Source organism: Durio zibethinus, chromosome 24 (assembly GCF_047325235.1).
Source record: "Durio zibethinus cultivar Kanyao isolate XHJ-2024 chromosome 24, ASM4732523v1, whole genome shotgun sequence".
Classification (NCBI taxonomy): Eukaryota; Viridiplantae; Streptophyta; class Magnoliopsida; order Malvales; family Malvaceae; genus Durio; species Durio zibethinus.
The window spans coordinates 478,792-1,002,875 of NC_143185.1; the positions used below are offsets into that span (position 1 = coordinate 478,792).

At 32.2% G+C, this 524,084-nt stretch overlaps 58 protein-coding genes, 2 long non-coding RNA genes, 2 other non-coding genes and 14 pseudogenes across 117 annotated transcripts; 33 read left to right on the forward strand and 43 right to left on the reverse strand.

Moving 5' to 3' along the window:
* The first annotated feature begins 22,675 nt into the window (after positions 1-22,675).
* Positions 22,676-23,161, forward strand: LOC111315868 (glyceraldehyde-3-phosphate dehydrogenase A, chloroplastic pseudogene; annotated as a pseudogene).
* A 9,537-nt stretch (positions 23,162-32,698) lies between these two features.
* Positions 32,699-38,915, reverse strand: LOC111316494 (Cysteine proteinases superfamily protein). 6 transcript variants are annotated; one of them, XM_022918429.2, is made up of 10 exons: positions 38,462-38,915; positions 37,581-37,816; positions 37,060-37,133; positions 35,644-35,698; positions 35,458-35,532; positions 34,463-34,536; positions 34,269-34,317; positions 33,598-33,682; positions 33,106-33,162; positions 32,699-32,989 (listed from the first exon to the last, which is right to left on the reverse strand). In XM_022918429.2, the coding sequence occupies exons 2-10, from the start codon at positions 37,743-37,745 to the stop codon at positions 32,946-32,948; spliced, it is 678 nt and encodes a 225-aa protein (XP_022774164.2). In that variant the 5' UTR covers positions 37,746-37,816; positions 38,462-38,915; the 3' UTR covers positions 32,699-32,945. The 6 variants fall into 6 exon arrangements, with proteins under 6 accessions (XP_022774164.2, XP_022774167.2, XP_022774165.2 ...); XM_022918432.2 differs by having other exon boundaries at positions 37,581-37,792; positions 38,462-38,722; XM_022918430.2 differs by having other exon boundaries at positions 37,581-37,832; positions 38,462-38,722.
* A 2,918-nt stretch (positions 38,916-41,833) lies between these two features.
* On the reverse strand, positions 41,834-47,552 carry LOC111317295 (DEAD-box ATP-dependent RNA helicase 41-like; annotated as a pseudogene).
* Positions 47,553-47,742: 190 nt separating this feature from the next.
* On the reverse strand, positions 47,743-50,066 carry LOC111316497 (pentatricopeptide repeat-containing protein At3g26782, mitochondrial pseudogene; annotated as a pseudogene). The gene has a single exon (XR_016333108.1). The product of XR_016333108.1 is annotated as a pentatricopeptide repeat-containing protein At3g26782, mitochondrial pseudogene (transcript).
* Positions 50,067-50,490: 424 nt separating this feature from the next.
* Positions 50,491-55,609, reverse strand: LOC111316496 (putative magnesium transporter NIPA8). Of its 8 annotated transcripts, none has more exons than XM_089753425.1 (14): positions 55,360-55,609; positions 54,524-54,703; positions 53,912-53,999; positions 53,751-53,812; positions 53,241-53,326; positions 53,052-53,125; positions 52,688-52,790; positions 52,463-52,591; positions 52,278-52,377; positions 52,071-52,190; positions 51,516-51,606; positions 51,371-51,440; positions 51,064-51,160; positions 50,491-50,969 (listed from the first exon to the last, which is right to left on the reverse strand). In XM_089753425.1, exons 2-14 carry the CDS (start codon positions 54,614-54,616, stop codon positions 50,748-50,750), a joined length of 1,335 nt encoding a protein of 444 aa, XP_089609551.1. In that variant the 5' UTR covers positions 54,617-54,703; positions 55,360-55,609; the 3' UTR covers positions 50,491-50,747. The 8 variants fall into 8 exon arrangements, with proteins under 8 accessions (XP_089609551.1, XP_089609550.1, XP_022774172.2 ...); XM_089753424.1 differs by having other exon boundaries at positions 54,524-54,821; XM_022918437.2 differs by having other exon boundaries at positions 50,491-50,984; positions 54,524-54,821.
* Positions 55,610-57,506: 1,897 nt separating this feature from the next.
* Positions 57,507-63,189, reverse strand: LOC111316498 (potassium transporter 4-like). 3 transcript variants are annotated; one of them, XM_089754003.1, is made up of 10 exons: positions 62,945-63,189; positions 62,783-62,797; positions 61,589-61,829; positions 61,238-61,480; positions 60,410-60,460; positions 60,029-60,289; positions 59,858-59,910; positions 59,536-59,650; positions 59,196-59,450; positions 57,507-58,874 (listed from the first exon to the last, which is right to left on the reverse strand). In XM_089754003.1, the coding sequence occupies exons 1-10, from the start codon at positions 62,990-62,992 to the stop codon at positions 57,787-57,789; spliced, it is 2,370 nt and encodes a 789-aa protein (XP_089610129.1). In that variant the 5' UTR covers positions 62,993-63,189; the 3' UTR covers positions 57,507-57,786. The 3 variants fall into 3 exon arrangements, with proteins under 3 accessions (XP_089610129.1, XP_089610130.1, XP_022774178.1); XM_089754004.1 differs by having other exon boundaries at positions 62,783-62,829; XM_022918443.2 differs by lacking the exon at positions 62,783-62,797.
* A 23,898-nt stretch (positions 63,190-87,087) lies between these two features.
* LOC111315869 (chalcone synthase-like) lies at positions 87,088-89,012 on the forward strand. Its single transcript, XM_022917883.2, has 2 exons — positions 87,088-87,494; positions 87,838-89,012. Exons 1-2 carry the CDS (start codon positions 87,305-87,307, stop codon positions 88,839-88,841), a joined length of 1,194 nt encoding a protein of 397 aa, XP_022773618.1. The 5' UTR covers positions 87,088-87,304; the 3' UTR covers positions 88,842-89,012.
* A 22,722-nt stretch (positions 89,013-111,734) lies between these two features.
* Positions 111,735-116,208, forward strand: LOC111316499 (putative receptor-like protein kinase At1g30570). Its single transcript, XM_022918446.2, has 8 exons — positions 111,735-112,685; positions 113,274-113,491; positions 113,584-113,789; positions 114,354-114,480; positions 114,645-114,716; positions 114,914-115,100; positions 115,189-115,321; positions 115,702-116,208. Exons 2-8 carry the CDS (start codon positions 113,341-113,343, stop codon positions 115,963-115,965), a joined length of 1,140 nt encoding a protein of 379 aa, XP_022774181.2. The 5' UTR covers positions 111,735-112,685; positions 113,274-113,340; the 3' UTR covers positions 115,966-116,208.
* A 4,889-nt stretch (positions 116,209-121,097) lies between these two features.
* LOC111316501 (transmembrane protein, putative (DUF677)) lies at positions 121,098-124,683 on the forward strand. The gene is made up of 2 exons (XM_022918448.2): positions 121,098-121,374; positions 121,461-124,683. Exons 1-2 carry the CDS (start codon positions 121,263-121,265, stop codon positions 122,525-122,527), a joined length of 1,179 nt encoding a protein of 392 aa, XP_022774183.1. The 5' UTR covers positions 121,098-121,262; the 3' UTR covers positions 122,528-124,683.
* Positions 124,684-125,464: 781 nt separating this feature from the next.
* On the reverse strand, positions 125,465-131,431 carry LOC111316502 (uncharacterized). Its single transcript, XM_022918450.2, has 15 exons — positions 130,725-131,431; positions 130,452-130,546; positions 130,207-130,320; positions 129,882-129,986; positions 129,649-129,723; positions 128,603-128,715; positions 128,208-128,351; positions 127,893-127,961; positions 127,504-127,591; positions 127,305-127,376; positions 127,111-127,211; positions 126,672-126,789; positions 126,378-126,437; positions 126,132-126,245; positions 125,465-125,809 (listed from the first exon to the last, which is right to left on the reverse strand). The coding sequence occupies exons 1-15, from the start codon at positions 130,822-130,824 to the stop codon at positions 125,696-125,698; spliced, it is 1,482 nt and encodes a 493-aa protein (XP_022774185.2). The 5' UTR covers positions 130,825-131,431; the 3' UTR covers positions 125,465-125,695.
* Positions 131,432-131,558: 127 nt separating this feature from the next.
* On the reverse strand, positions 131,559-137,443 carry LOC111316503 (uncharacterized). Of its 3 annotated transcripts, none has more exons than XM_022918452.2 (16): positions 136,974-137,443; positions 136,337-136,431; positions 136,134-136,247; positions 135,790-135,894; positions 135,583-135,654; positions 134,947-135,059; positions 134,455-134,589; positions 134,058-134,126; positions 133,566-133,653; positions 133,410-133,481; positions 133,203-133,303; positions 132,799-132,916; positions 132,429-132,488; positions 132,188-132,298; positions 131,927-132,047; positions 131,559-131,809 (listed from the first exon to the last, which is right to left on the reverse strand). In XM_022918452.2, exons 1-15 carry the CDS (start codon positions 137,071-137,073, stop codon positions 131,937-131,939), a joined length of 1,464 nt encoding a protein of 487 aa, XP_022774187.1. In that variant the 5' UTR covers positions 137,074-137,443; the 3' UTR covers positions 131,559-131,809; positions 131,927-131,936. The 3 variants fall into 3 exon arrangements, with proteins under 3 accessions (XP_022774187.1, XP_022774186.1, XP_089609765.1); XM_022918451.2 differs by having other exon boundaries at positions 131,559-131,819; XM_089753639.1 differs by having other exon boundaries at positions 131,559-131,819; positions 134,494-134,589; positions 136,974-137,401.
* A 1,737-nt stretch (positions 137,444-139,180) lies between these two features.
* LOC111316504 (uncharacterized) lies at positions 139,181-145,808 on the reverse strand. 3 transcript variants are annotated; one of them, XM_089753642.1, is made up of 10 exons: positions 145,635-145,808; positions 144,279-144,589; positions 144,040-144,176; positions 143,642-143,755; positions 143,452-143,535; positions 142,945-143,121; positions 141,950-142,106; positions 141,303-141,463; positions 141,093-141,219; positions 139,181-140,996 (listed from the first exon to the last, which is right to left on the reverse strand). In XM_089753642.1, exons 3-10 carry the CDS (start codon positions 144,132-144,134, stop codon positions 139,644-139,646), a joined length of 2,268 nt encoding a protein of 755 aa, XP_089609768.1. In that variant the 5' UTR covers positions 144,135-144,176; positions 144,279-144,589; positions 145,635-145,808; the 3' UTR covers positions 139,181-139,643. The 3 variants fall into 3 exon arrangements, with proteins under 3 accessions (XP_089609768.1, XP_089609767.1, XP_089609766.1); XM_089753641.1 differs by having other exon boundaries at positions 144,279-144,684; XM_089753640.1 differs by having other exon boundaries at positions 143,863-144,176; positions 144,279-144,684.
* Positions 145,809-147,687: 1,879 nt separating this feature from the next.
* Positions 147,688-150,046, reverse strand: LOC111316505 (cytochrome b-c1 complex subunit Rieske-4, mitochondrial-like). Its single transcript, XM_022918455.2, has 2 exons — positions 149,549-150,046; positions 147,688-148,574 (listed from the first exon to the last, which is right to left on the reverse strand). Exons 1-2 carry the CDS (start codon positions 149,724-149,726, stop codon positions 147,931-147,933), a joined length of 822 nt encoding a protein of 273 aa, XP_022774190.2. The 5' UTR covers positions 149,727-150,046; the 3' UTR covers positions 147,688-147,930.
* A 324-nt stretch (positions 150,047-150,370) lies between these two features.
* On the forward strand, positions 150,371-152,547 carry LOC111315870 (N-alpha-acetyltransferase MAK3-like). The gene is made up of 4 exons (XM_022917884.2): positions 150,371-150,595; positions 150,704-150,824; positions 151,052-151,107; positions 152,102-152,547. The coding sequence occupies exons 1-4, from the start codon at positions 150,416-150,418 to the stop codon at positions 152,315-152,317; spliced, it is 573 nt and encodes a 190-aa protein (XP_022773619.1). The 5' UTR covers positions 150,371-150,415; the 3' UTR covers positions 152,318-152,547.
* A 1,683-nt stretch (positions 152,548-154,230) lies between these two features.
* On the forward strand, positions 154,231-166,525 carry LOC111316508 (histone-lysine N-methyltransferase, H3 lysine-9 specific SUVH4-like; annotated as a pseudogene). The gene is made up of 15 exons (XR_016333178.1): positions 154,231-154,828; positions 154,971-155,036; positions 155,253-155,321; positions 156,329-156,383; positions 156,523-156,632; positions 157,288-157,464; positions 158,044-158,141; positions 163,343-163,441; positions 163,942-163,991; positions 164,082-164,170; positions 164,805-164,964; positions 165,069-165,174; positions 165,284-165,466; positions 165,817-166,080; positions 166,341-166,525. The product of XR_016333178.1 is annotated as a histone-lysine N-methyltransferase, H3 lysine-9 specific SUVH4-like (transcript).
* Positions 166,526-167,181: 656 nt separating this feature from the next.
* Positions 167,182-175,314, forward strand: LOC111316506 (alpha-mannosidase At3g26720-like). Of its 2 annotated transcripts, XM_089753583.1 has the most exons (30): positions 167,182-167,450; positions 167,686-167,899; positions 168,000-168,083; positions 168,214-168,302; positions 168,462-168,636; positions 168,825-168,944; positions 169,128-169,211; positions 169,295-169,366; positions 169,492-169,605; positions 169,830-169,930; positions 170,010-170,103; positions 170,197-170,364; positions 170,460-170,549; positions 170,761-170,826; positions 170,929-170,985; positions 171,259-171,478; positions 171,595-171,734; positions 171,967-172,035; positions 172,178-172,237; positions 172,360-172,431; positions 172,900-172,947; positions 173,076-173,195; positions 173,509-173,574; positions 173,764-173,876; positions 173,956-174,040; positions 174,120-174,230; positions 174,305-174,400; positions 174,552-174,599; positions 174,709-174,777; positions 174,869-175,314. In XM_089753583.1, exons 2-30 carry the CDS (start codon positions 167,690-167,692, stop codon positions 175,091-175,093), a joined length of 3,066 nt encoding a protein of 1,021 aa, XP_089609709.1. In that variant the 5' UTR covers positions 167,182-167,450; positions 167,686-167,689; the 3' UTR covers positions 175,094-175,314. The 2 variants fall into 2 exon arrangements, with proteins under 2 accessions (XP_089609709.1, XP_022774192.2); XM_022918457.2 differs by lacking the exon at positions 167,182-167,450 and having other exon boundaries at positions 167,585-167,899.
* A 2,403-nt stretch (positions 175,315-177,717) lies between these two features.
* On the forward strand, positions 177,718-179,042 carry LOC111315871 (light-regulated protein, chloroplastic-like). Its single transcript, XM_022917885.2, has 3 exons — positions 177,718-178,067; positions 178,423-178,581; positions 178,718-179,042. The coding sequence occupies exons 1-3, from the start codon at positions 177,886-177,888 to the stop codon at positions 178,791-178,793; spliced, it is 417 nt and encodes a 138-aa protein (XP_022773620.1). The 5' UTR covers positions 177,718-177,885; the 3' UTR covers positions 178,794-179,042.
* Positions 179,043-179,266: 224 nt separating this feature from the next.
* On the reverse strand, positions 179,267-180,439 carry LOC111317297 (uncharacterized; annotated as a pseudogene).
* A 211-nt stretch (positions 180,440-180,650) lies between these two features.
* Positions 180,651-185,107, reverse strand: LOC111315872 (aspartokinase 2, chloroplastic-like). The gene is made up of 13 exons (XM_022917886.2): positions 184,398-185,107; positions 184,210-184,292; positions 184,057-184,097; positions 183,767-183,921; positions 183,302-183,451; positions 183,101-183,196; positions 182,769-182,885; positions 182,451-182,570; positions 182,280-182,372; positions 182,076-182,192; positions 181,823-181,939; positions 181,466-181,528; positions 180,651-181,054 (listed from the first exon to the last, which is right to left on the reverse strand). Exons 1-13 carry the CDS (start codon positions 184,797-184,799, stop codon positions 180,938-180,940), a joined length of 1,671 nt encoding a protein of 556 aa, XP_022773621.2. The 5' UTR covers positions 184,800-185,107; the 3' UTR covers positions 180,651-180,937.
* A 366-nt stretch (positions 185,108-185,473) lies between these two features.
* LOC111315873 (transcription factor ICE1-like) lies at positions 185,474-189,327 on the reverse strand. Its single transcript, XM_089753505.1, has 4 exons — positions 188,019-189,327; positions 187,412-187,636; positions 186,134-186,304; positions 185,474-185,848 (listed from the first exon to the last, which is right to left on the reverse strand). Exons 1-4 carry the CDS (start codon positions 189,090-189,092, stop codon positions 185,768-185,770), a joined length of 1,551 nt encoding a protein of 516 aa, XP_089609631.1. The 5' UTR covers positions 189,093-189,327; the 3' UTR covers positions 185,474-185,767.
* An 8,273-nt stretch (positions 189,328-197,600) lies between these two features.
* Positions 197,601-200,700, reverse strand: LOC111316512 (zerumbone synthase-like). Its single transcript, XM_022918462.2, has 3 exons — positions 200,010-200,700; positions 199,855-199,932; positions 197,601-198,873 (listed from the first exon to the last, which is right to left on the reverse strand). Exons 1-3 carry the CDS (start codon positions 200,027-200,029, stop codon positions 198,075-198,077), a joined length of 897 nt encoding a protein of 298 aa, XP_022774197.2. The 5' UTR covers positions 200,030-200,700; the 3' UTR covers positions 197,601-198,074.
* Positions 200,701-206,206: 5,506 nt separating this feature from the next.
* LOC111316509 (uncharacterized) lies at positions 206,207-209,973 on the forward strand. The gene is made up of 2 exons (XM_022918458.2): positions 206,207-206,921; positions 208,924-209,973. Exons 1-2 carry the CDS (start codon positions 206,361-206,363, stop codon positions 209,647-209,649), a joined length of 1,287 nt encoding a protein of 428 aa, XP_022774193.1. The 5' UTR covers positions 206,207-206,360; the 3' UTR covers positions 209,650-209,973.
* Positions 209,974-210,473: 500 nt separating this feature from the next.
* Positions 210,474-213,219, forward strand: LOC111316510 (mitochondrial phosphate carrier protein 3, mitochondrial-like). The gene is made up of 6 exons (XM_022918459.2): positions 210,474-210,883; positions 211,503-211,864; positions 211,954-211,997; positions 212,175-212,389; positions 212,487-212,611; positions 212,712-213,219. The coding sequence occupies exons 1-6, from the start codon at positions 210,551-210,553 to the stop codon at positions 212,773-212,775; spliced, it is 1,143 nt and encodes a 380-aa protein (XP_022774194.2). The 5' UTR covers positions 210,474-210,550; the 3' UTR covers positions 212,776-213,219.
* A 250-nt stretch (positions 213,220-213,469) lies between these two features.
* LOC111316511 (V-type proton ATPase subunit C-like) lies at positions 213,470-216,919 on the reverse strand. Its single transcript, XM_022918461.2, has 11 exons — positions 216,608-216,919; positions 216,458-216,526; positions 216,052-216,179; positions 215,842-215,941; positions 215,661-215,728; positions 215,437-215,578; positions 214,940-215,056; positions 214,657-214,782; positions 214,491-214,574; positions 214,328-214,407; positions 213,470-213,941 (listed from the first exon to the last, which is right to left on the reverse strand). Exons 1-11 carry the CDS (start codon positions 216,719-216,721, stop codon positions 213,842-213,844), a joined length of 1,128 nt encoding a protein of 375 aa, XP_022774196.2. The 5' UTR covers positions 216,722-216,919; the 3' UTR covers positions 213,470-213,841.
* A 372-nt stretch (positions 216,920-217,291) lies between these two features.
* On the reverse strand, positions 217,292-220,902 carry LOC111315876 (B3 domain-containing transcription factor FUS3-like). The gene is made up of 6 exons (XM_022917889.2): positions 220,469-220,902; positions 219,124-219,213; positions 218,871-218,971; positions 218,617-218,663; positions 218,434-218,510; positions 217,292-218,348 (listed from the first exon to the last, which is right to left on the reverse strand). The coding sequence occupies exons 1-6, from the start codon at positions 220,742-220,744 to the stop codon at positions 218,052-218,054; spliced, it is 888 nt and encodes a 295-aa protein (XP_022773624.1). The 5' UTR covers positions 220,745-220,902; the 3' UTR covers positions 217,292-218,051.
* A 2,134-nt stretch (positions 220,903-223,036) lies between these two features.
* On the reverse strand, positions 223,037-227,647 carry LOC111316513 (long chain base biosynthesis protein 2a-like). Of its 2 annotated transcripts, none has more exons than XM_089753729.1 (12): positions 227,012-227,647; positions 226,853-226,918; positions 226,604-226,692; positions 226,361-226,506; positions 226,149-226,273; positions 225,969-226,062; positions 225,475-225,593; positions 224,828-224,989; positions 224,128-224,254; positions 223,859-224,025; positions 223,637-223,744; positions 223,037-223,432 (listed from the first exon to the last, which is right to left on the reverse strand). In XM_089753729.1, exons 1-12 carry the CDS (start codon positions 227,135-227,137, stop codon positions 223,340-223,342), a joined length of 1,422 nt encoding a protein of 473 aa, XP_089609855.1. In that variant the 5' UTR covers positions 227,138-227,647; the 3' UTR covers positions 223,037-223,339. The 2 variants fall into 2 exon arrangements, with proteins under 2 accessions (XP_089609855.1, XP_022774198.1); XM_022918463.2 differs by having other exon boundaries at positions 225,430-225,593; positions 227,012-227,256.
* A 25-nt stretch (positions 227,648-227,672) lies between these two features.
* On the forward strand, positions 227,673-228,250 carry LOC111317298 (uncharacterized; the record flags this gene model as incomplete). Its single annotated transcript, XM_022919766.2, has 1 exon — positions 227,673-228,250. A coding segment is annotated over one exon (432 nt), but the record flags the coding sequence as incomplete, so codon positions are not given.
* Positions 228,251-234,514: 6,264 nt separating this feature from the next.
* On the forward strand, positions 234,515-237,823 carry LOC111316514 (protein AUXIN SIGNALING F-BOX 2-like). The gene is made up of 3 exons (XM_022918464.2): positions 234,515-235,545; positions 236,297-236,792; positions 236,876-237,823. Exons 1-3 carry the CDS (start codon positions 235,064-235,066, stop codon positions 237,641-237,643), a joined length of 1,746 nt encoding a protein of 581 aa, XP_022774199.1. The 5' UTR covers positions 234,515-235,063; the 3' UTR covers positions 237,644-237,823.
* A 920-nt stretch (positions 237,824-238,743) lies between these two features.
* On the reverse strand, positions 238,744-240,678 carry LOC149511780 (uncharacterized). The gene is made up of 2 exons (XR_016333366.1): positions 240,344-240,678; positions 238,744-239,614 (listed from the first exon to the last, which is right to left on the reverse strand). It is a non-coding gene; the product is annotated as an uncharacterized LOC149511780 (long non-coding RNA).
* Positions 240,679-242,225: 1,547 nt separating this feature from the next.
* On the forward strand, positions 242,226-243,659 carry LOC111316515 (GEM-like protein 5). Its single transcript, XM_022918465.2, has 3 exons — positions 242,226-242,790; positions 242,872-243,146; positions 243,271-243,659. Exons 1-3 carry the CDS (start codon positions 242,376-242,378, stop codon positions 243,481-243,483), a joined length of 903 nt encoding a protein of 300 aa, XP_022774200.1. The 5' UTR covers positions 242,226-242,375; the 3' UTR covers positions 243,484-243,659.
* Positions 243,660-243,710: 51 nt separating this feature from the next.
* Positions 243,711-243,782, reverse strand: TRNAD-GUC (transfer RNA aspartic acid (anticodon GUC)). Its single transcript has one exon. It is a non-coding gene; the product is annotated as a tRNA-Asp (tRNA).
* An 852-nt stretch (positions 243,783-244,634) lies between these two features.
* On the reverse strand, positions 244,635-246,905 carry LOC111316516 (uncharacterized). Its single transcript, XM_022918466.2, has 6 exons — positions 246,604-246,905; positions 245,841-245,939; positions 245,648-245,756; positions 245,473-245,544; positions 245,334-245,339; positions 244,635-245,048 (listed from the first exon to the last, which is right to left on the reverse strand). The coding sequence occupies exons 1-6, from the start codon at positions 246,783-246,785 to the stop codon at positions 244,929-244,931; spliced, it is 588 nt and encodes a 195-aa protein (XP_022774201.1). The 5' UTR covers positions 246,786-246,905; the 3' UTR covers positions 244,635-244,928.
* Positions 246,906-248,171: 1,266 nt separating this feature from the next.
* Positions 248,172-250,348, reverse strand: LOC149511781 (uncharacterized). The gene is made up of 2 exons (XR_016333412.1): positions 249,260-250,348; positions 248,172-249,174 (listed from the first exon to the last, which is right to left on the reverse strand). It is a non-coding gene; the product is annotated as an uncharacterized LOC149511781 (long non-coding RNA).
* A 3,396-nt stretch (positions 250,349-253,744) lies between these two features.
* On the forward strand, positions 253,745-256,520 carry LOC111315878 (uncharacterized; annotated as a pseudogene).
* A 402-nt stretch (positions 256,521-256,922) lies between these two features.
* Positions 256,923-258,474, reverse strand: LOC149511782 (CASP-like protein 1F3; annotated as a pseudogene). Its single transcript, XR_016333367.1, has 3 exons — positions 258,072-258,474; positions 257,830-257,953; positions 256,923-257,586 (listed from the first exon to the last, which is right to left on the reverse strand). The product of XR_016333367.1 is annotated as a CASP-like protein 1F3 (transcript).
* A 3,289-nt stretch (positions 258,475-261,763) lies between these two features.
* Positions 261,764-264,521, forward strand: LOC111317299 (phytyl ester synthase 2, chloroplastic-like; annotated as a pseudogene).
* A 1,765-nt stretch (positions 264,522-266,286) lies between these two features.
* On the reverse strand, positions 266,287-271,102 carry LOC111316518 (uncharacterized). Of its 2 annotated transcripts, none has more exons than XM_022918468.2 (6): positions 270,845-271,102; positions 268,410-270,097; positions 268,039-268,290; positions 267,537-267,617; positions 266,663-267,181; positions 266,287-266,557 (listed from the first exon to the last, which is right to left on the reverse strand). In XM_022918468.2, exons 2-6 carry the CDS (start codon positions 269,661-269,663, stop codon positions 266,501-266,503), a joined length of 2,163 nt encoding a protein of 720 aa, XP_022774203.2. In that variant the 5' UTR covers positions 269,664-270,097; positions 270,845-271,102; the 3' UTR covers positions 266,287-266,500. The 2 variants fall into 2 exon arrangements, with proteins under 2 accessions (XP_022774203.2, XP_022774204.2); XM_022918469.2 differs by lacking the exon at positions 270,845-271,102 and adding an exon at positions 270,406-270,625.
* A 1,530-nt stretch (positions 271,103-272,632) lies between these two features.
* LOC111316520 (putative inactive shikimate kinase like 1, chloroplastic) lies at positions 272,633-275,106 on the reverse strand. Of its 2 annotated transcripts, none has more exons than XM_022918476.2 (10): positions 274,827-275,106; positions 274,516-274,556; positions 274,272-274,326; positions 274,100-274,172; positions 273,928-274,015; positions 273,666-273,748; positions 273,441-273,567; positions 273,216-273,294; positions 273,072-273,139; positions 272,633-272,972 (listed from the first exon to the last, which is right to left on the reverse strand). In XM_022918476.2, the coding sequence occupies exons 1-10, from the start codon at positions 275,008-275,010 to the stop codon at positions 272,904-272,906; spliced, it is 867 nt and encodes a 288-aa protein (XP_022774211.2). In that variant the 5' UTR covers positions 275,011-275,106; the 3' UTR covers positions 272,633-272,903. The 2 variants fall into 2 exon arrangements, with proteins under 2 accessions (XP_022774211.2, XP_022774212.2); XM_022918477.2 differs by having other exon boundaries at positions 273,072-273,136; positions 274,827-275,105.
* Positions 275,107-275,798: 692 nt separating this feature from the next.
* On the reverse strand, positions 275,799-281,213 carry LOC111316519 (uncharacterized protein At2g33490-like). 4 transcript variants are annotated; one of them, XM_022918474.2, is made up of 11 exons: positions 280,782-281,213; positions 279,984-280,056; positions 279,482-279,556; positions 278,838-278,899; positions 278,647-278,715; positions 278,468-278,496; positions 278,183-278,390; positions 277,839-278,066; positions 277,415-277,468; positions 276,244-277,267; positions 275,799-276,024 (listed from the first exon to the last, which is right to left on the reverse strand). In XM_022918474.2, exons 1-11 carry the CDS (start codon positions 280,893-280,895, stop codon positions 276,014-276,016), a joined length of 1,947 nt encoding a protein of 648 aa, XP_022774209.2. In that variant the 5' UTR covers positions 280,896-281,213; the 3' UTR covers positions 275,799-276,013. The 4 variants fall into 4 exon arrangements, with proteins under 4 accessions (XP_022774209.2, XP_022774208.2, XP_022774210.2 ...); XM_022918473.2 differs by having other exon boundaries at positions 275,799-276,033; positions 280,782-281,156; XM_022918475.2 differs by lacking the exon at positions 279,482-279,556 and having other exon boundaries at positions 275,799-276,033; positions 280,782-281,039.
* Positions 281,214-285,034: 3,821 nt separating this feature from the next.
* LOC111316522 (uncharacterized) lies at positions 285,035-289,360 on the reverse strand. 2 transcript variants are annotated; one of them, XM_089753596.1, is made up of 4 exons: positions 287,061-289,360; positions 286,281-286,635; positions 285,813-285,874; positions 285,035-285,377 (listed from the first exon to the last, which is right to left on the reverse strand). In XM_089753596.1, the coding sequence occupies exons 1-4, from the start codon at positions 287,067-287,069 to the stop codon at positions 285,288-285,290; spliced, it is 516 nt and encodes a 171-aa protein (XP_089609722.1). In that variant the 5' UTR covers positions 287,070-289,360; the 3' UTR covers positions 285,035-285,287. The 2 variants fall into 2 exon arrangements, with proteins under 2 accessions (XP_089609722.1, XP_022774214.2); XM_022918479.2 differs by lacking the exon at positions 287,061-289,360 and having other exon boundaries at positions 286,281-287,044.
* A 152-nt stretch (positions 289,361-289,512) lies between these two features.
* LOC111316521 (NAC domain-containing protein 83-like) lies at positions 289,513-291,089 on the reverse strand. Of its 3 annotated transcripts, XM_089753595.1 has the most exons (4): positions 290,631-290,772; positions 290,427-290,506; positions 290,023-290,288; positions 289,513-289,910 (listed from the first exon to the last, which is right to left on the reverse strand). In XM_089753595.1, exons 2-4 carry the CDS (start codon positions 290,467-290,469, stop codon positions 289,620-289,622), a joined length of 600 nt encoding a protein of 199 aa, XP_089609721.1. In that variant the 5' UTR covers positions 290,470-290,506; positions 290,631-290,772; the 3' UTR covers positions 289,513-289,619. The 3 variants fall into 3 exon arrangements, with proteins under 3 accessions (XP_089609721.1, XP_022774213.1, XP_089609720.1); XM_022918478.2 differs by lacking the exon at positions 290,427-290,506 and having other exon boundaries at positions 290,631-291,089; XM_089753594.1 differs by lacking the exon at positions 290,427-290,506 and having other exon boundaries at positions 290,044-290,288; positions 290,631-291,063.
* A 5,480-nt stretch (positions 291,090-296,569) lies between these two features.
* LOC111316523 (glycerophosphodiester phosphodiesterase GDPD1, chloroplastic-like) lies at positions 296,570-299,169 on the reverse strand. Its single transcript, XM_022918481.2, has 7 exons — positions 298,999-299,169; positions 298,684-298,868; positions 298,097-298,156; positions 297,657-297,938; positions 297,463-297,558; positions 297,168-297,364; positions 296,570-296,934 (listed from the first exon to the last, which is right to left on the reverse strand). Exons 1-7 carry the CDS (start codon positions 299,093-299,095, stop codon positions 296,697-296,699), a joined length of 1,155 nt encoding a protein of 384 aa, XP_022774216.2. The 5' UTR covers positions 299,096-299,169; the 3' UTR covers positions 296,570-296,696.
* A 1,997-nt stretch (positions 299,170-301,166) lies between these two features.
* On the reverse strand, positions 301,167-303,118 carry LOC111315879 (uncharacterized; annotated as a pseudogene). The gene is made up of 3 exons (XR_016333042.1): positions 302,759-303,118; positions 302,384-302,603; positions 301,167-302,298 (listed from the first exon to the last, which is right to left on the reverse strand). The product of XR_016333042.1 is annotated as an uncharacterized LOC111315879 (transcript).
* Positions 303,119-304,808: 1,690 nt separating this feature from the next.
* LOC111316525 (putative protein S-acyltransferase 7) lies at positions 304,809-308,559 on the reverse strand. Of its 2 annotated transcripts, none has more exons than XM_022918483.2 (5): positions 307,930-308,559; positions 307,591-307,773; positions 306,550-306,846; positions 305,731-305,964; positions 304,809-305,611 (listed from the first exon to the last, which is right to left on the reverse strand). In XM_022918483.2, the coding sequence occupies exons 1-5, from the start codon at positions 308,023-308,025 to the stop codon at positions 305,093-305,095; spliced, it is 1,329 nt and encodes a 442-aa protein (XP_022774218.1). In that variant the 5' UTR covers positions 308,026-308,559; the 3' UTR covers positions 304,809-305,092. The 2 variants fall into 2 exon arrangements, with proteins under 2 accessions (XP_022774218.1, XP_022774219.1); XM_022918484.2 differs by having other exon boundaries at positions 307,591-307,663; positions 307,930-308,160.
* Positions 308,560-308,857: 298 nt separating this feature from the next.
* Positions 308,858-308,929, forward strand: TRNAQ-UUG (transfer RNA glutamine (anticodon UUG)). The gene has a single exon. It is a non-coding gene; the product is annotated as a tRNA-Gln (tRNA).
* LOC111316527 (putative serine/threonine-protein kinase PBL7) lies at positions 308,883-313,597 on the reverse strand (annotated as a pseudogene). The gene is made up of 5 exons (XR_016333318.1): positions 313,180-313,597; positions 311,804-312,008; positions 311,517-311,706; positions 310,831-311,223; positions 308,883-310,182 (listed from the first exon to the last, which is right to left on the reverse strand). The product of XR_016333318.1 is annotated as a putative serine/threonine-protein kinase PBL7 (transcript).
* A 2,801-nt stretch (positions 313,598-316,398) lies between these two features.
* LOC111316526 (uncharacterized) lies at positions 316,399-319,646 on the reverse strand. Its single transcript, XM_022918485.2, has 7 exons — positions 319,155-319,646; positions 318,596-318,758; positions 318,086-318,286; positions 317,761-318,006; positions 317,374-317,521; positions 316,892-317,123; positions 316,399-316,798 (listed from the first exon to the last, which is right to left on the reverse strand). Exons 1-7 carry the CDS (start codon positions 319,498-319,500, stop codon positions 316,464-316,466), a joined length of 1,671 nt encoding a protein of 556 aa, XP_022774220.1. The 5' UTR covers positions 319,501-319,646; the 3' UTR covers positions 316,399-316,463.
* Positions 319,647-321,294: 1,648 nt separating this feature from the next.
* On the forward strand, positions 321,295-323,948 carry LOC111315880 (exocyst complex component EXO70C2 pseudogene; annotated as a pseudogene).
* A 640-nt stretch (positions 323,949-324,588) lies between these two features.
* Positions 324,589-329,205, forward strand: LOC111316529 (uncharacterized). Of its 4 annotated transcripts, none has more exons than XM_022918490.2 (8): positions 324,589-325,205; positions 325,755-325,903; positions 326,161-326,408; positions 327,140-327,259; positions 327,360-327,516; positions 327,776-327,915; positions 327,993-328,028; positions 328,172-329,205. In XM_022918490.2, exons 2-8 carry the CDS (start codon positions 325,828-325,830, stop codon positions 328,967-328,969), a joined length of 1,575 nt encoding a protein of 524 aa, XP_022774225.1. In that variant the 5' UTR covers positions 324,589-325,205; positions 325,755-325,827; the 3' UTR covers positions 328,970-329,205. The 4 variants fall into 4 exon arrangements, with proteins under 4 accessions (XP_022774225.1, XP_022774224.1, XP_022774223.1 ...); XM_022918489.2 differs by having other exon boundaries at positions 324,852-325,205; positions 325,758-325,903; positions 327,357-327,516; XM_022918488.2 differs by having other exon boundaries at positions 324,853-325,205; positions 327,357-327,516.
* A 5,223-nt stretch (positions 329,206-334,428) lies between these two features.
* LOC111315881 (glutaredoxin-C1-like) lies at positions 334,429-335,236 on the forward strand. Its single transcript, XM_022917895.2, has one exon. It carries the CDS (start codon positions 334,575-334,577, stop codon positions 334,953-334,955), a length of 381 nt encoding a protein of 126 aa, XP_022773630.2. The 5' UTR covers positions 334,429-334,574; the 3' UTR covers positions 334,956-335,236.
* A 2,622-nt stretch (positions 335,237-337,858) lies between these two features.
* On the forward strand, positions 337,859-341,268 carry LOC111316530 (membrane-anchored ubiquitin-fold protein 4-like). Of its 6 annotated transcripts, XM_089753775.1 has the most exons (5): positions 337,872-338,098; positions 338,200-338,271; positions 338,386-338,553; positions 340,502-340,672; positions 340,856-341,268. In XM_089753775.1, the coding sequence occupies exons 3-5, from the start codon at positions 338,424-338,426 to the stop codon at positions 340,912-340,914; spliced, it is 360 nt and encodes a 119-aa protein (XP_089609901.1). In that variant the 5' UTR covers positions 337,872-338,098; positions 338,200-338,271; positions 338,386-338,423; the 3' UTR covers positions 340,915-341,268. The 6 variants fall into 6 exon arrangements, with proteins under 6 accessions (XP_022774228.2, XP_022774232.2, XP_089609902.1 ...); XM_022918493.2 differs by lacking the exon at positions 338,200-338,271 and having other exon boundaries at positions 337,859-338,098; XM_022918497.2 differs by lacking the exon at positions 338,200-338,271 and having other exon boundaries at positions 337,859-338,098; positions 340,859-341,268.
* Positions 341,269-341,381: 113 nt separating this feature from the next.
* On the reverse strand, positions 341,382-344,876 carry LOC111317301 (GRAS family protein RAM1-like). The gene is made up of 3 exons (XM_089753769.1): positions 343,362-344,876; positions 342,006-343,158; positions 341,382-341,767 (listed from the first exon to the last, which is right to left on the reverse strand). The coding sequence occupies exons 1-2, from the start codon at positions 344,211-344,213 to the stop codon at positions 342,034-342,036; spliced, it is 1,977 nt and encodes a 658-aa protein (XP_089609895.1). The 5' UTR covers positions 344,214-344,876; the 3' UTR covers positions 341,382-341,767; positions 342,006-342,033.
* Positions 344,877-349,060: 4,184 nt separating this feature from the next.
* On the forward strand, positions 349,061-350,221 carry LOC111315882 (pollen-specific protein-like At4g18596). Its single transcript, XM_022917896.2, has 2 exons — positions 349,061-349,369; positions 349,490-350,221. The coding sequence occupies exons 1-2, from the start codon at positions 349,168-349,170 to the stop codon at positions 349,822-349,824; spliced, it is 537 nt and encodes a 178-aa protein (XP_022773631.1). The 5' UTR covers positions 349,061-349,167; the 3' UTR covers positions 349,825-350,221.
* A 146-nt stretch (positions 350,222-350,367) lies between these two features.
* Positions 350,368-353,769, reverse strand: LOC111315883 (omega-hydroxypalmitate O-feruloyl transferase-like). Its single transcript, XM_089753770.1, has 3 exons — positions 353,608-353,769; positions 353,017-353,487; positions 350,368-352,705 (listed from the first exon to the last, which is right to left on the reverse strand). The coding sequence occupies exons 1-3, from the start codon at positions 353,608-353,610 to the stop codon at positions 351,848-351,850; spliced, it is 1,332 nt and encodes a 443-aa protein (XP_089609896.1). The 5' UTR covers positions 353,611-353,769; the 3' UTR covers positions 350,368-351,847.
* A 919-nt stretch (positions 353,770-354,688) lies between these two features.
* On the reverse strand, positions 354,689-359,141 carry LOC111316532 (actin-related protein 2-like). Of its 2 annotated transcripts, XM_022918499.2 has the most exons (15): positions 358,990-359,141; positions 358,681-358,791; positions 358,376-358,510; positions 358,209-358,280; positions 358,035-358,113; positions 357,740-357,789; positions 357,509-357,612; positions 357,344-357,412; positions 357,197-357,260; positions 356,986-357,054; positions 356,571-356,654; positions 355,869-355,927; positions 355,637-355,703; positions 355,337-355,420; positions 354,689-355,150 (listed from the first exon to the last, which is right to left on the reverse strand). In XM_022918499.2, the coding sequence occupies exons 1-15, from the start codon at positions 359,029-359,031 to the stop codon at positions 355,070-355,072; spliced, it is 1,170 nt and encodes a 389-aa protein (XP_022774234.2). In that variant the 5' UTR covers positions 359,032-359,141; the 3' UTR covers positions 354,689-355,069. The 2 variants fall into 2 exon arrangements, with proteins under 2 accessions (XP_022774234.2, XP_089609897.1); XM_089753771.1 differs by lacking the exons at positions 355,637-355,703; positions 355,869-355,927.
* Positions 359,142-359,221: 80 nt separating this feature from the next.
* On the forward strand, positions 359,222-361,165 carry LOC111316536 (large ribosomal subunit protein eL8z-like). 3 transcript variants are annotated; one of them, XM_089753772.1, is made up of 7 exons: positions 359,222-359,340; positions 359,441-359,491; positions 359,606-359,807; positions 359,918-360,087; positions 360,194-360,322; positions 360,409-360,501; positions 360,592-361,029. In XM_089753772.1, the coding sequence occupies exons 4-7, from the start codon at positions 359,935-359,937 to the stop codon at positions 360,721-360,723; spliced, it is 507 nt and encodes a 168-aa protein (XP_089609898.1). In that variant the 5' UTR covers positions 359,222-359,340; positions 359,441-359,491; positions 359,606-359,807; positions 359,918-359,934; the 3' UTR covers positions 360,724-361,029. The 3 variants fall into 3 exon arrangements, 2 of the variants coding, with proteins under 2 accessions (XP_089609898.1, XP_089609899.1); XM_089753773.1 differs by having other exon boundaries at positions 359,935-360,087; XR_016333306.1 differs by lacking the exons at positions 359,222-359,340; positions 359,441-359,491; positions 359,606-359,807; positions 359,918-360,087 and adding an exon at positions 361,053-361,165 and having other exon boundaries at positions 360,175-360,322; positions 360,592-360,849.
* Positions 361,166-362,081: 916 nt separating this feature from the next.
* On the forward strand, positions 362,082-364,333 carry LOC111316533 (uncharacterized). The gene is made up of 4 exons (XM_022918500.2): positions 362,082-362,382; positions 363,012-363,068; positions 363,169-363,263; positions 363,549-364,333. The coding sequence occupies exons 1-4, from the start codon at positions 362,307-362,309 to the stop codon at positions 364,164-364,166; spliced, it is 846 nt and encodes a 281-aa protein (XP_022774235.1). The 5' UTR covers positions 362,082-362,306; the 3' UTR covers positions 364,167-364,333.
* Positions 364,271-365,435, reverse strand: LOC111316534 (actin-related protein 2-like). The gene is made up of 5 exons (XM_022918501.2): positions 365,311-365,435; positions 365,002-365,112; positions 364,692-364,826; positions 364,525-364,596; positions 364,271-364,428 (listed from the first exon to the last, which is right to left on the reverse strand). The coding sequence occupies exons 1-5, from the start codon at positions 365,350-365,352 to the stop codon at positions 364,330-364,332; spliced, it is 459 nt and encodes a 152-aa protein (XP_022774236.2). The 5' UTR covers positions 365,353-365,435; the 3' UTR covers positions 364,271-364,329.
* A 170-nt stretch (positions 365,436-365,605) lies between these two features.
* On the forward strand, positions 365,606-367,347 carry LOC111316537 (large ribosomal subunit protein eL8y-like; annotated as a pseudogene). Its single transcript, XR_016333307.1, has 7 exons — positions 365,606-365,661; positions 365,760-365,810; positions 365,927-366,126; positions 366,237-366,408; positions 366,515-366,643; positions 366,730-366,827; positions 366,913-367,347. The product of XR_016333307.1 is annotated as a large ribosomal subunit protein eL8y-like (transcript).
* A 1,102-nt stretch (positions 367,348-368,449) lies between these two features.
* Positions 368,450-375,719, forward strand: LOC111316531 (uncharacterized). Of its 2 annotated transcripts, none has more exons than XM_089753740.1 (11): positions 368,450-368,744; positions 369,237-369,431; positions 369,529-369,623; positions 369,908-370,756; positions 370,851-370,923; positions 371,068-371,196; positions 371,280-372,071; positions 372,158-374,521; positions 374,603-374,675; positions 374,976-375,127; positions 375,255-375,719. In XM_089753740.1, exons 3-11 carry the CDS (start codon positions 369,600-369,602, stop codon positions 375,587-375,589), a joined length of 4,791 nt encoding a protein of 1,596 aa, XP_089609866.1. In that variant the 5' UTR covers positions 368,450-368,744; positions 369,237-369,431; positions 369,529-369,599; the 3' UTR covers positions 375,590-375,719. The 2 variants fall into 2 exon arrangements, with proteins under 2 accessions (XP_089609866.1, XP_022774233.2); XM_022918498.2 differs by having other exon boundaries at positions 369,375-369,431.
* Positions 375,720-376,390: 671 nt separating this feature from the next.
* LOC111316538 (cation/H(+) antiporter 15-like) lies at positions 376,391-379,591 on the forward strand. The gene is made up of 3 exons (XM_022918502.2): positions 376,391-376,867; positions 377,051-378,049; positions 378,177-379,591. The coding sequence occupies exons 1-3, from the start codon at positions 376,616-376,618 to the stop codon at positions 379,299-379,301; spliced, it is 2,376 nt and encodes a 791-aa protein (XP_022774237.1). The 5' UTR covers positions 376,391-376,615; the 3' UTR covers positions 379,302-379,591.
* A 124-nt stretch (positions 379,592-379,715) lies between these two features.
* LOC111316540 (ACT domain-containing protein ACR6-like) lies at positions 379,716-385,196 on the reverse strand. Of its 4 annotated transcripts, XM_089753742.1 has the most exons (9): positions 383,405-383,517; positions 383,026-383,221; positions 382,435-382,480; positions 382,151-382,256; positions 381,965-382,079; positions 381,801-381,868; positions 380,934-381,539; positions 380,552-380,656; positions 379,716-380,405 (listed from the first exon to the last, which is right to left on the reverse strand). In XM_089753742.1, the coding sequence occupies exons 4-9, from the start codon at positions 382,190-382,192 to the stop codon at positions 380,061-380,063; spliced, it is 1,281 nt and encodes a 426-aa protein (XP_089609868.1). In that variant the 5' UTR covers positions 382,193-382,256; positions 382,435-382,480; positions 383,026-383,221; positions 383,405-383,517; the 3' UTR covers positions 379,716-380,060. The 4 variants fall into 4 exon arrangements, with proteins under 4 accessions (XP_089609868.1, XP_022774240.1, XP_022774239.2 ...); XM_022918505.2 differs by lacking the exons at positions 382,151-382,256; positions 383,405-383,517 and adding an exon at positions 385,081-385,196; XM_022918504.2 differs by lacking the exons at positions 382,151-382,256; positions 383,026-383,221; positions 383,405-383,517 and adding an exon at positions 385,081-385,184.
* Positions 385,197-391,633: 6,437 nt separating this feature from the next.
* LOC111316541 (transcription factor TCP20 pseudogene) lies at positions 391,634-396,698 on the reverse strand (annotated as a pseudogene). Of its 2 annotated transcripts, XR_016333163.1 has the most exons (3): positions 395,403-396,698; positions 395,239-395,298; positions 391,634-394,392 (listed from the first exon to the last, which is right to left on the reverse strand). The product of XR_016333163.1 is annotated as a transcription factor TCP20 pseudogene, transcript variant X2 (transcript). The 2 variants fall into 2 exon arrangements; XR_016333162.1 differs by lacking the exon at positions 391,634-394,392 and having other exon boundaries at positions 395,052-395,298.
* Positions 396,699-408,089: 11,391 nt separating this feature from the next.
* ABCI11 (non-intrinsic ABC protein 14) lies at positions 408,090-411,881 on the reverse strand. 3 transcript variants are annotated; one of them, XM_022917899.2, is made up of 10 exons: positions 411,579-411,881; positions 411,445-411,502; positions 411,064-411,143; positions 410,701-410,752; positions 410,480-410,613; positions 409,936-410,050; positions 409,711-409,797; positions 409,499-409,547; positions 409,149-409,233; positions 408,090-408,797 (listed from the first exon to the last, which is right to left on the reverse strand). In XM_022917899.2, the coding sequence occupies exons 1-10, from the start codon at positions 411,665-411,667 to the stop codon at positions 408,719-408,721; spliced, it is 828 nt and encodes a 275-aa protein (XP_022773634.1). In that variant the 5' UTR covers positions 411,668-411,881; the 3' UTR covers positions 408,090-408,718. The 3 variants fall into 3 exon arrangements, 2 of the variants coding, with proteins under 2 accessions (XP_022773634.1, XP_022773635.1); XM_022917900.2 differs by having other exon boundaries at positions 411,445-411,496; positions 411,579-411,800; XR_002693379.2 differs by having other exon boundaries at positions 408,658-408,797; positions 409,462-409,547; positions 411,579-411,857.
* A 4,748-nt stretch (positions 411,882-416,629) lies between these two features.
* Positions 416,630-419,735, forward strand: LOC111315885 (uncharacterized). The gene is made up of 4 exons (XM_089753937.1): positions 416,630-416,967; positions 417,291-417,490; positions 418,672-418,901; positions 419,259-419,735. Exons 1-4 carry the CDS (start codon positions 416,876-416,878, stop codon positions 419,535-419,537), a joined length of 801 nt encoding a protein of 266 aa, XP_089610063.1. The 5' UTR covers positions 416,630-416,875; the 3' UTR covers positions 419,538-419,735.
* A 5,880-nt stretch (positions 419,736-425,615) lies between these two features.
* LOC111315886 (putative WRKY transcription factor 75) lies at positions 425,616-427,217 on the forward strand. Its single transcript, XM_022917903.2, has 2 exons — positions 425,616-426,094; positions 426,760-427,217. The coding sequence occupies exons 1-2, from the start codon at positions 425,724-425,726 to the stop codon at positions 426,935-426,937; spliced, it is 549 nt and encodes a 182-aa protein (XP_022773638.1). The 5' UTR covers positions 425,616-425,723; the 3' UTR covers positions 426,938-427,217.
* A 7,890-nt stretch (positions 427,218-435,107) lies between these two features.
* On the forward strand, positions 435,108-436,134 carry LOC111317302 (squamosa promoter-binding-like protein 6). Its single transcript, XM_089753990.1, has 3 exons — positions 435,108-435,232; positions 435,348-435,460; positions 435,587-436,134. Exons 1-3 carry the CDS (start codon positions 435,108-435,110, stop codon positions 436,132-436,134), a joined length of 786 nt encoding a protein of 261 aa, XP_089610116.1.
* Positions 436,135-436,380: 246 nt separating this feature from the next.
* Positions 436,381-439,318, reverse strand: LOC111316544 (uncharacterized). The gene is made up of 2 exons (XM_022918514.2): positions 439,037-439,318; positions 436,381-436,720 (listed from the first exon to the last, which is right to left on the reverse strand). Exons 1-2 carry the CDS (start codon positions 439,186-439,188, stop codon positions 436,657-436,659), a joined length of 216 nt encoding a protein of 71 aa, XP_022774249.1. The 5' UTR covers positions 439,189-439,318; the 3' UTR covers positions 436,381-436,656.
* Positions 439,319-440,861: 1,543 nt separating this feature from the next.
* LOC149511783 (uncharacterized) lies at positions 440,862-441,526 on the forward strand (annotated as a pseudogene).
* A 14,696-nt stretch (positions 441,527-456,222) lies between these two features.
* Positions 456,223-490,298, forward strand: LOC111315887 (agamous-like MADS-box protein AGL31). The gene is made up of 6 exons (XM_089753991.1): positions 456,223-456,437; positions 486,603-486,681; positions 488,217-488,275; positions 488,369-488,468; positions 488,630-488,671; positions 489,752-490,298. Exons 1-6 carry the CDS (start codon positions 456,253-456,255, stop codon positions 489,956-489,958), a joined length of 672 nt encoding a protein of 223 aa, XP_089610117.1. The 5' UTR covers positions 456,223-456,252; the 3' UTR covers positions 489,959-490,298.
* Positions 490,299-497,512: 7,214 nt separating this feature from the next.
* On the forward strand, positions 497,513-499,279 carry LOC111316545 (uncharacterized). Its single transcript, XM_089753575.1, has one exon. It carries the CDS (start codon positions 498,923-498,925, stop codon positions 499,133-499,135), a length of 213 nt encoding a protein of 70 aa, XP_089609701.1. The 5' UTR covers positions 497,513-498,922; the 3' UTR covers positions 499,136-499,279.
* A 320-nt stretch (positions 499,280-499,599) lies between these two features.
* LOC111316546 (uncharacterized) lies at positions 499,600-504,144 on the reverse strand. The gene is made up of 2 exons (XM_022918517.2): positions 503,617-504,144; positions 499,600-500,116 (listed from the first exon to the last, which is right to left on the reverse strand). Exons 1-2 carry the CDS (start codon positions 503,815-503,817, stop codon positions 499,889-499,891), a joined length of 429 nt encoding a protein of 142 aa, XP_022774252.1. The 5' UTR covers positions 503,818-504,144; the 3' UTR covers positions 499,600-499,888.
* A 3,924-nt stretch (positions 504,145-508,068) lies between these two features.
* LOC111315888 (protein NUCLEAR FUSION DEFECTIVE 4-like) lies at positions 508,069-511,316 on the forward strand. The gene is made up of 3 exons (XM_022917905.2): positions 508,069-508,828; positions 509,455-510,392; positions 510,500-511,316. The coding sequence occupies exons 1-3, from the start codon at positions 508,493-508,495 to the stop codon at positions 511,005-511,007; spliced, it is 1,782 nt and encodes a 593-aa protein (XP_022773640.2). The 5' UTR covers positions 508,069-508,492; the 3' UTR covers positions 511,008-511,316.
* Positions 511,317-512,282: 966 nt separating this feature from the next.
* Positions 512,283-514,848, reverse strand: LOC111315889 (peroxidase 51-like). Its single transcript, XM_022917906.2, has 3 exons — positions 514,080-514,848; positions 513,267-513,458; positions 512,283-513,153 (listed from the first exon to the last, which is right to left on the reverse strand). Exons 1-3 carry the CDS (start codon positions 514,281-514,283, stop codon positions 512,578-512,580), a joined length of 972 nt encoding a protein of 323 aa, XP_022773641.2. The 5' UTR covers positions 514,284-514,848; the 3' UTR covers positions 512,283-512,577.
* Positions 514,849-516,640: 1,792 nt separating this feature from the next.
* LOC111317303 (peroxidase 73-like) lies at positions 516,641-517,171 on the reverse strand. The gene is made up of 3 exons (XM_089753992.1): positions 517,146-517,171; positions 516,886-517,009; positions 516,641-516,844 (listed from the first exon to the last, which is right to left on the reverse strand). Exons 1-3 carry the CDS (start codon positions 517,169-517,171, stop codon positions 516,641-516,643), a joined length of 354 nt encoding a protein of 117 aa, XP_089610118.1.
* Positions 517,172-517,917: 746 nt separating this feature from the next.
* On the reverse strand, positions 517,918-520,662 carry LOC111315890 (peroxidase 55-like). 2 transcript variants are annotated; one of them, XR_016333149.1, is made up of 4 exons: positions 520,373-520,616; positions 519,608-519,799; positions 518,488-519,496; positions 517,918-518,007 (listed from the first exon to the last, which is right to left on the reverse strand). XR_016333149.1 is itself a non-coding variant. In XM_022917908.2 (3 exons), the coding sequence occupies exons 1-3, from the start codon at positions 520,577-520,579 to the stop codon at positions 518,921-518,923; spliced, it is 975 nt and encodes a 324-aa protein (XP_022773643.1). In that variant the 5' UTR covers positions 520,580-520,662; the 3' UTR covers positions 518,775-518,920. The 2 variants fall into 2 exon arrangements, 1 of the variants encoding a protein (XP_022773643.1); XM_022917908.2 differs by lacking the exon at positions 517,918-518,007 and having other exon boundaries at positions 518,775-519,496; positions 520,373-520,662.
* Positions 520,663-524,084: the final 3,422 nt, after the last annotated feature.

Consider the following 524,084-nt stretch of genomic DNA (forward strand, 5'->3'; position numbering starts at 1 on the left):
AAAAGGTCAAAACAATTTGAAATAGATAATAGTTTGAAAAGTCTTAACTATTTGAACTAGTTCAACAAACACATTTATTATTTAAGTCTCTTACTTATCAATTTTTATTATATTATTAATTTAGCAATGTTTTACTCCAAATAAGCTTGTATGAATAAAAATAATTGTTTTATGGCAAAACAAAAATCATAATGATTTGAGATAGATAACTGTTCAAATAGTCATAACTATTTGAACTGGTTCGATAAATAGATTTAGTTTTTAAATCTCTTAATAATTTTTGAAATATTAATAAATTAGTATTATTTTATTTTGAATAATTTTATATGAATAGAAGTAATTGTTTTATGACAAATCAAAATATCATAATATTTAAAATAGATAATAGTTCAAATAGACGTGACTATTTAAACTTGTTCGATGAACAAATTTATTTTTTAAATCTCCAACTTATTAACTTTTAGAATATTAATAAATTAGTATTATTTTATTTCAAATAAGCTTGTATGAATAGAAGCAATTGTTTTACAACAAAATAAAAGATAATAATGATTTGAAATAAAAATTATTCAAATAGTCATAACTATTTAAACCCTTTCAGTAAATAGATTTATTTTTTAAATCTTTTACTTACTAATTTTTAAAATTTTAATAAATTAGTATTCTTTTATTCTGAATAAGCTTTTATGAATAGAAACAATTAGTTTATGACAAAACAAATTGTCATAATGATTTGAAATAGATAATTATTCAAATAGTTATAATTATTTGAAAGTGTCAAGAAAACATATTTATTTTTAAAATTTTTGCTTAATACTTTTTGGAATATTAATAAATTTATATTGTTTTATTCAAAATAAGCTTGCATGAACGAAAACAATTATTTTGTGATAGAAAAAAAGGTCATAATTTTTTTAAAATAGATAATTGTTTAGATAGCCATAACTATTTAAACATGGTTGGTAAACCGATTCATTTTTTAATTCTCTTACTCATTAATTTTTGGAATATTAATAAATTAGTGTTATTTTATTTCAAATGAACTTATTTGAACTGAAACAATTGTTTTATTACAAAACAAAAAGTTATAATGATTCACAATAATTAATTATTCAAATTGTCATGACTATTTCAACTTGTTCGGTAAACATATTTATTTTTTAAATCTTCTACTTATTAATTGTCAAAAAATAATAAATTAATATTATTTTAATCTGAATAACCTTGTATGAATAGAAATAATTATTTTATAGCAAACCAAAAAGTCATAACAAGTAGAAATAAATAATTGTTCAAACAATCATAACGATTTGAACTTGTTCGATAAACAAATTTATTTTTTAAATCTTTTACTTATTAATTGTCTTAATATTAATAAATCTATATTATTTTATTCCTAATAAGCTTGTATGAATAGAAAAAAATTATTTTATGATAAAACAAAAGGTTATAGTGATTTTGAATAAATAATTGTGCAAATTATCATAATTATTTAAACTTGTCTGGTAAACAAATACATTTTTTATGTTTCTTAATTATTAATTTTCAAAATATTGATAAATTGGTATTATTTTATTTCAAGTAAACTTATATGTGGCAGCTGAAAGTTGTTGTGCCAAGTTTTGTAGATTAAGCAACAATTAGAGGATTTTGGAATAACCATGGATCATATTCCCATTAAATGTGACAATACTAGTGCCATCAATCTCACCAAAAATACAATTCAACACTCTAGAACCAAACATATTGAAATTAGGCATCATTTTATTAGAGATCATGTTCAAAAGGGTGATATTGTGCTTGAATATGTGGATACCTTGCATCAACTAGCTAATATCTTCATAAAACCTCTTGACAAGGATAGATTTTATGCAATTAGAGGTGAACTTCGCATGATGAATGTTCTTTGAAGTGGATTTCTTGATGTTATGATAAATAGTGCACTCTTGATTGATCTAATATGTGTTTATCTAAATTTTTTTTGTAATTTGTGCATGATTGTATGCTTGAATGATCATAATGCATGTTTCTCAAATCTTTTTATTAAAAAAAAAATGCTACAGCTCAACCCAATCGATCCTCTTTTGGAATGGATCGATTGGTTCTTCACCTAGCAGCCATCTTCTCACTCTCATCATCCTCATCAATCTTCTCATTCTTCACCTCCACCATAATGAACTTCACTAGTGTCATCCCTTATGTTTTTCCCACATTATTATATTTTGTAAATCTAACTTTGCATTTTTGTTTGTAAATATTGGCACTTGATCTTCATATCAATAAAATTCATCTTTCATTCTATTATTGTGTGCTATTTTTGTGTTGTTTAATGATTGATGACTAAGTGGCCTTGAATTGATTTTCTCTCATTTGGTTTCATTTTGCTTTATTTCATCTTTTTTTGTTATGACAAAAAGAGGGAGAAATATTGTATGAAAAATTGTTTTGATGACTCAACAATATTGGTTTGGTGATATTGAGTTTCCTTAGTTGGCTTATAACTAATGCTTAAATTTAAGGGGAGTTATATTCTTCAGAGGGAGTTGGTTTTTCATAGATTAAGAAGGAGCTTTTTTTTCAAAAGGAAAATTGTTTTTAAGCAAATTTTTCACTTGGTTTTGTCATATCAAAAAGGGGGAGATTGTTAGCCTTGAATTGATTAAGAGTTTTGATTTGACAAAATAAAAATTTTCCAAACTTGTTTCAATATTGCCTAAGCTTAAATTGAACATTTTTCCACCCTTCTATCTTGCCAAAATTCATTTGAGAATCAAAACAACTCAAATTCTCAGAACAAAACATGATTTATGCAAGTTTTAATAGAAGGGATCGATCCCCTACCAAAAGGGATCGATCTTGTTTTCAACCAAAATCGAAAGTTCTCAAGATTTAGCAAAAATTGATCGATCCCCTCCCTGTAGGGATCGATTGGTTAGGGTTTCAAGCTGAACGGATCGATCCTCTCATTCAAGGGATCGATAACTTTTTCATATAGAATGTTTGTATCGTGCAATTTTCCAGAAAACGGATCGATCCCATCACATAGAGGATTGATCCCTTCTTAAAGGGATCGATCGATTGCTCAGACAGAATGTTGCCCAAGTTTGAAAACCCAAAAAAGGGATCGATCCCCTATTAAAAGGGATCGATCGATTGCTCAAACAAAATGTTCCCCAGTTCGAAAACCCAGAAAAGGGATCAATCGAGTACGACAAATTAGGCACAAAATCGAGCCTTCTCCAATATGAACCAATCGATCCCCTATGATAAGGGATTGATCCCCTGAAGGCTAACAACTTCTAACGGCTATTTTTTTGTCTGAATTTTTGTAGGTTTGAAGCATTAAATGCAATCCAATAGCTCTCAACTACTTCCTAATTATAAATCAAGCATTCCACTGCAGACCAAGAGAAACAAGACCAAGAAAACTTATTTCCATTCACCTACCAATTTGCTCAAGCATTCAAAGTTGTTCCAAGTTAGAAAAATGCAGAATTCATATCAGTTTTTCTCTATTTTGTTGTCTATACCACTGTGTACTTCAAATTAGCAAACGCCCAACCTTTGAGAGATTCTTAGAGTTTGCAAAACACTTCATATCTCTGTATTGTGAGTTTGTGAGCTTAAGAGGGAGGATAACCCTTAAGAGTATATTGTGTTGAGTTTGTAAAGCTTAAAGAAGCTTGGTTGTAATCTTCAACACTTATAGTGGATTGAACTCCTTGGCAAGAGAGGCTAAGGGAAAGGACGTAGGTGCCTAAAAAAGGACCGAACCTCTATAAATCTCGGTGTTATATTCTTTATCCCTATCGTTCATTTACTTTCAATTATTGTGTTTAATTGTTTAGCAAAATTTGTGCTTATTGAATAATGTTTTTCAAAAAATTATTAAAACCAATTCACCCCCTTTTGGTTTATTCCAAATCTTTGAGCTAACAAAAAGGAAATGTCATAATGATTTGAAATAGATAATTATTCAAATAGTCATGACTATTTGAACTTGTTTAGTAAACATATTTATTTTTTAAATCTTTTACTTATTAATTGTCAAAATATTTATAAATTAATATAATTTTAATCCGAATAAACTTGTATGAATATTAATAATTGTTTTATGACAAAATAAAAAGTCATAACAAGTTTAAATAAATAATTGTTCAAATAGAAATAACGATTTGAACTTATTTGATAAATAGATTTATTTTTTAAATCTTTTACTTATTGTCATAATATTAATAAATTTGTATTATTTTATTCGAAATAAGCTTGGATGAACATAAAAGAATTCTTTTATGACAAAACAAAAGGTTATACCTATTTCAAATAGATAATTGTTCAAATAGGCATAATTATTTAAATTTGTTTAGTAAATAAATTCATTTTTTAAATCTCTTTATTATTAATTTTTAGGTTATTAATAAATTAGTATTACTTTATTTTGAATAAGCTTATATGAATTAAAACAATTCTTTTATGACAAAATAAAAGGTCATAACAGTTAATTATTTGAACGGTTAGGTAAACAAAATTATTTTTTAAATCTACTACTTATTAATTTTTGAAATATTAATAAATTTATTTTATTTTATTTCGAAAAAGCTAGTATGAATTCAACAAAATGTTTTTTATGACAAAACAAAAGGTCATAATAATTTAAAAAAATAATTGTTCATATAGTTTTAAATATTTGAACTAGTTCAACAAACAAATTTATATTTTAATTCTCTTAGTTATTAATTTTTGGAATATTATTAGATTAGTGTTATTTTATTTCAAATAAACTTGTATGAACAAAAATAATTGTTTTATGACAGAACAAAAAGTTATAACAATTTCAAATAGTTATAACTATTTGAACTAGTTTGGTAAATAGATTTATTTTTTAAATCTCTTACTTATTAACTTAAGAAAGATTAATAAATTAAAATTATTTTATTCTGAATAAGCTTCAATGTTCAAATACAATTCTTATATGATGAAACAAAAGGTAATAACAATTTGAAATAGATAATTATTGACATGGCCATAATTATTTGAACTGATTCGATAAACAGATTCACTTTTTAAATCACTTACTTATTAAATTTTGAAATATTAATAAATTAGTTTTATTTTATTTTGAATAAGCTTGTATGAACTGAAATTATTGTTTTATGACAAAATAAAAGGTCATAACGATTTGAAATAAATAATTGTTCACATAGTTTTAATTGATTGAACTACTTCGGCAAATAGATTTATTTTTTAAATCTCTTAGTTATTAATTTTCAGAATATTATTAAATTAGAATTATTTTATTCTAAATAAGCTTATACGAACTAAAATAATTATTTTATAATAGAACAAAAAGTTACAACAATTTGAAATAGATAATTGTCCAAATAGGAACTGGTTTGATAAATAGATTTATCTTTTAAATAACTACTTACAAATGTTTGAAATATTAATAAATTAGTATTATTTTATTCCAAAATGGCATGCATGATAAAAACAATTGTTTTATGATAAAACAAATTTTCATAATGATTGGAAATAGATAATTGTTCAAATGGCCATATTATTTAAACTGATTCGATAAAATGATTTATTTTTTAAATCTCTAACTTATCAATATTTGAAATATTAATAAAGTAATATTATTTTATTTCAAATAAGCTTTTATGAACTAGAACAATTATTTTATGATAAAACAAAAGGTCATATTTATTTTAAATAGATAATTGTTCAAATAGTCATAACTATTTGAACTTGTTTGGCAAATAGATTTATTTTTATAAATTTCTTGTGTATTAATTTTCTAAATGTTACTAAATTGGTATTATTTTATTTCAAATAAGCATCTATGAGCTAAAAAATTTTTTTTATGACTAAACAAAAAGGTTAAAATGATTTGAAATAGATAATTGTTCTAATAGTCTTAATTATTTGAACTGGTTTAATAAACACATTTATATTTTAAATCTCTTACTTATTAATTTTTAGAATATTATTAATTTAGTACTATTTTACTCTTAATAAGCTTGTATGAATAGAAATAATTGTTTTATAAAAAAATAAAGATCATAACGATTTGAATTGGTTTAATAAACAGACTTAATTTTTAAATCTCTTATTAATTTTTGAAATATTAAAAAATTAACATTATTTTATTCTAAATAATTTTATATAAATAGAAACAATTATTTTACGACAAAATAAAATGTCACAATGATTTGAAATAGATGATAGTTCAAATGGATATGATTATTTGAACTTGCTTGGAAAACAAATTTATTTTTTAAATCTCCAACTATTTAATTTTTAAAATATTAATAAATTAGTATTATTTTATTTTGAATGAAATTGAATGAATAGAAAAAATTGTTTTACGACAAAACAAAAAATCATAGCGATTTAGAATAAATAATTGTTCAAATAGTCATAACTATTTAAACTCGCCTAGTAAATAGATTTATTTTCTAAATCTTTTACTAATAAATTAATATTATTTTATTTCAAATAAGCTTTTATAAACAGAAAAAATTGCTTTATGACAAAACAAAAGGTCATAATGATTTGAAATAGATAATTCTTCAAATAGTCATAACTATTTGAATGTGTTTAGAAAACCTATCTATTTTTTAAATTTTTACATATTAATGTTTGGAATATTGATAGATTTATATTGTTTTATTCAAAATAAACTTGCATGAACAGAACCAATTGTTTTATAACAAAACAAAAGGTCATAATGTTTTAAAATAGATAATTATTCAGATAGTCATAACTATTTAAACATGTTCAGTAAACAGATTCATTTTTTAATTCTCTTACTCATTAATTTTTGGAATATTAATAAATTAGTACTATTTTGTTTCATTAATTAGTACTATTTTGTTTCAAATAAGTTTAAATGAACTAAAACAATTCTTTTATTACAAAACAAAAGGTTACAGTGATTTAAAATAGATAATTATTCAAATAGTCATGACTATCTCAACTTGTTTGGAAAACATATTTATTTTTTAATCTTTTACTTATTATTTGTTGAAATATTAATAAATTAATTGTTTTATGAATTAATAAATTACTTATTATTTGCATGAATAAAAACAATTGTTTTATGACAAAACAAAAAGTCATAACAATTTGAAATAAATAATTGTTCAAATAGTCATAAAGATTTGAACTTATTTAGTAAATAGATTTATTTTTTAAATCTTTTACATATTAATTTTCTTAATATTAATAAATTTGTATTATTTTATTCGAAATAAGCTTGTATGAATTAAAAAATCATTTTATGACAAAACTAAAGGTTACAGCAATTTGAAATAGATAATTGTTGAAATAGTCATAATTATTTAAACTTGTTTGGTAAGTAGATTCAATTTTTTTAATTCTTTTAATTATTAATTTTTGAAATATTAATAACTCAGTATTATTTTATTTCGAATAAGTTTATATTAACTAAAATAATTTTTTTATGACAAAACAAAAGGTCACGTTGATTTGAAATCGATATTTATTTAAATAGTCATGATTATTTGATCTAGTTCGGTAAACATATTTATTTTTTTGTTATTCATTATCAAAATATTAATAAATTAGTGTTATTTTAATCTGAAGAAGCTTGTATGAATAGCAACTATTGTTTTACAATAAAATAAAAAGTCATAACAATTTGAAAGAAATAATTGCTCAAATAGTCATAATTATTTAAACTAGTTTGATAAACAGATTTATTTTTTAAATCTCTTATTAACTTTTGAAATATTAATAGATTAGTATTTTTTTTCAAACAAACTTACATGAACAAAAGCTAGTATGAATTGAAAAATTATTTTATGGCAAAACAAAAATTATTTGAAATAGATAATTGTTCATATAGTCATAACTATTGGAATTAGTTCGGCAAACAACTTTATTTTTTAAAATCATTTGGTTATTAATTTTTGGAATATTATTATATTAGTATTATTTTATTTCAAATAAGCTTGTATGAACAAAAATAATTGTTTTATGACAAACCAAAAGGTTATAATGATTTGAAGTATACAACTATTCAAATAGTCATAATTATTTAAACTGGTTCAGTAAACATATTTATTTTTTAAATCTCTTACTTATTAATTTTTGAAAGATTAATAAATTAGTATTATTTTCTTCCAAATAAACTATTATGATAAAAAATAATTGTTATATGACAAACAAAATGTAGTAATGATTTGAAATAGATAATTGTTGAAATGGCCATAATTATTTGAACTGATTCAATAAACGAATTCACTTTTTAAATTACTTATTAATTTTTAGAATATTAATAATTAGTATTATTTTATTTTGAATAAGCTTGTATGAACCGAAATAATTATTTTATGACAAAATAAAAAGTCATAACAATTTGAAACAAATAATTATTCATATAGTCTTAACTGGTTAAACTACTTCGACAAATAGATTTATCTTTTAAAACTCTTAGTTATTAATTTTTGGAATATTATAAAATTAGTATTATTTTATTCTAAATAAGCTTATATGAACTAAAATAATTATTTTATTACAAAATAAAAGGTTATAATGATTTGAAATAGATAATTGTTCAAATAGGAATTAGTTTAGTAAATAGATTTATTTTTTCAATCTCTTATATATTAATTTTTGAAATATTAATAAATTAGTATTATTTTATTCCAAATAAGTTTGCATGATGAAAAACAATTGTTTTATGACAAAACAAAAGTTCGTAATGATTTGAAATAGATAATTGTTCAAATGGCTATAATTATTTGAACCGATTTGATAAACTGACTTATTTTTTAAATCTATAACCTATCAATTTTTGAAATATTATTAAAGTAATATTATTTTATTTCAAATGAACTTTTATGAACTGAAACAATTGCTTTATGATAAAACAAAAGATCATATTTATTTTAAATAGATACTTATTCAAATAGTCATAACTATTTGAACTTATTCAATAAACAATTTTATTTTTTAAAATTTCTTGTATATTAATTTTTTGAATGTCAATAAATTAGTATTGTTTTATTTCAAATATACATGTATGAACTAAAAAAATTATTTTATGACTAAACAAAAGGTAATAACGATTTGAAATAGATAATTATTCTAATAGTCTTAACTACTTGAACTGGTTCAGCAAACACATTTATTTTTTAAAATCTCTTACTTATTAATTTTTAGAATATTATTAATTTAGCAATATTTTACTCTAAATAAGCTTGTATAAACAGAAACAATTATTTTATGACAAAATAAAGATCATAACATTTGAACTAGTTCAATAAATAGATTTAGTTTTTAAATCTCTTATTAATTTTTGAAATATTAAAAAAATTAGTATTATTTTATTTTGAATAATTTTGTATGAATAGAAGCAATTGTTTTATAATAAAACAAAATGTCATAACGATTTAAAATAGATGATAGTTCAAATGACATGACTATTTGAACTTGTTTGGTAAACAAATTTATTTTTTAAATCTCCAACTTATTAATTTTTAAAATATTAATAAATTAGTATTATTTTATTACAAATAAAATTCTATGAATAGAAACAACTGTTTTATGATAAAACAAAAGATCATAACAATTTGAAATAAATAATTGTTTAAATAGTCATAACTCTTTAAACTCGCTTAGTAAATAGATTTATTTTTTAAATCTTTTACTTATCAATTTTTAGAATTTTAATGAATTAGTATTATTTTATTCCAAATAAACTTTTATGAATATAAAAAATTGATTTATGACAAAACAAAAAGGTCATAATGATTTGAAATAGATAATTGTTCAAATAGTCATAACTATTTGAATGTGTTTAGAAAACATATTTATTTTTAAATTTTTACTTATTAATTTTTAGAATATTAATAAATTTATATTATTTTATTCAAAATAAGCTTGCATAAACAAAACCAATTGTTTTATAACAAAACAAAAAGGTCATAATGTTTTGAAATAGATAATTGTTCAAATATAACTATTTGAACATCTTCGATAAATAGATTTATTTTTTTAATTCTTTTATGCATTAATTTTTGGAATATTAATAAATTAGTTTTATTTATTTTGAATAAACATATATAAACTGAAACAATTTTTTTTTTTTTTTTACAAAACAAAAGGTCACAATGATTTAAAATAGATAATTATTTAAATAGTCATGATTATTTGAACTTGTTCAGAAAACATATTTATTTTAAAAATCTTTCAAGTATTTTTTGTCAAAATATTAATAAATTAAAATTATTTTAATCCAAATAAGCTTGTATAAACATAAACAATTTTTTTATGACAAAACAAAAAGTCATAACAATTTAAAATAAAAAATTGTTAAATAGTCATAAAGATTTGAACTTGTTCAAAAAACATATTTATTTTTTGAATCTTTTACTTATTAATTGTCTTAATATTAATAAAATTGTATTATTTTACTTGAAATATGCTTGTATAAATAGAAAAATCATTTTATGACAAAACAAAAGGTTCTAGCGATTTCAAATAGATAATTGTTGAAATAGTCATAATTATTTAAACTTGTTCGGCAAACATATTCATTTTTTAAATCTCTTAATTATTAATTTTTGGAATATTAATAACTCACTATTATTTTATTTCAAATAATTTTATATGAATTGAAATAATTATTTTATGTCAAAACAAAAGGTCATAATAATTTAAAATCGATGTTTATTTAAATAGTAATGACTATTTGATCTAGTTCGGTAAACATATTTATTTTTTTCAATTTTTTACTTATTAACTGTCAAAATATTAATAAATTAGTATTATTTTAATATGAATAAGCTTGTATAAACAAAAACTATTGTTTTATAATAGAACATAAAGTCATAACAATTTGAAATAAATAATTCCTCAAATAGTTATAACTATTTGAACTGGTTTGTTAAATATATATTTTTTTAAATCTCTTATTAATTTTTGAAATATTAATAGATTAGTATTTTTTTTTATTTTGAACAAACTTACATGAACAAAAACATTTATTTCATAACAAAACAAAAGGTCATAATAATTTGAAATAGATAATTGTTCAAATGGTCATAATTATTTGAACTAGTTAGGTAAACAAAATTATTTTTTAAATCTCTTACATATTAAATTTTGAAATATTAACAAATTCATTTTATTTTATTTTGAATAAGCTTGTATGAATTGAAAATTTTGTTTTATGGCAAAACAAAAACAATTTAAAATAGATAATTTTTCATACAGTCTTAACTATTTGAACTAGTTCAGCAAACAAATTTATTTTTTAAATCTCTTAGTTATTAATTTTTGGAATATTATTATATTTGTATTATTTTATTTTGAATAAACTTATATAAATAGAAATAATTCTTTTATGATAGAAGAAAAAGTTATAATGATTTAAAGTAAATAATTGTTCAAATAGTCATAACTATTTAAACTAATTCAGTAAATAGATTTTTTTTGTAAATCTCTTACTTATTAATCTATGAAATATTCATAAATTAGTATTATTTTATTTCAAATAAACTTGTATGATCAAAAACAATTTTTATATGACCAAACAATAGGTAATAATGATTTGAAATACATAATTATTGAAATGACCATAATTATTGGAATTGATTTGGTAAATAGATTCACTTTTTAAATCACTTAATTATTAATTTTCAGAATATTAATAAATTAGTATTATTTTATTTTGAATAAACTTGTATGAACTAAAATAATTGTTTTGTGGTAAAACAAAATGTTATAACAATTTTCAATAGACAATTGTTCAAATATTCATAACTATTTGAATTTGTTTAATAAAAAAATTTATTTTTTTAAACTCTTACTAATTAATTTTTGAAATATTAAGAAATTAGAATTATTTTATTTTGGATAAGCTTTTATGAACTAAAACAATTATTTTATGTCAAAACAAAGGTCATAATGATTTTAAATAAATAATTGCTCAAATAGTCATAACTATTTGAATTTGTTTGGTAAATAGATTTATTTTTTCAAATATTTGGCTTATTAATTTTTTGAATGTTAATAAATTTAGGCTACTTTATTTTGAATAAGTATGCAAGATATGAAACAAATATTTTATGACTAAACAAAAGGTTAAATGATATGAAATAGATAATTATTCAAATAGTTTTAACTATTTGAACAAGTTTGGCAAACAAATTTCTTTTTTAAATCTCTTATTAATTTTTGGAATATTATTAAATTACTATTATTTTTAACCGAATAAGCTTCTATGATCAAAAATAATTGTTTTATGACAAAACAAAGATCTTAACGATTTGAGATTGATAATTATTAAAATAGTCATAACTATTTCAATTGGTTTGATAAACATATTTATTTTTTAAATCTCTTATTTATTAATTTTTGAAGTATTAGTAAATTAGTATTATTTTATTTCAAATAAGCTTGTATGATCAAAATTAATTATTTTATGACAAAACAAAAGGTCATAACAATTTGAAATAAATAGTTGTTCAAATGTCCATAATTATTTTAATTGATTTGATAAAAAGATTTACTTTTTAAATTTCTTACTTATTGTTTTAAGAATTATTAATAAATTAGTATTGTTTTATTCCATCTAAGCTTGTTTTAACTTAAACAATTGCTTTATGACAAATCAAAAGGTTATAACGATTTTAAATAGACAATTGTTCAAATAGTAATAACTATTTGAACTTGTTCAGTAAACAGATTTATTTTTTAAAATCTCTTTCTTATTAATTTTTCAAATGCTAATAAATTATTATTAATTTATTCTAAATAAGTTTGTATGAACTGGAACAATTTTTTTATGACTAAACAAAAGGTCAAAATGATTTCAAATAGATAATTGTTATAATAGTATTAACCATTTGAACTGATTCGGTAAACAAATTTATTTTTTAAATCTCTTACTTATTAATTATCAAAATATTATTAAATTAGTATCATTTTAATTAGAATAAGCTTATACGAACAAAACAGTTATTTTACAATAAAAGAAAAGGTTATAACGATTTAAAATAGATAATTGTTCATATGTTCTTAACTATTTGAAACGATTCAGCAATTAGATTTAGTTTTTAATTTTCTTGGTTATTAGATTTCAGAATATTATTAAATTAGTATTATTTTATTTTGAATAAAATAGTATGAACAAAACCAATTGGTTGATGACAAAATAAAAGGTTAAACGATTTGAAATGGATAATTATTCAAATAATCAAAACAATTTAAAATGGTTTGGTAAATAGATTTACTTTTAACTCTCTTACTAATTAATTTTCTAAATATTAATAAATTAGTGTTATTTTATTTTGAGTAAACTTATCTTGACAAAAACAATTGTTTTATGACAAAAAAAGGTAATAATGATTTGAAATAGATAATTATTCAAATAGTTATAATTATTTGAACTAGTTCAGTAAATAGAATTATTTTTTAAATCTCTTACTTATTAATTTTTGAAATATTAATAAATTAGTTTTATCCTATTCCGAACATGCTTGTTTTATGACAAAACAAAATGTCATAATAATTTGAAATAAATAATTATTTATATAATCTTAACTGTCTGAATAAAAGGTTATAATAATTTAAAATAAATAAAATGTTAATAAATTAGTATTATTTTATTCCAAATAAGCTTGTATGAACTGAAACAATTATTTTATGACTACATAAAAGGTCACAATGATTTGAAGTAGTAATTATTCTAATAGTTTTATCTATTTGAACTGGTTCAGCAAACACATTTATTTTTTAAATCTCTTTTTAATTTTTATAATATTATTAAATTAGTATTATTTTTATTCGAATAAGCTAGGATGATCAAAAGCAATTATTTTATGAGAAAGCAAAGATCATAATGATTTGAGATTAATATTTGTTTTTAATAGTCATAACTATTTGAACTAGTTCGGAAACAGTTTTAGCTTTTAAATCTCTTGCTTATTAATTTTCAAAATATTAATAAAGCAGTATATTTTATTTCAGATAAGTTTTTATGAACTGAAACAATTGTTTTATGATAAAACAAAAGCTCATAATGACTTTAAATAGTTAGAATGATTATTCAAAAAGTCAAATCTTTTTGAACTTTTTTAGTAAACAAATTTATTTTTTAAAATCTCTTACTTATTAATTTTTCCAATATTAATAAATTAGTAATATTTCATTCTAAATAATCTTGTATGAACTAAAATAGTTGTTTTACGATTAAACAAAAGGTCAAACTGATTTGAAATAAATAATTATTCTAATAGTCTTAACTATTTGAACTAGTTTAGTAAACACATTTATTTTTTAAATCTCTTACTTATTAATTTTTGGAATACGATTAAATTAGTATTATTTTAATCCAAATAAGCTTGTATGAAAAGCAACAATTATTTTATGACAAAATAAAGATCATAACATTTTGATGTAAATAATTATTTAAATAGTCATAACTATTTTGGAAAACAAATTTAATTTTTAAATCTCTTATTAATTTTCATAATATTAATAGATTAGTACTATTTTAATTGGAATAATTTTGAATGAACAGTAACAATTATTTTATGTCAAAACAAAAGGTTATAACAATTTGAAATAGATAATAATGTAAATGGACAGGACTATTTGAACTTGTTCGGTAAATAAATTTATTTTTTAAATCTCTAACTTATTATTTTTAGAATATTAATAAATTAGTATTATTTTATTTTGAATAAAATTGTATGAATAGAAACAATTATTTTATGACAAAACAAAAGATCATAATGATTTGAAATAAATAATTGTTCAAATAGTTATAACTATTTGAACTTGCTCAGTAAATAGATTTATTTTTTAAATCTTTTACTTATTAATTTTTGGAATTTTAATAAATTAATATTATTTTATTCTAAGTAAGTTTTTATGAGCAGAAATAACAAAACAAAAGGTTATAACAATTTGAAATAGATAATTATTCAAACACCCATAATTATTTGAACTTGTCCAGTCGACAAATTCATTTTTTAAAACTCTTATTATTAATTTTTGTAATATTATTAAATTAGAATTATGTTATTTTGAATAAGCTTGTATGAACAGAAATAACTGTTTTGTGACAAAACAAAATGTCATAATAATTTAAAATAGATAACTATTCAAATAGTCATAACTGTTTGTATTGGTCAAACCAAAACATACATTTTCTAAATCTGTTACTTATTAATTTTTAGAATATTAATTTATTCCGAATAAGACTGTATAAATATAAACAATTGTTTTATGATAAAACAAATGGTCATAAGATTTGAAATAAATAATTGTTCAAATAGTTATAACTAATTGAACTAGCTTGGCAAAAAAATTTATATTTTAAATCTCTTATTGATTTTCAAAATATTAATAAATTAATATTATTTTATTCTAAACAAACTCATATGAACAAAAATATTTGTTTTATGACAAAACAAAAGGTAATAAGGATTTGAAATAGATAATTGTTTAAATAATCATAATTATTTGAATTGGTTCAGCAAACAAAATTATTATTACATTTTGTTTTGTCATAAAACAATTGTTTTTGTTCATACAAGCTTATTCGAATTAAAATACTATTAATTTATTAATATTTTGACAATTAATAAGTAAAAGATTTAAAAACTAAATATTTTTACCAAACAAGTTCAAATAGTCATGACTATGTGAATAATTATCTATTTCAAATCATTATGACCCTCTGTTTTGTAATAAAACAATTGTTTCAATTAATATAAGCTTATTTGAAAAAAAAATAATACTAATTTATTAATATACGAAAAGTTAACGAGTAAGAGAACTAAAAATATTAATCTATTTACTGAACAAGTTTAAATAATTATGACTATCTAAATAATTATCTATTTCAAAACATTATGACCATTTGCTTTATCATAAAACAACTGGTTTTATTCATACAAGCTTATTTCGAATAATATAATATAAATTTATTAAATTTTCAAAAATTAATAAGTAAAATTTTAAAAATTAAATCTATTTCCTAAACATGTTCAAATAGTCATGACTATTTGAATAATTATCTATTTAAAATTGTTATGACCTTTTGTTTTGTCATAAACCAATTGTTCTTGCTCATAAAAACATATTCAAAATAAAATAATACTAATTTATTAAAATTCCAAAAATTAATAAGTAAAAGATTTAAAAAATAAATTTGTTTATCAAGCGAGTTCAAATAGTTATGACTATTTGAACAATTATTTATTTCAAATTATTATACTCTTTTGTTATGTCATAAAATAATTGTTTCTATTCATGCAAGTTTATTTGGAATAAAATAATACTAAATTATTAATATTCTAAAAATTAATAAGTTGGAGATTTAGAATATAAATATGTTTATCGAACAAGTTCAAATAGTCATGTCCATTTGAACTATTATCTATTTCAAATCATTATGACATTTTGTTTTGCTGTAAAACAATTGTTTCTATTCATACAAAATTATTTAAAATAAAATAATACTAATTTATTACTATTTCAAAAATTAATAAAGATTTTAAAAAAATGTGTTTGTCTAACTAGTTTAAATAGTTAAGACTATTAGAACAATTATCTATTTCAAATCGTTATAACCTTTTGTTTAGTCAAAAATAGTTGTTTTGTTTCATACATGCTTATTTGAAACATAATAATGCTAATTTATTAACATTAAAAATATTAATAAGCAAGAAAATAAAAAAATAAATTTGTTTACCGAATAAGTTCAAATAGTTATGACTATTTGAACAATTATCTATTTGAAATCATTACGACCTTTTGTTTTGTTATAAAATAATTGTTTCTGTTCATACAAGCTTATTCTAAATAAAATAATATAAATTTATTAATATTACAAAAATTAGTAAGTAAAAAATTTTTAAAATGAATATGTTTACTGAGCAAATTCAGATAGTTGTTACTATTTGAACAATTATTTATTTCAAATAGTTATGATCTTTTGTTTTGTTATAAGGAAATTGTTTCTATTCATACAAGTTTATTCAGAATAAAATAATACTAATGTATTAATATTTCAAAAATTAATAGGTAGGAGATTTAAAAAATAAATATATTCACTGAACAAGTTCAAATAGTCATGTCCATTTGAACAATTATTTATTTCAAATCATTATGCCCTCATGTTTTGTCTAAAAAAAATTATTTCTGTGGATGCAAAATTATTTAGGATAAAATAATATTGATCTTTTATTATTTTAAAAATTAATAAGAGATTTAAAAATTAAATATATTTTCTGAAACAATTCAAACAGTTATAACTATTTGAACAATTAACTATCTCAAATTGTTATAATCTTTATTTTGTCATAAAACAATTGTTTTTTTTTATACAAGCTTATTCAGATTAAAATAATATTAATTTACTAATATTTCAAAAATTTATAAGTAAGAGATTTAAAAAATAAATGTGTTTGCCGAACCAGTTTAAATAGCTAAGACTATTAGGACAATTATCTATTTCAAATCATTTTGGCATTTTGTTTAGTCATAAAACAATTATTTCAATTCATACAACCTTATTCAAAATAAAATAATACTAATATATTAACATTCAAAAAATTAATTAGCAAGATATTTAAAAAAAATAAACATATTTATTAAACAAGTTCAAATAGCTTTTACTATTTGAATAATTTATCAATTTCAAATCGTTATGACCTTTTATTTTGTAATAAAACAATTGTTTCAAATCATAAAAACTTATCTGAAATAAAATAATACTATTTTATTAATATTTTGAAAATTAATAAGTAAGAGATTTAAAAACTAAAGATAATTTCAAAACCAATTCAAATAATTATAACTATTTGAAAAACTATAAATCTCAAATTTTATGATCTTTGTTTTCTCATAAAACAATTGCTTTTTATCATACAAGCTTATTCAGAAAAAAAATACTAATTTAATAATGTTTCAAAAACTAATAAGAGATTTAAAAACTAAATGTGTTTACCGAACTAGTTCAAATAGTTAAGACTATTAGAATAATTATTTATTTAAAATCATTTTGATCTTTTATTTGGTCATAAAATAATTGTTTTAGTTTATAAAAGCTTTTTCGGAATAAAATAATATTAATTTATTAATATTCAAAAAATTAATAGGAGATTTGAAAAAATAAATTTATTTACTGAACAAGTTCAAATAATTATGACTATTTGAATAATTATATATTTAAAATCTTTATAATCTTTTGTTTTGTCATAAAATAATTATTTTAGTTCATAAAAGTTATCCAAAATAAATAATACTACTTTATTAATATTTCAAAAATTAATAAGTAAGATATTTAAAAAATAAATTAATTTGCTAAATAAGTTTGAATAATTATGGCCATTTGAACAACTATCTATTTCAAATTGTTATTACTTTATGCTTTGTGATAAAACATTTGTTTTTTAGCATACAAGTTTATTCAAAATAAAATAATATTAATTTATTAATATTTCAAGAATTAATTAAAGATTTAAAAAATAAATTTGTTCACTGCACCAATTCAAATTGTTATGATTATTTTGAACAATTATCTATTTCAAATTGTTTTAACTTTTTGTTTTATTATAAAACAATTGTTTTAGTTCATACAAGCTTGATCGAATTAATATAACAATAATTTCATAAAATTCTGAAAATTAATAACTAAGATATTTAAAAAATAAATTTGTTTGCTGAACTAGTTGAAATAGTTAAGACTATGTGAATAATTATTTATTTCAAATTGTTATGAGCTTTTGTTTTGTCATAAAATAATTATTTCAGCTCATAGAAGTTTATTTAGGAAAGATCAAAATTAATTTATTAATATTTCAAAATTTTAAAAGTAAGAGATTTAGAAAATAATTCTATTTATCGAACCAGTTCAAATAATTATAACTCTTTCAAATCATTATGACCTTTTCTTTTGTAATAAAATAATTGTTTGAGTTCATATAACCTTATTTGAAGTAAAATAATTCTAATTTATTAATATTTTGAAAATAAATGAGTAAGAGAATTAAAAAAAAAAAAGAATCTGTGACAAAAAAAAAACTTTTCTTATGAATATCTAAACAATTATCTATTTTAAAACATTATGACCTTTTGTTTTATCATAAAATAATTTGTTCTGATCATGCAAGCTTATTTTGAATAAAATAATATAAATTTATTAGTATTCTAGAAATTAAAAAGTAAAAATTTGAAAAATAAGTATGTTTTTTGAACATGTTCAAATAGTTATGACTCTTTGAATAATTATCTATTTCAAATCATTATGACAATTTGTTTTGTTATAAACCAATTGTTTCTATTCATACAATCTTATTCGAAATAAAATAATACTAATTTATTTATTCCAAAAATTAATAAGTAAAAGATTTTAAAAAATAAATATGGTTGACGAGCAAGTTCAAATAGTTATAACTATTTGAACAATTATTTATTTCAAATCATTATGATCTTTTGTTTTGTCATAAAACAATTGTTTCTATTTATACAAGTTTATTTAGAATAAAATAATACTGATTTATTAATATTATAAAATTAATTATTTGAACATTTACTAAACAAGTTCAAATAGTTATGTCCATTTGAACTATTATCTATTTCAAATCGTTATAACATTTTGTTTTGTCATAAAATAATTATTTTTGTTCATACAAAATTATTCAAAATAAAATAATATTAATTTATTAATATTTCAAAAATTAATAAGATATTTAAAAACTAAATCTATTTATCCATCCAATTTAAATAGTTATGAATATATGAATAATTATTTATTTTAAATCGTTATGATATTTTATTTTGTCGTAAAACAAATGTTTTGTTCATATAAGTTTTCTCGAAATAAAATAATATTAATTTATTAATATTTTGAAAATCAATAAAAGATTTGAAAAATAAATCTGTTTATCAAACTAGTTCAATTAGTTATAACAATTTGAACAATTATTTGTTTCAAATCGCTATGATAATTTGTCTTGTCATAAAACAATGGTTTCTATTGATATAGTCTTATTCAAAATAAAATAATGCTAATTTATTAATATTCTAGAAATTAATGTGTAACAAATTTAAAAATTAAATCAGTTAGCCTGACCAATGCAAATAGTATTTGAATAATTATCTATTTTAAATTATTATGACCTTTTATTTTATCACAAAACAATTATTTTTGTTCATACAAGCTTACTAGGAATAACATAATTCTAATTTATTAATATTTCAAAAATTAATAAGTAAGAGATTTAAAAACTAAATATGTTTATCAAACAAAGTTCAAACAGTTATGACTATTTCAATAATTACCTATATCAAATTGCTATAACCTTTTGTTTTGTCATAAAATAATTTTTTCTATTCATACAAGCTTATTTCAATTAAAATAATAAAAATTTATTAATATTTAGACAATTAATAAGTAGAATATTTAAAAATAACTCTGGTTACCAAATAAGTTCTAATCATTATGACTATTTCAATAATTGTTTATTTCAAATCGTTATGACTTTTTTTGTCATAAAATAATTGTTTTCATTCATATAAGCTTATTTAGATTATACTAATATTAATTTATTAATATTTCAACAATTAATAAGTAAAAGATTTTCAAAATCCAAAACCCCTAACCCCAACCCTAAACCCCTAAACCCTAACCCCTAAACCTTAAACCCTATACCCTATACCCTAAACCCTAATCCCTTATCCCTAAACTTTAAACCTAAAAACCCAAACCTTAAACCCCATCCCTAACCCCTAAAACCCTAGACCCTGGACCCTAAACTAAAACCTTAAACCCAAACCCTAAAACGCAAAACCCAAAACCTCGAACCCAAAACCCTAAACCATAAAACTTAGGCAAAAAATGAGAAGAAAGCAACCCAAAATGAGCAAAAATGAAAGAAATAGGTAAGGGAATGAAAAGCAGAAAGGTGGTTTCGCGGGTTTGAAATTTAAAAAAAAACATTTAGCAGTAGGAAAGTGTGATTATTCAAGGCATTTTTGGCTAAACAGGCCTTTAATAATCCCCTCCATTTTTTTTTAGATTATTCAAGGTATTCTGGCCAAAAACGCCTTGAATAATCCCCTTCCATTTTTTTGGGATTAGTCAAAGTGTTTTTGTGGTAGAAAATGCCTTGAATAATACCTTACAAAAAATGAATTGGGTTATTCAAAGCGTTTTGGTCAAAAATGCCTTAAATAATTTTCTACCATTTTTTTTATTATTCATGGCATTTTTTACTAAAAATGCCTTAAATAATCCCTTCTCATTTTTTAGAGGGATTATTCAAAGCGTTTTTTGCAAAAAAAAAATGCCTTAAATAATTTCTTACAAAAAATTGAATGAGGTTATTCAAAGCGTGTCTGGCCAAAAATACGTTGAATTGACCAAAAACGCCTTAAATAATCACTTTATTTTTTTTTAGATTATTTAATATATTTTTTGTCAAAAATGTCTTCAATAATCTCCTCTTATTTTTTTTAAGAATTATTCAAGGTATTTTTTACCGAAAAATGCCTTGAATAATCCCTTACAAATAATTGAATAGGGTTATTCAAGGCATTTCTAGCCAAAAATACCTTAAATAATCCTCTTCAATTAAAAATTGAAAGAAATTATTCAATGTATTTTTGGCCAAAAAACCTTTCACTAATCCCCTTAAATTTTTTTTTTTGGATTATTCAAGGCATTTTTGTCTAGAATCACCTTCAATAAAAATTGAAAGGGATTATTCAAGGTATTTTTAGCTAGAAATGTCTTCAATAACCTCATTCAATTTTTTATAAGGGATTATTGAAGACATTTTTATACCAAACGCCATATACAAACCAAATTTTTTACTAGCAGAAACCTATAACTAACTTGCATTAATTCCAAAAATATTTTCAAAATGGTAATGGCTATTAGTCAAGTCAAATTTAGAAAAAACGCTACTTTCCCTCTTGAATCTTAGAATACCACAAGAAGAGGTAAGTTTTTTATTTCGAAACTTTTAGTACTATTGAAAATTTGTCAGCTTTCCTCAGAATCAAATTACCTTGAACCAAATGTTGAAATCAAATATCAATGTTTGGATTTTCCTGAACCAAACGCCTCTTGAGTTTTTTTTAGTTTATAGATTTGTTTTTAGCGGCATTTACATAAACATCATGAAATTTATAAAAGCCAAAGTATATAGCGGTGTTTAGATCAATAAACGCCACAAAAATATATTTTTAGTGACACTTTTAAATCCAAATGCCGCTATATAAGAATTTAGTGACGTTTTATAAAAAAAGTCATTAGCCTTATAAAAACATGAAACTTTGTGTTGTTTATTTTAAAACGTCACTAAAAACAGCCATTAAATCTCTATTTTCATGTAGTGAATTATTTAAAATATGAATAAATTAATACAAAAATTAATTTTATTCATCAATAGTTAAATTTTTTTATCTAATGTGAAATGCACTATATTTTAAACTATCAATAGACAGTGTTGCCTATTCAAGAATTAATAATGTTTCTTACTAGTTATACACTTGGTCTCTAATCCAAAATCCCAAGTCTTCGTAGAACAATTTAATTGTTAAAAGGCAAGTATTTACAGCGATCATATTAACATGCAACAATACAATACTTACGTAATATATAGCAGGTATCATCAAGGGTAGCATGACTACAACTTACTCATACACTGATGACCAATGGCTACTTGATGCTAGCCATTGTGACCTTAGACTTGCTCAAGCTACTGCTCTCAACATTGTCCCGACTTCAACTGGTACAGCAAAGGCTGTGGCCTTTGTGCTTTTTACTCTCAAAGGTAAACTTAATGGCATTGCTTTACGTGTACCAACACCAAATGTCTCGATCATTGACCTAGTCATCTAGGTCTCAAAGAAGACCTTTGCTGAAAATGTGAACGCTGCTTTCAAAGAGAGTGTCGAGAAAGAGCTTAAGGGTATCCTTTTTGTATGTGATGAACCCCTTGTTTCGGCTAAAATCAAGTGCTCTGATGTGTCCTCCAGCATTAAGGCATCACTTACCATGGCCATGGGAGATGACATGGTTAAGGTTATTGCTTGGTTTGACAACGAGTGGGGTTACTCTCAAAAGGTTGTAGATTTAGCTGACATTGTTGCCAACAACTGGAAGTGATTAGAAATACTTATATACCATGTGATGGTTGATTTTTGCTCACCTTATTTCCTTTTAGCTTTCAGAATTTCTCTTTTTGTCAAGAATATGTATAATTGTACTGCGTAACATATTCCTTTATCATGTTTAACTGCTAAATATTACTATAATTTTTTAATCTTAAAATCAATATAGTGATGATGATGATGATGATGATGATGATGATGATGATAATAATAATAATAATTTTTTATGTAAATTAAATTAATGTTATTGTGACACTCAATTTTTGCTCACCTTATTTCCTTTTGGCTTTCAGAATTTCTCTTTTTGTCAAGAATATGTATAATTGTAATGCGGAACATATTCCTCAATCATGTTTAACTACTAAATATTACTATAATTTTTTAATTTTAAATTTAATAATAATAATAATAATAATAATAATAATATTTTATATGTACATTACATTAATGTTATATACAATTATTGAGGTATATTTTCAATGTAGCCAAATTAGTCAATTAAACTTAATGATATGGTTAAAATATGAAATTAATTAAAAAATTAATTTGATTAATTTTTTAAATCTAGATGTTGAGATATCCTTTTGACTCAAATTTGAAACAAACAATAAAAATCTTAAATACTTGTTAATAAATAAAAGTCTTAACCAAGTCCAATTATTGGTTAAATTTCACCTTAAAGAGAAATAAAAGTATTTTGTAAGGTTACAAGTTTTTAGGATCAAAAGCATGTAGGATGAAAAATGTAAAGTTACAAGCTTTCATGATGAAGGTTTTTAAAGTTAAAAGCCTTTAAGATATATAACATTACAATTTTTCAAGATGGAAAATTTGTAAAGTTAAAAGCCTTTAAGATGGAAAGTGTAAAGTAGCAAGCTTTCAGGATGGAAAATTTGTAAAATTAAAAGATTTCAAGAAAAAAGGTATAAAGTAACAAGCTTTTAGGATGGAAAGTTTTCTGATTAAAGGTATAAAGTTACAAGTTTTCACAATGAAAACTTTGTAAAGTTAAAACTTTTCGAATGAAAGGTTCAATATGAAGAGCTTTTAATGTCAAAAGTTTTAGATGACAAGTGTAGAGTTACAAGTTTTTAAGAAGTAAAGCTTGTATGGTTAACAGTTAGAGGATGGAATGATGTAAGGTTACAGGCTTTTAAGATGGAAAACTTGTAAAATTGAAAGTCTAGGATGGAAAATGTAAGATTACAAGCTTAAAGCATGTAAGGTTTAAAGTTTGACGATTGAAGATGTAAGATTACAAGCCTTAATTCAAAAAGGAAAGTTTGCGAGGATGATGATTTAGGATGGAAGATTGCAAAGCTAGTAGAGATAAGGGTTTTAGAATCAAAAAAATGTTGCACACTTTTTAGAAGAAAAGTTGTAAATTAAAAAGCTTGAAAATGGGAATATGTAAGGTTACATCCTTCAGGAAACTTTTAAGATTAAAGATTTTAGGATTAAAAAGTCTATGGTTGAAAAGCCTTAAGGTGTAACACCTCCAATCTCACATCAAAATGATGTATGGATAAGAAATGATATATATGAAGAGACTTAATCTCAACTTGTGAGGTACCTTTTATGGGATAAAATCGTGAGACCTTCAAGTCAAAGCGGATAATACCGCGCAGGTTGAGTACAAGTCTCCATAAATGGTATCAGAGCAATCATCAGTCCGCAGTCATAGGAGTCACTAAATGCTACTCAGTGGAGTCGTAAGAGTCACTAAGTGCTACACGATGGTCTGGTGTGATCTTGTCCTATGGATGGACTCGGCTCAACAGGGACGTCAAGCATTAAAGGTGGGGGATTGTAACGCCCCAATCCTACATCAGAATGATGTGTGGATAAGGAATGATATATATGTAGAGACTTAATCCTAAACTTGCGATGCACCTTTTGTAAGACAAAATCGTGAGACCTTCGGGCCAAAATGGATAATACTTCATAGGTTGGGTGCGGGTCTCCATAAATGCTATCAGAGCAGTCACCAGTCCGCAGTAGTGGGAGTCACTAAGTGCTATACAGTGGAGCCGTGGGAGTCACTAAGTGCTACATGATGGTTTGGTGTGATCTTGGTCCTGTGGATGGACTCGACTTAAAAGAGACGTCAAGCATTAAAGGTAGGGAGATTGTAACGCCCCCAATCTCACATCAGGAGGATGTGTGGATAAGGAATGATATATATGTAGAGACTTAATCTCAACTTGTGAGCATCTTTTGTGAGACAAAATCGTGAGACCTTCGAACCAAAGCGGGCAATACCTCGCAGGTTGGGTACGGGTCTCCATAAATAAGTCCTTTGCATTTCTCATTTTTATTAAAAAGTCCCCCCACTTATAAAAATACTTAAAATAATCCCTTTTTTTTTTTTACGGGTATTACATAAGGACTACAAAACATGTAGCATTTTTTAGTCTTAAGACTTTAGAATTAGAAAATGGTTGGTCAAGTTACCTAATGAAAAATTAGGTTAGATTAAGTACGGTTTGAGAAAAGATTAAGGCATGTTTTTGCATTGTTGTTCAAGTAGCTTTTATGTTCAAAAGCTGTTTTTACTCAGCCTCCATACTAAAGGTTTGAAGACCGAAATATTTAAAGTTACATCCTTCAAGAAACTAATAAGATTAAAAATTTTATGATTAAAAGATCTAAGGAGCTTTAAGAGTTAGACGATTGTTGGTCCGATAATGAAAAATAAGGTTAGATCAAGTTATTGTTTCAAAAAAAAACTTATTGTTTAAGGAAAAAACTAACTTTGCTGTTAAAATAGCTTTTGTGTTAAAAAGTTATTTTAGGCTCAACTTCAATGTTAAATAATATCATAATAATTTTAAGTCTGAGAATTCAATCATTAGATACAAATAAGAGTCATCACTAACTTTTTTTTTAGGTATAATTAGTCACCAATCTTATTTGGTTTCCAAACTGAAGTTGAATTCGAGAGTACAGTTACATGTGAAAAAAGTTATGCATTATCTGTAGCATGTGGAAAAAGTTATGCATTATCTGTAGCATTAAAAATATTTTTAAATAATTTAATATTAAAAATTAATCTAAATAATTTCAATATTTTGATAAAAATTTAAGAATATTTTTTAATCTCAAGAATATTCAAGATATCTAATCTCATTCTTGAAAAACACCATTATCGAATTTTTTTTTTAAAAGCCTTTATAATAAAATTAAATTTTCTTTAATATTTTAAAAAAATCTTTTATATTGAAATTCGTTTTGAATACTTTAATATTTTAGCAACATTTAAAGAAAAATACTTCACGTAGAAATCTATGTAAAAATCATTATTGCAACTTTCTAATAATTCCATCATTCAAAGATTTAAAACTTAATTTTATTACTTTTCGTTAAAAATTTAGAAAATTTTGATATTTTAATTTTTTCCTAATTGTTTTAAATTTATCTTAAGAAAATTAATATTTTAACTTTTTTCTTAACATTTTCTAAAATATATATTTTATTGTTCAAGCATATTAAAATACTTTTAATGCATCAATTAAAATTTACATAAAAATAAATGCCTAAAAAATAACTTAAAATAAATAAATAAAAAATAATTTGGATACTAAAATTTCCTCTATCAACATCGGTCAAGGGCAACTTGATTTAGTCAACGGTTAGGTCAAGAGTCACCAACGGCTTAGAGACATAGGTAAATAGCTCGATTTTGTCAGAAATAGCTAATTGCTTGGCGATCCAAAAATCAAGACCTAAATCCCTGTAAAACATTCCAATCGAAACCCTCCCATCTTTTTTTTTTTTTTGGGTTCTTTTTATTTTTTCTTTGTGCTTCGTGTTGCTCGATGGTTTCAGGTTTATGGATTTAGGCTGGCACAAATTTTGCTGGTGATGATGGTTTAGGTGTTATGATAGGCAATTTCCAAAAATGGGTAGTCTAAAGGTTCAAGTCTTTTGGTGTAGAGGTTTGATGAAGGTTGTACATAATTTTAGGCTAAGTTTTTTATTAATAATTGTCAATGGTTGGTGGAGGTAATGCTAAGAATATTGACTCAAATATCATAAGAGATTTATTTAAAATTGATCAAATATTGTTTAATAGATAAGAAGACTAGCAAAAAAAGAATTCTAAGAAAAAAAAAGAGTTTTGATAAGCAAGTTTGTACACTTATAAATAGGTAAAGCCTTTATAAAATGAGGTATAAAAAAATGATATAATAAAATTATAGGATTTTATTAAATAGATACCTTATAAGACTATAGGATATTGACATCTTTATATATGTGTGTTTGAGTGGACTAAAAAGAATGAGAGGGCTCCGTATAATGTATATGTGCGCATGGGTATATGCTTATTTGGATTGAGAATACTCAATAAGACTAAAAGAGAATGAAAGAGTCTTTAAAGATTTATTTGTTAAGTGATTGATTGAGATTATATATTTATAATTTTTTACAACTAATAGAATTTTTTTTCAACTATAGACGTAAACCGATTAAGTTGAATATGTTAAATTATTTTTCTTATATGATTGATTAATTGTTTGATTTCACTTCTGTTGGCATGAATGCTTAATTGGATTGAGGTTTTTTGCTTATCAACTAGTATCAAAGCTATCATGATCCTAACAACTAGAATCAGAACTATCATGTTCCTAACAAATAGTATCAAAACATAGATTCAAAAAGTGAGAAAAGATAAGTCCAAAAAAGCTCAATTCAATGAAAGAGTTCAAGTTTGTGTTTTGATATATCAATTTATGTGAAGCATGAAAACACACAGAAAGCTTATTACAAGACTTCTATTGTAGGTGTAGCCAAACATGTCTAGTATGAAAATTATTTATTAATAGAATTTGAGTCAAGATGAAGATTGTTGTGAATATTAACTTAAATCCCATAAGAGATTTATTTGAAATTGACTAAATATTATTTAATAGAAAAGAAGATTTGCAGGAAAAGAATTTTAAAAAGAAAAAGATTATTGATAAGCAAGTTTATATACTTATAAATACGTGAAATCTCTATTAAGTTAGGTATAAAAAAAATGTAAAACAATTGTAAGGTTTTATTGGGTAAATATCCTTTAAGACTCTAAGAAATTGACATCTTTATGAGTGTGTATATTTGAGTGGATTAAAAGAGAATAAAAGGTTCGTATGGCACAAAAGGTGCATATGGACATGTATTTATTTAAATTAAAAATACTTTATAAGACTATAGGAGAATAAAAAGATCTATGGGTATTGATTGTTGAGTGATTTATTTCAACTGTATGTTTGTAATCATCTATACCTAATGGATTTTTTTTCTCACCTATTAAAATAAAGTTAGTTGAGCTGAATCACATTAAATTATGATCTCTTGTGTTATCGATTTATTGTTTAATTGCACTTCTATTGACATGGATGTTTGATTGTATTATAACTTTTTGCCTAACAACTAGCATCAAAACTATCATGATCCTAAGAGTGGGGTGAGAAGTGAAAATGGTGAAGACGTGTATTGGGTATGGTCGTTGGAGAGAGAGGGTAGGACTTTCGGTTCTGGCTGAAGCTTATGGTGATTTTGTTTGCTCGTGACTGTTTTGGGAAGGGCTTTAGTGGCGTGAATGACCTGTGTTGTAGAGTGTCTATGATGAACTGTTGCCTATGTGATGTGTTTAAAGGTGGTTTTCGGGTGTGGTCGTGAAGGTGACGATGGTGAGCTGGTCTCGATTAGGGAGGATTTCTGTGTGTTCAAAAAGTGTGTTGCAGTGGTAGATGAAGTCCTCGGTGAGGTGAGTCCCGAGAGGATCCAAATGACATCCGTATGGGTTGTTCTGGGCGATGTTCAGGGTGGCAGTAGGCTAAGAAAACTTTTGGTGGCTATGCATTTAAAAATGTCTACGTTGTTTTTTTCAGGCGTGCTATGTTGGAGGTCTCTATGTTCTTGGCCGAGTATTAGGCGATGGGTCTGATGCCACTTCTAGTAGGAAATGAAGAGGGAGTGGTTTTAGAAAGGAGAGAATGTTGTCGTGGGGGTGGATGGAAATGATAGTGTTGAGGAATGATGTTGGTCTTGGGACAAAGGGATAGAGGGAATTAGGGAAAGAAAGGCATTCGAGAATGCCAATTTTCAATTTTTTTAATTTAAGGATACTTTGATAATTTTAGCGTTAAAGGGATTTTTCATAATTTTGCACTTTCAAATCAAATACATAAGTGAAATTCATCCGATCATATTTTACAGTGCAACTTGGAATAGCCAGACTTTAAATAACTCAAAAGGCATATTCAAACAATAAAATTGACTGAATTAATTAAAACCCAACTCCTCCAATGATAATTTATGAAAATCGTCACGAAATTATTTGGATAAAATTAGATGTTAACAAACAGCAAAAAAATAAATTTTCAGTTTAAAACTTTATAATTTTTCAATTTAAACATTTAATTTGTCAATTCAAATCAAAAAATTTCTTGAAATGTGCTTTATAATGAAAATTGTGTTTGGAATGAAATTTATTATACTATTCATATATTTTAACATTTTATTATTTTATAAATATCTTTTTAAATATTTCAAATACTCACAACACTTTTCACAACAATATCAAACATTTGAAATTTTTATCTATATTTTTCTTAAGTAAATAAGGTAAAAGACTTTTCTAAGTTAAGTAGAGTAAATTAAATAAAGATTTAATTTGTCAATTCAAATCAAAATATTTCTTGAAATCTTCCATGTGTTTTGCAAAAAATGATTTTCAAAAAATGATTTTTGCATTTTTATGTTTTTTTGGTTCAAACAACTGATTGGTTAACGAAAAATAATTTACTAGTTAAAACAAAGTAAGGTAATTTTTCTAAAAATTGTCTTACTCTTTTGAAAAGAGGAAGACAATTTAAAAAAAAAAAGCTATTTATGAGTAGAACTACTTTTCTAATGTGTTTAAGTATAATTTTATTTAAGTCAAACTTTATACATGATTTGTTTTAAGCTCAAACTTAATTTAACCCAACCCAAAATATTATTATATTAATAAATGATATTTTTAATTAATTTTAATTAAAATATTAAATTATTAAAATTATAAATTTTTTAATATTTTAATTTTAAATATTTTATAATTTTACTCAAACAAGATTTTGATTAGAATATTTTAAGTTCAAATTTGATTTGATTCAATTTAAAATATTATATTAATAAAAATATTTTATTTTATTTTATTTAAAAAATTAAAATATTGACATTAAAAATCTTTTGATATTTCAATGTCAAAATATTTCTTTGGTATATTATTAAACATAAATACTTTTAGTATTTCAATAATAAATAGTATTATATTATTATTTTAATAATAAATAATATATATAATATTATTTTATTATTTTAATAGTTAATGTTAAATAATACAATAATATTATTTTTTAATATGAATATTTTTAATAATTCTTATCATTTTTTAGTTTAAAATATACAATTTTATATTTTTATACATTAAGGTATTTATATTACTATTTTAATAATAAATATAATAAAAAATATTTTTTGTTATGATTTAATAATAGATACTTTTAATATAAAATATAAATATTTTAATAGCATAAATATTTTAATAATAAATATTACTATTTTAATATTAACAAAAATAATATTTTAAGAATAATAATATTATTTTAATATTTTAAAATATTAATATAAAGAATAATAAATAATTTTATTTTAAGTATTTTTATATTAGTATAATATTTCAATATTAAATATTATTATTAAAATATAATTATTCTTAAATATTAATAATTTTAATAATAAATAATTTCAATATACTTTAATAATAAATCATTTTTATTTTTTTAATAGTTATATTAATATTATTTTTAAAAAGTAATTTTTTTAAAAAACAACCAAATAACATAAACATTCTTAATTAACTCATCAAAAAATTTATAACTAAAAATCTTTACTTTTTAAAAAATATAAATATTTTTTATAAAATATTTTTTGAAAGTCAATTTCAACAAATCGAATAGAACCTAAGCTTCAGGGTCAACGATAAATCACATGACCTTGACAAACATGTTCAATATTGTAGGGCTAAAAATTATTCCACTACAAAAATATACTAAAAAATATTAAAAATAAAAAATATAATAATATTATACTTAGCATACTAATATTATACTAATATATATATATATATATAATACTAAATAGAATAGACTAATAGAATAAAGATAACATATAATAGAATAAAAATAAAATAAAAATATATAATATATAATATAGAGATAAATTATAAATAATTATAAATATTATAAATATATTTATAATTTACTTTTATAATTATAATAATATTATTAATATTTAATATTATTAAATATTAATATGATTAAATTAAAATATCATTTTTAATATGATTAAAATATAATCAAATAGAATGATTAAAATATAATCAAATAGAATTATATTATTCTATTTTTAATTATTATATTCTATCAATATTAGATTGAATATTGGATTAAATATACCATTATTATATATTACAGCAGAATTAGAAAAAATGATCTATTAGGAAACAAAGTCCACCTTCCAGAAAGGATAACAAAATAAAATAGAGTTTATATTTGATACATTGTTAGTGCATAGATTTTGTACACTATAAATGAATCAAATGATGACAACTCATTAATGAGGTGAATCAAACTATAATACTTCATTAATGAATAAGTTATTTTAATTTATGTATATTTATTTTAAGGGTTGATATTTGCTTATTAAGGAGTTATTATCATCTGATTCACTAACAGTATATCAAATATAAACTTAAAAAAATAATAGTGTATAACTTATTAATGAGGTGAATTAAACTATAATACTTCATTAATGAATAAGTTATTTTAATTTATATATATTTATTTTAAGGGTTGATATTTGCTTATTAAGGAGTTATTATTATCTGATTCACTAACAGTATATCAAATATAAACTTAAAAAAATAATAGTAATAACCTCATGTATTTCAATCTCAAAAGCATCATATATTTTTAGAGGTGTAAATAAATATAATTTTTAATAAATAGTTCGTGAATATATTCAATTGTTATTTGTTTATGTTTATTTATTAAGTTTAACAAACCATTTTAGATAACAATTTTATGTTCCTTTATTAAACGAACCAAAACGAACCAAACATTATCAAAAATCTATTTGGTGTATTTATATTCGCAAACAAACTTTTTTAAAATTCATTTAAAACTCGTTCATTTAAAACTCGTTCATTTATTATTCATTCACTACTCATGTACTGCTCGTTTATAATAAGAATAATAAAATTATATTTTTATCCTCTATCCAAATCGTATTTTAAGATTCGTTTATGATCATTTGAATTCATTTATGTTCGTTTAAACTTTGCTTATTTAAATTTATTTAATTTTAGTTTATTTATTGTTCCTGAATATATTTGTTTATATCTGTTTCTAAACATATTTATTTAATATTCATAAACGAATTCAACTTAATTGAACTGAACACAAATCCAATGTAAATATCCCATCATTTAAATGAACCAAACTTAAACAAACAAAATAATTTTCTTATCGAATATAAATTGAGCCTAACTATCTCTAAACATAAAAATAATCGAACAAATTACAAACATATGTTTGTTCGTTCATATTTGTTTGTTTGCAGCCCTATACATTTTTAGGGTAATAAGGACCAAAAACTCAATATCATCTGTACCAATATAAAGCATAGTGTGCACAGTGCTAAAATTTTCAGCAGCATGACTGCTATATCCTGTCCAACATTATGCTAATCTAAAACAACCAATGTTTCTTCTTTGGCTTCTGAATTGGGGCACCTGGAAACGAGATGTTATTATACTCTGGAAAACCCAACATCCTTAGAGGCTCTACCTAAACAATCATGTTTTTTGGCCAAAAAAAAAAAACAATTATGTTTTAACCATAAACAGACCTTGGATCTCATATAGTGAGTTGTAGTGGACCTCAGACCAGAAACTCAACCACAACTCTGCATTAATAGATATAGAGAAGAAAACCATCAGAATGTATTCACGGCGATCAAAAAGATTCTTGAACCTCATATCAATGGGTACAAAGCATATTGATCAGTTAGTTAGAATGATAACAGGCCTAAAGGTATCCGTACAGCACATGTGCCTTGTTAAAAAATACATAAAGTCAAAGTGGGAGAATCCTCCTTGCAGCTTACTATTTTTAGTAAGAAGGGGTAAAAACAAAAAAGAAATTCAACTTAACCAACCAACGGTCTCGTTAAATAAAATGCTCAGTATTGTTTGAATAAAAGTGTACCCATGTATGCACACACACAGAGTGATAAGGACAGGGAGAGTATGAGGAGTAACAACTTAAAAAATAGAAAGTTCCTGTTACAGGTATGACATCAATGTTTTTTCCTTTTTTATCAATCTTTTTACAGTCTTACCATGTTTAGGAGCCTGGAATTGTGGCATAATTTCAATAAAGCAAGTATCTCTGAATGATGTCAAAAGGCATATCTTTGCTGCAAACTGCAAATAAACAAATATCATATATATCACACACTGATATGATGAACTGGAATGACGCTCAACAGAGTATTGAGCCATTTTACTTGGGATATTACAAACTCAGAAGATGCTTCACCACTTAGAGGAATTGAGGAATTTTTAGAAATAATAATAAAAAAGAATCTATACTTCAGATATTTCTAACAATATTTTCACAACTGCATCATAATTATCAGATAATTTCTAACAATTACCAAGGAAGCCAACATCTAAGAAATATCTATAAGCATATTAGAAATATTAAAGGCTAAAATACAGATGAAAACTTGTAAAAGGAACACAACTTTGACAGAAGTCATAATCAATGTCTTCCATTGAGATATGAGACAAAATACTTGAGTTGGAATGGTATTTACATCATCTGTATGCTGATTTCCATGCATTACATTGTGCATGGAGGATTAAAGATATGAAAGGAGAAAGAAATCCCACAAAGACTGTCAGAGTAATCATATGATACAAAAATTAAATATCATGACTACCTACTAGAACAGTATGATAAAAAGAGGCAGCAAATTATGACAGTTTTTATGAATGAATATAAGACCTTATCAGAAGCAGCTTGTAAGGTAACATGGTCCCCCCATTCTCCAGACCTACAGGATAAGGTTAATTAGATTCAAAATTCTTCAATTTGAGCAACTAATCAAGTTTGACTAAATTCAAATATAAATGCATCCATTCAAGTAACACTTGTCACATAAAAGCAGTATTTGGAAGGCACTTAATGAAGCAACATACTTTGCCATTTTCTTGCAGTATCGCTTGTACTTCATAGGAACATATCCTTCATACAAGTTACGGTGGTCTTTAAGCTGGAATATGCAAAAGGAATAAAAATAAGAAAAAGAATTAATCATTTAAAATTAAGTACTTAATATTTATTTTCAGCCAGCCTCTAACATATCTTTCACAATCTAAAACTCCATCAATTTACTTTTCAGGGAATTTTTGGTTGGTGAATTTTTTAACAGTTGATCAAATAAGTTGAAAAAAAAAAAAAAAGAAAAAATCTAAATATATGGATAAGATTGACAGTTAACATCTGGAAAGGCAGAAAAGTATGATTTGCTGGTCAGAGAATAGTGTTTCCCTTGGGTTGCTCAGGGTGATACCAGAAACAAGAGCCTGTACACTGTCAGTGGCTAAATGACTTTATGCTGAGTTGGGGCAGTTGCCATCATTGTAAGTCCAAGATAGTTTGCATAGGTTGAATAGTTGTGGTACTTTGGCCATAATCAAAGTCATAGGCGGAAAATATCTTCAATTTGAATGGTAAAATGTCATGAGAAGAGAGGTAAATTTTGATAACTGCTATGGTTATGATTTTGAGACAGGAGAATGGAGCTGGAAGAAGCTGCAGCAAAAGTATTTTGCAAAATTCTCGATGAGACAGCCACTACCTCAAAATAAAAAATTCGGGGGAGAACAAAAAAGAAGAGTGGTGCTGAGTGACAAGATAGAGATATATACTAAGGTGTATGAGATGTTGAAATTTCAACTGGGTTTTATGGTATTTTTCTCCGGGAGTATTGTAAATAGGTTATGAAGTTAATATCTCATCTCCTACAGTACATAGGTCTCCTATTGTGAACTAAACCAATGCGTTTGGTGAAAATTTTCAATCCCTGCAAGGTCGCTTCATGATCTCAACGCATAACAATAAGGGCCTAAATTTAGTTGAACATAAAATAGCTAGACCCAAATCCACCAGTCAAGCCACAAATACACTGTACCTGTTTAACAATATCTTTCCGCACATGCTTGTGATACTCAGGCGACTTGTACATCTGGTCTGAAAGTGCACGAAACTGCACAGCAAGGTGATGTACGTTGAATAACTAGTCATAAAGCTTGACTATAAAAGAGGTGAATAAATATGAGAGAGATTAAATTTCACCATTACTTTTTACAATGGATACCTGACAATTTCCATCACCGGAGACCTTCACTTCATATAGACCATAAACATGGAGCCTGAGAAAAATGAGGCATTTACCAAATACTTTTACCCAAGACATAAAGCTAAGAAACTGTAGAAGTGCAGCAAGCTCTGGGCAAAGACATCCTAGCATAAGCTTAATCACAAGTTTCTCAATCATATTCTAAAAGAAAGATAAAAGAGGTAAACCCTCAAGATGTCCACTAGACATAGGAACAAACATTGAGGTTGAAGCTAAGGTTCAAGTAGCGATGAAAATAGGCTCTAGTTTACAACCTTACCCAAAGAAAATCATGTTGCATAAGCTAGCTTAAAGTAAACAATTAATAAACGAGTCAAATGACCTACTTATGAGTGTTGCATAGGCCGTAATATTCCACTAAGTATATGCACTACTTATGAGTCCCATGCACAAAAACACACAAACACATTCAAGAACTAGTGGTTTAAGAGACAAATGTCTTGCTGCAGACAGCCTTTGAGGTAAAGCATAGACTGTATCCATTAGGACTCATGAGCTTAAAAAATAGTGAATAAAATAAATAATATGGGAGGAGAAATGTCCAGCTGGTAGACTGCTCGGTGCTGAGCATGCAAGAATTCAGGGATAGTATCTATCTTAGATATCAGATCTCATAGATGATTCATTGTCGCACAACCCTAAGATACTCTAGCATGGTAACATCTACCAGGATAAGAAAATAACAGAATAACTTCATCTCCTACTATCATGTCAAAAAAATAAGATATTTTGGTACACCAAATAAGGCAGACTTTTAAAAGCAGTAGCAGTAGATAAAGTCAAGTACAATTCTGAAGAACCATGACTTAAATCGCATGTGGTTTTTACTTAATTTCTCACTTGAACGTTCTTTACTGCATCGTCTGAATAATTCCTTCCATATAAACATTTAGATTCCGTTTGGTTGATATTTCTACATTTTTAAAAAAATGGCTATAAAAAAAGGCAAATGCAATATTATAATTGATTTAAAATGGATAAATGATTAAAATGTAAACCAATTATAACATAAAGTCTATATAGCAGTAGAATCATGCATTTTGTTACCTAAAAAAATGACATATTTTGTGTACAATCTTTCAAAAAATTATTTGCTTTAGTATCCAACTCACTTTTTTATTTTTTGCTTCTAAAAGTAAAAAGCAAATAGAAAAACCCAACCAAATAAAGCCGTAATTAAATCAGTTAAATTCTTCAGTTTTATCAATGAATACAAAGTATACCAATCAAGATGTCTTCCAATTTTGATCAACAATTGCTATATAGATATGTATATCCATGATATTTTTCAACATCTTCCCATTGAAGGAAGATTAGAAGACATTTAAGAAGCTCTTAAACCTCGCTTTTGAAACTGTTAAGCATAAGACATACCTCTGTAGAAGACGTTGGTGATCCAAACTTGCATCACTTATGTTTGGAATATAGGAATTTATGCGTGGAACATGCTGAAATTTACATTTAAAAAAAAAAAAAAAACCCATCACTCGATAAGCAATAAAATATTGCAGTAACAGAATTTATTTAATAAGCTACAACCGTGCAGATCGGACAACTTTCATAATGCAGTAAAAACTTCATTTGCGGTAAAACATCGTGGCCATCACCTTAAGAAAAGGCAGAACCAATAAAAGATAAAACAACAAGAAACAGCAAATGCATCATTGCTTAGAGGTAATGATTGCTTAATGAGAACTGGGCAGACTGTTTCCTTGAATTCAAGGGAAAACAAAACAAAAACTACAAGAAATTACTTTTAAAGTGAAATCCAGTAAAGAGCTAAATAAGAGAGACTGATCTATGAAGAAGATAAAAGCTTCATAAGTGGAGGGAAGTTAAACTAAATCAACAAAAAAAGGGAGGGGGGGGGGGGGGGGGAAGGTGGGGCGGCATACGGGAACAGGTGCAAGACCAGACAGGCGTCCAGCAACAGAACCATCTAACTTGGCGAGTTCTTCTGATAACACAACAGCAATCATCTGGTCATCCTCAGTATCCTGCTGACTGCTCCAAGAGGTTGAGCTAGAACATTCACCAAGGTGCTGTGCTCCATTCCTCATAGTGTAACTCAGCCGATATAGAGAACTCCTCCACGGTATAAAACCACCTAAAACGGGTGTCAAATGCTAAGCTGCCAGAGTCGGAAGCTTAACAGAATGAATAACATTCTATGGATGTGAAAATGGTTGATAAATAATCAGAAATAATTCTTGGCCAAAATAAAATAATCAGACAGAATATGTTTTGATCATCGGTTCTCATTCAATTGTGATAACATCATATTGACATTATGAAAGATTCAGTGGTGAAAATCAAGAAGAAAGAAACACAAAAACGCAACCACGCAACTGATTGATCAACATTGCAATTGCGTTGTTTTCTTAATAAAATTTAATTAACGCATGGCTTAATCTGCCTGTATTTGGGGGGAAGAAAGAGACAGAGACGAAAGGAAACTCTTTGTTTGAGTCATGGTAATGACCTAAGATTAAGATTCAGGGAATAAGGAGTAACAACAACTAATTAAAGGAGACCGTAACAATTAAGGTAAATTGAATTTGTTCAACAACCCCATATCGAATAAATTATATATTATTCACGAAATGGATCATCCGATGTTCAAAAAGTAAAAGACCAATTAAGAAAACAAGTGAGGATCATCCATCATTAAATCTGGATTGAAAGGAAGAAAAGACACCAATTTGCTAATGTTAAGATCGCTTTTTCCTATTCCTTAAAAAAAAAAAAAAAAAAAACAATGAAAGAAAATCATTACCTGAGATATATCTTTGAAGATGGATGCAGTGGAAAACAAAACAAACAAAAAAAGGATTTTGGGGAGCGGCAAAAGATCAAAGATGGGTGTTTGATGTTGGTGGGACTTTTTGAGTTTACGCTGAAAAATACAAAAAAAAAAAAAAAAGAAAAAGATACGATATTTTTATTCTCTTTTGTGGACTGCTTCCACGAATGTAAGAAGAAGAAAGGGAAGAAGAGGAGATAATTGATTTGAAAACAGGCTCTCCCCAATTTAAAGTCCTAACTGGTTGGGGGTTTCCGTGTTTGGTAGTTAGTAGTTGGCTTTCGCTGTTTGTGCGCCTTAAGACAACTCAACTCACTCGTGTCGCGCCTTCCCCGGGATCTAATTTCCTTTTTCCTACGATTTTTTATTTTTCTATCCCACAAAAATCTTTACTTTTTCTTTTTTTCATTCACGCACAATGCCTGTGCACTCAACGTCAAAGACGAAACCAATTCGGTTTTTTTTGGCCTTAACGACAAATTCAAGAACCGAGCAGCAGGTGCGAGAAAAAAAATTAAGAAAGCGGTAAAATCCATTTTAAATTATATCTTTTTTTGTTTGGTTTAGATAAATTTTTTTAATTTAGTTCAAATTAAAATAAGATATTATATATATTAAATTTGGATTGAGATACAAAAAATTTTAAAAAAAATTGAATCAAATCAAATTATATATTTTTATTAATTTTTATATATTTTTAAAATTTTTATAAAATAAAAATAATGATTTTATATATAAATATATTAAAATTTTTATTAAAATATATAAAAAAATTTTAATTTTAAAAATCGATGAACTAAACAGAACTTGTAAATTTTAATTCATATTGAATTTAAAAAAAAATTAATTTGAATTCGAATCGAATTTTAAAATTTTATAATATTATGTATTATTTTAAAAAAATTAAACAAATTTGATCCAATCAAAATTGTTATTATCTTTATCTAGTTGTCATAGACTTAAAAAAGAGTCTTGAATTTCATATCGATTGTGTACTAAAATTATTCATAGGATATAAGAGTTCACACCGTCACTTTCTTGTGAAATACCTTTTTTGAAACAAAACCGTAAAACTAAGGGAGCTGAAGTGGATAATACCTCACAAAGATGTGAATCATAACAGTTATACTGATTTGAGATGTCAAATGAGTCTATGTCCGGATCTTAAAGCCGCATGAGCTTAAAAGTTAAATCTCAGACTATGAGAAATAATATCAGAACTAGTTTTAGGAGTACAAGCGATATGCCACCAAGGACAATAGACTCTAGTTTGAGTGAAAGATAATGTCACAGACCTAAAGAGAAGTCTTGTATCTCACATCGACTATGTACTAAAATTAGTCATAAAATATAAGAGTTCACACCATAACTTTTTTGTGAGATAAAATCATGAGGTTAATGAGAGGTCAAAATAGACAATACCTCACAAAAAAATCGTGATAATTAAATTGATCTAAGATATAAAATGAATCTATACCCAAATCCTAAAATCGTACAAACTTAAAAATTAAATCTCGATCCGTAATACATCCATGATACAGCAGCATACATCTTCTCGCAATCTACTCCATAAAGCCATTCCATTTAAACTAAATTATGAGTATTTATTAATTATACTAGCATTATATTCACACGTTGTTATAGGTTTAAATTTTTTATTTGTAATTAATAATTTATGATAGATTTAATATAATTTTGTTTATATTTTATGATAAATCAATAAAACTTTATTACTTAATTTATAAATAATGTATACACTTCTAAAAAGGCATAATGTATGCACTTTTTCATTCTAATAACTTATATAACAAATTAAATTTAAATTTATTTTCTAAAATTTATTTTTATAAATATAAATAAAAAAAGCTAAATGGAGATGCACACGTGGACAAATCCATTTAAAGATGACAATGGGTATTGTTCTTGTTCTGACAAATTTATGCTCATCTCGATTCCAATCTTTTTTTTTAACAAATCAACTTGATTTCATTTTGATCCGACATTGAATAATTATTTTTTATAATAAATCTCAACTTGAAACATAAATTTATAGTTCACATTCGACCCACAATAATTCAAAATTAATTAAATTATTAAAATTTAGTATAGTTTCATAAAAATTTTTAATGTAAATTACATATTAAATATGTATAAATATTATTTTTTTATTAAATTAAAGTATTAAATAATAATTTTATTAATATAATATATATAATTAAAATTAAAATAAATAATAAATAATAAATATATTTTTATATATCTTGGGTGGGATAAAACATTTAAAATATGCCATCACCTTCACTCAAACCTTATTTTTATAAAGATAAAACTTGACTTGATATTAAATTTTTAAAAAAAATGCTCCTAAGGTGAATTAAAATTTATTAGATATAAATTATTTTATTATTTTTATTTTTATTATAAAATTTATCTAATTAAAAAAATAAAATCATAAAAAATAGTAAAAAAAATGTTATGCTACACTTTTATTGGCTTTTTTTTTTACAAAATTTAATGTATAGATTTTTAAAAACTAAAACTAAAAATACAAAAGGTTGAAAAAGAAAAAAAAATCCAGATGCCATGTGACTATCTCCATTAATATTATTTTCAAATAAATTTATCTAATTTAAAAAAAAATAAAAATGAAAGGACCGAAAAAATTTTGTAAAATAAAAATATCAAACGGAGTCCATCTAAAGTTTTTAAAAAGATAAAAATAAAATATTTTATTCAATATATAAAAAAATTTAAAAAACTCAATAGGTGCTACGTGGCACCACAGTAAATTTTATAGTAAGTATAAATTATTCCTTCAAAAAACCGAGTCCTTTATTCCAGTTCCACTCATACTGGACTTTTCCCTGAGCACAGATTGAGGATCCAGCAAGTAAACTATTTCACGCCATTAGTAACAAATAGTAAACATGGAGCAAAACGATGCTACTGCTCCAGTCAATGCAACCAGGGCAAAGCTCCGTCGATAAAAGAAATGAATATACAGTTTTTGCTCGAACTGCATTTCAGTAGTACAACATATAAATGCCTATTGTTTGGATTTACACTTTCGAATCTTAGTAATCCTCTGTCAAAACATTCCTCAACTGAAGACAGACCTACCACTTAGTGTTGCTGATACCATTCACCATTGCACAAGCAAGATCTAACTTGGCACAACAATATTTCATCAGGGTTGAAGTAACTATGTAATGTTACACACCTGTCCTCACTTTGAAGAGGCATATTTTATTAACTATTTCAAACTAACAAACCTACTTATACAAAACTTAACAGATGATGCGCACAATCAGTTCAAAGCAAAAGCTTTTGCATTTTCGGCTTCCTTAACCGTGATGATGGTTGGTCGCTACTAAATATTTACAAGTTACAAGGTTCTCAACTGAAAATTAGGCCAACAAATCAAAGGCGCGCAGCTTCAGCAACCGTACTTCCTTTGCTTAAAGCCCTTGCCTGATGGAAAAGAAACAGCTGCATGCGGTGAATTACAAGTTCTCGAGGAATAACTGCTCCAGAAGATTTTAAAATACCAACCGACTCTGGACGCAGATTCTTGTTCTCCTCATTCACGAAAACAATTGCCACACCCTCTTCTTATGGATTTAAATCTCGTTTTCAATCACGTCACATTTATTATGATTGCGAAGATAACAAATAAAATAATGATAATCACATTTATCACGGTCATAAATTTTTTTAAAATTTTGAACAATTTATCATAAAATGAAATAAATAATAATTATAAACATGCTTATTATATTTAAAATAATTTATAATATTTTAATTCTTTAATGTATATATTAAAATAAATATTTTAAATCTTTTAGTTTTGAATCATAAATCAATATACATATCTAAAATGTTGATCATTAATATATCCATGAATTTTGTCAATCTAAATGCTATAAATGCATATCATTGATGACAAATTATCATTATGAAATTAATATTATAAATTAATCTAATTAAAAAGAATAATAATGAACATTTAAATATTTTTAAGTACAATTATTAAGGTAAATGTATTAAAATCTAATTTTGTGGAATAGATATATGTAAAATCACTTGTACATATCATCTCTCATTTTCTTTCAAAGTTTTCATCTAAAATCTTCAAAACATTCCCAAAAACTCTAAAATCTTCAAAACATTCTCAAAAACTTATTTGCCATCATTATTAGCTTTTGTTCAAAATTTTTTTATCTAAAAATATTAGGTATAAAAAAAATTAATAATAAATATATTTAATAATATTAAAATTTTATTATAAAATTATTTTTTAGATAATTAAAAATTAAATTAACTATTTAACAACTAACCACTCTATTAAATTTTTATCCAAATCATAAAAAAAATTCAAATACCCATTTTCCAAAAAGTAAATGAAAGAGATGGCCAAAATAAAAAATAAAAACTAATTTATATTTGACATCAACCTCCCTCTTGTATTTCCCTCAAGCGATTATCACTCTCTCCCTTCCATTGGATTGATTTGGGAGCCATTTGCAATTGCTTTATGGGATCATATAATTCTTAAGTTGCTAAACCAAAGGATCCCATACCTTGATGAAATGGGTTTGATGGTTTGAAGGTTGGTTCCCTTACTAGAGTTTTATCTTTACACTGCCTATGTTATGATTATTTTAATTAAGGTTTAAATTTAATTAAATAGTTTGGACTTGGGGCATGGTTTTCTTACTGTTTTAGTTTGAGTTTTCATTTTATTTAATGAAAGAAAAAGCATAAATAGTGATTTTAACATCCCGTTATAATCATATTTTTTTGTTATGCCATTATTTGCGACCATAAACAACCATTATAAGTGTGATTACCAATCACACCCCATCACGAATGAATAACAAAAGCAGTTGGCAGTGCTAACATTAAATAACAACCATTATATCGTGTTGCAAGCGCTATTTAAAACCTTACCTCCTCCTTTAGTCTAAATGTCCTACCAATCTGATGGACATACTCCTCAATAGAACTAGGCACATCGAACCCTATGATTTGTCTCACACCTAAAATATCATTTCTATGACCCAAAACTCTAGTGGCATAATCACGAAAACTTCTCCAACTAAAACAACCTCAATATTTCTCTCTTTCATGGACTTACTCCTTATGTATTGACAAAGTTTTAATTCCAGTGGTGATGGCATTTGCAATGGATAGGAGATTTGCCCCAGCCATTACAAGAAATCTGACATATAGTGACACTCAAAAAATGTCAGTAAAACCCCAAAATCTGTTAATATAGCACTATAAACCCTATATCGACGGTTAAAATGTGTATTCCAATGAATTTTTACCTGTTAGTATATCATTTGTCGATATAAACCTACATTGATGATTTTTAAAGTGTCGGAATAGCTTACAAAGATATACCTATGGTTCAAGACCGTTAATAAATGTATATCTATTTGTATAGAATCTATTGTGTGTTCTACCATTATACCTTTTATCGACGGTCCGTGATGACTATCAGTATAGCATGAAATATTTTAATAGTAAAATGCATCGATATAACTTTTAAAACGTTAGTAAAAACTTTTTTTTGAATTATATTTTGAATTATTAATATTAATTTATTTATAATCATAATATGATATGCTTTCATATAAAGTAAAAATACACAAAAAAATAAAAATATTTAATAACATTTAAAATAAAATAATAGCCAAATTATTTTATAATCCACAAATTTAAAATAAGTTAGGAACTAATATCATTGTACCAAATCTAAAAAAAAAAAAAACATTAATATCTATGATTGAATGTCTACAAACATGGTGCTCGAAGTTTGCATAAAAGAATCTTCTTAGTGCTATTATTAATGGCTGAACATCATATCTTTTATATATATTTTGAACAATATTTTAAAGATTATTCACATCAAATGCATATTGATTTGCTGCAACTGTTGCTCCAATTCTAAAGCCACATAATTCATTTCCTGATCAGCCACATTGCTATTTAAGAAATTCCTATAAAAGTGAAGCAGGCATTAAAATTTCAAAAAGAAAGATTTTTTCTATAATGTTTTCATCTGAGAGGCCTAAGAATAAGCTGCTTGCTAGATTAAGAAAATAAGCTCTTCCCTTCCATAGTCATATTTATCAAAAGGCCACCAATTCACAATAGAATAGATGAAGTTTTCATCTATTTTTTCTATTGAAGCTATTCCATTAACAAAAATGGTGTCGTTAATAACATTTTTAGGCCCTTATCTACTTTTCAAGATGACAAAGGCTGAGCTTAAATTTATCCAATACAACAAAAAATACAAAAAATGCATGTCGATGACATAAAATTGAAATGCAAAAAATGAAAAATGCTTTAACTTTGATTTAACTCTCAAACAAAATGGATGCTGATGGGTTTAAATTTGTAAAGTCGGTGAGAGGTTGAGAGAATTGGTGTGAGGTGGAGATTAGGCTATAGGTACCGACAAGTGGAGAAAGTTGGTGGAAAGTGAAGATTAAATATGTAGACTTGGTGAAAGGTAGAGGTAAAAAAATTATTTAAATTCATAAGCCCATCATTGTTTTAGGATTATTTAAGGTGTTTTTTTGTCAAAAATACCTTGAATAATCCCTGATAAAAAATTCAATAGGGTTATTCAAGGTATTTCAGGGCAAAAACGCTTTGAATAATCTCCTCAATTAATTTTTATGAGTTATTAAAGGTATTTTTGGCCAAAAATACATTCAATAATCCCCTCCATAAATTTTTATAAGGAATTATTGAAGGCGTTTTTTGCCATAATCTTTTTCAAATTTTTTCAGGGAATTATTGAAGGTATTTTTTTTATCAAAAATACCTTCAATAATCATTTTCAAATTTTTCAAGGGATTATTAAATGCATTTTTGACTAAAAATGCCTTTAATAATCCTTTCAATAAAATTTTTATAAAGGATTATTGAAAATATTATTGGTAAAAAATGCTTTAATAATCCCCTCAATAAATTTTTATGAGGGATTATTGAAAGAGTTTTTGGTCAAAAGCACCTTCAATAATTCCCTCAATAAATTTTTATGAAAAATTATTGAAAGCATTTTTTAATAATCCTTTCTAAATTTTTTCAAAGGATTATTGAAAGCGTTTTTTGCCAATAACCCTTCAATAAATTGATTATTAAAGGTATTTTTTGTCAAAAACTCCTTCTATAATTTTTTTAATAAATTTTTATGAGAGATTATTGAAGGTATTTTTTTATCAAAAACGATTTCAATAATCCATTTCAAATTTTTTTAAAAGATTATTAAATACGTTTTTAGTCAAAAACACATTCAATAATCCTCTCAATAAATTTTTATAAGGGATCTTTTAAGGCATTTTTTGACTAAAAACGTTTTTAATAATTCTCTCAATAAATTTTTATAAGGGATTATTGAAAAAATTTGAAAGGAATTATTGAAGGCGTTTTTGGTAAAAAAATGCCTTCAATTATTCCTTTCAAATTTTTTCAGAGGATTATTAAAAGCATTTTTTGTCAAAAACACCTTCAATAATCCCCTCAACAAAATTTTTTGTATAGATTATTGAACGTAATTTTGAACAAAAATACCTTCAATAATCTCCTCCAAAATTTTTTATATAGATTATTGAAAGCATTTTTGACCAAAAATAACTCTAATATTTTTTCTCCAAAATTTTTTGAATGGATTATTGAAGACCTTTTTTGCCAAAAACGTTTTCAATAATCCCATTTAATTTTTTGTAAGCCAATAGTTTTTTTATTTGAGCTTATATTAACAATTACGTTAATAACCGTCAGTATATAACATATTTATAATGACGGATAGTCATATACCATCAAAAAAAATTTATTTATACCGACGATTAAATAAAGTGTTGATATAAATATAGTATATTCTGACGGTATTAAAAATCCATCAGTAAAAATCTTTTTTACTGACAGAATTTAACAGTCAGTAAATAATTCATAAAAAATTTTTTGTATAGATTATTGAAAGCATTTTTGGTGAAAAATACTTTTAATAATCTATCTCCAAAATTTTTTAAATGGATATTAAATGCGTTTTTGGTAAAAAAAATACCTTTAATAATCCTATTCAATTTCTTGTAAGCTAATAGTTTTTTTATTTTGAGCCTATACTGATAATTACGTTAATAACTGTCAGTATATAACATATTTATACTGACGGATAGTTATATACTGTCACAAAAAATTTATTTATACTAATGATTAAATAAAATATTGGTATAAATATGATATATTCTAACAATATTAATAATTAAGCATAAGTATATGGAACATATTTTGTAGTGAGCTCTAGAACCCACATAAACCATAGCAGGTGGCGTAAATGCATGCTCCTTTATATGTCAAAAAGCTTTTGCTTTTGACTCAACCCATATGGATAGCTGCTTCACGGCCCTACCTGGCCTCTTAGGCTTGCCAATCGAAGCATTAATAATATCTGTTGCCACAGAACTTGCCATTTTCTCTATATCTTGTGAAATTGTTGCAGAATACATCAGTACCTGGGTTGTGATAGAGCCCTAAAATCCTGCATCACCTGGTCCCGAAGCCCCTTTGAATCATGCAGTCCACTCCATCCAGACCAAATATCTTTTCACAATTTAGTCCAATATCATGCTTTGTTAAAAGATCAATAAGCCTTGGTGTTCCAATATTCAGTTTCGCTCCTTGCTGAATGCATTAGAGTTTTCTAGCCATGGGATCTTCACCAACCAAAACTTCAGTTTTGAATGGAAAACCTTTTCCAAGCAACTTAACTTGGTCCTAAACTTGGATATACAGCTCCTAGTTGGTGTTAGATTTGTGATTTGAGAAGTTGTTAAGGCAAAAATTTGCACAAAGAGAAATAATTGGAATAAAAAAGGAAGCAGTTTTCACTGAGTCTGTGTCAGCTGAAACAAGCAAACTTTTGCCGCCTAAAGAAGCCGGGATTACTTGCATCTGGACCGGTGTTTTCATTCTTTTAATTGCTAATGATGGTTTGTTATTTTTTGCGAGTTCAATATTTCACTCCGTGTTTAATGATTCTAATTAATTTGTCCAACTAATTAGATGAATTAAGACTATTAGCCAAATTGAAAATGGATATATTTTGTGATAATAGGAGATTAATTTAAATATCAATGTGTCACCCATATTTGGGTTTTGTTTGTTTTTTTGTCTTCTCTTTTTTTTTATCTTTTTTTAATTAGATAAATTTTGAAAAAAAAAAAAGAATAAAAATGATAAAACAAAAAATTTTAACGCTGAACATTTTTATTTAATAAAAAAGATCAGTATCCGATGGGCCACCAAATTGCATTAGCAACGTCAATAATTGGGGCAAGAACACCATCACCAATAATCACCACAAGAACAAGTTCCGTTCATAAAATGATGGAATCTGTGGGCATCTCTCACCACAATTTCCCTTCCCGTAACCTTAGAGATAAACTTTATAGCAGTATGACAATCCCCACACACTCTCAAATTCTTTGTTATCCTAATCAAACTTTCATGTCCCAAATTCATCAGCCCAAAAACAATGGCCAGCTTCTCACTGTGTGCATACAACATCTTCTCCTTTGTCTCCCCATCCACATCATGCAATACAAAGCTTAAATCTGGTACATACCCTTGTTGTCTAATCCTCCCCATAAGTTTGTCCAACTCTAAATAGATTACATCAATTTCAGGCTGTGATCTATCCCCAGCCACAAACGTATAGATCTTGTTCTTAATCTCGATAATTGTGCGACCAACTATTTTCCTTACACCTCTACTTTTCATTAAATATCTAAACCTATTAGCTTCTTTTCTTTTCCCCAATGATGCATATATGTTGGACAATAGAACATATCTTCCAGGATTTTCCCCATCCAAATCAAATAATGATTTAGTTGCCACTTCTGCCAGTTTTACGTTTAAATGAATTCTACAAGCTCCAAGCAGTGCGCCCCAGACAGCAGCATCCGGCCTCAAAGGCATCCTCTGAATGAATAGCCAGGCTTGATTCAACTGCCCAGCTCTGCCTAAGAGATCAACCATACATGCGTAGTGTTCAGATATTGGTGTAACCCCAAAATCTCTTATCATGGAATTAAAGCACTCCCATCCTTCTGCAATTAACCCAGCATGACTACATGCTGACAATACGGATACGAATGTGACATGGTCTGGCTTTATTAAGGCCTTCATCTGATCAAAGAGATGAAGTGCTACTCTACCATGGCCATGCATACCATACCCGCGAATCATAGTGCTCCAGGAGATAATATTCTTTTCTTTCATCTTATCAAAAACGGTTCTAGCATATGCTAAGCTCCCACATTTCACGTAAAGATCAAGAACAGCGGTATCTAGCACTAATTGACTCTCCAGAAAACAACGAACAATAACTCCGTGAAGGATTCGTGCCTGGTTCAAAGAAGCTAGTATGGAACAAGCTCGAATCACAGCAAGAAGGATAATAGAATCGGGAAGGAGACATTGCAATCTCATTTGGTTAAAGAGATGCAAAGCTTTAAGAGGCAAGTCAGCATGAGCATATGCGTCAATCATGGAGGCCCAGCACACCAAATCCTTATATTTAAACCCATCAAACAAGCTTCTAGCAATGTCAATTCTTCCACATCTAGCAAACATGAGCATGGTAGCATTTCGCACGGAGTGATCCATATCAAGTCCATTATCCATGATGACTCTAAACACATTATGAGCCACGTTCTCACGCCAAACGCAAGCCGTGGCATTTAAAATAGAAGCCCTGTTTGGTTTGATTCCCTCATCCAACATCCTGGTAAACAGCAGCAACCCTTGCTCGTGAAACCCACTCTGCGAGTACGCTCCAATCATTGCACTCCACGACACTGCACTTCTGTGAGGCATTTTGTCGAACACTCTTTTCGAAACAGCAAAAAGCCCGCATTTAGCGTACATGGAGATAAGCGAGTTAGCAACGAACATGTGAGAGGAATACCCGTATATGAAGACATGGGCGTGAAACTGAGAACCCAAATTGGGATTGCGGAGAGAAGCGCAAGCTTTGAGAAGAAAGGGAAAGGAGAAGTTATCAGGTGCAATGGCAAGATGTGGCATACAGGTATAAAGAAGCAAGGAGCGATGGTACTGGGCATTGTCGACGAGGCCGTGCAGCATGACGTTCCAAAGAAAAGCATCATTGGAGGAGTTGGAGTAGGAAAAGAGAGTGTATGCGTAAGCAATGGAACCAAGAGAAGCGTAGTGGGATATGAGGTTGGTGAAGAAATGGAGATTGAGGTGGAGGTGGGATCTGAGGATGGAGGCATGAACAGTTTTCAGAGACTTGAGAGTGTGGCATTTCTTTATCAAGGAGATGCATGTGTCTGCATCTATGGGACGAGCTGTTGCTGTTGCTTTACTTAGCGTCGCCAACTTCAACTGCATGCTGCTGCATAGGCCTTTTGGCTGTTACCGTCAAGCGCTATGCTTGGCATTCACTTCAAACTTCTCTTCTCTTTTCTTATTTATCCCCAAATGCCTTTTCCTAAATCCTGATCCTTTTTTTATTATTATTTTTTATTTTGAAGTGAATCGTTGCTTTGCCTTTCTGGTTATGATTTTCGTACTTTTAAACGTCAGAAGTAGAAGAAAATATGTTTATAATATTTGCATTCGGTAGATTTTGACATTTTGTTTTGGCCGAAAGATTTTTTTTTTTTGACTTGTTACGTCTGCAATCTTTAAGCAAAATCTAGTTATGACATGAATATGTAGTACAATCTTCAATAATTTGATTCGGAATGATTAGCAAAATAAGCCTGTCTATTTACGTTGACACGATATAAATATTATTAAAAAATATAAAAATAATATAATTTAAAATTTTAATAACAATTTATATAAATTTAATAAAACTAAAATAATATAAATTTCATATTTTTGTCACACGTTTAAAATATATTATAAATATATAAATTTTTATATTTTATATAACACAAGAACACAAATCATCATATTTACCCAAAAAGGGCATGGTAATCCAGCAGTATGCTTTTTCTTAATTACATGCTCCAAATTCGGAATTTCCTTTCAGTTCAATCAATTAAGAAAGATTATACAATGTAGTAACATATAAGTGATGCTTCTATAAGCAAGAATATGTTCAACAAATCGCACAAGAACAAATCGAATCCTAAGCTATCGTGTTACTAAAGACGAAAGATGAGAAGGAAAAGAATCAAAGATCAATGCTCATTGTTCATTGCTCTCCCTATTGGAGGCTTTGAGGGAGAGGACCTCCATTCAACATCTTTGCACCATCTTCATTCATTGCAACCCTACTCCAACTAGAATTTCTCATGGAGAATATCCGATTCCGATCAAACCCACTTCCTCTAAAGGCTGTTATCTTTGATGACACCATAGGCATTACAAGTACTGAAGATGCATTGATGGAATCCTCTCCAAAACCTAGTGATAACGAACATGTTGTCTGCAAAGGGAATAGCTGTATCAATTTTAGCACTAAATTAGAGTGTCACAATAATCTTGTTAAAAGACAAGTCTACAAATCCAATTTGCAGTACCTTTGCCTTGGCCAGCATATCAGTGATCTTCATCATCATTCCTTGCATAAATGATTTTGTCTCCTTATTTTGTGCATCTTTGGATGGAAAGATCAACCTAAGAGGGGAAAAAATGCCAACAGTCGGTTAAGTACAAATTTATTCAGTTGAAAACTATGCAGGTACATGTAGGCACTTATAACCTCAATAATGGTAAAAGACAAAAATTATTAATTTGTTTATTTGTCAACATGTCATCAGCTCTGATCTTTTACACCTTTGAAGGATCCACAGGTTGTTTGACAACAACAAGAAATCTGCTTTTTACCTGTCAGTTTCAGTCGAACTGCTGGAAGACATAACAGAATCTAGAGGTGAATTCTCCTTTATTTCACCACCTAAAAGATGAAAGTAAGAATAAGCTACAGCCTTTAAATGCTCTATACACAGAATTGCAAAACTCCTCTAAGTACCTCTTGACTCATCAGGTGCCAATAATGAAATGCCTATGAACACAGACAACATTCCTAGTATGAACATAGTTGTCCTCAGTGCATCAAACACCTGTTTTATTAAACAAAAAAAAAAAAAGCCCTTTTAGGTCATCTAATTCCATTATCCAGAAGGTAGGGGCTAGAAGAATACTGGCTTGTGCAGACTACCTGCATGATTAGCTTTACAGTCTTGCTACATGACTAATGGACAAAAGCCATCAATTTTCACTTAGTTCTCTTTTAATGAATGATAACTACTTATTTAATAGCAATATTATAGTCTAAAATTTATAGAAGGCTGTCCTGTAACCAATTGCAGAAAAAAGCAGCTCAGTTAAAAAACAACAATTTAGGATCTATTCAGAACAACTATGCATTGAAATTCTCCAAGAAGTTCAGCAAAATAATCTCACTGCATTGAAGACATATTACACTGAAAAATAATTCATGGGGGATAGGGAGTGAGGTGATTTGAACCAAGAATATAGACAAAATATGCATTTGTTGTGTGTGTGTGAGCAAGAGAGAGAAAACCTGATATTCCTGGAAGTATATAAATCCTGTACAAATGGAGAAGAAAGTCCAAGCAATTTGAAACATGGGAACAATCAGGATTGCATCAAAGAGTGACAACCCTTCATTCAACCTTGCCATCTGCAGTAGGAAAGCTCAGTATAAGTTCTCCTAAAATCACTCTTAATGGCAGAAGAATAACAATACAAGTTCTGCCATAATTCTTACCCAAAATCCAGCTGTACTAAGAAATAAAAGTATCATGGAGTATGTGAACCAGCTGTGCAACTGATAACCATTGGACATCGCCAACCTTAGAAGGTTAGAGCTGGATAACATGAAAATCACAATTAGAATTAATCACAATGCTACTTTACTCGAAACACTAATGACATCTAAAACAGCCAACTTACAGAGATTTTGCAAATAAAACTGAGCATGATCCTACAGCACCCGAAACTACCGCATATGAAAAAGGAAGCAGCATGTTCCAATATGGTCTAAGGTCTTGCCCGGAAACAGCAAGGAGAAGTTCCCCTCTCCTGAATGTTTGCATGTTAAGGCATGTCAATCAATTAAACAAATGGCTAAAATGTAACACGTTAGCATGAGTAAAATAGCTGGCTCTCAAATCTCACCTGTAGATAGAGTGATGCAATGCAACAAGTAAGATCAAAATCAGACAGTAAAGAAGGAATGTTATGTTGCCGTATTTCTCTGCCAACTGTTCCGGCGTATAAACTGAAAAGGAAACAGAAACCCAGTGAAACCAAAGCTGTCTCCATTGTATGCACGTGGACAAGTCTCTCTCTCAATGTTTATAAATATAATACATATATATGTATTATATAGATATATATAAACAACACATTTATATGTATGTACTGTTGTATGCCTTTTCTTTTCTCTTTTCCTCATACGGCCGATGGTCAGGAGGAAGGAATGCAATCAGGATTTCAAAGCTAATACAATAAAGTCTAAAAATCAAGTCACGTCAGATACCAGGAGATTGGTGGTTGCCGAAGGCGACAAGAAAAATATTTCCAAGAACTATAAACGCAGTGGCTACTAGTACCCTGGAAGCAATATCAATGACAATGAGACAGAGTTAGAGACAATATTCTGGGAAATAAAAGTGACAACTCAGTTCTAGTTATCAAAATTTAACTCTTCCTTCAGACTAAAACATACTTTACAGTAACCATTTTGTTTAACACAAAGTAAGCAAATGCAATGTTGGATACAAACTGAACAGATCCCAAGGCGGCAAGAAGTGACTGCAAAGGAGGAAGAAAGAGGGAAAACGTGAGAAGGGAAAAGAAATAAGCTAGAAAAGAAACATACAGAGTTATTAAAACAGAAGAATAATGTTCAAACTAGCAAAAGGTGCAGTGGTAATTACAAAAATACTTAAAACCAAGACTTCCTTTATCCCAAAAATAGTTGACCATGTTGCTTGCAGTGTCCCAAATAAAAAATTGTCCATGATAAAAAGTAAACAAGTAATCATTATCCAGCTTCCTAAAGCTACTTACCAACAACAAAGGGATAAGGATAAAACTTAATACATCAAGCCCAACACGTTTAGTGTAAACACATTTAATGTAGCTTCTTAATCTTAGAGCTTCCTTATGGAGGAAAATTAATATGCAATTTCATATAAATTTAAACTATTCAGATCAGAAGGCTGGGCGTACAGACCTGAGCAGCATAACCAAAGGAAATGAAGTTTAGGCAATTTCCAAGAATGAAAAAGAGAAAACCTACAAATGAAGAATTACAGTTTAACTTTAAGTCATTCCACATATAGCAGAAATAAACACCCATTTATTTGATTTAGCGCCATAAGACTATAACTATACCAACTCTCCAAGTTTGGAAGTATATGATAGGCTTCAATGGAATCTTTCCAGAAATTCCTTCACCATCCATTGTTGAATGTCTTTCTCTCTGTGAATAGAGGTAGACCCAATGAGACAAGTAAAATGGTATTAAGATTGAAAATAAGAGCTGTCACAAAAATAGTTGATATCCTTGCATGCTCTCTCATAGAGCAAAGAATGGACAAGTTACTGAATGATGTGGTATAGAAACAAAAGACATTAATTTTCACTTTTGATAATGTTTCACTGCACACTAAGAAAAAAAAAAAAACAGAAACACATTTCCTTTGAATCCAAATAAGCGACAAACCCATCAGATTAATGGAATGCAGACCTGATCTAACATGAAAGCAAGATTTTTACAATGCTCAGGTCTACTAATAGCAGCATAAGTTGCGCATACGGGTTTTAATATATGTTTTTCTTGTGTAGTGGAATGCTTATGCAGCAACATGAACATGTATGTAAGTACAAAGACAATTGTGTGACTTGGGAAGCATTTAAAGAATGCTTAATATATCTGACAAAGCAATTGATCAACATGACTTGGGAATAGGAAGGCGAAAGGGAAAAAAATAGCAATTTTCATACCTCATTGTGACCTAATTTAAGAAGGTTTGTCCCAAAGTTGATGGCAATACTGCCAAATAGGTTGATGAATGCTCCAATGACCCACTCTCCCATGGTTAGTGTAATCCCCTTTGGAAAAATCCAAATGCAGTAGAGAACTTAAGCTTAGCTAGAGTAGATATTGGCAATAAATGTAGTCTCCTGCAACACAGTTGTGTGAATCCTCTGATATCCCTTAGGAAGGGCCTCGGAGCCCACGTTGAATGATTGTGACCAGAGAAATTTGAAAGGGGAAAAAATTAAATGAACAAAGTGATGGCTGCAGATAATCAAGGACTAAGATTCATACATTTGGAAAGAAAAGAAAAAATTGAAATTAGAATATTAAAAAAAAAAGTGAGAAAGTATATAAAGGAAAGACGTATGCCAAATTAAGCTACCATATGAGCAAACCTAAAACAGGTAAGGTAAAGATAGAGGAGTAAAGAAAGCAGCCGGATCAGAATAACTCAATCAACGTACTTTTTACCATACAATAAAAAAAAAAAAAAAAGGAGGCGATTATATTAGTATTTATTGATTGGCAGCAGCGATAAACTAAACTTGTTGAGGAATGAAGACATAACATGAATGGAAGAAAGGCACGATAGCTGATATTCATTCAAGTCATATATAAGAGAAAAGAAAAGAAAATCATATAGCAGCATCTGGTTCTGGTGTAGATACAGAGAAACAAAGCAAAGGATCTAGGAAGCAAGAGAGATCTAATCTAATTCAACTCCTAAATCCACAACGGATGAATGCCGGCATTCTTGTTCTTGATAAAAACTAACTGAAGAAAAAGGAAAGAGATTTACCTAAAGGAAAATGGGAATCCGACTGCAGTCTCTCTTGATTATGTTTATGTCATTTATTTGCATTTGCAATTGTAATTGGTGAATGCTTTGGCCATGGGACGGAGGGAGGGATAGCGGTTAGTTAGGGATCCGAAACCATATAATAATAATAATAATAATGCATCAACCAAAAGAAAGGGAAAAAAAATTGTTATGGCTTTTTGCTTTGCGTTTTGGTTAGAGAAAAAGTGAGTTGTGTCCGAAAAAACATGAAAAAAGAATGAAACAACACCTGCGAGTAAAATTTTCTTCACAACCCCAAAAGAAGGTGTAGTAAATTTTTTCTTTTCTTGTTTTGCTATTACTTAAAATAGTAGTATAAATATATTATTATACTTATAATTTTATTTTAAGGAGGAGTTAGAATATTTTGAAGGTGTTTAAATTTTGATTTTAATCTATTAAACAGCTTTAATTTCTACTAATAGATCATTCAATGAATTAATTTTGATTGATTATCGATAATAAATTTTAAAAAATTTTATTTTTGATTAATTTGATTCAAAAATTTTATTAATTAAATCAATAACAAACTATAATTTTTATCCCTGTTCAGTCTTCATACAAATTTTAAGTTATGGATTTATTTATTTAGTGACATCTATTAATATTGGTTAATTGGATACTTATTAGTTGAGTAAGAGATAATTGGGTCTTTTAAGTAAGTTAAATGAGATGTAATTGGGAGTTTAATTGGTTCAAAGGAGACGTACATTTTAACGACACGTTTTTTATTTTTCAAGAATGTTTATTTTTTTTTCTCTGTATATGTTTCCTCTTTTACTTATCTTTATCTTTTGCTTTTCTTTTTTTTTTTTTTTCTAGGTGTCTTTCTTTTTGGTTGTTTACTTTTTTTTATTGTCCCATCGTATTGTGAGTTTTATGTGGATTTGGAGTTTTTTTTTGCTTGTGTTCTTTTTTGTTTAATTTTTTATTCACATTCTGTTTGTTTTAATTATTTTGTTGTCTTCTCAGATTTTATTATTTGTTGGAGGCATTTCGTTTGTGGCTTCATTTTCTGTATCAACTTATCTGTCCATTGCTTTGTGGTGGCTAGCGTGAATGGAAGGGTAACAAAACCGTCCACAAACACTCCTCTCTTCTAGGTTTTGCTTCATGTAATGTTGGATGTAGGATTTTGATTGATTAGTAACTTGAAATGAAAACTTTTGAATTCTAAGCTAATGCTTTAAATAAATGGACTTCATATATGCCTTTGGCTCTAATTTGGATTTTCCATTTTTGTTGGCTTTTAATAGAGACGGCATAGAGCTAAGATTGAAATCCTAAAGGTGTCTTCTAAGCATCCAAAAGGGTTGAGTTTCAAGTTGATTGACTGGTTGAAAAAGTTAATAGTTAGGCATACGTAGATTCTTCACACCTCGGCATTATTTATCAGGTATTCCTTCCCGTTCCTAACAAAACTCCTCCCACCAAAGATCTTCCTATCAAAGGTCATTTCCCTGTAAGCTAATACTACTAAAATTACTACCAAGTTCTTTCATTGAAAGCCTCTGATTAGTTAGGGAGGAGAAGAGTATATTCTCTTATTTCTTCTATTTTAACCAAAGGGTTTACTTTCTGAAATAGGTTAATAAAGTAGATTGAAAAAATTGAAGTACGTAACAAAAATAAAACTTAAAGGTGAACATATATACAGCACGGTTATTTGAAAAAATGTGTCTTTCAAGGAAAAAGTTAATTTTTTTTATAATTAAAAAAGATGTTTTATGTGATAAAGACTACTACAAATTTTTTTTTAAAATGACATCATTTAAATAATTATTTTTAATATTATTTTATACAAAATCAATTACATTTTATATATAAAAAAATATAATGTTTTTAAAACTATTAATTCAAAATTAAAATTTTTCAACTTATATTTCAAACAACTACAATGTTTCTATATTAAAAACATTATTTTTTATAATTAATTATTTTCAATATTATTTTATTGGAAGCAAAATTGAGATAAATTTTATACTTCACCCAAAATCTTATAAACCCTTAAGAAAAAAAATTTTCTGATTCAGGATTATCACCCCTTTTTTGACATTGTTAAAAATCTTTAAAAACCCTCAAAAATCAAATTCTGTAAACTAAACTAAAAGTAAAATTTTAACCAATGATCTTATTTTTCTTCGAACCAGCTTAAAAGTACATATCTAAAAGAAATGTAATTAACTGATCAGGTGAATAATAATGACTGAAAATGTCATTTATCTACTACGTACATGGAAAAAGGTTACTATGAAATTAAAGTTTCTGCATGAGAGAACTATATCCCAAAGTTGCACGAATCCTCTGCTTGCCATGGGCCTCCATGTTCCTACGTAAAGGCAACAGCTACCGTAACATCTAGCCATTCTTATTCTTCTCAAATGACTAGACATAATATATCATTCCAACTTCAATGAGATTGATATGAGGAATGTTTAGTGCTACGGCGGGGCCCCTGCAGTTCTTTCGAAGAAATGAATACCCCACATCAATCACAAGCTTTTTCAGAAATGAAGAAGTTCTCCTGGCCTTTACATATGAGTGACCCATTATATATGCAACCCCTGCTTCCTTTGCCTGGATCAAATCCATCAGCTCTTCCCTGACGAAAGTATCCATACCAGGATTAGTTGGTAGTTGAAATCTCACATGGCGCCTTCTAATTAGTGGATTCTCATCTTCAAAAGCAGATTGCAAGCTCTGTAGTGTCAAGGATTTGCTGCTTTGGATGGAGTTGTTTGCATCGAAATCCTCTATCTCATTAACTATTAAACTTGAGCTTGATTGGATGCTCCTGGTACTTATAACAGCCATCCTCCCATCATATGATGAACTCTCAGAACTACAATATTGTGGTTCTCCAGCTTCCATCTGGATGAACTCCGCTATGCTTTGTATAAGCTGGTTCTCAAAATCCCCATCATCCCGCTGGATGTCTTTGTAGCCATACCTGACAATACACCTATACATACGATATGGCCTGGGGCAAATACGACCAATAAGAAAGCGCTCTTCTGGTGAAACATATGGGACTGGAACTGATTTCACACAAACAAAAACTAACACCTTATGGAACGCAGGCAGGTTCGTGACAAAGTGGGAGAAGATTGCAGGGACTCCCGTTGCCAGTTCCGAGTATACGAGGCCTACCCCAGGCACACGGACAATACCAAGGCTAGGACCCAAGGCCAGCAACCATTTCAATGATACTTTGTTGTGCAGGTCAAAGTTGTACTTCTTGCGAGTCCCATAGTGCCAAATGTACATAATCATCATAAAGATGAATGACAGCACAACAGGCACCCATCCTCCTTGAGGCACTTTCATCAGTGCTGCTGATAAGTAGACCCCTTCAATAAACCAGAAGAACAGAAGGAACATTGCAGCAAGTAAAACACTTTTCTGCCAAACAAAGGTTATTACAAGTGCCGTGAGAAATGCTGTAATGAAAATCACAGTCATGCACGCAAGTCCTGAAAACCAAAACCAAATATGGAACATCAGCATCACAGACAAGACAGCAAGTTCATGCAATCAATAAGGAACTATCTCTAGAAGCTGAACTGCATGATCAAGAACTATACTGTCTATATAAAGCATAATAAATACGCTGATACACTAGAAGACAAATATCTTGAGGATGCAGGATAAAAGAGGAAAAAATCATAAATATACTACAAATTTGTTAAGAAAGTTCTACTGTAACAAGTTCATTCTTCAAATATTTTCGTCTCCACAATATTTTTCTCAAGAATATTTGAGGTGAAGGGCACATTTATAAGAGAATGAATTACCATAAGCATTTCCTATTAAAGTTGTATCTTGAAATCCAATAGTTATGGCAAGCGTAAGGATCATGAGTATCCAGTTTATTTCTGGGATGTAGATCTGCCCATAAATATGTTTTGAGGTGTGAACAACTTTGACTCGAGGAAAGCATCCAAGCGCATGGCATTGTTTGATTATAGAAAAAGTGGCAGTTATAACAGCCTGACTCCCAACAATAGCTGCAAGGGTGGCAATTACAAAGACAGGCCAAAAAACAGGACCTGCAAGGATAAAAGGAAAATTACACAAACTTCAATGTTATAACAATATTTAGAAGCAATAAAGTTGATATCAGATTGCACTAACCAGGGATTGAGGCATAAAAACTGTTGGGAATCGATTGGAGGTTTCTTGACAAGAACGCAGCCTGACCCATGTATTGTACAACCAAACACGGGTATATCACAAATGCAAATGCAAGCTGCAAAGCCAGGAAAATTATCAAGTTTCTAGATTATATATCATTCAAAACACAACTCATTATTAAGTTCAAACAAGGTAGCTTAAGATGGTAAGAGGATGAAGTGTATATTGCAATGGGATAGAGGTCTTACATTCAACTCACAATTTACTATCACACTTCAGGAGTGAAATGATATATATGAACAAAAGGAGGAGTTGCACTCACCCTAATTGATAAGGCAGTGAAATGACCAAGGTCTGCAAACATAGCTTCAGTACCTAGTGAGTCCCAAAAGGTGCACATTATCAGAACATTCGAATCAGCAACCACTATATCAATTTAGTCAATTAAAATAAAAGCCACGCTGTATTCAATTGATATCCAGATGCAACCTACCAGTTATTGAGAGAAGGACCCCTCCAAGAGAAATCCAACCATCTCTACCAGTCTCTCTAAAGAACTTGATAATATAATACGGAGAAATTGCATGAACAATCTTTGGGTTCCAACGTATTATGTTGTACAAGCCAATGGAAAAAATTGATACCAGCCAGATGATCACAATTGGTGCAAACATAAAAGCTACCTTGTGCGTGCCAAAATGCTGAAGAGCAAATAGGCCCACCAATATGACACAAGCAAGCAAGAGGAGTTCACCTGGGTTCAAAACAAAGCAGATCTAACCCTAAGCAAAAAAGGAAATACCAAGAGGAATAGGGAACCCAAAACTTAAAAGAAGTAATAAAGGAAAAGAATCAAATTAGAGACATGAATTACCACTAGTTAATTTCTTTTCAGTAACTTGTAGCCCAGACACCGCCGAGAGAACTGCAAATATAAAAACATTTAACCCCTTAACCATGGAGAGAGAAACCATTAACACAACCAGTTCCAGACAAAAAGGCACAAGGTAGAGCAACAAAACAGATGTAAATTTTACTTAAAAAATAAAATATCAGCATGGGACATGTCAAACAGCATCTACAACAAACAATATATACTACAGATGGAAGGAATCATTCAGCCGCTTGACAAAAGGAGTGAATATGGAAGTCTATGATGGCACCAATATGCTCATGAAAGTATTTCTGATAATCGATCCCTGCAACTAAATCATTGGAGGTCAACTATGTCCAATTGAGAAATAGGCACACTCAATGAATCAACATAGTCATGTAAATCATAACACGACATGTAAACTTGCAACACATTGCATGATCTAAAAAATGGCTTGGCCAAGCAAATTCGAGGAAAAGGATTCATTTAACCTTCCCCAACTTGTTTGGGATTAAATCTTTGTTAAATTGAGTCTTTAAGGCATAAAACCAGCAGAGTTATTCATTGGAATCTATTGTCTTGTTCATATGCAAAATATCAGCAGAGCTCTTCATGGGAACACCTTCTCAAGCTCGCAATCATCATCTACAATCATATTGACGTACTAAAAGCTAGAACCAATAATTTTGCTTATTGTCCCACATGCCACATATGTTTAAGAGGAAATTCCAGGAAGGAAAAAGTATTAAACTTTATAATCCACAGCCAGAGAGACGATAATCTAGGAATTTGAGATATTCAAATTTAGTTACCCATATGATTATCTACCTGATATTGCTGGAGTGAGTACACCATCACCTATGACCATAGAAGCACCAAAGAGTACCACAACCAGAAGAGCTGTCCTTAGCCTTTTATGCTTCTCCAAAAATCGCTTTAATGGAGAACCAACAGGCTGTGTTGAGGGCCCATATTTGTAGGCTGAAAGCTCTTCATCAGCTGCTTGCTGATTGGGAAGCAAGCTAAACTTTGCATGCCTACAAAGCAGCGAGTAAAGAGCAAAAGTGCCACCTGACAAGAATTCATATATACCGGCTAGCAAACGGTTAGGAAAAAGCATATGTGATTTGATTTTATTAAAAAGTGATATCCATTAAGAAATTAGATGATTCACCACACCTTCACCGTTATCATCTGCACTTAGCAAGATAAACACATATTTAAGAAGGGGTATCAATGTAAGGGTCCAAAAAATCAAGGAAAATGCTCCAAATATTGCTTCTTCATTATGATGATTCTGCAACTTCCCTATAAAGGTGCTTGAGTAAACATAAAGAGGTGAAGTGCTCAGGTCTCCATACACCACCCCCAAGCTTTGGTACGCTAATATTAGGTTCCTGGAGAGATTGACCCACGAAAGCTGCAAAAGTGATACTTGTACTTAATAATTTACAACTTCAAATAAGAATACAATGATAATGCCATGATTAATGCTAAAACATACCTAAAACCTAGAACTCCAGGAAAGTCAAGCAGTGGTCAATACACAGAATATTATGGCTTCAATTGGGAGAATTCTAAGTAGAAAAGGCAAATCTAAATGTTAAAATGAAATTTCAGGAAAGTATTCCAATGTTAGGATTTAACAGCAAAGTTATCATACTCATAGTACAAATTGTTGCTATGCCCTCATGTTGGTTTTCAAGAAGTAGTTTGAAAACAGTGGCCGTTAGATACATGATTTTGCCACAGGATCAGCATGTAATTATGGCATTGCTGAAGTAGGCATAGGAGACAGTAATTATGCAGGACAGTTGCCCTTGCCCTCAGGAATATGACTTTGCCAGGCGGCATGGAACAGCAGGTCAAAACTTTAGTGATTCCAATCTTAGAAATAGCAAAGGCAAAGGAGCTGCTCTAATCTAATCAACAGGGAAACCAAAAGAAGTTTAAAAAAAAATCAATAGCAGGTGCAAATAGTAAAAAGTGAGATTTTATCCAATGAAACGGTTAGAATTTTCCTATTACGCCAGAGAATTAGAGCTAGAATCCAGAAATTGGTTTACCATCTTTACACATATCTAGCAAAATGAACAACTGATCTTTATTAACCTTCTCACCATAGGTTTGTGGATTGATAAGGAGAATTAAAAAAATTTTTCAAATTTAATGTCCTCATATATATATATATATATATATGAAGTGTAAGAAAAAATAAATGACATAGAAAGCAAACTAAGCTGAAAAGTTGGCTACAGCAGCAGAATACAGTGCAATCAATTCGTTGATGAAAATCTATGCTGACTCAAGAGTGAATTCGAAGATGAATACTGAAAAGCGGATTAAAATAAAGAGCGAAGCAGCTACTTTTACCGAGAGCGATGACGACTGCCGAATAGTAGAGTTTAGATTGAGAAGAACTAGATAAGTTAAGAGAAAAAAATGAATCCAGATTCTAAAGCATCGCAAAACAAGCAGATTTAGAATGAGAACTGAAATGAAGAAACAAGATTCAAAATTAAAATAAATCCTAACCGGGGAAGGACTTCGAGGAGGTGTGGAGATTCCAGATTCTGGCTCCATGGAAAGCCGACTCAGAGTCAGAGAGACTCGGGATTATAGTTTTTCTTTCTCTTTTCTTGAAGTAAAAAGCACCTATTATAGTCCTACCGTGCTGAGTGGGTGAGTGATAAAGAGAGTTTCAATTCCGATTTTCCTGCCCAATCTTGGATCCTTTGATTGAACGCTTTCCTAGTTTCCTTCCAAGCCCCCAACGGACCACCCCAACCTCCGACTATTCACTATTATTTAGTTCAAAAAAATCGAACCAAAAAACAAACAAATTTTGGTATGGGATATCTTACACGCCTCTGTGGAGCGTATCTGGCAGTTGCCACATGTGTCTTCACATTCCCTGCATCGTGTCAACTGACCACATCATTTCATTGCTGATCCCAATTTCCCATCAATCCTCTTATTCTTCTAATTTGTAATCAAACACCTTCCACTTGCCCTCCCCTTTCCGCATCACAAATCTAAATGCGATACGGAATCAAAATTTTCCAATCGTGAATGGATGGCGATACCTCCCCGTCTATTTCAGTTAAATTACTTTTTATGAACATTCGAGACACGTCCATATCGATGAAAACAAAATTGATCATTGTAACAGTAAAATTAAAATTATTGATAAGAGACATGTTTGAATATAAAATTAAATAATAATAATGAAATAAAATATAATAAAAAATGATCATTTAAAATTATATTTGATACATATGATAATTGATAAGATGAGATGATAATGATTTTATATTATATTTTTTATATTTAAGTAAAATGATAGAATTATAAAAAAAATTCAATCATTCTATTAATATAAGATGATTCAACTATCTCAAAATAAAAAATATTAATTTTAATTTATAAGATTGAATTTACATATTTTATAATATCTTTAAAAGTTATATTAATAATTTAAATTATATAAATTTTAAAAAAATTAATTTTGATCAATAAATAAATTATTTTATCATAATCTTTAAATACATCAAATACAAAAAAAAATATTATTATTTAATTTAATCATATTTATAACATTATATTATGTTATTCTATCATAATCTTATATATTAAGCATATGCTAAGAGCATTAGATTAAAACTTATATATAATAGAATTGATAGTATGTATTTGATGATCATGAAATTAATAAATTATTAAAAATTATTAAAATTATTTTATATTAAATAATTTTATTGTTAATAAATTAAAAATTAATAAAATTAATTTTAAACATTAAAATTATAAAAAAATTTTAAAATATTTAATATTTGAAAATTATGAATGTTGTATAGATAAATTAATATTAAGCATAAATCTGAACATATAAAAAATTAAACAAATTTATTTTCTTAATGTATTTGAATTTTTATTTAAATAATGCTTTTTATAAAAATTAAATTATAATCAATAAAAAATTTTATCAATTGAATTAAAATGCGTATAAATTGTATTATATATTAGTATATAAACAAATCAAGCTAAAATCTGTTATCTGAATTTTTTTTCATTAATTGCTATTATCGCTGCAATATGTTTCTGCTTTTGAACATCTAAATTTTTGGTCTTAAATGTTAGGCATCACTTCGCATTCAATGACTCCACTATTGCACTAGTGCTTTTTTCTCCTTTTTCAAGTCAATGCTGAAAGTTTTATTTATATATATATATATATATATATATATAATACTGTTACGTTGGCATTGGCATATATTCCCCACTGTTTGGACGCGGGAACATGAAACCCGTGGCTGCCGGTTAAGTGAATGGACATGCGACGCGCACAAGAGAGGGTGGGTTAGATATCATTATTAATTTATTTATTGATAGGTAGAGATATAATTGTTTTTTATAAAAAAATATTATGATTTCAAAAATTTATATTTGATATACAATTAATTTATAAAATTTATACATCATTGCTAAATCACATAATTTCACCTCATAAGCAAATATTAATTTTTAAAATAAATTATATAAAATTAATATTTTCTAAAATATTTATTTATTAATAAAAAAATTAATTTGATTCACTTTATTAATAAATTATTATTATTTAATTCATTAATAGTATATAAAATTTATATATTAATAATGCATCAAATATAAATCCTAATGATAAATATATAAAAATAAAAGTATTAATACATAAGTATCAATAAATTAATTAAAGTTAAAGTTTATATTTAATATACTAGTAAGATCTATTTACATAAATGATGAGATTGACTTCAATAAAATTAAAAAACAATAAAAAAAGTGAAATTAATTATTATAATAATAAAATTAAAATTAGTACATTTGACAATTTTTTTTATGTTGAAGGTAGCCTCACCAATCATACGTTTGCATCCAAACGAGTTCTAGTGTATAAAATTATATATTGTTAATGAATTATAGATCCCATAAAAATATTTTTACAATTAAATTTATTTGCTTTTTAAGATTTTAAATTTTAAAATTAATTTTTAATAAAATGTCATTGTATGATTATTTACAATGTATAATATTTATACACTCAAAATATATATATATTTTTTTTAAGTTATGAAAGTACTATTAAATATAAACTCCTTCGAATATTAAAAAATAATTGGTTCAATTTGAAGGATATTATCCTTTAGTAAATACTTACAGGTCAAAAAATATATTATCAAAATAAGAGTTAATTACATTTTTTATACTTAAATTTTGAAAAAAAAAATACACAAATTGGTATTTAAAGAAATAAAATATACAATACACCATGAACTTTCAAATAATTTACAATTTGCATCATAAACTTTCAAATTATATGCTATATTAACCAAAACTCAAATCTTAATAATCATATCAACTTACTTATGCAACATTTAAATAATATTATCAAATTATATATTTACTACACATATTATCAACAATTTTTTTAAATAAAAATTAAAATATATTTTTTACTTAAACTATAAAAATATCTAAGATCGATTAATTATTTTTTAACATGTTTTCCACATGAAGGTTTTACAAATTATTTAATATTTTTATTTAACAAATAATATGTATATAAGAAAATTATATTGGTTAGATGCTATATAAATGAGTGAAGTTAACAACATTAAAATTTTGATTAAAATAATATATTATTTAAAAATTAATGATGTAAATTATATATTTTATTTTGTTTAGATTACAATAATATTTTTTTCAAAGTTCAAATATCAAAATGTAATTAACTCGATGGATAATAGAATTTGACAATTAACAGCCAACTCAATAATGTTTGGATAGTATTTGGAATTTACCAGTGTTCGCCTCCAGCTTCACTTAGAGTTAATTTTGATTTTAAAATATAAATTATATAAATTTTTATCTTAATAAAAAGTATATATAATTACTTCATTAGATAATTTAAATTTGAATGTTTTGAATAAAAATTAATATAATAATTAATTGATAACATATATATTTTTTAATTTGTTTTTAATTATTTTAAAATCAAATTTTATTTAATAAAATTTATTGTTATATTTATTTAAGTATACAAAAATAATTGTTTTTATTATCAAAATAATTATTTTATTATTTAAATTATTCAAATAATTTTTATTTTTATGTCGCTTTTAAATAATTTGATAAATATAACTAATGCACAAAATTAAAATTAAATAAACAAAAAATTAAAAAGAATGGGCTAACAAATGTTTAAATTATTATTGCCTAACCGGATTTATTAGGCTCCAAGCTAATTCAAGTTGGGTTTACCTCCAAGCCCACCTTTCCTTTACTTCTCTATTATTATTATTATTATTATTATTATTATTATTATTTGGTTATGTTAAGAGGATAAAACTTTAATACAAGTAAGAAAAAAAAATTGATTTAAAATCAGATCTTTAACGTCTCCTCAAACTCCTTTACTTCTCTATCGTTGCCTATTGTTACTGAGATTTTGGTTAGTACCTAATTTCCTAAACTTAGTCTTTCTTTCATTTTGTTCTTTTTCTTCTCTTTTTAGCTTTTATCTTTTTTCTATATTTCCTGTCTATTTAGAATTTGCTATTTATCTTTCTCTCTATATATTTTACCTCTATCTATCAAGCTTTTTAGTATTTTAATCAGTTTAGATTTTTCAAAATTTTTACAAAAATTATAAATCTTAGTCAAAGTCTTTGAAAATTTTTAAATTTTTTAAAGTTCAGATTTGCTTTCATAATATGGTGGCTTGTGGTATTTTTTGTTGTTATTTCCATTGCCTTGTGGTATATTTTTGTTGTTATTTCCATTGCGACTGACTTTTTTTTTTTTTTTTTTGAAATCTCTCCGACATAAAAGCCTCATTTTCTTCTTTTATTGATGATTTTTGTTACCGACTATTTTTTGTTTGAAATTTTTAGTGTTGTGTTTTGAAGATGTGAAGGCTGAGAAATTTTTCTAATATTTTTTTGATGTGTTTAAATTAAATTTGCTTTGTAAAATTTTTTTATTTTTGATTTTTTTAATTTTCGATTTAGATTTGTTTTTTTTTTTTTTTTTTTGAGGCTATCAAGGCTGTGACTTTTTTCATGATTATTTTGGATTTGTTTTTTTTAATTTTCTGATAAAAAAATGAAATTGGTTTTAATAACGTAATAATATAAATTATTATTGATTAAAGGTAAAATAATCTTTTTAAATATTAAACAAGTGTCAATATGATAATCTTTAGTTATTCTTTTAACTTATCGAATGTTACAGCTTTTTTCGTTGTTATTGATCCATTCTTTTCCAATCCAATAATTTCAACTAATTTATAATTGGATTGGAATATCTAAATAATCATAGTAAATAAAAGTAAGAGCAAAGATGAAAAAATATATATAAATCAAAGGTATGTACTTAAGAAAAGTTTAGATGTATATTCAAGAGATAAACATTAAGATCATGTTTGGTGTATAAAATGATTGGTATAATAATATGATAATTATATTTGGTTTATATTTAATTGAAAGAGATAGAATTATAATGAGGATTATCATCCTCTTAATATAAGATAATTCAATCCTCCCAAAGTTGAGAGGATTATTTTTAATTCATGAGATTAAATTTACATGTCATATTATACTTTTAAAAATTATATCAATAATTTAAATTGTATAAATTTTGAAAAAAAATAATTTTAACAAATAAATAAATTATCTTATTTTAATCATTGTACAATCAAATATGATGATATTATTTAATCTAATTATATTTATAGTATCATCTTATCATATCTTATCAAAATCTTATATATCAAATACGACTTGAGCATCTTACTAACATCTAACATTCTCAACTTTACATCTTCCTTGCAGTGATATTAGTAATAAAATTTATGCTAATATGTGAATGAAAAGGAATATGTTTTGCTATGTTAGAAGAAAAATCTACCAATCATCCTGCGTATTGATGTTTGCCACTTTTTGAAGATTAATTCGGTGATCCATTATTTGTCTTGTTACTTATATGCTTGATGTTATCTTTTTTTAGATCACACCAAAATGTTCAATATATATATATATATATATATATATATATATATATAACAACAATTATTGTTTGTAAAGAAATATTAAGTTTAATTTATAATATGGGTTGTTCATCTAAAAAAAATGCTGATTTACACATGATAATTATATCACTGTATTTGATAAATACTCGATAATCTTACATGAATGTAATCTTGGATGAACTAAAGTTATCATATCACTATCTTAAAATATAAATAATTCTCATAAAAAAATGAGAAACTTTTTATCATTAAATGAAAGTGATAAATAAAATTAATAATAGTCTACATTACACATTTATTATATAAGTTAAAAACTTACTTCTTCTCAAATTGTAATCGTTTTATATTATAAATTTTTATATTTTTAAACTAATATTCATCGTAAAAAGTTCAAAAATAATTTATGCACTTTTTTAATATTTTAATATTTTTTTATATAATATAAATTTTTTGTTTTTCTTTTGTTATAATTTTAATAGATTAGTTTTATTTTATAATTCAAATGTTTTTTAAATAATTTATATTATAAAAATTAGCTTAACTATCAATAAATATATTTATTAATTTAATTATATTTTATTATGAAAGAAATAAAATATTACTAATATTTTACAAATTATTATTTGTAAATAAAATTGAAACCATTAACGTATATAGCTATTACAATATATATAGTTATTTCATATATTTTTTGGTTTTATGGTAAGAAGACAACATTTACTATATTTTATTTTTCTACACAATTTTTGTTTCTTCGATTTTAATTACAAAACTCATTATAGAATTTATTTATTTTTTAATTTTTCATATTGTTAGTAATATTTACTTTAACAAATCTAATGACTCCGATATTCATATATTACATAAAATTTCTCATTAGGTTTGTAAAAATATATAAATATTTCTAACAATATAAAAAATAAAAAAATATTAGAATAAGTTTTTGTAATTAAAATTGAAAAAAACAAAAGTTGAGTAAAGAAAAGAAATATAGTAAATATTAACTTCTTATCATAAAATCAAAGAATTTCACAAAATTTATTTCTTTACGTGGAATTTGAAAACGGAATTTGGGCCCTTCAAAAATTTTCATTCAAATTCCATGAATTTTAACAATTCCAATTTTTATATTTTAAACAAAATAATTTCATTTTAAATGAAATTCCTCCCTGAAATCCCTTATCCAAATGCACTTTAAAGAATTTTATGAGAATTCTCGAGTGGATGAATATTTTCTAATGATATCTAGAGGTTGGAAAATTTAACAAAAATTTTCACATCAAAGACATTTATTTTATTTTTGAATAAAATAATTTATTTTATTTTTTGTTAAAAAAAGATTGTGATAACAAAAGAAATTAAAAAGATTGTTTCTAAATATTAGAATTAGTACTATTTTATTAAGATTAAAAGAATAATATGTGATTAATTGATTTTTTTTTTAATGAATCTTGTGAAGTGTTACATACCTTTCCATGCATAAATGTGTTCATAAGTTGGGTTAAGTTTGGTTTAAGTCGGACCCACACTTGATAATAATAATTTATACATTTACTTAAATTTTATTTGGTTCAATATTTTAAAAAATTTTCAAACATAACCTAAATTAAAAAAATAAATCTAAAACCCACATATTAAATTTACTTTATATAACAAAAAATTTTAAATGAACCTTAAAATTATGTCAAAACCCCATTTAAAGAGTTTTAATTTATTATCCGAGCCATCTTAAAACTTAGGCAAACTTTTAGACTTGAACGAATAATTCAATCTTTGAACAGATGCATACGTATACTCTTAGTCTAAACTTTAATTTTAAAACAAAAAATTATTTTTTAAATAAATTTTAATTAATTTTAAAATTTTATTAAAATGATAAATTTTTTAAATAATAATCTCACTCAATAGAAAATCGATGAATCCTTGTTATTATATTTTCATGAAATTATAAATACAAAAAAACTATAATCATAATAAAATATATTTATAAAAATCATTGAATAATCAATTATATAATAAACTAAAACATAACTAAATAAATTAATATAAAATTAAATCAAACTCATAAAATAAAATTTGAATTTGGAATCTCTTCTTATCCATTAAACCAAAATCTCATTGGGCAGTAACTATTCCTTAGTAAAATCGTTATTACAACGTAAATTAAGGTCTTCTTTTTTGCTTCTACCATTACATTAACAATTCTCAATTCTGTCCGGCCTTTTCTATCTTTCTTTACTCTTTAGCGTCAAAAGCATATTTACTGTTAAGTTTCACAAACCCTTTATTCCACTTTAACAGAATATCGCCACGTCACGCGAAATATCTGAAAACAGTAAAAAATCTAGCAATCTTATCCTCATGGTCAAGTTACCTATCAAAAGACATTTTTTGAAACATTAACAAGTATCATATATTTCCTAATCCGTCCTAACAATCTCACTGTCAATTAATCACAAAGCAACGGGGAAACCAATAATTAATTAATCCCTAATTGAGTACTAAAATCGCAATAAAATGCCTACTTGATTCTACACTTTAGACACAAATGCTCCAAAGATTATTATCGTCAAACCTAGATTCAAAAGTAAATAAAAAAAATAAAGAAGAATATAGATTTTATTAACCCTCGTATCTGGAATAAGGCGAAAAATAAAAACACAAAATAAATTTACCCGCATACAAGAAAGAGAACTATGCCAATAATTTTGCAATCAACTGGCCTGTTGTATTGTTTTTATCCTCTGAATACCCCTTTTGTTTGGATGAAAGGAAAAAAAAGTTGAGAAGCAAAGAGGTACTTGGAGTTAACGTTAATTGTTGGTACTTAACTACAGAATTTGATGATTGGCCAAAAAAAAAAATCTACAGAATTTGATACGGAGTGAGTTTTCCTTTAAAGGACAGGTGGCGCGTAAAGAGATCCTTCTGGAGTTTTTGGATTCCACGTTGCCTAAAAATTAATTATCCAACCCTTCGTTTAATTGTTTAATTAATTTTGCGTTTAAAAGCATTGAATTCAATACTTTTTGCATTTCAAAATATTTTGAATGTTTTAATTTTTATAGAATCTAAAAATTTTTTAATGTATCTATTATTAAAAATAATTTTTTTAAAATTAAAATTTCATATTTTTAATGTTAACAAATAAAAAATCATAAAAAATAATTTTAAAATATAAAAAAATAAATGTTTAAAGACTATATAATTTGGAGACATTTTAAAAAAATAAATAAATAAAAAAAAAAACAGAGAGAATACATAGATTTGATAGGAAAGTAAAGTACGACTGACGATGATAATTGTAGTTAAAGGGAATGAAAGTAAAAGTCAGTTTTGTTGGGCAATCCAATCCGTGTTAGTGGTGGTGTATATTCATCTTCCATCTAGTTACCAATAAGTATATGCAACCAAACAACGACATTTTCGTTCCCTTCTTGTGGTTATTTAAGACTCCGCGGTTCTCTATCTTTTATATACATGTTAGTGGCATTGGTGTATATCGATATAAATACCAACAAGTATATGCAGCCAAACAACCACATTTTTGTTTCCTTCTTGTGGTTATTTAAGACTGTGCAGTTCTGATCTTTTATACATATATATATCAAGAGTGATCAATTTAAATAATATAAAAATAAAAATATTTTATATGCTTTTTTAATTTTTAATTTTAATAGATCTATGAGAATGATTTAATTTATTTCTTGAATTTATTAAAATTAATTATTAAAAAAATATATATAATTAAAAAATTTTATAGCATATAAATTAATCTCTATTCATATCCAAATTAAACCTCAAAAAAGTTTTTGTCAAGTGGAAAAGGGCTCATGTAATAAGATTAATTTATAGTAATACTGTATATACATTTCAGAGGCAGATAAAAAAGAGTTTGCAGTGAAATTTGACCTTTATAATATTTTGTGGACTATTCTATTACCATTGCAGTAGTGTATTTCTGAATCAAATTTCATTTGGCGATTGTTTACCAATTGAGTGAGTTTATGGTATATTTTCTTCTTTTAAGTGCGATGTCAGGCTCATTTTGGTTCTTTAATATTTGACGGAAGTTTTTGAATTGGCTGATTCTTGGCAAAATTTGGAGCTCCCTAGGCTGAAGTGCTTAGCGTGTTGTGGTTATAGAGTGGTTTGATTATCCTATGCTTTTGTTTGGTTTTTGATGTTTGTTAATGTAGATATTTGGTTATTAATATTTTATTTTTTTAAAAAAGCTTCTCTAAGATTATTAAAATTGAGGAAAAGTTAGAACAAAAAATAAGACTATTTCAATAAAATTTATTTTATGAAAGAGGTGATAAAACTATTTCAACAAAGATTATTTTACAAATCAATTATTCATGGAATAATCCCTTTTACAAAATAGCTATTTACTAAACAATTATGCAATGAACAACTTATTTATGGAACAATTATTCTCGAAACAACTTTCTCGAGGAATAAGACCAATATTTTTACTAAAAAACTCTTAAAACACAAGTTGCTTAACTAAGAGTTATTTCACAAAATACACTTCACCGAATGTTACTTCATCAAAAGAAGAAGTGAAAGTAACCCTAAACTATGATAGGGTTCATGGGTTATTTCTATTATTAGGATGTTCTAAAGAGCTTGGTTTGGTGAATCAGATATGAAGATAGTTAAAAAATTTCCTCTTAACTATTTTCTAAAATATGAGTGCTTCTTCATTTCCTTTATAATAGATAGTTAACTTTTATATTCACTATCCCTATTGCTAAAAAACTAATTAAACTCTTATTAAACGATACATTAATACCCTTTGCAATGGTCAATTCTCCTATTATTAACCATTATTCCTATTCAATACTTAAGATATGTAACTTCTATCTTTGAAACGTATAAATAAGAGTTTCCATAGTTCATTAGGTGACTTTTGGACTTTGATAACTTTCTCACAACTTTCTCTTAAACTCTCTTTACAATCCTCTCTTTTTAAAACCTTCTTTCAGCTTTATTCTCTTTCTAACTCAGCCTTATTTCACAACATACTGCCACCTGCCTCTGCAATTAATACTTTAGGGTTTGCTCCAGTCTTTCTCTCCGTCATCTCTTGACATATCTCATTTTACTTATTTACAATGCTTCCTCACTTCACCAAAGAACCCTTTTACAGTTAACAGATATATATTGATTGCATTTTTTATGGTTTTCTTAAGCATTTGAACTCATTTCTAATAAAAAGATCTTGATTTAGGGAAAAAAAAAGGTATTGTATGTACATACGATTTAGAAAATAAAACTGTATTGTTCATTTCAAACATATACTACAAAATTAGCCTACGCTTTAATGTGGGTTTAATTTTTTTTATTATTATCAAATAACAATGTTTAAGATAAGATAATTTAGTGATAGGAAAGTACATTTTTAAAAAAAATATTTTAATAAGAATAGCTATTATTGGATAATAATATACAAAAAGTTAGATAAGAATAATTTTAGATAATAATATTTTCAATGTTGAGTTGCAAATCTAAATAATATTAACATACTTGCTTGAACAATGCATGGTCAAAGTAAATCCATTTGATTCTCATTATAATAATAACAAAATGCATTGCTAGTAATCTACAAATGTATTTCTAAAATAAATTTCACTCAGAGCTTAATATAAATGCATAAATAAAGTAAAAAATTAATATTGCATCCTATCAAACTACATTATATATTTGAAGAATGAGAGATTAAATAACTAAAATAACATTAGTACACACAATTGTAGGTTCATAACCAATTAAAAATCCTATTAATTGACCTCTTAATTATTTTAATAAGCAAATGATATTATTCACTTATGTTAACTCATTAAGTTTATCAAGATTTAACGACTATTTTAATAAATTTGATAACAGAGTCTCTTCAAATAAATAATAAATTTATCTGAAATATTCTTGAGGTGAGAAATTTTTTTTGGTAAAAACCTAAAATTTTTTTTTCAATAATTAAATATCAAAATTAATAAAAATAAGTAATAAAGATCATTTTAATTAAAGTTTAGATAAAATAACTTAAGACTAATTTGGTATTGATTTGGTACTAATTTAGATAAGATAACTTAAGACTAATAACAAATAGATAAAAAGATTAGTGATTTCTCTATATTTTTTATATCTAATAATTATATTCTCGAATTTAAATGTTATGATAATTAAATATGTTTTACATGTGAATTAATCTTATTTGCCGATTGAGAGATAAAATTAATTCAAAAGTAATTATATCCTAAAAACTGGAGGTTTTAAATTTCCCTTCTCCAAGCTTATATATATTTATTTATACATGATAGATGCAATTTTGATGGTCGATGGCATTAATATTTTTTATTAAACTTAACTAAAGAAATAAATAATTATCATATATATATATATATATATATATTCACAAACATATACACACCAATAGAAGTAGACCTGCTCATGGGTCGGGTCAAGCCTGACATGATAATTCAACATTTTAAGTAAACTCAGGCCCAGCCCAGTCTAATTTTTTGGGCCTTATTTTTTGTTTAAGTCTATTCTTACATGTAATAATAAAGTTCAAACCCGTCCAAAGAATTGGTATTTAAAATTAGGGAAAATAGTTTTTTTTTTAATTATTAATTTAACTAATTTAATTAATTTTAATTGAATTTATGAGTCATTTGGGCTTAGGCCTAATTTAATTTTATTGAATGCAATTTAAAATTAGAACATTGTTTTATATAAAGAAAAAATGGGCTTTATTATATTATAAGAAATAAAGCAAATAAGCCTTGTTAATTATTAAAAAAATAAAGTAAATGGGTTTTATCCCATTATGATAAAAATATTTTTTATTTTTTGGGCTAGGCTGGGTGTCATAGGCTGCTCATTATTTAGACCAAAATCATGTGTCCGTGTGACACCAAGACTATTCATAGCCTTTCACAAGTCTATTTTCCTATGGACAGCTTAATGTTGATCCTTCAAGTTGCATACTCATGAGCTTTTCCTAGTTTTGACCTCATAAAGTCATACCTCGATGGGAGGAACCCAACTCCTATCAACTCATTAGCCCATGATTTTCACGATGGCCCTAAACACCCATCTCTGCTTGTAAGCATCAAGGTCCCAAGCACTGACTCTTGAATTTTCATAAGGCCTCTGCCCTTAGCCTTATTTTAGGCTGCCCATATACATGATAGACACTTAACATTATGCCCATCCCATCTTGGGGACTCGGGTGTGCTACCCTAATTGTAGCACCCCTCTACCGATTGGCCACAAAGGTCTAGCAGCGTACCTACCTACTAGTCCACTCATCCCTTAGGCTCGATGGTGTATTTTCTACACAAACGCTATCTTATGATCCTTTCAGCTTAAAGAGAAGAAATTGAAGGGCATAGCGAATGCTACCATTTAACCTTATGGTTCAATGTAAAGGCGTGATACGAAGCTTGCTGGTCCCAACCGTCCTCGAATTTATCATGATTCAAGATACTATGCCACACTTGTGACCTGACGATGCTCACCTACCTAGACACCACATGTGCCTAGGAGTTTCTCACTTTAGACTAACCAGGCCCCTGCCCACTTGTTAGCTAAGGGGGTGATGGAGAGCTAACACTAATCCTCTCTCTATAAAAAGTATAAGAGCTTTTCCAACATTTTACCAAGAACCATAAGAATGTCTGAAATGGGGACATTTTTTTGCCCAGTCATCTCAAGACCTTTCTTCACCCAACTTAAAGCCTAGTGACCTTCCTCTTGTTCACCAATTCGAGCATTCCGCTCGTTGCTCCACCAACCCACTCAAGGGTGCCTACACATGGCTTTGACTGACAGCACCCGACTAGCTAACTGAACCAGGGTGCCTATCCACTGGTTTGCACTTGTCCATGTATATTGGGGCTTAGGGCTCACATTACTCACACACAATATCAGTAACAAATTCTCATGCTTAAAATGCCTCCACACAACTTAAGACCACTATTCTGACAATAACACATCGTCCGCTGCTCAGCTTAAGGTCAGTCATAGCAAAATCGAGGCACACTAGGGCCTAACCATGACATTTTCCCCTACTTACTATGTTGATGCCCTCGTTGACGCTGAGACCACACCTAACTCTCTTGTTGCACACCTAATTCTCACATGTCTCTCATTTGTGCCTTCAATGATTGGGTTAAAATCCCGTCACATGAGGCACTACCCATAGTACTCATTCATTGTTGATGTAGATGTGTCTCATCCTAACTCTAATGCACCTCTGTGCTATTTTCACATATGACTACTAGGCTCAAATTGTTTTGTTCGATAAGTGCCACCACACTGCTTCACCCATGATCACACCATGTTGTGACCTTGAGACACCGTCTTTGATTATGACCCTTAGTCGAATGATGACCACCTACTTTGCTACATATTTGTGTGCCCAATTAGACGTGACATATCACACCATACGGCACCACCCATAATAAATCTTAGCATGATGGCATGCAAGCACCCTTGTGGCGACACTTTAACGTATGCTACCTCAAACTCAATTTTAGACTCAAACATATTGCTCAATAAACTTATAAGCTCTACTACCTTGGCTCAGTTCCATATAGAATCACATTTTTCCCATTTTTACTCAAATTCAGCTCGACATTACACGTAACCTTGTCGTCACGATGGTTCCATAACTTGTTTGGCTTGACTCTAGCTTAGCTCATATGGCACTTCAAAACCCATTGATCTCTAAAATCTATTGATCCAACTCTAAACACAAGGTCTTCTAACTGGTTCAAACTCAAGGTTCATTAATCCACCTGGTACTTAAATCCATTGACCTACTTGGACTCAAGGCCATCCCATTGGTCAGTAACTACTCAAATCCTAATTAACTCAATTCTGCCATGTTCAAACTCGTCCAATCCATTAATCAAATGTATTTGAATGTCTATACCTTCGACTTTGCTAAACTCAATTGGTCTTTTGACCTACACATCTCAAGGCTTTATTAACTGGCCAATTCTCGCTTGCTCATTCTTTCATGGTCCACTGACCATCATATTTCATAAGGCCTTTTCTCTCAGCCAACATAAACTTTTCTATCTTTGTAAAGTGGTTCCACACTTACATACCAAATACTCCATTTTTAACCCCACTAGGGCACTTGCACTACATAACTAGTGTATATGTTAGTAACTAATCTCAATAAGCTCAACTCATGTCCCTTAAAACCATACATATCTTGGCCTACATGGCCTTGCTCAAACACCATTTCAAGGTGTATGCCCCTTTCACATTTCAATCTCAACACGATTTTTTATTTTAAAGGGCATCGTATATCCGCACAAGCTAACACCTTCTGTAAGGTGACGTTAAACTCTCATGCCTTTTTATTTGGCATCTAAAAGCCTACTTAAAAGCCTTCCACCTAGGTTAATTTTTCTCACAGCACGTATTGATGGCTCCTTCTTGAGCCTACATAGCCATATCATAATTACACTTCGATAGATCTTTTTGAGCTTAGCGCCATTTTGGTTTATCATTATCATACCCACACCAGGGGCTGTTTTAATCCCATAATTGAGTCAAACATGGCTCTGATACCAAATATCACTCAACATAGAAGAGCATCACTTGATCCACTGATCGACCCAACCTACTTACCTCGATGGATGCTTAGCATGGAATCAAGTCATGGTGGCAATATAAAGTACCTATCAAAGCACTATCACCCTACCTACCCTATTGGGTGTTTAGTGTTGAAGCCCCTAGGTGGAGAGCCATGCTTCACCATAGTTCACGTCAGAGTTACTAAAGATTAGTTATTTTTTTGCTCTGATACCAATTGTCATGGGTTGTGTATTTTTTAGACTGAAACCATGCTTTTGTGTGGCACAAAGACTATTCATAGTTGATGTTACCCTTTCTCAAGTTCATTTTCTCATGGATAACTTAATGTTGATCCTTCAAGCCATATACTCATAAACATTTTTTGGCTTTAACCTTGTAAAGTTGCACCTCAATGGGGAGGAACCCAACTCTTATCAACTCATCAGCCCACGATTCTTAGGGTGGCCTCGAACACCTATCTCTACTTACAGGCATCAAGATTCTAAGCATCAACATTCGAATTCTCATAGGGGCCTGTAGCCCTGATTCTCGTAATACTATTACTTTTTGGCATAGTGAGAGCCCAACAACATGCTTGCCTATATCATACGAAAGCTTTTATTCCAAGATCCTATAGGCACAACATAGATGCTAGTCAACAGCCAACCCAAAACTTCCAAGTTTATCTTATTTCATGAAACTCATTTTATAGGGCCTCAATTTTTAGCCTTATTTTAGGTTGCCAGCATGCATAATAGACACTCAATATCATGCCTGTCCCATCTTGATGACTCAATTGTATTACCCCAGCTGCAGCACTCTTTTATCGATTAGTCATAAAGGTCTAGTAGTGTACCTACCTACTAGCTTGCTCATCCCTCAGGCTCAATGGTGTCTTTTATACACAAACACTATCTTTTGATCTTTTTAACTTAAAAAAGGGAAATTGAGGGGCATAACGAATGCTACCGCCTAATCTCATGGTTTAACACAAAGGCACGAAATGAGGTCCACCGGCCCCAATCATCTTTGAGTTTACCATGATTTCAAGAGACATCGTGTCATACTTGTGACTTGATAATACTTGCCTACCTAAACACCATATGTGCCTGGGAGTAGCTCACTTTAGATTAGTCAAACCTTCACTTATTTGTTAGCCAATGGAGTGGTAGAGAGCTGACACCAATCATTCCCTTATAAAGAGCGTAAAATCTTTTTTAGTCCTCCTATTAAGAACTGTAAGAATATATGAAATAGGGACACTTTTCTCTCCAGTCATCTTAAGACTTTTCTTCACACAACTCAGGGCCCAATGACTTTCATGTCGGTCACCAATTCTAGCATTGCACTCGTTGCTCCACCAACCCACTCGAGGGTGTTCACACATGACTTTGATTGATGGCACCCCACTGGCTAATCGACTCTAGGGTGCCCACCCACTAGCTCACACTTACCTGTAAATCTTAGGGTCTAATGCTCACACTACTCACACACAATATTAGCAACATGTTCCCATGCTTAAAATGCTTGCATACAACTCTAGGACCTCTATCATGACAACAAGGCCTAGTTCACTGCTCAACTTAGGGCTAGTTATAGTAGGACTGAGGCACACCAGGTCCTAACCATGACACTAGGCTTTAGCCTGGAATGGTAAAACCTAAGACCGACCTTATTTTTTGATTGGGCATCATTTATTTATCAAGACTCATTTAACGGATTTAATATTCATGTTCAAACCTTTCAAAATTTGGGACGGACCACTCGACCCATAAATAGATTTAAATAGAAGTGGTATATATATAATTATACACACACCAATAGAAGTATTAGGTTTAGGTAGAATTATTTCATTTCATTATGCCCTTCCCCATAACAAATTATAAAACCTAACATAAAATAAAAAGAGATATTATATTATTAATGTTAAAAAAATAAATAAAAGAAGAGAAATAATATAAAATAATTTTGGCTTTGAGGCATGAAGAATACTTTTTTAATAGTAATTACACATTCAGGTTACATAAAACCTTAAAACTCTTCAAGCATAAGTAATGAAAATGATTATAGTGAAAGATCCATTTATAATGAATGAATATACATAAACTTCTATTCAAATGGTTATGACCTTCTCTATAATAATAACCTTTATGAATAATAATCTATTTATATTCAAATAATTATAACTATTTGTCATATAATAATTATTTCTCTTCAAAAATAATTATTTAAAATATGAATAAAATTAATACACAAATTAACTTTACCCATCAATAATTAAATCTTCTATCCAATGCGGGATGCACTATATTTTAAATAACCAATAATCGCCCACTAGTTTGGAATGTTGGTGCTTAATCTTTAACCTTTCACACAAATAAATATTATAAATATAAGAAAGTATCTCTTGATTTAAAATTTCAATTAGAGTATATATCTTAGAATTCTAACGAAGCTGATGGTGTTCATAAATTAAACCTCAACTCATGGTATTAGAATTGAAGATATAACACACATAATACTTATTTGTCCTTCTGTCAAAGGTTTATAATCGCTTTAGCACTATTATGACTAAGTGCTTATTTTATTCATAAACATTTACAAGAGAGACGTTAATTATTCTTGTTGAGGCGGCATCATTTCTATATTTATATAGATATAGTTTCCATTATGTCTCCATTGCTTTAGATATTTAAAACTCCATTAAGAATATAAATACTCATCATCTGCACGCAATGGATCAAACTAGTTTTTAAAATTTGAATGAATTTTACTAGTGCTTAACAGACATATAACAATAACTTATTTTTACCCATTAAACTTTGTAATTAGAGGTTACTAATTCAAAGTTCGATTTCCATTATTGGTGTCTCATAGAAAGGGTTTAAACCTATTCTACTTGTAGTACTACTAACCAAATATCTTAGAATTCAATTTTCTTTTATGGTAATTACCTCAACTTGAGATTGAATCTCTAATATAATTATTTCAGACTAATATATCTAAACATTTCATTTTGAATATAATTTATATGCTCTAGACATTATTGTCTTATTCTTATCATTTTAAGAAATAATTTGTATTAATTGTGGCCACAACTCTATACTCATAAATTTTAACTACAATTATACTTCCAGTACAATTGTATAAACTTATTGAATAAACCAAACCATTTTAGTCATTTTAAAATTTTTAAGGATGCTTTTATGATTTTAATTTAATAAATATACTAAACTTATTAGCTTGTACAATTTATTTGTAAAATTATACTAAAATCTTATAACACTATGGTGGTAATTTTTATTTCTTTTTATTCTTATTACCCCCACCACGAGCAAATATGAATTTTTTTATTAAAGAATATCTCATTCAATTATCAAGATATTATACATATATATATATTTAATAAAGTTGCCATTTCATTTATCTTTTCACTATTTGGTGATTTTTTTTAAAGTAGGAGGTCTTCAAATTAACCTTTAGTGAAAAATAACTTGCAAATATCTTAATAATTCTATAAAAGTTTCAAAACTTTTATATTTAATTCAATATAAGAGTTTATATCAATAAGCAGATTTTAAATATAATTATGCTTCTATAGTCTCCTTGTAAGACTTTTTATGTTAATTCATAAATACTTGTATGAATCTATTTTGTCATGAACACTATTAATAATTTTTATTATCATGAACAAAACCATTTCCATCACTCAAATGGATCAAGAAACATTTCTTTTGCTATTATAAAAGTTTTCATATTCACAAAATCTTTGAATTACTCATGGCTTCCAAAATAAATATACTTTAAAATTTTTACTATATAAAACTGTAGATGATAAATCACTTGTACAATCCATGAATTAGACAATATACATAACAAAAAATTACCACAATGTGATTAAGTTTGTGGCATCAATTTTGGCTTATGGCTATTCTAAGCCAATCATAATAATCTATATCATACGTACAAATTATGTAGATTTGACTATTGAAATTTTCTCATTTATAGTAATGGCTTTTAGTGAAAACCAACTGTCTCAAACGTTATCATGAGTTTTCAATGCATACATTAATTGCCCAATGGCCAATTTCAAGTTCTTGACTATTGAAACTTGTAAACTTGATTTCAAAATTTTATAAGAATGTTATTTCTCCACCATTGTATAGCCTAACCATATATCTCTATTATTTACCACTTTTAATTGGTCATAACATTTTCGGATATATAATAAATCAAACTTTACTCAATGGACCAATATGCCTATGTATAATAAGAGTCCATAGTATATTTAACACCAATTTCAAATACTTTCATAATCACTTTTGTGATCAATATTTTCATATTAGATCACCATGTAAATGCAAGTCATGAAACATGAATCTAAAGAATCATTTTCATAAAATAGCATAAACAATAATTATACTATAAGTTATACTCATATTTCATGCAAAAACTTATGATGAATTCATATTAGTCAAGTCATTGATTAGGTAATTCCAAGTCTTACAACTTTTACAAGCCAATATGTTAATATGGTATATAACCAATCACATCCTTGCTATTATCATGAAACTATTGAAAACCATGGAAACTTGTGCAGTTTTTTTTTTTAATAGCCTACAAAAGGCCATTTTTTCATATACAAAAAGCAAAAATGTCTTCATTGTCTTTAATTAATAATGTATTAATTGGATGATGGCATTCTATCTTTATAGTCCATATCTTTCTTAACATATAAGAAAGAAAATTCCATCCCATTCATTTTATTTTCGTAATATATGACAAATTATACCAATGTTCTCCATGCCATCACAAAATGGAATTAAACGCATACATGTACTAGTGCTTTTGGAACATGGCTAATTTATATATTGATGAGCATCCTTCGAAATACTAGTAACCAACAAATGCTTCACTATTTTTAATGACATGTCTTTTCTTTTAATGAATTATCTAATTAGCCCAAATTGTTGGCCACATTTTAGTTAGTGATACTAACATAAAATTTACAAAATATATGGATGCCATAGATATACATATTTTATGTATTTTATATTAGCACTAACCATTATTCTTCATGAAATTATATATTTATTGCATATAATAAACTTGCATTAACTTATTACATTATAAATTCAAACAATTTATAAATGCTATCACTAATGGAAATAATATTTCATAACTCATACCTTTATAAACCTCATAGTTATAATAGTTTGATATATTCTTTTTAAACAAGCATCTATTTAATCTCCTACCTTTTGTAAGCTAGTTTCATCAATCGTAGTTATATAACAAGAACATTTATATTCCAAATTCTTGAGTTTATTTGTCTTACTTGTTTTGGCCATTAAACACAAATTGATTTGTACCTTAAACTTTTTCTTTGTGATTGTTCATTATAAAATTTTATTTTGTAAAATCGCTTCTAGTGTCATAAAACCAATAGGTAAAATACACATCACATTGCCCATGTTTCTGTTAATAACAACTATTTAGTTTATTATCCACTAATTAATCTATGAAACACCATATCTTAATAATAATTATTCATATACATTAATTTAATTTTAATTGGTTTTCATGAAAATTAAACACTAGTAAAAATTTGAACAAATAATAAATTAAAAAAAAATCAGCCTTTGATTTATAAACAACCAACAAATGTAGAATCATACAAATAGCTTGACTCAACTTATTATCTCAATTTTAATGTCACGACTTAAAAATAAAACTAATCTCATAGCCAAATCTTATTTTTTGGTTATATTCTCCACTTACATCTAAATTTTCATGGTAAATTTTTTTACTTATTTTTTATTATTTTCATAGAAACCATGGGACAATTTGTATGTTTTATATATAACTAAAACATGACAATTAAACAATTGACCAATTCAGTAGAACCCAATTTAATTCGTTACTTAATAATAAATGATAATTCTTTTGATCGTACATCAATTCATATCTTTCTCTTTTATGTTTTCAAGCTATTTCCCATACCAATATTTATAAATATTGATTTTTCAAATAGATATAATACAATTCATTAAACAATTATGGAGCCAATTTTAGTATATGCATATATTTATGCAATGTAATCAATATTTTACATATTATGTTTTGATTTTACACACTAATGAAATTAATTGTTAACGTGCTTATCTTATTTAGTCAATCTTCTTACTAGCAATTATGTAAAAATAAACATACTTTTAATAAAAATCTTTATGAAAATTAATATTTTGATCCATTGAAACATTAATCCTCTGACACCTTAAACTTTTTCTAATATTGATTTACAAATCATGCTAAATTCTATTACTTGTATCTTTCTCATGCGAAATATAAATTTCTCATAATTATCTTTAAATTATTAAAAAAAAAGAAAAGAAATAATATAAAAAAATTTTAATTTAAAGACGCGAAAAACAATTTTTTAAAGGTAATTATGCCTTTAATATACAACAAAATCTCAAAACTCTTCAAGCAAAAATGGTAAAAATAATTATACTAAAAAATTTATTTATAATGAATAAACATATATAAATTTATATTCAAATGTTTATGACCTTTTATATAATTATAATCTTTATAAATAATAATTTATTTATATTCAAAAAATTATGATAATTTGTTATATAATAATTATTTCTATTCAAATATAATTATTTAAAATATGAATAAAATTAATATAAAAAATAATTTTATTTATCAATAATTAAATTTTTTTATCTAATATAAGATGCATTATATTTTAAATTATCAATAATTACTATTAAATAGTACTATAAGATTGGCTAGGGTTGGTCCTGGTTTTAGCACTGGCTCCCATTATAATAATATTTATTATTATATTTTCTTAATTCTTTTCCCTTTGTTTGGAGAAGAAAGCAATTTCTCTCATCTTTGCAGCCAGGAAAAATATTTAAAATAATAGCATTTAATATATAGGACATTATTCATAAACCAATCTAGTTGTTAACTTATAATTTCTACTTCTTGATATATATATATATATATATTTTTTTTTTTTTTCTCACAAGAAAAACAAAAAAAAAAAAAACTGGGGAGAACTGGCCACAAAGTCGCAAACAGATCTCTAATCTAAGCGGAGAGGGTAGCTAGCTATGGCTCTAATTCTACACATATTCCGGTGTTTCTAAACTCAGTGCCGACAAAACAAAAAATAGAATAATATTGTACGTTGATGATGTGCTTTAATTCAATTTTTAAAAGAGTTCTTCTGTCAACAACCATGGATAACTTCGAGTCCTTTCCCTCCCTCCATTAAGTAAAAAATATTGTCGATCGATTTGTTTTTTGTTGCAAACCCATACCTGGATCATATATATACATATATAATATATGTAGGATGATTTTTGGAACGAAAAAGAACACGACAAAAATTTTGTAAGCAAAAGCAAACAATGAAACGCAAAATATCATATTAAATTTATTTTTTATAATATCATAAATTTTCATTTATAAACATTCAAAAAATTAAGCAAATGCCTTTAACAAGAAATTCATAATCTCACTTCAACTACAAAAATCAAACTTTACTTTAATTTACTTAGAAAGTCTAATCTCAGCAGGAATAATTAAAGTATATATGTAGCTAACTGATGTAGGCTAAAAATATTAAAAAATCGAGAGCTGAAAGTCTAATCTCAGCAGGAATAATTAAAGTATATATGTAGCTAACTGATGTAGGCTAAAAATATTAAAAAATCGAGAGCTGAAAGTCTAATCTCAGCAGGAATAATTAAAGTATATATGTAGCTAACTCATGTAGGCCTATACCCATTAACAAATTAAAATTAGGTATTTTTCTATCTAATTCTTAATTTGATGGTTTTTGGCCGGCAACATAAAATGATCGCTCGACTCAAGACGAACCAGTAAACCTAATTAATCAACACAGGGAATATTTATGCTCTATATAAAAATAAAATAATAATTGGCGAAAGCAAGCACCAATTCAAACCAAGTAGTATTAATTTCGGGGAACATATATATTTTATTATTCAGCCATATGTAAAATCAAATTGCCAAAAACTTAAATAATTGTTTATGATTGAGTTCAAATTTGGAACCCTCTTCTACGCACGGAAAATGGATTAACAAAAATGTTACATCCGAGAGTTAATTATATTTTTGGAATTTAAATTTTAAAAAAATTTATAAATTGATATTAAACAAATAAAATATATAAATTATGTATGATATTAATAAAAAATTTAATATTATTAATTATATCAACTTATATTTGTGATATTTAATAAATGTTATTAAGTTATATCTTCATCATACATATTATCAATATTTTTTAATATAAATAAAAAATATAAATATTTTTTTGAACTCTAAGAAATTTTATAAAATTGATTAATTATTGTTTACTAAGTGATATCTGTACGACATTCAAATAAAACTTTTATAAAATATTTAACACTTATATTTAACATATAACATATATATAATAAAATAATATCGATTAGATATCATATAGGTAAGATAAATTAAAAGTATTAGAATTTGAATTAAAATGATATATTATTCAAAAATTTAAAATACAAATTATATATTTTATTTTTTTAAATTAATTTATACGTGTTCCTAAAATTCAAGTACCAAAAAAATAATTAACTTGACATTTGGTCAGTGATTTTTTTTTGTTAAATATTTACCCAGTGGAGATAAATTAGGAAATACGATTGCATTATGTACAAAAAAAATTGTAATTCTACCATATATACAAATATTAAAGTGGAAAATGGAAATACTAAACGTAAACTAAATTAAATTAAATAGTAGGTAGCCGTAGTAATACTGTAATAGTAATACTAACAGAGATGTGGCATCACAGCTACCACCTCTTGAGCAGCCAATCCCAGACCCACGTGGCCTCCAGTTGCCCGTCCATCCAACCAACCCATTCTGTCGTACGTATAAAAGCCTTCTAACCCCTCCCCCCCCCCCCCCCCCCCCCCTTTCTATTCACTCGATTTCAACTTACATGGGATTTATTTTCCTAGTATACTTGTAGGCTCTAGCTACTTAAAAAATCCCCAACTCCGACTCCAACTGCCGCTTTCAAATTTCAATCTCCACTTTTGCTTAACACTTTGCTGTAATCCAACTCCTTCATTCTTCAAATATATTACATCAAAATAAATATATATTAAAGCTAGCTATTCGTCGTCAACCCACCACCACCTATGGCAATGGCAATCGCTTCCGTTGAGGAGATCAGGAAGGCCCAAAGAGCCCAGGGTCCAGCAACCGTCCTCGCCATTGGCACCGCCACTCCTCCCAACTGCGTTGCCCAGGCTGACTATCCTGACTATTACTTTCGTATCACCAACAGCGAGCACATGACTGAGATCAAAGAGAAATTCAAGCGCATGTGTACGTCTATGTATATATATATATATTAATACCTACAATATACGGAGTATATTTAATTCACTAGTAAAATATAACCATTATTCCTTTCCTTTATTATTTTCTGTGTTTATTATTTAATTTTACTCATTCATGCGTGTATGTCTCAAGAATCCTTAGCTAATTCTGGTCATCATTTCTTTTCTACGTTTAGGATTTGAAGTGAAAATCAAATCAACACATTATTAAGATATACCGTCCAACGACGAATGCTCTATGTGATGTTGTTAGATATATATCATTGACTTTTTTTTTTTTTGCACTACACTGGAGGTCTATTCTTAATTTATATTTTTTCTCTCAATAGGCGACAAATCAATGATAAAAAATCGTTACATGTACTTGACTGAGGAAATCTTAAAGGAAAATCCAAGCATGTGTGCCTACATGGCTTCATCTCTCAACGCGCGCCAAGACATGGTAGTGGTGGAGGTGCCAAAGCTGGGGAAAGAAGCCGCAACAAAGGCCATCAAAGAATGGGGACACCCAAAATCTAAGATCACCCACCTTGTTTTCTGCACGACTTCTGGTGTAGACATGCCTGGTGCAGACTACCAACTTACCAAACTCCTGGGACTGAAACCCTCCGTCAAGAGGATCATGATGTATCAGCAAGGCTGCTTTGCTGGTGGAACGGTGCTCCGTCTCGCCAAGGACTTGGCTGAAAACAACAAGGGCTCTCGTGTTCTCGTGGTCTGCTCCGAAATCACGGCTGTGACTTTCCGTGGACCCTCTGATACGCACTTGGATTCCCTAGTGGGCCAAGCACTTTTCGGTGATGGTGCTGCAGCCATCATCGTAGGTGCCGACCCTGATACAAAATCTGAACGCCCACTGTTCCAGCTTGTATCAGCCACTCAGACAATCTTGCCAGACTCAGATGGAGCCATTGACGGACACTTACGTGAAGTCGGCCTCACTTTCCACTTGTTGAAAGATGTACCCGGATTGATCTCCAAAAACATAGAAAAAAGCTTGGTTGAAGCATTCTCACCAATTGGCATTAGGGACTGGAACTCAATCTTCTGGATAGCCCACCCTGGTGGTCCTGCAATTCTTGACCAAGTCGAAGCCAAACTGGGTCTCAAAGAAGAGAAACTCAGGGCGACCCGTCATGTACTGAGTGAGTTTGGCAACATGTCAAGTTCATGTGTGTTGTTTATCTTGGATGAGATGAGAAAGAAATCCCTCGAGGAAGGACAGCCCACCACCGGTGAAGGGTTGGAATGGGGTGTCCTTTTCGGTTTCGGGCCAGGTCTTACTGTGGAAACTGTTGTTCTACACAGTATCCCTACAGAGGCAACTCACTGACCGAAGGAGATAAAGTGAGTTGATTGTTTGGCTTTGGGAGAAAATCAGGGGATAAAGAAAATCAAAATATACGCTATCCATGGATGGATATTAATAAATGAGAGAAAAGAAAAGAAAAAGAAAGAAAAAAGAAAAAGAAATGAAATGAAAGTTTTTTAGAAAAAAATGATATATGCAAATAGTTAAAATTAATAAAAAAAAATTTATAACCATTAGTTGGATAAATAATGAAAAAATATTATAATTTTTTTAATTACAATTTTTTTCAAATAACATATAATATATAAATATATTTTTATATTATCTAATTTATATAAATAAATTATCTTTATAATGATCACTTGTTCATAACTATTTATGATTTGATCATCAAATTTAGACTGATTTGATATATCATAAAAATATTAACTGAATTTCAGATAAAAAATTATAGGTTTTTAGCACGAAAACAAAGAATCACGAATTGTTAAATTTGTTATTGATTTTACATGATTAATAATGATTCATTATTTGGTTTAACATAAATATAAAAAAATAAGTATACATTTAAAAAAAAGTTATCATATATATATATTTATGTTTGATCATGTTTAATCATTCATCAAAAATTAAATTATTAAAATAATTATTTATCAACAATTTTTACATTGAAAAAGATGTGAAACTTACTCCAAGAAAAGAGATTTAGACGAGAAAAAAATTGTAAGATGATTATAATAAGGCTAGGTTTAAATAGTATTAATAAAAATATGGATAAATAATCTTTTCATAAAAATAAAAATTTTTTTAATTTTTTTTCATAGTTTTTTCTCTAAATTGAGATATTAAAAAAATAGAGCTTATAACAAAAATCAAAAGTTATTAAATTTTCACTTTTTTCCTTTCCTTTAAATTAAAAATTTATCCAAATAAATTTTTTTTTTCTGTTTTTAGTACTTTTTTTATTTTCATTTTATTTCTTTTCCCTCCTCTTAATCCAAATATAGTGAAAAAGATTGCAATGACCTGGTTATTTATTATTTATTAAGAGTGTATCTTTTGATGTATTATTAGTGAATAAATTTTATATAGGGAATCAAATAATGTTATTTATTAATGAGTAATTATTAATTTTTAAAATAAATATACTAAAAGTTAATATTTTAAAAAAATTAATTATTAATGAGATAATATTATTTTATTAACAAATAATTATTAATTTTTAAAAATTAATATATCAAAAATTAATCATTAATGAAGTGGTATTATTTAATTTATTTGGTTATTGAAATAAGATATGTATGTTACTTATAGATAAAAAAAATCACCCTAAATCTAAAAGAAATTTGTTTGGAATATAATTGATTCTCACTTTTAAATTTGTGCATTTTCAAAATTAATGATTAATGTAAGAGAGAAATAAAACAATGTATAAAAATCTACTTAACTTACAAAATAGTAACGAATTAATCAAGAAATTATTGAATTGAAAATATTTATTAACTAAGCAAAACTTACTATTAATACCTTCATGAAAAATAATATTTTATAACTTAATATTTTTATGTGCAATTCATGTTATCACTTTTTTTATTTGAGAAAAAATGTGTTACTGTAGAAGTTAAAAAGATTAATATTTAAAAATGTAAATATAGTAGCAATAATAATAATTATACTCTTTACTCAATTTTTGTTTTTCACTTTTCATTTAGTATAAACATTATAATAAAAATAATATTTACATGTTCAAAATTATTGTAAGGTGTTTCATATATCCAAAAATAAGTAATAGGATCAGTGATTAACCAATTATTTGGTACCTAAGTAGGATCTTAATTAGCATAAAGTAGAATTTTCACAAAATTAAGATAAATACATATATAATACAAAAAAATTAACGAATGAAGTACATATATATTATTTATCAATGGCATGAAACCAATTTTTTTATTCAATGATTTTTTCTTTACATAACAAAGATATATACCTTCAAATTTTATTTTAGTGTCTAAAAAATGTGATTGTGATAAAAAAAAAAGTAATAAAAATAATTAAAAAATGTGAAGCAACTAAACAAATTAGAAATAAAATGTTAGAAAATAAAGTTAACACAAAAAAGAATTGATATACCTTAACTAAACTATAATCTTAGTTAAAACATTAAAAAATAAAAATGGTTAAGAAATTTGTGTTAAAACAAGAAAGAATTTGAACAAAAATAATGTACTTATGGGATTATTAGATATGAAAATATATATTTCATATTTAACCTGTATTTCAATGCGAGTTCAATCAAGCAGTAGATAATGTGTGAAATCCTTAATTGTTAAGTAAGCTTTGAAAGTATAAAGGATGTTGGCCTTGAATTGATTAAGAATTTTGATTTGACAAAATAAAAATTTGCCAAACTTGTTTCAATCTTGTCTAAGCTTAAATTAAACATTTTTCCACCCTTTTATCTTGTCAAAATTCATTTGAGAACCAAAACAACTCAAATTCTAGGAACAAAATATGATTTATGCAAGTTTTGATAGAAGGGATCGATCCCCTCCATTACCAGATCGATCCCTTAGCAAAAGGATCGATTTTGTTTTCAACAAAAATCGAAAAGTTCTCAAGATTTGGCAAAAATCGATCAATCCCCTCCTTGTAGGGAACGATTGGTTAGTAAAACAGATCGATCCCTTTCTTTAAGGGATCGATCATTTTTTTATACAGAATGCTTTCCTCGTGCAATTTTTTAAAAAAGGGATCGATCCCTTCACATAGAGAATCGATCACCTAAGGCAAGGGATCGATCCCCTCTTAAAGGGTTTGATCGGTTGTTCAAACAAAATGTCCCTCAAGTGTGGAAACCCAAAAAAAGGGATCAATCCATCCATATAGGAGATCGATCACCTAAAAGAACAGATCGATCTTTTCAAGCAAGGGATCGATCGGATAAGGCAAAATAGGCATAAAATCAGGCTTTTAAAAACATGAACCAATCAATCCCCTAAGAAAGAGATCGATCTCCTGAAGGCCTGAAACTCCCAACGGCTATTTCTGTCTGAAATTTATGCAGGTTTGAAGCATTAAATGCAATTCAACGGCTCTCAACTTCTTTCTAACTATAAATCAAGCATTTCACTACAGACCAAGAGTAACAAGAGCTAAAGAAACTTATTGCTATTCACCTACCAATCTGCTCTAGCATTCAAAGCTGTAAAAAGAGAAAAAGTGCAGAATTCATATAAGTTTTTCTCTCTTTCTTATTTATACATTTGTGTACTTCAACTTAGCAAACACCTAGCCTTTGTGAGGTTCTTAAAGTTTGTCAAACACTTCTGAATTTTTTGTATTATGAGTGTGTAAGCTTAAAGGGGGAGGATAACTCTTGAGAGTGTATGTTGTTGAGTTGAAAAGCTTTGTGAAAGCTTAGTTGTAATCTTCATCAAATAGTGGATTGAACTCCTTAACAAGAGAGGCTAAGAGAGAGGACGTAGGTGTCTAAGAAAGGATCGAACTTCTATAAATCTTGGTGTTAAATTCTCTAACCCTATCTCTTATTTATATTCATCTATTGTGCTTATCTATTTTGATAATTTGTGGTTATTGAATATTATCTTTGAAAATTTTATTAAAACCAATTCACCATCCTCTTAATTTATTCCAAGTCTTTGAGCTAATAATTAATATCAGAGCCAGTACTATTTTTGTAGGTTTAACTGCCCAAGAGTAATTTTAAAAATGGCTCAAAGAAATATGGTAATCAATGTGAAAAATCATCCTTAAGCTATAACAACTATACCTGCCAACAAGAGGTGTATCTCATGGTAAATGAAATAATTGTAACATCTCTTGGAAGTGAAGGGCATTCAACTGTTAGACCCCCTATCTTTGCTGGTAATAACTACTTCTATTGAAAGACTAGGATGAGGCTGTTCATTCAAGCAAATGATTAAGAAGTCTGGAGGGTGATTGTAAATGGTCATCAAATTCCAATAAAGATGGTGAATGGAAAGGAGGTGATAAAGCTAAAGAGTGAATGGGATGTCAATGACATGAAGATGGCTCAACTCAATGACAAAGCAATACACACACTCTTTTGTGCATTGAGACCAAGTGAGTATAATAAAGTCTCATTGTGTAAAAATACAAAGAAAATTTGGGATAAGCTGACTGTCACCCATGAAGGTACAAAACAAGTGAAAGAGATAAAAATAGGCATGCTTACTCATAATTATGAGCTATTCAATATAAAACCCGATGAAACCATTAGTGAGATGTCAAACCGCTTCACCGACATCATTAATGGTTTAAAGGCTCTTAAAAAGACATATTCAAATGTGAAGATGGTAAAGAAAATCTTTAATAGTCTACCAAAGAGTTGGAAAGCCAAAGTGACAGCCATTGAAGAGTCCAAAGATCCTCATACATTTTTTTTGGATGAACTAATGGGCTCTCTCCTCACTTATGAAATAAAGATAAAAAGGGGATAAAAACTAGTCAAGAAAGGTGGCATTGCTCTTAAATCTACCTTTCAAGAGGATGAAAAAAATTTTACTCAAGAGGAGGATGATAAAGATGAAGAGATGGCCATGTTTGCAAAGCGATTCAAGAAGTTCATGAGAATGAACAAGTTTTCAAGTAGGAAGAGACCACAAAGGGAGATGACTAAAGGAGAATCAAGTAGAAGAGAAATGGATCAAATTATTTGTTATGAATGTAACAAATCGGGTCACATTAAAATTAATTGTCCTTTATGGAAAAAACAGAACATAACCAAGTCACAAAAAAAAGCTATGGTAGCAACATAAAGTGATAACGACTTTTTCGATGATGAATCAAATGAAAGAGAAGTAGCCAACCTATGTCTCATGGCTCTTGATGAGCCCAAGGTAACCTCTAATCCATGTGATTCAAATTTATACTCATTTGATAAACTACAAGATGCCTATTATGAATTAGCTATAGAATTTGAGAACATGAGCATGAAATATAAGAAAATGATTAGTAAATTGAAACTAGAAAATGAGTCATTGACTAAAGCAAAAGAAAACTTAAAAAAAGAAGTTGAACTCTTAAAGGTAAATGTCAATGACTTGACTAAGAAAAATAAAAATCTACATAATTCATTTTCTAGATTTTATATGGGTCATCAAAAGCTTAATGACATGCTAGAACACAAAGAGCTTTCTTTGATAAAGATGGACTAGGTTGTAATGGTGACAACAAAGAGACTCACTTGAAAAATTTTCTTGTTAAGCCAAATGATTCATCTAGTATGTGTGCACATTATCATAAATTGGGTCATTCCATACAATATTGTTTCTTAAAGAAAGTCACTTATAGAGATAAGCTCATTAAGAGAGTGTGAATTCCAAAAAAAGTTAGTACAACTCAAGATGAGGCTACTAAAATGAAGTGGATTCCAATAGGCACAAAAATTATTAGTACTAACTCTCAAAGACCCAAGAAAATTTGGGTAACCAAAATAAAATTTTAATTGTATTTTTATAGGTGGATGAGCATTGCTACAAAGTAAATTCCAGTAAGAACAATCAATGGTACCTTGATAGTGGATGCTGAAAACACATGACTGGAGATAAAACTCTCTTTAAGGACTTGAAAGTAAAAAGTGGAGGAGATGTTACATTTGGTGACAACTTAAAAGGCCAAATTGAAGGGATTGGCTCCATTGGTAACAATTCTTTTACTTCTATTGAAAATGTTTTACTTGTGAAAAGTCTCAAGCATAATTTACTTAGCATTAGTCAATTATGTGATAAAGGATTTAGAGTTGTGTTTGAATCCATGTGCTGTCAAGTAATTGATATTAAAACTAACAAGCTTATTTTTGTAGGACACCGTCAAGGAAACATTTATGTAATGCATCTAGATGACCTATCCTCTAAAAATGTTTGTTTTATGGCTCAAAAAGAAAATGAGAGTTGAATTTGGCATAGAAGGCTTGGACATGCAAGTATGCATGTAATTTCAAAACTTTTTCAAAATAATTTGGTTGTTGGTCTACTAAAGTTGAAATATGAAAATGACAAGGTTTGTGATGCATGTGCTCAAAAAAAACACAGAAGGTTTTTTGTAAACCAAAAAACTGTATTTCAACTACTAGACCTCTTTAACTATTGCATATTGATCTTTTTGGCCCTACTAGAACAATGAGTCTTTGTGAAAAACAATATGGGTTTGTTATTGTTGATGATTTCACTAGATTCACATGAGTTCTCTTTTTGCATTCAAAGAATGAGGTTTTGGAAAAATTCATCACTTTTAGCAAACAAATACAAAATGAAAAAGGTTATTCAATTACTAGTATTAGAAGTGATCATGGAAAAAAATTTGAAAATCTAGGCTTTAATAAATTTTGTAGTGAAAATGGTATTAGCCATAATTTTTCTGCTCCTAGAACTCCTCAACAAAATAGGGTAATAGAAAGGAGAAATAAAACTTTAGAAGAAATAGCTAGAACCATGCTTTGTGAAAATAATCTACCTAGATATTTTTGGGCAGAAGCCATAAATACTTCTTGCTATATTATAAATAGAGCTATGATTAGGTCAATTTTGAAGAAAACCCCCTATGAACTTTTTAAAGGAAAAAAGGCCTAACATAAGTTATTTTCATCCTTTTGGTTGTAAATGTTTTATTTTGATCAATGAAAAAGATGATCTTCAAAAATTTGATGCAAAAAGTAATGAAGGAATTTTCTTAGGATATTTTGTAAATTCAAAAACTTATAGAGCTTTCAATAAAAAAACATTAGTGGTGGAAGAGTCTATACATGTTATTTTTGATGAATCTAACCCACCTCTGAAAAATGTGCTTCCTGATGATAATGATGTAGGTATACTTTAAGAATGGATCAATGATACACCTCATGACATTAAAGAGAAAAATCAAAAGGAAGAAGATGAGTTTCTAAAGGAGCCACAACATATAGAAAAAGAGTTAAATCATCCTAGAAAAAGAAAGTATGTCAAAGATAGTGAAATCATTGGTAATCCAACTCAAGGGGTAAGAACTAGATCTTCTTTTAATGTGTGTAATTATGTTACTTTCCTATCCCATATTGAACCCAAAAATATAGATGAAGCGTTAGGAGATGATCATTAGATTTTGGCCATGCAAGAGGAATTGAACCAATTTAAAAGAAGTCATGTATGGAATCTTGTACCTAGGCCTAGTGACCATCCCATCATAGGCACCAAATGGGTCTTTAGAAATAAAATGGATGAGAATGGAAATATCATTAGAAACAAAGCTAGATTGATAGCTCAATGGTATAGGCAAGAGGAAAGAATAGATTATGATGAAACCTATACCCCGGTAGCAAAGGTAGAAGCTATAAGGATGTTGCTTGCATTTGCATGTTTTAAAAATTTTAAGCTTTTTTAAATGGTTGTCAAGAGTGCATTTCTTAATGGTTTTATAAATGAAGAAGTATATGTAAAGCAACCTCCCAGTTTTGAAAATTAAAAATTTTTAAATCATGTTTATAAATTGACAAAAGCATTATATGATTTAAAACAAGCTCCTAGAGCTTGGTATGAAAGATCGTCAATTTTTTTGATTGAAAATGATTTTAATAGAATGAAGGTTGACACTACATTTTTTATTAAAACAAAAGGTAAGGACATTCTCATAGTGTAAATTTATGTTGATGATATTATATTTGGTTCTACTAATAAAATACTTTATCAAGAATTTGCTAAGATGATGCAAGGTGAATTTGAAATGAGCATGATGGGAGAACTCACATTATTCTTGAAACTACAAGTAAAACAAACAAAAGATGGCACCTTCGTAAATCAAGCTAAATACATCAAGAATTTGCTCATAAAGTTTGAATTGGGAGAATCAAAGCCTTGTTTGACACTAATGAGCACCTCAACAAAGCTTGACAAGGATGAATAAGGTAAATATGTTGACTTTAAACTATATAGGTCTATGATTGGTTCATTGCTATATCTTACTGCTAGTAGACCTGATATTATGTTTAATGTATGTCTATGTGCTAGATTTCAATCATCTCCTAGAGAAACACATTTGTCTGCTGTCAAAAAGATTTTTAGATAACTTAAGAATACCCCAAATTTAGGATTATGATATCCAAAAGGCTCTTTCTTTGCTTTACATGCCTATTTTGATGCGAATTTTGGTGGGTGCAAAATTGATAGAAAAAGCACTTCTGGTACTTGTCAATTATTTGAAAATATGCTCATATCATGATTTTTTAAGAAACAAAATAGTGTTACTCAATCTACAACCGAAGCTGAATATGTAGCGACTGAAAGTTATTGTGCCCAGGTTTTATGGATTAAGCAACAATTGAAGGATTTTGGAATAACCATGGATCATATTCCCATTAAATGTGACAATACTAGTGCCATCAATCTCATTAAAAATCTAATTCAATACTCTAAAACCAAACATATTAAAATTAGGTATCATTTTATTAGAGATCATGTTTAAAAGGGTGACATTGTACTTGAATATGTTGACATCTTGTATCAACTAGCTGATATCTTTACAAAACCTCTTGATAATGATAGATTTATGCAATTAGAGGTGAACTTGGCATGATGAATGCTCCTTGAAGTGAAATTCTTGATGTTATGATGCATAGTGCACTTTTGATTAATTAAATGTATGTTTTTTTGAATTTTCTTTTTTTGGTTTGTGCATGATTGTAAAATGCTTGTTTGAATGATCATATTGCATGTTTTTTAACATGCTACAGTAAAAACCAATCGATCCCCTTTGGAATGAATCGATTGGTTCTTCACCCTGTAGCCAAAGTAAAGGGAAAAATAAGGAACCGATCGATCCCTTTTGGACAGGATCGATCAGATGTAAAGGTAGTAGCCAATTTTATTGAACCTAGGAAGAGCCAATCGATCCCCTCTTTGACAGGATCGATCGGGTATTCAACCAGTAGCCAAAATGACTTGGAAATGCATAAAACTAATCGATCCCCTTCAAACCCAATCAATTGATTCCATGTAAAAGCCTAAAATCGATCGATCCCCCACTTCACCCGATCGATCGGTTCATGAATTTTAGGGGTGATAAATTTGGGTCTTCACCTGTTTGATCGACCCTTTCATCATTTCTCTCATATTCATATTTTTCCCCAACTCCTTCTCTTACAAATTTTTTTTGTAAACTCACTACCCATAATCTCTCATGGCACCCAAAACTAAAGTCACGGTTATATGATGAAACCCTCTAAGAGAGGCCTCAAGCTCCATCATGAAGCCTTCTTTCAACCGAAATTTCAATAATCCCAATGCCAAGAAACGGTATGAGACACACTTTACTCATCGAAAAGTGAAACCTGGAAAGGTAATCTCACTAGACTTCTTTCAATCCATAGAGTTTCTCTATTTGCATACTTTTAAGTCTTTTAAATGGATGCCTTACTTGTGTATGAAAAGTCACTTATTCAAGAATCTAGTAAGAGTATTCTATAGTAATGCCAGCTGTGTTCAAATTGAAAGAACATATAAGCATTATCTTGATAGGTTCAGAACATATGTAATGGGAAAGAAATCTTAGTTACAAAACAAGTGCTTGCTGAGGCTTTTATGTTAGCTGATGAAGGCGAAACAAATCCTAGATGTGATATGGTGTAACTAGCTCAAGATATCTTTAGAAATCCTAATTTACAGGTTGCTCTCACATAAGCTTCTAGGTTACCTATGCATGATCAGTTGTTACACCTTATTGTAACCCATATGTTAGCCCTTTTTAGGACCCAATACTCCACCGTTAGGAAACAAGATTATTGATAAATGTACAAGATCAAGCATGAACAAAAATCAAATTTGGTGCACTTTATTTTTAGTGACATGATGAGGATTATCCAGAATAGAGATGTTACTCTGGTATATGGGTATGCTATAAGCAATCTTTTGAGACATTTGAAAGTAAACACTAGAGACAACAGAGAGATGCGCATCAATGACCCATTTAGTATTTTTGGCCCTTTCACATTGCATAGTATGGGGTATATTGAAACTCCAGATGGCCAATGGGTTAAAAGGAGGGATATTGGTGTTGCACCAGAAGAAGAGAAGGAGCAAGACCCTGTAGACATGCCTGTACCTCATAGAGAACCCCCTAGCACATTTTTTGACACTCAAGGTACCCTAAAGATGCTCTTACTTCAAATGAACAGCCTACACTCGGTGGTTGGCACTATAAGCACTAGATTGGAGTCCATAGAGGAAACTTAAAATGACCTTGTGGCATAAGTCCAGCATCTTCAAGCTGATATTGATCATATGAGGTCTACTCTTCAGCACATGGGATAGTCTTCGCATTACTCTCCTCTTTCACTTCTATCTCTTCATTCTTTACCTTCACCTCACTAAAGCCTTTCTACTGCCCTGACTTATGTTTTCCCACATTTTTGGTAAATATAACTTCGCATTATAGCTTGTAGACTTTGATCTTTTTATTAATGCAACTCATCTTTTATTCTCTTGTGGCTTGTGGCATTGTTGTGTAGTTTCATGTTTAAAGTGACCTTAGGTGGCCTTGAATTGCTTATTCCCTCATTTTGCTTTGCTTCATTTAGTATTTTTTCTATGACAAAAAGGAAGAGAAACATTGGTATGAAAATTTGATGATGTATGAAAATCTGATGATGTTTTGATATTGATAATGATACTTTGATATTGATAGATATATTGATGGTTATGGTGATATTACTCTTGTCTAGTTGCCTTAAATCTTATGTCTAAATTCAGGGGGAGTTTGCCTTTCATAAGTATAGAAGGAGCTTTTTTTCAAAAGGAAAAATGTTTTTCATGTAAATTTTTCATTTGGTTTTGTCATATCAAAAAGGGAGAGATTGTTGGCCTTTAATTGATTAAAAATTTTGATTTGACAAAATAAAAATTTGCCAAACTTGTTTCAATCTTGTCTAAGCTTAAATTGAACATTTTTCCACCATTTTATCTTGCCAAAATTCATTTGAGAACCAAAACAACTCAAATTCTCATAACAAAACATGATTTATGCAAGTTTTGATAGAAGGAATCGATCCCCTAGCAAAAGGATCGATCCTGTTTTCAACCAAAATCGAAAGGTCTCAAGATTTGGCAAAAATCGATAGATCCCCTCCCTACAGGGATCGATTGGTTAGTATAACAGATTGATCCCCTCATTTAAGGGATCGATCACTTTTTCATACTGAATGCTTTCCTCGTGTAATTTTTTAGAAAAAGAGATCGATCCCCTCTTAAAGGGATCGATCGGTTGTTCAAATAGAATGTCCCCCAAGTGTGAAAACCCAAAAAAGGGATAGATCCCCACACATAGGAGATCGATCACCTAAAAGAACAGATAGATCCCCTCAAGCAAGGGATTGATCGGGTAGGGCAAAATAGGCATAAAATCGAGCTTTCTCAAACATGAACCAATCGATCCCCTAAGAAGGGATCAATCCCCTAAAGGTCTAAAACTCCCAACGGCTATAATTTGTCTGAAATTTTTACAGGTTTGAAGCATTAAATGCAATCCAACGACTCTCAACTTCTTTCTAACTATAAATCAAGCATTTCACTGCAGACCAAGAGTAACAAGAGCTAAAGAAACTTATTGCTATTCACCTATCAATCTACTCAAGCATTCAAAGCTATAAAAAAAGAAAAAGTACAGAATTCATATAAATTTTTCTCTACTTTCTTATTTATACATTTGTGTACTTCAACTTAGCAAACGCCTAGCCTTTGTGAGGTTCTTAAAGTTTGCCAAACACTTTTGAATTTTTGTATTGTGAGTGTGTAAGCTTAAGGGAGGAAGATAACCCTTAAGAGTGTATGTTGTTGAGTTGAAAAGCTTTGTGAAAGCTTAGCTGTAATCTTCATCAAATAGTAGATTGAACTCCTTAGCAAAAGAGGCTAAGGGAGAGGACGTATGTGCCTAAGAAAGGACCGAACCTCTATAAATCTTGGTGTTAAATTCTCTAACCCTATCTCTTGTTTATATTCATCTATTGTGCTTATCTATTTTGATAATTTGTGGTTATTGAATATTATCTTTAAAAATTTTATTAAAACCAATTCACCCCCCACTTGGTTTATTTCAAGTTTTTGAGCTAACAAAGGATATAATAAATGATATTTAATTTGTTTGAATTTTATAAAAATGCTAAATATTAAAGGATTATTAGGAAATCTATGAAGATAAATATTATGTTTGGAAATTTTAAATTTAAAAAGAGATATATGTTTATTATTGAAAATTTTATTTTAAAAGAAATATATCTAAATTATATTTAATTTGTGTGATTTACATATAATTAATCCAAATATTTAAAGTACTATAAATAGGAAAAAGTCAAAAAATTAATAAAACCACAATGATTTAATTGAAAATATTGATATTTAAAACTTAGTATTTGAATTTTGAATTTAATATATGTTGACAGTAAAAGTTTAAAATTATATATATTTTTCATTTGAGTTATACTACTATATATTTTATTAACAAAAAATATATATGTAATAATATACCAAAAAATAACAAAATTGTAAAATCTTAAATTTTTTCAATTCAAAATAAAATATAGAAAATAAATAATTTTATTTAAAATTGTGAACAATGTTCTTTTTTTAAAAAATAAAATCTTCAACAATTGATTTTGAACTAAATCTTTCTTTCTATATTGACAACCAAGTTATTTATAAAAAAAAAACTCATCTTTCATCTTATTTCATAGTTTTATTTTGATGATTTTCACAACTAAAAATGTTTGCTTAGCTCACTAGTCATTGTAGATACTTAAAAGAATTAAAATAAATTTGATCAATCTATTAATGAGATAGTATATATTTTATTTTTTAATTTCTATCAAAATAAGGCACAAATTGTGATAAAGAAAATAATTTTTGATATTTCATATTGTTGTGCATGTCAAGCTTAAAATGTTTCAATTAAAATTTCAAATTTAATTTATCTTATTCGGTAGAAGCTAGAATTTAAAAAATTAAATTAGATTTTTTTAAATTCACATGAATTATGACTTAATATTTGCTACAAAACAATCGATTTTAAGTGTTTGTCAATAATGATTAGTAGGTCAAATAAATAGATAAATATCAATTTAATTTTATCTATTTAATTTTAAAAGTCTAAACTAAAAAAAATTCTAATTTAAATTTATTTAATATAAATAGACATATCCATATATGAATAAAAGTGAATTTTCAAAAATTTTGGGAGGCCTTAGCCCTCTAGCCATGCTTGCCATCAGCCCTTGTATATTGATGATGAGAGTTAATTAGTTGAGATTTTTATGTGATTTAAATTAGGATAAAGTTTACAAAAATTAAAATATTAGATAAAATTATTTTGTAAATAATTAAAATTAAAGAATTATTTTATGTATAAATTGTATATGTAAGTGAACATGTAAGAATGTTTATTTGGTTGTATATTTAAAATTATTTTATGTAACGTTAAAATATGTTATTCACATAAAATTGCATGTAAGCAAATTTTATCAAATATTTTTGTATGTTGTAATATAATATATATTATGACTTAAACCATGTCTACATGTGCCTTAAAGTGCTGGCCCCGTGCTTGATGGGCATCATGGCTCATGAAAAAATTTAGAAAGTAACAACGTACCATAAAACACTTCACACAAAATAAAAATTTCCTTTATGAAGCTCTATTGGAATGGTGGTTGATAATATCATTATGACTAAATTATTATATTTAGGTTATCCTTCACCAAGAAAATGCAAAATAAACCTTTTATAAAAAATGAAGTGATTACCGTTTTGGTGTAGATCTTGGAGCCAGTAACAAAGGGTCCGCTCTACTAAAACTTTGTCATAACGAGAGCGAGGATCAGTAAGATTTAAACCATTCAGGTTGTTTTCTAAAAACTTTAAAGCTTCTAGTCTTATGGCCCTTCTCTGTAAATTTGCGCTTTTTTTTCGCCTGCCTGCGGGGTGGTGCACTTCAGCCCCATCACATCAAGGTGATAGCATTGGAACCTATGGCCCTCTATACCCAAAACAGATGCGCTAACCAGGCTGGGCGACACCATGTCTCACCCCCAAAGCATATAGATCCACCCCATCAATGAACACTTGAATCGAACTCGCCCATCCTTTTGGGCACAGGGGGCGAGAACAAATCCGAGTAATCAACTGCTCTTTTTGTTATTCTACCTCCCGCACTATACGGCTTTTTGTCTTCCCAATTCTAAGAAGCTCTTATGCATGGGGCATTGCAACACTATAAAATTATGATCATTGTTGTTTTTCTTTTCAAGATAAAGACTTCCGCAACCAATTTTTAATTCTGCGGAATTCGCTCAAGAACTAGAACCCACGTATCCATCCCAAAGACAATAAAAACCATAAAATTTCCTCTATCTAAGCTTTTTCGGGTTAGAACCTCGTTTATGATACGCCAACTACCGCCGGGACCACCAACCACCTAATAGCATTTCAACCAAACCTGCTTTCCCGAGTAAAAGCAATCAGCGCAAACTGCAAAGAAAGAAGAGGAATTGAATGCCTTAAAGCAGCAGCCCCTGGAAAAGCCTTAAGAAAACACATACAGAACTGACCGGACACAAACAAAAGAAATAAGAAAAGGGCTATGATGATGATGATGATGATGATCCTATGTTCATTTTCGCCCTGCCTCGATGATGCACTCTAAGCTCACGAAGCTACATACGGAACAAAGAAAAGGAATCTCTCTTTTACTTTAAAAAGAAAATCGTTGGTGACTTACTATTTATGTTATTGCTCTGTTACCGGACAATCAGCGGGCTGTCCTTGACAAGTGATCAATACAAAGAACTCCAATCAATGGAAGAAAGCAAGCACTTAACCTTAGCTAGATCTTCTTTTGTTACACCTAATAAAGAAATAGGATAATAATAGGTCTCTTTTCTTTTGGAAAAATCGAACCAAGTGTAGCTTGTTTTCTTTTGATTCATCCAATTGTGGACAGTGAGTCTAGTATCATACTTCCAATTTCTCTAAAGGACGCATCAGTCAGAGGGATGATATACTGACAGATTTATCCCTAGACCATTTCTGCCTACTTTATTGGCCTGGCCCTCCCCCCTACTTGAATGAAAGCACTACGTTGAACAGGAAGTGTCAACTAGAACTTCAATCCGCATAGGAACTGTCTTAGGAAACCAATCCTCGATCCGACAGTCCTCATTTCTAGGACATCCAGAAGAGCCATCCCAACAAAGATGCCCTACTTATACCCCCTCTTTTTTCTTATCTTGATGTTCGATATTTTGTATAATTGATAGTCGAGATTGCCTGTGTTAGTTATATGGCAAACTAGTGGATAAAACGTATGCGGGATTCAATTTTATCCCTGTTAGAGGCATATAATGGTCAAAATGATATAGTAGTTTTTTTTTCTCTCAAAGCCTTTAGTAGACAACCAAGGATTTTTTGATCATTTGTATCGATTTGACATGTTAAGTTGGTCTCATATGGTCAGTGCCACCTTAAATTAGTCTTGCTCTAATTGTCCTCTTTTTGTTTCCTTTAACTTACCTATAAATATGAAGACTCAGACACTATAAAGCCAGGTTTATCCCATTCATCTCTCTCTTTCCTTTCAACTTTTTCACTTTCTTTACGACCTGATTTTCACTGACTTGTGCGTTGAAGTGCGAACACAAGGAACACCCATTGCCTTTGCCTCTAACCATTCTTCCGTTTTGCATTTACAAGAATACCTTCAGGTCGAAGCTAGGCACTAACATTTAGCGCACCAGGTAAAGGACACATTTTATATTAGCCGAGCACAAAATAATGCCACCAAGAAAAAGAACCCAAAAGGAAGGTTAGGTAGTTGCCCCAATTGGAACAAAAACTCACCTAAGCTAGCATTCTGTCTGCTAGCTCAACCATAAGTAAGATCGACCATGAAACAATTTAAAGCCCTAAAAGAATAAATACGAGCTCTTAAGCAAATGTTGCAAACTATAACTCCACTACAAGTCTCCAAAATACTAGACTTAGTCACACCTAGCTGAGAGGTCGTTGTTGGGCAACTGAGCTACAAAGAGGCAAAAGCTTTATCAGTCTCCAAAGAAGAAAAACACACCAATCCGACTCATCACTGCCTCAGCTACAATTTTACATATGCCACAACCCAAAACTCTAAACAAATAGACTATAAACTTTAACCGAACAGAGATTTGGAAGCTCAGATACAAGCAATAAAGAATGAGCTGAAAATGAAAATAGTGACATCAAGGATGAACTCAAGTTCTTAAAGGCCTTACCCTTTACTGAAGAGATTGACAAAGCTATAATGGCATTTAAAGATGAACTCAAGTTCTTGGAGACCTCATCCTTTACTGAAGAGATTAACAAAGTCATGCCTTTAAAATACCCACCTTAGAGACATATGACGGTATTTTTGACCCTTTTGATCATTTGAAACTTTATAGAACCAACATGAAAATACAATGGGTAGATAAGGCTCTAATTTGCAAATGTCTAGCAACTATGTTGAAAGGCATTGCTTGGTCTTGGTATAGCAGTTTAGAGCCAAGGTCGATCACTACATTCAAGAAGCTCAGCCACTTATTCCTATTCAGATTTGTAAATAGCCAAAGCGCTAAGAAAATGACCATGAGCTTGATATCAATTCACCAAGGATGGAATGAAACTCTAAAAAAGCTATGTCACGTGTTTTAACGTGGAAGCTCTACAAGTTAAAAATTTAGAACAAACGATCGTTGTTGTCACACTAACTAGTGGACTCAACAATAAGGAATACCACTTAAAGTTGACATTATCATTAGAGTCGCTCGAAACTCTAGCTGTCATCCTACTACTAGTAAAAAAATATAACAATGTTAAAGCTACAATGAAATCAAACTAAGGTGAAAAACCTCATCTCCCCTATTTAACAGTCGATGTGAGAGAGGCTTATCCCCTTTTCTCAGTCATGAAAAAGGTATGAAATTTTAAAATCCTTCCCCAAGAGAAAGACAACATAGGGGTAAAAGCCTTAACAGAGAAAGAAGCTACATTGCACTGAATACCTTTTGTAAGAGGATTCTGATGCAAATTAAAAAAAAAAAATTGATCTCAGATGGCCTAAACCATTGAGACAAAATATAAGGCGAGATTCAACAAAAAAAATACCTTTCATAGGGATATTGGCCATAACACCAAAAACTGTGTTGACCTGAAAAATGATATTGAAGCTCTAATAAGGTGAGATCAATTGAAAAGATTTATGGGAAAGGGAAGACAAGACCAATTTAGAAGAGACTACAGACATGACCACGGAATGCTTATCCAGAACAGAAAGGAAAGAGCAGATTAAGAAAAAAGGGATGCTCAAAGAGAAGAGCTAAATCAAGAAAAAGGTTGAGTTGATAATAGTAGGCTAATCGTCGAGGTGATTAACTTGATCACAGAAAGTAGCTCTACCTCGACGAAAAAATTTAACTCAGACATGATAATGGTAGTAAGCACCTCAACCAAAAAAGAAAAAGACTGAAAAGATGAGTCGATCTCATTTAGCTCGAAAGATCTAGAGGGAATCCAACACCCATGTGATGATGCCATAGTGATCACAACCTTGGTGTACAACTATATGGTCTAATTATCCTTACTTGAGGACAAATTTAATTGTATTTATTATTTTTATTCTTATTATCATTATTAAATTACTAAGATGAGGGATAAGAAGAGTAAGGATTTCAATGATGCAAAATACATCAAAGACAATGATAAAATAGTTTTAGTGAAGGATGAAGAGATTAAGAAGAGATGGAGTGATTATTTTGATAATTTATTTAATGGCAATTTTGAGCATGATATATGTGGGCTTAACACACCTTTTAATAACATAAATTGTATGTTTGAGCGAAATATTAAATGGGTATGAGGTTAAAGAGACTTTGAAAAGGATGAAAGTAAAGAAAGTTATAAAATCATATGGAATCTCGATTGAAGTTTAGAAATACTTGGGTGAAATAGGGATAAGATGGCTTATAGATCCTGTCAACAAATTTTGGCGTACTAAAAAAATGCTAGAAAAATGGAGGAAGAGTACTTTAGTGTCCTTATACAAGAATAAATGTGATATGCAAAATTGTTCAAACTATCAAGGAATAAAACTTATGAATTATACTATGAAACATTATGAGAGAATAAGTGAATGTAGGTCAATATTTCCAAAAACTAATTTGGATTTATGTCAAGACACTTCACAATGGAGGTAATTCACCTATTGAAGCTTTTGTTAGAAGGTTTTCAAATGAGAAAGAAAATTTTACATATGATATTTATCAATTTAGATAAAGTATACGATAGAGTTCCTTAAAAAGTGCTTTGATAGGTCTTAACGAAGAAAAGAGTTCTTTTAAAGTATATTAACATAGTTAAAGATATATATATGAAAGAGTTGTAATGATTGTGAGGATGTTTAGGGGTGGGATTGATAGCCAAATATATCTAAAACAAGGTGTCATTGTATATGTTATTTATCATTGATATAATTCTAGTTCCTGAAACTAGTGATGATATTAATGTGAAATTAGAATTATAGAGGCATACGTTGGAGTCTCAAGATTTTAAATTGAGTAGATGTAAAATTAAATATATGGAATGCGAGTTTAGTAATCATAGAAAAGTGAGTGCTAGTGTGATTAAGTTGGATTGTGAGATAGTACCAAAGAGTAATTATTTTTTATATTTGAGATCAATTATTCAAAGTGATGTTGAAATAAAAATGAATGTAAATCATAGGATTCAAACAAGATGAGTGAGGTGGCAAAGTGCATCAAGTGTGTTGTGTTATTGTAATATGCCTTTAAAGTTAAAGGCGAAGTTATATAAAGCAAGTGTAAGGCCTATGTTGTTATATGGAATTAAATGTTAGATTGTTAAGAAACAATAAGAGAAGAAAATGAATGTAGCGATGAAGATGTTTATATGGATGTGTGGTAAGATTAAAATAGATATAATAAAAAATAAAAAGATTCGAAGAAAATTAAGAGTAGTTCGAATTAAGAAAATATGAGAAAGAGTCATTTGAAATAGTTTGGATATGTGAAACGTAACCCTATTTGTGTGCTAGTTAAGAGAAAATGAGCTTTTAAATTTAGTATACACCAAAACTTTTGAGGCAGACCATGAAAGATTTGGATGCAAATAATAAAAAATGATATGGTGATTAAGGAAGTAGATGAAAATGTTTTTTTGATGAAAATGAGTGGGGTAAGAAAATTTAAAACTACGACCTAACATGAATTTTTTTTTTTTTTTGTCTTTCATACAGTTGCTCTAGAGTTATAAAATATAAAGCTTAATTTGTTGTTGTTGTTGTTGTTGTTGTTATTATTATTATTATTATTTCATTATTGATTATTGATATTTTATATTTTCTTAAATTTTATAGTTTTTTTAATGAAAAATATTTATTTAGAAAAAATTATAGGTAAAATTAAAAGAAAGAAAATGAAAAAAAAAAAAAACCTCAATTATTTCTTTTTAAAAAATTTTTTCCTTTCTTTTTGTTTTTTTTTTTTTTTTTGTAACTTCTTTTTATAAATCTAAAAACTTGAAGAAAAAATTGATAGAAGGAAAAATAAAAATTCACAAATTTCTTTTTCTTTTATTTGTTTTCCTATATTTTCCTACTTACGTTTTAAAGAGAAAATGAAAAGAAATCCTAAAAATAAAAAAAAAAAAAGGAAATTGTGAGTGGCTAATTAAATGAAAAATATCATTCAATTAATCTCCCAATTAATCTCAAAATTGAAACCTGGTATTAAGTCATCAAACGTCCCCACTAGTACCCTTTTTTAATAGTAAATAAATTATTAAAATCTAAAAAAAAAAGCTCGTGAATTTTATTATTTTACCCAAAATAAACTTTTGTACTTTTGTTACATTTTAATAAATCTTTAATTTTTAATTTGTATATAAATAAACACTTAAACTTTAATTTGTATCTAAATAAATTTTTATCTTTTAATTTATATATAAATAAGCTCTTAATATAAATCAATTTTTTATTTAAAATAAAAGTTTATTTGAATACAAATCAAAGAATAAAAATTTATTTGAATACAATAAAAATATAAAAATTTATTTTAAAAAATAAAATAGTTCATGAGCTTTTTTATATTTTAACCTAAATAAATATTATTATTGTTATTATTATTATTATTATTATTGAAATATATTATTATCAAAAGAAGTAGGATGAATGCATACAAAAAAATATGTTGTAATCAAAAGAGGTTAAAAGATCTCACTAATCTAATACTCCTATTATATTACCCTTTCATTGACATGATCATGAACACGAGACATCTAAATGGATACTATTATTCTCTTTTATTTATTTATTTTATAGAAATGTTAATTAATAAAATTTTTAACGGATTATTTATGAATATGTTTGATTTTTATTTGTTTATTAAATTTGACAAATAATTTTGAATAATATTTTTATGTTCATTTATTAAATAAATTAAACACAAACAGAGGTCTCTTTGATTCAATTATGTTTGAGAACAAGCTCATTTATGATTAATTTAAAACTTGTTCATTTAAGGTTCATTTGTTTTTGTTTAAAATTCATTCATGTTTATTTATTGTTCAATAATAATAATAAAATTACATTTTTATATTTGTCCTACTGTCCTAATACTTTCACTCTTTCAACCTATTTTAGTGCTTACCTATTTTATTGCTTTTGTATTGAAGGTTCGTTTATATTTGATTATTCTTAATTTTATAATTATATGTTTGTTTATTTAAATTTATTTAATTATAATTTATTTATTATTTATGAATATATTTATTTATTATTTATAAATACATTTATATATATTAATATTTGTAAACATATTCATTTAATATTTATAAAACAAGTTTATTTAATTTAAATGAGCCAATCATAAATTAAATGCAAATATTTTATTATTTAAATGAATCGAATTTAAATATAATTAATAATTTATATATTAGTCTTGAATAACTCTAAAAATAAATAAAAAAATTATATTCATTCATTTATGTTGGATTTATTTGTATTCTTGTTTGTATAAAATGATGTCATTTTATCGGAATAGGCACCGCTGTTTACAAAGGCAAATACTAAGAACAACAGAAGTAGAAAAGTAGAAACGCTGCAAAGCCATCGAATCGAGCATCGTTCCTGGATGGATGTAGATACTTAAATTGTTGGACTGTTTGGACATTTGAGAGAAGCCCATAGGCGGTTTTCATTCTCCTGGACTTGAGCCTTTTCCAAATTCATTACGACCCTTCGTTTGACTAAATCATGATGATTGTCATTGATGAGAGGTTCTTTGAAATATGAAGGGCCCAATAGACTCATTAACCTTCAACAAAACATCATGGGCTACAAGAGAATATCCTATTCCATTCTTAGCAGTTTCACTTCCTACTATAGCTAGCAGTTTGGGTTGGATCCCATACACTATATGATGGGCTGATTGCTGATTTGCCCGAATCAATGCACCTTCTTTCTTTGTCCTAACTGCAAAAGAGAAAAAAAAAAATTGATTATGCCCTCGTATTGCAAGACCAAAAAAATGGCCTTTGGGAATAATATACCTTAAATGTAAATATATATATATAATTAAGATTTTCAGAAATTAAAGCTCGACATGTCATTCTGGACATCAATTTGACATCCCATTAAGTCATAAATGTGTTCCGCTTTAAATCAATGCTTCAGCAAAAAAATTCTTAAATGCATTGTTTGACATGTAGAAATTCACAGGTCGCAATTATTCTGCAAGTTTCTCTTGTAAATAACTTGTAAATATGGTTGAAGTATGGACATTGATATCTTGATGAATTACAAGGGGTATAGTGTGGAATGTGAAGACAGATTGGTATATTTTGGGTGAGACCAAGACAAGAAAAATGCTTTCTTTGACATCGTGTCGAATCGGTTTGGTTACTCATTGAGTGAGACCGTGTATTTAGTTTAGCAGTAACCCAGATTCCAGAGGTTTAAATGTCATTGAATCCACAATAATTCTGGACGTTGACCATCATTTAGGCATATTTAATCACGGTGGTTCCTGTATTATTATTATCCATGGTGTCACACATTAAATTATGGGAGTCATGGCTCTTCATTTGGTCTACTGACTGCTGATATTGCCCCCATACATGATAATTAGAAAAAAAAAAAAAAGCATCTCCAACTGAAACAACTTTGGCCGCATCTTAAGAAATAAAAAAAAATCATCCCCATCCATCTTTCATCATTCATGCTTAAGGCGACGAGAATCCAAAATGTTTCATCTTTCGTGTGAGAATTTAGAATAAACAAAAGGCGAAAAGAGAGCAGTGCTGCAGAGGTAGCCGTTTATATCTTCTTTGGCCTTTGCTTTATTAGTAGTTTTCAATATATTTTTTTTATCTGCTGCTGTAAGCTGTATACTAAAATAAAATAAAACAACATAAAGATAAAAACAACATTATTAAAATCACTGAGTAGGAGCAATGTCAATATAGCTGGCTGGTGGGGATAGCAACCCCACAGCTTTTGAGTGTCTCTCACTTGTTCTTTCTTTATTGCATACTTGTACATTTGTTTGTCTTCTGTCTCATTATATACAAGTCAGTATCTTTGCCACTTTTTTTTTTGTCCTTTTTTTTTACACTAGTATATTGATAAAAAGTACTTGTAAAATTTTTTTGTTCATTTTGTAGGAGTATTTAATCTGCTGTAGCCACGGTTAGAAAGATTATTGTATATTGTTAATAGTAGAATATTTTGATGTTAGAAATAGGAGTAGAAGTTTTTTGGGGTATATGTGCATATTCTACTGAGAACTGAGTAAGGTGTAAGTATATATAGTAATATAAAGAGTAAATGGCATCCGTTATTGTGAATTTTGATTTTTGAGCGTGTAAGGGGTGTTCTGTTCTGTTCTGTTCTGTTCTGTACTGTTCCAGCCCTAGCCCTGTACAGGACACACCAAATAAACACCTCGCAACTTGCAGTAGCGGACAACCATTATCTTGCTTTGCCTGCTTTACAGCCCACAAAAACAAAAACCAAAAAGGGAAAACACATCAAATTCAAATCAAAAGAAAGAAAGAAATACTACCAAAAAGAATAGTGCCTCCTTTCTTTCTTGTTTATCAATAGTCTCTTGTGCTTGTGCTTCAAAATTTTGAATCTTTTTGCTTCTTAGGTTTTTTGAACCATCAATCAATAGTAGATTTTTCTTACTTTGATTTGGTGTGTACATAAATTTGCTCAAGGAATTGTTGGGGTGGTTTGGTAGAGAGAGAATATTAACCATTAAACCCTGAGAGATAGATAGTATTGTCGGCGCAGGGTCACTTTCTGTCGGCATTGTCTGTATCCAACGATGATTCTCACTGACTATTAATTTCTATTTAATTTTTTATTCAAAAGTACAACGGAGATGGTAGATGCTTTGTTTTCATTAAACTTGCAGCCCAAAGCTGTCTCTGTGTTGTGTTGTTTCATTTCTTTTGATGATTTGGACCTTCCCTCACGTTTTTAAACCAGCTACACCTATTCCACCAACTTCAAGTATTGCTTCTCAATTCCTAATCACTGCTGTCTCTTTTGTCTGCCCACACCCTTTTCCTTGATTTCACTCATTCACTGTTATCTTGTTCTGGGTATCTCTTGATTTCTTCCCCCAAGTTCATAAAGTTTTCTGTTTCCTTCTATGTGAGGATATGGGTGATTTTTTCTCTGGGTGATTCTGCTTCTAATAGATCAATTCAATTTCTCATTTCCAAATGAAGCTGCTGTTTCTGGAGATCTGCCTGCATTATTTCTCTGGGAATACAGGTTTGAAGTTCGGACTTTATTCTGTATTTCCTTTTTCCGTCAATGTCTCACCATTTTTTGTCTGTGATTTGACTTAAAGTAGTTCCATTGTTTTGACGACCTATTGAATTTGGACCTTTTTAGGCTGTATCTGTAATTTATATGTCCAATTGACTTTCTTTTTTTTTTTTTCATTTGGGGAAAGGATTCAAACCAAACTCATAGAGTCATACATGTATCAACCATCGAGTCAAATATTTGGTAGCTCTATTAAATTTTTTTATTTACATTAGTATTCGGATAATTACAATGTTCGGCGCTTCTGTTCAATGGGTATTCAGTAGTACTGAATGTGAAATGTCCTAAACCGAGTTGCCTCTTTGAGTTTCGTCAGCTTTCATTTCCAATGCATTAACCAATGCAAAGCATCTTACTTCTATAAGATTGTCTTCCGCCTGCTAGCTACCAACTTGCTTGCATTATCCACGCATCTATAGGCATGGATCATATGTATGCCGTTTCATTTTATGCACACTGCTTTTGTTGTTTGAATGCGTATGTTGATTCCAGATAAAGATTTATCTGGTCGTGGCATCCTCTTTATTTCAGGTTCAATGTATAGTAAATTCAATCCCAGTAATACTGCCCCGCATAGCTGAAGTAGTTCCCGTACCAGATGTCAAGGACTCTTGCAGCAATATTAGGAGGTGCTGCAGGAGCCGTGGCATTGGTGGGAATAATTGGCTTGCTTATATGGTTCTGCCTATTTCACAAACGTGGTGTCTCGAGAACATCTGAGACAGGGTCTTCAGATCCATCTGTGCAAGGTAACATTTATGTCATGCTTGTTTCTGGGAGGTCCTTAAAGCCACAAGCACAGTGTAACTTGATTTGTGTTTTTTCTGTTGGCTTCTTCTAGGAAGACATCTTGGGGTTGAGTTATCATTACAGGATGCTAGACGTTTTGAGTTGGGGGAGTTGTCTTTGGCGACCAAAAATTTCAGTGATAGAAACCTGATTGGGGAAGGAAAATTTGGTGAGGTATATAAGGGTTTGCTTCAAGATGGGATTCTGGTTGCCATCAAAAAGCGAGCTGGAGCTCCTAGTCAGGAATTTATTGATGAGGTAATTACCACTTCCCTTCCCTTTACATAAAGGTGATTGCACAACATGTTGCCTTGATCATGGTAAAGGTCAATCATAACTAACATCCCTGATACAGAAAACTATTTTGTTTCAAGCACAAGCAGTTAATTGAGACTATTTCTCCCTTTTAAGATTCATGTTTATTTCCAAGTGAGGATTGCTTTCAAGTGTGGTAGAGATTTTTCAGAGGCTTCAAAAAATTCTAAAAAATAACTAGCTAATTTGAATTCCTAATTTAAATAATATTTAATTAGGGTATCTAGTATCTGTCAAAATATAGCAAAGAATATCATAGAACCTACACTCAGGTCTCAACCTGGCATAGGCTTATCCAAGTAATTAGTGGTCAGCATGTTGGTTAATCCTTTCGTATTGAGCTTAATATGAGGCTTGCACTTGGGTTGTATTCTAGCTTGTCATATTCTTTCTTCAGCCTTTAGTATGATGTGATTAAGATATAAAATCTGGATTTGCCTTTAAATTGGGTCAATAACTCTTGCGCAGTTTATCCTTTGATCTAATGGTACTGAACTTTACTCCTAGGCATGCTATCTTTCCTCTATTCAGCATCGGAATCTTGTCACTCTTTTGGGCTACTGCCAGGAAAATAATCAACAATTTCTAATTTACGAATATATACCCAATGGAAGCATTTCCATTCACTTGTACGGTAACTCTCTATCCAGTCACAATTCTTGTATTTATGAGCAGACTTTTCTGTCCTATTTTTTGTGTGTTATGGTGGGAGACCTCAGGCCAATGGTTTGGGATTTAATAGTGAAAATGAAATAGTACTTAATTCTGTATTGAAGTTTTCCTGATTTGTTTGTGCAGGAGCTGGTCAAGTGTCAGCTCAGAAGATAGAATTCAAGCATAGACTTTCAATAGCTCTGGGTGCAGCTAAAGGTGATCCTCTGCAAAATCAGTGAGCATTTGTGGCTTTCCTGGTATCAGTTTTTCTTTTCTTTAGATAAACTATCCAAATAGCAATAAGGGTCCTGCAAAATTCTTTTGTAAGCTTCTGTAACACTTTGAAATTCAGATGTTAACTTCGAAATTTTACTGCCTTATTTATGTTGTCTCAGTTACTTGTCCCTTTGCAGGCTTGGCCCATCTTCACTCTCTAAGTCCTCGATTGGTACATAAAGATTTCAAAACAGTAAACGTTCTTGTAGATGAGAATTTTATAGCTAAGGTTGCAGATGCAGGATTACATAATTTTCTGGGAAGAATTGATATTGCTGGACCTTCTTCTCAAGTGACAGCAGATGAAATATTCCTTGCTCCTGAGTATTATGCTTTGACTCTCTCTTCACTCTGTGATTGTTCTGGTGATGTATCATTCATAACACTTACCTGTATCCATTGACTAATGCAGGGTAAGGGAGTTTAGACGTTTTTCTGATAAGAGTGATTCATATAGTTTTGGAGTATTCCTTTTGGAGTTAGTAAGCGGGCGGGAAGCATCAGAATTACCATCTTCTGACTCCACATTTAACCTTGTTGAGTGGGTATGACATTGGTTTCATATGTGCACGTTATTTATGTGCTTTTGAAATATTATGATTTAGTATTAGGAGGAGATCTGTGCTTTTGAAATATTTGCTGGTCCTGCACAATTTATTTGTGTGTTTATAAATACTGTATTCCCAAACCACATGATTTAGTAGGTAGGCAGTTACTATAAAGATCATGGCTATCTGTATCTTGCTATTGAAAGATAGACTTAGGAGCATGCAATTTCTGCATGAAAGAGCATTTGAGAATTAGGTTGTGCTTGCACAGGCATGGTGATTGTAGCTACTCTTTTATAGTTTAAAAGTGGGTAGTAGTTGAATAACAGAATTTTTCTGGGAAGCTAAAATCGCCTGATACTTGTGTTTTTTGGAAGGTGCAAAATAGTCAGGATTACAGCAACATTTCCAGCATCATTGATCAGAGGTTGGGGAGTAGCTTCACAGCTGAAGGTATGGAAGAATTTATAAAGTTAATAGTCCGATGTTTGGAACCTTCAAGCGAGAGGAGACCTGCCATGAGCTATGTTGTAATGGAACTTGATCGGATACTTGATAAAGAGATGAGCTTGACGACCGTGATGGGGGAAGGAACCCCAACTGTGATCCTTGGAAGCCAGCTTTTTAGTGCAACAAAATAAAAGAAACTTGTAATGCCTCCAAATTGTGGGTGTGATCTTGGTGAAGTAGAATTTTTATTTTCTTTATGGAAACGTTAGAGAGGAGATTCAGCTGTTTGCTAAGTGTATAAAGAAGAGCTGTATTTTCTTTTTCTTTTTTTTTTTTAATTTTATTTTATTTTTTGCATGGTGTCATAAATGTGATGAGAAATGATGTTGTAAACCATTATTTGTTGTTAATAGTAAAGTGGTTGGTGTGATTTATACATTGTTTTGGGAAAACACTGGTCTCATCTGTGTGTAGTGGCTAAAATGCTAATGCTTTCAACTAATCGGTTTAAACTAAATACTGTCAGTATGTCATTTTTTTCGTCATTCAAAGAAAACGCTAATCAAAATTGAGAAAATCGCATGTAAATCTTTTATCTAAATGCACCATATTTACAGTAGAGACTGTCACGTATGCCATGTGGCAGTCTTGTTTATTTTTTATTTTTTATTTTTTTATCTCCATCTATTTTTTAAAATTTTTTTTAAACGGGTGTGAGAGTCACATTTTTTTGTTTCTAAGGGGTGGGATCTGATTTTTTTTATTTTGGTTTATTATTGGACTCACCTGGTTTTTTTTTTTATTTTTTTTTAAAGGTTTGGAGCCCACATTTTTTACATTGATTTTTTGGTGTGGGATCCACATTTTTTCATTATTTTTATTTTTGTAATTTTTTTATTATGTTCAATAATTTTAAAAATAAAAAATATATATCTTTAAAAATTTTTTGGGACTGACTTATACCCTTTTTTTTTTTAATTTTTTCTGCTTCCTTCTTTAAATTTTCAAAGAAAACTTCTTCTTTTTTTGTTTTAATTTTATTTTGAAACTCACTTGATAGCTATCATGGGTATACTACATTTCTTTTTAACTTTTTCTTTTTAAGGTTTACATAATTGATAAATACTTTGATTGATTTAAATTTTTTTTGTTATATCAATGATATATAACAACATGTCAAGTCATTTGATTTTTTAAAAATTTTTTTGTTAACTATTTTTTATATTTAATGGTTTTTATATTTTAATTTTTTTAATATGGTTCATTTGATATTATTATTAAAAATATATATTTAATTTTTTTATTTTTTTAATTAGATTATTTTTAAAAAAAGTATATTAGTGGATGTGTTGGCATTTTAAAATTGTTTTTTTAGTTTTGTAATTTAATTCATGATATAAATTTTTTGATAAAAATTCATTCATTGCTAATATCATGCGCGAATTCAATTTTCTTTTTTTTTTTTGTTTGGCTTTCATCTTTTTTTTTGTCTTTTTTAAAATTTTTTTCTTTTTTAAAAACATTAGATTTCTTTTATTAAAAAAAACAAGGAATGTGTGTGTATAGCGTCTAATTTTTTTTTTTTACATTTTACTTTTTTTAAAATTTTTTTAATTACAAATATTTCGTAACAAAAGAAATCGGCAAATTAATTTTTGAAAAAAAAAGTCAATATGGGTATATATAAAAAAAACACCCATATTTGATGGATTTCAATTTGTTTGAATTTGATAAATGTATATTTTTAAAAAATTGAGATTGACTCGAGTCTTTTGAAAAATTCGAATTTAGTCGGAAACAACTTTAGAGTGTGTATCCCATCCGAATATATAAATATATGTTTTATTATTTATTTTATTTTTATATATTAATAAATTTATTATTTAATATCTTAATTTATTAAATCTACATGTTTATCCCCATTTGTCTTTCTTTTCTTTACCTTTTTCATTTCTCTTTATTTAAAAAAATTATCTTTTTTTTATTACATCAATTTTGTAAATAAAGAAATCGATCGATATAAGTGTAACAAAACAACTTATATCCTATATATTTTTATTCTACCTAATGCAATATGCTTCATTTTTTTTTTAAATTTACTAAATCGGGGTCCAATCAAATTAGGGCTTAGGGTTTTTTGTCATATTTCAAGTTATAAACAATTTTATTTTTAATTATTGATTTTATTCTATATTTATATGTTATATTATTAATAAAATTATTACTTAATATTTTTGTTTAATGTAAATATTATATTTATATATAATTAAAATTTAATTCATGCATGCATCCAACTTTTTATAGAATATATTCTCTTTTAAAAAATTAGGATCGGATCGAATAAGGGTTTAGGGTTTTTTGTTATGCTTCCGGCACATATACAATTCTATTTTTAATTATTGATTTTACTTTATATTTATATATTATTATAATAATAAAATTATTATTTAATATTTTTATTTAATAAAAATATTATATTTATATATAATTAAAATTTAATTCTGCGTACATCCAATCATCTTATAGATAAATTATCTAGGATATACATTATGTATTACGTGCCATTCATATTATTTTTATTTTTTTATGTTGACACATGTAATCTCTTTAATTTTTATTTTTTTATAAAAATCTTAATTCAAAAAGTTTTCCCTTAAGGCCAACCTTCGTGCTTTTTTTTCATGGGATCCATTTTCATAATTTGTTTTGATTTAATTTTCTTATGTATCTTATTAGAATTTTTAATGCGATTCATTTTTTGAACTTTTTTCATTGAACTCTACTTTTTCTAGATTTTTCCTTTGATATCACAAGTAATTTTTTTTAAGTGTTTTAACAAATATCTTTTTTTTTTTTAACTAACTTAATATCCAATTTTATCCATTTTCTTTTTTTTTTCTTATTTTCTAAAAGTTTTGATAAATTTATATATATATATATTTTTATCAAAGGTATGCCGCGTGATTTTTTTTTTAATTGTTAACCTTTTTTTTTCTTTTTATATATTTAATAAATAAAATTTTAATTTTTTTATGGCTGACTTCATCTCAAGGTACGTCACGTGCCAAGTAATTTGATTATATTTTTCTCTTTTGTTTTTTAATTTTTTTCTTTTTACTTCTTTCTTTATTTATTTAACAAAAAATTATAATATTTTTAAAAATTTAATTCATTTTATATTATTATTAAGATATATATATATATATATATATTTTTCGTTTTTCTCCTTGAATATTTTTTAAAAAAATTGACAAATATGTTGATGTCACATTAGGATTTGATTTTTTCCTTTCATTAAATTTATTTTTTTAAGACCAACTTCATACCAATTGCATGCGATATATTTGCTTTTTTATTCTTTATTCTTTTTCTATTTTTTTATACTTAATAAATATTTTAATGAATTTATTTTTTGTGATCCCTTGATCCTAAGCGTATATTACTTATCGTCATTTGCTTCTTTTTTTTTTTTTTTTTTTCTCTTTCAAATTTCTTTAAAATTTAATAACTTTTAAAAAATTTTAAATTTTTAAAATTTTTAAAGAAGTGGGATCCATTTAATATTATTGATTTAATATGTATTTTTTATTTGATAATTTAAAAAAAATTACAGAAATTCGCCCTCACATAAGGATTATTTTTGTTCTTTTTTCAATCTTTTTTTTAAAATCCCTAATATAACGTTATTTTTATTATTTCATTTTATTATATATATATATTATATTAATCAAATTATCATTTAATACCTTAATTTAATTAATCTACTTTTTTATTTGTTTCATATTTTTTTTGTTTTTTATTTTTATTTTTTATTAAGTTAATTTAATTAAAAAAAAAGAAGTCGATTGAGATGTTTACATCACAACTCCATTTAGGTGTTTTCTTTTTTAATAAAAAAAATTTTAATTAAATCAATTTTATAATAAAAATTGTTGGTTGATAAAACTTTTAAAATAATCTGTATTCGATAAGTTTGATTTATCTTGATTAGATAAAGGGATGAACTTTTTTAAATCGAGATTAGATTGAAACAAGTAGCTTTTTTTAAAGAAAGAAGAGATCGAGGTGAAAATATTTTTAAGATATTTTATCTCAACTAATTTTAAAGTATATATAAAAATATTTTTTTATTATTAATTTTGTTTTATATGCATTATATTAATATAATGATTATTTGACTAATCAATTTAAGAACTTAATAATTTAAGTTTAATAGAAGTGTCTATGTTATAATCCGATGAGCTTTTTTTTTAATTATCTCTTTGCTTTTTAAGTTTTTTTAACTTTTTAAAATTAGATATCTTTCGTTAAAAAAAAAAAAGGCAATTGAAATAGCCATGTGTCATCTCCATTTTTTTGTTGTCTTTTACCTTTTTTCTGTTTTTAAATTAGGTGGATTTTATAATTAAAAATCGCTTAATTAAATATGATAAGATAAAAAAATTTAATATGTGATAATGCGTAATTATTTTGTTAGTTTAAATTAGTATTGTCATTATATTTTATTGAGTTGCAGGTTTTTCTTTATCGATTGAAGCCCTCCCTTCACCGCCGTCATGGTAATGGTGTATAAGATTTATAACTACTCCTCTTAGTACTGGACAGTTACCTAGTTAATATTTAGATCCGACTTTACCCAAACTTTTTTGGTTCAACATTTCCCACTTGTCAGATTTGTTGAACAATTTTTAGATATCAAACGGACCTCTCCCAAAAGTAATTTTAATGTGACCGATTTCCTCTATTTTGCAATCAGTTTTGCTACAACACCTATTCCTTTGCCTAATTGTCCATCTTTTCCAATTGTGATTTCTACATTATGGATGGCCGTGTCCAGGGGTATTTCTGTTGAAGTAGATTCTTCCTTTTTGTCAATCAAAATACCTTCTCAAACTATATAAGTTACTATTAGTAAATAGATGGTTCAATCGATTAATGTTTATTTTTTTTAATGAAAAGATTTTTAATTTGAATTTTATCGATGATCACTTGTTGATGTCATTTCGAATATACGACTTATAATTATTTATCTTAAACTATTAAGTATAATATATTTTATTTTAATTTAAAAAACTAAATAACTTATCTACTCTTAAATTTTTCTTATAAAATATAAAAAACAATATAAATTCGTTACAAAGCATTCGACTTTCTATATATAAATAATGATATCTATATAAATGAATATATATCTAATAATTTATATATATATTTTAATTTAAAATTAATATTATTATTTTTTTTATTAACGAAAAAATGTATAATTTATTTAAATTTTAATAATCTTAAATACAAAAGATACAAAAACGCACATAGGATAAAATCACGACGGTATTATTAACAAATACGATAAAATCTTAATGCTCGGTGCTGGCTAACTACTAGCAGTAAGGGTTTTTTATTGGTTGCCAATGTGGTCGACTCTTTCCGCCTCTTTCTTCTACTATTTCCTAATATAACTGGTAGTTATTACGTACTAAACAAGAATATGCAGTGCCTCTCCTTCAAATCATCGCCCCGGAGCCCCACCTCGCCTCCAACTCAAACTCAAACTCAAACTCAAACAATCGATCCCAATTCTCTTCCCCCACTTTCCCAAGGTAAAGTCATGAGACACTCTGATTTTTTTTGCTTGCACGGCCAGCGTTTGTGTAAATGCCTCATCAAACTTGCTTTCTTGTTCCAGGGAATTCGACTGACGGAACGCCCAGATCCAGCACCACTCAGCTCTCGCCCACCACATTCAATCTCAGTGACGAGTATACTCTTACTGTGCAGACCAATTCTTACAATGAGATACGCTCTAGGATTGAAGAGCAATTGCAAGTTGAGAATGTTATTGAAAACGGGGATACGGATACCCATCAGCTGCGCTTGTCGCAGGTGCTGCAGCCCAACAGAGATTGCGTCCATCAAGCTCTTCGCCACACCAACCCCAAAGCTACTCTCACTCGTTTGGTTTCTACCTACTTTGATCACAGCGAAAATATCACCGCTCTCTGCCTCTTGCTCTACCAATGCATATATCGTGCTCGTACCCTCTATGCTCCTATTACTGACCTTCTTGAACTATTCCCATATGACCTAAATTCCATCACTCAATCGCAGTGTAACTGGGCATTCGATATTTTCCTCCAATTCGATAGCCTTGACAATCCTTTTCCTTGTCCTGACTCCCATAACTTCAACGAAATGCGGCGTAGTTTCTCCCAGCTCAAGGAGCAGCTTGATCACCGCCTCCTCAAATCCCGTTCTAGAGTTCACTTCCTCCACCGCGCAACTACTAACTCTGCCATTTGCCTAATTGGCACTGTTGTTGGAGTTGTTGTGTCAGCCGTGGTTATCTCCACTCATGCCCTTGGTGCCATTGTAGGCCTTGTAGCTACCCCACTTTGTCCCGTTTATGTTCCAAGTGATCTCAAGAAGAAACAGCTTGTTCATATGGCTCAACTTGATGCTGCTGCCCAGGGAACTTATGTCCATAACAATGATCTTGACACCATTGACCGCCTTATTGCCTTGTTGTATACTGCAGTTGAAGGCGACAGGCAGCTTATACGATTTGGATTGGAGAGGGATAGGGACATATACCCCATCCATGAAGTCGTGAAACATCTGCGCAATAGCCACAGCAATTTTTTTGACCAGCTCAAAGAACTTGAGGAACATATATGCTTATGCTTTAATGCTGTCAATAAATTCAGAGCTAAGCTCCTCAACCAGATCCATCTTCATCAATCTTCTAATTCATGATCATTTGGTAGCTTTTTTCTTCCAATTTACTCTGTCAATGTGTATAGCCATACATCATCGTAACATGCTTTGACTTTTCCCACCGCCACCGGCCCTGCTTTTTAACTTTGAGCTGTCATGGCTATATATGCGCTTTTTAAATGACTAATTCTTGAATCCTTGTGCTTTTAAGAGCCCTGCAGGAAGATGCCTTTCATACTTCAACCTTATATTTCTTGCCGTTAATTTATATGTCTGCAAAACTGATTTAGCTTTAATAAGAATGAGATGATGTTATGTTGTTTCATCATTTGCAACTTTCTGATTTTGTCCAGGATTATGTCAGTCATTATATGGTTACAATGTTGATAGCTTATCTGTGGCTTTATCAAGCGTTTAAATATTATAAGGTTCTCTGGTTCTCACTAACCAGCTTAATGGGATAATATACAGAAACATTATAAACTTGACCCTTTATTACTGCACATTCACTGTCGATAGTAGTGTTTATTATCCTTACTGTACATACTTTAAGGAGCCCTTGTCTTTTATTGAAAATTTCTCATCTACTTATAAGAAGATTTCATCGGCGTTGCCACATTGGTATGATGTAACAGTTTATCAGCATCAATCACATATCGTAGGAATAGTTTCAGCTAGGAAGGCTAGTTGCTGTGTGATAAGAACTACATTGCTATGTGGCAATGGAAATTTATTGAACAGCTGAGTAGAGACTGATAACAACCAATATGAAGGAAGATCAGATTTTGGCTCTTAGCAGGCATTCCCATTGAATGATAATAAAAAGAATTTTGTTTCCGCGAAGAAATTGGTATGATCTTACTGTGAACTAACTGTATTTATTTTTTCAGTTTGTATTGAAACATAAGAGATTTTTGTTCTTTCATGTTATTTGAAACATACATAGAGCACAGAATTACTGCCCAGTAAGTGTAAAGGCTCTGCTCTGTTTCTGATATTCCTGTCAACGTGATAGTAATGTATAAGAGATAATATTTTCATTTGTAACTTTGATATCAACAATATCGAGTAAAGTGTTTCAGGGACTCGCTCTAGTTTATTGTTGTTTAGACAGCCACGGGTATAGAATCTGTTGACTTGAAAGTTGAAAGAAGAGGAGAATTTAATGAGAAAGCCTACATTTGCGTGGTATATGACGGAGTATTGAATTTTAGTTTCATAATTTTAAAGTTTAAATTCTAACAACTTCAAATGTAAAAAAAATATACAGGTAAGGAAATTATTTGAAGTAAAAATGAGTAAAATGGTATCTTGAATCGTGTTTAACTTTTTGCCGTAGAGTAAAATTTCAAGGTTGCAAAAGGGTTCGGCTTCTAATGCATTTCTTTAGGCCTAGTGTAGTCTAACAAATCAGATCATTTCATTGTTTTCTTGTTTCCGAATTGTCTGTCTTTCCCTTATACCTAATACTAAAAGGCTAAAACTCAATATGCTAAAAACAAAAGCCCTGCCTGCATGCGGTACTCCCTGGCCTGCTCTATCCGAAATCTGAATTAACCGGAAATAACAATAACCAAAGGAAAGGTGTTAGATTTTGGCTGATCCCTGTGGGTTGTCCAAATCTCAATTCTTGTAACAGAAGAGAGAAGATAGATGATATTCAAGAAGTAGAGGCGTCAAAGGCAGACAGTGAGATTTTTCTCAGTGTGCTTCGGGTTCAGGCAGCCCTTCAAGTTTCTCTGCGATGGAACTTTCGTTCACCTTCTTCACAATGGCTTAACATCCGCGACAAGGCTCTCTCCAATTGTCTTTCTGCCTCTGTCAAGCTTTTCACCACCAGGTTCGCCTCCCCTTTTTTTTTTTTTTTTTTTTTTCTCTAAAGATAATTGCATTTTTTATGAAAGTCTTAACACTTTTTTGTTTGTGTGTGTGTGTGTGTGTGTGTGTGTGTGTGTGTGTGGGCGGGGGGGGGGGGGGGGAGAGGGGAGGGTTTCAGCTTTCTTCTGGCGGAGCTGAAAATACTTGGTGCGTCCCAGTCTGCTTCCTTCCAAGCAGCTCGTAAACTTGCAATTGAAAGGCAATCCCTTTTTTTGGTCGTAAATTTTGAATCTGGTAGAGGGCATTAGCCTTCACCACTTCACTAGTACTATCACTTTTGCTTCTGAATTATGATGGCGGCGTGGCTTCTCTTTTTATTTTTTGTTCTTTTGACAATATTTGTGGAAAGTTAATCATATTCAATTTTTTACTAGTTTGGTTTCTTTCTATGAATTAAATTTGTTTGAACTGTAATTGAGCCTCATATTCAGATGTGATCATGAGAAGAGGGTCAATGCTGTTGCTTGTATTGCGGAGGTCATTGGAGAACATAATTCTGAGCACTTTTTTGATGCTAACCCAGGACTTTGATCTCCGAAAATAACTTCAGAAGGCAACGTTCTTTCCTTTTCTTCACCTTTTATGTTGCTATTTGGTCTATTATTTTGAGTTTTATGTATCTAAGTTCCTTCAAGGATATATTATTATTATTTGCACCAACTTAAAATTTATAGAATTTGGAGATTCTACATTTTCTGTTATTAAATCTCCTTAATTGAATATGTATTAAAATTTTCCTTTGAACATGTACTCTAATTCGTGTCTTTGTCTTCCTTTAGGTGCCTAATGTTCCTTTAATATTTGGTCTAAGAAATGCCCCTTTCCTTGAGCCACCATCTAAATTTCAGTGTGAGTTTGTCAAAATCCTCTGAAGAAAAATGCTTCATACGACTGAGAAGGAATATAAGGCATTAGAGAAGGGTATTACTAGCGTTTCTGCATTCTCACAGTCCAGGGTTTTTGCCACATAATACCAGGGATTATTCTAGAAAGGAAAAAAATGTAAAGGATATTTGACTGCATTTCTAACACAAATTAGCTTATGACATGAGCAGTAAACTGTAATAAAATATAATTGAGAGACAAAACATGGTTGACTTGCCAGTAACTATATAAGAAGTTTGAATTTATTTTTTTAACTAAGAAGTTTGCAAATTTCATAAAGCTACATATACGAAAATATAGTTATCAGAAGATTGATTAGCAGTGAGTTTATGTACATAGACAAAAGAAAATATGTGTACAAGCTTTTTTCGACATCTGCATGGAAGTGAACAACAAGAACAATAACGCGCACATCATCTAAACATTCGTTTGTCAATTCCCATGTCAGTGTGAAGGATCGCCACCACCTTTAGCCTTGAGGACAACCTCCTCCGTCGTGGTTCCAATAATCTCATTAGCACGCCTCAGATTTACACATGTATATGTTTCAATGCCATCCTGAGTTCAATTAGTAAGTTAGTGAAGGCAGGCACCATAATACATAAAGCTCAAACCATTACAGGTGGAGAAAGTGAGAGAGAAAGGGAGAAGAGGGGGGCATGGAATCACAACGGTTTTATATTTTCCAGCTCTTAAATATTTAATACCAAGTCCTTATGGCATTTTTATTTTGAGTTTAGTGCATTGCACCCAATAGGCCTTCTAACTTTGTAAAACAATGGTCATGAAAAAGAACCAGGCGGTTGAATTAGTCCTCATCTGTTGATTATAAAATTAACATATATAATAAAAAAAGAACATGAAAGAATAGAAGTATTACCTGGGTAACAATTCCCAACTTCTCTAACTTCCTTACAGCATCATCCACATCAAAATTACAGTCATCACCAAATTTTTCTTTAATGAGTTGTTCACACAGCAGGTCAAGATCATCCTTCAGATTATTGCAAAGTTATCATTAATCAGCAATGCCTTATGAAATTTCCATTTTCTGTTGGAATCAGGAGAACAGAAGAGAGAGACAAAAGAAGAGGCAGAAAGGGGTGAAGCAGCTTAATTTTTATACCTTGCGGACAGCTTTTCCTTGCTCCATCAATACAAAGAACGAAACAATTACCTCTTTTACCTGCACATCGCAAATGATATGTACTGTTTAAGCATTTTTTTATATATATATATATATAGTGTTGAAGAAAGGCTTCCTAGTTTTGTTGACTTCTAGATTGATCATCATCATTTGTTGTACAATAAATATACACAGGGGGAGGGGGGGGGGGGGACATTGATAAAAGATGATTTTCAGATAGTTTTCTTATTTATCTGCACGCCCAAAGTTTTGTAGCCTATGAGTATGACTTACTTCCTGTTGTATCACCTCATCACACAAGTGAAGAAGAGTTCCCCTTCCACTATCCAATTGTTTATCATATACACACCGCGTGATTAAGTTTTGATAGTCAACCAAGTTTTGCTGAAACCTAGAGGCAATTTTAGAAAACATTAGCCTGCTTCATGATTAGACATGCAGACATACATACATACATACATAAATATATATATATATATATATATATGTATAAAAGCAGACATTGAATGTCTTTAGAAAGGAAAAGGCAGAAATATTAAACAGCTATTTGAATTAGGGCAGATCTGAATAACATGCATTTCAACTAACTGTAACATGTATGTTTCCTCCTAATTTTCATTGTTAGAGATGTAGATATAGTAGTATTTATTTGCTTGAAGTTCAACAACAACCACAAAAATAGGAAGAAGAAGAAAAGAAGTAGACACTTAACGAGAGATATGTTTTAACACAGTAACCAACCACTGCGCTCAAGATACCAAATATGACCCGGATGTCAGTTTTTGGCATGCTAAGTGAACTAATAACAGTGACCTGTAAAAAGGAGAACAAGATGAATTTCAAAGAAGAGGATAAGGGAAATTTTGTCTAACTTCCATAAATGAAGAAAATATATTAGTAACTGACCAATCCGATTGTGGCAGAAACAAGGAACTTGACCCAGTCCATAGGAGTTAAACCCGGATTTTTCTTTTCTGGCTGTTAAAGATAAAACTTGCAGTTGTAGCATCAGATTAATAACAGAGACACAAATTTTAATTACTTAACAGGTAACACGAGTCATGAGTACTGACTGACACACGCGCAAAGAGAGAGAGAAACTTACAAGTACGATCTCCAAATCAGCCATTGGAATGTTCTTAAAATGCTTCACGTATATGTTCCGCTCCGTTTCATGTTTGCCAGGTGTCCGCCTGCAGATTTACTTTTCATTAAGACGTCAAACACGAAGGTAATTTCTGAGGAAACCAAAACCAATTTCAGAACTCAATCCTGTTGCCAACACCAGAGTAAGTGATGCATTTTTTCCCCTATATAGAGATTATCTAATGAGATGACACATGCACTTAATTAACTAACCGTTGATAACAATTAGATTTCTTGACCAGAAAAAAAGAAAATACTATGCTTGCTTAATTGCATTGCAAATATATATAATTGTATCAGATAAAATTTTCAAAATATATATTAACAAGGGAGATGGAAATGCAATACCTGTAAACAACAATTATTCTCTCAAAGGTAGGCTCTTGGATTGTGACCTTTCTTAGCAAATTGGAAATACTGGGTAGATAGACGCAAGAGGCAATGTCAAATTTTAAAATCATCAGCAATTCCAGACATTCAACTCTTGAGAATCTAGAAACAATCATATATATATATATATATATATATATATATATATATATATATATATATGGGTGTGTGTGTGTGTGTGTTCTTCAAACTTACCATATATAGTTTAGAAAGGAATGATAAAGTTAAGCATCAAGACAACCAAAAAAAAAGAAAAAGGTTTCAACATAAAACCTGAGCTTCAACTTCTCAATACGGATTCGTTCGACATACAAGTCATCTTGCTCGGCATTGATTTGGAGTTGGATAGGCTCAGGTGAGTCTTTCTTATACGGTTTAACCTTCTTGCCAAAGAAAAATCTTGTTAAGCATTTCAACCTACAAGAACAAAGCCCCAGAAGAATAACTATATATACATTATTTATTTATTTAGGTACTACATATATTTAAACCATATTGTATGATTCGAGTGCTTTTGGCTTTGGGTCAATAAAGGACAATATTGGACTAGAGAACATTTCAACTCATTTTCAACAATTAGAATGCTAAACTGTCTTCAACTCCCCCTTACGTAATCTGATCGATCAGCTGGTGATCGAGAAGTACAGTCAACTGGTCTAAGTACTTACCCAGTAATCGTCATAAAACATCTGCAAAGACGCACAATGATTGTGTTTACTTTTGCTTTGAGAAAGTATGCACTCATGCGGTCAATTCCAAAGCCTCGTCTGAAGATTATGAACTAACAACAAATTTAGAGCACGTATCAATTGACAGAGGCATAAAAGAAAGACAGAGATCAGGTAAACAGATGTAAACTCTTATTTAGCTTAGCTAGCATATATGTATGTATCTTTGACGTGAAACAAGAATGAAGCATTAACAATTAAGCACGCTATTTTGTCATCTCATATCAAGCAGCTAGCAGCCACGTTACACCAATTATTTCGGGCTAGCTGGCACAGTAGCACAATAGATCAGATGTATGGTTGGCATCAGCTTTCCTAATTCCATTGCACACTTCCATATCCATCATGTGTACAAGTTTTAAGAGTGTTTGATAAAGAAGAAGATGTTGGTTCAAATGATGATCTGTAATCAATCTTAAAAGCAGAAACAATAAGGTAAAGGAGAGAGTTATCTAGGAAGCTCATAAACTGATTTTCATTCAAGTATGTATCTATAACACAAAAACACATTTTCGGTATTTGGCCATTACCAAACCTTTAACAACTCTAATAAGCACATTTGCCTGCCAACAAGTTGCTTAACATTAGAACAAGCACTCAATCCCAAAAGTATCTCAACTAACACCATAATTAAAATACAAGAAGATTACCAAAATATCAGAAAATATTGACTAAGTTGAACTGCGGCACAGTCAGCCATTGTCTTCAGCAGAATATAAAGACTTTACAGATGGCACAAGCAATATTGAAAGTAAGTAATCTATTACATGGTAAGATAAAGAAGTTTTTAATTAACCCACTTGAAAAGAAGCAACTCATGAATACATGCAATGCACATCGATTATCAAATGTGGTGTTGGACCTGCAGTCAGGTAATTAAGAGGTACGATGCATTTGGATTAACCCCCAGCTAGCCCTTTCAACTCCACTTGGTAAGTCACATGCCAAAAGGAATTACAACCAGCACTTGTTAATTAAGGAAATACCTTATCAGCAAAGTATGGAAGGTTCTCGTAATTAGGATTCTTCGCAAAATACCTAGTAAAAAGCCTTTTGTCCAGCTACATTCCGCCAAAATTGGTATTAGCAAAGGTGAAGACTATAACTGATGTAAACAAATTTAGTAAAAAAAATGTACCTATATGTTAAATTCTTGCCTGTGAACATGCTTGATTAAATTCATGCTTCATTATAGAAAATGTAACCCGTTACAAATTACCTTTGATTCATCAACAACAATTGGGAGATTTAAACGGTATTGTGCAGAAAGCGCAATGTCAATCTCCTCATCAGTGGTGATCTTGAAATTGCTCTTATCCATCATCTGTGTAAGAAATTTAATAGAGTATTGGAAAGTTAAAATGAGGCGAATTTTTGAATTCTGATAAAAATGAAGATGTTTATAGGTTAACATAAAAAAGCAATGTGCATCTCATTCTCCTATGAATCATACTATTGCCATTATCAACAAACAGAAGGAAAGAAATAAAATTAAGGACACCACGATATATAATTCAGCAAACAAGAAGAATAGCTAGATATACCTGGAATAAGTATGTCAAGAAGTTGTGTTCAAGAACATCAATCTCTTCTGGAGATAAGTTGCGTTGCTCCAATTTCTGAGGCCCATGAACGGGCTCAAAAAGGGCAAACAGTTGCTGCAGTGCAAACACAGTACGTAAAGAGTGCATGTCCAATGAGAGGACTATATGTATATAAAATGTTGATATAAGTAGCCCAAATGATGAAAAGTAGATAGGAGTTGTAGATGAGATAATACTCTATATACCATTAGATCATCAAATTGTAAATGATACCAAGCTCGAATCATGTATTCAACTCTTTGGCAGAGTTTTAAAAACTCAGCACGTTCAGTTTTATCTTCTGTGAAATTTAAGCAGAATTAATAAATCCAAACTGAGAAGAAGAAGAAGAAGAAGAAGAAGAAGAAGAAATTAAGCAAATTAAAGCAAAAGGCAGGCAGTGTACCAAAAAAAAGGCAAAAGGCAGGCAGGAGCAGGAGCAGGAACAGAAACAGGAATATATAAAGGAGATTAATTACCAATGAGGTCGGCTAAAGTGGTGATAAGCTTTTGCTTGACAATAGGAATGACTGATTCTCTTTCCAACTTGATTATGTCTTTCTTCTTCTTCTTCCCCATGCGTTGATAATTAATAATCTGAGATGAATATATGTAAATACAAATCAAGCTGGATATATGAATAAATATATATATATATATGTATATTTGCTTTTTCTTCTTCTTAATTAATTAGAATGATTAAGATTTCTTTGCATTTAAGTGTTTGTATTAATAGAGATTGAAGAAAGCAGCAAATAGTTCGCCTATGCACGTATCGTGTGGAAACGCAAGTGACGACTGGACCGGCTTCCTCGGCGGCAAATTCTTGTATATATTCTATTTTTGTATTTTCAATACATACGGATGGATGGTGCACTTGGAGTTGCAGCCCCTAACTGCTCCTTACTTTTCTTTCTGCCTTTGGAATTATTATTTCTTTAACAAATACCCTATCTGTCTCTACTACTACCACTACTAGTATTATATGTACATCCATCCTATAACTTACAGTAGTAATTGATTATTTATACTCCCAAATCCCTATCCACTTTGAAATTTTAAAACAAAAACAATTCACGCCTTCCAGAAAAAAAAATCCAGTTCAAGTCCCTTAGTTAAATCTCCAAGGTTTACTTCATTGATATGAATCTCCTCAGATTGTGTACATTAAATAAATACGCGTTCATTTCCTTCATAATTGCCCTTTTTATATAGATGATGTTGTTTGGATTAAGAAGGCGTGCATGTTTTAATTTGCAAGATGACCGATATAACATAATTTACCAACATCATCATCATCATCATCATCATCATCATCATAACAATAATAATAATAATAATAATAATATTCCAAATAAAATTACATGCAGGGTTTAAATGAAGAGTTACCGAAAGCACATAGGTTTGAAAAGAGAGACTAGGAAGGTGGAAATAAATGCTTGTCAACGGTATAGTTCCTGCTATTAACACACTACAACTCAATTGAAAAAACTAGCAGCAAGAAAAGGACAATGCCTTCAATCTGAAACCTTGGAGCAAAAGTTCATATGAGTAGAATTATCACCTGCAGATTACTATTAAGTCACCAGGTTATACATACACACATACATACATACATACATACAGACATACATATATATATATATATACATATATAATGAAGAAAAGTAGCACAACTTACCAAGGTGGCATTAAGCTGAAATAGAACCCTGTCTTGCCTTAAGCACGAGTTCCTCAGTGGTCACACCAATTATCTCATTAGCACGTTTCAATCCAACACAGTAGTATCGTCCAATAGAATCCTGAATTCCAAAACAGTCTCTATTCACAAACCAATATATCTAGAAGAAATTTATTTGTTAACTTAAAGCCAACAAATGATTATATTGAACCCATGTGAATATAATCAAGGTTGCCGAGGTGAAAATATAAGGACCCTCACCCGAGAAACAATTTTCAACTTCTCTAGCTTTCCAACTGCATCATCCACATCAAAGTTACAGCTCTCCTCAAACTCCTCTCTAATTAGTTCCTCGCACCGTAGATCCAAATCCTATATCGAATTATTAAAAGATCATGCAGTATTAAAAAGGATCCACATGAAAACTTTTGTCACCTAGAAGAATATCCACACAGAAATCCAACAGTAAAGCGAGTTATGATGACAAGATGATGATGCATACCTCCATGGTGGCTTTACCTTGTTCCATTAGGATAAAGAATGAGATGATTACTTCTTTCACCTACGCACAAAAACACCATTCAGAATAAAGGAAAAAGTGGAACAGAAAGAAAAACGAATAGTAACTTCCATTTAAAAGTAAGACAGATTCTATGCTAATCATCATATCCTAGATACACATCAAAGTGTGGCACCTATATAACCTAGTAATTAATGCTTAAATGGTAGAGTATGCAGCTTATCTTGCTTTCAATATGTAATCACAACAGAAAAAATATATACAATATTTTCATTGCTTTTGGCAGGAAAATCTACTAAATTTTCTGACACATAGAGATAGAGAGACAAAGAACAAAAAGAATGCAACTTACTTCCTGCTGAATCACATCATCACACAAGTGAAGCAAAGTGCCCCTTCCACTATCAAGTTGTTTGTCATACATGGACTGTGTTATTAAATTCTGATATGCAGCCATGTTTGCTTGAAACCTACATGGCAATATGAAAATAATAATACAAATTAATAGGTCAAACAATTTGAAACATGGAAAGAAAAGGAGGCACCTAGTAATCAAGTATATCTGCATACACAGCCAGCCAGAAGCATGCGGGAGAACATATTACATGTATTAAGAAGAAATATATCTTTACTGGCTTATATTTCTGGATGGATCCATCAACATCCTGTCCCACAATAATGGGGTTTTCACATGCATTAACATAGCAAAAAGCAGAAGATGTTACATATATTAGTCAAAGACAGAGAAAAACATACGTGAAATATGTCTTAGCACAGTAACCAATCACAGTTGATAAAATGGCAAAAATGACCCAGAGATCAGCTTTAGGCATTTCAAGAGAACTAAACACAGCAACCTGCCAAGAAAGAAACAGTAATCGTGATTCCATCATACCAGGCAGAGAAGAAAAGACAGAGGAAAGACAGGAACAGATGACTGGGAAACATCATTGCTTAACTTACCAGTCCCACAACAGCAGAGGCAAGGAACGTGACCCAGTCCATAGGAGTTAATCCTGGATTTTTCTTTTCAGGCTGTTAAGATTGAATGAAAGGAATATCATACACAAGATCACATGTCATATAAACGCTTTGAGCAAAGGGCTAAGAGGGACTCACAAGGACTATTTCTAGATCTGCCATTGGAATATTTTTGAAATGTTTTACATATATTCCTCGTTCCATATTTTGTTTGGCGCTTGCTCTCCTGGAAATTCACCACACTTCTTAGATGTCTATGAATTGCTCTTCATTAGTTTTATTAAACTAATTTAGAAAGACACCAGTTCCAAGAGTAGTTTAGCCTTTTTTCCAAAAGAAAATGAGATTAGCTATGATTTTTATGAATCTTCTCCATAAAAATTTTGTGTCATCATGCCCTTTTTTCATTTTTCTTTTTGGACATGATCATTCTCTCCAGATCAAGAGACTAAGAAACTGAGACTCTTCTAGAATACTGTTCCAACAATCAATATATTCAACCTTGCAATAAAAAATGACCAAGAAACTGGGTTCGAATATATGCATGTCAAAAAGCTAAGAAAGACTTCATTGACAATTTCTATTTAATATCAACTGGAAACTTGTACGCTGAGATGCAATAGACAGTACCTGTAAACAACAATTATCCTATCAAAAGTAGGTTCTTGGATTGTAGTCTTGTTGACTAAGTTCTTGATGCTGGATAATACAGAATAAGAAAGTTACTGAGTAGCAACAACACCAGAAATTCAGGACATGGCATTATGAAAATAAGAAAATCACATCATGTATTTAAGAGGAAACAAATACATAAAATATTCTTAAACTAGAACTAAACATAAAGCTAAAAAATTAACTGCATGAAATTTGTAAATTTTCAGGACTTGTTCAAAATTTAAAGATAAAAGCATGGAAAGCATCCTTCAAGCTGCTTAGAAAGCTACTATAGTCCAGATTTATGGTAGAAATGTTCATGAATAAATAATGTCTTCCAAAATAACAGCATATGAAGATGGCAATTCACAACCTTAGGTCCATATTTTCAAGACGAATCCGCTCAACATACATATATTCACTGTCTGCTTCAGCGTTAATTTCATCATCCTTCTTTGGCTCTTTCTTATGTCGTCCTCTTGATCTTCTGCTCAAAAGTTTGTCCAACCTGCAAGAACCATATCCCTGGAAAGCATTAAAAGAAAGAAAAAAATGCATGAAGCAATCAAGTTTGCTAGGAAGAGAAGATAGATAATAAGGGCATCTTATTTTCAACTATGAATTAAGTTAACAATATAGGGCCCCTAAAAAGTGAAGACTGCAGAATGGCTGAACATTACCTCAACCTGCCAATCATACTAATTCCAAGATATTTCAAGTAGGAGAAAAAATTGTTAAATTACATTCCATTGGCTCAGCCATAGAATTTTCTAATTACTTTCTAACCAACAGTATGTAACGGTGCTTTCACCAAGAATATACCATAACAACTCATAAAAGATATTTATTGTCCAAACATACTCACCGAGTTAGCCTTAAAAGAAATGCCCAAAGACGTGCAATGATCATGTCCACCTTCTCCATGAAAAAGTAACCAGTTGTACGATCAATTCCTATCCCACGTCTGAAGATAATGTACTAAAGACAAAAAGAATTATACTCAACTTGAGAGAGAGAGAGAGAGAGAGAGAGAGAGAGAGAGAGAGATCAACTAATACAGATAAATTAAATATATACAAGCAAGCACTTTCAAAATTTCTTAGTCTAATGGTATTAAATTGGCTCAGCACTTGTAATATATTTGATGAATATATTTATCTTTAGAGTGACGAACAATGGCATGGGCAAAATAATAGAGAAAATCATCTGATACGGGTAGCATGCATCAGATTATGCCATTAACCAGCAAATCTCTGGACTCTGGTCCATCTAATTGTACACATACATAGCAAATACCACATGAAAAATACTAAGAGAAAAGACAAACTAGTCCAAACTAAAGGCTCAATAAAGAGAATAAGTTCAAAAACAAAATCCTTTTGTTTTCATCATTATTGATTAGGTCGTATGTAAACTCAAGAAAAGAGAACCTTTGCTCTATAGTGATTGTTTGAAAGAACACCAAGAATGACATAACTTCTATGCTAAATTGTGATCACACCTTATCAGCAAAATCTGGAAGGTTTTCTTGGGGGTGCTCTGAAAAATATCTCTTCAGAAGTGTTTTGTCAATCTGCATTCAATGAAAACATAATGTCAAAATCAACAAATTTGATCAACACAGAAGATAATCCAGACTATATATATTCAAATAAAGACTTAATAGTTGGCCATGATAATATGCATAACACATGAAGTTGCAGATGACCTTAGATTCATCAACTGTTATGGGAAGATTAAGAAGATATTGCCCTGCAAGTGCAACATCAATCTCCTCATCTGTAGCTATCTTAAAATTACTCTTCTCCATCACCTGTACGCCAAAGAAAGGAATTTCAACTTCCAACATGATGATAAACTAATAGCTAACAAAAGTTGCATGCTAGGAAAAGCATCAGAGACACTCTTATTTCATTAATGAAATTCAAGTCATATCACAAACAGTTGTTTGCACATGGTACATTCTTGTTATTCTACAGACATTTTACTATCAATTTTTACGACAGCCATCATTTCTTTTTGTTCCCTTAGATGCAACAAGAAGAAGAATACCTGAAATAAATATTTCAAGAAATTCTGTTCAAGTACATCAACTTCTTCAGAAGATAAATTCTGCTGCTGCAATTTCAGAGCCCCATGTACAGGGTCAAAGAGGGAGTATAATTGCTGCAAATATAAATTCAACTAAAGTTAAAAAAAAAAAAAAAGAGGCAAGAAATAGGAACAAAATATTTTAAGGGTTATGTTTGTAATACCATTAAATCCTCAAACTGAAGAAGATACCAAGCTCGTATTGTGTACTCAACTCTCTTGCAGAACTTTAGAAACTCAGTCCGATCAGAACTATGTTCTGTACCACATGAAAATAGTTAAGACTTAAGTCTTACCAAAAAAAAAAAAACACATACAGAGGGTGAATTTAGAGATTGACCAACTAAAAGAACAGTGGGTTGGAGAGTAAAAGGACAATGCTTGTCAGTGACATATTTGAGTTTTTAGTAGGGGACTAAAAGCAAGCATGGAACAAGGATGGTTCCATCTGGAACTATATCTGAAACAAGATTGTCCCTTTCTTATTAAGGGGCTTTTACATAAATTGAAACTGATCAAGTGGAGGATTTAATACAGTTTATTGCATCTTTTAATTCAAACCGGGAAGAGAGGTTCAAAGCCGAGAACTAAAACCTAATAACAGAAAAATAAGAAATTTGGCAAGAAAAAAGAGCGATTACGACAAATATCCTACATAGCAATCATCCACTACTCTAATTTTCTGGGGGAAAAAAAAAAGAAAAGGAAGCCAGAGAAGACATTTAAAAAAAAAAAGAGATAAGAGGAGCAAATTAAGGGAAATCATGGGAAACCCAGAAGAGGAAATGGAGAAATGAATACCAATGAGTTTGGCCAAAGTCATGATAAGCTTGGGCTTGAGAATGGGAATGACGGATTCACGCTCTAATCGAATCACTTCCTTCTTTTCTTTGGTCTCCATAGCAGAGAAGTGGAAATTCAAAGGAGGCCAAAACCAAGGATGAAGAAACTAGGAAGAAAGGGAACGTTTTATGAGATTCATGGCAGGCAAGCGGGTGGTCGTAACTCGTAACTTATCTAGCCACTGATACTGAACCTGAATTATATTCCTATCTGCCTTCAATTTTCACTCTTTAATTGCAATATGCAAAGCTTTTACCATTACCGTTTATTACATTACATTGATTGCACTATTTTATTTTGTAGTAATTGAATTTACAGTATATTTGTCAGCAAGTACATATCTCCTTTCCTCTTTGTTTCAGCTACTGGAAGGAACCTCTTGAGTCCGGCCTCTGCTGCTGCGGTTCCGACCCATTGTCTCAACTCTTTTTTCACCACCACCCAAACGCAAACCAAGGGCCTTAAAATTATCAACCTGTGAGGCCCAGGATTAGGATAAAATAATCACTGTCGGCAAATAGAAAGGTAAACAAATAGAGTTTTTTTGAATTGTTTATAAATGTATTCTATTTTTATTTGTTTATATTTGTTTATTAAGTTTAATAAATAATTTTAAATAATATTTTTTATATTTATTTATTAATGAATTAAATATAAATAAAAGTATGTTTGATTCATTTATATTCATAAATAAATTCATTTAAAGTTAATTTTAAATTTATTCGTTTATTATTTATTTATAATAATACTAATAAAATAATATTTTAATCTTTTACCATAATTTATTTTAAGATTTATTTATTTTTGTTTGAGTTTGTTTAAGGTTTATTTATTTAAATTTATTTGATTATAATTTATTTATTATTCATAAATATGTTTGTATATATATATTTATGAACATGTTCTTTTAATGTTCACAAATCAATTTATTTAATTTAATTAAATAAATAAAAATAATTTATTATTTAAACGAATGAACATAAACGAATAAAATAATTTTTTTAATGAATATAAATATTTTTAAAAATAAATAAATAAATCATAAACATTCACTTACAACCCTAATAAATAAATCAATTCAAATCAATCGTTTTTCATTATTTATTCCCTTTTAGATATTTACTCCCTTTTAGATATTTACTGTCCAAGTATAAAAAATAAAATCACAAACTAATTTAAAATAATCTGATCAAAATTATGTTTGGCTTGGAAAGTGCTGCACTGATATGATTTAAGGATTAGAATCCCTTAAATCCCATAAATTCATCCCCAATTTGACGACGATACACAAGTTTTACAAAAAAAAAAAAAAAAAAGACAGAAAAGAAAACAAATAATACAACTCAACAAACAAAAGGAGAGGTTTTCAGGTTTCGTAATTTAGGATAAGGATATCAATGCATAAAGTATCGGATAAGAAGAGCATATTTTTCATTTTTTTTATATTATATTTGTTTTCGTATTAGGAAAAAATAAAAGTAAAAACGGATTTACTAATTGTTTTTATTTCAAATGGTGGTTGGCAGCTTTTGGGTCAAGAAAATCAAAGAAACAACTAAATAAAGGTTCAGCCGCAATATGATAGTCATAGGTCTGGGCTTCGTTAAAAAAAAAAAAGTGGTGCTAAATGCGCCTCTATTTTTTTCCTTCACGCTACAAGTTTTTTTTTTTTTTAAATAAAATTATTTTATTATTTTTCTCATAATTTTTCAAAAATAAATTTTTAACAATTTATAAATCTTTCTAAAAATTGATTTTTTAAAAGTCATAAGCATTTCTGAAATTTTGATTTTTCAAAAATTCATTTTTAAAAAGATACATAATTTTTTGAAATTTTATTTTCAAAAAGTTATATGCTTTTTTAAAATTTCATTTATGAAAACATTAATGACTCAAGAAATAATTAAATAATTTTACTTTATAAAAATTTTGAAAAAAAAAAAAAAACATGAAGTGCGAAGAGAAAAGACTAGATTGCATTTAGCAGTACTGTAAAACAATCGGTATCAGTCAATTTCAAAATTACCCCTCAAATTATATTTTAAGACAAAAACATATGGCTGGCCATAAATAAGAAGGGGACATCTTTAATTGTAAGTAATAGATTTTATTACCCAACCCAGAACCTCATTAAAAACAAAACGTTCGACTACGAAAGAGAAAAGTAGCAGTTAGAGAGCCTCCAAAATTATTGAAAATAGTTGAGAGTCAATGAGACAAGGAATATGAAAAAAAAAGAATCCTCATTGCAATATGTAAATCTACCAAATATGAGATTCCAGGATTATTTTATCCTTGACAACTTACCTCCCAGCAGCCCAACCAACATCCACGTATATACAAAGGTGTTGAGTTCAGTTGGCTCTTTGTATAGGGGTATGTACAAAAACCTATCTCAGAGTCTTTGTATACTCCGCTCCTGCAAATCTGCAGTCTCTTCCACCATTCCTCTAAAAAATCATATACTATAATAGAGGAAACAAACTCAAATCACAAGAAATTTGCTTTCAGCATTTCTCCCAATCCTCCAAGCCAGCTCATGACTAATAAACTTTAGACCTCCAATTAATTCCACTAAACTTTAGACCTTCTATTCCTTTAAAAACAAATAAAAGAAAACGACCCTCCTTATTGATTCCATGACCTCAAATATGGTTTCCCCATTGGATCATGCAGAGCAGAATTCTGATGTGGCAAGTTCATCCATCCTACATCATCAGCCATCAATGAAGTAGCTGCATCACGACCACCTAAATAATCAAGTGGATAAGCAGCATGCCGCAAATTATTTCCAATTATTCCAGAAGAGCCCCCCCTCACCATTCCATTGTTCCTCTGTGGAACGAACTGCTCAGTAGAGCCCATTGATTCATAAGTGCTACTTGAACGAAGTTGGTTGCATTGAGATAGAACACTAAATAGGCTCTGATCTGCATTGTTTCCACTTGCAATACCCTGACTTGGGGCAGTAAAACCATCTGAACCAGCCCACCCACCATGAACTTGAGCTTGACGCTCTCCAGTAAACCAGTTTTGACTCAACAATTCTCCACTATTCAACTGATGTTGGAAAGGCGCTAACATGTGGGCAGGATTGACAGCCCAATCCTGCATATTTCCTGAAGGCAGGTGCTCTCGTTTTGGGGTCAAGTATCTACCCCCATCAGAATAAATGTTTTCTGACATGTTTTGTCGCATATAAACCTCATTCTGCCTCTTTTGCCCCTCCTCTAATGGCAGTGATGACTGCAACTGCTCCTGAAATTCCCCATTCAAATGACCATCTTCCATCAACAGATTCTTTGGGGGCTGGAAACCTTGCCCCGTCTGTTTCTGCTCACTATGATATAACAATACCTGATCCTTGAAGAAAGATTGAAGCAGCTCATTTCGGTCTTGATTTGTATAAGAACTAAAGGAACCATCTTTAGAATGTCCATGCAATAAAACCTTCCCAGTACTTTCTTCACGCAAATCTGATTCCAGATCAATCATTTGGTTCTGTTGGTCTTCATTGGCTTGATAAGTGAGTGACAATCCACTGGTAGATGTGTATTCATGGCCTGCGGTAGAATCGTGGTAAGAGTGTGGCAAGATATCTGCGGACCAGACATTTTCTGCGGAAGAGACGGGATGGCTAATAGTTGCATCAGCAATGTTCAAATTCTCTGAGTGCTCAGATACATCTGAAGAAGCAACATCTGATTTTGAGATATTCTCATTGTTTTCAGACTCCATATCCACACGATTGCAGATATGGCCTCTATCAATAGAAAAAATCTGCTGTAGGGACTGATTCTGTGGTAAAGGCAGAACAGATTTTCCCTCTTCCATGCCGCACTCACTGTCTGTTGCTTCAGTATCCTTCTGATACTCAATTAACTTCTCAGGGCCCTCTTCCTCCACATCTAGAACAGCCAAGGTCGTGTCAACATCGTCTTCCTGATCCTGGTGCTTTCCAGTATCTTCATCCTCCTCATCCTACGACACCAACAAAAAAATTAAAACAGTTATGCAAGCAACCAAACTATACATATACAAGGGCAAAGGGAGAGAGCTAAGGAGAGAGAAATAAACCTCCGTCAGTGGATTTAGTTTTTCTTTCAAATCTTGCTCCAATGACTTTGTTATTTCCCATTTCTGTAACTGTATTTCTCTCCAGTTTGCATATGATGCAGGGAGGTCTTCCTTTACCAATCTCAACCTATTTAAACAATAATTACTTTGAGCAGAGGTATAATGAAAACTTTCAAAGTTTAAGAAAGAACTGTTTGCTTCAATACTCACCAATGTTCATGCAACTTCCTCTGTTCTTCTTCCATGAATACTTCATATGGTTGCACATGCAATGTATCAATGTCACCTAAGACGTGGTTGAGAGACCTAGATTGAATGCTTCGACCAGACTGCTTCATATTCTTAATAAGTTCATGCTGCTTCTTGCTTATCTGAAATATACCAAAGGCAAATAATCCCTTAATTACCTAAGAAAAGACGTAAGAGAGCAAGAGAGAAGGCTGAATAGTAATAGATACTAAAGAAATACTTGTTTAAAGAATATAACAGGAGGACATTATAAACATGCAAGCCATCACTAGTATGCTACAGTACTTGTTCCTGCCCCATGGTATAATGGTGAGAACTGAGAGTTTATTTACTATAAAGGCTACAAAGTGACAAGATAACAGAGCAGTAATGGCACATCTATATCTCAATCGAAACAATAAGCTTGGCATCTGCCCACTGGTTCAGCTCACGAAAACTAATAAACGAAGCTTCCAAAAGTAGCATGCTTGTGTCAACCAATCCAAAGTTTAATTAATGACTAATACTCTACTAGAAAGGATAAATTCTAAACCAAGGAGATAACTGATCAAGATAAAAGGCACCTCTATATAATCTTACAATTTATAACAATCCAAGCAGCTGCTGACCTTAAAATATGACATATATTTCGCACCATCACAATTCTGAATATTGCGCTTGTGTATCTTGTCATCCTTTGTGGGTCTTGCCTCCACAGTCAGTGCATACTCTGGAGCAGTCAAGAGCATTCTACCTTTGTCCTTGATGAAACCTTTCGTGTACATTCTGATATCCATGACAACTAATAAGATTCATTCACCATGGAATAAAAATAACCGAAGCAACACTAAAAGAAACTAGAGAAACCACCATAACAAATTCCCACCAGGAGACCTAAATACTGCAAAAGTTTCTTAAACATAGTTATGGTTCACATAATTTCTAGTTCAGTAAAAATGACAAGATTGATAACCGCTTAAGCCACAAATAAAGATAAGAATGAAGCAAAAAGTTATCCTAAGAGTTGAAAATAGCATTACAAGCAGAGAAAATTCAACAAGGATATCTACAATGTAATTTCCTGCAAAACCTAACCAGTATGGTGTGTAAAGATACTTGCATAGAATGTTTATACTTCAAAACTCTTAGACAGCAAAGCATAGAATTTTTTTCTTGGGTAGGCACACAATTTACAGATAAATATAATAATAATGAGGAAAAGCTATGTGCAACAAAAGAATATAACAAGAAAACTACTCTAGATAAGACTAAACAAGCTACAATTTCTTAACTCGGAATTCAAAGGTATTCCACTGAAGATGAGGATGGGGAAAAAGATCCAGGTCACCTTTGCTCCATATAAGTCTTACCATTTACATTTTGTAAAACCCACAATGAAGATTAAGAGGGTTATAACATATAATATATTGTCTAAATAAGTGAATCACATGCATTTTGGCAGTTTAAAGAGAACCTCTGAAGGAACTACAGAAAATGAAATACTAAACTCAGGCAAAGAATACTTTAAGAAAGCAATATTCAAACTCTTGCTCTTGTGAACTTCAACAAAATGGGCAAAATGACAATAAATGTAGCGTGGTAGTTCACCATGGAAAGACATTACCTTCTTTGTGGTTCTCCACCCTTCACAACAGAGGAATTCTGGTTATCACTACTGCATGCTTTCTCATCTGCAACCCAAGAGCAAGATTCAGAGGTAGCTGTAACATCCAGCTCAATGTTGCCAAGCCTAGATTCATTCGAATGTGAGAAAACCCTTTCCTCACGAACCCTTCTTGACCTACCAAAGAAATTGATTGCAACCCAAAAATGTGATTTGATCTTAACAAATAAAAGGAATTAAATATTCAATAAAAAGTGAAAAAAAAAAACCTTCATTTTTGTTTTGAACAAACAATTACAGGAGGAAAGGCTCAAAATTGAGTAAAACAATGGTATTGTATTCCATATTATGACACTGTTATACAATGAAGCTGATAAACAAGTTCATGGCAGCACATCCTAGCCAATGTATGTTAGTTGGTAGCAACTATTTCACACAGAAGAACCTTCCTCTGCTAAAACCCATCACTTACTTATGCATAAAGTGAAACATGTAGAAAATACAAACCTCCATAACTTCTGCACAATTTCTTGTTCGGGGTCTTTGCAGCTTTCCCATTTCTCCTTCAGTTTCTGCAAATACTCTATGATACTGTAACAAGAGGCAAAACAATGTTGCAACAATATGATCAGCACCAAATGCACCTGCACCAAGAATAGCTTAAATTGATAGGTAAATTTGGCTACATTTCACATACTCATTATGGTAGTCCTGTAACTCTGAATAGTATGCTTTCTTCTCAGCCTTTAAATGCTGTTCCTCCTGAATAACTGTATCAGGGTGAAGATGACCCGAACAAAGTGATTTACTCCTGTAAGCATAAACTCCAGTCAAATCTAGCAGATTCAAGCTCAACATTAGAATCCTCAAATACTATATCTCCTGAAAATAGAACTAGAGAAATAAGATAGACAATACCCCAAGAGCTGTAACTTCTTTGTAAATAAATCACTAGTAAAGTTGCACAATACATGTGTGTTTTTATGGGAAAATGTATTTGTCAGGCATATAATGCATGGCCAAAAGACACTACAAGAAGAAAGGATCCACTCTCCACAGGGGGTAGAAGTGTCAAAAGTAAATATATATACTCGCCATTTAAGAAAAGGATTTCCAAAGTGAAAGTTATCCCCAGCAAGCAAAGCTGGCAGAATCTGCTCTTTGTCTGTCCCTGTAGGAAGAAACTGCATAAGCAGATTTCTCTCATTTTCAGACAGATGAGTCTGCCAAACCTGTAACAATTTCAAAGTCAATTCCATAAATGATGAGATCAGCAGACAGAGCAGACAGAGGACATTAGAAGCAACTAAGATAAAGAATAACAACAATAATACCTCATAAGAAAGCACCTCAGCCAAGTTTTCTAAGTCAAAAATTTCATGAGGAAGTGTCAAAACATCTGCCAAGACTCTGTGGTAATGTAGTGTGTAATCTGTAAATGGCCTTAAATGCCTCCAACTTAAGCCAATTTGTTCCCTTTTGGCAACGACCTTTTTTTGGTTCCCATCCCACTCAAGGGAAATACAAGATTTTTTGTTTAAATCAGTTTGCAGTGACTCCAGTTTTTTCTTTTTGGTTCTGTATCGGTCCCAAGAATTGTAGCCAGCAATGCTGGCACCATTCAGTCGCTTTCTCCATTGATCAGCTGCCATTGATACCAGATGTCAACAGAATCAGCAGAAAAAGACTGCAGCAATTTACAAGAAGCTATGCTCTTGATCATACACACCGAACATTTTCCTGCATGCGCAAATTGAAAACCAACACTGAATTGCAAGCCACCAAGGAAGCTCTTGAATCATAAAAGAAAATAGCAGTACATCCACATTTGAATCGCCTTTTAATCAGAACAATTCAGAAGACTGTTTAAGCAGTGCGAAGCACAAAACATCCAGTGCTTTTAAATTCATACATACAGTTCAAAACTGTATCAGAAAACAAATCCCAAGCATGTCAGAAAACTAAAAGTTGATGTGATACTGTAACAAAATGTTTCCAAAGTTCTAATTTGATTTCTTCTATGAGAAATAAGGGACTCCTATTGATTTGGAACAATATATCTTCCACAAAAGGAGCTTCACAAGCATAGCAGCACGAGCAACATCATCCAAAGAAATAGTCCACCCCCGAAGAAACCAAAAGAGGTAAACTAATTCTATTTTTTGTTTTAGTCGTGCTAGTGAAAACTTGAGTTGAAGCCAAAGGAAGCAAGTACGGCAACAAAGCTAACCAAGTTGAAAATTTTCCATTTACACCAAGTATTTAGTGAACTTAGTATTGATAATTGATTTAAGTCAGCATTCAGTAAGCAGCATATAGTAAATAGTGCAACATATAGGAACTCTGAGCACAATAAAAATAACAACACCAGTACTCAACACAGACAAATTATTTTTTTTAAAAAAAAAACCTTTATAATTGAAACAAACACAATTTAAATTGAAATAATTAAAAAGCATCGAACAAAAAATTGCCCTGAATCAGCAAAAGTAAACCCACAAATAACAGAGACGCATTGAATCAATGACAGAAAAAAAAAACACATACACAAAAAATCTGCAGGCAACACCCAGTCTTTAAAGGGAGATATATTGGAATAAAGGTACCTCCAGTTATCAATAAAAAACAATCAAACCCTAAAAAGAAAAAAACCCAAAAAGATTTCATTTTAAAGAAGCAAAACGCAGTACCTTCAAGCAAGCTGGAGCAGTGGTTTGAGAAAAGGGGAAAAAAACAGAGGAAAAAGAAGGTAAGAAAGGGGGCAGAGAAAAGGGGGAGGCGGCCAAAGATAATTGGTATAAAGAAACGGCGAGAGAAAGAGAGAAAACAAAGGGTTTGGAGTTATCCAATAGATAGAGAGACACAAAATGGAGATAGAGAATAGTGGAATACAAAGGGGAGAGGGGGGCGATCAGACGGGTGCGGTTTCTCGGAACCGTTATGTGAACATTGAATCGTTCATTCGCGCGCAAGGGGCTCGGCTCCTGGCTCCTGGCTTCTGGCTCCAGCCGTTTCGTACTCCGGGGTTCGCTCTCTTACTCCACCCTCGCGTACGTGCACTTTCTAAAAGAAAAAAAAAAATAGGGCAGTCGAATCAATCATTATCCTTAATCACTCGTTCGGATGTGAAATAGAACAATAGTGTAATTTATCATGAAATATTATTAAATTTTAATTTTTCATAATTTTAAAAATAAAAAAATATTATTAAAATAAAATATTTTCATTAAAGATATTGAGAATTATTTTATGAATAAGATAATTATTTCACCTAAACTACTTTTTTTGAAGGCGTTTGTTTAAAAAAATGAATTTGGCTTTCTTGTTCACTTTTTAAATTGAACGTGCACATTAAAAAACTAAGAAAAGGGGTGAAATTTCATATTTTAAGAAAAAAATAAATTTGATCGTTTGTGTTTTTATTAGCATTAGTATTAATTTTGGTGGTTAATTAATGTTTCGGCTGGGCTATTAGCCAGCCAGCCAGCATGCCTTCCTAGTACAGTAAGAGTATATTACTGAGTCTAGGGAGGGGCTGGACGGTAATACAAAGACAATTCAAAGTAAACGTTTTATCCTATTATTATTATTATTATTATTATGCTCTAACCTCTTCCTTCCCTTCTCTTTCACATAAACCAGACTTGTAAGTACCAATACCTTAACTCCACCTTTTTCCTCTTTTTCAATTTCATCCCCACTTTCCTTGTCTATCATCCACCACCAATATCTTTTTTCCTATTATTATTATTATTAAAAAAAAAGATAAGAAAAAAAAAAAAAAGAGAAGGAAAGATCTAAGTGTGATATGTGATAAGTCCTATAGAGAGTCAACGTGAGTAAAATTAATAACATGAATTATTACTACTATTATAAGAAAGTCTCTACTTAGGCCTCGAAGTTCAGAGCCATAACTTGCAGACATAAAACTTGTATGGTTTGATGTAGAAGAGATGGCTAAACCTGGGCCATTCAAGTCGCCGACCGTTACAGCACAAGGCTTGGCAATGAAAATGCTTAAACTCAGCTCAAGTGCCTCATTCCTCTATGCAACCTTTGAAGGGATATGGCAACAAAGATACTATCACCACAGCCACCGCCTCTCTCCTCCATTCCCATTCCTTCCAAATTCAACTTCCAAGTTTCTTTTGTTCCCCCCCTTAAGATCTTTGCTATTTTTGTTGAAATTGTAGTTTGACGTTAATACACTTTGATGGAATGGATGCAGAGGAGGTTAAGCATCCAGAAAGGAGCAGATCGAGGTTAAGATGCTGGTTGCCGAGGATGGGACTGTGTCTGAGATTGTTGTTCAGGGAGATGACCAGCAAGTAGATCACATGAGGAAAGAACTCAAGCTCAGCGAAAAAGTAATGGTCTATGTAAAGGGCATCTTCGAGAGATTGCAAGAGATATGAAATTGCAGCTTGACCGTTCATTGAGATGCACTCCTGGGCTGGGTGTACGTTTTAACCATTTAATTCGGAGACTTCTAGGAATAGACTTTTTCATCCGTGTTCCCTGAAAAATTTGTTACCTCCATAAATTTAAGGCACTAAAAATTTTAAAATATGCTTAATAGTCCTGATGCTTCTCTGTCCCTAAGTGGCATTTGGTACTCTTACCATGAATGATGAAAATCTATTTGCTTCATTTATGCATGTGATAGAAGCTCGAAGTTTCTGGCTTCACGCTGGAAATGTTCAACACAATGGAGCACCGTTATGTTGCAATGAGTAATCAAAATTATTAAATAACAGCATCCAGGTATTATCAAGTCTTAAGAGCATCAATGCTCAGCAAAATCCGGACAACTTATTCAGAATTCAGAGCAACATCAATCGTCAGCAGTTTAAAAAACAACCCTAACATTGCCCCAAAAGTCAAGGGCAGCAAAAGCAAAGATTTCAACAAGTCTTCAGCATTATCTGATATAAAGAAAAATATGAGATCCAAATTAACGCTGTTTGGTTGATTACACTGCTATTCTCAACCGATCAGCAACTTGTTCTCATCCAGGAAGGTGTAAGTGGGCACCTCCAGGTTGTATGGTGCCGGCCCCTTGCGAATCCTGCCAGAGACATCATAATGGGAACCATGGCAAGGGCAGAACCATCCACCAAAATCACCAGCATTTGGCAATGGAATGCAACCCAGATGTGTGCAGACACCAACAACAATTAACCACTCTGGATTCTTAACCCTTGCAGCATCCTCTTGTGGATCACGAAGCAACCCTATATCAACACTGTTTGCCAGCTTGATATCATCCTCAGTTCGGCGCCTGATAAAGACTGGCTTTCCACGCCACTTAACAGTTACAGTGCTGCCAGGTTCAATACTGGAGAGATCAACCTCGATAGAAGCCAATGCAAGAACATCCTTACTGGCTGACATACTCAGCACAAACTTTAGGATAAGCAGACGGATAAGAGAAGCATACACAAACCTACCACCTGTCAGGACAAAATAGGCAAATGCCCGCTTACTGGGGTCACCTGGAGGAAAACGTTCATGGTTGTATTCATCATAGACTATTTTAGAATTGGGGTTCTTAATTGCTGCCACCGTTGCTTGAACATCAGGAATCACACTGTTTTCACTTTTTGGGGCAAGTGACTCAAAAGCAAAACCTGAAGCAAACATTACAAGTCATATCTTAGTGAAAATGCACAGAATGAGAAAAACAACTTTTTTCACCATTCCAGTAGCTGAATTCCTGGAAAGGAGGAATACAATATGGCAAATATCAATTCATGGTCATGGAAATGTATAAGACAGTTCCAAACAACAACAAATTGGGTAAAAAAAATCCTAGAATCGAGCCTCCATTGCAAGGCTTTGTAAACATTAGTTCACAATAAGGCAAAAAATGCCTTCATGATCAGCAGGTTCTCTTCACATCCATAAGGCTGGATTACAACCAGTTTCAGAAAGTATTTATTGTCTTCGCTGCTCCATTCAAGTTCTTCTTTGGAACAAAAAAAAAAAGTTAGCCACTAAAAAAGGAGTAACAGATGTTACCAAGCATTAATCTTAATCTTGTACATTGACAAGATGCGTCTAAGAGAGGTCTCCCTCAACAGAACTTCTGAAGAAACACTACATGAATCCTCTGTGTCAATTGTTCAAAGGCATAATGATGAAAGTATGATATCGGTAAAAGTGAACAAAGTATAGCTACCAACTTCGACCAATAAAGCCAGGCCTTTCAGTCTTAATATTATTTTTTTCAAATAGACGCCCTGCCCTAAATCAATTTTTTTCACCTTAAAAAAATGGGTATCTAATTTTCTAAGTCAGTAACCTTTAACGCAATGTTTTGATCTAATTTGAGTATTCTCCTAAATTCCAAAAGAGATGTATGTACCTTTCATTATTCACATATCCAAATCAAAAAGAAGACAAACAAAAGTAAGAAAGAAAAACTCAAAATGATGCAAAATAAAACATGTACTAGTATTAAAGTTCATTGCTTAGAATTTCAATACGAATACGACATCATAAGGAAAACCTAACTAACACTAGTATTTGTTATGAACCACCGTAGACGGACGAATAACTGAAACAAAGAAGAGAAATTTAATAGGCAAACGGAAACCCTAACCTCTGGTGGGAATAAGAAAGGGTGAAGCAAAAGAGGAGGAGCCGGATCCGAGATCATCGGGAGACTCAGCACCGTTGATTAAAGAGCGAGAGGCGATTGCGGAGGTAGCGAGGTGGGGCCGCCACGCAGACGGGCACGAAGTGAGAGAAGAGAGCCTCCTCGTCGCCACTCTCAGCATCTTCGATTCGATTCACAAAGAGAGAGCTTTCTTTGTTTTCCTTTTTTTCTTTTGTTTCCTTCAGAATTCTTGGAGGAATCAGTCTCTCTCGCTTCGCCAAATATCCGGCAATCGAGGGGAAAAAAGATTTCGTCAATTGCAAAATAAAAAAAAAAATGAAATAAAACCTTTGTTTTTTTTTTTTTTTTTTTGGTTTCCCCTGTGATCGGCAAGCAGAGTTTCTGATTTTTGACAAGTCACCGATCAATTTAATATCGAGTTAAAGGAGAGATAATAATTTGTATTAGATTTTGATTCATTTTAATATTGTATAATGTTATAAATTTTTTAAATTTAATTGAAATTGAAATTAAGATTTATATATTTGAATCTAATTAAATTTTATTTATTCGATTAAATTTTATTGATTATTAAATTAAAAACTTTTATTTTTATAACTTAGTTTAATATATATAAATAAATTTTTATATAAAATAATCAAGAAAAACAAATGGTCTTTGGGCCGAAGAAAAACGGAATGATTGTAGATTAGTTTTGGAACAATAGAGCCCACCACTGGCCGATTGAGATGATGCATATATTGTAGTAGGCCCATCTTTACGGCCCCAAATTCTATAGAGCCCGAATAATTGATTATCTTAAACCCAGAGATTGACGCAGAAGTAGGAGGAGAAGAAACGCAGAAATCAATGGATGCAAGCTCCGAAGAGAAAGCGGAATTTGAAGGAGAGGAGATTGAGTATTTGAGCTATGGAGGTGAGCACCACCTGCCTCTCATCATGAGCTTGGTCGATCAAGAACTCAGTGAGCCTTACTCCATCTTCACCTACCGATATTTCGTCTATCTTTGGCCCCAACTCTCCTTCCTCGTATTCCCTTCTTTCCCTTCTTTTCTTTTATGTTTTCAATTCTTTTTTTCTTTTGCACGATGGGTTTCATTTATAATTTCTTTCTTTTTATTAAAAAAAAAAAAACAGGCTTTTCACAAGGGTAAATGCGTGGGAACTGTGGTGTGCAAGATGGGAGAACATAGAAATACTTTCAGGGGCTACATTGCCATGTTAGTTGTAATCAAGCCTTATCGTGGAAGAGGCATTGGTGAATTTTCCCCTTTTTTTAATTTTTTTTAATGTCATTCTATTTTACTGCTGCTTAATGTGTAATAATTCTTTACTTAAAGCTCTTGAATGGGTTGGATTCTTTTGATTGAAATTGGAAAAGTGTGTATCGCATGGGTTTCCTGTCAACTGCTAATATCTGTTCATATCTCAAAAATTCATGTAAGATGTATATGCTTAAATTTGATGCTTTTGCTTATGTTGCAGCCACTGAACTTGTTACCAGATCAATTAGAATGATGATGGAATCAGGCTGTGAAGAGGTACAGGAATTTTCATTCTTTGTCTTGGTGATTTCATTTGTAATTTGGATATTGATGCTCACTTCTGTATCACTAACTTCTAAATTTGAAAAATCGAAAGTACTATAAATATATGAATTGTTGAAGTGTTGGTTAATTTCATTCATTTTCAGAAGGATAAGATGCAGTGCTAATGTTTTGTGTAACTTCAATTAGTTGCCATATGTTTAGTTAGCGTGCATAAGAATTGCATATTTCTAATAGTTTCACTCTTCACATATGCTGATGTGTACGTAATATGTTACATTGTAAACCAGTTAATTCTGTGGATCCATCAGTTAGGCTTGTTTATGTTCTTAAACACCAGGGCATTGGCTATTGTAGTGCCTAGTATATGCCGTCTGAACTCTAAACTGATGGTTTTAATTGGCCATCCAAGTAGTAATGGTTACCTTGATCCTCTATTCAACCAAAGTGGATCTTGAACATGAATCACAAAGAATGTTACTAAATCGGCTTTGCTGCAGTTGTTATATATTTTTTTTTTCATTTGCATTTTAAACTATTTTATCAAGATGGCCTCTTTTTTCAAAACTTTGACAATGGTTGATATATCATGGCTCTGATTTGTGTTGATCTACTGATTTCTTTAGTGTTTCTCAACCCAATAATGCATCTAGCTAATTTTGTCTCTTCAATATATATATATATATATATATATATATATATATATATATATCCTTATGGCCTAGACTTGGTACTCCATGAGTTTCTTCAAAAAGGTGGAAAGGGTTCTAAAATGATTTTACTGTTTATAAGGGATCTTTTCAGTTAGCAAAATTCGTTTAAAACATAAGAAATTGAAAACAAAAATCATGGTATTTTCTTCACCTCTTGTAAGTAGGTCCTATTCCTAACATTATGTTTTAATAAGTCTTAGTTTGTTAGGTTCTTGGGATGTTGGAGGCAATGATGAGATGCAAAAACTAATTACCCCGTGTATTACGTTTTGAAGGTTACACTGGAAGCAGAAGTCACGAATAAAGGAGCACTGGCACTTTATGGCCGTCTTGGGTTTATCAGGGCAAAAAGGCTTTTTCACTACTACTTGAATGGAGTCGATGCTTTCCGTTTGAAGCTATTATTTCCTCGCCAAGAGTTACACTTTTCTGGGCCCATGATGACAAATACAGATGCAAGTCATGAACACACTGATCTGGACAACACTTGAAGAATGTGCAGGTGTTCATTACGGCTTGTGATTTAGATTTTATATTTCATAGTCAGGGATGCACAACTGTTGTAGTTTCCACCCTTAAATTTGTTCATTGTTAGATATAAAAGTTTGTTGTTGTTTTATTTTTATTTTTATTTTTATTTTTGGTTTTTAAATGGATAGTGAGGATATGCTGGAATTTTTGTATGAAGTTTGTTTATGTTAGCAACTCTTGTTCATGGTTATTGCAGAGTCTTTCTTTCCCCTTCTTCTCCTGTCCAAAATAGTAGTAAGAAAAAATAAAATAATTCCTTTTCGCTGCACTTTTCATCGTAATTCATAAATGAGCCAGAGAGTTTTTCACGAGAATATGTTTGATTTTTATTTGTTTATTTTTATTTATTAAATTTAATAAATGATTTTGAATAATTAAGTTTAACAAGTGATTTTGTATCATTTAAGGATCGATTATAAGACGTTTGTTTAAAATTTGATTATATTTATTTAGATTTGCTTATGTTTATTTATTGTTTAGTAATAATAATAAATTATAATTTTATTTTTTTTGGTATGGGATTTTTCAGTATTAAGTAATCATTTTAGATTTTGATTAATACGAAATCAAGTCAAGTCAAATCTTATAAGGAGGATAAATTTTGTCAAATCTGTCTTTTCTATTCATAATATTCGAAATCGAAATCTTATTTAAGAAAAATCAAATTTTTTATCACTCAGATGATAATAATTATAATTTTATTTTTACTCTAATATTATTTTAAAATTTGTTTATGTCTGTTTATTATTTGATTGTTTAAATATATTAGGTTATATTTTGTTTATTATTTATGAATATATTTATTTATGTTTATTTTAATATTTATGAATGAGTTCATTGAATTAAATACAAATCGAACATAAATATTATATTATTTAAATAAATCAAATTTTAAAAAAATAATTTTTTTTTATTAAACATGAATTGAACTCAAACAATTTTAAAAATAATCAAACAAAATTTGAATATATATTCATTATCTGTTCATATTTAATTTATTTATACTCTTAAATTAAAAAGAAAAGATAATTATCGGTTTCCGCACGTCAAATGCAAATAAGATTTTTTTAAATGCAAATAAGATTTTTTCAAAGAAAATTATAATTTTAATCCATTATTATAATTAAATAATTAATTAAATAATAACTATTACATTATAATTAAATGCAATCGATTAAGAAATTATATCATAAACAATCAACCTCGCTTGCGTGTGACATACCGCGTGTTTTTCTTTAACTACTAAATTAGGCGGGATGTCTCTATTAGGGACGGTGAATTAACCCGTCTTCGATGAATTTTGGTCTAACTGAATTTTATAAGATCGATTTTTTTTTTTGAAATTCGAGTTTTAAGTTGGATCTGATAAATTTAGAAAATAATTAAGTTTGGATTTGTTAAAATCCGACTCAATTCGATATTATATGAAAAATTATTTTTAATTAATTTTTTAATTATATATATTTATATAATAATATTTTTAAATATTTATATTTAAAAAATAATATTTTATATTTTAAAAAATAATATTTTATTAATTTTGAATCAGATCAGATACTATTTACATAGTATCGAAGTCGGATCGAATTCAAATATGAAAAAACAAAAAAAATTTTGAATAAAATTTAATTTAAATTTAATAAAAATTAAAATCGAATCGAACTCGAGACAAACAAAACTCACCTCGAGCTCGACATGATGCCAATCCTAGTCTCTATCCATGACTATGCTTGATTTGGCAAAGCATAAGAAACACAAAAGAACAGAAAAGGAAAAGAAAGGAAATAAAAAAATACTCAAAATTGAAATGTATCTCTCTTGTATTCATATCAGATCTTGTGGCTCTAAAAAATAAATGAATGAATGAACTTTTATTTATTATAATATGAATGAATTGGGATTCCCTGCTCTTCTGTAACCGTAAGCTTGCTACCTCTCTTTTCCTTCCCTAACCATAACTCTCACTCCCTACATTCCTTCCTTCCTTTCGATTTACGTTTTCGGAATGGTGGTTCAATCGCCACATTCGGTTGAGAGTTCCGTCCCAACGTTTAAAAACGGAACCAGAAGACTGAAGATTAAAAGTTTACCGGGCAAGGACAATGTCTCCGGAGGACAACGGAGAGCAAGTGCCAGATTACAAGCCGCCAAACAAAGAGCTGAGAAGGAGCTTTTGACTAAGTAGGGAGTGGACCTTCTGGATGAAGATGGAGGAAGTAGCAGAAAAAAATATTAATGTGGATGCTGAAAACCTGAAATTAAAACATGTTCAAAGCGGGATCCAACAACTTCCTGAGATGTCATCTGAACCCAAAATGAACGAGAAAGTAGCCAAAATGGTGGAACGAGCCGTCAAAATTGCACAAGGACTAGATGGTACTAATGCTCCCAATTTTGCTGAGAAGAGTGCACACATTAAAGTCAAGGAGACTATAAGGTTGTTCAACAAGCATTATCTTCACTTTGTTCTGGTCTGTCTCTATTTAGGGTCTTTATTTCTTGCTTTGCATTTCACTACTCTGCTTTGGTTATTTAATATGTTGCATTGCATCTTGTTGATATTTGAGATGGGTTTAGCTGATTTTTGTTACAATTTTTTTGACTGGTTCATAGGAAGAGGAAAAGAGGTGCGGAGCAGTCAAAATTGACAAGAAAGCCCCTAAGGGCAAGAATGCCAAGGTAAGCTATCCTTGTCTTTGTTTTTCAATTGTCTTGATGACTTGCATCGCTCATTGTACTAAATTTTCACGTATGTGTATCTGTGTGATAGTTTATCTTTGTTGTTCCTGCATTGCAGCCTGCAACTGATAGAGAAGCTTGGTTTCTTTCTTCCAAGTGTGCATTTTCGTTTTTCTGTCATTTTGAATTTCATTGCTATTGTACAAATGTTTGCAGAAAGGAAATGTACCTCAAGTTGATGTCAAGGGCAAGGCCAAGCGACCCAACTTAAAGGCAATATCAAAGGCAAATCAAGGTTGATGTGCTGCCCATTCTTTTCAGGACCTGAACTTTATGTGTTTTTATGTTTATGCTGATGCCTTATTTTACTGCTTAAGAATCCATCATAGTTCCTAGCTTTCGTTTTCACTTATTCAAGGGTAAATTTATAAACCATTGATTTGATCTTTTCTCCTCTCTTACGTTGTTTAAAATCATATTGGTTAGATGAATCATATGCTATGTTTTTGTTTGATGAAAAGTTTTCTCATAGCTCCTTATAAACATGACATGATAATCATTCTTTATTTATTTTTCTGCCCTTGATATATCATTAGATATTGATTGGCTGTATAGGGGAACTTTGTTGGACTATTATTGTAATTATTGTGAATTTATGACAATGCTATAAAATTTTCTTGGTTCTATTTCCGATGCTTATACTTATATTTCTTTGGCTAAAAATATGGTAGTATGTGTTAGTGTCATGGTCCTAGGGAGGAGCCATGAATCTCACATCGGCTGTGTACTAGAGTTGGTCATGGGATATAGGGTTCACACCACCTTCTTCTTGTGAGGCATCTTTTGTAGGATAAAATCGTGAAGCCAAGTATGGGCCGAACGGATAATACCTCATAATGGTGTGAACCATGACAGTTACGCTGATCTGGGATACTGGATGAGTCCATGCTCGGGTTCTAAAGCTGCACAAGCCTGGAGGTTGAGTCTCGGCCCGTGACAAGTTGTATTAGAGCTAGCTCTAGGGGTACTAGTGATGTGCCACCAAGGACGGTGGGCCTTCTCCTTATGAGATGCTTTTTGTGAGATAAAACTGTAAGGCCAAGGGAGAGTCGAAGCGGACAATACCTCACAAGAGTGTGAACCATGATAATTAGGTTGATTTGGGACGCCAGATGAGTTCATGCTCAAGTCCTGGAGTTGCACGAGCTTAGAGGTTGAGTCTCGGCCCATGACATAGTACTTATTTTGTTGTTATATGCTCTAATGTTTACTCAAAATTGAAACATTTGCAGATGATGGAGAAAAATGAGGTGCTTTATCCTTTGAAAAGGATAGGCAGCCTTCCAGGTTGGTTGTGAGAGCTTATGTCTTATGTATTGTTTTCGTGCTGCTGTTAGTTGGACAATATCTACTCTTATGGTCATTTCAAAATCTTCTTTAATGAGTTTAAGAAACTATTCTCTAAGATATCTTTAATGTATGGCAGGCATTGATGTTGGTCATTGATTTTATTCTCGTGCTGAAATGGTCGCTATTGGTTTTCATAGCCACTGGTTGAATGGTATTGATTATATGGGACAGTCCTACCGGAAAGCGGTAATACATTCATTTTTTTCCTGTGAATGGGGTTATACTGGAATTTACAGCTTTTGAAGCTTTTTATTAATCTTTTTCAACGGATGCCCCTTTGATGTAAAGATGCTCTATAACTGCATCATCATACCCTTTCTACCTTGTGCACTGTAAGTGTGCTCGCAAGCCTGTCAACCTGCCCAAAAATGGAAAAGAATCCAGTTTGTGCAGAGGGTTGCCACTGTGACTATGTTTTTTGTTGTCCTCCAGTGCTGTTGGCTATCATTGAAAGGTCTTATTGAGTGAAACATGCCTTGAAGAAAACATGTGTGAACATGATGGACATCTACAGAACTAGGCGCCTCATGCCCCTCTTTTCTTTACCTGTTCAAGACTTTCTATTTTTTTATCTGGGCTAGAATCCTGTTTTATTAGCTGTAATTACTTGTAGAATCTTTTGTTTTTTCCCGACTTATTTTAGACGTTTTAGATGGCTTTTGTTTTTGTTCTCAATTAATCTTTTTTTTGCATGCACTTCGGGAATCCATTGGGTTGTTGTTTTCTGATTGAATGGTTGCTATTATTTTGCTTATCAAGAAAAGAAACCATAGAGTATTGATAACATTCAAAACACAACATCTCATTTTTTCTTTATATTTTTGTGGTTGAAAAATTACAGGAGTGTGGACACTATGTATTCCCACTTGTTGTAGCTATAGTGTTGTCAGGTGTGTATAAGGATGATTTAGATAATGCCGAAGATGTTGTCTATACTGGACAATGAGGACATGACCTAACTGGTAATAAACATCAAATTCGAGATCAACTTTTGGAACGTGGTAATCTGGCACTCAAGGTGTGAATTCTAATATATTTACATTGTCTATGTTCTAGGATTGTTGTTAATTGAATTTGTCACTCTTTAGAAACTAAATGTATTCAAAATTTTTTAATCTCTACTCAGGATATAATCTTTAAACGGAGCACAATAGTGTTGTATGAATATGATTATGAAAATACTTCATCTATTGTATGTTTGTTTTAGATCACTACATTCATACATGCCTTCTATCATTTCAACTGTCATATCTTGGTTCAAGAACTGGTTAAAGTTCTGTTATGTTATGTGTGTGCATATATCTTGATGTTGTATTAATGTAGGAATGTCTTGTCTGGCATCTGATTGGAGTTTTAGATTTTGTGGCATCTTAAACTTTTATATCTGCTGAATGGCTTTGTGAGTTTGTCCTGGGTAAAGAGAGAGACAATTATTAAAGTAAAACTTTTATGTTCATGGCATGGTAAAATTTGCTCTAATGTGTTTGTGAACACATGCATACATGTTTATGGGACATAGTTGTTTTGTAGCTTTTTCAATGTGGATGGTATTTCATCGGAAGTTGTAGATTTACTTTCTGCCTGATTTTAATTACAGAACTGCATGGACTTGGAGTGCCTGTTAGAGTAATTCGTGGTCATGAATCTACTAGCAGTTGCTCTGGAAAAGTTTATACGTATGATGGCTTGTACAAGGTTATTTTCTGAGACATATTCTTAAGCTTGGGTTTGTCTGAACATGCTATTTGTTGCTTAAGGTTGCAAGATTTGTTATCATTAGTATCATGTTATATGTTGTGATAAATAATTAAATGGTATATGTACTTTTCCTTTTTTCTTGTATGAACTATGATTACTGTTGGAAAACATTTATTTACAACTGGTTGTAATCTTGTAATCTATGTAGTTATATTTGTATATCTAGAATTAAGTATTTATATCCCTAGAATTAAGGACAAAAAAAAGTAGAATAGACAATCCCTCAATTATAGGATCAATTTTTTGGAAGATTTAGTTTCATAGTTTAACTCCTATTTAGTTGTATATAAACTTAAGGTTCTTGTATAATTCAAAATGAGCAGTTTTTCAATATACATTCAGTTTTATTTTTTCACACAGTTTTATTTCTTAGTTTTTTCACATGGTATCAAAGTTTTAGGCTCTTCTTGGGAAGCAAAATTTTCAGCCTTCATTGCTGACTTCTATTTTAGGCCTTCATTGTCGAACCCTGTTTAGACTTTCATTGTCGAACCCTGTTAAGGCCTTCATAGTCATTCTATTTTTTCCTTCTTTAGCCTTCATTGCTAAGAGTCATTTCTAGTTATATCTTAAAACTTGTTTCAGTTCAAAGAGAGATATCACTATCACCCAATTTGAAGAAGCATCAACTGGGAAAATCATCGGAATACTACAGATGTCTCGGAAACAAAAAGAGTTCGATAGAGAAGAGATTGAAAAGTTGAGAAACCTATTGAAAACTCTTGAAAAGCCTACTGTGGTATGTTCTTTGGTAAGATTTGTAGTTCAGGTAAAGCTTCTGGTTCTCATGGATTAAATGTCTCGATTAAGCCTATTATGAGTTTTTGGGTCATTGATTCTGGAGCCACAGATCATATGACACATTTCTCACAGAAGTTTAGTACATATACCCTGTGTCCTAGTAATAAGAAAATTATTGTTGCAGATGGTTCACTTACTACAGTGCCAGGATTAGGAGATGTTCAAGTTAATCTTTCGTTTGTTTTGAAAAATGTTCATGTTCCTGGATTGTCTACTAATATGATATCTATACAAAAACTTACCAAAGATATGAATTGCAAGGTAACCTTTTATCCCTCTTATTGTGAATTTTAGGACCAAAGTTCGGGAAAGAGGATTGGACTTGCTAAGGAGAAGGATGGACTAAACTATCTTGAGAGATCAAATAACACAAGTAATATCAAGAATAGTTTACCTTTGTCATTTCTTTATGAAAAATCTTCTAATACGAAATTTGGTTTTATCATTTTCGTCTTGGACATCTTTCTTTTGGAACTTTGAAAAATATGTTTCCCTCTTTGTTCAAAGGATTAAATGTCGAAGATTTTCATTGTGATGTTTGTGAACTTGCAAAGCACAGAGGTGTGTCTTTTCTAATTAGTAACAAAAAAAGTTCTATTTCTTTTTACTTGATTCATAGTGACATTTGGGGTCCTTCTACAATTCTTAATATTTCTGGTGTAAGATGGTTTGTTTCATTCATAAATGATTGTACCAGAGTCTCTTGGGTTTTTTTTACTCATCCAAATCAAATGTGAATAGTGTATTTTTAAGCTTCCAAAACATGATCCAGAATCAATTTGGAGTGAGAATCAAGAGATTTAAGTCTGATAATGCAAGAGATTATTTCAATCAGAGTCTAACCACCTATTTCCAAAAGGAAGGGATTATCCATAAGTCATCTTGTGTTAATACTCCACAACAAAATAGAGTGACAGAGAAGAAAAACAGCCATTTACTAGCCACAACCCGAGCCTTCCTTTTTTAAGCAAATGTACCTAAATCTTACTGAAGGAAGCTGTTTTCACTACTACACACATTATAAATAGGTTACCTTCAAGGGTTTTGAGATTTAAAACTTCTATGGAACTACTGTCACAATTCTATCCCAACTTTAATACCACAAACAACCTCACACCTAGGATATTTGGTTGTACATCATTTGTTCATATTCACAGTTATAACAGGAGAAAGTTGGATCCAAGAGCTTTAAGTGTACCTTTGTGAGGTATTCATCAACTCAGAAAGGGTATAAGTACTACCATCCTCCTACCAAAAAATTTTATGTATCTACAGATGTCACTTTTGAAGAAAATAAATCATTTTTTACTCAACCTTATCTTCAGGGGGAGACTTTATTCATGAAAGATAAGGATAAAGACTTCTTTTTGCTTAATTTGTCTTTGTCCTTCTTCAACATTTTCACCAATTAATTCTTCTAAGTCAAAACCTGTTTCTGCTAAGCCCAAGTCAAACATTGAATTTGAGTCTAAACCCATTTCAAATACAGAAAATGTGATAAAAGATAATATTGTTCTTGATTCTATGAAGGAATTACAAGTGTACTCAAGAAGAAAAGTTCCAGTTCCTGAACCAGTGCCAGTCCAAGAACTTGATCCTAACTCTGGAAATGAGGAAACTACAGTTTTTGACTCTGTTTATCAAAATGAGCATGAATCTCTTAAAACTATAACTAGTGATTATGATCTGCCTATTGCCATTAAAAAAGGAACCAGAGAATTTACTAAGCATCCATTATACTCAATCTCTAATTTTGTGTCATTTGAAAAATTCTCACCATCCCACAAAAATTTTCTTGTGAGCCTAAACACTATTTTTATTCCAACTACATTATCTGAGGCATTATCCAATAAGAAATTGAGGCAAGTCATGAAAATAGAAATGGAGGCCTTAGAGAAAACTAAGACATGGGAACTGGTAGAGTTGCCTAAAGGAAAAAATCCAATAGGGTGTAAATGGGTTTTCACTGTAAAATACAAGGCGGATGGTATTGTTGAAAGGTATAAAACCAAGTTAGTGGCTAAGGGTTACACTCAAACCTATGGAGTGGATTATCAGGAAACCTTTGCTCTAGTTGCCAAGATGAATACAGTTGGAATTTTGTTATCATTGACTGCAAATTACAATTGGCAGCTTCAACAATTTGATGTAAAGAATGCTTTTCTACATGGTGATTTGGAAGAAGAAATATATATGAAGGTTCCATCGGGATTTGGAGGTCATCTAGAAGGAAACAAAGTATGCAAGTTGAAAAAGGTTTTATATGGCCTTAAACAGTCTCTTGGGGCTTGGTTTGGGAGATTTGTCAAAGTGATGCTAGTAATGGGATATAAATAGAGTCAAGGAGATCACATATTGTTTATCAAGCACTCTGATTCAGGGAGAGTCACTGTTTTATTAGTATAATTTGATGATATAATTGTAACTGGAGATGATGAAAAAGAGATAATCTCTAAAACAGTGTTTGGCTAGAGAATTTGAGATAAAAGAGCTAGGGAGATTGAAGTACTTCCTAGGAATTGATGTAGCTCACTCACGGCATGGTATTTTCATCTCACAATAGAAATATGTGATGGATCTTTTGAAGGAAACTAAGAAGCTCGCATGTAAACCTGCAAATACCATTATAGATCCTAATCATAAAATTACAGAAACTAATGAAGATGCTGCTGTAGATAAAGAGATATACCAAAAATTAGTTGGAAGACTCATTTATCTCTCACATACTAGACCTGATATAGCATATGCTGTGAGTGTGGTAAGTCAATTTATGCATAATCCTAAAGAAGTGCACCTACAGGCTGTCTACTGTATATTGCACTATTTGAAGGCCAATCCTGGGAGAAATATCTTATTCAAAAGAAATTTAGGGCTAGTTCTAGAAGTATATACAGATGCTGATTATGCAGGTTCAGTAACTGATAGAAGATCCACCTCAGGCTACTGCACTTTTTTAGGTGGTAATCTTGTGACTTGGAGGAGTAAAAAACAGAATGTGGTGGTAAGATCAAGTGCTGAAACAGAATTCAGAGCAATGGCTCAAGGAATTTGTGAACTACTATGGTTAAAGATTATCCTATAAGACTTGAAGATCAAGTGGGATGGACCAATGTGACTCTACTGTGATAACAAGTCTGCAATAAGCATTGCGCACAATCCTGTGCAACATGATAGAACAAAACATATTGAAGTAGACCGGCATTTCATAAAGGAGAAACTAGACAGTGGGCTGATTTGTACACCTTATGTATCAACCAAGGGTCAACTTGCAGATGTGTTGACTAAAGGTCTCAGCAGTGTAACATTTCAAGAAATTATCTCCAAGCTGGGAATGGAAAACACCTATTCACCAGCTTGAAGGGGAGTGTGGGAAAACATTTATTTACAGCTGGTCGTAATCTTGTAATCTATGTAGTTATATTTGTATATCTAGAATTAAGTATTTATATCCCTAGAATTAAGGAAAAAAAAAATTAGGATAGACAATCCTCAAGATTTAGTTTCCTAGTTTAACCCTTATTTAGTTATATATAAACTTAAGGTTCTTGTATAATTCAAAATGAGCATTTTTTCAATATACATTCAGTTTTACTTTTCCACATAGTTTTATTTCTTAGTTTTTTCACATTACCAAACTATAATCTTATTCCTAAATCTTTGTTAATAATTGGAATGCATGAAATAATATTCAGAGTTCGTTCTGTGATAAATTTGATGGAATATAACAATGTTTGAGGATTGTTCAATATGATTGACTTACCTTGGTATTTCCATCATGGCTGAATGTATCTTTTAATCTTTTTCACAAACATGTAGTCCTCTCACTGTTTTTGACAAAAAGAATGGTCATGCAAAATGTTTTTCTATTGGTCAAAGCCAAACATTAAAGTGGTTAGCTGGCTACATTTTACTCAGATGATGATGTGAACAAGCTGTTTGTTGCATGTGTCTTCTTGATCGGTGACACTCAAACTCTGTATCTGTCTCACGTGACACTGGTTGAATAATTGAATTTGAGTGTCTGGTTTTGCCTTCTAAAGACTTTTCAGTTTTCAGGTAGATTTTTCTTTTACCTGCTTGGCATTGTAGCCTTGTGTTTTCTTATCATGCAAGACATGGTATCTCTTTTTCATAATTTTATTAATTGTTTAAAAACTAAATGATCTTCTTTTAGTCATAATCTTCTGAAAATTAGCTTTTATTATGTGGGTGTTCCCTTTAGATTTATTTTGATAATAATAAATATCAGTCTTTGTTGATTTGAGAAATTGAAGATGCTTTATGCCTAGGATTCAATAGGGTGTTATGCATTTCTTTACCCACTCCTTATTTTGCAGGTCGTTCAGTACTGGGCAGAGAAGGGTATTTCTGGGTTCACTGTTTTTAAATATCGACTGAGGCAGCTTGAAGGACAGCCAACATTAATGACTAGCCAGGTTTACTCTCTGTTGTATGATTTTGGATGGCTAATTGCTCAAAATCTATAGGCCATTTATTTCGGAAAACAATGTTATTTCTTTGAAGATGATGCTACTGTTCTGTTATGTTTTCCCTGTAAATTGAATTTCTACTTGGTGACAGTCATTGTCTAGCTTGCTATGGTATTCTTTTAATAAATAAAGCCAGATAACTGGAGATGGAGTGGACTGCCTATTCTGGGCAGTGACTGACTTTTAAAGTTAGAATAAAATGTATTTGTATTTATTGACATAGTGTATGGAAGAGGTTTTAGGGCAAGGCGATAATTGGTGGAATAAAATGTTGTGCTCTTTCTGAAGTTATATTTTCAAACTTCTGACAAATTTTTTACAATATTTTGCTGTCATGAGAGATGCTTAGGTCTCAATCAATTGATGCAAAAATTCCTTTTATGGGAATTTGGAATTTGCTGTTAGATCTGATTATTGTAGGTCATGTTTGTTCACTCATATGACAGGTTCATTTTACCTATGGGTGTGTTCCAAAGTCTCCTTCTGAAATTTGAAGGTATTTGAAGAATTAAATATCACAGAAAATTATTGCTTATTGTATATCATTATTTCTAGTCTTACTGAATTCTATTGTTTATTGGCTAAGGTTGCTGTGTGAAGACATAAGTGGTGGTCAAGAGGATGTTCCTATTCCAGCTACTAATTTGGTTGATGATCCACCTGTTGCACCGACAGGCAAGCATAACTTTCAATTTGTTGTCTTAGTTATGGTTACTTGATTTTCATGCACAATGTAATCGATAATATATTGGAGATTTTTTTTTGGCTATGAGTGAATACTAGTTCTACAAGATGACAAGAAGAGATCGGCTTCTTCTCGTAACTTTGGGAGTTCATTGGCTTCCAGCCAATTAATTTATTTCAATAATGCTGATTCTCATCTTATGCTCCAAACCAACTGCACCATTTGTGAGTTTCAAAATTTCTCTTTTGTCTTCTGAAATCTCAGCTTGAGTTCTTGTAGACCATTTTACTTGTAAGTCATTCATTGATTCCCCTTGATAATCTTTCTCCTAGTTGGCTTAGTAGTATGCGCTGCTGCAAGATGTCCATTTGAAGATCTAGCAATCCTTGTTGCTAAATGATTTTTTTCTTGCTTTTATCATCATTTGTTAACACTGAATATTCTTTGACATGCATAATTGTGTTATGCTTTTCTTATGCTAACAATGCGCTTTTCTTCACTTGTACGTCTCATTTCCCACTTTCCTCCAACTTCATACATTCTTTTAATTGAGATAGCTCCCATTTGATGCAATGCTGTGCACACATAAATTGCTATAATTCAGCCTGTTCTTGTGTTTTTCAGGTTACACTTTTTGCAAGTCTATGAAAGTTGCACGAAATATAAAGGTTCCTGCTAATGCTGCTGGATGTGATTGCAAGGGCATTTGCTGGGACCCCAAGACTTGTTCATGTGCCAGGCTTAATGGTTCTGATTTTCCTTATGTGCACCGTGATGGTGGCAGGTAAAATTTTAGAAATATGAAGGCTTAATGGTTAATACCATACTCTTTTTTCTTATTGTTTAAGCTTCTTGCTTAATAGAGCTCTTCCACTTCTTCAATCTCAGATTAATTGAAGCCAGGCATGTTGTTTTTGAATGTGGTCCAAAATGTGGATGTGGTCCAAGTTGCATAAATCACGCATCTCAGAGAGGATTGAAATATTGACTTGAGGTTTCTTGTTACAGCAAGAGAAACTACTCTTTTCATTTCTTTATTTGATCCTATGATGGATTCTGGTTGAAACATGTTTGAATAAAATCTGACTGGTGTCAATTTACAGGTCTTCCATACTCCGAAGAAAGGATGGGCTGTTACATCTTGTGATTTTATGTGTGCTGTTGCCCCAGTTTGTGAATACATTGGAGTTCTTATGAGGACAGAAGAGCTGGACAGTGTCTCTGAGAATAATTACATTTTTTACTTTGATTGCTTGCAAACGATGAGAGGGCTTGGTGGCAGAGAGGTATAATTAGTCTTTTTAGCATTGTATTACATCTAGCTTTGCATTTCCAAGTTGTTGAGTATTTAGTTCAGTATAGTAATGACAGTAAACTACAAGAGGTTTGTTCAAAAGCCATCCTTGCCACAATGTTCGGTGATTCTGATTTATGAAGTTTATAATTGTTGTAATATCTATGTAAATATTCAAAGGGGCCCAACCTTTATTGGAGTTCATAGGAAATCACTATTTTAATGAAAAAACTGTTTCTCTGATTTGTGATATATTCAGTTTTACAGCTCTGAAATTATAGATTGGTTGTTTTTGCCTGCATTTAAGATTGTATTTATTGTGTTTTTCTTTTCCTTTAACAGAGGCGGCAACAAGATGAATCTTTGCCAATGATCCAGAACATGGACAAAATTGATGAACAGAGATCAGAGAGTGTGCCAGAGTTCTGCATTGATGCTGGTTCTATTGGAAATGTTGCAAGATTTATCAATCATAGCTGTGAGCCTAACCTCTTTATCCAGTGTGTCTTGGGTGCGCATCAGGATATTAAACTAGCTCGATTGTGGCGCTCTTTGCAGCAGACAACATTCCTCCTTTACAGGTGAATTTTGCCCATTCTGGAGTCCGTAGAAGCAACTTCTAAATTTCTTGGGAAGATGTCCGGTGCCAATTTCTGGATTTTGACATGATTTCTTTTATATATCTATAGGCTTCACAAATTATTATAATGGTTGGAGCTCGAGTCAACCTTTTGGGCTCATGCATCATTGATATATCTATAGGCTTATTACTATCTATTTATAATTTCTCTTTCTTGCATTAGCTGAATATTATGTCTGGAGTTTGGAGTGACCGGATGCTATTTTGACATTCTTGATTGTAGGAGCTTATGACTATGGCTATGCCCTTGATAGCGTTTATGGTCCTGATGGGAAGCTAAAAAGTATGCCATGTTACTGTGGTGCAGAAGATTGCAGCAAGCGCTTATTCTAGGTGTTGAATATGTTCATTCGTGTCACACTTTTCTTGGCAAATGGTTTGGGCAATATATAGGTTTCCCAGGGTATTGTATATGATGAGGTGCTGTTGCTTGTTGTAATTGTGTTTTTTTTTAATACCAATTTTTGTTGCAATTGTAGAAATGTTGTCCCCTATACAAGAAAATACATTATATACTGATTTTAGTAGATCATAGCTGGAGGGAATTGACGAAAATGAAATAGCAAGATTTTGTTGAAAATCAGTGTAGTTTATGCAGTATTACTTATAGACATGTTCTGGTTGCAATATGTATATATAGGCAATCTTTTATGAAATATGTTGGAACAGGTTTGGCCTCTTGTAATTCAAAGTTAACTGTCGAATGTGTTACCCAGTTTTCATACCGTTGATCCAATTACAGAATAATGCGGACACTTTTTTATTTCCATTTTCAAGCAACCAAGGGTCCATGACCAACCGCGCCACTGCAGGCAATGTTTCTCCTCCAGTGGGTGATCATACAGACTGATATCAAATCATGAGAAAACAAGAGGGGTTCGCATTGCCAGACGAGATCAAAGGATGGCAAGTAAGGATGAAGCTTTATTTATCACAGGCATACAACAACAGTTACAACTAACTATACAGAGGGAGAGGATTACAACTTGGTGTTTAGACAAGTTAAAATCGAGAAAGGAAAAGATTTAATCATAGTATATAATAATAATAATAAAGTTAGTCCAACTGTTTACCCTGTGAAGCTCTCTTTCTATCTATTATCTTCTCTTTACCCAGTTTGCTGATACATATATGCTTGTTCTGTTACCGTCTGACAATTCATCTAAAAGGAGAAACCAAAATAATCGCAAGTCAGAATTCCATCAGGCAATCTAATAATACTAATCGTGGAACTCATGTCGGAGCTAGATTTCCTACGATATTGAAGGCGTGATCTCTTACATAAGGATAAGATTAGAAAAATTTGTGGAGGAAAAGACAACGTCATTGTCAAAAGGTCAGAGTCTATCTATAGACAAAAAATGGCTCAGCTGCAGATGCAAACGTGACACGCCTCTTTCCTTACAAGCAAACTCTTTGGCTGCTTTCATCCAAAGCGTTTAATTAATTAATTAATTGAACAAATAACTTGTATTAAGCTGATAATTGAAAAAGAGTGGAAAGCCCGGTGGGCTGGGTCGTTACTCTCTACAGAACTCCTTAATCTTTCCTGTTTGCTTTACTCTTTACAGATCTATGCCTGTGGCGATGGCGATCACCCTGTTGTTTGCAATACTTTTAGCCGGAGCTTTTAGTAGTGCAGAATCCAGTTACATAGAATACAACACCACCCAGACAATTGTTCCTGGCAAGATCAATGTCCACTTGGTCCCCCATTCTCATGATGATGTTGGTTGGCTCAAGACCGTTGATCAGTACTACTTTGGGGGCAACAATTCTATTCGGGTACTCTTTCTTGCGTGCTTTTTTCTTTTTTTTATTTGATTGTTGCTCAATTGGGATTTGGGACATAATTTTAAGGTACTTTATTTGCTGCTTCTTTCAGGGTGCTTGTGTACAGAACGTCTTGGATTCTGTCATTTCAGCTTTGTTAGATGATAAAAATAGAAAATTCATCTATGTTGAGATGGTAATTTTATTTTCTTTTTCTAAAATTCTTCCTTTTCGAAGCCTTTTCTGTTCTGGGTTTCGACTTCCTTTGCCCATGTTAATGTGATTGATATATGATTTTGATTACATCGTCTGATCATCCTTTTCAGGCTTTTTTTCAAAGGTGGTGGAGACAGCAGAGTAATGCTAAGAAGATTAAAGTGAAGGAGCTAGTCAACTCCGGTCAACTAGAGTTCATGTAATATACTTTCATTTTATGCTCCTTTTTTCCATTTTCTATAATTGCATTTTGGTAATCTGAAATGAAGTAAATATTAGAAAATTATGAGTAGTTTATTGTCTCGATAGTATCTTTTTGTTCATTGGGTATTTTCTGGATTTTTTTTTTCTTTTGTAGAAATGGCGCAATGTGTATGCATGATGAGGCAACCCCACATTACATTGACTTGATTGATCAGACAACCTTAGGACACAAGTATATCAAAGATGAATTTGGTCAGATTCCTAGAGTTGGTTGGCAGATTGATCCTTTTGGTCATTCTGCTGTGCAAGCTTATTTGCTTGGTGCAGAGGTATGAATGGTAATTTATTTATATGTATATATGTAGATCTTCAATGAGATTTTTTCTTTATGTTTGGTTTATGAAATATGCTTTGATGGGTATATACGAAAATTGTTATATTACTTGTGATGTAAACTATAGAGAATGAAAATTTCTGTCTAATGTTAGTTGAAAGAGTGCCTCTGTTTCCATTGCAGATAGGATTTGACTCTCTATTTTTTGCTCGAATTGATTATCAAGATAGAGCTAAGCGCTTAAAAGAGAAGACTCTTGAGGTTGTATGGCAGGGTTCTAAGTCCCTTGGTTCATCCTCACAGGTTTGGGCCTTAATATCTGTAGTTCTCATTCCTTTCTTATTCTTTGATTTTGATCTGGGTCTCTTTACTCCTTGATTAAACTTTGTTTTATACACAAAGAGAATTTCATTTGCTCCTTTTATGGTGTTTTTGTTGATATTTCAAACATTCTTTTGACCACTCATATTCTGATTTCGCTTGCAGATATTCACTGGCATATTCCCCAGGCATTATGATCCCCCTGATGGTTTCACATTTGAAATAAACGATGTGTCTCCTCCCATTCAGGTAAACCTTGTAAAAGATTTGAAGATCACTTTTCTCTCTACATTTTGGTGATGAATTTATTAACATGAAGTTTTTAATTCAAGGATGATGTTCTCCTGTTTGACTATAATGTTCAAGAACGGGTCAATGAGTTTGTAGCTGCTGCACTGGCACAGGTAGTACCTTACAGTTGCTATTTATTGATTTCCTTATGAACAAAAATGAACTCTGCTTCCTTCTGAGATTTTTCTGACAGTATGGGTAACTGCAGTTGCTTGATTAACTGTTTTCTATTCTTTAGGCAAATGTAACAAGAACAAATCATATTATGTGGGCCATGGGGACAGATTTCCGTTATCAATATGCAAATTCATGGTTCAGACAGATGGACAAGTTTATTCATTATGTCAATCAGGTACTTGATTTTAATGAGTCTTCCTGAAGAGAAAGAAAGATGAGTGAATTAAGTAACCATCTTTCTTTCATTTTGACTTGCTTATATGTCTTCTTGTTATCATTTGGTTATGTGTTAATGTCTCTTTTCATGGAGATTTGACATCTGAGTCTCTTTTTAATCGCTATAGAATTCTAGTTGAATTCATATTTTACGAAACTTTTTATTATTTGGAGAATCTTTAGGATGGGCGTGTCAATGCCTTATACTCCACTCCATCCATCTATACTGATGCAAAATATGCAGCAAATGAGAAGTGGCCACTCAAGACTGATGATTTCTTCCCGTGAGTTAGATATCAAAATTCTGGTACTGTTTTTATCCCATAAGTTTGCATGCTGCTGAAGCATATCGTATATTTTCAGATATGCAGATAAGCCAAACGCATATTGGACAGGTTACTTCACAAGCAGGCCAGCATTTAAAGGTTATGTCAGAGTGCTGAGTGCTTACTATCTGGTAAGTACTTTCTCAGAAAAGTGGCTGTGGTTTTTAAGGTAGATTTTGGCAGCCTGTTTATGAAAGTTTATGGCTTCTTTGTATCATTAACAGGCTGCTAGGCAGTTGGAATTCTTTAAAGGTAGGAGTACTTCGGGACCAAACACAGATGCATTGGCTGATGCTTTGGCAATTGCTCAACATCATGATGCAGTTAGTGGCACAGAAAGACAACATGTAGCTGCTGACTATGCATTGCGATTGTCAATAGGATACGTGGAGGTGCTTATGGTTTAATGTTCGTCAATGTTGTTTTAGAACTACTGGCATTATAATGCTTGATGGAAATCTAATGCTTTCCACTTACTTTAGTTTAGGCTGAGAAGTTGGTTGCCTCTTCACTTTCCTTCTTGGTGGAGTCAAGGTCAAATACTGGACAAGGGAACAGTGTCACAAGCTTTATGCAGGTAAAAGATATCATTGGTATCAGTTCTATTCTTGCTTTGAATTTTGAGTAGCACGCAGAAATTAAAAGATAGAAGGAAAAGAGAGTGCACATAATCTTCTCATTTATTTTTTAGATCAGGTACTTTCTTCTTAATCCAATTTGCAGTTTTTAATATAATTGAGTTGGGTGACTTTTCTGACGATTTTTTTTTTTACCAATTCTTTTGCTAGTGTCCTTTACTTAATATAAGTTTTTGTCCTCCATCAGAAGTTGCTTTGTCTGACGGAAAAAGCTTGGTAATGATATTAATGTTTCTAATATATTCATTTGATTATTTCAGAAGGTTGGACCCATTTCTTTCATGGCAATAGTTCATCTAATATTTATCTCCATTTTAGGTTGTCGTTATCTACAATTCTCTTGGATGGAAGAGAGAGGAAACCATACGAATTCCAGTGAGTATCTCGCTCTTGGCCTCTTTGGTATCAAGTGATGTGATTGTTGGACCTCTCTAAATTTTAATCATGCAGTACTTAAACAATAATAGAGTGAACAGATCATACAACCTGCATGCTTGCAACCCATATCCAACCAGAGACATGGACACACAATGAGGAGTTGCAATTTCATCTAGCCCTGACATAAAAAAAGTTGTTATAAAATCTAATTGCAATCATTTGGAGTGGGAAAATTTTACTAGTATTTCACTGAGATTTAATTTGTGACAGGTCTCCACTGCAAGGGTTATTGTCAAGGATTCTGAAGGGAGAGAAATTGAATCACAACTTCTCCCTCTGTCAAATTTTACTTCACGCATAAGAACTCATTACGTCAAAGCATATTTGGGTAAAACCCCAAGTGAAACAGCTAAATATGGGCTTGCTTTTTCAGTTTCAGTGCCTCCTCTTGGTTTCAGCACTTACATTGTAGGAACTGCTAAAGAAACAGGTTGGCATTATTGCTTCAGTTTTTTCCAATGTGTCAATAAAGTGGAAGATTTTGCCTTATTTTTCGAAGTTATTAAGAGAGCATAAATGTTTGGTTATTTAAAATTTCATGAGAAGGTCCTAGTTCTATCATCTCAACTGTGGATACCTATAAAGGAAGTAAAAGCAATACCATTGAAGTTGGCAAAGGAAGTTTAAAGCTTCTTTACTCAGAAGATAAAGGAAAACTTATTCGTTATGTTAATAGCAGAAATTTGGTAAGCTATGCTGCTGCTTTTTTTTGGTTGTGTCTATTTGAATATGATTATTGGATTTTTTCATTTTGTTTTCTTCAAATTTCTTTCAGTACCATGTGCATCTTATTTTCATTTGTATTCTCTTTATTCTTTGTAATCGTTTTTTTTTCATGTGTATAAAAATAATGTTACTTTTAGATTGGTGAGTCTGGAATGGTAACGAACTTTTTCTCTAATTTGATCATTGCTGAAGGTTACGGCCTTTGCTGAACAATCATATGGTTATTACTCTGGAAATGATGGAACTGATAAAGATCCTCAGGTAGTTTAATGTCTACTTAACTGAACTTAATCTTTTGACTCTTCATTTCTAATTTATTTTTGTTCTTTCATTAAGTTTTTAGTTGGAGAAAATGAATTATCTCATGATTTACTGATTGCAAAATGCTTGATATATGTTTTAGGCTTCTGGGGCATATATTTTTCGTCCAAATGGTACATTCCCTATGAAATCTGAAAGCCAGGTATCTGTTTTCTTTTTTTTTATACCAAAATTCATGTTGATCTATAGCGACCCTTTACCATTGATTTATTATGCTTGTTTAAAAAGAGGGTCTGAAAGAATATGGAGCCTTGTTTGTTACAGACTCAATTAATTGTTGTGCGGGGTGCCGTGTTGGATGAAGTACATCAACAGCTGAATTCATGGATATCACAGGTGATTCACCTATTAAAAGCACATTTGATGTACTGACTTCTGTCGTTGGAACCTTTTTTCTGATATGAAGCCCTCATCGTTCTAATTCTTGCATCTGAAAATTATTGTTCGCAAGTTTGTAAAGCTTTAGGAAAGGATTTAGATTCACAAGGAAACAGTTGCATATAGTTTATCATTAATTATTGGACTTGGGAAACAGGGATTATGTATATGTTCAGTTCATTTTTTTGTCCAATTTATGTTTTTGTGGAATATCTGTTGGTGAAATTTAACCTTTACTCCTGTCAGTATGTCCTCCATCAGTATGTCCTCCATTTTTCTGTAGAATTTCTGCTATCATGTTTATATTTAGTTTTGGAGCTATGCAATGCAGTTACTATTGGCAGAACAGGAACTTTGTGGTTTTGTTTGCACCTAAGCATCTGATGTCTTGAACTTTCAGTAACAGAATGCTGCATGGATGAACAGGTTACCAGGGTATTCAAGGGAAAAGAGCATGCTGAAGTTGAGTTCAATGTGAGTCAATCTCTCTTCTTGTTTTTATTTATAAATTTCTTGCAGGACCAGATGGAGTCTTTGTTTGTGTTTATACTAGGTTGAGAATCAATTGGGTGGATTTACTGACTTTATTTACATGATCTTAGATTGGGCCTATTCCTGTGAATGATGGGATAGGGAAAGAAATCATTACTCAAATTACAACAACTATGAAGACCAACAGAACGTTCTACACAGATTCTAATGGACGTGACTTCATTAAACGGGTATATTGATTCTTGCTGCTTGCCATTCTAGCAAATCCTTGTCATGCAAAAATTTGTTTGGACCAAAAGCCACGCAGAATTCAACTTTCTTACTTTATATATACTAGCGTAAATTCTTTTAGATATTTAAAATCAGCATCCAAAGTTTGCTAAATTGCAATTTTGTTAGCTTCTTTTTTCTACTGGTAAGTACTTGTATGCTTATTTTTCTGTTAATTTACTGTTTCATTCACCTAAATTGAAATTCTAGTTCTGTAACTGATTATGATGATGTTTACTTTTGCTTCATGGTAGTTAAATCTAATGTTTGCAGATTCGAGATTTTAGGAAAGACTGGGACCTTCAAGTGAACCAACCAGTTGCTGGAAATTATTACCCAGTATGTTTCTTCCCGTGAAAATTGCAATTTTTTTGTCTTTCCTGTAAATTACAGTTCTATCCCTGCCATTCTCTAATATAAATCATGGTGGATATCTGCTCTGCTTGCTAGAGTCTGGTAAATGCATAAGTTTTCTGTGTTAAATTGAAACTGAATTTCTTCTTTGCCTTTTCAAACTGCTTTCATCAGATCAATCTGGGAATTTACCTACAAGACAATAGCACAGAGCTCTCAGTGTTGGTGGATCGTTCAGTGGGGGGATCCAGCTTAGCTGATGGTCAAATTGAGCTGATGCTCCACAGGTCTGTTGCATCTTTCCTAGCTTTTGTATTTTTACAAGTACTTATTTGCTCACGATCTATAAAATATTCTGATTTATAGGAGGTTGATTCATGATGACGTTAGAGGTGTCGGTGAAGTATTAAATGAAACAGTTTGTGTCCCTGAGGGATGTGAAGGTTTAACTGTAAGCATAGCTTGTCGATTCATGTTCTTTGTCCCTGGCTATAAAAGTGCCAAGTGTAACGGAATTCTGGATTTTGCAGATCCAAGGAAAATTTTATCTCCGAATTGATCCTATAGGAGAAGGGGCAAAGTGGCGTCGCACAGTTGGCCAAGAGATATACTCACCACTTCTTTTAGCTTTCTCTGAACAGGTGAAGTGCAAACTTGACTTGCTTTTTAGTGGCATTTGGCCTCCATACTGAGGTCATTGGTGTTCCTTTTGTAGGATGGCAATGATTGGATGAGCTCTCATGTTCCAACATTTTCAGGCATTGATCCCTCCTACTCATTACCAGATAACGTTGCCATAATAACTCTCCAGGTAAAGAACAAGTCAGAACTGGCTTCATGATGCCCATGAAAGATAATTACCCGAAAATGGAATTTTGTGAGATTACATTGTGCATGCATGCATGCCAGTTACTTATCAACTTCAGATAATGCCCTTCTTTTCCTGTTTTTGAACATTGCAGGAGCTGGAAAATGGAAAAGTGCTCCTGCGGTTGGCTCACCTATATGAGGTACTACTACCTTTTTCTGGTTTTTATAGAAAGCTTTATTATATGGTTCCACATATTCAACATATCGGGTAGATTATAATCTCTTGCTTTCGTGGATATCTGATCAAAGAGTGGGGAGGACAAGGACTATTCTGTTATGGCAAGTGTTGAACTGAAAAAGCTGTTCCCAAAAAAGAAGGTAACATCAATAGGCTTTATGACTTGAAAATGCTGATTAACTGCTAGATATATATGCCACAAATTTGATCTCACTGTGGTGTTTATTCCAGATAAATAAAGTGACAGAGATGAGTTTGTCTGCTAATCAAGAAAGAGGTGAAATGGAAAGGAGAAGGTTAGCATGGAAAGTAGAAGGCACCTTTGAAGAAGAAGAAGAACCAGAGGTGGTAAGGGGAGAACCTCTTGATCCTTCTAAGCTGGTGGTTGAACTTGCTCCAATGGAGATCCGAACTTTCCTTATTGACCTAGATTACCTCCAAATGTTTGGTTCTTGAAAGAGAAACGCTTGGATATATCTACGTCCTCATCTTTGCTTTGGGATGCCTCTGCTGCTAAAATGAATGAATATTCTTACTATTGTATATTAAGTAGAAGGAATTAGGAAAATAAACAAAGAAAAGAGCTGCTTCTATTATGAGATGGGCGTGTATTAGCAAAATCAAATTAATATTCAAGAAATAACAGAAGGGACTTATTTCTAGGTGTTGAGATTGAACTTGACGGCATTTGTGTGCTTGGCAGTTAACAATTTCGCTTATATGTGATGAATCATCATAACTTTGATTCTCCGTTTCTATTTTCTAACACAAACCAACTATTACTTCAACACCAACAAATGAAAACTGCCGGAATAATCTCAAACACCCAGACTGAGAATCCAGAAACAAGTAAGCTATTTTTACGAGGATTCTTGGCTTGTACAGTGTGATGCTATTATTGGGGATTTTATGTGCAGAATCCGAGTGCATCGTTTGTAACACTTGAGTAGGAATAGATGCAGGGAAAAATCAATGTTCATCTGGTTCTTCACACCCATGCTGATGTTGGTTGGTTAAAAACCGTTGTTCACTACTATGTTGGCTCTAACAATTCTACGAGTAAGGCATGTGATTGGATGGATTGACCATTCATCCATGGTATAATGCAGAAAATGGGGTTTCCATTGAAATGGATTTCACTTGGGATGACGTGTTCGTACTGTTTCGTACAATGTGATCATAAATTGCCGATCCTTCGGCACCGTACTTATTGTTATGTGCGGAAGGACATTCGGCCTTATTCAATGAGTAGCTGTATGTAGAGGTTGTCCAAGAGTGTCACATTTGTTCTTTGAGAAATCATCTTATTCTTGTGCGCCAACAAAGAGGAATGCCACCAGGTTTTCGAATAAATATGAAAGGGCTTCAGGACAGCAGATCAACATAAAGAAGTATGCAATTTGTTTCAGTGCTAATATTAGTAATGAATGTTCTGGGGATTCACAAAGTTTTGCAGCAAGATAGATACGTTGCATTACCTTTATTATTAGGCAGAGCCAAGAATTCAGTGCTTGCCTCCATAAAAGAAAAGGTGTGGAACCAAGAAAAAGGATGGAAAACTAAGCTGCTGTTGCACGGTGGCAAGGAAGTATCGATTACCAACTTATACCATGAGTTGTTTTCGCCTACCAAGCTTATTTTCTTCATGAATTGAATATGATTATAGCAAGGAGGCATGGGATTTCGGGATTTTAATGCTTTTAATCTCGCTTTGCTTGCAAAACAAGGCTGGAAATTGGTGCACTGTTCTTAAAGCAAAGTACTTTCCTAAGTGTTCGTTTTAGAAGAGGATATAGGTAATAATCCTTCTTTTACTTGGAGAAGGACATTGGCAGAGAGTAATGCAGTAGAACCGTAGAAGCAGGGTCTTTTGGAGGGTTGGTGATGGCCAAAAGAAAATTAGTTTAGGGTGGGATAAGTTGATTTGTAAACAAACTTATTGATCAACATTTGATAGTTGGATTTAAAGTCTCAGATTCAATTGACAAGCAAGAGGCTAACTGGAGAGAGGAGCTTGTTCATCAATGGTTCTCTCCCACATATGCAGACTTGATTTTCCAGATTTCTCTTAGCATTCAAAACCTTTAAAAAAACTATAAATGCTTTACAGAGAAAGAAAGGCAGGAAAACAAGATAATGAAAACTTACGCTCTGCACTGGAGTTAAGTTTCCTCTTGAAGATCAAACTTGAAAGGAAATTTGAGAAGCACAAGGGCATAAACCATCACCGCCTAATGATCTTTTTCTTTCTTGATTCTGTTAAAAGTCTTTCGATTTCACCACAAAACAGAGACCGCAGTCCGTAGTGCAGAACCCATTTTCCTTTTGTGATCTCACTCAACAGTTAAAAGTACACGATCACGCTACCAATATTTCTTCTGTGCGTATTGCCACGTATGTATAGGTGTGCTTAATTTTAAATTGAATTATTTAAAATTAAATTAATTTGTTTTGATTATTTTTTGTTTAATTGGATAATTATATGTATTCATATTAAATTATTCAATAAAATATTCAAATATTAAAATAATAAATTAAAAACTAATAATTTATAAAATGTTCATTTCATGTATTTTTAGTGATATATAAGATTTTATCAATTAATCAAATTATTTTGATTCCATCAATTAATTTGTTTTTAACTGAATTATGAGTACAGCTATTATGTTCGTTCCTAAAAGACTTCATTTAGCTAACTCTTTAGATACAACCTTTAACACGATACTATTTATAAAAACTTAAACTCAACTTCCTTCGCTTTACTACAAACTCATAAACCAATTGACTTGCAAACTTATTACCAAACAATCTGTCAAGTCAATATCTTTAAGTAATCCCACAAATATCTCATAATAATTTTCATCAAAATTTTAAAATAATTTTTAGTAAATATTACATTTTGACCGGTTTTGTATTATACAGTCGTAACTTCATCTTGCCATCATGTCAAACATTGTCATGCCTCCCGAAACATGACAAGCAGATACGGATATTTTTCATGCAAGAATAGGACTCAGAAATATCTTGAAAAGTACCAAAATATCTCCAATAGGATTGGAACAGGTCAGACCAAAGTTCGTGCTTCTCTTAATAGGGTGCCGGTTGCCGATTGATCATGTAGAAAAAGGAACCCTTATCCAGATTGAGTGGCAAATATCTTGCTCTCATACCAGCTAGCCTATAAATTGAATTGCCTCTTTCAGTGAAATTTACTCCTAACTTTAATTTGATATCCATTATTATCCAAAATGCAGGCAGCAACTCTGTGCGTTGCACAACCCGTTCTTTCTCCCTCCAAAAGCTTCTCCCAGCTGGTAAGTTCCTCCCCAAGGCTTGGCTGCTCAATTGCTTTCCCTCGTCTTGGCCTTTCAATCAAAGCCACTGCCACCACCTATGACACTGCCACTGTTGACTACAGCTCTATGCTCTCGTAAGCCTTTTTTTTTTTTTTTTTTTTAACTTTAAACTAGATGGATCTGCTGTTTTTTTTAACTTTAAACTAGATGGATCTGCTGCTTTTTTTAACTTTAAACTAGATAGATCTGCTGCTTCAATTAATACTAATTGAAATTAAAACAATCGCTAGAGCTTAGGCCACCTAGCCTAGGATAAACTATCACTTAATTTTGGTCAACTGGAACTGGAAGATATATACATATATATATGCCCCATGCGAGATCATAGCAGGAAAGAAATGTTTATATATAGATCCTTTGAGTGAAGTTGGGACTTAATTTGTATATGAACCAGGGCCGCTGAACACAAAAGCTTTGCACTTGTGGCAGTGTGTTTCCAGCAGAGGCATGTGAGACAATTGGTGGAGATGCGTGTCGGGCAGACATATACCCTGAAGTAAAGCTACAACCAAATGCCAAAAACGACTCTCCAAGGACCCCAACGGAGTTGATTGACAGAGAATATCTCGACTACAATGATGCAAAAACGTATTTTACTCTCTCAAGAAATTAATCTATTCTATATAATTAATCTACCATTTTTCACATCTGCAATTTTTGAAATTTAAGAATGGTTTAATATTCTTTGCCCTCGCTAACGACAATTAACATGTTCTACATGCAGGGTTTTCTGTGCTGAGGCTTGCGATGATCTGGGTGGAGAATTCTGTAGCCGAGAGTATCAAAGGGGAGTGTATTAGAAACGAGTACTGACCAAGCCATGCGGTGTCCAGGAACACCAGTATCGTTTTCAACTTTCAGGATTGAATATATAATATACATAATTTTCACTTGGCTGTGTAACTACATATAATTTCCTTAAAAGATATATAGTTCTATTTGGAGAAGAAGAGAAGGAAAAGTTGTATATGTATTTCCAACAGTTGCCCTGACAGTAATAATATAGTAGTAGTACAATAAACAAGCCTCTTGACTTGAGTCTTTGCCGACGGAGAAAAGCGTCAAATTAGGATGATGTCCCAGAGACTGAATTATATTCTTCTCTAGATAAGCTTATAACTGCCACCCATGCAAAAATTATGAACAAGTAGCTGGCTCTAAGTATAAATAAATTAATATCAACAAGCTAATCTGAAAACTACGTCAACAAGTTATAGTTAAAAGATGAATTTGATAATAATTCATGGGGATGATACTGGTTTTGAACAGGCACTTAAGCCTAAGTATATAGTAAAAGCAGTTGGCACAAAACCAGTTTTACATGTATATTTTACTCATCTTTAATTTCGTAGTTGAACTAAAGCATAACTTCAGATTACATGTCCTGATAAAGTACAACTTCTTTCAACAAAAAGAAGCAATACAGTACATATAACGCAAAAAAAAAAAAAAAGAAGAAAAAGACAAAATTGAACCCAACAAAGGTTTTTCTTTTTCCTTGGATTTCTTGTTCACAAATTCATCAGGGACAACTTGAAACAACTTCTTCTGCTTAGATTTGGCAATCTTCTGCAAAGTATTTGGATTAGTAATCTTCTGAAGCTTAGTGCCAGACCTCAATAATTCTCTTTCTTCTTCTTCTCTCTCTCTCCTCTCTCTTCTTTCTGTCCTCCATCTCATTTTGTCTAATCTCTTCCTTCAACTCATTCATCCTCTCTCTATAACCTCCCTTTATCTCCTTTTGTCTCTCTCTTCCCTCCAAAGTCCTCTTTATACTCACCTGCTTCGCCGACGCACGCTGCTTTTGTCGCTCCTTCCAGTTCCGACCCGACACCTTTCCCGCAATCACGCCGTCGTAGGTGGGTGGATCCAAGTTGGGTTTGTTGGTGTTGCCCGAGGAAGGCACGGCAGAGCGCTTTGAAGGTGGGGGACAAGAATCATCAATGTCCATGGACGTGGCGCCTATGGCAGCATCGTTACTGTTGACGGCATCGGAGGTGATTTGGGATTCTTGGCGCTTTCGCTTGTAAGTTTTACCGCCGAAACCTTCATCAAGGCGGCAGAAATCGATTGTGCAAAGCAATAACGGTGGAGAAGTTGGCGTTGTAAACACAACAAAAGCCGGCCTTTCTTTTAACCCTTTTGGGGGATGGGGGGAGGGGCGCGCTTGACTCTTATATTGCTGGGGACTTGAGTTGGGCTGTTGGGCTGTTGTTTCGCATCGGTGGCATTCTCTAAAGCCCATGAAAGCAAGAGGAAAGGATATCAGCCCATTGAAAGGGCCTTGGGTAAATGTATAGTTGGTTGCAGAAGTTAATTTGACTGTTCGGTCGGTGACTGCCATGTTAGTCTTAAGTAACAACTTTGCCCATTATGGTAAATTGGCCCAGTTTAAGACACCCATAAAAACTAAACCAAAAAAACTGCCCAGTAAAAGAGCCTTAAGCCAATTAAGGCAGTTGGGTTGCGTTGGGTGGGTCCGTGACTTATGAATCTCTTAAGCTCATAAAACCATGCAGTTAATTTGTCAAGTTTTTCCTTCTATTTTGAGTTTTGTTGGGAAACCATCCAGAACTAGTCTCCGGAGAAGCAGGTCCTTTAATTCCCTGCACAGGTTATGAAAATTCTGGAACTCTACAAATCTTGTCTTGAGAGAATTGAGATGGAATATACGGCAATTTTTTTCATTAAATTCATATAGAAAATCAAGCAGTATTTTTTTTTTTCTTTTTGGTTCATAGGAGGGCAAAGCCCTTACAAATCAAGAAGTATTTGGCAAATAGTAAAATCATCCATTACGTACTACATTTAATAGTGTTACATCATACCAATTAGATATCATAAATTGGTACATCTTTACCTAGCAAGATCCGTGAGGGAAGCATAAGACTCCTAAGCTCATTAAATCAAATGAATTCGAATTGAGCATATAGTAAACTTGTCATCAGTTGGCAGAATCACATTGATCTAATTCGGGGAGATCACTTTCAAAGAATGCTGAATGAAGAGCCCTGACACACTGTTCGGCTTCTTTGTCATGTACAATCAATGATATATTAACCTAAAGGTAAAACAGTTGCTACGAGTTACAACTTATATGGGCACATAAATAAAGCAATTACATAGGTACACCTCTACATTATATATATATATATATATATAAAAATGGGAGTCCAAAAGAATATCCCACCTTTTAGATGGAATGGTGTTTTGAGCGAGTGCCGAAAGAAGATTTTAGTAAATCATTGTATTCTGGTCAGGGCTAGAGAGTGACAGCCTAGTGGGACCAAATATCTATTTTCATATAAATACCTTTAAGAAAGTCATCCGAAAGAAAGATTTGAGGAAAATATATTTTTTTATGAGGCCCAGGAGGGCACTAAAAAATGTGTCAATTTTAATGATGCTTAGAAGCACAAGCTAGGGCTCGGAGGCCAATATGAGAAAAAAATAGAGTTATTGCAGGGGATACCTTAGATGCACCCTGAGAGATCATTTGAACATTGACTCCGTTGGTCCTAAGAACGCGAAATGCCTGTCACAATATTCAACTATCAATGAATACCAAAACGAAACAAAAAAAAAAAAACCATAAACAAGATTAACATATAATGGCAGTGATTGACAGTATCTGAAGGCAGAGAAAGAAGACACAAGAAAACAAAGACTTCCTACAAGTTCAATAAGTAATTCGCAAAAGGCCCCTTGGAACTTGCAGTAAAGACAAGCCCCACGCTTGCTAACTCTGAATCTCATCAAATCAAATAAGAAGATGATTTAAAAGTTTTAATCTGGTTTGTAAGCAATATGACAGATGATAATGCAGTACCTTCTCCAGTGTAAGTGAGGATCTCTGGACATTCCCAATGAGAGAAATGATAGATCTGTGTTGAAGCAGATTGACAACAGCAATTTTCTCAAGTTCTTCTACAACATGGTCAAGTTCCTGTCAAGAGAAAATATACAAACAGAGGAAATGGTTCAGAATCCTTCTGCAGAACAACGGCTAGTAGCAAAGCAAGCATAAAATTTGTAACATGATATGAATAATTAAAGCATGAAGAAAGGTAGCATACACTTGCCTGTTTAATTAACTCTCTGCTCCAAAGTTTTGATGGATCCAAAGTCAATGAAATACTGACTTCACTAGTAGCTACAACATCCACCGAGATGCCTAAATCTTCGAAGATAGAAAATACCTGCACAGATAAAAAGATACATATCAATTGCCAAATAGAAAATCCAAAATAACAGAGAGCATTAAAATAAAGAAATGGCTTTCCAACCTTCGCAAGAAAGCCAAATTGACCAAGCATGCGTGTGCTGACAATATCCAACATGGTGACATTCTGTTTCAACACAATGCTGGTGAGCACCGCCTGCAATTAGGAAAAGAATGATTAAAGGAGTTCATATTTCATTAAAGAACACTAAGCAAACAATTAGCTGCTACAAACCTTACTCATATCTCTATTCCTGGTGATGAGAGTTCCTGGAGCATTACGATTGTAAGAATTTTTAACCCTAACAGGAATATCACCCTCTCTAGCTGGTCTCATGGATTGTGGATGCAGAACCTGAACAAGGGAAGGACGATCATCCAAATTCACTCAGTTAGCCATGCTTAGATCAATTAAACGATCATTACATTACCTCCAAAAATAGAACCCAAAAGCAAAGACACACATGTATATATGCCTTTTTCATCAGAAGGGGGCACTGGGTAGTTATTAAAAGGAAAAAAGGAGAACAAAAGCAGCATATCAATATAATACCTGAGCACCAAAGTAAGCAAGTTCGGCTGCCTCTTCAAATGACAGGTAGGGGACAGGTTCTGCACGTGGATATATGTTAGGATCACAGGTCAAAACGCCATCAACATCTTTCCATACCTATAAAGAATAAAGAATACTGTCATACACTCAAAAAGGTACATTATGCTGGAAACAGGGTATAAACTTGTGAGTATTTGTTTTTGTTACAACTTTGGGTGCACAGTACATTTGAACATATAGATGCTTGACAAGAAAAAAAAAGAACTGGCTATCTTTATGCATCAGTAGGTTTATGACTTATACATGTTCAGACCTTGAACACATGCACTGACCTGAATTTCTCGCAACCCCAATGCTTTTCCGATGGTTGTGGCTGTCAAATCACTACCACCCCTACCTAAAGTAGTAATTGCACAAGATCTCCAGCCCTACAATAAGAAGTGAAAAGATAAAAAGCATTACCAAAAGATCCCTGCAAGAAACTCTTGTTTAAGAATGAAATCATTTCAAAAAGATATCAGCAGCTGTTAAACCTTTCCGAGGAAACCTGTGACAATTGGGATAGCAGGATCACTGATCCAATCATCATTTAACCTTTTTGCAACAGCGGGGTAAGTTGCCTCCAGAATATCCGCATTTGTGAAGTCATCGGTGGTAATGAAACCAATTTCGAAGGCATCATACTGCAAAACAAGACATTGACTTATAATTTGCAGTCCTCATGATGGTGGTTAAGGGGAAATGTAGAGAATACAATCCTGTGCATAAATTTGATTAAAAATGAAGCATGGAGAAGTCAAGTATCCTAATCATTGCTGATTTGAATTTTGAACCACAAAGAAATTCAACTTTAGAGTTAGGAAAACATACTTTTAGGAGTGTTTTATCAAAAAGAGGAGTGCAAAGTATTTTTTTAGATGAAAATAATACAACAGGTCAAATTGCCCGGTAATTATACGAACAACCAGATACGGGAAAAAAGGAGACAAACAGCATACTTGATGGGCCTTAACACCAATTTTATTCAAATATGCTGCAAAAATCCTCGTAGACATGCACTCCCCAAATGAAACTAAATAGTCTTTTGTCCTTAATGTTAACTCTTTCATCAGAGCAATTCCCTTTAAGAGCTGCTCCAATTCTTCTAGGTGCCCTGCAAAAGGTTTTTTCATGCAAAAAAGCAAGACAGAAACCAGCCATCAATGTGAAACTGAATGAACCAAAAAGTTTCTTGAGGTTGGAAAGAAAGAAGAATTGACCTCAACTCAAGAGCAGATTATAATCTCACCATCAACAACCGACCTGTCCACTCCAAGCTCATCAGCCGTCCTGGGCATTAAAATTGAACATAAGAGATAACAAACTTATGTCAGAACTCCTTATCTTTACAAACAAAAAGCAAAGGAGTGCAGAAAAAAGAAAACCTTGCCCTTTTGCTTACCTATGATGCAGCTCTTTTATAAAGATCAACTCTTCAATAGTATCTACCTTAGTGACACCACAGCTAATAGCCTTTTCTCCAGCCTAATCATCAAACCAAAAGCCAACTTCTTAGTAGACCCTTTAAGCTCCAGAGTGTATGAAATTAATGGATAAAAAAATAAAAGCCAAATTAAATAACAGGATTACCAGCAAAAGCTTATTGGTTGTCTTTCCCATAGCAGAAAGAACAATGACTGGCCTTTCAGTAGGAAAACTAAGTATAAGGTCAGCAACCTCTCTCATTCGCTCAGCGGAAGCCACTGATGATCCACCGAACTTCATCACACACGTCAATTGATTCTCTGGTTCTCCCAAGGTTGCTTTCCTCTCAATCACATCCACATCTCCTCCTTCGCAACTAACTTTAAAGACTCTAGTTTTACAACAATGTCTTAGGCTCCTATATAAGTCGAAAGAATTTGAAGACCGAAATGTAGCAAAATTAAGCTGACTTGACCATGCCGATTGGCAGTGCAAAGAACTCTGGTTTGGAAGCGAATGCGACAGAGGCGTTTTCACAGCAGAAAATTGCAACGAAGCCGCCATCATTCTCAACGATATGAGTTGTCCAAAGATCTGATTAAAGAAAATACAATCAGTCAGAAAGTAAAAAACAAGACAAACAGGCAAAGCGGGGAGAGCAAAAAACACCGCCGCCTCGCTCAGCTGCTCTTCTTTTAATCACACTGCTCTCAGTTATTTGTCGGAAACCCTCACTTCCCATTGTGTTTTGGGTCTTCATGAAAATGGATGGCCAAGATTTGTAATGTCAGGGCCGTGACTTTGATATCTGACGGCAATAGGGCAATCTGTTGGGCCGCGGCGCATTGGTTTTGAAACTGACTTCTCTCGTGCTTGGTCTTTTTGTAATATATTTTTAGTTTAAAGTTAAAACAAAATGGTGCGGACTGCCGGGGTCCCCTTATTTGGGATTATTTTTCTAATTAATTTTTATTAATTTTCATATTTAATTTAAAATTGTTAAGTTTTAATCATAAATTTAAGTTAAGGTATATTATTCAATTTTAGGTAAAATAAAGAAAAATTTTATTATTTTATAAGTAATGGAAAGAATTTTTTTCCCTGCACCTCTATTTTTTAAATGACCACCAATTTCTACATCTTTTTTTTTTATTTTTTTTCTAAAAAACAATTAACACGTTTTTATTTTAATTTTTTTTAAATATGATTCTTAAAATTTTATTTAGATTTAATTTTCTGAATGAGAGGAACTTGGTTCACCTTTTATTCATAGTGCTGCAACACCAACTACACAATCATTCTCACGTTTAACATTACATTAGCCATTAGCCATTAGCCATCAACCATCAAATTCCTAGCTGAAAAACCATGCGTAAAACACCTAATAAAACAATCTTGTATCTACTTGTCAACTCAAAAACTAAGAAAGAAATTAACATTAACTTGCTTGCGCCACCTACAAACATTATCTCATCAACGCCTTCTTCTACTTCAAATTGATTTTACAACACTATTACTACAGTCACATCAGCTTTTCAAGTCACATGGAAGCCTGCTGAATCCAAAAGCACGGCTTTGATTTGCTCAGGCATTACGTCCTCCCCTTCCCTGCTTTGCTGTTAAACAACAAACCAAATAATCAAATTATCCATTTCTTCATCCATTCACTGACAAAATCTTCTTATTTGGATTTTAGTGGGACCTGAAAACTTATACAACAGGACAATAAGAAGAAGAGACCCCTCAATCTCAGAGGTTTTGAATTGTTACAGAGATGTTAGTTGCAATCATGTGAGAAGAACATATATAATCTCTAGGATAGATGCGCAAATTAAAATTGATCTTTAAATGGAAATATCACCAGAAGCAGATGAAGACAAGAAGAGAAGGAAGAAGTGCACCTCAGCTCGGAACACATCCAGTGCAAACCCATTGAAACAGCTGATTACAGCCTGCTGTATATCCAATCCAAGGTTGTCTAGGGCTCTCATAGTGGACAGCAAGAGACCTGGCCTGCGAGCACAAAACATGTGAATGTTGACAGCCCTTCCTTCCCTTACCCTAACCTCCACCTGGAAATTCAGAAATAGAAATGTGAAAATTAGGAGTTTACTTGAGTTATTGTTCAAAACATTTAGGAAAAAAGAATTGTCTGTAACAAGTTACACTGACACAACCTGGTGAAAGTTTTTGGCAAGCATATGTCTGTCCAAAAGTATATCATGTCTGACATGAGTTCTACATCCAAGTGCAAAGAAACAAAAGCCTAGCATATAAATATATAAAGAATATTGTTGACCAGGGAAATAACAAATATCTCACTTCTTCAGTTATTTTGTATGGATGGAAAGGAATTCAAGGCTTCATGGCAAGAAAATTATTACTTCTTCAGTTGTTCTTAAGTGAAAGAAGCTGTTCATGGATTGCAGGGGATTATATCAACAGGATGCTTATTAGCAACTGGGTATTTCGAGCAAGATATGCTTGTTTAATGATTACTCCTTTATATATATATATATATATATATATATATAACATTTCATAACCAACAAGAAGCTAAGCAGAAGACAAGAAAATGATCAATAAAATGAGAAAAAGAACAAAAACAAAAAAGCTCAAAAATGAAAATTGCAGCCTCCTCAGTACATCATATTTATCTAATATAGAGTACTCTATTTTTCATGATAAGGTCCATCAACAAATTCAAAACCTAACAAGTTTAATGAGCACATGTTCTATATATAAATGGACGAAATATTGGAACCCATTGTTCTTGCAAGTACATAGACAAAAACTAACATATTGTATATGTTTAACAGGGCATTGTTAACTTTCCAAAATCAACTTTAAATACAAATCATTTGAAAGTCTACCAGTCCATACTCGAATTAGAAAGAGTACAACTTTATGCAACATTCGAGCTCAATATTAACTTATTTGTCTAGCTGGTATCATGCAAGTCACTATCAGAAAAGAACACATAGGCATCCATGTTTTGCTCCTCTCACCTTCAAGATTTTCAAATTTATCATGCATGTTAAATTTTTTGCATAGTAGGTAAAAGGACTTTTAAGTAATAACATCAATTTCTCATAGAAATAAAGAAAACAAGCAATTGTAGCAAAACTTGAGCAAATAAATAGGAAAAAATAAGTCAACTTTTAAGTCCAAAATTTTACCTTTGCCTGTTGGCTTTTAGGGCTTGGCAATGAGCTGGGGCACAGTTCTTCCTTGACACGACATGGAAGGGTAGGTGAAGTTGGTGTCAATGGGTGGAAACTTGTAGATGGTGGCATCAAAGAGCCAGGTGGAGTGGATTCAAGTTCAGTATGGAGATCATTGATCCTTTTCAGAAGCTCCTTTAAGTAATCAACGGCATCCCCAAGTATTGAAGCCCTATCCATCTATGACATGATAAGCACAATGAGTAGCTGTCATCATTACCAGTTTCAATTAAAGGAACACCAAGGTAATATACGTCTAACTAAAATCACCCCGAAACAACAATAATCACAAGCACTCAACAGACAACATGTAATCTTAAAAGCAAAGGGGGAAAAAGCTAAAATTAAGCATGCATGTTCTCAAACTCTAACAGAAATTAGGTAACATAGCATTTAATTCAAGAGTCAAGACCAAATGCCACATATCAAGATCCTAATTTTGAATACCTATAACAATTAACATGAACAAACCAACATGACCACAATAGCAAGACCACAAAAGAATATGCTAGTCTATAATAAGTAATAACTAATTCCTGAAGAATTTTCAAATATAATATACCTTGCTAATCTTGGGCACTACAGACCTAAGCATGTAAAGCCTATCATTGAGCTTCTTCCTTCTCCGTCTCTCCGCCATCAGATTTTTTGCCGGCATCCCCTTCTTCTTCCCCTTGTGATCCCCACCACCAGTAACTGTACTAGTTGCATAATTGAAAACATCATTTTTTACACTCTCTTCCACTTTGCAATCATCATTCCTCTCATCCGAATCATAATTCAAACCCGACACATCGATATTGGCTTCTTCAATATCTCCTTCCTCATACCTCTTCCGATTTGCTACTGACACTTCCGCTCCAAATCTCAGCTCTGAAACATCCAAATTCCCCAATTTATCAGCCCCACCAGAGCCCTGCCGCATCGCTGCTCGCTTCTGAAACAAAGTTGGTTCAGAACCAACTGAAGGGAAAACTTCAAGTGGCTTCAAAATCTTTCCTCTGTTCATAAACATGGCATTCGCCGATCCAGCAAAATCACCAGCACTAGTACCACCACTCAAAGCAGAAGCATTTTCAGTTCCTGTGAACAACCTTGTACCTTGAAACTCTGAGCTCGAACTGAAGTCAGGAGTGCCCATTTGGGTCTGAGGAAAACTCATCAGATTGGGGGTTTGATTCGGCTGAAACTGAGCGATAAAAGCCGTTTCGGAACCGAAATCAAAGGCATTGTCAAAAGGGTTGTGGCAGGAAACATTGAGGAGAGAAGAGAAGCAAGATTTAGGAGGCAAGAAAGGGTGTGACTGTGAAGGGTCAAGTAAGAAGGCCTGCGAGGGAGAACAAGAAGCAGAGGAATCAATTGGGTTGTGAAGGAGGAGACTGTTATCAAACTGGTTGGAGCAGAAACCAAGCTCTCTGATTTGAAGATCCTGGTTCATAGCTGGGTTTATGTACCAATCAGTGTCAAGCATGGATTTGAAGGTGGGAAGCGAAGCACCGGACATATTCAAATCCTCTTCATTAGTCTCAATTTCATTATTGCCGCTAGTATTGATGTTGTTTCGGGTCCAAGAAGAAACTGCATGTTCTTCGTCTTCTCCATCCATCCAAACGAGGCCGTTAGCTCCAAGGACCATCTCTCTCACTCTCAAGCTCTCAGCCTTTTTTTTTTTTTTGTTGGTTTGGGAGAGAGAGAGAGAGAGAGAGAGAGAGAGAGAACGCAGTTACAGCAGGGGAAGAAAGAAGAGAGAATTGAGAGAGAGAAAGGAGAGAAAAGTGAAGTAGCTTTTCAGCAGAGCATCATATTTTTGGGGGAAAGAAAGAGAGATTCCAAGTTTGAACGTTACGAATGTACTCAACTCAATCTCAGACAAACGAATGGAGACCGCTACCTGGTTTATCTACCATGTGCCTGCCGCTACTTGCTTTTCTTTTTTTATTTATCCTATAATATAATACTATTACTATAAGCTCCATTGATTTGAGGTATTTTTACTTAGAAAAATTTAGAAATTGATTTAAATAGAAGTATTCGGTTTATTTATATCTATTTTTTTATTTGATTTAAATTAAATTTAGATATTAAATATATATTAAATTCATATTAAATTTTAAATCGAGATATGAAAAATAAAAAAATTAAATTGAATAAAATTATATTTTTATTAATTTATATATTTTTAAAATTTTTATAAAATCAAAATAATTATTTTATATATACATATATTAAAATAAAATTTTGTTAATTTGTATATATATTTTAAATTTCTATAAAATAAAAATAATTATTTTATATATAAATATATTAAAATTTTTATTAAAATAATATATAAAAATATAAAAATATAAATTTTAAAACCTATAAATCAAATTTGAATTGATTTCAATAAAATATCAATTTGAATTTGAATCGAAATTTAAAAAATTATAATATTATATATTATTAAAAAAATAAATCAAATCTGATTCAAATCTTTTTTATTCGTATTACTAATAATTTTTCAACCATAAGACATTTTTATCAATCCATTTTGTGCATTTGGCTTGAATTTTAATTTAAGGTGATTAATATTATGATTATGATTTTTACTAAATTAAATTGATGAGTTTAGACTCAATAAAAATGTTAGCCAAAAAAAATTCAATAACGTGTCAAGTTAAATTAATGGCCAAATTTACACCTTTTTTAACGTATTTTTGGGGTTTAACGTTTATTAATCAAATTAAGCAACTACCTTCACGATTATCATCTAAGGGCTGCACTTTGGTGTATAATTATTAGTTGCTTGGTGTATAATTATTAGTTGCTCTGATTTTTCTTTTTTAATCTAGTGATTAAGAGATTAGTTGAAAGTTATGTAAAGCGAGAATTTTATTCTGTCATCCTTAAAGTTGGTAGTTCGACTCGAGTTCGACAGATTCTAACTTGATCATATAAGGTTAATTTTTTTTTTTTTAAATTCAAATTTTGGATTGAATCGAATCGGATTGGATATTATTAAGGAAAAAATTAGATTCGAGTTGAGTTAGTATTTTAGGTAAAGTCGATTTGATGTTATATTAAAAATTATTTTTTAATTTTTTATTTATATATAATTATATATTTATATTTAAAAAATAATATTTTATATTTTAAAAAATAATATTTTATTAATTTCGAATCGAATTGAATTTAAATATAAAAAATCAAAAAATCAAAATCGAATTCGAGTTCAAATTCAAATTCAGATTTTTTTATTATAAAATTGGATCAGATTCATGACGAGTAAAAACTTGTCTCAATTCGATCCCTAATCATCCCCTCCTCTTGTAAGGGCACTAACCCTCTTTTACAAAAAAAAAAAAAAATTTAGCTGCCCTTTCATGACCAATGGCAATGAATGACCATCCAAAAAAAAAAAAAAATCAATTCTGTAGCAATAACCCATCATATACGGGTATATTAACATGCATGAATCTTGAACGCTGCCTGGTAAATGGAACAAATAGTTCAATGATAGATCCTCTCTAGCGAGCTATTAAATGAAATCACATACTATTACACGTCATTTTCACTTCTTTTTTAATGCCCTGATCTTTCAGAAAGATATCTGTCATGCCAATTGGATCATTCATGGTATAGAGAGAGAGAGAGAAACAAAGAATATAATATATTATCATCATGCAGTAAAAAGGGCACCAGAAGAGAAGTGAGACAAGCACACCAATGATCAAACGAGGAAGGAGATTGTTACTTAACATTCAAAACCTATCACACATTAATTCATTCATTCATTCTAACCCCATATATTCCCTTTTTAATTTCTTACAATAAAAAAAAAAAAAAAGAAAAGATGATCAGATTGTAGCTTGCATTGCATGTGGTCACAGTTGAGTTAACCTGAAGCTCTTTCTACACCAAGCAATGGCTGCCTCTGCCGCTTTCTTAATTACTAGTACCATTCAAATTGCACGCTGTGGTTTCTTTCCTCTTCCCTTTTCCCCGTTCAAATAGCAAAGCAATTGGAGTCCATTTCATTTGCCATTTTCTCCATGCAACACCTTTATTTAAATTGGAATAAATTTTTCAAAAGAAAACCCAAGTTTCTCGTGATCTCCTTTCCACTCACCGCACCCACTCCCCAATCAACCCTCCGCTTTTTATTCCCCAACTTCCCTCTTGTTAATTCAAATCGTTTATGATCTCCTCTTCCCATTATTACACTTGTCTCCCTCTCTATTCATCTAGAGATCGATGATGATGGTTCAAGTTAACTTAGATTTTGGTTAGCACATCAAAACTGACTGCAGCTTTGCCATTTGCCAACTTCTTTAAGCCGTCCAGAAACTCCAGGGTCGAGGAGGAAGAGGGGAAAGCGAAGCAGAGTTTCAACTTTCAACAAAATTAACTCAAGACTTTGGGCCTCTCTCTTCACGTGAGAGACTACAATTACGTGGATAACATGAAAGAACACGTGGCAAACATGCAACTAATTAAGAGAAACTGACTAATCAAAAGCATGGTCCTACGGCTTCCTATGCAAGGTCAAGATCTATCATAGTTGTTTGTACAGTACCTGCCCGCCCTTTGTTTTTTTAACTTGGCGGTTTGCAAATTTGCCTTTGCCAATAGCCTCTCCCGACATGTGAACCTGACCGGCATGTGGTGATGCTGGTGCCTGATAGCTCCCCCAGCTCCACCCTATAAAATTTTCTTAGCTTAATTTCTTACACAAATGTTTGACAATTAAGGTAAGGCTTGATCATATAGTACTTCCATTGACATGGATATGGAGAAGTTTTTTCTCGATTGGTGTCCATATGCTTAAAAGGTGAGGAGTGAATGTGATCGAGCCCACCATGACAGCTTATATAGACGGGACCAACACCAAACCAAACCCTGGGACCTTATGCTATTAATAGAGGGACACCTCTGTCAGCTCAAAAAGGCATGCAATCTACATTCTTCATGTATCCCCAACCCTATGGGGCTTTGACTATTGGCTATTGGCTATTACATGATGAGTTCTTGGATATTGGCCTACTGCTGTCTTTGCAATTTCATAAATATCCATATCCATATATGAGTACTAGTAGTAAATTAGTAAGGGAACAAGATTTAACCTCCTAAATTATTTAGAAATGGTGTTAGAAACCAAAGGTGGAAAAGTGAGTTTCAGCCAAAATCAATCAAATTTTGGATGAGTTGAATGAATAAATCTGGAAAAGAGAGTAAGTATTCCTTGAATGAGATGGGAGTAGGGTCGGCAAATTAACCCGAAACCGTCGGGTTTCGACCCGACCCGATTATTTAAGGGCGAATTTTTTTTTGAAAAAACGAGTTTCGGGTCGGTTCGGGTCGGTTTTATTTTTAAAAATGTCGGATTCGGGTCGGGGTCGGTTTTATGTGAAACCCGACCCGACCCGAGATATTTACCAAAATACCCTTACTATATATATAAGTAATTTCTTTTAGGGTTCTGAATTTTGTTTCTTTTGCCGAAAATCTTGTTTGTTTACTAATTGATTTGGGAGCATCCGGTTCTGGAGTAGTCCCTTTCGTTTCGACGGATCGACCTCAGGCAGGTGGGCGACTGGGCGTAGTCCCTTCCGACGGATCGACCTCAGGCAGTGGTGGGCGACTGGACCTCAGGCAGTGGTGGGCGACTGGTTGGAACAGATTTGGGCGCATCCAGTTCTGGGCGTAGTCCCTTCCGACGGATCGACCTCAAGCAGTGGTGGGCGACTGGTTGGAACAGATTTGGGCGCATCCAGTTCTGGGCGTAGTCCCTTCCGACGGATCAACCTCAGGCAGTGGTGGGCGACTGGTTGGAACCAGATTCGGGCGCATCCAGACTGAGGGTCTTGTTGGAACCAGATTTGGGCGCATCCAATTCTGGCGTAGTCCCTTCCGACGGATCGACCTCAGGCAGTGGTGGGCGACTGGTTGGAACCAGATTTGGGCGCATCCAGTTCTGGGCGTAGTCCCTTCTGACGGATCAACTTCAAGCAGTGGTGGGTGACTGGTTGGAACCAGATTCGGGCGCATCCAGACTGGGGGTCTTGTTGGAACCAGATTTGGGCGCATCCAGTTCTGGCGTAATCCCTTCCGACGGATCGACCTCAGGCAGTGGTGGGCGACTGGTTGGAACCAGATTTGGGCGCATCCAGTTCTGGGCGTAGTCCCTTCTGACGGGTCAACTTCAAGCAGTGGTGGGCGACTGGTTGGAACCAGATTCGGGCGCATCCAGACTGGGGGTCTTGTTGGAACCAGATTTGGGCGCATCCAGTTCTGGACGTAGTCCCTTCTGACGAATCGACTTCAGGCAGGTGGGCGACTGGTTAGAACCAGATTCGGGCGCATCCAGTTCTGAGGGTAGTCCCTTCCGACTGATCGACCTCAGGCATGTGGGCGACTATGTTTTTGTGAATGATAAATTTTGTTTCAAATTTTTTGAATGATGTCTTTGTGAATCTATGTCTAGACCCCAATATAATATGCTTGAATTGAATGTTACCAGTGTCATTGTTTTAGGTTTGTAGTATTACTTTTGAGGCTTGTAGTTGTGACAATAGGAGAATATGTAATATTATTTTACTTGTGGTCTCAACCTAGAAAAGTCTGTATAAAATCATCATTTTCAAGTTTGTGATTAAATGCTTTTGTTGCTTGGAGTCAATGCTAGAGTAACTGTTTAAATTGGATGATATGAACTATCAAAGGAAAAAATTATTACACTAGACTTTTACTGTTATTTTCTTTTTGCAAGAAAAAATGAGTAAAAATAATCATGCTCTCTAATATATGATAGGCCTAAAATCTCCAATGGCAAGTTGGAATTCCAGTTTTGTTTTAAAGAAATTTAAGGAAACTTAAGTACAATATTAAAGTCTTGAAAAATGGATGTTGAGAAACGTGAAAAAGAATAGTTGTCCTTATGCTTTTAGTAACAGTTAATTTATTTAGTTGCTTTATTTGTTAATATCAAAAATAATAACTCTAATTTTTTTTTTTTATGAATGAAGGTGAAATGTCTAATTTGGGAGATAATTCGTGTTCCCCAACACCTCCTACTTCTACCTCACATCAGTCACCAATTCAGCAAACTCCTATTCCAACATCTGACGAAAATACAACTCTATCATTAAATGTGACTAACGAGGGTGCTGAAGTTGATAATAGTGGGTATAACTCAAGTAAGTTAAAATCAGAAGTATGGAAACATTTTAGAAAAGAGAAGATCAATAATGAATGGAAGGCAATATGCAATTATTCTAAGAAAAAACTTGGTGGTGCTTCTAAGAATGGGACAAGTCATTTGCGTGATCATTCAGAGAGGTGCAGTAAACGATTTCAAATGGATATTCGTCAACAAGTGTTGCTAGCAAATCAAAGGAAGGCAGATGGAAAAGTAACATTAAAAAACTTTTCCTTTGATCAAAATGTCACAAGGAGGGAGCTTGCCAAGATGATAATCATGCATGAATACCCCTTATCAATGGTTGATCATGTGCAATTCAGAAAGTATTCTTACAGTCTCCAACCTTTGTTTGCTATGCCTTCTCAAAATACTATAAAGAGTGATATTTTAAAGATTTTCAGAGAGGAAAAGGCAAAGACAATATCTAAGTTGAAAGCTAATGAAGGGAGAATTGCTATCACAACTGATATGTGGACTGCTGATCACCAAAAAAGAGGATACATGGCTGTCACTGCTCATTACATCGATAATCAATGGAACTTACAAAAACGCATCATCAGGTATATTTTATTAAATTGTCTTATTTTGATATTGTTCATTTTTTATTAAGTAATTATTATTATTGAATTAATTATTAAATTAGTGTAAATAATTGATTATTTAATTAGGTTTGAATATGTGCCAACTCCACATACGAAAGAGGTCATTACTTCAAGTTTGATGAAATGTTTCTTAGATTGGAATATTGATAGAAAACTTTCATCTATTACAGTGGATAATTGTAGTGTGAATGATGGTGTTATTGAGTTGTTAATTGATAGAATTGGTTGTGATGCACTTTTGCTTAGTGGGACTTTTTTTCATATGCGTTGTTGTGCACACATCTTGCATTTGATTGTGAAAGATGGATTAAGTGTGATTGGAGATGGAATTGATAGAATTCGTGATAGTGTCCTCTTTTGGAGTGCTACACCAAAGAGATGGGAAAAATTTGAAGAGGCAGCGCGTCAATTGCGCATTCCAACTTTAAAAAAGTTGTGTGTTGATGTCAAAACACGATGGAACTCTACTTACTTAATGCTTCGAACAATTTTGTTTTATAAAGATGTCTTTCCTCGTTGTGTGCAATTACATGGTGATCCTTTGTACAAATATTTGCCAACTGAAAATGATTGGATCATTGCAACTGAGATTTGTGAGAAGTTGAAATTGTTTTATGATATCACTGAAGGTTTTTCTGGCACAAAATATGCTACTGCAAATCTTTATTTTCCTAATGTTTGCAAAATCAGATTGGCATTGAATGAATGGATTATGCATACCAATAGAATTATTTCATGTATGGCTGTGAGCATGTTAGGCAAATTTGAAAAGTATTGGAATGATGTGCATGGTATAATGGGTGTTGCCACAATTTTAGATCCAAGATACAAAACAGAGTTGTTGGAGTATTACTTTGAAAAGATTTATGGAGAAAATGCTGAATTTGAAATTGAAAGGATTGTACAAATATGTCGGGATTTGGTTAAGGAGTATGAGGAGAAATTGGCTTTGAAAAAGGAAGAAGGACCTTCTAGTTCAAGCTTTTCATTCTTAGATGGTGTTGATGCTACTGAATTGGGAAATTTGGGAGACTATGATGATTTTGTTTCAAGGAAAAAAAAGAAAAAATCAAAAGTAAAGTCAGAGTTAGATCGCTATTTGGATGAAGAAGTCATACCAAGAAAAGGAGATTTTGATATATTGAATTGGTGGAAACTAACTGGACCTCAATTTTCGACCTTACAACTTATTGTTAGAGATATTTATGCCATACCAGTTTCTACTGTTGCTTCAGAGTCTACTTTTAGTACCGGAGGGAGATTAGTGAGTGCGCAACGTAATAGACTTCATCCATCAACTATAGAAGCTTTAACATGTTGTCAAAATTGGTTATGGGCTGAAGAAGAAGGTACAATAATATATATTATGCAATTTTATTTTTTATTTTAGCATATTGTTAGTTATTATATTTTGTTGTTATATATTATTTGTTAATAGTTTATTTTTTTATTTGTAGGGTCAATTTTATTAGAAGAAAAGTATTTTTACGAAGATGTTGATGAGAGTGAGATTGAGGAAAAGATAACTAGTTTGGTAAATAATATTATTTTTTTAATTAATTCATTTTTATATTATTATTTTTAAATATATTATTTTATGAGATTTATTTATTCATCTTATTGTTTTATTTTATAGGACTAGTGTGGTTACAGGAGAATGATGATATGGAGCTTAGTGATGATGGAATGATTTATTGTGGTCTTGAAAGATTTTTATCATGTTGGATGAAAGGATGTTCAAACAATTTAGCTTTTTATTGTGGTGATTTAAGCTTTTGATGTTCATCTTGTATCATGTATTATGTTTAAATTTAGTTATTAACTTATGCTTGTTTAATATTTGAATTTTAGTTTACTAAGTTTTATATATTTCATAATTCCATCATCTATGGTAAGAATTTGTGAGTTTGAATTTACTATATTTTATGTATTTTATAATTATATTATTTATGATGAGAATTTATGAGATTTTTACTAGATAAAAAAATAGTATGTATTAAGTTTGAATTTATGAGTGATTATGTTAAATTTGTTAATGCTTGTAATATATTTAGATTATAATTTATTACATTTTTGATAAATTTAAATAGGTAGTATATTAAATTCGGGTCGGGTCGGGTTAAATTCGGGTAAAAAATATTCTAGCGGGTCGGGGTCGGATTTTTCAATAACAACCTCCGAGCGAGTACGGATCGGGTATCGAGTAAAATATTAAAGCATCGGGTCGGAGGCGGGGAAAGCAAAAAACCGCCCCGCCCCGCCCCGATGCCAACTCTAGATGGGAGTACAATTTTCTTGGCAAACACAATATATACATCAGATCAGTGCTGCAAATATATATATATATTATTCCAAGCCAAGGTCATTAATATTTTGGGTTGCACCTCTCGTGACTAAATATATAAAATGCGTGGAACTAACTTTTTCTTTTCTTTTTTTTTTTTTTAATTTGAGCATATTTATATATCCCATATTTGTCCTTCTCAGCTGTCCTTTTCGTCTTTCCTTGACTACATTTTGCCACCTTTCAAAAATGAGTGTTGGCTTAGCTATTCCGATATATTTCCTACCTCTAAATTAAGTATATATGCATCCAATGGGCTTATATTTTGTTATTTATTTACTTTAAATTTCGCAAACAATAAAGTATTAGCTCTTTCCTTAATTTTTTTGTTATATATTTATTTCAGTTTCAGTATTTATAAGTTTTACATTTACATCACACAAACGTACTGATCAATAAATCCCTTGGTCCATATATTTATATCAAGCAAAAGCTAATTTAATTAATATGATAATGGCAATCAAAGAAGAAAGCAAAACGAAAGGGATGGTATTAAACAAGCTGTTCGGGGAACCTAAGATTCTTGAAGTTGGTGAACCCTCCATCAACGACCAAATTATGACCTGTTACGTACTTGGCTTCATCTGAGGCCAAGTACAATGCAGCCTTTGCCACATCTATCTCTTCACATTTGGCTCCTTTAAGCTCCCCAAACCCGTTTATAATCTCAATTACCTTCTCTTTTGGAACACCTTGGTATATTTGAGCTATTTGACTTATCACCATTGGAGTTGGAATTGGAGCTGGTGAAATGCTGTTGATCCTCACCCCACTTTGGCATAGTTCGCTAGCTACGGACTTGACAATTCCAGGTATTGTGAATTTTGCTATTGTGTATGGATGTGGCCCAAGCCCACCCATAATCCCACTAATGCTCGACGTGCAAAGAATGGAGCCTGATCCCACTGGAACCATCACTCGGGCTGCATGCTTTATCCCCGCGACCATGCCTCGAACGTTGATCCGCATTACCCTATCAAATTCATCTAGGTCAAGCTCTGCAATGCTCAGTGGGAATGCCCGGCCAGCTATGCCTGCGTTGTTGAACATTATATCCAGTTTTCCATGACGGTCCATGGCAATTTCTACAGCTTCTGATACTTGGGACTCAATGGCCACGTCACAGTGAACAAATTGGGCTTCAGGGCCCAGCTCATTGGCAGCTTGTGGCCCTAGTTGAGAATCGATGTCTGCAATGATGACATGGGCTCCATTTTTTATGAACTCCGAAGCAGTGGCCTTGCCAAGCCCACTTGCACCTCCTGTGATTAAGGCTACTTTGCCTTCTAACCTGCTTTTTTCGAACGAACAACCAAATAAGCAAAGCAGATATTAACCATACGCGAAAAAAGGGGCGAATGATTGTTTTATTCAAAAAAATGTATTGAAAAAACGAATGTTCATAATGATGACAATTAATGCCAATCCATTTAGCAATGTCCAATCGAATACTCACTTTGTCACTTTTTTTTCATCTTTTTTTTAAAATGTCCCAAAAGTTTTTTTTATTGTAACACCTAATTCTTTTATTTTTTATATTATATAAATTAGTTTTTCATAATTTTTTTTTAAATTTTTTAGTATTAAAAAGCATGATATGTAAATTTTATAAAATTTTAAGAAAATTGTCTGTTTTTTCTTAAGCTTCATGAAGTCAAATGCATGCGGACAACCAATATTGATGAACAATTAATTCTTTATTACAACAAATATTTGAAAGGACCACAATTTCCCCATTATCAAAAGTAACCACAGGTTATAAGGTTCAACCAAAAATGTTTAATGATTACATAATTTGGAAAAAAAAAAAAAAGTTAGTGATCTGTTTCATCATGTTAAAAATGAATAAAGCCAAAGACTGAAAACATGGGTAAAACAAAAGGAACCTTCAAATATGGCAGATCTCGAGCTTGTATGCATGTGTAGACTAGCTACATTAATTTTCTTAAGACGTCTCTCATACAAAAGTATTTTTCAGAAAAAATGGTTTGCTAGATGTAAGGGGTGAAGCCATGGGAAAGATCATTAAAACAATAAAGATCACAAATGCTTGCTTGAAATTAAAATTAATGCTTTTAAACTCAAATGGAAAAACATGTGATCTGCTCAGAATTAGAACTCAGCATCAGCTTTTGGCACAAGATTTAATTTCAAAGAGAAACGAAGATCGTTTAACCCATATATCCACCACCAAAGGTGATAAACTTGCCAATCTCAAACTCTACCATTCAAAAAATGAAAAGAAAGGTGTAGTTGATAAAAGCTGAATTACCTCCTGCGAGAACCATGATCTGCGGAGTAAAATCTTACTTGCTTACTGAATAGATCATTGGTAACAAACTTGAACTGCCTGCTGGATTATTCATTAGTCAAACAAAAAGAAGGAACACAAGTTAAGTTTGAAGGTATAAATTAATCAAGGAGTACCTGGCTAATGATCTAAGCATGTCGGAAACTAAGTAGTGATCTGAAGTGGAAATATTAGACTTGATCAATAGATAAATCTGAGGAAGATCAGTTATGAAGAAGAAAGAGATCTGCAGGCAGCAGGGAATTTATTGGTTGAGAAGAAGGAAGAAAACGTTGTTGTAGCTGAAAGTTGAAACTGACACACATTTCCATGCACAAGAGAGGAGTGGAGACTGAACATGACTTATGACCTGTCCTATTTAATGATCCCTGTAATGAAACAGAAACTAACAACTTACTTACTAGCTAGTACTACTAGTTTCTTTCTTTTTAAACAAAAAAATTAAGAGAGAATCGCTCAAATTCAATGCCCTGCTTTTGTTTCTTTTGCTTTCACCGCATCATGTGGATAGATAGGGATAAGGATTACTCACTTTTAAGTTTTAACTGAAAAAAAAAAAAAAAAAACACAGTATGGTTTTAGTTTTATATATAGTGCTCCTTTTCTCTAGAGGCAATGAAGCCTTCTTTTTTTCCTTTCCGAAAAGAAAAAAAATGGATATACTTTGCTTACTGAAAAGATAAAAACAAAAAGAAAAAGATGTTATGCTTGACTTTTAAATCTTAACGTGGGCTACATTTGACATTTTTGAAACCATAAAAGAAGGAAATTAATGTCTTCTGCTGTATTGGTTTCTTCTATCTTTCAATAAGTAAGTTATTATGTCTTTGCAATTGCATCAAATGGAACTCTAAAGTCAAAAGCTTCATCTCTTAAAAAAGAAGGTTTTTTTTTTGTTGGGAAAATAATATTTAGTGAAGGAAGGAATATATTAGGGAAAGTAAAGAGGATGAGCATTCAGCAGTGATAACATATCCAACAAGATTCCACAACTGACTATTCTAATTAAAAAAAAATACATATATATAAATGGTATTGTTTAAAACGAATTTATAAAACATTTTGGTCGCTAAAAGAAACAAGTAAGGCAGGCAGGCAGCCAGCTGTAGCATGGCAGAGCAAAGTACAAGTGAAATTGGTTTAAATTAATATATAAATACTAAACGTGGAAGAGAATAGCATAGTTTTGGATTCTCACGCTAATTCGTTAAGAGTAGTGATGGACCGACCAACCATTTATTACAAATACTGATTATATCTCTTTGAACAAGATGATTAAAGGAATAAGGCAGTTTTACCTTTTAAAAAGACTACTCTAGCTACCTACACTACTTCTCTTTGCTTTGCATATTCTATAATTGTCTTAAAACATAAATTATATATTAATATTTATAAATTATTTAAATTTAATTAAAATAAAATTTAAATTTAATTTAATTATTATCAAAGTAAATTTAAATATAAATAATTTAATTTATCGATTAAATTAAATTTAAATATTTTTATATTTAATTCTAATAATTCATATATTTAATTAAATTTTTATATTTTAATTATTTTAATTAATAAAATATTTTAAATTCGAATTTAAATTTGAACATAAATAATCAAATTTTTATTGAATATAAAAATTAAGTTTATTTTTACATATTAATCAAATCTAATTAAATAAATTTGAATAGTTTAATTTTTATTTTAAATTGAGTTCAAATTAAAAAAATAAAATTTAATTAAATTCGAATCGAATTTTAAATTTTAAATATCGAATCAAGTTCAAATTTAATATTTTATCGATTTAAACCTAATCGATTATATTCTTAATTGATATCACTTTTCCATGATTAAACTAATAAAAATCAGACTGCTTATTGCAAAACATTAGAAAACTAAGAAATACGTTTCTTACTTCGATCTAAATCAGCCAAAAAGGCTCACCGGAGAAACATTAATTCACAAATTAATTTTCAAATTTCAAGCCTTTATTTTCAAAATTCTTAATTTCCTCTATCATTATCTACTTAATTCATTTTAAAAAATATTACAGATTTAAATTAATCTTCTCAAACTCGCAATTTTTATAAATCTATCCAGCATATATGTTTTATGAGCTTATTCTGTCATCCTCCCAATTTCCTTCAATCTGTTATTAGTGTAGATTGCAATAAGTTACTTTCGTGAATGAAAATCTCAATTTACTTTTTAAAAAAAATTGAACTTATCACAACTTCTTAATTTCTTCTTAAAATATTCCTTTTAACAATCTTATTTATGATTTTGAATTATTATTAGTGTAATGTTTACATTGCAAAATACTATATTTGGAAGCAAGAAAAAGTCAATTCACAGTAATTTTCTTTTGAATTTAAAAATTCACGCTGTTTCATGAGCTCAGCTCTAGCTCTAGCTCTGCTGCGGCTCTGAATGTTGAAAGACGCAAGAGAATATTAAACAGCTAATATCTTAACATGTCTCTACTTATAAGGTTTGAAGGTTTTTGAGTTTTCCGATCTGATTATACAAACATACTCCATTTGCAGCATGTCTTTTCACTGAGGTGAGGACCATCTGCAGCAAGGGTTGAAGCAGTTTTTGCAGTACAGGTTCTTAAGTCACAAAAATTGAAAATTATTTCAAGAATATTTCTAAAATTTCATGAAACTAAAAAAAAAAAAAAAAAAAAGAGTGCAAAGTGGAGGCGTTTGTTACAACCAGATATCAACGTGCATTGCATCAGTAAGTGTTAACAATCTCTTATGTGAACAACAAATGCTTGCACAAGTATGACGTAGTAGGATTTAATCAATATTTGTACCTTTATTTACAATTTTCCCTTCAAAAATATGTAATAATAATAAAAAAAAACTCTCATTGCAACATTCCTTTTATTGCTCTTTAAGATGTATTGTATGTGACCTCTTAGTTTACAGTAAAGATATATTTAGATTTGGATATACCAAAGATGAAGTAGCAGAAACAAAGGTATAGCATATAATTAACTTCTTTCTCCTTTTCGATTTGAAGTGAAGTTAAAAACTTTCTTCTCTTTTGGAAATGATTGTTCCGGCCGGGCTTGATGAGAAACTCTCCTGTCAAAACAAGGGTTGGTTGCAGGGATGGCAACGGGTCGGGTCGGGGCGGGTTTTTGCTCGCCCCGAACCCGACCCGATTTTAAATATACAATATCCGTACCCGTACCCGACCCGAAAATTTTTTTATTTTTAATACCCGAACCCGACCCGACCCGACAGTGTATAAAATCAAATCCGACCCGACCCGACCCGAAATTAATAAAATATTATTTTAAATATAAATATAAAATTAAATATATATAAAAATATATATAATTAAATGTAAAATTTAAAAAATAATTAAAAAAATAAATTTTTTATATATATCGGGTCGGGTAGGGTCGGGTTTGCTTAAAACCCGACCCCGAAATTTTTTTGACTCTACCCGACCCGACCCGACCCGATACCCGATTTTCAAAAAAAAAAAACCGACCCTAAGGGGTCGGGTCGGGTCGAAACCCGACGGGTTCGGGTGATTTTGCCCACCCTAGTTGGTTGTCACAAATTCACAATGATAATGAAACTTTTGGAAGAAGAAATTTGTTGTTTTCATATTTAATTTTTGTGTATGGTTTTGGCATGGATCCATGTGCTGATGCGCAGGACTAACTAGGACATCCAATCAATCCTGATAAAACAGTGTTCCACTCTGAGACTTGGCGGCTCATAAATGGTGTAGCCCCGGGACATTATCTAATCTCCCACCCGGATATAGATTCATGGAATGCAAGTGCTGACAAATCTTTTTACCCTACTATTCCACTTAATTTTTTCCCCTTTCCCTTTTGATTGGAAATTGGAGGAGCCCCCTTCTGTCCTTTTGAGCATGAAATGGATTTGATGACCAGGTTTGGTGTCGTCTTTTTATGATACGGATTGATTAACTTTAAACAAACTGGGCTAGTGTTATGCCAATTGTAGACATCATCACATTTGGGTTGTCAATTGTTAAGGGTAAGTTGGATCCTATACATGGTAGGAAGGCGTCTTTTTAACCTTTTATATTGGGGAGAACCGACAAGTGTAATGACGTCCTTAAGAAAAATCAAAACAATTGCATTATATATGTGAATTTCTTTTTCCTACTGTTTTCCTTGTAATTGGTTGCCATATAATACATTTTTTCATGGTGAGTACAAGATTACTTTATTACTTCTTCAAGATTCTATCGTCATCTTTGAAGAGATTAAAGAAAAAAAAATCTTGAATTATAAAAATCACATATGTTCATGATGGGTTTTGATGTCAAGGTATTTTTAGAAAAATAAAAAAAAATGATATTTGGAGGCAAAAATAAAAAATATTTTTTATGTTTGTACTTTGATATACAAGTAAAAATAAGTGAAGTTTGAAAGAAAATAATAAAAAGAATTAAGAGTAGAACATATTTGTCTTAATAGTATCTGAACATTTATATTTATAGATAAATAATAAAGAATCATTAAAAGATAATAAAAATGTGATTGAACAAATATAACATTAAATATATTAGATCGATTTGACATATTAAATTTATACAAATATCAAAATTATTCATAACTATTTGTTGAAGACTTTTATCATTAAAAAAAATTATTATATTTTTTTGACCACTAAATACTTTGGACAACAAAGTTTTTAAAACATACAGATCTTCTTGATAAAATTAACCTTTTGAAAATCTGTCCGCTGAAACTGGTTTCATGAAGAAGAAGAAGAAGCGAATGAACATTTGCAAAAGGATTATGTAAAGAATATTTAATGATACATAAGTAATTACAGAAAAATATATAGGATAGCAGCTGCTTTTTACGTACTTTTTCATTTCTTACCCTATCTCATGCATGTTATTTGCATCACCAACGGTCAGGATTCAGGGTAATTATCTCAAGAATCAGTTTCATGTTTTCTTGTTAGCTTCAGCCTAATTCAAAATTCAAATCCCCTTATTAAAAACAAGTTTATTTGTAATATAATTTTTGGAAACGTTTAATATCAAACGATATGAAATTTAAACAAAGGTTTAATGGTCGATTAATCCCAAAACTTAACAAATATTGCTTTGCAACTCGATCTTCTAAAATATTAAAAAGCTAGGGGTTTCCTCTCTCTATTCCTCCATATATGCTACTCTAGTTCCCACGCAAGACAAAGATGGGATTCATCCCTTGTGCTTAATTGATTGGTGATTCATACAAAATCATTCCCAATGCGTTCAATTCATTAGACTATGCTTTTCACCTAGCAAGCACACCCACCAACAGAACACTAATGACACCAACTAGTTAAGAGGTTTGCTAAAATACAATGTTACAAGAAGGAGACTAGCTGCCGTCGTCAGATAAAAATACCATTGTGGCTGCATTTGCATCATGCAGATTGGCCTTCATCTTCTGTTGCCATATATCCTTGCCATTATTTCTTCAAACAAGATGTCACTTGCCAATAGATTAAACAGATTCACTAATTTATTTTTTTCTTAATTAATGTCACTTGCCATTATCCAATCATGTTATGATGTTTTAATTTTTCTTTTTTTTTTTTAATATTTCCAATTTTTAACTAAAAAATAAAATTTAGAAAAAAAATTAAAAAATGATGTGACTTTTGAAGACACATGGGTGTTATTATTGATTTTTTTTTTATATACATTACCAATTTGATTAGCAAAATTAGTTAATGATGTATAAAATATATAATTATAATTTTTTTATGTATCAAATTAACAATTTTATTATTTTGAATTTTATCTTAAAATTTCTCATAAAAAAAATTGTTTGTCTCCTTGTATGTATCTACACTAAAGATGTAATCGATTAAATTCGAATCAATATAATATTAAATTTGAATTCGAGCTCGATTTTAATTCGAGATTTGAAACTCGATTCGAGTTTGATAAAATTTTATTTTTTTAGTTCGAATTCGATTTAAGATAAAGATCAAATTATTCGAGCTCATTCAATTAAGTTTGATTAACATATAAAAATAAGTTCAATTTTATATTTGACAAAAATTAAATTATTTATTTCGAACTAAAATTCAAAATATTTTATTAATTAAAATAATTAAAATATATTAAAATATAAAATTTTAATTAAATTTGTGAACTATTCAAATTTATATAAAAATATAAAAATTTAATTTAATTAATAAATTAAATTACTTGAATTCAATCTCAATTTGATAATAATTAAATCAAATTTAAATTTTATTAAAATGAAACCAAATAATTTACAAATATTAATTTTACATCCTTAATAGCAGTTAACCTAGATCTCATGTCATTCATTCCTAAAATGCGCATAACACATGTCCAAACCAAAACCAAAACCAAAACTAAAATGCACTGCCTGAACTCCACAACCCCCTCCATTAGATCGTCCAATTCCCTCTCTTAGATCATCCCAATCTCCTCAAAAAATGGGCTCCAATCAATCCGTACAAGTAGTCGACGAAGAACAAGAAGAAAGCCAAGACGAAGATGAAGAAGAAGAAGACGAAGAAGAAGACAACAATGAAGAAGGATCCAACATAAGGGAACTCGAAAACAACCACTTGGTCAAGAAAGTACTCGAACAAGAGCCCGAAATGTTACCCTATTACGCATCAGCATCCCCCCTATCTCCACAGCTATCTTCGTTGGGTACTCCTCGGATGGGTCCTTCAATCAAAGTATGGGACCCATATAACGTTTTAGCTCCACCTCCTCCGCTGCCTCCTCCCCCTGTTTTCTCTCGGACTTTTTCTTTGGTTGATGATCGGATGGTGATTGAGGTTTATTTGATTAGCCATGGTGAGTGTGAGTTGAATTTGAGGCCTGATATTGTGGGTGGAAGATGCGACGGGGCCGCCTTGACGTCTAATGGGAAGCGGCAAGCCAGGGCCTTGGCTGTGTTCCTAAATTCTCAAGGGGTCAGGTTTAATGTCGTTTATTGCTCTCCGTTGGATCGGGCTAGATCGATGGCTCTTTCCGTTTGTCAGGTGAAAGGCCTTTTTTTTTTCTTTTGTATTGATTCTTCTTAAAAGAATAAAGGAAATTGAAGTATGAGAGAGTAATAGAATTGCTAATTAGGATAAAAGTTTGAGCTTTAATTGTTCATCTCTTTAACATCGCTTGAGGAAATAGAGAAATTGGTCCTGCTACAACTTGGGATTTATCAAGTGCCTGCATGCTAAGCTAGGAGATAATAAGAATAGGATAGAAATTGGGATTTGGATTAGAATTTCGGTTCTATTTATTGCTCTCTCTAGTAAGGATCGATGAGTTGAGAAAATTATATACCATTCGACCAACTAGTCATGGTATGAAGTTGTCTACCCACTGGCCCTGATTTAGTTAACTTTTTGCCCGTATGATGATGGAAAGAGTGGATTTTTCCTGATGAATCTTGATATTTAGATTGCTTTGATATGTGCTTCTATGTTGTATGTGTTAGGTTGCTGAAGTCTCCTCATCTCATCCTGGTTAATCAATTCTATTACACTGACCTGTACCGTTTGTTTGGTGTTTGCTGAGAGTTTCCATAGGTGCATGATGATGTGTACTCAAGTTGAAATACATAGTTTTTAATTAGTATTTAGCATCAGCATACTTTTTATTCTTCTTATGTTTGGTTTAGTTGTATTTTCCCTGTGTATTCTTTCCGTTCCCTTTTCTCCCTTTTTTTGCAATTTGAGGGCTTCACAATAGGAAAAGGAAGTTAAAGTTGCAACTCTTGGCTTCACATAGGAGGCCTTTTTATGGAAAGAGGCATCTTAACTTGCTATATGGTCTTAAACAGAGTAGAGTGCTGACTGGGATTAAGTAGCGAATGAGTGCTACTTCTTTTAAGCTTTGTTGAGGTTAGCAGTTCGTAAGGACTTGTTGAAGAAGGTTGTATATGATATGGTACATGTGATGCCAGTTGCAATGATTCTTGAAGTGATCAAACAACAGGCTGAGGTTATGTGCTATGAATAGATTATTAGTGAAAGCAACTAGTGATGATGACCGTGCATCTCGTGTGACAAACTTATTGTTCTTTAATTTCTTCACTTCCCTCTCTTTTTTCTATTTTATTTTCATTTGGAGTAGAAGACACTAAATTATAGAGAACTTATGATACATACTATTAGATGTATGCAAAGTTAATAAAGGTTGAATTAATGACTGCAAATACATGTAAGTTCCTCATGCATGTCATAAAGTCACTTATCAAATTCTTTATTGGTAGTTTGTTAAATGTGCATGGGCTTAGACTGGAGATGTCCTAATATAGTGATGGAAACTATGCTGAGATGTGTCCTCATCTCAATTTCTTATTTGAGTGGACTCTGACAAAATTAAAGGAAATTTACTCTAAGTAGATTTATTAGTGAATATCTAAGAGAGCTATATATGTTAATGGCATCAGTGAAAAATATATTTTCTCTTCTTTTAGGAGGGAATTTTACTGCCTATTTTTATTGCCAAGTGAATTTAATCCGTAACACACTCTCAGCTTACTTTCCTTGACCTGTGAAAAGAAAAGTGAAGAAGTGTCAAATAGTGAAGGGATCAAGCTTCATTAATGAGCCGAACCAATGGTTAGACTAGTGATAAACTTCAACTGCTTTATACTTACTGTAAATACTTCGTAACAGTTCTAAAGGATAAGCTTCTACCTGTTATATTTTCTTGACCAATGTGTAAATAGATGGTAACTTTAGCCTTCATTTCTGAAAGGCTATGGTCCTTGTTAAAGCCAAATGCTAAATAAGATGTCATGAAAAAGGCTAATCATTGTTAGGAACTAAGACTTTGATCTGTGTCTATTCTTGCCTTTGTTCTAGGAGTGGTAACAATAATTGATTGTTGAGTCAAATGTTTATATATTTTACATGATATCCCCTAATTATTAATTTGTGATAGAGGCTTCTTTGATGATGATATAAGGTGAGATTTATGCGTTTTCCCACTTAGATATTGAGTCAACTACATTGCCTATCCTTTAAAACCATGCAGGAGATGAATTTTGCAGAGGCACAGATACAATCCTCAGAGGCAATTATGGATCTGAATATGGGGCATTGGGAGGGGTGCCCTCGATCAGAAATATATACACCTGAAGTTTTGAGTCTAATGGAAAGATACCAGCCTGATTTTTCTGCACCTTCTGGAGAATCTCTCAGGCAACTGGAATTTCGAATGGTTCAATTCTTGAATGGAACAGTCCTTGGACTTCCTGAAAAGTTGAGATCTGATTTTTCCTTACACCACAATGAGAGTCGAGGATTTACACACCATAACAACCATGCTCTAACCAACTCAGTTCATGATAGAGATGTAGCTTCTCTTTCACCACCCCATTGGGATATGCTTCAAAGGCAGCGACATGGGCTATCACGGAAGAAGTCTGGTAAGAGCAGGCTACAATTTGTGTCCAATATTGGTGAACATGATGCTGATGATGAGATGTCGCCTCGGGAAGCCAATCATCAGCCTGACCTTCATGACTTAAATGTCAGGGGTTCCTCTTCCCCCTCCACCTCCTCGGCCTCCTCTTCTGTTGGTGTTTTTACTCATTCCCTGCCAATTAAATGTCTCATCACGGGCCTCCTCGACTGCAGCCCCATAATGTCACATAAGATCTGTATAGAAGACTCTTCTGTGACTGTATTACAGCATTCATGGAAAACAGGTTGGCAGATAAAACGGTTGAATGATACTGCACATCTTAGGCTTCTTTAGTTGGAGTTTGAGACATCGTATTATCATACAGCAGAATTGCAGGTGGAAAAGTGAATTGTTAAATGATGGCTACAATATGGCATTACTATGATTCGTTCGTCCAAGTTGTATCCTCCTGTAACTCGTGCTCTCACTTGTGATTCTTCTACACTGTGTTGTAACATTCAGATTTCTATATATTTAATTCAAAATTCATCATATCCAAAGAGAAAAGAATTCTTTTGAATGTTGGAATTGGATGATTCTTTTGATTTGTAGTGTGTTATGACTGTTGATTTTTATAGAGTGAATTCATAATGTAATTCCTTTACTGGGTTATAATGACATGATTGCTGTTTATATATAGAAAATTGTAATGAACTTGCTTTTCTTTTCTATTCATTTAAGCAGACAGAACAGAGAAAGAAAAAAAAATCAAAGTTATTAGAATTGGATATTTGAACACCTACTTGACAGACAAAAAAAAACTTTTCAAAATTTATTAATTAATACTTGCTATACTTTGTGTTACAGTTGTACCCTATTTCATTCTCCTAATTTAGACAGAAAATTATTAATAATTACAATGAAAGGTGTTTTTTTTCCCCTCATTTTGTTGGAGATGCCGTTAGCCAGCGTGGCCCTCATGCCCACCAACTACGCTCGGTTTTGGAAAACAAACATAAAGAACTACTAAAAAAGTTGACAAAGTGTCATTTTCGTAATTAACGTTAAACCCATGTGGTCAATTTCGGTATGGTGCGTATAAATCACGCGAGGGCCGGTTTTCTTTCTACATCCTTTGTCCTGCCCAATAAATACGGTTTTCCGACACACCAATTGGCAGGGAGTGCGAAGCGAGGCAAACGATCCCTTTTTGCTTCCATTTCGCAAATTTTCTCCGTTTTTTCTTTCGGCGGCAATGGCTTCAGTTTCCGATTGCTACAAACAATCCCTTCTCCCAAGCTTCCTATACTCTTCCATTCCCAACTCATTCTCTCTCGATCGACTCCTCAACGCCAACAACCCTTCCTTCGGTGCTTGGCACACCTCTAAACTCGATGCTCCCGCACCATCATCCTCGCCGTCGATTAAGACGAGGACGTTTATGATCGCCTCGCCCAATGAGCCTGGGAAGAAGATCGAGATGTACTCTCCTCAGTTCTACGCTGCTTGTACCGTCGGCGGTATCCTTAGCTGTGGTCTCACTCACATGGCAGTTACTCCTCTTGACCTCGTCAAGTGTAATATGCAGGTATACTGATCTGGCTCTCTTCTTTTTACCTTCTTTCTTAGTTATTTTGTACTACTTTCTTAAGATTAAATCTGAGCTAAGCTTGTTGCTCGCTTGAGAATTTTGATTGGCAAATTGTTGCTTATTAGATCTGTACCTAGTTTCTACTGCTCTAGTTTCATAACTAAATCACTGTCTGTAGCTGTTATTTATGTTTCAAAGACTCGTTTCCCTTTGAAATATGGAACTAAATAAGTGTTTCACTTTGTTTGCATTCGAGATTTGATTTTTCTGTCCAAATATCTCGCTATTAATCTCGTGGTAGATACTTTTACTTTATTTTTATTATGTGCATTATGTTATTTGCTAGTCTTAGTAGTAGTTGTAATTTTATTTGTTTTATTGTTTGTAGAAGGATTTCCTTACTTTAAGGGGAGACGTTTTGTTATATGAATACGATTTTATTTGTTTTCATTGTAATGGTTAGTATTTGATGCACCTGACAACTATACATCATAGACACCATGATGATTTTACAATAGAACAGTGGATGTTACTTTATGGATTTGTTTTTCTGTTAGCAATCTGGTATTAATATGGTGGAAGATCTAAATTGACATCTAGATTGTTGTTTTGCTAGATTGACCCTGCAAAATACAAGGGTATCTCATCTGGTTTTGGAGTTCTGCTGAAGGAGCAAGGACTCAGAGGCTTCTTCCGTGGTTGGGTTCCTACCCTTCTTGGTTACAGTGCTCAAGGTGCCTGCAAGTTTGGATTCTATGAGTTTTTCAAGAAGTATTATTCTGACCTTGCTGGACCTGAATATTTTGCTAAGTACAAGACGTTGATCTATCTAGCTGGCTCTGCATCTGCTGAGGTAATTGCTGATGTTGCACTTTGCCCCTTTGAGGCAGTCAAGGTCAGGGTTCAAACCCAGCCTGGTTTTGCTAGGGGTCTGTCAGATGGCCTTCCCAAGTTTGTCAAATCTGAAGGTGTTCTTGGGTATGCTTCTCAGCATTGTTAAATTTTATGTTTAAGTAATACATGAAAATGTCTCTCAGAACGAGCTTTCTAACTTTTTCCCTTTTCAGATTGTACAAGGGTATTGTTCCTCTTTGGGGCCGTCAGATTCCATGTAAGTTTGGCATGTATATTTGCCAGTTACTGGCTTTATCATCTTTATTCCTTGCTTAGGAGCTTGTATCTTTTGGTCATGCTGCTTTTTTTTTCTTCCCACTTTTTTCATGGTAGTTCTAGCATTTGCTAATTACACCAAAGTGTAAGATTATTTAGACGCTCTTCCTTTCTTCAGATACCATGATGAAGTTTGCTTCTTTTGAAACAATTGTTGAGATGATCTACAAGTATGGTATTCCCACTCCAAAGGACCAGTGCAGCAAATCTCTGCAGCTTGGTGTTAGTTTTGCTGGTGGTTATGTTGCTGGTGTCTTCTGTGCTATTGTTTCTCATCCTGCTGACAACCTCGTCTCTTTCCTCAACAATGCCAAAGGAGCAACTGTTGGTGATGTAAAATCTGTACTTTGGATGGTCCTTTTGATCTTTAATTGTCATTTATGAATCACTTTTTACTTAGCCTTGACCATACTGTCCTCTGGCTATGCAGGCTGTGAAGAAGCTTGGTTTATGGGGTCTATTTACCCGTGGACTTCCCCTCCGTATTGTCATGATTGGAACACTAACTGGAGCACAGTGGGGTATCTATGACGCTTTCAAAGTGTTTGTGGGACTGTAAGTTCTTCGCATAGTGGTTATAAAGCATTAGTCTCTGTTAATATGGATTTTCATGTAATTATGGTTTATGTTAATGGGATTTTGTGCAATCTTTCAGGCCAACCACTGGTGGTGTTGCTCCTGCTGCTGCAAATGCTGCTACTGTGCTTGCAAAGGCATAGAATGTTGGAAGATGAACGTGGAGAGAATAGTTTTGTTGTTCTAATAGGCCTGCAAAACTTTTTCCTAGGGATAAATAAACATAACATAGGATTTCTGAAAATTGCTTGAATGGGTCTCAAAACGGTGGAAAGTATTCTTTTGCATTCAGAACTTCTATCAGCTCGTTTGTTTTGACGACTGTTGGTTGGTTTCGACAGGAGAATGGTTTTGGACTCATCTTCTATATCAACTCCGGAGAATAATTTTTTTGTAGTTAGATGATACATGAAATTTCAATTGAAGATCAATTTCCCCATGCAGCGTAGCTGCAGCAAAAACTAATGAGCCGATGAGGGATATACTATTGATTTACCTTTTTTAAGCAAGTTTTTCAATTGTATGCGGAGAGATTTTATTGTCTGGTGATGCTTTTGAAATTATGCTTTTTCTTCCTTAGAAGTTCACATTATTGTAGCCATTGTGATGTTTTGGGTTCATAATTTCTTGTTCCGCCTAATAAGGCACATCTCTTTTTCATCAGACAGTTAAATTGTTTTAGCTATTAAAACAATCTAGTTCTACAGGCATATAATTGAACCACCACCGATATTGCAGTTTAGCCATTGGGCATTCAATCTGACTTCTACGACTATCGTACAAAGGCTCCTTTTTTTCAACCAACGTTTTATGCTGTATGCTCGAAAAGAGATCAAATTCAGAGAAACAAGCAGAAGATGCATTTATAATATAAGAAGGAATCACAATTACCAAATACACAAATATATAGAGAAGCACAGGTGGAGCCTAAACATTGCTGCTTGTTATACATAGAAACCATCTATCAAAGCCTCAAATTTAGAATAAAAAAAGTTTCAGACAGCTTCCCCACAAGCTTCATCCTCTATTTCCACAAAAACCTAAAAAAATGGAGCTCCCTATGTTGAGGATGTCCATCAATAACTAAAGAATCGAGCTATTGAACCTACTCTACAGCATCTCCAACACTTTTTCCTTATTGCTATTGATGTCTTGACAGATCTGCTACGGATTCAAGGACAGGCAAAGCTACTCAAGACCTGGCATTCATCAAGCAATGTTGATTGTGAAGGAGACATAGGGATGGGCGTCACCATCACCTCCTAAACCAGCCATTGCTCCACCTTCATCTTCAGTTTTCCAGTATGTGCTGCATTTTAAAAAGGATCATTATCAGTGTCAACTGAGGGAAAGTAGGAAATTAGTAAGAGAGTTAAGGCAATTTTTCAGGATGGACAAATTTAAAGTTGGTTATTTTGTAACAGCATCGATAATTTAGTATCTTCTGGATTTGCACAGCCATTGTTAGCCATGTACACACCAACTGGGAAAAATTATAGCATGTGCTTAAAAAAAATAACTCATTTCAACACAATTCCCAGTAACAATAGGGGGATTTGAGTAGTGGTTTTTCTTTTTTTTTGGTACTCATATCGGCCAGATATGCAAAATGTAACCATGGCAGTTTATACCATCTTCACTCTGGTTTTGTCAATTTTATCACACAAAGCCAAAAATAAAGCCAGTTGGACTTACCTGTTTACACTATCACATAATCCTTCAAGGATGGACCGCACTTTCTTCTCGCTCTTCACAGGTGGGGATAAAACACATGCCTGATATAGTTCAAAACCAGCACTCAGTCATCAAGCAAATGTTGGTTCACAAACAATTATGGAAATGAATTAGTTAAAATTACCAGGAAAGATGGTGGCAAACCATATCTCAGAATGCTCTCTGCAAAGACACGTACAGCACAAAAGTGCATCCAGGAGCTGAAAACCTACAGGCAGGCAACTTGTTTTGTTCAAAATATAGTAAGACTTGAGGGATTTCATCGCAAAAGGAAGGGAAATATATAATACCTCTCCATAACTTGTGTAGCACCATTGCAAAAGAGAGCTTCGCAAGCTATCTTGGTCTTGTATCAATTTCTCTAGTTCCTGCTTTCGACTCTCTCGTGCTTCTGGACTATATTCAAAATCACGAATCTGAATGACATCAAAAGAAATGAAGCAACAATGGGAATAAGACATTCTCCAAGAAAGTTATAACACTTTATAATTTAATATTGCATGCTTCATGCATGAGAATGCCAAAAAAAAGCACTCAGATAGAAAAGTAAATGCAACCATAGAGTGCACTCACTTGGAAGCCTCTTTCGCGTGCACTAGCTCTGAAATTGTCTGCAACACGACCAAATAATGTGACAGTGTAAAGAGCATATTCATTATCTTCATACAACTTCTTGGAGGACCTAGGGACCTGAAAACGCATAGATGTGTTACTCAGAATGACCTCAACAAACCATAAGAAAGTTTAATAACTATAAATAAACAAGTCTACTGATACAAAAAGTCAATGCTACAATCAGTAAGAGAAATAAAAATAGTTATAAATAATAAGCTAAAGCCAACAACTTTCTGTCATCAATAAATCAAGGAATTTTATCCCAAAAATGAAGTCTATTGCTCACATCACTGGTAATAAACTGGAACAACTAGTCAGCACTCCAAGATTAAGCTATTCCAGAGAGTTGAAAAATATCACAAGAATAACCGCTCTGTCGGTGGCATTGTTTATCACAAGCAGCAATGAATTGGCAGCTAAATTTTGAACTTTAAACCAAGGATGATATTGCTTACCACATAGCTAGTCAATGTTTCATAGCTTGACAGCCAATCCTTCTGTGAATACTTGGGAACTATTGCTAGGAGAGTCAATAGGTGTTCTGAAGTAATGATATCTTCTGGCTTCACTAGATTAGAGAGATCACGAACAGCCAAGCTAAAATATACAGAAGTTGATCAGCTATTAAAAACAAAATATTCTTGCATATGCACAAATCAGACTGAAGCAGCAGTCATACCTTCCACTTTGCTTTCGGTTTATGGCATTAAGCTGCCCACGCACATTGTTATACTCAGCGACGCGAACCTAACATAATAAACAACACTTTAAGACCTAACTTTCCATTCAACTGATACATATCATAAACCAACATGTATAGAGGTGTATAAATCAGAAAATTTCAGCTAAGGAGTTGTTACCTTGAGATCATCCTCAATCCTTGCCACTTGAGTGTGAATACCATCAACAATTTCCCTCAAAGGGGACATCGTTGGGTACTTTGCTTCATCCCAAACAAACCTGCCATCACATCACCAAAAATGAACTCGTATCAAAATACATCGTCCATAATAGCCTATGAGATCCATAACCAATGCCACATTCATTCACTGGATTTAGCAAAATTTTACCTGGTTAGATAAGAATCAATGGGGACACCATCAACAGTGAGAGCATTGCTCTCCAATCCAGATACCTTCTCCAGTTCCTCGATCTGCCGCCTGATTTTGTGAGAAACTCCTTCAATAAAGCTATTAGACTGCTCATACATGGAAATCACCAAAAGAAGAAACTCAAACTCAATTCCATAAAGTCTACTAATTTCCTTCATTTTTATTTTAAACTAATCTAAAGACACAAAGCAAACAGTGTATAAATCAAAGTAAGAAGGCAAAGCTGATAAATTTTAATTTCAGGGCTTCAGTTGAATCATCAGAAAGTTAGAAGATCACAGAAAAAAGATTAGAATTTGATCAACAAAAAGCAGAAAGAAAAGAAATTGAGATAGAATAATAATAGTAAAAAGAGGGAAATTACCTTGAAGAGATCATCACTGAGAGAAAGGAGGGAATCGAGAGTTCCAACACGGAGATTGGGTATATTGAACTGAAAAATTGAATAGAAATAGAAGGATGAGAAAATCAGATGAAATTGGGAAAAAGAAAGAGAGATTATTAGATAAGATACTCTGTAAAGAGGAGTGTCGAAGGAATGCTTGGAGATTTGATCTTGTAAACTATTCCACAAAGTCGAGGCCGAGTTGTGAACCGGAAGAGACACCATCCAGTATCTGGTCGCCATTGACAACAAAAGAGAGAAACAAAGAGAGACAACAGAGTCCCAGGTGCCGTGGCTTTGACTATGGCAATTGGCAAGGGTAAGGAAGGATCATATAAAACAGGTACAATCTTTAGTATGACTTTATCTGGTAACTTCCATTTTTTTTTTTTTTTTGGGTGTTATATTAAGGGGAGGTAAAAAGATGCTGTGTGTTGGATCAGATTCATATCAATGGAGGTGGACTATTTATACATATCAAGGAATTGACAAAAAAAAAAAGTAATTTTTTATTATTTTCCATAAATCAAGTAATTCTAATGTGAAGACCAGCTGTATTTTTTTGGAGCGTATATATAATGTTCATAATAATAAAATAAAATATTAACCGTTTAAATATTGGATGGTTACTCATAAAAAATTAAAATCTGAGCACTAGTATTGTTTGTTTCGTTAAACATTATACTTGTAATGTTTTATTTTTAAACTAAGATTGAATTTTTTTTTTTTTTTGTATATATATTTGTTATTTATAAAATATATATATATATATATATATATATATTTCATCCTTACTACAATCAATTGCTTAGCCTCTTGCATCCGTAGGGACAAATAATATCCATTAATTAATTATAGTTTTCATTACTTGTGTTAAGTACTTAGAATTAACAAATTAGACCAAATTCATGACCATTATCGGTTACCTAAATAGCTGTTTAGCTGCCATTGATGGAACAGAGAGGTTGCAGGGTGATTCTTATTTTTTGCACTAGCTAGCTGCACTGTGACCGCAGGCAGGCAGGCTTTCGTCCCTTCCCAATCCCATCACGGCCATAAAACAACAGTCAACAAGGATGATCCAATGGATGAGGCTTAATTCTCATTTCTCCATGCCTGCTGCTAGCTAAGACAACAAATGTATTGCTTTCTTTTTTTGTTTGTTTCATCTGATATATATGTTTCTGCTATATAAGTAAAACCCAATAGAGCCAATAAACTCCAGATTGATTGAAAGGAAAGGTTAAGCATTTAACTCATGTTGGAGATCCTTTGATCGATGTTGCATATATATCTTGATAGATGTGCCGAGTATTTGATTCAGAATTAGTAAATATATTATACAAATCGGAGAGATTAGTAGTAGATATAGTCATGTCCATGTCAAAAGAAACACAGGATAGGAATACCTACAACTTCTTTCACTTGTTTATTTATTATTATTATTATTTTCATTGGACTATATCTGCTGAGATTTTGATGCAAAAGTAGAAAACTTGAAGACGAAATTGAAGTTTGCAGTGCCAGCTAATTTTGTTTAACAAAATAACAGTACCAATAATATTGTAATTAATTAAACTTGATAAAACTCATCAAGGGACAAGTTTTCAACCGACCCAAAGCTTTCCAGGGATCCCATCCTTGAATAGTTGTTGGTCATCGATCCACCCAGGAAATCAAGTGGAGAGTCATTTGAGAAGGTCGTGTCATAGATAAATGACATGCCACCATCGTCCATCGTGGGATAATAATAATAGTAGGAGGAGCTGGATTTACTAACCTCATAATCATGGAGAGAAATGTCATTCACGCCATTTCTAGCTATGTCTGTATATACATCTTGATCAGAGGCCTTCTTAGCCTGGATTACCTGAAATTAATGAGAGACTAATGGTAGCAATCAAGAGTTGAGAAGTTAATGATACAAATCTAAAAACCAGATTGGCAAATCATACATAATTTTGATTTTGACTATCTTGATACACCATGATGAAATCCCCAAGTTGTAATCCGTGTGTGTCAACAAATTCCCCTGAGAAAATTCATCGCAGCAATAATGAATCATGGTTTGACAACCAAAATCTTTCCAAGCATAAAATGGAAGGGAAAAATTATGAGCTAGGGGACGATGTGTTTACCAGTATTTTCCAGTACATACATACGGCTATTGTTATTAGGCCAAAACCTGCTTACAAAGCAGGCAACAAAAACAAAAAAAAAAGTTTATCATACTACAAATTTAAGGATGAAAATAAAATATAATTATTGTGCTGGATGTTCATCCAACCAGATGGAATTCCATCCACATGAAGCAAGCCTTATTAATTATTGGTGATCAAGTTTCCCATTGTAATCTTGCCAACACATAGAAGGGATCAATTAGAGAACTTACCTATACTTGAAGCTCCACGCATGCAGGCCATCCAAGTCATCCATGCTGATAAGAATCCCCTCTTTGGACTCAAGGACAGGTAAGTGAGCCTCTGCTGCTCTCTGATCCAATAATAAAAAAGGAGTATTATTCAGAATTTAATTTCCATGAACAATTCGGATAAATTATTACAGGGTCTGGCAACGTTTTAAGCATCATAAGAGTTCAAAGAAAGAAAAACAAAAAAATGTAAAAGTAATATATAAATTGAAACCTTTGGGAGTATCATTCTTCTGAGAGAGCTTACGTCACTGTTCTTAAGTTCCTTCTGGAAAAGAAATCTCAATCTCTTTGGATCAATAACCTAAAGAACAAGATTGTTCTGAGGTCAGCAAAATTATCACTAAATACTAATATAGAACCATTCAGATAGCAGAATCCAAAATTCACTATATCTATGAGACAATAATGATGCAACAAGATAGGGTGACCACATTGCAATATCCCCACCCCCCCCCCCCCCTAAAAAAAAAAAAAAAAAAAAAAAAAGAAACGAACAAATACATGTGAGAATGGGAGTCTTGACACATTATTTGACGAAATTATTAGGCAATTGAAATAGTATAGTTTCCTACTATACTCCATATTTGAGGTGGCAATTTGTTACTAATATGTGTATCTGAGATCTCCACAAATATTTAATATAAAAAATAATAATAATAAAATGATTGCGATTCAAGTAATTATATAATCTTACGTTACGAGATTTTATATATCCGTTAATTGTAAGATGAAAAATAACATAAAATTCTTTCTCTAATCCCTTAAGCTAGGGTTTTTTTTTTTTTTTAATATATAAAAAGGTCAAATGTCTATTAAGTTTTGAGACAAAGAGCCCTAAATTAAATTACATTTTGTTGCCATACTTATAAAAGAAGCACCTCCTTTGTCTATAGACCATGATTTTCTCTGAGATGTTCTATGCTCACGGCTGATGGAACTTTATAGTTCTCTTCTGAGAGGTAGCATATATACTTATTTATATAACAAGACAACAAAACTTCATTTTTTTTGCTGGAAAAAATGAATTTATATGGTTATTTATAGCTAGATTGACAAGTATATATAGCAATGGAAAAAAAATAAAGAAAGAAAAAAATACTAGTAGTCTCAAAATCTCAAGCATTTGCATAGATCTGTTATTAGTATTACATTTAGCCCAAGCAGGAGCAACTGACGGATTAAAAAAGGCCTAAGATATTTAGGCAAACCAAAATTTTAAAAAATAATAATAATAACAGTAGCCAAGTTCACACCTCAGAAATGAAGAGGGTCAACCCCTTCTTACGGTCCACAAGCATTTCTCGACGTGGTCTTACGATTTTATTTTATAAATTAAAAATAACGTGAATATTTATATTTTAAAATCGATTTTAATGTATAAACTATGTAAAATTCATAATTCATTTCTATGACTATAACATCCCTCTTACTCTATTGAGAGCCCCAACATGAAAAAATTCACTTGAATTTAGCTGATATTTTGAGCAATGAAAAATTTTTTGTTTTGAAAACTCTGAACTAAAAGATTGAGAAATGCTAAGAAAGAGAAAACTCACACGTCCGGGTAGAGTGGACGATGGCACGTGCGAGCTACTGGAGGAGTTAGTAAAAGAGAGAAGTTTGATGGTGGAAGATGATCTCCTTTGTCTAGCCATCCTTTTCTTCCTGTTAACACCAAAGCTTGGCACAGCAGCGACAAGGTCACGGCTCAACCCGGATCTACCCGAGATTTGATGGGTGTTGTCCCCTTCCACAGTGACACCCTCAACACCTGCCAACAAAGCAAAGGCCTCGGGTTTCTTATGAACACTAGGAGTAGCTGCAGCCATCATCAGGGTTTTTTGGGCCTAAGCTCAATTGGCTGAACAAAAATAGAAAGGAAAGCAAAGAAAAAAAGGCTTTAGATTTCTGTGAGAGAGAGTGCTTCTCTCTGGCTGTGCAGATCGAAACGACCCGGTGATGGACGCTCGGCAATCACGAAATGGAGGTTCTGGGTTAAAGAGAAAGGTAGCCCTTTATTTTTGCTATTTTTAGCAAGGTTTTGGTGAATACATATTGCCTGGTTCTTGTGACATTTGTTCATCTCACATTCATGCTTTGCTTTTAGATCTTTTGTTCCCATTCTGAATAATAAAAAAAATGTTCTCACTCTGATAACAACACTGGATAAACTTTGATGGGTTCAAGCTGGGTTTTGATTGATAACAGTATAAGAGAAAAACAAAGCTAAGTTTTGGGTTTTGGTGACAAATGTGCAATGTGGATTCCTGGGTGTGTAATTTTGCGAAGGGTTGATAGAGAAAGAACCTAAAAGGGAAACTAACCATAGTTGAGGGTAAAAGTTAATGTTGAGAAATGGGAAGGCACACCCAAGAAATGGCTGACGAGTGGAAGGTGGCGAGATTCCAAGTGTCGCAAAATTTCTGCATGCATGGTTTTGCAACAGAAATCAATGGCCTATGGGCTTGTAATTAATGGGAAGTGAAATAAAACCACCCTCTCTCTCTCTCTCTCTCTCTCTCTCTCTCTTTGTTTACCAAATCAAGTGGTTTTTTTGAAATTGAAACTGGGAAACGTGAACCGCTCTGAGCTTCTCCTCCTTGGGTTGGGCAAAGCAAGTTTGCGTAGTGGGAGTTGGAATGTCTTGAGTTGAAAGGTAGACATAAATGGAATCAGCAATTTGACATGTTTGAGAAATCAACGGTAATAGTGATGCAAGTGCGTGGATTGATAAATAATTAGAAGAATGGTGTGATGGGTATTCTTTTTTCTAATTGCTGAGTTTGTATTGCCAGGTGGCTGCCATGCAAATGGGCTTGTGGTATTTATTGATCTGAAGATCTACAAGAACAATGTTGCAGTCAATTAAAGCAAGTTCCTTTGGCCTCACGATTGGTGCTGCTTTTACCGATTAGTCTGAAATACGGTTATAATAAATCGAGTTCAAATCAATATAATTTTAATATAATTTTAAGTTTGAATTTGATTATAAATTTGAGATTTAAATTTAAATTTTAATTTAATCAAATTTTATTTTTTTATTCAAGTTTAATTTAAGATAAAAATTTAATTATTTAAATTCATTCGATTAAATTTGATTAATATATAAAAATAAATTTAATTTTTATATTTGATAAAATTTTAATTATTTATATTTAAATTTAAAATATTTTATTAATTAAAATAATTAAATATATTAAAATATAAAATTTGATTAAAATTATAAATTATTTGAACCGAATATAAAAATATTTAAATTCAATTTTACCGATAAATTAAATTATTTAAATTTAAACTTAACTTAATAATAATTAAATTAAATTTAAAAAAATTTATAAGTACTAATATATTATTAATCACTACTCAAATTCATCGAACTTTGAACTTGAACTTAAATTGAGTACTGCAATTTTTAGCCCATCCGACCAACTCAATCAAGTATCCTATCAAATTAAAATTAAACAAACTGACCAATAAATACCATTAATGTGACATGGAAACTTTAATTTTATATATATATATATATATACACTGCCACACCAGTATAAAATTTGAAATTACTTAAATTCCTTTCGTTTGTGTTTTATACCTTTTCTCAATAAAAATGAAAATTAAAATTAAAAAAATAATATAAAATACTTTTTTTGAATAATAATATAAAATAAACTTAGAACAAGAAACAAATAGTTAAAAAAAATTTAAAATACCAACCAACCAAATGAAATATAAGTATATACTATCAATTAAGTTTATTTTTAAAGTAACAATTAATTGAGTGGAACAAATACTATGATATGTTTAAGAACTTTTTTGTTTAGCATGGAAAACTCCGAGCTTCTTCTAAATCTTGTGTCTGCTTACAAATTACCATGATATTAACTATGATTGGGGGTGGCCCCTTTTTCTTTTTTTTTTTTGAATTTAGGCATTTTCAAAGGAGGTGACTTTTGAAGAAAATGCTTAAGCTTGACTTGAACACTAGTTCTGCCCAAGCTGATGAATTGATTATAATGGAGCCAAACTAGCTTTTCTCTGCTCATTTATGTTCTTTAGATGATTAGTCCTCCCAGTCCCAACCCCCAGCTTAGGGACACTGCGAGCAGTCAGCAACATAAGAGAGAAAAAGACCCAACCCAACATCATGATAGCTTCAAAACATTACAGAGTCAGCGTACAAAACAACAAAATACAAATGCTTTTGTACAAATTATCAAAACATAAGATAAAAAGGATTGCTAGACTCCACTATGTATGAACAGACAGGCTCTCTTGGAGCAAGGTATGAACCCCTTAATTGTACAGAAACTGTGATAAATCGAAAGGAAACCATATATCCATCATACCAAGGCAATAATAAAACGATAGCCCTTTTTACTCCAGCTTCTCCATACCCTCTTTTCTTGTTGCTAGATCAAGGTTCTCATTTCTCATTCCAATTTCATCCTTTCTTCTTGCTGCTGTTTCTCTGGTTCTGCAGGGAAATATTTTACACCCACAAGATCACCAACCTGATCGATAACCTGCAACACGAGAGACCAATCCAAGTCAGCAGCAATATCCCGAACAAAAATTGACTATGTGCACCAATTTGCAACTTGAACAACTGACAAAACACATGTACATCTGTCTGTCTTTCTCTCTCTCTCAAATGACAGGTATAAGGACTAAAACTAATAACAACATCAAGGAAAGCCAGGAGGTAGAGTTTGTATACTACAAGTTACCTCCAAGGCTTTAATAAGATCTTCCTTGGTATGAGAAGCAGATACGCATATGCGTGCCCTTGCCAACAGCAACGGTGTTGCTGGAAAAGTCACTGTCACAACGGCCACCTGCGACCCATCTGATTTTAGTCAGGCATTCAAAACTAAAGAAAAAAAAAAAAAGAATGCAAACAGAACATATATTAATAAAAAATTAAGGGCATCAAGATTGGTAGGACTTACATTCTGCTTGAGGCACTCACGTGAGAATGCAGCCATTTTGGCTGGGTTGTAAAGCATAATTGCCATAACTGGGGAATCATTATCCCCAAGAACCTCAAAACCCATTTTTATCAATTCAGACCGGAAAAAATTGCTGTTCTCACGTATTTGTGCAAGTTTCTGGGCACCTAGATTGAGAATAATATAATCAATCTAATGCAGGAGACAATTTAAGATGCCATAATGTTTAGGTTAAAAGGCAAGAACAAAAGGAGAAGTACAATCCCAACCTCTATTGGAACCATCCTCCCCAAGAATAACCTTTATGGAAGATATTATTTGTTGAGCAGCAGGTGGTGAGACTGAAGTTCCATAAAGATGAGCAGGACAAGTGTACTTTAAATATTGAATAAGTTCCTGAAATGGTGTGAATGTCAACAACATTAGAAAATCAGATTTAAAATTCATTTCATATGCCCACAATACTGAACAAAAGAAGCATGAATAAGGAAGAAAGATGCAATGCTACTAATATGTTGAGGTAGCAGGATTGCTATTAGTAGGAAGCAAAGCCAGATCAAGTACCAACATAGGCAAAAATATTGCATTTATGAGAAACTTGCTAAAAGAAAGTTGTGTGCAAAAGCAGTGTTATGTAACGCATAAGACTTTATACCTGAATGTATTTCTCTTGTTTTGCTACACACATTATTGCATTAGAAGAAGTCAACACATGCCAGTCTCAACCCAAAACGTCCAATTTTGAGAAAATATATTGCCAATAAAGGGGATATAATCTTTAATGAGTAGCTGCCATCATATTAACACCATGTTGCATGAATGCAACAATTTAATCCTTAAGGGGAATATTATACTTAAGCTAAAGTATCATAACAATATAATGCATATAAGGTCCAAGATTAATGCCAATCCAATATGGTTAATATATTAGGAATACTAACTGAGGATGGTTTTGACTTTGAAACAAACCTTGGATCCAGCAATATAGCCTCCACATGATCCAAATGACTTTGTAAAAGTTCCCATCATAATATCCACATCAGCAGTATCAACTCCTAAGAGCTCACAAACACCTTTTCCAGTTTTCCCTACTGCTCCAATGCTGTGGGCCTCATCCAAGTACGTATATGCCTATTACAGAATATAAAGATAGAAGAATCATTAGAATTTAATAAATTAAGACAGAAATGAAATGCTCAAATGCTGAGAAAGAGAAAAGACTTTATGCAAATGAACCTTCTTTTTCAGAGGGAAAACAAAAGCAATGAGAGCGGAATGAAACACCATGCTATTAGTTGTGAGAGTATATCCATTGGATTAAACAAAGCCAATTTAGGAAAGCATCAACATTCCAACTTATTGATTCAACCACAGTGGGAGTTGAACCTAAACCATTATTTATCAAAAAAAATATTAGGAAAGTATCATCCTGAGAATATTGACAGCCACAGCAGAGCACATTCCTAGAAAACTGCATATTTAGAACACCACCAAACTTGAACCTTTTATCACGAAATGCAGCTCAACAAAGGTATCAAAATAGAAAATGAAAGCTATTATCTAGGCCCAACCTTGTACTTTTTGCAAATTGCTATGATCTCAGGAAGTTTACAGACCTCTCCTTCCATGCTGTATATTCCCTCCACTATAACCATAATCTTTTTCCATGGTCTATGAGTCCTAGGTTGTCCCTCTGCAATTTGTTCTCTTAAGACTTCCTCCAAGTGAGAGGGTGCTGTATATCAAGCAGTAAAAAAACATGAGTAGGAAAGCCTCCAATCCAACTCTCAAATGGAATCCTTTGCATTTGAAAGAAACATAAAGAATAAGGGAAACTTATGCACAAACTGAAGCATATAAACATGAGCCCTATGTGGGCACAACATAGAACAAAGACATGCTTAAGACATACAAAGAGTCAGCGACCGAAATCATAGAAGAAACCTTTTCAACAAAAAAGTCATTACTCCATTACCCATTATCCCTTCACATTAATATGCTACACTACCACATATAAGACTTAAAACTCTTTGCAAAAGACCTGATACCCCAATTACCTAATAATCACATGAGATGTGAATTATTCTTGCAATAAAACATCAATACTTACTATCATGTTGGAAAACACGAATGGTTGCTCCAGATCCTCTTGCACCATTGACAATGGAGTTGTGGTTCAAAGAGTCACTAATAATCAAGGCCCCCTGTGAATGAAATTAGAATATGATCAAATTTACTTGTACAAATACCATGCCTTTAGAAAGAACTCCCATTAATGAACTATACAAACCTTCCCAATTAGTGCTGGAAGGATGGCAGAATTTGTCACATAACCCATACCAAAAACTATAGCAGCAGGTTTTCCAACAAACCTTGCAACATACTCCTCCAGTTCATTATGCAGTACAGTTGTGCCTGGTAACAAAATCAGCCATCAGGTTAGCAAGAAGTTCAGCTAGACTATCACCTAACCAAAAGAATCTTAACAAGCAAATTACACACCACCATCCACCCGGCTACTACAAGTACTCGATGAAAATCCCTTCAATGACTCAATTGCACGGGGTGTGCAGTATTCATCTGCGGCAGCAAAACCGAGGTAGTTGTAGGATCCTAAGTTAAGACATCTACTCATATTCGCAGTGCGTCTGCATTAAGATAAAAATCAGTTACATCAAAGTCAGCTGATACAAAAACAAAACCTTAACACTTTCAAACCATCAAACTGTGAATGATATATCTTACTTTAAGGTCTTATTATTGTCATTAGAGTAACGTTCAACCACATCAAACCAAGCATCAGGAGCACTAGCTATGGGTCTTCCAAAACAATCCTGCCATTTCAAACATTACAATCTGGCTTTAATCATTTCATTTCTACTCATAAAACAAGTTTGCATTTTTTCCGAATAATAATGCTAATAATGCTTAATTAAACTTAAATCACTAATAAAAAAGTCGAATTTAACAACAAATTTTGGAAAAAATAATTACCTGAATACGGTGATACAAGCGGCGGGTATAGAAATCTTCAAGTCCTAAGCAGATTGGAGCATAACCCTGCTTTTGAATAAAGGGTAGTATTAAACACGTGATTTCGAGCTAAAATAAAGGGAAAAAATGGGAAATTTTTAAAGGGAAAAAAGAGAAGACCTGATTATTGGAGGTGTAGCAGCAGTCGATGAATTTGCGAAAAAAATCTCTGATTTGACCAAAAGCAAAGAGCAGTCCATAGCTAAAGTAGGTGGTTAAAGCAGCTAAATACGGAATTGCTATCATTTTTTTTTAGTTTATTTTGCGTTTCTACTTGAAGCTTGGGAAAGGAAATAACAGCTTAGAACATGAAGAACTAAAAAGGAAAAATCAATGATGGAGAATTATGAGGATGGGAATTGAGAAAGGGACATTTTGAAAAGATTCGGGGCACCAGGAGATCCGATTACCCAATTTGAAGATGGGCATTATTTAAAAACAACTTTTTTTCTACCATCAAGTCCTTCTTCTTTTTTCTTTTTATTAAATAAAAAATAAACTCCCTCAAATTAAGCATTATTCTTCAATTTGTAGTTGATGTAAATTAAATTATATGGAAAATTCTTTATTTCTCTTTTGTTCTGGAAATAAGGCTATACAAAATATTTGGCAAGAAAAGGAAGTAAAAAATCCCACAAAAAAGGAGACAGTGAATAACCCAAAACCCCTCTTTCAAAGAGGGCGTCTCTTCCCCTAAACCCTACATAAAAGTCCCAGCTTTGAATCCAATGGTCGAAACCGAGAGCCCTCACGAACCTGCATTGCCCACCAAAAACTCTAAACCCAAGACGAAACAATCCAAGCCAAAGAAGGAAATCACTCCCTTGAGAATCAAACCCTCGAACCTTCTGGTAAAAACGATTCCTCTGTCCCTGAATCCATACCTGAGAATGAAGAACCCGGAATCGACGCAGAGGAAGAAGAAGAAGACGATGACGATGACGATGATCATGACGAGGAGGAGGAGAACGGAGATGCGGCAGTTGACCGGAAATGGAAGGGGATTTTTATAGAGGAGGAAAAGGATAGTGACGATGATGATGATGATGATGATGATTCGAGTGATGGCGGGAACAAATCAGAGGGTGAGGGTGATTTATCAGATGATCTGTTGGCGGAGGTTGACTTGGATAATATTTTGCCATCGAGGATGAGGCGGCAAGCGGTACAGCCAGGGGTTTATATTAGGAAGGATGTCGGAAACAATGCTTAATTTTGGGAGGAGATTGTATTTCCGCGGTTTATTTGGAAGTTGGTGGAACTTAGTGATTAGAGTTAGTTAAGTTTACGAGTTTATATGGTAAACTTTCTGTTGTAACTCAATTATGAAGTATGGTACAATATATAAGTTGAAAACTCCAGAGCTTTTCAGATTTTTTTTTTGGGTTTAGGGTTTAGTTACATGTTTCAATTGTTTTTGAAATGCCTTAATTGAAAAAGAGGTAGGGATTGAAAAATGGGGAGAAATTAGCTGTTTAATTATGGCTTTCTGAAATATGATCAAGTTGAGAGGTTCGGTTACTCGAGGTTGAGTTGTGTAAAGAACATGGTAGTCCCTGGCCTAATGTGGGATGCAACTAAAAGATGGTCTCATTTACGTTTTGGATTGGAAAAATATCATCTTCACCCTACAGGGTTGATGGGAAAAATCTTGTCTATGCTCAAGTTGGTTTTTCATCCACTTGGGCGGAATACAGTGGATACATAGATAGACGTATCGTAGAACCAGCACAAGTGAGAGAGAAAGAGAGAGGTGGCGCCTCCTGGTGTGAACCATGACTGTTAAACCGGAAGTTTTTGTCAAATGCTGCATGTGGCGGATCAGATGCTGCTTTCAGAGTGATTTATCTAACACTTGGCACCAATCCATGTGGGGATTTTAGCTTTTAATTATATTTACGGCTCATATATGCCTTGATATAATTAAAAGCGGAAATACTTGTTTTACTCCATTTATTTTAGTCAATCATTTTGCAAGCAAGGTGTAGAAGACGAGCGCTTGGACTGTTCTGAAGGAGTGAGTCCTTTTCTAGCTGGCCATTTGGGCCATCACCCAATTATCCTTAGACTAGGGTCCATTGATTGTCTTGGGCCCTGGTTCCATAGCCTAGATAGTTTATTCTGCATAATACAGATCAACCCTTGGGCTTGCAAGAATTTAGTCTGCTCATTCTTAGCCCACTCTGTCAATCCTATTATCAACCCCCATAAAAAGTCTAGTTAAAAATAGAGATTTTTTTTTTCTTTAAAAAAAAGCCATTCTAACTTGGACCAGCTGCCATAACAATGGAATGGATATGCAATGCCATTGCCTTTTCTTGCTCCCTTTATAAAAGATGAGAAGTCGATATCAACCTTTCCTTTTATGGTCCTTTACCTTCTCCTTCATTTTCCTTTCTTTTTTGGTCTTGTAGTATTTGCAAAGACCACCACGACCCCTTGCCGTTGCCCATTTCAAATTAATCCCGTCAAATAAAATGTGGGATTTTGTCTTGGTTGTCATTGGACCACCACCACCAGAGACAATTAAAAGGACATCTTCTTATGTTTCAACTCCCTTTCAAGCTAAAGCCTCCATTCTCTTATAACAATGATACGTTGCCTTGACACTTTGGACCACAAACAGTCCATCTTCATGCGTTATCATGCCGCATGCCCTTTGAGCTCTCCTTCCTAAATCCCATACAACTCTGTAGCATGAAATCATGCTCCTAATTTCGTCCAACAGTTAATGCAATAATTTCAACCCCCAAGTGTTCACTTCATTGAAAATCAATCAAGTCTCTTATTTGGTGATGATAATTCCCCAATTGTTTTGAGGTCTTGGAGTTGGTTGGATAATCTTTGTTTTTGGTTATGAAGCTTGTGTACTTCACATGGTTGCAATCTTGCAAATGATGGGAGGGAGGAGCATATGAAAATGGAAATGATAATGACCACTTTCAAAAGAATATCTTTCTTTCTTTCTTTCTTTCTTTTGGCTTTCACTTTCAATTATGTTATTCTCCTTTTAATTATATGCAAGTGGGGCAATAATTATAGTATTCTCCATTGGCCCAAACTTTTTGGCCTAACCACTCCCTCTTCCAATAACAAATTACAATCCTCTTATTGAATAATTTATCATGCTTCAATTAATGTCATTAGCCAAAACTTTTTGGCCTAACCACTCCCTCTTCCAATTACAAATTACAATCTTATCATTGGATTATTTATCGTGCTTGTTTTGTATTTGTTGCTTGTTGATTTGTAACATTAATGTCAGACAAAATTTTGCCAGGCTATAACTCTTTATTTAATCCAAAAGCATTTTTTATTTACATTTTACTCTTGTACCTTATATTTCTTAATCTTATCACTTTTTATCAGTACCACTACCATCTTTTTCATGTTAAAACCTCGAAATTTTTTGAAGCATAAAGTCATAGGATTATCTACTCGTAGAAGAAGCCAATAGTGTTGCTTGATTCTCTGCATTTGGATGAATCAATATTCAATTTTTTGGAATCTTGAAAAGAAATATCAATCACACCAAACCCACCTTGTCCTTTTTGGGTGGAGATAACACAGGTCATCAGCCACAACCCTTTCCTTAGGAACTACTACTGAACTACCCAAAGTGAAAACAACAGTTTGAAAGGAAAGAAAAAATTGGTTAGATTTTTCTGAAACAAATGAGATTGTAACTGACAATCCTTAAACGAGATGTCTTTCAACTTAAATTCACGTATGAATCTTGAAATGTAAGAATTATGCTTACATTTTGTTATCAGAGGATCGAGTTTTGTTTGCCTATTTGTTCACACCAAAAGCTAAAATCGCTCTTGAAGCTTCAAAGGAAAGGAGGAGGCTTGGCCGGCCATAATGCTAAAACTAAACTGGTTCAACATAGAACATACATAGCTTATACAGGTGAGTTGAGACCCATGTTAGGCCATTGAATAATTTAAGTCTGGCAAAGAATCATCTTCTACATTCTAATCCTACTACTGTAAGGAAAATTGGTACCCCGCCCTCAAATGGCTTTTGCATCCAAATCCCTCTCTCTATCTCTCTTTTTCCCTTTATAGCTTGGTAGTAGTGCTGGTGGTAGGTAAATATTGGGGAAACAGATGCTACAAGAATACCACTGACTGAACATCTTCCGCGTGGCACGATCAAGTGGTGGAGGGGGGGCACAGCAATATTTGACTCAATTTGCATTTTTCAACACTATAAGGCATGTTATGTCGTGCCACAAAAAACCAACAAATCAAACACAGCTACAAAGACTTTTTATCATAGGTGGGATGCTCTAGTGCTGGCATATCCATGCCCGCCCTCTTCAATGTCCAACAAACGAACAAATTTTCCTACATGAAGAATTGCCTGTGAAATCCTAAATCCTTTTAAAAGTATCTTCTCTCATTTCCAGTGCCACCGCTGATCTAAGGAATATATAGTTTATCGATGACAAAGAAATTAATTTCTGTTCCGATGATATATACCCTGCCTAAGGAAAATCAGGTATGAAGCCTTATTAGTGCTAGTGCTTTCTAAGAGGACACCGAAATGCCTCAAATTGGGAAATATGGAATCAAATGGAAGAAGGAAACTTCAATCACACTCATTCAAATTATGTTAGAAATCTATCCAAAAGGAATCCTAAGGTTTTACTTGTATCAATATCATGACAGATGCCTTTTATAGAAGGCTAATCGTTTTCCATATTCAATGTAGAAAATGCACTATACATGTGCTATCTGGACAGGCACAGGGCCATAGGGGTTGGTGGATTTTGTTTCTAAACTGCAACTTCTTTTTATCAATGGGTTTGGTAAATTCCTAGCTGATCAATGCATTGGTTGCTTTATACACTCAAATGAAGAAATGTCTCAATCATGATTTTAGAGTGTGACTTCCACAGTGAAACTAACTAATAAAAGTAAATGGAATATTAACTTGCAAGTATAGCCAAGCCCAAGGGTGGCAATCTGCCAAGAAATGGAATGGTGTGGGAGCAACAAATGGGACACTCCTGCGATAACATAATTGATCTATTATATCATTGAAAGTAACAAAATTTTATTTGTCAGGACTTAGGATAATCTTCAAGTTTTATTTCACATATTCTCACTCTTACAACTGAAAATGTCCAAAAACTCTAGGCTCTTTCAGGTTACAGTCGGAGAATGCATCATACTTCAGTACCATTGGAGTTATTCTCGTTTCTTTTGGCTCTAATACCCTGCTGATCTTGGAACAGAGGGGAATACTATTTCCTATAAACTTGACTGTGACAAAGCCATCCACTTGTTTCTAGTCAAGAGATTTTTCAGGTTTTCATCTCTTAGAAGGGGCACCAAAATAACTGTCCTTGCCGTAATTTCATTAGTATGGAGAGCAAGATTACTAGCTATAAGGTAGATCAGCAAGTCGAAGACTTATACTAAGAAATTAGGATGATATTTTGAAATGATCTTTGTTTTATTGTCAGTGGGCCAACATGCATTTCCACAAAAGATAAGGACTCCAAAGTTCCTTTTTCATGGTTAGGCGGTTTGACTTAAAGGCCAGCTATAATTTGTTTGTTCCTATGAGGATAATGGAGGAAAGAAAAAAGTTGATAATTAAGCCTATGGAATTTGGTCAAAGTGATAAATGATTGGATAAAGCTCCAACTAAACCATGGAAAGTTAACACGTCTTTGCTTAAATCATTTTAATAACTCCATATAGTAATTTTTTTTACCAAAGAACTCTTCCTTACTGTCCATACTTGGAATATCAGATACATTCTTTCCACTAATTAATTAATTAATGAATTAATCTGCTGAGAATCACTCATCAATCTTTTTTTAACACACCCTAACTGTTTACACGTTATTTTTTACCTGCTTTTTTTCCCTTCAATTATGATACGAGTTCCATGAGGAATCATGGTTGTTAAAAATTGTTTCTTTACCGAAAAAGTAAAAGGAAAAAAAATGATAAAAGAATCTATCCTTTAGTCATGTAAATTCTCTTTTTTTGCTCTACTTGTGTATTACTGTTACATGCATGTATAGATGTATATTTTCAACAACTTAACAAGCCATCGTTTTATTGGATTTGATGAATGAAGATGGCAAATTAGACACGTTACAATGGTAAAAATCAATGTTTGAAAAATCTGAGATTGCTTTGGTGGGAGTTATTCATGACAAATTTGATAAAATGGTCAAGTTTCTAATACTTGGATAAGAAATCAATGCTTCGCAGCTTACAAAAAGTTGCTTAACAGGATTCAATCGATTGTTAGAATTTGTTTCAAAAGAAAATAACACAAGATCTCGTAGCCCTGCATATAAAGTTGCTTTCAGGGACAAGTTTTGAAGAATCATTGCATTATTATCAAATTAAGCTTTCATTTCATTAAATGTTAAGTAAATTAAGATGTCAACAAAAATTAGGCAAACACTCAATAAAAGTCAATCCAAAAATATTTTTGCATTTAGTCAAAAAGTCTAACCTAACAGAATACATCCAGATTGTACGATTAGGCTAAACCCCACATAACACATACATAGGAAGGATTCAAGGTTTGGCCACAGATTGGATCTTCTGACCAGATCCTAACTCTTTTATAGCTCATGCAATCAATCATGCCTTAAAAATTTATTATGTACAATCAGAGTTAGGCGTATCAGTGGAAGCAAACATCAATATCATGACATCAAACAGCAGAAGCATTAATTCCTTGATTTAATTAAAAACCCAGTATATGCATTTAAAGCAGTCTTAGATTTTGTCTAAATCATTTGCTTCTCTTTTTTACTGCAATTCCTAATCATTAAAAGAAACCCATGATTTAGTTTATCTTCCCTCCCCCACCCCCACCCCCACCCCAAAAAAAAAAAAAAAAATCCCAATATGGTAAAGAAGTAATAAAAAGAAAAGTAAATTTACAGACACAACCAAGTTCAGTTTGAGAAGTAAACTAAACCCAGCAGCGCCAGCAACTACAATAACCACTCAAATCGCTATGTCTAAGATCAATCTGTCACTTTTGGCTACTACAGTACCCCCACATGGATTTGTCTTCGACTCAGACAGCGAGTACCCATACTCGCGCGACTGATACCACAACAGCCTTATCTCAAGAATGGCATTCTCGTCATTAGCTTCAAAAGCAGGGTTGTTTTCTGACTGCCCCATTACTGGTTGCTGAGACATCTACTTTTTTTCTTCACACTATTTTTTTATCACAATTTTCTTTAAATAAAATCATCTAATTTTAAGTACGCTAATCCAAAAATTTTTACGAGTTTTCGAATTTATTAATTTAAAATTTTTAAAAAATAATTAAAGAATTTTATCTACAAATAATTTGATAAAAGTTTGAAAGAGTAGAAAAAAAAAGTGAATAGAAGCTCTACGCTTGCTGTAGTAAGACTCCAAAACCAGAGATAAGGACACATGCATGCTACACTTTTGGACGGATATGATTCTCTTAATTTTCTCATCAAAACAATACCAACTGCTTGATCATAACCACGGTTAGAAAAACTTTGAATACGGTTGGAAAAACCAACCATGGTTACTTCAGTTCAGCTCTCTCTCAACTTCCGCTTCTTACAGAGTTGAACTTCAACACTTTCCAACTGGTTTTCTAAGAGATAGAAAAAGGAGAAAAAAAAAGAAGAAAGGTAGAGTTTCTAGTTTTCTGTTTCTGTCCATTTTATTTTTCTCTCAGATAAGAGTTTCCCACTTATAGAAGTTAAAGATTCTTCAGATCTATGAAAATTTCGATGGATTTTTCTTTCATGGCTTTTCATTTTTATCTTTGAAACTTTAATGTAATTATAGTTCTTTGATTTTTGAAGATGATCGTTGAAGAGAACCCATTTCTTCCCTTCATTTTCACTACAAAAAATTCTCTTTTTTTGTCGAGAGAATTCGAGTTCCTTTTCACTCTCTTTCACTTGGGTTCCCGAAAGAGATGTGAAGGTTTTTAAAGAAAAAGCTTCCTCTTTTTTTTTTTTTTTTTATCCACTATGGCTATTAGTTAAAATCTTCAGATCTGGTCTCATTCTTGTAGATTTCGTCAAGATCTCTGCCTTTTCTGGTAGGAAAGTCTTCATATTTTTTTCCTTCTTTTTCCCTGGTTTTCTCGGGAGAAAAAAGGAAAAAAAAAAAAAAAAAAAAACTGTGTATGTTGTGGGTAAGTAGAAAAACAATAAAGATGAATTATTTCCCAGATGAAGTTTTAGAGCACATGTTTTTTTTCATTACTTCTCACAAAGACCGGAACTCAGTGTCTTTAGTTTGCAAATCATGGTACAAAATCGAAAGATACAGCAGGCAAAGGGTTTTCATTGGAAACTGTTATTCCATCAGTCCAGAGAGGTTGATCGCCAGATTTCCAGGTTTGAAGTCACTGACTTTGAAAGGGAAGCCACATTTTGCTGACTTTAATTTGGTGCCACATGAATGGGGAGGTTTCGTTTATCCTTGGATCGAAGCTTTGGCTAAGAGTAGGATCGGATTGGAAGAGCTCAGACTTAAGAGGATGGTGGTGTCAGATGAGAGCCTTGAGTTCCTTTCGAAATCCTTTGTGAATTTTAAGTCTTTGGTTCTTGTTAGCTGCGAAGGCTTCACTACTGATGGTCTTGCTGCTATTGCTGCCAATTGTAGGTAAGATTTTTTGATGATTTTTTCAATTTGGGTTTTGCTATAACCTGATGTTTATGAGATTCTTGGTGGTTTTTTATTTATTTATTTTTTGGCTTAATGGGTTATGACCATTTCAAGGCATTCACTTGTTTAAGTGTTCTATTTGCTTTATGACTGAGTTTTAGGTTTCCAGTTATGCTAGTTTTCTATTGCAATTTGCAAGTGCTCATGAAATTTTATGCCTGAAAGCGGTTTTTTGGTAGAGGAGCAATTGCGTGGGAATAACACGTTAATGGTGGGTATCTTTGATAGACATCTGGTTAAGAGCGTGTAGAAAAATATTACATCTGGCAGTAAAAAAGTATGGGAATCAAGTTTTATGTTATGTTGGCGACTCATATGTGTTCGTTGTTTGTGGTGTTGGACTTGGTATGCTGCAGATTTCTGTTTACCTTTTTGTTAGCTGCTTGAATTATTGAATTGTCCGCATGCAGCTTAACTGGCAAACGTTTCTTTTTGGCAATTTGTACTATGCAACTTCTTTGCTGCAGGTCTTGCCTATTCAAGGAACCCTACTACCGAATTTTGATGGTTCATTGAATACATATGCTTTTGATTTATTCAACCACTCATCGATTCCTTCAATGGGTGGATATATTGCTACAAGTTTCACGATATTCTGACTTCCTTTTGGTCTTTGGGGATATGATAGCGAAGCATTTAATAGTGGGCTTTTAATTCATTCTCTCTCTTTTCTATTATTTGATTCTAGGTTTCTTAGGGAGCTGGATTTGCAAGAAAATGAAGTTGATGATCAACGGGGCCATTGGCTTAGTTGCTTTCCTGAAAGCTGTACATCTCTTGTCACCCTAAATTTTGCATGCCTCAAAGGAGAAATAAACTTAGGAGCTCTTGAAAGACTTGTAGTAAGATCTCCCAACCTCAAGAGTTTGAGATTAAACCATGCAGTGCCTCTTGATACCCTCCAAAAACTATTAATGCAAGCACCTCAACTGGTGGACTTGGGAACTGGGTCTTATGTAGATGATCCATCTTCTGAGGCCTATAGCAAATTGAAATCAGTCTTTCAAAGATGCAAATCAATCAGGAGTTTATCAGGGTTTTTTGAGGTTGCTCCTCATTGCATGTCTGCTATTTATCCAATTTGCCGAAACCTGACCTTCTTGAACTTGAGCTATGCCCCAGGCCTTCATGGTAATGAGCTCACAAAGCTGATTCAACACTGCAGGAAACTTCAGCGTCTATGGGTATGATCATTAAGTATTTGCAATCCAGTTGTAGGTGTCCTTCTAAATTAATTGAATGACAATAATCAATATGCATGTTGCAGATACTGGATTGTATTGGAGACAAAGGACTAGGAGTTGTAGCTTCAACATGTAAAGAATTGCAGGAATTGAGGGTTTTTCCGTCTGACCTTGGGCCTGGAAATGCTGCTATGACAGAGGAAGGTCTGGTCCTTTTATCTGAAGGCTGTCCTAAGCTCAATTCATTGCTGTATTTCTGTCAGCAGATGACCAATGCTGCCCTCATAACTGTAGCCAAGAACTGCCCGAATTTTATCCGTTTTAGATTGTGCATCCTTGACCCTGTAAAATGTGACCCTGTAACCAATCAGCCATTGGATGAAGGTTTTGGGGCAATTGTTCACTTTTGCAAGGGTCTCAAGCGGTTATCACTCACTGGCCTTCTGACTGATCAGGTTTTTAATTACATAGGAATGTATGCTGAGCAGCTTGAAATGCTGTCTATTGCTTTTGCCGGTGACAGTGACGAAGGAATGCTCTATGTGTTGAATGGTTGCAAGAAACTTCGCAAGCTAGAGATCATGAAAAGCCGCTTTGGTAATGCAGCACTTCTAGAGGACATGGGAAAGTATGAAGCAATGCGATCCCTTTGGATGTCCTCCTGTGAAGTTACCCTCGGAGGCTGCAAGACACTTGCAGAGAAGATGCCAAGGCTGAGTGTGGAGATCATAAATGAAAGCGAACAGATGGAATTTAGCCATGATGATAGGCAGAAGGTAGACAAGATGTATCTGTATCGAACATTGGTCGGGCATAGGAAAGATTCACCAGCATTTGTGTGCATTTTGTAGGTGCATTATTGTGGCTCTGCCATGTCTTTTCTGCTTATTTTAGTTGTACTTTGTTAGGACAAACTGATTTTTATGAATTCTTAACTTGTTGGCGCTTTAGCTGTATGGTACTGTTGTTTAATTTACAAGAGATTTGCTATTTGTAATCCTGGTTATATTATAAATCGATGTGTTCTAGTATTTGCCAGAATCAACCACTATTAAATTTACCATTATTGCCAGCAGTAAACTTGGGTTTTATTTGGATCAGGCAGCAGATAACTTTAATGCCATGGCCGGTGGATTGACTCCAGAAAAAATCGTCCAGAAACAGTTAGAACTTTTGAATGGCTGTTGGAAGATGAAATCTCCGCAATTTTATTTACCGCCGGAGCTCTCGTGGAGAGGTCAGTTCATCGTGAACTCGGCCTCAATCATGATTAGGACATATTGGGTTAATGAAACTGTTGAACATTAGTAAGGATGACTTCATCATCTGCGGATGGAGCCAAGGTGGTTATGGGACTCGAATCATTTCAAATAGTAGTCAGCTCTTTGAAAGCCTCAAGTTGACGTAACAAGATGATTCTTAGTCAAGTTCTACAAGAACTATGGCGAGATATTTGCAAACAATCTTAAATACTTTCTCCGAGCAAGCACTTTTCATTTTAAATATCCCCCAGCAGAATCCAAATTTTTCTTTTGCAAAACTCATAAATTTCTATAGATGTTAACATGGAAGTAGCTTGCCAGCAGAGAAATTACATTACATAATTTGATTACTGAATGACAGAGTCGTTCGAGGTGAACCGTGATCGAACTTCAAAATTATATTCCTCTGCATGTCTCAGTTTAGAAGTTCCTACATTAATATTTACAAAATTTGCTTCTGGCAGGATTAGCAGCTGCCGAGCCATTGATGATTAACACAGACAGGATAGCATAAGAAAACTAAAGAAAGGAAGACAGGTAGTGGGAAGATCCTGGACACATGGATTTGAAAAGCAGAGGATAAACATTTTAAGATTCATGATTCTCTAAGTTGCTTATTAAAAGCAAGAGTTTAATACCATTGTCTCCATCAGTGACGCGGCATAAAGTTTGTCGAGCAGGTAATAATATGGAAAGCCTTTCCCAATGCAGATTCAAAAAGCTATCTTTCACGGAAAAGTGAAAGAAAAAGGGAACTATGAATCATGAGAAACATCAGCATGAAGAAAGCCAATGCAAAAGATACAAATAATCGATGCACAACTTCTGTTTATAAAGTTCGAATAGACAAACTACAAAATCGGATGGGTATGGAACCAATTACAAGCATATGACTGTTTATAAAACAGTAACAACCCTCATAAAATGCCATGTAGAACTTTAGAAGCAGCATGTCTCCCCCAAATAGTAGCAACGAAGTGCAGAAAAACCACAAACGTAAATGATGTAATTCATCATTTATGAATCATGATAAGAAGCAGCAGCATTCCTCCACCATGCACCAGCAACATAAAGCAGCCAAACCGCACGCATACAAAATGCATTATGCAATCAAATAAGCAACCACATATGATAACAAACAAAGCATCTAAAACATTTATATGGTCTGTAATAATAAATGTCAAAAAATTGCCACCAGACACCATTGTTCAAGTTTAGGTGTTATCAAAGCCCAACACCACTTCAAACATAACTGAAAGGATTAAACAAACAGTAAATGTATATATAATGAGCAACAACCACTAGGAAATTATATAATCTGACAGCCAAGCACATGTTCAAGCATGAATTACCAATCCAACGCCTATTAGCAGTCTTCAAACTTAGGCTCTAAGAATTTGCCACAAAATGTCCATGGTGGTAATTAGACCAAAAAACTCCTAGGCAGCAACACTATCAAAGAGTGGGTTTTTGTCCTTAACAAGAACGCTAGAGTAGCATTTTTTAAGCACATCTTAAACAACTTGTCCAGATCATGATGGCAACGCATATCCTCCATAACTGTCATTTTTAACCTTCATCAATTCAAGTTGTTTGGTCTACACCTCTGCAGACAATCTACTACATAAAACTGATCATATAGAAGAGGCAAATAATACATGGATAATGGGCTTCACTAGAGAAATATAAATCTCATCACTTACATTCATACCTCTATGATGCTTATCTAATCTAAGAATAAAATTATCTGGAGGATGCACTTACCAATTTAAATATGAATAACAGACAGAAGAACAAAGGATCAAATAAAAGAAAAATACTCATGCAACATACACAAAGCTGCATCAAATCCCAAGACCTTCCAAGAGAGCGCTGATGTAATTGAAATGAAACAATTTACATACAAAAAAAAAAAAGGGGGGGGGGGGGGGGTAAGATGAGATAGATGATAGATTACACTGAGATCAACTTAGCCTAAGAGAATCAACTGTTACTGTAACGCTAAAATCAAATTCCTTGCATCAATAAATAAGGACACCTTCATCACGATACTTTTATTTTCCTTATTACTTTCTCTTTTAAAGTTTTCCCTTTTAACTTTCTAGTTTCTTTTGAGCTTGATCACAGAATTCTTTTAGCACACCCAGTTCCGTAATCCAATACTAAAAACTAAAGCTTGAACTTTTGATTTGTAAATGCCACAAATTAAGCAACAAAAATCAGACCTTTAAACGCCAAAGCAATTAATCAATAACAAAAGAAAATAAGAACATGAAACAAAATACATACCAGCCTTATAAGAAAGAGAAACAGCCAACATCAGATTGATTCCGGTAACGGTGAATGCTCATGTGATAGCAGTGTACATATTGAGTGTAACGTGGAGGTGATGGATACCCTTTTGCAAAATACCCTTGTTACCCCTCGTACGGCTGGCGTGGTGGCTGAGGATACGATGGATATCCTGGTGGCGGCGGTGCATAGCCTTCGTTAGGTGGCAGAGACGGCGGTGCTGGCGCAGAAGGGTACCCCGCTGGTGACGGTAGTGCTGAATTACTTTTAGTAAGACATGACAATCAGTGTTTTCGTACCGTATTTAACTTGTATAATGATACGAATTATTAAAATACAAATACAAATTAAAAAATATATTTAAATCTTAATTATAAAAATGATATGTTTAATGTACGTTTTACTTATGATATGATACGATTAAAATATGTATAGTTAATTTATTTAAATATAATATGAATAAATATAAATAATATGAATATACATAAATAAATACGAATAACATTGATATATACGAATGACATGATTATCACAAATATATAAAAAAATATTATTAAAATAATAAATAATTATAAATTATATATCATTTATAATTTAATAAATTTGACATATTAATAATATAAAAAATATTTACATATTAAAAAAATAAAAAATTAATATTCCTTTAATATGGATTTAATATATATATTTAAATTTTAATTTATATTACATATCTATATTAATTTTTAATATCAAATTTAAAATTATAAATTATTAAAGATTAAAGAATAAGATAATAATACATAAGACTATTATTAATATAAAAAATAATTATAATAATTATTAAATGAATATCATAATTAAATATTTAAAATAATTTTTATATGATATTAAATAATTAATTATCATAATTAAAAAATTAAAAATTAAAATAAATTTTATATATTTATATTAAATTCAAATAAATATAAAAAATATATTAAATATATTAAAATATATTAAACGTGTACTCATGTAATAAAATTAAATTAGATATATTATTCATATTATATTTTTATATAAAAGAATTAATATATATTCGACACAAATTATATCGTGTCGAAATTGATATTGACATGAATAAACATAAAATATTTTTTAAAAATACATATAATTTTTTTTTAATTTTATTATCGTATTATATATAAAATTATTAAATTTTATTATTAGTAACGGCATGCTTATTAATAAAAGTTCTGTTATGGCAAACATTTGTGATCAAAGTCTCGTGCCAAAATGTTTTGGCGTTTTATAATTCTGCTCCTAAGCAAAATAACAGAAGGATTGGAAAAAGGAAGTTTTGATTTGTCATTTGTCACTACGTACTGGAAAAATTTTGTTTTTCATCATCAATGAGTATCAATAACCTGTGATGAACCGTTGTAGAACCGTAATGACTGGTCAACCGAAATGGCCATTTTATTTTAATTTTATTGTAGCCCAATTTCAAATACAGGATTGTTTTATTATTTGGTTCAAATAATGGTAACGAATGATCATTTCGGTTAAAGGGGTTTAGTCAAAACCGCGTTACATAATCAGCAATTGTAGGCTGGCGGGGTCCAAACGGCGTTGCATGGCCCTTATTTATTGGTAGAGGAAGCTGAAAGGTTGATGGGCCAAAAATGAAAAAACAAATGAGCACAGTCACATGTTGATCTGGATCCCTAGAAGCTTAACGAGTAATCAAGCCAATTGAAGGGACAGGGACACGGCTAAGCAACCAAGATGGATAATTTCATTGAACGTGTCTACCCTGCCTCAAGTCAAAGTTTCTGCTTTCACATCCCCCAGATCAGTTCCCGCCTACCTTCCCAAAAGAAAATATCTAAGTTTCATCTATTTCTAGAAGACTAGAACGGCTTTAAGCAACCAATACGCGCACCTCGGCTCCACCCTTTTTCGTATATAACCAAAGATTTCCTTCAAACCCTGAAATATTCACAGCTAAAAATTTGAAGCAAAAACCTCGCAAAGAAGTCTACTCTGTATTGAATTCTCTGTTACCAAAATGAATAGCAGCGGCAAAGAATCACAGCCTCTTTACCCCTCTATCCCCTCTCCTACTGAAGTAGACACAAACCCTTTCCATCAAACAAACGCACAGGAAAAACAGCCACAGGTGCAATCTGCAGCTGCAGCTGCATCATCATCATTGCCTCCCCCTCCTCCACAACCGTCTGATCACAATTCTGAGAAATGGGGGACTCATATCATGGGAGCACCAGCTGTTCCCACATGTCATCCAGACAACAAGAAGGCAGCCTTGTGGGGTGCTGGTGACGAGGCTCAATACTTCCATCATCCATATCTCCAATACTCCCCTGTAGAAAAATCAAGCAATAGCCCTATGGAATCCATGCTTCAAGTCTTCAACTCCTGGAGCCACAAAGCGGAGACCATGGCCAACAATATCTGGCACAATCGTATGTTCAGAATCTCTCAGATTTCCCTATAATCTAGTTTTAATTACCCCTGTTAACATTGTTTTTATTCTTCTTAAACAGTTAGAACTGGATCATCTGTATCTGGAGCTGCCTGGGGGAAGATGAACCTGACAGCAAAAGCACTAACAGGAGGTGGATTCGAATCTCTTTACAAGCAAACATTTGCGACTTCCTCAAATGAGAAGCTGAAGAAGACATTCGCCTGCTATTTATCCACTTCGACTGGACCAGTTGCTGGAACTCTTTATCTATCCAGTATTCATGTAGCTTTCTGCAGTGATCGCCCCTTGTCATTCACTGCACCTTCAGGCCAGGAAGCCTGGAGCTATTACAAGGTAAAGTGATTAACATGTTATTAGTTAGCTTCACAAATAAAACTGTTGTCAATTGTATATCCTTTCTTCCCCGTATGTTATATCGATGGGAGTAGGACTAATTCAGTTGCTTGGAAAATTCCAGGTAATGGTGCCGTTGAGCAAAGTTAGCATCATCAACCCTGTAATCATGAGAGACAATCCATCAGAGAAATACATCCAGATTGTTACAGTGGATGGACATGATTTCTGGTACATGGGTTTTGTTAATTACGAGAAAGCATCCAAGCATCTCTCTGAGAGTCTGTCCAATTTTGTAGCATCTGGGATTGCTGTTCAACCTGCGCCTGTTGCATAAAGAGGGACTATATACATTTACAGGATTCTTCATATTACAGGGATTTTTTTTTTATTTTCGAAATTTCACTTGGATCTCTCTTTGGCAAGAGATTTTATCATCTGTTTCAGCTGTCCTGGACTTGTTTTATTGTACCATTTTTGTAAAATAAAATGAAACATCTCGTATTCCGGTCCTCTCGTGTATGCAATAATAAGCAATGGAAAAAAAGAAAGGGGGAAATATCTCGCCGTTGCCGGGGATCGAACCCGGGTCGCCCGCGTGACAGGCGGGAATACTTACCACTATACTACAACGACTTAATGAATCTTTGTGACTTTGTCTTCCTTATTGATGTTTATCTTAAAAAAAAAAGGGAAACTCCTCCGCATTAGCGAAATTGGTAGACTAACAAAGTTTTAGTCAGAATATGCAAATACATAAAAATCCAAATATGTTATTATTTGGTTTATATGCTTAAATGATAGTTATATGTATTATACAAATAGTTATAATAATTAAGGTGAATTCACTTGAACAAAATGATAGGAATGGAGGAGAAGTCACGAAAAGAATTCGCAAAGGAAAGGAGATATGTGTTTTCTCAAGCTACACCATTCACTCAATAGCATATGGCATCAATGAAATGAAATGGTAATGAAAACTATTTGTTTTTAACAAAGTTAAATCCTTTTATCACTTTAATAAGAAATTAAATGAGTTTTTTTTTTTTTTATTTGGCCATCAAGCAATTAAAAAAGTTTAGTCTCACTTTTTCTGTTACATAAAAAATAAATAAGGACTAAAATTAAAAAGGTTACACGGTTGGTAATCAATTGCGATTGGAATACTTCACATTGGACTACTGCTATCTATCTCGTATGTTGGACTACTGTCATTTATCATATACATATATATATATATATATATATATATATGAGGGCAAAGCAACAAAAGAAAAAGCCTACATTGCGATTTAAATTCTACAGCCCATAGGGGCTCTTCTTCATGCTATCATTTCAAGGATATAAATATAATAAGCTTCAAAAGGCCAGTCAAAGTCTAAAGATTTCCAAAAAGACATCTCTCAGTATATATTTTTGGAAATCTCATTCCTAACATGAATATGAATCATTTCATCAAATGCAGTATATATTTCACCGGTCACAGCATTAAATGAAAAATATAAATAATAGTAAGTAATAAATTTCAAAACTTCACTCCATGATCAGTTCTTCCACTTCTTGCATTACCGGCTTCAATCAAGTCTAGGCCTAGGAAGTAGGAGTCAGTTGATTCATCTTGCAATAAACTCATTTAACAATCTTCTACTTAAAAAATCCTAACAAAAAATGTTTTAAAAAAAAAGGAAAGCCCTAATTTAACTGCAGACAGAAAGAATGGCTCGTGCATTAAGTGGAGTCAGGCTATTATTGATTTGCTTTTTCAATACACAGCTACAATACTTAGTGCTTCTTCTTGCTCGCTTTTGCAGCACTGGATTTTGATGGGGTAATGATCAGGTAGATGAACAGAACCACAATCAAGATCACAGAGACTTGGGAACCATGCTTAGCCAGCAACCTCTGCAGACACGGAAGGTCTATATTAATTTCAAGGATAGGAAGTAGTTTATGGACTCTGTAAATCTAACTATGAGAGAAAGCTAAGAACTAGAAGGGTCATCAAGAATCCATTAATGCAAGAGGCAACACTAAACCACTATAAATTTACCCAAAGAGAAAGGCTATTCCAAACATTGGGATGCATATTATCTATTCCAGAACCAAATCTGGCACATGCATGTCATTTCTTGTCCATTCAGATCATAGAAACATGATTATTTTAACAAATATAATAACAACTCATACCTTAGCCTTCAATGTTTTGTCACGACCAGAGCAAGTTCCACAAAAAACAAAACCAAAAAGGCTTTAGTAATCTGAGAAAAGGGAAAATGATGTTGAATAACTTGACTCATTGTTTATTGCTATTCCAAACAAAACTTACCCGCTCAAACTTCTTCTCCGGAGGTCTTTCTGCAAGGACATCTAAGGGCAAGATTGGAGTTGAATATGCCTCCTAAACACTCACAACAAAGTAGACCATCAAAGTTTGTTCACCTTATTTTTCTTTCCCTTTATATTTTGAGGGAGGAAAAATAGAACTGTTATGAATCTCGAACCTGTAAAGCAGCCTTTGTGGGAATGCGGAAAGTAATTACTGCTGGGGCACCATAGAACATTCCCTGTCTTTTGGCCTCTAATTCAAATGAATGTGATAGAAGACCACCGCTACAGATCATAAAGTTTTTGAAATTTAATTAATTCAATCAAGAAAGAGCAGATTAAATAGAATTACAGAAAGGCAGTACTCACGCATCAAGTCTCTCCCATGACTGTGTAGTGTTACCACTGACGATATCAAAGGAATCTAGGGGCCAGCTATAATCATCAAGATTCACATCATATGCCGTCCTGATTTTTTTTTATCAGAGAGATTGTTCCTCAAGTAAGATAATATCCCCACAACACAAAATGCATGAGAAATCTAAAAAGAAAAACTCATATGTGAATTCACAGGAACATGGCAAAAGGGGAAAATAGATGTGTCCATATTACCACTGCAGAAGTTTCTGAAATTTTCAGCAATATTATTCAAACATTATATTGAATCATATTAATAACATCAATCTCCAATTAAGATTTGATGGTCAACTGGGTTAGATCATAACTCTAAATAAAATTTAAGCATGCCAAATTAAATAGTAGCAAAATTCTCTAGCCATGAAGGTTAAAAAAAGGAATGAAATTTTTTGTAATGATCAGATTTGCAATTTCATCTCGTTTCTCTAAGATCCAAATAACTAAAAATAAATTAAATTAGCTTTAAATCCACTTATTTTCTCTTTATATTTTCTAAATTGAATAAGTTCATAAAAATGTAATCTTTTCTCACATGCAAATCAGCTGCTTATCATGCAAAGCCCAAAACGACATCGTAAGCTACATAAGAGAATAAGGATAGCTCGAATTCATACTCAAAATTTTGAATTTTTTCACCTCGATGGAGAAATCAAAGCTAGATCTGGATTAAAACAATTAGAAAAAAAAATGAAGAAAAAGGGAAAGAAAAACGCACGAGAAGCCTTGGTTGTAGATGTCAATGGCAACGGAGACGCGTTCGGCGCCGGATTTGAGTCTGGTCAGTGATGCCTTCTTGTGAGCGACGATGAAGGGGGCGTCGCTGGTGGCGGTGGCTGCTGATACCAAGAAAACAATAATCAATGCCTTGATTAGTGGATTTCCTAAAACCGTCGTCATGATTCAGCCGAAGCTTCTCTTCAATAAGAAATGGAAATGGTTAAGGAGTTGAATAAACAGATGAGAGTAGGGTTCATAATATTGAGCTGACCAGGGACTGCAAATCTGGTTGAAGTGGTAGATGCCCCGACGTCGTTTTGAATTTTCTTTTTTTTTTTGTTAAAAAACAAATCCTAATCTGTTGATTTGCTAATCGGTTTGACGCTCACACTTATAATTTTAAATATAATATGGTAATATGGTATAAAAATAATATAAATAAAAATATAAAAATAATTAAATTTGAAAGTTTAATAAAAATTATAAATAAATTTAATAAAATAAAAAAATTTATATTTTTATATTAATACAAGTTATGATATATAATTTTTATATAATATATAATATAAAAATATAAATTTTTAAAAGTTTATATCATACAAATATAAGACATCTTTTTGTGTCCACTGACTTCCAGCTTTTTCCTTTTCCTAAAATAAAAAAAAAAAGGTTTTGCACTTTTGCTCTTTTCCTGCAGTATTATTTTTTATTTTATTTTTGGAAATTTACGTATTTTGTAATTCATCAAACTTTTTTACCAAGAAGAAAAGAAAAGATTAACGAAGGCTTAAGTCCTTGCTGAGACTAAAAAATTTTGCAATTAGGTTTGTTTTAAATAAAGTTTAAAGAATTTTTATAGATCTAATTTATTTATTATTAAAGCTAGTATTTTAATTTTATCATTTTATCATTGTTATAGCAGAAAAATATTTTCAGTAATAAATATTTTGAATTTTTTTATGATTGAATGAAAAATTAATAATTGAATGATAATTTAATTGTGTATATTAAAAAAATGTGTTCAAAAATATTAATAATAAAATTATTGTACAACATTTTTAAAAAATAAAATTCTGTTAAAAATAATTATATCTAAATATGAAATTTTTAACTTTTTTAATACTATTATGTTATTAATTTTTTATAATTTAATATATTCGAACTAAATCCCACTAAATAAGATTTCTGCATCCGTCACTATATATGAACAAGAAAATCCTCCATTTGTCAAATTAAAAATTGAGAAAAAAAAAATACATAAATAATAAAAGAAATAGCAGGAAAGAGATAAACATTGTGGTTCTGTCCCATTTTTTAACAGATGTGAAATATAAAGTTTCACAAGAGATCAAATAAATCAATTGATTCACAAGCAAAGGGAATTTTTATATAGGAGTTGGACTTATCTTTAAAAACAACTTGTTTTATGTACAAAAAAAAAAAAAAAAATTTGTTTCGATATGCATGCAAGCAAAACCTTTATAATGCAAACATACACGGAAGAAAGATGAGAGCGAGAGGATAAGATTAAACCAGCCAGCATCCATTAAAACCATGCATGTTCAATAGAGAAATTGAGAATCTTCTTCCTCGAAGAAACAAACAAATGTCATTTTCAAAATTAATTTCCCATGTCTAACGGCTACTATTCAATATATTTGGGCATCGGACAAGAAATCAGATACTGACATTAGCCATATCCTCAAGGAGTGGCTCATCACCTGCCACTGTGTTTTCTATCAGTATTCATCTGTAACAAAATTCTGGAAAACTTTTCCTTCCATTTACAACAAACATAAAAGCAAGACTCAATAAATTCATCAGCCATGCACGCATTTTTCTCACCAGTACTGTTATAGATTTCACATATGATCGAGCATCTATTAACCCAAATGTATATCTAAAATGAAGTGATCAATTAAAGCACATTATTCTTGACACATATTAGCTGCTAAAAATGATGGTTTCGGTATTAATTTCCTGCATGCTCCGCGACTAACTTGTTCAAAGGAAGAAGAGAAAGGTCTATCATGACTGAGAAGAACCTGTTAGCTTAGCCAAGGATGATTGCCTGGGAGCCAAACAGGGCTAGCTTCCAAGAAGAATTATAACCTTGGTGAAACTTCTTGTGAGGTGCAGGCAAGTCATCCTTGGCTACCGAACAAGACTCTTATCGTCATGGAAGACTTCTCTTCCTCGTATGCATGCTTCATTATGATCCCGAACATTTCCTTGATTCCTTTCGCTCCATATATCCAAGCTTACCCGTACATACGTTGACAAGGGGAGGAAGACAGGGCCTAGCATGAAAGAAAAGAGCCTGTCAAGTTAGCCAGGGTGACTGCCTGGGACCCAACAAGGGTTTTAGAGAGATTTGATTTGAAACCTCTTAGAAGGAGCAGGCAAGTCATCCTTGGCTACCAAACAGAACTCTTATCTTCATGGAAGACCTCTCTTCCTCGTATGCATGCTCCATTGTGATCCCAAACATTTCCTCGATTCCTTTCGCTCCATATATCCAAATTCTAGATTAGCCGTACGTACGTTGACAAGGGGGGGAAGACAAGGCCTAGCATGAAAGAAAAGAGCCTGTCAAGTTAGCCAAGGTGACTGCTTGGGACCCAACAAAGGTTTACAGAGATTTGATTTAAAACCTCTTGGAAGGAGCAGGCAAGTCATCCTTGGCTACCAAACAGAACTCTTATCTTCATGGAAGATCTCTCTTCCTCGTATGCATGCTTCATTGTGATTCCAAACATTTCCTCGATTCCTTTCGCTCCATATATCCAAATTCTAGATTAGCCGTACGTACGTTGACAAGGGGAGAAAGACAAGGCCTAGCATGAAGGAAAAGAGCCTGTCAAGTTAGCCAAGGTGACTGCCCTGGACCCAACAAGGGTTTTCGAGAGATTTGATTTGAAACCTCTTGGAAGGAGCAGGCAAGTCATCCTTGGCTACCAAACAGAACTCTTATCTTCATGTTAGACCTTTCTTCCTCTCTTGAATTTCAATCTCAAATGCGATGCCAACACAACATTTTGAAGTCTGTATTTATAGCAAATGAAATTAAGAATAGAGATAAGATTCGTATCGCCACGCATAATTTTGATCCCCTCTCATCAATTTGACTCATCCGTAAGCTTTCTTTTAATGTGCTGTTTTCTTGCTGCAATTCTCGCTGCCTATAATTGAATATATTCGCTTCAAATGTATGGACCTCGTGTTTTCACAGATAGACTCTCCACAAAGATTATGGAAATGTCTTGAAGTTTCTGGCCATGCCACTGCTCACCTTGCAGACACTCTGGCCAGGCAACTTGCAGCTAATCTTAGCCCCTTGAAAAGATATAAGACTAGTGTGGTTGTAGGATAATCTAGATATGCATATCAATGTTGTATATATATATTACCAAAATATATTTTCTAACTACTTTAAGTTTAACCAGGCTTTTTACAGCTATGGTATGGTTCATATTATGATATACATCTTCTGTCTCATATTCCATCTAATTAATGTATGAGGCTTTGTGACCACTTCTTTTTCTAGTGAATCCTCTGTAATTCTCAATGCTTTGAAATTATTGATGATTTTGACTTCTTTAAAAAGGAAGCATGCACAAAATCTAGTAAAGGCACATTGGCCAAGACATTTTCTAAATGCTGATAGAAACCCCAAAACACAGATCAATACCATTTCATGTCTACCTTTTCCTATCCTTCATACCATGGGGCACATGATTCTAATGACAACAGACGTCCAATTTGAGATGCCCCAGCCAACCACACCCCCCCCCCCCCCCCCAAAAAAAAAAAAAGAAAAAGAAAAAAGTCAATGCCATTGGCACTAAGCAAAAGCTTTTGTTCTAATTGACTTTCTTTTTGCATGCATTCCTCTGTTCACAAAGCCATTTAGTATTTATTCTTCCTTCTTTAAGCATCTCCGACTATCCTTATTGATAATTGGCAGATACTTCTTCTCAAGTTCATGAACATTGCACCCCTTATGGCCCGGTAATTGTTTCAGTCATTACTCATATGATCTGATAGCACACTGGAATTCAACCTTAGACAAACATGAAAGGTTAATAGGATTGAATGTTCATATAGTTTATGAAAATTTTTAAAATTTATTTTAAAAAAAATTCAATTGTATATAATCTGCAAAGTTTTCAACAAAATCAAGGACTTAAAATGATCGAACTTATAACATAAAAAGCCTTTGACTTAACACTTGTGCATCAGACTGGATTCTAGAGATAAGCCCATGTCAAACTCTCCCCAATTACCCAATGTTCAGTTTGAAAACCATGCAACTGAAGCCTTTACATTACCCAACTGTGGGCCTCAAGAAGCCTACGAAGATGTTGGATTTAAGCCTTTACCTAATCTAACAGTTCCTACTTTAGGCCTGAAGAAGCCTACAAAGAGGTTCTGATCCAAAACTCAATCAGAGTGGAAGGCCATCTGCCATTGAAGAAAGCAAGCAGGGCAGCACATGAACTTTCAGGCAAGCTAAGCAGAAAAGTTGATGATATTTCTCCCGAGTTGACCTCCATTTGTCACCCTGTCCTTCCTATTACTCTTGCAACTCTGCCATGCTTATCATGTGCTTCATTATATGTCAACCATTCTCAAGCTACATACTAACAACTGAAGAAAGTACTAGTGTACCAGTAGTGGGATCATCATCAGATTCCAAGGTGGTTGAACCCCTAAAATGCTTAGGAACCAAATATTTTCAGGCCATGGAGCGTCATATTCTGGCTGGTAGTGAGTCTATGAATGAGGCAAAAGCTAAGGTTGACATGGAATTGCTGGAACAAAGTAGAGGCAATGCCATGTTACGCTACAAGGAGAAGAAGAAACATAGAAGGTATAAAATCTTTTACTCTCTTTATTCTGTTTTCCCATGACTAAGCTTTTCTTAGTAAAAAAATCTTTATCCTTTTTTTCTAATTGATGTGGTAAACATGGGCAGATATAACAAGCAAATACGCTATGAGTCAAGGAAGGCCAGGGCTGATACTAGAAAGAGGTTCAAAGGTAGCTTTGTGAAGACAAGTGAAGCTCCAGATGGTATTGGATAACATGTTCCCTCTCTATTAATCCCTGTCTGTAAATATGTCTTCCCTTTTGTTCTACAAGAATATTTTACCCCCTATGTCAAAAAGGAAAAATATCTATTGCCACAACTTTTTCATTTCATTAGCTCTATGGAATTACAGAGTTTTTGCTTGCATGCTCCTATTAGTTATTAGGTATAAAAAATCTAGAGAAGGAGCTACTTGTGGGGAGATCTTCAATGTGCAGTATTTTGGCAAAGAACATTCTATAGGTTTTTGTAAGCCCTATATGGAAGAGTGAGGCGGGTGATGCATCACAATTTAAATCAGTACGCTCTAACCAATTTCTTTAATCACCACTGAAAATAAATTCTGTAGAACAAATATGATTTATAGACTTGAAACACTACTACTTTTTCGTTTTCGGGTTCAACAACCAATCAAGAGTCTTTCGATGATTCCAGTTTTTCAAATGCAATATTGATGCTGCTGGTGGAATTGAGTTGCTTGTATATTTCTATAATCTTGAAGAGAATTGTCACTTTTACACAATGAAGATTTAACTCACTAGAACAGCTGATTTAGGAACCAGTGAATCTATGTGCTAATCCCAACAGGTTGCCCTTGGAAATCGATTTAAGCAAAAACCAAGGTAAACTTCGGAGCCATGGACCTTAAAATCCCAGGTTAGTAGTTGAGTAAAATATAAGTAACTTCACCTATTCATGCTGTTGGTACAAATGTCTTGTTTTGCCATGTTGGATAAAACTGGATTTCTCAACTACGAACCAGCCTGTATTCTAACCAGGGTAACATGGTGCATCTGGGAAGGTGGTAATTTTGATATTTTTGGTAACATACTGCATCCAGGGTGGTGGCAGAACTATGATAAACCCTGGTGGAATTGACAACTGATCCTCGACAACTGCTGAGCTACCATTTTTTTTTTTTTTGTATATATTGTTGACTGTGAACCTCGTATATTTTATTTGTTCCAGAAGCAAATGCAAATCATGATTTAATTTTCACATATATAGGAATCAGTAAATGCCATATTAAAATGCTAGGATTTATGAATACAAAGGGTTTAACACAAATGTACCCCGGCAATATTGGCTTTCACCTTGCATTGCGAGATCTGTAATTTTGCTCATGGTATTAACTTGTTGACCCAACACCAGATCAATGCGAGTTTCACGCAAATCCTATCTGGAAAAAAAAATCTTAAATTAGAGATTCTAATCTATCTTAAATAATCCTATAAGGGATTTGTCAATAAGCTTTGAGTCCTTGACTGCTTCCACGGCAAACACTTAAAAGTGAAGGACATTACATATGTATGATTTAGATTGGATAGTGGCGATATGTTTCTTAGAATTTTTCTGTTTGGAATATATAACCAGTTGGGTCAAAGAAATAACTAAATATATATATATATATATATATATTTGTATGGGAAGCTTCAATTTGCTCTTTTAACAATGCAATGAGGACATCTACGTTTCAACCATGTGAGACATGCCTCCGTCCCTGAGCTTCCTATTCCCATATTATTTTACCTTTTTCTCTCTATCTCTTGATATGGAGATATCGGTTTTCCATTGCAACTTCGAATCTTCTTTCCTCTTTCACTCTCTCTCTGTACACAGTGAGTTACTTCAAGATCTCTCCTATACACATAAATTGCTTTGATTCATTTCTCTTCCATTTCTTTCATAACTTTGGATGTTGTTTTCGTAAGTTCAATTTCATTTATTGAACTTTTCAATCTACCTGCTTTAACAATACACTTCATTTCCGTAAGCATTATTACTTTCATTCTTGTTAAGACTTTCCCTTCCTAATCTAGATTCTATTAAGGAATAGAAAAAAATTACTGAGTTTCAAGATAAACTGCTTTTCAAAGAAAAGGGAAACATCTGATGTATGCTTATTTTAATTATATGTCGAAACTCCCAGTTATATATGTTTGCTCGTGCTTCTTTATGTCCTTACTTATTCAGGTCTATATGTTCCTGAATTACCATAATTTCACCACTAGAACACTTATAGAGATAATTTGAATGATTTTGTAGGATGTTATTTTTTAAAGGAATCTCTGGGGAGAAAGATGGGGTGCACTTATTATATGTACGGACTTGTAAGGAAAAAGTAGCTGAGTATCCCAGTAGTGGTGGTATTTGTTCCTTGTATGAGAATTCCAGCACAATTTGATCTTTAAAGAGCGCTCAGGGGTCTGATTCCTCGTGATCTTGTGGATAGATATCTTGTTTAAGGAATCGGATTGCATTGGTTGCAAAGTACACTGATCTGGCCTTATAATCCTTCTGTTTTTCATATTTTTTTTCTTTTCCTCTTTACACCCTGTGACAGCGAGAAAATGTTGGAAAATTTAAAGCTATGAGACCCGAAAAAGTACAAATCCTTTAACTGGAGGACATATAAGCTTATTCGTGGTAGCCAATGTATTATGATGAGTCTTCTTATCTGAAGTGGAATTGTGGATGTTGCAGGTGGATCTGCTATCACTGAACTGCGGCAGGCACTGGAGGAGTACTTGTCAATTCTAATTGGACTTACTAAGAAAGGTTTCAGAATCTGCTGCTGTCTCCCTCTCCCTTTATGTCCTATGTTTGTCCATCTTCCAGTGAGGAATAACTAACGTGCGTGTATTACAGAACATGGTCTTGAGGACTTGGTGGAATTCAAGTGGAAAAATTTAGAAGATGGATGACAAGTGAGATTAGCAGGAATCTATTATGGTTTATTCTATATTTTTATCCTTGATATTTAAGGTCTTCTGAATTGTAATTGAGTCTGAAATATGCAGGAGACTTGTGAAGCAAATGCCTGGTTTGAATTTTTATCTGTTGTTCACATGATGGCTATGCTCACCTTATTTGAGGCTGATACACTTATGATCCCCAAGGATTATTCTGGCTCTGGCTTTAGGGTCGTATCTACAGGCTTATTTTTCTCACTGATATGACCTCTTTTACGGAGCCAATTTGGCAATTTCAACCATGATTACTTGACCCTTGTCTAATCTCTGACAATCATCTACAATAATCATCACCAGATTGTAAGAGGGATGCTGTTGATTTGTTGCTTAACGCAGCAAGGTACCTAGAATTTTGTCACCGGAGTGTACTTGATCGCATACCAGCAGAAATCAAGTAAGTACAAAGTTACAGCTCTTCAAAATATTCTTTACATACTTCAAAATTTCAAGCCTCTTATTAATATGTTATCAATATTCCCATAAAAAATTTGTCAAAAGATTTGCAGGATGGTGTACTAGAGGCTATTTCCATTCAAGCATTAGGCCAGATATTGATTACTGAGGTCTCTGGAAAAAGTTGGAATCTTTTAATTGCTGACAGACTAAACATAGAACACTGACTGATGCTTAAAATAAAAGATGAATGAAATTTATTGAGCCGCGTTTGTCATAAGTTACTAAGCTGCATTAGCCATTTGCAATCATTAAGTCTTAATATCTGCCAAAACTTTTAAACCATCTATTGGCATCGTATGTACAATGTGATTATGCAAATAGACTGGCATGTCATAAACCGGCATAGGACTTTCTAGAAATAAACAAGTTGTTCAAAAATGGGAATGAAACATCCATGCAATGGTCAATTTTATGTTATGGTTTATTCACAAATAACACTTTTTTAGCCCGCTAAACTATCATCCATTGATTTCCTGATACATTCATGGAAATAGATCTTGATTCAGGGAACCGAAATACAGGTTGGTTTAGCTGTTGAAAGTCAAAAGACACATTATCAGTGAAGAGGAGGTTGGCCTGTGAACAGCTTATCTATTACAGTCAGGTTTGTTGTTATTTCTAATTTTTCTTTTGAGAACCTTTGAGATTGTCATACTTCTGTGCATCACTCAATTGCTTGTATGAATTCAGATTTCGGCCATTTCATAGACATTTTTCATTGCTTAAGTTGATGCAACTAATAGATTATCATATTTGAACTGGATTGCCTGTTCTGTCTCCTTATTAACCTTTATGATAATTGGTTTTCTTTCTCATGGTTTTGATTTTTTTTTCCTGGTCTAATCAGGCTAATCAATGCCTATCTGGATGTGACTTAAACCATGGATATGGAAAGAAACATATGTGGTTCATCAAATGGAAATTTCTTGAAGCAAAGGTTTTGAGCACAATCGATTGCAAACTCCAATACCAAAACATTCTCATCCCAGCGTTCACTCAATTTTGTAAAGGAATCTAATTTTATGTAGTTTTATCTTCAGGCTGCCGCTTACTACTGCCACGGTCTGGTTCTCGACAAGGGTAATGAACCGACCTGTCATATTAGTGCTGTATGCCGTTTTCTTGCTGCACAAGAACTACTTGTAGAGAGCAAGAAAGCCTGCATAAGCTTTTGCCTTGCAGCTCCAGTAACCAGGTTGGTTTCAATCCTAGGACAGGAAGATCCATAGTTGTTATGGTAAATATCTGGTCAATCTTATATCTCTTCTTTTATCTTTTGGGGGAAAAGGGCTCCTCCACTTTGGGGAGCCATGAAGCATTTACATCAGAAAATACCTGAAGTTGCATCAAGGAAATCTCAGATGTATGGCTACCTCTTAAAACAAGAAAAGTAAGCACTTTCTCACTAGTGCAATTCTGCAACTTGGAGTTTCATTTATTTTTGTCAATAAATCATTAGGGATTTATGTTAAACTTTTAATATTGGTGGCGAAGCAGGGCTCTCCAATCATTACCTGACCTACCAGATTTCCAACTGTCACTGAGAGCTGACGACTATGAATTACCTGGAATTGATCCAGCGTGGGATTCTGAAAAGTGGGAAAACCGAAGCCAGTCCCTAAAACAGCATCTCAAAGACTGAGGATGAGATTGAAACAAAATGAAAGAATTTTACAGTCTTCTCATAATTATATGTTTATCATAGCATGCAAAACTAGTTAACTACTTAACATTCTTACACAAGCTTAACTTTATAGTAAGACAGATAATCACAAACAATTATGATTGTTAAGTGTTACTTTCATATTGATCATTAGCATCGGTTTGGTGGCGGCCCCATTGATGTTAAGACTTGCTGGTGAACTATATAAACCAGAGGGTTAAGATCAACAGAATTAGCATGTTTTTGTTCTTTAATATCTGTCCCAAGCAAACAATTGAATGCTACTAAGGCACTTTTATGAGGAAATTGGATAATGATGGCTCACAGTAATAAGAATCAGTTGAACTCGTTAGTTAAACATAAAGGCTTTTGATTTCTTCCTAAAATTTTACAGCTATAATATTGAATGGACAGCTTAAAGTTTCAGCCATAAGAGGTTTGAAGCCGAGAGTGAGTACAAAAGTTCCAAAATTACTTAGGATAACAAGCAGCCTAAAGCAGTCCAAGCTAGCTCTTGCTGCATTCCATTGCTAAAGTTGTCTCAGTATGCAAATTTTAGAAATTCTAATCTGAATATAATAAAACATAAAGTACTAAATTCAATTACAAAATATACATTATAATTCCTACCAGCACTGTAATTTCTAAAGAAACAGCATCTAACCCCTAAAAGAGAAAGAAATAGATGGAAAATTTCAAGACCTGAGTTGAAGAAGCAGCTCTCTTTGATGATACCAAATTGTGTTCGTTTCTAATCCTCAAGGACCCGCTTGCCTTTCACTGTCTTGGTACTCATTCATTGGCTTGATACATGACTTTGTTGCTAGACATAACAGCAAGAGCAAGGTAGGAAAAGAAAGCCAAGTAAGATAACACCATGGATATCATCATTCGATTGCAAAACTTCCCTACACGATTACAAATAGCCATCCAACCCATCTTTTCTTCTCCATATTTACTGATATAACCCACTGCCGTTGCCGCCGCGCATCCAGATATTGCCAACACCATAATTACCTGCAGTACACTAATTTGTTAAAGAAAGATAAATTAATACTAGTAAAATCTGACTGACCATTGACAGTTTTACATTAAACCCCTTCATTCTTTTCTTGGTTCAAACATGACCATCAACTCAAAATTGGAGAGTTTTCCTGAATTATTGTATCTTACAAAGGTGAGATAGTCCTTGGTTTCTGATGGTCTTCAAGAGGACACATAATTTTGATCGCTTCAATCATAAACCAACAATTTGCTTACCATATCGTGCAAAAAAAGATAGAAGCAATTCTTGAGATTTGATCGTGACAGGCTCAAACGGTAAACAAAGATCACTGAAAGTAGAGAGAAGGAGCATACAGTAGCATCTGTCACAAGTAAAAACCTGTAATAAGACGAAAAGAAAATGGGATTACTCTGATTGCTAAGCCATCCAAGAAAAAACAAATGAAAGACCAAAAAAAAAAACTCAAAGTAGTGTCTATTGTTAAACTAGTGTGTACCTCATAGCAGATGAGTAGCTATAGTGAGCTTTAATAGTGACGCCAAGTAGAGTAATGGATTGGGAGCTTGTGGCCATAACACAGATTGCAGTCAATGTGAAAGCAGCAGCAAAAATCCTGAGCATGATTTGAGCCATAAAGAAACTTCTTTTTGAGGTGTTTGACACTGGAAAGCACAGAGATTTGGCTTGAAGCATAAATGAAACTTTATCTCTGGCAATCTCAGGTGCCATTTACAGACCCTTGTTTTGCCAAGAAAACGTAGAAAACGACTGGACGGACAGGAAGAAAGAAGGAAAAGCTGGGCTAGAAAAAAAAAGGAACAAGTTTCAGTTAGAGACAGAGGAGAATGAGATGCGCTATTTAATAAACTAAGAAGAAGAGTTGGAGGAGGATCAACACCTAACCAAAGCGAAAGACTTAAAAAGACGAAAATTTGTGAAGGTACTAAGTTCTGCAGTAAAAATATTAAATAAAAATTAAAATCAATAGTTCTAAAAATTTCTTTACATAAATCAAATATATAAAATTAAAAGAAATTAATAAATTTTGATATATTTTTTAAATAAATATTTTTAATAAAAATATTGACAAAATTTTTATTATTAAATAAATATTAATCAAATTTAAATTATAAATAATATTTTATATATTATTAATTTTTACATTAAATTTTATTAACCTATCCATTTAGATTTTTTATTAAAATTTTACTATATTATTTTAAAAAATTACTATATTATTTTAAAAAATTACAAATTTCACAGAAAAATTTTCACATAAATTTTATCTAAAACTCCAAAATAGATATTATTATCTAGTAGGATTGAAAGTTTATGTGAGTTGTGAAGCTGAAGTTATGAAAAGGAGTCTATGCCTTTATATCAGTCAGGGAACTAAATTGAAGACTTTAATTTAAAAATAAGTACATTAAATTAAATCTTTCTAGCCCAAAGTATAACAAAAAATTGCCTTATAGGAGGAGTACCAAATATTATTTGTTTAAACAATATAAAAAGAAAAAAATTAGAAAGGGGTGTGGAGTTTTTCCAATGGGATATTTTACTTGTAGGGGGAAATTTTGTTTTGGGCTATTTCTTGTACACAAAAGTTAATAATGAAAAGGACTTGGACCAACCAACAACCTGCAGAAAACACAATAAAAATGGGCATTCCAGTTGGTAATTCAGAAAGTGATTTGTCAATCCTGGAACTGCTGTTCCTTGCTTACCTGAGGAAAGAAGGGAACATGTATAGGGTTTTTTATGGGTATTTTTTGTTTTTGTTATTGAAAGTAGATGCCAAGTCTCATTCTTGTGATTATAGAAACTTACCTAAAATCCAAAAAAAAAAAAAACCGTAAAATGCAGCAATTGACAGGTGGAAAGAGTTAGTATATAGTGTAGAATTTTTTGCACCAATACTATTACTTGTGACAATTCATGTATTTATATCATATAAAATATTAAAAATTTATATATTTATGTTTTATTTTATATAAAAATTATATCATGATATATATTGATATGAAAATATAAAATATATTTTTTTGATTTATTAAATTTATTTATGATTTTTGTTAAAAATTTTAAATTATATTAATTTTATATTTTTTATTTATATTATTTTCATATCGAACTATCGTCTTGTATTTGAAATTGTCAAGTTTATTCTATCATTTTATTTCTTTCTTCCTTGGGATGAATCATAAATGGGTGATTTTACTTATGAGTTAACAAAGTGAATGCAAAGCCATGGAAAAAATTTGATTGAGGGCTTGAATGAAGACAAATCCCATGCCATGCCCATCCTTTTGTATGGCCTGCATGTATCCAAGTACATGCAAGACAATCTTCAATTGAAAGAGAAATGAAGTGAGTAAATGGTCCCTTCAAAATTCAACATGCATTTACAGCTTGCTGCATGCTGAGAACCCAACTGCAGTGCATAGTATATTGACATTTCAAGCACAACAACCTCATTGCAACTACCTTACCTATGGTAACTACTAAATACTAAATTGGCAATACCTTAGCTTTGGTCAATAAAATCAACTTGCTGTCCAAATTTATCTTCACATTTTGTACAAAACCAGACCTAGGGACTTCAATTCCATCATTTACAACCCCAACCAAAAGACCAAAAACAGTAAAAAAAACATAAATGAGAAGAAGGCAGAAGTAGGTAATACATAAGAGGAAGGCGTGTATTATTAATGTTTGTCAGATGTCTGCTAATTACATAATCAATTAAGCCCTCTTTTGATAGAAGATTTGAGTATAAGATTAAGCCCTAATCAGTTTGGATTATGAAATCCGTAAGATAAAAAACAAACCCTCACATCTCCAAAAGATTAATAACATCTGATACCTAGTTATCCCTTCGACACTTGGGCCCGTCCATTTTTCTTGGGAACCAAATGACCAGCTAGATTGCCTGGCTGCCATATTCTTTGTGCCCAAATTACGTTCTCTTTAGCCCAATTCTTTACAATGGAACAGACAATTGGTCCACATGCTACGATCTTCATAGAAAATGCATAAAAAAAAAAAAAAACTATGTCATGAAACTTAGTTACCCTAGTTTAGCATTGAAGTGGAAAGATGAGAGGGGATAGGTAAGGAAAAAAAAAAAAAACTGCTACACTGGATATATTGGTTTTTGAAATCAAGTGCAATCTAGTGATCAACCACTTTTGATTCAATATATTTCTTGTAAACTTCAATTTCACAGTTTTCTTTTTCTTCATAAGAATAATCAGTACTTTACTTTAATCATTGTCTGTCAAAAACTTTTTCATATTAAAATAATATGGGTTTTGAGAGATCCTCTTGATTAAGACCATAAGAGAGAAATAAAAAATGTAGAACTATATATTGCCATAAACAAAGAAGTTCACAGCTAAAAACAACTTTCCACTTTCTTAAAATTATTTTCAGACATTTTCCCCAACAAAATATTATAAGCATAATCAAAGCCCGCACATTCCATGTATTACTAACAAAATGCTCCAAAACACAACACAATTTTTTTTTTCAATAGTAAGAAAATCCTTACAAATAAGTTTAGATTAGTCTTTAGTATTCAAATGTGCAGTAGTATAAAGTATTACCAATGTCTTTAGGTTTTGTTAGCAGGTTTAATAATCTAAGTAGGTTGGTTGTTTTTATTGTAATTTTTACTCCATTTGGTGAAACAGCTCTAAGCCGTGCTATGGGCAGAGCTATCCTTTAAAAATGGTTAGAGTAAATTGCTTGAGCACCAAGCAAGCTAGCTTCTAATGCAGATGAGAATTCAGTTTGTTGCTTTGTTTACTCCATATAGTATTTGACTGAATTTCTTTCTTTCTTTTTTTATTCTTTTCCCCTACAGCTACATCTTTCAGCAAGTCACAACTTCAACCTCTAATGCCTTTTAGTCGAAATCATTCCTGATCACTTTCCTCTTAATCTCCCTTACATGCTGAGCTTAATGAAAGGTGTGTTGACCTGTTCTTCTACTCTTTTGAGTTGCAAAGGATCTGTTTCCACTAGACATGAGAGAACATGATATTATTAACAGGTTGAAAATAGGCAAACTATTAGCATCTTAAGAACTTAAACGTTATTAGAAAATTATGATCCAGTTATCTTTGAGATAGTCAATGAACTTTAATTCACTACATACATTTACGCGATCCTTTGAAGCTGCTGATGGATAATTTGTTGAAAAGAGGTTCTCTGCCACAAACTATTGGAGGGCTACCACAAGATCTATTTACAATGTCATCCTACCTCCAGGTAAGATCCATCCCTAGAACATTTGTGTCAACATTTTTCGTGGCGTCTTGCATCTACTTTCATTCATTGTCATCTCAATCTAATGTGCTGCGCTTTCAGTGTCACATTTCACATTCGATATCTTTAACTGTACCTTTCCATCTTATTAGATGGCCACATATTGCGATTAATTATGCTTTCATATAAATTTTCACTCTACATTCATGTGCTTCAAATTTATCAAAAGGGTAAAAATGAATATTGATGATCCAAATGACAGGTTCTGGCAGATATCTTACCTAAAGAAATACTCCAATGGAAGCTACAACCATTGAAATCTGCTTCTTCATCCACAAATTCATGCCTTCATGCTGTAAAAGCTCAAACACTGATACTTTGCAGGTTGTTAGTCATTGGCATGTTCCAATATTCAGTTTCATTAGCATCAATTACCTTTCAATATTCTGCGCGTACAATGATGCCTTATGAATTGTTGAAATGAAATTCTCTATGCTTGTCTTGATAGTGGACGAGATGAATTGCTGCCTAGTCAAGAGGAAGGTAAAAGACTTCAGAATGCTCTGCCGAAATGTGAGATTCGTATGTTTGTTGAAAGCGGTCTTCTCTTCTGGTAGGTCTCTGCTATTATGTAGGCATTAATTGGTCAACCAGACTGCAAGTTTCATTCTGATAACAAAGGGAAGCTTTTATTTATTTTGATAACCGAGTGGTGGATTTTCCCAATTGGCACGAGGATAGTTTCGATTTGGTAATGAGCATCAAGGGTGCTAGCTTCTATCGTCGTGGAAAACAGCTTGATTTCGGCACAGATTACATTCTACCAACACCTTCTGAATTCAAAAAACTATATGAATCACAAAGGTAAACGTATCACTCAGCTAAGAGGCTGGATCCTATTATCCATCTGTCGTTTAGTGATTACAGCTGAATTAAAGATTATTCTACATTGAAGAATGAAGATATAGTGATCAACCCCTTCTACCCTCTTCCCCAAATAGAAAATCACTCGGTTGTACTTGCATTAAATCTTTGTCTTTGGGGCAAAATTCAAGCTGACACTTGCTCATTATAGGAATTATTGTCAGTCATTAGGTTGTGTGGAGCCAAGTTGTTTTTGAAATTCATTGTCTCAAAAATTATGCTTCTCCCAGATGCATGCTGACTTTAACTAGCCCCCTGATGCTCTCAACATTAGAGAACGGAAAGGTGGTGAGAGGTCTTGCTGGAATTGCTTCGGAAGGGCCAGTCTTGTTTGTTGGTTATCACATGTTCATGGCAATCGAAGTTATTCCATTTATTGGTCTACTTATGATTGAGAGAGATATTCTTTTGCGAGCACTGGCACATCCAGCAATATTTATAAGAGTTAACGACAGCAGGTTCCCTGATCCATCAATGTTTGATATAGTTAGACTAATGGGCGCAGTTCCTGTCTCAGCAACTAACTTCTCAGACTCATGTCTTCAAAGTCTCATGTCCTGTCGTACCCTGGTGGCTTGCGTGAGGCTCTTCATAGGAAGGTAAAGACCTTAATATTTATGGTTATACTTGTATTGATCTGAACTTTTATATTCTGAATCTGAAAGCAATTCAGTGTGCATCATTTAATTCAGACTTCTCATAAAAAAAAATAATAAATAAAAGGCTTAAAACTAGCATGAACTTTTATTTTTCAAGTTCCATTAGTGAATTGAAAGCATTTAAAGATGGTAATGAAGGGGACAGACAGATTATTCTCTTCTAAATTCTCAAAAATGACGGAAAAATTTTCAGATTAATTGAGGGGTAGATTTTACTATTTGATGCAAGGCATCCTTTACCCTCCCTACCACATACATGCACCATGGATTAAACTCAAGTGTAAAAAATTTACCAGGGTGAAGAATACAAGTTGTTCTGGCCAGAACAATCTGAGTTTGTCAGAATGGCAGCTAGATTTGGAGCCAAAATTGTGCCTTTCGGTGCTATCGGAGAGGATGATTTTGCCAAGCTAATTATCAAAGAACTATTTCCCAAGTTTCTTGCTAATTTAAGATGATGTACGCACACATTTTCTTCGTATTAAGTTCTGGTCGGAGAAGTTTTAGGTAGTTCTTGATTATAATGACCCAGTAAAGATTCCATGGCAAAGGACTCAAATAGAAGAAATGACAGAGCTGTCAATGAAATTGGGGTATTCATAGTTGTCCATATTCTCCATATGTACCTTTACAATATCTTTTTCTCCTATTGTCTATTGAGTATTCTGTAATATGTTGTGATGATAGGCCTGATGCAACTGGAGAGGTGGCAAACCAACATGTGCATACGCCATGGGTGGTACCAAAATTTCCAGGCCGGTTCTCCTTTTATTTTGGAAAGCCAATCGAAACTGAAGGTACGTGAGTCATATTAATAAATACTATTCTTCAAAAGTGAACAATCTCAACAGAAGACGATTGACTTCACTTAAAATGAATTCTTCTATGAAGGGATGAAGTTGGAACTAAGGGACAAGGGGAAATCTCAGCAACTGTATTTACATGTCAAGTCTGAGGTTGAGAAATGCCTTGCTTTCTTGAAAGAGAAAAGAGAAAAAGACCCTTTCAGGAATCTGTTGGCTCGGTTATTGTACCAGGCCAGCCTTGGCTCCACAGCCTCCGCATCTGATATTCCAACCTTTGAGCTTTAAATTTTTGTGCATTAACACGGTAACATACTTATATGTCGTCTATAAAACTTGTCTAAGCATTATCAGTATTCTAGTGTATTTATTTATTTATTTTTCTTGGTATTGTAATCTGCATACATTTTTGCAGATTTTACATTTTTTGACGAAATAATTCTATTCTTATAAGCAATTCGTTATTAAAACAATATACGAAAATTAAAAAAAGATATGAAACTGCATTTCAAGGGCAACAAGTTCATTACAAACGAGCAGCCTTTTCCCTTTCTCAAAATTATTTTAAAATATTTTTCGTCCAATTATTCATAAGCTGATGGCTTGACTTTTGAGCTCTCATATTTCTGCATTATTATTATTATTATTATTACTATTATTATTATTATTATTATTATTATTATTATTATATCCAACCAAATTGGTAAACATTCTCAGTATCTAGCAAATAGGCCCTGTTTCCTTAAAAAAAAAAAAAAATAGGCCCTATTAATTAAAGGATTGCTTTAATTTTTATTGTTTTTGGAATATTATGATATTTAGGCTCCATTTGTTTTACTAAAAATAATTTTTATTTGTTTGGTAAAAAATTAGTTGGTCAACGAAATATGGTTTATTGATCAATGAAAAAATGAGTTCATTTTTTTAAAATTATCTTACGGATTTTAAAAAATATATATATTTTTTTAAAAAAAAAATGTTTATGAGTAAAACTATTTATCAATATTTTTTAATATAATTTTACTTATAACTACTATTATATTTATAAATAAATAATATTATATTAATAATAATATAATAATAAATATTATTAATTTAATTGATAAATATTATAATAATATATGAATAAATAATATATTATTAATAAATAATGTACTATTAATATAATATATTAATAAATATTATAATAATATATAAATAAATAATATATTATTAATAAATAATATACCATTAATAAAATATATTAATAAATATTATTAATAAATAATATATTAATATATTAATAAATAATATAAAAATAATAAATAGTTTCATTTTAAGTATTTTATATTAACATAATATTTTATATATTAAATATTATTATTAAAATATTATTATTTTTTAATATTAATAATTTTAATAATAAATAACTTTAATATATTTTAATAATAAATAATTTTTAATATTTTAATAGTTATATTAATATTATTTGAAAAAAATTTTCCAAAAAACAACCAAAACAACAAAAACATTTTTCATTAACTCATTCAAATAACAAAAAAAAACTTTTTAATTTAAAAAATATATATATTTATCAAAAGTTATTTTTTAAAAATTAATTTTTGCGAAACAAAGGAATTTTAAAATCACATTTATTTCACTGCTTCAGTCGTTTGTAATAAACTTAATTGAATGCATGCATGCATACATGTCCATTGGGCGTAGAGTAACATACCCAAAGCCCAAAGTATAACTCGGATAAACAAGCCTTGTTTCGACCTGTTGGTTTTTGGGCTTCTAGTGTCTCCAAAAAGTACGTACATTGAAATGGGCTTAAGAAGCCTTGCTTCCTCGAGACCTGCTCAGATTGGGCTTCTATTTTGCCCAAAAAAGTGGAAACCCATCCTGATCACGGCAGAGATTGGTCAGGACTCGGTCCAATGGCTTTCAGGGAACTCCCATTTTACCACCATTCTAGTTTGTTTCATCTCATTCACTTCCATTTTTCCACCATTCTACTCTGTTTCCCTTGTCTAGTCTAGAAACCTTTTCGTCTCTTGCTTCATTGAAGCTCTTTAAGGTGAAAGCAAAAATATTCATAGTTTTCAACAAGGCTAGGAGGCCAAGTTTAACAATGTTTAACCCATCAAATTATTTAAGAATAAAGGTATAAACAGGTTGATAAGGGTTAGTGCCATTTCGAGATGAGATGACTGAAATGAAACATGTGATAACCATGTACAAAGTCGGCAAAAGAAATCATGCTTTGGTGATGTAAATTAGATGTTTCAGTTGCTGATATCGAAGTATCTCGGGTCTTCTGGATAATGGTATTCCACGTTCAACTGCCATTAGACAACAGCCTTATCAGACATATGAGAAGCTGAAAATCTGAAGCGACCAGAGAAGTGAGTTAGTATATATGCATGAACAAAGGTAAATTGCATTACCTTGCCCTCATCAAAATCTGAATGGCGTTGAGGGAACACAACTCTCAAGTCATTGTATAAATAGAATCTCCTATTCCCATCCCTGTCAAAGCCAGTCTTTTCTGGCACTGATCCTGGATCAGATTTACATCTCTGAAATGACTTTGAACATTTTTTAGGGGAAGGGCATAGGAATCGGAGATGAAGAGCATAACGCAGTGAACCAGCAACATTAGTGTTTTCATTGATCTTAGCATAACCATGGGAAAGTTTCCGGTCAGTTTTCTGACATGCATTAATGCCGGTGTTGTCCTTGCATTCGTCATTGTTGCAGCCACTCATTTGCATTGATTCCAGCAAATCCAGCCCTTCAGAGCCACTACTATCCACTCCACCTCTATTATGGCTTAAAGAAGAACTTTTCTGTGGGGTTGGCCTCACCTTGTTATGGACATTGGTGTCAAAACTTACATGCCCCCGTTTTAGCTCTGCAGAATTTGGACTAGAAGATGCTAGTGTAATCTTCTGGCGTACAAATGTCTACTTTGATTTGAACAAGCAGAAAGAGCTTAAAATTAGAAACTTCATCAAATCAAAATGTATGTGCAGATAATAAGAATGATACTAATTTGCAGCGCCTTAAGACATTTTGGTATTTTCATTTGGGTTGCACTCATTTATGGAAGTACAACGATATACTTGACACCAAAGCAAAACCGAAACTCAATCCTTTCACTGCATTTTAGTCAACCATATTTATAGAATAATGATAATTTGTAAATTGCACGGACTTAGTAAGAGATTTTATTTATATCACTTGTGTAACATTCGAAAGTCTTAAATGGCTAACCAAGATATAATCCAGAAAGAAAATGCAGATTAAAATTCATCTTACCTTAGTACCAGCTGGCATGTCACTCAGATCATAGTTGCAAAGGAAAGTGTGAAGAGGTGTTTTCTCTGGATTGCTAAGAACCTGCATACCCACCCAAGAAGAAATGAACCCATTTCTGACATAATACCCTAGACAGGATGAGGATATCATAAAAAGTCTATAGACAAAATCATTTTATAAAGTCCTAAAACAAATATGTTAGGGAAAGAAAGAACAGGCCACTAGGATAGCCAAATTACTTTAAGTATATCAAGGTGAACAAGGTCCCACATGCAAATCACAACTAGGGTGAAAGAAAAGCATGATTCAAAAAAGGTTACAGAAGCATGCTACGAAAGCTCAAAAACAGACTACCAATCAGTGCCAGGCCTTTCTTGTTAATTAGAATGGTCGTTTTTGAGTTTAAAGAGATGATTTAATATTTTAGAACTGGACCAAATCTTAACTCATAACATCAAGATACTCAGAAGCACCCAACCAGATACTGGAGAGAAGCATATACCAATTGTATGCGCCCTTTCATAGGAATACACAACCGGCTTCTTACAGGTTGTGATCCATCATGGCTAAGGACTCTTTTAAGCTTTTGATCTCGGCACTTATTTGATGATGAATTCCTTGAAAGATCTATGGATGCATAATAGAGTAAAAAGCAATCTCCATCCACACTGGTTACTGAAAACGGAAGCTTCTGTGATTGTGGTGAGAAGGCCCCTCCAGTTATGCTTAGAACAGCCAGAAAACCATCAATCCTCTATGCATAGAAAACATAAGTAGTAAGCAAATGAGTAATGCAGACATTACATTAGTGAATCAACAATTTACTACACAAACTCAGAATTGAACCCAACATAACTTTACAGTATAACTAACCTGACTGAGTTTTCCAGAAAAGAACCTTCCAGACAGTAGCGACTCCTCAAATGAACCAACCAAGGACCTCCTAACAGGAAGTCCACTCAAACCTTTGATAAATCTCATACATGGAGATGCGGGGCCTGTTTCCTGACACGAAGGCCAGCTTAATCCAACAGCGCTTTCCAGAGAAGAAGGGTGAAATTCTTTTTGCAAAAACCCAATATCTTCAAATGATCTGTTTGTAATCTCAAACTCCTCTTCTTCAGGGGCAAATATAATACCAGCATCAAACCTTTCAACTGGTTGTTCTATATTCTTGAGGGTTGAACAACAATCATCCATATCCTTTTTAAGATTCCTGCATCCTCCTGCAGTTGTCATTCTTTCACTGAACTTTGGGCCAAGTGGTGATAAAGAAACAGGAGGTAAGGTTGCCATTTGGGGAGATATAGATATTTCTCCAGTTCGGGACCTCACCTTACTTGATTTTCGGAATTGATCAAGCCGAGTTGAATACAAAAAATTAGGTTCCTTGTTTTTCAGTAAAGGACCATCCGTGAAAAATACAGATGCAGTTCCAACTTTGTCAAAAGGGATGTTTCCATTTTCCAAGCAGCTTGACAAGGACCAGGATGATGCTGTGACATTCACTTTACTGCCAATATTTGCTTTCTTACTGTCTTGTGAGACAGAAACCCTATGCTTATCAGCTAAGGAACAGGAGTTCACTTGAGTGCTTCTGTAGCTAGTGTCCAGAGGGTCACCTCTAAATTGATCTGAGAAAAGCATGTTATTTAATGGTGACAATAGTCGTTTCCTGACTAAAGACCCACTGGAATCTATTTCATTAGCTTTGACACCAACAGAAGAAGAATGAACAACCTTACTTGTCCCTTGTGATTCAAACCCCACAATCCTAGAAACAGGATTTTGGGCCTTCCGTTCACTTCTAGGAATGGCTAATGATCCAACCACATTGGCAGAGCCAATCTTGAGACCATGAACAGTAGTTGAAGCATTCATTTTACCTCCAAATTTCAAACAATCATCTGAAAACTTTGAAAGCTCCAAAGAAGTCTTCCTCTGAAAATCTCCTAGCGAAGAACACAAAGAATCCCCAATAGTCTGGCTCAACCTTCCTCTGTGCATTCCATCTAAATCACAGGTGCTGACACCTCCAAACCGAGGTGGGCTTTGCAAAAATGCACCCACTGATGCTGCTTCATCTTCCTCGGCACTATCATCTGAGGAAACTTGTGGCAACCCCATCGCTAAAATTGCAGAGAATGGTGTACTGACTTATCCAAATGGAGCTAAATAAGTTATTCTCCCTCTTCCTTGCTCACTCGTGTTTGCCTTTTTTACTTTTATACAATTCGCTCTTTTCTAATCAGTTCTAATTGTTCAAATTCATCTAGAATATAAAAAGAATGGAATTCAAGTCTTCCAATTTCTAACGATGTCACTGAAGAGCAATGAAATGGTTCCAACAAAACTAGTTCCCTAATAACACTATAGTACTATGTATCTACCAATGGCATCCACATTTCAGCTGCAATTCTTTTACGACCCTCCATTGAAAAAGCCAAACACAAACTAACCATCCAACGATAATGAGTAGCACAGATCTTCTGACCTCCATACCAGCAAACCACAAAGCACATAGAATTCATGTTGCTAACAAGAATAATCACCGTGATTGCCTGCAGAAATTTTCCAATAAAAGATCAGCTGAACAAGAAAAAAAAAAAGAAAACAAAAAGGAAAACAATCAGAATTCAACTCCAAGCATAAAGCACGGTATTGACCAATTTGGACTCCATCAAGTTCTAAATTTAATCCAGCATAGCCTTAAAATTTTTCCATTGAACAACAGAAATCCACAAAGAGACAGACAAGCCGATGAATACTATGAGATAAGACAAATTCAATGTTCCTTAAACAGCTCCTTCAATCAACATAAAACTCTTATTTTAAAACCAAAATGAAAGCAAGACAGCGACTAAAGTACCTGAAAATCAAGACAAATTCCAATCAACCATGGATCCAAAGGAAAAACAAACTTGAAAACCAAAACCCAGAATTTGTTTTCAACCAAAACAATAACAACTAACAAATGACAAACAAGGAAGCCCCTAAAGGCCTAAATTGTTCCCTTGAATTTGAAACAATCAAAAACACAAAAAAAAAAAGAAAAGAAAAGCGCACACCACTGAAAAGGGGTTGCTTCCAACTCACACATTCACCAGCATCAATCAGAAGCAAAGCTTATTAAGTTATAACCATCAGCATAAAGAAATTAATTCAACAAGTCAAAAACTAGAAAAAAAAAAAAAAAAAAAGAAGATAAATTAAAGAAAACCCAAGCTTCATCAGCATAATTTAGAATTAAAAAGACAAAAAATTATATAAAGAAACAATCAACAGATTAAAGTGATTAACGGACGCACCAATAAAAATGGTTGTGATCAAGTACTCTGCTAGATAAATCATTTGACTGATCTGCCCATAAATATATACGGGTTTATTTACCAAATTAAATTGGAGAGGCTCAAGAAGAAGATTGAAATTTTATTATGCAAAACAACAAAATAAAGATTGAAACTTTAAAGGTAAATTCAAATTAAAAATGAAAGCTTCGATGTTAAAATTTTCTTCTTTTGCGTCTTTAAGGAGAAGGAAGGGAAGGAAATGTTGAGCATGTGAGTGGGAAGATGACATCCATCTCCTTCTGTTTATAATCCCCAAATTTTGAAAAAACAAAAAGAAAAAAGAAAAGAAAGAATTTGAAGTAAAAATGGAATTTACCATTCTATTTACATAATTCGCCATTTTTGCTGTCTTTTTTTTTTTTTTTGGTTATTGCTGTAAAGACCTTTTTTTAAATTAAATACTAAATTTAAATCCCACTTTGCACCTATCTGATGTTAACCTTCTTTTTACATTGGTTTTCCTTTTCCTTTTTCTGTTTAAATGAGTGAAGAATAACTGATTAGATTAGATTAGATAATTAAGCAAAAACATGAGATTTTATGTTTAATGCAGTTCAAGTTTCAACTGTTTAGGTGTTGGTTAATAAGAGAGGAGAGCCAATTGACACAGCAAGTTGGCCTCTCATACCATCAATCAAACCCCAATGGTCCAACAACCACCCACAGCATTACAAAAAATGTTGGCTTTTAAGCCTTTCCAGTTTCTACTAGTATTCCCCCATCAAACTTGCTCTTTGATTTATTTTTTTCATTTCTGTTTTACACAACTTTTTTTTTCCTTTCTTGCATATGCTTCTATCTTTCAACTTTCTTTCTAACCTCATTTCTTCTTTTGTTTTCTAGCAATGTTGAAAATTTTGAATGGGTCATAATCATAATCATGGAAAATAGGCAACAAGACTCCAACATTATTAACTCGCTAACAAGTTGCTATAAGAATAGAATTCTCTAGGACACATGGCATAAAAGGCAGAGCAGTTCGAAGCTCAAACAGCGGAGACAGGATGTAGGCGCCACGATTCATCATCAACTTGTTCTGTTCTTTTAACTTTGTAATAGTAATATGTTCTTGTAGGGTAATAGTAGTAAGTAGTAGCCAATTTTCTTCTTCCAAGTCATACACTACACATTCTAGTTCTAGTTCCATGTATCCACAATCATTAGAAAAAAAAAAAAAAGCCGCAACTTGTTGGGCACTTAGAGAGAGTATTTTGCTGCTTTTTAGGCATTCTCGCATGGTCCATAACGAAAGGTGTGAAAGGCTCACCTCATTAGTCATTACTTTGGTATCAATTATCTCACCAGAAATGAAAGATTGTGGGAAAAATAAAGGACAATCATGCCTAGGTACATTCCCCAAATTTGCTATTAGTTAGGCACTGTTGAAGCTTAATGCGTGTCTACCAAGAAACTCGTACATTCCAGAAATTTGTTGTTCTGCCAGAACACTGGTGAGCAGAACTTCCCATAGCTGTTATCATATTGTTGAAGCCCATTAAAGCTCGAATTCTAGTCACGGATTTGAATAATTTTATCTGTTTGATGTTTCTCTCCAGAGGCATCTTTCCAAGCTGCAATTCATGCTTGCAAAAAGGCTGCAAGTCTTACGAATATCATTTTGAGGTATTAAAACATCTTCTCCGTCACTGTTCTAAGGTTAGCTTCAAGCCAGAGGTTACTCATTAATGGAGACCATGCAGTTACCTCTGAATTACCCACTCTTGCAATGATCAGACAGATAACAGATTCTGAAAATGCAGTACAGTGAATTACATTCAGATTGGAGAAGAATACAGTATACACTAACTAATCTCTACAATGCTCCATGGCAATAACCATGATAGTAGCCTTGAGTTGCAATCGTGGCGTTGGTCTTCTGGTTATGTTTATCCATACAGATTATTATAGCATCTTCTAAACTTTAAATCTAAATTAAAATAAATTTAAAAGAGTACCAAAAGACAAAGGAAAATTTTGTAGAAACCGTGGCAAATGATGAAAACACATTCCTTGTTGGCTAAAATGGTCTAGCTGCTGCTTCCATCATCTTTTTAACTTTTATAAGTCTTTCTATCTCCTTGAGAACCTGAAAATATCACAGAAAATAAAACAGAAAACTCTTTTATCATACCTGCATTTAACACCAAAAGAAAGAGATAAAATGTTTGCACGTATGTTTCTCCACCTCCATGGTAATGTCTTCTGTTGACACTGCATCCACGTCCTCATAACCTAGCTTATATGCTACTTCTGCTAAGAAGTTGCTAAAAGTTAAAACATAGAATATATTGTTTATTCTCAAAAAAGAACAAACATTACAGGGAAGTACTTTGAATGGAAATAGATGCATCTGCCGTTGCATATCCTATTTTCGTGTCTTTGTAAAGAACCGTTAGCTGGGAGAAAACCTATCATTAATGAAGAATTGTCAGCAATTAGCAAGACGCAGGACGTTGGAGAGAGTGTTAAGAGTTCAAACAGAGTAGATTTTTAAATAAGATCCCAAGGAAGAATGGGAAGGTGATAAAACTAAAAATGAGATCAAAGTCCATACCTCTGAATAAGATCCAGAAATAGCTATTTGTGATGACAAAAGTTGACTCTTGTTTTCAATTATTTCCTTGGCTACCCGGTCCAATGGCACGTTAATCCATATCGAGATGCCATGCCTTAGAAGTGCCCTATTTGTTGTTAAGATAAAGTCAGTTAAAACAGAAAGAAAGTTAATACAAACTGAGAAAAACAACTAATTCAACCAATGGTGCAAAGATAGTCATACAAATTAGTTGAATCTTGAACTGCACCATCACCAGCACACACCACTAGTCTACCCATGGATGATAACTGCTTCAATACTTCAGTCTGCAAAAACATTTGAGAATGACTATAAGCCAGATTCTTATATATATTAATCAATGCTGTTGAGAATTTCACTAAAGAAAGCCTTCAGTAGATTGAAAACTGATCTATCCTTCCTATTAACTGACAAATAATCAACATATAGAAATGCCAAAGAAGTAAAAAAAAAAAAAAAAGAACACCTCAGACTCCCGAAATCCCTTTTCATCACTCTCCTTTAAGGATATGGCAGCAGATTCACCCCCAGCAGCTTCTGAGACCAAAGAATCACTAGATATGGAAGAAGCCAAAAACAAGTTAAGCTAAGACATCTTCAACTATAAAATCTATTCCAGTGACAGGAGCATAAAATACCTATCAAAGTAATAATATCGTAACAAATCAGCTAGTAGTTTTCCCAAACTGGATTTAATGGAGTTGTTCATCCCTTTCATGTCAGAGAAATAATCAGCAAACATGTATTAGAACCACACGCTATTGGGTTAAGGAGTTCAAATTCATTTATCAGCATTAAGCAGATGCTTACCCACAAGAAATATAGAAGTTCCTCTAAGATCAGCGGATATGTCCGTTGCTTTCTTCTGAATTAGACTGAACAGTTAAAATGAGCACTTCAAACCACAAGAAAATCACCAAAGTAAATTCTTTTTTTTTTTTTTATGAAATCCCAGGCTTTCAAATTGTGATACTGATTTGGAGTCCTTCATCCAAGCTCCAATTAAAATCAAGTTAAAAACTTTCATCTCAAAAAAAAAAAAAAGAAAAATGACCTTCAAAGCAATGGAGGGATCCACAGTAGCAACATTTGTGGCTGAAACTCAAAAGAGCAATAAAGCAAAGCAAGAAACAAAAGAATAAAAAAAAAACAAAATTAGTAAACAAAGAATTGAAATTGAAATTGAAATTAACCCACAATGACAATCTCACATATAGCAAGCATAATTCAATCCAGAAATAGTTCCATATACTAACAAAAGCTTTCGAAAGACAAGAAAAATTCAAAGCCAAGATAACTTAATGAAATAGCTGCTAAAAAATCTAGTAAAAAAAGCAGTTTTTTTATAGGGAGGATTGGACTCACTGGAAGTGGGGTCATCAGAGAAAGAGCAATTGGTGGAGATAGATTTTCGAGGGGGAGGCCTAGAGACGTTTAGACATGGAAAGGGAAGAGAAGTGCGATATTGGATTGTTGTTAAGAAAGATCGTAGGAATTTTGAGTGAAAGAGAGGAGTGAGAGAAGAGTGAAAGATAGTTGCCATCTCCATGGAAGGAAGCTCAGGCCTGTCTCTGGAGTTCTTTTCAAGAACCTATCGCGGGACTTCATCCATAAAAATCTTCGATTCCCACTAGATGTGTTCAGCTCGAGATATTATTTTATTAATTAATAAAAAATTATTTTATTTAATTTATTAGGTCATAAAATTGTCAATAGATAAGATGTTAATTATATTTTATTGTATTTGATTAATATATAAAAAATTAATATTAAAAAAAAATAATATTCTCTTGAAATAAAATTATTTAATTCTCTTTTTATAAAAAAAAATATTATTTTTAATTCATAAAATTAAACTTATATATTCAATTATATTTTTAAAAATTATATTAATAATTTAAATTATATAAATTAAAAAATAATAATTTAAATAAATAATAAATTATTTTATTTTAATCTTTATATATATCAAATATAAAATAAAATAATATTATATAATTTAATCTATTCATAATATTATTTTATCATATTTTATTATAATCTTATAAACCACAAATTAATAGTATTTGCAACTTTTAAAATATTGACGGATAGAAGCAGCATCCAACCCTAAACTGTCGTAAATGGAAAGATTTTGAACTAATACTCGAGGCTTTTTTAAAAATATCTTAATGAAAATTTTGTGTTCATAAGCTATTTTCATTAAATAAATTAAGTACCGCTTCAAAGACCAAACTTAAATTTACTATTTTCGTAACTGATATATATGTAAAAAAAAAAACATGATTCGTACATAAGAATTTCTCTAAAAGAATTTAAAGTGATAAACTAATTAAATTTCAATCAATAGAAACTTAAAAATTTCTTAAACTTAAAATAATTACATAATTTTACCAAAAAAATTGGGATTTCACTGAGTGCGATTGTACAACTTCAAATCCGTCCCTATTAACACATTGCTGGAGACATATTTACAAAGCCTAATCCAACCTTTTAGATAATGAGACTTGAAAAATGCAATCCAGCGTGTTCATTGGATTTCGAGGTTTTTGTCAGCTCCCACCTGCATCCACTTAAAATTTGCAACTATATCAATAGATTAAACTTGAATAATCGACACTGGACTATGAGCAGAAAATGATTTTCTTTCAAAGAGGATCAAAAGGAGGAAAAACTAGACTTTTTCCTACCAACAACAAAAGATGACAAATAATCGTGCGGCAGATATAATTCCAAACAATATTAAACTGTAGGAAAAGTAATCAAAGGAAGCGCCAATCACCTTTGATTTGGCCAGAATAAGATGCCACTTGAGAAGCATCTGGTACTGGTTTGATGTTTACAAGGGAAATGGGCGTCAATGGAGGGGATGCAACCTCTCCATCCTTGTCTGGAACTTGTGGAGCTTCCAAAAGCCTGGAAACATGAATTGCCAATGCTCTTTGATTGCTAGAGGGTATAGAGAAGCTTCGAGGGACAATCAAAGGTGGGGTCGGAAGAGGAGATGCACCACTTGATGGCACAGAAGGAATATTACATGTAGAAAGCTCTTGATTTCTTGAGACTAGTGGGGCAGAGTAACCAACAAAGGCAGGAGATTTTGCCGGCTTGGCAGCTGAACCACCAGGAGGCCTTGGAAGGGCATGAAGCTCATTTATTCTGGGTGAAGAAACAAGAGGAGGTGAGCCACTTGGGGATACTTTTGGTGGTGATAATGGTGGAGGAATTGGCAAATGAGAAGTTACTGAAGAATCTAAATGGGGAAATTCAGTAGGGGCAATGGGACCACTAGCAGATAAAACAGGCTTTGTCGACAATTGTTTACCAGGTAATGGGCCAGAAACGGCTTTCCTCTTTATTTTTTTAGCTTTGGAGGAGCTATCCAAATGGGAAGGTACTAGTCCTTCAGACAAAGGAGGGGGCAGTTGTGTAGAGGTATTACTACTGTTGCTCTCCTTGAGGGCCGACTCAGATTTCAAGATGGTAACCTCTGATAGTTGATCATCAACAGCATCCTTGTCATGCTTCTTTTGCTCAAGTGGGGAAGAATGCCGCAAATTCTGTGGATGTCCAGCTACATTTGTTGGCCTTGTGTGGGTATTTGAGTTAATTGTTCTTGAAGAGACTGCAAACTTTGAATCATTTGGTGTTGGAAGCACATATGTGTTAGTAGATGACTGCAGCATCTGTTTTACTCTTTCAGAAGGATCAAGCTTCCTTTCTGGAAATATGGGGGCTGAATAGCTACCCAATCTATGCTCCCTACTTGGGACCTGAATATCCCCATTGCTTTTCTCCAGGTTTACCTATATGCAGTCAATAATAAAATATATACTTTAAAACTGCACATTACAAGCAGCAAAACTAGCAAAGTTAGAAAATTCATAATTCTAAAAGCCTATGTTGTCTCACAAAATAGGGCCAAAAATCACAAATTATAAATGGAGACGTACCTCTGCATTTTCCATCTTTGAACTCTGGGGAAATGAATGACTTGCTACATCAACCTGGAGAATAAGACACCATATTTTAGGAATAAAACAAAGGTGTCAACATGAACACAAACAGAAACAGATCACGATAAAAGCTCAATGTAGAATAGTCACAGAAATAACATTTACATCATCCCTTCTGTTAGAACAAGAATGAATTGAACCACTAATCTGACCAAAACAAACTACGAATCATATGGAGTTCTGGCCTAATAATCAAAAATGGAGAAAAAATTAAGGGAAAAAAGGCAAAAGGCCAAGTAGATAAGTTTTGGTCCTCGTTTGTCCATGTCATGTATGTTTGAGGGTGCAAGTCTCACTTACAAATTGACCATAACAGCTTTATAAATGTATTAAGAAATTTGCAATGGCATAAAAATCTGACCTCCATTGAATTCCTTGATGCAGAAGTAACATCAACTCCCTTCTCATTTGCTCTATAGTCAAAACTTAATTCCCCATCTTCATTTGGGTCGTAGGCAATCTCACCATCTTCCCCATCATCATCTTCAAGGCCAGAAAACTGGTAATCAATATGTTGCTGTTCTGTGACCTGCCTAACATGGGGCTCAATTGCCTCAAGTGATTTAAGTCCTCTCCTAAAGAAATTTAACTGCACTCACAAAAGGAAATGAATGCAAAAAAAAGGGGAGCGGATTATCAGCATTGAACTTATAATAAAGCCGAAGCCACTGACATCTGAAATTTTCAGGAATAGATTAAGAAAACCTGAGCTGCATGGTGACGAGCAGCTTGTGTTAGAAGACTTCTGGATTGCCCTTGCTTCAAAGATTTCAATCGGAAAACACAAAGGGTTGCCACTTCATTATAATCATCACGAGCTGTTTGCAATTGCTGCAAAGTGAAAGTTTCACCTTTTCCACCTTTTGACCTTCCTTTTTCTTTGTGTTGTGTCACCATGTATTCATAAACATTTCTGAAGATCATGAACCAAATTCAGAAAAGGTTTACTAAAACCAAAGATAAATAAGTCTGCAGAGAAAAGTGATGGACCTTTTTTCATCACACAGTCTCTTCATATCCTGCATCCACAAACAAGAGAAAGGCCACTAAGCAAGGTAATTGTACAAGAATATTTATGAAGATAAGAGAATTATCATTGGACATGAAAGAAATAAAGGTGAAACTTCTGATTTCTTAATTAAATAATAGAGAAATCCAGATGAACAAACCTCAACAGTCCTAAGCTCATTGAGAAGTGACTCTGATGGGTTTGTGATTGTCAGCAATATATGTGAGCGCTGAAGCACAAAGAACATCAAGAAATATTCAAATAAAGGGACTATTCAAAAATACAACATAAGGAAAAAAATGGTGGAAAAAGGTTTAGTTTGTTCAATTTAGAAATAAGGTTAACACTCACATAGTTATCCACAAGTTTCTGGAGTTCAAACTGCGAGTTTCCCAACATTAACAAAATTCTACCTGCAAATAAATGCTGTGTCATTACAGCATAAACCATTATATCTTAAAAGCATGGGCCAGGGACAACATCTTCATACACTTCCTTGCCATTCAACCAAAAAGAAGAAAGGTAACAGTTGATAGTGAAGTACGCAAGCACATGGTTAGTTGATGTCTATTTACACAAGCAAGCTCAAACATTAAAAAAATGAGATAGGACATGGAATAAGGAACATCATCTGCCCAGTAAAAGTTGCTATGTTCAGTGACAAATTCTCTCACAAGTGTCTACATACAGATGCAAGTTGGGAAGGGATACCCATGAATAAAAGTACTGAAGTACGTAACTAATATGTTAAGGAGAGAATCACACAGGACAATGACATAGCTTAAGTTGTTTAAGATGTTACTTGAACTACTTGGCAGTTCTATTGCTTGATGATTTCTGTATCCTTACTCAAAATAGGAATATTTCAAATTAAATGATCAATTACGCATTGTGGTTTAGCTTTTCAGGTCTTAAAATTCCATACTAGATCTACGCAACATGCCTATTAATGACCTAATAGTGAAAACAACTAAGAAGCAAAAGACTCTACTTACCGCTTTCTTCATCATCAGGTAGCACTCTTTTTTCCTGTAGAAAGGAGCCCATTTCTTTCAATGACTCCGAGAATTCTGAAAGTAGAAATCTCATCAAAGGTAGATCCATTCAACATTATGTTTCATAAAGCTTAATTTTCTTTGATTTACTGTAATCTAACACCTTGAGCAAAGTGACACCCAGATTGTGAAACAGTTTATAAATAAGAAATTCTTTTTGTCAGATGTTATGTGCCTATAGATTCATACAGATTCCACATCAGCAAACCCGGGAGTCAAAAATACACAGATGATATTGAACATTTTTTATAAAAACCTTATCATATTTTTTTCTGAAATCAGTTGTTTCTTCAAAAACGACAGTTGCTTTTGGATGGAAAAGCACCATACAACATGTATTTGGCATAGCCAATAATTTAGAAATACCAGGATGACAAGACACAGTGATACTTAAATATATATATATATATATATATGAAAATATAGCACATAGCATTTGTACCATATGCGCTGTTTGCTGTTGCTGCAGCTGCAGAAAGTAAGCTATCATAGCAATTTCTCATGTCCTGCATGTCCTGTAAACACATCCAAATGAAAAAAAAGAAATCCAATTATAATCTTTCAAATTAACCAAGACAGCCTCCAAGAAGAATTGGTCATTAAGAAGAGGATGTTGTAACCAGTTCAATAGCAATAGAAAAGCACAAAGCTTTCATATTTCACAACTAAATCTTATGAGTTTCTTTCATACTGGAATCTAGTGTTCCACTTTTAATTACGGAAATTATCATATTAAAACCATCTACTAAGTACTCATACACTAGAATCTAGTATTTCACTCTTAATTATGGAAATTGTTATATTAAAACCATCTACTGAGTGCTCATACACTATTATTAAGCATAGAAGCCTACAGCTGCACCATAGCTATACTAGTCAATAATGATCTAGATCCTCTCCAATCCTTAAGCATTTCAGATATTCTTCACATTGAACTACAGCCTGTAGACTAATTTGACATTTCCTAATACCAATCAAAAATTAAATTAATTCATAACTTAGAAAATTTCCCCAAAATTACAGAATTAGAAACTCGCTCCACTCAACTCAACTCAACTCAGTCTAACCTTTCAATTACGTTTCCAATACTATTAAAATCATTTCTCCACTTCAAAAATTGAAACAAGAGAATCGAATTAAATTCCCAATTGACAAAATAACATTAACCGGCACTTAAATCAAATCAAAGCTCAAACATAATTAAAGAAAAGAAAACGGAAATAAAATTAAATAAAAGTACCTGAGCTGCTTGAGCGAGTTCACTCAAATGAGCCGAAGGCAAAAAATCCAATTTATCCTTGCCATCGTTCTTGTGAAGCGCAAATCTTCGAAGTTTACCAATCGAAGACTTCATTTCCCAAAAAAAAACCCTAACGCAATGAGACAAACACAAAAAGTAAAAAGAAAAAGAGAGAGAGAGAGAGAAAATCCAAGGGCTCTTTCTTTTCCAAAATTCCTGTGAGAATATAAAAATGAAAATTGAAGCAATTTTTGCGACTTTCAACTCCGAAAATATGAGCTACAGAGAGTGTGAAGCTGATCAATTCGATTGTTTCGATGGCATTGAAAGTGAAGCGTTTTTCCCTTTTTTATTTTTTATTTTTGATTTTCCTTTTTTGTTGGTCAAAAAAACTGACGCTAAATAGATCAACTAGAAGGGAAAGACGGAAACGAAAACGAATACGAAGACCAAACGGAGGTTTTTTAAAATAAAAGGGTAAATTTATTCCACCATCCTTAAAGTTTGAGGTGAATATCGATCTTATCTTTAAACTTTAAAAGATAACATATTAATCCTTATCTTCATCAAATCTATAATTGAATCATGAAAAGATTTAAAAAATTAACATATTAATCCTTATCTTCATCAAATCTATAATTGAATCATGAAAAGATTAAAAAAATTATAAAGTAGGATAATAGGTTGATAATATCATAAATTTTAAAATCAAAAAATATAAAAAAAATAAAAGTTGATAAAGTTTTTTAATTTATTTTTATGAATTTTAAATTTTTATATATTTTATTATTTTTTGTGATACTAATTTTTGAACTAATTAATTTTTTTATTTAAAAATTTTTTTTTGTTAAGTTGCAATTAAACTTATTCATAAAATTGAGTTGTTAATAAGATTTACAAGTTAGATTCCACTCAATTTGAGATTTAAACTCAACTCAATTAAATTATTATTTTATTAATAAAATATTTTTATTTAATTTTTATTTTATAATATATTTAAAATTATTTAAAAATTTACGTAAATAAATTTTAATATTTTAAGTTTTAATAATAAAATTGACCTATTCAAATTTTTAGTGGATGAGTTAAATTAGGCTTTGAACGAGACTTTGAAAATATTATTCAGATTTGATTCGATTCATGAAAATTTTTAGCTATAATTTAAATAATTAAATTTATTATTTTTTATTAATAAGTGATTATAATATTTCATTGAATATTGTAAACTAATATTTTATAACTAAAGAACTTAATTTTTGAAGAAATATTTTATAATAATGAAATATTGTAAAATAAATTATAAATATTAGATGAAATATTTTATGATAATGTATAATTTAATTGTGTGTTGTAAATAAACAATAAATAAAATTGAAAAAAAATAAAAAATTTTCATTTTCAATATATAAACTTCATTTGTCTATCTTAAAACCAAAATCAAAAAAATATTTACTAACAAAATTAAAGGTAAAAAATAATTTTATTTTTTATAATTATCAAAATTGCTAATATTAAATAAAATGTTCTATTATCATTTTTTATAATTTTAACATTTAACAAATGCATTAACGATTTTGTTAATAAAATGACTGTTTTGTTATGATAGTTATAATATAGGGATCAATATATTATTTTTAAAATTTAGGGTTTAAAACGATACGCACTTCAAACTTTAAGAATTATGAAAACAATTTATCCAGCAAAAAAGGGGATCATTTTAAGAAAGGGTTTTTTGGTAGTTTAACAAATTTATGTCATGATCCAACGACCAGCGAGTTGACAAGTAGACGCTGTAACAGGTAGACATTGGGTCCACCGCAAAACAAAGGAATTTTTTAATCAGATTGGTGGAGTTTAGATTAAAAAGCTGTCGGGAGCGATGGAGGGGATCAAGGGGAGTGTGGATCCAGTTTGACGTGGCGGAATAAGAGTGCTTGATTTGGTGGCACGAGGAGAATTGGACGTTGAAAGTTGCAGTTTCGTACAAAACGAAACGGTCAAAGTCAGATACCAGTGACGATGAAAGAAGCTATCCATCATAGTTTGACCAAAGTGGGTGGGTCAAATTTCATTTTTTCAATTCCCAATTCTACCCTCCATTTTCTTGTTAACATACAAGATTAGAAAATATAATTTGGTTTTAATCATAGGATTATATAGGAATTCCTTGTTCCAAAACATCTCTAATTATTATTATTTTGACATTCAAACATTTTGGACAACTTTATCAATGGTTGTACTTTATTACATTTTGAATTTAGAAATTTCAAGTCAAATTTTCCCAAAAAGAAAAAAGCTTATTAATACACATACTTTGCTTAATATCGAACTGTTTTTATAATAAATGTTGATTTTTTTTAATTTGATCACTAGATGATTTATTGAAAAGTAAATAAAATAAAAATGACAGGTTTAGAATGAGATACATGTGGTTCAATTTTATATTTTTTTTTATAATGAATTTTAATGAACGGCTTACCTAAAATTGGTTATTAATCAATTGAAGTGATCATCAATAGGATTAGGGTTGACAGCTCAATTCAATTTTGACGGATTTTGATTTGACCCAACAACATAAAGTCGATTTTTTTTTTAATTGAGTTTCGAATCGGATTGGATTGGATATTATTAAAGAAAAATCAAAGTCATATTAGGTTTAAATTTTAAGTAAATCCCACATGATCTAATCCGATATTATATAAAAATTTATATATTTTTTAATTTTTATTTATATATATAATTATATATTTATATTTAAAAAATAATATTTTATATTTAAAAAATAAATATTTTATTAATTTTGGATCGGATCGAATCATGTGTAGTTTATACAAATATCAAGTTGGTTTCGAATTTTTTGACTATAAAATCAGGTCGGATTCAGGGCGAATAAAAATCCGCCTTGACTCGTCCTATTCTAACTCTAAACAAGATGATTAATGTATGCTGATTCTATAATTATCGAACAATAAGAATATATAAATGAAAGTTTATAAATTTATAAAAATTTTAGTATTAAGTGGAGTTTTTAAAAGAATTTGAAGCAATTTAATTGAGGTTTTTTTTTTTTTTTTTGGAATGGTTTGGTTAGCAGTGAACCATGTTTTGATATGCCATTAACCAAACAAAATTAGTGAATTGAATTAATGTTGAATGAAAAGCCAAGCAAAACATGATGAGGTGAAAGTCTTTGTTGTGGTCACTCTGTCCATTAAGTTCACTCACTTGATGCAATAACTAGATGGGTCAACCTCGATTATGATCTGAACACTTGTTTGGTTTTGTTTTGCAACCCTTGGAGCCAGCTTTTGCCCCAACCAGTAGGGAAAGGGAAAACAAAGTATCCTAAAAAACTGTCAGTAAGGAAGAAGTACCCCCCAAATTTGGGCACACAAGACACAACCAAAGTTTATGACTAGTTTGGCAGTTGTAATGGTAAGCAAAGCTAGGTAGGAGCTAGAACACATATCTGACCAAGAACTCTTATTGATATAACTGGAATGTTAATACTGAATTTGAAACATCAGAGCCCGGACAAACAGTGGCTTTTGATTTTAAGATAGTAGAACATAACTAAGGTTTGAGAGAGACAGAAAAAGAAATGGAAGACAATGTATTTTTGAATGAGGCTTGAGGACTTTCCTTGGTCAGAAAGGACAAACAAGGATGAAAGAGGATCAGCCATTTTCAACGGGCCGTCTTTCTGAACTGTATTAACTATTACCATGATATCAGCAATTTGGCAGGGAAGTTTTGGGTTCCCTTCTTTCTTTCTTTCTACTTTTTCTTTTACAACACGCAGAGTCCCAACGGACAAAAGTCTTCCACCTTACTGTGTTTGTCTCTTTGACTAATGGTTCATAGATTTCTCCTTTTTTTTTCCTCTTTGATGTGTACTAAAAATTGGAAATATTAATGCCCTTGGTCAATTTGTGTATCTGACCAAAGTGCACTAGAAATCACCTTTTTTTTCCACATGCTCTACCAAAAAAGTTGAATGAATAGATATTGACATTGTGGTGCTAAGCCTCAATTCAGATATATGGGGTTTTGAGAGAATTAAGCTGGCAATGGATTGGTCCTTCCTTCTCCTATAGCACAGGGAAGCAACCAGTGATGTTTAACTGTATAATGTATTTCATTTCGACACATCATCAGAAGCTAAATGCCTTTTTGTCTTCAAGAAAACAACCCAAATCTTAAATACAATGTTTCTGGTCAAAAGGAGATCTATAAATAAATAATTCAGAAAGAAAATAAATTCTTCTTTTTTTTGCAAAATAAATAATTCAGTTTCTCCTGTGAAGAAATGTTGTTTGCATCTCCTTAAGAAAATACGCAGGTCACATGTCAATTTTCCTGCTTTATCTGATACACAAGAAAAACAAAAGGGAAAATTGTCCTGTTCCTTCAAGAGCCTTTCATTCTTGTAGTATCACAAAGAAACCTTGCAAATGGGGTTTTTGATGCTGTCAGGAGGAATAGGATTGGTATATAGATTGACAATTAGGCTCTTAAAATACTTTTAACTTTTGCTGAACCGGTCTTGATTCCTTTTCCTATCCTACCTCTCCTCCTCAATCGATTTCGTGATCCCTGCTTAAAGAAAGGAAATAAAATTTGTTAATTCGAATAGGTAATCAGGGCAAATCTTTAGGTAAAATGTACCTTTTATCGTTATCTAAATGAAGCTATACCATCTTATTTCTATGCATATTCATTTCACCAATGCCTTCATCTCATTCATTCAAGCTATTCATCGAGAGTCTAATTCAGTTCACCAATTTGCTAATGTTGAGTTGGGTTTGCATGTCTGTGAAGAGCCTCCGGATGGAGTATTTTAGCATTTTCTTTTTTATGATTAGCTTGGAATGCAAATAAATAGGTGTATGAACAATTGAACATCCTCCTAAATAAAATCAGGTTTAGGATGTTGAAAAACTATAGCTTCCAGAAGCTTAAGGGCTTAAGATCAAGGTTGTAATTGTTTCTTACCATTCTATCAACTTACTTTCGAACATAAATTCATACCTTCTTGTCATTTTGAACATAACACTGTTGTTTGTCCTTTATTTGCCCAGCATTACTATGACCTGTAGCACAGAAATGATATTTAAACTATTTGTTGGTAATAGGTTTTACAAAGGATGAAAAAACCAGGAACTATCAGTTTCAGGAATCAGAATAATAGAAAGATTATGGCTCTTTAGCATAGTTGTGTGCCGTGCATATTTGAAGCGACATTTCTGCGCTTCTTCTTTTCAGCATTTCACATCAATAATCCAACAAAAACTCAGTCTTTCTTCCTAGGGAAACAAAATATAAAGCAAAAAAATGCAATAAATGTTGCCTAAGTCATTGTAATTTGTTCATGTTTGTGGGTTCCTTTACAGCATATTGCTTCTACTTTTGAGCTATATTTTCTATCCTCATTAACATATAATTCATTCCTGTTATAAAAATAAAATATAATATAAAATTGCCTAAAAATTTGCCTACCTTCGCTGTTGTCATCATCAGACAAAGATGGAATGCAATATACCCTGAAACTCAGGGATCGAGGATACTCAATGCTATCATCTCTGTCATGTCCATCCTCATCACTCTCTTCCTTATCACAGGTGGCCTCCTCATCCTGTTCAACCCTCTCCCTTTGAATCCCTCCTTTATCCTCAGAATTCACCTTCTTGAAACTCTTATGTTGAATATCACCCTTTGCATGCTCTTCTCCTTCGCCGCCTTCATGCAACGGCTTGGATAAGAGGCTATTATCCACAACAGCGCGATCATTCCATCGAAGAACAGTGCTTAATTGATGGCATGGCGAGTCTGCTACCTCTTCTCCAATGTCAAACTTTGAAACACCACAACCCATCGAAGGAGGAGAGACATGCAAAAGGAACAAAGGGCATCACCTAATTCAGTTGATCATATGGAAGAGTTTGCTGCAACTATGGTCTTTTTTTATGAAAAAAAAGAAAAAAAAAACGTTTTCATGGAATGAAAAAAATTAGAGAAATGAAACGAGAGATCCAACGAGAATTGTGGTTTAGCTAGATAACCACAAGAGGCTGAAGGGATTAAATTTCAGTTTCATTTGTTAGCAGTTAATTATATTATTGATCACAACCTTCCATTTTTTTAAGCACACAGATAATAATTACTGAATTATTGACTAAATTTGTAATTAGGTACCATACTTTAAAAGGGAGGGTTAATTAATAAATCAAGTCTAGATTCAACACAAATCTTTTTCCAAGTACAAACATATAGTAGTACCTTAAGCATGCAATGTGAATGTTAAGAATGATAAAGGTATTTAAGAAAATAGGCGCCTCATACATGGCCTTTGATGGAGATATTGAAGAATTAACTATACAGAATATTAGCTCACTTCCACCCTTTGAAGGTAATTTTCTTTTACAAGGGAAGTCGCAATCTAGAAATAGGGAAAAGAGTTATGCAGGAATTGGGATTCGAATTCCAAATTTGGATGTCACTTCCTAAAAGTGGTTTCATAATATAATTAAGCTAAACTCCGAATTTGAAGGCAATTTCAGGTACACACTCCACTCTACCTGCATTTATATACGAGGAATAGAATATATAGCAAGCTATGGTCTGTGGCCTATGTGTATGGGCTATCAAAGTTGTAATATTACTACAAGTGAAGAATGGCCTCCTCAGTCTTCAGTCCTCAAACCCACTCTAGCGTTCAAAACTGAAAGAGGAGATAATCTAAGTTTGAATGCCTTGTGGTTACGTATATTATGAAGTTATTGATAGGATTATCACTTCTTGTTACTGAATCAATCAAATAAAATGGGATTGAGAAATGGCTTTTGAATTTTGATGCAGTAACATTAGTTCTTTAAAAATGTGATGGTTTTCTATTCAAATCTACTGATTTGATAGTCTTTACTGCAAAGGGTTCTGCGAATTCCTCTTGTTTGTTCGCCCAAGAAATCAATGCAAAAGAACTGAACCAGGTTTTTCTATTCAGCCTCTCTAGCTGATCTAGGCTTTGCTTGTTTTTGACAAGCAAGTTTATTGATTTGCTTGCATAATTGTTCTATCCTTTACAGGATGCAAGAAGATTTTAGTTGGTATAGAAACCCCTCCTCCACCTAATATGAAAGGCTTCTTTGGTTCAATTGGATGTTACAAAAAGAAAGCTTGTATATTTATGGCCTACCGCAACAACTAGCCCCGCTTTTCCATTGACAAAAATGGAACCATTAAAGTCAGCAATCTACGCCGCAAGCCAACCCCATCTCTCTTTGCTTCTTTAACAGGAAAGACGTGATAAGATTATGATTCTTAAACCATTGCCACAAGAAACTTTGGTCGGTCGTTCTGTAGCAGCCCAACCTCTCACAAAGAAAGATGCTGCCAACTTTTTTTAATTCCCCTTACAGCAAATTGACTGCCTATAATGGAAACACTATGGCAGAGAAGAAAAGAATATTGATCAATACTGGTCATGCCTATAGCACTCGAATAATGACTTATTAAGCTCTTTCTTAACAACTGCGAACTTCTAAATTGACAGATTCTCATGCAAAACATACTAATTATTTAACATGTCATGCAAACATATTTGGTATAAAATATACGATCAACACACACTTCTTATCGATTAAAATGATGATAAGTACTAATCCCTAAATTCGCTGAAGCTACCCTATCATTAAATGACAGCAATAAAGCATTTGTCTGTAATGTTTGATTTGAGTAGAAGATCATCTCGATGCTGTCCTCTGTGTGTACATTACATGTGGTACACATGTGAGTTGTCTTCGACCCAACTTGCATTGGGTCCTACTGAGAAAAAAAATGATGCTCACGCTTGTGACAATCTGATGAAGCAAGTTTCTTTTATCATGTATCTAACCAACCAATCCATTCTCAGCAGTTTATGATGCTCAAATTGCGTTGCTGCAATGGCTATAGTTTTCCTTTTTATGGATCTTTTAATTTGGATATTTGGATCTAGATGGGAAAACCTGAGGTGGGAGAGTCTAGGTAAGGTAAAGTAACAAAAAAAATGTTCCTCTTCTTTGGCTCCAGTGGCTGACAGGAAGAATCTTATTCTCATCATCCCTTGAGAAGTTGCGTTATTCAAGCCTGAAAATATGTAGAAAAACCTTGTCTGTCTTTGTTCCCTTTCCCAACTCAACACAACACAACCAAAACCATTCTTTAACAGAAGAACATATTGATTATACAGAATCATTTTGAATTAAAAGACAGTGAGAGAGTCTCTTTACTTTTAATTGTGCCATAAAATAATGTCAATAACAGAAGCCTGTAAAAGTCAGATAGATCTGATAAATGGAAGCATATTTTAGAAGGGTATTGAGTTCTTCTGATTTTGGGAGTATATATAGGGGAGAATCAGCCCCCTTGTCCTGATGCCCTTTGCCACCAATCACCATTGTCACAATGTTATAGCTAGATAATGCAGAACCCACTTTTTACTTCTTTCCTTGGATGCCTCTGTTTTGAATGTAGTTCTTTCATATTCGTATCAACTTTTGGTCATCTTTCTGTCTCAAAAACCATTTGCCTTTTGATAATAAAAGCTTAAATACTTGGCAACAATTTGTGCCACCACTTTTCTCTCACTATGATTGTTTCAAATTTGAAGAAAACTAATAAATTAGGATAAGGAGGGAACAATATCATGGGTTAAGGTTTGGGATTTGCTTGCAGAACACAATTTCTCAAGTCCTTGAAACAGTTAAATTTTCCATTTCTTTTTCCTTTTTGCGCATTTTTCATTTCTTGCACAACACTTAAGAAAGATCTGATACAAAGTCTAGCGAACTGTTTTCACTACTTTCTTATACAACCATTTGAGTAAGAACTAATGAAAGCACTGCTTTCTTCCTGATCTAATCCATTGGAAGAATCCTCAGTAATTTCACTTGAACTTGGTGAACTTGGTTGAGGAGGAGGAGGACCAAAGATAGAGCAGTCTTCCAATGTAAAATCGATACAACTAGGCACGGTCACCACACTAGTAATCTGACTATTATTAGAAATGACTCCATGTTTTTTAACTTTTCGCGTCCTCTGAAATACCCGGAAAACTAACCAATCTCTGAACAATTCCCTCTTGGACATCTGCAAATATGGCAAATCCATAGCTAAGATAACGATTTTTATCAAAGTTTTTGATAACTGCTACTTATACTTGCAGATATGAGATGTACTAAAAAGTTTGTTGTTATATTACCAGAGTTAAATTAAGAGTTACCACAGAGCCAACAAGGTGAAACTGATGCAAGAGCCATCGAGTCTTAGTCTCATTAGAAGGGTTCCTTTCACGGAAAATCAAAGCTTTTCTCATCCCAACTACTTGATTGCTTCCAGAAGCTAAAATTGGTTTCTCTTTGCCTACGGGCTTCCAGTAACCAGAACCAGCTTCTACTCTCTTGTATTTGTTGTTACCGTCATTACCATATCTGGTACTAAAGAAATACCTATTTTCTTTCAAATTACCTGAAACCCACAAAAATTAAGATCTTTTAGACAACCCCTCCCTATTTTATGCTCAAGCTGCAAGTATATAGCACATGTTGCATAATTGTAGACAGCTTTGTTTCCTAAGCTTTAACAAGGCTTTGCATTATTAGTTACCATAACTTCCATTATCGCATGAATCCTCAAAGAGTAACAGCATCAAGAGAATTTGAAGGATAAGGACATGTACGAAGTATCTGATAAACAGAATATTAATAGACTAAAGTTGGGTTTCAAAGAACTAGGAATTAGAAGCACTAGTTATAGTTGATACTAAAAGCGCATTATTAACTTTGAGAAACTAATGGAAAACTAACTAACCTGGCAAGCTCCAAGGATCAGTATGGAAAACATCAAACTCAGGAATGACAGAAGCAGGTAGCGGAAGATTTAAGGCCTTTCTCTTCAAGTAATGAACCACAAGCTCTTCATCTGTAGGACGAAACCTATAGCCTAAGGGCATCTTGATCCCTCCATTTGCAGCAAAGTTTTGACTTTCCATGCTTCAAATTCTCAGAAACCTCCTCAACCAGCTAGCTTAAATTTGTATGTTCTACTTCTCTGATATATCAACCAACCAAACTTGAGCCAGCTTAGCTAATTTAAATCAAGCAAAGTAACCCATGTGGGATTGGAACGTGCAAAGAGAGAGAGAGAAAGAAAAGGCAACTAACAAAAGGAAGACTTTTGTGGGTTTAATGGGATTGTAGGGAAGCTGCTTATATACAGAGAGAAGAAGAAATCCAATTGCCAAAGTTCAAACAAACTCCTCTTGTTCCTACTCGGAGCTCCTTGCTAAAAAACCCATTGCTTTATGTCGACGGGTCGTTTCTAACACAAACGTGTAAGAAAACTTCTTACCTTTTCCTGTTTTTGGTCATGGAGCCCACCGCCCTTCCGCTCTTTCTACAGTGAGCCCCACGTGTGTCACATTGGTGCTGATTTTCTTTGAAGTGGAGCCCCTCATTTCAAGGACCCTCCAAAAGATCCAAGGGTCCAAATCAGTTTTCGTTGCATCTCAATCGTTCGTTTGAAATACCATAAACTCAATATGACAGAAACATGACAGAGGATAACATTAATAAGATTAATAAAAATGATGACTGTGTAAATCAACATTCAATTAATCTTATTCATGGTTTATTTATGCCAAGTTGAAAGAATTTATCGTTACAATTCAACCAAAGCGAAGTGGGGCCTTCTTGTGTCCCAATTCTTCAAGGTTGACGAGATAAAGATTTTGTCGTTAGATTTTGTTTTGGTTACCTGTTTGACGAGTTTTTATTCCCTACGACTACTAGATTTGTTTCATAACTTTGTTGCTTATATATATTTTTTGTGTGGAATATTATCATTTATCTTTAGACTTTTCCGTCATTTACAGCTCCCATTCCCACTCTCCCAGTATTTTTCACTATACAATTCTGGAAAGAATCAAAGATAAAAAAGAAAAAAAAAAAAAAGAGAAAAATTGGGTAAAATTAATGGAAATTACTAAATACTAATTAATTGACCGTTTTACCTACCTCAAGTTAGGTAGAAGACTGATTTTAGGGTGAAAAAATCCAGTTTAGCATAGATAGAAATTACCAAACCTTCTTTTTATTCTTGCAATATTAATGAGAAACTTCATATAACATGTCATTACAAAATATTCATGCCATGAAATGTCACATCCATGAAAAGGTTTTATATATTCTTTTAGTTATATTACTTGAGTGCTATTTGCTTCATGTAGGATGTTGAATTCAAGTCAAGTATTCAAAAACATGTGAAAGCATGAATGAAAATCATTCATTAAAAGACAAAACTTGATTACTAATTCACTTATATTTGTTTAGTGGAAATTCATGAACGTTAAGCAAACCCAAATTTGACATTTCACAATAAGAGTTCCAACCCAAAACGACAATTATTTTCAAACAATAGTAGTCAATTCATCCTCATGAAGAACACAAATGACGAAGCAACAGGCACGAAAGAATAAAAAAAGAAAAAAGCCTCTTGTTTTCTACGTACCTTTCGTACTAAAAAAGAAAATGCCTCTCATTTCCTACCTTTCGTACGCTTCATTTGACTTTTGGATACTTTGTTTTATGCATCATTGGGATGGTTAGATTCAGTCCAAAATGTCAAATCAATGCCTAAAGGTTTATTTGAACGGAAGATGAAAATGTTTTAATGAGTTTAAAAATAACGGTTAAAAGAAAATTGATTATATATATTTTAATATAAAAATAATAATTATGAGATGAAAATAAAAAAATTATTAAAAATTTTTTTTTAAAAATATATTTAAAAATTATTTTTATATATTATAATATTATTTATAATATTTAAAATTTAAAATTTTTATTCAATGAATATTATATAATTTAGTTTATTTATTATATAAATAAAATTAATTTTTTATATTAAATCAATAAAGTTATTATTTTAAAAATTTTAAATTAAATTAAAATAAAAAAAGGAATTATAACAAGACGAAAAAGAGATAAAGATGAAGGATTATGGGCTAAACGAGATTGCGGGCTGCGGTGAAAATGGACTTTTTTTTCACTGGAACTTTCATCTCCAGTTACTGACCGGAGAATAAGGCTCTGTTTGGTTTTAACTGTACCTCTAATAAGGTGCAGTTGCCAATAAAATTCGTGTTCACTAATGTTTAACATTTGTTTGGAAGTTAAAGTTGTGTCACGTTTATCTATTTTTCTTCACTGGAAGATTTAGCTTCAGTTGAAAAAATGCATTGGTGTTCAATTTTTTTTCTTTTTTTATCTTTTATTTTATATTACAAAAACAAAAATATCCTTATAATTTATTCTTTGTTTTTATTTTAAAATTATAAAATAAATTTATTAATTTTTTATAATAAATAAGTTTTATTTTTTAAATAATAAACTAATTAATTTTTAATTAATTTTATAAATATTAAATAATTTAAATTTTTTATTAATATAATTTATTTTCTAATATTTTTAATGATAATTTTTTTTCGCTTTATCATTATTATTACTTTTACATCTAAATATATATATATTTTATAATTAATTATAATCTTATCATTATAATATTTAATTTTATCGTTACAATAATTAATTTTATTTCTATCACTATTTCTAATATCATTAAAGTCAATCTCACTTTCACCAGCTATATCCAAACGTATGATTTGAACTAAAAAAAGAAAGACAATCGCGCCTCAATTGCGCTAATCGTCCATCTAACGAAGGCTAAATCAACCACGACAATGACATTTTTGACGATGGATCAAAACCCACCATAAAATAATCCCATATGTTTTCGTTTCAAGTAATACAAACCCTTGGTTTTTTTCTCCCACATCGAAATGTGGAACTTTTGAAGAACAAAACACCTCTAGAGGCGTGTTTGAACGCACTGACTTTGATTTGTTTCAAAGAGACAAATGTTTTGAAGATGAATATTTGAGTGTGCAATTAATGAGATTGGTCAGAATTGTGGAGGGGAAGAGACTTTTTCTCTCCTATAGCCAGCCTTGAAGTTGACAATTTCGCCAAGAGATTGGGTACATTGTCAGTATAATCTTCCCATTCTTCTTTTATTCTCCTGAGAAACATTTCCCTTACTAAATTTATCATTTGCTTTAGTCGCCAGCTGTTCGATCATATCTTTGAAAGATCCTTTTGGTCGGTGTCTTCCCCAACATATCATTGATTTCTATGATTGTTGTAATCACAAAGATGCATTGTTTTTTTCCACAAATTATTAATCATTAATTTTTCATTTCTTTCATACTAGTCCTATTACGTTTCCCTCCTATAATTAATTGTATTTAAATTAGATTTGAATTCCACCGCATTTTTTAATGTAATATGATAATTAGTTGAATTTAAATATTAATTTTAATAAAATTTTTTATTAAAATTTTTTTAATTATAATTATAGTAATAATTATTATTATTTTTAATTTTATCAAACTAATCTAACTGTCGTATCATGAATCATAACATTTACTTTAAAAAAGAATCATGCTGAAATGGAAATGTGTGAATGCCAACAATAAAGTAGGTTGGCTGGTAGGGAGGAAAGAAAAAGAGGGAGGAGAGGTGATATACAGTGATATATAGTTTACGTGTAAAATCATTTCCCCTTATCTTACATATATATTATTGCTATCATGCAACCCTAGCTAGCTAAAGCCAAATCTCAATAATCTCCATAGTTGAGACGAACAACAAAAGCGACAAGTGAAAGTTATAGCCATAAAAACAAAGGGGAATTCAATACATGGAACATGCATGCATGCATCACTTCTACTGTAAAATTGGCCTACTTATTTAGTACAGGTTACTGCTATATATCTACTTGCTAGCAGCAGCAGTAGTGGGTAATTTTAAACATCAACCTAAGCTTTAATAACTTAGCCTAGCTAGAGGTCTAGTCCCTCTTTGTAAATTTGAGAGAAAATATAGAACTACTGAAACCCTAAACTTGGAGCTGGATTTTCAGTCCACCTAGCTTTATGAAAGGAGGGAAATCAGACTTTTTCTTATTCTATTCATACCCAAGCCAAACTCTCGTGAAAAAAATACATATATAGCCATATTATGAAGGGCTAAAAAATAATTACATAAGGTCGGAGTGATTACTTGATTTGCTAGGATCTGTATTCGACCACTTATATATTCATCACTTTTGCTGTAAAATATACTACAATTTCATATTACTAATTGAAAGATAGATTAAAAAGTAAACTCAAGCAATCCTTCATGCCTTGTCCCCAATGAAAATTGGGATGGAAATGAAGGCAAATTTTGAAAAGTTAAAAGGCAGGTTATCAAGCTTCCCGGCTCTTTCCAATTCATTCAAATTTGGATGCTTTAGATAAGATGGGATTAACCCAACAGGGAAGCCCAAACCCATATAAGCCAATCCTAACAGATTTGTTCAATGAAAGTATTTTATAATCACGAGCAAGCATGCATGTCAATTGCCATCACAGAAAATAAGATATTGATAATGCTCTTGGTTTTTTTTTTCTTGGCACATACACACAGAGAAAGAGAAATATATCAAATTTGTGTTATTGTCTATTTCAGTTGCATAACTTTGTAATTTCAATTACGCTCTAATTATACATGATTTTGACGTGTGTTTTCACTCCAACTACGAGTAAATGGTTAAACTTTTTTGAGATAGAATTTTAATTAATTTTCATCATTGTGCATAGACAGTAACTTTGCTAACATCGATGCAGATCATGTGTTAACTATATATGTCGGAAAAAAGAATTGGAGGTTGGCCAGAAAAACATGTAAATGTCTAATATACTCCAGATGTCGAACAGTCAGCCGACAGCTACCAAAAGCTTTGTCAAAGCATACAAAAGATGAAGCAACTGCCTATGAAGAATCAATTCCTAGATTTGGTTATTCCATTAGTCACAACAAAAACTTTGCCACGCCAGCCTCACTTTTCTTGTTTCCATGCCTTTTCTTTTTCAGTTTCTTGCTATTCTAGAAAAAATTTTAGCTTTAGCTTTATCTTTTCTCTGCATCATTACACATATATGGTTTGCATTAGCTCTTATTATTTATTTATGTCTTTTTGAGATTGTATATTGTGGGTGCTTACAGAATCAAATCCATTGTTTCAAATATGTAATTTTCATAGTGATAAATGACAATGCAGAAACACTGCCAGACTAGCGAAGATAAATCACTGAACTGATATTCGTATCCCTACAAAATTTTGCTATTCCTCAAAATATGCGGCAAAAGATGAAGCACCTGCCTATGAAGAATCAATTCCTAGATTTTGGTTATTCAAAAACTTCGCCACGCCAGCCTCACGTTTCTTGTTTCCATGCCTTTTCTTTTTCAGTTTCTTGCGATTCTAGAAAGAATTTTAGCTTTAGTTTTAGCTTTATCTTTTCTCTGCATCATTACACATATATGTATATGATTTGCATTAGCTCTTATTATTTATTTGTTTCTTTTTAAGAATGAAGGCTTATTCAACATTCCTTTGAGATTGTATATTGTGGGTGCTTACAGATTCAAATCCATTGTTTCAAACACTGCCAGACTAGCTTAAGATAAATCACTGAACTGAAATTATGATAGATAATTAGTCTTTTCTTCGTATACCCTCTTTCCATTTGCATGATAGTATCTAACAGAAAAAAATAGAAAAAGAGACATTTTTCTTCTTTTTTTTTTTTCACTACTAAATTTTGCTATGCATCAAATATGCGGCCAAGTGATAGACACCAATGGTTCGGGGAATGAAAATGATAGTATGAAAGATTTTCCACCTTAAAAATAACAATCTATCTACAAACGTGTTATTGGGTTACGGCCCAGAAGGAAACAATTGGCAAAACTATAGTGTTAGAGGCAAGAGTTAGTGTTGTATCAACTCTGGAATTAGCTTCAAGAGAAATGAGAGCTCCTGCTGTGAGAACTGAAGCTTTGATTTTGCCTCGGTCTCCCCATTCCCTTCACTTAAACCCTCCTCTGCATTAACTGCTTTGGCAGGCTTAATCATGTCAGCCACTGCCTGTGAGACCTCTTGAAGAAAATCAACTATCACTCCATCAATTCCCATTAAATGTTGCATGTAAACAGCCTCAGGCACATTGCTGCAGTAAAAAGCAAAATTCAAAGTTAGATGGAACATTCCAAGCATTAAAAGTAGCCTGTCCAGCTTTAGAGTATGAACAGATTGGAGAAGAAATGCAAGATTTGACTGTGAGAAAACTTTTGAAACAGTCAAAAAGCATATCAGAACTTTATGATGGCCTAACAAGGTCAAACCTTCCAGGCTGCTGGAAGGATGATGATTTACTAAACATATTGCAGTTTAGGAACTTACTTGAGTTTGCCGTATGTCAGGAGAGAGAGCTTAGACTCCTTGATCTTAGGCACTGCTCCTGGGTTTCTGAACACTCCTTTGGTCTCTGAAACAATCCCTTGTAAACCTCCTTCCAAGCAGACCTTTATGGCCTCCTCCAGGGAATTCCTCCTAATATCATAGCAAAGTTCGGTCCCACCATTTGTTAAGAAGAAAACCTGTTGATTTTCCACAGATAAAACATTAATTAAAATAGCCTAAAAGTAGGCACAGATCATATTGTACGTTGCATTAAGAATGTTGCTAGAGTCCTTACAGGATAGTTGTTCTGCAACTTCCTAACAAGTTGAGCTGCATCAGGCTGAAAGCTAGAGAAGATTATGGGCCTATCTTTAGCAAACTCAAACACCACCTGTCACAAAATTCACAGCAATTAAGAACAAAATTCTTTACCATTCCCTAAAAAGGAAAAAGAAAAACTATATGTGAATCTCATCCTTAAATATGTACCTGCAAAATGACTTGTAGAACATGGGTGAGATGGTCTTGCTGATAAACAATATTGTCATCAAATTTCAACTCAATATTGAAACCTAAAGAAGGCTCAACTTTATGGAAAGCTTCTTCCAGTGTACAAAGTGAATCATCAATTTCAACATTCCACTTAACAATTTTCCCATCTTTTGTTTTCCTCAACAAACATTTCCCATCTTTCCCTGCTTCTCTCTGGGGTCCATAGCGAAGAAATTCTGCTAAACACAACTCTGCGACTCTCTTCTCAAACACTGTACCCTGGAATACCAAATTAAATTTCAGAAACACTGTAAATAAAAATTAACCTTGGTAATTACTACACATTTTATAAAGGAATATATATATATATATATATACACATTCACAGATATATATATATATATATAAAGAGTAGAAGATAAGAAAAGTGAACATACATTTTCTTCAGAGAGGATAAAATCGTCATGGAAAATGACAGGGCAGTCATCTTTTGTCACCTACAAAAAACCACAATGGCTTTCTTTACTTTCCTGTGATTGGCTCATTGCCATTTTTTCATCACCACCACACTCGTTTTTTAATTTCATAAAAACAAAATCTTTTTTTTGTTTTATTAAAAAAACCCAGAAAAAAAACACCATCAGTAATCTTTCACTTGAAAAGCAAAACTACATCCTACCAACAGAAAAAAAAAAAAAAAAAAAAACTATTACTCCAATTAACTGATTAAGGCAACACAGACTCAGGGTTTTAATTTTTGTTTTTCAAAAAGAAAAAGATAAATAAAGCTAGTAAAACCTTTCGTAAACGCGCTTGTAGGCACGTGGAGAAGAAAAAGACCCACCCCCCGGCCCACCTACATTAGACAGAGACAAAAAACCTTGTCGTACGTGGTGAGTGCACGACCGCTAACGACAAAACCACGTGGTCTCATATTTTTTATCTAACTTCTAAGATTTCGGTTCATTTAAAGACGACGACGACAACAACAACGCAAAATTATCATAAGAATTTGAATTGTTACCTGAACGTCAAATTCAATAAAATCAATGGGAAATTTAGCAGCAGAGTTGAAGGAGAGGATAGAGTTTTCTTTAATGGCTTTCATTCTTGAATCAGAGCTTTGTAAAAGGTTCATGCCATGCCCTCGATGCCCTATTACCAAAAACTTTGGTATCCTAAACGACGCTGCCCTGTTCAACTCCAACCCTACACCCAAACAAAGAAAAGTCTCATCATCAGACGGTTCATAGTTCGTACATACATATATTCATCAACAGCAAAACAAAGAACAACCCAGATGATAATCTTGATCATGTAATCTTAAATTTGAACGTACCTTTGGAGAAACGGGTGGAGTAGAGAGAGAAAGAAGCGCTTTGTGGGACTTGGTCGAGGTTTGGGACGTCGGAGACATGAAAAGCTTTAAGAGCCATTGTTATAAAAACTAAAACAGAGGGTGAGAATTGGACAGACGAGGGATTTTGAGGATTGTTGCGAGGATTTAGAGAAGAAGGGTGTATTTAAGGAGGAATACCCTCCAATTCTGCAAAATATGCCTCAGGATATTCTCCCTTATAACTTCATTCTCAAGTTACCGGTTGACAAGTCAGCTTATTCCGTTAAACTTAACGGTGGTTTATCTGGTACTCCCGGGTGCATGAGAAGTTTCGTTGGAAATTTGTTCTTTTTTATTTTACAGTCAAATAATTTTCTTTAGAAGCTTCATTTGTTGAAGCGGCGAGAATTGAGACGTTGTCAACGCTGTCGATAAGGAACTTTGCCAGGTGATTTTGACAACTCATTGCACGCGCTCTGGACGTATGATTATTGATTAGAATAAGTCAACGATGGGGTGGCAGCCAAGCCAGCAGCAAGCATTGGATAAGGTTCTCTGCGTTGGTTGTTTGTATGATGTGTTTCCAGGGCAGACTTACCTGTCAAGATTGGGGGATATGACCCTAACTTTGGAAGAAGTTTTGTTGAGATGTGGCGGCCATGTATATATATATTTTTCTCAATTATATATCGTGTTGATTTGAAGACGTGTTAGGGGGCGGTGGAATTATTTGGATCAAGTTTGTTGGAGATATGAGCATTGCATCTGGGGATTTGGTATGACAGGCCCAATAATGGGAACATAGAAGTGTAGAAGTCGATCCCTCTGTATAGGTGCCAAGCCCTTGAGAGGTAGTCCAGTTCTCCATTCTATTAGTATCATCTCTATATTTTCATGGACAATCACCTATTCTATTCACAATACCTTGAGATTTCTCAATTCAAACCTCACTTGTTTATCTATTTTTGGCAACATAAACCTCACTTGTTTTACTCAAATGCCAATGCGGCTGACAATTTGAAACTCCTTGAGTATTGCTTTCAAGATCAGCATGTTCGATTACTAGGAAGAAGTATATTGGTACAAAATTCACTGCCCATGCCCAAAGCCCCAAACATCTCAATTATCAGACCGTCTAAACACCAGTGATGCTAATGGAAACTTCCATCCTGCCTTATGTTGTTAGTATCCATCAAGTCCACCAGGCCACCAGTTCACTATGGTCCTTTAACTTCACGATTTAGATTTGCTGAAACCTAAAGTTAGGGTGAGAAAAAATTTGATAAATTCAAAAATTAATTTGAAATTATATATTTGATCTGGTTTGGATCAAATTTTTTATTCGATTCAAATTAAGTTTTAGTATTAAATATATATATTAGATTCGAATCAGATTCAAATTAAAAAATAAAAAATTGATAAAAATTAAATCAAATCAAATTATATTTTTTAAATTTTAAATATATTTTAAAATTTTTAAAATAAAATTAATAGAGCTAAAGTTCCCGTACATACGAGAAGCAAAAACTTTAGGACCCTAACTAACCTACTGTTCGTGCATGTATTGCCCACTGTGCCCCATAGCATAACGGTGACCTTAGAGTTCAAAACATTGGGAAAAAGTTAAATAGAATAAAAATTCTCAGCTTTCCCTTTCTCATATCTATGCTATATGGTTACCTTTCCTGTAAGTCCGGTGGTTTTCAGGGTTGAAAAAAAAAACTCACTCCAGAGATGAAAAAGTAAGAAACAGAAACAAACGGATAGATGAATAAACTAGAAAAGAAAAAAAAATGCGCTGAAAGACATTAAGATGAGAAGGTGATAATAAATGAGAGGGAAGGAAGATGAGGAAGGGTGCATTAATGGTGAAGCCATGGGTATTAAATATTTGCTGAGAGGGTAACTTAATTGCTTGCGTTTATCGCTGCTATTGTCTGTTCGTCCTCTAGGACTCTGTGTGCCTTTCATTGTTAACCCCATCTCTCTCTGTCTCTGTCTCTCTCCCCTGCAACCCACTCCCCCAGATCCCATTTAATGCTCTCTCTCTCTCTCTCTGCAGTGATTTAGTTTAATAAATCCCAAAGGTGAAAATTTATAATTCATGATCTTTTACAAAATAGAATCCATGAGGCAAAAGCCATCCAGAAAAACAAGAAAAGAAAAAAAAAAAAAAACAATGGTTTTACAAAGACCAAAAAGCATATCTAGTGGACAACCCAAGATATCAAAACATGCAAGAAATGCTAATAAGGGGGTGATAACTTGATATCATAAAGATAAACTCATTGGCTTTACTTCCTTAATTGTAGATTCATCAACTCAGAGTTGAGTTGGTCGAGTTTCGCTGTGACTTGCTGAACCGTACTGAGCTAGCTGATGAGACCTCAGTCGAACTAGAAGCATTAGTATTTGGGCTTGTTGATGAGGGTTCTTTCAGTTGTGATGAGGTTGTTTCCTGGGGTCTGTTTGTTGGTGGTGGAGCTGCACAAACTGGGATCACTGATCTGATTTTAACTGCTGGGGCAATCCTATGTGGATTAAACCCTCCAGTGTAAATGTGCCGGGCCATTGTAGGTGCCTTTACAGAAGTTGGTGTCATTTGCGATGGATTTGAAGATCCAAAAAGCCTTCTGATAATCTGGCTTGCTTCAGTTCTTGTTGCACCGTCAACCATGCAAGTATTGAGTTTCCCAGTACTGGATATTGGAACTGGCCTGTATATAGAAGTACTACTTGTACTTGCTCCATAGACATTACTATTTGAAACTAAATTGCTAGAACTTGAACCTTCCTTTTCAATGGTCTTGTTGATGACATCTTGTTTGACAGCAAGCCATTCTTCCTCATCCAAATGATCTTCCAGTGGAGGAGGCAGTTTCACTTCTGATTTACCCCTAATTTTTATTGGAATGCGTCTGTTAGATGAATAGTTAAATAGACTGTCTCTAGATGAAGTTGGTGGTAAGATCTTTGAAGCTATTCTAGGTGGGGGTGGAGGAAGGAAAGATAGAAAGCTGTTTTGTTTTTGTGTCGAAACATCCAAGGCAGATTCCATTAAGAGATCCATAAGCCTCCACTGTTGTTGGAGTAGATTGTTACCAGAGGTGGAAGAAGATGAAGAGCCAATGTCCCTGTTAGCCCTGCCCACTCTTCTTTTTGCTTGGTTATAGTCCTTCCTCCTAAGTTGTTTGTTGTCATCTTTTGGCTTGAAACTTGAGAGGACTCTTGACACAACTGCCTGATCCTGATCCTCCCGATTGTCGTCTTCTTTATTTGTCAATGAATCCAAGTTTGGCACTGTACATAATATGTACAATAATCATGCGCTAATGTACAAATATTAATATACGATAATAATCTAAAATGAGGAATCGAAGTTTACTTCTTTTCAAGGCAGACCAGGCTGCAATTGCAGCATTCTTCTCAGCTTGCTTCTTTGTTTTGGCAGGCTCACCCGTGAAATTCATACAGGCAAGCTCCACGGTGCAAGTGAAGATTGGGACATGACCAGGACCTGATCTTACGGTGGTGTACACGGGGAGGTTAAGCCCAGCTCTATGAGCAGTTTCCTGAAGGAGGTTCTTGTAAATTCCAGTCTCATCCTTCATTGCATTACAAAAGCAAGGAAAAAAAAGATGAGATAAATCTAACATCTAACAAAAGATAAAAGCCTGTGCTTAATCTCGTCTACCATCAAGAAAACTATTGAATAAAAGCTAATAAATATGGAAGACTTGTTATATCTGAAGGAACTTACAAGAACTCTTGCAGTGAGAGACCTTGAAGGACCCCTTGCAGACAGGATATTGAGAGCTACTTCTGCAGCAGCGTGCTCAGCCTGTCTCAGCGTAGGGCAGTAGCTGGGGCTTTCAAAGATCTCACCATTGAAGTTCACAGACGCTTTAAATCTTGGTGCATGATCGGGTCCTTCTCTATTGCAGGCATAAGAAGGGAGGTTAAAACAGCTTCTTTGCGCAAGTTCCTGCAGTTGATTCTTGAACATGTCTGCCATAATGAAAGGAAACCATCCGATATAAAAGCAATTAAATCCAGATGAAAATCCATATCATTCCCATCAACCTAGAAAGTTAAACGAACTTTTAAAGGCCAAAGAGAAACTGACCTGATAAAAGAAAATGAAGCTAAATGACCTCAAGTACTAAAAACCAAGAGTCAAGGAACTCCACTCACTTCACCTGATTTATCCCTCCAACATTAGTATAGGAGTTTTATCTCTCAGGATAGAAGCATCGGACAGTAATATAATCTGTCAAGAACAAATGGAAAGGTGACTGAGTCAAGTGAAATTTGTTAAAAAAAGAGAAATCATTTCATGCTGAGGCTGAGCTGAAAGCGGTAGTCTTGAGTTTTAATTACAACTAGTCTATTACTATACAGCCTAGCAGTTTTCTAAGTAAATAAAAAAAAATTACCCAATAGATAGGAAAATAGTATTGCATGACAGTTTTTAACTCGGAGCTTTCCCAACACAGCCTACTATATGTAAAGTCAAATTACGGAACCCTTCACTGGTTCTCTGATTGTAACAGAACATTGAAAGTTTTGACTCTTGAGATGAGATTTATCTCAAAATAACTCTACCTTGATGTTGCTGCAGGCTTTTGTTGACTGGGAGTTTCCTCTTTAAATTTGATTTCTAGATTGAATTGCGATGGAACTGGCTGCTTTGTCTTCACTGTCTTATTTATGTGACATATTTGTGGGTTTTTATAGTAAATCAATGGTATTATGTAAAAAATAAAGCTGATCTAAGATGCATTAATTGGCATTTATGCTGACCCTAAAGCAGTCTAGCCAGGTCCCCATTAATTCAGTTTCTTGTTAGCATAATGTCATTAATGAGGATTGTGTTTGTGATTTGAAACAGATTTTTGTAATTGGCAGTACAGAAGAACTGTTTTTAAGTCATCCAAGTTTTAAGGTTTCACGAGTATAGGACAGATTTGAAGCTTGCTGTTCATGAACCTCACTTGGACTAGACCATTCATGCCCTGTGACATTTAGGAGCCTTTAATTCGCATGTCGGACGTTTTACATGACCAGGCAATGTTATAATTGAAACTTGGCAGTTCAATTTGACTGGTCTTTTTGAAGTCAGATTTAGTAACTTCGACTTACATGTTTCTAATTACTCGTATGGTATTTATTTACACAAACGAAATAGAATTCCTGCGGTAAATTTGAATCCATCTCCTACTTATTAATTACATGTTGTTGAGGTTTGAAGGAAGCCGAACTCAATACTTGCCTGACCTGACCACTCTGCTTGTTCACCCAATTTGCTTGATACAGTGACAGCCCATCGGTCATTGGCAACTTAGGAATAGGGTCGGCAATCAATCCGTCTCCGATGGATTTCGATCCGACCCAACCTTATGAAGTAAATTTTTTTTTTTTAAATTTAAATTTCGAATCGAATTAAATAAAATTAAAAAATAATCGAGATCAGATTAGATTTGAGTTTTAAACAAACTCAACTCAACCTAATATTATATAAAAAATTATTTTTTAATTAATTATTTATATATATTTAAATAATGATATTTTTAAATATTTATATTTAAAAAATAATATTTTATATTTAAAAAATAATATTTTATTAATTTCAGGTTGGATTGTATCGGAATCAGGTTCGGATATGAAAAAACAAAAAAAAATTTGAGTAATGTTAGGTTCGAGTTTAATAATACATGAAATCGAATCAGATTCAGAGCAAGCGAATCCGACCCGATGCCAACCCTACTTAGATGGCAACCCTACTTAGGAATCAGCAACACGCATCAAACTACAGAGAAGTGAAATGAGCACTATAAAACACTAAAATGAATCCACAAGGTCAATACAATTAGAAACTAACTAATTCCACAAATGCAAAAACAAAACTGAAAAAGCTCACTCTCATACAAGATACATCACACCAGTTCTTTGCCAAAGCACAAGGGTCAAACCGCACTTTCGAACACCCTGCCAAAAACAAGTGTCCTATAATGCCAATGGTTGAAGGAGGAAGTAGAGGAACCTTAGCAATGAAACCCTTTTCCATATCCTACATTCAATATCACAACATCAGTTATGTCTGGCAGTTCTCAGTTGTCAAGCTGCTGCTGCTGCTACTCCCAACAGCTCGATTTGGTTCCCCCACTCTAGCTGCCGAAGAAAGATCTTGGGGTGACATTTCCCAGCTACCACTTTTTCTACCCCAACTAGATCGCCTGGGATGTATACCAGCATGGTCACCAGTGTCATCAACTGCAGTTCTAATATCTGGAGACAGTTCTCCTAATTCACCCTCCTTAACATTTATACGGTCACTTATGAGTTGCCCTTCATAATGATCAGCACCAGCCCTCATATCACCCCACACTGTCTTCCTGCCCATTTCTATGTCATCCACAGCCTTCCCCATATTTGGACTCATGAAACCACCAGGTCGTGTTGGTAACACAGGTTCCCTGGGATCCTTTGCCCTGAAGTTGTTCTTGGATAAGGGAATGTGGGAGCAAAATATCTCTTTGAAGTTCTCAACCACTCCTTTGTTATAGGGGTTGGCTCTAAGATCATATCGATATCTGAAATTCTCATATGTTGTCTGCAGAAGCAAAACACACGGAATGTTACACCAATCTAACGAATAATGTAATGTAACAGTATATAAATGGACTCTGTTTTTGCAACATGATTATGATAAGAGAAGGATGAGTATCTTACCTGATTTGTACCGATCAGATACAAATGAAAGGCAGTCAAACCACCAACAAACCACATTGAAATGAAAGTATAAACTATTAAAACAATGGAAGCTGGGGTTTTAATCATGGCTCTCCAAATTGTTGTCTCCTCTGATGCCATGATCGTTCTAATGTAGACCCAACAGAATGCAAAAACATATATACAAAGAAGGGTTGTTGAGAAGACAAACATGAAGAAGAACCGATAATTTCGCTGCAAATAAAAAGAATATAACCGTGAGATTAGTAGATAGTATGAGAAAGAGGAAATAAAAAAAACATCACATTTCAAAGCAATTTCACCCACTATTAATCAGAAACTTTTGCAACCACAAACAAGTTTATGCTAAGCTAAGTTCCAACATGGATATGAAGACCATTGGTTTAGGCTTTTTCTAGCACGCTTATTAGTTATTGGTCACATAATGGCTGAATTCAAAATAACTACAATAAGTTTCAGTAGCAAGACTGCCCTCCCCAAGGAGTTTCTCCAAGGTAAATGCGACCATGTTGAACATTTGTCAGTTTGAGGTTCCGCTGTACAATTATGACCTCCACTAGAAGAACTATGAATAGAAATATAACAAAAATGTCTGTCCTCTTCAATGCCAGTTGTGTTATCTGACCTGCACCCAGTGCTACTAAAATTTGTAAACACTATTTAGCATGATGCAGCATAAAGAAACGGAAATGCAGACACAAAATGGATGCTTTTTATTTTCCTTTGAATGATGGGAGAGAGGGTCCTTCTTCGGATGTTCAAGAACAGGACATAATTCTAAAGAAAATGATGACATACCAGTCCGATACATTGCCCAACCCAAGGACAGTGGTGATCAAATCGTTCTACACAGTTATTGCAGATTGAACAGTGTGAGCAGCGAGGAGGTCTATAGAGCTTGCAAGTGTCACAATACTTGATCTTCACGCTGATTCCATTGACCTCCACTTCTTTAATGCGTGGCAATTGTAACTGTGGAGTTTGACCAGCCCCAACATCTGAACTTCCATCATAACCTTCTGGCTCTGGAGGGTGTGCATTGGGTGGAATTATTCCAGGATCTCTTCCAGATGTTAGCAGTAGAAGAACTAAATCCTGAAAGAAGAAACAAACATGTTTATGAGTTTTAAAATCTGTTTCAGAGATATCACAGATTCTCCTAAACTCTAATAAATGCATGATAAAGTTTGTTAACATCAGGGGGAATTTTTGTCTGTACATTTAAGACAACATTTGAATCTTCTGAAACACGGTATCCATGTCCATACCCATCCAGAAAATCGGGCTAGTTGACACTCCAGGCATTTCTGAATGTCATTTGCATCAATAATCCAGACAATCAAACACTATAAAGACCTCATTGCTTAGCATGAAAGTGCATGGTTTATAAGCCAAGAGACCAGCTGAGCACTTAGGACCCCTTAAGGACAAACCAATAGCAAGAATTGAGATTGCAAATTTTAATTTATTTTATGTGGAAGAATTCCGTCGCTTTCTTGTAGCATTCATAAATGCAATCTTGATCAATACAGCTGCCCCACGAGAATATACAAGTGGAGGCAACGAGACCATATAAGCTATGATCATAAAACCTTGCAAATTTGAGTCAATATATCTAAACAAGAACAAAAGGGGGCCTATCAACCATCAGGCACAATGGTAAATGTCATGAACTAACATTAAATGGAAAAAAAAAATGTTAAAGGAAAGATAATTTCCAGTTCATCCTCCTAGAAACCCACCTCAGTGGGACCATAATATCCATCATCTTCCTAACAAGTAACTAAAATCTTCCAAAGAAAGCAACTCATTCAAACATGAAATTGTAAGGAGACTTACATAGACAGTGAAGACAACAGCAACAACCATGATCGAAATACCCAAGTTATGAGAAAAGTCATCCATCAATTTCCTGGCAACAAACACACAGAAAATGGACACTGGAGCTACTATAAGTAAAATGGTCAACCCTAATGATCTTATGTCTGGTCCAAATATAAACCTCCCTTGAAATAAAAAAATCTGCAGACATTAAAAAAAAAAAAAAACATGAATTTAATTGCCTGCAAAACTCATAGATAAAAATGTTGTCTTTTTAATAACTACTTGAATTCTAAAAAGGGGAATAAGATCCAAAACCAGAAAAGGATAAAAATAGTAAAAGCAGGAAAAGCTTACATTGCTGCCTTTCCAAGTTTGGTAAACCCGTAAATCACCCAACCCGCCGCCGATGTGACCCGGATCCGGCCGCTGGGATGGTGGCACCACATACATCTTTCTTTTATTCTCGAACTCTCAGAAAAGAGTAAAAAATTTACCCTTTTAGAAAAAAAAAGGGAAGGAGCTTTTAAGTTGAGAAATGGAAGGCCATGGCAGAACTGAGTCAGAGCGGGGCTAGTAAATAGAGTTCTGGCTAGTCAGGGACGAGTCAGCGACAAGGCATGAGCTTGGTTTTCTTCCGTGTCTTTTTTCTTCTTGATTGATTGCTCTGTTTCCGAGCTTCTACAGTGAGGGAGTGACTGAGTTGGACAGGTTGTGATAGGTGAACCGAAAATACCAACCCGCGTAATGTGAGGCCCGACCGGCCCCGGTTAACTTATAAATTTACTTTAAAATATTATCTTTCAACAATAATTTTGTTTTCAACTAGTATAGTATGACTTTATAGTCTATGAATAATTCAATATATTTAATAAATTCATGCAACAGCCATGATTGCATTCACCCTCGTTGAATTCGTGGCCATGATGCAAGGCGCCTGAAAAACGAATACAAAAATGAAAGATTGGCATTTTCAGAAGTCAAGTCAAGTGGGTCTTTTTTTCTCCTTTAGGCTTTGTATAGCTGCAAGTTGTTCAACTCTAACCTCATCTTTCTCGTAAGTAATCCATAAAATTACATCTTAATCATACTTTAAAAGCGTAATTAAATTTGTAAAACGGTTGTTATCAGATGAAATTAACACATTGGTTTAGCTGGAACCGAGCATAAGATGAACAAGGCATGGCTCAATCACTTTCACCATTAGTAAGAGTATATGCAGATGCAAATTGGTTTGTCCAATAATTCATCATCCCTAAAAATGAAAACATGGTTTAACGAAAATGATTCCATGGTGTAGTGGTTAGCACTCTGGACTTTGAATCCAGCGACCTGGGTTCGACTCCCGGTGGGACCTATCGTTTCTATAGTTTTGCCAGCCAGACATCCATCCTTGCCAGCCAAGCCACTGGGATGCTCTATGTCTGGAAACATGGGCAACAAATTTATTAATCAACAACATTTTTATCTTGGGATGAATGTGAAATAATTAGTTTTCAAAGTTACTAGTAATTCAGATTTTTCACCTCTGAGCTTAGAACCTGTAAAAGCTTAATTCAGTCCTAAAACACCGATTAGTGTGATCAGTATGGATGTTTCATTTAGATGAACGGATAGTTTTTATGGAAGTTCTGTTTTTGAGGGAGTCAACATTATGATACATAAGAATTAAAATGGTATTAACCACTAGATTATGGACAAATGTAAACCCATCCCCATTTGGTTGCCTTTTTATTTTGGCTAGTATACCATTTGGTTTCTTTATGTTGTATATTCTAACTAAGAATCAAAAAATGAAAAACCAAAGGCATGTAAAGTTCAAATTTAGGCCTCTAGTGTTTGTCCTTGCACAATTCCATAGGGATTTATGGATGATCAAACTATGTGAAGAGACGTGTTATAAACCCAGCCTGAGTTTCAACAATGACCACAAGTTCTCAGCCATGCTGGAGCAATTTAACTCTTCCACATACCATTGGTAGCAGCCACTCCAAGAATTTCTTCAGACGTATGATCCAACCTGAACTTTGTGCACCCTACTGGCGGAAAAGATTATGAAAGAAATGCTGAACTCATTATTGTTTCAAAGGAAATTTATATATATAGTTTGCCGGAAGGCCTTGCCGCTTGAACTAAACATATACAATCTTCCCTGTTAGAAACTTGTTTACTCCTGGAAGTTCCAAGACAATAGAAATAAGTAAGATTTAAGAACCATTTCTGAATTTTTACCTGTTTGATTCATCCGAAGCATTTTCTACACTGTAGTCTTTTTTCTCTACAACTCTCTCCCCACATCTTGGCCTCAGCAACAGCTTGTTCTCCGTCAAAATCCCTGTCTAACATCCTGGTTGTTTCCTTTGGAGAGTCATTGTTCTCAGGCTCTTTGACGCTAACCCTTTTAGCTTCATTCGGGTTATATGGATGGGAAGTCAAATAATCCAGAGCTAGCACCACATCACTAATAGAGGGTCTGGAATTAGCATTTCCTTGGATGCACATGAAGGCGACCTTTAGAGCTTTCTTCAAGGTAGATTTGGAAAAGTGACCTCTCAGCAGTGGATCCACTAAGTTCAAAATGTTCATTCCATCTTTCAAAATGGGTCGTGCCTACAAAAAAAAAAAATTATATATATATATATATATGTCAGAAAACTCATTTCTGGAAACTATCTTTAACAAGGAGTAACAAATCAATCTAATTGAATTCTAGGATCATTCCCACATTGAAATTCAAAATGCATGCAATCTTCAGCACGAGTACTGCAGAAAAATGCATATATGCCTTGTGCTCTCACTTAGCCACTTCAAATGTAAATATTCTGCACTTCAAGTTTATGTCTAATTGCATTTCTGTAATTACTGTTCAATCACCAAGACGCATTTAGAAGCACATATTCAGCAAAAAAATCCTGTTCAAGTCAGGGTGCTATCAGGTAAAAAAAAAAAAAAACTTTTTGCAAGCCTCGGCAAATCAAAAAGCAACTGAATTCAGTGACCATGATATTCAGATCAGTACTAAGAGTAGCGCCATAGTTACAGTTATACATCAGTTAGATATTAATCCTTAAAGAGACTACTAAAGAAAACCCATTAGAAGTTGGCTGCTTCTAGATGAGGTGTAGTATGTAGTGACTTTTAAGCTGACTTTACTAATGAAACTTTGAATGACCAAGTATAAATGACATTTCTTTGAGAAGTAACCATGAAGTCAAACAGTTTCAGCCAAATGGTAGTCTAGATTATGTGAAGTATTACCCAATCAACTAGGACTCGTTCTTCACAGAGCACGGTTATCGTCAAGAGCTTTGCGTCCAGTTATCAGCTCCAACAGGACTACCCCAAAACTAAAAACGTCAGACTTCATGGTCAATTTTCCACTAGCGAGGTACTCGGGGGCACAGTATCCATGGGTTCCCATTATCCTGGTGGAAACATATGATTTCTCTCCGCTTGGACCAAATTTTGCAAGCCCAAAATCAGAGAGTTTTGGGTTGAAGCTCTCACCTAATAGTATGTTAGATGGTTTTAAGTCTCTATATATAACAGGAGGATTGGCTTCACTGTGAAGATAATCCAAGCCTTTGGCTGCACCAGCAGCTATTGTCATTCTTGTATTCCAGTACAAAGGTTTCTGGTCGAATATAAGATCTGCAAAAATCATTGCTTATCTATTTAAGTTATTGAAAGATGCAGAAACAAAGGCGTTTAGGAAAAGAAAATGAAAAAAGTTTCTGAAAAGATGCTCAAACATAGTGATGATATTAACTGTCAGAAAATTAGAACTGGACTAGTAGGAAAAGAAACTAAAAAAGGGTTTTGAAGCTGTTATAGTGAATAAGTGTCCTTGAGACCCATTCTGGAGGTCTAGATAGAACCAGTGAAATCATTTCTAATAAACAAATTCTTTGACACGATTAGAGGAGAAGGCATGAAAATATTACAATGGAGGTGATCTTCCAAGGATCCATGCAGCATGTACTCATAGACAAGAAGGCGCTGATCCCCTTCAGCACACTAACCAATCAAATTGACAAGATTAGGATGATGCAAAAGAGAAAGCATAAGAACCTCCACAAGGAACTCCTTTTCCCCTTGAATCCCAGTTTTATCAAGTTGCTTAATAGCTACAACCTGCAAAAAACCATAATGCATGTGATTAAGAAGGAAATTGGGAAATTTGAAGAAAAAAGTTCCAGGCAGGAAATTGGACAGGTGCAGAAGAATGTACCTGACCAGTACTTTCTAATTGCCCTTTATAAACAGCCCCAAATCCACCTTGCCCAATCAAGGATTCTTTTCCAAAATCTTTTGTTGCATTTACCAGTTGTCGATAGGTAAAAGTCTGTGCCCTACTGCCAGCATTAGGTTCATCTTTTAGAGCTGATGATTCCTGTCTTAAGCCTGCACTGCTTTTTATCCTACTGAACCAACGCCTGTTTTTGTTCAGGCATAGTTAACTGACCATAATAAACTATCATGCCACTTTGATTAACATGAAATTTTAGAGATCTTTAAACTTGAAAAATATTTAGGTGTATCAAAGTGTGCTAAAGAAACAAATTTTGGATCCAAACTGCTTAGCTTGGATGTAATAGCATAGGTCCTCCGAAGTCAAGCTAACTTTTAGAATCTTATTAACCAGTTTCCGAAACATCTCCAATTAGTTTGGTTCATTCAGGAAGGGAAACGAAGTAAAAAGAAAAGCAGCAATGACAAATCTTACTGCCTCAAGAAAGATTCAGCATAAGCGAAAGCCAAGGCATAATCAACTTAAATTCGCATGATTTCAACAATAAATCACATAAATCTTGCACAAGGCCAAAACTTTATCCCAACTAAACCTTCAATCTTAAACCCTTGTATTAGTTCGGCTAATCAACTGCCCAAGTGTGCTTCTATTCCATGAAAAACCTAGTTAGTTAAGTTCCACACAAGTTCCAAAAAGAATTAGCTATGTAATGCCATCTTGACTGAAACACGATCTCAAGTGTCAATTCCCAAACATCATCACCATACCAGAGCAGATAAAACCCAACACTATTCCCAGATGGTTTCTGCAATACTAGAAATGGGATGAAAATTCTTTCTGCTATCTACCAGGTTGGATGAAAGGTAAAGATTCAATGTATAAACTCAAAAGCTCAATTCTTGCATAAGCTGTTAGTTCCTTAATGCTTTTATAGAAGAAACGGTATCTACTCATGTAACACATTCAAAAGAACAGCTTTCCTAACAGAAATTAAGAAACCAAAAGATTCAAAATTGAATAAACTAAATACCAATCAGAAGAAAAGGAGAAAAACCAATATTTACACTCCATCAGAATATCTCAACATTGCCAAGATTCTATCTATTAAATTCACATTACTTCCAAAATCTTGATTAGAGTAAACTAAACAATCTCTTCTATAAGCAGACAAATGAATTAAGTAATCTATTCTATAAGCAGACAAATGGATTAAGTAGTCTTAACTGATTAACAAATCATATGAAATGAAGATGAAGACAAAGATATAAACTCAACAAAGAAACTGAAAAACAACAAGACCGAGGCATGTATCAAACGAAGAATGCAACAAAAAAAATTGCATGAAAGAAACTGACCAGAAGACAATTGAGGCTTGCATTTCTTGCCAAGTTCTTTTCTCTCACCACTCTTCAGCTTCTTACCTTTCCTCCAACCAAAACAAGGGCAATAACCCATTTGCTCCTGATCAATCAAACTCCAATTAAACGAAAAGCTTTTCACTTTTTTCTCTCTCTTACGGAAAAGCTTTGAAATTTAACAACAAAAAAACTTCACTTGACAAGGAAAAGTTAAGGACTGATCTGCGCATTGGGTCTTCCACGTTGATTTCACGAAAACCATAATCAAAACAACACTTTCTGACGTAATAGAATTGATAACATTTAAAAAAAAAAAAAACACGATTCCCAACAAAACATGAACATACAATGCTAAAACATTTTTTTTTTTTAGATAGAAATAGAATCTTAAATTGTCTCTAATTCTTTTCGAGTGACGTCAGTTTAGAATGATTGTATGATAAAATAATGTCAACACTTTAACGAGAATAATAAACAAAAAAAAAAAATCTCATTTTCTTTTTTTTTTAAGGGATAATAAAAATTCTTTTATTTGTTGGATTGCAGTTTTTTTTTTTTTTTTGGGGGGGATGACATTTAAATATGAAAATTACAATTCGTATCTGAGAATCATGAACTTCAGGAAACTTGCTAGGAATAATAAATATTTTTATAAAATCCATTTCATGAGATATGTTGCCATAATAATCAACCCATCAGTGACTTTCAGGAAACTTGCTAGGAATAATAAATATTTTTATAATATGTAGTTATTTATTTTATTTGTTATACATCTTTGATTAAAAATAATCAATTGGGTCCCTTATTTTATAAAACTAATTATAATATGAGATAGAAAAAATTTTAAGTATTTAAATTTAAATTTATTAAATATTATTTTTTAAAATATAAATATTTAAATTTAAATTTAAATTTATTAAAAGTTATTTTTTTTAAGAATAACCACATCCATTAATTGAACTAAATAATTTTTTGAGTTTTATGGATTTGTTTAAATGCACAAAAAAATCTTATAATTTACTTTTTATTGCCTTTTGGCTTTGGCTTTTCCCTCAGCATATTCATGCTCATACCTTTACTCTTAAGCTCGAGCCAAAAGAAAGTAACTTTTTTTTTTCTAATTATAATGTTTATATTTATATCATCATATTTATCTTTATAAGAAAAACATTGGAGTTTATCTTTATTCAACAAAAATCTAGCAAGCCATATGGATGAGCTAAATGTATCATGATCATTTAAATTAAGAGTGTAATCGAGTCAAATCGAGTCGATACAATGAGAAATTCGAGTTCAAACTCGACTCACAACTCGAGGCTCGATACTCAATTCGAACTCGATCGAATTTTATTTTTTAAGCTCGAGCTCGATTCATGATAGAATTTGAGCTACTCGACCTTACTCGATTAAGCTCGATTAATATATAAAAATAAGTTCGATTCGTATAATCGACAAAAGTTTGATTATTTATGCTCAAACTCGAACTTGAAATATTTTATTAATTAAAATAATAAAAATATATTTAAATATAAAAGTTCGATTAAGCTCGCGAGCTACTCGAGTCGGATATAAAAATATTTGAATTCGACTCGATCGATAAATCGAGTTGCTTGAGCTCGAGCTCGACTCGATAATAATCGAATCGAATTCGAGTTTTCTTTGAATCGAATCCGAGTAACTTACGAGTACTAATGTATCATTTATACCTTTAATTACAACCATAATTACAATAACATTTTTATTGGATAAGATTCATTTTATTAACTTCTTTTAATTAATATTTTTATTGACAAAATTTAAATAAAATTTTTTTAATGAAATTTATGATTTTTTAAAAATAATTAATAAAAAATTTAAACTAATATATTGATAAAGCTAAATGTAAATACCAAGAATATGTAAAAAAATTATTTAAAATATTATTTATAATTCAAATTTGAATAATACTTTTTTAATAGTAAAAATTTTGTTAATATTTTTATTAAAAATATCTATCTAAAAAATATATCATTTTTTTTCAAATTTTATACTTAGATTTATATAACAAAACTTTTTAATATATTAATTTTGATTTTTGATTTAGTTTTTATTACTAATTGTTAGTAATAGACACTTGGCATTTTAAAGTAAAAGGAGGTTTAATAGTAACTTTTGGATTGTAAAATCTTTCAGGTGTCAAGGACTATGGATATGGATAAAAAAAAAATAGTGCTAAAAAATTTTAGGAAACTGGGATCTCCTATTGAAAGAAAGAAGAAAAAGAAAAGGTTGGCCAGCCTCTCGAGCTTTGTCTCTTTTTTATATAGAAAGGAAACAATCATTGATCACCCAAATGGAACAAAAGAATTTGTCCAAAGCCAATAGTGGGATAGAAACATGGAGACCCAATGCTTCTGTTCTTCACTTTCGTAATGACTATGAAAAGCTTTTGTTGAATTGAAAAGGAAAAGGAAATGTACAAGGATTTGCATATGAATGAAACCAATTTACAATTATCCAAGTAGTGATCCAATGGAAAAATAGTAGCACCTAATACTAGGAAGTTAGACAGATCTATCACCTTCATTTGTCAGTAAGGATGGATTTTCACTTCCCAAGCTTTTCTTTTCCTTTTTTTATATGTAAAGGGTAGTCTAAGAAAATTGTGCAGTAAATCTAACTTATAATTTACATATATTATCCAACTAGAAATAAAAATTTTATTCCTTTTCAAGTTTTATTTGAATAGACGATAAAATTAATTTTGATAAAATTAAAAATAATAATAATTATTATAATTACAATTAAAAAATAAATTATTAATAAAAAATAATTTTTTTAAAAATATTTATATTAAATAAATATTCCTGAAATTAATATTTATATTTAATTAATAATGTGTTATATTTAATCACATAAAAAATACAGTAAAATCCAAAACTAACTTTAATCTATCCCAAGAAAACTTGCCTTCCAACAAAGACTCAATCACATCAAAGGTCTTTTCCAAAAGGAAAATTGACATGAACATAAGGAGTTAAAATAAGAAAATCAAATAGTAAAGTTGAAAGAGAGAAGAAAAGCACCTCTATTTAAACCACTGCTTGTAAGACTCAATTCTTAGGAGGGAAAGATTTCCACTTGCTTTCTTCTTTTTTCTTTTCTTTTCTTTTCCACTTTTTTAACATGTTTAAAGGGAAAAGAAATGCATAACTGGAAACGCAAGAAGGCATGATGTGAATAATACTAACGGCAGAAAAATAATGCATATAAACAATTGCAGGCAGCTTCAGCAATTACATCTATACGTATAAAACAGTTTTCACAATATTTTTCCTAGAACTACAAAAAGAACGAAGCTGATTTTCATCTGTTGTTCCAAAGCCTGAGAGTTGGACACCGTATTGCTCCAGCCTATGAATATCACGCGGAATGGGAGATTGCCAGATTCCCTCCCACCAAGCTGGAGGAAGAAGAGGTGTGAAAGCACATTGATTCGACTGCCCCCGACAACTCAATGGCCCTGCAAATCGGTTCCATACATGTCCCCAACCCACCTGAAGCTTCAAACCTTCTGCCAACAAATTACCCTGGAAGCTACTTAGGAAAGAAAAACTTGAACCTGTAGAATTTTCCCCTGAAAAGACCAAGCAACTATAAGATACTGCATCACCAATGATAGGAGAGATGTTCAAGCTAAATAAGCCAGGAATGCAGGGATCGGTGTTACCTATACTGTTTGCCGCAGCCAGTGCAGCAATTAACTGAGCATAGGTAGTCGCAACACGTCTGTAAGCCCCAGAAACAACTGCATGCTTTGCACGAGAAGCAAGAAAGAAGTCCACAAAAGCAACCCACCTGGGTGCGGGGCCCCAATCTTTCACTCTAAAATCCAAATTTGGTGATGTTTTAATAGCATAAGACACATTACCACTGAAAAGTTTATAATCAAAATGAAGAACCTGAGAATAAGGTGCAAATACATCAGTATCTCTACTATGCACTGATATATGAAGGTTATTTATCACTTAATATTGATTTTATTCTTTTTTGGAGTGGGGGGATACCAAGTTTATAATCAAAATGAAGAACCATAGAAAAAAGTGCAAATACACCAGTATCTCTACTATACACTGATATATGAAGGTTATTTATCACTTATATTGATTTTATTCTTTTTTGGGGTGGGTGGGGGGATACCAAGTTTATTACCTCAGCAAATTCACTTATATTTGGTGTAATGCTTCTTACAAAAGAAGGGGTATCAGATATTACAACCACCCTGGGTCTTGACACTTGCTGTGAGTTACGTCTTGCCCTTTTGAGGCAGTTCAATGCAGCCTGTGCAGCTCTCACCGACCTGAAACATGGAACAGAAGAACTAGCATCACTAAGCAATTTAGATGCCTGCCAGATAATTATAATCTCCTCAAGACCGTCAAGTGTGTTTTTAAAGCACATAAGATTTAGTTATTATAATTTGTGTAAGGATTCAGTTTTTAGAATTTTGGTGGTTTTAAATATTTTTAATTCAATTACTCTGCAAAAGGTTGCCAGCCAACACATATGATAAATACTGGAATTGTTTTTCTCCAATACCTATTCATAAGCATCCGCATATGCAATGTAATATCAGGGTCCGTACCACCACCAAGAACCCAATTTACTGCTTCCTCAACATCTTTTGAAGGAGAAATGAGAATTCTCATGAGTTCTCCAAATACATTAGGGCGTGAACGAAGAGAATCTGGCTTTCCAAATAACTCAGAAGCAGCATTCCTCATATCAGGATGTATGTTCTTCAAGAAAAACTGAGCTGCTACAGCATCTGTGGTGCCTTGATACCTAAAGTATTATAGCTGGTAATTCATCGATAACTACAAAAATACTAGGACAATTTATATCAACAGAGTTCACTCTCTACCATATGATAGGTTGGCGCCACTTCCTCCAATTGCCACAGAGGGCATTTGTTTTTGCCGGCTTCTCAAAATCATCAGTCCTCATTACCAGATGCCTTCCATACTCTTTTACACAGCCATTTTGTCTCCATAGATGCTTCACTTCTCTCAGTGTAAAGGTGAGATTGGAATACAAAATGTAATCCCCAAAAGGATATTTACCCCTGAACAAAGAAAAATGAAAATATAAATGATCACAAGAAAAGCAGAAGCATAACTGCAATGAGATACAAAATCATTAAGACATTCTCCAAGACACTACCATGCTTTCCTAGTTAGTACTTCCCGGAGCAAATGGATATAAAATGGAGTACATCTTAGACATTTACCCTTCTAATTCTAAACCAATTAAGCAGTATGAATTTTATATCAGGATAACCCTAAAATAATATTTCCTGCTAACCAAGTAAAGTGTTAGACAAATAAGATCCTTTAAACACAAAACAGAAAGGATTGAGAAAGAACCAATATGCCTGGTTTGCCCAATGATCAGTGATCGGTTCAACATTACACTTAATGCTGCAGCAGTTAATAGCTTATACATTTCATTTCCAAACCCGGCTTCGGATGCTTTTCCTATTACAAACCCATGTCTACAGAACTGTTCTGGAGGAAGCTCACGAATTCTTGGAGCACCTGAAATTAAAAAATTTACATGTAATTTTCCTCATAGTTTTGTCAAAACGGACCCAAAATTCCTAAACATCAACTTCTTTCAAAAGGAATTAGTCTTATAAATAGTTATAAAAGAAATTTCCAAATCAAAATTTCATGAAAATGGGAACTAAAATTTTTCACAGTCTAATGTAACATCAAGAAATAAACTTTGTTTTTTGTTAATTTCAACCTTAATTTATTCTAATTTCAAATTCCAAGGCAAATAAAATTCTCCAAAAAGAAATGGAAAGCAACTTTTTTTTTTTTAATTTAACAATGGAAATTCAGCTAAATATAAAACGGAATCAATAAATAAATAAATAAATAATGATTACCATTTAATTATCCAGAAAATGAAAAATAAATAATGATTACCATTTATAGAAAAGTGATGATGAATAATCCTTCGAACTCTAAGACTCTCCTTCAAAATCCTTCCTTTAAAAACCTTCCCCATTTCCTCCACCGTGGCACAGCTCTTCGCCGGAGCTTTCTTCGGCGCCTCAGCAGAAGACAAAATGCCGTCTCTTTTGAGCTCCCGGAGCTCCAGCTGGGCAGGCAAATCCCGCATCGCCCCATTCGCCATCGTCGTAGTCGGCGGTGCGTCGACGGATCTTAGCGTCAGCAGCATCAGCCAGCTTATGAAAGTAAAAGCTGCGCAGAGAATTAGAAACCACCGTACCATAGCTCGCTTCCTCCTTGAACCGCCATACCTCATCATTTTTTTTTCGATTTTTTTTTTTTGGAATTTGATTTGTTTTTCGAGTTTCCAGTATGAAGGGAAGCTTTGTTCGGATTTCCTCTGTTTTTTTTTTATTATTATTTTTCAAAATTAAGATTTGTAGTCTGATTACGAGGTTGCGTCGGTGGCCACTGCCAACTTTCTTTTAAAAAAAAAAAAGTTTTTTTTTTTTATTATCAAAGGTGGAGCGGTGGCCGTATGAGCTGCCACGTAAGCTACGTAATCTAGAGATATGAAATTTAATAAAATAAAAAAAAGAAATAAGATATTCATGAGGTAAAGAACAATTATTTTTATACTTAGATATGAAGATATTTTATAGATAAGAGAATGATTATCTTTTATTTTAATAATTAAATGAGTGTTATGTAAATTTATTGATTTAAAATATAATATTATGCTATAATATAAATATAATATAAAAACAATATAATTTAAAATTTTAATAATAATAATAATATATAAATTTAATAAAATTAAAAATATATTTTATATTTTTATCAATATAATAAATTATTTTCGTATAAAATATAATATAAATATATAAATTTTTATATTTCATATAATATAAATACACGAATTTATAGTTTACTGTCATGATATACAGTGGACCAAAAAAATGGTGCCATGATTTTAACAGAAAATGTGTTCTATTTTTTAACAGAAACTTAAAACTGGATAAATTTTTTCTTTACATGTACTGTTTAAAAAGAAAAAATGGCCAGATTTATATCCCTTTTTTTTTAACACAGATTTCTCTTCAAATTATTCATTAAGAATATGTCAAATTAAGTAAATAACAGACAAATGACATAACGTATTTTCAATTGTTTTTGAAATAATGATAGATAATCAATCTTCCATGATCACATTTTCGCCAGCTTGAAGGAATTGTTCAGAGCAAATCTGTGTTGCCTTTGGGGAAAACCGATCCTTGTTTAGAATCTCAACTCAAAGCAAAAGCAAGAATAGGAAACAAAAGCCCAAGTTGTGCGGTAGCCAATTAAAATATCTAATCTCCGACAGACCAATGTGGAACTCTTTTGGTACAGCTCAAACCTGACACAAAATTAAGGTTCATCAATCATCATCCATGCCAAAAAGTCTTTGCTTCAGCTTTTGATCGGTGCAACCTGAGAAGATGTAACTACAAAGTTGGTGAAACTGAAACCTTTACTATCATCAACTCATTATGCATCTTAGATATTACAACCGCCTCCCAAGTCCAAACCACGCCAGCTTTGAAGATCAGTATCAGCAGCAGAAGAAACCCACTCCTTCTCTCTCTCTCTGTCTCTCTCTACCATGATCTCTGCAGCTCCTTGTTTGTTAATCAAGTTAAACCAAACCCTTAACGATAGCTAGCTTGTTAACTGACTTCAAACCCTTGTTTCCATGCAAACTAAATGGTAGCTATTAGTACTACTGTATTTTTGGTTACAAAGAAAGAGGATTATGAATGTTGAAACAAACCCGTTTCTTCTTGAATCATGACACTCATCATCATCATCAAATAAAAGTTAAACCCCTGCCACGATTTGTTGATTCCAATGATTTTGTTCAATGTATTATTTTCCATATAATAATAACAATATAGAGTAGTTTGGTTCATAATCTAATCAATAAGGTAGCTGATGTTATAATTACTCAAAATCCATGATCAAATAACCGATGAAGTAGGGGAGAAGAGATCGTTGAAGCACAAAAACTGTGCCAAAACAGGTCAATGGTTATTGGTCAACCCTGCTAAAAACAGATAATAAAACACCAAACCAGAACAACTCTCTCCCAATCAAATTCCACGAGAATTTCATGTCCGTGCATTCCCTCCACCCTCGATCATTTCAATTTCGATTCAAAGAAAAACAAAAACTCAAAAAATATTGCAAAAATATTTCCTGTCCGTGCATTCTCCTCCCTCTTCGCATCTTTCTCTATCTAATTTTCTTCAAACCATTATTGTTTCCTTTCCTTCAATGTTTTCTCTTTTTTTTTCTTTTCTGAAAGCTTAGCCATGGAAAAGAATCACATGCCTGAAAAGTCATCAAGTTTTAATAAAGGAGACGACAACGGCAAGAACTCCGTAGTCGGCGACACATTTCCGGGGACAGAGTCACCAAAGTGTTCTAACGAAGAAAAGTCAGCTGCAGCTGAGATAACAGAGGTAGAGATAGAGAAACCAGAGGAATTGAAGGCTGGACAAACTGAAATTGAAGAGATTGAAAAGCCTGAAGAGAAACAAAAAGAAGGAGGTGAACTAGGAGAACCTACTTCTCCACCTGAAATCGAATATACCCTGGAAACAGCCTCGGAAGATATTGAACGTTTCTTGTCAAATATCTGCACCTCAAAGGAGGAGGAGGTTGGGGCAGGTTTGGAGATTCCAGAGTTTATTGAGAAGTATTTGGATCTTGTCGAAGAGAAAATATCTAAGCTTGAATCGCCTGAAACAAAAGTGAAGGGGTGTCAGCTTCCTGAGGATGATGCGTCGTTTCTTAAAGCTGTGGACCAGATATCAAAGCTGTATACAAATCTATCTACAGTCTTTAAATTGGATTCCAATCACGGTCCTTTGATCGACCGCATTTGTCGGATTCAGCAGCGAGCTATGTCTTATTTGGAGGATGAATTCAGGTCTCTATTGGAAGAGTCAAGAACCGTGGAACCTTATCAGAAACAGGAGGTTGGAGATGAACCCGGTCAAGATCAATCCGCTGAATCAAATGAAGAATCCAACTTTCCAGGGTACTCTCTGGAAGTTTTGGCCAACTTGAATAAAATTGCCATGAAGATGATCTCCGGAGGATATGAATCTGAATGCTGTGAGGCTTACATGATCACCAGGAGGAATATAATTGAGAAGACCTTGAGAAATCTAGGATTCGAGAAGATTAGCATTGATGAGGTTCAAAAGATGCAATGGGAATCATTGGAAAGGGAGATTCCTCCATGGATCAAGGCCTTCAAACATTGTGCCAATGTGTACTTCTCTGGAGAGCGCAAGCTCGCTGATACTATCTTCTCTGGCTATCCTTCCTTATCTGACAGCCTTTTCAGCAACCTTACACGAGGCGTGTTCATTGAACTTCTCAATTTCGCAGAAGCTGTCGCCATTAGCAAGCGTTCCACGGAGAAACTCTTCAAATTTCTTGACATGTATGAGACCTTGCGTGATAATCTTTCCGCTACTGTTAGTGTGTTCTCTGAAGAATGCGTCAAGGAGCTCAAGGCCGAAACATCAACGGCTCGTTGTCGGATTGGTGAGACTGTAATTTGCATATTTTGTGATCTTGAGAATTCAATCATGTCTGATACAGGGAAAACCCCAGTTCCTGCTGGGGCTGTTCATCCTTTGACTCGCTACACGATGAATTATCTCAAATATGCATGTGATGAGTATAAGGGTACCCTAGAGCAAGTTTTTAAGGAGCATGCTAAGATTGAAAGAGCTGATTCAACAAGCAGGCCCCGGGATTACGAAGGTGACTCACAAAACTACAACAATGATGAAGAAAATCACTCCCCATTTTCGGGGCAGTTGATGAGAATCATGGATTTGTTGGATTCGATTCTTGAGGCCAAGTCCAAGCTTTACAAGGACGTTTCCTTGAGCTGCATTTTCATGATGAACAATGGACGTTACATATTGCAGAAGATCAAAGGATCAGCGGAGACCCGTCAAGCGATGGGAGATACCTGGTGCCGCAAGAGATCATCTTATCTTAGGAACTACCATCAGACTTATAAGAGAGAGACTTGGATGAAGCTTTTGGGTTGTTTAAACCTTGAGGGATTGAATGTGAACGGGAAGGTGGCGAAACCAGTACTTAAAGAGAGGTTCAAGAGCTTTAATGCCATGTTTGAAGAAATTCACAAGACTCAAAGCTCGTGGGTGGTGTCCGATAAGCAACTGCAATCAGAGCTAAGGGTTTCCATATCAGCAATTGTGATACCAGCCTATAGATCATTCTTGGGAAGGTTCTCTGGATACTTGGATCCTGGAAGACAAACAGAGAAGTACATAAAGTTCCAGCCTGAAGATATAGAGACTTACATTGATGAACTATTTGATGGAAACCCTACTTCAACGACAAAGAGGAAAACATAATTAAGCAATGGAAAGAAAAAGAAAATCCAGCCCTTTTGTATGAAGAAAAAAAAAAATTAAGATGGTGAGGACTTGGGTAGCTTTTTCTTTAGAGGCCAAAGCTGCTTTGATCGTTTCAATTAGATGTGTCGTTATAGTTAAGAAACATGCACTTTGATTAGCGGGTACATAAGTATATATTGCTCTGTTCATCCAAAATCTGTGAAGCTGCTCTGCTGTATTTAATTTGAAGGCATGGATCTTTTGAATTTAATTCTTGTACTTTATTTTTGATTTGTTCTTGCATTTTCTTTTTGGATTGAGTTGGGAAATTAATGTTGAACACAAGTGGATTATCAGGCAAATTTCTAACTTACAACTATGGATTTAAGTCTCTATAATTCTCTTTATAACTATTAATAAATGAAAAATCATCTCAAGAAGCATGTATTATTAAAGTATATTAATAAAATTAATATAATTAAAAAAGTATATATAATAATTTTTATTATGTAGACACTACCTCCTCATTCTCGTTATCGTGCTCTTTCACCCTTCTCTCGTTTTGCCTTTTTTACTTTATTCACTTAAAATAATATGATTGATTTTAATAAAATTAATTATTATAACGAAAAAATTAAAATTAATAATGTGATATTTGTTAGATGCAAAAACAACCATAATAATAAAATAATTATTGCGAGAAAAAAATTAGCATTAAAAATATTAAATTAATAATTTTATATAATAAATTTATTAAAAATTTGAATATAATAATTTTTATATTTAATGTTTAAACATATTAAATTAATAAAATTTTTTAATTTTTATAAAAAATATATAAAAATATAACAAATCAAATGCGGATAAAAAAATGAATAAAATTAGAAAATATAGTTGCAATCAGAATCAAATTTTCCCTAAATCTCAAAACTCCATTGCAACAATAAAAATTCCATTCGTCACAACTTTTTTATAGCTTTTTGATAATTAATTGTATTTTACTGAAAGTACAGTAGAATCCAAATCAATTCTTCCAAAATCATAATTAGGAAACTCCTTACCCAACTTTGCTCCTCCACAGCCTCCGAAAAACTTACCTCACTGCCTCTTACAGAGTCCCAACCTATCCAGCCCATCACCCTTTGCACATCAACACATGAAATCTCTACTCCAAAAAAATAAAAAAAAAACAAAACAAAACAAAACAAAAAACCCTCTAAATATGAGGGTAATATGGGGATTCCAAAAAGTCCAGCCCGTTTAACAGCGTCGTACCATGTCCACAATCCAAATTACCCCCCCTCGCAGACCCAAAACTGCACTGAACGCTCTCCTCTTCTCGTCTCCTCAAGGCCGAAGCAGATAAACACTTTGCAGTTTCTTACGGCACGGTTTGATCAAAAGCTCCAATTCCTACGGTTAACCACACGAAGCCTTGTGCAAAACAAACAACCCTACTTTCAAACAAAACCCTAATCGTCAATTAAAAGAGGTTTTTCCCTAATTCCCTCTCCATGACGTCGGAAATCGACCTACTTGTTATGCTTACCCGCCGTTGATTCTCGCCAGCGTCAAAAGCATTCGATTTTTACAGGTTCTCTTTTTTTCTTTTCCTCCATTGTCTATTTTTCTAGGGTTTTCTTTATTTAATAATTATTCTTGCGCCACAAAGTTTTGCACTTTCAGTTAAAGCCCGTTAATTTTTTAATTATTTGATAATTAATTCTTGCTTTTAAGTTCGTTTCCATTATTTTTTCCTGAGCATAATCGAATGCTTAATTAAAGTGGTTTGCTTTGTAGTTTAAACTGTTTGATTTGGAATCCCAATTTTTTTGAAGTTGCAGCCCACTGCAGTAATGGAGAATTTTTTTGTTAATTGTCATTATCTATTAGCAGTAAAATGATAGAGTTTGAATAATTTCCTGTGAAAAGAGGAAAAAAAGGGAGGAAATTTTGAATGATTTGAGGATCCAGGACCTATTTAGTTAAATAAGGTTATTGCAATAGAAGCTGCACTCTTGTAGGAGGATGCTTTCGAAGAAAATAAGTCGAACTTGCAATTTAATGTAGTTGTGCTTATTTTGTTCAATGTTTTGTAATTTTTCCAGCTAAATGCAAACAATTGTTGTCCTTTGTCTTACAGCAGCTCCTTTTGGAAGGTTGCATTTTGAAGGTCTGCCCTGTTTTTGATTGTTGATCAGCCTTCAATAGCAACAATGGGCAGTTCATTTAATCCGCAAATCTTGGTGGAAAAGCTAGCCAAGCTCAATAACTCCCAAGCAAGCATAGAGAGTATCCTGTCAAAAAATAATTGCGGATTATGTGCTTCTTTGCCTATTTGGGACAGTTCTTTTTGGGATGGTTTTGCTTTCATTGTGGGCTTAGGTCTTTTCTCACACTGTCATGTGTAGTAATTGAGCATATACTTATTTTATTACTTCTCAAACATAATTTATTACTGATTTCAGTTTGATATTGTTATCTGGTTGCCATGTAAGCGAGAGCAAATGAACTTTTAAAGCTTATTTTTGCATCCTTAACTTTTTAAGCTTTATCACATTGGTGTATTTTCCATATGAATAAGGCAAAACAAGTTGTTGAAACTTGGGACAGACAATTTCACTGCTCTCCTCGTGAGCAGAGATTGGCCTTTCTGTATCTTGCCAATGACATTTTGCAGAATAGCAGGCGGAAGGGTTCAGAGTTTGTTGGTGAATTTTGGAAGGTTCTTCCTGATGCACTTCGTGATGTGATTGAAAGCGGGGATGAGTTTGGAAGGAATGCTGCATTGCGTCTGGTATAGTCATCTTAACTTTCATACAGGTCTTGTTTTCTTCTGCTCTCGACTGAAATCTCTGTGAAGGGTTGAAATTGTCTTACAGCCCCTCTTCATGACCTAAAGTGACAGAATCAAGGTGCCTAACTTTCTTGTTAAATGGAAGACCTGAGTGGTTGCAGTTAGGTTTCTTAGGAATGTGATATTGTTATCTAGACAGCAAAGTTAATTTGATGATGCTTTGTTGATAGTGATAACATGATGATATTTTGCTTTTGTTGCCAGTTTAATAGCATGTGGAACCTCACTTATCTTGAACTGGTTACTCTAATAAATTTGTCTATAACTAGACTTAGGTTAAGTTTAAAAAATCACATGTATTACTGTTCTTTGGGTTCCGATTGGTTTAAAGTACTTGCACTTTTTCTAATGGTTGTGGTTAAATTATCAAGGTCCAGCAGTTGAACTTTTGTTTTAGTACATCTATTTTTCTAGGTCTAGTTTACTCGCTTGGTGCGCAGCTTTTGGTGTACTGCATGTCCAATTTGTAACAATTGAAATGCTGTTAATGGCACAATCATTGCACAATGTATGGTGTTCCATTTTCATTTTATTGCTATATTGTGGTTGGTTTTTGTATTATTTTCTTTCAATACATATGTTTGCTTTAAATTTTTACTGTTATATTTCAGAATGGCTGTTTTCAAAATTAGCATAACATATCTCTTTTCTTTTTACTGCTTGAAATGCAGATCAGTATATGGGAAGAGAGAAAAGTATTTGGTTCCCGGGGACAAATTCTTAAGGAAGAGCTTGTTGGCAGACAATCAGAAAATAATAATAGAAATGGCAGGCATATAGGCGCCAAGCTGGTAAGATAAATTCAATGCTGACTGCAGTTTTCTGTTATTTTGTGGTATTTACATGTTTGTGTCATAGACCAATGTCATTTCTCCCTTATATTCCTAGCAGAAGCAACCTGTTGGAAGTACAGTGGACAAAATAGTTTCAGGCTATCAAGTTGTTTATGGTAGTCAGATGGATGAAGATGTTATATTCAGCAGGTGTAGGAATGCTATTAACTGTATTGAGAAAGTAGATAAGGAAACTAGAACTGATGTCAATTCAGGTATGACCCGCATTTCTCGTCTTGTTAGCATGAGGATGTTATACTTTTAGTTTTTTCATGAAAAGTTAGTACCTTCTACTCTACTACTATCCTAATCCTTGTTTCAACTTTTTCTTTCTTCAAGGAAAAAATTGTTGCTTGAAACATTCTTAACATCATAAGACTAACTATTTCTCATTTGAACGATAGTTACTTACCCTGGAGACTTTGATTACATATTATTACACTCTTTTCTAAAATGTCAAATTTCTTTGAACAGGCCAGTTTCATGGATCTGCACTAGTGGAGGAGGTGCAGGGTCATCATGCTGTGTTGAGAGACTGTATTGAGCAGCTAACAATTGTTGCATCATCAAGAGCTAGTCTAGTCTCACATTTGAGAGAGGCTCTTCAGGAACAGGTTATTTAGACTAATCTATTTACGAAAACATTGTTTGTGGTAGTGTTAAAATAAAGCTGATTCACTTTTGTTGTCAGGAACTCAAGCTGGAGCAAGTTCATACTCAGCTTCAGGTTTGACACTACTTTCCTGATCTTTTAATTACACTTGTCGACATTATGAACTGTTTGCTTCTATATCTCAGCTTAAATACAGTTAACAATATTGTAACTTCTGTGCATGTGTGCATTCTGACCATTTTCATAATGTTTTACAGGCAGCACAGTCCCAATCGGAACAGGCTGGTAATATCTGTAGACAGTTATTAAATTGTGACAATCCCCAGTTAGTGGCTGAGCCAAGTTCAAAGGAATCTCACACATCTGTTGCACCTCAAAGTTTTTTTCCGGGTGCTGCAGAGCAATCAGCTCCTGTGATGTATGCCCGGCAAGTATCTTTTCCTGATAATTCTGGCCACATTGAGGAAGATCCTCGGAAATCTGCTGCTGCTGCAGTGGCAGCAAAGCTAACTGCATCGACGTCCTCAGCTGAGATGCTTTCTTACGTCCTCTCTTCCCTTGCGTCCGAGGGTGTCATTGGCAATCCTATGAAAGAATCTTCTGGTGATTACCCTTCTGAGAAGAGGCCTAAGCTTGAGAATGACCAGCCTTATATACCATCTCAGAATCCCCAACAAGCTTCAGTTCCACCATTCCCACCTCCCGAATCTCACCAACACATTGTTGTGGCCACAACCCAGCAATTAACTCCAAATGAAGTGCCACCTCCTCCATCCTCATCTCCTCCACCTTTGCCACCGCTGCCACCAATGCCACCATATGCTGTGCCCCAGTACTTGCCAACTGCTGGATCAATAAATGGTGCACCATATAGCTACGGCATGACTCCATCACAGCACCCTTCCTTGCCTGGTTATTCAGTGGTTGGGCCTGCAATGACCAGCGTCTCCACATTTGCCTCAACATCAACTAATTCGTACCAGAGTTTCCAAGGTTCTGAAGGCTTCTATAATCAGCCATCATCGGTGCCAACAGCACCGATTCCTCGGCAATAGAACTTCAGTTAGGATGCTTAAACTGAAATATTTTTGTCAGATAAGACGTTTTTGTTCAGAAAGTAGTCCTCTCAGCACCAGACATTTCTTTGTTTGGGTGCCACGTAGTGTACATCATGTGCACATTGTAAATGTTTTGTAACTTATATTTTTCCATCGTGTTTGAGTCTTTGGTATTTAAAACTATTTATCACATTCTTGAATTGGATTGGATAACAAGATTTTAGTTAGCTTGATTGGTCGGTTGCATGATTCACCAATATAGTTGATTTTGTAACAACTGTTTCATTGCCAAGATCATTGTGATTCTAACTCTGGTAATCCAGCATGCCGATCTTAATATGCCTTTAAAGCAAAGTATTTAATTATGTGCTTGTCGTGAATGGAAGTTCTGATTCCTTTGTTGGGAATACTTGGATGAGGATCTCATCTCATTTCATTTGGTTAAGCCTTATGAATGACTGCAACGTGACATGTACTGTAAACATATACAGACATTAACATGTCCTATTGGAAAATGGTCTTTTCCTTTTTTCTAAGAAAAAACAAAGAAGAGAAAGAGGACGGTGGCGAACTGGCGATGAAACAATCAAGCGAGTATGACTTCTAACGTGGATTATTATTTTGAACAACCATCTAACTATGTCTGATGTCTATGCCTCACTCAAGCATTGGCAACACGAAGAAGCCGATCATAACACGTTGACCGTGCGTGGAACCTCTTGCGGTCAAAGAAAAAGAATCTTCGAGAGACTGATCAGTTCCAAGGTTTTGGGATCGTAACGAAAATTTGATGTCTTAACTTACAACTAAAGCCATAAGCAGCTTGGGGACAAATTAAATCAGTTTTTGAGTTACAAACACAACAGACGACTACCAAAACGTTGTTGGAAACTTAGAAGTTGTTAACCCTTTGTCTCTCTCACCATAGATCTCCCATATATAATGGAACTTCTTCCATTAAGGTTTAAACGGAGATATTTTCAGTTCAATGTTGATCATCATCAGTTAACTATCGAGGAAACACATAACTTAAAGATTAGGAAAACAGTTTCCTTCTGTTTTATAGTTTTACAATTCAATTTATATAATTACTATATTATTTATTTAATTTATTACCTCCCATGTGTAGTTCACTATTACAATAACATGATATAACTTAATAGTAATTTTTAGAATACGGAGCAATGAGAGTTATGCTTTGTGGCAAAACAAAGATGGGACTGTCGAATCCCAATTTTTTGTTTTTGTTTTTGTTTTTTAATTTAATTTTTCATGTGTATGTGAATTACCTATTCATTCTTTTTTTCGTTTTATGTCATGTACATAACTTAGGGTAACAACTAGCATCTTAATTGATGAGCTGATAAATGTTGACTTTTTCCAAAGAACAAACTCCAGTCCAACAAGGAAACGGACATTCCTTACAAATCGTTAAATATTTAACTTAAAATTAATTTATAATAAAAAATTTAATTTAAATATAAAATTATAAAAAAATTATATATTTATAAAATATAAAATAATATTAATTTAATAAGCTTCTATTATATATAAATGAAAATAAAAAAAATTTATTACATGACATTTAAATGAGATAATAAAAAAATTATTGACCCTAATATTATGTTAAATATTTAATTAAAAATTAATTAATTATAAATAAAAAATTTTAATTTTAATATAAAATTATAACATATTAAATATTTATTAGATAGGAATAACGATGCTTTTAACAAGGACAAAATTGTGGAGACACAAGACAAGACAAAAGCACCAACAGATCCCAACACTGATACGCAATCAGAGAGCTTTGGAAAGTCTGAATTTTCAAACTTCTTGAAAAGCCAAAAAAAAAAAAAAACTAAAAAGAAAGAGAATGCTTATTTGAATTTGAAAACGACAAATGGAAGGCTGGTCTCTTTGTGGAAATAGTGAGTGAAGATGGTATTGAAATTTTGACACGACAAGATCTAACATTCGAATTCCTATCCTTGTTGGAAACTTAGGAGTTGCTACCCTTTGTCTCTCTGACCATAGATCTCCCATATGCAATTGAACTGCTTTCATTAACGTTTAAACGGAGATCATTTCAGTTCAATGTTGATCATCATCAGTTAACTATCGACGAAACACAAAACTTAAAGATTAGCAAAATAATTGCCTTCTGTTTTATAGTTTTATAATTAAATTTATATAATTATTATATTATTTATTTAAGTTATTACCTCCCAGTGTAGTTCCACTACTACAAAAACAAGAAGAACAGACATTTTGTGAAAACACAAGACAAGACAAAAAAACTGACAGATCCCAACACTGATACACCAGCTAGAGAAATAGTGAAAACGACAGAATGAAAAGCTAGGCTGGTTTCTTTGTGGAAATAGCAAAAGAGAAATAGTGAGTGATGATGGTAACAAAGATTGAGAAAATGAAAATAGGAAAAACAGCTGGTTGAACTTGAGACAGCAAAATGAGGAACAAAAGCTGAGAAAAGCCGTCATGTTGTATTGCTTTAACGACTCAAACGAAAAAGGTCGTCGTGGGGGGGGGGGGGGGGAGAGACATGATAAAGTACTATTGGTCTGATTTTAATTGGATGTTATGTTACATATACATATAATACCATATGTTATGTTTAAATAATGGATTAATTTGGTTATGATTATATATCCAGAGAATTTACATCATAAAACACTCACCTTATTAAAAAAAAAAATTGAGAAACCAATCATTATAATTTGTGGAAATCAATGTTAACGTCGAAAACTTTGGTTTTTCCCTCCCCAACAACAACAATTTCTGTCATTAATTACTATTTGTGCGGAGCTTAGCTGAAGGGATAAAATCTTGAATTAATCATAAAAGAAAGGAATAGAGTGGATAACGATAAAAACTATGAGTATTTTTTAATGTTTGTGTTCCAATATTTAAGTTAAAGATCGATAAAATAGTTAAGTAAAAATGAGAATAGAGAAAGTAAAAAAAATGTAAGATGATTTAGATGGGATCTCGTTGATCTTATTTATAGTTAAAAGATGAGAGTTTTTAGATAATTTAATTTGTCTAAAATCAATTTTATAATCAAGGGTAACCTAAAATATTGAATTGATTTAAATGTTATTTGTTCACTTAAAAAAATGATAAATCAATATTAAAAGGAGTTCGTTGGATAAATTGATGATGTAATTGAACTGATCTGACATTGAAATCTTAAATTAAGTTGATATGTTATATTGATTTAAAAATTTAAAATATCTTTAATTATTTATTGATTATTTATTGATTGTCTTTAATAAAAAAATGATTAAAATATCTTTTAAACTTGAAAATATTCCTAACAATTACCAGCAACAATAACTAATTAATTAGCTCATACTTTAATTTGGCGATGAACTTGTGACTTTTTTTTTTTTGCTTGCAATTGTGACTTTGTTGACCTTGCCATTAATGTTTTAGAAAATGCATGTTTTCAAATCTTAAGGTACTATATCAAACCAAATATTTTTCGGAGAAAAAAACAAGAAGGAAAAAAAAACCATTGTTGAAATCTGTCTTTCAGCTTTGTTTCACTACAACGGTAAGAAAAAATAAAGGAAAAGCAAAGGGATGGATTATGGATAAACATTTGAAATTTTGATATGAGAAGGTCTAACATTTGCATTCCTAGCCTAAAATTTGACTAAATAAAGTGAAAGAAGAAGAAAATTAGAGGGTGAAGAAGTGAACAGTGATTTAGGGTTTGTGTTACATAGCTAAATAGTGTGTACGAAGCTAAGGAATATAAATAAAAGAGATTCAAAGAGAAGAAATAGGGTAAAATGAACATGAAGGGTCACGTCAAATAAACGGTACAAATGTTTGAGAAGGCCACATTACTCCTTTTATGATAGTAGGACCGACAACAAGGACGGGGCGACCCTGCCGTCTAATAACCAACATTAACTCCCACATCTGATAGGCCTGTGTAAGTGCAATAATTTACTTCTGATCTCTTCTTTCCAATCAAGCATTCATGCCCAAATCCCACTTGTATATCTTAGGAAATATTATATATATTGACCGATTCAAAATTTTTTTTAAGATGTTCATTTATTACAATGCGTGTTTGTTGAATGGTGAATGATAGTGAGTAAAGTTACTAAAAGATTAAGCAAGATATTTTAAAAATAAATTGTGAGGATGTATGGTAGAAAATTTTTCTTTAAAATTTTTAATTTTTAATTTTTAAAAGTATCCATAGACATAAACATAGTAAATTGGGGTCAATTGACTCACTTAATTTTTTAAAAAACTAAATTATATATGCAAAAAATATTATTATTATTATTATTATTTGTATTGGTGCTTTAAAAATTTAGTAAAAGCATAAAGTGAAAGGTTAAACAAATAAAACTTTCATCTATTTTTATAATGATGATGATATTAATATTTAGGTTTCAAACAAGATGCTAAAAATTTTTTTATATTTGAATATAAATATAATCATATGTTAATAGTATCTATGATTAAAATATGAAATGTGATATATATCTATGAAAATATAAATATTTTATATAAAAGTAAAATCATATATTTTATTATATAAATATAAATAAATATTTTTAATTTACTCAAAAATATTTTTTACCTATATATTTAAAAATATCTTTTGCAAAATAAAATATAAATAATAAAAGCAGTAGTTAAGCGATTTTCAACTCAATTTATAAATTTAAATATAATCATCTCATTAGATGTGATTGCATGAGATATTATCTCATTGTAATATTTTTTTATTAAATATACACCTTTTTAATATTTAAAGCTATTGAATTTCAAGCAAATTTTTTTAATAATACAATGAAATCATTTATATGTTTATATAATACAAGAATTAATATATGAATATGATTCCACTTGGTTTATTTCTAGTTACACCTCCGTACATATATATATATATATATATATTACTGACATGCAAAAGGTAAAGTTTAACTCGATTTAATCAATTTTGAGTTAGCTAACCTTCGAGGAAAAATAAAAAACAAAAATTCATCTTACTTAATTATCCGCGGAATCTTTTGCAAAATTAATCTCTTTCTCTATTATTGCATATATGCAGATTCTTTTGATGATTTGTTTCTATAATTAATGAGATGTAAAAATAACTATTAGCATAATTTAAGGGTTTCTATTTTCGTGTCTATGCATGATAAAATATACAATATCTTTAAAAAAAAAAGAGAGAAATTTGATCATTCTTATTCCTACAAATCCCCTTTTGCTTTTGCCCTTGTTTCTCTCACCATCACACGTTATTGCGCTGACGCTAGTGACGAGATACTTTATTTTGTTTTATGGATTTAATTACTACTTTGAATGTAACAATAAAACATGATTCCCCTCGAAAGCTTGCCCATGGTTTCGATTCTCTTTCTCTCCATGTGTGTGTGTACATATATATATATATATATATACACACACACACACACACACACACCAACCAAAGCCTCTCATCATTCCTCAACAGAGAGTCTCTTACTCACCACTCCTAAGCCAAAATCCCCAAACTTTTTCTCTATTAATTTCTTCCTACAAAAACACTCAGCTTTACTTGAAAATGAATTGCCAGACTGGTTCATGGGGATATTACATGCCAACCAGCAGGACTACTGTTGGGGACCCATTGGAGAGGATAGAGATGTTGGCTTCGGAGAATGCAGTGGTTATCTTTAGTATTAGCGGTTGCTGCATGTGCCATGCGATTAAGAGGCTGTTCTGTGGCATGGGAGTGAACCCAACTGTATATGAACTTGATGAAGATCCTAGAGGGAAAGATATGGAGAAGGCTTTGATGAGGCTACTCGGAACCTCTTCTCCCGCTGTTCCTGTTGTGTTCATTGGTGGGAAACTTGTGGGTAAAATGGATAGAGTCATGGCTTCTCATATCAATGGCACTCTTGTTCCTCTTCTCAAAGAAGCTGGAGCTCTCTGGCTTTGATTATCTTTTCTTGTTATCTTGTGCTTTGATCATAACAGCTGAAAAGAAAAGCCCCCCTCCCCCCCCCCCCCCCCCCCCCCAAAAAAAAAATGATTGGTATAGATAAGTATGACAGAGGAAGAGGAGTGGTGGTTTTGGAGTCTCCTCCATTTTGGGTACTGCAACGACTGATATGTCTTTGTTTCTAGGCTTCTTTTTTCTTCTTCTTGTTGATGTTTTACAAGTGGATCTTTCTTGTTTTTGCTCTGTGTTTTCACTAATCTTGATCTCAAGTGAAATGTAATGGCTTCCTCCTCTATACAAATCAAAACAAAATAGTGATTTCCACCGAGTTTTCTCACTTGAATCTTCATTTTACATTTGTTTCTATCCATTTTAATGATTTCCACTACTATAGTGTATGGCATGTTAAGAGTTTAAAATTTTAATGGCGGACTATCTTACCTGTGACTCTGATCCTTTTGACATCCATGAAAGATTTTTCATTTTTTGAACGAGCAATGATAGTTGGGAGCTTAGGCAAGAACCCCAGTTTTTGACAGCCGTAAAAACAGTAAAAAATAAACACCAGTGCAAGACTTTTGCCGAAATTCGCCAGGTTCAAACCCAATTATTTACAGATACACCACCATGAAAAATCGTTTCGTGGAGGCCCCCCCCCCGCCCCCACTCCTACGTACATGGCTCACGAGTCGCGAGTTTCGATGCACGTACAATATTTTCTACTCGTTTTTTAACACGTGTGATTTGTGCGGAACTATGATGACGTGTCCGACTTTGTGGGCTAGGAAGATGAGAGAGAGAGAGAGAGAGAGAGAGAGAGAGAGAGAGAGAGAGGGGAAGGCCTAGAGCGTTGGGAGTTTTGACCAAATGTTAAGACTGTGTTTGCGGATGGCTTCTTCTTTTGGGTTTTGTCTTTGGCTTGAGATTCGCTGATTCTGTCTCAATGCTGATAACCTGTATCCATCCTTTCGGCTTAATGATATGGAATTTGTATGAAATTTTATTGGATGAAGTTTGTGAAAATATTTTAAAAATAATTCAATAAAAAATTTAGTAAAAATTTAAATTGATAAATTAATATAATTTAATGTAAAATTTAATAATATATAAAAAATATAAAAAAATATTATTTATAATTTAAGTTTGATTGATATTTATTTAATGATAATAATTTTATTAATATTTTTTAAAAAAATATTTATCTAAAAAAATATTAAAATCTATTAAAATTTTTTTTAAAAAATTTACACACTTAATTTAGATAATAATTTTTCAATTTATTTATTTTAATTTTAATTTAATTATTTTTAATAAAAATTTTTACAAATTTTATCTAATAAGCTTTATCTAATTTTTTTTCCTAATAATAATGCCAATAATTATAATAATAACATGTTACATAGTCTGACAAAATCAAAACTGTGGATTTGCAGAAATTAATGGAATTTTGGACCCTAGATTTTCAGCAGTGGATCATGAATGTAGGATTTGGTAGGGAACAGTCATTATGATATGGCCTTTGACAAGATGATTCTCAACTTTAGATCAAGTTGGTCCCACATTTAGACTTTAAGCTCAACTTTGGATCTTCCAACAGACAAAGCGACTAATCTTATTTTGACTTAAGCTAAAAGGTTATCAGCATCCATCTTTGACATACATAAATTCTTGGAAGTTTGAATCATTATTTTTTAGGGATGTCAATATAATAAATAAATAGATATTTATATTAATGATTCGAGTGATAAAAAATTTAATTTTTTAAATAAAATTTTAATTTTAAATATTATAAATAAAAAAATAAATTTAAAAATTTTTAAATTTTTATAAGATTCAATTCAATTCGATTTTAAATTAATAGAATAAAATATCAAAAAATAAAAAAATATTTATTATTATTTAATATATTTATATTAATAATTATAAATAATTAATAATAAATTTGAATAAAAAATTTATTATTGTAATAGATTATGAGTATATGTGAATAATATTTTTTTTGAATATTCAATATTTAAAATCATTTAAATTTTAATAAATAATAAATATTTAAATTCATATCTAAATAAATCACTCATATATATATAAAATATATAAAATTTTATATTTATAGAAAATTTTGGATTTAAAAAATTTTATTTATTATTAATTAAGAATAAATTTGAATTTTTAATTAAAATTTTGTTAATTTTATATTTTGATAAAAATTTTAAATAAACAAATATTTTTATGAATTTAAATATTTAAACACATAATATTTATTTAAATAGATCCAAATTTAATAAATATTTAAATAAATTTAAATATTATAAATATTTAAATAAATTTAAATATTATAAATATTTTAAAAATAACGAATATTCATTTCCATTTCTAATTGCGTCGAGCAAATGCAAGTATTGATGTTGTTGTGGTTATGTTAGTCCCCCACGACCTTTTATTTGACATTCACCCTTTCCCAGCAAACAATTAAACATACCAAAAAAAAAAAAAAAAGGGGAAAAGTGTTATTGGGAAGTCATTGTTCAGCCCAAAACTCAAGAAAATGGGCTTTCTACCCAGTTTTAGCCCATTTTTATCAGCAAGATCAATATTCTATATTATTTATTTGTTTATTTTTATGTTAGTTATATATTTTGATATATACCTTATGAAATTAATAAAATATAAAATTATTTATTCTCAATTTATACCAATAAAAATGTGATGATTATTTTATAATTTATAAAATTATTTATAAATTAACTTATAAATTATTTAAATTCAGCTTTGCTCCCCTACCATCAACTTCAGCTTTGCTCTTTCCTACTAACCAATTAAAAATATGCCACGTGAAGATTCAAACAGATGATCAATCCTTACAATGTTATCAACTGACTATTTTCTGAGAGATTCGACTAAAAATCTCTTTTTTTTTTTGTTTCTCTTCTCGGCGAAAAAAAAAATAGAAAAATGGAACTGAAAAAGGAAAATAAAGCTAACAACAAAATTACTGTGAAAGAAAAAGGAAAGCGTGAAGATCGGGTCTAATCTGGAGTTCTTTTGAAATTTAACCAATGCTTTTAATATGTAAAGTCTGGCTCATATAAAACTCCCAAGAAAAAAAGAGCTTCGACGATTTATTTCATCCATCTTTTAAGGTATTTTATTATTATTTTTATTTTGTTGTGATTTAAAATTTTGTTTTGGACTATTTTCTTAGTTTTGAAACTCTTTTTAATTCTTTTCTTGCTTTTAATAGTTAAAAAGGTTGAACTGTTGGAGTGGAGTGAGTTGTGATTTTAAAATCTGTTACTTTTCTTTCATTTTCTAGGTAATCCAAACAGAGTGTTCTGTTTATTTAAGTTTCTGTTCAATTTTCTTGCTTTTTCTTTGGTTCTTGGGTTAATGGTGAATTTGAGAGTGATTTTTACTTTTTTTTTTAAAGGAAGGGTTTTTATTTGTTTGAAAAGTTGGAAAATTGAAATGCTGGAGGAGGAGCTGGTAGAACTTAAGTTCCGATTGTATGATGGATCGGATATCGGTCCATTTCGATACTCACCTGCTTCAACCGTTGCAATGCTCAAGGAAAGGATTGTTGCTGAATGGCCTAAAGGTTAGTGCTTCCTTTTTCTCTATAAAAATTTAAGTCCTTTGGTTTCCATTTCAATTTGGTTTTTATTGCATTTTGCATTGTAATTGTAGAAGTAACTCTAAATTTATTCAAAGGCCAGTTTCTAATGACTGAATTCTCATGGTGTTTTGCTTTAATGGTAGTCCTATGGGTGCATAATTGGTTCCATGTTTCCCTTGGTACTTTTTTTTTTTGTAGTTAGGGCTTAGGGGTTCACTGCATGATGCTTTATCTTTTGAGAAGTTTCTACTTTACATTTGTTCATTTTCGTTGGGAACGGATTTTGTTTCATTCATTTTTGGAGATAATAGCATGAAAGTGCTACTTTCTCTCCATGCCTTAAAGATAATGTAGTGGGGAAAATTTGTGTTTAAAAGTTTTTGTTTTGAAGTTATTTTCAACATGTGGCATTTAAGTTTGATTGTTTGAAGGTGCTTAATTGGCTTTTATCAGATGGTTGTATCAATTGGTCACTGGCAGGCTTTAATTTAAATAATAATTGGTTGTTACAAATCCCCAAGTTTTCTAGCCTTGAAATTAACTGCAATGAATATGGTTTTCTCACAGGAGACTCCTCAAGTTGTTTAATTCCCAGCAACTACACCTTGTGTTTTGAGATCCTATAAGTGGATTCTTGCTCTCTGATGTGATTAATGTTTTTTTGGATGAAGCTGACATTGATTGCTTATGCATGACTGAAGATTTCTATTCATGGGTTTTCTCTACCATCCTATTCCCTGTTGGTTTTGTGTTCCTTGTTTTGGACACATCTCTTCATCCTTTTGTTGCATATTGTGCATGGACTGTTATCAATTTGACGTCTAATATATGTTCATTTCCACATGCGGATGATACCGCTTTGAGATAAAGCAAGTGGTTTGACATATGTCTTTTTATCCAAATTTTAGTCTTGGTTTTTTCTGGAGTCTTCTTTCTTGTGTCTTTACTACTTCAAGGTCTTCAATCTAAGGGTAAGGTGACCTTATATATTCATTTTGTAATACTTGCTAAACTAACTTTGTAAAGAATTAAAATATCTATTTTATCCTTCTGGTGGGGAGTATGCCTTGTTCAATCGTCTTGCTTTTCAGCATTCACATTTCTTGGCCTGAAATTACTTAATAGTTACTAGTTTATTTGACAATCTGCTGTCATTGCTGACTATGAATGTTTTATTTGTTTCGTTTCCCCATCTTGTTGTTCTTCTTTGTTGTGTTAAATGATATTTATACCATCAAGTAGTAGTGGCTTCCTTGGCAATACTGTGTTTGAGTTTACTTTTACCCACCCATCTTTAAAGGTTTTTACCTTTCATATTTTTGCCCAAAATCCTTTGGCCTTGATAATCTAGGATGATTATGAGGATAGGATACTTAAAAGAATGTGTGAATTTGCAAGGTTTCTACTAAATGGTTGGACTATTTTTTAGACTTGAGACTGCCGGATGGCTTAATATGTCCCTTTTATGCCACTTGCCTTAACTTATTTTAGCCTGTGGATAGTCACATCTCTTCTGCTGATCACAAGGGAGGCACTGAGTGAGACATAGAGAACCGTTTTGCATGTGTTGATGAACCAATCACACATAAAGGGCAGCCTGGTGCATAAAGCTCTCGCTATGCGTGGGACCGAAGAAGGGTCGGACCCACTGGGTTTAATGAACCAATCACACATGAGTAATGAAAATTGTGTTTGGGCAAGGAATGCTTCATATTTCCTTTCAATTTTTCTTGTGTTCTCTTTCTTTTACCACTTCATTTGTGAAGTTGTGGTAGATGGTGAGTGTCAAAATGGATAAATTAGAATCAGTATACCTATTTCCGAAATGTTTAACCCTTATCGTATTAGGGTGGTGGAAGCAAAGATCTAGTTAAAAATGTTGTCTTTGTGCTTTATATTGTTGAATCTATGATGTTTTCATATGTCTTAGATAAAAAAATTGCACCGAAGGGAGCCAATGACATCAAACTGATAAATGCTGGGAAAATTTTGGAGAACAGCAAGACTGTTGGCCAGTGTAGAGTACCTTTTGGTGATCTTCCAAAAGCAGTCATCACCATGCATGTTGTTGTACAGCCGTTTATAACAAAAGTGAAAACAGGTACTCCAATCTTATCCACATTTTTTTTCTGCTGCAAGTAATTTATTTATTGACTACTGAGAGTAAGAGTTTGAATTGGATCGGAAGCTTTTATCTTGTATTAGAGGACAAAATATGCATGATCTATATGCTTTCTTTCCTGCATATTTTAAATGTTAAAATGTGGTTAATTTTTGTATATAGCAGAAAAAAAGGTGGATGAGGCCTCCAGGAAAAACGTCTGTTCGTGTTACATATTGTGAAAAGGTTTGGTCTTGATTCAGATTCAAGCTGGTGAGATAGCGTCACGGGTTCCTAAGATCTGCTGGGCTATGACCATGGTCGTGGAAGCAGAAATTAATTAGTAGAACAGTGCCATCCCTCATTTTTACATGGTTTGTTTTGAGGTCATTCTTGAGTAACAGTGATGTTGGTGATGATGTATTTACGTCTTTATAAAATGGGTGTTTCTTGTATTAGATAACAGCTTTTTTTTCTTTTCTCTTCATTATTTCTCTAACAGAGCTTATGGATTCATTGACATATACACGATACTCTTCGAACCATGATCTTGAATACCATCTTATTTTTTAAGGCTGATGCCACGTTTAAGCACATCTCTAGGATGAGCATACATGTTTGTGTGTGTTTATGTATGTGAATGTGTTCTCTGCCCATGTATGTCCATATAAAGTCAACCAGCTGGAACAGAGAAATACATTTATACAGTAAGAGGGCGTATAGCCTTTACTAAATTCATTTGAAACAGCAGCAGTACTGGAAGAAAAGATGAGGCCTGACTTTTCATTACCTTAACGAGAGATTAAGAGGCTTACCATATAACAATGTATAAATTCCCTTTCTGTTTTATAATTCAAAGGAAGTTACACCATAAAATTCAAGATGAATTAATCAAATTGGATCCTGGAAGACGAGATCGTTGCTGTTGCAAGTGGGTCTCACCATTCACCAAATCATCCACTTTCAAGAAAAATCTGACGAACTCTGTAAGAAAAAGAACTTTTTATCTTACGATCGATCTTGAGCCAACACTACACGGTCCAGTGATTACGACATATAGGATGGAAATCAGCAGCGTTTTCTCGACCCTGTGCCCTATTATTAAACAATGATTTTCTTCTCATCATTCAACAGAAAAAGTTCGTTATACAATGAATAAAATATAAGACTGAGCTAATCCTAATTTTGTAAGGTCTTTTTCCTTCACTTTCACCTTTCCTGGCATTTACCTTGAAATTTTGTATTTATGTTTTTGCATGGTATCAAGTTGAGAAAAGCAATGTCCAAGATTGTAATAACAACAAAAGCCTGGAAAGATGAAAAAGAAACATACATGAAAAACAGCGAAGGAAGAAGATGATTCAACACCGCCATGCAGAAGCAGAAACAATTGCTCTGTCTTGCCACCCCAAAAGCAAGCAACCTTTATCTTCAGTCAATCGATACCCATCACAGGAATATAAACCCAGCAAAATCTTTGATTGAGTTACTGCATTTGCACTTAATGGCACCCCTTTGAACCCTTTTCCTTCCATCAATTTTCTCCATTTCTCAAGCCTCTCGTGCCTTTCTATTCTCTCACTCCCTTCACATGCCACTATGCTTCTTATCTCTGGTGCAAATATGTATTGCTCAACTTTTGCTCTTTGAGCAGAATCTGGAGGAAAAGTGGCGTCCAATGAGTCAAATATTGCTGAATAATAGTGCAATGCCTCAAGGAAACGGCCTAAGAAGTAAGGGCCATTATGGCTTGCTTCTTGTTCAACAATGGTTACAATGTTAGGCGCTTGATCACGGATCATTGCCAGTAGGTTTCCCAGGCAATTACCAGGGACTCGGTGGAGCCTGTTAAGAGCGTTAACGGCTAGAGCCTCACCAACTCGCCTGTTGAACATATGGGGTTTTATATCTTCAAGTTGCTCGCCAATTGGGTGGAACTCAAATGGGATGTGGAGAGAGTAAGCTAGTTCTGTTAAGGATCTGCCTGTCTCTTTGATGGTTTCCAAGCTGGGTCCAACTCCTGTTATCCTGAGAAAAGGAGCTCCACTAGGTCGGGCAGCGAGAGCTTGCATGAAAGCTGGCCATTGATAGCCTTGGAGGATATCTAGGTCAATGACATGAACACGTTCTTCAGCTTCGAAGGCCTCAAAAATGGCTTGATTAGAAGTGAAATGTGCAAATTTTATGTATGGACAGGCTTGGTAAACAATTTGGTAAATCTTGAGGACTTCAAAGGAGTTTGATGGGAAAGGAGAGTATGGTTTTGGAGCACTGGAAGTGCTGGGATCGGTGGTTATGTTTGCCGCTAGCCTTGCACTGAGGGCTTCAGTGAAGCAAGAGGCAACTCTTTGCATGGAGTCCCCAAGAGGAGTTACCACTCGATTCAGGTGGTGTATATATTTCCTTGCTAACAGGTAATCCTCTTTGGCCACTGCTTCAGCACATGCTAGGAGGAGGTGAACCAATTGAAGGCCACTATCTTGCTCCTGTAAAGGCAAATTAAAATAGAGTAAAAACTTGTGACTAAACTAAAGAGAATTTGTTTGTACGTGAAAATATTCATGCATCATCATCTCTTTATAGTTCCTTTTTTGTTTTCTGTATCTTTGTCGTTGTAAAAGTGCAGAAAGAATACTGCTGAATAATCAATGAATGGACAAAAGAAAAAAAGAGCAAGAGATCGGAGTACCTGCTCAGGGCCAACAGGAATAGGAACCATCAAGGTATGGCCAAGGTTCTGGTGCTGCTGTTGCTGTTGTTGTGGTGCTGCTGCTAATTGTCGCTTCTCCTGTTGATGCTCTTGTTGTAGTTTTTGGGATAATGGTGCTCTTGAGACAGAGTTTACCTGATAGTGTTGCTCCTGGGTCAGTTGAGAACATCCGGCTGACGATGATGTTTCACTTGCAGACCCACAAAACCTTGAAGAATTCGGCATTGACATGCAGTCTAACATTCCTGGAGCAGTAGTTGACATTTCAAACATGTTATTTGAGGTTCCAATAGCTGAAATCTTTGTTGTTGGGTACTCTCCATAACCATCCTTTTGATAATCATCCAAGATTTGTTCTATAGCCGGCAGTGAAAGGCTCTCAACCTGCATAAACTGATTGTTAGGTGAGTTAAAGACTCTATGCAGTGGGCTCTGCCCTTTACCCTTGTAGGTGCTGCTAAATGACCCGAGCTGAGATGAAAATCGAGGTGGAGAGCACCCTGAAAGACTCTGCCCTTGCATTGCCTGAACATTATTGAAATTATAGCTTGATATTAGTGGAGACGGTAAGTTCCTCACTGGAGATGAGATCATGAAGTCAGAATCAAAATGATCAGAGAAAAAAGTTTCCCACAGAGAACTATCTGGGGACTGGACCTCAACATCTCCATCTAACTCAAATTTGACGGCTGGGAAGTTAAGGCTTGGTGGGGTTAAGCTATTTTGCTCCAAATCAGAAGGAGTAGTTTTCTTAGACTCAGCAATTGACTCACAGGAGTTTTCACTCTTGATGGAGCCCATGCTGCCACAAAGAGAATTAATCATGTTCATTTACTTTGATCAGCAATAATTTTCAAACACTCACAAACCCCTAAAAACAAATGAGTGTTTGTATGTTTCTTCTTAGAATCAAGGTCTTTCAAATGAAGTAGTTAGTGTTCAAATATTGCTCTCTCATGAGTTGTTGAACTAGTGTTAGTGTGTTAATGTTATGAGAAAGAGCTAGAGAAAGCTTTTCTCTCTTCTTATTCCACCAAGAATTTGTCTCATTGTCCAGATTGTCTTGGAAAGAGAAATGGATTAGAGACAAATTGCTAAGCTGAATTAATGTGATTGGAGGTTTTTGATTAATAATCTCCTATACCAAGTTTAGCTGGATTTTCTAGGGGCCTCTTCACTTGTTTTTACTCAACCTTGCTTGCCTACGGCTCCTGCTACTACAAGACAACTCTCAGTTGGCATTGCTTGGGACCCACTCTTCCCTTGGGCCGGCCTATCTCAGAGAAGGTTTTTAAAGAATAATTGTGCCCTGTCTTGGTGTATAAAATTAGTAGATTATCACTAGACTAGATGTGAATCTGGGATTGGTGACTGGCATAGAGAGAAAGATGAGAGGGAGAGAAAATAAATAAAGAAAAAAATGTTTTGGAAAAGAGTAAAAGGACAGAGAAGTGGACCCTGGAAGCATGACAATCTTGTGAAAAGGGGCTTCAAACAATGCATAATCTTGTGAAAAGGACTTCAAATTTGCATAATGACAAAGGGATGCATAGAATTTTAACTTCTACACTCTGCATTGTGATGAGCAAAAATTGTTACTTTAACACTATCGAGGATGTTCCATTGCCTGATGCCCTTAGCTGCTTTCATCCATTGTAATATTATTGATCTTTTATGTCAAACAATGAAAAGTTACATCTCATCACCAACCACGATAACGGTAACATTAATTACTTGGTTTTAGTATTCGGTGTTGACAACTGAGTTCTGGAATCACATATTGTTACAATATCTTTCACCTTTTACAGGTTTCTTGTGTCCAAGATTCAATATGTAATTAAGTAAAAGATTAAGTATCTCCAAGTGGTTAACTAGGGTTGTAACTTGTAATTAAGGAAAATTGAAGAGTGTAGGAAATGAAAAAGTTTTAGAATCAAATTATGGTCAGAATTTCAATATAAAAGAGTATTTAACAATGACATTGTTGGTAAAAATTAAGCACAAATTTAGTTAGCATGAGGTTGAACTTTGAAGGAAGAAAGAAAGGGAGGATGGTGGGGATGCGAAGACGAAGGAAAAGGACAAGAAAGGAGACATAGGCAAGGTCGTCAGATTTATTTAGCGTCGGTGGCGCCGCCTACTCCTTGGATTTGCCAAAGGATTGAAGCGCTTGTCCCAAACCATTTTCCTTCTTAGGCGGCATCTCTCTCTCTCTCTCACATTCATTTCATTTTAATATAAACAAATACATATCATAGAATGATAGTACAGAGGAATAATAATTCTAATTTTATAACAGTTTTATTTTGAATTAATTAGATATTATTGGCTAGATAAAAATATTTTTAAAAAAATTTTTTTTTAAAAAAATCTTAATAAATAAGTTTAATATGTAAAAAAAATTCTAAGAGTAAAAGAATTTTTAATAAATAAGTTTGTATATTTATAAATAAGTGAAGTTTTTGTAAGATTAGATGTGAGAAAAATATATAAAAGAGTTATAAAATTTTATGGGATAGATACTCTATAAAATTTTTGAAGATTTATATTTTATGGATGTATATGTTTAATAATTTGTGAGTGAACTAAAAAAAATTGAAAAGATTCCCATAAGTATGATGTATATGTACATATGGATATGTATTTATTTGTGTTGAGAGAGTACACATACGAATATGTATATTTGAATTGAAAATATTTCATAAAATTAGAAGAGATTGAGAGAATTTATGTATTAATTATGAGTACATAATTTGAATGTATATTTATAATATTTTATAATTAATAATTTCTTTTATTTGTGAATGTTGATCAATTAAATTAAATCACATTAAATTATTATTTTTTTGAGATTAATTAAATATTTAATTTCACTTCTATTAATATAATTGGATAAAAACTTTTTATCTGGCAGTATCTCATTGCATGCACTTTGCAAGGGGTTCTAAAGGCACGTCTTTACGTACAATTGACTTGGAAACATTTCGATCTGGGAAGCTTAATGAATTGTGTATGTCTATCCAATCACCAATCATCTAAAATTTTCATCTCTTTTTTGCTTTTGTCACCTCTTCCCTCGATCATCTAGCAGGGAAATTCCTTGCATTTCTCTTTCTTTTCTCTACCTTAACAATGTTCAATCTTTAAAACCATCGTTTAATCATCGTCTAAATCGTATATAACATTTTTCTTCGCCCCAAAAATCATGGTCTACTTACTAATCTAAGAGAATATCTTTTTATTACAAGAATTTACATTAGTTTACTTTAAAAAAAGTTAGTATGGAACGAAAAGATACTGTTGATCATCTAGCATATGCCTAAAGAAGCATTAAATTAACTTAGCTTCCCTCGATCAGCCAACCGCTAAAGATTTAATTCATTTTGATGTGCATATATAGATGATATATATCACATCATAATCTTGTTTCATTAATGGAATGAAATATATATAGCTATGAGAAAAAGGAAGACATGATGGTTAACCTCACAGAGATGACAAATGAAACTTGTTTTATCGCTTGTTTTGACCTGCTAAAACGAAGCCATTGGCTCCGGTAACATAAAGCGCATAGCCCCTAGAAAACAAAGTTCCATATGAAACAGTAGAAGCTAAAGCCAAAAGGCAGTTGTCTCCATGGACCGTAAGCTGAAACAGATGACCCGGTCAAACCACTGCTTTGTAACTTTTGTTGGGGGTAAACACGACCTCCATTGCACTTTCCAAATTCAACAGACCGTGGGTAGAAGACCCCTCCAATTTCCACGCATGCCTTGGTAGACCCCTTTTTTCTTAGTCAATCGAGTCTGTGATTCTGTTTAACTTTTATCATTTCCTCCTTCGCGGTTTCATGAGTGAATAGATTCCTGCAATAAATGCAACTCGGACAGAGAATGAGATTAAGTTCGGACTTAGGAGATTGTTGAGGTTGAGTGAGACACCCAAGTGAAAGGCCCAAATGAAATGGCAATCACAACATCGTAAAGTTGGGGTCAAAGTGCATTTGAAATTTAAACTGATTATTGGGTTTGTAGTATTAACTATTCATCAAAGAAAACTAGGCTAGCAAAGTAGCAATGGACAAGGGGCCCGACATTTGCTACTATCTAATCCATGCAGGCAAATTTGATCCTGATAATGTTTTTTTTGGCAGTTTATTGAGTAATCATTAAACATTGATGCTAATTTACCTATGAAACATAAAACTCATATAAAAAATATTAGAAACTCACTAATTCAATACTCAATGATGTCAAATAAGAAAGTGGATTTGATTATTATTTACCACAGTTAATTGATTTTCATGTTGTAATTTAGAAAATGAAAATGACATGAGACAGTAAGGCCGAAAACTGTTGGTGAAATTCATGCCGTTCTAAAATCTAGAACTCCCTTTAATGGACAAGCTGTTGTTTCACATGTTACTACAAGGCATGTATAATATAATCCTCATAAGTAATAGTAAATTAGTTTGAACACTAGCCGCCAAAGGCACCAAGTCACCAACCCCTGGGATTTACATTAAAATTTAGTTGCAATAACTATCGAGCTGAAAGCAAGACATTTCTATGTATGTCCGTGATCCCAATTCTGTCTTGGTCTCCAAAACAATAAATAAAAACATTTCCTATCATCATCCCATCTACCTAAAGCATTCTAGCAACTATAAATAAGCAGTCCACTCTTTAGCATGAGCCAATTGTCGCCAGGCACTAGTTTCTTTTACTTTGTTCACGGGTATCCAATGCCTTCCATCAGGCAAATGGCAAAGCCTGGAAGAAGCCCAAGTTGGCCCAATAATTGCACCTAAATTACCCTGCACATGCTTTTGATTTCATAATTCTACTAGACAGAGACCGAGCTGAATTACCTTCCCCGAAACGGGGATTACTTTTACTTCATTAAAACAGGTAACAAGTATGCAGAAGAATTCCAGCTTCAACCAGGAAAGGAGAACTCGGAAAAGGAATGGTGGAAGGTTATCTGACAGCAACTCAAAACTTTTCTTTGGTGTATTCAGCTTTCAAATTCAACAGGTTCATGATTTTACAAGTACTGTAATATGTTGTTTCCAAATTACAGTTGATGGAACTTTATCCAGTTATCCTCACAATTTTTCAGAAGAGCACGTGAACAACTTTAATGCTTCCCCTTTAGCCAGCATGTAAAAGCTTTTTCTTGAATGCCTGATTCAACCTAAACAATCAAGAATGCATGCATGAGTGGTAAGCATTAAATTCACAGTGAATGGCTTAATTATTGGCTTAACAACAATGCATACTTCTCCCACGTCTCTTTGTTAAGCATCAAAGGGATCAGTCTGCTTATGCTAAATTATGACTCAGGCTACCCTGCAAGACTTACAAAGTGCATTGTATTATTGCATAGATGATTGTTTAGAAAATTGGATCTCAAAACAATCAAATTTTCCCTAAATCAGAGGAATGTTCCAATCCGCCAACTAGTGTTTACATGCTAATTTGAACTTATCATAAACTTAGGCCTTCAAATCAAGCCCCACAGTGAATGTGACAAATGAAGCCACTAACCCTTATAAAGAAGCTGCTCCCTTCTCTCTCCTACCCACCAAGTCCACATATTGCCAAAAGACATTCACATGTCTTTGTTTTCTTGTGAAACAAGGATAAATTTCCTCCACTTTTGCTTACACTTGGACCTCCACCAACTACTACTACCCTCTATCCGCACTGCTAAACTCATCTCCAACTACATGATAATGCTTTTGTAAGCTATTCACTTAAACCAACCATTCATAGAGAAAGTTATGTGGAAGTTTCTTTCTCATCTCCCAAATTTTGCTGCCATGAATCCAATAGTTCTTTTTCTTCTTTCTTCTCTGTTTATTAAGACATTATCTTTGAAACCTGAGCCAGCAAAAAACAATGCCCAGATCACCGTAATGGGCCTTGTTTATTGTGACATTTGCTCCAACAACAGCTTCTCCAGACACAGCTACTTCTTACCAGGTGAAGTATTTCAACAACCTATGATTATTCCAAGTTTCATTGGTTTGCTCTTTGGTTGTTCAGTAAGTAACAAATTAAAATGAAAGCATGGTTCTCATCATTCAAATATTGCCTAACCAGGTGCAGAAGTTCAAATAGACTGCAACTTCAGGGCATTTGTTCCAAAAACAAGAGAACAGATATCATTTTCAGTCAACAGAACTACAGATAAACATGGAGTTTACATGTTGGAAATACCATCAGTTGATGGGATCGAATGTGCAGAGGCAGCCATCGCATCATCTTGCCAGGCAAGCTTGGTTGGGAGCTCATCTACTTCCTGCAACATTCCTGGTTACAGAAGCACAACAGATCAGATAGCAATCAAATCCAGACACCCCAATCTCTGCATCTACGGCCTAACTGCATTGAATTTCAGACCAGCAAAAAGAGATGCTACCTTGTGTGGAAATTAAAGCAAGACTTTTCTAGTTATTCCTACCTTACAGCATCCATATGGTTTTCTTTTGGCAACTTTTCCAAGTATCTCCTTTTCTTAACACACAAATTCTAGTTATTGAAGATAGATCCAATCTCCTCATCCTCAACTATCAAGTAAGGGTTCTTTTCATTTCTCAGTCTGCACATAATACAAGAAATGGAGAACCTGCAATACCCTTTTACCTTTGCCTCCCAGCCTTACTTGGTGCTCCTTGAAGAAGAACAAAGGGCCACATATGACAAGGTATTTTCATATTTGCATTGCATTTATGCTTTGTGTAAGCACATTCAACTGTGCCCAGAGACTTTTGTGCAATATGGAGTCCAGGTCAAGCATGTGGACATACATGAATATTTACCATATTTTATTTAGATTGGTCTTTTAGTTACAATGTATGAAATGTGTGAAGTAACTAAAGATATTAGGAATAACCTTTTGAAATCTGAAAAATTAACAAATTTGCCAATACTGCATTTTCCATGATGCCCATCACAATAGGAAAATGCTCAGCATGAGAAAGTGAGAAAGATCGATGAGATAATAAGAGAAGAAAGGGCTTTTATTGCAAAAAGTTTGATTCATCTTGACAGCGGCATAAGCTGCAGTTTACTTCTATTACTTGTGCCAAAAGGCATGATCAAGCTTAAATCATGAAGATGCTCTTATAGTCACAAAGTTCTGCTTTTTGGCCATACCCTCGGTTGTCATGTCAATGTTCCTTATAAAATCATTTAAGGTCCTTTCAAGTAGAAGATAACCATCCTTTAATGTATCAAACGGACAAATTGTGGCCGGTCACAGTCCAGCTCCTAGTTCCCCTGAAACTCTTTCCTTCCTGGTATCATCTGCTTATTGTTGTTTGTTTCCTACAAGCATTTAAGCTATGTCTGGAAAAGGAAAAAAAGAAAAAGAAAAAGGCACTAAAATCTTTCATAAAACAATAATTTTAAATCCTCATTTCCTGAGGGTAAGTGGCCAGTTTAAAGCAACAGCATCTCCATATTGTGGATCAACAATTCTTTGCCGAAGCAGAAGAACTCAGATGAGCACTGCACATGATCATCCACGTAATTGTGTTTGCATGCCTTCAAAGTGGCTCTTATTACGTTATTATCAATTGTTCTTGGCAAATTTTCATACCAGAAGATAGGCAAACTCATATTGCTTCTCTATGAATGTAAGGGCTGTTAAAATATCTTTGGGTTTCATCTCCCCGACCAAACCTGTACCAGTGTAAAAAGATAGCCTTAGACTTAGCAGTTACCAGTGTTTAACATCTATATACTTCCCCTAGTATAGACTGTTTGTTATAGCAGACTGACATGATAGAAATAGTCTAACTAATATTTCATAATGGACTCTCCTGAACCCCACATTTGCTTTGGTTTTGGTGGTGTTTCTGAGCTTATGAAAAACAAAAAAAGAAATCAGAAATAATTCATTTGGGAGGCATATGAACCATCTTTCTCCTTTTTTAGCTGAACTAACTTCGGTTTCTGTCTTATAATTTGTTTCTCTCCATTTGCCTTGTTTTTGTATAATAGAGGGTGGACCTTTTCCATCCTCAACCATTTAATCTACATTGTGCTTCTTCAGCAGGCTATTCAGGATATATAAATATGCAGGTAAAGACTTGTACTTTTGAATAAAGAATGAAATATGATGAGTACAAAACATTAAATTTTAAATCAAAGACGCATAATTTCTGGGCAATACAAGCTCAAATTGATGTGCCTCCAGCTCTCAATATATAAATTCCACATTAAAGTAAGAACGAAAAACCACGCCACAAAGCACAGAATTTTGACCTTTGATGTCCCTTTTACCCTGTGCCAACTTTACTTGGTACTTGATCATGCATAATTTTTCTTTTGCTGATCAGCTGCAAGTCTATAGACGAAACGTAGTAATATACCACAAAGAGAAATGAATTAGAACAGTGAACTAGAAGATGGAGTATAAGTGTATAACAACATTCTGCAAATATTTCTTGTTGTCTAAATCTGCATCTGTTCTTGGAAGACCTTCATAGCAGAAGTTGGCAACCCTAAAAGAACATTTATGCTTTTCCTCTCTTTGCCATGGGATAGGAACAAGATCACTTCCTTCTCTGGCAATGCAACTGGCCCTGATAGAACAGGCTCTCCCCATCCGAAATCTGTAGTGTGGAAAGATAGCCTAGACCATGTAGTGATCAGCAGAGTGGATGATAAAGATGGCCTAGCTCTGGTCACCTCAAAGTAATCTATGGCTGATCTCATGTAACCATCTGTAACCATGTTAATTGATTCCTGAATAAGGCCCACGGCATGTGAAAATGGCTTGTCCAATAGCTCACCTGCTTGGCATATGGAATTTGTTAATACAATGCCATTTCCTAAGTAGCCTTTTGGTAGAGGTGGATTGAATTTAGGCCTGCCATCAACGGCAAAGAGAAGCTTTGTTTGTTGGTCGGACAGCATGTTAAGTGCCTTGGTCCGAGCCCTCCACACGAATGCTGAAAGAGCTTCAAAAGTAGTACATTTTTCAAGAACCCCATCTTCCATAGCGTTTTTCTTTAGTTTTTCAAGCTTCTCAGGCCCAAAACAGAAAGATCTGTAGAGCAGTTCATCTTTGTAGAGATCACCGGTGCTGGACTTATCCTCTATCTCAGCAAATTCCTGATGCAGATACTGTATCTTAGGTGGGCTTCGGGCTTTCAGAATGGCTCTGTCCGGGAATGGAGGGATGGTTAGTGGCAAACCTCGGGCTGTTTCACCCCAAGAGTTGACAAATTCCATAGCACCAATGCCGTCAAACATGCAATGGTTCATGCACAGGCCAAGGACAAATCCTCCGCATTGGAATTTAGTCACCTGGAAAATAAAATTTATCACCCAGATATCAGATAAATTAGACCTGTCCAACATTCTGCATGATATTCATGGACATTACCTCTCTAGAGATTATCATTGTTCAAGAGATTCAGGATGATGATTGCTTGAGGCTTATAATGCAAGGAAGTAAATTTTCACATATTGAAAATTAATCATGATGATGACTCCAAAGGCAACGTATTAGACTTCTAATATATCTAGGGGAGTAAATAAGTAATATTCATACTTGAGGAATCTTACTACCCCCAAACCAAAAGCCACCAAAGTGTTTCTGCAGAAGTTTGAAATACCTGAGCCACTAGAGGTGGCATCTCTAGTATGTTTTTTGCACCAGGAATGTTATAAACCAACTTCCCAAGAGTCTCAGGATCAGGCTTTGTTATGTCTCCAATCTCCTCCATCTTACAGTTTGATTCAGCTTCAACAAACACAGCTCCTTGCCCGGTGCAGTCCACAATTAGTTTACCCTCTGAGCTGATTGTTAGCCGCCCAGCAAGGGGATAGTAATGAACAAGAACCTTTCGTAATGCATCCTTGATCACTTCACCAGCATTTTTATTCCCTTTCTCATCTGACTTAAAGCAATATATGGTGCGAACAATGACTGCAATGTTTTGGTCGAGATTAGAGAGAAAGTATAGACCCTTTTCTGTCTCTTCAGCTGGACAAACCAGGGTTGGCTCTCCTAGCTTCACACTAAGCTGAGACACTTTGCCATTGAACTTCTCCATTATAGCAGAACCTTCAATAATTTCTGCAACCTGAATCATAAATCAGAAATGAGATGATACTTATAACCTGAGAAACAAAACTAAAAAAAAAACATTGGTCCATATCAAATGCGTTTAAATGCACAATTTATTGATTCTGAGAAAACAAACCATGAGAAAAAGCTGAAAGAGATAAACTGAAGAAAATGGTCAGGTCTCAGTGCAGGGAATTGCAGTAACCAAAACTTGAAAACTATGAAAACAAGGATTGCTCTAGCTCGATCTCAGTCACAAATTTGTGATGGTAATTGAACTTGGTAAATATATAAGGGAAGTTTAAGACCCGGCAGTCACGCTTTTGGTTTTAGATATACAAGGAAATGAAAATGACATGACAGGGCATGTGGCTATGTTTCATTGGAGTTTGCACATGCTAAAAATAATGAATAGTATGGAGAGATGAGGTTACGTCAAAATTTTGTTTCTTGGACTGAAGATTTGGTATTGGTCCTTATGGGTTGGGGTAGGCCACTGGTCAAGGGACCTAACACACTAGACAAAGGAGTCTGGCGTGCGCAAGGAGGGCCTGACTGGGCTTTGGTTGGTGGGGGTTGGCATCCCAATTTTGCTTGCCACTCTGCTTATGTAATCTCTTATTCTTTTGTATCATTTTCCCACTCTGACATTTTTTCTAATGAAACTTGTTATCTGATTTTAATTAAAAGTATTAGGTTACCAGCCAATTCAGTCATGATGAATTGCTCAAGATATTTCTTGCTTGCTTATCAGTCAAATTGTTGCTGAAACACAACCTTTAACTCTTTGAAATAAGAATCATATCACTTCAACAAAGTAGTCATTAAAAACATCATGGCCTTGCATCCTGGTGAGATTCTTTCCAGTTTTCAGGGCTGCATACATTCTTAAATCAAATAAAGTTATATATATAAAAAAAAAAAAAAAAAGAGCAACGTGATTCATTCTGCAAAAAGCAATATAATAATAATCTCTCATCTTTGGCGTTAAAAATGTTTTAAAAACCATAGGTTGCTTAAAATATGCATTATCTTGATGGATTAATTATAGCTTAACTACTTGAATAGAATTTTCCAACTTGGGTAGAGTCTTATCAGTGAAGTTGTATCCAGTTATCAAAGCATCGACAAAGTTAATTAAAACGAAAAATGAGATCATTGAAAAGGTTAATTATCACCCTAAAATCACATGAAGAAAAAAGTATTACTCGTAGGTATCTTTCAACATACAATATGCCATATTCTAAATATTGACGAGTTCGTTCATTTCAAATAAGTAGTTACAATACAGCTCAGAGCTTCATACCTCAAGTAAATCAAACAAACATTTGCATAACAACTTCTATGAGAATACATACCAAAGCCAAAATTCTGTGCTTTACATTTTGCTTGGTAAAAGTATAGCACAAGGAAGCTTTTCTGCTACGAATAACATAAGAGAGAATCACTCAAGGGGCTGCCTCTGTCTATAACCAAGTCCTTCGTAGCTCGGACACACTTTCGTGCGTTTTCTTGGCAAATTATCTTGCTTGTGGACAATGCAATCACAGTGTGAAACACTAAACAATCAACAAGAATTGACAAGTATCAGTCAAAAGTCAAGCCTGGCCACACTTGCTTAGACAGGCAATTCCTTCTTCCAAATAATCTTCCCTGCTGATCCAAAATTCAGGTGCATCCTGCACAGGTTACCTCAAGATTCAAATACTTTTCAATGATTTTCAAACTGTCATCAGATAGATGGATGCTATTTCATGCTCAAAAACAATCCTTGAAGCATTCTTTTTTTTTCTTTGGCTGTACAACATGAGCATGAATGAGAATGAGTTTGTATGTGCATGTATATGCATGAGCAAGAAATACACCTTCATAATCCCAGCAAGAACTGCACCTCCAAGATACACCATATGCTTTCTTCGTGGTGGGTCCTCGATCCGCAATCGCAGTTTCTATTCAGAAGAATGAAAACAATTTAAAGATGAGCATCACAGTTTGTTTGTTTGTTTGATTTTTTTTTTTTTTTCAGTCATTTACTGTTTGCTGTATCTAGCTTAAAAGATTATTTGAATTGCTCAATCATCGGCATGGAATAAAACTCAAAAAGAGACACGAAACCAGAAGATGTAGTAGTTTCTGTTATATATTTTAAAAGAAACAAAGGCTACCTTTAACCCATCTTTATTTCCCTTTAGAACCACTTCAAGATATCGATCTAGTATTTCCTTCTCCAGCCTGAATTAAAAAAAAAATCCCTATCATATGAAAGGAGCAACCATAGCGGAGAACGCAAGCAGGAGAATGGTGGAAGCCAGGATTAAAGAAGATAGTGAAATTCCCCACACACAAATTTCAAAAGTATCTTAGAATGTGTTTCTTTATACAAGTAAAACATATTACCGACTAGGTAATCCAGGGTACATGGTGCTCCCTCCACTTAAAACTATATGCTGATAGAGCTGTAAAATATAAAGCCAATAACAAGTCAGATTTACACAAAATAAATCCCAACAGCAAGAATATATACATATACTATAGCCCAAGGATTTGGTTTTCCTTTTTGGCAGGGGGTGGGTGTCAATAATGCAAGGATTCACTCAATTATATGGATTCATTAACTGTTCATTATTCATGATGACCCATTTTCGAGCTGTAAATCACTGTCCTGACTTCTAAATTTGAAATTTCATGGACGAAACTAAAAAAAGCCAAAGCGAATGAAGAATATACCATTTTGAGTGGGAATGAAGAGGAATAGAAAGTAACTACACTGATGAGTGAAAAGTGGATTACAGATTTTTCTTAAATACAATGCATGGGAATATCGTTTTGGGAGGTTGTATCCTCCATTAGAAGTGCAGTTTATGAAAAGAAGATAATAAAAGAATAGCAAACTTCTTGAAGAAAATGAGAACTAAAATAAGATAAGAAGGCATAGAGACACACGAATAAAAGACTGCCTAATGGTTCCAAGGAATGAGGATGATTAGAGGATTCGAGGAAAGTCCATATATTGTAGCAAATTTAAAACATAAAGCTTCAGCACTTCGTTAGAGTAATTTTAGACAATAAAAAATATAGTCCTAGAAACAATTTTAATACCATCATGCGGTTATCGATATCCATCTCCTGAATGCAGCGGAAAACCATGTCAGCCATGCCATCACCTTCAACATCAATAAGTTCCTACAAAAGGAAAACTTTTCTTACTTTTCACAATATATGGTCTATCAATATATCTTTGTGACTAAATGATTTCAGTTCTACCACAATAATTTGTAAGAACTCAAAACCGAGCCTAAAAGATGCAATGTTACTCAGACAATAACTGCTTTCTCAAAAGCTCTCAATAGCCAAAAGATTTAGCACACCAATTAAAAATTTACACTACAACTGCAAATACCAATTGACTTTGAAACAGGTAGCAATAAATACATTCAGAAAATCCAAGAAAATAGGTAGCACAAAAAATATTAGCATATAGAGTCAATGACAATAAAGATAAGTGCGGTCTTACTGGTGTGAAAAGAGCCTCAGGGGCCTGGAACCTTTCAGTGCCTACTTTAATGACCCTTCCATCTGGCAGCTGTTTTAAATAAAAATGGTCATTATTCTACAGACAATATTTTTAATTGGAGTTTTTCTATTTTAAAGATAAAGTGAAATGTCCGACCAAATCAAGTATTCATGATGTAATCGGGAATGACGCATTCATAAAAAGTACTTACAGTATAATTCTTAACAAGGATGGTGGTCTCAAGTCCCAGTTGATATTCTCTTTTGTAATCATAACTGCTTGAAAATACAAGTAATGTCACATTCAATTTTATAATTACCTTCACAAAACCAGAGAACAACAAAGAATGCTTGTTCACCTTATGTAGCAGAGTTTCTCTTTGATTTCCCTGACAGTCTCAAAATCAGCAGTTCTATTCATTGCATACCTACAGAAAGACACCCAAAAGAAGATCACTTGATGATCAATAGCACTATTAGTCATATGATCTGACAAGTTTTTCTCACAGAGAATTGGTCCTCACCCTCTACGGGAGAGTAAATCAACAAGATAGGATGTTATGTGCCGACCCGCTACATTCATCCGCTTGGTAAGATGAGGAAATGAATAGCCATCAACAACAGGAACCTGGGAAGAAAGGCTGAAGTAATTATTCTCAATACTTCACCTTGCAGTGCTCTCATAATGCACACCTTATACCATATAGTGCAAGCTCTCCTAAAAATAATGGTAAAAGGGTTGTCAAACAGCTTACCACATGAGTGACACCATCACCAGAGTCAATAACTAATCCAGTCAGCAGACCTGTAACAATTTATGTTAATGCTTAAGCATATACACAGACATACGTATAAGGTACAAAATTAACGTTAATAGTTTGAGCAAAGATTCCTGCATGTCAGACTACAAGGCTACAATATTCTTGGTAATAGGCTATAATAGTTTCCATTATCTTCAAAGGGAAGTAGCAGAACTTCATGCAGAGTTGTGAATATCATACAAACACATACATATAAAAAGAATTAAACCTTCAATTATCCCCTAGGCACCTTGAGCATACAGAGTTAAAACAGCCTGGATTTGAATAAAGACACCAGAAAAGTTGTATTTTTCAAACATGGTCTCAACCTGCAATCTCAAATCAAGCCCAAACCATTAGATCCTAACAATAATGTTCTTGAAATTTTCAATCAATCAGTAAACAAATTAATTGGACTACAAACCATTTTTTCGCGGTTTTTTGAGGGATTAAGAGGCGGATCAGTAAGTAATATCTTACATTCTGTTGGATTAATCTGTTTACAAACAACATAGAACATATTTAAGACCAATCAAATAAATAAATAAGGTGAATTAGAACTAACCAACATAAATTAGAAGGAAATATGACCTTTAGTTCATTGAAAAACGCATGATCCCAAACATGACACATATCATCCCAATTCTGCACAATTCCATTGTTAACCGGATATGATATATCCAATTGATGTCCCAAAGCAGCACATGCTTCTCCAACAACATTATCCTGACCAGAGTTCAAAAATTAAAAGCCAAACAAAAAAATCTCAGAAAATTTATTTACAGACCAAAAATATTTAAGCTTTAAATTTTGAAAAAACAACATGATCTTTAACGTCCAAACCTTTGAAAAGAGGAAACAGAAAAGGAAAAATTATAAAGGATCAGTTTTTGGACCTTCAACTCTTGTTCCACGAGAGATTCCTCGTACCGTAGCATAGGTCTCCCGACCACGCATGGGAACACCGATGTCGGGAAATTTTCTCCGGCGAAACCACATTTGACGTACTGTAATCGAAGAAAAAATAGATCTAGTGAAGTAAGCTAAAAGAAATGAAATACAACAAAAAAAAAAAAGAAAAGATTTTTATATAGAAAGCTTTGAATAGCTTTAAAATGTTTTAATGCGGAGACTAATGCAATGTCAACGTGTGAATCAAGACGGAAAATCAACAAAATAAAAAAGAGAGGAAGAAAACGAATTACGCCGGTGCCGTTGTCGCATACGACGACGTTTCGGTAGTCCATAGCCGGTGGAATGTTGGGTTGGGTGCTTGCTTGAAGCAGAGGGTCGTCAAATTGCAGGAAAGAAAGAATCCGGCGTCCGGTTTCCCAGGTTGTCTTTCCAAATAGTTTAAAATGTCAAAACGACTTCGTTTTGCCTGGACCAATTTGATCGCTTAATTTTGGACCATTTAGTTGGTTTGAGCCCAAAAAGTCTTCGAATACGACGTAGTTTAAAGCAGCCCTCTGTAAAACCATATTATTATACTACCAAGCTGGGGTTTTCTCCTTACTCGAGCAAAAGGAGCCCAAGAAAATACAGCTGCAAAAATGGTAGAACCATTGCTTCCTCTTCTTCTCTCTCTCTCTCTCTCTCTCTTCTTCGTTACTGAAATCAATCTAACCTAAAAAATGTGTTGTTTTGAATCTGTAGGCTCCAAAACGTGGTGTCGAAGCTCCCATAGCTGCTGCTAAGAAGAAAACGGTACTTTTGCTTTGTCACATTGCATTATTTCATGGTTTCAAATCTTTTTTTTTTTTTTGGGGCGGGGGGGGGCTTTGTTTTATATCTTTTTTTGGGGTTTGGTGTTGTTTTTAGGACAAGGTGGTGAACCGGTTGTTCGAAAAGAGGCCGAAGCAGTTCGGGATTTGGGGGGATTTGCCACCAAAGAAGGATCTGACACGGTTCGTTAACTTCCCCAAAACCGTTAGGATTTAGAGGCAGAAGAGGATCCTCAAGCAGAGGCTTAAGGTCCCACCTGCTTGGAATCAGTTCACCAAGACACTCGACAAGAATCTCGGTGCAAATCCCATTTGCTCCTTGCTATCAGTTCTATTCAAGTTTTTACATTACATATGTCAAGATGATAGTAATGGTTACATTGGTGAACTAAAAGTTATGTTGGTGCAGCGTCAAACTTGTTCAAGATGCTTCTCAAGTACAGGCCTGAGGACAGAGCTGCGAAGAAGGAGCGTCTCTTGAAGAAGGCTCAATCAGAGGCTGAAGGAAAGCCTGCCGAGTCTAAGAAGCGCATTGTTGTGAAATATGGTCTCAACCATGTCACCTATCTTATTGAGAACGTATTATCACTTTTGATCATTTATTTGCTATGGAAGTGTGTTTCCATTGCTACTTGTATTTATGGCGGGTCATTTCTTATTGTCTCAAAGTAAATTTTCCTTGCAGAACAAGGCACAGCTTGTTATAATTTCTCATGATGTGGATCCCATTGAGTTGGTTGTTTGGTTGCCAGCATTGTGCAGGAAGATGGAGATCCCATACTGCATTGTCAAGGGAAAAGCACACTTGGGAGCGGTATTGCCTCTTATCTTGTATTCTCAGAACTTTTGAAGTTGAGCTATGGATGCAAAACTAAATATTTGTACCTTTATGCTTGATAGATTGTTCATAAGAAGTCTGCATCAGTTTTGTACTTGACTACTGTCAAGAATGAAGATAAGTTGGAATTCAGCAGGATCTTGGAAGCCATCAAGGTGGTGTAAAGTTTCAATCTGCTGTATATTTGTCCTTTTGAATTGTTGGATGGTCTGATTTCATTTGGGGTTCTTTCTTTCTTGTCACAGGCCAACTTTAACGACAAGTATGACGAATACAGAAAGAAATGGGGTGGTGGTATCATGGGCTCCAAATCCCAGGCGAAAACCAAGGCCAAAGAGAAGTTACTTGCCAAGCAAGCTGCCCAGAGGATGACCTAAGAGCTAATTTAGAATTCATTTCCTGTTTCTTAGACATTATTGTCTGAGGTTATCAGCCTCTTTCATTTTTGGCTATTTGAAAGCAGTTCATGATAAAAGCAGAGTGTTCCTTTCCTTTAAAGGCAGGTTATAATTGAATTTTCTTGTAATGCTGTTTGAGGTTGAGTGGTTTTATTCATACTTGAAGCATCCACCTTTATTCATGAACTGTTTAGGGATAGACTTATTGTAACTGACCCATCCTTTTATTATTTTATTACAGCTCAATCATGGTGTTTTAATATAATTTTGTGGGTCCTATCTCATCTGAATCTTTTGATGGCTTGCAGCTGATGGCTTTGCAGTTTCACTGATCTTGTAGGTGGAATTTAATAAGACCATGATATCCAACAGCTTTAGACTTGAAAAAGGTAGAAGTGTGTTATGCTTGAGATTCTTTTGTTAACTCTGTTTCTTACTTTCTTAATGGTTTCACCCATCAGAACCTTAGGCCTCGGAATGTTACTTTAATCCTCCTTGTTTCCACCTGCAAATCAAGCCCACCCGAAGCAGCTGATTTAACACGACATGTAGAAAGTCATTTGTGGAATAGATTTTCGGTTTTGTTGTCTGCCATTTGTCTTTTTAACTAAATAGTGATATTTTATATGAAAATTAAATATTATAATTTATATCGATCTAAAAATATAAAATATAATTAATATATAATTATTTTAAAATTTTAAATCATATTATTTTTATATTTTTTATTAATATAATGTTTATATTATATCATGATGTTTTAGATTGTCTAAGTATCCATTAATATTTTATTAATTTCATCACATTATTAATTAAATTTAAATATTAATTTTAATAAAATTAAATTAATATTAATTTTTTTAATTACAATTATAATATTTTTTAATCATAATTATAATAATTTTTATTATTTTTAATTTTATCATAATCAATTTAATCTTATAAAACTTAAGTATCCTTTTAACATTGTTACTGAAGAAGCAAGGCAATCATATTTCAAACTTAACATCTAATTGGGCCCAGTTTTCACAACCTGATGGACCACACTCACCGCACCACTTCACCCATCCTATTGCTGTTTTTTACTTTTTTTTTTCTTTGTCCGAATTCCAAATTATTTTTTATTTATTAAGGTAAAATAAAATATCTAACAACAAAAAATAGTGCTAAAAAAGAAAATAAATTAAGGAGATAAAAAATAAAATAAATTTCTACAGGCATTCAACTACTAGAAAAATTTTCTATTTGAGAAAATTTACTAGTAAATTGAAATTTATAATACACCAGTACTCCTTTAAAAAAAAAAAAATACAAGTAATATATAAGGAGATAAAAACACACTATCTGATAGATTTTTTCTTTTGAAATCTAAGTTTGTGTTAGTTCTGATCAAAATCAGACCCAAACCTTCAATTTCAGAAACCCTAGCAATTTCTCTCTCTCTCTCTCTCTCTCTCTCTCTCTCTCTCTCTCTCTTTGTCCCCTTTTTTCAGAATCTTAAACGCGGCCGTGTCTCCGCAGCGATCCCCGCCTTTTAGATTCTCTCAATTTTAATTTTCTCGATGGCCGGCGGAAAATTCAATCTAGCTGATGATCTCCTCCCCTCCAAAACGGACTCTGACCTTTCGTCCCTCAAAGGTATTCTGCATTTTCTTTTCCTTTTTTTCAATTTATTTACTTTTTTTTTCAATTTTCCTTTTTTTCCTCCTTCTAGCTTTTTGCATGCCTATTGTATTGGTGTCCCATTTCAATTCAATCGTCCTTTTACAAAAATCTTTTCTTTATTTGAATTTTAATAGTTCAATTTAATTTATTAATTCTAAATTTCAGATTTCGTTAATGATTTATTTGTTTTTCCCTAAGATCTCGTTTAATTTGTTTAAAGGCTTTTAGTTCATTTTACTCCGTAGTAATTCCAAGATTTTCTCTATAAAAGGAAAAAAAAAAAAAAAAAAGAAATTCACGATTTTTTCTATGTAGAATTGTATTAGCTCAAACGTTCATTTCAAATGCCCCAGTGATTAAAAGAAAGATCGTAACTTTTTATGAAAAAGAAGATTACTTTAGTTGCTTATCATAATTATTGGAAAATTTTAACTGTCAATGAAAGGTTGACTTGTTTCAATTAGGAAACTTGGCAGTTCAAGCTTAAGGCATTTGATATTTTAGGGACTTCATAAAAACAAGCCTGAAACTTGAGGTTAGGGGATTTCTGCCTAATTCACCTATGTATTAATTATCTTATTTTCTTTTATTGTTGGGAGAAGCTTGGGATGGGAACTTGGAGGAGAACGGACTCATTGGTCTGCTTGATGACGCCAAAGGTAATAATATTTGTCTTATGTTGAAATTTTGTATTTTTAAAAACCTGAGCAGCTCTTTTCATAAAAAATTTAACCTTTTTTTTTTTTTTTTGGCCAATAGATCAATCAACTTCAGAGAGCAGCATACCTCTGTCCCCACAAGGGCTTTATGCTAAACCTGCTGATGCTAAGATGTTAGCTGCTGGAGCTTCTGGGGTATGGATCTTTAATTTCTTTTATTCAATGTTTTTGGGGGTACTTGCTTTCATTTCCATATCAGCGTTTAATGTGTTGGTTTCTAGTTTTATTTACCCTTATGTGCTGGAAGTATGGGTAAATAGTATATCTGATTACATGTAAATTAGTTAGACTAAATTTGAAGAAATTGGTATAATTTTCATTGTTTAATGCTCATCACAAATTTAGATTTGACTTTTAGCTTGTGACTATTTTTCATTTTGGTTTGCATAGTTTCTGTGGTATAATTTGTTTACTTAACAGGATATAAGAGCACCAAATTCGTTGCCGGCCTCTGCTGATTCCAATTTGAAAGATAGTTGGCGTTTAGATGGGTCTCAGGACAAGAAAGACTGGAGGAGGACTACACCTGATCTTGAAAGCAGTCGACGTTGGCGTGAAGAGGAGAGAGAAACAAGCTTACTTGGTCGAAGAGATCGCAGAAAAGAAGACCGTCGTACTGATATTTCTTCAATGAGGGATGCTCCTGAAAATAGAACCTTGTCATCTTCAGAGCGATGGCATGATGTTAGCAGTCGTAGTTCAGGGCATGAATCTCGAAGAGACAACAAGTGGTCTTCGAGATGGGGTCCTGAAGACAAAGAAAAGGATTCTCGAACCGAGAAGAGGACAGATGCTGAGAAGGAAGATGCCCCGACTGACAAAGAAGCTGTTGTTAGTGGTGGCCGCATAGCTTCTGAGCGTGAGAAGGATTCTCGTGGTAAATGGAGGCCACGTCATCGTTTGGAAGTTCATGCAGGTGGGTCTGCTTCTTACCGAAGTGCTCCAGGATTTGGTTTGGAGAGGGTGCGAATGGAGGGATCAAATGTGAGATTTGCAGTGGGATCAAATGTATACATAAAGTATAAGGTACAAAATTAACGTTAATAGCTTGAGTAAAGATTCCTGCATGTCAGACTACAAGGCTACAATATTCTTGGTAATAGGCTATAATAGTTTCCATTGTCTTGAAAGGGAAGTAGCAGAACTTCATGCCAAGTTGTGAATATCATACAAACACATGCATATAAAAAGAATTAAACCTTCAATTATCCCCATAGGCACCTTGAGCATACAGAGTTAAAACAGCCTGGATTCGAATAAAGACACCAGAAAAGTTGTATTTTTCAAACATGGTCTCAACCTGCAATCTCAAATCAAAGCCCAAACCATTAGATCCTAACAATAATGTTCTTGAAATTTTCAATCAATCAGTAAACAAATTAATTGGACTACAAACCATTTTTTCGCGGTTTTTTGAGGGATTAAGAGGCGGATCAGTAAGTAATATCTTACATTCTGTTGGATTAATCTGTTTACAAACAACATAGAACATATTTAAGACCAATCAAATAAATAAATAAGGTGAATTAGAACTAACCAACATAAATTAGAAGGAAATATGACCTTTAGTTCATTGAAAAACGCATGATCCCAAACATGACACATATCATCCCAATTCTGCACAATTCCATTGTTAACCGGATATGATATATCCAATTGATGTCTCAAAGCAGCACATGCTTCTCCAACAACATTATCCTGACCAGAGTTCAAAAATTAAAAAACAAACAAAAAAATCTCAGAAAATTTATTTACAGACCAAAAATATTTAAGCTTTAAAATTTGAAAAAACAAATTAACATGATCTTTAACGTCCAAACCTTTTAAAAGAGGAAAAAGAAAAGGAAAAATTATAAAAGATCAGTTTTTGGACCTTCAACTCTTGTTCCACGAGAGATTCCTCGTACCGTAGCATAGGTCTCCCGACCACGCATGGGAACACCGATGTCGGGAAATTTTCTCCGGCGAAATCACATTTTACGTACTGTAATCGAAGAAAAAATAGATCTAGTGAAGTAAGCTAAAAGAAATGAAATACAACAAAAAAAAAAAAGAAAAGATTTTTATATAGAAAGCTTTGAATAGCTTTAAAATGTTTTAATGCGGAGACTAATGCAATGTCAACGTGTGAATCAAGACGGAAAATCAACAAAATAAAAAAGAGAGGAAGAAAACGAATTACGCCGGTGCCGTTGTGGCATACGACGACGTTTCGGTTGTCCATAGCCGGTGGAATGTTGGGTTGGGTGCTTGCTTGAAGCAGAGGGTCGTCAAATTGCAGGAAAGAAAGAATCCGGCGTCCGGTTTCCCAGGTTGTCTTTCCAAATAGTTTAAAATGTCAAAACGACTTCGTTTTGCCTGGACCCATTTGATCGCTTAATTTTGGACCATTTAGTTGGTTTGAGCCCAAAAAGTCTTCGAATACGACGTAGTTTAAAGCAGCCCTCTGTAAAACCATATTATTATACTACCAAGCTGGGGTTTTCTCCTTACTCGAGCAAAAGGAGCCCAAGAAAATACAGCTGCAAAAATGGTAGAACCATTGCTTCCTCTTCTTCAATCTCTCTCTCTCTCTCTTTTTCGTTACTGAAATCAATCTAACCTAAAAAACGTGTTGTTTTGAATCTGTAGGCTCCAAAACGTGGTGTCGAAGCTCCCATAGCTGCTGCTAAGAAGAAAACGGTACTTTTGCTTTGTCACATTGCATTATTTCATGGTTTCAAATCTTTTTTTTTTTTTTTTTTGGGGGGGGGGGGGTTTGTTTTATATCTTTGTTTGGGGTTTGGTGTTGTTTTTAGGACAAGGTGGTGAACCGGTTGTTCGAAAAGAGGCCGAAGCAGTTCGGGATTTGGGGGGATTTGCCACCAAAGAAGGATCTGACACGGTTCGTTAACTTCCCCAAAACCGTTAGGATTTAGAGGCAGAAGAGGATCCTCAAGCAGAGGCTTAAGGTCCCACCTGCTTGGAATCAGTTCACCAAGACACTCGACAAGAATCTCGGTACAAATACCATTTGCTCCTTGCTATCAGTTCTATTCAAGTTTTTACATTACATATGTCAAGATGATAGTAATGGTTACATTGGTGAACTAAAAGTTATGTTGGGGCTGCGTCAAACTTGTTCAAGATGCTTCTCAAGTACAGGCCTGAGGACAAAGCTGCGAAGAAGGAGCGTCTCTTGAAGAAGGCTCAATCAGAGGCTGAAGGAAAGCCTGCCGAGTCTAAGAAGCGCATTGTTGTGAAATATGGTCTCAACCATGTCACCTATCTTATTGAGAACGTATTATCACTTTTGATCATTTATTTGCTATGGAAGTGTGTTTCCATTGCTACTAGTATCTATAGCGGGTCATTTCTTATTGTCTCAAAGTAAATTTTCCTTGCAGAACAAGGCACAGCTTGTTATAATTTCTCATGATGTGGATCCCATTGAGTTGGTTGTTTGGTTGCCAGCATTGTGCAGGAAGATGGAGATCCCATACTGCATTGTCAAGGGAAAAGCACGCTTGGGAGCGGTATTGCCTGTTATCTTGTATTCTCAGAACTTTTGAAGTTGAGTTATGGATGCAAAACTAAATATTGGTACCTTTATGCTTGATAGATTGTTCATAAGAAGTCTGCATCAGTTTTGTACTTGACTACTGTCAAGAATGAAGATAAGTTGGAATTCAGCAGGATCTTGGAAGCCATCAGGGTGGTGTAAAGTTTCAATCTGCTGTATATTTGTCCTTTTGAATTGTTGGATGGTCTGATTTCATTTGGGGTTCTTTCTTTCTTGTTACAGGCCAACTTTAACGACAAGTATGACGAATACAGAAAGAAATGGGGTGGTGGTATCATGGGCTCCAAATCCCAGGCGAAAACCAAGGCCAAAGAGAAGTTACTTGCCAAGCAAGCTGCCCAGAGGATGACCTAAGAGCTAATTTAGAATTCATTTCCTGTTTCTTAGACATTATTGTCTGAGGTTATCAGCCTCTTTCATTTTTGGCTATTTTAAAGCAGTTCATGATAAAAGCAGAGTGTTCCTTTCCTTTAAAGGCAGGTTATAATTGAATTTTCTTGTAATGCTGTTTGAGGTTGAGTGGTTTTATTCATACTTGAAGCATCCACCTTTATTCATGAACTGTTTAGGGATAGACTTATTGTAACTGACCCATCCTTTTATTATTTTATTACAGCTCAATCATGGTGTTTTAATATAATTTTGTGGGTCCTATCTCATCTGAATCTTTTGATGGCTTGCAGCTGATGGCTTTGCAGTTTCACTGATCTTGTAGGTGGAATTTAATAAGCCATGATATCCAACAGCTTTAGACTTGAAAAAGATAGAAGTGTGTTATGCTTGAGATTCTTTTGTTAACTCTGTTTCTTACTTTCTTAATGGTTTCACCCATCAGAACCTTATACCTCGGAATGTTACTTTAATCCTCCTTGTTTCCACCTGCAAATCAAGCCCACCCGAAGCAGCTGATTTAACACGACATGTAGAAAGTCATTTGTGGAATAGATTTTCGGTTTTGTTGTCTGCCATTTGTCTTTTTAACTAGATCTAGTAATTTAAATTATATTTTATATAAAAATTACATATTATAATTTATATCGACATAAAAATATAAAATATAAAATTATTTTTAAAATTTTATATCATATTATTTTTATATTTTTTATTAATATAATGTTTATATTATATTATGATATTTTAGATTGTCTAAGTATCCGTTTATATTTTATCGCATTTTTGATGCGATGAAATTAGTTTCATCACATTATTAGTTGAATTTAAATATTAATTTTAATAAAATTAAATTAACATTAATTTTTTATTAAATTTTTTTAATTACAATTATAATATTTTAAATATAATTATAATCATTTTTACTATTTTTAATTTTATCTTAATCAATCTAATAGTATAAAACTTAAATATCCTTTTAACACTGTTACTGAAGAGGCAGGGCAATCATATTTCAAACTTAACATCTAATTGGGCCCAGTTTTCACAACCTGATGGACCACACTCACCGCACCACTTCACCCGTCCTATTGCTGTTTTTTACTTTTTTTTTTCTTTGTCCGAATTCTAAATTATTTTTTATTTATTAAGGTAAAATAAAATATCTAACAACAAAAAATAGTGCTAAAAAAGAAAATAAATTAAGGAGATAAAAAATAAAATAAATTTCTACAGGCATTCAACTACTAGAAAAATTTTCTATTTGAGAAAGTTTACTAGTAAATTGAAATTTATAATACACCAGTACTCCTTTAAAAAAAAAAAAATTACAAGTAATATATAAGGAGATAAAAACACACTATCCGATAGATTTTTTCTTTTGAAATCTAAGTTTGTGTTAGTTCTGATCAAAATCAGACCCAAACCTTCAATTTCAGAAACCCTAGCAATTTCTCTCTCTTGCTCTCTGCAATCTCTCTCTCTCTCTCTCTCTCTCTCTCTTTGTCCCCTTTTTCAGAACCTTAAACGCCGCCGTGTCTCCGCTGCGATCCCCGCCTTTTAGATTCTCTCAATTTTAATTTTCTCGATGGCTGACGGAAAATTCAATCTAGCTGATGATCTCCTCCCCTCCAAAACGGACTCTGACCTTTCGTCCCTCAAAGGTATTCTGCATTTTCTTTTCCTTTTTTTCAATTTATTTACTTTTTTTTTCAATTTTCCTTTTTTTCCTCCTTCTAGCTTTTTGCATGCCTATTGTATTGGTGTCCCATTTCAATTCAATCGTCCTTTTACAAAAATCTTTTCTTTATTTGAATTTTAATAGTTCAATTTAATTTATTAATTCTAAATTTCAGATTTCGTTAATGATTTATTTGTTTTTCCCTAAGATCTCGTTTAATTTGTTTAAAGGCTTTTAGTTCATTTTACTCCGTAGTAATTCCAAGATTTTCTCTATAAAAGGAAAAAAAAAAAAAAAGAAAGAAATTCACGATTTTTTCTATGTAGAATTGTATTAGCTCAAACGTTCATTTCAAATGCCCCAGTGATTAAAAGAAAGATCGTAACTTTTTATGAAAAAGAAGATTACTTTAGTTGCTTATCATAATTATTGGAAAATTTTAACTGTCAATGAAAGGTTGACTTGTTTCAATTAGGAAACTTGGCAGTTCAAGCTTAAGGCATTTGATATTTTAGGGACTTCATAAAAACAAGCCTGAAACTTGAGGTTAGGGGATTTCTGCCTAATTCACCTATGTATTAATTATCTTATTTTCTTTTATTGTTGGGAGAAGCTTGGGATGGGAACTTGGAGGAGAACGGACTCACGGGTCTGCTTGATGACACCAAAGGTAATAATATTTGTCTTATGTTGAAATTTTGTATTTTTAAAAACCTGAGCAGCTCTTTTCATAAAAAATTTAACCTTTTTTTTTTTGTGGCCAATAGATCAAGCAACTTCAGAGAGCAGCATACCTCTGTCCCCACAATGGCTTTATGCTAAACCTGCTGATGCTAAGATGTTAGCTGCTGGAGCTTCTGGGGTATGGATCTTTAATTTCTTTTATTCAATGTTTTTGGGGTACTTGCTTTCATTTCCATATCAGCGTTTAATGTGTTGGTTTCTAGTTTTATTTACCCTTATGTGCTGGAAGTATGGGTAAATAGTATATCTGATTACATGTAAATTAGTTAGACTAAATTTGAAGAAATTGGTATAATTTTCATTGTTTAATGCTCATCACAAATTTAGATTTGACTTTTAGCTTGTGACTATTTTTCATTTTGGTTTGCATAGTTTCTGTGGTATAATTTGTTTACTTAACAGGATATAAGAGCACCAAATTCGTTGCCCCATGGGGCCTCTGCTGATCCCAATTTGAAAGATAGTTGGCGTTTAGATGGGTCTCAGGACAAGAAAGACTGGAGGAGGACTGCACGTGATCTTGAAAGCAGTCGACGTTGGCGTGAAGAGGAGAGAGAAACAAGCTTACTTGGTCGAAGAGATCGCAGAAAAGAAGACCGTCGTACTGATATTTCTTCAATGAGGGATGCTCCTGAAAATAGAACCTTGTCATCTTCAGAGCGATGGCATGATGTTAGCAGTCGTAGTTCAGGGCATGAATCTCGAAGAGACAACAAGTGGTCTTCGAGATGGGGTCCTGAAGACAAAGAAAAGGATTCTCGAACTGAGAAGAGGACCGATGCTGAGAAGGAAGATGCCCCGACTGACAAAGAAGCTGTTGTTAGTGGTGGCCACATAGCCTCTGAGCGTGAGAATGATTCTCGTGATAAATGGAGGCCACGTCATCGTTTGGAAGTTCATGCAGGTGGGTCTGCTTCTTACCGAAGTGCTCCAGGATTTGGTTTGGAGAGGGTGCGAGTGGAGGGATCAAATGTGAGATTTGCAGTGGGACGAGGAAGGTCAAATGCTGGTGGAATCCTGCAAAATGGGAGGCCACAATCTGCATCTGTTATTGGATCCCTTCCTTTGGGGAAAAACAGTACTTTTAATGCATATTGCTACCCAAGAGGAAAACTTCTTGACATTTACCGCAAGCAAAAATCTGCTCCAAATTTTGACACCCTACCTGATGAGATGGATCATTTATCACCAATGACACAAGAAGAAACTGTTGAGCCTCTGGCTTTTCTTCCTCCTGATGCAGAGGAAGAGGTATGAGGCTTCTAATCTGATTTATAGGAGAAAAAAGTAATCATCTTTATCCTTCTATAAGGGTGCTTCAAATTTGCTTGCGTGATTCTTGCAGGCTGTCCTTGGAGATATATGGAAAGGAAAAACTACAAGCAGTGGAGTGTTCTACAGCTCATTTAGAGACACAAGTAGGGAATTGAATGACAGCATTGTTGCTACTGTTTCATTTATGTTGAAACTTACCTAGTAAATAATTAGATTGTCTTTCAGATGCTGAGTTTTTTTTTTTTTTTTTTCCCATTCTAATTCCGGTCTTACTGATGTGATTTCAGGTGAAGGGAAACAAAGTTTCTTGGCTAACAGGGAGGATAATGTTGAATCTGGTGAGAAGGCTGCTGTAAACAATAATTATCAAGGGAATCATGCTGAGACATTTTATGTGTCAGATTCACAGACCAAGGGTAGGAAACTTTCATTTTTAAGTTGTTGAATATCTGCAGTCTGTTGTGAAAATATTCACGATTTGTTCTTCTTGTCATTACAGAAATGAATAGTTCAAAAGAAGGTGGACAGAGATGTCTGACACCATCTGATATGGATGTAACGAATGCTTTGGTGTCAGATAGGGAGATTGGTGGGTCCATAAATGATATTGATGAATTAAAATCTTTTGATAACCAACAATTGGTTGATTTGAAAATGCAAAAGCACCACAAGGTGGAGGATAATGAATCTTCCATGCACGTTGGAGTTGGTAGCGAGCTTCCTGAAGACTCAAGTTCTCTATTTGATTTTCTGTCACTACAGCCTACTCTAGGCCATAACCAGATAAACATTGAGGGTAATAGTGAGGCACATTCACTAGAAAGTGTTACCCCTCCTGAGGATTTGAGTTTGTGCTATCTTGATCCTCAAGGGGTAATTCAAGGACCATATCTGGGGATTGACATAATTACATGGTTTGAGCAAGGTTATTTTGGTACAGACTTACCTGTTCGATTGGCAGATGCTCCTGATGGATCACCTTTCCAAGAACTTGGTAAAATCATGCCACACCTAAAAATGAATTCTGGTTCTGCCTCCAGTGTTAGTGCAGTTACTAGAATGCAAATACCTGATTCCTTTGAATGGAGCTTGGAAAAGACCTTATCTTATTGTGCTTCTCCTCCTGAGATGAAGGGGTCTGCCATTGGATGTGAGCAGCAGCAGATTTTTTCTGCTTTTGAGACTTCTGGTACTCATTTTCATTCTAGAGGACCTACTCCAAATTATGATTCTGAGCATCAGTTTTCTGAAGATCGAAGCCTGCATAAATTTGCTGCTGCTCAAGAAGAGGGTAAGTTTAATGGGTTGGACCTATTGTTCATTTTGTTTTTTGTTGTGTCTGTTAATGATGCCTTTCTTTCTTTCTGTGTTATACAGAAATTATTTTTCCTGGAAAGTCCGGAAGTGCTGGTGGTGACCCTTTGAAAGTTTCTGGTGAAATTCAAGTTCCTTTCAGTAATCCTGCAAGCCTTTTGTCAATTGCAAATGAATTGTCAAAAACCAATGTACCTTCTCATCGAGATGATGAGTTGGATGCTTTTGGCTTGTTGATGTCTGACTTGACAAGCACCTCTGATTTGAAGCGTTCTCAATCATCTGATATGACTTCCAGCATAGGTGATAGAGGGCAGTGTTTAGATCCTCTGCTTGATAGAGAGTCCAATTTTGCCAGTCAGAGTGTTGTTGGTACAGTGGCTGAACAAACTTCTTTTCCAGAGGCTTGGCGTGATGATTATAGAAGAAATGCTTTGCCTAATCCTAACATTCATCTAGGCACTACTGGTGCTCGGCCCTCATCTCACTGGGAGCAAGAATACAATGGTTTTGACCTGGTACAGCACCTAATGTCACAAAAGTTGACCGATGAACCACTTCAAGAGAAAAATCATTTCTCTCATCCCTTTCCACATTCAGCTGGATTCAGTGTGCAGCAAATTCATGGTTTTGATCTTATGCATAGCAAGAATCTCAATCACCAGCTGTCAATCCATCATTCAGCTCCAGATATGGAGAATCTTTTGGAACTTCAGTTTCAACAGCAGCGGCAGTTGGAACTTCAGCAACATCAGCAACAGTTGGAACTTCATCGGCGGCAGCAGTTGGAACTTCGGCGGCAGCAGCGGCAGCAGCAGCAGCAGCAGCAATTGGAACTTCAGCGGCAGCAGCAGCTGCAATTGGAACTTCAGTGGCAGCAGCAGCTTCGTCACCACCAAATTAAATTGTTGCAGCAGCATTCTCAAGCTCAGCAGTTGCTTCTTGATCAATTGCTGCAGCATCAGATGTCTGATCCTGGTTATGGTCAGAACATATATGATGCTGCAACAGATAACCTACTTGATCAGGTTCAGTTACAAAGGCATCTCCTGAGTGAATTGCAGCAGAATTCTCCTGCTGCAAGGCACCTGGATTCATCCCTGGAGCAGATCATCCAAGCAAAGATTAACCAGAGTGCACTCCAAGGGCAAAAGGATGATTCTTTGGATTTCATGTCGGCGAAGTATGGCAGTATGCTTCCTTCAGAGCATCAGCTTCATCTTCAACAAGAGCAGTTGCAAGTGCAGCAATTATCTATGGCACTGAGGCAGCAATTAGGAATGGAGGGGGATAGACGACTCGCTGGTTCATGGTCTGTAGATGAAGTTGGTCAGTTTTTCAGGAATCCTAGCAGTCATCAGCAGGCTCAATCAGTGGGGTTGAATGCTTCGGATCTCTGCCAACAGGAGCTTTCATCTCTTGAAGAGCAATTCAGCAATGTCCAAAGGAATCATGCTTTGCAGGAGCTACAGCAGCGAGGGATTTTTTACCCCAGCCCAACAGCATTTGGTAGGTCTACTCTTCCTTCTGCTGCTCCTGGCATGAAAGTGGACAATGTAAATTCTCTAGATCTAGCTGAACATCTCTATATGCACTCCAACAACCAATTGAGTCCTTTTTCTTCTGGTAACCACTCTATTAGCCAACAAATTTCGGGTGATGCATATGCTTCTCATCCAGATGCAATAGAGAGCTACCACTCTAGGAAAAATGGGCAGCTAGAAAATAGTTGGACTGAAAAACAGATACAACAAATAAATCTTGAAGCAGAGTTGCAAAGAAGGGAGTCTGAAGTTGATTCAAGCACTTGGGCATCAGCTGGAGGGGTTCATGAAAACTCGAGGAAAGCTTTAATGGACCTTCACCAAAAACTTAGTATTCAATCCACACAGTCATCAGAAGTAGATTATCAACCTTCTACTTCATCTTCCAGAGGGCAGGAAACCTTGTGGCCTGTTTCTGAGCCGCAAACTTCCAATTTTCCTTTTAATCATTTCCCAAATCAGGAAGTTAATGGGAGCAACTCGTTTTTGGAAGGCTCTCAAAATTCCAATACAAGTGTTTTGTTGCAAGATCATTTGTTTGGAGTTGCTGTGAGTGATTGTGTCAACCATATGGTTAACTGTGAAAGATTTCCTCTTAAAGCCAATTCTGGCTCATTTGCAAAGGAACGGTCATTCTTGTTGGGCATTGAAGATCCTTCTCATAGTAGTTATGTGGATGCTAGCTTGATGGGAAAATCAGCTATGGGTAAAGAATTAGCAGAACTGGAGGGAAATGAGATGAAAAATGGATTGAAAGGCATGATTGCAAGGAGCGGTTCTGTGTCTGGGTCTGAGGGCAATATGGTAGAGCAAATAGAGAAAGCCTTGGACTTTGGTGACCTGCAAAGTAGTAACCATAGCTGTCATGATTCTCTTAGTACCGGTAATCTGTCAAAACTTATTTTTTCAGTAAATGCCAATTTTTTATATGAATTAAATCTTAAAAGGAAGTGAATTGGTGCAGGTGGGATCGGCAGGATGTACAGTTACGAAATTGGATTAGATAAATCAGTTCAAGAAGATGCTTCTAATGATAGGTGAGGTTCTTTTCTATATGGTTTGTATAAGAGATTAATACTTAGTCCATTATAATGGCTTCTAATGATGGTTTGTGTAATAGCTGCTGTCACAATGAATACGAGTCAATGTTGGAGCTTTTGTGTTTTATATTTTTATTGTTATGTGTTCTTAGTTTGATAATTTGTGCAGCTATGATACACTAACCTGATAATGCTGAGCTCTCTCTCCCTCCCCTATTGGCATTTAACTTGAGTGCACATCTTTGCTTGTGCACGTGGCTTGACAAATCCATCTAAAGGTTCTCTTGTTATTGATAGGTTATCGGCATTGCTGCCAAAAACGCTTGACAAAGTTTCACCGAAATGCCCACCTGTATCACGGGTTTCGTCATCCCATGATGTTTTTTCTGATCAAAACTCACTGGCATTTGTCAAGCAGAAAAATTCTACAAGCCTTACAATTTCTGATGGTATGATTTTAACTCTTCTCTTTCTATAATTATAGAAATGATGCACAAAGAAAAAGAAAACATATATACCTTGTCTGTACTTGTTTATAATGGTCACGAAATCATGTGTTTCATTTACTGTGTTCAGAAGGAAGACCGGAGGCTGTGGCGAATCTAGGTGCAATGAGAACCGTAGAAACTCAGGCATCTGGAAAGAAAGATGTCCGTTTTAGAAGGACCTCGTCTTGGAATGATGCTGCAGTGTCGGAAGCATCATTTATAGAGATTCTTAAGAAGCCGGTTCTTCACGGGACTGAGGCTGCGAATGGCTCTGCTTTGGAACCATCTGATGGTGTTTCACAGGCTGGACGAAGTGGTAAGAAAAAAGGGAAGAAAGGAAGACACATTGATCCTGCCTTACTAGGTTTCAAGGTCACAAGCAACCGCATAATGATGGGTGAGATCCAACGCCTTGACGATTAACAACCTCATCTATACTTACCGTGTTGTACATTCCTTGTAAAATTTTTTAACCAATTTTTATACAAATAAGCATTGGTAATTGATTGATTTTTTTAAATAATAATACAAAATTTTTGGTTTTAAGAAGCAACATATATGTACGTTCACTCTCATTTTCCTGAAAATGAATGAGACTCGAGAATGACTTATCTAACCTGTTTTAGGTCTTGGTTTTGCCAAATCCTGCGAATTAAATCTTATTGTTCATTTCGAGTTCGCCTACGAGAGAAGAAAAAAATGCCCTCGATTGACTTCTGGTAATCAATGAAATATCAACTAAGAACAGTTATTTTGAAGTTCTAATTAAAATAACGATTATTTGAAAGTCGAATTTTTTATAAGACATCACGCAATTTCAAGCTTTTATCTTGGCTTAATCCTTTTGGATGATGTTAAAAGGCGTTATTTTATACTAATTCATTCAAGATTTTAGATTACATAATACGTTTCGTTTATTTAAGACTGTTTTCAGGTTACATAATACGTGGCTATATGTATCGACAAAATAACTGATAATTCTAGTTGAATTTTTCTTTTTTAACCAAAAATTTCGACTTTATATATTTATTTATGACGAATATTGGAACTCAATTTGACAAGAAGACATTCATTCATTATCACTTGAACTAATTACTTTGAATATATTAAAAAAAAATTGGACTGCTGTTCCAATGGTTTTTCTGTTGAAAAATAAGTTAATAATATATTTTAAATTGGTTAAAATCAAAGTAAAAAAGTTGGCAGATAAGATAAGAAGCCTGCAAAACGAAAGAAACAAATAATATTAAGAATGGATGGTTAAAACGTGGTTTTCCCATCTAAGCAATTGTCAGCCTGAAACCTTCACCTATAATGTCGCTCTTGATCTTAACAACCTCTCTTTACCTGGTATTGTTTTCATTCACCAAATTCCTGAATCATTCTAGTTTTGATTCCACCATTGAAAAGCACTGTGTTCTGTTGAAAGCCTGCCTGTGATCTGCAATCATGGTTTCAGCGGTGGATCCTGATAACATTCGTGTCTTTGGACAAATGCCAAATTACACCATACTAAATTCCAGTTATGTTTGTTCCTCCATCTCCAAGTTACAAAGGAACGGTGTATTTTACTCTTCCAATCCTCTGGCTTTTGCGCTCCCTCTTTTGCTGATCCAAATGACCCTTGCCTCCGCTGCCATTCTCCTTACGTTTTTTCTCGTCAGGCCTCTTGGCCACCCCGTCATGCTGGCTCAAATTTTAGTAAGCTCTTTCCTTTTTCTTATTTCCTCTTTATTGTTTCTTTTCCTTTCCTCGCAACACAAGCAAAGGAAATAAATAAAAAAAAAAAAAAAAACACCCAAGTTGGCATGAGTAGTTTTAATCGCTAGAATTTTATATATCCCTTTTTGTCTTAAACTTGATTGATTGTTTATGGTCGATCAGGGTGGAATAATAGTAGGGCCATCATTTCTGTGCCGGATTCCGGGCCTTCTCAACACCATATTCCCCATCAGAAGTTTTTTACTGCTGGATATAGTATCAACTATAGGTTGTATGTTTTACTTCTTCCTCATTGGTGTACAAACAGATATATCGATGCTTAAGAAAATAACCAGAAAGACATTTGCCATTGGGTTTTTCACCATGGCAGTGCCAATGATACTAACCATAGGCAGCTCCATTTTGTGGACGCATTTCTATGATCCTAGCTCGGTGAAGATAGATAAACTTCCGGCAATAGCAGTAACAGAATCTGTAATCTGCTTTCCAATTATAGCATACTATCTTTCCGAGCTTAGGATTATAAATTCAGAATTTGGCAGAGTGGCATTATGTTCTTCCATGGTTAGTACGCTGTGCAGTTTGTGTGTGATTACGTCTTATCTTCTATGGAGTCAATCAGGATATGACATATCACTTTTCTTTAGAGCAGTTTGTTATGTTATCGCCTTTGCAGTTCTTGTCTGCTTTATTCTTGGCCCTATACTTCTTTGGGAGAAGAAGCAGATTTTGGTAGGAACCCCTTCGAAACAGGGTAACATAATTGTGCTATTTTTAGCTGTGCTTATGTCAGGGTTTTGGGGTCAGGGTTTTGGTTTAAACATATATTTTGGACCCCTTTTATTTGGGTTATTAATACCATCAGGGCCGCCACTTGGGTCAGTGCTAGTAGAGAAGCTTGATCTCATAATTTATTGGATGCTAATGCCGCTATATTGTGTGAAATTTGGCCTGACAGTAGACATCTTTGCTCTTAGTATTAGAACTTACTCCGGAGTGCAACTCATTGCCTTGTTGGGTGCATGTGGAAAGTTCTTAGGAGCCTCTATATCTGCGCTCGGATGCCAAATGTCGCCCAGTGATGCTATCTCGCTTGGCTTTGTGATGACTTTCCAAGGCATGCTCGAGCTTAGTTTGTTTATCTTAATGAAGACTAAAAGGGTATGTTTTCCAGAGATCTTTTAAGGCAATCATTCGTTGTTACCTACTGTATTGTCATTTACAACAGTTGATGTTTCACTGTTGCATTCCATGTTAATGCTACAACACATTTAGATGCTCATTGCAGATAATAGATGGTGAATCTTTTGTGGCCATGTGTGCATCATTGTTGATAACAACAGGAGTTATTACACCAATGGTACGACACTTCTGCAATCCTTCAAGGAGGTACGTGGTCTACCATGGAAGAACTTTGATGGATTCGAGACCAAACTCAGAACTAAGATTACTAGTCTGCATTCATGACCAAGAAAATGTTCCATCTGCCATTAGCCTCCTCAAGGCTTTAAATCCCGGCAAGCAAAGTCCAATTGCTGTTTACATGCTTCATCTGATTGAGCTTACTGGGAGCGCAACCCCACTCTTCATTCCTCATAAGAAGACCAGAAAGTTCTCTTCTAGGACGAGTAGCTCAGGACCTGTTATCAATGCCTTCACAAACTTTGAGGAAAACCATGGGGGTCATGTCTCAATTTTCCCCTTCATTTCAATATGTCCTCCTCAAACAATGCATGATGATGTGTGTGCAATTGCACTTGACAAAGGGATTTCACTTGCTATAATTCCTTTCTTCAAGAGATTTCATTTCGATGGTGCATTACAGTCGTCTAAAAGGGCCATGAAGATCGCCAACCAGAATGTCCTTGATAAGGCACCTTGCTCAGTTGCAATACTCATTGATCGTGGGCCCCTCAAAACCCTGAGTGCCATTTGGACATGCTGGTCTTCTTACGAAGTTGCTGTTATCTTCTTGGGTGGAGCTGATGACCGGGAGGCATTAACTTTGGGGGCTAGGATGGCTGGACTTCCCAATAACAAGTTGACACTGATACGAATCCTTTATGATGGGAATTTTCCTGATAATTATATGGAAGGGAGGAGACTTGACGATGAAGTTCTTAATGACTTTCGATCTAATATCTCTGGGAACTATTGCGCCAAGTACAAAGAGGAACTAGTGATGGATGGCGCAGGGACTGCTTCTGTCCTTCGCACCCTAGAGAATCAATACGAACTTGTAGTGGTAGGCAGGCGTCATGATGGTCTGTCACCTCTTTTGTCAGGGTTGAGAGAATGGAATGAAAACAGGGAGTTGGGTGTAATAGGTGACCTGTTGTCTTCTTCCGATTTCTTGGGCGACACCACAATCTTGGTCGTTCAACAACACACCGATTACAGTTGTGGCGAATGAAATGAAATAGGTGGTGGTTTGAACCGAAGTTTTATTATAGATGAATTGGAAGCTGAGTGAGATGCCATTCCATAGGGAATTCTGTAAAGTCTTCAAAAGTGAGGATTAGATAGCTGTATAAGTGTCCAAGCAATTATAACAAAAAAAAAAAAAACACTGTTCTGTGCTATACTTTATACATCCTTCCGCACACTGTTTCCTGACAACTTTTTTTTTCCTGTATTGCTTGAAGCAACTTTATAATTGACTCTGGCTTTTAAAGGAGAAGAAAACAATAATATAGCTTTGATAAGCTTTCTCTTTGCTTTTATAAAGTAATATATATATATATATACACACTCATACAAGTAGATTTTGGTATCTTAAATTATTATCAAGGAAAAAAAAAAAAGGAAACAAAAAGAAGGGCTAATGTGCATAATAATCCACAATACATTTATTTTGTTTTCCTTCTTCATTGAGGCTACTTTCTATATAAACTTCTAGCTTTGTACAATCCATGTAGACATTCACTGTACAGATGTTACTTACAAGAGATACAATGAAAGATATACAAATACCAGCAGTAACTTTTACAGTACAGTAACTGGCTAATGCTTTTTCATTTCTTTACAGTATCAGGACATTGGTAACTAAACAAGGGAGAGGGTAATTTTTACCGAGTTTTCTTTCCTTGCTCCCTACGTATATCTTTTTGAGTTGATATCTGATATTCCTGAACAAATATCTACTTAAAGGAGGACTATATAGGGAGAGAAGTCAGGAGTAAGATCTAATTAACTTGAAATTCTGAAAAGCTCGAGCTTTGAATAAGTTTCCAAAGAAATAACCTTTTGTTGTCTCTTGATGAGGTGGTTTTCGTGCAAGACTTGAGCTATGTTTCACCTGCAGTGCGGTCTGTCCAATCTGTTGACGGACAGAATCAATGATCTTGGGATCGACGGGATTTCCTGTGACGTCTGTAACATAGAAGGTGTCCTTCGCCTTGCCACCTTTTGTTGAAATTAATGCTCTCTTGATACATAAGCTGTTTTCCCGGAATATCCGGGTGATGTCAGACAGGAGTCCAAGTCTGTCTTCTGTGCACAATTCTAGCTCCAGCCCCTGTACCATGAGATGATGCAGGGTATTACATCAATGAGTCTAAGCATGCTAATCATAATCAAGTTTCTTTTTTTTTTTTAAATCTTTTAGTTTTCCGTGTGTGTGATTGGGTGTGCATGTAGTGGTGGGGAGATGGTTTCCTATACCTCGGATGCTCTCCTCTCAATGGCTGCTTCAAGACATTGTATAACACGGACACGCTCGGCTTCCGAGCTAATGGGGAGCCCATCCACATGTCGGATATAAAATTCCTACAACCAAACAGAAATTCCGTTTAACAGGAAAGGAAAAAAAAGTTAATGTCATTAACACAGTCGAGTCTACAATTCTAAGCATATTAAGTAATGCTCAACTGAGTAGAATTCCAACACAAAATGGATTAAAACGTCAGCACCATCTTCCACCAGTGGTTTCAATATGGCATCAGCTTGTCAAATTCTGAAAAGCTGATCAATATATCACAGGATGATAGGACTGCTACTACATTAAAATAGATCATTCTATCAGTTTTTTTAAAAACTATCTCACCTGATATGCTTCCATCCTTCCTGTGTTGACCATTCCGTGAAAAACGACATACTGCATATCTGTAAGAGTGCAGACAATATCAAACAATAGTTTTGGCCGATCTTTTGACCTCATGGTAATAACAGTGTACTCTTTCTCGATATTCAACAGAGTGACTTGGGGTCTTGAGCTCCCTTCCTCTACTGCCCTTAATCCTGCCCTGTCAACCCTTTCGTAGTCCCTATCTGCGAACATGATTTGATGCAACCTTCTCTCCCTATGCATAACACCTGGAGCTGAAAGCATTGTTTTTGCTGTTTTTAAATCATCACTTCCTTTAAGAACATTACAAAGTAATTCCTTTATTGTTGAAAGACGTTTAGGATCTCTGATTGCACAGCCTGTTGAATAATCTGTCACATGAACTACAGCTGCAGCCCTAGCATTATGGGTCCAAACCTCAGCATTTACAACATTACAATGGAGGTCCGCAAGAACTGCACATACTTCAGATAATAGACCAGGCCTATCAGTGCCAGCAAGTTCAATTGATGTATGCTCTTCTGACGGCATTACCCCTACGGAGCCTCTCCGTGAAGATACAAAGCCAGCACTAGTTTCAATTCTCTGCAAAATTAAGGAGTAAGATGAAAATAGGAAAATAAAAAGCTTTACCAAACATTTGCGGTTCATGAAGAAACAAGCAACGGATGACAGAGAAAAAGGCAGTGGTTGAATTCATTGAACAATGAGGAAGAGCTGTCCTTGCCAAAACCATGAAATTTGCAAGGTCAGGAGTTTTAGTCTATTATATTGCAATTCAACAAAAACTACAGAAAATTAAAATCTGTGGGGAGGCTAAAAGAGTAGCATGAGATAGGTTCTTACCCTTTGAATACAGTCAATAACTTCCTTATCTCTGATTTTGTTGCCATCATTGTCAACGACATTAAAAACTGAAACATGGCAACATATTAAAAGACATTAATATAAGTAACTGGTTTACCATGGATTTAACATAAATTTTGAGCAGTTTTAAGATAAAACCTTACCATCCATAAACCATCCTCCATCAGATGTTATGTATGCTTTTGTTATTACTAGATTCATATCAGTAAGAACTTGGACAACTTCCAGGAGAATTCCATGTTTGTTGACACTGTCAACCTGAGCAGAAAATTCACCTTTAAATCATAATATATCTCGAACAAATAAAAAAATGAAAGACATCAAAGCACCTGTTCGACCAGCTGAAAGGACATCGTTAACTGTTGGAACATATTCCTATTGACTCGACTAATCCCCGACCTTGTCCCTCCCTTTTTTTTCTTTGCAATTCATGTGCTACTCAAACAACATCTCAGATTCTCAGAGGTCCAAAATCCAAATATATCATCCTAATGCAAATGCTTAACTTGATAGAAACAAAGATCTAAGGAACTAATTAGCCACATATGATAATTTAACCTAATTACAGTAAAGCCAGAGCCTAAACAGCAACATAGCAAAGCATGAAGCTTACCTCGATAACAGTGGCATCCTCAGAAGCATTATTGTCAATCACGACTCTGCAATAACAAAACCATATATCTCAAATTAACTCTAGGTTTTCTCCATAAAAATTCAATACTAATAAAACAATGAAAAGTAAAATCAAGAGCCATCAAGAAAACATGTCAAATTTGATACACTTTTGTTGGGGAAGTCAATTGGCTCACTTGGTTTTGAATTTGAAGGGGAAAACTGTAACTCTAATAACTAAAGAAAGAAAATGAAAAGCAATTTAAATTATTGTAGAACCTTATTCAGTTCTTATGAAAAATTAAAAAAAAAAAAAAAAAAAGAAAAACTGCAATCTTCTTTTCTTCAGTTTCCTATAAAAATTCTCATCAGCCAAACGAGCAGAATAAAAATTAAAAAATAAAAAAAAAACCATCAAACAGTAACAATAAAAAGATAACTTGCAAGAAATGCAAACATTATTCTCTGAAAAACTTGGAGCAAACATAGAAAATTTGACAAAAACTTCACCAAATTCAAACCAAAATTCCACTATCCCATCAAAAACCTCAAAACCCAGACAACATATTTCAAAAAAAAAAAAAAAACTTACCTGGGTTGGTTCACCCTCCTGATAAGCTTAGCATATTCATCATCCATTTCTCAAAAAAAAATCCAAATTTCTCCAAACTAAAGACCACCCAACAGCCCAAAAAACCCAACTTTTTCAAGGAATAATTTATTAACTCACAAACCCCAGAACCCAGAATTTCCCAAAGGGCACCTTTTATTGTTCTTCTCCTCTGATTCTGTACAAAATTGAAAAAAAAAAATTGGCTCTTCCAATATTCAAGGAAAACACATGAGAAACAAAAATAAAAAAATAAAAAAGTGGTACTAAAAAATAATGGTAAAGTAGGGTCTCAGCCGTTTAACAGACACGACACAATTACTTGAAACGTTGACAAATAAACAATAAAAAATAAAAAGACCTTTAAGAGATGGAAGGACTTAAAAAGAGAAGCTGTAGACGATAAACGGCGCTCTGGGATTCATTCAGCACGTGAGGAGAACAGGAGAGTGACGTGGCAACTTTACACGTGACTGAACGGTTTGGTAGGAGATTTCGCCGGTGTTTTTGTCGGCGCCCATGTTATTTTAATCCCTAACCCCAAATTACCCCTTTCATTAACTTAGAATTACAAACGACTTTTTTTTTTATTTTTCTTTATAATATTCTTTTAAAAAAATATTTTTTTTTAATTTTCTTTCTCTAGTTTTTTTTTTTTTTTTTTCATTATCCAAGAAAAGTGATGGAGACACTATATATAAGACTTAAGACTGGTCGCCCCTTTTTTCGGGCAAAGGTTTCTTTTCCAAATTTAGGAAATTAATTTATTACCCTTTATCATTTCCACACCAAGATTTCTTAATTATACAATGAAAAAATCATTATTGTTGTATAAAATCAATATATATTAACATATTTTATGGTTAATTAAGAAAAATAATTAGTATCCAAACATTTAACTTAATAATTGATCGATGTATGATCTTTAATTTAAAAGAGTATAAGGTTTGAATTTTTTAATTCAAAAAAGAGAGAAATTCAATTAAAAAAAAAGAAATCAAATGCCTCCTAAAGTACAATCTCACATGATTTCAACAAAAAATGTTTGTTTTTGTGTGGATAGTCCAAATTTTCAACTTTATAATATAATTTATATTCAATCAAAACCTTATTTTTTATTAATATACATATTATGTATATTTTTTATTAATATATTTATTTAAAATTACAAATAAATTGAAAATTATTTCATTGCAATCATAAATTGGGTCAGAGAAAAATCAAAATTGAAGACATGAAATTAGGAAATTGAATTAATCCATAAAGAGTAGGAGAAACTACATAGTTTTTAAGTATCTTATCCAAAAAAACATAAACAATTGCGAGAGTGATAAACAAGTAGCGAACGTGGAGTTCCTTGGACAACAACATATTTTTGGACAAAGATATGGAAACTTGCCCTCATCAATTTCATATATTTGTCTTTATATTTGCAACAAACGGATATGGCACCACAAATCAAATCCACTTTTAATTGGTCTTCCTCAACAATTTGAAAAATCAATACGTTGGAAAATTACCCAAGAAATAATAGAGAAAAAAACTATAGAAAAATCAATAACTCACATGCTTAGGTCTACAAAATAATAAGTAATTCTTTTACTGTTAGGGGTATTTTTTTGTTTTAAAGAACAAATTAATTTTTTCTTTTATTAGAAATTATAGACAAATAATAAAAAATAATTTTATTTTTAATTAATTTAATATATATAATATTAGATCATCACCAACTTATCCCATAAACTTTTTATTTTTCATCCATAAATAAAATCATCCAAATATTATTTATTTAACCTGCTCTCTTACTTTTTTTATTTTTTACTCTCCTTTCGATTTCTCATAATTACCATTCATTTAAACGTGGAAATATAAACACAACAAAAATCTCCTACTTTTATCCTTAATCACTTTTTTTTTTTATGATTTCAATGATTTATTCCTTAATTCAGAGTTCAATATCAACGCTATTAAAAAATTAAAGTACAGTAAAATCTCTATAAAAAATTATCCAAACTAATTCAAAGACCTTTTGCATACCTTTCAGAAGCTTCACGCAAATAACGATCAAAAGCAGCCTTCAGAGTCAAAAACATAATTATAAGATATTTCTCTGAAGTTTCTAACATAAGAAGTCGCTAAAGCCTACAAAATCATTTTTATCATATAAAATTCTAAAGTATAATAAGATTAGAATTCGATATGGGATAACCAATAAAATCTTTAAGTTCTTTGCTAAGCACTTTAGCTCTCACGTTGTGCAATTAGAAAAGATTATTACTGCTGTAAATAACACCTTAAGAAATTATCTTTAAGATATTCATTAACAATTTTTAGAAAAATAAAAAGAATTAGTTTATTTAATGAAAGTTGAAAATTTTCAAATATGTTTTAAATGCTATTTATGTATGAAATAAGGGAGCAAGGTAAAGCCCTATTACCCAACCCTAACTATCTTTTTATTTGTTTGCGGCAAAGATAAAGTAAAAAAAATTGATAAAAGAAAGACAAAATAATAATTTTGAAAGAAAAAAATTAAAATAACAATTAAATGTGATTAATTATTATATAATAAGAGAAATAAAATTTTTTTGAATAAAATCATGATCTCAGCCTGTCTCCTCTAGCTTTGTCCCTAGTTTGCGACTTACAAAATGTTTCCATAAAGAGTACGTGATAATTAAGGACGACGATGGATCTAAGATAACATGAATTTTTATTTACTTTAAATTTGACTCAATTTTATATATATAATATTTAAATTTAATTTAATTTATTTATTTTTTATAATTTAAATATGATATTTTATAAAAATATATTCGATTCGATTTAAAATTAATAAAATATTATTTTATAATATAAATATAAAATTAAATATATAAACATAAAATTAAAATAATTAATTAAAAATAATTTATATATATTTAATTAGGACAAATTTACTTATAACTCGATTTTAATTTTATTTTATTTTTATTTGATTTATTCTAAAACTTAATTTAAAAAAAAAACCAATTTTAAGATATTAAATCAAATCAAAATCTGTCAAAATTGAATTAAACTATCGTCTCCTAAAGTAATTGATTTTCTAACGGAGTGTTTTGATAAGTCATCTTAATTAAAGATTTTTTTGGGATGATTTTGTACAGAACAAACAATGAGGGTAGGTCCAACGTACATCAATTAATATCATATTTTAGTCTTTTCAAGCTGCCAAGAGGCAATACTTATGGGCAAAAATTTGCCAACACTTGGAAAGGTTTATTTGCCGACTTGTCATATAATTTGGAAGGTTAGGCAAGGAAATTTCCTTTCATGTCGATGCCTTTCTGCATACCAAATCAAAGATTCTTCTCTTAAAAAAAATGGCAGATATATAACCTAAGAATTATTTTTTATAAATTTAATATTTAATTTAATTAATTTATATAATTATTTTTAAAAAATTAATATTCAGAATAAATAAAATTTAAATTCTAACATTAATAATTTCTTATTTTATTCTTAAATTGACCTTTTTTTATATTAAAAGTAATTATTGAAACGACCCAAATTAAGTTTTAAATATATAAATATGTTTCACAAGACAAAACTCTTTAATCATTAAATTAATAAATTTTTCGCACTCATCTTTTATTTTAATCTTTCCTTTTAAGCAAAGCATAAAATTATGTTAATATATAGATTTAATCCACAAATGGTTGCCTTCGAGGGCATCAACCAGCTGACTTCTGTCCCTTAGCAAATATCTCCACAAATTTTTTTTTTTAAAGTAGCTCATTATAGATCACAGGATTTGTTGGATGTTTGTAGATCTAGCTAATCATATATTTTGTATTTTATAAATTATTAAAATTTATATATTTATATCGTATTTTATAAAAATATTATGCGTCGTAATTTATATTTATAAAAAAATAATAAATATATTTTTTATTTTATTAAATATATATAATAATTATTATAATTTTAAATCATATTATTTTAATATTTTATTTTATATTATATTTATATTATATTATTATATTATATTTTAGATTATCAAAGTCTAAGTGATTGGTGGGAATAAAATGTAGCTTTTGAGATAGTAGGAAGATGTAGAATTGGATAGAGAAGAGAAGAGCCGCCCAAAGGGACCCAATCAAAGAAGATGTCTATGTCAATGTATTTTAGATTAGTGATAAACAAAAAATTGGGTCGCCAATCTTGATGTTAGGAATAATATAGAGGGCCACGTGGACAATGGGCAGTGTATGAATTTAGAGCAAATCTGATGGTGACATTGCACTTTTTTTCTTAGATATTTTGATGAGTATCTTGATGATAACTTTCTTTGATCGCACACTTGTCTTGGTGGGGAGGAATCATTGTCCATTAGAATGTCAATTTGCATACATAAAAGAATTTGTTTGAGAATTAAGCTTAGTTTTTAGACGTGGAATCAGAATTTTTTTTTTCTGACATGTAATTCTGGGTTCTATACGCAAAGCACCATCTCTATTTTAAGTGACGATTGGAGAAACAAATTTTCATCCACAGTATCTGATCCTTGCCTGTTTTAACTTTCAAATTTTAGTCGTGGCTAGCCGCTTATATACATGACCACTTGTACTTGAAACAACATTTGGAGCTCTGTTGTGGGTTAAGCAAGGGGCTATAGGCGTGTTGCCTTCAGCTTTAACTTGCTTTCCAGCTGTATGGCCGAAGTTATCTTCTTCTTGTTCAAAGTAGGGTTGGTAAGCCTATCGAGCTCTTCGGATTATAACTTTTCCAGCTGGAATTGACGTAGTTATCTTGTTGTTGTTCAAAGTTGAGTTGTCAAATATACTTGAATTCATTGAGTTTCGATAGACTCAGGTCGATTTTTTTTTTTTTTAAATCAGATTGTGAATTAAATGAAATTAAAAAAAAAATTGATCGAAATCAAATTTAAAGTAAATTTAATTCAATTTGATATATATATATAAAAATTATTTTTTATTATTTATTTAATTTTATATTTATATATATGTATTATATTAATAAAATTATTATGTAATATTTTAATTTAAGATATTAATTTAAAAAAATATTATATTTATGTATAATTAAAATATAATCTCTATTAAAAATAATATTTTATGCATATTATATTCAATTAAAATTATTAAATTAATTTTGAATTAGATTGATTACAATTTTATATATATATATATATAAGTCGAATTAGATATAAAAAATATTATTTTAATATAAATCAAATTAGACATTGATTTTATAAAATCAAATCAGATTTAAAATAACAAAACTTACCCATCCGACCCAACCAATTACTCATCTAGTTCAAAGTGACATCAGTGCATGGAACTATACTACAGCAATCCAATTTGATGGCAATGTCAGTAGCAGAAGTTCCATGGAACCCACTAAATTTCACATTGCTTATCTTTACCGCTGTTTTAATTCTGCACGCAACCAAAAAGAAATTGTAAAAAAAAATTATTCACAAAATTTCATTTTCTTTTTATAAGTCGACGATGTAAGTTTTTATTTACTACAATAAAAGTTTTCGTCACTCGGAGAAAAGTTATTGAAAGAAACATCTCACATGTAAGTCGGTTCCGATCACCAGGCTTCAAGACCCAAAAATTAGTTGAGTTGATGCCGGCCCTACTGCTGTATAAGGTTTAATTAACCAATGAATTTCTAATGATAAATTCCACGCTCAATTTGAATACTTCAACGTTTGCGGCTTGTGCGAGTGGTGGTGGAAACAGAAATTAGCTTTCATAAATTGTATATTCATATTTTATAAAATATTAATAATTATATATTTTATCAAATTTTATATAAAAATTATAAATCATAATTTATATTCACGTGAAAACATAAAATTTAATTTTATGTTTTATTAAATTAATTTATAATTTTTATTTAAATTTTATATTACATCATTTTTATATATTTATATTTATATTATTTTTATATTATATCATTATATTGTATTTAAGATTATGAGATCTAAGAATTAATTTGTGGGAGAATCAGGAAATCCTCCTGCTCATAAAAGTACCTAAATATTCTTTTTCTCTTTGGGTTTGGGGCCCCTCAATGCGATGTGCTCATGTCTCAACCATTAATTGAAAGGTGAATTGGGTTGGAATGAAGGTCTTTCCACACCCAAGCTTGGGCTTATATGGTTTCCTGGAAAATGTGGATTGATAGCCCATATATTGCAGTAATGCTCGCAATGATTAAAGAAACTAAAAACTAGAGAAACAAAAGCAATGGTGAAGGCCATGCTTCATTGAGAAGCATAGCTTCAGACAATCATTCTATACTCTTTTTAACTCTGGCTAAAGCTTTATGGCTAAGCAATGGGAAGAAAGCATTTACTTTGAGCTCTTGTACTTGCTGATCATTTCTACACATCAGAATGGCAACGAATATGCACTTTCTACACCTGCTGAAGTTGAATGGCAATTTAAAAAAAAAAAAAAATCAATCCTTTACCAACTAAACTTTAAAAGATAAAGGTTTTTCCATTTCTTTCTAAATAAAATGAAATACAAAGGGAAAAAGAAGGGGAATCAACAACAAATATTCTACAAAGAAATTAGCAATGTTTTAAAATGGAAAGCAAGTGGCTTGTCATCCTCCATGTATCCCCAACTTCAACATATGGATGGATATTGTGAAAACTTGCACTCAATTTGTGAAATATTGTCTTCAACTTAGGATATATTGCTTATTTTAATCCAAAGCCTCATAGATTTGTTTCACAAAACACACCTCCACAAATAGTACCAGAACGATTAGCAATAGAATAGGGGCTAAGTGCTACACTACAAAAACTATATCTAGAATTTTACAAGAGCTAAGTATTATATGGTGAAAGTCATCTCTAAAATTTCAATGTCTGGTGTAATTATAGTTTTGTGGTTTTGTATGCTTTGTGCTAGATTTGACAGAGAGATCAAGCTTTAATTTGTGACATCCCAATCTCACATTAAGATATTTTTAAGATCTACTATAATATATAAGTGAAAACTTAAACTTAAACTTATGAGGTGCTTTTTATGAGACAAAACCTTAAGATCTTCAAGTCAAAGTAGATAATACTTAACAAGTTGAATGCAAGCCTCCATAGATATCGTACATCGAAAGTGCTCGGCTAAGACATTAACACCAACACCATGAATGGCTTTGACTTTTGAATAAAGCTTTGTCAATTTAGCCATATACAGCACACAGCACAGCAGAGTCTAAATGTGAATAGGGTCAGGAGCTGAAGTGAACTGAATGAAATTGCAACCCATAATATATTTCTGGGAATCTAACATTTAAAAATGTAGGAAGAAAACATGCAACAATAAGAGCTTAACAAGTACTTAACCTATAATTTAAAATTATTACATGTCTAATTAATTCACCTATGCAACGGAGAATGAAGGAGAAGGGCAACTAAAGGGCAAAAATGTTAAAGACTTAAGTAAACAAGGATTTTGCAAAAGATGTGTAATGTCTGATAGAGAAGATTAACAAAACTGATTGAAAATGATGGCTACTTTGAAGCTTCCAAGGAGTCAAACCATGCTTATGCTGTGAAACAACAAAATTTAAGCCTAAGCATGCTGAAACAGATGTGTAAATGTGAGATTGGTTGCAAAGTGTAGTCCTGTTGTCAGAACAAAACCCAACTTTAAGTGCAGTTTGAGTATAAATAATCCATTTCCAGTTATTTGGAACATAAGTCTACTCAAATTGGCATCATCAACACATCATATAATTTTGTTGTTGATAATTTTTTTAAGCTGAAACTGACACCTTAAAGCAACATTAAAGTGAAACAATTAAAACAGGAAGAGATGCTCTATGACTTAAAGGGCCAGGCAGTAATTGAGAAGATTGAGATTCCGTAAATGGAAGGGAACCAAGGAAAGGAGACTCCAGTAAAAACCAATCCAGGGTTTTACCCGAGCCATGATGTTTTAAGTCAAATTTCATTATCAGGCAGCCTAATACCACCATAGACTTTGGAACCTAGGAGACTAAAACAAGGAGGGTTGCAAAAATAACACTACAATCAAATGTTAAATCAAATGACTGATTAAGATTCCTCTAGTCATGCACCAAAAGAAAGTATGTGTGACGATAGTCAACCAGAAAGACTGGCACTAGGTGTAAGTATCAATGAATGCAGTATGAAATATACAACAGGAAGATACTCTACTAGAAAACAGCATATGATGACAGGTTTCAGTGCCAATTACATAAATGGGGGAAGGCAAAGTTAACCAGAACTATCAATTTTAATACACACAAAACCTCCCAGCTCCAAAAATGCAAGGGCTGCAGTAATTTTATCCCATGGATATAATCATTGATTTCTTTAAATGACATGTTAGGAAAGGTCATTCTTGCACTATTTCCTTAAGCTTGCTCTTTTAAATTCTTAATCTTACAGTATTTATTATTTCATAAAAGTTCCATTAAGTATTTTAGAGAAAATTTCATCAAATTTGTGAACTTTGCATTTGTGCTCCGAGTCCATTAATTTTTACAAAAACGTTAAAAAAAAAAAGTTTTAGTATTAGAATGTTCACAATAAATCTTCACTGCTAAAAAACTAAATATAGGAAGAATATTAAAACTGTTGGAGAGATAAACCACATTTGAAGCTCATTGGAGCACACCAAAAAACCTATACATACATGTTGGACACCATTTGAGTCCAAAAGCTTAAGCTATTTGGTTTTTGAGTCCTTCATGCATATATAGCACATCTTATTCAAATTTCTTAATGATATGGGATTCTTTACTCACGTATGAATCATATCCCAATAATCTCTCCTGTTCACTTGTGAGTTCCATTCAAGTCACATCTCGGCTCTTCCGTGCAAGTAAGTCCTATCAACACTTCTTTTTGGCTAGGCAACCTCATATCTCTAGTGCACTTTTTGGGTTCAAGTCCCATCTCGGCTCTCCCTTGTGCCAGTAAATTCAAGTCCCATCTTAACTCCCCATGCAAGTAAGTCCTATCAACACCTCTTTTCGGGTCAAGCAACCTCATATCTTTAGTGCGCTTTCAAGGTAAACCACAACACTCAACCTTTCCACCTAGGTTGTCTCAGGGCTCCCTCAAGCTTACACTCCAGGTTGACTCAACACATCGCCCACTTCAAGTCCCATCTCGGCTCTCTGTGCGAGTAAGTCCTATCAACACCTCTTTTCGGGCTAGGCAACCTCATATCTCTAGTGTGCTTTTGGGGTAGACTGGTTGACTCAACACATCGCCCACTTGGGGGTGTGTTCCATTTCTGCATATTATGGCCAATCTCCGATCTACCAACAATCTCCCCCCAACCCCGTGCTAGTAAATCCTATCGACACTTCTTTCCGGGCCAGGGAACCTCATATTTCTAATGTGCTTTTGGGTAAACCACAGCACTCAACCTTACCACTTAGGTTGTCTCAGAGCTTCCTCAAGCTTACACTCCAGGTTGACTCAACACATCGCCCACTTGGGTATTGGGTATTCCGTTTCGCCCCCTTGGGTGTTCCGTCAATCTCCCCCAGCCCCATGCGAGTAAGTCCTATCAACACCTCTTTCCGGGCCAGGCAACCTCATATCTCTAATGTGCTTTTGCAGTGGTCACTTGGGTATTCCGTTTCGCCCACTTGGGTGTTCCGTTTTTACATATCATGGCCAATCTCCGATCTGTCAACAGTCTCCCCCCAGCCCCGTGCGAGTAAGTCCTATCAACACCTCTTCCCCCAGTCCCGTGCGAGTAAGTCCTATCAATACCTCTTTCCGGGCCAGGCAACCTCATATCTCTAATGTGCTTTTGGGGTGGTCACTTGGGTATTCCGTTTCGCCCACTTTGGTGTTCCAAGTCCTATCAACACCTTTTCCCCCAGTCCCGTGCGAGTAAGTCCTATCAATACCTCTTTTCGGGCCAGGCAACCTCATATCTCTAATGTGCTTTTGGGGTGGTCACTTGGGTATTCCGTTTCCGTTTTTGCATATTATGGCCAATCTCCGATCTGCCAACAATCTCCCCCTAGCCCCGTGCGAGTAAGTCCTATCAACACCTCTTTTCGGGCCAGACAATCTCATATCTCTAATGTGCTTTTGGGGTAGACCACAGCACTCAACCTTATCTCAGATAAGCTTCCTCAAACTTACAATTCAAGTTGACTCAACGCATCGCCCATTTTGGTATTTCGTTTGCATCCAAGTCACTCAACACATCGCTCACTTGGGTGTTCCGTTTCTGCACTGCATCCAAGTCGAACCTTTAATACCAGTGTTCAAACATACACTCCAGGTTGACTCAACACCACTTAGGTGTTCCGTTTCTGTACTGCATCCAAGTCGAACCTTTAATACCAATGTTCAAACATGTGGAGTTGATGGACGCAGCCAACAATCTCCTTTAATATCGGTGTTCGAGTACATGAAATTGATGGACGCGGCCAATCTCCGATCTGCCAACAGTCTCCCCAACAATACTACTAGGACTCAAACCCGTAATGCCAACAATCTCCCCCCAGCAATACTACTAGCACTCAAACCTGTAACTTCTCGAAGTCATGACTTTTGGCTCTGTTACCACTTGTTGAGAAGATAGACCACACTTGAAGCCCATGAGAGCATACTAGAAAGCTTATACATACATATTGGACACCATTTTTTTAGCCCAAAAGCTTAAGCTATTAGGTTCTTGGGTCCTTCATGCATATATATGATATCTCATTCAGATTTCTTAATGATATGGTTACTCACATGTAAACCACATTCCAACAAAAACAACCATAGCACCGAATAGAAATCATCACCTTCTAATAGAGAAGAGAACTTGCCTTGGACCTAATCCAATTAGGATAGATGTAGATAACTCAAGAAATACCTCATAGGCAGTAACAAAATAGAAATCATTGTGCTACTAATTAAACACTAGATTATCAAGTAACAAAATTTTTAAAAAAAATTATAAAACCACGCATTTATGAATACAAGGATTTTATCAACACAAAAAAGACCTCAGACATGAATGCTCCGGTTTTCCCAGTCCTATTGTGATCCCTTCAAAGACAAATGCATGAGAGTGGATAGCCCAAACTATTTGATAGAATTGGCTACCGCCTAATAATCCAAGTCAAGATGACATATGGAAGACATATGAACTTTTCCAAGTATGCGCCAGCGCATTCATTTCACTATCAGAAAACAATATTCTCATTTATGTTTGATCATTAAAAACTCTTAAACTAAAAGAAAGCTCCAGAAGCTTTGTAAAAATGTAGATCTTTAAGAGCTTTGAGTCAAGGTTTCCCACACCAATACATTACTTCTTTAAAACATGGTACCTGGAGCAAGAGTTAACAAGGCAGCTTAGAAAAGTCACTTAGGCCATTTAGTGCCATAAATTGATGAAATCAAGCCTTTCATCAAGGATTAAGAATAGTTAGAGCTAGAAAAGGTAAATATTGACAGTTTGGATGGTGAAGACTCCTGAATCTGCATCACTGTAAGAGGGCCAGTCAACTTTGCAAAGTATAAAACCTTGCACAAACATAAAATGATTTCTAAAATAATATGAAGTACGATGGCTTAAAGAAATCTGAATTTGCCTGAGAATTTTTTGCAGAAATTTTAAGACAAGGCTCATGTAGATACTGTTGCTCAACATCAAACAGAGAATAGATAAACAGTTAATAACACATCCAATGTTATATGCATACAAAGTGAAGTCCCCTTATTTGTCAAGCAGTGAGTGGATGCAAATTCCATAAATAAAAGTTAATCCATACTGATGAAAATTTAGGAATAATAAAGAGAGAAAAATATGTAGGGTTCAACAAAAGGATTACGAAGGAAATAAGCTGAAAGAGTTTTTTAAACAAGGAAAGATCAGCGAAAGGAACAACTTTGAAGTGATGACGAGAGAACAAGGTTCTCATATGTTAGCAGACATGCCATATACCAGGAAACATGCATGCCTCTGGCAGCCAGAGGTAATCACTAATTGGCCCTTTATATGCAACAATTTATTCTTTTAGAGAAAGAAGAATTCTTACTAGATCCAAGAAGAAACTGAACATCTATGACTGTAAATTTCTATGTTTAATTTCACAAACAAACCGATTGCCACTTCATTCAGACCTAGAGAAGAAGCGAACAATTAAATTTGCCTTACATTATAATCAACACACCTCTGAATCAAACAAGAAGTTAAGCCCAAAACCAACCTACTAGGCTGTGCAAAGCTCCACCTGCACATTCCACAGCAAAATCAATAAGGCACAAGACGATTAATACTTCTCTGAAGACTTTGGAGGATTCAAGTTCAACAGAAGGCAATAATCAAGAAAAGCACCTCTGTAATGGAAACTTTGGGTGATGCAGTGCAGAAAGGAGGCAAAACAAAATCCATTCACTCCCTGTAGAATTCTGAGAGGCAAAGTATCCATTTTTCTCACTCTTTTTTTCCCAATTATACAATACAGAAACCATTACAAGATAAAAGCCATCCTCTCAGGAATGCTACTTTTTTTTTTTTATCTTGCTCCCAAAGTTTACAACTTTACTGGCCCGATCCTTGGGAATCATCTTTAGCGGGGGGTTGTTGCTGGTGTTGGTGCTGATGCTGCTGGTGTTGGTGCACCCTAGCCTGCCCCATCTGCTGATAAATCTGGCTGATAGCTTGAGGATTTAGAACCCCGATATAACCATCTTGAGACAACCCAAGTTCCAAACCAGGGAGCTGATGGCTAGCCGCACCCAAGATTGAGGTGAAACTCATCTGACCCATGTTAGTAGCTGGCAAGTCAAAACCAGGAAACCCAATCTTTTGCAGATCATTAGAACTTTCACTGCCTAAATTTGTTGTAGATGGACCAGACGATGACTGAAACCCATAACCACTGACTGGGGGCCATAATCCTGTTGCTACATGATGGGGTCTCCCCAAATTGCCACCAAACATTGCCCAACTGGTCCTACTGCTCGCTGACTCTATACTGGACCCCCCTAAATCTTCCATCTTTTGGTGCAACCCCGCTGATAGAGAGGCCCCTTGCTGCGAAATTGAACCTCCCGCTGCTGCCAAAGCTGATGCGGGTATCGTTCCGCTCCCTGTGGCGGCTATTATTGATGGTTCGGCTTGTTGTAACAGCCACTGTATTGTTTCCCCATCAGATTTGTGACCCAATTCCCTGGTCAACTGAAAGATTCTAGCTGCACATAAAGCAGGCATCCTTATCCTTCTACCTCTTCCTTCGACCTTGGTATGCCTGTCTTTGTTTGAACTTCTCTTTGGGGCCAACTGTTGTTTCTTCCCTTCTTCTTTATCTGCAACAACAATCTGGAAATCCTTGATTTCAGCTGGTTTATTCTCACCCATGTTTTGAGGCTGTTGCTGCTGTTGTTGGGGTTGTGGTGGCAGGCTCAAGAAGTTGGCTACTTCCTGTGGAGGCTGCTTGGAGCCCTTGGGATCCATGAACAGGTAAAAAGGGGGTGGGGGCAAATTAAAGAAAAATAAAAAAGAGTCCTCTTTGATTGAAGAAGGTGACCTGAAAAGTCCTAGACTTCCATGAGTTTTCACCTTTTTTGGCAAGGAATGTGAGGACAAACTACTATTATAATATTGCAATCCCAAAGCACACCCCGAAATGTCAATTTTTACTCTCGGTTTTACAATGTCATTTTTTTTTCTCTGTCCTGTACTGTAGCCTGTCCTTTCTTTCTTACCCATTTTCACTGTAGATGCGATGGCAACTTTAACAGCCAACTGCACTCCAAGACACCAGCTCTAAAACACTCAAACCACATCCCCATATGGCCATATTCCATAGATTGATGGATTCCTTCCCTTTCTCTGCATTACATCTTCTTCATCTTTACCTGCTACTTCCATCCAAGCAGCAATATATTGGTGCCATCTCTTGGGACTTATTGTCCACGTGGATGAGTGATTTTTTTGACAAATGGCAAACTGAGATCGTATAATGAGGTTAATGAGGTCCATCTTTCTAATACATCATTAAAAAAAATTTAAAGAGGAAATTAATTATAGGATCACTACCCTCAAATGTAAAAGACTGGAGAGTCTGTTTTTTAGTTTCAGTTACATAATCTGCCAAAAGAAAAACAAATGGATGCAGTTACAAATGAAGAGGTTGATGCTCCTTCCATTTGTTCAATTTGGAGATACTCCACTATAGGAATGGGTCCCAGAGTCCTGACAACCCCAAGTATTCCTAAGTTCTGACAGTTGATGGGCCACCTTCAAAACAAAATCCCTTCATAATATATGTGTTAGGTTTACTTGTCATGCTTTTGTAATCTTAACATCAAACATCGAGTGATAGTAGATCATATAATACTTCTTAACTGTAAAGAAAGTGATGCTATCAGTGTTAGGTTCCTTAACTTTGGGATTGAGAAAAGAAAGTGAAGAAGAGAGAAAATAAAGAGAATTACTTGAAAAATGTTCTTTGATAAAAGTGTTTGAAGGGTTTACGTAGAAGAAATTTTTCAATAAAGAAATTAGGAGAGAGAAAGAACCAGGCTAGAGGATGCCAGCTTAGCTGCATTCTATATATGTTTATACCAAGGGAAATAATCACAAAGGTACATTTGTCAAAGTAATTAAATCCTTTAGGTTGAGTGGATGCCAATGACAGCATCAGAATAAGACAGGAACTCCCTTGAATCTCTGCTATGACAAAGATGTCCATTTTCTTAAAGAAGGGTAACATTTTTCAACCCTTGCTTTGAAAGAAATTTCTTCTATATATCAATTGTCCAATTAATTATTTATACAGGGATATAGTGATTGCATATAAAATACTATATAAACATATAACCTAACCCAAACCATGGTACAATAATAACTGCTGATGTTTGTATGAGTTTGATTTGAAGAAAAATTCATTGTTTTTCCATTGCCTAGGAAAATTTCATTATATGCCTAGGAATGTACCACTTCTTATAACAACCAACACAAACAAGTGAATTCTGGCTATAATATTGGTTTAAGATGGTGATTTTGATGCGTAATTAATTCTGATTATTAAAATATTTCGTCTTTATAATTGGAAGAAAATTTAAACTTTATATCTTGATCAATCCTTTTAAAACTTGATAACAATTAATACCTAAAATCAAATGAAGAATTGTTTGAAAATTCGAAAATTTCCTGTTAGAAACATGGCTTTAACTGCTGATATTATTGTCTTGAAATGTTGATTTGTAATGTGATTGCTTCCCTTTCATGTTTCTTATCAGTTTCGTGCACTGCTTGCTCAAAATTTACATCCCTTCAGCTTTTTTTTTTTTTTTTTTTATCTCACATGTATTTCTCAAGTTTATTCAAATCATGCAGTCATCATTAATTCATTTCCTAAAATCTAACAACTACATTTCCTCTTCTGGTCAACAACATCTAACCACTTTTGCATGGCAAAATTAAATTCTTTCCTTTCCTTGCCATCTTTTATGCTCTAGAGAGCTACTTTCAGGTGGAAATATATATGTCATTCTATATGTTAAAATGAAGATTCACAATTAACCCAAGTATAATAAACCCTAAACCCTATATATATAGGGAAATGAGAATTGAGATGCTTAAAATTTTCATTGGATGGGGCATGTCCATGAATGAATTGATATAGTACATAAGAAATGAAAGAGAAGTATAGAACCAAGAAAATAAGAATTTTTGTTGGGGTAATTGGTCCAAAGACTTTTACTTTCCAAATTCAAAAGTTGGCAGGTTGGCGTGATTGTTGAGACCCTTTTCGCTATTGAACAACAACAATATTCATTTGGGAAGAAGAAGAAGAATAACTGATGATGGGGATTAACTTGTATTTTAGCTTAAACCACTCCATTATAATGACATACAATTTACATGGTATCTATTTCACCCCCATCTAGCAAGGAAAAACTTGGAAAATGTTCTTTAAAAATATACTAATGTCTTTGACTTTGTGTTGCATGAATAATCCATGCGATTCTTGGTCACCATAATGGTGATATCCTTGCATACACACATCTCCTTTAGTTTTCTCCTTTTCTTTAATCATTCTTCCAAACTTGATAATTAAGCAACTTTAGGATGGTTTTGGCATGAATCATTGAAGAAATGAGAGCATATACCTTTATTTATTTGTTTCTTCTTTTTCTTGTTCACTTGCTTTCTCTTTTTAAAAACTTATAGCTTTGCTTTGATGTGGAGAAGACCAATTCCTTTGTGTTGTGATGATAATTATGGTTAGAGTGGGTATGTGTATGCTGGTGATTGCGTTGCTTGTCATATGTGCTTCCCATCATGGAGACAAGGGAGGCCCCCTCTTTGAAAGCTGGCTGTTGAAATTATCAAAACCAATCTCACATGAATTCAAAGATTAAATGGGAAAAAGATCTTTGCTTTTGTTTAGGGGTTTAATTTTAAGAATTATTTTCCCATTAGAGATAAGCTTGGATCTTTTTATGTTTTAATCATTTGTCATTCCTACTCCAATCCTTTTCAAAAGCTTTGCTTTTGCCCCATTTGAATGCCAATGGAGGTAAGCACACCATCTAGTTAAGAAACACAACAAAATTTTTGTAATTCCCCATCAATCACAAGGGCCTTTTGGAAGCAAATAATTAAAGAAAATAGCAATATTTTCAATTAAGTCGTACTATTTTCAATTTCCTTTTCCTCTAGGCTTTGAGTTGGGTCCCTTTGAGTAGGCAACAAATCTTGTTATAAAATTTAGCAAATAGCACTAAGGACCTTATACCTATTTGGCATTACATTACATGGTGTAATTTTCTCTTCTTTTTTTGCATTCGGCAAGGCATGATGTAAATTGCAAAGTACCAAAGCAGCAAAGTTTAATGCGAAAGTTCATGGATAGTTGCCAATGCATCGATGCTTTGTATAATTCTAAATTAACTGTATATTTGTGATTTAGCAGTTTTCAGCTTTAAAACAAAAACTTTGGAGATTCTTTCATAATTAAAATGTCCTCTTCTCGTGCATATATAGCATTGTTGTTTTGATAACACAAAATATAGTGATAACTTTTCTTGCTAGTTGTTAACCTATTTCTGTTTTTTGAATTAACCCTTGGTGCATTCAGTCCAAAGCAGTGTACTCTAATCCGCAATAAATGTGCTATTGGGTACAAAATTCACAGGTCTCTGGCTAGTTTGTTTCTTCATTGAATTTTGCTCTTGGACAGTACCTTTAACTTTTAGCTTTGTGCCCTTTTTTCCTTCATCATCACTCAATCTGATAGGTCAGCTCAATTCAGGCATCACAATACTTGTATAGATAGATAGATAGATAGCCATGTGCCTGTTAGAGATCTTCAGAATTGAGACAATGCTGAAATGACCTATCAAGATATTATACAAAGTACAAACATTTATAATTTAATGGTTTCCTTACAGTTTGGTTAAATTGGTGAATCAGTAATCTGCATTAGGATGGAAGAGATGTTATGCATGCTTGGGCTGTTAGCCTGTTAACTAATTGAGAGTAATGTTTTAGTAAAAGATTAGCACCCCATGGTGAAAAACAGTCCATTTTTACAGCAACTTGGTGTTTGGTCACCAACAAATTAATGTTCTTATATGCAATGTAAAGTTTTTGACAGAAAAGGGTAAATAAAAAATGTTATTGGGATTGTTCTTGTAGTAGATTTACTGTCTGTCCCTTTCTGTTCACGTTACAATGATATTTCTTGATGAATGAAAATGGAAGAGGAAAAAGAAAGGCAGTTCCACCACATTAAATTGGAGCCACACACACCAATTGATGAGCTCCAAAAAAGCCAGAATCTCTAACCGAATTGAATGGCTCCTTTATGAGATGGACCTCACCATTATCCTTGTGTTACATGTAGACATATGAACTATTTTTTGAGCTATCTCTTTTTTCAGCTTTTGTTTTTAGACAAGATGATTCATATACTTGTATTATATAAAATATTAAAATTTATATATTTGTATCATGTTTTATACAAAAATTACATATTATAATTTATATCGATACAAATATATGAAATAAAATTTTTTTATTTTATTAAATTCATATATAATTATTACTATAATTTTAATCTATGTCACATTCTTGTCCTATTTTTATATTGTGCTTGTATTGCATCACTATTCATGTTTTAAATTATCAAGTTTATTTGTTTTGATTTTGAATTTTGTTTTCTCATTTCTGTTCTTTACTACTACTATTATTTACTATTGAAATAATGTGAAAGGTTATCAATATATAATCATCACTCACAGTCTCAAATGAATATATATATATATATATAGTTTGCCTGAATATAAAGTCCATTATATTCATCATATGTATAAACAGATGAGCAAACCAAATTGAGTGGTTTACATTTATCATCTTATCACAGTTTCATTAAGACAGATTTTGATGATTATGGGCCCTACATATGATGTAATGGGTCACAATCTCTACCATTTGCCAGTTTTTACTGAAAAAACAATCTCTCTCTTTTGTCATACTGCATTTGCATGCTCAAAACCCTAACCTAACCCCCCATAATCTTACCAAAAAAGCTAAATAAATTTGATGAAGACTAGTAGTGTTTATCTATAATATGATTAGTCAAAAAGATAATTCATCAAAAAGAGAAAAGTTGTTCTCATGTTTAATGATGATTCATGATATTGATAAAGCAGTAAACACAAGCATCTTCAACTTCTTGCAGAAGCTTTACAAAAAGCAGCTTATTGATATATATATATATACTTTCATTCTTTAAGCTTTAAGCTTAAAGTGGCATTTACCAGATTTGAAGACAACAAAGTTTTGTAAGATGTCAAGGCTGAATGACAGGTTTGGGAGGAAAACTAGGCTGTCTGATCGAATGCAAGAGAAGTTTATTTGTTTATTACTATGAAACAGCTTCTTCTTTGTTCTTAGCACAGGATACAATCATTCTAGGAAATTAGGTGCTGCCCAGGCTGTTTGGTATGGACACCAAATGGCCAGCACCTAAAAATTTCAATCATCTTTCGGGAAGAATAATTTACTACTATTCTACAGCCTGGCAAGCCCATAAATTTGAATGGGATTTCTCAATTTTTACAGAAGAAACTGTCACCCCTTAACTTCCATTTTGTTCAATAGAAAAAACCGATTCAAAATGATAATGTTCAGTTTCATTTGAATTAATTTTTTTTATTTGATTCATATCAAATTCAAATATTAAATATATATATTAAATTTGAATTGAATTTAAATAAAAAAATCAAATTGAACTGAATAATCAGAACTAAATATTCTGATTAGTTTTTATAAATGTTTTAATTTTTTATAAAATGAAATAATTATTTTATATATAAATTTATTTAAATGTATTAAAAATTTTATTAAAATAATATATAAAAAATAAAAAAATTTAAAATTTAAAATCAATGAAATTTAATTTAGATTGGATCAATTAAAAAAAAATTCGTATTTAGATTTAATTTTAAAAAATCATAATACTATATATTATCTTAAAAAATTAAATTAAATCTGAGACCACATGTGTAACTCAAACTACCAAAATTGGTAGAACCAACTCAAATCGCCAACAGAAACCATTGACTTCTGCCTACCCTATTCTTGCAGCTTGCGAGGAAGTAGAAACAATAGTCACTTTTTTTTTTTTCTTTAGGATTCTAGCTCCATTTTTTACCTTGTCTATGCAAAAGCTCAAACGATTTTAGACCCATTTTACTCCTATATCCTAATAATACAAGTGGGCCAAAGACACAATTTAGTTTAGGCCCAACAAAGTGTGAGATTGCATTTACAGGAACACCCACTTTTTTAGTTCAATTTAGAATTGGCAAAGTTGATAATTCATCCTAATTGAAATCTAATTCTATTTGATTTGATTAAAAAAACCAATAATTTAAATTCGTTCGATTTAAATATGAAATAATTTGAATTAATTTAAATTTAAATAATATAAAAATTTTATATAAAATAACTTGAATTAAAATTAATTTAATTTTAAAATTCAATCATTTAAATCTCAATTCGTATAAAGTGAACTTAATTTCAGATTATCCAAATACAAAATAAATTCACTTTCCCAAGTACAACCTCTAGTCCAATCTCTTAAATCTTTTACGGTAATAATAACAGCTTAAATCTATTTACTTATCTAGTGTGAAAAACACATAAAATAGTTTTTTTTTTTTAAATCATAAGTAGTATCTTTGGTGATTAATCAATTGATTAGCATTTCACTGGGATATATTTGTTTAATTTTTTTGATCCAATAGTAGTATTTATATATAGTCATAGTATCCAAGGCTTATTCAATGATGATTTCATCCCTACATTTTAAGATGCTACTTTTTTTCTTCTTTTGCCAACAAACTTCACTGCTACATGTGCACAAACACAATTTCTTGTGTTTTAATGCCCCATATACCTTCATTTTCATAATCATCATCAACTCAAACATCCATAGTACCATTTCCATCATTGAGATTTGCCATGTTTATTCTAAAATCTTACAGCCAAAAGGGGGAAAAAAACAGAAGGATACAACGGAAATGAGACATTTTTTTTTCCTAGAGAACCGATAAACTATGTAAGAAAAGGAAATGGGAAAGCAATGAAAATTCTAAAATTCCATGTGGGATTCACATGTCCACCATCAAATCAAGGGTTGAGTCAGCCAATATCCCACGGAAAGTCGTGTGTTGCTCGTCTTTGTTTAGACTGTGGAATGCAATAGTGGGGCAATTACATGTTTTATATCTACTTGTTTTTCTTCTGACCTTTTTTCTTGGACTCATGTTTTATAGCAGCTTGTTGGTTAGCTGAAAATGAGCATCCCTCAAAACCCACTTCACCTCAAATAGGCTAGTGTTTTGACAGATTTGGCAGGCTTGTCTCACCTAAATCATTATCTCAATAATGATGGACTGATGTACTTGACTGGTCTGGCAGTAATAAGTTTAACTGTTCCATCTTAGATCTAATGGAATCTTTGCAAATCTTTGTGGCAAAAAAGATCTTTTCGATTGATGGGAGGCAAAAAGAGACCCCAGACATTAATAGTTAATGATCAAATGAAGAAAGGATCAACTAGCTCGATCTGTATGTTTTACACAGTTGAAAGAGGAAGAAGATAGAAGAGAAACTCCAAACATGAAATGATATGAAGACACAGGATGAGAAACAGAGTTGAAAAGAGAAACAATAGGGGAAAGTGGACCAGAAAATATGGTAATAGAGGAATGGGAAGTGAGGGAGATCAAGGGTGATTTCAATAACTAAAAATAAAAAATAAAAAACAACAGGTATTTATAGTAACAAACCATAATAACCACACAATGGGGGGGGGGGGGGGTCTCAACTCTCAAATTGAAGGCGTTTGTGGTGAGTTTTGTCTGGATGCTAACAACATCTTCCTCCTCGGCTCACACTGACTTCCAAGATGCGTGTGGGGTATGTTGATGTATCAGAGCCAGCAATCCTGTCTGAGTGGCACCTTTCTTGATCCAAAAATCATACATGGAAGCAGGAAAGCATCTCAGTAGCAATCTTCAATTGCTAAAAATATGCCATTATCATGCCCTGCCTGCATCAAATGCAACTTCATGATAACAATCACCAACCATGGGTACGACAACAACTATGAGTCTATGATGACATCACTGCATGGCGAAGCAAAGTTTTACAATTTATGAAAGCTGTATTAACGGGATCATTCGCAATAAGAAAAGAGGAAAATATATACAAATTAAAGGTAAAACTTGCCTCTGTCAAGGTCCCATATGAGATGTCCATGTTTTCGTTTTAATCCAGAAGGTCTTATATTAGAAAGAATTTTGATTAAAACAAAAAAGAAAAAGAAAAGTATGGTATTAAAAACTTTCATAACAAAATATATGCAAATGCATGATTATCATCTGTGAGCAGTTCAGTCAAGCAATGTTGCAGATTTCACCTTGACTCTCAGGAATAAAGATGGGGTAGGAGGGGGCGACTGAGATGTTGGTTGAATACAAATATACCATGCTACAGCATTCCTAAGGAATGGTCACTCTTAAAAAGTGCAAACAAGAGTGTGATGTGGATAACGATAGGGAAGAAGAGTAAGAAGCATGTGCTTCAACTGAACTCAGCTCTGAAGCCAATAATTGCAATGCTTAACATATAGATTTCTTAAGATATTTTGGCCGGGAAAACCTCAGTGACACCAGTACAATAGATGAGCACCTTTTCGAGGTAGAGATACCTCAAGTATGTCCTACCATAACGTTTAGTAAAATATCCAGTCCTCGTGGAGTCCTTAATGTATATTTCCAACTGATACAGACAGCATTCAACAAAACTGTTCTCTTGTCCTACCGGCAATGGTGGCACTGTCCTCTAGTGTAGTACACTATAGGATTAGTCTACCCAGACACAAGTGAACGTGTAAACTGATTTGATTACATTCAGATGTCTGGCCTCATTGATTATGTGTCCATTCGCATATGAATCTGTTGAATGCTTCCCAATAAACTATGTATTATCATCTGATTTAGGACAGACATGAAAGACTCATCAACGTCGACAATTAATAACAAACGTTGATCAATGGCTATGCTAATCTTGCACACGTGCAAGCAGCCATGCACCTACTCCAACAATGCATGTAATGGAGGACAGAGATAACACCATGAAATCGAGATTCTGTGAACCACTCTCCAATTTGTCCACTTGATTTGATCGTGACAGAGAACAGCCAACCAAAATCTTGTATCTTTCTACTTGTTTCTCTCTACTCACATCTGTTACAGACCCTTCTTGCAACCATTGGTTCACTTGTTAGTAGTCATGATGCGGAGATCCTGGGTATTTTGCTCTTTAGCAATCCTATCTCACCCTTTAAGTCCCATTCCCCTTATTCATCTAAATCTATCGCTATACATTCCTTCTATGAAAACCAAAACAATTTAACATCAAGCTCCTCAAAGCGAGAACAAAAATGAAGGTAACTCTCCACTCTGTTAGCTTCTTACAATAGCATAAACGTTTCAAATCCTGCTAAACTCACCTCTTACTGTTGTCATTGCAGTTACTAGGATGGATGCAGCATAAGTTACGGCCAAATAATAATGAGTCCTTCAAGGATTTCACACTTGGTATTTCAACTTCTTCCATTCACAACTAATTTCTTGTAAAAATCCACATGCATGCACAAGTAACATGAAAATCATCACTAGATTGGATCAGCGCAGCTGAATTCGATAATATCACCTGCTCCCACAAAATAATGCATTAGCCATTATAGTCCATTGCACTCAACTCGTCAGAGTTATTTATAGTTCAAAACAGATAGATTATAAACCTAAAACAAAGGTTAAAATACAGATTCCTTAGACTATCAAAACCAGTGGTCACTGCCATGTAGCTGAGGGTCAGAATCAGCTTGCCTTTTCATATTTTCCAATACCGCAGCCACTTAAGAGATGGGGCCACCAATCTTCATGGTCTCAGGGCTATGTGATCTCTCTTCATAGCACAATAGACAATAGTTAAACTAAGTACATCAAAATTAGTATGGGAACCAGTCACTGTCAATACAACCGTGTTCACCACTAAGGGCAGTGAAACCCCTGGATAGGTCCAAATTACCCTTTAAGGCTTAAAAGGAATATTGATAGGTAATGCTTAAACACAACATGGAGTTCTTCTTTGCAACTGTGTCTGATATCCTAATCTTTGAACTATGATTTCAGGGAATGTGCACGTCTTGATAATTTAAGACAGATTATTACAGATTGTACATTCAAAATAATTTCAACAAGTGATCACTAGTAAAACTCAAATCTAAAATTTCTTCATCAAAAAAATGAATTTAATCGATTAAATCAACTACTCGTTAGTTATAATCTATACATATTTTACGTATGGTAAGTTTCCACCGCAAACAAATAAACGAAGACCAAATATTCAACATCTCAGACCTTTTTAAATGTCAAATAATCAAAATTAAACCAGTGCCAACTACGTTAGACAAGCATATAAATCAGTTCTAGGTAAGCATTCCTATATTGAAATGTCAGGTGAACTAGTTTTGAAAACCATTTCAAAGATTCTCAGATATTGGTAGATTGGGTAGATATCAGGACTGGAACCTCTAGCTATTAGTAGCTATGATCTTCTTTCTTGTTTTTTTTCATTTTTGTTGGAGCAAACACTTTTGTGCGAATTTTGTTCAGAAATGTTGGTTCATACTAATGGTTAGTATTTGGATTTTGCTAATGAATGTCTCAAGAATACTCTTTAAGGTTATTATATAAAGCAATATCTTCACCCGATACATTGAAAATTACGAAAAAAGTTGTCAACTATTACATTTAATACAAAATTGTTATTATAAATTGTATACTAACTAGCCTTAAAGAATGCCCTAAAGGCCCTCGTTATCATAACCTTTTAGTATATAACATCAGTTAGTACGAGTTCTCATACCAGAACCATAATAAAACTATAGCAAGTACATTTAACAGCATTTTTATTCTAATAAATTAAAAAAAAAAGTTCTGTAGGACTGCAGGAGTTTTAATTTGCAATCACTGTGGCTTGCAGGTCATGAAACTGTTCCGCAGAAAAGTCCATCCTGAAAGCTCTATGGATGAAAGAGTCTAAAATTTTGCATAGGAATAACATGAACAATGCACCTTACAATGATAACGACTATACTGATGGAGACCAGATTTACCAAGATAAAGACAACAGGTTGTTTCCGCAGGGATTAAGGTCAAAGGCAGGAATACAAGATTATGAGACCGCCCCAAAACTGGCTCTATACGTGCTTACTGGCTGTACTGCTGCAAGCTGCAATGGGGAGCACTGTATTAAAACAGATGCCTACTGTAAGTATTATGCAGCCCATAAAATGATAAACTTTTAGCATAAACTCCACCATCTTGGCCGTTCAAATGAAAATCCATTGTTTTAAATGATCGATTCCAAAGTAAAATCCATAAAGATGGTTAAACCAAAAATAGTAATGATGTTACACAGGAAATATGGAAGAAACTAAATGAACTATTATCAGAATTAGCGTTCAAAACTTACAAATGAATAGGCAATATTTTGACATAATCAGAAATATATTCCTAAACCTTATATCAGACATTCATTTAACATATAAACAATAGCAATAAAGACCGTAATTGAGCTTTGCAAGATGAGTATTTAGTTTTTTTCTAATATATGTCTGCCCATCATCTGCTGCTGTCATTGTAGACTTGGTGTTGGAGCTGTAGTGAAGAAACTGCAACAAATGCTTATTGGTAGCTTTCATCCTTTGCAGTAAGAATGCCAATCTTATGGCTTTATAATAGCAACAGTGTTGTAATGCGTTTGCAGTTGAGCGGTGATGAACTCAATTGAAGAAGAAGAAGACTAGTTGGCAGAATCCATTTTATCCTCCGGTGTGTGAAAATAAAGTCGTGCACTTTGTTTCTTGTAGTTTTCCTACTCTGAAGATGCGTTTACGATCACTTTTAAGTCTCCTTCCAATTCTTGAGAATATTCCGGTCCACAATCAAAGCACTTCAAAAGAGTCCATAATTGAGCTACAACAATATTTGAATTCACTCTGAAATATCAAACATCAAAGAAAGAAGTGTCAATTTAGCAGGCAAGGCCCTAAACTAAACCAGTAGGCTCTCTTCCCTCAAAACTCCACCCATTTCCATCCTCCAAGATCGATCAACTAAATCTTCTAGCTCTCTGAAAAAAGAAACCAAAAAGCTCCATAAGCTGAAAGTATTAGCATATGCAATCAAAGGAGAATTACAAACAACAAAATTCATTTTATTGGGACCTGGATCTCATCAACGAGATCATAAAAGGGTTTAGTTAAAAAATATATCAGTTTGGTTTGGGTGAGTTACACAAGCCATTGCATTAACCATTATTATAAAAGAGCTGTTAGAAGAAAACATCGAAATTGAATGAGGCCACGAAGGTTTACACAGTTCCTTTTTACCCAATTAAGACAACATAACCTATACATTGTACAATGAATATAACATTCTAGTGGAAATAAACCATAATGGCAAATCAAAAGATAAGACTTACTTGAGATCATGACTGACGACAAGTATAGTTAATTCTTTCTTCAGATGCTTCAAAAGCTTCACAACATCAGCGCGCGCCTTCCAATCTGATTTTTTACGGTAGCATTAGCAACAATAACATTTAGAAGGCAGACAAATCAGAAAAATAACTATTTAGATAATGTCAAAGCCACCTCAGGTAGCAAAAAGTTGCTTTCAACTCATTAATTGGCTATCAACAGCAAAATGTTTTCGAAAGCACTTGATTGTTGTTCATGCTCTATTCAGGAACTCTAATTTCTAAAACTATAACATAAAACAGAAGATAACCAGACCTGTAACAAAAACAGAGTAGAAAAAGCAAGGTCATACCAAGACCAGCAAGAGGCTCGTCCAATATCAGTAAGTCAGGGACTTGTGCCTTCGGCCATCACACAACGAAAAGGAACAAAAAAAATAAAAGAAAACATTCAGTGGGCAACAAACATGTCATAATTTAAATAATCACACAAGAATTGGCATTTGTAAATCATATTTGTTTAAAAATTTTACTGCAGTTTGCAAATCATTCTGTAGGTCCTTACTAATTGAATTGCAAGAGCAAGTCGACGTTTGTAGCCGCCACTCAATGAATGAGGATCTTTATCCAAGGAAATCCCATTCAATCCAACCTAACATCATCATTTAAAGAAATTTTATATTTGGAAGAGATTAATACTTTTAGAATTAATACCCACTAAAAAAATGTAGATAGGTGAGAAGGAAAGTTTAGAAGCCACAAGTAGATAAAATTCTATGAGCATGCACACCCAGTTTAAAGCTCTTTGGAGATTTAATGCAAGATGCTCCTTCAATTGAAGCCCAACCCTTTGCCTTGGCCAGCCAAATGTAACTTCATCAAGCACATTGTCTGCCACGAAATACCTTGCCAGCAACATACCATATAATATTGTTTAGAATCTATAAGAAAATGAACTAAGACACAGAACAAGTTAAGAAGATGATATATAAGAATATGAATTCGAAATACTATTTGGTCTTAAACAAGTTAAGGACTAAGCAAATAAAAAGAGCTAAAAGAGCCACGTTGCTTAACTGGCAGTAAAAAATTTCAGTGATAACAGAAGCTGAGTTTCCATCAACAAGATAAAGAACCAGAAAAAACATGTGCGCATGTGGGGTATTGACAAAAGATTCTTGACACAAACCTACTTCATAATACTTAAAAATTCTAGAAAACATGCAACAGCAGACCAAGAAGGCATTAAGAGAAATTACAAGAATGCAGCTATCAAAGATCCAAAATCCTGCCAAATAAAGACAAGCAGAATTTTGCAGTTTGATATCAGGTACCTCTCTGGGAACTGGAAGACGATACCAATTCTTTCTGGAACTAATGATTTTGGAGACTGATTTGGTTTGCCATCATTTGTATATCTCTGAATATAAATAGAACCTGACGTTGGTTTGCTTAACCCTGCAAGTAGCTGAAAGGGGAAACACAAATAAGAAGACGTACAAGGTATAAAATGACAAAGATGAATGATTAGAACGCATAAACAGATATGGTAGACCTGCAAGAGAGTAGTTTTCCCACTTCCACTCTGTCCAAAAATTAAGCCAAAACTGCAGCAACACACACAAACTATTTACTTCTGGCCAAAAACAAAAACACAAACTATTTACACCATAATATAAAGTGAGCTTCTAAACAATCATAAACAATCCATCATATGAATCTGCTTCCACATAATATAAATTAGTAAATAGGGGTAGAAAGTGTGACATGATATTCCAATGTCTTATAGACTATGGTTAATTCTTAACGATTTTTCCGAGCATACACTCGTTAGAGTAATTACTATGCAAAAATAACTTGCAGAAAATCCAAACATAAACAATCTTCATTTTCTATTATTTACAAGTAAAGCATTTACCTTTTCTCTGGAAGTGAAAAGCTAACTCCATTTAAAAGGTTAACCTGTGTCCCTGGAGGTCGATAATGAACATCCTTAACCTTGAAATGACAAAGATTACATCTTTTCAGCATAGTCCATAACTTTCACTATTATATTCAATCAAAACAAACAACCCCACTAAAAGCAATTCAAAAAAGCATCCATCTGCTAAACACAACGGCTATGAATTGAAATTTAATCGTTGTATTCTCTAAATTCATGTCATAGCTACTGACAAAATCAAAATAGCAAAAAGAAACAGTTAATCCAATGAAATCATGAACATAAAAAAAAAAGATTTTAACTTTATTAGAATTTAAATTCAAAATAAAAAAGAATTAAAAAAAATAAACAACTTACTTCCAAGCAAGAGTAATCGCATGAGATTTTCATAGGTGGAGGTCTTTTGAAGCTAAACCTGCAAAAATTTGAACTTTGTAATAATTTTTGTTTAAAGAAGTGATTATATTAATTAAGCTGGTCAAGTAGCTTACGTAGAGCGTGATTTCGAGGAGATTAAGGTTGATGGTTCGCTAATTCTCGAACTGAACAAAGAGTAAGCCGAGAAAGCAGAAGCCGCCATGTTTGGTGCAGAGAAGTTTGACTAATTAAGGCTAAAAGTCAATGTACAAATGGGAGAGGTGGCTGTTGAGGTGGAGGAAGAGGCGGAACGCGGTGGTCCGTGGCGGTGTAAGCGTTGCAGGAACTGGAAGAGGATGAGGTATTTTTAAAAAAAACAAAGAGTTATTTTGTTTATTTATGGCTTAATAGTCAAATAAACACTCAAATTTTACTCTAAAATACAAATAAGTCCTCGATTTTTTATTATATAATATTAAAATTAAAAATTTTTATTTTATTGTAATCGTATTCAGTAAATTTTAAAATTAAATAAATAATGTCTAATCGATAAAATTTTTAAAATAATATTTTTTAAAAATATTTATTATTTAACTCATTTATATCTAAATAAATATTTTTTTATAAATTAAATCAATCAATTAAAAAAATAAACATTTTATATTATTAAAATTTTAATTATAATAAAATAAAATTTTATAATTTTAATTTGATGCCATAAAATATTGAGGGCTTATTTATATTTTAGAGTAAAGTTTGAGAGTTGATTTAAGTATTATACCTTTATTTACTACTTTTGGTGGATGTTGGACTGACTATTGTTAGGCTATCACAATGTACCAAAAATCAATTGGGCCACAATCGCAAGCCCAAGAGCCCATTTTTAGTAAATAGGAAAGTAAAATGAAAAACAAAATCTTTTGATATTTTTTTTAAATAAACTTTTGGAAATTTTTTATCCATTGCTAAATGAAAAAATATACACATGGAATTTTTTGAAAATATTTCTATTTAATTAAAATTTTCATTCTTTAGGGTTTTTTAGACTTTAAAATTTAAACTTAAAAAATCAAGTAAATAAACTATATAATAGTATAAATTTTTAAAATTCAATTTAATTTTGACCAAACTTTCATATAATTCGAATTAAACCAAATTGATTATATCAATTTATTTTGAATTATCAATTCTTAAATTTAATTTTTTTATTTTCATATATTATTTTAATATAAAAATTTAATATATTTAAATAAATTTTAATATAAAATTATTATTTATATTTTATAAAAATTTAAAATATATGTAAAAACTAAAAAATATAAATAATTTGATTTAGTTTTTTCACCTCCCAATTGAAATATAATATATATATATTTAATATCTGAATTTAATATAAATCAAATAAAAAAATCAATTCAAAATTTAAATTAATTTTTAAAATTTTTTCACCTTTAAAATCTCATGTGCCTTCTAATACAAAATTTTAATTTTTTTTAATAAAAGAAAGTAATTCAAATAGACTTCCTTAATTAAAGGGATCCATGCATATATTAATGGTTCACTCACTTTTATAAAAGTTAAATTTCTATAAAATTAAAGTTTGATCTCACGCACTTATAGTCCTCTTTCTCTTATTTTTAAAAGTTTTGATATCTTTTATATAAAAATAATTAATATTAATATATAGATTACTTTTAACTTTTTTTGGAGATGAAAAGACATGCAAAAGTTGATCCATCACGTCCGATAAAGAAAGACATTAGATAGAAAATCATCCATCTAATTTGATGTCATGGACAATCCATCGCTCTTTTATTTGTCTCTCCCCCAAAATCTCTCACTGTTTTTTTGTCTTATTGGGAAAAAACTTGGAAATTCATTGAATCATTCATATAACTTCAACTTCATGTACTTGTTTGATGATGATTGATATTTGATATTGGATTTTTAATGTATTGATCATTTGCTTGATGCATGGTGAACAAATATTTTAAAATATTATTTGAATAAAAAGATATAAATATTTATTATTATTTTACACTATTCTTTTTGTCTTAAAATAATTATATTTTATTAATTTTTTTGGACAAATCAATTTAATTTTGATCTTATTGTTTAAAATATTATCTAGAATTAAAAATTTTAAAAAATATGTTTAGAAAATTTTAAAACTCAAAATTTATTTTTTAAAAATTTTTTAAATTTATTAAAAATAAGAATAAAGTTGAGTTCATTTGAAAAAAATAATAATAAATTTGAGACTAATATACTAGTACTTTTGTTTTTTGTGGAGATGGAATTAAGTTCGTCCATCACCCCACTTAGGAAAAAGAAAAGATGATTTGACATAAATTGAATAGGGAGTAGTTGTCTCATAGCCTTTGATGTAATGATTAAAGATGCTTAAAAAGATATTAAGGATTTAATTTTGAATCATACTTTTTTTTTTTTATTATTTGTATTAAGATTAGATCTCCTCCCTCCTTTTTACTTATATTAAAGCTTTATTTTTTTGATGTAATAAAAAAAATTAATTATCCTGTCTCTTAATTATAATTATTACCTGTAAAAGCAATAAAAAATTTATATAAAATTTTATAACAAAATTTTGTAAAATTTTTATTAAAAATGAGTAAATTAAAATTTAAAATTAATATATTAAAATTTTTTATTATATAAATTAAGTATATAAAATTTTAAAAAAATTTAATAAATTTTGATATATTTATTAAATAAATATTTTTAATAAAAATATTAATAAAATTTTTATTGTTAAATTAATATCAATTAAATTTAAATTATAAATAATTTTTTTAATAATTTTTTTATATATTATTAATTTTCACTTTAAATTTTTTATTAAAATTTTTATTTACTCACTTTTAATAAAAAAATTAATGAATTTTATTTATAAAATTTTATATAAATTTTATTCATAAAAACAAAGACCCAACTTGCATTGCTTTCCATTAATGATTTCATCTAGTTATAGTTTATTTATTTATTTCATCTAGACTCTGTCTTAGCTGAGGACATATTTGACTCATTTTTCACCTGGCACATGGTGTCATTATCGGCATGCTTTTAATTACGCTTTGTATCACGTGTTGCAAGTGATTTAACACCTTATATATTTGCGTGAACAATTTGACATCTCCGTATAAAATATTAAAGTGAATTATTTTATATTTAATAAATATTTAATTTTTTGTAATTTTATATTTAAATTTAAAATTTATATTTATTATTAATTAATTTTAAATTAAATACTTAACATAAAAAAATAAAAATTCATCTAAAAAATATATTGATCTTATTTTTATTTCATATTAAATATATATTTCGAGATAAATTTTAAAATAAATATGAATGAATATTTTAAAGAAGAGAGCTGAATTTGGTCATAATTAAGAGAAACGTGGAAACCATGGGTAAGTGTAACAAACCCATGAACACATAGAGAAGGGATTGACTTCTTCAATTCACATATACGCATAATCAGATAGAACAAAAAACTTGTGCTTCATATGATAAGTCTTTGCTTTATTACGTGAATAAACATCTAGATGTTGTTGTTTTCCCAGTCTACGTACAAACGGAGACTACACCAAATCCTTGTTTGGGTTTAGAATGGAATCTTGATGGAAAAATGCGAGAAATCTCATGAAAACTTCCCTCCCTACATTGACTCATCAACATCCCTGACTTTCTTCTCCATGTTCCTCTTGCTACCAAACAAGATTTAGTGATGTTTCTGTTCTCTTTAAGCCCCATTGATCCGAAATTCCAATTCCAATTGAAATACCTTCGAGGCCAAGTCGTAAAATTCTTTGGTCATATTTAAATTTAATAATTTAAAATATAATTTGATAATATAACATGAAAATGATATAAAAAAATCAAAGTAATACGTTTTAAATTTTTAAAAAAATTATATATGAAATTGATAAACAAAAAAAAATTTTTTTTAAGTTTTTATATTGACAAAAAATTTATAATTTTTATATAAAATATAATTTAAATACATAAATTATTAATATTTCATATAATATAAATATACAAATTACTAAATTTAATCATATTCACATTATATTAACTATCGTCCAATCTTCAAATCAACCAACAAAAAAAACAAACAACCATCAATTTCTAACTTTAAATTCCCCAACACCATACCGTTCTCACTTATTGGACCAGCATAATAACTTATAAGACCAGCTGTCAACTTTCAAAAAATAACAAATTATGTAGTCATTTAAAAAATTATATTTAAGAGTTCTGAAATTTAAATTTTAAGACTTATAATTTATTATTTTATTTTTAGATTGTACTTTTTTTACAAAAACAAATAATGTATTGCTTTCACCTAAGTTTCAATATTTATCTTTTAAAATAATAGTAATATGAAATTTTCAATATCTCAATTTGTATTTAATGTAATGTTACCTACATTTATTTCTGGTTTAAAGAATTGATTTTGAATATTTTATTTTTTTAAAATAAAAGATATATCAAAATGTTTACCAAATATGATCATAAAACTATTATTAGGTGGCATTGGATATAAGTATATAAATTATATATCAATGTTTGTAAATTATTCGAAATTAATTTGAATAAAATTTAAATTTAGTTTGATTATTATTGAGTTGAGTTTGAATAGTTTAGCTTATTAAATGAGTTGAATTCCAATATCTTAATATTTGATTCAAACAGCTTACAAATTTAATTGAGATTTTAAATTTTAATATATTTTTATTATTTTAATTAAAAAATTATCATTTTTTCTTTATATATTAATTTGGGCTCAAATTTAAATATATAATTGAGTTTGAAATCAAATATGCGAATCGAGTTCAATTTTATTAAATAAATTTAATCAAATAAATTCGAATAGCTTAATTTTTAATTAATTTATTTAAAGTTTGACTCAATCATATATAGTTTGCTTATTAATTAATTAATTAATTAATTAATACGCTATTAGTTAATTCTAGATAAGTGACATGGTCAATTAAAGTAAAATCTTAAACAAGCAGAAACACGTGGAGGTTGTTAAAGCATCTTTTCTAAGCAACTGAACAACCCATTACCCCAACATGTGGAGGATGATATGCAAGTGTATGCCGTGGAAGGCAGCAAGAACTCGAAGGACTTTTGGCTGATTTGGTCCCAACGCATTCCCATCTCTTCTCTTATTAACAAACTCTGATAATAACCATTTATTTCTCATATAAAAGCACAGCTACCAAAGGCTAGACTTTTACTTTCATAAATCCCTCCAAGGCTCTAGCTTGATTCATTTTATCTGCACCAATATATGGGAATGATTTTGTTTCAAAGCTTTGGGTTTTCTTTCTGGGTTCTGTTTGATTGTGTTGTTTTTTGATGTTTTTTGGGGTTTTGGTTGATTGACAGTTGGTTTTCGAGAATGGAGAATCAAGCAAAGAAAGTGTTGCTCACTTCAAATGGAGATGAGATTTCAGTGAACATTGCTTTGCATTTAGCCGAACGTGGTTGCAGGTTAAACTCTTCCACTTTCTTTGAGTTCATGTTCTGCAGATGTTTGGTTTCTCAGAAAACAAGAATCTTGGAAATTCTTGGCCATCTCTGTCTTTGTTTTTCTCATTGCTTTTCATGTATCAGAAAGTAGAGTAAAAGCAAAGAAATAAGAGACAAAAATGGAAGATTTTCCAAAGTTGTAGTTTTTGGCCTTTTTTTTAATATTCTTTTCAATTTACTGTACTTTACTGATTCAATCCAATCCATTTGATTATATACACCGTTCTTGATGATCAATTGAGCAAAAGTTTAACTGAAGAATGATCTTCCTGTTGTGTGATTAGGTTGGTTTTGATGGGAAATGAGTGCTGTCTGAGGAGTGTCAGAGAGAAGATAATGGATTCAACAAATAGTGTGGTCCCAGTAGAGGTGATTGGAATGGATATGGAAGATGAAAAAGAGGGAGCTTTTGATGAAGCAGTAGATAAAGCATGGAAAGTGTTCGGATCTTTGGATGCTCTTGTGAATTGTTATGCTTATGAAGGTATATCTACGTAGATATGCTGTAATTATTGTTTTCTCTTTTTCCATTGAAAGTTGAAGTGGCCAATTTCCTTTGTCTTTTTGGTACCAGAGAACGTCAAATTTTGGTTATCCACCAGGATAGTGGGGCAATTTGGAACTTCTGCCTTTTATCTATCCAAGATCTCTGATTTTAACCAGATTTTACACATGGAGTAGTGGTGGGATATTGTGCCTATTGCTTTTTAGTTGTTTTACCAATGAGACGGCAATTTGCATATCTTCTGGCAAACCACCTTTGTAAAAATTTTAGCAATTTGAGATTCTTGGGATAACTGTCATTTTCAAACATTAAAACAGTTGTTAAAAACATCAACCTACTTCTCTAACTACCTCAAAATTTGTCCGGAGTACATTTATAACTAAGATAAGTGGCCTAGAACTTTAAGGTGCATTGGTAATAAATTGTCACATGTCTAACAACTTTTTATTCAGAGACGGTTTTGATTAGTGATTGACTACAGTGTAAAGATTATGTGGACCATAAGTTTATAAATTGCATAGCAGGAAGTAAAGTGGAACCTTGAACATAGCTTTAAGTGGGACACATCAAGACCTGTGCTCTTTTTGTATTAGTAATAAAGAAGAGGATATTCTTTTGCTACAGGAAATTGATTTTTTTGCAATTTTTTTTTTTGTTTAGCGGCTATAAACGCCACTAAATTTATTTCAGAAAAATTTGGTCATCATGTGCTCTTTTATTAATTTACTTCCTAGTTTGCCTAAGGTTTGTGTACAAATGGTTACATATATTTGAGTTATAACAGTTTTATAAAGTGAAGAAAGAGATATGTTGGCTTGAGTAACTCTGTAAAGGTTGTGAAATTTGGGTTGGTGTGACAGTCTCCTTTTGTTTCATAAATTATATAAAGTTTTAATGGTGATCTACAAGGAAAGTTAAGCAATTCATCCTTGATGTTTTGCATTATGCAAGAAAACATTAAGCTGAAATTATTTAGGAGTTGATGAAATTTGTTTTACCAATATGGATGCTATTTCCTTTAGTAGTCTATGTCAAGGAAAGCACCAAAAATTCTCCAACTCACATAGTTTCCCTCTGGAAATATTTCTCATTTTCCTTTCAACTTGTATCAATTACATCACTGCAGAAAAACTAACCATGTGTCTGATTATGTGAAACAGGAAAAATGCAAGACCATCTGGAATTAACTGAAGACGAGTTCAGAAAAACCGTAAAAATAAATTTTATGGCTGCATGGTTTATGCTAAAAGCTGTTGGTAGGAGAATGCGGGAACATAAATCAGGTGGTTCCATTGTATTCGTGACAACAATACTCGGTGCTGAAAGAGGACTTTATCAAGGAGCTGCTGCATATGGTTCATCTTTGGCAGCAGTGCAGCAGTTAGTTAGAGTAAGTAATTAAATTCCTTAACTTATTTCCTTGTAGTCTTTGACGCATGTACACTCAGCTGCCACAATTTGCTATTTTGCTACCATAGTTAACTATTCTAAAGATAACAATGGATATTGAACCAAGCTGATTTGCCTATGTTTCCTTGTGGCTTTTGGTTTGGTGAACATTTTTCTTCAAAAGAATGTAATCTTATCCATTGTTACTGTTGCTTCGGTTCCATAATGGTTTGTCCTTTGTGGAGTATAGAATGATTTCTGGTTTTTCTTTTTAACATCCTGCCACTTCCATCTTCTGGTTCATAGTTTTTCTTAAGTTGCTTTCTTTATTTTGGACATCTTTCATTGCTGTTATCAGGTATCAGCTTTGGAGATTGGAAAACACAAGATCAGGGTTAACGCAATTGCTCGTGGTTTACACCTACAAGATGAATTTCCTCTGTCAGTTGGAAAGGACAAGGCAGAGAAGTTGGTGAAAGAAGCAGTGCCATTGCAGAGATGGTTGGATGTTAAAAATGATCTGGCTTCAACTATCATCTATTTAATCAGTGATGGTTCACGCTATATGACTGGAACAACTATATTCGTTGATGGGGCACAATCTATGGTCAGGCCTCGTATGCGATCATATATGTAGTTCCTCTTTCTAGTATGCTGATTCAGAAACATGCATCCAACAGCAGCTAATATAATTGTTTAAATCATAATTGATTGATTGGTTTTTATTGTGTAAGGTGGTGGGTGGGAACTGGGAAAGAGGTGGTGAATCCCCCTTTAGATGTGACCATAAACTATGAGAATTCGCTTTTGGATTTGTTATAGATAGCTCCTACTTGAAATTTGTTTCCTTGGGGAAAATTTTTTGTTGCCTAATATAAGATTGTTTCAAATACCCAATCATCATTAAAGTTTAAATATGATTTGTTCAGTTCCCTTACATGGATTCTTCAATGTTTAATGACGGAATTACCGCTGTATTTGACTTAAAGTAATCAGGCAAAGGTTTCTTGGCTGATGAATCAAACAGGCCAATTTTAGGCACAGGTTCTTGATTAATTTTGGCAGTCGGTTTTGCCAATAAATTGATGATATGTGGTTGACAGCAGTCAGCAGGCACAGCCATCTACACGCCATTAATTAAATCATTTATTTACCAGATTACGTAGTAGGTTGAAAGTTCATCAATCTTCATTTTCCCCTTTTTTTTGTTTAACATGACAAGTTTCTAGATGGTTTAATATTTATTCAACAATGGCAGCTGCTTCTTGGAATTCAAGACCAATACAAGTGAATATCATTCTAATATAAGTTCATTCGTTTCCCTGAACTTATGACAAGTTCATTGGCTATAGAGAACAAGCATCACATTCTCTCAAAAAGTTTCAAATTTTAACTTATATGATTACCAGTTTGCCATAAATGAAGAGGGCAAAAATTTCATTCTTCAGAATGATTACAAATTGTAGTTTTATGTTAACAGGCAATGAAGTCAATCAGATTATGAATTAAATTCATGGCAATAATTATGCTTTCACAATTTCAAGCATTGTTAGGCAAACAGGCTAGTGCTGCATGTAACCATGTCAAGATCAGTCATCTACTCATCGACTATAGTGAAAGCAGTAGGTAAATAATCTTCCAAATCGCATGATTGTGGTATGATTATAAAAATTATGTGCTTTACACAAAGCATTTCCTCCGAACTTAGGTCTACCAAAACCAATTATGCAAGAGTTTGGTTCCAAAGCATTGAAAAAATGAAGCTATATACATGAATGAACTTAGCCATTGTCGTTTTGAACATCCTTGTTGATGGGAATTAAGATCACATTTAACAAGCAGATATCATGGCTATGCTCTTTGGAAATTCAAGCAGCTGAAGTAATTCAGCAAGAGAATGATATTTAAAATTTGTAACAAAGTTACCGAGGAGGCCAGCAGCCGTCCACACCTTCCTAGCAGGTTCTTCAACCTAACTCCATCTCTGGTGGCTTTGATGTGGACAGATACTCACCCATGGCTGCTGCCATAGATTTTCTTGAGATCAATAATTAGCCTATATATATTTATACTATTTGTCTTCATTAGATACATGATAATCACTAAATCTGTGTAGAAATTAGGATATACAATGGTCGGTATCATACCACTAAAAGCATGCATGAAAGTGGTTAGCAGTTAGCAAAATAAGCATTCTGGCAATGTTCAGAACTGGATCTTAAAGTGCAGCTGAAATTGGTTAATGGCGTTTTCAACATCATGAAGGCGGAATAAGATTAAATAATAAACACAAATCAATTTAAATCTCTGTTCATTAAAAGTGTTTATATATATTATAAGTGAATATTCGAGAAAAAAAATAAAATTCTGGATCTGACTTTGATAACAACTCAACTTTGTTAATACCAAAATGCTTTAAATTTATTAGGAAGTGGCCAAGATAATAGACTTTTAAAAATTCCACAACTTCATAGTTTTCGAATCCTTCCTACCCAATTGTCAAAAGAAATTAATAGAGTTTTACTTCCTACAAAATAACTCAGACATAATGAATGAGGTTTTGACTTAGTGACAAAGAGGAGGTCCTAAAATCTTAAAATCCTATATTCAAATCTTGTATGGGTTTGGTTATTTAGGTAAGTTATAATTTATTAGTTGATTATTTAGTAATGTAATAGTTGATGGATTTATAGTTGATTATATGAATGTAATACTTGATCATGATTGTAACTTAAAAAAAAAATCACTCAATCTTTTATTAAGTTTAAAAAATCTTCGAACAATTCAAATTATTAACAATTTTCACATACTCTCAAACTCAAACTCATTGTTTTGTTTCTTTAGTAAGATGGCTTCTTCATATTTGAATCTTCTTTATTTGACTAAAATGGTTCATCATTTTTTTTTTTTTGAAAATTTACGGTATATTCATTTTTAAAATTTGATATTATGATATTTAATTAGACACACATATTTCAATGCAATGAAAACAATTCAAATTTGAATTCGTCATTGATGTGTATTGAATATATATGATTGTGGATTTTTTTTAAATTTCAAACCTTTTAAGTCTCGATAAATATTCTTATAAATATTGTTTTAGTTCGAACCTCTCTTTTTATCTTTGCAAAATTTTTTTGTAAATACCTCAAAAAAGTTAACAAAAATAAGAAAATTTTTTGAAAAAAATTCTTCTAATACTTTCAAAATTTGCTTATGAACACTCTTACTATTGAGAAAATTGATAAATTCATTAATAGTATTATATATATTATAAATGAATACTCCTAAAAAAATTCATAGATCCGATATCGATAACAACTCATCTTTATTAGTGTCAAAGTGCTTTAAATTTCTATTGGAAGTGGCCAAGATAATAGACTTGTAAAAATTCCACAACTTCATAGTCTTCGAATCCTTCCTACCCAATTATCAAAAGAAATTAATAGAGTTTTGCTTCCCATAAAATAACTTGACATAAGATTATTAACTTTGTTCATAAGAAGATGAAATGAAACCTAAGCAAAGTTCTGATTTCTTTTTCCTAATTTAAAGATTTAGAAATGCAATACGAAGGAGCACGATCTTTTCTAAATAATTTAAATTAAATTATAATTTAAATAAAATTGAAAAAAATTAGTTAGATATATTGATTAGCTATATATTTACACTCATTCCCTTAATTTTCTCGTACATTTCTCCTTAAAATTATATAAATATATTTATACCCATTTTGGCCTATCAATTCATCTTTTGTATGCCAAACTTGCATTTAAATCAATATATATATATTATATGAAACTATATATTCTTCATCAAAAACTTTCTTGAAGTCTCTAAATTCAAAAAAAAATTCATAGTTTTTTTGTTGAACACGCGTTTCCTCCCTTTATTGAACTTTCCTTGTTTGGAAAAAAACTAAAATTCAATGTTCATGCACGTTCGTACAAGTTGCCTTCTAGAAACAGCCAGTCCAAGATTTTGTATAATATTCATAGAAAGTAGAAAGTAGAAATCAATAATCAAAGAGACAAAACAAAACCAAGATTTCTAAGCCATGCATTTACTAAGCCTTAATATTAATATTGCTGTAGTCTGTACTAAGTTCACTACAAATATATATATATATATATGTATATATATATAATATCTAGCGTTAAAACTCTCCTTTAATTTCTTTATTTTTGGTTAAAAGTTACAAGAATGGCGAGAATTCAAACCCACTTAAACCTAAACCATCTGTTTAGTTGAGTGGTTAGTTAAATCATTTTAACTTGGTGGTTTTCACTTGACCCTTTATTAAATTTAAAAAAATCTTCAAACAATTCAAATTACTAACAATTTTCACATACTCTCGAACTCAAATTCATTGTTTGTTTCTTTAGTATGAAGACTTTGTCATTTTTGAATTTCTTTATTTGACTAAAATGGTTCATCGTTTTCATTTTAAAAATTTACATGATATATTCAATTTTAAATTTTGATATTACGATATTTAATTAGATAGGCATATTCCAAAGCAATGAAAACAAATTAAATTTAAATTTATCGTTATTCGTTCACGTGTATTGAATATATATGATTGTAGATTTTTCTTAATTTTTAAACTTTTAAAGTCTCGATAAATATTGTTATAGATATTGTTTTAGTTCAACCTCTCTTTCATCTTTTGAAAATTTGTCAATACAAGAATAAGAATAAGATTCAAATTCAACTTTTTCTTTGTTGCTTCATATCATATATATAAATATAGAGTGCAGCTTATTTGTTAATTTTCTTTTATTTTAAGTATCCCAAAATTTAGAATTTTTTCTTTTCTCCCAATAATTAAGTAAAATAATTTTCTTCACTAATAATCTTTTTCTTTAATAACATGATCACATATCTCCTTTAATTGTTGTCATTTTAACAAATATATATGGTTATCGTCCTAACTAAGTGAATTAAATATACTCAATCTTGAAATAAAGAGTTTTATATATATATATGGATCATGTAAGGGTCTATTTAAATGAATGATAAGATTAGCTCTGATGAGATTAAAAAACAATAATAAAAATTATTGTGATTGTGATTAAAAAAATAAATTATTATATTTGTGATTAAAAAATTTTCATAAATAAATTTATATTAAATGAATTTCATTAGAGTTGATATTTGAATTCAATTAATAATGTAGTGAGTTCAACTACACTGCATTGAATTAACTTACCCCACTTAGTAATAGCTTCTCCACAAAAGAATTAACCTATTGATTTGCAGTAAATTTTCTCTTGAAAAAAATACCATATAGTGTTTGGAGGAAAATAAACATTTTTCCTAATTTCTGAGGTAGGATTTGGTGCAAATTTGGTGAAGAAGTGATAAATATTGGAAAGGGAAAGATTTAAGCCGACAATTGGTCTCTTGCCAACTAACATAAGGTTGTGGTTGTGGTTATGTGTGAGTATTTGACGTTTCAAACATGGGTTGAATAATCCAACATGACAAATTATGTTTCATTTTCAATGTTTTCGACATTTAAGAAATTAAAATCAGCATTTTTTTTTTAAGAAAAAAATTTAAGATAAATAAGCTTTTTAATCGCTCAAATAAAAATAAAATATATCGTATCTCAAATTTTAAGATAAATGATTAAAAATAATATATTCAAGATAATTTTAACAAATAATTATCGAAAGAACTCAAACACAAAATCCTTCTATAAAAAAAAGAATTTTAACAAATTAAATTAATCACTCGTTAACAATTAAAATCAGCTTTGCTTTTCTAATTTATGAAGAATATTTTGGCTGGCTAGTCGCAGACCTACCAGAAATTTATCTGCCTCATTATGATCGATTATAATTATTAACCTCTCATTTCTTCATTCTATGTCCATTTTCTTTCCAACTTCACGCCCAAACGCTGTTTCTTGACTTTTTCTTTAATTTGCACTTTTTTTTTCTTGACAATTTCACTTGGGTTGAGAAAACTTTTTTAAAAGTGGCAGTGACTTGTGTTGTAAAATCACCCTTGTCGATTTATGCATTCATATATATTTATTTCATATTTAATATATGAATAATTATTTTGTTATAATTTATATTAACATGTTAAATATAAAATATATATTTAATTTTTATTAAATCAATATATGAATTTTATTAAAAATTTAAATTTTATTAATTTTATTTTTTTATTAAATCATCGAATTGTGATCAAAATGACTAAATCTATATAGCAATTTTAAGGATCTCAAATATAAAAAATAGCCCCAACTTGAATATACAGGCCAAGATACATTAAACCATGTGAGCTATTTGTAATTAATTTTGATGATCCTTCATGGAAACTGAGGAGGAGGCGCAGTCACAAATGCACTAAAACGACTTGTACCGACGAGACAAAAAAAATAATACTAAATCTGCAATAAATAAAATTCATTCAAACACGTGTGAAATGAGTCAGTCCAAATGAGACTGCTGTTAGTCTACGATAACCCAAATGAAAGATTTATTTAATTTTATGGCAAAAGAATTATAATAATATTCTTAATTTGCTAATTTTTTGACTAAATTTTATTATGAAAAATATAATCTTTTTCCTAATGATGAAGCCGCCCCAATATTTCCACCATACTTTTTCCTATTGGAGCTTTAGTTTCTTTGCCTTGGAAAAACTTTCGTGCCGTCTACGGCACCTTTAACACTATAAATATGCTTTATATTTTTGATCTTTCCACATAGTTGTCTAACTTTTTAGCCTGCAAGCCAGCCTCCTCTTCTTTTTCTGTTGACTTTATTTGATCGTCTTACTTATAAGTACTGGGTTGGTTCTAATAATGGAGAATTATCAAATGTTCTTTCCTATCTCATCATCCCCAGCAGCAGCAGCAGAAGCGTATCATCTGCCAACAAACATGGCACCTAATAATTCTCAAGTTTTTAACAATTTTCATGGGGATGGCTCAAATGGTTTCTTGGGTTTGAAGACTGCAGAAAATTTTGTCCAGAAACCAGGAGTTAAAGAACTTGTTCAGATTGGGAAATTTGTTGGGTCTGAAACTGAGATGAAATCAGGTAAAAAACAGGAAAAGAAGATTAGGAAACACAGATATGCTTTTCAAACAAGGAGTCAGGTTGATATACTTGACGATGGATATCGTTGGAGGAAATATGGGCAAAAAGCTGTTAAGAGCAACAAATTTCCAAGGTTTGTATTGACTTATATCCTCAGCTTAGCTCCTTTGCTAGATAATTTTTTTTGCATTTCCCCCCAATTCCAAGCGTGATGATGATCTTGATGCATATCATAGTTGGTATATTTTGGCGAAAAATATTTCGAACAGAACCTACCATTGTTATCCATATCATATCCTTTCACAGTAAACATGTCCCACTTAGCTGAGAAGATAAGATAAGAATTGGTGCAATTGCTCTTTTCAGACTTAGGAACCATTTTCAGCATGCATGCACTACCCTTACAAAGCATGGATACAAAACAAATACCGTAAATCATAATTTTCTGTACAAATTTTCGTCTAGGGTTTTTTTTTTCTCTCTCCCAATAATTCCTCATAAAAGATTAGAAGAATCATGTAGCTAGCAATGCAAGAATTTCCTAAAGCCTCTATGAACACAGCATTGCTTTTTATAGTAGTTGTCAAATGTGTTTATAGGGTCATTCAAAGCAAATTCTAATTCCAAACTATTCCTCTTGATTCCAATAGACAAGATGTCGGATGCTTTGATCTTAGAAATATTCAGGGGACCTCCATCTATCCTTTGTAATTTGTCTTCCAATTCTGATTTCTGAATCAATCAAAAGCATATTCCCTGGTATGAGCTCAGCTAACAGTATAATTTTGCATGTAACAGAAGCTACTACCGATGCACACATCAAGGATGCAATGTAAAGAAGCAAGTCCAACGTCTAACCAAAGATGAAAGTGTCGTTATGACTACTTATGAAGGGATGCACTCTCATCAAATAGAGAAGGCAACTGACAATTTTGAACACATCTTGAGTCAGATGCATATTTACACCCCTTTTTGAAGCCCATCATCATCCATCCATGCATATATATAGAGCTAGATGAAATGATGTATGCCTTAGTAAAGACATACGAATCTTGAATTCAATCCTTCCATATGAAATAATAGTTGTAAAACCCGTAATTTATTTCTGTTGGTACATGTAGTCACTTTTAAAATATGTTGTTTAGTAGGTATGAGATTTAAAACTCATCACTTATGTTTCCTTTCCTTATCTTTTGATTATGATTTCCTTTGTAACAAAAAAAGTTTCAATCTTAGTAAAGGTGTTTTTTTTTTCCTTTTCTTATGCTTAATTAGTTAGGAAATGGGAGGGAAATTCAAACCTGAAACCTCATTTTTGGAGGTAATTAATGGTAGGACATATTTAGACCTTGTGTATTTGCAATGTTAAAGAATTAATCATATTCTTAAGGCAATTTTTATTCATCGTTTTTACACTTTTTGCCTTCTTTTATTTGCAGCTCACAACTGCTTAGAAGCTAAAATTTCAGTCTGCTTCAATCTAGAGAATAATTATCTTATGCGTTCAAAATGAGCATATATAAACACAAAAAGAAATCCCAAAACAAAATAAACCAAATAATTTGTGCGTTTTAAGGAGCAAATCATCATACTATACTGTGTGAAACCACCCAACATCTTTTCGGCTACATGGCAATGTGTGTGCTTGAAAATGGAAAGAAAAATGCCTAAGTGTCCATGAGATTTGTCATTTTTGGTCACGCCATATGTTTATGTGGTGTTACAAGTAGGGATAACAATGAGTCGGGTTGAGATGGATTTTTCGAGTTCAATTTGATTTTTTATCTATAATATCTAAATCTAAGCCTGATTTGATAAATTTTTTATTTTTTTAATACTCGACTTGACCTAATTTGATATTGTATAAAATCATATCCTGTCTAATTCAACTTGAATTAATAAAATATTATTTTTAATATAAAAATTATTTTATAAATATAAAATATTATTTTTAAATGTAAATATACAATTAAACAAATATAAAAATAATATATAAAAATATAAAATTAAATAAATAATTAAAAAATAAATATATATATACCGGATCGTGATAGGGTGGGTTTGCCTAAAATCCGATCTCGACTCGACCTTAACTTTTTTTGAACTATTATCTAACCCAAAATCTGATTTTAAAAAATAAGGACCCTATAAGGTCCAATTGAAACCTGATGGGGATAGGTTGGACTTGAAAAAGAAAAAAATGATGAAAATTCTATTGTAATGACTTGTGTTTTATAACGAGACTTAAAGCTTATTTATACAGAAGTAAAATGTTAGAAAAAAGAAAATATAATAAATAAAAATAATAACTAAATCAATTTCTATAATCACCTAATCAATATTTAATATTCTCTAAATCAATATCAAATCAATATTTAATATTCTTTAAATCAATATCAAATCAATCTAGAATATTACTAGGATATTACTAGAATAATATTATCAATATAAAATATTACCTAAATATTACTAGATTATCATTGACATCCTTCACAAACTCAAGATAATAATGTAAAGACCAATTTAACTTTGAAAACTTGGACAAAAAATTGACCAGGGGGATGTGATTTGATGAAGATTTTTGCTTTTTGATTAGCATTGGTAACTAGAATAAGTTGAAGAGTTTGAGCTAGCAGACGGTGATGAATAAAGTGACAATTAATTTCAATATGTTTAGTGCGTTCATGAAAAACATCATTATGAGCTATCTGAATGGTATTTTGATTATCACAAAATATAGGAATACTAAAGTGATGAGAAACACCCATATCTTGAAGTAGCCATCGTAACCATAGAAGTTCTGATGTGGCATTTGCAAGAGCTCGAAACTCAGCTTTAATGTTAGAGTAGGACACCATAATTTGTGTTTTTATTTCATCAAGAAATAAGACAAGAACCAAGAAAGAAACAATGGCCTATGGTAAAATGATAATCAGTATGATCTCCTACCTAATTAACATCACAATAACAATGCAAGTTTAAAGAGAAACTAGAGGAAAAATGCAAACCATGAAACATAGTACCTTTGACATATCGTGGGACCTAAAGGACAGTAGCAAAATGAGTAAATTGAGAAGTAAACAAAAATTGACTAACCAGATTAATAGCATATGCAATATCTAGATGAGTAACTGTCAAGTATACGAGATTACCTACTATAATTTGAATACAAAGAAGGATTTGAAAATGGTATACCATCAGAAGAAAAAAGCTTTAAATTTTGTTCAAGTGATGATAATGCAATCCTACTATTAGTTAAACCTGCTGGAGCAATAAAATCAGAAGTATACTTTGTTTGAGACAAATATAAGCTAGTAGAATCATCAATAACTTTAAGGCCTAAAACAATAACTCATTAGTAACTTTAAGGCCCAAAAATATAACTAAAAGGACTAAGATCTTTCATCTTAAACTTACAATGAAGAAAAATCTTCAGATCTTGAATACTATTTGCACCATTATCCGTAATGATCATGTCATCCACATAAAGTAAAATAAGAATAGTATTATTTTCAGTAGTTTGAGTAAAAAAAAATAGAATCATGATTACTATATGTAAAATTAAGTTATGTAATAGTGATACGATATCTCAAGAACCAAGCTCTAGGGGCTTGCTTAAGACCATATAGAGCACATCAAAGATGACAGACCATGTTGTAAGGTATAGACGAACTAAAAGGTGCTTTCATATAGACTTTTTTGACAAGAGCACCATTCAAGAAGGTATTTTTAACATCAATTTGAAAGGTTGGCCACTTTCTAGCTATAGCAACAATTAATAGTGAATGAACAGATATGAGACGTGCAATTGAGGCAAAAGTCTTTTCATAGTCAATGCCATATTCTTATGTAAATCCTCGAGCAACTAGATGAGTTTTGTAATGTTCCACTGACCCATCAAATTGAGTCTTAATCTTGTAGATCCATTTACAATCAATCATTAAATTATTAGAATGTCGTTCAATAACATCCCAAGTATGAGTTTTTTGAAGAGTCTGAAGCTCTTTTGTTATTGCTTACTATCACATAGGATTAGAGATAGCTTCACAAAAATTGTGAGGTTCATGTAATGTGGTTAAAGCATAATAACAGTGAAAATCACAATGTTGAGTGTTGGGTTCCTTTACTTGGGTAGAACGACAAAGTGAAAGCGTTATGTATGGTGAAGGAACAACTGTATGAATAAGAGCCTTGGTCAAATCAAACATAGTAGGAATGGATGAAGATAGATCATTGTTTGAGTCTAGGGATGTAAATGATACATTAGTACTCGTAAGCTACTCGAGTTCGATTCGAAGAAAAGTCTAATTCGATTCGATTATTATCGAGTTGAGCTCGAGCTTGAGTAACTTGACTTATCGATTGAGCCGAATTTGAGTATTCTTATATCCGACTCGAGCAGCTCGCGAGCCTAATCGAGCTTTTATATTTAAATATATTTTTATTATTTTAATTAATAAAATATTTCGAATTCGAGTTCGAGCTCAAGCATTAATAATCGAACTCTTATCGAGTATACAAATCGAGCTTATTTTTACATATTAATCGAGCTTAATTGAGCTCGAGTAACTTAAATTCGATCACGAATCGAGCTCGAGCTTGAAAAATAAAACTCGATTGAGTTCAAGTCGAGTATCGAGCCACGAGTTGTGAGTCGAGCTCAAGCTCGAGCTTCTCATTATATCGACTCGACTTGGCTCGATTACACCCCTATTTGAGTCAAAAGTACTTATAATAGTCTCCTCATTTGAAAAAAAATTAAAAGATGAATATATAAAAGTACATAGAGAATAACATTGTGAATATAATGAGAACACATTAGTGAACTTTTTATGTTCCCAAAAACTACATGTCTTGAGATGCGAAGACGTTTAGACATTGGATCATAACACTTATAACTCTTGTTGTCTATACCTTAACAAAAAAAACAACACAATCTAGCTCTAGGTTTAAGTTTAGTCCTTTCATGAATAGGAAGTAGAATAAAGCAAGCATATATAAAAATTTTGAGATAATGGTAATTAGGTACCTTATTGTATAAACACTCATAGAGAAACCATGTGCCTAACACTGGTGTAAGAACACGATTGATAGTGTAAACAGCAGTGAAAATAGCTTCACTCAAAAAATGTTCAAAAAGAGAAGAGAAAATGAAAAAAAAGGGCATGAATTGTGTCAAGAATATGACGATGTTTTCTTTTAGCTCGACCATTTTATTGTGAAATATATAGGCAAGACCTATGAGGAAGAACCCTATCATCTTTTAACAAGTTATGAAACTTAATTTCTGTATATTCAGTAGCATTGTTAGACTTGAAGATTTTTATTTTTTTTTTTAAATTTGAGTTTGTACCATGTTATTGAATTCACAAAAAATTGATAAAAGTTCAGTTCTTTGTTTGAATAAATATATCCAAGTATAACAAGAAAAATCATCAATAAATAAAACAAAGTAATGTGAACCTTTTAAAGTTGGTGTGGGAGTTGGCCCCAAAATATTAGAATAGACTAAATGAAAAGGCAAATAATATAAAATCACTTTTATTAAAAGGTAAAGCACTTTGCTTTCCAAGTTGACAAGATAAACAATCAAAAATATTATGAGAAATATTATCTAAGATACCAGTGAAAACAAGTGACTTTATTCTAGAAATAGATGCATGTCCTAGCCTAGAATGCCATAAATCTAAAGAAACTAAAGAGTTGGTTGTTTGAGATGTAGCAGCAGTAATCAATTATTGTGAAATTTTCAAAGTTTCAAGCTTAAATAGTGTTCCAACCTTACACCCTGTCCCAACTTTTTGACCTATTTGAGAATTCTACATAATACAGTCATATCATTGTGAAAAATGTAAATCAAGACCAAGGTCACAAAGTTGGCCAATAAAAAGCAAATTTAAGACAAAATTAGGAACAAGGTAAGTGTCAAATATACATAGTTTTAAGGTTTCAATATTACCAATATGGCTAGCTTTTAAAATCCATTTGCTATTTTAATAATTGGATCATTAGGTATAGGTATCTTGTTTTTTAGCAAAGAAGGATCAACAATCATATAATTTTCACAAGCAGTATCAAACAGCAAACATTATTTCATGTAGCAGCAGACATGGCAAAAACATAAGATCGAGATAATACTTAATTGAGCAAAGTTTGAAGATCAATGGTAGAGATTGTAATGACCTCAGAAGAAGACTAAAAAATGTTTAGTTTAGTGATTATTGTCGCATCAATCTTGTCAGTATGATGATCATGAATTAGACTACCATTATGATGATATTTAGCTCTATATTTCTAAATAGGATGATTAGTTATCCCACATTATGAACAAGACTTGTGGAAAGTATAGCTAATACTTTTATGAAGAGCAGCAGCAACAATAGTATCAACACTATAAGTCTGACTCATACCCATAAGGGCATTATCCATAGTTAGTAGGGGATGTCGGTGCAAAAGTGAAGACTTGATATTCTCAAATTCATCTCAAAGAATCATTAGAAATTGAATAATATGAATTTGATTTCAATAAGTAATAAAATTACTAGCATTACTTTCATCCTTGAATTCTGACTCAAAATTTTCAAGCATATCCCATAAATGTTGCATTTTAGAACGAAAATCATCAATTGATTGACCTGGTTCTTGACAAATGTGAGATAAAGTGGTCAAAATATGATATTAATGAGCAAAAATAGTAAAGCTGTACCGTGTGTTAAGAAAAACCCAAGTATTTTTAGCAAGTTCAAATTGCTTAAAATGGATATTAATAGAAAGAATAATGGTGTTAGTGAACTATGTCAAAATTCAATGATTCTTACTTTTTTATTCTTCTAACCGATCTGCAACTTTATTATCGAATTCTTCTTCTTTTCTTTCTAGTGCTTTGCATTCTTAGGTAACAACAAGCAATAATTTCATTCATTTTAGATAATTATGTATAGTTATAGCTCACTTATTGTAATTATTTCTGTCAAAGATAATTGAAATTAGTTGTATATTTTCTCATTGAATACTAGCCATCAATGATGAAAAAAAGCAAATATTAGTTATTTCAAGACGATTCACCTTCGGAATGAACCATAAAATCTCTCCGATACCATAAAAAAGAAGAAAATGATAAAAATTTTATTGTAGTGACTTGTGTTTTACAATGAGGCTCAAAGTTGATTTATACAAAGATAAAATATTATAAAATAAAAAATATAATAAATAAAAATAATGATTAAATCAATTCTTATAATCACCTGATCAATATCTAATATTTTTTAAATTAATATAAAATTAATTTAAAATATTACTAGAATAATATTATTAATCTAAAATATTACCAAATTATTACTAGAATATCATTTACAGGACTGTCTCTCTAATTACATGATGCCATCTAAAGCTGGACATAAGACACAAAGGGATCAAACCATGTAGTTAATGAAAAGGGAAGAACCGATACTGAATTTAAATAGATTGAATTGCAATATTATAAAGATGTAAAAAAATGTTTGGAGGAGACCACGACCCATGTCTCCCCCTTTAGATTCGCCTCTAGCGCAACTGTTTCTGTAGTTCTTTAGTTTTTCTTTGGACTCTTTCTTGAAATTCCTTTTTTTGGGGCTTTTTGAATCAGAATTATTAAAATGTTTTGGGAACATTGTCGAATGTTCCTTAGTAGGCAGCAAAATTAATTCCACCTTTCTTCCTTTTGCAGTTGGTTAGGAACAAAGGAAAGTATATCTATTTGCCACCAATTTTAATACTATTAAAAATCATAATCACTAATGACAAATTCCTAGTAAGAAATTCATATAGCAATAAGTGCGGGAGTGACGATTCCAACGTGAAAAGATGGTGCACATTATTCTTTAGATTATTTTTATTAGTTTTTTATATCTCATTTCTATGATTCATCACAGATGGGAATCGAATGGAGCCCTGTCCAGGATTCTGAAGCACAAAATAAAGCAGCCAAAAATGATTAGCTACCTGGCTGCTTCCTCTACCTTCAATTATTGCCAGTGATTAATTCAAAGGAGAATTCTTGAAATCAAGAATACCTGTCACTTTCTTTAATACACTTTGCTTTCTTTCTCTCTCTATCTATTCCGCAGCTCTTCCTAACTTTGGCTTGTTTTCTTTATATGCCCCACACACACAACAACAGTCCACAATAATTTAGCTTCTTAAGTGTCAAACAATGGAAAATTGGGAGAAATGCAGGAAAATGGAAAGAAGAAAATAATTCTCAATATGGATCTTTTTTTCTGACATTTGTAACTCCTTTTTTATCGTTTGAAGTTCTATTTTTACAATTTAATACAAAGTGAGCTCTACTCAGTCACTGCAATCTGAATTTCCTGTCACCTGTTTTCATTCCTTAATCTTTTTCGTTTTCTTTTTGGCCAATTTTAATTAGAATCTTGGGGTTTTTCGGATATGGTGAGGGCCTTAATTGAAGATAATTTGTGGCGTTTGCGTTGCTGTTTCTCTTTTAGGTTTATTGGAATAGGAGGAGACTAATTAAATACACTGCAGAAGTTTAAAGAAAAGGGTGATATGGATTTAGACTATGAAGAGTCAGCTTTGCGTTTATCTCAGCTGGAGGATAAAGGATTTTCAGTAAACTTGAAGCTTGGTGGACTATGAAGCACAAATACAAATACTTCTCAGCTTTTGGTGCATTGGTGTCGTATTTATGTTTTATATTTTTATTTTATATTTTGACACTTACAATACATTTAAATACGTGTTGAATTTAATAAGATACAATAAAAAAAGAAAAAAAATAATTTTTCGTATAAATAATGATATGATATGTTTTTTACAATGTCTATTATTAGTTTTTTTGACAAAAATAAGTATCTTTTAACAATTAATCCAATATCTATCATATATTTTACCTAATGAGTACAAAATATAAAAATAATTTTTATTATCACATCTTATCGTACATGTATCCTATTTTTTAAAAATTGTCGTGTAATCATATTTGTATAGTGTTGCACCCTTATTACATGTGCGTGTGCAGTTGGAAGAGCAAAGAATTTTAGAGTCAAGTCACCGAATAAGAGTAAGAACAAAGGACCTTAAAAATAGAGTCGTCAACTTCAGGGTCATTGAAGAGGTCTTCTGTGGCAAACCAAAATCAGAAAATGTCACGCTTGGTTGATGACTGCAAATCTGATCTTGGAAAAGACCGGGAATATTATAGGCACCATAGGGTCTGTGAGCACCACTCCAAGGACCCAGTTGTCATCGTCGAGGGTGAAGAGAAAAGGTTCTTTCAGCAAGGCAGCAGATAAGTGTGGAGTTTGCTGGTAGTAAGGAGGAATTCGGCTGCCTGTCTGTATTTTTTGCTAGGAGTCTTGACTTCACTTAATTCAATTTGGTAGATTTCCCGCTCTTGGAGAGTTTGATGAGGAGAAAAGGAGCTGCAGGAAAGGTCTTGAAGGACACAACAGGCGCCGAAGAAAATCTCGGCCAAAATCTTTGCACGAGAGTCCTGGTATCCAATCAATTAGGCTTGGATTTATATATAGCCTTTCTACTTCTTGCTTCAAAGATTTTTAGTAAGTTTATCTATAATTACCCTGCTGCTATTTTCATATCCGTTTCTGTACGTGATTTGCAGAATCAATTTTGGGTAGCAAAATCTTACAATTCAGTGATCAACAGATGTATACAACGATTGCAATGGTCTATAATAGTTATGAACACTTTGATCTTGTTGATCCACGATTAAGTTCTCCAAATCCTTTGGCTTGTATCAATCGTGGAGAGGATAGAGAATTTTTTGTCCTGCTTACCAATGACCGTGAAGGGATCGACCAAGTAATCCCTGTGGTTTCTGTTTGTCGACGACTTGCCAATGCCCTTATCTCATCAGAAGTTGGAAGAGGTAGCCATAAGATGCAAGCCAAAGGTATAACAGGATCCATCGATTCCTGTCGTGCTCTCTCCTGTCACCACTTATCTCAATCCAGTCACACGATCCATTCAATAGCACGTGTCTCTAGTTCTCTTAGTGATATGAGTGAGCCTTTAAGTTCGACTCTGATCCCTGACGGAAACCAAGTCAACGCAGCTGGCAGTGGCAATACAGTCCTTCAAGCTTGGTCCAATGGCTTGCTAGACAACCAGGCGTGGATTACATCTAAATGCTCCCAACTGAATAGCTAGACAACCAGAACTGAATTGTTTTATGCCATAGTGCCAGGTTCTCCCAAAACATCTGATCGATTATTTTCCCTATAAGAGTAGGCATTAATTGCCTTGACATAACTTCGTATTATGATGACAATGTCTTCTTTGAGCTGTAATATCACGATCAGACTGTCAAATAATCCCTTAAATATTTTTTTATGGAAAAATTATGACAATTATTTCGACAATGTGAGGAACATCAGCATCAAAGAATTTAAAAGATCTGCAAACTGAATATTTCCTCTTTTTTTCATTTTTTTTTTTTACAGAGAAATATGCTGATCCAAATAAAATTGACATTTCTCAAAAGTATTACCTTGTAAGTAAATACAGCTCAGTGTATTAACAAATGGAAAAAGGAGAGACAACAAAATCAAGCAGTTTCAAAGTGCAGAAATACCCACACATTTTCCACGGTTTATTCTAAATAGCAACCGAGATATTCAAACCTGATAATCGCAAATTATCATAAATAACCCCAAACTTGCCATAAAGACATTAGTCCTTCTCCTTGGGAGGAACCTTGGACTCCAGTTCCTTGGGCTTTACCTTCTCAGCTGCCCTGAAAGAAGATCATCAAAGTGAGAAATAAGCTTTGTGTTGTATAAGAACCATTTGCAACAAAATGTTGGGGACAGATACGGACAGCATATACAAAAAAATTTGAAGAGTAGAAAGCACAATTTAGATAAAAGTAGGTTTTTAAGTGAAGTGATTTACCGATTCACCAATACTGCAATCACATTTTTCTGAAAACTTACTAAGGTTAACAGTGATCAGCAATCTTCCTATGACCATCTTGAATAGACTCCCAACGAAGGACAGACTAAGGTCTTGGGGAATGGAGATAGACAGCAGGTGCTGCCTCTGTCAAAGTGCGGATGAATGCAGGGATCATGCGTATTTCAACTGTGCTTACACTAAAGGAGTTTGGCATATGGTACTTCAGTTATGCAGAATTCACAGAAGAATAGGGAACTGGGAAGCTGAGCTGACGTGGGCATTGAGCAGGATGAAGGGAAAAGCTTTGGTTTTCATTATATTACGCATAGCTTGGATTGCTTGCATATATTTGCTATGGAGGGAAGAAATCAACGGCTGTTCAAACATACAGAGGAGAAAACAAGACAGGTGGTGGGAAGAATCAAGTAAGTTGTCAGATAAAGGTTGCATGGTTTAAGGCAGATTGCAGGTGATATGGTAAACAAGCAATTGTGTGATGACTGAAACCTTAATGTAGCTATTCTAGAATAGGCTGCTAACACAATGTCATTGTTTTGTAAATTGGAATAGTTGTGCCGTAGCAGATTTCTGCTTGCTTTGGATAAATAAAATTCAACTTATCCCCAAAAAAATCTTCCTATGGCCATGCAGTTATATCCAAGTTTCATGCAACAGCTACTTTTAGCTGCTTTCTACATGAGCATAATCATGGTAATGTAATGGGGATGTGTATGTTAGTTTCACAAACACTGTAATAAACATCAGAAATAATATGATTAAACGAGGAGAGAAGAACTGGTGCTAACTGTTATGAAGCAATGGGATTAATGAAATCATTGTGTTTACACCAAATCCGTGACAAGAGTGTGCTTCATGATATACACCACAGCATTACATGAAAACTGTTAGACAGTCACGGAATCAAACCACAAAACTATGGTGCTGGGCTTATGACAAAAATTTTAAAAAACTATCTGCTTTTCAAAAATTAAAGCAGAACTTAATTTCTAGGCAATTTAGTTCATTCACGACAAGGGATAGAATGTTCACTGCAGTTTAACTTCAAAAATAGAACCAAAATAAAAGACTTAACTATAAATGAAACCAGAAGACCATCTATAGCAGAGTTCCAAAGATCACTGAAACAATCTGGCAATATAATTCTATTTCTAAATGTTTCATTCTCAATGAGACATGGCAATCTAAAACAAGACATGGTGATACAACATGATACGAAAATAAGACATGAAGGCAACTTAGCTTAAAATTTTAGCAAAAACCATATATGAGTTTAACAAAAATTAAAAAAAACTATATGCTTTTTAAAAATTAAAGCAGAACTTAATTCCTAGGCAATTTAGTTCAGTCACGACAAGGGATAGAATGTACACTGCAGTTTAACTTCAAAAATAGAACCAAAATAAAAGACTTAACTATAAATGAAACCAGAAGACCATCTATAGCAGAGTTCCAAAGATCACTGAAACAATCTGGCAATATAATTCTATTTCTAAATGTTTCATTCTCAATGAGACATGGCAATCTAAAACATGACATGGTGATACAACACGATACGAAAATAAGACACGAAGGCAACTTAGCTTAAAATTTTAGCAATAACTATATATGAATTTAACAAAATAAAAAAAAAAGTATTTTACATTTTCATATCAACACGAATTGTAACAACAAACTTTCGTACAAAACAAGATACGAATACACAGATTTCAATATTTTACACAACACAAATACACGAATTATCAGGACTAATTCTCATGCTATATCCTCTGGAATATACATAAAAAAGCAACAATTCCAATATCACATTACAAGTTATATCTTATGCTTTGCTTTGCAACATCAATGAAAAAGCCCTTCAAATTGCCTCATTTTTGGAGCCTACTATTTGTGTTTCCCTTCTGGGTTTTCAATCAAGACTATCAAAAAGCTTAAAACCAATCATTCCAGAGACTCATCAAAATTCTAATAAAAATCATCTTCTCTCATCATACAAAAATCAACATTGCTTAAGCTGCTATAATTCACATTAAAACCCTAAAAACGTTTTAAAAATTACAACTTTGAGCTTAAATAAAAAGTTTAACATTAATTAACAAAAAAAAAAAAAAAACATACGGTAAAGCAAAAGGCTTACTTGGAAGCAGCAGAAGATTCTTCTTCAAGCCAATTCCTTATATGCTTAACGTTGCGCCTAAAGATCGCAGCCGATTGTTTAACATCGCTTCTCAGTAAAAGAACCACCGCGCTAACGCCCGCCACTGTTAATATGAAGTTCGTCAAAGCCATTTTTTTTTTACCCAAACTTTCTTTTACAGCGAAAATTTGTAACCGTCAATGACCGACAATCCAAGTGGGTTGTAATTGAAAGAGTTTTTAATTGGGGATTTTTCTTTTCCTGGAAAAATCTCCGCTTGGAGAAGACCAATGTTATAGTATTAAGACTGTTTGGATTGGAGTGAAAGAGCCTGTTAATTTTATAATTGGGCCGTGTTTCAGCCCATAATTCTTTTTTATTGGGCTTTAACCAAAGCCCTAATGATTTCTTATTATATTATTGTATTTTCATTAATGTACTGAATTTTTTAATTTCAAAAATTAATTGATCAAAATTAATTCGATCAATTTAATTAATTTTTTAATTAATCAAATAATAAAATATATTAAATTAAATCATTTATTATTTATTATTTATATGTTAAATAAATTAAATAAAATCATTCAACAAAAAAATTTAAATATTAAAATATTAAATTAAAAACTCTAATAACTTAAAATGAAATGGATAATTTTATATATTTTTAGTTTTATATATAAATTTTATAATATTTTGATTAAAATTTAGATTAATTTAGTTTGAAATCGAATTAATCAAAAATTAAAATTTTTTAAAATTATTTTTGATATTCGATCATAATTAATTGATCAATTAGTTTAATTAAAATTGAATTATAAACATCCCATGCCAAACTGACTTGTCAATCATATCAATCTTATCTATGAATGCACCTCCAAAAACATGGAAATTTTATCACTGTCAAGTTCATGTCTGAGAAAAGCAAACAGGCCAAGTTGCAAAGGCTACTGTAGTATCCTTAAACCGTAGCTTGCTCTATCGTGCACAAGGCAGAGCCAGTTATTAACCGAATATGTCGTAAAACATACAAAAATTAAGGTGCCATCCAGATAAAATGTCTTTTTTTTTGTTTTACAATTCTGTCCATGATAAAATGTTGCTAGTTTGTAATGATTACTTGAAAAGTTGTCTTAATATTCTTAGAAAATGCTCCAAATGACACAGTAGGAGTTGAAAAGGACACTATTCTTATCCATCTAGTATAGAGATTCAGTAACACAGAGAGATCGATGTTGCATGAATTACAGAAAAGAAATTCAGTAATTATCATACAAGCTCATCTTCTTTGAATATGCATTTTCAGTCTTACATATCCACTTATCCACATATGGAAAAGCGACAGAAGGGAAAGAAAAATCAAAAGAATAAAGCAACATTTACAAGTTTTTTTTTTTGTATCTATCCTACTATCAGATCAGGTCAACTCATATGTTCAGTGGTCCAAAAGAATAATGAGATGAATCCGTTAATCATGTCTATAATGGGGTGAGCTAAAACACTGAGACGAGGCATGTAGCAGCCTCAACCAGGATAGACACAAAGTCTTGCCTCTGCAAAATTGGCCAATGTTAGTGCCTTTTGAGCGGAAGCAAAAGAACAGCCATCTAGCTGGATGTAAATGAGCTCTCTAATGTCATAACAAGAGCAAACCAGAGATCTTGGGAATTAAAGAAGATTATTCTCCTAGATATTTAGTTGAGGGACCACAATCCGTCAAGAATTTTCATGTTTATCTGAAATTGCTTTATCAGAATAAAAGTGCACAAGCAACTATTATATATAGCCAGCCTAATCTTGTCTTCAGGTACTACTCGCTATTTGATTAATTGATCTGAAATCTAATAGCAAGACAGGTATTAAGAAGGAGTCCAACCACAAGCGTCGAGGGTTCATCAAAGCGAAGCTGACGGCATTCTACCTAGCAGTCAAGCCAGCACCAGCGATGCAGTACGCCACCAAGGTCATGCCAAACCACGCTTCTTCTACAACAGCTGCTGTCAGCTGTCGAGTTCACCAGGACTACATGATTTCCCAACCAAAGCAGGTCTCATTTATTGTACCTGCTGATCCAAACCGCGAACAGTTAAGCCAAATTGACAACTTCTTTGGCGTTGCTGGTGATGAAAGCGTTGATAGTAAGGCTGCAACTTCTCTTCTGTTCAAGAACGTTTCAACCATGAACCAAACAACTCTGAACGAATTAAGCTCAAGAAACTCACTAGAGACCAATGGATAGCATTGCTTATCCATCTCATAGTATTTAATTAGTTGTCAATTAAGCTACACTAGTAATAAGAATTCCTTTGCCAGTTGCCATATCCTAGAAGACTTTCCTTTTATGCATAGAATTGGAAGTTGTTCCATCCATCTGTAATTGTTTTATGCTTTTTGACTTTTGAGCTTGTGCATGTGCATGACTTGTATTTCAAGTGAAAGTAATTTATTTTGATATTTCCCTGTTTCTAATACAAAATTCGCTTCTTGATTGCAGTAGGTATATATATGAAATGACAAAATTTAAGTTTTTAATGTAAATTAAGGTGTATTTGATGTGTTTGGTATATAAAATTATGATAAGATACGATAAGATGATATTATAAATAAGATTAAATTAAATAATATCTTTTTATCTTATATTTGATGTGTGTAAGAATTAAAATAAAATAATTTATTTATTGATCAAAATTATTTTTTTTCAAAATTTATATAATTTAAATTATTATAAACTTCTTCATTCTTTAAAACAAAAGAAAGATGGGCAGAAGGGATATTTTGTTAAGAAAGTCGATATGAGTAAAGCCTAAAACAGAATCAAATGGTCGCTCCAGAAAGAGATTATGGGTAAAATGGGATTAAGGCCTAGGTGGATATCTCTCATAATGCAATGTATCATAGCTGTCTCTTATTCAATTATCATTAATCGGAGCATCATTGACAAATTTTGGCCAGAAATAGGTCTTAGGCAGGGAGACCCCTATCTCTGTATTTGTTTATGTTATGCAGTGAAGGATTGTCGTCATTATTAGCCAAAGCTCAGAGAGGGGGTTCTATTCAAGGAGCTCGAGCTAGTCGAAACGCCCCAAAGTGAATCACCTTTTCTTCGCAGAAGACAGCTTATTGTTTATGAAAGCAACACCAAGCGAAGGCGAGAAGGTGAAGAGCATGCTAATGAAATATGAGGAAGGCTCGGGACAACAAATCAATTACGACAAATCAGCATTGTATTTCAGCACCAATACGGGGCAAGAGCAGAAAAAAACCCAAAAAGTATTATTCAGAGTACAAGCAACAGACAACCTCGGAAAATATCTTGGATTGCCATCGATGGTGGGGAGGAGCAAAATAAGAGCTTTCAGGGAAATCAAAGAAAGGCTCAAATAAAAAATAGAATGGTGGAGCAATAGATGCTTGTCACATGGAGGAAAAGAAGTCTTCATTAAGTCAGTATTACAACAGTTTTAAACTACGCAATGAATTGCTTTTTGCTGCCAATGAGCTTATGTAAGGAGATAAATAGTATTATTGGTAGGTACTGGTGGAGATAAATAGTATTACCGTTGGAGATAAGGGACAAAAGCGAAAGGCATTCATTGGGTCACATGGAGAGAGCTATGCATGCCAAAAACAAAGCGTGGCTTGGGATTCAAAGAAATGGAACTTTTTATCAAGGCGATGCTCGGCAAACAAAGATGGAGACTTATTTCCAAACCAAATACATCAGTTCACAAGTCCTCAAGGCTAAGTACTATCCGAGTTCAACCTTCATGGAGTCACGGTTGGGGCATAGCCCTTCACTCATGTGGAGGGCCTTATAGATGGCTAGAAGGGTATTAACCAAGGGATTAAAATGGTGTCTTTTGGGACCGCTAGATATAAAAAATTTTAAAGTCGAGAAAAACGGAATAATCGTCACTAATATTTTTTTTTAGGTGTGATCGGCCACAAAAGAACTTATTTTTTAATAAAATTGTAAAAACGAGTTTAAAGTTTATCAAAAAGATAAATTTCGGTCTACGAAAAATCAAATTAGGCTCGAAAATTGATTACGTATGGGAAATGATTAGCACCCCCACAACGCGCATATATTGGTACTAATTAATCATGCGTTATTTTTTGTGTTGGATGAAATAGTTTTGATTTAAAATTTAATATTAATTCCATTAAAAATAAATTTTTGCTAAAACTCTTTATTTAGAACATTAAGGAAATTCTTAAGTTAAAGAATTATCTTAAAATTCTCCAACATCTAGACAAAATTTAAAGTAACTTTTTTTGCTTGAGATTTAATACAATATTCCTTTAAAAAAAAAAAAAAACACTCTTTGTAAAAGATAATTATTGGTGACTCTCAAATATCTAGATAGAATATCAAGAATTATTTTCTTTAGAATGTTAATTTTATTTTATTTATATTATCATAAATTTAAAACACTTATTTTCTCTTTTTTTTTTTGTAAAACATTTTATATGAGAAAGTAAATGATGATATTATCGAGTAACAAATAAAAATTAAAGACAAAGAAATGCAAAACGAGTGCCAACAATAATATGATGACGTATGTGTGCCAATAAATGTTATGCAAAGTGATAAAATGCAATTTAAAAATGGATTCTTAAATATAATGAGATCACCTTGACTTTTCAATATCTAAGCAGAGCTTAAATGCAACTATTTATATTTAATATCCCAATTTATTATTATAATTTATTATTTATTAGTTATCATCTTATTGTTAAAGCGAATTAAAGACTTGCATGAAAAACTTAATGGAATAAAGTTTCCTAAACACTCTATCGTCTAGGTGGCATTTGAAAACAAATGACTCTACTTGAGATTTTCGCATGTATCCTTAGAATTTCGAAATGGTTTTGAACATAGGTATGGGTCGAGATTTTAAAGTTTGGTGACTTTTGGGTGATGATTCGGGATTGTGTACCAAATTTGGGGTTTTAGGTTTTGAATTTTAAAATTTAGAGTTTTGGGTTTTGGATTTTAGGGTTTTGATTTTAGGGTTTGAGGTTTAGGGTTTTGATTTTAAAGTTTTGAAGGTTTAATTTTAGGGTTCAAAGGGTTTAGGATTATGGGTTTAATTTTAGGGTTTAAAAGGTCTAGGGTTCTGATTTTAGAGTTTGAAGGATTTAATTTTATCGTTCGAAAAACGTGAATATCTCTAAAAATCTCCAACATCTATGTAGATTTTCAAAACAAGTTCGGTTCTTATAATTTTCAAAAATTAATTTAAAATTTTTTGTATACTTTTATTTATAACAATTTATTATTAGTTTTTCAATAATTCTTCAATATCTAGGTTAGATTATCATTATTTCAAATATGATTATATTCCCTCCAATATCTAGGTAGAAAAATTTTTCTTATTACTTTTATAATCATGTTATATATTTTTTATTTAATACTTGGATTATTATTCTTTTAAAAAATATTAACAAGAATCAAAAGTTTTGAAATCATTTTTTTATTGTTATTGTTGTTGTTGTTGTTGTTGTTGTTGTTATTATTATTATTATTATTATTATTATGAAATAACAAATATTTATTCTAATAAATTTTAAAAGTTTTTAAATATGCATAATTAACAATAATAAAGCTAAAAAAGATATAAAAAAATAAAAATAATAAAAATAATAAAAAAAACTTGAACTAGATCGATCAATGGTCCGATCAATGCCAGTTTGATTGGAACAATAGGGGTTATGTGAGCGGTTTGATTGAACTAGCTGAGAGTTGGCTGAAGGTGGTTGCCGAGTCGAGTTGCACAGTTTTCAAGTCAAGTCACGAACAATCGCAGATCCTTTTCTCTTAAAACGATGTTATTTTACTTCTTTTTTTCTTTTTTATTAAAGACTTTTTTTTAACCCATTTCCTTCTTCTCTTCAAACAACAAATTTTTTTTTCTCTCTACTTTCGTCAGCCAGAAACCTAGAAAATGGTCATGTGCCATCGATCGTCGTTCATTGTCGGTGGTCCTTAGTGATTAAAAAATGTCAAACTTTCCCTAAAAACTCATTTCAATCCTTTGAACCCATATTCGCCTTTCTTTTTGTAAGAAATAGCCTTAATCGGTGTAGATTGGTGTTTGAAGTTTCGGTGTTCCTTTTTTTATATAAAACCAAAATTGATTTTTTTTTGTTTTTATAGGTAGCTCGGCACTAATGATTCCTTACCTAATTGGTGAAGAATGTTTTTTTTTTTATTTTTTTTTATTTTTAATGGTTGACGATTTGGAAAAGGATTGGGCTAGAGGTGTGGTTTGTGGGAAAAGGATAGGGCTTGGTTCGGTTTGGGCATTGCTAGGGTACGTTGGATGCTGACGGGCTGAAAATGAAGAAGTAGGAAGGTAGGGCCATAGGTGTTTGAAGCTGGGTCTTTGAGGGTTAGGGGTGTGCGAGTATTGGTATGTGTGTGGGTGAGCTATGTGTCCAAAAACCTTGGAAGAAGAAGAAGCTAGGTGCTTTATGAGGCTGGGTGCCTGGGATGCCGGATGGAGTAGGTGCTTGGCAAGGTATGAGTGTCATGGTAGAGTAAGGCCGGTGGCTCTAGGTAGTTTGGGCAGGTGAAGTGCAAAGGCTTTAGGTATAGTTTCCATGGGCTTCATAGGGCATAGTGTTGGCAGAGTATAGCCGAGGACTAGCTTAAGGACTGATGGAGCTAGGAATAGTGGTGGTAAGGGTACATGAACAGGTAAGTGCTGTGCATGGCACCGTACTTATCCTTGTCCAATTCTCTCTTTTTAAAAAAAACTTTTTTTTTAATTTTAATTTTTGTAATATTACATTTAACTATTAATTTTAACAAAATTTAAAAATGGGACTTTATTTGGTAGACCCGAACAAAATTCAATATCTATAGCTACCTCTTTTTGTACATTGTTGAGAATTAAGAATAAGACAAAAACAAAGACAACAATTTTGTCTGAAGCTAACTTGATGACTCTCCAAATTTTTTTGTTGTTTTTGCATTTTAAGTTTAAGATTGAACTATGAATCAAGTAATAAAGAACAACTAAGATGATACTGTAAAGCAAAAAATAAAAATAAAAATGATTGAGATTGACATGTGAGTCAAAGAATAATGAGACTGGAATTGAATCATGAGTAAAAAATAAAGACATCGAAATTGAACTGGGAGTTAAAAAATACAAAATGATCGAGATTGAATTGTGAGTCAAAAAAAAAAGAGACCGAAATTGAATCGTGAGTCAAAAAATAAAAATGACTAGGATTAAATCACAAGTCAAAGAATAATGACGATTAAGATTGAACTGTGAGTCAGAAAATAAAGAAACTGGGTTTAAATCGTGAGACAAAAAATAAAAAGATCGGGATTGAACCACTTGTAAAAAAATAATCACAATTGAGATTAAATCATGAGTCAAAAAATAAAGAGACTAAGATTGAACAGCAAGTTAAAAAATAACGAGATTGGGATTAAACTGCAAGTCAGAGAATAATAAGCTAAGATTAAACCAAGAGTCAAAGAATAACGAGATTGGGATTGAATCACGAGTCAAAAAATAAAGAGACTGAGATTAAATCGTGAGTCAGAAAATAAAGATGACAGAGATTGAATCATGAGTCAAAAAATAAAGAGATTGAGATTAAATCACGAGTTAAAGAATAAAAAGGTTGGGATTAAACCACGAGTCAAAAAATAAAGATGATCGAGATTAAATCATGAGTTAAAGAATAAATGACGGTTAGGATTGAATCTTGAGCCATAAAATAAAAATGATTGGGATTAAACTACGAGTCAAAGAATATATTATTACCAAGACTGAGTTATAAGTCAAAAAATAAAGGATTGGGTACCCTATGTCTCAATTTTAAGAATCATGCTAGAAGTAACATTTCATCTTCAGGACCATTATCCTTGTTTTGAAAATGAAAAACATGTTGATTTTTTCTGATGTCTTATAAAGAAACCTTCAATGCAACTCACCATAAAAGGTATGTAATGTATGCAACGATTGTAATGAATATAAAAGATAAAAATGCAATCAATGAATTATATCATGTGTTTTCATTCATGTTAATTCAACTTTTGAAATTGGTTCTATTTTTTTAGACTTTATAAGCCACTTCCAGTATTTTTGTCTTTTTGAATCTTTCGATTTTCATCCAGTTGTTTCTATTTCCGTTTATTTTGAAATCTTCGAATTCTGATGGACCCATCTGACTTTGGGTTCTTCTAAAATCTTCTCTAAATTTTTTTTTTAATCTTCTCTTCCTTTTTTTTTTTCTTGCTTTCGATGATCAATCAATTTCATTTCATTTTTTCTAATCTTGTATTGTTATTTTCATCATCCTTACATTATGTTTTTGAGCGTCGCATTGGTCTATTATGAACTTTAAATGAAAAATGCAATGATTTCATGTTTAAGATTGAATATAAAATTAGTCAACAATGAGGTATTTTGGTTGAGAAAGATAAAGATAAGCTTTTCAAAACATAAAGAACATGTAATTCAAAAATATTTCAAGAATCAAATATCAATTCTCTAGCTAATGAACATTTGAATGACCTTGACCTACTCGGACAAGTTTTTTTCAAAAACTTGTTACATTTATGATCTTGCTACGTTTGATCTCATATAACCAATCCTTGCCTCATATCTGCAACTAATGAAAACTTGCCTCCAAAAGTCATATCTCTTAATTTTGGCATTGATTCATCCAGTTGTATACCATCCATTCATTCTTTGAAGGATTTTCTCCTAGCTTTACCTTTATTTAAGCTACCTTTCAGGTTTTCAGCTTAAATGATCCATTTTTTGGTTCAAACCATCCTTTTTAGGTTTTCAGTCTGAATCATCTCATTTTTTTTTTATTTTTTTAAAGTAAAATATTTCTTAACAATGTCCAAATTCATAGGATTTGGCAACTCATCACCATCCATTTCTGCAAGGATTAAAGCTTCACTTGAGAATACCATTTTATCACATATAGACCCTTCTAATTGGGTATCCACTTTCTTCCATTGTCATGTTGATGTGACAAAATTCTTTTCGAAATCAATTCACTTTTGTGAAAGCATTAGGGTTGTATTTTCTTATCATGTGCTCGTATAATAAGAAAAAGATTAGTGCCGAGAACTTTTTCTCTTTAATATGATTTAGTTGCTCGAAATGGCCTCGAACCCAATCTATTTGATCCAATTTTTGCTTCATCAAAACTTTCAAAGAAGGAATTTCAACTTCGATCAGGAGTACAGCCTTCATTCGATACATTAGCAAAAATGGGGTGGTACTCATAGAGGTTCGAATTGATGTTTTATAGGCAAGTAGGAAAAAAAGTAACTTTTCACGCTAGTCTGTATATGTATTAGTCATTTTTTCAATATTCTTTTGATGCTCTTATTCGTAATTTTTACTGCACCATTTATTTTTAAGCGATATGGTGTTGAATGATGATGCTTTATCTTGAATTGTGCACACAATTCTTTCATCATTTTATTGTTCAAATTGTTAACATTATTTGAAATGATTTTTTTGGGAGCCCAAACTGGCATATTATATTTATTTATGAATATGTACACCACTGATTACGTAATCTAGCATACGAAGCTATTTTCCCTAATTTGGTGAAGTAATCAATTATTATAAAGATAAAATAACACCTATTTAAAGTTTTTGGCTTTATAGGTCCAATCACATCCATTATTCACATAGAGAAAAGCCATGGTAGTACCAAAATATGCAGTGAAACTAGAGGAAAATAAATTTTATCTATATAAATTTGTCATTTATGGCATTTTTTGACATAACTGATATAATCATTTTTCATTGTAGGCTCATTCTCATTTCTTGTGAAGCCATTGTGACAAAAATAACTATAAATCTTACTATACCATACATGTGGCTCTTGTTTCAGCTCGTAAAACACTTTCTTTAGCTTGTACACCTTTGTCTGATTGTCTTTGATCACAAACCCTTTAGGTTGATTAACATACATTACTTTTTTCAAATCTCCATTTGAAAAAGTAGACTTGACATCAAATTGATAAATAGGCCAATGAAGTTGTGTAGCCAAGGCTAAAATAATTATTTAAATCAAGTAACCAGAGAAAAAGTTTGTTTCGAAATCAATACCTTATTGCTGCGAGTATCCTTTCACCACCAACTAGGCTTTGTGTTTTTGTATAGTTCTATCAGCATGATATTTCATTTTGAACACCCATTTAAAGCCAATTGTGTTTTTATCTTTAGGTAGATCTATCATTTCTCATATTTTATTCTTTTGGATTGTCGTCATCTATTCTTGCATTGCATTCTGTCATTTTTCTTGGTTTGTTGCTTTTTAAAATTTGTAAAAACTGAAACAAAAAGAGCAAATTGACAAATTTCATAAATATCCTTCAAAGATCTAAATTTTTTGGAGGTGTTTCATTTAATAAGTCTTTCAAGAAAAGTGAACTATTGTATCATGAGGTTAGAGATGATGAGTGTTACAAGGAAGCTGATGAATAAAAACTAACTGAAAAGTTCATAGGGGTTGATTCAACACCTTCATTTATCGTATTTTCACTTAGATACTCACTTTCACTTGAAATCCGAATTTGAGTTGTCTCATTTATGCCATTCCACTCCCAACTTGTATCTTCATCAAAGATCACATTTATGCTAATAATTACCTTGCCACTAAAAGGATTATGTAGACATTATGCTTTGAATTGAGTGTAATATCTCATAAAAATATATTTTTTAGATTTTTCCTCAAGTTTATGTTGAGTTTAAGAATTAACCAAAGTATATGTAACATAACCAAAAATCCTTAAGTGTCTTGCGATTGGCCTTACCTCTTTAAGCTTTACAAGGTGTCTGATTGAAAACTATTTTTATAGGTTAAGATAATAAATAAACAGTAGTTACCACAATTTCAGCCCAAAAATGATTCGGTAGCCCCTCTCATTTGCAACAAGCTTTTAGCCATTTTCATAACAATATGATTTTTTTTTTATTTTAGCTACACCGTTTTGCTCTAGAGTGTAGGGTGTAGTTAATTACTTGTGAATGCCATTTTCTTCATAAAAAAGTTTAAACTCATTACATTAAAATTCTCTTTCTTGATTAGTGCAAAAAATCTTTATGAAAGCTTCACTTTGCTTTTTCGCAAGTGCCTTGAATTTTCTAAAACTCTTAAAAGTCTCTGACTTATTGGTTAAAAAATAAACCCAACTCAATTGACTACAATCATCAATAAAAAGTAAAAAATACTTACTCTCACCAAGTAATGTAGTTCTCATAGACCTATATAGATCGATATATATCAATTCAAGGCATTCAAAGGCTTTCTACTACTGTCCACTTAGAAACAATTTTCTTGCTTATTTTTCATAAATACACCCTTCACATAAATCAAGAGATCCAATTTAAGGTAATCTAAGAACCATGCATTTCTTACTTAGTACCTTTGTAAGCCTTTGATATTGAGATATCTATATCGCAGATGCCACAGTTTTGATACATCCTTCCTGCTAACAATAAAAGTTTACTTTTTTACGTTAAAAATTTTAAGTGAAATATCTTGTTGTCTGTCATATACAAATTCACCATAGGTTGCCCAATCACACATACTTTATTTCCAAACACAATTGCACATCCACCAGTCATTATTTGTCCAACACTTAACAAACTATATGTCAAATTAGGAATAAAAAAGACATCATATAGTAATTTTATTTTACTATTGCTTACTTTCACTATAACAGTACTTTTTTTTCAACTTATATCTGCTTGTTATCTCTAAGTCTAACTTGTAACTTTTATGACTCATCAAGATCCTTAAACAGTGATCTATTAGAGGTCATATGGTTCAAGCATCCACTATCCACAAACCAAACATCATTTAAAACTTCATTAGTAGGTAAATGGGTCATGAATAACTTACTTTCTTTGTTTTCTTCCTCTGTATAGCTCACTTGGTTTCAATAATTTACCTTTACATGCCTAAATTTATTGTAATTGTAACATTGGATAGTGCTTATGTTCCCTTTTTGCTCACTAACAGACTGTCTTTTTTGTCTATCATAATGGCCTCTTTCTCAACCTCTGCCACATCCTTAGCCAACGGATACTTTTTTTTCTAGTTTCTTCCCTTTTCACTTGAAATGCCTTATCATCAATCTTCTTTTATAATTTGTTCAGCTTTACCTCATAAGCTTACAAATAACCCATTAGTTCATCAAAGAAAAAATGGACACATATTTAGACTTTTCTATTATAGTAATTATATGATCAAACTTTAGAGTTAAGCTTCATAAAATTTTAAAAATAATAGTCTCGTTAGTAATCTTATCACCAAAAGATCTCAGTTGAGTAACATTAGAAATTACTTTAGAAAGAAAATCTTGCACTATTTCTTTAGTTTTTATCATCAAAGTTTCAAACTCATGCCAGAGAGTTTGGAGTTTCACAGCAATAACTTTTGAAGAGCCTTGAAACTCTTTCTGTAAGGTTTCGCAAGCTTATTTTCAAACGTTAACTGCTATAATCCTAGAGAAAAGTGTCTCATGAACTATCTGCTGAATGATAAATAGGGCTTTAGAATCTTTCTTCTTGTTATCTTTCTATCAGCCTTCATCATTATCATTTTCATTGTATCTGATCTTTATAAAATCTCAATTTTCATTGCATTTGATCTTTATAAAATCTCAATGATTTTGAGATTTGAAAAGTATCTTCATCTTGATATTTCAGAAGTCGTAAAGTTTTTTGTCGAACATTGGAATGAGAGATTGGGTTACATTTGAAGTACCATTAACTGCCATAATTAACAATTCAACGAATACAAAAAAAGGTAAAGATCTTAATGCTCTGATACCAACAAATTTTTTGGAAAATGAGGTAGGTTTTTTGAAATTAAATCATCGATGCCAAAGAAAGAATCAATTTTGGGTAATTACACATAAATTGCTATGCTTTTCTATTAAATTCAATCAACCTTTTAATAGACTTACAAGATAACTAATAGAGTAAAAACCTCAAACAGTTAACAGATAATAGGAAAGTGGAAAAAAATTGTTAAAAATTAGAAATCACCCAGCCACGTATAATAACTAGCACCAAACTATATCCTAAAAACTAGGACATTGAGCCCAAACGTGAACTAAATTTTGAATCACTATTCAACATATTAGTTTATACCAAAATGAGTAAAGCAATTTGACTGATGCTGTAAAGTGGATAAAACAAGTATGCACCAACTTGAAAGATGGAATTATTTATAACTGTCGTATGGGGGATATGGGGAGAATGCAATAAAAAAAAGCATGAAGAGCGAAAAAAACCAACACCAGTAGTAGCAAACTTTATTTAACAATATAATAAAGAATTCGGTAGACAACTGGTGATAAGAGAACACCAACATCTTTCTCCCTAACATTGGAACCAATCGAAAAAAATGATTATAAAAGTCAATTTTGATGGCTCGTTCTACAAGTAATACCAAACAAAAGGCACAAGAATTATTATCAAAGATCCCCAAAGGGCTATTTTTTAAGTAGTAGCTATGCAATTAAGTGATGTCAGTAGCTCGTTTCAAGCAAAAATCACAGTAGCAATTAATGCCATAAAGTTCACATAGGACTTGGATTTTGCATAGGTATGGCTGGAAGGGGATTGTTTGATAGTGATTAAGAAGTTACAAATGACAAAGCCTGATCACTCACCTATTGGCATAATCACAGAGGAAGCAAGATGGAGATTAACCAGGTTCCATTCATATAGGATCATGCATGTAGTGAGAATAGGGAATAGGGTAGCATACCAACTTGCATGTTATAGTTTACAATTAGAAAGTGACAAATATTGGGTTGAAGAATGCCCTGATGTAATAGTTGAGACACTATATGATGATTGTAACTTTCAAATTGAGTAGTGAATTACATTTTCTTTTCAAAAAAAATTATTGATGTAATTTTTAAAGATATAATAAGATATGTAAATTTAATCTCTTAGATTAAAAATAATCTTTTTCACTTTGGGAGGATTGAATCATCCTTATAATCAATCCCTTTCCTCAAATCTAAACCAAACATAATATTAGATGATTATCATCTTATCTTCTCTATCATCTTATCTTCTCTATCATCTTATACACCAAACATGGCCTTAATAGATTATGTTCATGTTTGGTGTATAGGATAATGGTTAGAATAGAATGATAATCATTTTATATCATGTTTGGTTTGTATCTAAAGAAAGAGATAAGATTACAAGGAAAATTAGTCATTCTCTTGGTATAGGATGCTTCAATCTTTCCAAAGTGGAGAAGATTATTTTTAATCCATGGGGTTGAACTTACATATTTTATTATATTTTTAAAAATTATATCAATAATTTAAATTGTATAAATTTTGAGGAAGAATAATTTTGATAGTAATATTATTTAATCTAATTCTATTTATTATATCATCTTCTTGTATCCTACCATAATCTTATGTACCAAAAACATCTTATATGTATATGATTAAATTAAAATAGAAAAAAATGAGTGTGGTAAATTATTCTTACTATTACAGTTTTTGGATTTTCAATATCCTTTGATTAAGGTGTTCATTAGCATAATTTGGTTAATTTTGACTAAATTATTCATAATCAAATTAATCAAATTATATTATATTATTTTTATTAATAGAATTACATTTATTAATTTTAAAAATCTAACTGATTGAATTTAATTAAGTTAATTTAATTAAATTTTGAATTACTGGAATAACAAAATATATTTAAGATAAATTATATTTTAAACTTTTAATTTCTCATATTTGAAACAAATTAAATAAAATGGCTAAATGCTCAATTTGAAATTAAACGTTTACGTGATTTTCAATTTGTGGCTAACTATTTTAATTTGTGCGAATAAAGATTAAACATTATCCAATGTTTACAATTAAAGATAAATTTGGATGAAAATTTGTGCATGTTTCACATGCACCGTTAACTCTAATAAAAATAACAATTAAATGAAAAATGGTCATGTGTCAATTTTTTAGTGTTAAGTATTATTTTAAATAAAAAATTAAAAATAATCCTAAAATTGATATTTATTTAAAAAATAAAAAAATCATTTTATTCTTTCTTATTATTTTAAAAACAGTTTAAAAATAAAAAGTAAGAAAATAAAAATTCAAAGTTTTGGCTTTTTTGCACAATTATTAAATTTTTTATTACTCAATATTAATCCATAAAAAAAAAACCATCAATCCATATTATAATACCCATGAAATTCAAAATCCTACAACTAAACCAAGAAATTTTTGTTTGATTTCAAAAACCCAAATCCTTTTCTTACTGTTAGGTAATCTGATTTCGAAAACTCACTTCTCTTATTTTCACTTTCGAACACCCTTGAATCATAAATCGCTTCTCTTAATTGCAGGTTTCTCACTTATGTGTTTCACCAAATTCTTTTCCTTTTCAAACAAAAGGCTAGACCAGCATTTTTATTGTACTTTCCCTCAAGATCTTCAAGGAATTACTTGAGAAAAAAGGGTAGATGATGAAGCCAAGTTTTAACTTCTTTCTATAATTTACAAACAAGCACTCCAAAACCAATGAGTCCAAACCAAAACCAGTTCCACCACCAATAGCATTAAATATAAAAAATCCTTGCAAACTAATACAGTTGTTGGCCAATTTTCTCACTTGGTCAAGGCCAAGATGCACAATCTCCTTACCAACTAGTATAGCCCTCTATATAACAATCTAGCTAGTATATCCTCCACAAGAACAAAACAATAGGAGGCTTTGTAAAGAAATAGGAGTTGAGGGGAGAAAAATCTAAAGCTAAGATGAAAAGAAAAAAAAATTGGAAAGAAAAAAGAAAAAAAAAGTTATTATGCTTATATGAAACTGATTTTATTTATTTATTAAGTATTGGGTATACATCAGTATTAATACAAAACTAAACCATGCAAGTAAACCATGCGTAGGGGACACATAAATTTTCATCCAAATTTATCCTTAATTGTAAATATTCGATAAAGTTTAATTATTATTCGTACAAATTAAAATTTTTAGTTATGAATTGAGTAACCATGAAAATTATTCATAATTAAATTAATCAAATTATATTATATTATTTTTATTAATAGAATTGAATTTATTAATCTTAAAAATCTAACCGATTGAATTTAATTCAATTAATTTAATTAAATTTTGAATTAATGGAATAGTAAAATATATTTAAGATAAATTATATTTTAAACTCTTCATTTCTCATATTTGAAACAAATTAAATAAAACTATATAATAAGATATTCAAATATTGAAGTATTAAGTTAATAATTCTAACAATTTATAAAATCAAATGATTCGTTTAATGTATTTTTAATTTTATATTTGAATAGTTTATATTTTCAATTAAAATTTTAATTACTTAATTTGATTTTTGAATTGAACTACTTAAAAATCAAAATTCACCAAAAATAATTTTTAAAATTAATCAAAATTAATTTAATAACTAATTAATTAACTAAATTAAATTAATTCAATAAATTAATATGACTAAAATGAAAATATGCACATCATTACTTTTAACAAAGAGAAAAGAAATTGATGTGTAAAGCAGCTAGCTATTCATCCGTACCAATACATGGTATTATTACTATGTGTTTTTCATGATTAATGCTTTGTTGAGATCGGTCAAAAAAAAAGTTTTCATTGCATTATTTCGGATTCAACTTTTAAGTAGATTTGCCTAATAATTATTTTTATACAAAAATTATATATTATAATTAATATTCAATTATTGATATAAAAATATAAAATATATTTTTTAATTTTATTAAATTTATATTATTATTAAAATTTTAAATATATTATTTTTATATTATATTTATATCATCATATCATATTTTAAATTATATAATCTATTTATCTCAATCTCAATTTTATATATATATATATATATATAAATCCGAAATCATTTACACCTTTCTACTTATCAAAGTCAAATCAAAACTCACTGTTCTCAACCACACTGATAACACCACGATCCTTGCGCTTCTCAATTCTTAAAAAAAGGAAAAAATACCTCGACCCACGTGTCGGCAAAAAGGCGTTGCCGTATATTCTCTCCGGGAATCCCAAAAGGGGACCTCAATCTTTTTCCGCATTTCTTTAATATTTTATATGTTCTTTTTCTGGTCTTTGACTGCTTTATGTTGATTAGGGTTACGGAGAGTTTATTTTGGAGAAATGGGGAGAAGGAAGCTTCAGCTGAAGCGAATCGAAGACAAAAGTAAAAGACAGGTGACTTTTTTGAAGAGGAAAAATGGTTTGATCAAGAAAGCTGAAGAGCTTTCTGTTCTTTGTGATGTAGAGCTTGCTCTCCTCATCTTTTCCCCTACAGGAAAGCTTTATCAGTTTTCCAGTGGAGAAAGGTTAATGAATTCTTCATCCCCTTTTCTTTATTTTGCAATTTCTCAGCTTCTTTTATTTCTATTTCTGTTTCTATTCTCTGAATTATTACTTGATAGTACATTAGTTGTACGATTCATCTCTTTGTGAATATATCGAGATATATTTTTTCTTTTGGGGGGTTTAAATGGTTTGCATGGAAGTTTATCTGTTCAACAAAGATTAAAATATGTTTGGTTAATCATTTATTATGAATTTTTTTGGGTTCTATCATTGTATTATTTCGATTTGAATCCTGTTCTTCTAAATCTAGGAATTATTCCAATTAAAAATATTTTATCAAATTTGCACGTACTTTTGTTTAAGCACACGTTTTTTTATGTTTCATAGGGTAGAATTTTCAAGTGCTTGTGGATAAATTTAGTCGAAGTAATATCCAGTTTGTTTCGTATTAAATATATATAAAATAAAATTAATTTTTTAATATATTTTTATATTATTAGTATTTTGTCATATAAAAAATCATTATGATATAAATAAATTAAATATTATTATAATGAAACATTATATTTTGTGTTATTATATTAATTCTTCTTGAGAACTGGGGTGATATTTATTTAGGTTTCCACTTGTGCCAAATCCTTGAGGAAATGGCGTTTTTCTACTTTTGGCTTACACAAAAGTAGAAAGATGTGGCTGGATACAGACCACAGAGTGGAATGTTCTAATTTTATCATAAGTTTGTAGCTTTAGAGGGTTGACTGTTTATGTTACATCATCTCACAGACGTCAAAATTCAGCTTTCTGTCTTTGTCTAGATTCTTATGGAATTACCTCAATTATTTACCTTAACCAGAGTTATATTATGGTAAAACGCCATTAAGATTAAAAGTTACCATAGTATTTATCACAATACACAAACTAAACATGTAAATTTAAATTTGAAAAATTATCCAATATATTAATTTTTTAACTTCAGAGGTAAAATCAAGATAAAAATACATTTTTGATATATTTTAAAAAAAAGACGAGTATCATCATTTTAACTCCGTTTATGAAATTAAAAATTTTTTTTATTAGTGTATCAAATAATTTCTCTTTAAATTTTTTATACATAATATTAAAACAACATCTCTAAAAAATGTAAATAAGAAAAAAATAATGTAAAAATATTAGTTTTATAATTGTTTATGACAAGTTTTGATATTTTGAAATCATTGTATAATTACTTTTTTTTAAACTTGAAAAAAGAAATTATTATTAGTAAAAGAGCGTTAGAAAGCTAAATCCAGCTACTAAGTTAGTGTATAATTACGTCTTTATCAACATTTTCAAATACATTTTTTAATATATATTATGATCAAATAATCATTTATTAAATTTTCTCTCATTAGATTTTGCAATTGATTCTTCATTATTTTCATTATTCAAAAATCTTTTTCAACACTTGAAGTCACAATTGGTTAGGTCAAAGTGAATTTGTTTAGAAAAAACTAGTAGATAAATAATATCTTTGTTTTCACTAATTTTTCAACAAAATAACCATGTTCCTTGGCATCCAAAAATTTCAGAATTAGAGCACCTGTCAGTAATTCAAAAATAACCATAAAATCAATTACTAAAAATTCAAAAAATAAAATTAAGTAAAATGAATTAATTTTTCTTTGTCCAAAACTGAAATAAATTATTTGGTTTAAACAAAGAAGCAACTCAATATTAATTTTAGTGAAACTATTATTTAACACTTGAAGTTGTCTATTTATGACCACATAAAATTGACCAATGCAAATGTGAGATCTTTGTAACACAACTTAGATATCATCCATACTAAGAACTACAATATCATATTGTTCACAAGATTAAAAAATTTCAACTAGTAAAAGATCTCATTCATTATGTCTCATATTTTGTAGTTGTTTGGATATTTCAACTAATTTCATAGCATTAACAATATATTGACCTATCCTTTATAAAGCTCTTTGTGGAGACTTATACTTAACTTGTGAGGTATTGCCTGTTTTAACTCGACAATCTTATGATTTTGTCTCACAAAAAACTTCTCACAATTATGGGTTTAGATCTCTACATATATATCATATCATATCCTCACATTCTTATAATGTGAGATTGGAGGTATAATAATCTCTTCATGTTAAAGCTTGATATCATCGTCAAGCTTAATATAAAAGCATACATAGAATCAGGATCACATTAGATGTAAAGATTTTTACCATGTAACACTTAACTCCATTGAGATTTTAAAGGTGATTCTTACTGTGTAGCATTTAACTCTCATTTGACTGATGATTGTTTTGATAGCATTTGTATAGAGCCACATCCAATTTATGAAGTATTGTTTACTTTAATCCAAAAGTCTTATGATTTTATTCCACGTTCATCATTCACATATATGTCTAAATCGTTAAAATTACTACTTATGTAAAACTATAATAAAAAAATCTAAGCTTTGGTACCACTTGTGGAGACCTACACCCAATCAACGAAATATTATCCATTTTAACTCAAAAGTCTCATGATTTTATCTTACAAAAAGTACCTCACAGGTATAGATTTAGCTTTTTATATATGTGTCATATCATATTTTCACATTCTTATAATGTGAGATTATGGCCATAACAATCTTTCCCTGTTAAAACTTGACATTCTCATTAAGTCCAACATAATAATATACATAGAATCAGGATCATAATAGATGTTAAAATTCTAAATGTTGCTCATACTAAGTAATACTTAGCTCCATTGGGATTCTAAGGGTGGCTCTCACTGTGTAACATCTAACTCTTGTCTGACTGATGATCGTTCTGATAATATTTTTGTAGACCCACACCCAACCTGTAAAGTATTATTCACTTTGATCCAAAAGTTTCATGACTATGTTTCATACTTATCATTCACAAATATGTATAAATTGTTAAAATTATTACTTGTGCAAAACTATAATTGAAAAACCTAGGCTTTGATATCACTTATGGAGATTCGTACACAACTTACGAGATATTTTTACTTTAACTCAAAAGTTTCACAATTTTATCTTACAAAAAATGCTTCACAAGTATGGGTTTAGCTCTCTACATATATATCATATAATATCCTTATATTCTTTTACTATGAGATTGAAACATCACACTTTCGACATTTCATTTGTAATTCTTAGCACACTACTCATTAAGTTTAGTTAAAAATGAAATCAAAAGATTAAATCAAATCTAATCATTTTCCACTTGTAAGTTTATCATTTAATGACTCAACAACTTTAATAGTTTGACTTTGTTTGAAAATATCATACCTTTTGCTTGAAGCCCAACAACATTTAGCAAATTACTAACCTTTTGCCTTTTCCTATCAAATTCAAATTTTTTTTCCTCTAAATTATCAAAGAAAAAAAATCTCTTTAAGAGGCGTTTGGTTAGCAAATTTTTAGACTCTAAGAGGAAAAGAATATTGAAGGGGAATGAATGATTTTTGGGATTTCTTGATCTTAGAGAATGTAAAATTTTTGTGTTTAGTTAGAGGAATGTAAGATTACTTAATAAAATCTTTTACTATATTGTACTTGACATTACGTGAATATAGCACGTAAAAAACATGAAAATATAAAAATAACTTATTTTTTAATATTTTATAAGATGTTTTAATTATAAATTATTTATTTACTTAATTAAATATTTAAAATATATATATATATTTTTACGTTGCACGGAGCTTAATTATTATCCTAACATTGATTATCTCTATGTTGATAAAATATGAGGATCGACCTTTTTATAGATGATACAGATAAATGTTAAAAGTGACATTTTTATAGATGACATTTTGAAGTAAAAACAAAGTATTAAATATTCAAAAAGATGACTTATCAATTTTTCTTCATCGGAGGAAAATAATTTTTTTAAAAGGCTTTTGGTTTACGAATTCTTAGATTATTTAGTTTGTGAATTCTTAGATTATAAAAAAAAAAAAGTAATATGAAGAAGAATGAGTGATTCCCGAGGTTTCTTGATCTTAGAGAATGCAAAAATTTTTTGTTTGGTTAGAAGAATATAAAATTACCTAATAAAGTTTTTTACAATATTATACTTGATAACATGTGAATAGCACATGACAAATATAAAAATATAAAAATAACTTATTTATTTAAGATTTTATAGGATTTTTTAATTATAAATTATTTATATGTTTAGTTAAATATTTTCAAAATATTTGTATATATGAAAAACTAAGAAATAAAACTGTATGAAAAACTAAGAGTAAACTTGAATGTATATTGAAAAGTTGCTCATAAAGAATTATACAAGCACCTTAGATTTATATACAACTAACTAATGGGTAAACTAGAAAACTAAATCTTCCTAAAACTGATCTATAATTGAGAGATTGTCTATCCTAATTTTTTATCCTTAATTCTAGGGATACAAATACCTAATTTTTAAGATACAAATATAAATATATAGATTATAAGATTACAATCAGCCATAAATAAATATTTTTTCACACTACCCCTCAAGCTGGTGAATATGTATTTTCTATTCCTAGCTTGAAAATAATTTCTTGAAATATTGCATTGCTAAGACCTTTAGTCAACACATCTGTAAGTTGACCCTTAGTTGATACATATGGTGTACAAATCAACCCACTATCTAGTTTTTCCTTTATGAAATATTGATCTACTTCAATGTGTTTTGTTCTGTTATTTTACATAAGATTGTGTGTAATGTTTATTGTAAATTTGTTATTATAGTAGAATCTCATTAGTCCTTCCCACTTAATCTTCAATTTTTCTAGGATAATTTTCAACCCTAATGGTTTACAAATTCCTTGAGCCAATGCTTTCAACTCTGTTTTAGCACTTAATCTTGCCATCACATTTTATTTTTTACTCTTTCAAGTCACAAGATTATCACTTAAGAAAGTGCAATAGCTTAAGATAGATCTTCTATCAATTGCTGAATTTGCTTAATCAACATCTATATATGCCTTTAAAACTAGCCCTGATATTTTTTTAATAAGATACCTCTCCCAGGATTGGCCTTCAAATAGTATAATACACAATAGATAATCTATAGGTGCACTTCTTTAGGACTATGCATAAATTGACTTATCACACTTTTTAATCTCATATTAGAAGAATGTGTGAATATACTATGATTTATATGTAGAAATCTAAACCCAAACTTGTGAGATACTTTTTGTGAGGTAAAATATAAGACTTTTAGATCAAAGTAGATAATACCTTGTAAGTTAAGTGTAGGTCTCCACAAATGATATCAAAGTGGTCATCAATTGACGAGAACTAAATGCTACGTCATGAGAGTCATTAAATGCTACATAGTAAGGCCATGGGAGTCATTAAGTACTACATAATGGGGAATCACTTTTAGAATCTCAACATCTGGTGTGATCTTATTCTTGTGATTGGACTCAACTTAACAGAGACATCAAGCTTTAAAGTTAGGGAGATTATAACATTTTTAATCCCACATTGGAAAAATACGTGGATATAGTACGATTTATATGCAGATATCTAAACCTAAACTTATGGTATGCCTTTTATGGGATAAAATCATAAGACTTTCGGGTCAAAGTGGATAATACTTTACAAGTTAGGTACATGTATTCACATAGCATATGCTATATTAGGTTCAGTATGTGAGAGATAAATGAGTTTTCTAACTAATCTTTGGTACATCTCTCTATTATAGTAGTATCTTCATTAGCTTCTCTAAGTTTATGATTAAGATTTATAAAAATATTTGTAAGTTTACATATAAGCTTATCAATTTTTTTCAAAAAAGCCATTACATATTTCTATTGTGAGATGAAAATACCATGCTGTGAATGAGCTACTTAAATTCTTGAGAAATACTTCAATCTTTTAGCTCTTTTATCTCAAATTCTCTAATCAAATACTGTTTTAAAATTTTTTTCTCTTTTTTATCATTTTTAGTTATAATTATATCATTAACACACACTAATAAAACTGTGACTCTCTCTAAATCGGAGTACTTGATAAATAATGTATCATCTCCTTGGCTCTGCTTATATCCCATTGTTAGCATCACTTTGGCAAATCTCCTGAATCAAGCCCTAAAAGACTATTTAAAGCCATATAAAGCCTTTTTCAGCTTACATACTTTGTTTACTTCTAGAGGACCTCTAAATCTTAGTAAAACTTTCATATATATTTTTTCTTCCAAATCACCATGTAAAAAGCATTCTTTACATCAAATTATTGAACCTACCAATTATAATTTGCAGTCAATAATAGCAAAATCAAATTATTAAAGCTGCCAATTGTAAATTGCAGCCAATGATAATAAAATCTTAACTTTATTCATCTTAGTAACTAGAGCAAAATTTTTTTGATAATCCACTCCATAAGTTTGAGTGTAGTCTTTAGCCAACAATTTGGCTTTATATTTTTTAATAGTACTATCTGCCTTGTATTTTACAGTAAAAATCTATTTACACTTAATTGAATTTTTTTCTTTAGACAACTCTACCAGTTTTCATATCTTATTTTTCTCTTAGGCCTCCATTTCTATCTTTATAGCTTACCTTCATTTCTCATTGGATAATGCCTCGGATAATGTAGTTTGAACAAAAATAGTGTTTAGACTCATAAGAAAATTTTTATAGGATGGTGAGAATTTTTTAAATGACACAAAATTAAAGATTGGGTATAGTAGATGCTTAGTACATTCTCTAGTTCTTTTTGTAATGATAATAGGTAGATTATAATCATTAATCATAGTTTTAGAAGATTCATGCTTATTTTGAGAAATAGAGTCAAAAATTGTAGTTACCTCATTTTCAAAGTTAGGATTAGGTTTTTGAACTTGCATTGGTTCAGGATCTGAAACTTTTTTTCTTGAGTACACCTGTAATTCATTCATAGAATCAAAAATAATATTATTCTTTATCACATCTTCTATATTTGGAATAGGTTCAAACTCAAATTCAATGTTTAACTTGGATTTAGAAGAAATGGATTTTGACTCAAAAAAATTAATGGGTGAAAATGTTGAAGAAGATGACAAATCAAGCAAAAAAGAAGTCTTTATCCTTATCTTTCATGAATGAAGTCTCCTCTTAAAGATAAGGTTAAGTAAAAAAAGTTTATTTTTTTTTAAATGACATCTGTAGACACATAAAATTTTTTAATAGGAAGATGATAGCACTTATACCCTTTTTCTGAATCGATAAATATCCCATAAAAATACATTTAATTGCTCTAAGATCCAACTTCCTTTTATTATGACTATGAAATGAACAAATGATGTACAATCAAATATCCTAAGTGTGAGGTTGTTTGTGGTATTAAAGTTAGGATAAAATTATGGGAGTAGTTCCATAGGAGTTTTAAATCCCAAAACCTTTGAAGGTAACCTATTTATAATATATGTGGCAATAAGAACAATTTCTTTCATGTAGGATTTGAGTACGTTTGCTTGAAAAAATAAAGCTCAAGATGTGGCTAGTAAATGACTAATTTTTCTCTCTGTCACTCCATTCTGTTATGAAGTATTAATATAAGATGACTCATGGATAATCTTCTCATTTTAGAAATAAGTAGATAAACTTTGGTTAAAATAGTCTCTTGCATTATTAGACCTAAATCACTTGATTTTCATTTCAAATTGATTCTAAATCATGGTTTGGAAGCTTAAAAATATACTATTCACATTGTCATAACGTATAGATCTGTAGACTTACTGCTAGATATGGATTAAAGGAGTCACCACCAATCTTTTTTGTTTAGGTGTAATTGGCCATATAATTAAATCTGGCCTATCTAAAGATGAGTCCTAAGATTGACTTAAATATCTTTAAATAGTATATTCTGATCTACAAAATCAAAGTTTAAGTTTGGGAGTCAATTACGTATGGAGAATGTTATAGTACCTTCATGACACCTATCCAAAAGATGGTACCAATTTGACTTCCAATTATCCAAGCCTTGTACACATTTATAATTTATCAAAATATTTAATATTGAAAATTAATCTTAAAATTATCTCATTAGTTTGGTAGAAATTTAAGATAATTCTTTCACCTCAGGAGTATTCATAGAGACTATTGTCCCATTCTGAAGAGACTTCATTGTCGGATTTATTAATATATTTTTTTATTCACAAAAATTAGTAAAGTCTTCCAATAGTTTGGTAGGATTTAAAAATAATCCTCTAATAGTTTAGAGAATAAAAATTATTTTTATTATTATTTTTGAACAATTGATTTATGAAATTTCTCAATATAGAATTTTTCAATAGCTTGGTGGATTCCATAAATTTTAAATGTATGAAAATTCTCCAATAGTTTAGTAGAATTCATAAATTTAGCTTGCAGGGATTTTTATTTGAAAATTTTGTTTTATATTGAAAGGATTTTTTTATAAATATTTTTTAAAAACTTAAAAAGATTTTTTATTATTATTTTGAAAACTTTATTTGTAAAGATTTTTTATTTGAAAAGGGTTTTTTTTTTATAGAACCATTTAAAAAAAACTCATTTATTTTTCAAAAATAAAAGAGAAAAAATAAAACAAAAAATATATAAAATAAAATTAAAAAAATAAAATAAAATGAAAAAAAAAAAACCTGCAATCGAATTGGGTCAGAACATAGGTCGGTGCACAGGTCACCAAGTCAACACGTGGGTCCTGGGTTGTCCAAAGCGACGTCATTCTAGGTCAGTATAAAAGGCATTTTCCAGTATTTTTTCTCAGATGCCCTTTGCTCCATCTCTCTCTACCCTAATTTTCTCTACCTTTTCTCTAAAAAATTTAATCAAAAACTAGAAAACTTACTGATTTTTGGAAAGATGGCCGAAAAATTCAATCGATCGTCGAAAACTTCATCGAAAAACTCATGTTTATCCCAAAAAACCTAGAAAACCCAAAAATTTTTAGAAAAACCCAGATTTCTTAAAAATTTTTCAAATTTCTTCCAAAATTTCCCTGATTGCTCCTAAAATTATCTAAAATCCTAATTCCAACCCTAAAAACCTAAAATCAAACCTAAAAACTTCAGATTGAACCCAAAATCAATCTTTTAGAATATTCCTACTACTCAAAATTTTTTCAGACCTTTCTCTCTAAGAATTTTTTGTGTCCATCCTCTGCAAAGCTAATTTAATTTATAGGCAGACCTAGAACTAGTTTTAGAAAACGGATAGGATTAATCATAGGCTTAAATCCTGGGATTGCATTTTGTCTAGTATGATTTTTGGTCTAAAATTTTAGCAATTGTATAGATACGATTTGCATTAAAAATTTTGACCATGTGGGATTCTGATTCTGATTTTGATTCTGATTTTATCCTTCACATATGGATTGGAGTAAAAATGAAAAATGAAAAGAAAAGAAAAAATAAAAAAAAATAATAGTAGTATACCATATTATTATATTATAATATATACTATAATAATAACAAAAATACTAACAACAAAAGAAATTAACTCAATTGGGCTCGAACAAAATAGGTGTCTACAGCTACCATTCTTTACACATCTGTGCTAGATAGGGATGTTGAAAAGACCTAGACACCCCCTTTGTTTGAGTCAAATCAAGAATGATCCATGAATCTAAAAAATGATCTGGATTGAGCCAAGATCAAGTGACCGAGACGAAACCACAGGTCAAAAAATGAAATGACCAGGATCGAGTTGATGTCAATGATAAATGATCGAGACGAAATCACGAATCACAAAAAAATTATCTGGATTGAGTTAAGATAAAGTGATCAAGATGAAACACTAAGTCAAAATAAAGTGACCAAGATCGAGTCGAAATTAAAAATGACCAGGACGAAACCACAAATCATAGAAAATAATCTAGACTGAGCCAAGATCAAGTGATTAGGATGAAATCACAAGTCAAAATGAAGCGACCAAGATCGAGTCGAGGTTGAAAATAAATGACCAGGATAAAACTATGAATCATAAAAAAATAATCTGGACTGAGCCAAGATCAGGTGACTGGAATGAAATCACAAGTTAAAAATGAAGCGATTAAGATCAAGTCAAAGTCGAAAATGATTGGGACAAAATCATGAATCATAGGAAATGATCTAGACTGAGCCAAAATCAGGTGATCGAGACAAAACCATAAGTCAAAACGAAACAACCAAGATCAAATCGAGGTAAAAGTAAATGATCGAAATGAAACCGTAAATTATAAAAAAATGATCTAGACTAAGCGAAGATCATATGATCGGGATAAAATCACAAGTCAAAATGAAGCGACCAAAATCGAGTCAAGGTTGAAAATAACTAGGACCAAATCACGAATCATAACAAACGATCTGAATTGAGCTTATATCAGGTAAGTGAATAATGTAAATGCATGCCCTATCTAGGATGCAAATGAAACATTAATTATGGTACTAAGGCTTTTGCATTCTTATTTTTGTACACATTTGGCAAAGAAACCATCCATCATTAGCCTGAATATTTATCTTTATCCTAAGGAAAACTATGGAAGCCACTTTTTTCTTATTTGAAAAAATTCATCTTTGGTCATTGTCTCCTTTAAACAACTTTTTATGACTTTGTTCAATTATTAATCATTATCCCAATTTCAAAGCGTGAGATACAAGTTATGCACTTTTTCAATTCATGGCAAGGTATAAAGAAAAAAGTATATAACTAAGAGAGGACAATAAGATGGCTTTCATTTATTCAAATAAGAAATAAATTACAAATGATGATATAAAGACAACAAGAGAGTGTACAGGGATGGCTATTCAAAGTAGTAATGTCTCAAGATAAATGATCAGATAATCATGATAACAAATCTTGAGTTTCTTTAAAAACTCAACTAAAATACGATGCACTGACACCTTAAAGCTCTTTGAAATTCACTGTCTCTAGTATGCCTTTTCAGGTGATGCCATATTCTATTCATTCGAATTTGCCTTCGTTCAATTCAAGTTGCCCTTCTAAACATGAACTTTTCCTTTAGGGCCCAAGCCGTCCTTTTGAGTTTTCAACCTGAACATTTTTTTTTTTTAGATTAAGCAAAGTACTTCTTTACGGCATCAGAATTAACAAGATTAGAAAGTTCATCTCCATCCATTTCTAACAAGATTAAAGCTTCTTTTGAAAAAGCTTTTTTTACCATATATGGTATTTCTCAATTTGGAATCCATTTTTCGCTATCATTACATTGACTTAGAAGAATTCTTTTCAATACCAATAATCATTCTCAGAATTGATGAGGTCTAACCCTTTTGTCATGAGTTCTCATCATTTTTTGTACAATTAGCCATGACAAAGTGTCGTTAATTTTTTTTTTCAATAAGGTTTAATTGTTCATAGCACTCTTGGACCCATTCAGCTTCTTTTAATCCTACTTCCTTTAGAATTCTTAGGGATATGATCTCTACTTCTATTGGTAATACAGCTTCTATCCTATAAACCAAAGAAAAAATAATTGTCTTAGTAAAAGTGCACATGGAGGTTTGATATGCATAAAAGAAAAAAGGTAATTTTTTGTGCCAGTCCTTATATATTTCAATCATTTTCTCTAAAATCCTTTTAAAGTTCTTATTTGTGGCTTCCACTACCCTATTCATTTTTGGGCAATATGACGTTGAATTGTGATGTTTGATTTTAAACTGAACACATACTTTTTACGTCATCTTATTATTTAAATTCTTTACATTGTCTGAGATGATTCTTTTTTAGAGCCCATATCTATAGATTATCTCTCTTTTGATGAATTTACAGACCATTAATCTAGTCATAGTTATGAAAAAAAGAGCTTCAACCTATTTAGTGAAGTAATCAATCATCACAAAAATGAATTTATTCCCATTCGAGGCTTTTGGGGTAATGAAACCAATGACATCCATCCTCCATATAGAAAATGGTCAAGGTGGCACTATAACATGTAAAGCACTGGGTGGAGCATGAATCTTGTCAGCCTAAATCTGACATTTATGACATTTTCAAGCATAATCAATGCAATTTTTTTTCATCGTCAACCAGTAATATCCAACTCGCGCATAACCTATCTTGCCATTATATGCCTATTTGCATGTGTTCCACATACGCCATTGTAAACATCTTCAACAAGCTTTTTGGCCTCATAGGCACTTATACAATGTAATAACACTTGGTCTCTGCCTCTTTTATACAAAATATTTCCATCTAAAAAGAATCTCATAGCCAACCTTCTTAAAATTTTCTTATCACATTTTGTTGCTTGATTTAGGTATTGCTGACTCTTTAGATATCACATAATATCATGATACCAAGGGTTGCCATCCTCTTCCTTTTTCAAGTTGGCATAATGTGTCATAACGTCTAGATCCGAGAATCTATCGCTAGACATTGATTTAAGGGAGTCGTCACCAATCTTTTTTATCTAGGTGCGATTGGCCACTTAAGAAATCTGTCCTTTTAGGGAACACCTAAGTTTAAGGGCCCCTAAAAGAATAGGTTCAGGTCTACTAACCATAACAGGGTTCGAGAGTTCGATTACGTGTGAGGAAGGTTATAGCACCCTCACAATGCCCATCAAAAGATGGTACCAGCTTAAATTTATGTTATCCAATAAGTCTTAAAATTTTACCAAGTAATTAATTGTTAAAAATTATTCTCAATTGACTCTAATACTTTAAACAGAAAATTGAGAAAATTCTCTCACCTCAGGAGTATACAAGAAAAACTATTGTTTTACTAGCAGAGGCTCCGTCGTCGGATTAGTTAAAGAAAAATCAAAATCAAAATCAAAATAGAAAGGAAGGAAATGATGATTGTTCTTGTGTAGGAAAAATTGATACTTTCAACTTTTTCCCCAAAAATATTTTTGGAAATTTATTTTTAAGAAAAATTGATACTTTCAACTTTTCCCCAAAAATATTTTTTGAAACTTTTATTTTCAAGGAAAATTGATACTTTCAACTTTTCCTCAAAAATTTATTTTTTTTGAAAATTTATTTTTAAGAAAAATTGATACTTTCAACTTTTCCCTAAAAATATTTTTTGAAAATTTTGATTTTTAAGGAAAATTGATACTTTCAACTTTTCCTCAAAAAAAAAATTTTTTTTTTGAAAATTTATTCTTAAGGAAAATTGATACTTTCAACTTTTCCTCAAAAAACCTTTTTTGAAATTTTATTTTTAAAAGAAATTGATACTTTCAACTTTTCCTCAAAAATATTTCTCTTTGAAAATTTTTATTTTTTTGCAAAAAATAAAAATAAAAATAATACTCCTCAAAATAACTAACACACAAAAAAAAAGTAAATAAATAAAATACCAAAAAGAGATTATCTTGCCTTGAGGAATTCGACGTGGCTCCACTAGATTATCCATAGCCTTCACCAATTTGACACGATCTCTCCTATTTTCCACGAAGGAAATGATGGCTTGAAGTGTTGCTGAACATAACCATATACTCCCATTTGGTTGCCATACATTTGTTGCGGATACATAGAAGCCATTTGCTGTGAAAATATGTCCATATACTGTGCTCCCAGAACTGATTGAGGATGAAAACCAGCAAACCGGTTTCCCTGAACAGCCTTGTTATTAATTGCTGACAAATGACTGGTTGTGATTGGCTGAATGTACATACCCACCATTTGATCACTTCTCATATGTTGAGGTCCTTGAGGTTGGCCATGTGTTACACTAACTTGAGTAACCATTGATTGAGGATATTGAGCACCCGCAACTGGCTAGAGTCTGGCGCCTGTACTTCCCAGAGTGGTGGTGGTAGCAAGCCACTTCTCTGAGCACCATAGACAGGTGAAGAAGGCTGCTGTTGTAGAACCAATTGACCATTCCAGGCAGGACCTGTGCCTTGAGCATATGACTGCTTAAATCGAGGCAATCCCGTGTTTGGTGCAGCTCCAGTTGCATGAAAATTTTGCTGCTACTGAGTAGGCTGTCGTTTCTGGTCTGTAAAATTCCCATCAACAACCTTCATTCCCACACCAACCGGTTCTTCCAGAAATCAACGAAGCTCCAACACTGTCGCCTCTGCATGCCGCTACAGTCGCCCACCGTTGATGCTGAAAATTCACCATGAACCTTCCTTCGACCTATTCATCTCCTATTTATGGTCAGTTTCTCACCAACCATCCTCCAACAACGTAGATCTAGAAAGGAATCTGTGAACTTTCTTCACTGTTTTGGTTTCTTTACACTGTACGATCATTCTAGGTTCTGAGTACGTCAGTGGCCCCTTATTGCTCTTCATTTTTATTATTTTTTATCTCCAAAAGCTCAACATTCGCTATGGTTTGTCATCGGCGCTGACAGTGTATGACCAAAGGGCACTGTGGAAACTTGACCTTGAAAACTATTGTCAGAATAGAAAGCCATCTGCTGGAGTTGCTCTGAAGAATGCGATGCTGTCCCAGAAAATAACTTCTGCCGAGGCTTCTATCAAGTGCACCATCTGCTCTCTTTTTCCATCAGCTTGGTTGCCAGGGCTGGGAGAAAATCAAAAATATTGGGCAAACCCCAAAGTCTCCATTATTTCTGAGATGACGTACCCGAACTTGGTGCCAAGGCTGGCCATTGATAGGCGATCCAACCTTGCTGTATAGCCTTGCTTTCTTAACATCCTGCACTCAGGACCATAGGGGTTAGCCACTAATGTTTGACCAGCAAGCATTCGTGATCTCTTTCGTTGGGTAACTTTGTTTTGGCTCGAGAGGGTGCCTCCAGCACCTCGATCTAACGGGATGCCCCCAGGATTTTGATTTTGCGATAGACCATGATCCTGGACGGGATCATCATTCATTGTGGGTGTAATACCCGAGATATACCACTCACTGCTTCTGTAATATTTTACGGACTGCAGGAAGTGAAAATGGTGAAAAAAGAGTCATGTATGACACCCCGAATACCCTCATGATCCTCTTTCCACATACCACTGTCATAAAAACCAATCCCTGACTTGATTATGCCTTCGCCTCTAAACACACAAAGCATGGGAAAGAACTTGTCTTTTTATCACCAGCTTGAAGCCGCTGAACTCGAGACTGACATCTTCAGAATTCCTTTTCCCTCTTAAGATCCTGCTTCAATGATTTCGCCTTTACATGGTCATACACGGGCTGTCTAGTTAGCTTCTCCATTTCAGCAGCTCAACCCGAGGTTTCAAGCTATGTCACATCTGCCGTTTGCTCAGAGGGCAGTCACAGGCACGTCACGATTGACAAATGCGATGTCTTGGTCTTTAAGCACTTCATGGAAGGGGAGATCGCCCACCAAAGAGAGGCCTTGAGGACTGGTAGAGATGGGGGCTTTCCCCTCTTTTTTTTTTCTCTCCTATTCGGACTCCTCCTCTTATTCAGATTCCTCCTCTATCTTTTTTTTTCTCCCCCCCTTCTCTCTAAAAGCTGAAGAACTCCGGTGGAACGTTCGTCGGATTCTAGAAAATTTCATCGGAATCTGGAAAATTTCACCGAAAGTTGCTGGAAGATCACCGGTTTCTGGGATTCTTCGTCGAAAACTGGGCAGGTAATCGGAAACTTCAAGTTTGGCCAGAATTTTCGTCGAAAAATTCAAACTTCGCCGAAAAATTCACCGGAATCTGGAATTTCCCAGAAAAAAATCGCCAAAAAGCTTCAAAAAATTTCTTCTCACTCCCAGAACACTCCTAAACATTTTCTCAGCTTCCTATACGCCTCATTTTCTCTCAAATCAGTAGCTTTGCTTACTGTTTTCTGTGTCTTCTTTATCTGTTCCAAGAGGGTGCCTTTTATAGGGGTTGATCAGGAGTTCCTGATCAATCCCAATTCCTCTTTGGACGGGGATTCAATCTTTGAATCCAATTGGACTCTTTTGATTGAATCCCTACTCCTAGTAGGATTCTTCAACATTTAATCTTAGCCATAAAAAAGAAAAAAAAATAATAATACTATCAGATAATCAAACAAAATTAGATGGATGAATAAAATAAAATTAACAGATAATTAAAATATAAAATAAGATAAATCCAAAAATATTTACCAGAGAAAAAAAAATGATAATGATAATAATAATATAATAATAATGATAACATAATAATAACAAATATAACTATATAAATAAAATACATATAAATATTAATAGAAAAAAATAAATATATATATTAATACACAATAATAATAATAATAAATAAATAAATATAAAAAAAAAGAAAAAAAAACAACAAAAATAATACCAGATAGAAATTGAATTAGGCTTACCCTTTTGGGCCAGGCCCAATTGATCTGGGCCTGGACCCAATTGGGTGTCTACATAATGTACTGGTATGTCCTTGATATCTAATTTGATAGGCTAAATTTCAATAATATCATCAATCTATACCATTCAGCCAAGGTAGCCAAAACATCTATAATATGATTTTCTTCATGAGGTAAATGTTCAAACTGAATTGCCCTGAATTGTTTACATAGCTCTAAGATGTATTTGTGATAAGGGATGAGTTTTGAATCCCTTATCTCCCATTCACCTTTTAGTTGATAAATGACTAGAGCTGAATCTTTGAACACTTATAATGCTTCAATTTTTTTGTTTAAGTAGCATACAGTTTCATAACACAAGCCTCATATTCAACTACATTATTGGCACAATTAAAGTTCAATCTTGCTATAACAGGGTAGTATTGCTCTGTTAAAAATATTAAGACTTCTCCAATCCCATACCCTATAGCATTGGTAGCCCCATCAAAGTACATTCTCCATATCTCTTCATCGCCATTATCTTCTTCTAACCCTGAGATGGCTATTAATTTTTCATTTGGAAAATTCAACTTCATAGGTTCATAATCATCAGCAACTTTATCTATAAAAAATTCAGCAATGACGCTTCTCTTGATTATTTTATAGCTCACATACACTATATCATATTTTGAAAGCATCACTTACCATATTATGATTTTTTCTGATAATGATGGCTTTTCGAAGATGTATTTGATGGGATCCAGCTTAGTTATGAGCCAGGTTGTATGGTAAAACATATACTACTTGAGTCTTTTAGTTGTCCAAGCCAAAGCACAATACATCTTCTCTAGTGCTAATACTTGGACTCATACTTTGTGAATTTCTTGCTTAAGTAATAAATAGCTCTCTCTTTCTTACTAGATTTATCTTGTTACCTTAGCACACATCTTATTGATTTTTCATGTATCACTATATATAAAATCAATGGTTTTCTCGAAACAGGTGGTGCTAATATTGAAAGATTTGATAAGTACTATTTAACTTTATCAAAAGCTTCTTGACATTCTTCATTCCACTCACTGGGATTATTCTTTCAAAAGAGTTTGAAAATAGGGTCACATTTAAAAGTAAGTTAAAAAATGAATCGAAAAATATAGTTCAATCTGCCTAAGAAGCCTTGAACCTTCTTTTATGTGCCTGGAGGAGATAAATTTTGAATGGCTCAAATTTTATTCGGGTTAACTTCTATTTCTCTTTCACTGACTAGAAATCTTAAAAGCTTTCCTGACCTGGCTCCGAATATACATTTGACTGGATTTAGTTTGAGTTGAAACTTTTTTAACCTCTCAAATAATTTTTTAAGATTAACTACATGATCCTCTCCTTTTTTAGATTTATTTATCATGTCATCTATATATACTTCAATCTTTTTATGCATCATATCATAGAAGAGTATTACCATAGCCTTTTGATAGGTTACCTCGACGTTCTTTAGCCTAAAAGGTATGACTTTGTAGTAAAAAGTTTTTCATATAGTGATAAATGTGATCTTTTCCATATCATCTTAAGCCATCTTTATTTGATTATAATCAGAGAATCCATCCATCCATAAAAGAAAACACTGAATGTAAGGTCGTATTATCCACTAGTGTATCTATATGAGGTAACAAAAAATTATCTTTTGGATTAGCTCTATTCAGATCTCGATTGTCTACACATATTTATACCTTTCCATCCTTTTTGGGGATAAGTACTATATTATCTACCCATTCTAGATATTTGGTCACTTACAGAAAGCTTGCATCAAATTTTTCCTTATTTTTTTTATTTTTGACAACATCTCTAGCTTTATTCTTCTCAACTTTTGTTGCATTGGCTTGCATTCCAGCTTCAAAGGTAACTTATGCTCTACTATTTTAGTGCTGAGCCCAAGTATATCTCGATAGGACTAGACAAACACATCCACAAACTCTTGAAGGAAACCCTTTAACCGTTGTCGATCACCCACTGAGAGTGAAGTATCAATCTTGACTTCATTTTTGTTTTCAACATTACCCAAATTGATTAATTCAACAACTTCTTGATGAGGCTCAATGGATTTATCTTTCTACTCAATTAGCCTCATTAAATTCAGAGATAAAGTGTATTCTTCAGAGTTTTTTTTAGTATCAAGTTCACCGATATTAATCAAATTTTTAAAATTAAAACCTAAACCATTGTCATGATTACCTTCACATTCATTTGGGGACCTAAAAGCTAATAGAATAGAAAATATTGGCAAGAAACTTTGAATAGAATGAAAAAAATGAACAAAATGCATGTTTTTACTTTTATTAAAATAATGAAAAATAAAAGGCCCCAAACATAATAGTTCATCCCAATGCTTTTGGACATAAGCAATTAGGAGATGTGATTACATTGAAGAAAAATAAAAAATAATAGGTACCTGAATGAACTTTTAATTCTTCAATTCATATTCAAATGGGTAGAGGTAAACTGAAACTTTTTCATTTTGACTTTCATTATCCACCATATGAATGGATAGCTTGGCAAAAGCTTTCTACCATTTTGGTTCTTTTTTTATGTCTTTTTCATCTTCCAAGTGCATGTATCTTTCAAGAGTGAAAATTACATTTAAATAGGGAAAGATCATTAGTCTATTTTTTCCCTTTTGTTGTTATTCTGTACTTCTTCTGTCTCATAAACTAATCCTAATTTATAACTGTAATCTTTAATCTTAGGAAGCTCTCTTATCCTTTAAAGATTTTTGCCAAAATCGAACCCAATACTTCAACCTTGTTAATCATCTGATTGATCACAATCTAACTGAATTTAAGTTCTTCACCTACTACATTAATAGGTTTAAAAGATCAGTAAGAACATTTCAATGATTCCTTTATTGCTTCCACATATAGGGCATTTATGGGTTAGGTCACCAATAGATCTTCTTCTCCAGTCACAATTAACAATTATTCTTTTACATTGAATTTGATCTTTTAATGCAGTGAGAAAGAGACAATGCCTACCTTATGGATCCATGACCTTTCTAATAAGTAACAATATGATGGAGAGATATCCATGACCTGAAATTTTATATTAAAGACACATGGCCCAATTTGTATGGGCAACTCAACATCTCTCAAAACTTCTTATCTAGTTTTATCAAATACTTGAATCACCATCTAATTGTCTTGGATATGGGATATATCAAAGGGTAGCTTGGCCAAAATAGACACATATATAACATTAATAGCTGATTCATTATCAACAAGAACTTTAGCTACTATATGGCCTTTACATTTAACGATGATGTGTAACATCTTAGTGTTCCTTCTACCTTCAGACAAAAATCTCATCATCGTTAAAAAAAAGGTGATGTGGCACCATTAGGTTCCCTGTCAAGTGATTCACATAGTCTACAGATATTTTATAGGCCACATAAGCTTGATTTAATACCTTTAGCAAGGTATTATAATGTGGTTCAAAGTTCAGAAGAAGTGATAATAGAGAAATTTTAGCTGACATCTTTTCAATTACTTAACCATAGAATATTCGTTATGCTTGACTTGCTTTAAAAACTCATATACCTATTTTTCAGGCATAAACTTCGGGGCATATTTCTCTAAAATCTCTAGTTTAGTCTATTTCTCTTTTTCTTTTCTTGTTTTCTCTAAAGTTTTCAGATTATAACATATTCCACTTCTAGTTATGCCTTTTACACTCGTTATAATGGTAGTTTTAGCTTTCGACATATCCTTTTGCTACCTTTGAGTCATTACTTCATACTCATATCTCTAAGGTACCATTTTTTCATCTTTGTAGAGAAATGGACGTAAGACTTTAAAAGCTACTGGTTTGGGAACAAACTTATTTCCAACTGATTATGGCTTCTCCTTACAGTGTATGATGATAGGTTTTGGCACCCACCTATTTGTCATTGCCACAATGATGTCGTTCAAGGCTCTTAACTCTTCATATAACTCTATCTGGTAAAAGTTTATTAGCTTCTGTACTTTATGTCAATTAAGTATCTTGAAACTCCGTTATGATACTGACTTCTTTGATTTATGATGTATCTTTTCACATAGATGCATAAAGCTACTGGTTATATCATCTAAACTTTATATAGGGCTTTATACAGTAGGTTAAATGACATCTTAAGCTCTTTTACCCTTTTTTTCACATGTTTTCTACCTTTCTCCAAAGCATTGATTGTATGACTGGGTAAAAGATTCTTACTGACATTGGGTATTGAATTCCCACTAGTATCAAAGCTTATTAGCCTTTCTTTGATTAGACTTTGCACCCTATGTTTGAAGTGCACATAATTCTCGATAGAATGTTTTGCTACTCCAAAATGGTAATCACAGTAGGTATTGAAATCATACCATTTAGGATAAATATGTTCAAGCTATTTAGTAGGGATGGGAGCAATTAGGTGGTTCTTATAAAGTTCTTGGTATAGTTCAATGTAACTTATAGGGATAGGGTCGAATGTAGGTCTTTTCCTAGTTCATGGTTCTCGGACACTACTTGTTGTGCCAACTAGGTGAGCTGGTGATTATGGTGAAAATTGATAAGAAGGTCATGTAGTCGGTTGAAAGGTAAAGGCATGACTTGCTATGTTATGGTATGTAGGATAGGTTGGTCGAGAGTAGCTTTTGAATTGTTGCCCTTCAAGATTCCCAACTTGAACCTCATTTTTTTTCTTTTTAATTACTCTTTTAAAAGGTTCTCTTCTTTCAAGCTTATCATTTTTTATGATCTCTCTCGAAATCACCTTATCAGTAAAGTTTTTAATTACATTTTTTATCATTTTTTCATAATATGAAGACTTTAAAGTGCTCACAAATGGCATTATAATTTCTTTTTCTATCAAGAAAGGTTGTACCTAAGTAACTACATTCTGTCACCTCTAGGCATATTGCTTGAAAGATTCAAATGCTTTTTTCCATCCCTTATAAAAAAAAAGTGATTGGAGGTCATATCAATGATATAACGGTACTGATTAATTAAAGATCGAGTTAGATCTTTCCACATCTTTATGCGAGTTTCATCTACCTGAATATATCACCTTGTTACAGACCCAATTAAGCTATCTTGAAAGACGTGCGTGAACAGCTTCTCATTGCTAGCATGTGTAGCTATTTTACGATAATACATTATGATATGCGTGATAGGGCACTTGGTACCATCATACTTTTCAAACTCGATACTTTGAACTTAAGCGGTATCACCATATCGGGTACCAGATAAAACCTCACTGCATCCATAGATTCGTAGAAATCAATTATAGCCCATAATATTTTCTTGAGCCTATTCATAGCTTGATCAACTTTAAAATTTTTTAAAGACGTCATTGTGTGTAGTTTTTTTTCTTTTTTGCCATATCCATAGTAGGGAGTTGAATAGGCTCTACTACTTTTTCAACAAAAATAGGTTTGTCATAACCTTAGACATTCTCATAACCAGGTGCATAAGTCATTCCTAAGTAGTTATACTTTGAAAAAGTTATTTATTAATATTAGAAGATTAGGGCAGTTTGAGTCTGTTATGGATTGAAACCTTGAAGATATGTTGATTCAGTAGCTTCAGGTGAGGTATCTTCCTCCAATACCTTTTTTCTATTTACCTTTTTCAGGGCTTCCAAAATTTTGCTTAATTTTTTTTCAAGTACCTTATAAGCATTTCCTATCCTCTCAAGGTGATTTAAATTATCTTGCTTCATCTTCTTAGCTTTAGCCCGAGTATTGTATGAGTCTGTAGCTATTTTTGTACCTTGGTACCACAATTAAAAATCAATGATGATGTTATGATAATGAATAAGTAAATGTGATGCAATGCATGAAAATAAAATAAAATAAAATATTTGCCACTTAAAAATTCAATAAAAGTGAACCTTCATTTATTTCACAAAAGTATGTCTTACATCAAATCTAATATTGTTTCTTTACCAAAAATGCTTAACTTGCTCATACTGGTCTTTAGCCTCCTCAATGAAGTTCAACAATCTCTGTCTATGCTCTCCTACTGGTATAATTAAAGCTCTCAATGTCTCAAACTTTGTTGTCATCTCACCTATCTTGGTCATTGCTTTGCCTATCTGAGTTGTGAGGTGCTTTATATATCTTTATCTTTCCAACCCTTCTCTCTTACCGCATTATACCTGATAGAATAGTTCTCTGTGCTTCTTTGTGAAGGTTCTAGCATGATCTTTTTGTTCATTCAATTTTAGTGTTAGGGTCAAAATGTAGTCTAAAAGCATTTAATTTTCCCACTAAACTTTTTCATAATCATATTCTATTTGTGCATATTCTTTTTTTAACTTTTTGTTATCACAAGCTAGATCTGTGTTGTTAATTTCTTTGGCCTGTACCTGTATGCGCAATCTCTTATGCTCTTAGTGCAGCTCTCTTAATTCCTTAAAGGCATCGTCTCATTCTCTAACAACTTTTTAGGCCTTGCTATAATCTTTAACAATCCTGTAGACTTGGTTTTCTAATTTTTTTGCTTTATTTTGCCACTAGTCTTTTTTTCCCTGGAGCTTCAAAATTTTTTGTTTTAGTTTTTCTTTTTTTGCTTCATATTTTTTTCTTACAAATTTTGGTTCTAGAGGTATATCATCTAACTCATGGTCTACTAATTGACACTGGTCTGTAGGTGTAAGTGCCATCTCTTACCCCTTTTTGGTTCTCCAATTCAGATATTTCAAAGTGGCTTTATCAATAAATGGTCCAGGGCTTACCCTTTTGGGCTTCTTCCAAGCTTTAATCATGCTATCAATTTTTTGAAAAGTTTCGGGTTCTCCATATGAACAATCAAACTAGCTAAGCTTATATGTCCTAAGAGTAAATTGTTCAGCTCCATGTTGTCTCCTTACCATCACTGGTGCATAACTCGTTAACCCCCATAGACTTAAAAATGGAACTTTATCTCATCTCCACATTGATTTCATAGGTTCCCTGTTCATCCATAAAGCTAACCATTTTACTTGATCAGCATGAGTTCTTGCAATAGATGTTTTCACTCTTTCTGAGTCTTTACTTTTGACCAAATGCTTTGACAGAACTCTTTAATTAGGTTTTGGGTGCAGAAATAAAGCTTGGAGAATGCACTCTTTTTACATTCGAAATAACTTTTCATCTACAGATATAGTAATGGTATGCAACCCATGAATCTTACCTTGTCATTTTGTCTGTAAAAGTTTAAAGATCTGATGGTTTTCACCAAGATAGCTGGAGAAAGATTACACCATTTTTCAATTTGTTTGAAAAGATCAACCACTTCTATCTTAATATGGCCAACACTTTAGGGAAAATGACCAACCCATATATGGCTAGAGCAAATACATTCATCCCTTTATCATCATTTGGATGCTTGACAATGAAATCTCGAAGAATTTCCCATGGGATACCTTTATGCTTTATTTTTTCTTGAATGTAAAAATCTATTATCTCTTTTCCTACTCTTAGAATGTGGGTTAATTTTTTATGATTCCCTGATTTGTTCTTCTTCACATATATTCTGTCTGGATATAGTAAATGCATGCCCACTAAAGTCGAGTGCTCATTTATAGTTGGCACCAAATCAACCTCATTAAAGATAAAGCAACAGTAGGAAGGATCCCAAAATTGTACCATCACCTTAATGAGTGAGTTATCAATATCCATTGACAAAAGATATGCAGTATGCCTAAACTTTTAATAAAAAGCTTTATGCCTTGAAAGAGTCATACTGTTTCATATATCTAATAGGTTTTTAAATCATTTTGTTTGAAGAGAAAGCAAACTTCTTTTGGCAGTGTAGAGATATGACCAGATGACAAACAAGCTCTTTCTTTTGGCTGTTTCTTCTCTAATTCTATCTTTACATTTATAAGAGAGTCACATTTGAACAATGCAGATGAGCCACAAACCTAACATTTTGTAGAGTCCATGAAAGTTTTTATTGAAATAACTTTTGGGATAATAACACTATGCATGTTTATGAATATGCACAAAAGGGAAAAGAAATAAAAGAAGATAAAGAAATTAGTTAGTCACTTCAATAAAACATAGAATAAACACCATATAGTAAGTAAGATAATAACATGACCTTGAATTTTGGATTAACTATAAAGGGTGGGAGGATAAGGCTTTATCTATGGTTGAGCTCTTAAGATTAACTATATGTGGTTTGGGTCAATTCTTAAAGGTTCTCAAATTTTTTCTTATATCATGGTCCATCACAGACTAATAAAACAGCCCAATCCTCGCTCATCATAAGCTACAAGCAAAATGGGTTCAATCTGAGTGGGAGTGTTTTGTAGACCCATGCGAAGATATAAAATCTCACAAAGGCATAGGTACTTCACTCCCTCCTAAAGGTAAAGCTCGAGTGAAAAGCTTATGTTATACATATACAAATGAATGACAGATATATATATATATATATAACAAATAATTAATTGAGCATGTATAAACCAGGAAAAAAAATAAATGAATAATTAAACAGGTATAAACAATGACAAGGAAATAAAAAAATAAATAATTAAGCAAGCATAAAAATCTCAAATTTATTAAGCAAGGCCTGGATAATAAGGAATCATTTACTGGCTTGACTCTCAAGTTTCCCAGTAGAGCCGTTAAACTGTCATAACGTATAGATCTGTTGACCTACTGCTAAGCATGAATAAAAGGAGTCGCCACCAATCTTTTTTGTTTAAGTATGATTTGTCACCTGATTGAATCTATCATATTTAAAAAAAAGTCTCAAGATTGACTTAGGTATCTTCAAATAGTAGATTCTGATCTATAAAATTAGAGTTTAAGTGTGGCAGTCGATTACACATAGAGAAGGCTATAGCACCCCCATGACACCCATATAAAGAATGTATCAGTTTAAGTTCCAATTATCCAAGCCTTGTATATGTTTGTAATTTATCAAAATATTTAATATTGAAAATTAGTCTTAAAATTGTCCCAATAATTTGGAAGTAATTTAAGATAATTCTCTCACCTCATAAGTATTCATAGAGACTAGTGTCTCATTCTGAAGAGGCTCCATCATCGAATTTATTAACATATTTTTTTATTCAAAAAAATTAGTAAAGTTTTCCAATAGTTTGGTATAAGTTAAAAATAATCCTCCAATAGTTTAGAGAATAAAAATTATTTTTATTTTTTTATTATTTTTTTGAACAACTGATTTATGAAATTTCTCAATAGTTTAGTGGATTCTATAAACTTTAAATTCATGAAAATTCTCCAATAGTTTGGTAAAATTAATGAATTTATTTTGGAAGGATTTTTATTTGAAAAAAATTTGTTATATTAAAAGGATTTTTTTATAAATATTTTTTGAAAACTTAAAAAGATTTTTATTATTATTTTGAAAATTTTATTTCTAAAGATTTTTTATTTGAAGAGGTTTTTTTTTTTATAGAATCATTTAAAAAAAAAACTCAATTATTTTCAAGAATAAAATAGTAGAAATAAAACCAAAAAAATAAATAAAAAATAAAATGAGATAAAATAAAATAAAATAGAAGAAAAAAACCTGCGATCAGGTCGGGTCAAAACGTAGGTCAACACATGGGTCACCAAGTCAACATGCGGATCCTAGGTTGTCCCAAAGCAACGTCGTTCTTAGTCAGTATAAAAGGCATTTTCTAGCATTTTTTCTCAGACACCCTCTGCTCTTTCTCTCTACCCCAATTTTCTCTACCTTCTCTCTGGAATCCCTTAAGAAATCTACCGAAAACTTGAATTGAAAACTAAAAATTTCACTAATTTTCTTGAAAAGTTACCTAAAAATTCAATCGAAAACTAAAAAACCCACAGGTTTCTGGAAAAATGGCTGGAATATGGCCAAAAAGTTCAACTGATCATCGAAAACTTCATCAAAAAACTCATGTTCATCCCAAAAAACCCAAAAATTTTTAGAAAAACCCAGATTTCTTCAAAATTTTCTAGATTTCTTCCAAATTTGCCCCTATTGCTCCCAGAATTATCCAAAATCCTAATTCCAACCCCAAAAAACCTTAAATTAAACCTAAAAACTTCATATTGAACCAAAAATCCTAAAATCAAACTTTAAGAATATTCCGACTACCCAAAATTTTTTCAGACTTTTCTCTCTAAGAATTTTCTATGTCCATCATCTGCAGAGCTAATTCAATTTATAGGCAGACCTAGACCTAGTTTTAGAAAAAAGGATAAGATCAATTTCAAGCTTGAATCTTGGAATTGCATTATGTCTAGCATGATTTTTGGTCCAAAATTTCAACAATTATATTGATACGATTTGTATTAAAAAGTTTGACTATGTGAGATTTTGATTCTGATTCTATCCTTCACGTGCGGATTGGAGCAAAAAGGAAAAAAGAAAATAAAAAAATGAAAAAAATGAAAATAAAATAAAATAATAATAATAATAACACTGATACTAATAATAGTAGTATACCATATTATTATATTATAATATATTCTATAATAATAACAAAAATACTAACAACAAAAGAAATTGACCTAATTAGGCTCAGACACAAATGAGTGTCTACACATATCTAATTTAGATTTAAGTAAAAATATCTAAAAGACTTTGGTACAATCATATATGAAAAAAACAAACCACTTTGTACTAGAAATATTAAGAATTATAGAGGGACCCCATATGTCACTATAAATCAAGTAAAAAGAAATAAAATTTCTTTTATTGCTAATTGAAAAAGACACACGTCTATGCTTTGCAAATTCACAAACTTCATAATAAAATTTTTTGACATTTAATCCTTTGAACAAAGAAGGAAACATGTTTTTCAAAGTTCTAAAAAAGAGATGTCCAAAATGAAAATGATAAAGCCAGATTTTATCTTTATTGAGAGATTTTTCAAAAAAAAAATTGACAAAGGTAAACTATTATTGATATTACTTGTGTTGTTTGATATCTTAATATAGTATAATCCATCATTCTCCTTAGCAAATCCAATACTCTTCCCTGAACTTTGATCTTGAAATTCACAATAAGAGAGATAAAAAATCATTTTACAATTCATGTTTCTAGTAAGTTTTTATATAGATATCATATTAGTAGATAATCTAGAAACATGAAGAACATTTTTAAAAACAAACGAAAGATGAATTTGAATATCTCTTAATCCTACCATTGTAATAAGTGAACCATTTATAATAATAATTTTATTATTACTAGGACATAAGATATATGTACTAAACTTTTGTAAAGAATGTGCCATATGGTCTATGGCTCTTGAGTCAATGACTCAAGAACTCGTAATAGGCTTAATCGAGACATTTAATCCATGAGAACCAGAAGCTTTACCTAAACTAAAGACTTTACCCAAAGAACATATCCTAGTAGGTTTTCAACAGTTTCCAATAGGCTTTTTAGTTTCTCAATCTCTTTTCTATCCAACTCTATTTGTTCTCGAGACTTTTGTAGTACTTTAATAGTTTTATCAGTTGTTACTTCCTCATATCGAGTAATAGTGATAGATTTTACTATCTTTGGCATAATTATCTTTATCATAACCAAAACAAGTCTTGATAGTAAAAGTTTAACTAGATATGATTTTAAACAATGAATGCCTAAGAAGAAAAAAATAAGATTGAAAATTTTAACAAGATTTGGCTATGAAGGCCTGAAATAGAATTAAGTAATGAAGGCTAAAAAAATTTTTTTTCCCAATAAAAGCCTGAAGCTCGATACCATGTGAAAAAACTAAAAAATAAAATTGTGTGAAAAATAAAGAATAAAACTGAATGTATATTAAGAAACTGTTCGTAAAAAATTATACAAGCACCTTATATTTATATACAATTAACTAGTGAACGAACTAGGAAATTAAATTTTTCTAAAACTGATCCTATAATTGAAGGATTATCTATCATAATTTTTTATCCTTAATTCTAAAGATACAAATACTTAATTCTAGATATACAAATATAAATATACAAATTATAAGGTTACAATCAGCTGTAAATAAATATTTTCCCTCAATATATATATATATTTTGTTAAGTTACATAGAGTTTAATTACTATATAAACGTTGATTGTCCCTATACAAAAAAAATATACAAATTGACTTTTTTATAGTTGGTGCTCATAAATGTTAAAAAGAGTGACATTTTTATAAAAGACATTTTGAAGTAAAGAAATGTATTAAATATTCAAAATGATAATTTTTTTTAATAAAACATCATCTTTTCCCAAAAAATACTCTTTTTATTTCTTAAGGGTAAATAATTTCCTATTATTTTTTATATTGTTGAAAATATAAGATTCTTCACGTGGGAGAAAATTTTCTAACAAAACTAAAGAATCAGATAACGAAAAATTAAATTCCAAAAGAAAAAGTAAGAATCCGTGAACCAAAGGTTCCTTTATAGTTTTCATATTATTTATAATTTTCTTATTAAGTATACTAAGTTTTATCATTTTCTTAATTTATATGAAATTCCAAAGCCTCTATCACTTATAATAATAATAGTAAAAGTATAAAATAAATTATATTTCATATCCTTAATGCTAGAATAGATAAATTAGATGAGTCCTCTCCTATATATTAGTTAAACCTTTTGAGATAACTAGTTATTAAGTTAACATGGTATCTAAACTCTCAAATTTGAATATTAAAATATTTTTTCCTTAAAACATTTCTTCACCTATTTATTGTCTTTCTTGTCCATTAGATTATGTATTGTGTCTTAAATACCTCTTCTTCTTACACCTTTTTCATACATTTGGGTTCATATGCAAATCCAACTTGCATGCGAATATATGTTGGAATAAATATACTAAATAGATTTCTATCAACTTAAACTTTTAGGATAATTGATCACCCAATATCCTTTATATTCCTTAACTAAATAAAAATAGGATAACTGGTCTATTTCTTTTTCTTTCTTCATTTACCAAACAAGGTAATTCTTTTAAATGCTTTTCACTTTTTTTTTGGAGCATATAACCTACAGTTATTTTACAATAATGTTACAATTGTTTAATTAAAATAAAAATTTATGTAAGGGGTCCATGACTTATAATTGTGAATTTCATAAAAAATTTTGATGGATTCTACAGAATTTTGAATCGTGATTGGTTAATTATACTACAATTATTATAGGTGATATGCTCCTTTTGTCTTTTTAACAAAGTAAATAAAATTTTGATGGATCCCACATAATTCTAAATTGTGATTAATTCATTATATTATAATCATTATAAGTAATATGCTCCCTTTGTTTTTTTAACAAAGTAAATAGTTTGAAAAGTAAAAAAATGGATTATTTATTCTAAAAATAATCCTAAGAAATTTTATAATTTAAATAATATTTTTGAATGAATTAGTGAAATCCAAACTCAATTCTTTGAACAAAAAATGTTAATCATTGAACCAAAGATTCGATAATTTAAATAATATAAAAATGAAAGCTCATCCTAAACAAGTATTTGACATTTATTTTCTCTTTCTAGTATATATAATCTTCCTATCATAAAAAGGCTAATTTTGTCTTCAATTAAATTTTTAGATTCATCAGAGGGCAAATGCTCCATTTAATCTCACCACAGAGTATTTGACTTTGACTTCATTTATTATTAGCATTATTAAAAATTTTATTACTTATTTTGGTTCTAAATGCTTGAAAAGATATTAGCACACAATCTAAAAGTTGTTCCTTAATTGCATAATTTGTATTATATCGCAATTATTTTCGTGTATAATGAAATACAATATTATAAGAGAATGTTGCTCTTCAAAACATTTTTAAAATTCAATTTTCATCCATAATTTTTAAAAATATTTCAAGTTTATTCATGCCGTCAATCACATTTAAAAATTTAATGAAATATGCCATATCAATGCCACATAGACCAAAATAAGAATCTCTTCATATGTATGAGGATTAAGTGCTATCTTTTGTGTGTAAGAATTCTACTTAATAACTTTGATGGTTAAATTTTTACTAATTTTCTTTTTTATGTTTTGTTCCTTGTGCTACAGTTTGAAAAAAATTCTGGACCGCTACTTAGTTCATGCAGGTGAAGAAGCTGCTGTTTGCAATAGCGTCAATGAAGCAAAGGTTTGTCAAACTCTTTCTGTTCTTTTTGAATTTTGCACAATCATTGAAGAATGAAATTAATTTGTCCAAAAGTTCTATAACATAAATAAAAACTTTAAGTCATGTTTGATATATAAGATGATAGATATGATAGAATAAGATGAAATTATTTTATATCATATTTGATTTGTATCTAAAAAAAAAAGAATAAGATTATAAGAAAAATTAATCATTCTTTTAGTATAAGATGATTCAATTCTTTCAAAGTAAAAAAAAATTATTTTTAATCTATAAGATTGAATTTATATGTTTTATTATATCCTTAAAAATTATATTAATAATTTAAATTATATAAATTTCGAGAAAAAATAATTTTGATCAATAAATAAATTATCTATTATAATCCTTGCACACATCAAATACAAAATAAAATAACATTATTTAATTTAATCTTAATCATAATATTATCTTATTATATTTTATTATAATTTTATGCACAAAACACGTACTTAAAACCAGAATAAATTATTACCACAAATTTTCTTCTCTTAGAGGGTCCAGTTTTTGGCAAGCCAACAGAAAAAACTTTATTAATCTTAATCTAGTTGAGAGTGACAAATTGTTTCAATGATAATTATCCTGTACCTATATATATTTCTAACTCTCAAGTAGTCTCGGTATACTGACCTTAGCTGAACCTAGATCAGAAGCTTTTGGGTTTGGTGCAGTCATGGCAGTGGCAATTCTTCTTCTCACACAACCCTCATCATTCAGATCTGATGACAGTTTTGAGTTGCAGTCACCTTTAACATCCTTTTGCCAAACTATAAAAATAATTTTTGATTAGTTCTTTCCAAGGAATTCTAAATTTCAGTCATGGAATTATGGTGAAATCAAAAGCAAACCTTGGCAGTAGGTTTAGATCATATAATAGTAACCAAGCCATTAAAGATCAGAGTTGGTCATACATCTTAGCTTTAAGAGGGAAGTGGTAGAGCTGAATCAACCATTGATCTCACGCAACTTTTGAAATTGAATAATATATATAATTAGCATAAAACATTAGTGTTTTTCCTATATAATTAGCATATTGACACAACTAAGATTTCTTAAAATTTTTTAAGGGTTCAAAATATAAATTTTATCTTTTCTTTTACTTTCATTTTAATTTGAGAATTCTAATAATTATTTCACTACGAGTAGAAGTTTAATTAATGAGTTTAAAAATATTTATTTATTTTAAAATTGTATCATATTTTGAGATATTTTATTCTATATTTAACTTTATCAATATTGTTTTAAATAATAAATATTATAAATAAAAAATATAATACTATTATTTTAACTCCAATAATACAATTTCTTAAATACACCAGTTAGGCTAATACTATTCATTGCATATAATGATGACATTTTAAGGGGACAGATTTTCTCCTCAATTTTTTAAGATGGATGAACATATAGAGAAAGCACCTTATAATCTAAAAAAGAAACTTTTTTTTTTCTAAGTATTGACTTTGTCTTTTTTTTTTTTTTTTTGGGTTAATGAACAACAGATTCATGAAGAATTCATGGATATTTGGAAAGGTACTAGCCTACAGGAAATGGTTGAAAGGTAAGCACTTAGCACTCAATTTGGATACGCTTGTTTTGACCTTTTAATATTATATTACACGGAATCAGTTGATTGGGATTAATCCTTTTGTAGACACACTGAAGGTCACAACATTGAACACCTAAATATGATGCAACTCATGCTGATGGAGAAGCAATTGGATTCCATATTAAGACAAACTAGAAATCGAAAGGTCATTGCTTCTCTTTGTTCAATGTTGAATTTCTCCTTTTTTATGTTTTAATCCATGCTAGCTTTCGCATTTTAATATGATGACTATTAGGGTTTTCTTATGAAAAAATCTGAACATAACTTTCACCTTCATGATGCTCATGGTATAAGTATCGTCTGCAGACACAGGTAATGATGGATACTGTCGCTGCATTGCAGGAAAAGGTACACGTTCTTGATCAAACCTTTCATCTGAAAATTTAATGCCCTTGTGGATGTGCAACATTAGAAACTTCTGCAAAAGAGCTACAGTGGAATAATGCAATTTTAAGCTACATATGATGAACAAGTACTCAAAGATTTTGGTAGTATTGTGGTTGAATTATTATATATTATGAGATAAAAAAATGTCTGAAATATTATGGTTTCAAGAATTTAAAAGAGGATAATAAGGTTGAACCAGAAAAAATAATAGCTTCCTAATTGCTTTTAATTTTGAGTTGCATTTGCTTTGCATTTGACACAAAATGCGTGTGAAGAAAGAGCCAAAAGGTGATTTGGACTTTGTGTTTGTGCTCCAACCACACCCCAAATCTATTGTAAAACCAGTTCAAATGTCCCCAGTGGTGTTTCAATAGTTCTATTATAAGTAACTTGTACTCTAAATAATTGGTATTTCTTCCAGTGTTTTTTGGTGATTTACAGCATGCATATTGTGGGAACTCAAGGTACAGCTTACTGCATGCGCTGAAATTAAGTTGTTAAAGCTAGTATGAACATGGATGCAATGAATCTTAATGTTAATATTTAAGAGAATCTTTATGATAAGAAATTTAAAATACAGGATTCATCATTCAATGCCCCTATGTTTATGGGCTTTCATATGCAATATGAAATTAATCTGCTTTTGCTCCTGATTCTGTGAGAACCATGTTTCTTGATCGTTGCTAGTTATTCTCCTTTATTACGAATATACAGAGGAATCCATTAGTTTTGTGAAATAGAAAATTTTGTTTGCTGTGTAGTATTATGTATGTTATAATGAACTTATAGCTGGTGGCTTCCTCAAATGATGTTGACGTTTCAGACCACCTATTCTAGTGTTATTGTACTGTTTTGGCGATTGATATAGATATGGATATGGTTCACATGAATTAATGTAGCAAAATCAGATATAATCTGTGTAATTTGTAGTGCAGCCACAAATAGCAAGTCAGACATGATCAATCCTAACAATTAACAAGACGTTGACAGTTGTTGAAGATTGTTACTTATTCTAACCTATTTAGTATATGTATTGAACAGGAGAAAGAACTGAGGCAAGAAAATCATAACATAGACAAGGAGGTAATTATAAGCTGGAATAGAGAGAGTATAGATATTACAAAAACCTGGCTCTCTGTCACTTTGATAATCTCAATGAACTTGGTTTGGTTTCTGTCAAAAACTCCAGATTGCAGCAAGAATGGACATGGAAGATGGCGAAAGAGTGAACCAAGAACCTCATTCTAGCATCTACGAACCTCCACTCCAAAGGGGCTTGCTCCACTTGTTCTAGCTGTGGGAATGGCATTATTATGCATTATATATATATATATATATGTGTGTGTGTGTGTGTGTGTGTGTGTGTGTGTGTGTGTGTGTGTGTGTGTGTGTGTGTGTGTGTGTGTGTGTGTGTGTGTGTGTGTGTGTGTGTGTGTGTGTGTGTGTGTGTGTGTGTGTGTGTGTGTGTGTGATATACCCGTCCCTCTTCCTCCCGAGCTGTGAATAGGACTTTAGAATAATGGCTGAGTAGAAAAGGGCAATTCTATTTCTGCCCACCTGGAGGAAAAGTCTAAGCTAAGCTAATAAAGCTTCGCACTGACAAAACTGATCTGTTGTATGCCCTAGCACCACTCATATATAATTATTTAATAATAATATAATAATGTTTATTTCTAATCTGCCATGTGCAGAGTGGATTAGAAGTTAAAACTTTGGCTGACTAGTGGAGTAAAGTTGAAATTGGAGTGGCTATAATTTACTCTAATCTATTTCTTTACCTTTTTTTTTATTAATTTTCATGATACTTTTGCCCAGCGAAACCATGATACGATCTCCAATGCCAATTTACCATTGGTTTGACCATGATTTAACAGGCAGGTCAGGCTCACTTCGATTGGGTGGAAGGAATCAACAAGAGTTCAGAAACACTTACAAAAAATTAATTTATGTATGCATCAAATATAAATTTATTCATTAAGAGTTATTGTATTTGACGCATATCAGTGTTAAATTGTTACAAACTACCAGTAAACCACAATAATATTTTCTAAAAATTAATTTTAAAATTTTAAAATAAAAAAAAAGTAAAAAATTTATATTTTATATAATATTAATGAGTAAATTTTATATGTAAATATAATAATATTATTTTATTAATGAATCAATATAAAATTTTAAAATAAATATATAAAAAATTTGTTAATTAATGAGCTTTATTATTTAATTTATCTCATTAATAAAGTAAAATCAGATATAAATTAAAAAAATAAATACTTTTATTCTTAAAATATATTTAAAGTTATTTTTATAAAATATTATTGTCTAATTTTATAATACATATACTACTGCATATTAAATATAAATCAGTTAATTAAGAGTTGAAGAATTAGTACTAATAATTTTTTCAAGAAAATTGCCTTAAAAAAAGGGATGAGTGCAAATTTGATTTAAAAGATTCTGTCCAGCATATCTTTTCTCCTCGATTTTACCAGAAAACATAAGTAGAGTATTTTTGTCTCGATTTTTTTTTTTCACGGTAGACAAAGGTTATTTTTTTTATAAATTCTAAAAAGGAATTAGTAGAGATTTATGAACTAGATTGAGAATATAATAGATCAAATTTGAATCAATATAATATTAAATTTGAGTTTGAATTCAATTCAAAATTTAAAATTCGAAATTTGATTCGAACCCAATCAAATTTTATTTTTTTTAATTTGAATTCAATTCGAAATAAAAATTAAGCTACTTAACTCGCTTAATTAGGTTTGATTCATATGTTAAAATAAATTTAATTTATATATTCGATAAAAATTTGATTATTTGTATTTGAATTTGAGATATTTTATTAATTAAAATAATTAAAATATATTAAAATATAAAAATTCAATTAAACTTACGAGCTATTAAAGTCAACTATAAAATGCTTAAATTTAACTATTTGAATATAAAATGCTTAAATTTAACTATTTGAACAAACACTGAAAATTTGGAATTATTACTTTTGATAAATTTAAAATTTTGAAGAAAGGTTCCAAGATGTGTAACCGTGCAACTTTTCTTAAAGTTTTATTTGTTCTCACTGTATTATTTACTTAGTATTTATGCAAAAGAGTTGCAGATAATAAATTTTGAAGATACAATAAAGCTCAGTGACTGATTGCATTTTGCACTGATAAAATTAGTTCACCGAGTAATCACCAGCATATCACAATATCACTGAACTTTTATAAAAATTTTCTACAACAAAACTTTTATAAAAGAAATATGAAGTTTGAAGAAAGAGAAAGAGTTTTAAGAATTATTTTTATGTGTTTTCAAAAAACCAAAGGAGCCTTTTATAAACTAATAAATATTCTTTCCTACAGATATGACTATCTATTTTAAATAGATAAAAAAATTTTGTTTTTGAACAATTAAAATTATTCATTTTGAACAAACTTATCTATTATTTTAAACAGACTTAATTATTTATCTTTATTTTTTTCAATGTGGGACTATTTCTCATATTTTATTTTGAAATCTCTAACAATCCCCAACCATTTTTAAAATAATTTAGATTTATGATGACTTTGAAAATCAATTACACAAATGAAAGTATCTTTTGATTTGAATATTCACTTAGTAAAAACAAGCTAAAATTAACTGAAATCATATGATAGACTATGCTTTGAACCATCTATTCCATTTAGTTAACCTAACTTGTCTCACACAATGATTTTAACACCTAATGAATGTTGTTAGAGCCAAGCTCTTAAGCTCCTAAAACTAATCACATTTCACACTCGCATAGGAGGCTCCTATCAAGAGTGTTTTCGTAACTATAACACTCTAACATGTTTATGTTATAGGTCTATTGAAAGTATATTACTCATCTTTCCTTTACCATTATAAGTACCTAGCACTTTACCTGAAATGGCATGAAACATTACTATAGTGCTAGTAGTCACATGCAAAATGATGTACTTTATTTCATTAAACTCAAGATGTTATACCAAGCGTTGAGTTGAGTTTTCATCATAGGTGTCTTTACTTCATAAGCTTAAGCCCCATCTCTATTGAGGTCTTTTGTACTAACTCTCTAGCTAGACTTTTGGTTAAAAAATCCACCAAGTTTTCACTTGACCTCACATAATTTATAGTGATCATTCCATCTAAAATTAATTGTCAAATATAGTTATATTTTAATCCAATATGTTCAGATTTTCCATTATATATTTAGCTATATGCCTATATTAGAGTTGTTTCACTATCACATCGGATGGAAATTGAGAAAATTGATTTAGGCCATAAAGATACTTTATATAATAAATTTCTTAGCCATTCAGCTTCTTTAGCTGTTGCGATTAATGCAATAAACTTGGCTACCATGGTGGAATCCATTATGTATGTTTGTTTCTTGAAACCCCAAGAAATGGCACCCCTATTAAGTACAAAGATCCACCCGCTTATAGAAACATGATTTTTCATATTAATAATCCAACTAGAATCAGAATATTCTTCTATAATTGAAGGATATCCATTATTACACAATCCATAATTGATTATTTTCTTCAAATGTCGAAGTACTCTTTTAATTATTTACCAATGTAAGTTACCTGGATTATTTATGTACTTACTCAACTTTCTAATAGCAAATGCTATGTCTAGCCTTGTATAAGTCATTACATACATCAGACAACCAATTACTCTTGCATATTGCAATTGATTGATTGTTCTACCAGTATTAAATACTAACTTTAGTTAAGAATCTATGGGTGTAGATACTGAAATACAATATAAAAGATCAAATTTTTTAAGTATTTTTTTAATATAATGCGATTGTGATTAGGTTATGCCACTATTATTCTGAATTATTCTAATTCTAAGAATAATATCCGTTATACCTATAATTTTCATTGAAAAGTTATTTGACAAAAATTTCTTTTTTTTTTTAACTTGTTCTGAATCAGTGTTAAATATTAGCATATCATCCACATATAAGCAAATTATGACTCCTTTGCCATTTTCAATTTGCTATATATGCACTTATCTTACTCATTAATTCTAAAACTATTAGCATGAATGATTTCATCAAACTTTTGGTGCCATTGTTTTGGTGCTTGCTTAAATCCACATAAGGACTTTACAAGCTTACAAATCTTATGCTCTTAACCTATAATGATAAACATTTTGATTGTTTCATATATATTTCTTTTTCTATTTCACCATTTAAAAATGTTGTCTTTACATCCATTTGATGTATAATCAAATTATAAATTGAGACAAGTGAAATTAAAAGCCTAATTGTAGCAATTCTAGCTATTAGAGTATAAGTATCAAAATAATCTATCCCTTGCTTTTTTGTAAAGCCCTTGGCTACCAATCTTGCTTTAAATTTATCTATGGTTCCATCCACCTTCATTTTCTTTAAGAAAATCCATTTATAGCCTATTGGATTAGAACTTGGTGGAAGGTCAACCAAAATCCAAATTTTATTTCCCATTAATGAGTCCATTTCATCATTTATTACTTTTCTCCAAAAAGCAAAAACTTGAAACTTTATTACCTCTTCATAAGTAATAAGATTAGACTCCGCATTAAAACAATAAAGAATTTTATTGTTTATGCTTTCACCAGTCCCTTCCACAAAAAGCAAAAAGAAATTTGGTCAAAAATCTTTAGTTTTTCTAACTTTTTTGCTTGTCCATATTTTTTACAAGATTCATTACTGATTTTGGTTTGTTCCAATAGATTTGGAATTTTTTTTCCACTAGTATGATGCATTGCTTATAGTTGTCTTGAGATAGATTTAAATCTGTTTTCATCAAAAATTGCATCTGTTAATTCAATATTGAATATAATAACCATGAACCTGTATGTTTTACTATTTTGTGTATATTCTATAAATATGCATTATATTCCTCTTTCACCTAACTTTTTTTTTTTAGTTTTGAAATTTTAACTACAGCTTTACATTGTCAAACCTTTAAATAATTAAGATTTAGTTTTCTTTTCTTCTATTGCTCATATAGGGTTATTTTTGTTTTTTTATTTTTATTTTTTGTTAAGAATTCTATTTAGCATATGACAAGCTGTTAATAAAACTTCACCCCAAAATCTTTATTCAAGACCAGAATATGATAGCATTACATTTACCATTTCTGTTAAGACCATATTCTTCCTTTTAACTATACCATTTTGTTATGGTGTATAAGGAGTAATAACTTTGTGGATTATTCTAGTGGATTCAAAGTTATTTAGATTATAATATTCTCCACCCCTTATCCGACCTTAAACACTTGATAAAAGATTCACATTAAAGTTCAACTTTAGATTTATATATTTTAAACTTATCAAGTACTTCATTTTTGAAATATAATAGATAAACATAAAATATCTAGTATAATCTTCCGTAAATGTGACAAAATATTTCTTGTCAGATAATGTAGGAGTGTTATGTATATCACAAACATTATTATGAATTAACTCAAGTAACTTTGTATTTTTTTTTACCTTAGAAAAAATATTTTCGATAATCTTAGTTAACATGCATGTATTACATTTATTAATGTCTTGACTAAATTCAAGAATTAACAGAAACTTACTCATATCATATAATTTTTAATAATTTAAATAACCTAATCTATAATATCATAAATATGAAGACTCAACCATGTAAGTAGAAACAAAATTCTTATTTTTATTGATAATATTGAGTTTAAACATTCCCTCATACATATAACCTTTCCCAATAACAATTTCTCCCTTAGACAAAATAAATTTATCTACCTCAAATACAAGTTTAAAACCAAACTTGTTCAACAGACTTTCAAACACTAAATTCTTCCTAACTTTTAGTACATAATAAACATCATTCAAAGTTAGAATTTTTTCAAAAGTAAATTCAAGGTCAACAGTCCATTTACCTTTGATTGTTGCTGTAAAAGAATTTTTCATATAAAGGACATAGTCATATTCACTTGGTTTGAATGTTGTGAACATGCTTTTGTCCTTACACACATGTTTTGTTGCTTAAAAATCAAACCACCAAGATTCATCATTTTCAAGCATGTTGATCTCGAAAATCATGACAACAAATTTTTTAGAAGTATCCCCTTTTGAAAAATTATTTTTCTTCTATAATAACCGACATTCTTTTCTAAAATGTCCTGACTTACCACAATAATAACATGAGCTTTTCTTATTCTTCTTAAATTTAGGCATATTAGCAATCTACTTGAACTTGAACTTTTTTTGTTAAGCCTTTTAGTCTGTCTTTTTTTTAAAACATGAATTTTGGCATCACTAGAATCGAAATTCTATTCTTGCTTTTTGTATTTCTCTTTAATTCAAAGATGATTAACCAAAGCCTCAAGAGTGATTTTCTCTTTTAAAGTCCTTCCATGATGGAAGAAGTTTGTCTATTATAGAGGACACAATAATTGTTTCATCCATACTCATATTATATTGTTTAAACTGATTAAGCATTCATTTAATTGCACACAGTTGTCCAATTACAAAACGTCCATCAACCATATGATAATTATTGAAATGACTAACAAGAAATTTTTTACTTATTGCATCCTCGTTCATATATCTGATCTCCAATTTATCCCATAACTCTTTTATAGTAGTCTCGTTTTGGTATGTATCAAACAGGCTATAAGACAGACCATTCAAAATATAATCTTTACATATATAGTTTGCATTATCTCATTTTTGCCTCTCTCTTGTTGCAACAACAAATTCTTTTGTTTTATTTTCTTCTAGCCTGAGAATTGTCAGAACATATACAACTTTCAAACTTGAAAGCAGAAAATGCATCTTCTTCTACCATTTTCAAAAATTGTCACCATCAAAATGATCCAATTTGACAAAACTAGAAGCCAATTCTCTAAGCGCTACTTCAATAGCCATTGTTAAACCGAATAAAACCTTAATATTGTTTGAGCAAACATTGAAAATCTAGAATTGCTATTTTTAATAAATATGAAATTTTGAGGAAATACTCTAAGGCGTGTAATGATTACACTTTCCTTTAAGGTTTTATTTGTCCTCACCATATTATTTACCCAATAAATGTGTAAAAAGATTGTAGGCAATAAATCTAGATGATATAATGAAGTCTAATGACTGACTGTGTTTTGCACTAACAAAATTAATCAACCGAGCAATCACCTGCATATCACAAGATCATTGAACATCTATAAATGTTTTTTACAGCAAAACTTTTATAAAAGAAATCTAGAGTTTGAAGAAAGAGGAAGAGTTTCAAGAATTGTTTTTGTGTGTTTTCAAAAAACCATAGGAACATTTTATAAACAGATAAATGTCTTTTCCTATAAACATGACTGTCTATTTTTTATAGACAATAACTATCTATTTTTGAACAATTGAAATTGTTCATTTTGAACAGTTGAAACTGTTCATTTTGAACAAACTTATTTGTTTGTTTTGAATAGACTTAACTCTCTGTTTTTTTTTTTTTTCCAATGTGGGATTATTTTTTATATTTTATTTTAAAAATTTCTAATAGATTGATAAATTGAGCTTCTCAAGCTTGAACTCGATTTGATAATAACCGAGTCGAGTTTTATTATAGTCAAACCCAAATAATTTGTGAGTATTAATGTATTATTTATACCTCCTAAGCTAAATGGATTCAATGACAAAGACATTTAACTTCCACACAGTGGCACTTTTTTTTTAAACATCCATTGTGATATATAACCGCAATTGATCAATAATATCAGAGTAAAAGGAATCGGTAGAGAGGATATTGAAGAGTTGCCTACAGCATCCATTCACACAAGGCACCAGGAAAAAAATGGGAAATAGTAGGCAAAGATGTTACCGATACGGTTAAAGTGGCCTTTTTCAGAAGGAAAAATCCCTCGAGGCATTAATAAAACCTTCGTTACTCTTCCCCCAAAAATTTCCAACTAGCTACCCATAATGATATTTACAAAGTAATTACCAAAATCTTGGTCGAAAGAATCAAGAAGATACTCCTAACTACCACGTCTCCAACACAGAGCAGCTTCGTGCCAGGAAGACACATTGTTGACGATATCACCATTAGCCAAGAGATGATGCCATTCCCTCGAGAGAAGAAAGGGCAAAAGGCAGGAAAATTGATCTAAAGAAGGCCTTCGACAAAATGAACTTGTATTTTCTGAAGGAAACTCTATGCGAGATTGGCTTTAACAGTACCTTACTGTCCCCCCATTCAGAGCTGCATCTCATCTGCCTCTATAGGAGGACCACCATCTCTCACAATCGGTTTATCTGGTGTTAGTTTCCAAAACCACGACAGGTTAATGGGGTCAATGAGGCCTTACCTCTACTGTTATTTTCTCTACCAATTCTGCCTACCAGTGTTCCCTCCGTGAGCCGAGCAACCTCTCATCTTGTGCTAAACTCAGCTGTAACGTACTTCTCAATAATTGGTGATTCGGTGCTAATAAGTATATCATCTACGGCAAGATCCTCAATCAACACCAGAGTAGTTGTCAATCACCAGATGCTAGTATGTTTAACATCTGTATCTCTGGTTATTCATTCGTGACTATAGACGCAACAACTCCAACTAATTCAGTCTCTAGCTGTGTTTCTTTAAATAGAATCATGTGTCAGAATCATTCAATTTCAGTTGCATGTAGAAGCAAAATAATTAACAGATAAATAAATGACACTCAAGAATGATGACCCTGGCAAATGACCTTAAAAGTTCTCCTTTCCCAACACTTCTCTCTGTATCAGTTTTCTCAGCTTTTGAAATGTCTTAATACACTTAGTCAAATAGCCTGTACATCCTACACAAGTTTGGATATTACATCAAAGTCACAAGCATTAAGATTTCCAAGCAAAGTGCCTACTTTACACATGCATCTACTTTTCCATTTCTTTCATTTATTACATCTTTAATAAATCAATAAAGCAAGCTAAAAGAAGCCTTGAAATGAAACATTTATTAGAAGCTTATGGAAGAAAAGGAGTTTGTTTCGTTCTCCGTAAAGCAAACCCACTGACATTTACGTACCTTACCTCCCCTTTAAACTCAATCTCTTTCTCACTAAGTTTTGCATCATTTCTCTCCTTGGCCAGCAAGAAAACTAGTTCCATTCCCAGCCCCTACATACGCCTCTTTTTCCGATTTGTATTGGAAGAGAAGTTCTCAAACATTCAAAATCGTCTCTTCGAGAGTGAATTAGAGAAAGAAATAGTGAAATGAGTGCAGATTGGGGACCGGTCATTATTGCGGTGGGTTTGTTCATCCTTTTGTCGCCAGGGTTACTGTTCCAGTTGCCATCAAGGATTAGAGTGATAGAGTTTGGTAACATGTGCACAAGTGGGATAGCCATCCTGGTTCATGCCGTAATTTACTTCTGCATAATTACTATCTTGATCATCGCAATTGGGGTTCACATACATGTTAAATAATCCAAACTCTCAAGAAAAGGGTAGCTCTTTTTTTTTTTTTTCCCTTTGTCTCTTTAATTTGTTTTCCTTAGATGGAGCTCATGTTCTACCTTCTTTCTTGTTGTCAATCTAATGTCCATTATGTCTTGGGAACTTTTCCTATTATATTCTATTCCTATGAGATTCTTTACGGATTCTAGCCAAATGAAAGCTCAACATTATTTATTTGCAAATTACCAGACAAAAAAAGGGGCGAGTGCCCTTTAGATTGCCTTTGACAGTGTCGGCAAAGACCATGGAAAAAAAAGAATAGAGTCAGAAGTCAGACCCCCTTGCCTTACGGCCCCCATGTTTCTTCTTATAGTTGCTGATAGTTTTCCAAATAATAGAACAGATCTATATTCCAGGATCCAAGCCTAAATAGCTAAGCATAACATGATAAAGCACCCAGCAAAAGTTTCAAAGGCAGTAGCAACAGTGACAAATTTCAAATGACAAATCGCCTGCGTTTAATTAATTCAGATGATCAAGGTTTAGAAATTGGACAAAGATAATTATGTTCCGATCTTAAAGCCCTTCTCTTGAAAGAGAGGAAAAGAGAAATATTTCCTACTGAAAAAAAAAAATTAGCAAATAAATATCTGTGCCACAAATTTCATTGGTTCAAAACTGAAACAAGCTAATACAAAGATTAACCAAGTAAAACCCAGCACAGATCTTGAATATAAAGACCGACAACACAACTCTCACCGGCAGGGAGATGCCACCAAGCTCTCAGCCAGTGTAGATATGGAGGTGGGCAGCTAGGATCAAAACAGCATAGATGGCAAAGAAAAGAAGAGTGTGGATAGTAATGGCCTTGCCATTAGTCTTCATGCTCCCAAACTCCAGCTGCTTGCTGTTTCCTGGAAATGAAAACAAAAGTCCTGGTGATAGCAACACAAATAGCACGACCCCGATAACTACAGGAGCCCAGTCTGCCATTAAAAGAAAGTTCCTTGACTAAAACTAAACTAGAACTGAAGAGCTTCAGGAATCAGTTATAAAAGTTCCTCTATTTTTTCCCAGTGGAGGAAAGTAAAATTACTAGATTGCTTCTGGATGGATTAAGGGGACTTAAGGTTCAAAGAGACGATTAGTGGAACCATTTGTCAGCTATGCCTTTGGGGCCTGGCTTTGTCTGAGATAGGTGCTTACTACTTGTATCATGTGTCGAGACTTAAGCTTCGATTTGTGCGGTTCTAAAATCCAGACATCCACTCATTTGACGTCTCAGATCAGTCACTCATTTGACGTCTCAGATCAGTCACTCATTTGATGTCTCAGATCAGTCTATCTGTTACGGTTTACATCCTTATGAGGTATTGTACGCTCTGATCCCCTGATCTCGTGATTTTGTCTCTCTTTTTATATTCGATGTGAGATTCAGAGGCCTTTCTAAATCATTACCATTTGCACAACTTTCTTTTAGAGTTAAACCATTGCCTTCACTATTATCTCCACCTTCAACACAAATGTAATCACAAATGCAATTATAAATATAATTATCATTGTAATTATCACTACCACTTAAAATGAAACTATCAATACAGGTTTGAGAACGAAGATAAAAGTTAATACAATTCTTTCGATGTGAGATTCAGGACTCTTCTTTATGTCCGTCATATTTTTTTCCACCCAACCTCAATGGCGCCCTCGTCATAGTGATCTTTTATCAAAGAATCACTCTGGTTATCAAATGATTGAACAACCGAGACTAATTTACTTACGATACTTAGTTGACATTCATAAAAAGTATCTAATGAATTATGAGTTCAATACATCCTCTTTAGCATAAGGGCGGATATTTCTTGCTCATTATCAAACAATCACTTATTCACAAACTTCGTGTGGGGTTAATAGTTTTCATTTCCCGTCTCATGAAAAAGAAGTATAAATATCTTCATATACTAGACACTCGGTAATGAGTACCGCATCTTCAAAATTGTAACCTTCCCATGGCATATAAGCTACTAATACGTTTTTGCCCAAAGCGAGTTCGCCACCAATCGTAGCCGTACCATCCGTTAAAATCTATCCCCTTTTTAATGCATTTACCCCTTTGAACCTGAGCAATTTGATGCATACAAGTATTTTTGTTAGAACGTTGATACATAACTAATGGAATGCTTACAGTATCCCCATTACCCGATAAAATAATCTTGTCAGTATTGGTAGAAATGATCTTTCTCTCTTGATCGACGAACGGTATAGAGTTGGTTCTGATACCACTTATCACGTGTCGAGACTTAAGCTCTGATCCATGCAACTCTAAGACCTGAGCATCCACTCATCCAGCTAATCCAGGATCCGGACATCCACTCATCCAGCATCTTAGATCAGTTTACCTATCACAGTTCATACCTTTATGAAGTACTGTCCACTCTGACCCCCCTGACTTAATTATTTTATCTTACAAAAGATGACTCGTAAAAAAAAAGTGATGTAAACTTTTTTATACCTTAATGATCCTTGTTTTATGTTTGATGTGAGATTCAAGACTTTGATTTTGGTTTGTAACACTTGCTCCTTCCTCCATGTGAATCGAATTCTAGCCATTAGATTAAGTGTCAAAATTTCATTAGTTAGAGGCAGTTTAGGATTAGGGGTAATAAAAGCTTGCATGTACTCAGCATATGCCCTTCGATATTGGTTTTATTACCATCACTGTCCAAATTAATAAGGAATAGTTCTATAAGAACTGTTAAACTATAGCCCACTTTCAAGGATGAATTTAAAACGACAATGGACCATGTGTAATTACTGTTAACTATCTCCTAAAATCAGATCTATATGTACTTGTCAATTGCACTTGGAATTTTGTTTCTTTAGAAAGATGAAACATTGTAATTAAATTGTTTTTGTTTTTGTTATTTTAATGATACTTGCAACCGTTTCATTCTACTGAATTTGACCATTCTGAAGATAGTGACCAGAATGAGAACCTTTTGAAATATAGGAGCCCCATAACATAAATAAAACATGTTGGAGATTACTAATTTTCAGAAGATTTTTAATTTCAATGTTTTTGAAATATCATAAGGGAGTAACAGAGTAGGTAGTTTCTTGCCAAAGCCATTAGTTGTCTCAAATTTTAATAATGGCACGAAAAGGAAGAAGATAAAAAGAAGCAATGAAAAAGTAGTTTTAAAATCATGCCAGATGATGCACCCTCTGCCTCTCAGGCCATTTCTTTGATTGATTGGCTAATCCTGGCTCTATCATCTTTTATAAAAGCTTGTAATATTATCAAAATCTAGTCCTTAAATGTGTGGTGATGAAGCATCAAGCACCAACGGGTAGCTGATACATGGTACTGCAACTGATTGTAGTGGGATTGACATCAGCAGAAGATTATGCCTTGCCTTATCCAACAAAAGCAAGAGAAATAAAAGATCAAAAGTAGAAAGTGGGATACCTGCGAGTTCTTTTTTTTAGCTTTATGGGATTCCTATTCGTTACATAATTGACTTGAACACCACAATAAAAGCATCCAAAGCCTTTTTTTTTTTTTTTACTGCTTGTTTGATTTTTCCGTTTTTCTATCGACTCTAGAGGAGGTTTGAGTCTCAAGGAGCTGCGAATACAGAAGGTTAACATTTTTTGAAGGCCTATAGAATGAATGATTGAGTTGCTCCCCTCATAGATGTACCGCTGTTTGCATTTCTGTCACCATTGTTAGTCCTGAAACTGCAAATCCCTGGGAAGAATCAATCCATTGATTTTATGAACATAATTGATTATCCACCTGAAGGCCAAATATCATTATTTGTTAGCTTCCACCATAAATGAATCATACACTAACAAGTTTATGCAAATTGGATAGCCTAGAAATCTGTCCAGTCCAATATGTGCTTAATGACAAACGATTAAGCTCACTTTAGGAAATGTTTGTTTAATCTTAAAGAATCTTAGTAATTAGAGGGAAATGTCCTGTTTTGAGCAAAATAATCATGTGAACAAGGTGTGGCCCAGAAAAAATCATGTCAACAAGGAAAGAAAGCTATATAAACCCACCGCTTTCGTTGTCCTCTCTTATGTCAAATCAGCTGAATATAAAGGAGAAAAGAAAAAGAAATTCAAACGCTCCTGCCCCACCTCTCAAGCCATTAGCCAGATGATTCTTGAATGTTCATCCAGTTAATAAGTTAGCCGTATGTTAGTTTGGTAGCCATAGGATTAAATAAAGCTAAAAAAAGCAAACCAGAAGAAACCTTAATAAAGAAGTTTGGATCAGGTAAACATTAGTAAGACAGAAGTAGTAGATCCACAAACCAGAATCAAACATTTATTATCAATTTTGCATGATTAATCTGAAGTACAAAATCAAATGAAAAACAAAAATATATATGTAGTAACTTTGGTTCAAAAAAGACGCGACGAAAATGACAGAAACTGAATTACATACAAAACCATAAATCTAAAATAGATGGGTGCTTTGTTTTTGTCATCTATGAGCCAACATACATGTGCACACCCACAGCTAAGAGGAAGATACAGATAAGTGCAAAGTAAATTATGGAATGCACCAGGATGGATAGCCCACTGGTCTGAAAGTTGCCAAACTCTATGCAGCGGGATTTTCCTGGAATCTGAATCAGCAGCCCCGGTGTTAGCAGTATGAAAAGCACCACTGCCACGAAAACAGGCCCCCAATCAGTCATCTTTCCTCTCCCCTTCTTTTTCGTTCCCTAATCACTTGGTTGTAATCTGATCTATAATGAATATACGGAGAGGAGATGGAAATGATAAAACGAAAAAGATGGGGTGTTGCTTTAGGCAGAAGAGACAAAGGGTTCGATGACTAGGAAAATTGAAGATTAGCGAATCAAGCTATTCGGATTCACATTTTTCTCCACTGACGATTATTACATGCACTTTTTTCGAAAGGAAACTTCGCTATAACACTCAATGAGGTAGGACAAATTGTGCATTGGTTGTCCTTTCTGATCAAATTTGATGTGCCCCAATAACCAATCCCAACGGGAAACTTTATCCATACGAGTGAGAATCTTACAGTTTTCAGTTTTGTCGCAAGAAGGTACTTGTCCATTAAACAAAAGGGCTCGCTTCGGCTAAAAGTATTGGCTTTTGACCCAGAAAACCAAACCTTGAAATAGCCCACTAATGTATTGGGTGAGGGGCTGAGGCTGAGCTAAACTCTGGTCCATGAAAGAATGGGCTCATTCAGATAAAAGACGGGCTTATGATCCACAAAACGAAAAGTTGAAACGTCGACAGCAGGGTTCGAACCTGCGCGGGCGAAGCCCAACAGATTTCAAGTCTGCCTCCTTAACCACTAGGGAAGGCAAAAAAATCCGGACCCGACGGGTTCCGGTCCGACCCGATTTTTTAGGGTCGGTTTTTTCTTTTGAAAATCGGGGGTCGGGTCGGGGTCGGGTCGGGTAGGATGAAGACAAAGTCGGGGTCGGGTCGGGGTCGGGTTTTAGGCAAACCCGACCCTACCCGACCCGATATATATATAAATAATTTTTTTAATTAATTTTTTAATTTTTTAATTATATATATTTATATAATGATATTTTTAAATATTTTATATTTAAAAATTAATATTTTATATTTAAAAAAATAATATTTTATTAATTTCGGTTCGGGTCGGGTACGGGTACGGGTTATATAAGGTCGGGTCGGGTCGGGTTCGGGTATGAAAAAACAAAAAAATTTTCGGGTAGGGTCGGGTTCGGGTTTTTTAAGCATTATGTCGGGTCGGGTTCGGGGCAAGCAAAACCCGCCCCGAACCCGACCCGATGCCAACCCTATTAACCACTCGGACATATCGACAATCGTGGATATTAGCGGTTGTTTGCAATTTTTTATCTTTAACATCTGTTTCAGTCAAAAAAAATTTTTGAAAAATAATAATAAAGAACATATATATATATATATTTACAAGACGTGTCATTAACCTAAAATCAGTCGATTCGAGTTAGTACGGAAACCTATATAAATTATACTAACGCAATCAAACTTCTGGATGTAGAATGCCTGCTTGAAGCGTGAGGCCACTTACCTGGGACATCCAGACACAACCTTTGTCACTGTCTTTCAGGCACTGTAAACGGGTGTTTTGATTGAAACCAAGTCTTGTTTTGAGCTGTGATTTTCTGTAGTTGGGTGTCCGAGGAGGACCTACACAGTACTTATGATTTCCCGGAATAGGGTTTTCTGATTAGGACTTCATAGAAACTCTGTGTTTGCGTAAACCATCTGGCAGGTTATCTTTTACTATCTTCTCTCGAACAAACTTTCAATATTTTAGGTTGCTACGATCTTACAATTTACCTGTTATTTTCCTTTGTTATTTGTGGCTGGAAAAGGACTTTGAAGTTGAATTTGCATGTGGGTGGGTGTTGCCATCCTTGCCAATCTTATTTTTCTCAATCAATGGGCCTTCCTACCTGTTGTTTATAGATTTAATGGCTGTCGTTTTAATAGTGAACCAAACTCTAAATCTCTTTCTCTGGATGGAACTAAACATGAGATCTTATCCTCTGATTGGGGGTTTCACTTTTTATTGTAGAACATTTAAAATCTTTATTGTCTAATTTCCACCCAACAGTGGAAACTGAAGGGAGAGACATAAGAGAGTAGCTTGAACATGATATTTCATCCTTTGACATAACTGAGATTAAACAAGGGCAATGAAAGCAGCCTCTTTCCTACTCCCCGTGAACCAATGGGCCAGAAGAGGACAAGGTAGGTGATGGGGTTTGCATAATATTGTTTTTTAATCCAGTGATTGAGACCAGAGTGTCGAGTCACTTATAAGCCATAAGATTTGAGATCCATTCAACTTAGGTATTATATGCTTTAATTCGAATATTATAATTTTAACTCATCAAAGATATTTTATAAATTTAAATTTAAATTTTTATTTATATATTATAATAAATTTTTAAAATTTTTTAATATAAAAATACAATGTAACATATTTTTTTTTGTTAAAACTTGATATTCTTATTAAGCTCATACAAAATACATAAATTTATTGATATTATAATAGATTTTCAAAATTTTTCAATATGAAATTACAATATAACATATCTTTTTTTGTTAAAACTTCATATTTTTATTAAGCTCAATACAAAATACATAAATTTATTGATATTATAATAAATTTTTAAAATTTTTCAATATGAAATGACAATGTCATATTTTTTTTGTTAAAACTTGATATTCTTATTAAACTCAATACAAAATACATAAATTTATTGAATTACATTAAATATTAAATAAATATTAAGATTTTAAAAATAAGTCATATCATATAATATTTAACTCTTATCCAATTAATAATTATTTTATTATTATTTATGAAAATTTATACTTAATTTATAATATAATAATTATTTTAATACTAAAATTTTATAATTTTATCTCATAAAATATATTTTATAAATTTATATTTATATTATTTATATATTATAATAAATTCTCAAAATGTTTTGCCGGGAGATTAATGTTTCATGCACTCAAGCTTATCGATGTAAAAAGTCCGCCCTTTGCAAGGATTGGGGCCCACTTACTTAGACTCCCAGACGTCACCTTTGATGTTTTACTGCTGACGGCTCACAGGGACACTTAAACCATTTCATTTTTTTTAGGGTTTCGTGATAGAACACATCATTAATTTAAAACCAATTGGTTTAAGTAAATATATATCTCTTTTTCATGCATGAGTCCTAGCTATGGTTTTACAAATTCGCCATTCATAGATTGTTAAAATTAAACAACTCCAATCCAAGTTAGTTGGTGTCAGGGAACTTTGATTGAACACAAGCAATTAAAATATGAAAGAAAGGATAAGGTTCAGTGAATTTCCTGTCTTGCTGATTAAAGAATATGGATATTCATAGATTTGTAGAAGTTATAGTGAAAAGGATGTAATAGCATATATAATATAATGTTGATACAAAAGACAAGTAAATTTAATAATTCAATCATTTTGTGTAGTGTTCAAATCAAAGTTTATTTATCTCTCCCCCAATCCATTGTTTTCTCTTTGGCTTGCAAAATTCAATCCCCACTTGATTATGTAGTGAATTTTTGTAAGAGATACTCTTGGTTTTTTTTTTTTTTTTACCTTATTTAGGGAAATCTATTATTCTTAAGATAGTTTAATTATTAAAATTAATAGTTTGACGTTCTATTAATATATCATTTATCAATATATCACAAAGTTGATAATAAATCAAAAAAGGGATTTGAATGGAAAATTTTATAAACGCTCTCTTTGGAGAATCAAAATAACTTTGACAATTTCGGATATAAAAAATTTACTTAGCTGATGTAATACTTTCTTCGTATGTTCTTCTAGTAAATGAAAACAGGATTCCAAGGTTTAAAATTAACTAACAGAAAAAATACATCTTTTTCTCATAAAAAGACAGCAATTTTCATATGTCAACTGTCTTGAATTTGTGTCCATATGACAAAAAGGATTCACTTTCTATTTCATAAAAAAAAACTCTTTACTGAATGAAAGTTTGATTTGCAGGTCAATTATAGATGATTTATAGCTACAAATGCAGCAGTCAGTAATTTTCTATATAAATATTTTATTTGAATGAACGGTGAAATAAAATAAGAATCTGATAATAAAACAGTGATGGCCATCAAAGCATTAGTAAAAGATAATGACAAGAGAAAACTTAAAAAAAGATGCTATTATTGTGATTGTTTACTGTTGCATCCGTTAAGTTTTGTGGTTTTTTTTTTAATGCTTCTGACATTGAATTTTTAAGGAGAAAGAGAAAAGCAGTTACGTAGGAGCTGACCTCAACCTTCAAATTTTCCAAATATGCCACGTGTCAAACACCCAAAACCTCAGAAGAACAGGAAAACCGAATACTAACTGCCAATAAAAGGAAAAAAAAAAAAACAGTTCCTAACGTTTGCGGTTGTCTCCGAAAAGATGTTATGGTAACAATGAGGCATCAAATCAATATCAATTATTTTCATGTTGGACTTCACCACAGTGGCTTGTCCTGTAAATATCTAGAACAAGATTCCGAAATTCACGGGATTAAAGAAAAAAATAAAGCAAAAGCCAGCACCAGCCGCCGGCCGAAGTTAAATATATACCTCCATGACCGGTGGCCCAATAGAACACCACATCCACATCATTATCCTCGACCTTTCTCTTTGTTTTTTGCATATAAATTGTTTAACCCACAAAGTTTTCGCCTTTAAAAAAGATATGTTTTTTGATCTTTTGGCTAAAAACACATATTTTAAAGATTGGATTGAAGAACAGAAGCCAAAAGCTCACAGTCAAGAATACTCTCTTCGTTTTTGGTGTTTCCGAAGAATTGCATAATGGGCAGATCGAAAGAAAAGCTTCAGGCTTTTGTGAAAAATAGATGGCTAGTTTTTGTGGCTGCAATGTGGATACAATCTTGTGCTGGGGTTGGTTATATATTTGGTAGCATATCACCTGTGATAAAGAGTTCTTTGAATTATAATCAAAGGCAGCTTTCCAGGTTGGGTGTGGCTAAAGATCTTGGAGATAGCGTTGGGTTCTTAGCTGGGAGCTTGACTGAGATATTGCCTTTATGGGGTGCTTTGCTCGTTGGTGCTTTGCAGAATCTTATTGGTTATGGTTGGGTTTGGTTGATTGTTACTGGGAGAGCTCCAGTTTTGCCTTTGTGGGCCGTGAGTATCAGTTTAGAAGTTTTTTTTATTATTACTATTTTTATGAATGAGATAGCTGAAATCTGAAAATTTTTATTTTTCTGTTGATTGTTCTTGGTTGGAAGCCAATACTGTTATATTGCTTGATTTAATTCTATCAATTTGCAAGTCTTTTCCAGTTCTTTGTTCCCTTCTGTTTCCTTGGAAATGATGTGATCCTCTGCTTCTTCTTTTTGAGCATTTTGATTCATTTAGGCTTGTTTGTTGAGTCAGAATTTAAGATTTTCATTATTGAATTTTTATATGATTGGAGTATTAAACAGTATTAGAGGATAATCTTTTTGAAAATTATGATTAAAATAGTATGTCAAAGCAAGAAGCATAATTTATGGTAAAAGTTGAAGACTGCCATGTTCTTTTGAAGGAAGGACTGGAGATGATCTGATCCTGAATAAGAGGAGAAATTTTGTTAGATGGAATATCAATCTATTTTCTTTTATCAGGATTTGAGGTGGTAAATAAAGGAGATTGATTTATTCCATCCGTTATCATTTCAAATCAGTCCAAAATTTTTTCTATCTTCACAAAATGTTAGTATTACATAGCATCTCGTATCGGTTAGATTGTTAACCCGTCTCAGTATGCAGATGTGCGTCTTAATATTCGTGGGAAACAATGGTGAAACCTACTTCAACACAGCTGCTCTGGTTTCTTGTGTGCAAAACTTTCCCAAAAGTAGGGGTCCAGTGGTAGGAATACTCAAGGGCTTTGCTGGTTTGACCGGTGCAATTTTTACTCAGATATACACAATGATTAATTTCCCAGATCAAGCGTCTTTAATATTCATGGTTGCAGTTGGACCAGCAATGGTAGTTATTGCTCTAATGTTCATTATCAGACCTGTTGGAGGTCACAGACAAGTGCGTCCATCTGATGGTTTAAGTTCTACATTTATTTATAGTGTGTGCCTCCTATTGGCTGCTTACTTGATGGGAGTCATGCTTCTGGAAGATCTTGTTAGTGTGAGCCACACTTTAATTACAATTTTTACTGTGATTTTGCTTTTCCTGCTTGTCATTCCAATAGTTATTCCCATTGTATTGAGTTTCTGCGAAAAGCCTAGAGATCCAGCAGAAGAGGCCCTTGTATCAAAGCCTGAGCAACATGAAGCGGGAAAATCTGAACTGGACGCTCAAGAACATGAAGTAATATTGAGTGAGGTTGAAGATGAGAAACCTAAGGAAGTAGACCTGCTTCCAGCATCAGAAAGGCGAAAACGAATTGCTCAGTTGCAAGCGAAACTGTGCCATGCAGCTGCTAAAGGAGCAGTAAGGGTGAAGAGAAGGAGAGGTCCTCATAGGGGAGAGGACTTTACCTTGATGCAGGCTTTGATCACGGCAGACTTTTGGCTTATCTTTTTCTCTCTTCTATTAGGTTCAGGATCAGGGTTGACAGTGATAGATAACCTTGGTCAGATGAGCCAGTCTCTAGGGTATGATAATACTCATATATTTGTATCCATGTTTAGCATTTGGAACTTTCTTGGTCGTGTTGGTGGGGGTTACTTCTCTGAGATTATTGTGAGGTACAGACTGATATAATTTGCACCTGGATGCTGATAGCACCAGACTTTACTTTAATAGTGGTGTTGATTCATTTTTCTTACCTTTTTTCTGTGACATCACTGTATAGGGATCATGTTTATCCTAGGCATGTAGCCATTGCTGTGGCCCAGCTTGTTATGGCTGTTGGCCATGTCTTCTTTGCCGTGGGATGGCCTGGAGCAATTTATATTGGAACTTTGTTGATAGGGCTTGGCTATGGTGCCCACTGGGCAATTGTGCCAGCTGCCACCTCCGAGTTGTTTGGCTTGAAAAAGTTTGGGGCTCTATACAATTTCCTTACGCTGGCAAATCCTGCAGGTTCACTTATCTTCTCAGGTGTAATTGCTAGCAGTATTTATGACCGTGAAGCAGAGAAACAAGCTCATCAACATCATATCCAGCCACAGATTTCAGGCTCAATTTTCTCAGGGATGTTTGGCCAGGATGAACCGCTTAAGTGCAAAGGTTCTACATGCTTCTTTCTGACTTCCATGATTATGTCAGGATTTTGCGTCATTGCAGCTGTTTTAAGCATGATGCTTGTGCGCCGTACTAGGACTGTTTATGCCCACCTTTATGGAAAATCTCACACTTGATTTCAAGGATGAGAACTAGAGATCTAGGAGCGTCTTTCATGAATAATTCATCCATTTTATGGTGATGTTTATGAGCAAAAAGTGAGATTATAGGTGTTTTCCTTAAATTGATGAAATTGGTATTGCCATAAAGTTGGTGGAGCTGGGCATGTTCCAAATCCAAAACACATTTACATTTTATTTGTCAAAGATTCTGCTTTGAGTGTTGAAGTGGTGTACATTTTCTCACTTCTTATTTGAACTCAGTTTGATTTTGATGATGTAAGTTTTTCGACATTGTCCATTAGAGTTAACCTGGATTCTAGATTACACTTTCATCTCTTGATTATGGAGATTGTGCCTGCCCTGGTAATAGGTAAAAAAGCACTGTGGCTTTAAATCAAAGGGATGCATATGGATTCTTATACTTGAAAGCCGGTTGGTTATTCTCGGATGAGGACAGAGATGTGGAAATTTTTCCTGAATCAACAGGAAAATCCTAGCATCTGCCTTCAGACAACTTGACATATATTATCATCAGTTTGTGTGGGTCAATCTTTCCATTCCTTTGAGAGTCACCAATAAGCCCGCGGTAATTTCAGCTTCATTTGACCAGTAAGAGCTTAATGATGAAGATGGGCAATAGAATACAGCAAATGCTGTATTCTTGACCTTATTGATATTAAAATCTTATCTGCAGTTCGACATGGTATGTATGAAACACGCAACACTAGATACGATAAATGAAGGAACAACTGTGTAATGCATGCTGGTTTCACGTGGTTGACACGTACAAATTTGCACGTTTCTTTGCAATGATGTCTTTTAACAAGTCCAATGTTAAGAGTTGTGGCCTTTTTCCAGAATTGAAAGCTGGCAATCCCTCATTATTCTATATACCAAATTGATACAGAAGGAACTTAGCAATTTCAATTTCTTGGTAATATTGGAGATTGCTTGATTGAAGGTTATGGAAAGACATTGAAGAAGTATAAGCTTACCCCATCTTTGCACCTAATATTTTATATATAAATTATGCTATTTATATCATCCGATCATAAAAATTTTGAAAGATTTAGAAATTACATTGCATTACTTGCATATGATCATGATATCTTGCATCTTGATTCACAGGATAAAAAGGCCTAAATGATCTGCCTAATAAGTAATAATTCCTCGAAGTCATGCCATTTTCAGGAAAAAGAAATGTCAAAAAGTTTGAAAAGGATACAGCCATCAATCATGTGTTTAAAGCAACATTTCCGTTCAAAACATGTGTTTTTTCTTTTTCCATTTTCATGGCCAAACCATGCATCTCCCTAGCTGCCAGCTAATGAAATACTTCATGGGAAAACAAAGACAAGAAGCAAACGACTTGGAGTATAATGTGGCTGCAAATGCACTTTTATTGTCATAATTACAAAAGAAAAAAAAAAGGCACCAGGAGCAAAGACATTAGCTCCTGCGGATGTCAATTAGTGATAGTAAATGACAAACACAGAAAAACAAGGCAAAGAATCAAGGTCATATTTATTTTGTGATCAAATGCTAACATTGAGGCTGCCAATTATTCCATGCCAATATCTTTCTTTTAAGAGTTAAAGGATGTGCAGTCTAGCCTTATCTCCCCTGCTTTACCAGTCTTAACTCCCACCCTTCCAAGCTTCGCCATTGCTGTGTTGAAGGCTCCATTAAAAAAATTTTGCTTTTTAGAAAAGTGAACCACGGTTGGTTTAGATGCTGGATTAGTAAAGAGCACCTCATCAGATGTAAACAATCCCTTCTTAGCAACTAGATTCTTGAAGTACTTATTGTCAAAAATTTGGGGGGTTACAGGATCCATGTTTACTGCAATGCTGGGGTCTACATTTTGAGGACACTCTTGCTTTAACTGCTGTGCGTAAGTAGAATCTAGATCGGGATCCACAAGAGAGGATGGAGAAAATGAGTACAAGCGATTTGCAAAGCGACTGCAGTGAGAGAAGCCTACAGTATGAGCTCCTGAGAGTGCAATCATATCAGTTTGTGTGAGGTTGTTTTTGGCAAACATGGTGTTAAGTTGACCGAGATTGAAGTTAGGCTGCGGCAGTTTTCCTGCTACCCTTGATGCCTGAGATACGAGTCCATCACGACGTCCCAATTCTACTTCAAATGAAGGACCTCCAGCCTAAGATTATAATCACATGAAAGACAATTTGGAAAATATGAGATTTGCTTCATAGGGATATGCATTTCAGGGACAGGTTTTGACTTTCAAGTGAACTTTTGGGCATTTCTTACCAGAACTACAACATCTCTAGCAGCAATAGCCATAATGTCTGCACAAGAGACTACTTTAGGGCATTTTGCTTCCACTGCTTGCTTGGCCTTTATTACAGTGTCAAATCCGTCTCCTGCAAGGGAGAGATTGTCTGGAGCATCCTTTTCCGCATCACCATTTGGCGATGAAATCATGATTGATGCATCACAGCCCTACAAACCAAAACAAAGTAAACCCCATAAAATGGCAAATTACAAACTGGTTTATTCTTTTTGAAGATCTCCTTTTCGTTTTTATGAGATTTTGCTTCTGGAAACCATAGCCTTTTGATTCCTTTCTTTCATTTTTCACAAAGTATATGGCACTGGATCTTCCTAATGTCTCTTTTACGTGTGGCTAGTAACGTCAAAGATACCATTTATGTAAGGATTGGGACATCAATGTTACTATGGTAGCAGAAACTGGATGATTTCATGTTTTCCTTTCCCATAGTCAACGGCTTACTTTTATCCAGGACAGCTACAATGTTACAGCAACTAAACATGACCATGACTAACTAAAACTAACCCAATATGTTTCTTATAAGAAAAAGACAATAATAGAGCCACCATTTGTAAGAAAAATCTTTCTGTATAACATTCTGAACTTCATCTGTTGCAAGCTATGCTGAATAAATGCATTTCATTAATAAGATAAGGCGATTTTAGGATGAAAGATATGCATAGATGAGACAAACTGTTTAAAGTATATAAAACAGCTAACTTATAGCTGCAGACATGTGATATATCAAAAAAAGAAGATAGAAGGAGTAATCAGTGATCATGTTAATCTACCCCAATAAAGCAGTCATGGAAAAACAGTCGTAGGGTCGCAGGGATTGTGACGAAGGTTTGTTTAAACTTATTTTCCACCGCCTTTCTTACTATGGATTCCACATCCGGACAAGTAGCATTGTAGAAACCTTGAGATAATTGTCCCTCCCCCCTCTGCAGAATCAAGAAAACTATGAATAATGTCAATCCTCTCCTTATCTCCATTTTCTTCCTCACCAATATAACTTATCTTTGACCTTCAAATTGTCCACAGGCCATGCCCATATTAGAATGATCATATATATAGGGAAGCAACAAAGAAGACAAGTAAAAGTCTTCTTCTAATTCCGTTACAAGTTGCTTGATTTGGCTTATTACCTGGCTTAAGCATATGAATATATCCATTAATTCAGCAAGCAACCATATTATTTTAGCAATTTCTTCAGAAAAATCAGGAAGTCATTCACTAACTAGTACTAGAACAATAATTATTATATGATCATGCTGCTAGTCCAATACAATCCTTTGCTTATACTGAAGTTCCAAGCTACAACCTTAAATCTTGAGATATTACTTGTGGTCTCACTGTATTAGAGGTTTTTATCCTTTTTCTTTAAGAGGAGAATTCCAGATAAGCTCAGACTCAGAAATGCACCCTGCCCCGGTTGTATGTTAGAGATAAAAAGCACACAACAGGGACAATAACAGTGTCTGAAGAAGATTTAACCTAGATTGACATGGGAAAAAATGCTGGTTTTTCAAGTTCAAATCCGGGTTTCTCGGTGCTGTTATTAAGGTCATATGCATTGTATCCGATGACTTTCAGAATCTGTAATATAAATGTTGGATACAAGGGAGATCACATGGCACCACCATTTTCTTTTTCTTTGTTCTGTCGTCCAAAACACGTTCTGGGCAGGCTTCATTTCTCTTTGTTTTTTTTATAAGTTTTAGCTTTTTCTACTTTTTTCTTAAATTATCTATTTTAATATTTTTAATTATGTTTGTATATGAAGGTAAATTTTAAAAAATAATTTAAATTTTATTTATTATATAAATTATGAGAATAAAATACATACATTATATACAAATTTATTAAGATTTTATATGAGTTTATATTTAAAATAATATTAAGAAAATAAATTTTAAATTCTCAAATACCTAGAAGAATTTTAAGTTCACCACTAGATAGTCATCTAATATATTCATGAATTTGAGATAACATAATTTATCCTAAACTTGAAATCTAAACCAAGATTGATAACATTGTACCAAATAACGTTTTAATTTTCTCTAAAAATGCGATAGATGCTAGCACCAGTTGTTTCAGTATAGTATTTTAGATATGTTGGTTTAATACAAATATATATATATATATATATATATACATGAACTAATATATTATAATACTATTAATAATTTACAAAATAAATATTTAATATTTTCAAAAATCAAATAAATAAGTCTAAAAGTATAAGAAGTAATATTATAAAATTTTCATGATATTTTTAAATATTTAATCTAATCATATAATATTTAAATAAGTATTTTTTATGTAAATATTAAAATAAAAAAACGAAATGAAAAAAAATTAACCTTAGCTTTATAATTGATAAATTTTAGCAAGAGAGTATAACTGCTTTCTTGAAAAAGATTCAAATACTTATAAGTTACAATAAAAAATAGAAAAACTCAACTTTCAAATGTTATTTTATTAATTAAATTTATTTTTATTAAGTTAAAAATAATTAAACAATAAAAGATAAATTAAAAATTACAAAACAATGTTTCATATTCATGTACCCCAAATAGGTTAATTTATCGAAATTTATCAAAATCAACTAAAACTAACGAAGATAATCGATATTATCTAGTATCAAATTTGATACAAAAATTTATTTTTATATGTATACAAAAAATTATTTTTATATGTATCATATTTTGATGTAATAAAAACGTACAGACCGGTACAATTGATATCAAAATGAAATGAATAGTTATGATCTAAACCCCTTTCTCTTAAATTCAAATTCCCCAAAAACCTTAGTAAATTTTTTGTTTCCAATTGAAGCATGTTGAGATTTATTTATTGTTTTTTTTTTCTTTGATTAAATTTCGCCATGTGCTAGCATCATGTTCCTGCCGAATTAGCTCATTGCTGCCTGGAGCATATGCATATCTCTCATTTTTTTAATTTTTTTCTTCTTTACTTAATTGTTTTTCATGTATATTTTTCTTATATTCTTCCATTTTGTTTTATTTTCTTGATTGGGTTTTACGAGTTTGTATTTTATATTAACTTCGATGATAAACAAAATTTTGAACAAAATCCAAAAAAATTGCACATAACAAACAATTAAGATATGATTTTTTATTTTTTTTTAAGTTCTTCAAAATCCAAAAAAAATGGCAGGTTAACAAGTAATCAAACTTGAAGCCATCAAGAATAATATAACAATTAAAGCCTTTAATTGTATGATTTACAAAACAATGGCATTGGTTACTGCTTTGACAATAACCAGAAAAGAAGAGATGAACGACAGGGTTCAAACATTATAGTATTGTTCTTTGATTACGAGAAATTAAGTCCTCGCGGGAGATCTCCAAATAGCTGCAATAAACCACTGTGATGAAATCAAATCCCTCTCAAGCTTCCTCATTGCTGTGATGAAGGTTCCATTAAAGTCACAGGGGTCCTTAGCAAAATCAAGTACAGTAGGTTGAGATGCTGCATTAGTGAAGAGAACTTCATTTGAAGTGAACAAGCCCTTCTTAGCAACTAGATTCTGGAATGGAAGTACATATTATCAAAAGTTTTTGGGGTTACAGGATCCATGTTGATAGTAATTTTTTGACGGTACGCTTGCATTGACTGCTGTGCATAGGTAGGATCCAGATCAGGACCAACAGGAGAGGATGGAGACAATGAGTATAAGCGATTTGCACAGGGACTGCAATGAGAAAAGCCTACAGTATAAGCGATTTGCACAGGGACTGCAATGCATCATATCAATTTGTATAAGGGTGTTTTTGGCAAAAATTGTGTTGAGTAAGTTTGAAATTATGCTCTGGTAGATTTCCAGCTACCCTGGATGCCTGCGAAATAAGGCCATCACGACGTCCCTATTCTACTTTGAATGAAGGACCTCCACCCTGGGATTTTTATCAAACCAAAAGACGATTAGAATACATATAATGAGTTTTGCCAGGTAATATGTATAATGGTAACAAGTAGGATATCGTTTTTCTATTACCTTACTTGTCATTTCCAAACTATTCATATAGTGGTAAGTAATTCCCTAAATGGTTACTACAACCTTTTTCAACATCTAAAATTACCATAGAGAAAACAAAACCAAAGTAATTTTAAGACAATGCAGTGATCATGTTTCTTGTCCTGATTGTCAAAACAAGCCTGTTACCAATATTGTAGTACACCATTCTATTATCTTAAAAGTCATGCAAAAAAATTTCCGTTGTTTTTACTGAACAAGAGGTTCACATTCACATCCTTTTTCCAGTGGGGGAATTTCTAGATGAAAGTGACACAATAAAAAAAATCCCGAGTCCGAAGAATATAGTGCTAGTTAATTTATTGAGTTGAATAATTTATCAGGGATTTCGGTGCTGTTGTAAGGGTCAAATGCGTGTTTATCAATGATTTTTTCAGGATTATTACTTATTATAAATCAATAGATGAAAGCAACGTCCCTCCTACGGCTATCATGCTCTGTCAATCAATTTCCTGAGTGACTTAAATTCCATTTAAATGGACGTGGAAATTAGTTCTGATAAAATTGAAAACAGTATTAAAAATTATTATAATTATAATTGAAAAAAATTTATTATAATTGTAATTGAAAAAAAAATTTTAATGAAAATTTTATATAAAATAAATTTTATTAAAGTTGACATTTAGATTCCAAGTGATGGTGTATTGAGTTTAGGACTGTAAACGAGTCGAGTCGAGTCGAATAGTGAGAAGTTCGAGTTCGAGCTCGACTTACAACTCGAGGCTCGATACTCGGTTCGAGCTCGATCGAATTTTATTTTTGAAGCTCGAGCTCAATTTGTGATCGAATTCGAGCTACTCGAGCTCGCTCGATTAAGCTCGATTAATATGTAAAAATAAGTTCGATTCGTATACTCGACAAGAGTTTGATTATTCATGTTCGAATTCGAACTCGAACTCGGACTCGAAATATTTTATTAATTAAAATAATAAAAATATATTTAAATATAAAAGTTCGATTAAGTTCGCGAGCTACTCGAGTCAGATATAAAAATACTCGAATTCGGCTCGATCGATAAGTCAAGTTACTCGAGCTCGAGCTCAACTTGACAATAATCGAACCGAATTTGAGTTTTTTTCGAATCAAATTCGAATAGTTTACGAATATTAATGTATCATTTACACCCCTAATTGAGCTCAATCACACCGTACCAAAGGTACAATCGAATCCAAACGAGGACTTAAACAGAAGCATTGAACTTGCCACATGGTAAACCATCCTCTACTGTTATCATCATGTAAAAAACCTTGTTGGGTAACAAAGGTTTATTAATGTTGAGAGAATAAGTAGCCTTGAAATATATAGTTGCGGCACTGAATTCCTTTAATGGTATGATTTACAAAAACAATGGCATCTTTAAATGCATCGACAAGCACCAGAATTAAAATATATATATATATATATATAATTAGGGAAATTATTTTTCAAACGAGAGAAAATCCTTGTTGTCTGATCTTCATGTACCCTCTGCCAAACCAGAAGATACAAAAAACAAAACAGAGAAAGAATTGGGAACATTTATTTCGTAACCAATTGCTCCTTTTTTTAGGCATGTTCTTCATCCTCCTTTCATGAATTAAATTTTGTGCAGTCTATTCTTATCTCTCCTTCATTACCAGTTTTAACTCCCACCCTTCCAAGTTTCCTCATTGCTGAGATAAAGGCTCCATTAAAGTTACCAGGGTTGCTAGCGAAATCATTTACGGTGGGTTCAGATGCTGAATCAGTGAAAAGCACCTGATCTGAAGTGAACAAGCCCTTCCCAGAAACTAGATTCTGGTAGTATACATTGTCAAAAGTTTGTGGGGTTACAGGATCCATGTTGATGGCAATGCTGGGGTCTACATTTTGAGGGCAGGCTTGCATCAATTGTTGTGCGTAGTTTGGGTCCAAAGTAGGATCAATAGCAGATGATGAAGAGAATGAGTATAAGCGATTTGCAAAGCGGTTGCAATGAGAGAAGCCTACAGTATGAGCTCCAGAGAGTGCAATCATATCGAATTGGGTAAGGTTGTTTCTGGCAAAAATGGTGTTAAGTTGAACAAGGTTGAATTCAGGCTCTGGTAGATTTCCTGCAACCCTGGATGCTTGTGATACGAGGCCATCTCGACGTCCCAATTCTACTTCCCATGAAGGGCCTCCAGCCTAAGATTTTATTCACATAACAAGCAAATTGGAATATATGAGTTTTCTTAATTAAGTATCGTTAAGTATTCCAAGGACTACTTTTCAGGTAAATGGTTGAGCATTCCTTACCAGAACTACAACATCCCTGGCACCTAGAGCCAAAATGTCAGCACAAGAGACTACTCCAGGGCATTGTTGTTCCACTGCCAGCTTTGCCTTGATTACAGTGTCAAATCCATCTCCTGCAAGGGAGAGATTATCTTGAGCATCCTTTTCTGCATCTCCATTTGGCGATGCAATCATGACTGATGCATCACATCCCTACAATACAAAGCAGAAGAAAACAAGAGGCATATTATATTTTTATTAAATTTGTTGGTTTGGACAGCTCCTTTATGTACCAGTTCCTTATGTCAATCATGCCAGTTGTCAAGAGTGACACGTTAAACGTTGTAATTTGATGTGCTATTCTACCTTTCCCTAGTCGGTGGTTTCACAATGTCCTGGTCAGCTGTAAGTTAATCAGCCTCCAATTGTGACCATGACTGAAAAAAGAATTAACTCGGAGAAAGACAAAGAGAGAAGAAATCACCAACCATTTGTAACAAATTTCTTTCTATACCAAGAAAATTTTATCTGTCATCTGACTCATCATATTATCTGATTCTGATATGCAAGAAATTACAAGGCAGAGGAAAAACCAATTTCTAATTCTTGGACTTCAATTGATAAAAAGAGAAGTGGAAGAAAGAGACTCTTGAAGCATTAGCATGAAAAGCATGAGGGGATTACATGACACTAATTTGATAAGAATATTAATCAAACAACAACTGCAGCAAACATCTGATAAAATTGAGAACAAAAACTGGATTCATCTCATACTTATCTCCCTACCTCAACAAAGCAGTCATGGAAAAACAAGCGCAGAGTAGCAGGTATTGTAACGAATGTCTGGCTAAACTTCGTTGACACTTCCTGTTTCACTATGGATTCCAGATTCGGACATTTATCACTGTAGAAATTTTCAAATAATTGCCCCTTTCCTCTCTGCAGAATCATGAAAACCATTAACAATATCAACCCTCTCCTCATTACGTCCATTTCCTCTCTCTAGCTATACAAACTTTTATTCGCAGCCATAAGTGAAAGTGTTAAACTCTTATATATAGAATAGAAGAAACAAATACGACAGACTTCTAATAATTAATAAACTGTTAGTCAAGCCATGGCAGCTAAAACTTGGTCTAAGCATATATTAATTCCACCAATCTTAATACATTAAGTAGCTTTAATATAGTCCTTTTTTTGGCATAATATCTAATTTGTGACAAATCAATCTCACGTTGTGATAATTTAAGATTTTGTCATGATATTTATATAGAGATCTAAATATAAACTTGCAAAGTATTTTTTGTGAGATAAAATCATGAGATTTTCGAATTAAAATGGACAATACTTTATAAATTAAATACGGATATTTACAAATTATATCAAAGTGATCATCAATTTAACGCGAGTTAAATATTACATGATAGGAGCCATCTTTAGAATCCCAATCCTATACCCAATGTATGCTTTATGTTGGGCTTATTCAATATTTGATGTGAGTCGATGGATCTGTGTGCTTTGTGTTAACTCGACGAGTGATTAAATTTTATCGAAGAAAGTTTATGATACTCTAATATCACATTGAAATAATATAAGATTTTGTTATGATATATATGTAGAGATATATATTTATAAACTTGTAAAGCATTTTTTATGAGATAAAATTTAACATCTTTATATCAAAACGAACAATACCTCTCAAATTGAATGCGAATATCCGTATAACCAATATTGCAATCAATCATACGGCTTAGTCATATTTTAGCAACTATATCTTTATTCCAAAAATGAAAAATATGAAGATTATAAATCCTTCTAAGAAACTGCGAAAAGAAAGCGATCAAAAGGACAAGAGAGCTAATCAAATACAAGAGTGTTGCCATGGAAAACTCTCAAATTGACTTGGTAGAATTCGTGATATCCTTTCGTAGATGGGCAAAGACTTTTTGTGCTATACTTAGATTAATTTCTTACAAGTTACTTAGTGATTGAAAAGGACTTAGCAACAAACCAATGTCTGACAAAGAATACGGGAGATTTCACACGGGAGATAATGCCATTTGCCACCTCGTTGAAATTTAATGTTTGGGGCTAATGTTATTAAGGTCAAATGCATCCATATCAATGACTTGTTCATCAAGATATTGCAAACAAATTAGAAAAACGAAATTACACTTTCTTTTCTCTGTAGACTCAAAATATTTATGATAACTTAAATTATGTACAATGAGATGAAATTAGATTTATCCTAAGGTAAAGTAAATTGATCTAATAACTTTAGACATGAGTTTTAAAATTTAAATTCTATTCGAATTTTTATTTTATTAATAAAATTTTATATTTTCATATAATTTTTAAAAAATATATCTTTTGGATCCGATCAGCTGGGTTGGATCTTGAGTATAACTTTTAAATGGCCAACCAAACCTGACTCATCCGATCATGGACACGTTTTATTGAAACCTAACCCTGAAACTGAATCAGTTCCGTCCCAAAGGAGTATTACTTTTGAGAACAGTAAGGCCTACAAATTGTTGACTGCAGGACAGTTTCGTCTTTTGACCAATTTCCTTCTTTCAGAAACTACACTGTGGGACTCTTATTCGTTTAGGTGAACAATGCTTACCATTTTAAATGCTTTTTTTTTTCATGATAGAAAATTGTTTTAAAACTTTGAATACGTATAAACATGACTGCTGGAATTTTTATTTGGTTTTTTTAAGTTATAATCAAAGTCCAAATTAAAAAAATTTTATTTTAAAATTAAAAATTTCGAATTCAAATCTCATTCATGACTTAAATTGTTTATCTTACTTTTTTTGTATTTAAAAATTAATTTTTTACGGTCCAAATCACGAATCTATGAAATTGTGAGAATTTTTTAATATCACAAAAGATTAGCATGAGTTAGAAGTGTAAATATTATAATCTTTCAATGGCTGAGCTGCACATTGCTTACTCTCATATTAATATAGTTTTTTATAGCTTAAAACATCCAATCATTTTTCTCAAAAAAAAAAATTCTAATCATTGATGCCTAATTGTCCTTATAATAAAATGAATTAACCTATCATTAATGTTAGCAAATTGTAAAGCTATTAGTTTATTAATTATCTTAGTTTCTAGCTTTAAAAAAATAAAAAGTCTTCTGTTAAGGCAATAGGCATTCAAGGACTATATATATGCTTTACTTCATATTTAAGAATCAATTTACTAATGTAGCAATCTGTATTAAAAATTTCTCCCATTTCATTTTTTACCTTATCTTCTAATAATTATCATTTAATTTAGGCAACTTTGTGATTGCTTGCTCCATATTCCTTGAATGCTCTTTAATTAGATCATATGCCTATAGCAGAAAAATGTGAGACCCATGTGATAATAAAAAAAAAAGAAGAAGGAAAATAGATAACAAACTGTTGACATTGTTTCACAAAATAAAAAAATGATAATAATTATAATATTACTAACAAAAAATGTTTAAAAATAATAATTGGGTTTCCTTTTGATGAAAATTATTTCATATATCATTCGAAGTGTTCATTTAATCAGTTTAGTAAATTTCGAATTGAATTATCTAAAATCAAATTATTTTATTTTATTTTTATTAATTGAACTGATTTTTTTAATTTTAAAAATTAATTAACTGAAATTAATTCAATAGATTTGATTAATTTTTTCAGTTAACCAAATAATAAAATATATTAAATTAAATTCTATTTTTTCTCATATGTGAAACAAATTAAATAAAATCATGCAACAAAAATATTGAATCACAAAAGTATTGAGTTAAAAACTCTAATAACTTGAAATAAAATGAACAAATTCATACATTTTTAGTTTTATATATAAGCTTTATAATATTTTGATTAAAAATTCAGCTAATTTAGTTTTCGAACCGAATTAATCAAAACTTAAAATTTCTCTAAATTATTTTCAATAACTAACTGAACTTATTAACCTAACTAAATTAGTACAATCGATTAATTCAATTAAAAATAAATTATGAATACCCCTATTAATAACAAAAGCAAAAAGTAGTCGTGTACCTTATTAAATTATATTTAAAACAATTAATTGAATTAATAAATAAAATAACGTATAGTAATATTTTAATTGGTTTATGATTTTTAAATATTTTATCAATATATAAAATAATATGAGAATGAATCCACTTTAATTAATGTAAGTTTTATATTTTTTTTATAAATTTTTAGATCAAAATAACTAAAATAACTAAAATTTAAAATATTATTTTTATTTAAATTAGTCGTGGATTTAATTTTGCAATCTTAAAAGTATAAGCCCTATTATAAGTAAATCTTTACTCAAATATTATAGTCTTTAAGTATTCTTTGTTAAATCAAAGTAAGTTATTCGAATAGATTTTAGATGGGCTGCTTTGGTCCAGTTCTAGAGCCTATGTTAGGCTATTAATGGGTCCAATAGACTTTGTCCAAACCCAAAGGAAGCCTTTTTTTTTTGCTCAACGACAAAG

What these genes read in the sequence shown, in the direction of transcription:
- LOC111316514 (XM_022918464.2), top strand. Translation starts at nt 235,064, where the DNA reads ATGTTGTGGGTAAGTAGAAAAACAATAAAGATGAATTATTTCCCAGAT. An exon ending in GCTATTGCTGCCAATTGTAG is followed by an intron (nt 235,546 to 236,296) that starts GTAAGATTTTTT and finishes ATTTGATTCTAG; the next exon opens with GTTTCTTAGGGAGCTGGATT. An exon ending in GGAAACTTCAGCGTCTATGG is followed by an intron (nt 236,793 to 236,875) that starts GTATGATCATTA and finishes TGCATGTTGCAG; the next exon opens with ATACTGGATTGTATTGGAGA.
- LOC111316544 (XM_022918514.2), bottom strand. Translation starts at nt 439,188, where the DNA reads ATGGCTTTGACGAACTTCATATTAACAGTGGCGGGCGTTAGCGCGGTG. An exon ending in GAATCTTCTGCTGCTTCCAA is followed by an intron (nt 436,721 to 439,036) that starts GTAAGCCTTTTG and finishes ATCTTCTTTCAG; the next exon opens with GGCAGCTGAGAAGGTAAAGC.
- LOC111316516 (XM_022918466.2), bottom strand. Translation starts at nt 246,785, where the DNA reads ATGACGACGGTTTTAGGAAATCCACTAATCAAGGCATTGATTATTGTT. An exon ending in ATCTACAACCAAGGCTTCTC is followed by an intron (nt 245,940 to 246,603) that starts GTGCGTTTTTCT and finishes AAAAAAAATCAG; the next exon opens with GACGGCATATGATGTGAATC. An exon ending in CCACAAAGGCTGCTTTACAG is followed by an intron (nt 245,545 to 245,647) that starts GTTCGAGATTCA and finishes GTGAGTGTTTAG; the next exon opens with GAGGCATATTCAACTCCAAT.
- LOC111316522 (XM_022918479.2), bottom strand. Translation starts at nt 286,656, where the DNA reads ATGGGTTGTGGTGTTTCAAAGTTTGACATTGGAGAAGAGGTAGCAGAC. An exon ending in TGATGATGACAACAGCGAAG is followed by an intron (nt 285,875 to 286,280) that starts GTAGGCAAATTT and finishes TCTGTGCTACAG; the next exon opens with GTCATAGTAATGCTGGGCAA. An exon ending in ATGTTCAAAATGACAAGAAG is followed by an intron (nt 285,378 to 285,812) that starts GTATGAATTTAT and finishes TTCTTTAAGCAG; the next exon opens with GGATCACGAAATCGATTGAG.
- LOC111317301 (XM_089753769.1), bottom strand. Translation starts at nt 344,213, where the DNA reads ATGAACATGATTAATTCTCTTTGTGGCAGCATGGGCTCCATCAAGAGT. An exon ending in TTCCTGTTGGCCCTGAGCAG is followed by an intron (nt 343,159 to 343,361) that starts GTACTCCGATCT and finishes TTGCCTTTACAG; the next exon opens with GAGCAAGATAGTGGCCTTCA.
- LOC111315890 (XM_022917908.2), bottom strand. Translation starts at nt 520,579, where the DNA reads ATGGACGTAATGAGGAGAGGGTTGATATTGTTAATGGTTTTCATGATT. An exon ending in TCCATGACTGCTTTGTTGAG is followed by an intron (nt 519,800 to 520,372) that starts GTAGGGAGATAA and finishes TTTGTATTGTAG; the next exon opens with GGATGTGATGCATCAGTCAT. An exon ending in CCAGGGATGTTGTAGTTCTG is followed by an intron (nt 519,497 to 519,607) that starts GTAAGGAATGCT and finishes ATAAAATCTTAG; the next exon opens with GCTGGAGGCCCTTCATGGGA.
- LOC111316504 (XM_089753640.1), bottom strand. Translation starts at nt 144,596, where the DNA reads ATGGCAGCTGATCAATGGAGAAAGCGACTGAATGGTGCCAGCATTGCT. An exon ending in CTGAGGTGCTTTCTTATGAG is followed by an intron (nt 144,177 to 144,278) that starts GTATTATTGTTG and finishes AAATTGTTACAG; the next exon opens with GTTTGGCAGACTCATCTGTC. An exon ending in ATTGTGCAGAAGTTATGGAG is followed by an intron (nt 143,122 to 143,451) that starts GTTTGTATTTTC and finishes TTTCTTTGGTAG; the next exon opens with GTCAAGAAGGGTTCGTGAGG.
- LOC111315873 (XM_089753505.1), bottom strand. Translation starts at nt 189,092, where the DNA reads ATGGTCCTTGGAGCTAACGGCCTCGTTTGGATGGATGGAGAAGACGAA. An exon ending in CTAAAAGCCAACAGGCAAAG is followed by an intron (nt 186,305 to 187,411) that starts GTAAAATTTTGG and finishes CTGAATTTCCAG; the next exon opens with GTGGAGGTTAGGGTAAGGGA. An exon ending in TGGATGTGTTCCGAGCTGAG is followed by an intron (nt 185,849 to 186,133) that starts GTGCACTTCTTC and finishes GTTGTTTAACAG; the next exon opens with CAAAGCAGGGAAGGGGAGGA.
- LOC111316496 (XM_022918437.2), bottom strand. Translation starts at nt 54,616, where the DNA reads ATGGGAGAGTGGGTCATTGGAGCATTCATCAACCTATTTGGCAGTATT. An exon ending in TATACTTCCAGGAATATCAG is followed by an intron (nt 51,607 to 52,070) that starts GTTTTCTCTCTC and finishes TTAATAAAACAG; the next exon opens with GTGTTTGATGCACTGAGGAC. An exon ending in ATATGCTGGCCAAGGCAAAG is followed by an intron (nt 50,985 to 51,063) that starts GTACTGCAAATT and finishes AAATTGATACAG; the next exon opens with CTATTCCCTTTGCAGACAAC.
- LOC111316518 (XM_022918468.2), bottom strand. Translation starts at nt 269,663, where the DNA reads ATGGGGTTGCCACAAGTTTCCTCAGATGATAGTGCCGAGGAAGATGAA. An exon ending in TTTCTGGAAAACTCAGTCAG is followed by an intron (nt 268,291 to 268,409) that starts GTTAGTTATACT and finishes TTCTATGCATAG; the next exon opens with AGGATTGATGGTTTTCTGGC. An exon ending in CAGATTTTGATGAGGGCAAG is followed by an intron (nt 266,558 to 266,662) that starts GTAATGCAATTT and finishes GTCTAATGGCAG; the next exon opens with TTGAACGTGGAATACCATTA.
- LOC111315882 (XM_022917896.2), top strand. Translation starts at nt 349,168, where the DNA reads ATGTGGAAGTTTCTTTCTCATCTCCCAAATTTTGCTGCCATGAATCCA. An exon ending in ACACAGCTACTTCTTACCAG is followed by an intron (nt 349,370 to 349,489) that starts GTGAAGTATTTC and finishes TTGCCTAACCAG; the next exon opens with GTGCAGAAGTTCAAATAGAC.
- LOC111316545 (XM_089753575.1), top strand. Translation starts at nt 498,923, where the DNA reads ATGAGTGCAGATTGGGGACCGGTCATTATTGCGGTGGGTTTGTTCATC.
- LOC111316531 (XM_022918498.2), top strand. Translation starts at nt 368,669, where the DNA reads ATGGCTGACGGAAAATTCAATCTAGCTGATGATCTCCTCCCCTCCAAA. An exon ending in TCATGATTCTCTTAGTACCG is followed by an intron (nt 374,522 to 374,602) that starts GTAATCTGTCAA and finishes GAATTGGTGCAG; the next exon opens with GTGGGATCGGCAGGATGTAC. An exon ending in GAAGATGCTTCTAATGATAG is followed by an intron (nt 374,676 to 374,975) that starts GTGAGGTTCTTT and finishes TGTTATTGATAG; the next exon opens with GTTATCGGCATTGCTGCCAA.
- LOC111315889 (XM_022917906.2), bottom strand. Translation starts at nt 514,283, where the DNA reads ATGGAGATAAGGAGAGGATTGACATTATTCATAGTTTTCTTGATTCTG. An exon ending in TCCATGACTGCTTTATTGGG is followed by an intron (nt 513,459 to 514,079) that starts GTAGATTAACAT and finishes TTTGGTTTGTAG; the next exon opens with GGCTGTGATGCATCAATCAT. An exon ending in CTAGAGATGTTGTAGTTCTG is followed by an intron (nt 513,154 to 513,266) that starts GTAAGAAATGCC and finishes TTATAATCTTAG; the next exon opens with GCTGGAGGTCCTTCATTTGA.
- LOC111315885 (XM_089753937.1), top strand. Translation starts at nt 416,876, where the DNA reads ATGGAGAATCAAGCAAAGAAAGTGTTGCTCACTTCAAATGGAGATGAG. An exon ending in TTAGCCGAACGTGGTTGCAG is followed by an intron (nt 416,968 to 417,290) that starts GTTAAACTCTTC and finishes TTGTGTGATTAG; the next exon opens with GTTGGTTTTGATGGGAAATG. An exon ending in GAATTGTTATGCTTATGAAG is followed by an intron (nt 417,491 to 418,671) that starts GTATATCTACGT and finishes TATGTGAAACAG; the next exon opens with GAAAAATGCAAGACCATCTG.
- LOC111316540 (XM_022918504.2), bottom strand. Translation starts at nt 385,169, where the DNA reads ATGTTAGAAACTTCAGAGAAATATCTTATAATTATGTTTTTGACTCTG. An exon ending in TGGAGGATGGTTTATGGATG is followed by an intron (nt 381,869 to 381,964) that starts GTAAGGTTTTAT and finishes GCCATGTTTCAG; the next exon opens with TTTTTAATGTCGTTGACAAT. An exon ending in GAAGGATGGAAGCATATCAG is followed by an intron (nt 380,657 to 380,933) that starts GTGAGATAGTTT and finishes GTTTGGTTGTAG; the next exon opens with GAATTTTATATCCGACATGT.
- LOC111315883 (XM_089753770.1), bottom strand. An exon ending in TGCCACCTCTAGTGGCTCAG is followed by an intron (nt 352,706 to 353,016) that starts GTATTTCAAACT and finishes TTTATTTTCCAG; the next exon opens with GTGACTAAATTCCAATGCGG.
- LOC111316515 (XM_022918465.2), top strand. Translation starts at nt 242,376, where the DNA reads ATGAATAGCAGCGGCAAAGAATCACAGCCTCTTTACCCCTCTATCCCC. An exon ending in CAACAATATCTGGCACAATC is followed by an intron (nt 242,791 to 242,871) that starts GTATGTTCAGAA and finishes CTTCTTAAACAG; the next exon opens with TTAGAACTGGATCATCTGTA. An exon ending in AAGCCTGGAGCTATTACAAG is followed by an intron (nt 243,147 to 243,270) that starts GTAAAGTGATTA and finishes GGAAAATTCCAG; the next exon opens with GTAATGGTGCCGTTGAGCAA.
- LOC111316499 (XM_022918446.2), top strand. Translation starts at nt 113,341, where the DNA reads ATGTCAAGGACTCTTGCAGCAATATTAGGAGGTGCTGCAGGAGCCGTG. An exon ending in GTCAGGAATTTATTGATGAG is followed by an intron (nt 113,790 to 114,353) that starts GTAATTACCACT and finishes CTTTACTCCTAG; the next exon opens with GCATGCTATCTTTCCTCTAT. An exon ending in CATTTCCATTCACTTGTACG is followed by an intron (nt 114,481 to 114,644) that starts GTAACTCTCTAT and finishes TTGTTTGTGCAG; the next exon opens with GAGCTGGTCAAGTGTCAGCT.
- LOC111315881 (XM_022917895.2), top strand. Translation starts at nt 334,575, where the DNA reads ATGAATTGCCAGACTGGTTCATGGGGATATTACATGCCAACCAGCAGG.
- LOC111316501 (XM_022918448.2), top strand. Translation starts at nt 121,263, where the DNA reads ATGCAGTGCCTCTCCTTCAAATCATCGCCCCGGAGCCCCACCTCGCCT. An exon ending in TCTTCCCCCACTTTCCCAAG is followed by an intron (nt 121,375 to 121,460) that starts GTAAAGTCATGA and finishes TTCTTGTTCCAG; the next exon opens with GGAATTCGACTGACGGAACG.
- LOC111315887 (XM_089753991.1), top strand. Translation starts at nt 456,253, where the DNA reads ATGGGGAGAAGGAAGCTTCAGCTGAAGCGAATCGAAGACAAAAGTAAA. An exon ending in ATAGCGTCAATGAAGCAAAG is followed by an intron (nt 486,682 to 488,216) that starts GTTTGTCAAACT and finishes AATGAACAACAG; the next exon opens with ATTCATGAAGAATTCATGGA. An exon ending in TCGCTGCATTGCAGGAAAAG is followed by an intron (nt 488,672 to 489,751) that starts GTACACGTTCTT and finishes TGTATTGAACAG; the next exon opens with GAGAAAGAACTGAGGCAAGA.
- LOC111316521 (XM_022918478.2), bottom strand. Translation starts at nt 290,811, where the DNA reads ATGGAAAGTCAAAACTTTGCTGCAAATGGAGGGATCAAGATGCCCTTA. An exon ending in TGATCCTTGGAGCTTGCCAG is followed by an intron (nt 290,289 to 290,630) that starts GTTAGTTAGTTT and finishes TGTGGGTTTCAG; the next exon opens with GTAATTTGAAAGAAAATAGG. An exon ending in TAACTCTTAATTTAACTCTG is followed by an intron (nt 289,911 to 290,022) that starts GTAATATAACAA and finishes CCATATTTGCAG; the next exon opens with ATGTCCAAGAGGGAATTGTT.
- LOC111317302 (XM_089753990.1), top strand. Translation starts at nt 435,108, where the DNA reads ATGTCACGCTTGGTTGATGACTGCAAATCTGATCTTGGAAAAGACCGG. An exon ending in GTCGAGGGTGAAGAGAAAAG is followed by an intron (nt 435,233 to 435,347) that starts GTTCTTTCAGCA and finishes TCAATTTGGTAG; the next exon opens with ATTTCCCGCTCTTGGAGAGT. An exon ending in ATCTTTGCACGAGAGTCCTG is followed by an intron (nt 435,461 to 435,586) that starts GTATCCAATCAA and finishes CGTGATTTGCAG; the next exon opens with AATCAATTTTGGGTAGCAAA.
- LOC111316503 (XM_022918452.2), bottom strand. Translation starts at nt 137,073, where the DNA reads ATGGAGACCAAAGAAAAGAAGGAAGTGATTCGATTAGAGCGTGAATCC. An exon ending in TAACAGTTGATGAATCTAAG is followed by an intron (nt 135,655 to 135,789) that starts GTCATCTGCAAC and finishes CATTGAATGCAG; the next exon opens with ATTGACAAAACACTTCTGAA. An exon ending in AGGATAATTGTTGTTTACAG is followed by an intron (nt 133,654 to 134,057) that starts GTACTGTCTATT and finishes GTGAATTTCCAG; the next exon opens with GAGAGCAAGCGCCAAACAAA.
- LOC111316511 (XM_022918461.2), bottom strand. Translation starts at nt 216,721, where the DNA reads ATGGCGACCAGATACTGGATGGTGTCTCTTCCGGTTCACAACTCGGCC. An exon ending in TCAGTGATGATCTCTTCAAG is followed by an intron (nt 216,180 to 216,457) that starts GTAATTTCCCTC and finishes ATGTATGAGCAG; the next exon opens with TCTAATAGCTTTATTGAAGG. An exon ending in TTATGTGATAGTGTAAACAG is followed by an intron (nt 213,942 to 214,327) that starts GTAAGTCCAACT and finishes TTTAAAATGCAG; the next exon opens with CACATACTGGAAAACTGAAG.
- LOC111315872 (XM_022917886.2), bottom strand. Translation starts at nt 184,799, where the DNA reads ATGATGGCGGCTTCGTTGCAATTTTCTGCTGTGAAAACGCCTCTGTCG. An exon ending in GCAGAGAGTTAATTAAACAG is followed by an intron (nt 181,940 to 182,075) that starts GCAAGTGTATGC and finishes TTCTCTTGACAG; the next exon opens with GAACTTGACCATGTTGTAGA. An exon ending in TCTCTCAGGGTGCATCTAAG is followed by an intron (nt 181,055 to 181,465) that starts GTATCCCCTGCA and finishes TTTTACCTTTAG; the next exon opens with GTTAATATATCATTGATTGT.
- LOC111316534 (XM_022918501.2), bottom strand. Translation starts at nt 365,352, where the DNA reads ATGGACAACCGAAACGTCGTCGTATGCCACAACGGCACCGGC. An exon ending in TCGTGGAACAAGAGTTGAAG is followed by an intron (nt 364,827 to 365,001) that starts GTCCAAAAACTG and finishes AACTCTGGTCAG; the next exon opens with GATAATGTTGTTGGAGAAGC. An exon ending in CAAAAAACCGCGAAAAAATG is followed by an intron (nt 364,429 to 364,524) that starts GTTTGTAGTCCA and finishes TTGAGATTGCAG; the next exon opens with GTTGAGACCATGTTTGAAAA.
- LOC111316502 (XM_022918450.2), bottom strand. Translation starts at nt 130,824, where the DNA reads ATGGGGAAGAAGAAGAAGAAAGACATAATCAAGTTGGAAAGAGAATCA. An exon ending in CTGATTTGGAGATCGTACTT is followed by an intron (nt 127,377 to 127,503) that starts GTAAGTTTCTCT and finishes TATCTTTAACAG; the next exon opens with CCAGAAAAGAAAAATCCGGG. An exon ending in TTTCTGCCACAATCGGATTG is followed by an intron (nt 127,212 to 127,304) that starts GTCAGTTACTAA and finishes TCCTTTTTACAG; the next exon opens with GTCACTGTTATTAGTTCACT.
- LOC111315876 (XM_022917889.2), bottom strand. Translation starts at nt 220,744, where the DNA reads ATGATGGCTGCAGCTACTCCTAGTGTTCATAAGAAACCCGAGGCCTTT. An exon ending in GCGTGGAGCTTCAAGTATAG is followed by an intron (nt 218,664 to 218,870) that starts GTAAGTTCTCTA and finishes CTTTGTAAGCAG; the next exon opens with GTTTTGGCCTAATAACAATA. An exon ending in GTATGTACTGGAAAATACTG is followed by an intron (nt 218,511 to 218,616) that starts GTAAACACATCG and finishes GAATTTTCTCAG; the next exon opens with GGGAATTTGTTGACACACAC.
- LOC111315886 (XM_022917903.2), top strand. Translation starts at nt 425,724, where the DNA reads ATGGAGAATTATCAAATGTTCTTTCCTATCTCATCATCCCCAGCAGCA. An exon ending in AAGAGCAACAAATTTCCAAG is followed by an intron (nt 426,095 to 426,759) that starts GTTTGTATTGAC and finishes TGCATGTAACAG; the next exon opens with AAGCTACTACCGATGCACAC.
- LOC111316530 (XM_022918493.2), top strand. Translation starts at nt 338,424, where the DNA reads ATGCTGGAGGAGGAGCTGGTAGAACTTAAGTTCCGATTGTATGATGGA. An exon ending in TGTTGCTGAATGGCCTAAAG is followed by an intron (nt 338,554 to 340,501) that starts GTTAGTGCTTCC and finishes CATATGTCTTAG; the next exon opens with ATAAAAAAATTGCACCGAAG. An exon ending in TATAACAAAAGTGAAAACAG is followed by an intron (nt 340,673 to 340,855) that starts GTACTCCAATCT and finishes TTTTGTATATAG; the next exon opens with CAGAAAAAAAGGTGGATGAG.
- LOC111316536 (XM_089753772.1), top strand. Translation starts at nt 359,935, where the DNA reads ATGCTTCTCAAGTACAGGCCTGAGGACAGAGCTGCGAAGAAGGAGCGT. An exon ending in TCACCTATCTTATTGAGAAC is followed by an intron (nt 360,088 to 360,193) that starts GTATTATCACTT and finishes TTTTCCTTGCAG; the next exon opens with AACAAGGCACAGCTTGTTAT. An exon ending in GGATCTTGGAAGCCATCAAG is followed by an intron (nt 360,502 to 360,591) that starts GTGGTGTAAAGT and finishes TTCTTGTCACAG; the next exon opens with GCCAACTTTAACGACAAGTA.
- LOC111315869 (XM_022917883.2), top strand. Translation starts at nt 87,305, where the DNA reads ATGGCAATGGCAATCGCTTCCGTTGAGGAGATCAGGAAGGCCCAAAGA. An exon ending in AGAGAAATTCAAGCGCATGT is followed by an intron (nt 87,495 to 87,837) that starts GTACGTCTATGT and finishes TTCTCTCAATAG; the next exon opens with GCGACAAATCAATGATAAAA.
- LOC111316538 (XM_022918502.2), top strand. Translation starts at nt 376,616, where the DNA reads ATGGTTTCAGCGGTGGATCCTGATAACATTCGTGTCTTTGGACAAATG. An exon ending in TCATGCTGGCTCAAATTTTA is followed by an intron (nt 376,868 to 377,050) that starts GTAAGCTCTTTC and finishes ATGGTCGATCAG; the next exon opens with GGTGGAATAATAGTAGGGCC. An exon ending in TCTTAATGAAGACTAAAAGG is followed by an intron (nt 378,050 to 378,176) that starts GTATGTTTTCCA and finishes TGCTCATTGCAG; the next exon opens with ATAATAGATGGTGAATCTTT.
- LOC111316520 (XM_022918476.2), bottom strand. Translation starts at nt 275,010, where the DNA reads ATGGAGATGGCAACTATCTTTCACTCTTCTCTCACTCCTCTCTTTCAC. An exon ending in CGATATTATTACTTTGATAG is followed by an intron (nt 274,016 to 274,099) that starts GTATTTTATGCT and finishes TTCCATATCTAG; the next exon opens with TGATTCTTTGGTCTCAGAAG. An exon ending in TTTCTGGATCTTATTCAGAG is followed by an intron (nt 273,295 to 273,440) that starts GTATGGACTTTG and finishes CATTAATGATAG; the next exon opens with GTTTTCTCCCAGCTAACGGT.
- LOC111316509 (XM_022918458.2), top strand. Translation starts at nt 206,361, where the DNA reads ATGGGCTCCAATCAATCCGTACAAGTAGTCGACGAAGAACAAGAAGAA. An exon ending in TGGCTCTTTCCGTTTGTCAG is followed by an intron (nt 206,922 to 208,923) that starts GTGAAAGGCCTT and finishes AAAACCATGCAG; the next exon opens with GAGATGAATTTTGCAGAGGC.
- LOC111316519 (XM_022918473.2), bottom strand. Translation starts at nt 280,895, where the DNA reads ATGAAGTCTTCGATTGGTAAACTTCGAAGATTTGCGCTTCACAAGAAC. An exon ending in AACTCGCTCAAGCAGCTCAG is followed by an intron (nt 280,057 to 280,781) that starts GTACTTTTATTT and finishes ATGTGTTTACAG; the next exon opens with GACATGCAGGACATGAGAAA. An exon ending in TTATTCTGGCCAAATCAAAG is followed by an intron (nt 276,034 to 276,243) that starts GTGATTGGCGCT and finishes GCAAATTTTAAG; the next exon opens with TGGATGCAGGTGGGAGCTGA.
- LOC111316506 (XM_089753583.1), top strand. Translation starts at nt 167,690, where the DNA reads ATGCCTGTGGCGATGGCGATCACCCTGTTGTTTGCAATACTTTTAGCC. An exon ending in GGGGCAACAATTCTATTCGG is followed by an intron (nt 167,900 to 167,999) that starts GTACTCTTTCTT and finishes TGCTTCTTTCAG; the next exon opens with GGTGCTTGTGTACAGAACGT. An exon ending in ATGCTGAAGTTGAGTTCAAT is followed by an intron (nt 172,948 to 173,075) that starts GTGAGTCAATCT and finishes ACATGATCTTAG; the next exon opens with ATTGGGCCTATTCCTGTGAA.
- LOC111316526 (XM_022918485.2), bottom strand. Translation starts at nt 319,500, where the DNA reads ATGATGAGGTATGGCGGTTCAAGGAGGAAGCGAGCTATGGTACGGTGG. An exon ending in TCATCACTTTTCTATAAATG is followed by an intron (nt 318,759 to 319,154) that starts GTAATCATTATT and finishes TTTTAATTTCAG; the next exon opens with GTGCTCCAAGAATTCGTGAG. An exon ending in ATGCGGATGCTTATGAATAG is followed by an intron (nt 317,522 to 317,760) that starts GTATTGGAGAAA and finishes TCCATGTTTCAG; the next exon opens with GTCGGTGAGAGCTGCACAGG.
- LOC111316523 (XM_022918481.2), bottom strand. Translation starts at nt 299,095, where the DNA reads ATGGCTCTTAAAGCTTTTCATGTCTCCGACGTCCCAAACCTCGACCAA. An exon ending in TTATTGAATTTGACGTTCAG is followed by an intron (nt 298,157 to 298,683) that starts GTAACAATTCAA and finishes GGTTTTTTGTAG; the next exon opens with GTGACAAAAGATGACTGCCC. An exon ending in AGTTGCAGAACAACTATCCT is followed by an intron (nt 297,365 to 297,462) that starts GTAAGGACTCTA and finishes GAAAATCAACAG; the next exon opens with GTTTTCTTCTTAACAAATGG.
- LOC111316533 (XM_022918500.2), top strand. Translation starts at nt 362,307, where the DNA reads ATGGCCGGCGGAAAATTCAATCTAGCTGATGATCTCCTCCCCTCCAAA. An exon ending in TGACCTTTCGTCCCTCAAAG is followed by an intron (nt 362,383 to 363,011) that starts GTATTCTGCATT and finishes TGTTGGGAGAAG; the next exon opens with CTTGGGATGGGAACTTGGAG. An exon ending in TAGCTGCTGGAGCTTCTGGG is followed by an intron (nt 363,264 to 363,548) that starts GTATGGATCTTT and finishes TTTACTTAACAG; the next exon opens with GATATAAGAGCACCAAATTC.
- LOC111316525 (XM_022918483.2), bottom strand. Translation starts at nt 308,025, where the DNA reads ATGTATGTGGTGCCACCATCCCAGCGGCCGGATCCGGGTCACATCGGC. An exon ending in CTGTTGTCTTCACTGTCTAT is followed by an intron (nt 306,847 to 307,590) that starts GTAAGTCTCCTT and finishes TTCTTCTTTCAG; the next exon opens with GATTTAGTTCTTCTACTGCT. An exon ending in ATCTGATCGGTACAAATCAG is followed by an intron (nt 305,612 to 305,730) that starts GTAAGATACTCA and finishes TTGCTTCTGCAG; the next exon opens with ACAACATATGAGAATTTCAG.
- LOC111316529 (XM_022918489.2), top strand. Translation starts at nt 325,828, where the DNA reads ATGGGCAGTTCATTTAATCCGCAAATCTTGGTGGAAAAGCTAGCCAAG. An exon ending in GGCATATAGGCGCCAAGCTG is followed by an intron (nt 327,260 to 327,356) that starts GTAAGATAAATT and finishes TTATATTCCTAG; the next exon opens with CAGAAGCAACCTGTTGGAAG. An exon ending in AAGTTCATACTCAGCTTCAG is followed by an intron (nt 328,029 to 328,171) that starts GTTTGACACTAC and finishes AATGTTTTACAG; the next exon opens with GCAGCACAGTCCCAATCGGA.
- LOC111315871 (XM_022917885.2), top strand. Translation starts at nt 177,886, where the DNA reads ATGCAGGCAGCAACTCTGTGCGTTGCACAACCCGTTCTTTCTCCCTCC. An exon ending in GACTACAGCTCTATGCTCTC is followed by an intron (nt 178,068 to 178,422) that starts GTAAGCCTTTTT and finishes CACTTGTGGCAG; the next exon opens with TGTGTTTCCAGCAGAGGCAT. An exon ending in GACTACAATGATGCAAAAAC is followed by an intron (nt 178,582 to 178,717) that starts GTATTTTACTCT and finishes TTCTACATGCAG; the next exon opens with GGTTTTCTGTGCTGAGGCTT.
- ABCI11 (XM_022917899.2), bottom strand. Translation starts at nt 411,667, where the DNA reads ATGGCGGCTTCTGCTTTCTCGGCTTACTCTTTGTTCAGTTCGAGAATT. An exon ending in TCCTCGAAATCACGCTCTAC is followed by an intron (nt 411,503 to 411,578) that starts GTAAGCTACTTG and finishes AAATTTTTGCAG; the next exon opens with GTTTAGCTTCAAAAGACCTC. An exon ending in GCGATTACTCTTGCTTGGAA is followed by an intron (nt 411,144 to 411,444) that starts GTAAGTTGTTTA and finishes TGTCATTTCAAG; the next exon opens with GTTAAGGATGTTCATTATCG.
- LOC111316513 (XM_022918463.2), bottom strand. Translation starts at nt 227,137, where the DNA reads ATGATAGCAATTCCGTATTTAGCTGCTTTAACCACCTACTTTAGCTAT. An exon ending in GCTTGTATCACCGTATTCAG is followed by an intron (nt 226,693 to 226,852) that starts GTAATTATTTTT and finishes TTGAAATGGCAG; the next exon opens with GATTGTTTTGGAAGACCCAT. An exon ending in GGAGGATGGTTCCAATAGAG is followed by an intron (nt 224,026 to 224,127) that starts GTTGGGATTGTA and finishes TTCTCAATCTAG; the next exon opens with GTGCCCAGAAACTTGCACAA.
- LOC111316498 (XM_089754003.1), bottom strand. Translation starts at nt 62,992, where the DNA reads ATGGAGCCAGAATCTGGAATCTCCACACCTCCTCGAAGTCCTTCCCCG. An exon ending in GGTCCTTCTCTCAATAACTG is followed by an intron (nt 59,911 to 60,028) that starts GTAGGTTGCATC and finishes GGGACTCACTAG; the next exon opens with GTACTGAAGCTATGTTTGCA. An exon ending in TTTTTATGCCTCAATCCCTG is followed by an intron (nt 59,451 to 59,535) that starts GTTAGTGCAATC and finishes TTATCCTTGCAG; the next exon opens with GTCCTGTTTTTTGGCCTGTC.
- LOC111316512 (XM_022918462.2), bottom strand. Translation starts at nt 200,029, where the DNA reads ATGCTTAGATCATTAGCCAG. An exon ending in ATGCTTAGATCATTAGCCAG is followed by an intron (nt 199,933 to 200,009) that starts GTACTCCTTGAT and finishes ATAATCCAGCAG; the next exon opens with GCAGTTCAAGTTTGTTACCA. An exon ending in GATCATGGTTCTCGCAGGAG is followed by an intron (nt 198,874 to 199,854) that starts GTAATTCAGCTT and finishes CGAAAAAAGCAG; the next exon opens with GTTAGAAGGCAAAGTAGCCT.
- LOC111315870 (XM_022917884.2), top strand. Translation starts at nt 150,416, where the DNA reads ATGGATGCAAGCTCCGAAGAGAAAGCGGAATTTGAAGGAGAGGAGATT. An exon ending in GGCCCCAACTCTCCTTCCTC is followed by an intron (nt 150,596 to 150,703) that starts GTATTCCCTTCT and finishes AAAAAAAAACAG; the next exon opens with GCTTTTCACAAGGGTAAATG. An exon ending in TTATCGTGGAAGAGGCATTG is followed by an intron (nt 150,825 to 151,051) that starts GTGAATTTTCCC and finishes CTTATGTTGCAG; the next exon opens with CCACTGAACTTGTTACCAGA.
- LOC111316510 (XM_022918459.2), top strand. Translation starts at nt 210,551, where the DNA reads ATGGCTTCAGTTTCCGATTGCTACAAACAATCCCTTCTCCCAAGCTTC. An exon ending in TCGTCAAGTGTAATATGCAG is followed by an intron (nt 210,884 to 211,502) that starts GTATACTGATCT and finishes TTGTTTTGCTAG; the next exon opens with ATTGACCCTGCAAAATACAA. An exon ending in AAATCTGAAGGTGTTCTTGG is followed by an intron (nt 211,865 to 211,953) that starts GTATGCTTCTCA and finishes TTCCCTTTTCAG; the next exon opens with ATTGTACAAGGGTATTGTTC.
- LOC111316494 (XM_022918429.2), bottom strand. Translation starts at nt 37,745, where the DNA reads ATGAGGAATGGAGCACAGCACCTTGGTGAATGTTCTAGCTCAACCTCT. An exon ending in CCGGTGATGGAAATTGTCAG is followed by an intron (nt 35,533 to 35,643) that starts GTATCCATTGTA and finishes CTTGCTGTGCAG; the next exon opens with TTTCGTGCACTTTCAGACCA. An exon ending in TACTGCAAGAAAATGGCAAA is followed by an intron (nt 34,318 to 34,462) that starts GTATGTTGCTTC and finishes CTTATCCTGTAG; the next exon opens with GTCTGGAGAATGGGGGGACC.
- LOC111316532 (XM_022918499.2), bottom strand. Translation starts at nt 359,031, where the DNA reads ATGGACTACCGAAACGTCGTCGTATGCGACAACGGCACCGGC. An exon ending in CTGAGGCTCTTTTCACACCA is followed by an intron (nt 356,655 to 356,985) that starts GTAAGACCGCAC and finishes TTCCTTTTGTAG; the next exon opens with GAACTTATTGATGTTGAAGG. An exon ending in TTCTTGCTGGGATTATGAAG is followed by an intron (nt 355,151 to 355,336) that starts GTGTATTTCTTG and finishes TAACCTGTGCAG; the next exon opens with GATGCACCTGAATTTTGGAT.
- LOC111317303 (XM_089753992.1), bottom strand. Translation starts at nt 517,171, where the DNA reads ATGGCCTTATTTCGCAGGCATCCAGG. An exon ending in TTATTTCGCAGGCATCCAGG is followed by an intron (nt 517,010 to 517,145) that starts GTAGCTGGAAAT and finishes TTCTCATTGCAG; the next exon opens with TCCCTGTGCAAATCGCTTAT. An exon ending in TTACTATCAACATGGATCCT is followed by an intron (nt 516,845 to 516,885) that starts GTAACCCCAAAA and finishes CTTCCATTCCAG; the next exon opens with AATCTAGTTGCTAAGAAGGG.
- LOC111316505 (XM_022918455.2), bottom strand. Translation starts at nt 149,726, where the DNA reads ATGCTGAGAGTGGCGACGAGGAGGCTCTCTTCTCTCACTTCGTGCCCG. An exon ending in CTTTCTTATTCCCACCAGAG is followed by an intron (nt 148,575 to 149,548) that starts GTTAGGGTTTCC and finishes TGTTTGCTTCAG; the next exon opens with GTTTTGCTTTTGAGTCACTT.
- LOC111315888 (XM_022917905.2), top strand. Translation starts at nt 508,493, where the DNA reads ATGGGCAGATCGAAAGAAAAGCTTCAGGCTTTTGTGAAAAATAGATGG. An exon ending in CAGTTTTGCCTTTGTGGGCC is followed by an intron (nt 508,829 to 509,454) that starts GTGAGTATCAGT and finishes CTCAGTATGCAG; the next exon opens with ATGTGCGTCTTAATATTCGT. An exon ending in TTCTCTGAGATTATTGTGAG is followed by an intron (nt 510,393 to 510,499) that starts GTACAGACTGAT and finishes ATCACTGTATAG; the next exon opens with GGATCATGTTTATCCTAGGC.
- LOC111316546 (XM_022918517.2), bottom strand. Translation starts at nt 503,817, where the DNA reads ATGACTGATTGGGGGCCTGTTTTCGTGGCAGTGGTGCTTTTCATACTG. An exon ending in CTGTGGGTGTGCACATGTAT is followed by an intron (nt 500,117 to 503,616) that starts GTTGGCTCATAG and finishes GTTTAGTTTTAG; the next exon opens with TCAAGGAACTTTCTTTTAAT.